General features: G+C 43.5%; 1 protein-coding gene and 1 non-coding gene across 5 annotated transcripts; both read left to right on the forward strand.

Annotated features, from left to right (window-relative positions):
- Positions 1–47,665: 47,665 nt before the first annotated feature.
- On the forward strand, positions 47,666–479,762 carry LOC132391943 (transcription factor COE3-like). 4 transcript variants are annotated; one of them, XM_059965751.1, is made up of 17 exons: positions 47,666–47,906; positions 49,208–49,364; positions 49,846–49,909; positions 54,079–54,134; positions 83,295–83,368; positions 147,019–147,087; positions 356,128–356,209; positions 381,368–381,485; positions 397,145–397,278; positions 400,101–400,227; positions 435,527–435,615; positions 463,871–463,936; positions 470,439–470,616; positions 471,331–471,333; positions 474,637–474,816; positions 475,740–475,829; positions 479,671–479,762. In XM_059965751.1, the coding sequence occupies exons 1-17, from the start codon at positions 47,773–47,775 to the stop codon at positions 479,700–479,702; spliced, it is 1,653 nt and encodes a 550-aa protein (XP_059821734.1). In that variant the 5' UTR covers positions 47,666–47,772; the 3' UTR covers positions 479,703–479,762. The 4 variants fall into 4 exon arrangements, with proteins under 4 accessions (XP_059821734.1, XP_059821733.1, XP_059821731.1 ...); XM_059965750.1 differs by having other exon boundaries at positions 397,148–397,278; XM_059965748.1 differs by lacking the exon at positions 471,331–471,333 and having other exon boundaries at positions 474,637–474,870; positions 475,701–475,829.
- LOC132392040 (U6 spliceosomal RNA) lies at positions 260,745–260,852 on the forward strand. The gene has a single exon (XR_009511418.1). It is a non-coding gene; the product is annotated as a U6 spliceosomal RNA (small nuclear RNA).
- Positions 479,763–576,716: the final 96,954 nt, after the last annotated feature.

A 576,716-nucleotide genomic window follows, 5' to 3' on the forward strand; every position in this document is an offset into this window, starting at 1 on the left:
AAGGTAAAGAGCTGGAGAGGAAGGAATCTGATACACAAAATCATGCGGTGTACAGATAGAGTAAATACAGTCAGGCTTTTTCTGCTGAGGTTGGGTGTGACTACAACTAGAGGTCATGGGTTAAGTGTGAAAGGTGAAAAGTTTGAGGTGAACATGAGGGGAAACTTTTTCACTCAGAGGGACATGAAAGTGTGGAATGAGCTGCTAGCACAGGTAAGAGCTTAATTTCAAAATTTAAGGAGTTTAGATAGGTGCATGGCTATGGCCCAGGCGCAGGTCGATGGGAACTAGGCAGTTTAAATGATTGGGCACAGACTAGGTAGGCCAAAGGTAAGTTTACGTCTTCATGGCTCTATTCTGTGAGAGGAAAGTGGACCCTGGGAGAAAGAGAACATAGAACATAGTACAGCACAGTACAGGCCCTTTCGCCCCATAATGTTGTGCCGACCCTTAAACCCTGCCCATATAACCCCCCCCACCTTAAATTCCTCCATATACCTGTCTAGTCATCTCTTAAATTTAACTAGTGTACCTGCCTCCACCACTGACTCAGGCAGTGCATTTCACACACCAACCACTCTCTGAGTAAAAAACCTTCCTCTAATATCCCCCTTGAACTTCCCACCCCTTACCTTAAAGCCATGTCCTCTTGTACTGAGCAGTGGTGCCCTGGGGAAGAGGTGCTGGCTGTCCACTCTATCAATTCCTCTTAATATCTTGTATACCTCTATCATGTCTGCTCTCATCCTCCTTCTCTCCAAAGAGTAAAGCCCTAGCTCCCTTAATCTCTGATCATAATCTATACCCTCTAAACCAGGCAGCATCCTGATAAATCTCCTCTGTACCCTTTCCAATGCTTCCACATCCTTCCTATAGTGAGAAGACCAAAACTGGACTAACCAGAGTTTTATAGAGCATCTATAAGGAGAAGCACTGTCGATGTTTCGGGCCGAGACCCTTCGTCAGGACCGCGAAATGTTGACAGTGCTTCTCCCTATAGATGCTGCCTGGCCTGCTATGTTCCACCAGCATTTTGAGTGTGTTGAATAAATTTCCAGCGACTCCAGATTTCCTCGTGTTTGTTTTATAGAGCTGCATCGTTACCTCGCGATTCTTAAACTCTATCCCTCTATTTTTGAAAGCTAACACCCCATAAGCTTTCTTAACTACCCTGTCTACCTGTGAGGTATCTTTGTACGATAAGATGGACTCTCTTTGTGACTCTGTTCTGCATTTTGTTGGCATTTTCGCTTGTGGACAGTATGCAAGACAAGTTTTTCACTGTACCGTGGTATATGTGACAATAATTATATATGTGCTATATTAGACTCATAGAGTCACAGAGCCCTACAGCAGAGAAATGGGCCCTTTGGCCCATCTAGTCCATGCTAAACTGTTATTCTACTTAATCCCATCAACCTATGCCTGGACCATAGCTCTCCATAACCGTCTCATCCATGTACTTACCCAAACTACTCTGAAATTTTACAATCAAGTTGTCTGCCATTCCTCTTATCTATGGCAGCGTTTGATTTTCTTTGACTGCACAGTGCTTTAGGCTGATTGGAAGCTCCTGAATGACAAGATTTCCTTCTTGTTAACTGCAGCCGGTATACCGTACCAAAGCGGAAGGGCCCAGGAATGAACCAGTGTTGGCACGGTTTAAACACTGGGCCAGATGGATTGAAAAGGCGGTGTCGGGACATTTACTCCGCTCTTCATTGCACTGAGGCTGAGTCTCCGGGCTGCTGTGGGCTCCATGTCTGCGGGCCCCACGGCATTTACTCTGCTCTGTGCTGAACTGAGCCTGAGGCGGGACGCTTTCTCCAGCTGCTCACTTCGTTCTAAATGCTATTTGCTTTCTTTTATCCTTTACAAGATTTGATTTTTTCTGTCCCTCTGCTCATTGGGCGTTTCTCCTTTTTTCCTGGGTTCTTTCAGGTTTCTTGTTTAGTGGCTGTAAGAAGACATATCTCAAAGTTGTATCCACTTTGGTAATCAATGTAATCTGGACTTTGAAGATATTAATTCAAAGACACAAGAGATGCTGGAAACACACAAAACGCTGGAGGAACTCAGCAGGTCAGGCAGCATCTATAGAAGAGCATGAGCAGTCCAGTCTAGCCTGAAACATTGACTGCTTTGAGTTCCTCAAAGTTCGTGTGTGCCAAAGCAGGTGTTGCACTGTCTGTCCCCTGCCACCAGGTGGCACGCGAGTTAAAGGGATGGATCCCCCTTTAAAGCAAGCTAAAGATCAGCTTTATTTATTTCGTGATACCGTGCGGAGTTGGCCCTTAAGGCCCTTTGAGCCACACCACCCCAGCAACCACCGACAACCCCGATTAACCCTAACCTAATCACAGGACAATTTGCAGTGACCAAGTAGCCTACCCTGATCGTCTTTGGACTGAGGGAGGAAACCCACACGCTCCATGGCGAAGATGTACAGAGACTCCTCACAAAACGGAACCTTTCTCCCATGGTCCACTCTCCCCTTCCTTTAGATTCCCTCCTCTCCAGCCCCTTACCTTTCCCACCCACCTGGCTTCACCTATCACCTTCTAGCTAGTTTTCCTTTCCCTCCTCCCATCTTTTCTCTTGTCCTGTAGAAGGGTCTTGGTCCGACTGTTTATTAATTTCCATAAATACTGCCTAACCTGCTGAGTTCCTCCGGCATTTTGTGCGTGTCATAGTGAAAAGCGGGTCTTGCAAGCACTTCATACAGATCAAATCATTACACCGTTTATCCAGGTAGAACAAGGTAAAACAACAACAGAATGAAGGATAAATTGCAAAAGTTACAGGGAAAAGTGCTGAGAAAATAAGGTGCAAGGTCATAACGAGATAGATTACGAGCACAAGAGTCCATTTTCTTGTGCTTGGGGACAGCTCAATAGTTCTTAATCAGCTGGTAGAAGCTGTCCCTGAGCTTGTTGGTAGGTGCTTTCAGATTCTGCATCTGGAGCCTGAATGGAGAAGGGAGGGGAGAGAATGGCCCAGGTGGGAGGGGTGTCTGATTGTGCCAGCGGCTTCACTGAGGCAGTGAGAAGAGTAGACAGAGTCCGTGAAGGAAGACCGGACTTTACGACACGCTGAGCTGTGTCCACAACTCCTTGCAGTTTCTCACAGTCACATCAGCACACACAAAATGCTGGAGGAACTCGGCTATGGAAAAGAGTACATAGTCAAGGTTTCGGGTCGAGATCCTACATCAGGACTGCAGCTTGAGTGTGCTACTTTGATTTCCAGCATCTGCAGATTTCCTCTCATTCTTGCAGCCACAACGAGCCACTGCACACCCAGACGGAATGCTTTCTGTGGTGAATTCCTTCAGCAGGTTGTTGCTCTACATCTCCGGATCTGCAGCCTCTCGTGTCTCCCGTTCGCCCAAGTTTGGTCCATATTCCTTTAACCTTTCTTACCTACGTACTTGTTCAAGGACCTTTCAAATGCTGCCAATGTAACTGCCGCAACCACTTGGTCTGGTGGTTCATTACATGTACATAAGGGGAAACTTCTTCACTCCGAGGGAGGTGAGAACTGCCGGTGCAAGGAGTGGATGTGAGCTCGATTTCCACGTTTAAGAGGAGTTTGCATAGGTACGTGGATGGCAGGGGTATGATCCAGTCGTAGGTCGATGGGATTAGGCAGCTTAAATGGTTCAGTACAGAGTCAATGAGCCGAAGGGCCGGTTTCTGTGGTGTCCCTTTCTATGCCTCTACTGCAACACCTTCAGTGTGAAGAAGTTGCCCCTCAGGTCTCCTTTTAAATCTCTCCCCACTCACCTTAGACCTGTGTCCTCTAGTTTTCAATATCTATTCACTGGGGAGAAGTTTCAAGATAGTTTAAGGTCTTTTCCAGTACGCAAGTGTAAATAAAATGAAAGAATTGTTACTCCAGATCCGATCATCACCAAAAAAATCACAAAAGATAAAGAACACAATAATAATAATAATAAAACACAGTGAATATAAAAACATAAGATAGCGTATATACATGGATTGATTGTATGTCTGTACTAGGCACAGGAGTGTCCGTACATAAGGGTGACTGACAGGAAATGATGAAGTAGTGATGGTTGGGGCGTGGAGGGGTGGGTTAGTGGGTGGAGGTGTTGATCAGCCTCACTGCCTGAGGAAAGTAACTGTTTTTGAGTCTGGTGGTCCTGGCGTGGAAGCTGTGTAGCCTCCTCCCCGATGGGAGTGGGACAAACAGTCCACGAACAGGGTGGATGGAATCCTTTATGTTACTACCGGCCCTTTCCCAGCACGTTTCTGTACATGCGTCCTTGATGATGGGTAGGCTGGTGCCAGAGGTGCTCTGGGCAGTTTTCATTACATATTGCAGAGCCTTCCTGTACACTGCAGTGCAGTTTCTGTACCAAGCAGTGATGTTGTAGCTTCACCCTATCGTGCGTATTCACCCTAGCTATTCCCTTCATGATACTGTACATCTCTGCTGACATCATTCTTCTTGGACTCACCGTGCCACACCACAGATCTTACTTATTCCTCCTGTCTGCTGCCTGTCCTCTCCTCCCCTCTCCCAGCTGGATGTAATTCAGAGAGGCCCTCCACTGGTTGGGATTGACGTTGTGTCCTAGCTGTTTACATGATACGCAAGCTAGTTTGCAAGATGAGATACTTTGCTGTGTAGAGCAAGTTGCTGGCCGTGGAGTCGGCTCCCCTCTTCACACAGCTGAGAAATCCAAAGGGACGGCAGAGACCGATACAATTTGGCACTAGTGGCATTGCAGGGATTGCCAGTCAGTGTTGAACTCAACGTAGGACTGCCTCCGGGACTCCAACTCCGGATTTTTCCCTCAGGGTTTCTCCTGAAGCCTTCCCCGAAGGTGGCTTTAGTTGCAAGGCAGGGGAAGTTTGTGATCAGAGTTTTCCTTCTCCTTGATGAGCTGCCAATCACAGCTGATGAGCTACATCTGCCCAAAGCGACTGGTTTTAAGGAGCCTATGTCTTTTCTCCTGACAGTTGAAACAGTTCCACCAGGCTAAGCCACACGTGAAGGCCAGGAGCTGGACTTGGTTGTCAGAAGCTGTTTGAGGCACAAGCCACTGGGAGTATTAAGTAGGTGGAGGGAGCTGATCCCCATTACCGCCTCTGGCTATATGAACCTTAAGGAATCAGCAGGGTGTTAAAGCGGACAATAACCCACAGGATCACACGCATAGTCATTGTGCAGGCACACCAATTTAATCAGGGTTAAAGGTGAAAGAAGAACCTGTGGAGGGAATCTGGTTTTAAATCAACACCCAACATTTAGGCATCTACAGAAAACCTGATCTCACCTCACCTTTCAATAAGGTTTGCTGCTTGCCCTCTCGGCCCTAACTACATAGAGCACAGTTTTCACTCCTGCATCTGCAAAATAAGGAAGAACCTCAAAGTTCAAAGTAAATTTATTATCAACTTGTGTATATGGTCAATGGCCACTTTATTAGGTATGCTTGCTCGTTAATGCAAATATCTAATCAGCCAATCACGTGGCAGCAACTCAATACATAAAACCATGCAGACATGGTCAAGAGGTTCAGTTGTTTTTCAGACCAAACGCCAGAGTGGGGAAGAAATGTGACGTAAGTGACTTTGTCCGTGGAGTGATTGTCGGTGCCAGACAAGGGTGGTTTTCAGTATCTCAGAAACTGCTGATCTCCTGGGATTTTCATGCACAGCAGTCTCTTGAGTTCACAGAGAATGGTGCAAAAAACAAAAAAAAATCCAGTGAGTGGCAGTTCTGTGGGTGAAAACACCTTGTTAATGAGAGAGGTCAGAGGAGAATGGCCAGACTGGGTCAGGCTGATAGCAAAGTGACAGCAACTCAAATAACCACGCGTTACAACAGTGGTGTATGGAAGCGCATCCTGAAGTGAATTGTCTACAGCAGCAGAAGAGCACGTACATAGGTATACTACCCTGAGATTCATTTTCTTGTGAGCATTCATAGTAGAGCAAAGAAATTAAATAGAATCAATGAAAAGCCACACGCAAACCATAGACTGTCAACTAACCAGAGTGAAATACAAATTATATTTCAGGTTGATTATCTCTTATCCAGAATTCCAATATCTAAAAACCTCCGAAATCCAAAGTTTTTTTTCCAGTGCTGACATGACATCACAGAAGGAAGTTTCCCAGAGGTTCCCCAGCGATGTGCAGGGTTCTGCATACAACAGACAGTACTGAGAAGTGATCTCACAGATGTAGTGGACAGAAGTTAATGAAAAGTAGAATAATACTGCGTAAAGCGAAAAATGAGGATCTCGACTGTGTATTGAAAGAGTGGATTCATCAGTGTCGTAATGAACCTGTGCCGCTTATCAGTGTGCTGATCATGAAACAAGCAAAGCTCTATCACAGTGAACTGAAAATTGAAGGTAATTGTGAATATTCAGCAGGATGGTTGCAGAAATTTAAGAAAAGGCACGGCATTAAATTTTTAAAGATTTATGGTGATAAAGTGTCTACTAAGCGGCAGAGAAGTTCATTGAATGGTTTGGCAATAGACAATAGGTGCAGGAGTAGGCCGTTCAGCCCTTCGAGCCAGCACCGCCATTCACTGTGATCATGACTGATCATCCACAATCAGTACCCCGTTCCTGCCTTCTCCCCATATCCCTTGACTCCGCTATCTTTAAGAGTGCTATCTAACTCAGATTTACCAAGATCATCACTAATGAGAATCTAATACGTTGAACGGCTGTATCAGTGCACATGTCTGATGAACGAGTGTAAAACAAGAACTTCTTAATGGTAGCACATAAATTCAGAGTGAGAAATGATAACAATTCCAAGCTATCTCATTATATATTCCAAAATCTGAAACAATTCTGGCCCCAAGCATTTTGGATAAGGGGTTACTCAACATATAATAATAATAATAATAATAAACAATATGAGAAGCTAGGTATTTTAAGTATTGCTGACAACAAGTATTCAAGGCCTTCCCACTATTGAGCACATCTACATGGAGTGTTGTTGCAGGAAAGCAGCATCCATCATCAGGGATCCCCACCACCCAGGTCATCCTCTCTCCTCACTGCTGCCATCAGGAAGAAAGTTGAGAAAGTAAGATCAGCCATGTCAAACAGGTCAAAGGATGGTGGACAGACTAAGGGTGGTCCACTTGTCCTCCAAGACTGGGGGTTCATCTCAGGCTGGTAAAACAATTTTGTTATGGAAAAAACAATGAAGGATCCTCCTATATCTGAGTGTGATGGTATTCCGGAGTCTCCATCCAGGAACTGCATGACTGACAGTTGTGAAAACTGAGAGGAAGGTACTGACGGGATGAAGGAAGCCCTGAATGCCAGAGATGGAGGACCTTCATTGCTGCCCTAAACGCCAGCAGCGTAATGGGCAGAAAGCTAAGCAAACTTAACTGAAAAACCCACACTCAATGTTTTGAGAACAGCTTCTTCCCCTCCACCATCAGATTTCCGAACGGTCCGTGAACCCGTGAACACTTCCTCATTGTTCCTCTTTTCGACTGCATATTCATTTTGTTACTTAGAGCACATTTTATGAATTACACTGTACATCTGCCACAATATGTAAAATTTCATGGCATATGTCAGTGAGAATAAATATGCTTGTGGTTCTGTGCCTAGATGCAGATCATTCTATACGTCAGTACATCGAAGTAATAAAAGGAAAGAGAATGCAGAGGATAGTGTTGTAGTTACAGAGGAAGTGCAGTGCAGGTAAACAAGTAAAGTGCAAGGGTCACAGTGAAGTAGACTGGAAGTTCATGTTTCGTGATTGAGAAGTCCGTCTGAGCGTCTGTTAACAGTGGGGTAGAAACTATACCCGAGCCTAGTCTTACGTGCTTTCAAAATTTTTGCATCTTCTGTCCAATGGGAAGGGAGGGAAGAGAGAACATCTGGGATGGGAGGTGTTGGAATTTCAGACAGTGAGGACATGTCTGTAGCTTAAGCCTCTGGTGATATCACCGTTCTTGAGCCAGACCATCATGGGTAAAGCACTCCCCACCGCTGAGCACATCTACACGGAGTGTTGTTACAGGAGAGCAGCATCCATTATCAGGGACCCCTACCACCCAGGTCATCCTCTCTCCTCTCTCTGCTGCCATCAGGAAGAAGGTTGAGGAGCTTCTGAACTCTCACCACCAGCACTGGAAAAGTGCATCAGGTTCCTCAACCAAAGGGGATAACTTCACCTCCCCAACACTGAAATCTCAAAACCTATGGACTCACTTTCAAGGACTCTTCATCTTATGTTCTTGATGTTTGTTGCTTATTTATTCATTTATATTATTTATTTATTTGTTGTATTTGCGTGGTTTGATGTTTTTTCACGTTGGTTGAATGCATAGTCGGCATGGTCTTTCATTGATTCTACAGTTTTGGATTTACTGAGTGTGCTCACGAGGAAATGTATCTCAGGGTTGTATATAATGATATATATGTACTTCGATAATAAATTTACTTGGAACTTTAGGGTCACGTCTGCTCTCCCTCTCTCTCCCACCTCAACACAGATCATTGGTATTGGTACTAGGGTTTGTCTGGTAAATTGATAAACTAGGTATAATATTGTCACATGTTCCGAGCTTTTGTTTGCCTGCCATCCAGTAGGAACTTGCCATGCACCAGAATATTGAAGGCAGGACAGCTAGCAAACAGAGAATGCGGAATATAGTGCTGGGTTTATAGGGGAAGTGCCATGCAGGTACAAAACTCAAGGACATGGGCACAATGAGCGAGATGTCACAGTTCATGTTTTTATGTTGCAGCTGCTCCTGGGTTACACCTGTTTACCTTCTTCTTTGAGCTCGTGTCCTGAAGATTGAGAATACACAATTTTGAACCTTGACAAACGTACTCGAAGAGTTCGCCATATTTTCCGGGCACGACACCATTCGTAAACAGGTGTAGCCCCGGATCAGCTGCAACATGAAAAAACACACACACACAATAAACATAAAAGCAATCCTCTAAACACAAGCGGCTGTGCATGGGGGTTGGGGGGAGGGTGTGAAGGACTATGGAGTGGAGTGGAGTTAATGGTGCTGGGCGAAGCAGCTATTTTAAGTCTGATCGGCCTGACGTGGATGTCGCGGTTGTGGGACAACGAGTGTTCCTGAGCAAGAGAGGCCAAATGCAGGAGAAGAAGCCAAAATCAGAAGGTGCGAGAGGGGTAGGAGTACAAGCTCATGTCTTTTCCCTGATGGAAATGGGACAAACAGATCATGAGGGTGATGTTACTGGCCTTTTTCTGGCCCCGTGGAAGGCTGGTGCCGGCGATGCGTTCCGCAGGTTTAACTACCACAGATTAGAATAAAACCCAAAAGACCAGCGGATTTGCCGTCTGAGCTTCCCTCTTGACCCAGCAGGCGAAGCAACAATGAAGCGCCCGGGCAAAAGTTGCTGCGGAAAGGTAGCTGCAAGTTAGAATGGGCGGAGCTAGCGATTAAGAATGGGGCGTTTGAGGACAACATTCGTACAATCAAAGCTCATCCTTTACGCACAAAATGCTGGAGGAACTCAAGTCAGGGAATGAATATGCAGTCGACGTTTCGGGCGGAGGTCTCTCATCTGAACTGCAAAGGAAAGGCGGAGATGTCTGAATAAAATGGTGGGGGCGGGGGCGGGAAGGAGGGCCAGCTCGAAGGAGATAGGTGAAGCCAGGTGGGTGGGAAAGGGAGAGAGTTAGAGAGGAAGCGATCTGATAGGAGAGGAGTGAGGATCAAGAAAGAAAGCGGAGACGGAAGAGCGCCAGTTGGAGGTGAAAGGCCGGCGCGGTGAAGAGGCCAGAGGGGAGAAGAGAAGAAAGAGGAAGGAGGGAGAAATTGATGTTCATGTCATCCGATAGGAGGCTGAGTAGTCGGAATTTGAGTTATAGCACTCATTTCCATGGACGCTGCTTGACCTGCTAAGTTCCTCCAGCACTTCGTGTGTGTTGCCCTGGATTTCTATCTTCTGCAGAACATCTTGTATTTATCGTTCTTTAAATGGCAATGTGTATCGAGGAATCAGTACGCAAATATGCAGATTCGTGTCGTGTTACCTCCCAGCCTCGCACCTCACCCCACCCGGCGTCACCTATCACCTTCCAGCTTGTACTCCTACCCCTCTCGCACCTTCTGATTTTGGCTTCTTCTCCTGCAGTTGGTCTCTCTTGCTCAGGAACACTCGTTGTCCCACAACCGTCGGTCTCCTGGACCGGCCGAGGCGGCTTCACTCCCTTCTGCACCGAGCCCACTTCGAACATGTGAGAATTTTTATTTGAGTACAGTATTTGGAGTCTCCTCAGCTGCCAAGATGAGGCCGCCCTCAGGGTGGAGGAGTAACACTTATATATTACGTCCAGGTAGCTTCCAACCTGATGGCATCAAAATCGATTTCTCCTCCTCGTAATTTCCCCTCCGCCTTCACTCTTCTTCTATCCCCCACTCTGGCCTCTTTTCTCTGCTCTTCACCCGCCTATCACCTCCCCCGATGCCTCTCCTTCCCTTTCTCCCCCTGGCGCACTCTCCTCTCCTGTCAGATCCCTTCTTCTCCGACTCTTTACCACCTCCCAGCTTTTTACTTCGTTCCCAGTTCGCAGCCATCCTTCGTCTCCCTCACTTATCACTCTGGCGGGTACTATTACCCCTCCCCCGACTTCTTTCCCTTTCCTTTCCAGCCCTGATGAAGGGTGTCCGCCAGAAACGCGGACTGTTTACTGCTCTCCCTGCACGCTGCCTGACCTGCTGAATACCTCCAGTATTTTGTGTGTGTGTTGCTCTGATTTGCTAAATCTTTTGTGTTTTGTATCACCACTGTCCCTCTACTACGGAACCTCTGCGGAGCAAGTGTTGTTTTTGTATGTTATCATGTCTATATAAATATTAAATTTGATGCCCCCGCTGGTCGGGGTCGACCATGGATCTGCGTCCTCGCTGTCTGGATACGCAAGCCTGGGTCGCACAGTATGGAGGGTAAGCTGTTGCCCCTCTCCGAAAGGAACAGCAGAGACCGATACAGTTTGGCACCAGCACTGTGCAATGAATTGCTGGTCAGCGTTGAACTCAACCTGAGACTGCATGAGAGGTACCAGCTCCGGAGTTGTCCCCTTGGTTTTATCCCCGAAGCCGTCCTCTTGACTCGATATAGCCGCCAGGCAGCAGAGCTTTGAGTTCAGAGTTTTCCTGCTCTTAGATGGGCTGCCAACCACGGCGGAAGAACCGGACCTCCCTGAAAACATCCTGGATGCAGTACCTACTTCACAAACACAAGGGCTGTAAAGTACTTAGAGAACAAGGACATAGAGGAGCGGTCGCCATTCACTCCCTTCCTGAAAGGTCAATGCTTTCTATGCACGATGGAACGATGCGACATCGAGGAAAGCCCCCTCTCTTCCTGATGAACTGGCACCCTGTCTGGCCGTTGACGAGGTGAGCAGTATCCGAACCAAGGTAAACCCATACAAAGCTGCCGAGCCGGACGACGTACCTGGTCAGGTGCTGAAGGACTCTGCTTCCCAGCTAATATTCCTCTGAAAGAGAGCTGCACGGCATTGGATCACAAGACCCTGCACTGTACCCGCTCGCTTCAAGGCAGCCACGGTCATTCCGGTGCCCAAGAAGGCAAAGGAAACTGGCCTAAACCGCTACCGACACTGATTTCAACAATCATATAGGGCTTTGAATGGCTGGTAATGGATCGTATACATTGGACCCTTTCCAGTCAAACCGGTGCACTGGTGATGCCTCCACCCCGTCCTGCCCCAGCTAGGGGCAGCTCCGTCCTCCACCAAGGTGTTCGTCGACTTCAGCTCAGCGTTTAACACAATCATCCCTCAGAGGCTGTAGGTAAACTGTCCTCGCTGGGGCTCTTCACCACTCTCTAAATAGATCTTGGACCTCTTGACGGAAAGTCTGAATTAGCAGCAGCCTCTAAAGGTCCATCACCCGCAGGACTGTGAGCTCCGCCTGCTGCTGTTCACGCTGACTCCGGACTGAACTGTCAGATTCAGCCGAAAACTCAGCATCCAGTTCGCTGATGATACAACGGTGGTTGGCTTCAACAACAGGGATGAGTTGGCATACAGAGAGGCTTGACGTAGAGGGGTTTGTCAAATGGCGCAAGAGCAAAAACCTGACTCTTAACACGGACAAGACAAAAGAGACGATTGCAGACTTCAGGTCGACCACTCTCCATTGCACGTCAATGGCTCCGCCGTGGAGAGAGTGCAGAAGCTCCTTGGTGTTCACATAACGGACGATCTAACCTGGAGCCACAGCTCCTCACTCGTCAAGAAGGCACAGCAGCGTCTATACTTTCTGAAGAGATAGGGGCGGTGCAAAGCCCCCTGCCTCCATTCTAACAATAATCTACAGGAGCACCATCGGCAGTGTCCGGTCTGGCTGCAGCATCCTGCGGTACGGAAGCTGCAAAAATCAGGACTAGGACTGCCAGACTGGCTAACAGTTTCTTTCCTCAGGCTGTGAGACGAATAGATACCACCCAGGTCTCATCACTAGGACAGCGAGCTGTTAACTCATCTACTGTTTACCTGTGCTGCGCTTTACTGCGTGCATTTTGAATTGTATTTTATGAACTTATGTATAGTTTAGTATTTTGTTTATGTGCTGTGCGTGATATATGTTGTGTGGGTTCACCATGGTCCAGAGGTTGTATATATATACAGTCAGATGACGATGAACTTGAATTTCTTAGGACCGCGGCGCAGATTACGTTCATTTGTATCATTTCTATCGCATGCACTCACTATAACTAACTGCATTATATGTCCTGTGGAAGTGGCGGTCATTTCGAAATGTTTGCCTCGTCAAGGAGCTCCACCCGCAACCACCACAATCACCAACCAGGCCAAGCTTCTTTTTCGGCTGTCCATCGATTTCCGATTATGGCTGAGGCCTGGGCAAGGTTGGATGGTGGAACGGCAGTTTCACATGCTGCAAGTCTCCCCTCTGTTGTCCAAAGGTGTGGTTAAATGCCTTAGCTGAGGTTCGAACTAACGATCTTCAGATCACTAGCCGACGCGCCACCTTCGCTACTCTCTTCTCGCTGCTGCCATCGGGAAGGAGGTACAGGAGCCTCAGGTCTCACACCACCTTGTTCAGAAACCCTTCAATCCTCAGGCTCCTGAACCCGTGTGGATAATTTCACTCATCAAAGACGCTTAATTTTATGCTTGCGATATTCGATGCGTATGTATGTATGCATTTCTTTCTGTCTTTCTACTTTCGTTTTGTATTGACAGAGTTTATAGACTTTTGCACACCGGTTGAACGCCCAAGTTGGTATAGCCTTTCATTGATATTGTTATGAACTTAAGAACTAGGAGCAGGAGTAGGCCAACCGGACCATCGAGCCTCACCCGCCATTCAATAAGATCATGGATCGTGGCTATTATTCTATGGATTTATTGAGTTTGCCCGCAAGACAATGAATCTCGGGGTTGTATATGGTGACATATCGTCCGTCCGTTGATCGGGGTCGAACATTAATGCTGCGTTCCAGCTCCTACGTGATCTGCAAACCAGAGCAGCGGCCCCGCCCATTCTACACAGCTGATCAGGCTTAAGGAAATTAAGGAAAGGCGAAAGCCGGTACAGTTTGGCACCAGATGAGTTGCCAATCATCGTTGAACTGCTTAGGGATTCCAGCTCCGGAGTTTTCCTCAGGGTTTACTCCCAAATCGACCCCATGAGTAAGGCAGCGGACGTTGGAGATCAGCCCTATTTGCTCGAAGCGATTGGTTTTAAGGCGCCAGTAACCCGCTTTTGCCCCTTTCTCCTTCAGTAGAAATGGTTCCGCTGGGCTTAGAAGCCAAGGCAGACGTGAAGGCCACGATTTGGACTTGTTTGTCAAAGGCTATGTCTGTAAGGAGTTTGTACTCTCTGCCCGTGACCACGTGGGTTTCCTCCCACCGTCCAAAGACTTGCCGGTTGGTAGGCTAATTGGTCATTGTAATTTATCCAATGATTAGACGATGGGATTGCTGGCCAAGGGCCTGTTCCGCGCTGTAACTCAATATATGAAATAAATGAATAAATTTGAGGCGCGTGCCATTTGGAGCATTTGATATATAGTGGGAGCTTGTCCCTACCAACCCGGCCGTGACAACTTTAAGGGGTCATCTACTACACTGAGATTCGTTTTGTTGCAGGTATTTAGAAGAAATTTAATAAATACAAATGAAGTATATGGTGACGAATATGTACGTTGATAATACATTTAATTTTACTTTTTTCTCAGTTCTGAACAATCACACGCTTTCAAGGACTGTACAACTCATGTCCTCAGTATTGTTAATGTATTTATTATTTGCACGATTTGCCTTCTTTTATGCATAGGGATACATATAACTACTTTGAAGATAAATTGATGTGTTGACTACTTTGACGTTGACTTGAACCTGAGTGTGTGTATAGTCATTCTACTCTTCTGAAGCCCATCACCCCTACCGGGCCATGGACCACAGACAGCAGCTCGCCAGAGACCTCTGTCCCGGGCCAGACTTTCAACTTGTCACCCCTCAAATATCCCTCCTCTCTCAGGGCAGCTTCTGTAGCTCTGGGCTTTTACCGGATGGGGTTGCTAGCCCCCATGCCCAACCCTCCTCTTTCCACCCATGTTCGGAGTTTTATTGTAGCTCACGCCGTAGGCGATGTAAAGCAAGACCAAGCGGACAAGTTTGTGGTTACCTGCTGCTCCTACCTGATAGAAATGTACTACCGGTGGGTGTGTATTAGTGGTGCCATCACCCGAGTTCCCCAAGGGATTGTCTAATGTCTAATCCGGGTCCACACACACACACACACACTCGGGCAGTGTGGTCAAGAGTAACTGGCGGTTGTGGTCTTCTGGCTGCTTAGTCTCCTTTCGCCGCGGCTGCTTGTTCTCTGCGGCACGGTGGAGGTCGTTCACATGTCGCGCAGTTCCCTCCTGAACCGATTCCCCCGGGTGTATCTATTGAATGCAATGCCTTCCCAGTTTTTAGATGTAAAGTTGAATTTCTTCAGTCTGATTTTGATGTTGTCTTTGAAGCATTTCCTTTGTCCACCAGAGGCTCGCCCCGAGGACTAACTGGTATCTGATGTAACTTGCTGTAAGGAGCTGCGGGCAAAGGGATTACATTACAGTTTAGATCTCTCGGCTTCAAAATTCTGCATTCCTGACTAGACAATAAATTGTACTTTAGGTAAGACAATACCACACTACTCAAACATGTGAAAACACATTCAAGAACTTTACTACCCACGTTCTCATTATTATGATAATGTTTTGTATTTGCACAATTGGTCCTTTGCATGTTGCTTGTTTATCAGTCTTTGTGTGGGTTTTCATCGATTCTATTTAATTTCTTTGTTCTGCTGTGAATGCCACCAAGAAACTGAATCTCGGGGTAACATATGGTCATATGTGCGCATTAAATTTTCCATGAACTTTGAATAATCCATGAACGGTTTACAAAGAATGACTAAATACTTAAAGCAAGATAACAGTTAAAGTTGCCGCCTTCTTACTTCAGATTAGATAAACGGATTTCTTGCTGGATATTTCATCCTTTTTTAAAAAATCACTAAACGTTTTAAAGTGGGGAAGACATTGGCAGATTCTTTACCGGCTCTACTTCGACTCGTCCGAAGCGAGAAGTTAACCAAGAGTGAACGACCTCCTCAATCCCCAACTGGAGATACTCAATTGGCGCCCAGACAATTTGTTGATCTGAACCCGACGCCAGTCATCCTGTTTTCTAATTAACCCCCGCAACCTCGCCAAAACCCGAGGAAAATAAATCACGTATTCGTAAGTAACGACAATCTTTTTTCTTAAACCCGAGCCTTTGTGTACGCACTTGACATTCCAGGGAGTGTGAACGGCGCGGATTTCGATATCAGAACTAATAATGTCATCGGAACGCGCATGGATAATTGAAGGAGAGTTAAGTATCATGCACCCGATGACAAATACAACCTTCGTTAATGACACGTTTTTTTAAATGCCCAACTCTTCACCACAATTTAACTAATCGTAATATTGTTGCACAGTATCTGTGCACGTTATAAATAATTAAACCTTATTCAATAACGACGGAAACTATATGTTGTACTCTGCATACACTGTACAATAATATTTGCAGATTTGTAACTGTACAGTAATAGCGTATACTTGCAGATTTAGTTACCGAACAGCATATACAATTTTATTCGAACAAGGCAGATGCTACATACATCTGGTATTTACTTATTTAATATATGCATGCCTACAAGTTGGAGCGCGTTTCTATGAAATGTACGAGGTTTCCATGTCTGAGTATACTGAACTATCAATAAACTGTCGGTAGGGTGATGATATTCGGACGTACAATCCTATCCAGCAAAATGAAAATTAGAAATAAAAGCGGCAGCTCTTTCCTCTCCGGCGAAATCAGCTCACCGATTGTCCTCTCTCACACTCTCTTCGTCTGCGGTTCTGTGGTTCGATGTTTTTCAATGTAATCAGAAACAACACCAAAAAGGGTCTGTTGTTCAATGTCCTGAGTATAAACACCCAGAAAGGAACGGTTCACAGCCTTTGTCTTATTTTCGGTTATCTCCGTGGCCCTCTCGCCCCTACCCGCTCTCCGATTTGACTTGGGAATATCTCGGATTCGCTGCAAATTCCGTCAAGCCCATGGCTGGTTCCAGCGACCTCGCTCTCCTCGTCGGCTTCCCTCTCCGCGCCGTTCAAGGAGAAATAAAACTGTCTCGTAAAACTCCCTCGATATATGTGCGGAGTGATCACCGCTCTCGAACTATCGAACATCTGAATTCTAAAATTTCAGTCAACGGCATACACTGAAGGTAAACAAGGGAGAGGGAAGATTCCTGCCGAAGAGTTGGTTATCGGCAGAGAGATTGCGAAGTACTCCGGCCAGGTGTCTGTCTCAGCCGTGTCCGGGGCGAACTATCGTTCCATTCCTTTATTTAAATAACGCAGCAATCTCTGCGGCAAACAATCGCCCAGATTTATGTCTCATCTTTGGCTCAAACTTGATCTATCTATTTATGTATTTACCACATTTCCGACATTCCATCTCCTTCTCATCTACGCCTGTTACCATACGAATCATAGAGTTGTGGCGTTTGGACAGAAACAGGCCCTTCGGCCCCACTCGTCCTTCCTGGCTATGTTGACCAGCGAGCTCATTCAATCTACCCACGTTTGGTCGGTAGTTTTTAAAATCACAGATCACTGGGTTTCCATATCTATATTAATCTACGGATCTGTGTGAAAGCCAGACTAATCATACAAGAACATAGAGCATTACAGCAGGGTAGAGGCCATTCGGCCCACGATGTTGTGTCGTCATTTTAACCTACTCTAAGATTAACCCTACCCTTCCCTCTCACATAGCCCTTCAGTTTTCTCTCATCCATGTGCCTATCTAAGAGTTTCTTAAATGTCCCTAATGTATCTGCCTCTACCAGCTACACCTGGCAGCAGGTTCCAAGTACCCAACATGGTCGGTGTTTCGTGCTGAGATCCTTCTTCAATGAAGGGGAAAGGTCAGAGTGGAGAATAGAAGAAAGGGGGAATTGATCACTGGAAGGAGAAATCACAAATTGGGCGACTGCTTTGTGGAGCACCTCTGCCACAAGTGGGAATTTCCGGTGGCCAAACATTCCCATTCCAACATGTAGATCCATGGCCTCCCCTTGTGCCGAGATGAGGCCACCTTCAGGGCAGAGAAGCAACACCTTATATTCTGCTGGGTAGCCTCCAACCTGATGGCATGAATATCAACTTCTCCCTCTGGTGAACAAATTCTCATCCACCTCCCCCCCAGCCCCATTACCCACTCTGCCCTTTCACTTCCTCTCACCTGCCTATTACTTACCCCTGGGTCCCTTCCTCCTTCTCTTTCTTCTATTCTTCTATTGTCAACTCTCCTCTCCTATCAGATTCTTTCTTCTCCCTTGACCAACCCCCCCCCCCCCCCCCCCCCGCCAACAACCTGGCTTTGCCTACCACCTTCTAGCTAGCATCTTTCCCCCTCCCCTCACCTTTTTTCCAGTCATCTTCACCCTTCCTTCTCAGTCCTGAAGAAGGGTCTCGGCCCAAAACATCTACTGTTCGCTCCTTTCCATCGATGCTGCCTGACCTGCTGAGTTTCTCCAGTATTCTGGTTGTGTTGCACTAGTAGTAGTTATGGGGACACGAGGGACTGCAGGTGCTAAAATCTGGAGCCACAGCACATGAGTCTTTGCATGATCAGTTTTCTAGCTTCATTGCAACAAAGACATCTGATTACGGAACAAAGCTTCATCTGCACGATTCCTGAAAATAATTCCAGCGAGGGTGCATTTCATTATCAGCTGAATTGGCCAGGAAGCCAAGAACACTACCTTGTTATTCCTCCTTGCATGAATCAGAATCAGGTTTATTATCATTGACATTCATCATGAAATGTGTTGCTTTGCAGCAGCAGTACTGTGCAAATCATAAAAATTATTATACATTATGGTAAAATATATATCAATATTAATGAATAGAGCAAAATAGTGAGGAAGTGTTCATGGTCCATTCAGAAATCTGATGGTGGAGGAGAAGATGCATGGATCTTCAGGCTTCTGTAGCTCCTCCCTGATGGTGGTAATGAGTCGAGGACGTGATCTGGACGGCGAGGCTCCTTACTGATGGATGCTGCCTTTTTGAGTCAATGTCTTCTGAAGATATCCACGATGTTGGGAAGGCTAGTGCCCATGACGGAGCCGGCAGAATATAAAACTCTCCGCAGCTTTCTTCCACACCAGACAGTGATGCAAACAGTCAGATTGGTCTCCACGGTACATTGGCACAAATTTGGTGACAGACCGAATCTTCTCAAACTCATCGACTCACACAGCACAGGAACAGGCACTTCGGCCTTCTTTATGGGGCCCCTGCCCCCTCCCTTTTCAGCCCTGACGAAGAGTCTCGGCCCGAAACGTGAACTGCTCGTTTCCACGGATGCTGCCCGACCTGCTGAGTTACTCCAGCGTGTTGTGCATGTTGGCTCAGACATCCATGCCTAACAAGATGTTGTATCTTCTAGTTACTTATTTATCATAACTTTATGTCTTTGCACTGCACTTACTGCCTGTTACACCACTGGTGTTTGGGGCAGCAATGACAGTCCTCCAGCTCTGCCAGTGCTCAGGGCTTCCTTCCTCTTGGTTTTCACTACTGTCAGTCATGAAAGTCCCAGGCAGAAACTCAGGAATACTGTCACACTCAGATGTAGAAGGATTCTTCATTGCTGTTTCCGTAACTATTTTGTTTTACTAGTCAGGGTTGTTAGCCCTGAGCTGAACCCCTGAACCTGGAGGACTGGTGGACTGGTGGATGTTCTGGCCTCAACCATCTACCTGTTTGGCATGGGTGACCCTACAAAAAGCCAAAGCATAATGCCCTGACTCCAGCCAACACAGCTCGTTGTGTCATTGAGGCAAGTTGTGGTCCTCTTGGAGATTTGCGCTATACCTCTGCTGCAAAACAACACGTTTCACATCACATGTGGGTGATAATAAACCCAATTCTGATTTTAATTCATCAGGTATTCAAGATTACAGTAATACACACAAAATGCTGGAGGAACTCAGCAGTTCAGGCAGCGTCTATGCAAAGCAATAAAGAGCCAACCTTATGGGCTGAGACCCTTCACCAGATCTAGAAAAAAATGGGGAAGAGTCCAGAATAAGGAGGTGGGGGGGGGGGAAAGGAAATGAGTACAACTGGCAAATGAATAAGTGAAGCCTTGTTAGTGGGAAGGTGGATGTGTGTGTGTGGGGGGGGGGGGTGGTTGCAGCAACAAGCTGGTAGATGATAGGTGGAAGAGGTGAAGGCCTAAAGAAGAAGGAATCTGATAGGAGGGGAAAGTGGACCATGGGAGAAGTGGAAGGAGGAGAGACACCAGGAGGAGGTGATAGGCAGGTGAGGAGAAGAGAAGAGGTGAGAGGTGAGCCAGAATGGGGAATGGAAGAAGAGACAATAGGAAGGGGAGAAATTACAGTATGTTAGAGAAATAGATGTACATACTGTTGGGTTGGAGGCTACCAAGACAGAATATGAGGTGCTTCTCCTCCAGCCTGAAAGTAACCTCATGCCGGCAGTAGATGAGGCTAAGGTCCAACATGTTGCAATGGGAGTGGGCAGTGGAATTAAAATAGTTGGCACTGGGACTCCTGCCTTTTGTGGATGAACTGAAGGCCCTTGACCAATTGGTCCTCCAATCTACGTCGAGTCTCACCAATGTAGAGGATGCCACACTAGGAGCACCAGATACAGTAGATGATCCCAGCAGACTTGCAAGTGAAGTGTTGTCTCACCTTTACGGACTGTTTGAGGCCCTGAGTGGTGGTGAGAAAGGAGGTGAATGGACAACTCTTCCAATTGCAGAGTTACAGTAAGCGCCAGGAGGGATGAACTAACAAGGGAGTTACTGAGGGAGTGATCCCTGTAGAAAGCAGAGAGTGGTGGGGTGGTGGGATCCTGTTGAAGGCGGGGAATGATGTGCTGGATCCTGAAGCTCATCGGGAGGTAGGTAAAGATAAGAGAAAGTCTATCTCTGTTAAGGCAACAGGAAGATGGGGTGAGGGCAGATGTCCACAAAATAGTGGAGATGTGGGTGAAGGCTGCCACAATGGTGGATGTAGGGAACAACCATTCTTAAGGAAGGATATCTACGATGTTCTGGAAAGGAAAACCTCATCCTGGACATAGTAGAGATGGAGGAACTGAGAAAAGTGAATGGAATTTTTACAAGTGACAGGGTGGGGAGTGCTGTAGTCAAGTTCACTGTGGGAATCAGTAGGATTATAAAATATAATTGTACATAGTCTGTCTCCAGAGATGGAAACAGAGAGATAGACAAGGGTGTCAGAAATGGACCTAGTGAATTTAAGGGCAGGGTGGAAGTTTCAGGCCAAGTTGGTGAAATTGATGAGCTCAGCATGGGTACAGAAAGCAGTACCAGTACAGTTGTCAATGTAGTGCCAAAAAAGTTGGGGAGCATTAACAGTGAAAGCTTGGAACATGGGCTGTTCAATGTAGCTAACAAAAAGCCAAGTATAGTTGGGGCCCAGCGGGTGCCCATGGCTACACCTTGGCTGTGGAGAAAGTGAGAGGAGCTGAAAGAGGAATTGTTGAAGCTGAGGACCAACTCTGCCAAACGGAGGAGGATGTTGACGAAGGGGAACTGATTAGCTCCATTGCCTAAGAAAAAAGCAAAGAGCTTTAAGTCCTTCTTAATGAAGGATAGCAGTGTACAGAGACTAGACATCCATGGTGAAAATGAGGCAATCAGGGCCAGGGAATTGAAAGTAGTTGAAGAGATCAAGAGCATATGAAATATGGCAATGAACTTGACTTTGACTTTGAAAAGAAAACTTACAATTATTGTGGAGACACAAAAGATGTTTGAATCTGAGGCAGCAAACAAAATGCCAGCGGACTTCAATGGGTCATGCAGCAGGGAATGGATGGTCAACATTTTGGGTCGAGACCCTTCATCTGGACAACTGAGGAAGGAAGAAATGGAGGATAGAAGGGGGAAAGGAGGAAAGAAAGGAAGAAAGGGAGGGAGGAAGGGAAAGATGCAGGACTAGAGGGAGTGAGGGAGGCAGGAGGCAAAAGCATGAAAGAAGAGAGGAACAAAGAAAAATATTAAAATGAGGCAATCATTTCAAAGTTCAAAGTAGATTTATGACCAAAGTATGTATATGTCACCTTGAGATTCGTTTTTTGCAGGCATTCACTGTAAAACAAAGAACTACAATAGAATCAATGAAAAAATTACACAAAGACTGACAAACAGCTAATATGCAAAAGAAGGCAAGCAGTGCAAATTAAAACAAACAATAATAATAATAAGTAAGTAAATAAATAATACTGAAAACATGAGTTGTGGAGTCCTCGAAAGTGAGTCTAAGGTTGTGGAATCAGTTCAAGGTTGAGTTGAGTGAAGTTATCCTGGCTGGTTCAGGAGCCTGATGGTTGAAAGGTAATAACTGTTCCTGAACCTGGTGGTGTGGGACCTAAGACTCCTGTATCTCCTTCCTGATGGCAGCAACAAAAAGAGAGCATGGCCTGCATGGTGGGGGTCCTTGATGATGGATGCTGCTTCTTGTGGCAGTGCTCCATGTAAATGTGCTCAATGGTGGGGATGGCTTTGCCTGTAATGGGCTGGGCTGTATCCACCATATTCTGTAGCTGTTGCCAACTAGACCCTGCAAGCAGCAAGGTGATACAGACTAGGTAATGTTGAATGATTAGTACACATGCCATTGACAGCAGCAGAGTTTGAAAGGGAAGTTTTAATCCACATCCACTTAGAACGGAGACGAGGAGGAATTTTTTTTATCCTGAGAGTGGTGAAATTGCCACAGAGGGCTGTGGAGGCAATTCGTTGCATGCCTTTATGGCAGAGATAAAACATTCTTGATTGGTAAAGGTTAAGAGTTACAGAGAGAATGGGGATGAAAAAAAGTTAGCCATGATTGAATTGTGGAGCAGCCTTGATGGGCTGAGTGGTCTAATTCTACTCCTGCACAATGCTGGAGGAACACGGTAGGCCTGGCAGCGTCAATGGAATAGAGTAAACAGTCGATGGTTTGGGCTGAGTCCCTTATCCAAATCCTTATCCTCAGCCCAAAACATTGACAATCCTGAAGAAGGGTCTTGGCCCAAAGTGTTGACTGCTTATTCCTTTCCATAGATGCTGCCTGGCCTGTTGAGTTCATCCAGCATTTAGTGTGCGTTGCCTCGGATTTCCGGCATCTGCAGATTTTCTTATGTAAGTGAAATGTGATATTTGCATTAACAACCAGGGGTGTACCGGGGTGGGGGCAGACTGAAATCTTATATCTTATGGTTTTATGAATCTTGACAATGATCGACAGGGAGGCCTGTCCAGGAGATTCCCTTGGGATCCCTGGGATTTAGGTGACTGCCTCTTCCTGCTGTTCTTTAAGCTCTTGTGGAGACATCCCTTGTATTCCCCTGACTTGTCTTAAATTTCCTGTTTGTGAGATGGGGGTGGTGGGGGGGGGGAGGTTCCTATTCTGATGACAGCCCCTGTTCTCAGTGAGATACATGTTGTAATTTCACAGACTCTCAGTCACTTTAACAAGGGTAACGATTGTTTGCTTAACTCGATCTCCTCATTCACATAGTCATTATTCTATGAGCTATGGCCTCTCAGGCAGTCATTGTTTTGTCTGGCACTCATTACTCCTGCTGTAACCCTCTCATGGATTCATTATTCCGTATGTGATCGCTCCCTCCCTGGGTGTCCATTGTTCTACCAGTGCTGAGAAACCCACCGTCAGCAATGCCTGAACCGGGCTCTCCACGTACGTTCACTGCACTTGATATAAAACGAGATTTAATAAGCAAAATTGAGGAGCTGGAACTTTCTGCAACATGAAGTCATTTAACCTCTCAGTGGGACATGCTTATAGGTGATTGTGCAGCCTGTAAGTGGCCTCATAAAAATACAACTGACTCAGACTAATTTATTTTCATCAATGTGAGAGGCCTCAGTCCTGATGAAGGGTCTCAGCCTGAAACAGCGACTGTTTATTCTTTTCCATAGATGCTGCCTGGCCTACTGAGTTCCCCCAGCATTCTGTGTGTGCTTGAGTTTATTTCCTTATGAACTAATTTTAGCACAGAGAGTATTCTGTCTGGATGCATAACGAATGTGTGGTGACTGCTCTGCACGTGACCGCAGGAAACTCCAGAGAGTTGTGGCCACGGCTCGGCACTTCTCACGGCCTCAGTAAAGCAGCCAGCGCCCTGGACGTTCTCTCTGCTCCCCTCTTCCTTCAGGCAGAAAATAAAAAAGCCTATAAGCCCACACCGTGGTGCTTGAATGCATTTTCTACCTCACTGCTAAGACTCTTAAACAGATGACGATGACAAAGCCCTGCCAAGGGTGGTGGTAGAGGCAGATACATTAGGAACATTTAAGATATGCACATCTAAACTAGGATTATACATAGGCAACACGAGTGAATCTGCAGATGCTGGAAAAATACACAATGCTGGCGGAATTCAGCAGGCCAGACAGCAGGGTCCCGATGAAGGGTTTCGGCCTGAAACGTCGTCACTACCTCCTCCCATAGAAGCTGTCTGGCCTGCTGAGTTCTGCCAGCATTGTGTGTTTTTATTAGGATGATACAAAAATGGAGGGCTATGTGGGAGGGAAGGGTTAGAATGGTCTTGGAGTGGGTTAAATTCTTTGCACAGCTTTGTGGGCTGAAGGGCCTGTACTGTGTTGTATTGTTCTGTACAACAGACAGTAAAATATCAAGCCAAGTTAAGTTTATTGTCATTTAACTATATACATGGGTGTAATTAATGTATATAGAAATGAGAAAATGTTTCTTTAAACCAGGGTGTAAAGCACAGTAATACACATAACACACGATAACTTATGAAGATAAGGATAAAATCTATAGATGAATTACACATAAATAACAAATTAAATTGCATTAATTTGAAATATTGCAAGGTACAGAATAGATTAAACAGTGACACTTCGAGTACAATGCGACTGGAAGTTCAGAAGTCTAGTGGCCTGGGGGAAGAAACTGACCGTTCTTGTTTTCATGCATCACAGTCTCCCTGCCTGATGGTAGAAAGTCAAAGAAGATGCTGGATGGATGGGTCAGATCCTTAATAATACTAAGTGCCCTGCGTATGCAGTGCTGCTGATAAACGTCCCCGATGGATAGTAGAGAGAACCCTATGTTCCTCTCAGCTGATCTCACTGCCCTTTGTTGGGACTTCTGGTTCAATGCTCAACTGCTCCTATACCAGATGGAGATGCAACTTATCAGGACGATCTCAATGGTGCAACTAAAAGACAGGGTGGGAGCCTCGCTTGCCTCAATCTTCTCTGGAAGTAAAGGTGCTGCTGTGCCTTCTTATTCAGGGAGGTGATATTAAGGGACCAGGTGAGATCATCAGTGAGGTGCACTCCCAGGAACTTGGTGCACTTAACTCTCTCTATGGGGGAGCCATGTGCTTGCAGACGGTACAATATCACTGCTACAGTGCCACCATCCTACATCACTGGCACCTCAGATTCACTGCTGACCTTGGACACTGTCTGTGTGGAGATCACATGTTTTTCCTGGGACTAAGCAGATTTCTTCCCAATGCTCTCAGATCCCAGACACGTGTGGGTTTGTAGGTTAATTGGCTACATCAATTTGCCCCTAGTGTGCAGGTAATAGGTAGAATCTGGCAGGAGTTGATGACTGACGGTGTTTTATGGTTTTATGGTGTTTTTGATGGGCTGAAGAGCCTTTTCTGTTCTGTGTGAATCTACTGTCTGACTCTCTAGTGACAATAATTTGAAGGACAGAAAAATGATCTTCATTTATCACATGTACTGTACATCAAGACATCAAAACACAGTGGAATGCATTATTTTATGATGTGCTGGGGGCAGCCCCCATGTCCAGCACCTTCATAGCATGCCCACAGCTCTCTAACCCTGACCCATTCTTTTGTTTGGAATGTGGGAGCACCTGGATGAAACCCACGTGGTCATGGGGAGAATTAAAAATGTATTACAGACTGCGACAGGAACTGAACCCTGATCTTCTGATTGCTGGTGCTGTAAGGTGTTACGCTAACTGCTACGCTACTTTGCCACCCCTATAACATCTCAGGTAACAAGTAACTTACAGATGTTACCTTCTTCTCTGAGGCTGGATTTATTTTGGTCACATAAACCAAATTCAGATTCACGTTGTTTTCCCCACTCAGAATGCCACAGAAAGGCAACTTACAGAAAGCTGAACCATCAGACTCTTGAACCAAAGGGGATAACTTCACTCAGCTTCGCTTGCCCCATCATTGAACCTGTGGACTCACTTTCAAGGACTCTTCATCTCATATTCTTGATATTTACTTATTATTAATTTATATTATTGTTTCTTCTTTTTGTACTTGCACAGTTTGCTGTCTTCCACACTCTGGTTGAACGCCCTAGTTGGGCAGTCTTTCACTGGTCCTGTTGTAGTTATTATTCTGTAAATTTGTTGAGTATAACCATAAGAAAATGAATCTCAGGGTTGCATATAGTGACATGTATATACATTGATCATAAAATTTACTTTGGACTTTTACTTTGAACTTTGGACTGAAATACTGACCCTGTTTCTCTTTCCGTGGATGCTGCCTGCCCTGCTGATCCCAATTCTTTCTGAACTTCTCTGCTTTTATTTTGGATCCTTTACAATATGGTATCTTTGGACACAGGAGATCCAGCACCTATACTATAGAATGAAATGCTGAATAATGGGGACATAAGAGGTATGTGTTTTTACACTGAGGGTGGTGGGTCCATGGAATGCCCTGTAAAAAAACTTGCCCTTTACATCTCCTTTGCACTCAGCCCCTCTCACCTTGGATGCATGCCCTCTGATATTGGACATTTCAATCCTGAAAAAGATGCCAGCTGTCATGGACACAGGAGGTACTGCAGATGCTGGAAATTTAGAATACACACAATGTGCTGGAGAAGCTCAGCAGGTCAGGCAGCATCTGTCGATGGGATCCGTAGATACTGTCTGCATATTCTATTGTGATGGGTCCCATATCAGCACAACCCCATGAAGTTATGAGTGGTGAGATGAGTGATTGTATCTTCTCCATCACTTGTCTGTGTTTGGGGGTCTCCCTGACACCTATTATTCTTCACAGCTTTATCCTTCCCGCACTCTCCTTTTTATTTAATTCAGTCAGTCTTCCTTAAGGTTGTCATACATAACTGGAGTAGGTAGTGGGGATAAGCTCCGTCTGTCTAATAAATGCTGCTTCAAATAGCCTCTGACAAACAAGTCCAGCTCCTGTCTTCACATGTGGCTTAACCACTAAGCCCGCAAAACTGTTTCTACTGACAGGAGAAGGGGCAAAGGCAGGTTATTGGCACCTTAAAACCAGTCACTTCGGGCAGATGGGGCTCGTCAACCATGGTTGGCAGCTCATCTAGGAGAAGGAAAACTGATCTTAAATCTCCACTGGCGTGCAACTAAACCCACTCATGGGGGTGGCTTTGGGAGTAAACCCTGAGGAAACATCCGGAACTGATATCCCTGAGGTAGTCTTATGTTGAGTTCAATGCTGACTGGCAACTCCTGCGATGCTGCTGGTGCCAAACTGTATCTGTATCTGCAGTTCCTTTGGAATCATCAGATGCACGGAGAGGGGGAGCCTGTTGCATGGGCAACAGCTTGCTTTGTATGTTGTACAGTCCTGGCTTGCGTATTGTATAGACAGTTCGCACACAATGTCCATGATCAGCCTGGCCAATTGAGGCCTCAGATAGAGATACAGCATGGTAACAGGTCCTACCAGCCCAACAAGCCTACACCCATGTGACTAATTAACCTACAAGCACCGTACGTCTTTGGAATGTGAGAGGAAACCAGAGCATCTGGAGGAAACACATGCAGGAAGAATGTACAAAATCTTCAAAGGCAGAGGTTGGAATTGAACTCAGATTGCTGGTACATTAATAGTGTTACACTGGCCACTAACTACAGTGCTGCCCCTCTTTGTTCCTTTCTCCCATCATTTTTCCCCAGAAAATAATTCTGTCTTTGATTTCTTCCATTCTGATAAAGTTGTCAACTTCAGTCATGAATTGCACTTCCTTCTTCATAACTTCTGCCTGATCCACAGAGTGTTTCCAGTACATTGTGTTTTTATTATCATAGTTACAGAGTAATACAGGGCAGAAACAGGCCCTTTGGCCCATCAAATTCAAGTTTATTGTCATTCAAGTATACACATTTTTACCACCAAATGAAACAACGTTCCTGCAGACCAAGGTGCACAACACAATACATACAACACGCACACAACGCATACCACAAATAAATTAACAAGTAATCAAATATATTCCACAGCATGAGCTAAGTTAAAAAGTTATGACACAAGTTACAAAGTAAGCAGTATAATGCTCCTAGCACGTCCTACGTGATGAGACCTGAGTGTGTCAGGGAGTTCAGTGGTCTCACAGCCTGGGCAGAAGAAGCTGTTTCCCATCCTAACAGTCCTTGTCCTAATGCTATGCTACCCCCTGACTTGATGGTGGGGGGAGGGGGGGGGGTCAAAGGGATTGTGAGATAGGTGCGAGGGATCATTGACAATGCTAAGTGCCCTGCGTATGCAGTACTCCTGGTAAATATCTCAGATGGGTGGAAGAGAGTCTCAATGATCCTCTCAGCAGCCCTTGCAATTGTTTGTAGAGTCTTGCAGTCAGAGGCTTTGCAATTCCTCTACCAGATGATGATGCAGTTGGTCAGGACACTCTCAATAGTGTTCCTGTCAAAATGGGTTAGAATGGTGCTCTTAAGTGCCTATCAGCCCTTATCTAATTTTCCAGCACTTTTCCCATAGCTTTTACCCACTGAGGATTCTCCATTTCATCTTGAGACGTCTTAAATTTGGCAAGAGGACCTGTCTCCTCCAATGGTTATTGACTGTCTGACAGCAAGTTGAAGGTAGGAAGAAACTCAGATATTATCTCAGAGAGTCAGAGAGATATTTTACTGTTCTATAGATTTGCTAAGCATCCCCACAGAAAAAGAATCTCTAGGTTGGATGTGGTGACATGAATGTACTCTGATGATATTTTCCGTTGAACTTTGATATTGTTCATGGTGTGCCATGCTGTTATGTCGTGGGTGATCATGATCTTTCCATGACCATGATTGTTCTTGGCAAATTTTTCTACAGAAATAATTTGCCATTTCCTTCTTCTGAGCTGTGTCTTTACAAGACGAGTGACCCGATCTATTATCAATACTCTTCAGAGATTGTCTGCCTGGCATCAGTAGTCGATTAATCAGACTTGTGATCTGCACCAGCTGCTCATACAACCATCCACCACCTGCTCCCATGGCTCCATGTGACCCTGATCGGGGGCTAAGCAGGTGCTGCACCTTGCCCAAGGGTGACCTTCAGGGTAGTGGAGGGAAGGAGCACCTTACAGCTCCTTTAGTAGAGACGTATCTCCACCCTGCTATCCTTAGTTACAGATAGAGCATAGTAGCAGGCTCTCCCAGCCCAATGAGCCAGTGCTGCCCAATTACACACATATAACCAATTAACCTACTAATCCATGTCTTTGGACTGTGGGAAGAAAGCAGAGCACCTGGAGGAAACCATACGGTCATGACGAAAACGTGCAAACTCCTTAGAGACAGTGCTGGGATTTGAATCCCGGTCGCTGGCACTGTGAAGTGCTGTACTAACCGGTACACTGTCGTACACCCCCTCCCCATTTGTAGAATCATGAAGTCACACAGCACTAAAACAGACCATTCAGCCCATGCTGAACAAGTTGTCTACCCGAACTTGTCCCACTTGCCTGCATTTGGTGCCAATTTAGCAAAACTTTTCCCGTCCATTGACCAGTCCGCAAGTGCCATTTAAACATTGTGCCTGCCTCTGCTATTAACACTGGCAGATCAGTCAGATTTATTTATCACTGGGGGGGGGGGGGGAGGATGTGTGTGTGTGTGTGTGTGTGTGTGTGTGTGTGTGTGTGTGTGTGTGGTGTGTGTTGTGTCTGTGAGAGAGAGAGAGAGAAAGAGAGTGAAGGGAGAGAGAGGGTGACAGGGAAGACCAAGACTCTGAGATATTGAGCTATTGAAAAGTATCAAACCCTGCAAGTACACTGTGATACAAGCTGTGAACAGAGAGAGATTGATTGAATTAATGAGATCGGATGCTTGAGAGTGAGAGACTGAAGCAGAGTGAGACCACGAGGGGGAGACACAGAGCTAGGGCCAGCTTCGCACTGCTGGTTACTGAGGGTAGGAGGCAGTGAGAGATTGTGAGATGAAAGTACTGTACTGAAATACAGTGAGGAATAGAAACACTAACTGAGATTTAGGAAACTGCTATAAGACAGAAGAAAGAATGAAAGAAATATAGAAATCAGAACTCTGACTGGGAAGTTGATATGTCTATTACACTATTAAGTAGGGGAGACAGAATCTTTGTCCCAGAGTAGAAATGTCAAACAGTAGGCATTTAAGGCTTGACAGAGGAAGTTTAAAGGAGATACTGTATGTGGGACAAGTTTTTTTTTTTACACAGTGAGTGGAGTGTGAAACAGACAGCCTTCATAGTGGTAGTGGCTGAAACAGATACAACACGGGCGTTGACTGTATGAAGCTGTTTAATAGAAGCATGAGTGTTCCGGAAATGGGGTATCGATCACATACAGGCAGAACTGAACTAGTTTAATTTGGCAACATGTTCAACATAGACACCGTGGGCTGAAAAGGCCAGTTCCTGTGGGTTGTGCTGTTCTATGGTCTAAGTTCGGAAAAAAATGTGAGAGGCTGGTTGAGAGTAACAGATGGAGAGGGAGAAAAGGTGAGAGTGAGAGTGAGTGAGAGAGAGAGAGAGGAGAGAGACAGAGAGAGGAGAGAGAGACAAAGTGAGTAAGAAATAGAAAGTGAGTAGAGATGCAGAGAGAGAGAGAATGAGACAAAAAGAAAGAAAGAGGGAGAAAGTGGGGGAGAAAGAGATGAATAGAGAGAGAAAGAGTGAGTATGTGAATGTTGCATTTTAACTTTGAAACCCTGATACTGAGAGCAAGTGAGATTCTGGAGCACAGATATATAAAAGTAGAGGACATAGACTGAGGAAAATAATAAGACTTTGAGATTGATGTTTAGGCTAAGATACAAAGTATAGTCAGAGAGAAGATGCAAACATATTAAATAAGAGCCACAGTCAGCCATGGGAGCTTGCTCCACGATTCAAATGTTCAAAGGTGATCTGTTCTTAATCTTCACCATCATGTTGGTTCACAATGACTCATAGAGTCACAAAGTCATAGAGCAGTACAGAACAGAAACAGGTCCTTCGACCTAAGGTCTGACAAAGTGAACGACCTTGCATTTATACTGTACCTGGCAAATATTTTTAGCCGTTCACTTAATCTAACAAAATCTATTTATAGTCCCTTTCTGTCCTTCACACAAGTTGCACCCTCATGTATTATTGTATCATAAGCAAAGCTATTTAATGAAAATAATTAAGGTCACAGCACTGTCCCATGTAGTACTACACTAGTTACAAATACCCATTCTGAAAATGACCCCTTAACTCAAACGGACGCTGTACACTATCTGTGTAAATACAAGAGTATCACCTTCCTCACGAGGCCAAGGTCCCCCATTGACCCTCACCATCCTTTCCAGATGCATCACAGCTTGGCATAGCAACTGCCCTATCCAAAACCACAAAAAAAATCACAGAAAGGTTTGGACACAGCTCAATCCACCATGAAAACCAGCCTTCCCTCCATGGATTATATTTATACCTCCTACTGTCTTGGGAGAGAAACCAACATAGTCCTTCTAGCCTGGGCATTCTCTTCTCTCCTGCCTTTTGTCAAGAAGATTCAAAAGCTTGAAAAGATGTCCCACCAGTCTCAAGGACAGTGCCTGTCCTACTGTTTTAAGACTCTGGAAAGGACCTCTTGTACAAATACTTGACTTCACAGTCTACCTTGCCATGGCCCTTGCTCCTTATTGTCTACCTATGATACATTTTCTGTGTAACTATAACACTATATCCTACAATCTGCTGTTGCCCTTCCCTTGTACTATCAATGTACTGATGTGATGAAGTGATCTGTATGGATGGCATGCAAAGCCATCTCCTGAAGCGGAGAGTATCCCTGACACTCTTCACTTCACATGTGTCACAAATAAAACAATTACCAATTATACACTCAGTGTCCACCTTATTAAATACAACTGTACGCTTGCTTGTTAATGCAAATATCTAATCAACCAATCACTCGGCAGCAAATCAGTGCAAAAGAGCATACAGACATGGTCAAGAGGTTCAGTTGTTATTCAGATGAAACTTCTATAGATGCACAGTAAGAAAGTACTGACTGGTTGCATCACAGCCTGGTATAGAAACATTAATGCCCTTGAATGGAAAATCCTACAAAAAGTAATGGATACGGCCCAGTCCATCATGGGTAAAGCCTTCCCTATCATTGAGCGCATTAATAAGGAGCACTGTCACAGGAAAGCAGCACCCTTCATTAAGGACCTCCACTATCCAGGTTAAGCTCACTTCTCATTGCTGCCATCAAGAAGGGGGTACAGGAACCGCAGAACCCACACCACCAGGTTCAGGAACAGTTTTTACCCCTCAACCATCAGGCTCTTGAACCAGCATGGATAACTTCACTCTCCGGAACCTGAGCTCTTCCCACAACCTATGGACTCACTTTTAAGGATTCCTCATCTCATGTTGTCGATGTTGTCGACACACTGCATCTGTGTGACAGCTTTTCAGGTGCGACAATAACCGAACTATTGCTAATAACATTTTCCCCGGTGTCCCCTCCATTGCTCTGGGATCATACGGAATAACCTTTGGGAATCCAAGTTCCCTGCATTCACAGGTTCTGCTTTCTTTATCTGGGTATAAGATCCTCAAATAAATCTAACAGATTTGCTAAACTTAATTTCCTTTTCATGAAGCGCCATGTTTTATGGAGGGGATGTTGCACAGGATCGGAAAAAGCTGTGGAGTGCTGCAGTCTCAGCCACTCCATCATGGGCACTCGTCTCCCCGGCATTGAGGACTTCTTCAAAAAGTGACACCTCAAACACACCTCATCCATTATGAAGGACCCAGATCACCCAGGACATGCCCTCTTCTCATTGTTGCCAATAAGGAACAGGTATAGGAGCCTGAAGAATCAGCGCTTCTTCCCCTCCACCATCAGACTTCTGAATGGACAATTAGCCCATAAACACTACCTCACTATTTACATTCACTTTCTGCAGTACTTATTAATTGTTTAAATTTAAATTTCTAGTTGTAATTTATAGATTCTTAGCTGTTGCACAACACTGTTGCTGCAAAATGCTTAGTCACATGCATATAGCTCAGATATCCAGGAGTTTTGCACAGTTCTGTATTCGTCTACATGGAGCAGAGAGCAAGATTGTAAGCCTGACGGGGGCAAAGGATGGTGGGAATGGTGAGAGTGGAGTGGGAGGGGTGAGGGACAGGTGGCAGAGAAGCAATGTCAGGGGCAGGGGGTTTGCATGGATACAGACACACCCAGCCCTGAGACACCAGGCAAGGTCATTTTATTCCAAACATGTGTTTTATTGATCATTACAGAATGTCTCTCTGGTGCTTTGCACTCGCTCCCGTCTCCCTTCCCCGTCTCCCAACCATGATTCCCCTCTCCCTGCCCCCTTCCCACAGTCCACAATAGAGACCCATCTCAGAATGAGGTTTATCATCACTTACGTATGTCATGAAATGTGTTTTTTTTTGTGGCAGCAGTACAGTGCAATACATAAATTTACTACAGTACTGTGCAAAAGTGTTAGCTATATATATGTGTGCCTAAGACTTTCACACAGTGCTGTACGTTAGTGGTAATAAACCCAATCCTGTTTCATTTTGACTCATTTCGATAAAATTACGATTTTCTTTGCCTACTGCTAAACAATAGACCCCAGCTTTATTTTGATGATTATGTCAGGCTCTTATCTCCATCTGTCCTTGGGAAGTGGTGTCATGTTTAGAATTTTCCAGTCTGCTGTGACATTTCTGGAGTCTGGGAAATTTCAGGAGATCATAACCTTTGCATCCACTGTTCTTCACGCCCATTGGGTGCAGGGGACCTGCTAGTCTTTAGACCTAGCTTCCTTTTAAGCCATGAGCCTTCTGTTATTTATTTATTGACACACGGCACACTGAGTCGGCCCTTCCAGCCTTTGAGCTGCGCTGGCCAGCAATCCCATGATAGAACCCTAGCACAAGTACAGGACAATTTACAAAGACCAATTAACCTTTGGGATGTGAGCAGGAACTGGAGCAGCTGGAGGAAGCCCACAGGGTCGGGGGGGAGAGTGTACACAATCCTCACAGACAGTGTCGGGAATTGAACCCGGGTCGTTTGTACTGTAAGGCATTGTACTACGCTACCATACCAGGGGTCTATGAACCTGCTCAGTGAATAATTGGCAATCCACTCCAAGATATTTCTTAATATTGATGAACACATACAGGGCCAAATCTCATACAGCATGACAACAGACCCCCCCCCCCCCCCCGTATAAAATAAAGTGTCCAGGTATCATTAGCCCTGTCTTTAATAATTAAAAGTGGAAATGCAAGAGATTAAAATTGGTGTAAATTAAATCGAACACAATTGTATTACTCATTCAGGTAATAAAAGCTGATAACACTACAGACTGTAACACACTCATATACCTAATGCTGTCTTCAGCTCTCTCATCTGTAATTCTCCCCTGGACTGTTATATCAGTAATTCTCTTCAATATATCACTGTCAGTGTACTGTTCCATACATTATTCTGTATTTAACAGCTGCATGCATTATTCTGCCATTAGTTCTCATATATTATTCTCTTTTTGCATCCAACTTATTCACAACCCTGTCAATATCTCCCACAAGAATCATTTTGCATTTATATAGCTTCTTTCATGGATTGAGGACATCCCAAAGCACTTTAAGGCTATTGAAGTACTTTTGAATTGCGCTCTTTGCTGTTCTGTGGGAAACAGAGCAGTTAAGCTGTGAACATATTATGCAGTCAGCACAACACGAGTGTTCACAGACAGATCTGCTCCACGCAGGGCTGTTGCCTCACGGTGCCGGTCGCCCGAGATTGATTCTAAAGCCTCCATGCGGCGTTTGCCTGTTCTCCCCGTGAGGCTGGAGAATCTTGGGCCGTTATCTCTGGAGCCAGCGGTGGCCGATGGGAGGTCCGATTGAGATTTATATGATTATGAGAGGCATACTTGGAGTAGACAGACGTATCTTTTTTCTGGGGTTGAAATGTCTTCACCTGTTTAGCCCCCAATCAGGGTCATATAAAACCATGGGAGCAGGTGGTGAATGGTCGTGTGGGCAGCTGGTTTAAATCACAAGTCCTGGCTATGCGACCACTGACGCCGGGCAGACAATCTCTGAATAGTATTGATAATGCCCGGGGTCACCCATCTTGTAAAGACACTGCCCAGAAGAAGGCAATAGCAAACCACTTCTGCAGAAAGATTCGCCAAGAACAATCATGGTCATGTGACCATGATCACCCATGTTTTATGACATGGCACATAACGAATGAACAAAATGTCTAATACTAGAGAATATGCATTTAAGGTGAGAGGGAGTAAGTTCAAAAGAGATGTGAGGGGCAAGTTTGTTTTTTACACAGAGAGTGCAGGGTGCCGAGAATGCATTGGCTGGGGTGGTGGTAGAGGCAGAAACAGTAGGGACTTCTGAGAAGCATTTAGATAGACAGATGAATGTGAGGATAATGGAAGGATATGGACATGGTGTAGGCAGAAGGGATTAGTTTAGTTGGTCACTTGATTACTAATTTATTAGATTCAACACAGCATTGCAGGCCAAAGGTCCTGTGCCTGTGCTATACTATTCTACATTCTATGCGTGGACTCTCTTAAAGGTTCTGCCCATGTTCCATAAGTCATGCTGGTGGGTAGCTTAGCTGGCCACCACCCTATGTTACCCTTGTGGCAGATGCAGAGAAAATCAGGAACTGGTTGATGGATACATATAGGAGATTGGAGGGATCGGAGGGGGGATGTTTTCGGATTGCTCTGAGAGAGCTAGCAAGGTGTTGATGCGGTGAACTCCTTTTGAGTCCAACCAGATCCCCCAAGATAAATTGTAAGACACCAATTTTATTTTTATTTATCACAGGGCAATTTAAAATGACCAATTAACCTACCAACCGGTACGCCTTGGACTGTAAGAGGGAAAAACGGAGCAACTGGAGCACCCGGAGGGTCACTGGAGAACGTACAAATTCTTTACAGACAGTGACGGGAAAAATGAATCTCAGGGAAGTTCACGGTGACATATACAGTACGTATCTGATAATAATTCACTGTCTTTGACAGTTGACGTTTTGGGTTGAGGCCTTTTATCTGGAAAGTTAGATAGAGGGTCAGTCCTACTGAAGAGTCTCGGCCCAAAACATCGACAATTTACTCTTGTCCAGAGATTTACTCCTGGCCTGCTAAGTTCCTCCAGCATTTTGTGTATGTTGCTTGGATTTCCAGCGTTTGCAGATTTTCTCCTGCTTGTAGAGAAGAGATAGCTTTTATAAAGAGGTAGAGGGGAGAAACTTTGGGAATCTTCCCCAGGGACAGAGGAAAGTTAAAGAGAGCATTGCCCAACATGGGGCTCAAAACCACGACCCTGAGATTAAGAGTCTCATGCTCTACCAACAGATCTAGCCAGACTCTTCTTGCATTCACTGGGGAATAGATACAGTGAATTTGTAAAGTGATAATTTTTTTTTAATTGATAAGTTGATAAATTGATAATGTTTATTATTGTTGCATAAAACAAGAACAGTGAAAAAATATTGTTTTGCGTGTCTTTCCATATTGTTTGTTCATTATGTGCCATGTAGTATGGCATAGGGGATCTTGTGCTTTTTGTAACCATGATTGTTCTTGGCAAATTTTTCTACAGTAGTCATGTGCCATTACTTTCTTCTGGGCTGTGCCTTCTCAAGATGGGTGACCTTAGCTATTATCAATACTGTCTAGAGATTGTCTGCTTGGTGTCAGTGGTCACATAACCAGGACTTGTGATGTGCACCAGCTGCTCATATGACCATCCACCACCTGCTCCCGTGGCTTCATGTGGCCCTGATCGTGGGGCTAAACAGGCGCTACACCTTGTCCAAGGGTGACCTGCAGTCTAGCGGAAAGAAGGAGCACCTTCCACCTCCTTTGGTAGAGATGTATTTCCACCCCGCCACGCATGCCATCCATATAGATCATCTCATTACAACAGTGCATTGAGACTGGACAAGGGGAAGCAATTGCAAGAGTGAAGAAATAATGTATTGCAGTTATTGAGAAGGTGTTCTGCAGGTAGACAGTGATCTGCAAGGCCATAATGAGTTTTGTTGTGAAGTTAAGGATCACTCTTATCAAACTAGGGATTTCAGTCCATTTGTGTGATATGTGTTCACAAGCTTTTGGATCTTCTGTCCAGTATGGGAGGGGAGAAGAGAGAATGGCTGAGGGTGCAGAGGTCCTTGACCATATAGCCTGCTTCCCCGAGCCAGCACAGAGTCAAAGCAGAGGAGACAGCTTCTCCTGATGGATTGGGCTGCATTCTCTTCTCTGCAATTTCTTGCGGTCTTGGGCAGAATTACTGCCTTACCAAGCCACGATGAATCTGGATAAGATGGTTTTTTGGTGAAACGAACTTTCCATGAATTTGGCCAACTTTTTTTCCTTTCGTAAGATACTTCATAAAACATAGATCAAACTTTTAATTATCCCACATAGTACAAGGCTGAGTATTTAATTTTGTTTTGATAATGATTCTGCAGAACACCTTGGGACATTTTAAGTACTTTGATAACGTATGCCACTCTCCTATGTTCTTGATGTCAGTCCATAATTAATCTGCTATGTAACACATAACGACCCTGTAGATACTTTGCAATCAGGAAGGTAAACATTTGCATTTTAATTAAATGTTTCCATCATTAATTAACAAGATATCAATGCCTGCTCCCAATTAATATCAATGATAATATCAGAATCACATAATCATTTTGCTTTTTATATTATTACTTTTAAGAATCTTTCCAGTAACTTCATGAAATCTGCTTTAACATGGTTAAACTGTTAACCAGCTAAGTGTTACAGTTTGAGATGACAAAAGTAGCAGTAAAGATTAGTTTTACTTGTCACGTGTACATTGAAGCACACAGTGAAATGTATTGTTTGCGTCAAATCATTTTAGTGAGGATTGTACTGGGGCAGCCTGGGGAGTGTTGCTACACTTTCAGCGCCAACATAGCATGCCCTTAACTCACTAGACCTAAGAGGACATCTTTGGAATGTGGCAGGAAACTGGAGCACTTGGAGGAAAACTGCACGGTAACAGGGAGAACATACAAACTCCTTACAGACAGCAGCAGGAATCTCACTATAATGCGTTACGCTAATTGCAACGTCACATGTCGTACTTGCTCTGACTGCAACCAGTTATCTTTATTTTCAATCCCTTTCACTCATTCTCCTACTGAAACTCCTTCTGATAATTAATATAATCACCTCTTCATTTTGATATTAAAATGATGCCCTTACCAATGATTAATAATTCACAAGTATTATTACATGTTGCTCTTAATGATCCGTTTTTCATTAATTAACCATAACTGGGGCTGTCAGATTTATAAGTAATATTAACATATCAAAACTATACATTATTAATGATAAAAATCTTTATTAATACTAATTGTATCCATATGCCAAAGATTTTCAGTTTCTGCAGGCAAAATGGATGAAATTGAAATCCTCAAAAGATCAGTTAGTTTCTCCAGAATTTAATATGGAGTTTAACATCCATAGCCACAGATTCATGAGTGACGCTGATTAACCAGCCCTGGGATCAAAATGGATCACCGAAAACATTAACACTTTCTCAAAGACCAACTTAACCATGTGGAACTTGACTTATTCAACTCACAGACTGAATGAAAATGCAATATTGTTCGCGTTGAAGAGTCTCAGTCTGAATGATCGATTGTTTATTCATTTCCATAGACGCTGCCTGAGCTGCTGAGTTCCTCTATCATTTTGTGTGTATTACTCTGGATTTCCAGCATCTGCAGAATGTATTGTATTTATTCTTGTTGAGTTAGATGACACATGTTAGAATTATGATTTCAATGATTTAATGCATTAAGAGTGCAATAAAAAAATAGGAGATTAAATTTACAAATAACTCCGCCAGGGATGGTCTCAGTTCTGGCTACAAAAGAAGGAGAGTTGTGCACGGGGCGAGCAACCCCATCCCATTAAAAACCCAGAGCTACAGAAACGCTAATAAAAAATCCAAATCTTCATCCCTGGGAGAGGAAGGATCTTTGCCCAGAAGATGGTTGAAGCTTTGAGGTGAATGTAGAAGTCACAGGGACAATCAACATTTCGACCAAGACAGAGTGAGCTGCTGCCAGTGGCCTATTCCCCAGTAGATGTGAAGGGCTTAAGTTGAAGAAGAAACTTACAAATAACCTAAAAAAATATTGTATTTCATTTTGTTTTTAATTTATTGAGATCTAGCACAGAGCAGGCCCTCCTGGCCCACGGAGCCACACCGACTAGCAATCTCTGATTTAATCCTAGCCCAATTACAGAACAATTTACAATGACCAATTAATCTATCACCCAGTACATCTTTGGATTGTAGGAGGAAACCAGAGCACTTAGAGGAAAGCCATGTGATCACCGGAGAACATACAAACTTCTTACAGGTTCCTGTGGGAATTGAACCCTAGTCACTGGTGCTATAAAGCCTTGTGTTACCTACTATGCTTATGTGCTATCCCTGAGCATGTTGATAGTCAAGCAGCGTCTGTGGAGGGATGAACAAAATTAAGATGTTAGAGGCACGAGTGACTGCAGAAGCTAGGATCCAGTGCCAAAAGAAAAAAAAGACTGTTGGATGAACTCAGTAGGTGAGGTAATATATGGAAAGAGAAATAGACAATTGATATTTTGTGTCAAGTCCCTTCATCGGGACTGAAAGAGTTCAAAGTAAATATATTATGGATGTATGCATTTGACACCATACAGTACCCTGAGATACATTTTATGCAGATTTTGTTGAGACTGTTTGTCACTGCAGAAACTGGAGAAGTCGTAGATATGAAAGTCCTTATTCATCATGACAAGTAGATATTCTCTTGAAGAGGATCTTAGCAGAGTCCCCCAACCTCAAAGTATATCAGATTCTTATACCCTTAGCAAACAGCATGCAACGGTAGGTGATTCTATATTATTTCAATAACTACAATGACATTATTTACTTCAGTACTTTGGGTTGACAAATTGTTCCTTTGAGGTATATATTTACAGTGGAAACACTGTTGAATTGGTAAGACACCTCTGAAAGTTCAAATGTCTCTGCTGGGAGAAACTAATTAACACAGATACTCGAAAACTTTTGATAACAGAGAGCCAGGTGCCCATCTGTTGATAGAGCTATGTGATTGCATCAGTCTGGTCAACAAGCTTCCCTGAACTTGTGTACAATGGTGAAAACCACTTAAATCCGCAGTTGCCTGGATTGATGCATGCCAATTAACACAGCCTCATTGTCTTAATATTTGGCTGATGCAAGCACCATGTGGTCACCATTTTGAAAGCCATATCTCATAGTTTTTGTTCCACAGAGAGTATTATTTATTGGCAAAGGTCTGCTTTTAACTTAAATTTACTGCTTGCAATTTACAATTTACATTAAGAACTGAAGACTGGTTTTTGTTTGAATTAATATCTGCTATATTAGCATAACTCCAGAAAACTTCCTAACAGCCTTCATAGGAAAACAAAGAAATACAACAGAATCAATGAAAAACCACACACAAAGATGGAGAAATAACCAATGTGCAAAAGAAGACAAACTGTGCAAATAGAAAATAAATAATAACCACAATATACTTTCAGAAGAGCAGAAAGGATGTCACAAGAGTATGAAAGGATGTAAAGAACAACTAATTCTGTAATTCTAAATCAAGCCCGGAGAAGAAGCAGAAATCTTTCATGTTGTTATATTACCAAACAACATTTGATTCTGTTCCACACTCATGGTTTAATAGAAGCTCTTAATATATATACAAACTACACCTAATACTTGTGAAATTCCTGCAACATCTGATGAAGCATTGGCACACTATAATCACCCTATCTATTAAAAGCCAATAAAGAACAACCACCATTATCAAAATAAACTGAGGCATTGGCCAGGGTGACTCTCTAAGCCCACTATGGTTCTGTCTAGCTTTAAACCTGCTCTCTAATTCACTGAATTGGTTGAACATAGGCTATCAAATCAGAGACAGCCTAACGAATTATACTTTGACACACCTTCCATACATGGATGATTTGAAATTATACACTCTTTCATCTGTAAAGCTAAGACAATTAATTCAAATAGTAGGACTATTTTCTGAAGATATAAACATGACCCTTGAACTAGATACATGCAGAGCATTAAACATAAGGAAAGGTACAATGGAGCTAATAGAATACAAAATAGAGCAGCAGGATACCATATAACTGGTGGATTTACATGAACTATATAAGTATCAACAAGCACAAAAAATAGATCATAGTGCGATAAAGGGAAAAACTTCAACAAAATTTACTTCAAGGCTGAAAAAAATCTGCCAGAGTTCAATAATAAAAATATAATGAAGGCAATAAGCACTTTAGCTATATCCATATTGGCATATTCTTTTGGCATCCAGAACCGATCTAGAAAATTTACAAAGAAAATAAAAAAATTAAATGACAAAGTAGACTCAAGTGCATTTAGATTAACACTACCTAGGACAGAAGGAAGAAGGGAAATAGTAGACATTTAAAAAATTACATTATAGTCAGTTAAAACAGCCAAGGCAGGGGTTCCCAAACTTTTTTAAGCCATGGACCGATAGCATTAAATAAGGGGTCCATAGAACCCTGGCTGGGAACCCCTGGTTTGAGGATATCCTCATATGAATGACAATAGGATTCAGCGCTCCACGTGAGCATATACAATTCTGAGAAGAAGTCCACACCACCGAAGTTAAATGAAACCACATCCCAGAAAAATGAAGAAATTATCGCTACACAAGAAAAAGTTAACCAATGGAAGAGCACGGCCCTTCATGGAAGAAAACCCCATGATCTGAGCAGGCTGGATGTTAACAAGGAATTTTCAAGCACGTGGCTCACAGTTAGAGACCTCTTCTTTGCGGTAACACAGAAGAATTATCAAAAATACATAATGAAAGACATAAAAATTCAAGGTGATAAATGTAGGAAACGTTCAAGAGAAACCAGAAACAACCCAACACATTACAGGAACCTGCAGCAGTTTAACTCAATCTGATTACTTACACAGGCACAATCAAGTGGTAAACATCATTCACCAAAACCTTGCTTTAAAATACAAACTCCGAAAAGAAATCGTACCTTAATATAAATACAAGCCTGATCCAGTTTTATAGTCAGAGTCCAACAAACTATATTACGACCGATCCAATATTACAGATAGTGCAACCATAATTACCAACCAGACTTAGCAAGATTGGGGTCGTGGCGGGGTGGGGGGGGGGGCTGCAGGGGATACAACAAGTTGGTGCCAGTAAACTGTGCTTCTCAGGGTTGTATATGGTGACGTGCATGTACTTTGATGTAATACTGTAGGATAAAAAAGCAAGAACGACTTACTTAGTAGACATAGTCATTCCAAACACTAAGTGAAAAATACCAGAAGCATGCTGAACTAAAAGAGGAAATTCGAAGACTTGTCCAGTAACAAGGTATACATTGTCCCGATAGTAATACATGCAGCTGGTATCATCCCAAATTCACTACACAATAATATTACACAATCAGGCCTACACAGCAATAGTTATGTAAGTCTCCAGAGAGTCGCAAAACTGAAGACCACTAGAGTAGTCCAGAAGTTCCTAGCATTTGACAAATGAGCCTGCTTGGCTACGCCTGTAACTCAGGTTTTCCAGCTTGAGCTGGGAATTTAAAAAAAAGTAAATAAATGGTACAAAAAAAATAAACTAGAATCCTTGAAAATAAGTTCATAGGTTATGGAATAAGTTCAGTGTTTAGGTGATGTGACTGGTTTAAAGAGGTGAGGGAAAGTGGTGGGATAAGTGATTGGTGGATCCAGGTGAGAAAGTGTGATGGGCAGGTGAAGGGACACAGACGAAGTAGCAACAGAGGTTGAGATTAATAAGTGGCAGCTACAAGGAGCTTGGTTACCCTTTGGCAGTGTTGGGAAATATTCCTTTGACAGTTTAGTGCTCATTCAGAACTGCACTGAAGTATCAAAAAAGTCTCAAAAAATTCACAAGAACTGCAGATTCTGAAAATGGCCAATTAAATTTTATGCAAAACATCAGCAGATAGAGCTCTACCCGTTGGGTGGGAGAGGAGAGAGAGGGAGAGAGAATAACATATCTAGTCAAAGAACCGGTTCATATGAGGTGTCTTCAACCTGAAATTTTGATTCTCTCTCCATGGATGTTGCCTTGCCTGCTGAGTGTTTCCAGCGTTTTCAGTTTTATTTTAAATTTCAGGTTTCCAGTTTCTGCAGTTATTTTTAAACAACACTTGGCTTTCAACCTTCTAGGATTTTTAACTCCTCCATCACTTGTAGCAGCCTGTGTGAATTTTTCATGATTAATGGCATCTTGCAGATGGAGATAATTCCATCAAAGTTCAATGTTAATTCATTATCAAAGTACGTTCATGTCACCATAGATCACCCTGAGATTCATTTTCTTGCAGACATTCACAGTAAAACGAAGAAATGCAACAGTCAGTGAAAAACTACAAATGTTTGTACTTACAAAGGCTGACAAACAGCTAACGTGCAATAGACAAACTGTGCAAATACAAAATAAACATAGAAAAATAATAAATAAATAGTGAATAAATAATACTGAGAATATGAATCATAGAGTCCTTGAAGGTGTGTCCATAGGTTGTGGAATATTGAGGTGAGTGAAGTTATCCACACTGGTTCAGGAAAGGAGCCTGATGGTTGAAGGGTGATAACTGTTTCTAAACCTGGTGGCGCGGGACCTTCTTCCTGATGGAAGCAGTGAGAAAAGAGCACATTCTGGATGGTGGGGTCCTTGGTGATGGATGCTGCTCTCCTGTGGCAATGTTCCTTGTAGATGCGTAGATGGGGAGGGCTATTGCTTTGTGTTTCCTAATAAAAGATTATTATTTCATTCTCTTTTACATGTGTACTGGAAATGACATTAAACATTCTTGAGCTGGGGAAAGGAGTCACTTCAAGTGCACGAAGTAGGGACTAACCTGCAACATTAAACGCTTGGATGAAACTTGTTTAGGCAGAGAGACAGATAAAAAACAGACATGTGTTTACATTAATTGGTAGAGTGACTGGACGAGAAAAACATATTTTACCTGAAGAATAATTTGTGGGTTTTGAATTCACTGCCACAAAAGGGATGAAATTTTTGTCAATATTTAAAAGTTATGTGAATCAGTAACTTTCAGGGTTCTAGGCTAAGACCCAGGAACTGAGTGCAACCTAAGTAGCTCCAGGACACTGGCATGGATATGATGGGCCAAATGGTCTCACTCTGAGCTGTGAATCTATGAGTTATTATGAAGAAGAATATTGGCAATAACACTTAAGTAATCCTGAATTACAGGATGACATGAGTGATTTTGTGGAAGACTAGGATCATTCTGTATACTTCTGTGAAATGTAGGACTCCCAGATCTATGACCTGTGTCTTAGTGTATAGGATGCTCAACATTTAGGTAAAAAACCATGGACTCAGAGAGATGACCATGAAGAGAATTAATCTGGAATTTTTTTACAGCACCAAGACATTGCTATTGAATGTTGTGATGATAAAGTCAACAGTCTCAGGTGGATGTAAAATATACTATGACACTATTTCAAAGGAAATTATGATTTATGGTCCAGAAGTCCTGGGCACTGTATGTCATTACATAACAAAATACAAATTATCACCATGGATGCTGATTTTCTCCAGAAACTTTTTTTAACAGCATCTTATCAAATGCCTTCTGGAAATCTGTGTCTGCTGGCTCCTCTTTATCTAGCGCCTGTGTAACAGTTAACACAATGCTATTACAGCTCAGGGAATTGGAGTTTGGACTTCAATGCCAGAGTCCGCTGCTTCCTGTGTCCTCTTGGGTTTCCTCTGGATGCTCTAGTTTCCTGCAACAGTCCAAAGACATACCAGTTAGTGGGTTAGTTGGGCATTGTTAATAGCCCTGTGATTCGGCTTGGGTGAAGTGGGTGGATTGCTGAGTGGTGCGACTTGGTGTGATGTGAATCTGTTCTGCATTGTATCTTTAAATAAATAAAATAAATATCTCAAAGAACTCCAAAAAATTGGTCAACTCAGACTTCCTTTTCACAAAACTTACACTGAGTTTGCCTGATTGCATGAAATAAGTCCCAATGTGTTCAACGAAAGTTTCTATTGCTTTCTCTTTGATAGATGTTAAAATGGCCTGTTGCTTCCTTCACATGGTACCTTATCAAATGCCTTCCGGAAATCCAAGTATACTATATCTACTAGTCCTCCCTTTATCTCTAGTACATGTTTCAAAGAGCTTCAGTGTTTGTTTTAAACATTTTTTTTTCTTTCACAAAACTGGTATGACTACCAAAACTGAAGTCAAAATGGAGCTTAAAATGGCAAATCGATTACTTGCTGTACAGTGAAAAAGTTGGGTTTGCATACAGATCACATCAGTGCGCTGAGTAGTACAAGTTAAAACTCTGACAGAGATGCGCAATAGTAATGTGTTACAGTTACAGAGAAAATGCGGTTCAGGCAGACAATATAGGTTATGTGCAGTACATGCATGCGCAGGTACGATAAATTACTTCTTGTAGCAGCATTGCAGTCACAACATCAAAGAAACAGCCTTCACAAAAATATCAAATTGTGCATAAATTATACAAGAAAACACGATGAGAATTAAAAAAAGTAAATTCTAGCGCGAAGTGGTCAAAGTGTCGCTGTGTTCCGGCTTGTGCAGGTGAGCTTACGGTTGAGTGGAAGTATCTGTTCCTGAAGCTAGTGATGTTGGAGTTCAGGCTGCTCTATCTCCTGTTCATGGTAGCTGTGAGATGGCATGGCTCTAATGGTGGGGATAGAGGCGTCTCTTAAACTTCTCCACTACCACTGGCAGCGCATCATTCTCTGTATCAAAAAACCTGACCCCTACACATTCTTTGCACTTACCCCCATATAACCTTAAATGCACGCCTTGTAGTATTAGTGGTGGGATCAGATAGAACAGGGGCGTTTAAGAGGTCGTTAGACAGATGGATGTACAGGGACTGGAAAGATATACAGGCAGGAAAATTGCAGTTCAATTCGGCATCATGTTCGGCGCTATCTAAGTCTGTTCTAAATACCACGTTTTGTAAATGAATAACTTAAGACAAGTCTTCGTATGATCCCCGCAGTTCAGAAATATCTGAAAATATTTCATTTGAATAAAATGACGAGCGCACTCTTGCCATCTGAGCGGAACTGCCTGGTTAGGGCTTTAAGTCACTGGATAAAGCCTGAACTCGTGCATTCAATTCAGTGCGGTTATTGTTAGAGAGCGCTGCGATGATACGATACCAATGCAGGTGGGATTCCGCTGCGCAACATCGGAGCCCACGGAGCTCCACTTCAGGTGGCAGTGATGCAGTTGTGAGGCTTTCGAGATGGCTGCTGCCTCGAGTCCCGAAACACCGGATTCAGGAACAGTTATTATCCTCACCATTAGGCTCCTGAACCAGAGAAGATAACTTCACTCACCTCAGCACTGAACTGATTCCACAGTCTACAGACTCACTTTTAAGGACTCTTACAAGTCAATTTCTCGATATTTATTGATTATTTAGTATTCTTATGATATTTTGAATTTGCACAGTCTGTTGTCTTTTGCACATGGGACGTTTGCCTATCTTTGTTGTGTGCGGTTCTTCATTGATTCTATTATGTTTTGTATTTACTGTGAATGCCCGCAAGAAAACCAATCTCAGGGTGGTGTATGTGTAATATGTTAACTTTGATAATAAATTTACTGTGATGCGCCCAGTATTTCAGATAATTTCTACAGAAAGTTAATATCGATATTATCTATATTTTTACATGTGATGATATTGCACACGTTGCCGATTTAGGCTTTAAACGATGGGCTTGACAATCTGGTCCTCCAAGAGTTAAAACTCTACCTGAAATGTCATTTCTTATTTGGAACTCGGAGAGTGACGTGAGCGGTGACTGATGTCATCGTTGCGACTCCGCCTCCAGCCAATCCCGGAGGAAGCTCGACGAGAGATGTAAATAAGGATGCCCTTATTTGGAATGGAAACCACACCCCCGGACCTTCTACCTCCTCCCTATCCCTTCCATTAGATCGCCCCCCCCCCCCCCCCAGCTCTTGGCTGGGTGGGTGGGTGGGAGGGAGGGAGGGAGGGAGATTTGGCAACTTGCAAGCCCAAGAGAAGGTGCATTCCTTTGGGATAGCAGAGTCACAAAGAGTCGGGTAGGGAGGGAGGGAGGGAGGGGAGGGGAGGGGGGCCGAGAAAGAGAGGGGATAGGAGACAATCGCTGAACTGCAAACCACGCCATTCTCCCCCGGGGTAGGGGAGTAGGTGGGGTGGAGAGGGAAGGAGGGGGGAAGGCATGCAGGAGAGGAAAAAGCTTTCCTCAATCTTTGGATCGTTATATGGATAACTCCCTCTCCGTAGCGTTGCTTTCAGGATTTGAAAACCCGCTTTGCTTCCTCCATCCCTCTCTCTGTGGCTCACACCGGCGGTGTCGGATGCAACTTCGCGCTGCTGAATGAGAAGAGAGCGCTTCCAAAAGCCAACATGTTCACCTCTCGTTGAGAGCCGAGGAGGGGGGACTGATCTCAAGCGCAACTCTCTCTCCTCTCCTCCTCTTACATCAGCCGCTCGCTCCGGGGATATCTGTGGGGACGGCAGCGTGGATTGGCAGCGACACATAACACAACCAAACAAATTCACATACACTCACATAAAATAACTACTACGGCTCTCCTGGAAGCCGTACACAGGACGGCAGGCAGGCAGACACGAAGGCTGGCTTAATGTTTACCCTTCAGGAGAACATGCCGAGAGGTGGTTTAAACATGAAGGAGGAACCTTTGGTTGCCGGGATGAATCCCGTTCGCTCCTGGATTCAGTCCGGCGGGATACTGGACGCCAACACAGCTGCCCAGAGGTTAGTGCGGGCTCTCTCTTTCATCGGTGAGGCACCACGGCATTGGGGGGGGGGGGGTGAGGTGAGGGGTTGATTGTGTAGCTGGGAATACTGGCTTCAATTTCTGCCGTTGCCCTGAGTGTACGGGTTGACGGCGAGTCCTGGATTACTGGCCCTCGTACTCTCCGGATGGGACTTTGCTCTCTCTGTCTCCCCCCCCCCCCCCCACTCTCTCTCTGTCTCCCTCCCTCTCTTCCCCCCCCCCGTGTGTAAGAGAGAGATAGAGAGAGAATATCTCGATCTTTCAATGAGCTGAAGATAAAATGAATTAAATGTACCCCCATCCCCCCCGTCAAGTTGCTTTGTCCGAGATTCTCTTTCTCCCTGCTTTTTATTGAGCCGATCTCTTTGCACTCTTTTAAAAAAAATCTTCTCTCGCTCTCTGGTTATCTTTTCATTTTTACGTCTTTCTCTCTTCTCTGATATAATTCCCCTCTAATTTTCCCACTTCGCATCCCATTCCAATCGCCTATATTGTTCTGCTCTTTATCTCTGTATCCACCTCCCTCTCTCTTTCTGTTTACATTTCTCGTTCGTTCATTTCGCCCCCTTCCCACCCCGTCTGATAGTGGAACTGGGAATTTCAACTTTGGTACAGAACTCGCCCACTCACCCTGGGTCCGTTTCTAAAACTTCTCCCGGCTAGCCAGCTTCACCGACTGTAAATTGGAATAAACAACCCTAACGTGACGAGCTCCTGGTACATTGGATGTAGTTTTCACTGGCCATTATCTTCTTCCTATTTTTTTCCCGACCGATCTCGTTCTGCACAAGCACATCTATTTACGCATCGCGCCGACATAATGCAAAGGGTGTAAAGTTTCCAAACCCTTTTCTAAATTATTCTCTCTCAGTGTGTGTCCCGTCCCTCTCCCTCAGTCGCTGGCTCTGAATACACTGCGTTCCGAATATGGACAGGACGTTATATCCCCGACTGGCGAAATTATACTACTCTGATATTTCAATTTACCTAGGCGTACTTCAGAACAACTTGATTAATAAAGCATTTTTATTCGGTGTTTAACTGTGCGGTAAGGGGTGTAATTGAGAATTCCATTCAGCATCCATAAAGAACAAGATGTTAATTTCATTTAGTGCAAAACCATATTGTGTTACAATGATAAAGGAACTGTTCCATCTCTTCCCCCGCCGAGGTGGTAACTGTATCCACTCCCTCGGTAAGTTCGCTGTAACGGTCAGTCCGAGTTGCGCCGTGCATTGTTTTAGTAATCGGCGGGTGTGTTGCCGTTCTGTGCCCGCAGTGGGGTAGGCTTGGCCCGGTCACACTTTGAGAAGCAGCCGCCGTCCAATCTTCGCAAGTCCAACTTTTTCCACTTCGTACTGGCTCTCTACGACAGACAAGGGCAACCCGTGGAGATCGAGAGGACTGCTTTTGTGGACTTTGTAGAGAAGGAAAAAGTAAGTTTCATATAACGGTTCCTACAAATTCGCCTCGTCTTTTTGCCCTTCCATGCCAGTTCCTCGCCCCGCCACGTTGAATTCCCGGGTCTTAATTTTAATTACATTTACACCCCTTGCCCTTTCTGTTGCGCGCCCTCTCATTTCCTCAACCGCCCTTTAAGCTCTGCCCCATCCCCTTATCTCTCACGCTCAGTCCTCTTTCTACCTTCTCGCCCTGAAGTTTCCTCCGTCTTAATGTTCGACATCCTTCAGCCGCCGAGATTGGAATTCTGCTCAAACTGATCGCTCCCCCCCCCCCCCCCTTGTTCTGCGGGCGAAAATAAAACCGAGCAAACTCTACAACCGCAATTTTTTTTTCCGGACAGTTTTAATTTTGTTTTTAAAACAATAAAACTCAAGTAAATGCAAAGTCGCGTTTATACAGCGCGCTGCCTGTCTTGCGTTTGAATCATATTCACAGGTAGTTCATTTTCCGCAGGAGCAAAACGGGGAGAAGACGAACAACGGCGTTCACTACAGATTACAGCTTCTGTACAGTAACGGTAAGAATCGCAACCATACACTGCTGAGCTCCCCAAACTCCCAGCGCAAATATTCCAGCCTTTTTACTTGTACGTAGCGAAACCCTTTCGTCGTTTTGTTTCTTTTTTCGAAGCGAGATTGCTCACAGCTCAGCGCAGCACGCATCTTATCCAGTAATTCCCATGTTCGCTGACATTTGTATGGTGTTTCTTTCTTAAAACAGTTCAACACACGCTAAACAAATTATTATTGTACTTAAAATGCACAATAAGTATTTAAAAAAAACCATGATCCTGTCTGGGAAAAGGTCTCTCAAAACCGACGTTTCTACTTAACGCCCGGCATCACTCCGATTTCAGGAACAGGTTTACACCGATTCAAAGTGTTTTTCAAAACGGCAAATATTCGCGTCTTTTTAAATCCAGCGATATGTCGAAAGTGAGAGAAGTATGTTTAATTACAAGCCTAACATCGTAAAAGTTATGCACAGAACTTTGCTACTATTTCTATTATATGCATTCTAAGTTTTTTTAGAAGCTTTCACATATAATTTGATATTGAGGATACTTAAATTTTTATTCAGCAATAAGAACAAATTAAAATTATATTTAAAGTTTATCTCGAATTTCTGAAACTGAACGTTGCCATATATATTAAATATAAAAGCTTCATTGTAAAACTAGTTTTGTAAAAATAGAATCGGGTTTAATATCACAGGCATACGTCGTGAAATTTGTTGTTTTGCGGCAGAAGTACATTGTAATACATAGTAATAAAAGCTATAAATTACTGTAAGAAATATACATTTCCTATTGTAATATAAATTCTAGATTTATAAATAAAATAAGTAGTGCAAAGAGACAGTCTAAAAACAGCGAGATAGTGCGCGTGGGGTGTTTGTTCGTTCAGAAATCTGATGGTGGAGGGGGTTAAGCTGTTTCTAAAACACTGTGTGTCTGTAGGCTCTTCTGTCGCCTTCTTGATGGTAGCAACCCGAATAAGGCATGTCCTGGGTGATGGATGCCATCTTTTTGATGTATTTGCCTTCTGAAGATGTACTCGAGGCTAGGGAGGCTCGTGCCCATGATCGAGCTGGCTGTGTCTCTGACTTTCCGCCGTTCAAGCGGTCATCTGGGATTGGCAAACACACTTAAACCGCCGTTTCTGCGCCCAGTTGTGTGAGGGAGATGCGTCATAACTTCCATAAAAACAGAAGATGGAAGTTGCAGCCAGCATCTGTAGAGAGAAACGCAGTTAACGTTTCAGATCGGAGTCCATCATCAATACGACAGCAGTTGTTTACAGACGAAGGCTAGCCTGAAATGTCAATTCTGTCTAATTTTTAAATTTTATTCAGAGATACAACAAGGTTACAGGCCCTTCCCGCTCAGTTACACCCATGTGGCCAACTTACCTTCTAACCCGCACTTCTTTGGAATGTGATAGGAAACCGGAGCACTCGGAGGAAACCCCCACGGTCACAGGAGAACGTCCGAACTCCTTACGGATAGCGGCGAGAGTTGAACCTTTGCTGTCCGCACCGTAACACAGTCACGCTAACCGCCACGCTGCCGTTTCTGCCAACACATACAGCCTCTGACCTACTGAGTGCTTAAATAACCAAGAATAGCGTCCTTTACTTTGATTTTTGTTTGGCGGTGTACGTTTCCCGGGTCTTGAAGGAACTATTCACCGTTTCATAACCTTATTCCCCACACAGACGATAATGACCCGTCCGGAGCCGAAGCTGGGTTCCGCGATATTAACAAGTCAAAGTTCAAAGTACATTTATTATCAAAGTACGTGTGTGTTACCATATACTACTTTGAGATTCGTTTTCGGTTGTGCCTCATTGCGAAAACAATAACAAACGCATGCCTTCTCGCAGCGGGCTCGCATTCAACTCTGGCGTGATCTAACGTAACACAGACAACACAGCGGGCGAAATCCGCAGGTCTTGATAACGGACCGCGGTTTGAAACATCGGCTCCCTTGCAGAGATGCTGCCTGACCTGCTGAGTTCCAACAGCACTCTCTGTGTGCCTGTTACTTCGGGTTTCCAGCATCTGTAGAATCTGATCCACTAACCTACAGCGGAGGGCCTGTTGGCCCGGGTTGCTCCAGTCTCCAGTTAGCTATAAAGTAGAACCACCGACACGGAGGGGGGAATTTTCATATTTCTGTAGGTATTGCGTTCTTTAAAAATTATTTTGTTTGACTGGGCTGGCCTTGGTTCACGAGGTTTTGCTGAAGGGGGAAGAGACAATAGAAAGGCAACGTTCTGGCCGCATTGCAAAACATCACACGGATCATTCGGAGACAGAGAGAGCGCGATGTTGTGGGGTGGGGGGGGGGGGGTGGAGTGAGAGATGGACAGATAGAAAGATTTGGAAAATAAATAAAGTTAAAGGAAGTGGAAAGAAATGAAAGACTGAGGGACAGAAAGATGAAGATTAACTGAACAAATTAACTCAGAGGGTGGAACTCAGTTAACAAATTAACTCAGAGGGTACGGCACGCTACGGGCCTTTTGGCCACACCGTGCTTTTTTTAGAGATACAGCGCAGTAACAGGCCCTTCAGCCCAACGAGCCTGAACTACTCAATTACATCCATGTGACTAATAAACCTACTGATCCTTGGGAGGAAACCCACGTCGTCACAGACAGAACGGTCAAACTCCTTATTGGCAGTGGTGGGAATTGAACCAGTGTCACTGGCACTGTAAAGTGTCAAGCAAACCATTACACTACCATGATGTCCTTTTAACCTAGTGTCAATCTTCCCTCCTGCATAGCCCTCACATTTCACTCTCATCCACTTCTTACCCGTTATGCCGTTGGTGTTTACGGCAGCAGTGAAGGCCCTCCATCTCTGACGGTGTTCTGGGATTCCTTCATCATGTCAGTAACTTCCTCTCGGTTTTCACCACTGTCAGTCATGCAAGTCCCGGGTGAAAACTCAGGAATGCCATCGCACACCGATACAGGATTCTTCATTGCTGTTTCCGTACCAATTCTGTTTTACCAGTCAAGGTTGTTAGCTCTGAGCCGAATCTACAAACCTGGAGGGCTGGTGGGCTACTCCAAGTCCATACTCTACCTTTTGACCTGTTTGGCATGGGTGACCCTACCAAGAGGCAAGGCATAAAGCCCCGACTCCAGCCAGCATAGCTCACAGGGCCACTGAGGGACGCAAAGCTCCAAACCATGGCAAGGTTGTGGTCCTCTTGGAGGATTTGTCTATCAAAGAGTATCTTAAATGGCCCTAATGTATCTGCCTCTACCACCATCCCTGACAGTGTCTAACAGGGACTTCTCCACCTGTTATAATTAAGGATTGGATAGGTAAATGTTTGGATACTAGAACTTCAAAATGCAAGTTGCTTTGACGTCCAGATATGAGGTGGTTTTTGCTGATATTTCTGTGAGGGCTCATCAATTTCAGTTACAGTTTTCTGCAAACTTCATTTGTAATATCAAAATAGAAGTGCAGGTCAGTGGGCTAGGCAGAGTAATAGTTTGGCATGGACTAGATGGGTCAAAAGGCCTGTTTCTGTGCTAATGTGTTCTATGTTCCATAACTCTTAGGTATTGTAATAGGTGTCTACTTCACTGGTAGAGAAGTTAGTTCTGTTTTTATGAGTGATATAGACAGGGTAAATGCAAGCAGGCTTTTTACACTGCAGTTGTGCGAGACTAGAACTAGAAGTCGTGGGTTAAAGGTGAAAGGTGAACTGTTTAACGGGACCATGAGGGGGAAGTTCTTCACTCAGAGGGTGGTGTGAGTGTGGAACGAGCTGCCTCTGGCAGTGGTGGATGCGGGTTTGATTTCAGCATGTAAGAAAAAATTGGGCAGGTAATGGGTGGGAGGGGTATGGAGGACTGTGGTCCAGGTGCAACTCAATGGGTCTAGGCAGTCTGGCAGGGTCTAGGTGGGCTGAAAGGCCTGTTTATGAACTGTTGTGTTTAAGAGAAGTTTGGGTAGGTACACAGATGAGAGAGGTGTGGAGGGCTATGGTCGGGATGCAAGTTGATGGGACTAGGCAGATTAAAAGTTCGGAAGCAACTAGATGGGCTGAAGGGCCTGTTAATGTGCTTTAGGGTTCTATGACTCTATGGCTATATGATGTAGTGAAACATTCATATTAATCTATTTTTATTCTCTCCTCCCCTTGGCTTCCCATACAGGAATACGAACAGAACAGGATTTATTTGTGCGGCTGATAGACTCAATGACCAAACAGGTAGGGACTGTACATAATCAGATGTGTTTTATTTTAATGTCTATGTTCATTGATAGGACTTGTCAATGGTGTAACACCCAGTGTTTGCTGCCAATCACCAGCTACCCTGGACTGAGAGGACGTGCAATCATATGGGGCAGCACAGTAGTGATTGGCACAATGCTTTATGGTCCAGGAGACCAGGGTTCAATTCCCACCACTGCCTGGAAGAAGTTTGTAAGTTCTACCCATGACCACATGAGTTTCCTCCGGGTGCTCAGGTTTCTTCCCACCTTCCAAAGACATACCGGTTGGTAGGTCAATTAGTTACTATAAATTGTCCCACGGTTAGGCTAGGATTGTTCGGCAGCGTGGCTCGAAGAGTGGGAAGAGCCTATCCTGTGCTGTATATCAATAAATAAATAATCGCATTGCAATGGCATGTAAAGCCACACCAGGTATCTAGGACACATTTCCTATCCCGGAGGATAAATTTTATTTATTGAGCGATACAGCACAGAACATGCCCTTCTGGTCCAATAACCCACCTACTTAACCCTAGTCTAATCACAGAATATTTACAAAGACCAATTAATTTACTAACTGTTTCGTCTTTGGACTGTGTGAGGAAACTGGAGCACCCGGAGGAAATCCATATGGTTCACTGGGAGAACGTACAGACTCCCTACGGATAGTGTATTCGAGTTGTCCTGCGCTGCGTTAGTGTTGTTCTAACTGCTATGCTACTCTGGTGTCCTGCACTTTTACCACATCTTGGTCCTTTCACAGTTGTCACGACTGATACAAACCTTTTATTCTGGAACTTGTCTAATTAAATGAACTGTTGAAGGGTCTTGGCCCAAAATGTCGACTGTTCAATTTCCCCCAAAGATACCGCCTGACTAGCTGAGTTCATCTAGCGTTTTCTGTGCAATAATTAAATGAACGGCTGCTCAGGGATTCAAACTTTTATCCAGAGGTCCCGAGACCACTTCAGTAACCACCAGCTACCCCACCGCAAATATCTGATTATTTAGCTGATGCGGGCCTTCTGAGGACTTCACACCTCTCATTGAATCTATTTCTCAACCCCAGCTGGCTTGTAAGACAGAGTTCAGAATCGGGTTTAATATCACTGGCATATGTCATGAAATTTGCTGTTTTCCACAGGGATTTAGTTCTTTCAACCCCTCGACTGTTCGATCAATATTTCAGACCAGATTAATATCTTGAAATGAGTTTGGTGTAACATAATCATCGTGGACCAGTGTTGACTGTGCGTTGCGTCCATTTTGATTAGTTATTAATAGCATCAGCACAACGCAGAGAAGTATTGAATTGTTTGTCGGCTGGATTTTTGTATCTGTTGCTATTCAGCGGCTGTGAGGTGCGTGCATTATTGTTCTCACTGACATTAGTTTTGACTTTGGGAGTATTCTCCTGGCATTACCTCATTGCCAACATTGCCATCATCTTCCCCCAAGGGCGCCTTGTATGCTGAGGAACAGCTTTGCCGCAGTGCTGCAGTGTGGTGCGAGGCACCAAGCTACAATTTCTGCTGTTTCATTGCACGCAAATTAGAACTGATTGGGTGTATTGGAAGCAGCCATATCAGTTGCTAATCAGGGAATGTTTCTGCAACAATTGATCTGGGGTTTGTTTCCTGATGATTGAGTTCGTTAACGCTGGGCTTGAATGCAAGTGTGGGGAGATTTAATTGACCTTGCATTTCCAGTTCAGAGGTGAACAAAAAATGAGGAAGTATCAGCACTTCAAGTATAATGTTTTTCTTAACAGTTTGGAATGAGTCTCTTTGAAACCCAGCAGTTATTTATGTACCTTGCACTCAGTGGCCACTTTATTAGGTACCTACAGTACTTAATACAGTGGCCACTGCATGTAGGTGGGAATCCTGATGAAGGATCTCGGCCCGGAATGTTGACTGTTTACTGTTTTCCATGGATGCTGCCTGGCCTGCTGAGTTCCTCCAGCATTTTGAGTATATTGCTTTGATTTTTAGTATTTGCAGGGTTTTCTCTTGTTCAGTGTAAATGGGAGGCTGGTTCCTGTGATGTGCTCAGCTGTGTCCACAGCACTGTGCAGTTTCTTGTAGTCACGTGGAGAGAAATTACCACATAAAGCCATTATGCATCTAGACAGACTATCTATGGTGCATCAATTAAAAATGATAAGGATTGCCGGGGACATCCCAATTTTCTTTAGCCTCCTGAGGAAGTAGAAGCTTTGGTGAGCTTATGAGGTCAATGTGGTTTTGGCACATTTGTCTTCACAAATCAAAATACTGAGATCGGCAGTTGGGATGCTATGTTGATGTTGCATAAGATATTGGTGAGCCTTAATTTGGAGTATCGAGTGCATTTCTGGTCACCTACCTACAGGAAAGGTATTGATAAGATTGAAAAAGTAATGAAATACAATGTTGGAAAGTGTATGGCCATGCACTTTGGTGGAAGAAATAAACGAGCAGACTATTACTTAGAAGGGGAGAGAATTCAAAATGCAGAGTTGCAAAGGGACTTGGGAGTCCTTGTGCAGGACACCCTAAAGGTTAACCTCCAGGTTGAGTCGGCAATGAAGAAGGTAAGTGCAATGTTTCATTCATTTCTGGAGGTGTGATGTAGAGGCTCTGCAAGGCACTCGTGTGACTACGCTCGGTGTATCGTGTGAAGTTTTCGGCCTTATTTTAGAAAGAATATACTGACATTGGAGAGGATTCAGAAAAGAATTATGAGAATGATTCCAGGAATTAAAGGGTTACCGTATGAGTAACGTCTGGCAGCTTTTGGGCTGTATTCCTTGGAGTTCAGGAGAATGAGGGGAGATCTCATAGAAACATTCCGAATGTTAAAAGGCCTGAACAGATTAGATATGACAAAGTTATTTCCCATGGTAGGGGAGTCTAGGACACGAGGGCACAACTTCAGGATTGAAGGACATCCATTTAGAACTGAGATGCAAAGAAATTACTTTAGTCAGAGTGTGGTAAATCTATGGAATTTGTTGTCATGTGTGGCTGTGGAGGCCAAGTCATTGGGTACATTTAAGGCAAAAATATATAGGTTCCTGATTATCCAGGGCATCAAAGGGTATGGGGTGAAGGCAAGGGAGTGGGGATGACTGGAAGAATTGGATCAGCCCATGATTGAGCAGACTCGATGAGCCAAATAGCCTACTTCTGCTGCAGTATCTTATGGTCTTATAGTACAGAGGACTTTGTAGGGTCTTAAGCACCTGAATTACAGGGAAAGGAAGACTAGATTAGGACTTTATTCCTCAGAACATAGAAGAATGAGGGAAGATTTGTTAGACATATACAAAATTATGAGACGTATAGACTAAATACAAGCAGGCTTTTTCCACTGAGGTTGGGTGACTCTGGAAACAGCTCTCTTGTCCATGATGTTAAGGGTAAAAGGTGAAATGTTGCCAGTGGAAGTGGTGGATGTGGGTTTGATTTCAACAGTTAGGAGAAGTTGGATAAGTACACAAATGGGAGGTTTATGGTCAAGTTACAGCCTAGACAGAATTAAGGTCCAGCCTGGACTAGATGGGCTGAAGGGCTTGTTTCTGTGCTGTAGTGCTCTATGACTATATGATGTTGAGGGAAAGGTTATTGTGGGATCCAGTGCCAAACCTATCTTTCATAGTGTCCATACAGATCATTTGTATTCAGAAGTACATTGAGGTAGGACAAAGGGAAAACAATAACAGTGCAGAATAAATATCACAATGCAGAAGTGGAATGCATGCAGCCAAAAAGGTACAATGTCATAATGATGAAGACTGTGAGGACAGCAGTCCATCTTATTGTACTGGGTGACTGTACAATAGTCATAACATCGGGGAGCTGTCCTTCAACCTGGTGGCACATACTTTCAGGCCTTTGTATCTTCTGCTTGATCGAAGAGATGGGTGGAGTCTTTAAATTATAATTTTTGCTTTGCTGAGACAGGAGGAAGTGTAGGAGTGGAGGGGAGGCTGATTTCCATGATGTGCTGAGCTGCGTCCTCAACTCTCTGCAGTTTCTTGCGGTCACGGTGAAAGTAGTTGCTGTAGCAAGCGGTGATACACCCCGATATGATGTTTCCTATAGTGCAACTATAAAATTAGTGAGGGGACATGCCAAATTTCCTGAGGAAGTGGAGGCACTGGTAAGCTCTCCTATCCATGGTGTCTATGCGTTGGACAGGACGGGCTTTTTGTGATCATTCCTAGAAGCTTGAAACTCTCATCTCAGTACCATTGATGTCAGCAGGAGCTTGTGCACGGTCCCTCCATAGAATCAGTCTGGGTGCAGTTAAGGTATAGGAAAAGGCAGGAAATGTTGGTATGATTGCGTTTAGACATATAACCCATAGTGACAGCCTCAGGACTCACACCACCAGGTTCGGGAGCAGTTATTACCCCTCAGCCATCAGGGTCTTCAACCAGAGGGGATAACTTCATTTAACTTCACTTTCCCCAGCATTGAAGTATTCCCACAACCACCGGATTCACTTTCAAGGAGTCTTCATCTCATGTTCTCAATATTTATTTATTACTTATTTAGTATTATTTCTTTCTTTTTGTATTTGTACAGTTTGTTGTCTTTTGCACACTAGTTGAACACCCCAGTTGGTGTGGCCTTTCATTGATTCTGTTATGGTTATTATTCTATTATGGACTTATTGTGTATGCCCACAAGAAAATGAATCTCAGGGTTATATACGGTGACATACATGTACTTTTTTAAAAAAACTTTTTAAATTGTATTTCAAGTAGTTACAAAATAAAAGTATGGAAAAAAATGTATATTACCCCTCCCCCCTAGCATCCCTATAGAAAAAAAAAGAGAAAGAAAGAAAAAAAAGAAAGAAAGAGTGCCTGGATATCGGAAGATCTCCACATGCTCCATGGAGTTCGTAATAACTTTAGTATATATATTTATTTCTTTCCCCAAATAACCAATTATTTCATCTTCGGAGCACCTATATATTTAATCCTGTCTTTTGTAAATAAGGGCGCCAAATTTTCAAAAATGTTTCATATTTATCTCTTAAATTATGTAATTTTTCAAGTGGAATACAGCTATAAATTTCTTTCTTCCAATGATCTATACTTAAATATGTATCCAATTTCCAAGTAACTGCAATAGCCTTTTTGGCTACTGTACTTTGATAATAAATTTACTTTGAAGTTTGAAATCAGCCAATTTGAGGTGCAGGACTTTGGGTAATAAAGTAATCAGAAGGAACTTTCATCTACATTTTGACTAAGTAAACTAAATTCGTAGAATATTGTGGGGACAGAGTTGTGGAGTGTATAAGAGGCAGTTTTCTGTATTCGTCAGTGGTAAACTAACTTGGGAAAAGGGTACTCCATCATCAGTGCTGAGGAGTGTTTGATGACTCTGGGCCTGTACTCGCTGGGGTTTAGAAGAACAATGGTGGCGGGGGGGTGGGAATCTCATTGAAATCTATCTAACATTGAAAGGCCTGGATAGTGGACGTGGAGAGGATGCTCATATAGTGTGTGAGTCTTGGACCAGAGGGCACAGCTTCAGAATGCAAGGACTTGAGGAGGAACTTCTTTAGCTAGTGTGTGGTGAATCTGTGGAATTCATTGGCACAAACTGCTGTCAAGGATAAGTCATTGGGTATATTTGCAATAGAGGTAGATAGGTTCTTGATTGGCAAGGGCATCAAAAGTTACGGGGAGAAGTTAGGAGAACGGGGTTGAGAGGGGTAATAAATCAGCCATGATGCAATGGCAGAGCAGACTCAATGGACCGAATGGCCTAATTCTCCTATTATATCTTACTGTCTCAAAGGTTTCAAAGGTACATTTAATGTCGGAGAAATGTATACAATATACACCCTGAAATGCTTCTTCTTTGTAACCATCCACAAAAACAGAGGAGTGCCCTCAAAGAATGAATGACAGTTAAATGTTAGAACCCCAAAGTCCCCCCCGCGGCTCCCCTCCCTCCCGCGCATAAGCAGCAGCAGCAAGCAACAATCCCGTCTCCCCCCACCAGCAAAAAAAAAACATTGGCACCCGCCACCGAGTACTTAAGCATGAGCAAAGCAACAGCAAAATCACAGACTTGCAGTACTCCAAAAACTACTACTTCACTCAGTATTTGAAATGTATATTTATATTTGAGTATATTTGGGAAAACGGTCAAAACAGAAAAATACAATTGCAGATGCTGTGGATCAAAGAATATGTACACAACACTGGAAGAACTCAGCAGGTCAGGCAGCATCCGTGAGAAAAGAGTAGCCAATGTTTCGGGCCGAGACCCTTCATCAGGAAAACGGTGCTGCCTTAACATAGAAACATAGAAAACCTATACCACAATACATGCCCTTCGGCCACAAAGCTGTGCCGAGCGTGTCCTTACCTTAGAAGTTACCTCGGGTTACCCGTAGCCCTCTATTTTTCTAAGCTCCATGTACCTATCCAGGAGTGTCTGAGAAGACCCTATCGTATCCACCTCCACCACCGTCACCAGCAGCACATTCCATGCACTCACAACGCTCTGCGTAATGAACTTAACCCTGACACCTCTTCTGTATCTCTATAGCTATAAATATCAAAGTAATATTTAATCAAAGGAGATAGCTTTAAAAGTACTAAAAAAGCAGTGGGCTTGAGGATTTTGGAATTTTGCAAAGGGAGACTGAGGAAATGGGAAACTGGATGAGAAATCCAGAAAGAGACAAACTGAGCAATACCTTCTAAAGTAACACACACAGATTGCTGGAGAAACTCAGAAGGGCAGGCAGCATCTATGGAGAGGAATTAACAGATGCCGTTTTGGGCCGAGACCCTTCACTAGGGATCATCGCTAAGGAGACTTAATCCTTCTCAATTGATGCTGCCTGACCTGTTGAGTTCCTCCAGCATTTTGTGTGTTACTCTGGATTTCCAGCATCTGCAAAATCTCTTTTGTTTGCAATGTCTTCTAAACATATTCACAGACAAAGCATTGACTAGTTTCTAAACAGGAGGAAAATTCGAAAATCCAAGGTGCCAAGGGACTTGGGAGGTGTCATGTAGGATTTCCTAAAGATTAATTTTCAGGTTGAATCAGTGGTGAGGAAAGTGTATGCAAGTTTAGCATTCATTTTGTGAGGACTTGAATATATAAGCAAAGATGTAATGTTGAGGCTTTATAAGGCACTGGTGAGGCCTCACTTGTAATATTGTGAGTATTTTTGGGCCCATTATTTAAGAGAGGATGTGCTGATATTGGAGAGGGTTCAGAGGAGGTTCATGAGAATGATTCTGGGAACAAAAGGGTTAACATATGAGCAGCAATTGAAAGCCTTGGGCCTGTACTCAGATGAATTTAGAAGGATGGCGAGGGATTTCATTGAAAGCTATTGAATGTTGAAAAGCCAGAATGTTGGAGGCCAGATCCTTGCGTGCATTTAAGGGAGAGATTGATAGGTTCTTGATTAGTCAGAGCATGTTATTGGGAGATGGCAGGAGAGTGGGGTTGAGAGGAAAATAGATCAGTCACGATGAAATGGTAGAGCATACTTGATGGGCCAGAAGGCCTAATTCTGCTCCCAAGTCTTATGGTCTTATATTCGAATAAAAGAATGGGGGGAGATTTGATAGAGCTATACAAAACTTTGAGGAGAATAAATAGGTAAATGCAAGCAGGCTTTTTCCACTGAGGTGGATGAGACTAGAACTGGAGGTTATGGGTAAAGGGTGAAAGGTGAAATATTTAAGGGGAACATGAGGAGGAGCTTCTTCACTGAGAAGGTGATGAGAGAGTAAAACAAACTACCAGTGGAATTGGTGGATTTGGGTTCAATTGCAACACTTAGGAGAAATTTGGATTGGTACATGGTCCAGGTGCAAGTCCATGGGACTAGGCAGATAATTAATTCAGCATGGGCAATATGGGCTGAATGGCCTTCTGCGCTGCAGTGTTCTATGACTCTATATATTACAGAGAAATAATCAGTTAAATGGAGTCCCTCACAGACTGAGAGAAGAAATTATATTTGACAAAACAAAATCGCAGAGTGGTTGGGTTGAATGAATATCAATCCTCTCAGATGCCTTATTCTTCTGCCTTTTGCCTGAAGCCTGTTGTTCTACCAGCACATTGAGATGTCCGTAGAGGAATGAAGCCGGGGTGCATGAGTACGTGCTGAGGAACGCACTGAAGCTTGGTGCAGCTGGACTACAGTATAGGGTTCTTTTGCGACTGGAGAGGGAGGCGCCAGTTTGGGTGAGGAAGATCCTCAATTATTGTAGTGTCCCGCCACAGGGGACCACATGAGTGGCAACAGTCCAATTGATTTTAAGGAATGCAATAGAATATTATTTAATGCATTGACTATGAATGTAAGAACGAAAAGTTATTGCATTGTTTATTCTTACAAATTTTTAAAATTATAGGCAAAGAGTAGTTTGATAGACACACTCAGTGGACACTTTATTAGGGACAGGAGGTATCCAATGAAATGGCCACTAAGTGTAAGTTTATGGTCTGTTGTGTAACCCATCCATTTTCCAAGGTTCGACGTGTTGCGGATTCAGAGATGCTCTTCTGCACACCACTGTTATAACATGTGGTTATTTGAGTTTCTTGTTAACTTGAACCAGTCTAGCTATTCTCCTCTGACCTCTCAGGCACTGCAGCTCACTGGATATTTTTTTGTTTTTTCACACAGTTCTCTGTAAACCCTAGAGACTGTTGTGCATGAAAATCCCAGGCCAGCTGTTTCTGAGATATGCAAAACACCCTGTCAGGCTCCAACAATCAAAGTCACTTGGATCACATTTCTTCCCCACTCTGAAAAACAACTAAACCTCTTGACCATATCTGCATGCTTTTATGCATTGAGTTATTGCCATGTGATTGGCTGATTAGATATTTGCATGAACAAGCAGGTGTACAGGTGTACCTAATAAAGTGAATCGTTGACCAACTGAACCTCTTGACCTTGCTGCCACATGATTGGCTGATTTGAGCAGATTTACAGGTGTACCTAATAATGTGGGCATGGAGTTTATATTAAAATCTCCTTCTTCTTTGGCCCTGTTCCTCTTCCACCCATGACCTTCCCCCACCCACCTACCTTCACCCTCATTTAGCTTCACCTATCACTTGAAGCTTGTATTCTGGCTTCTCCCATCTTCCTCTCCAGTCCTGATGAAGGGTCTTTGCTGGAAACGGCAACTGTTTATTCTTCTCTGTAGATGCCGCCTGACCTGCCGAGTTCCTCCAGCACTTTGTGCCCGTTCCTCTTGATTTCCAGCATCTGCAGAATCTCTTTGTGCTTTTGAATGGATATCTTGTTTGTCTTTGTGGCACAGACAGAAATAGGAGAAAGTAAAGGTCTGGAGTGACTGATCAGCTTAATAAAATTAACTAAGGTAGTTCCCCAATTTGATTCCTTTGTGCTATGAGGGAGATTAGGTTCTTTGCAAGGAACAGACCATGAAACCATTTAACCCAGAAGCAGAACTAGGTTGTTCAGCCCATTGGGTCTGCTCCACCATTCCATCATGGCTCCTATGACCCCATTCTCTTGCTTTCTCCCTGTAACCTTTGATGCCCTTGCTTAATCAAGAATCTAACAATCTCCACTTTAAATATATCCAGTGACTCTGCCTCTACAGCCCTCTGTGTGACAAGCAATTCCACAGATTCACCACCGTCTGGCTAAATAAATTCCTCCTCATCTCTGTTCTAAAAGGACTTCCTTCTATTCTGAGGCTGTGCCCTCTGGTCCTAGACTTCCCAACTATAGAAAACATCCTCTCCATGTCCACTCTGTCGAGGACTTTCCTTATCTAAAACTCCAGCGAGTACAGGACCAGAGCAATCAGTTTGTGCAATTCGTTCTTTTTCTTGCATGTCTGGTGTTTGATTTTTCCTTCTCGAATGGATTTCACGGTTGTTTCTTTGTTTCATAGCTGTGTGTGGGAAGATGAATCTCATAGTTTGATAATAAATTTACTTTGAACCCTGATGGAGGTTTGCTAAGTCTAGAAAGATAGAAGCAAAACAATGGTGCGGGCCTCGTGGTCAGCTCTTTAATATTACATAGACAAGAAAAATCCATTCAAATTTGTAGATAAGACTCAACCAGTTAGAAAGCTCTAATTCAAGTAATGCAGTATCAGAGAAGCTTCCAGAATCATACCAGTTTAACCACCAAGGGACTCACTGAACAACAGCATAAACACACCGTGGCCACTAGGAAACATAATCAACTGTTGGGCGCATATAAAAATACTTAAAATACAAGAGATAATTAATTGTTAATCTACCAAGGAAATAACAATTCAGCAGCCAGATCCAACAGGATTAATCTGAGAGGAAATTTCCTAACAAAGAATGGATTGTTTACCAAAGAAGGTTGTGGAAACTTAGTTGTGTATGAAAGGTAGAAAGTCCTTCGCAGGTGAAACAAATTCAGCATGTCCCCTTTACCCTCAATTGTTTTTTATTGCTGAGCTATAGAAACACTCCGGTTGCATCATGGCTTGGTACGGCAACTGCTCTGCCTGGGGCTGCAGAGAGTTGAACACACAGCTCAACGCATCACCGAAACCAGCCTTCCCTCCGCGGACCAAGAGATTCTGCAGCTGCTGGAAATCTTTAGTAGTACATGCACACAACTCTAGAGGAAATCAGCAAGTCAAGCAGCAACTGTGGAGAGGAATAAACAGCTGATATTTTGGGCTGAGACCCCTCATTAGAATAGGTGATTGTCATAATGGTCAACACTTTATTCCCTCCATAGAGCTCTTGACTTGCTGAATGTGTGTGTGTGAGTGAGAGAGAGAGAGATGGGTAGAGAAAGGGACGTAAGATTCTGAAAGAGTGCTACTTTCCATGGCCTCTGACTACACTTGTCACTGGCTTGGTAAAATAGCCAAGATAATCTTGACTTCCTCGCTTCTCAGCCCTCCCAATGGGCAGAAAATAGAAAACTCGGAAACCATAAGACCATGAGGTATAGGAGCAGAATCAGGCCTTGGTGAGCTTCCTGATTGTGTAGAATGTGTTCTGGAACCATGAGAAGTTGTGTATGATGTGCACTAGCAGGAGTTTGAAACTGCTCATGGTCTCCATTGCTGTGCGGGTGATGTGAAGAGGGGTGTGAGTGGTGTAAGTTCTCCTGAAGTTGATAACATTCTCCTTTGATTTGTTGACCTCGAGGAACAGGTTATTTGCCTGGCACCAAGCCTCCAACTCTACCAGCTCCTCTATGTAGCTGTCTCATCGCTATTGGCAATGAGCCCCACCACTGTTGTGTCACCGGCCATCTTGGCAATGTGATCACTTGGGTGTTTGGACTTGTAGTCATGCGTGAGCAGAGTGTACAGCAGTGAGCTCAGTACGCAGCCCTGGGGCACGCCCATGTGAACATGATGGGGAGGGAGATGCATTGTTTCTCTCTCTGTGTCTGTATCTCTCTCTCTCTCTCTCTCTCTCTCTCTCTCTCTCTCTCTCCCCCTCTCTCTCTCTCTCTGTTTCTCTCTCTCTATCTCCCCCTCTCTCTCCTCTCTCTCTGTCTCTGTTTCTCTCTCTCTCTCTATCTCTCTATCTATCTCACTCTCTCTCTCTATCTCTCTCTCTGTCTCTCTTTCTCTATCTCTCTCTCTCTGTCTCTGTCTCTCTGTTTCTCTATCTCTCTCTCTGTCTCTCTCTGTTTCTCTGTCTCTCTCTCTATCTATCTATCTCTATCTCTCCTCAAACACTACTGGATCTGTTGAGTGTTTCCAGCATACTCTATGTTTATTTGGATTTCCAGTAACAAGGTTTTTGTTTGCCTGTGTCCTGTTTCTGAACAGCATGTTGCTTGTGATACAAACAGGCCAGGTTCAGTGTCTGCACTCTGTACACACTGTTCTCCCCTCTTTTCCTCAACTCTTCATAACAGAAGGTGTGTGTCACCGAGTCATAGACTCATAGAACGTTGCAGCACAGAAGCAGGCCCTTCAGCCCATCCAGCCTTGAGGCATGCAAGCTTGGCATGCTTGAGGCAATGAGTTCAACAGTCGGGAGGTGATCTCCAGCTTTATGGATCTCTGGATTAGGCTGCATCTGGAATACTGCTTGCAGTTTTGGTCACTCCATTATAGGAAGGATGTGATAGATTTGGAGAGGGTGCAGGAGGTTTACCAGGATGCTGGATTAGAGGGAATGAGCTATGAATGACTTTTGGATAGGTATATGGAATTGGAAGAGTTTCGAGCCATTTGGAAAATTGTGGGTAAATTGACAGATAAGTATCCTGGTCAACATGGACCAGAGGGCTGTCTGATTCTATGCCTCCAATGGTGAGTGGTAGATGAGGTTTTTAGATGTAAAGAAAAGGTTGCAGAATGGTGTCTGAAGGACAGAGAATTCAGTGAACTGAAATATTGACTCCGCTGTTCTCTACACAGATGCTACCTAATCTGAGTACTTCCTGTACCTGTCCATGTGCTGCTTAAATGTAGTTAATGTACCTGCCTCAACCACTTCAGGATACAGTTCGTTCCATTTACAGACCACCCTCTGGTGGAAAACTTTGCCCCTCTGGTTCCTATTAAATCTTTCTCTTCTTGCCTTAAGAGGATGGGATTTTCCTGTTCAGGACAGGGCTCTGTTATTCTCTCTGTACAACAAAGAGTCTTTGGCTGTCTGGTGATATTGGAAATCCATAGGTGGAGGCTTTCAATAGACTCATTAAACCAGACCCCGTCTGCAGTCGGAAGCTGCCTCTCTCGCACCTCGCACCCTTTCTACTTCCCGTTTGACTGGAGCCACCCAGGCCTGCTCTATCATATTTTATTTAGTAGCTTATTGGGTTTGACATTGACGAGAGTGACCTGCATTGCATACAGACCTGATATGTTCTTGGGTTCCACAATTTGCAGCTTTATTGTGTATGATAGTAATGGGCAAATTATAGAGCTAACATCCCAGGGAGTATGCCGCCTTCTTCAGCCCTTCACCTCCCCCATCTGTCACCTTATGGCCTCTCACATTAATTCAACTTTCACCCCTCGTGTACTTTAACCCTCTCACCTGGATACACCGATCTCCTGCCAGCTTGTGTTCTTGCCCCTTCCTCTCACTTTTTTACTCTGACTCCCTCCCGCTTTCTACGCATACAAAAGAAAATCTGTAGATCCTGGAAATGCAGCAACACACACAAAATGCCGCAGGAACTCAGCAGGCCAGGCAGCGTCAGGAAAAGCCTCAGCCTGAAATGTCGACTGTTTATCCCCCTTCATAGACGCTGTCTGCTGCCCAGCCTGCTGAGCTCCTGCAGCACGATGTTTGCTGTTATTACATATTTCCAGCTTCGGCAGAATCTCTTGTGTCCGGACCATTGTCATCTGCTTAAATTTCTTCAAGATAGTCGGACTGTAGATTCATGTAATTAACTCAATCCGGAGTTTTGCAAAGGCATAGTGTAAGAAGTGAACCCATGTTGTAAAAAAACGATCTTGTTCTTTCCTGTCCTAGAGGCTAAGCTGTTTGGGATTGTTTTTGGTGGAGTTTAGATGAACGAGAGGTGATCTCTTTCACACTGTTAAGGTCCCAAGAGGGCTGAACCAGGTAGATGTTCAGCAGTTTCCACTGGTGAGGAATCACGAACAAGGGGTCTGACATTTAAACTGAGGTGTGTGATAGAGGGGACTGCTGTGGTCTCAACCAGCTCTACCACAGACACAACCCTCCCCACTATCGAGGTCATCTTAAACAACATCTCAAGAAGGCAGCATCCATCATTAAAGACCTTCACCATTTGAGACATGGGCTCTTCTCATTTCTACTGTCTGGGAGGAGGTACAAGAACCTGAAATGCCGCCTTCAATGTTTTAAAATCAGCTTCTTTCCCTCAGCTGTCAGATTTCTGTATAGCTCATGAACACTTTACTATTCATCTTTAGTGCGATTTAGTTTTTGTAACATAGTAATTTTTTATGTCTTGCACTGTACCATTGCCACAAAACAATCAAAATTTCATGACATCAGGGGTTCCCAACTTTTTTATGCCATGGACCAATATTATTAAGCATGGGGTCTATGGATAACATCTGCATGACATACATTCAGTGGCCTCTTTATTAGGTATACCTGTATATCTACTTGTTAAACATCAGCCAATCACATTGCAGCAACTCAAAGCATAGAAAGTAGTCAAAAGTTTCAGTTGTTTTTCAGGCCAAAAATCAGAATGGGGAAGAAATGTGATGTAAGTGACTTTGACCATGGAATGACTGTTGGTGCCAGACAGGATGTTTCAGTATCTCAGAAACTGCTGATCTCCTGGGATTTTCATGCACAGCAGTCTCTAGAGTTTACAGAGAATGGTGTGATGAATAAAAAAACATCCAATGAGCAGTAGGACTGTGGGCAAAAATTCCTTGTTAATGACAGAGGTCAGAGGAGAATGGCCAGACTGGTTCAAGCTGACAGGAAGGTGACAGTAACTCAAATAACCATGTGTTACAGCAGTGGTGTGCAGAAGAGCATCTGAATGCAAAACGTGGCAAACCTTGAATTTGGATGGGCTACAACAGCAAAGACCACACCAGGGTCAACTCATGTACCTAGCGAAGTGGCAGTGAGGTTCTGGAGATGCTGGGAATCTTGAGCAACACACAAAAGATGCTGGAGGAAATCGGCAGATCAGTCAGCATCTATGGAGGTCGATTCTTTGGTACTGACTCCCGCACTATCCATTGACAGGACTCTGAACTCTGGACAGACTCCAGCCTTGAACTCTAGGCGCATTGTCTGACTGGTGCTCTTCATCTCTTGAACTCAATTCTGTGACTGATATGCCTTTTTTACTTACTTACTGCCCATTATCTGCTGGCATGCAGGGCAGCAGTGAAGGTCCTCCATCTCTCTCTATCCTTGCCCACTCAAATGTAGAAGGAGTCTTCTTTACTGTCTCTGTAACAATTTTGTTTTACCAGTCAGGGTTCGTTGTGAGCTGAACCCCTGAACCTGGAGGACCGGTGGACCACTCTCAGTCTGGCCACGAAGGCAGGAGAAGCTGCCTCATTAAATATATTTAAGACACAGTTAGATAGAGTGTTGCAAAGCAGGAGAATCAAGGGTTTTGGAGAAAATAGAAGGAAAGGAGAAGCTCAGTCCACGGCCAAATCAGCTATGATCTTATGGAATGGCGGAGCAGCCTCAATGGTCCAAATGGTTCACTCCTGCTCCTATTCCTTATTGTTTGTTCTTATGAAGCAGGCCCTTTGGCCCAGCCCATTTCATCAATGCTACCATGGTGCCTACCAAGTTAGTCCCATTTACCCGCATATTGTCAATATCCTTTTAAACCCCTCCTATCCAAGTACTTATTCAAGTATATTTTAAATGTTCCTATCAGTGTTGTTTTCTTGGAATGCCTGCACATCAGCATTCTAGGAATTTCCCAGAAGGACAGGGGAAGGTCAGCTCTATCTTGTCAAGGGCAGGTTGTGATGGGGCTTGACAGTGATGGTTCACGTCCCCTGGATAAACAATCCACAGGTGCATCACTGCAACAGGCCACCAGAGGGCATTTGGAATATAATTTGCACCACAGGTACCCAGTGACAAAGCCATTCCGCGGAAACAGTCGAGGCACTTGCTTCGACCTCCACACTTCTCACGTCAAGAAACTTCTCCCAGTTACAGATACTGTCTGGGTTGGTTTCAGGGAACAAGGAGTTTGAACAGATGCCGGAATTCTGAAATAAAAATCCCAGAGATACTTAACAGTTCAGCAAGCATCTGTACAGGGAGAAGAAGCAGAGTGAATACTTAAGGTCAATGACTCTTCAGGCTTGGAAATGTTAAATCTGTTTCTCTCTCCGCAGGTGCTGCCTGATCTGCCGAGTATTTTCTGTTTTCATTTGAGCAAGATTAGTCTTTCTCACTGAAATGCGATATATATCTGGGTGTTAGAGGAATCGAGGGATATAGGATAGTGTGTAGAAAAGCAGTTTTGAGGTCGGAAATCGGCCGCAATCTTATTGCTTTGGGGAACTAAGTTGAGGGACTAATCTACACTTATGAGTATTTCTTATGCTCTTTGGTTCTGAGGTTTATACCAGCTGTTTATAAGAGCATTAGTTTTCACTGTTTCCCCAGAGCCCAGCAAATTCCTTCCTTTTAAGTACACTCAGTGACCACCTTATTAGATACCTCTTGTACCTAATAAAGCAGCCACTAAGTGTATGTTCATGGTCTTCAGCTGCTGCAGCCCATCCACTTCGAGGTTCAATGTGTTATGTGTCCAGAGATGCTCTTCTGCACACAACTGTTGTAAGACGTGGTTATTTGAGTTACTGTCACCTTCCTGTCAGCTTGAACCAGTCTGGCCATTCTCCTCTGACCTCTCTCATTAACAAGGCAATTTTGCCCACAGTCCTACTGCTCAGTGGATTTTTGTTTTGTTTTTCGCACCATTCTCTGTAAACTCTAGAGAATGTATGCATGAAAATCTCAGGAGATCTGCAGTTTCTGAGATACTCAAACCACCTGGTCTGGCACCAACAATGATTGCAGAGTCACTTTGATCATTTTTCTCCCCCATTCTGAACAAGAATTGAACCTCTCAACCATGTCTGCGTGCTTTTGTCCATTGAGTTGTTGCCACATGATTGGCTGATTAGATATTTACATTAATGAGCAGGTGTACCTAATAAAGTGGCCACTGAGTGCATGTTGAGGGACTACATAATCTACACTTATCAGTATTTATTATGCTCTTTGGTTCTGATATTTATACCAGCCTTTTATACAAGTACCAGTCTTCACTGTCTCCCCAGAGCCCAGCAAATTCCTTCTTTTTAAATACTTGTCACCTAAAACATTCAGAAATTTCTAAAGATGTACCCGTGGAGAGCATCCTAACTGGCTGCATCACCGTTTCATACGGGGCTGGCAGACTTCTGCACAGGACTGCAGTAAGTTGCAGAGAGTGGTAGATTTAGACAGCACTATCACTAGCCCCGTAGTATCCAGACATTTTCAAGGAGCGATGCCTCAAAATAGTGGCATCCAAAATTAAGGACCCCCATCACCTAGGACATGCCCTGTTCTATCATCAGGTAGGAGGTACAGAAGCCTGAAGGCACACACTCAGCAATTCAGGAACAGCTTCTTCCCCTCTGTCATCCAATTTCTGAATGGACATTGAACCCATGAACATTAACTCACTACTTTTTTTATTCCTATTTTTTGTACTACTTAACTTAACTATTATTTATTTAAATCTTTCCAATCTCACCTTAAACCTATGCCCTCCACTTTTCATTTTATAACACTGCTCAAGATCTCAGGTCTTCTTTCGCTCGTCTCTTAAATCTAAACAATCTCCCGCAATAGGTAATTGGCAGCTCAGTTTTTTTGAACTGCTGTCCCAAACTGAGGAACTCAGTTCCTAAAACTATACAGCAGGCAGACTCAGTTGACACTCTTAAATGCTCAAAACTTATTTATTTAACCTTGCTTTTGGCTAACATCTTTTGGTCTTTTATTTTCATGTTTAATTTTTATTTTCGTGATTGCTCTTTATCCCATTGTAAAGCACTTTGAACTACATTGTCTGTATAAGAAGTGCATGATAAATAAGGTTATTATTATTATTATTACTCTTCAAGTACCGAGTACTTGAAACTAGTTCAAAACTACCGACACAATCAAAATGCTGGAGGGACTCAGTTGGTCACGCAGCGTCTATGGAAATGAATCAACAGTTGGCGTTTTGGGCCAAGACCCCTCACCAGGACCTGTGCATCTGCAGAATCATTTGTGGTTTTGAAACTAGCTTCTCTAGTTTGAACTTCACTACATTGGGGAGTAAAAGACAGTAGTTATTACCTTATCTAATTCTCTCGTGATTTTAGGTGTCAGGTCACCTCTCATTCTGCTTAATTCCAGGGAAAAATGTCTAGTCTGTCTAGTCTCTACCTAAAGACAAGCCCTTCAGTCGTCGTAAAATCCTCGAGTTTTTGAGTCATAGAAAAGTACAGCACAGAAATAGGCCTTTCGGCCCATCTAATCTATGCTGAACTATAAACTGCCTACTCCTATCAACCTGCACTGGGACCATAGCCCTCCATACCCCCACCATCCACATACCTATCCAAACTCCTCTTAAATGTTGAAATCAAGCTCACATGCACAACCTGTGCTCTCAGTTCATTCCACCCTCTCACAACCCCCTGAGCGGAGAAGCTTCCCCTCATGTTCCTCTTAAGCTTTTCTCCTTACACCTTTAACCCAAGACCTCTAATTGTAGTCCTACCCAATCGCAGTGGAAAAAGCCTACTTGCAGTTATCCTATCTATCCCCCTCATAACTTTGTATACTTCTACCAAATCTACTTTCAAGCTTCTACATTCCGAGGAATAAGGTCCTATTCTATTGAATGTTTCCTTATGTTAGGTCCTCCTGTCCCAGCATCATCCTTGTAAATTTTCTCTGTACTCTTTCAAACTTATTTACATCTTCCCTACAGGCAGGTGACCATAAATGCATATTATTCTCCAAATTAGGCCACACCATCATCTTATGCAACTTCAACATATGATCCCAATTGCTGTACTTAATGTTTGATTTATGAAGGCCAGCGTGCCAGAAGCTCACTTTACAACCCCATTTACCTGAAACACCTCTTTCAACGAATCTGTATTGGCAGATCCCTCAGCTCCTCTGCATTCCTCGGTGCCCTACTGTGCACTGCGTAAGTCCTACCATGGTTTGTACTCCCAAATGCAGTTCCTCACACTTGTCTGTATTAAAATCCATCTGTCATATTTCAGCCTGTTTTTTTCCAGCTGGTCCAAGCAATAGGAATGGAGTTGGTCACTGACTTCAGGAAGGGGGTGGAGCACAGGCTCCTGTCCACATCAGTGCTGTTGAGAGTGAGAGGGTTGTTAACAGCATCAAATTCCCTGGTGCGAACATCACCAGCAGTCCGTCCTGGTTCAACCATGTTGATCTCATATCTAAGACAGCTCACCAAAGCCTCCAGTCCTCAGAAAATTGGAATGCCCCTGTCAAACCTTACCATTTTTGATTGATACACCATAGATAGAATTCTATGTGGATGCATAATGGCTTGGTACGGTAACTGCTCTGCAGATGACTGCAAGAAACTACAGAGAGTTGCAGACATCAGCGGAACTAGCCTCCCATTTTACTAGGTACACTTGTACACCTATAAGTTAATGAAAATATTTAATCAGCCAATCATGTGGCAGCAACTCAGTGCATAAAAGAACACAGACGTGGTCAAGAGGTTCAGTTGTCATTCAGACAAAATGTCAGGATGGGGAAGAAATGTGATTTAGAAACTTAGAAAACCTATTGCACAATATAGGCCCTTCAGCCCACAAAGTTGTGCTGAACATGTCCCTACCTTAGAAATTACTAAGCTTACTCATAGCCCTCTATTTTTCTAAGCTTCTTGTACCTATCCAAAAGTTTCTTAAAAGACCCTATCATTTCTGCCTCCATCACCACTCACCATTCCATTCCACACACTCACCACTCTCTGCGTAAAAAACTTAACCTTGACATCTCCTCTGTACCTAATTCCAAGCACCTTAAACCTGTGTCCTCTTGTGGCAACCATTTCAGCCCTGGGAAAAAGCCTCTGACTATCCGCATGATCAATGCCTCTCGTCATCTTATACACCTCTATCAGGTCACCACTCATCCTCTGATGCTCCAAGGAGAAAAGGCTGAGTTCACTCAACCTGTTTTCATAAGGCATGCTCCCCAATCCAGGCAACATCCTTGTAAATCTCCTCTGCACCCTTTCTATGGTTTCCACATCCTTCCTGTAGTGAGGCAGCCAGAACTGAGCATAGCACAACTTAATTGATTTTGACTGTAGAATGATTGCTGGTCGCAGAAGGAGTGGTTTGAGTATCTCAGAAACTGCTGATCTGGGATTTTCAGACACAATAGTCTCTAGAGTTTACAGAGAATGGTGCAAAAAAAACATCCAGTGGGCAGCAGTTCTTGTTAATGAGAGAGGTCAGAGGAAAGCGGTCAGACTGGCTCAAGCTCCTGGGAAGTTGACAGTAACTCAAATAGTTGTTGCAACAGTGGGGTATAGAGGGGTATCTCAATGCTCACAACTACAATGCTACAGCAGCAGGAGACCACAAGCATACACTCAGTGGCCACTCCATTAGGTGCAGGAGGTGTCTAATAAAGTGGCCACTGAATCTAAAGAAAGAGGAATGGAGAAGGTTCTCAGGAAATTGAGATAAACTACCAGCAGATAAATATGTAAGTAGATAATGAGTAGAGCTATAAACGGACAGTAGATCAGTGGGCAGAGCAGGGAAATGTTGGCAGATGGTGAAAGTGAGGAAAGATATAGAGTAATGAATGATAAGTAGACAGAAGGGTGGATCAATATCACATAGACAGAGAAGTGGTATTTGAACAATCGATGAAATGTAAAATCACCCCATGTCAGTTATCATTTAGTTGTAGCCTAGTTTCACTGTTCTAGGTCCTGCAGGCAAGAAGCCATATTTCTTCATAATCTGAGTGTCACTGTCCATGCGCATTTCTAAACTTTTACATATTGTTTCTAACTCCGCCAATCCATTCCTTCACTTCCATCCATCTAGTTTAATATTTCAGCAGCCGCTACTCAGAGCTGGTCTTGCAGCGCAAGGCCCTCAAATTTCAGCCATCCTCTGCTTGCCCAACCTTTCACCATCCACCTCCTAACCCTGAGGGTATCTAAGACCATACCATAAGACATAGGTGCTGAATGAGGCCACTCGGCCCATCGAGTCTGCTCTGCCATTCTGTCACGACTGATTTATTATCCCTCTCAACCCCATTAGACTATAAGACACAAGACCATTCTCCTGCCTTCTCCCATAATTTTTGACACCCTTAACTAATCAAGAACTCATCAACCTCCTCTTTAAATATCCCCAATGACTTGGCTCCACAGCTGCCTGTGGCAATGAATTCCACAGATTCACCACCCTTTAGCTAAATAAATTCCATCTCATCTCAGTTCTAAATGGTCGTCCTTCGATTCTGAGGCAGTTTCCTCTGGTTCTAGACTTCCCAGTATAAACATCCACTCTGTCTAAGCCTTTCAACAATCCATAGGTTTCACTGAGATCCCTCCTCATTTTCTACTGCAATGAGTGCATGCCTGGAACAGTGATGCACCATCAGTAACTCTCGGAGATGGGAGGCGAGATATAGGCTTTTATTCGCTGGAAGAGAGCACTGTCAGCAGCAAGAGCCCACCACACAACATCCTGGAGACTGAGGGGGGGAGCAGTGCCTCCAATCGCCTTTATACAGGGGTCTGTGGGAGGAGCCACAGGAGCAGTCAGCTGGGGGGGGGGGGTGTGTCCAGACAGGTATATGTAGTTCACCACAGACATCCAGGCAGAAGATAAAAAATCTGAGAACCCCAAACTCAAGGGCTTCTTCTGTCTCTCTGTTATCATTGCAGATGCAATGTTGGCATTCATTTCAAGAGGACTGGAATATAAAAGCAAGGATGTAATGCTGAGACTTTATAAGGCATTGGTTAGACCGCACTTGGAGTACTGAGAGCAGGTTTGGACCCCTTATCTAAGAAAAGATGTACTGGCGTTGGAGAGGGTTCAGAGAAGGTTCACGAGAGTGAATCCGGGAAGGAAAGGCTTATCATATGAGGAGCATTTGATGGGTTTGGGCCTGTACTCGTTGGAATTTAGAAGAATCGGGATGGGGATGGGGGTGATCTCATTGAAACCTATTGAATGTTGAAAGGCCAAGACAGAGTAGATGTGGAGAGGATACTTCCTGTGGTGGGGGAGTCTAGGAGCAGAAGACAAAGGTTCAGAATAGAGGGATGTTGCTTTAGAATGCAGATGAAGAAGTCATTGGATACATTTAAGGTTCTTGATTAGCCAGGACATTGAAGGGCTATGGGGAGGAGGCAGGGCAGTGGGGATGACTGGAAGAATTGGATCAACCCGTGATTGAATGGCAGAGCAGACCTGATGGGCCGAATAGCTGGCTTCTGCTCCCATATCTTATGGTCTTATCTGGCACTTCAAACTGCACCATCCAGCAATACCCTGATTTAATCCTAGACAATTCACAGGACAATTTACAATGACCAATTAGCCCACCAACCAATATGTCTTTGGACTGTGGGAGGAAACCAGAGCACCTGGAGGAAACCCACACATTCACGGGGTGAACGTACAAACTCCTTACAGGCAGTAGCGGGAATTGAATCTGGGTTGCTGGTAATGTAAAGCATTGTGTTAACCACTACATTACCATATTGACCTAATGCAGGAAGATATGACGCTGACCCTTTATAAATCGGACCGCACTTGGAGTATTTATCTAAGAAAAAATGTGCTGGCATTGGAGAGGGTCCAGAGGAGGTTCATGAGAATGATCCCAGGAATGAAGGGGTTAACACATGAGGAGATCTGGACTTTACTCGCTGGAGTTTAGAAGGATGAGGAGGAATCTCCTTGAAACCTATTGAAGGGACTAGATAGAGTGGAGATGGAGAGGATAGTTCCTATAGTGGGCGAGTTTAGGATCAGAGGGCACAGCCTCAGAATACAAGGACATCCCTTTAGAACAGAGCTGAGGAGGAATTTCTTTATCCAGGGGATGATGAATCTGTGGAATTCATTGCCACAGACGGCTATAGAGGCAAAGTCACTGAATATATTTAAAGCTGAGGTTGATATGTTCTTGATTATTAAGGGTGCAAAGGTTACACAGAGAAGACAGGAGAATGGGTTGAGAGGGATGGAATGATGGAGAAGACTCGATAGGCTAAATTGCCAATTTTTGCTCCTATGTCTTATGGTCTTTCAGCTGAGAGCCTGTGCATTCAGGATGTGAGGGTCAAGACTGTTAACACCAAAAGTGGTGGATGTTGGAAGGCACTGCCAAGTGTGATGGTGGAGACAAACAGGACAGAGGCATTTAAGAACCTTTTAGATCTGCAGATGAATATGCCAGCAATGGGGGAATATAGACTTTGTGTAGGTAGGAGTGATTGGAACATACAGCGCGGTACAGACCCTTCAGCCCATAATGTTGTGCTGGTTTTAACTTACTCAAAGATCAATCTAACCCTTTCCTCTCCAATAGCTCTTTTTTTTATCCATATATCTATCTGAGAGTCTCTTAGATGGCTCTAATCCAGGGATTCCCAACGATTTTATGTTGTGGACCAATACCATTAAGTAAGGGGTCCATGGACCCCAGATTGGGAACCCCTGCTCTAATGTGTCTGCCTCTACCACCACCCCTGGCTGTGTGTTCTATGCACCCTACACTCTCTGTGTAAAAAAATCTATATCTGACATTCCACCCCCCCCCCCCCCATTCTCTCCTCCAATCACCTTAATATTATGTCCTCTTGTATCAGTTATTTTTCTCCAGGATAAAGGTGTTCAGTCTCCACTCTGTCAATGCAGGATGGAAGTTGTCCTTGACCCTGCTGGTACATGCTTTCAGATCTCTGTAGATTCTGCCGCATGAGAGAGCAGAAAAGAGACAATGTCCAGGGCACGTGGAGTCTTTGACTATGCTGGCTACCCTACCGAGGCAGCAAGAAGTGTAGGCAAAGTCCTTGGAGGGGAGGTGGTTTCTGTGGTGTGCTGAGCTGTGTCCACAACTCTCTGTTCACAACTCGACTGTTTATTCATTTCCACAGGCGCTGCCTGACCTGCTGAGTTCCTCCAGCATTTTGGATGTGTTACTCTGGATTTTCATCATCTGCAGAATCTCTTGTGTTGACAACTCCCTGCAGTCAAGGGGAGAACAGTTGCCGAATTAAGCCATTGTGCATCCAGAAAGGATGCTTTCTCTGATGTATCAATGAAAATTGGTGAGAGTCAGTATAACCATGCCATATTTCTTTAGCCTCTTGAGGAAGCAGAGTCCTTTGACCATGGAGTTTTTGCTGGCCATTAAGCACCTAGTCCCACTAACCCAACTTTGTTAGTCCCCACATTTACATCATCTCTTCCCCCACCAGTTATGAAGATAGCACAGTAGACCCTCTACTTCCATTGGCATGACATCTAAAACTTTGACAGACTACTATAGATACGTAGTGGAGAGTATATTGACTGGTTGCAACATAGCCTGATATGGAAACACCAATGCGCCTGAATGCAGAATCGTACAAAAAGTAGTGGATACGTCCCAGTCCATCACCGATAAAGTCCTCCCCACTATTCAGCACATTTATATGAAGGGTTGTCACAGGAATGTAGTATCCATTATCAGGCTACCCCACCACCCAGAACACGCTCTGTCTTGCTGCTGCCATTAGAAAGAAGGTAAAGGAGCCTCAGGACTCACACTGCCAGGTTCAGGGTCAGTTGTTACTTCACAACCAGGCTCAGAAACAGTTATGACCTCTCACCCATCAGGATGTTCAACCATAGAGGATAACATCACCCAATTTCACTTGGCCCATGACTGAACTATTCCCATAACCTATGGACTCACTTTCAAGGTCTCTTCATCTCACGTTCTCAATATTTATTGCTTGTTTGTTATAATTATTACTTTCTTTTGTATTTGCACAGTTTATATTCTTTGCACACTTTGAGCTTTGAACCACCAACCCCTGTCTCCACCACTCACTGACACTTCAGGAGCTGTTCATTGTGGCCTGCATGTCTTTGAGATATGGGAAAATCACCTGTTCACATGGAGAATGTGCAAAGTCCACACTGACAACATATCAGGCCTGATCCGGCTCTCTGACACTGTAAGGTAGGGAATCTACCAACTGTGCCGCAGGACTATGTCCTGGGATCATGTATATCACAGAATTTTACAGCGCACATGCAGGCCCTTCAGCCCATCAAGTCCAAGCTGGAGTTTAGAAGAACTGGGGGAGGAGGATCCTCATTGAAGCCTATCGAATATTGAAAGGCTTAGATAGTGTGGACTTGGAGAGGATGTTTCCTATAGTGGGTGATTCTAGGCCCTGAGGACCCAACCTTAGAATAAGAGGAACTCTCCTCAGTAATGAGATGAGGACGAATGTCTTCAGTCAGTTCCTGTGGAATTCATTACCACAGATAGATGTGGAGACTACAGTGCTTACAAAAAGTATTCGCGACCTACACCCCCCCCCCCCAGAAGTTTTCTTAAGACCTTAAGAAATAGGAGCAGAATTAGGCCATTTAGCCCATCGAGTCTGTTCCACCACTCCATCATGGCAGATCCTGGATCCTACTCAACCCCATACACCCATCTTCTCGCCATTTCCTTTGATGCCCTGTCTGATCAGGAAACTATCAACTTTCATCTTAAATATACCCACAGGCTTGGCCTTCACCGCAGTCTGTACAGATTCAGTACTCTGGCTAAAAAAAGTTCCTCCTTACCTCTGTCTAAAAGGTTGGCCCTCAATTTTGATGCTGCGCTCTCTGGTTCTGGATAGCCCCATAGGAAACATCCTCTCCATATCCAGCCTATCTAGTTCTTTCAACATTCTGCAAGTTTCACTGAGATCCTTGCATATTTTGCTAAATTCCGGTGAATGTAGGCACAAAGCTGCCAAACACTTCTCACATGTTAACCCTTTCATTCCCAGAATCATCGTCATGAACCTCCTCTGGACTCTCTCCAATGACAACACATCCTTTCTGAGATATGGGGCCCAAAACTGTTGACAATACTTCAAATGCAGCATGACTAGTGTGTTATAAAGCCTCAGCATTATCTCCTTGTTTTCATCTTCTATTCCCCTTGAAAAAAAATGCCAACATTGCATTTACCTTCTTTACCGCAGACTCAACCTGTAAATTAACTTTCTAGGAGTCTTACACGAGGACTCCTAAATACCTCAGCATCTCTGATGTCTAAACCTCCTTCCCATTTAGGTAATAGTCCACACTATTGTTCCTTTTACCAAAATGCATTATCATACATTTCTCAACACTGTATTCCATCTGCCACTTTCTTGCCCATTCTTCAAATTTGTCTATGTCCTGCTGCAATCGCATTGCTTCCTCAGCACTACCTACCCTTCCACCTATCTTTGTATCATCCACATACTTTGCCACAAAGTAATCAATTCCATGGTCAGAATCATTGACAAACAGTGTGAAAAGTAGCGGTCCCAATACTGATGCCTGACGAACACCACTATTCACCAGCAGCCAACCAGTAAAGGTCCCCTTTATTCCCATTCAATACCTCCTGCCTGTCAGCCATTCCACTATCCATGCCAGTATCTTTCCTGTAACGCCAAAGGATTTTATCTTGTTAAGCAGCCTCATGTGTGGCACTTTATCAATGCCTTCTGAAAATCCAAATAAATGATATCTGCTATCTTTCCATTGTCCACCATGCTTGTTACTTCCTCTAAGAACTCCAACAGATTTGTCAGGCAATATTTTGCTTTACAAAAACCATGCTGACTTTGACTTACTTTATCATTAGTCTCCAAGTACCTCAAAACTCATCCTTAATAATAGATTCCAACACTTTCCCATCCACTGATGTTAGGCTAACTGGCCTAGAATGTTCTTTCTTTTGCTTTAGAACATAGAACATAGAAAATCTACAGCACATTACAGGCCCTTCGGCCCACAATGTTGTGCCGACCATGTAACCTACTCTAGAAGCTGCCTAGAATTTCCCTACCACATAGCCCTCTATTTTAATAAGCTCCATGTACCTATTTAAGAGTCTCTTAAAATACTGTATTGTATCCGCCTCTACCACCTTCACTGGCAGTGCATTCCATGCATCCGCTACTCTGTGTGTGAAAAATTTGCCTCTGACATACCCCTTGTACCTGTTTCCAAGCTCCTTAACACTATGCTTTGCTCCTTCTTAAATAGTGGAGTGACACTGGAAATCTTCCAGTCCTCCAGGACCATGTCAGAATCAAATGACCCTTCAGAGATCTTGGTTTTGGTGTCTTATCCACCTTAAGACCTTTGAGTTTACTTCACGCATTTTCCTTTGTAATGGCAATGCCACTCACCCCTGCTGCCTGACCCTTATAGACCTCTGGCACACTGATAGTGTCTTCCACAGTGAAGACTAATGCCAAATACCCATTAAGCTCATCTGCCATTTCTTTGTCCTCCATTACGACCTCACCAGCATCATTTTCCATTATCAACTGTCACCTCCCTTTTACACTTTATATAACTGAATTTTTTTTTAGGTATTTTGGCTAGACTGTCCTCATATTTCATCTTTTTCCTTCTTATAGCTTTTTTTAGTTGCCTTTTGTTGGATTTTAAAAGCTTCCCAATCATCCAACTTCCCACTCACTTTTTCTAATTTACATGCCCTTTCCTTGGCTTTTATTCAGTCCTTAACTTCCCTTATCAACCATTGTTACCTACCCCTGCCATTTGAGAACAACTTCCTCTGTGGGACACATCTATCCTGCACTTTGTGAACTATTCCCAGAAATTTCAGCCACCTCTGCTCTGCTGTCATCCCCATGTTTTATTGTTTTACAACATTGAATCACAGTGGATTTAATCTGACTTTTTTTGACACGGATCAATAGAAAAAGACTCTTTTGTGTCAGCATGAAAACAGATCTCTACAAAATGACCTAAATTAATTACTAACATAAAACGCAAAATAATGATTGCCTCAGTACTCACTCCTTTTGATATGACACTCTAAATCATCACTGGTGCAGCCAATTGGTTTTAGGAGTCACATGATTAGTTAAATGGAGATCACTTGTGTGCAGTTGATTGTAGTAAAAATACACCTGAATCTGGGAGGTCCAGCTGTTGCTGAGTCTGTAACCAGGTAAAAACGACATCACGAAGGCAAAAGAATACTCCAAGCATCTCCATGAGAAGGTTATTGAAAAGCACAGTCAGGAGATGGATACAAAAAAATTTCCAAGTCACTGAGTATCCCTTGGAGTACAGTTAAGTCGATCATCAAGAAATGAAAAGAATATGGTAACAGCTGTAAATCTGCCTGGAGCAGGTTGTCCTCAAAACCTGAGTGATCGTGCAAGAAGGGGACTAGTGAGGGAGGCCACCAAAAAACCTATGACAATTCTGCTCCGATGTTTTATGGACTTTTATGCTCTTCTGCACTAATCCCATTTGCCTACGTTAAGACTGTCTCCTTCTATAAACACAAGAGGTTTTGCAGATGCTAGAAATCCAGAGTAACACACACAAAATGCTGGATCTCAGCAGGTCAAAGCCCGATGAAGGGTCTTGGCTTGAAATGTCGATAGTTTTTTTTTCTCTCAGTAGATGCTGAGTTACGATTGTCATTGCCTGGGGAGGTAGTGGGGATATGCTCCCCACTACCTACTAAATGCTCCAAATGGCGTGCATCTGAAATAGCTTCTGACAACCAAGTCCAGCTCCTGGCCTGCACACGTGGCTTAGTTATTAAGCCTGGTGGAACCATTTCTACAGACTCAAGAAGGGGCACAGGCAGGTTACTGGTGCCTTAAAGCCAGTTGCTTTGGATAGATGGGGCTTGTTTGCTGTGGTTGGCAGCTCATCTAGGGGAAGGAAAATTCAGATATCAAACCCGCTGTCTTGCGGGTATACCAACTCACAGTGAAGGCTTCGTGTCCCTGGAGCTTGAGTCCCTAAGGGAATCCTATGTTGATTTCAATGCTGACTGGCAACTCCTGCAAAGCTGCTGGTTGCTACCTGTACCTGTTTCTTTGGATTTATCAGTTGCATGGAGAAGGGGAGCCTGCTGCCTAGGCAACAGCTTGCTCTCATATTGTACAAGCCAGGCTTGTGCTTCATGTAGACAACTAGGACACAACATCTGTGGTTGACCCTGACCAACAGAGGTCCTCACGCAGATGCTGTCTCAGCTGCTGTGTTCCCCCAGCATTTTGTTTGTGTCGCTCTAGATTCTTCTGTGCTTTCCCTATTAAAATGTCTCTCTAAAAACCTCAGAAACATACTGACTGTATCCTATTCCACCTCCTCCTCTTGCCGCACGCTCCAAATGGCAACCACTCTATGTGTAAAGTGACAACTTATACCTTGGGTCTCTTTTATAATCTGTGCCTGTCTGACAGCGCAGCACTCCCTCAGTACTCCAGTGAATCCTCAGGCCGGAGAGCGAGATTAAATAACATCAGGCACCATTTAATGATCTGATTGTCTTTAATTTTTTTTCAGGCGATCATATATGAAGGGCAGGATAAGAACCCAGAGATGTGCCGAGTGCTGCTTACCCATGAGATCATGTGCAGGTAGGTGATTTAAATGCTCTTTTCCTCTCATAAGCACCAGTAAGTCAAAGTCAAGGTCGATGTTGTTGTCATGTGCGCAAATAAATGCGTCCAGAGGTGCAGCAAAACCCTTACTTCAGCAGGATCACAGGCACATTGCATTGGATACACATCGTTCGTAAGAATAACATTAATTATACAACATTGTGCAACCTGAATAAAAATATAAAGTCCAAATGTAGTTCAACGTGACCATGGTGTTGCTATACTGAGCGAGTTATTACGATTGTGAAGGTTGGTTCCAGAGACAAATGGTTGAATGTAAATTTCTGTTCTTGAACCTGGCTATGTGAGACTTCAGGCTTCTATACGTCCTGACAAAGGGTAGCTACGACAAGATTGGACGGTGCGGATCTTTGATGATCGACGTTCTCTTATTAAGGCAGTGCCTCCCCTGGAGAGGCACTCTGAGGGGAGGTATGATCACGGTTTGTTAAATTAGGAGAGCCACAACTCCAGTGGACGGCAGATATCTTCCTCCTATGTTTGGAATGTCTAATAACAGAGGGCATATATTTAAAGGCAACTTTTTTCCATAAAGAGTGGTGGTGATGGAGGCAGATCCGATAGAGGAGATTAAAAAGTACTTAGATAGGGACACAAATATGCAGAGAATGGAGGGATATGGACCATAAGACCACGAGACATAGAAGCAGAGTTAGGTTATCCGGCCCATCGTGTTTGCTCTGCCATTCCATCATGGCCGATTTATTATCCCTCCCAATCCCATTCTCCTGTGTTCTTCTTGTAACCTTTGACACCTTAACTAATCAGGAATCTGTCAACCTTTGCTTTAAATATACCCAATGACTTGGCCTCCACAGCTGTCAGTGGCAATGAATTCCACAGATTCACCACCCTCTGGCTGAAGAAATTCTTCCTCATCTCTGTTCTAAATGGCTGTCCTTCTATTCTGAGACTGTGCCCTCTGGTCCTAGATACCCCCACTCTAGGAAACATCCTCTCCACATCTACTCTATCTTGGCCTTTCAATATTTGATGGGTTTGAATGAGATCCCCCTCTCATTCTTCCAAACTCAAGTGAGTACAGACCCAGAGCCATCAAATGATAACCCATTCATTCCTGGAATAATTTTTGTGAACCTCCTCCAGATAATCGCTAATGTTAGCACATCCTTTCTTAGATAAAGGGCCCAATACTCCAAGTGTGGTCTCACCAGTGCCTTATAGAGGCTCAGCATTACGTCCTTGCTTTTATATTCTAGTCCTCTTGAAATGACGATGAGCAGGTGGATGACATTAGGCATCACTAGCTTATTCTAGAACGTTCTGGGCAAGTAAGCCTGTTCTTGTGTTTTCCTGTTCTATAGTCTATTGGGAAGTGGAGGGGCAGCATTCAGTGTCCATTCAAATAGAAGGATGTACCTGTAGAACAGAGATAGGAGAAATTTCTTTAGCAAAACAGTCGTGAATCTGTGGAATTTGTTGCCACAGATGGCTGTGGAGACCAAGTCATTGGGTATATTTAAAGCGGAGTTTGATAGTTTCTTGATGAGTCAGGGTGTCAAAGGTTACGAGGAGAAGGCAGGAGAATGGGGTTGAGAGGGATCATAAATCAGCCATGATGGAATGGCGAAGCAGACTTGATGGGACAAATGGTCTACATCTGCTCCTATGTCTTATAACCTTACCCGTGGTTTTTCCTGAAATAACAGAACAAAGAACAATACCAGCGCACAATGCTGTACAGGCCTCTTATCCTGTTCCATGATCAATCTAACCCTTCTCTCCTACACTGCCCATAAATCCTCATTTTTGTTTCATCCATGTGGCTATCTAGGATTCTCTTACCGGCGGTCCCTGCTGTATCTGCCTCCACCATCACCATCAACAAATGCTTACCAATATCTGTGAAATGAAAAACTATCTCTGACATCTCCCGTAAACTTTCCTCCACTTACCTGGTTTGGCAGGTTAGATCAAGTTGGGCCAATCATACCTGGAGTTCCTGGTGTCACATCAGAATACATTTATCGACACAGACTTGTACAGCCTGAAAGTTGCAGTTTTGCCGTGGTAGTACTGGATGGTGAGTGTCCTCAGTGATGGACGCTGCCTTCTCGAGGCACCATCTCTTGAAGATATCCTTGATGGGGAGGGCAAGGATTGTGCCCATAACGGAGCTGGCTGAGCCTATGGCCCTGTGTAGCTTCTTGCAACCTTATGCGCTGGAGTTTCCATACCAGGTTGTGACGCAGCCTGTCAGAATGTTTGCCAACATCCTTTGGTGACACAACAAATCTCATCAAACTCTTAATGAATCAGACATTAGGGAAGACAGATATCTATTCCAGAATGACATTTCTGAACCAGATGGGACATAGTGAGTTGACACCCTTGTGAAGCTCTTTCAGATCCTGCACATCCCTTTTCATCTCTCCACTTCTTATTTTAAGTGCATTTCATTGAAATACATATCCTTAGATCAAGGGCAAGTTATTCACACCATCTTTATATGACACAGTAAAACAAACTAGGAGTAGGGTAGGTCTTTAAGGACGTCATGGTTACCATTGCTTTTCTTCTGGTTTATTCTAATGCTAATTTCCAGTTTCCAGTTGACAGTTGGGGCCTGAATTCTGTCTTTGGAATATCTTCTAAGCAAGAGGGTCATGACTTTCAGAATTGGACAGTTTGTGGACTTGGGTGAGATAATGGATTTGTAGAGTCATAGATTGATACAGCATGGAAACAGTCCTTCAGCTCACCTAAGATGCCTGTCCTGGCTAATCCAATTTGCCTATATGTGGCCCATATCCATAGAGCCAAAGTTCAAAATGAAATTATTACCATAGTACATCAATGTTGCCACATACAACTCTGAGATTCTTGTCCCTGTGGCTATTCTTAGCAAATTCTTAGAGTAGTAACTGTAAACCAGATCAATGAACGAGCAAGAGCATAGAAGACAACAAACTGTTGCATCTTGAAATTAATAGCAATAAATAAACTAAATAAAATAACAGGCAGCTTCTATAGAGAGCATGAAATAACAAGATAAAGAGTCCTTAAAGTGAGATCATTGGTTGTGGCTACATCTCAATAGACGAGTGCAATTATCTTTTTGTTCAAGAGCCTGATGGTTGAGGGGTAGTAACTGTTCTTGAACTTGGTGGTGCAAGTCTTGAGGCAGCAACAATTAAAGAGCATGGCCTGGGTGGTGAGGATCTTTGATAAAGGATGCTGCTTATGTAGGAATATCTTTGAAAGTTTGGAATATCAGTCTAAGTCCAACTTTTCTCAATGTGACACTTCCATCAACTAATCCATGGCATCACCATAACTTTACCATTACCTGTCATGGTCACTTTGTGTACTGACGTATCCATCCTCAACGTCACTTCATGGACATACAATCAGTCTGTGTGTATAAGCTACCTGATGTTTATATGTTTATTGTGTTTTTATTATTACCGTGTTTTTGTTATTACTGCGTTTTTTTTTATTTTATTGTGGTTTTGTGCTGCATCGGATCCAGAGTAACAATTATTTTGTTCTCATTTACACTTGAGTACTGGATATGACTAAACACTCTTGAATATTGGATCTTGAAACTTGAGAGCAAAAGGCTTAGTCTAACTTGGAAGAGTTCCCAAACCTGTTTAGCTTGCAATGATTTTTGACAGAATTACAGTGCTTTTTGCAAGCTCACCCCACATCGCCCAGGATAAATCTTATTATTATTTGGTGTGGAAAAGAGCATTTTCTCTCAACTCTGTTGCTGAAGGTCACGCACACCAGTTTCAGTCCTGGGTCTGGTTACAATTTCCAGTAGGTTCAACCACTGCAGCAAGTGTGGAGAGCATTTTAACTGGCTCCATCATTGTCTGGTATGGTGGGGAGGGGGGGACGGTGTAGTTACTGCACAGGATAGAAGCTACAGAGAGTTGTAAACTTGGCTAGCTCCATCATGGGCACTAACCTCCGTAGTATCCAGGTCACTTTCAAGGAGTGATGCCTCAAAAATGTGGCAGCCGTCATTACCCCGTCACCTAGGACCTGCCCCCTTCTCATTGTTACCATCAGAGAGGAGGTACAGGAACCTGAAGGCACACACTCAATGATTCAGGAACAGCTTCTTCCCCTCTGCCATTTGATTTCTGAATGGACATTGAACATATGAATGCTGCCTCACTTTTTATTTCTATTTTTCCAGTACTTATTTAATTTAGTATTTAATACATGCACAGTATACTTACTGTAATTCAGTTTTTCCTCTATTATCATGTATTGCATTTTACTACTGCAGCAAAGTCAACAAATTTCACGCCATATGCCAGTAATATTAAACCTGATCTGATTCTGTTTCTGATATGTGGCGCCTACAAGAGGGAATAATTTGCATTCCAGGAGTGTAATCAGGGAAATGTATAACAGCTTGCCAAATGAGAAATGATTAGCTGCTGTTAACAAAAGAATTCTTCTTCAACGTTTGAGTGTTATTGGTGAGGTAACCATTTATTGCCCATCCCTAACTGCCCTTGAGGAGGCAGCAGTGAGCTGCCTTTCTTATTTGCTATATTTGGAGATATAGCTTGGTAACAGGCCGTTCCCACCCAGTGAGTCCAATCACACCTACTGCCCTGTATGTCCTTGGGAGGAATGTGGGAGGAAGCTAGACCACGGGAGAAAACCACATGTTCATGGGATAAATGTCTAAACTCCTTACAGACTGCGGTGGGAATTGAACCGGGTGTTCGCTGGCGCTGTGATAGCAATGCACTAATTATGCCTCCCCTCTCCTCCTTGAAGCTCTCCAGTCCTTCGGGTGAATATGTTCCTGCAGTGCTGTTGAGAGGGACTTACACAATTCAAATCCAGCGCCGATGAATGACCAATTGAAAGGCCTAGGTAGTCTGGACGTGGATAGGACGTTTTCTGTAGTGGGGGAGTCCAAGACCAGAACGCACAGCCCCAGAGCACAAGGCTGCCCCTTTAGAACTGAGATAAGGAGGAACTTCTTTTGCCAGAGGATGATGAATCTGTGGAATTCAATGCCACAGACGGCTGTGGAGGCCAAGTGATTTTTAAAGCAGAGGTTGATACTTTCCTAGACCATAAGTTACAGGAACAGATGGCTCACCGAGCCTGCTCCACAATTTCATCATGGGCGATCCATTTCTCTCTCAGCCCCCATCTCCTGCCTCCTCCCTGTAACCCTTCCTGCCCCGATTAATCAAGAATCTATCAACCTTTACCTTAAATATACCCAATGACTTGACCTCCACAACTGCCTGTGGCAATGAATTCCTAGTAAAGGCATCAAATGTTACAGAGAGAGTGCAGGAAAATGGGGTTGAGAGAGATAATAAATCAGCCATAATTGAATGGTGGAGCAGACTTGATGGGCTGAATGGCTCAATTCTGCTCTGTGGTCTTGTGGTGATAAATTTCCCAGGCCATTGGAGGCTTCGAAAGAGGGTAGAGCTAACAGGAAATGCTGGAGGAACCCAACACATTGGGCAGCACCTAAAGGGAAGAATAAAAAGTCTACATTTTGAGCTGAGACCCTTCATCAGGACTGGGAAGAAAGGGGGAAGAAGCCAGAAAGAGGATGGAGTTAAACTTTTGAATGATGAAGGAATTGGTGAGTGATTTGGAGCAGACACAGAAGAGGCCTGGGAAAGATGAATAACGGGGCAGGCTTAAAGTGGGGGTGAGTAGGTGACCTACCTTGCACCTAGTTTCATGTGCACAGGGCATAATCATATGACTTATAAAAGTGTTGTAACTGAATTGTCTTTGGTCTAAGGATATTCATTTCAAGGATATGCACCTAAAGTGAGAGGGGGACCATTCAAAAGAGATGTGCAGGATCAGATAGTTATAGATTCAGCCTGCTCCATCACAGGCACTAGCCTCCCCACCACCGAGGGCATTTTCAAAAGGTGTTGCGTCAAGAAGACAGCATCCATCATCAAAGACACCCACTACCCAGGGATGCCCTCTTCTCATTGCTACCATCAGGGAGAAGGTACAGGAGCCTGAAGACCAAAACTCAACATTTTAGCAACAGCTTTTTCCCCTCTGTCATCAGATTTCTGAACAGTCCATGTCTTCTGAACACCACCTCAATATTTTCCCTCTCTTTTTGTACTACTTAAACGTATAGTTTGTGTATTGTACTGTACTGCAGCCTCCACACAACACATATTACAATGTAAGTCAATGATTCTGATTCAGGGAATGTTTTTACGCAGAGTACTGTGCCTGGAATGGGCTGACAAGGAAAGCAGTGCAAGCAGATATGACAGAGATGTTCAGGAGGTTGTTAGACACAAAAATATGCAGGGAATGGAGGGGTAGGAAGCATGTACAGGCAGAAAAGATTTGATTTTAAACACAAGGTTTTGCAGATGCTGGAAAGACTGAGCAACACTCAAAATGTTGGAACTCAGCAGATCAGACAGTATCTATGGAAATGAGTAAACAGTCAATGTTTTGGGCTGAGACCCTTCATCACTTCTGATTTAATTTGGCATTACATGTGGTGCAGACATTGTGGGCCAGAGGGCCTGTTCCTGTACTGTCACGTCCGCTATTCCATGTTGGTGTCCAGTTCTGGTCTTGAAACTGTAGTCCCTCTGGTATGTGAATGATGAGCAGGCACTATCCAGTGGGAACAGCAAGATATTATTCCCTCAGTTCGGAACAAGTTTCATTGACCTCTTTCTCGACTCAGGCAGAGACCTATATTTAGGTCTCTGCAGTAGGACAGCACGGCTTATAATATGGAGCCACAGTTTAGCTACGACTCACACGGATTGAGGCTGATAATGTTGCTTTGGCCAGCAACAGGTAAAGGGGTGGGTCCAGCACGGCCACCCAGTCACACAGGTAGCACCTCGTGCACGGAGACGGAGCAAGGGAGAACGCCCTCCCTCCCCCACTCTCCCATCACCCCAGCAACCTCCCTCACCTCCTTACATACACCAGCGTGCCCCGAGTCTTGTTATATTTCCTGATTAAATATGCACCAGTCAGATCGTAGTCAAGATGCTTAATCATTTGCTGAATATTTTACTGGAGAGCGAGTATAATTTGCATCATAATTGAAAGATTGTTCTAACTGAGCTGATTTGATGTCGTCTTCTCTTGCAGATGGGTTGGCTGTTTAGACTGCAGTGGAGTGTGTGTGTGAATGTGTACACGCCTGCTTATCACAGAGTCAGAAAAGTTTAGCACATAAACAGGCCTTTCTGCCCATCTGGTCCCTGCTGAAACCATTTAAACAGTCTACTTCCTTCGATATTCACCCAGACCAGAGGCCTCCATACCCCTACTGTCCATGTACCCATCCAAACTTCTCTCAAATGCTGAAATCGAGTTCACAGGCACTACTTGCACTGACAGCTTGTTCCACACTCTCACGACTCTCTGAGTGAAGAATTTTCCCCTCATGTTCCCCTTAAACTTTTCACCTTTCACTGAATTACAGTAAATATGTATATTAAATAGTTAAACTAAATAATTAGTGCAAAACAGAAATAAAAGAAGTAGCGAGGTAGTGTTCAGTGTCCATTTAGGAATCAGATGGCGGAGGGGAAGAAGCTGTTCCTGAATCGCTGAGTGTGTGCCTTCAGGCTTCTGTACCTCCTACCTGATGGTAACAGTGAGAAAAGGGCATGCCCTGGATGCTGGAGGTCCTTAATAATGAACGCTGCATTTCTGAGACACCGCTCCTTGAAGATGTCCTGGATACTTTGTAGGCTAGTACCCAAGATGGAGCTGACTAGATTTACAACCCGCTGCAGCTTCTTTCGGTTGTGTACAGTAGCCCCCCCACCACCCCCAATACCAGACAGTGATGCAGCCTGTCAGAATGCTCTCCACAGTACATCTGTAGAACTTTGCAAGTGTTTTTGGTGACATACCAAATCTTCTTAAACTCCTAATGAAATACAGCTGCTGTCGTACCTTCTTTGTAGCTGCATCGCTAAGTTGGGTCCGGGTTAGATCCTCAGAGATGTTGACACCCAGCACTTACCACGTACCAGCACTTGAATCCCTATGGACACTCACCCCAGGACATGCTCTTTTCTCATTACTACCATCGAGGAGGGGGTACAGGAGCCTGAAGACCCATATTCAATGTTTCAGGTATAGCTTCTTCCGCTCCACTATCAGAACATTACTTCATTTTTGCACTATTTATTTAATTCCTAACTTATCGTAGTTTTATCTGCCACACAATTTATTTGTTTTATTTAGAGGTACAGCACTGAACAGGCCCTTCTGGCACAACGAGCAACCCACTTATTTAACCTTAGCCTTAACCTCAGAGAAAGGTTGAATAGGTTAGGACTTTATGTACAAAGTTAAGGGAGGGAAGTTTAGAAACATACAAACATAGAAAATAGGTGCAGGAGTAGGCCATTCGGCCCTTCGAGCCTGCACCGCCATTCAGTATGATCGTGGCTGATCATCCAACTCAGAACCCTGTACCCACATTCTCTCCATACCCCGTGATCCCTTTAGCCACAAGGGCCATATCTAACTTCCTCTTAAATATAGCCAATGAACCGACCTCAACTGTTTCCTGCAGCAGAGAATTCCACAGATTCACCACTCTCTGTGTGAAGAAGTTTTTCCTCATCTCGGTCCTAAAAGGCTTCCCCTTTATCCTTAAACTGTGACCCCTCATTCTGGACTTCCCCAACATTGGAAACAATCTTCCTGCATCTAGCCTGTCCAATCCCTTTAGACTTTTTTATGTTTCAATAAGATCCCCCCTCAATCTTCTAAATTCCAGTGAGTATAAGCCTAGTCGATCCAGTCTTTCTTCATATGAAAGTCCTGCCATCCCAGGAATCAATCTGGTGAACCTTCTCTGTACTCCCTCTATGGCAAGAATGTCTTTCCTCAGATTAGGGGACCGAAACTGCACACAATATTCTAGGTGCGGTCTCACCAAGGCCTTGTACAACTGCAGTAGAACCTCCCTGCTCCTGTACTCAAATCCTTTTACTATGAATGCCAACAAACCATTTGCCTTTTTCACCGCCTGCTGTACCTGCATGTCCACCTTCAATGACTGGTGTACAATGACACCCAGGTCTCGTTGCATCTCCCCTTTTCCTAATTGGTCACCTTTTAGATAATAATCTGTTTTCCTGTTCTGGCAACCAAAGTGGATAACCTCACATTTATCCACATTAAATTGCATCTGCCATGAATTTGCCCACTCACCTAACCTATCCAAGTCACCCTGCATCCTCTTAGCATCCTCCTCACAGCTAACACCGCCGCCCAGCTTCGTGTCATCCGCAAACTTGGAGATGCTGCATTTAATTCCCTGGTCTAAATCATTAATATATATTGTAAACAACTGGGGTCCCACCATTGAGCCTTGCGGTACCCCACTAGTCACTGCCTGCGGTTCTGAAAAGGTCCCGTTTACTCCCACTCTTTGCTTCCAGTCTGCCAACCAATTCTCTATCCACATCGATACCATACCCCCAATACCGTGTGCTTTAAGTTTGCACACTAATCTCCCGAGTGGGACCTTGTCAAAAGCCTTTTGAAAATCTAAATATACCACATCCACTGGCTCTCCCCTATCCACTCTACTAGGTACATCTTCAAAAAATTCTATAAGATTCGTCAGACATGATTTTCCTTTCACAAATCCATGCTGACTTTGTCCGATGATTTCACCTTTTTCCAAATGTGCTGTTATCACATCTTTGATAACCGACTAGCATTTTCCCCACCACTGATGTCAGACTAACCAGTCTATAGTTCCCCGGTTTCTCTCTCCCTCCTTTTTAAAAAAGTGGGGTTAAATTAGCCACCCTCCAATCTTCAGGAACTAATCCTGAATCTAAGGAGTTTTGAAAAATTATCACTAATGCATCCACTATTTCTTGGGCTACTTCCTTAAGCACTCTGTAATGCAGACCATCTGGCCCTGGGGATTTATCTGCCTTTAATCCCTTCAATTTACCTAACACCACTTCCCTACTAACATGTATTTCCCTCAGTTCCTCCATCTCACTAGACCCTCGGTCCCTTACTATTTCCGGAAGATTATTTACATCCTCCTTAGTGAAGACAGAACCAAAGTAGTTATTCGATTGGTCTGCCATGCCTTTGTTCCCTATGATCAATTCACCTGTTTCTGACGTAAAGGACCTACATTTGTCTTGACCAATCTTTTTCTTTTCACGTATCTGTAAAAGCTTTTACAGTCAGTTTTTATGCTCCCTGCCAGCTTTCTCTCATAATCTTTTTTCCCTTTCCTAATTAAGCCCTTTGTCCTCCTCTGCTGGTCTCTGAATTTCTCCCAGTCCGCAGGTGTGCCGCTTTTTTTTGCTAATTTATATGTTTCTTCTTTGGACTTGATACTATCCCTAATTTCCCTTTTCAGCCATGGGTGCACTACCTTCCCTGGTTTATTCTTTTGCCATACTGGGATGAACAATTGTTGTAGTTCATCCATGCGATCTTTAAATGCTTGCCATTGCATATCCACCGTCAACCCTTTATGTATCATTTGCCAGTCTATCTTAGCTAATTCACGTCTCATACCTTCAAAGTTACCCTTCTTTAAGTTCAGAACCTTTGTTTCTGAATTAGCTATGTCACTCTCCATCTTAATGAAGAATTCCACCATATTATGGTCTCTCTTACCCAAGTGGCCTCGCATGACAAGTTTGCTAACTAACCCTTCCTCATTGCTCAATACCCAATCTAGAACGGCCTGCTCTCTAGTTGGTTCAGAAAACCATCCCGCATACATTCCAAGAAATCCTCTTCCTCAGCACCCTTACCCATTTGGTTCACCCAATCTATATGTAGATTGAAGTCACCCATTATAACTACTGTTCCTTTATTGCACGCATTTCTAATTTCCTGTTTAATGCCATCCCCAACCTCACTATTATTAGGTGGCCTGTACACAACTCCCACCAGCGTTTTCTGCCCCTTAGTGTTATGCAGCTCTACCCATATCGATTCCACATCCTCCAGGCTAATGTCCTTCCTTTCTATTGCATTAGTCTCCTCTCTAACCAGCAATGCTACCCCACCTCCTTTTCTTTCCTGTCTATCCCTCCTGAATATTGAATATCCCTGGATGTTGAGCTCCCATCCTTGGTCACCCTGGAGCCATGTCTCTGTGATCCCAACCATATCATATTCATTAATAACTCTGCACATTCAATTCATCCACCTTGTTACGAATGCTCCTCGCATTGACACACAAAGCCTTCAGGCTTGTTTTTACAACACTCTTAGCCCTTGTACAATTATGTTGAAAAGTGGTTCTTTTTGCTTTTTGCCCTGGACTTGCCTGCCTGCCACTTTTACTTTTCACCTTACTACTTTTTGCTTCTATCCTCATTTTACACCCCTCTGTCTCTCTGCACTTGTTCCCAACCCCCTGCCACATTAGTTTAAAGCCTCCTGAACAGCAGTAGCAAACGCTCCCCCTAGGACATTGGTTCCAGTCCAGCCCAGGTGCAGACCGTCCTGTTTATACCGGTTTCATCTCCCCCAGAACTGGTTCCAATGCCCCAGAAATTTGAATCCCTCCCCCTTGCACCATTTTTCAAATCACATATTCATCTGAAATATCCTCCTATTTCTACTCTGACTAGCACATGGCACTGGTAGTAATCCAGAGATTATTACCTTTGTGGTCCTACTTTTTAGTTTATCTCCTAACTCCCTAAATTCACCTTGTAGGACCTCATCCCATTTTTTACCAATATTGTTGGTACCTATGTGCGCCACGACAATAGACCATAGACAGTAGGTGCAGAAGTAGGCCATTCGGCCCTTCTAGCCAGCACCGCCATTCACTGTGATCATGGCTGATCATACACAATCAGTACCCCGTTCCTGCCCTCTCCCCATATCCCTTGGCCCTGCTATCTATAAGAGCTCTATCTAACTCACTCTTGAATGCATCCAGAGACTTGGCCTCCACTGCCTTCTGGGGCAGTGTATTCCACATATCCACCTCTCTCTAGGTGAAGAAGTTTTTCTGCATCTCTGTTCTAAATGGCCTACCCCTTATTCTTAAACTGTGGCCTCTAGTTCTGGACTCACCCATCAGCGGGAACATGCTTCCTGCCTCCAGCGTGTCCGATCCCTTAATAATCTTATATGTTTCAATCAGATCCCCTCTCATCCTTCTAAATTCCAGTGTATACAAGCCCAGTCGCTCCAATCTTTCAACGTATGACAGTCCCGCCATTCCGGGAATTAACCTTGTGAACCTACGCTGCACTCCCTCAATAACAAGAATGTCCTTCCTCAAATTTGGAGACCAAAACTGCACACAATACTCCAGGTGTGGTTTCACCAGGGCCCTGTACAGCTGCAGAAGGACCTCTTTACTCCTATACTCAATTCCTCTTGTTATAAAAGCCAGCATGCCATTAGCTTTCGTCACTTCCTGCTGTACCTGCATGCTTGCTTTCATTGACTGATGTACAAGAACACCTAGATCTCATTGTACTTCCCCTTTTCCTAACTTGACTCCATTTAGATAGTAATCTGCCTTCCTGTTCTTGCCACCAAAGTTGATAACCTCACATTTATGCACATTGATCTGCATGTGCCATACATTTGCCCACTTACCCAACCTGTCCAAGTTACCCTGCATTCTCATAACATCCTCCTGACATTTCACACTGCCACCCAGCTTTGTGTCATCAGCAAATTTGCTAATGTTACTTTTAATCCCTTCATCTAAATCATTAATGTATATTGTAAACAGCTGCGGTCCCAGCACCGAACCTTGTGGTACCCCACTGGTCACAGCCTGCCATTCCGAAAGGGACCCGTTAATCACTACTCTTTGTTTCCTGTCAGCCAGCCAATTTTCAATCCATGTCAGTACTCTGCCCCTAATACCATGTGCCTTAATTTTGCCCACTAATCTCCTATGTGGGACTTTATCAAAAGCTTTCTGGAAGTTCAGGTACACTACATCCACTGGCTCTCCCTTGTACATTTTCATAGTTACATCCTCAAAAAACTCCAGAAGATTAGTCAAGCATGAGTTTCCCTTCATAAATCCATGCTGACTTGGACTGATCCTTCTACTGCTATCCAAATGTGTCATAATTTCCTCTTTTATAATAGACTGCAGCATCTTTCCCACCACTGACATCAGGCTAACTGGTCTATAATTCCCTGTTTTCTCTCTCCCTCCTTTCTTGAAAAGTGGGACAACATTAGCCACCCTCCAATCAGCAGGAACTGTTCCTGAATCTATGGAACATTGGAAAATGATTACCAATGCATCCACGATTTCTAGAGCCACCTCTTTAATTACCCTGGGATGCAGACCATCAGGTCCCGGGGACTTATCAGCCTTCAGACTCAACAGTCTGTCCAACACCATTTCTTGCTAATATAAATTTCCTTCAGTTCATCCTTTACCCTAGTTCCTTTGGCCACTATTACATCTGGGAGATTGTTTGTGTCTTCCCTAGTGAAGACATATCCAAAGTACCTGTTCAACTCATCTGCCATTTCCTTGTTCCCCATAATAATTTCACCTGTTTCTGTCTTCAATGGCCCAATTTTGATCTTAACTATTTTTTTGCTATTCACATACCTAAAGAAGCTTTTACTATCCTCCTTTATATTCTTGGCTAGTTTACCTTCGTACCTCATATTTTCTTGGCATATTGCCTTTTTCGTTATCTTCTGTTGCTCTTTAAAATCTTCCCGGTCCTCCGGTTTCCTGCTCATCTTTGCTATGTTATACTTCTTCTCTTTTATTTTTATACTGCCCTTTACTTCCCTCGTCAGCCATGGCCGCCCCTTACTCCCCTTAGGATCTTTCTTCCTCTTTGGAATGAACCGATCCTGCACCTTCTGCATTATTCCCAGAAATACCTGCCATTTTTGTTCCACTGTCTTCCCTGCTAGGGTATTGTTCCATTGAACTTTGGCCAGCTCCTCCCTCATAGCTCCATAGTTCCCTTTGTTCAACTGTGATACTGACACATCCGATTTTCCCTTCTCCTTCTCAAATTGTAGGCTAAAACATATCATATTATGGTCACTACCTCCTAATGGTTCCTTTACCTCGAGGTCCCTGATCAAATCCGGTTCATTGCACAACACTAAATCTAGAATTGCCTTCTCCCTGGTAGGCTCCAGTACAAGCTGTTCTAATAATCCATCTCGGAGGCACTCCACAAACTCCCTTTCTTGGGGTCCAGTACCATTCTGATTCTCCCAGTCTACCTGCATGTTGAAATCCCCCATGACAACTGTATCATTACCTTTGCGACATGCCAATTTTAACTCTTCATTCAACTTACACCCTACATCCAGACTGCTGTTTGGGGGCCTGTAGATAACTCCCTTTAGGGTCTTTCCACCCTTAGAATTGCTCAGTTCTATCCATACTGACTCTACATCCCCAGATTCTATGCCCCCCCCTTGCAAGGGACTGAATATCATTCCTCACCAACAGAGCCACTGCCCCTCTGCCAGTCAGTTTGTCCTTTCGATAAGATGTATATCCTTGAATATTCATTTCCCAGGCCCTGTCCGCTTGAAGCCATATCTCAGTTATTCCCACAACATTGTACTTGCCAATTTCCAACTGAGCCTCAAGCTCAACTGACCACTGGCTGTTCACCCTCCCATTCCAGAATGTCCTGCAGCCGCTCAGAGACATCCTTGACCCTTGCAACAGGGAGGCAACATACCATCCTGGAGTCTCGTTTGCGGCCGCAGAAACGCCGCAGGAGAGAGACATCTGGGGTAAGGTTTTTACACAGAGGGTTGTGAGTGCCTGGAATGACTTGCCAGGGATGGTGGTGGAGGCTAAAACATCAGGGGTATTAAGAGCCTCTTGGACAGGTACATGGATGAAAGAAAAATGGAAGGTTATGGGGTAGTGTGGATTTAGTACTTTTTTTTAAGGATTATATGGGCTGGCACAACATGGAGGGCTGAAGGACCTGTACTGTGCCATTGTGTTCTATGGTTCTATGGTTTTATTCCCTGGAGCGTAGCAGAATGAGGGGTGATTTGATAGAGGTGTATAAAATTATGATGGATATAGATAGAGTGAATGCAAGCAGGCTTTTTCCACTGAGGCCAGGGGAGAAAAAAAAACAGAGGTCAGGGTTAAGGGGGGGGGGAAGTTTAAAGGGAACATTGGGGGGGGGGCTTCTTCACACCGAGAGTGGTGGGAGTGTGGAATGAGCTGCAAGATGAAGTGGTGAATGCGGGCTCACTTTTGACATTTAAGAAAAACTTGGACAGGTACATGGATGAGAGGGGTTTGGAGGGATATGGCCCAGGTGCAGGTCAGTGGGACCAGGCAGAAAAATGGTTCGGCACAGCCAAGAAGGGCCAAAAGGCCTGTTTCTGTGCTGTAATGTTCTACGGTTCTAGCCTAATCTAATCACAAGATGATTTACATTGACCAATTAACGTACCGACCGGTCTGTGGGAGGAAATTGGAGTAGCTGGAGGAAACCCATGCATCCACAGGGAGGAACATACAAACTCCTTACAGGGAACGCCAGAACTGATCCCTGAACTCTGATGCCCTGAGCTGTAATAGTGTTGTGTTAACCGCTACACTAGCGGAGTGTCCTGTAGCAAAAACTTCACGTCGTGTGAGACAATGGTAATAAACCTGGTTCTGATTCTGGTCTGTATGCTTCAGTGAATCAAGTGCCTGTCCCCATACTGCTTAAACTAACGCATACAGATTTCAACCACTCTTTAGGTGAAATGATTCTTCCTCAGGTCTTCTCAAAGTGCCTTCCCCTTTACCTTAAAGATTAAAGTTCAAATTTCAAAGTAAATTTATTATCAAAGCACATATACCATATACAACCTTGAAATTCTTTTTTGTGGGCATGCTCAATAAATCTATAGAATAATAACCAAAGCAGAATGAATGAAAGACCTACCAACTTGGATGTTCAACCACGGTGCAGAAGACAACAAACTGCAAGTACAAAATGGAAGAAATAATTATAATAATAAATAAATAAACAATAAGTATTGAGAACATGAGATGAAGAGTCCTTGAAAGTGAGTTCACAGGTTGTGAGAATATTTCAGTGATGGGGCAAGTGAAATTGAGTGAAGGTATCTCCTTTGGGTCTCCTTTGATTACTTGAAAGTGAGTCCATTGGTCTGTTGGAATATTTCAATGATGGGGCAAGTGATGTTGAGTGAAGTTGTCCTGTTATTTATCGCATATACATACATGGAAACATCAAAGCATACTGTGAAATACATAATTTTGTGTTAGTGACCGACACAGTCTGCGGATGTGTGGGGGCAGCCCACAAGTGTTGCTATGCGTGCCTCTAGTTCACTAACTCTAACCCGCACATCTTTGGAATGTGGAGGAAACCACTCAGTCACAGCGAGAACGTACAAACTCCTTACCTGTGTGTTCTAGTTTTGCACACCTCTCACTCTTCTGCGGAGCTGTCTACCCTCTCCCCTCCTCACACAATTTTGTACCCTGCTCCCTGCTCAGCTTTCTCTGCTAGGAAAAGAAACCCAGCTTATCCAGTCTCTAGTGAGTGAAATGCACCATCCTAGGCGACACCCTGCTAAATCTTCTCTGCAATCCAATCGTTTCTACAGTGGAGAGCCTAGAAGTATTCATAGTACTCAAGCTGTGGCCTAACCAATGTGTAACCACCACCCCCTCACTCTTATATTCTATGCTACTGAAGGTTTGTATCCTGTTTGCCTTCCTTACCACTTTATCTGCCCGTGTTGCTGCCTTCAGAGACCTTTGGACCTGTCTGCCAAGGTCCTTCTGTTCCTGAATAATTCCTGAAGCCCCACCATTCATTCTGTATGTTCTATAGGTAGTAGTCCTCCCAGACTGCAGCTCTTTCAAGATCAGGATTAAATTCCAATTGTCTTTGCTCTGCCCGTTTTGCCAACTGATCAATAACTACCGATAAAATGGGGCAACAGGGTAAAATAGTGGTTCGCAGAATGCTATTACAGCACCGGCGACCGGGTTCGATTACTGCCATGGTCTCATAGGGGTTTGTACATTCTCCCCGTGGGTTTCCTCCCACTCCCCAAAGACGCATGGTTTAGAAGCTTAATTGGTCATATGGGTGTAAGTGGGTTGTGTGGCCTTGTTGTCTGAAAGAGCCTGATACTGTGCTCTATCTCTAATTCTACCCCCAACTTTCACGCAGCCTGCAGGCCTAGTAATCATGTTTCCCACACTCAGAAACAAATTATGAATGGTCTCAGTCCTGATCACTCTGGTACGCTATTGCTCACAGAATTCCCATCACAGACACAACCGTTCACCATCACCCTTTGCTTCCTATCACCAAACCCATTTGTGATCCATTTTCCAACTGCCCCTGGATCTCACGGGGTCTGATACTATGGGCCAGTATCCCATTTGGGATTTTGTCCACTGGTTCATGTGGATGTAACATCATCAATGTTACTTGTGGAACATTTCAATCAAACTGCCTCTCTAACAGAGTTAGCCAACTATTCTGATTAATCTTTACCTGCCTCCCCAAGTTTGGATTAAGACCATAAGATATAGGAGCAGAATTAGGCCATTCAGCTCATTGAGTCTACTCCACCATTCCATCATGCTGATCCCGGATCCCACTCAACCCCATACACCTGTCTTCTCACTATAACTGATGCCTAAATCAATCATGAATCTATCAATTTTTGCTTTAAATATACCCATGGTCTTGACCTCCACAGCTGTCTGTGGCAGAGCATTAAACAAATTCACTACTTTCTGGCTGAAAACCTTACTCCTTACTTCTGTTCTAAAGGGTTGTCCCTCTAGTTCTGGGTACCTTCAGACCCCCCCCCCCCCACCCATAGGAAACATCCTCTCCACATCCACCTTATCTAGTTCTTTCAGCATTCGGTAGGTTTCAATGGAAACCCCCCATAATCTGCTAAATTCCAGTGAGTACAGGTCCTAAGCTGCCGAATGCTCCTCATATGTTAACCTCTTCATTCCTGAAAGCATCCTCATGAACCTCTTCTGGACTTTCTTCAATGGCAACACATCTTTTCTGAGATATGGGGCCCAAAACTGTTGACAATACTCCCAAGTGCAGCCGGACTAGTGTCTTACAAAGGCTCAGCATTATCTCCTTGCTTTTATATTCTATTCCCCTTGCCTTTGCCTTCTTTTTGTTTGTGTGTCGTTGTGGTTGAGTTTGAGTGTGTGGATGAGTGTAAGTGTGTGTTTGTGTGTGCAGACACACTCGAATATATGTGTGGAATTTTGTGTGTGTGTTCGTGGTCGAGCGTGTAAGTGTGTGGGTGTATGCACACACTTACGTGTGTGAAATTTAGAGTGTGAATGGAATTGTGTTTGTTTGAATGTGTGTGTGTGTATATATATATAAAATGAGTGCATGGTTCACTGTAATTGTGTGGCCATGTGTGTGAGTGAGTGTGAATAACCTCCTCCATCGCTTCATAATCCTTAACATGAGATTCTGCGGATGCTAAAAATCCGCGTAACAAACACAAAATGCTGGAGGAACTCAGCAGCTATGCAAACGATTATGGAGTGGACGATTCAGGCTGAGGCCCTTCATCAGAAATGTCAGCTCTATTCCTCTCTATAGTTGCTGCCTGACTTACAGCAACTTGGACGTGTCACTCTGGATCTCCAGCATCTGTAGAAGCTCTTGTATTTAAGAGCAGCAAAGAAAAGTAGTGAAAATGAAACAGAAAACTGCAGAGGCTGCACATCTAAAATGAGATCAGAATCTGCTGGAATGCTCAGCAGGCCAGGCTGCATTTGTGGGGAAGAAACAGGGCTAATGTTTCAGGTTGAAGACCCAGTGTTGGACCACATTCCATAAATTGTTCAGATTAGCTCTGTTTCTTAAATAAGCATGACCTACTGATTACTTGCAGCATTTTCTATTTTTATAAAGAAAAATGAAGGGCCACGAAGCTAATGAAGCTCGGAGAAGATTTGCTTTTTTGTTATATCTTGGAGATTTGACCTAAATTCAGTATCCGTTTTCCACCCACATGAGAATTCAAGTTTATTTTATTTAGCAGTACAAATGGCGGGGTGAAGATTCATCTCTACCAAAGGAGGTGTAAGGCGCTCCTTCCCTCCACTAGCCTGCAGGTCACCCTTGGCCAAGGTGTAGCACCTGCATAGCCCCCCCCCCCCCCCCACGATCAGGGTCACGTGAAGCCACGGGAACAGGCGGTGGATGGTCGTATGAGCAACTGGTGCATATCACAAGCCCTGGTTATGCAACCACTGACTCCAGACAATCTCTGAAAAGTATTGATAATGGCTGGGGTCATCTGTCTTGTAAGGACACTGTCCAGAAAAAGGCAATGGCAAACCACTTCTGTAGAAAAATTTGCCAGGAATAACCATGGTCAAAAGACCTTCATCATCCATGTCATACGACCATGGTGTGTCCACAAAACATATATCACACACAGCACGTATGGCAAAATATTACCATAAATAGGTTAATAAAATATAATTCAAAGTGCATGTAGTGTGCAGCAGAGCTGAAGAGTAAATAGTAAACAGCTTGCTGTCCGAGTGACGAGACCTCCATGGTGACAGGGTTTTCATTAGTTGCAGAGCCAGAGGGAAGAAGAACTCATAGTATCCCTTCTCTTGGCATCTTGAAAGCTTTATAAATAATGTCACACTCTTTAAACTTTATGGCTCTCCTTTAGAAAGATTAAGTAACTCCGCTTACTAATATTTAGATGAATTACATGACAGAATTATAGTGCAGTGATTTCATCTCAGCTGTCATCAATCAACATCGTGGCAAGGCGTTCGACTTGACATGCTATTGCACCCACGTTACAGTCTGCATGGATAAAATATTGGCAATTCACACTTTATGCTTCACACTGAGATACAGGCCTCTATACTGTAGCAGTCAGCTCGGGGCATTTCAAAGTTCAGAGCTCAATTCCGCTGCCGTTGGTACATCACCCTGTAAACCGCGTGAGATTCCTCTGGGTGCTCTGGTTTGCTCACACAGTCCAGAGATAGACCAGTTAGAAGGTTAATTGTCTTGTGATTAGGTTAAAATAGGTGGGTTGCTGGTTGGTTCAGCTCATTGGGCCAGAAAGGCCTGTTTCACCCTGTATCACTAGCTAGCTAACTAACTAAGCAAGGAAGTAAGTAAGTAACTAAGTAAATAAGTATTCACCCCCCCCCACCCCCGAAAGTTTTTATGTTTTAATTTTAAAACATTGAATCACAGTGGATTTAATTTGGCTTTTTTTTTGCTACTGATCAACAGCAAAATACGCTTTCATGTCAAAGTGAAAACAGATCTTTACAAAGTGATCTAAATTAGTTACTAAAATAAAACACAAAATAATTGATTGCATAAGTATTCACCCCCTTTAAGTCAGTAGTTAGTAGATCAGCTTTGCCTATCTGGACATAGCAATTTCTCCCCATTCTTCTTTACAAAGCTGTTCAAGCTCTGTCAGATTGCATGGAGATTGTGACTGAACAACCCTTTTCAAGTTCAGCCACAAATTCTCAATTGGTTTGAGGTCTGGAGTCTGACTTGGCCACTTTGTTACTTTTAAGCCATTTCTGTGTGGTTTTGGCTATATGCATGGTGTCATTGTCTTGCTAGGAAACAAATCTGCTCCCAAGGCACAGTTCTCTTGCAGACAGCATCAGGTTCTCCTCAGGAGTTCCCTGTATTTTGCTACATTCATTTTACCCTCTACCTTAACAAACCTTCCAGGGCCTACTGCAGTGAAGCATCCCCACAAAGTGATGCAGCTACCACCATGCTCCACAGTTGGGATGGTGTGTTTTTGACCATGTGCAGTGCAACATGGGTTTAGTCTGATGGCTAGAAAGCTCAGTTTTGGTTTCATCAGACCATACAACCTTCCTCCAGCTGACTTCAGAGTCTCCCACATTCCTTCTGACAAACTCTAACCGAGATTTCATGTGAGTTTTTTCCATTAGTGACTTTCTCTTTGCCACTCTCCCATGAAGCTGTGACTGGTGAAGCACCCGGTCAACAGCTGTTGTATGCACAGTCTCTCCCATCTCAACCACTGAAGCTCGTATCTCCTCCAGAGTTGTCATAGGTCTCTTGGTGGCCTCCCTCACTAGTCCCCTTCTTGCATGGTCACTCAGTTTTTGAAGACAGCCTGCTCCAGGCAGATTTACAGCTGTGCCACATTCTTTCAATTTCTTGATGATTGACTTAACTGTACTTGGAAATTTCCTTTTTTGCATCTCCTGACTTGTGCTTTTCAATAACCTTTCCATCGAGTTGCTTGGAGCGTTCTTTTGCCTTCATGGTGTGGTTTTTGCCAGCAGTTGGACCTTCCAGATACAGGTGTATTTGTACTACAGTCAATTGCAACACCTTGGCTGCACACAGGTGATCTCCATTTAATTGATTATGTGACTTCGAAAACCAACTGGCTGCCCCAGTGATGATTTGGTGTGTCATATTAAAGGGGGTGAATACTTCTGCAATGCAATTATTATGTGTTTTATATTAGTAATTAATTTAGAAAGCTTTGTAGAGATTTGTTTTTGCTTTGACACAGTGGAGTCTTTTTCTTTTGATCAGGGTCCAAAAGAGCCAAATTAAATTCGCTGCGATTTAATGTTATTAAACAATAAAACTTGAAAACTTCCAAGGATGGGTGGATACTTTTTATAGGCACTGTAAATATGTTAAGTAAGTAAATAATAAAATAAAATATGATATACTGCAGTGCTGAGGTAGAGCAGTAAGTTACTGTGGCACAGGAGTTAGTATTGCTATCTCACAGCTTTGTGTACCCAGCTTAGATCTCGTGTTCAGGTGCGTTTTGTGTTGAATTTGCATGTTCTCCATGTATCTGCATCGGTTTCCCCCCTCGTTCCAAAAATGTACTGGTTGGTTAATTGCCCACTGAGATTTACTTGTTACTGTTGGTAAGGGACTAAAATGAACCTTCAGGGAGATGAGGGGCATGCGTGAAGGAATAAAATGCAGGTGCATGATGGAAATAAGAAGAGGGCAAATTAGCTTTAGAGCATTGAACAGTACATCATAAGGTCAGGCCTATGAACCCGTGATGTAGAGCCAATCTAATGAAGCGAATGGCACCTAATCCCATTTTTCTGCACGTGGTCCATATCCCTCCATTCTCTGCACATTCATGTGCCTATCAAAGTGCCTCTTAAGCATCCTTATCGTATCTGCGTTCACCACCAACCCTGGCAGCGCATACCTGCTGCTCACCACTCCCTAAAGATGAATGATTTAAAGATTATCCTTATTTGTCACATGTACATCAAAATATACAATGAAATGTGTTGTTTGCATCAACTCAAACCGACAAGGGTTATGCTGGGCGACCTGCAATTCTTACCACACTTCCGGCATGCCCACGGGTCACTAACCCTAACCTGTATTGGGAAAAGCTGAAGACCTGAAGGAAACCTGCATGATCCCGGGGAGAACTTAACAAATCATTACAGACAGCAGCGCAAATTGAACCCAGATCTTAAAGCCGGCACTGTAAGCGTGTTATGCTAAGAGGGAATTTACTGCAGACAATGTGAGGTGTTACACTCTTGAAGGACAAACCAGGGTAGGTCTTACACAGTGAGAAGTAGGGCACCAAGGAGCATGGGAATCCGGGAATACAGATCTATAGTTCCTTAAAAGTGCTGTCACAGGTAGATAGGGTCATAAAGAGAGATTTTGGCACATTGGCTTTCATAAATTGAAGTACTAAGTATAGGAGATGGGACGTTATGTTGAATTTGTAAAAGATGTTGTTGAGGCCTAGTGTAAAATATTGCCTGCAGTTTTGGTCACCTACCTTCAGGAAAGATATCAATAAAATTGAAAGAGTGCAGAAAAAAATATACAAGGACATTGCCAGGACTTGAGGCCCTGAGATATGGGGAAAGGCTGAATCGGTTAGGACTTTATTCCTGAGAGTGTATGAGACTGAGGGAAGATTTGATAGAGGTATACAAAGTTATGAGTGCTATAGATAGGGTAAATACAAGCTGGCATTTTCCACTGAGGTTGAATGAAAGTGTTAAGGGTGAAAGGTGAACTTTCTAAGAGGAACATGAGGGGAAACATCTTCACTCGGAGGGTGGTGAGAGTGTGGAGTGAGCTGCCAGCAGAAGTGAAGGATTCCAGTTCAATTTCAACATTTAAGAGAAATTTGGGTAAGTACATGGATGGGAGGGCTATGGAGTGCTATGATCCGGCTGCAGATCGATTGTACTAAGCAGATTAATAGTTTGGCATGACTAGATGGGCTGAAGGGCCTGTTTCTGTGTTGTAGTGACTCTAAGCACTACAGCTCAGGAATGTGCTCTTCGGCCCATGATGTTGAGCCAAACTAATTAAGCTAATGACGCCTCACTGCATCTTTCTAACATGGTCCATTTCCCTGATTAGCAATGTTACTCCCCTATCTCTTTTACCTCCCATCTGTCCTTTTTGTAATGTCTAAACCCCAGAACATCTGGCAGCCTTTCCTGCCCTTATGACAGTCAAGTCTCTATAATGGCCACAATGTCACAGGTCCAATTATTGATCCATGATCTATGCTTATCTGAGCAGCATGCACAAAATGCTGGAGGAATTCAACAGGTCAGGCATTGTCTGCAGAGCTGAGTAAGTAAACGACATTTCAGGTTGAGGCTCTCCTGATCAATGGTATCGGACCCTCTGTTTATTCCTCTCCATAGATGCTGCCTGACCATAAAATGTGGGTGTAGGATTAGGCCATTCAGCCCAGTGAGGTGATCTGCTATTCCATCATGGCTGATTTATTAACCCTCTCAACTCCATTCTTCTGCATTCATCCTGTAACCTTTGACACCTTTATTAATCGACCCGTCAACCTCCACTTTAAGTAACACACAATGCCTTGACTGCCACAGCTGCTTGTGGCACTTAATTGCATAGATCCATCCTCTGGCTAAAGAAATTCTTCCTCATCTCTGTTTTAAATGGACGTCCCTCTATTTTGAGGCTGTGCTCTCTAGTTCTGACTTGCTAAGTTCCTCCAGCAATTTGTGCGTGCTATTCTTGTAAACCTCCTTTGCACTTCTTCCACCTTAATGATGTCTTTCCCGTCAGAGGGTGACCAAAACTGTGTGCAATACTGGAAATGTGGCCTCTGCAATCCGTCACTACCCCACTGCTTGGTTGCTGAGTAATTTCGGCAGTGCATTGAACTGCGCACCTGGGTACTCCACAGGCCCAGTGAGATCAGAAAGCATATCACATCGCACGAGAAATGAGGTAGAGAGTAATTGCTGCTGCTGTGCTAATTATTTATGACAGTCAAATTAAATTAATGCTTTATTAGTTTTTCTGCTAATCAGTTGCTTGTCATCCTGCATTATTAGTGTTGGAGATGTAGGACATAGACTTAAAGGTATAAGACGGTGAATCAGGAACAGGCAGCAGTACAGGAGGGGTGACATTGAGTCAGAGGTAGGTTTTCTGTACAGAGAGTGGTAGATGCGTGGAATACCCTTACAGGGGTGGTGGAGGAGGCAGATACATTAGGGGCATTTAAGAGACTTAGATGGGCACTTGAATGATAGAAAAATGGAGGGCTAGGTGGGAGAGAGGGTTAGATTGGTGTTAGAGTAGGTTAAAAGGTCAGCACAACATTGTAGGCTGAAGGGACTGTGCTGTGCTATACTGTTCATGTTCATTCATGGTATAAGTCCTACGCTAGTTTGACTTTCCACAATGCATCACACAAAATTGTCGCTGTCCTCTTTGTCCATAAGACCATAAGACATTGGAGCAGAATTAGGCCATCCAGCCCATCGAGTCTGCTGCGCCATTCCATCATGGCTGATCCCGGATCCCACACAACACCCAATCTATGATAGCCTTTCCCCAAGTAGGCTCAAGTACAAGCTGCTCTAAAAGGCCATCTCATAAGCATTCAATAAATTCCCTCTCTTGTGATCTGACACCAACCTGATTTTCCCAATCCCCTTGCTATTGAAATCCCCCGTCACAATTGTGTCATTATGTTATTACATGCATTTTCCTGCTTCCGTGGCAATCTCAAGCCAACATCTTGGCTACTATTTGGAGGCCTATATATGATCCCCATAATCGTCTTTTTACCTTTGCAGTTTCTTAAATCTTCTCACAGAGATTCAACATTCTCTGACCTTATGTCTCCTCTTTCTAAAGATGTAATTCCATCTCTTACCAAAAGAGTCACATCACCACCCTTGCCTTCCTGCCTGTCCTTTTGATACAAAGTTTATCCTTTAATGTAAGCTCCCAGCCCTTTCAGCCACAACTCAGTGATGCCCACAACGCTATACCAACCAATCTCTAATTGCGCCATGAGTTCGTCCACTTTATTCCGAATGCTATGCACATATAAATCCAGCACCTTCAGTTCTGCATTCTTTGCACTTTAGTATTTTGCCTCTGTGATTCAACTTAGCTCTTTGCTCTGTCTGCATTTGTACCCAATCATTGGCTTGTCCTCCCTTACGTTCATGTTACATCCATCATCTACTTGTAAACCTGCTGGCTCATCCTCAACTCTATCATACTGGTTCCCCCGCCACATTAGTTTAAACCACACCCAAGAGCTCTAGTAAAGTTGCCTGCAACCTTGTAAATTACCTCACACAGGATTTGAAAGCTAATACCAGGGGTCATAACTTTAAGGTGAATGGAGGGAAGGCATACGGGGGATATCAGAGGTAAGTGTTCACACAGAGAATGGTGGGTGTGTGGATCATCCTGCCAGGGGTGGTGGTAGAGGCAGATACATTAGGGATATTTAAAAGAGTCTTAGATAGGCAGAGGGATGATGTAAAAATGTGGGAGGAAATGTGTTAGATTGATCTTAGAGTAGGTTAAAAGATTGGCACAGCATTTTGGGCTGAAGGGCCTGTACTGTTCAATATTCTGTGTTCTGTGACTCATAGAGACATAGAGTCAGAGGCCCTTCACCTTGGAGTTACATAGATTAAAAAATGAATATTAGTTTTATCTGTCATATATACATTGAAATATACCATGAAATGCGCTGTTTTTAACAGCAACTAACATATTGATGATGGTGCCGGGGGCAGCCTGCAAGTGGTGCCATACTTGCACCATCATAGTATGTCAAATAACCCTAACCATATGGCTTTGGAATGTGGGAGGAATCCTGAGCACCCAGAGGAAACCCACACAGTCACGGGGAGAACGTACAAACTCTTTACAGACAGTAGTGGGAATGAACCCCAATCGCTGGCACTGTAAAGCGATTGTGTTAATCATTACACTACCGTACCACCCTACCATAGAGTTAAATACAGAATTCATGGCTAGTTACTGTATATAGATAGATGCTGATATTCCTGTGTGCTTACATAAAATTCACTTTTGTAATGAAGGAAATAGATTAAATCAGCATATTTAATAGAAAATTAGTTGAGCACTTAAAAGAAAATAATTTATTGCGTGGAGGATTTAGACCAAGTGTGTCATTCTACAGGGAACCAGCATGACTTGTCAGCTTGAATGGCCTCTTTCTGTGCTGTGGCTGCCCTGTTTTTTAATAATGCTGCACAGAGGAATTCCATTTGGCCCATCATATCTCTACAATCTCATTGAATGAATATCCAGTTAGTTCCAATAGCCTTATCTTTTACACATAGGAGTTTTCTCAGTCGAATTGTTCTTGTGACTGAATTAGCTTCCTTCCTGTCAGTGTATCCCAGTTACAGTGTGAAAGGTGGGTTTGGGCTTATCTTCTGTGATGGGCCTTCGGTTCCTGGTAAACATCGGTTTGAAAATGTACAGTTATATGCAGATTTGGCCTTGATATTCAGTATTTAAAAAACAGATATGCGCTATGATAGAACATAGAAATAGAACATTACAGCATAGTACAGGCTCTTTGGTCCATGACGTTGTGCTGACCTTTTAACACATTTACCAATCAATCTAACCCTTCCTTCCCACGTAGCCCTTTATTTTTCTGTCATCCATGTGCCTATTTAGTAGCCTCTTAAATGTTCAGAGTATACCTCAAATTTAAAGTTCAAAGTAAATGTATTATCAATATACATATATGTCACTATATAGCACCCTGAGAGTCACGTCCTTGAAGGCATTCACAGTAGAACAATAAATATTACAGAATCAATGAAAAGACACACAAAGACTGCCAAGCAACCACTGTGCAAAAGAAGACAAACTATGCAAATTTAATAAACAAATAATAATAACACAGGTCTACAATCCCTTATTTGAAATTCTGAAATCCAAAAAGCTCCAAAACCAAAGTTTTTTTTAGCCAACAGCTGACGTCACTCAGGTGTGACGTGAAAGCGCTAGCAGAGGCTGTCAGACGTCAGTTGTGGCTCAGCGCTCGTACTGGTTACATGTGCATTTGTTGTTCACTGATATTTTGTGTTCACTGTTGACTTTGTGTTTAATTTCACTGTGAAAATGTCAAAAAGATCTGCAGATACCCCTGTGGGTAATAATGAGACAAAGAGAAGGAAGCATCTATCATTATCAATAACGCAGAAAGTGGAGTTATTGCAGAAGCTTGATCGTGGTGTGTCTGTGCAGCATCTTACTGAAGAATATGGTGTCGGAACTACCACTGTATATGATTTAACCAAACAGAAAGACAAGTTACTGAAGTTTTATAGTGATAGTGACGTTGCGCATTTATTCCAATAAGTCATTTACCATGTGTTTGATTTGGTTTGTTTGAAGCTGTATATTCTTATGTTTTATTGAATGTTTTTGTTGGAAATAATTTTTTTTCTTGTCATTATTCCCTAAACAATACAGTATAACAACTTTTTACACAGCATTTACATTGTCTTGGGTATTATAAGTAATCTAGAGATTATTTGAAGTATACAGGAGGATGTGCATAGGTCCAGAGTTTCACTGGGTCCTAAAGTCCACCCACACTGAGACAGGTTAAATAAGGGATTTGAGCATACATGTTTTTTGGTTTCCGCGGGGGGGGGGGGGGAGGGGGTCCCAGAACCAATAAGGAGGGATTCAGAGATCTGAAAAATTCTGAATTCCGAAAGCCCCAAGGATTTTGGATAAGGGATTATGGACCTGTAATAAATACTGACAACATGAGCTGCAGAGAGTCCTTGAAATTGTGTCCATTGGTTAAGCAGACAGCTCAGCTTAGAGGTGAGTGAAGTTATCCAAGCTGGTTCAGGAGCCTGATGGTTGAAGGGTAATAACTGTTCCTGAACCTGGTGGTGTGGGACTTAAGGTTTCAGTGCCTTCTTCCTGATGGCAGCAGCGAGAAGAGAGCATCACCCGGATGACGAGGGTTCTCAATGATTGATGCCGCTTTCTTGTGGCAATGCTCCTTGTCAATGTGCTCAGTAGTGGGGAGGGCTTTTCCTGTGATCGACTGGACTGTATCCACTACCTTTTGTAAGTTTTTCTGTTACTGGGCATTGGTGTTTCCAGACTGGACCAATGTGCAATCAGACAGGATACACTTCATTGTGCATCAATAGGAGCTTGTCCGAGGTTTAGATGACATGCCAAATCTGTGCAAACTTCTAAGAAAGTCGAGGTGTTACCGTCCCTTCTTTGTAATGGTCCTTATGTGTCGGAGCCAGGACAGGTCCTCTGAAATGATGATACTGAGGAATTTAAAGTTGCTGACTCTCTCCAGTTCTGATCCCCTAATGACTACTGGCTTATGAACCTCCGGTTTCCACCTCCTGAAGTCAATAATCAGCTCCTTGTTCTTCTGACCTTGAATCAGAGGTTGTTGTAGCACCACTCATTCAAGATGTTCAATCTCCCTCCTACGTGCTGACTGGTCACCACCTTTGATTCAGCCAACAACAGTGATGTCATCAGCAAACTTAAATACGGCATTGGAGCTATGCTTGGCCACGCAGTCATCAGCATAAAGCACGCAGAGCAGGGAGTTACATGCACAGTCTTGATGTGTACTTGAGCTGATGCTGATTGTGGAGGAGATGTTGTTGCCAATTCTCACTGACTGTGGTCTGCAAGAGAGGAGTTGACGGTCCGGTTGCACAAGGAGGTACTGAGGCCTAGCTCTTGGAACTTATCGATTAGTTTTGAGGGGATAATAGTATTAAATGCTGAGCTGCAGTCAATGAAGAACATCCTGATATATGCATCTTCACAGTCCAGGTGTTCCATAGCTGAGTGGAGAGCCAATGAAATGGCATTTTCTATGGACCTGTTGTGATGATAGGCAAATTGGAGCAGATCCAATTCTCCACCATCGCCCCTGGCAGAGCATTCCATGCATTTACCTCTCTGTGTGTAAAAAAATAACTCTGACAATACCCCTATTTTTTCCACCAATCACCTTAGAATTATACCCCCTTCTATTAGCAAATCCCACCCTGGAAAGAAAAAGTCTCTGGCTGTCCACTCTGTCTATGTCTCTTGCCTCTTATCACCTTGTATACCTCTATCAAGCCACCTCTCCTCCTCCTCAGCTCCAAAGAGAAAAGCCCTATCTCACTCAAACTATCCTCAAAAGACATGCTCTCTAATCCAAGCAGGACCTTCGTAAGTCTTCTCTGCACACTCCCTAAAGCTTTCAAATCCTCCTTATAATGAGATAATTAGAACTGAACACAATATTCCAAGTGTGGTCTTACCAGAGATTTGTAGAGCTTCAGCATTACCATATAACCATATAACAATCACAGCATGGAAACAGGCCATCTCGGCCCTGCTAGTCCATGCCGAACTCTTAATCTCACCTAGTCCCACCTACCCGCACTCAGCCCATAACCCTCCACTCCTTTCCTGTCCATATACCTATCCAATTTTACCTTAAATGACACAACTGAACTGGCCTCTACTACTTCTACAGGAAGCTCATTCCACACAGTTATCACTCTCTGAGTAAAGTAATACCCCCTCGTTTTTCCCTTAAACTTCTGCCCCCTAACTCTCAAACCATGTCCTCTCATTTGAATCTCCTCTTCTCTCAACGGAAACAGCCTATTCTCGTCAACTCTAACTATCCTTCTCAAAATTTTAAATACATCGATCAAATCCCCCCTCAACCTTCTACGCTTCAATGAATAGAGACTTAACTTGTTCAACCTTTCTCTGTAACTTAAGTGCTGAAACCCAGGTAACATCCTAGTAAATCATCTCTGCACTCTCTCTAATTTATTGATATCTTTCCTATAATTTGGTGACCAGAACTGTACACAATATTCCAAATTTGGCCTTACCAATGCCTTGTACAATTTTAACATTACATCCCAACTTCTGTACTCAATGCTCTGATTTATAAAGGCCAGCGTTCCAAAAGCCTTCTTCACCACCCTATCTACATGAGACTCCACCTTCAGGGAACTATGCACTGTTATTCCTAGATCTCTCTGTTCCACTGCATTCCTCAATGCCCTACCATTTACCCTGTATGTTCTATTTGGATTATTCCTGCCAAAATGTAGAACCTCACACTTCTCAGCATTAAACTCCATCTACCAACGTTCAGCGCATTCTTCTAACCGGCATAAATCTCCCTGCAAGCTTTGAAAACCCACCTCATTATCCACAACACCTCCTACCTTAGTATCATCAGCATACTTACTAATCCAATTTACCATCCCATCATCCAGATCATTTTTGTATATTACAAACAACATTGGGCCCAAAACAGATCCCTGAGGCACCCCGCTAGTCACCAGCCTCCATCCCGATAAACAATTATCCACCACTACTCTCTGGCATCTCACATCTAGCCACTGTTGAATCCATTTTATTACTCCAGCATTAATACCTAACGACTGAACCTTCTTAACTAACCTTCCATGTGGAACTTTGTCAAAGGCCTTGCTGAAGTCCATATAGACTACAACCACTGCCTTATACTCGTCAACATTCCTCGTAACTTCTTCAAAAAATTCAATAAGATTTGTCAAACATGACCTTCCACGCACAAATCCATGCTGGCTACTCCTAATCAGATCCTGTCTATCCAGATAATTATAAATACTATCTCTAAGAATACTTTCCATTAATTTACCCACCACTGATGTCAAACTGACAGGTCTATAATTGCTAGGCTTACTTCTAGAACCCTTTTTAAACAATGAAACCACATGAGCAATATGCCAATCCTCCAGCACAATCCCTGTTTCTAATGACATCTGAAACATCTCCGTCAGAGCTCCTGCTATCTCTACACAAACTTCCCTCAAGGTCCTGGGGAATATCCTGTCAGGATCCGGAGATTTATCCACTTTTAAATTTCTTAAAAGCGCCAGTACTTCCACCTCTTTAATTGTCATAGATTCCATAACTTCCTTACTTGTTTCCCACACCTTACACAATTCAATATCCTTCTCCTTAGTGAATACAGAAGAGAAGAAATCGTTCAAAATCTCTCCCATCTCCCTTGGCTCCACACATAGCTGACCACCCTGATCCTCTAAGGCACCAATTTTATCCCTCACTATCCTCTTGCTTTTAATATAACTGTAGAAACCTTTCAGATTTACTTTCACCTTATTTACCAAACCAACCTCGTATCTTCTTTTAGCTTTTCTAATCTCTTTCTTAAGATTCCTTTTACATTCTTTATATTCCTCGAGCAATTCCTTTACTCCATGCTGCCTATATCTATTGTAGACATCCCTCTTTTTCCGAACTAAGTTTCTAATATCCCTTGAAAACCATGATGCTTTCAAACCTTTAACCTTTCCTTTCAACCTAACAGGAGCATAAAGATTCTGTACCCTCATAATTTCACCCTTAAATGACCTCAATTTCTCTATTACATCCTTCCCATAAAACAACTTGACCCAATCCACTCTCTCTAAATCCCTTCGCATCTCCTCAACGTTAGCTTTTCTCCAATCAAAAATCTCAACCCTAGGTCCAGTCCTGTCCTTCTCCATAATTATATTGAAGCTAATGGTATTGTGATCACTGGACCCGAAGTGCTCCCCAACACATACATCTGTCAGCTGACCTATCGCATTCCCTAGCAGGAGAGCCAACATTGCCCCATCTCTAGTCGGTACTTCTATGTATTGTTGCAAAAAACTATTACCTCATGACTCTTCAACTCAATCCCCTGACTAATGAAGGCCAACAAACAATATGCCTTCTTAACTACTCTCTCACCCTAAGCGGCAACTTTGAGGGATCTGTGGACGTGATCTTGAGGGATCTAAGGACCTAAGATTCCTCTGTTCCTAGGAATCCTGTCATTAACCTTGAATTCTGCCATTAAGTTCAATCTTCTAAAGTATATCACTTAATTCTTTTTCTGAATTGAACTCCATCTGCCACTTCTCAGCCCAGCTCTAAATCCTTTCAATGCTCCATTATAAACTATGACAACATTCCATACTACCTACAGCAATGCTAATCTGTGCCATCTGCTAACTTACTAACCCACCCTTCTACTTCCTCATCCAAGTCATTTATAAACATGGTGGTACAGATGCTAAACTATTGAGCTATTAGCCTAAGGACCATTTTAGTTCTTCATTTGTGGACTTAGTCTTTGAACTAGTAGATTGTGGGTTTGGAAGGTGCTGTTTGAGGAGACTTGGCGAGTTTGAGACTGATGGCATTGATATGTTCTAATTCCAACAGAGTCCTCAATTATTGATATAAATTCTCATTCCAATTTGTATTGCCCTTGTTACCCTTGAGAAGGTGGTGGTGTGTCACCTTCTTGAACTGTTGCGGTCCTTGAAGTACGAGTGAGGAGGGAGTTCCAGGATTTTGACCTGGCAACGGTAAAGGTATGGTGATACATTTCCAAGTCAGGATGCTGAATGAATGGAGAGCAACCTCCAGGGGCTAGTTTTTCCACGCTCACTGAAACTTAATACTGAAAGGCCCAGACAGGGAGAGGAAGTTTCCATTAGTAAGAGAGTCTAGGATCTGAGGGCACAGCCTCAGAATAATTGTCCCTTTAAAACTGAGAGGAAGAGTAATTTCTTCAGCCAGAAGATGGCGAATCTGTGGAATTTGTTGCCACAGACGGCTGTGTAGACCAAGTCATTGGATGTATTTAAGACAGTAGTTTCTAGTTTAAGGGTTAGAAGGAGAATACCATGGGGTACCCCATGGTAGCATAGTCGTTACCATAATGCTACTGCAGCTCAGAGTATCAGAGTTCAGAGTTAAATTCTGCTGCTGTCTCTAAGAAGTTTGTGTGTCTTTCCTGTAAGTACATGGTTTTCTTTGGATGCTCTGGCTTCCTCCTTCATTCCAAAGACATACTGGTTAGTGCGTTAACTGGGCGTTGTAAATTGTCCTGTGATTAGGCTCGGGTTAAATAGGTGGTTTGCTGGGCATTACAGCTCATTGGGCCTGAAGGGCCTGTTCCATGCTGTATATTGAAATGTATATATAAACGGGACAATGGGGTTGAAAATAAATCAGCTATGGTTGAATAGTGGAGTAGATTTGGAAGGTCAAATGACCTAATCCTGTTCCTATGTCTTATGGTCTTCCAGTGTTCTGTCACCCTTGTCCTTTTGGCTGGTAGAGGTCATGGTTTGGTGGTTTGGAAGATAATATCTGAGGAGTCCTGATAAGGTGGAAACTGAAGACATTGACATGGGTTCTAATCCCAATAGATTCCTTGACAAATGACATAAAATCTAATTCCAACAGTGTGGAAGGGTAGTTTAAGTTATTAATTGAGGGACAATGTAAAAAGCTCGTATCTGTAAAGGTGACCATGAAATTACAGGGTTGTTATAAAATCCCATCTGGTTCATTAATGCCTTTCAGGGATGAATGATCTTTGAGGAAAATGCAGTGCCAGAATTAAAAAAAAGGCAAGAACTGTATGTGCTCTCAAAAAATAATAAAAATTCTCTGCCACCTTATTAAAAAGGCAGTAGAAAAGTCATTAGTGAAGTACTGTATATACCTTTGTTATAACACTAATGAAATTATTCCTTGGCAGAAATATGTACAATCATATGGGATGGCCCAGTAGCATAGTGGTTAGCCCAATGCTCTACAGTACCAACGACCTAGGTTCATTTCCTTAATTCCCACCGCTGCATTGTACATTCTCACTGTGGCCACACGGGTTTACTCCGGGTGCTCAGATTTCCTCCATATTCCAAAGGCAAACTTTGGTTAATTGGTCGTTATAAATTCTTCCTTGATTAGGCTAGGATTAAATCGGCAGATCTGCTGGGCAATGTGGCTCAAAGGGCTGGAGGGGCCTATTAGAGTCATAGAAAAGTACAGCACAGGCCACTTGGCCCATCTAGTCCATGCTGAAATCATTTAAACTGCAGACTCCCTTTGACTTGCACCAGGACCATAGCCCTCCATCTCCCTACCATCCATGTACCCATCCAAACTTCTCTTAAACATTGAATTTGAGCTTGGATGCACCATCGGCGCTGGCAGCTTGCTCCACACTCACCACGCTCTGAGTGAAGAAGTTCCCCTTAAACTTCACACCTTTCACCATTAACCCATGACCTCTAGTTGTAGGCCTACCCAATAGAATAAAATAAATAACAAAATCAATTATAAAGAGAGTGCCTCTCCTCTACCACATGGTAGAGTTGTAAAACAAATTGAACCATAGTGTTAACAAGTGCTGGGAAGTAAATAAAGGGGAGTAGATTATTTATGGTACATACATGTAATGTGGATGGAAACATAGATGAGAAAATCTGCAGAGGACAGGACCTCCTCTTCTGTTGCGATGAGGCCACACAGGTTGGAGGAGGAACACCTTATATTCCATCTAGGTAGCCTCCAACCTGATGGCATGAACATCGATTTCTCGCTTTCAGTAACTAGCCCTCCCCCTCCCCAGTTCACCATTTCCTTTCACGTTGTTCTCTCTCTCTTCATGTCTTTACCTGCCCATCACCTCCCTCTGGTGCTCCTTCCCTTTCCCTTTCTTCCATGACCTTTTACCCTCTCCTATTAGACTCTCTCTTCTCCAGCCCTTTATCTCTTTCCCTATCAGCTTCCCAGCTCTTTACTTCACCCCTCCCTCTCTTCCAGTTTCACCTAAAACCTACCACCTTGTACTTCTTTCTCCCCTCCCCCCCCCCACCTTCTTGATCTAACTTCTCATCTTTTTTTCCAGTCCTGAAAAAGAGTCTTGGCCCAAAATGTCGACTGTGTGTTCTTTTCCATAGATGTTGCTTGGCATGCTGAGTTTCTCCAGGATTTTGTGGATGGAAAAGTAGATGGGTGGATTCGTTAAGTTTAGAGACAAGACAAAAGTTGTTGGAGTGCAGACTGCAGAAAAGGTTGTCAAAGGATACAGCAGAGTATAAATCAGTTATAGATAGGCGTGGAGAGATGGGAGGTGGAGTTTAATCTGACCAAGTGGGTGGAGTTGTACCTTGGGAGATCAACTTTGAAGGGACAGAATATACTGGCATAGTGGCATCAGCGCTGGACTGTGGTGAGAGGTCCTGAGTTCGAATCCGGCCAGCCCCCTTGCATGCTCTCCAGCCTTGCCTGGGTTGAGTGTTGAGCTAGCAACGGCCTCGTTAAAAAAAAACACCAGAGAGGAATGGGCTCAACGGCATTGATTATTTAGGGATCTTGGGATTCATGTCCGCAGCTCTCTGAAAGTGCCCATGTTAGTAGACAGCTCAGAAAGAAGGTGTGCGGAGCACTGGAGTATAAATACCAGGGAGATATTTTGTCGCTGGTGAGGCCTGAAATGTTGACTGTTTTTTTCCATGGATGCTACCCGACTTGCTGAGTTTCTCCAGCATTTTGTGTGCGTTGCTTTGGACAAATTTGGGTTGTTTTTGTTCAAGTGTCAGAGGCTGAGGGGAGAGGTGATAGAAGTTCATTCACATTATGAGAAGAATATAGAAAATTATGAGAATGTGACTAGACAGTTAGAATCTTTTTTTTCCCCAGAAATATCAAATACCTGAGGATATGCATTTAAAGAGCAGTGGAAGATGAGGAGACCAGAAGGAAGCTTAAGAAATTAAAACAGGCATAGACAGGTGGTATCTGTTTTCCAGGTACAGGAGATTCTGCAGATGCTGGAAGCCCAGGGTAACACACACAAAGTGCTGGGAGAACTCAACAGGTCAGACAGCATCTTCGGAGAGGAATAAGCGGTTGACATTTTGGGGCAAGACCCTTCATCAAGACTAGAAATGAAGGGGGAAGAAGCCAGAGTAAGAAGGTTGGGGGAGAGGTGATAGGTGAGACCACATGAGGAGTTTTTGGGTAGATGGAGGGGTGAAGTGAGAAACTGTGAGGTGATAGGTGGGCGAGGCAAATGGCTAAAGGGTAGCCCAGCAGCGTAGTGGTTAGCACAACGCTTTACAGTACAGGTGACCCAGGTTCAATTCCTGCTGCTGCCTGTGAAGAGTTTGTACGTTCTCCCCGTGACCATGTGGATTTCCACCCACAGTCCAAAGGTGTACTGGATGCTGTGTTAGTTGGTCATTGTAAATTGTCCTGTGATTAAGCTGGGGTTAGTTTGAGGGATTGCTGGGCAGTGCAGCTCTAAGGGTCAGAAGGGTCTATTCCACGCTGTATCTCAATAAATAAATAAATTAAAAGAAAGAAACCTGACAGGACAGGAGAATGGAGCATGGGTGAAAGAGAAGGAGGACAGACACCAAAGAGATGTCTTTACTCCAGGGATGGAATATTTAATACCAGAGTGCATGCATTTAAGAAGAGAGGGGGAAAATTTAAAGGAGTTGTGCGGGGCAAGTTTCTTTACACAGAGTGGTTGGACCAAGCTTCTTGGAGTGGTGGTGGAAGCAGATTTGATGGCGGTTCTTTCAAGGCTGTTAGACTCATGAACAGGCAGCGAATGGAGGGATATGAATCAAGAGCAGCCTGAAGTGATTTATTTTAACCCAGCATCATGTTCAGTGCAGACATTATAGGCCTATTTCTGGGGGAGGAGGGTTCTCGTTCAATATTTTTATTTTATTGAGGAACGGTGTGGAGTAGGGCCACTCTCCTCTCCTATCAGATTCCCTCTTCATCACCCCTTCACCTCTTCCACCTATCACTTCTGAGTTTCTCACTTGTCCTCCTCTCCACCACCCACCCACCCACATTCCCCCTCAACTGCCCTCACCTGTCACCACTCTTTCCAGTCCTGACAAATGGTCTTGCATCGAAATGTGAACTGTTTATTCCCCTCCATAGATTTTGCCTGGCCTGCTGAGCCCCTCCAGCATTTTGTGCGTAGCTTAGGATGGTGGACCATATGTAGGTAGATGAGATTAGTTTAATTTCGTGCCATGCTGAGCTCTGATAACATGGGCTGAAGTGACTGTTCTATTATACAGTACTGTACACTGCAAAAGCCTTGGGCACATATACATAGCTAGGGTACATAAGACTTTTTATGCATTGCACTCTTCTGCTGCCGCAAAAGAATCAAATTTCATGACATATGTGAGTGATGATAAACCTGATTCTGATTTTGGTCTCTATTGTGGACTGAGAGTGGGAAGGGGGCAGGGAGAGGGGAATCATGGTTGGGAAAAGAGGAATGGAGAGGTGAGAGAGCGGGAAGCACCAGGGGGACATTCTGTAATGATCAATAAACTAATTGTTTGGAACCAAATGACCTTGCCTGCTGTCTCAGAGCTTGGTGTGTCTGCACCCACGCCACTCCATGCCATTGACATTCTTCTGTCGCTGGTCCCACCCCTTTCCACAGCACTGCACCCTCACCATTCCCAACATCCTTTGCTCCCGCCAGATTTACAAACTCGCTCTCCACTCCATGTTGACAAATACAGTACTGTGCAAAAGTCTTAGGCACCCTAGCTATATATTTGTGCCTTAGACTTTTGCACAGTACTGTATGTTCTAAGAAACTTGGATTGTTCTCTTCCGAGGCAGCAAGGTTAGAGTACTTCACGGAGTGGTTTAAAGTCGGGGGGGGGGGTGTTGATTAAGTAAGCAAAGAAATGCTTTTTCCAGTGACAGGTGAGAAAGTTCAGATTAAAGGTGATAGGAAAATAAATCAGAGGTGACAAAATTGGCTTGACTTGTGAAGCGAAACACATTGTCCAAAAAGATGACTGGATTACCTTCCCATTCCCATTCCAACATGTTGTTCCATGGCCTCCTCGATGATGACGCCACCCTCAGGTTGCAGGGGCAACACCTCATACTCGGTCTGGGTAACCTCCAATGAGGCCTGAATATTGATGCCCAATGCACACTGGCAATGTCTGAACCCAGGTGTGGAGGAACGACAGACCCACCACGCACAGACAGAAACAAGAGGTTATACATGGGAATACCAACAGAGCATCAGTGGTACCACCGAGTAACACCACAAGACTAATCGTTCTCCACTCAAGAACTCCGCAATCTGCGCTAAACCAGAGTCCGGATTAAATAACCAGAGAGTGTGGAAAACCTGTGCCAGTCACAATTAACTTGACAAGATAAAACAGAAAGTACAAGGGCTTAACAACTCGAGTTCAGACAACAGTTAGTGAATACAGGTGCCTGAAAAACCTCGAAGTCCAGCACTCTATGGCATGCTGCAGAGACCTGCAGAACTCATGACAATTTCTCTAACATCTGGTAATTTCTCACGTCTCTCCTTCTCTCTTTGTCCATTTCCCATTTTGTCATCCATTTCCCTTTTGCCTCTGTTCTTCGCTTCTCCTGCCTCTCACCTCTCTTTGATTCCCCTCCTCTTTCCCTTTATCCCATGGTCTACTTTCATCTCCAATCAGGTTTCTTCTTCTTCAGCCCTTTACCTTTTCCACCTATCAGCTTCTAGCTTCCCTCCACCCCATCCCAAACCCACCCACCTTCCCCCTCACCCCATCTCGCCTATCACTTGCCAGCTTGTACTCCTTCCCCCTCCCCGCCGCCCCAACTTCTTATTCTGGCTTCTTCCCACTTCCTTTCCAGTCCCGATGAAGGAAATAAACCTACCGACTTCTTGTGCGTGCTGTACTAGATCACGTTCACCAGGAACCTACAAAACACAACAGGGCAAATCATTAACACGAGATTCTGCAAATGTGGGAAATCCAGAGCAATACACACAACATTCTGGAGGAGCTCAGCAGGACAGGCAGCGTGTAAGGAGTAGAGGAAACAATCCACATTACGGGCCAACACCTTGGACAAGCACTTGACAGGAAAGACACTCAGAATCATTTTACCAGGGTAGAGATGTCAAATACTGGAGGGCAGACTTATAAGATGAGAGGGGGAAGTTTAAAGAAGATGTGCAGGACATGTTTCCACAGGGAGAATGGTGGTTGTCTGGAATGGGCTACCAGGGTGGTTGCTGAAGTAAATACAACACGGGGGTTTTTGATATCACCATCATCATTATGAGCCGTGTCGTATGATGTGGGCAGTCATGGTCTATGACCATGATTGTTCTTGGCAAATGTTTTTACAGAAGTGGCTTGCCATTGCCTTCTTCTGAGGAGTGTCTTTATAAGATGGGTGACCCCAGCCATTATCAATACTCTTGAGTGGTTGTCTGCCTGGTGTCAATGGTCACATAACCAGGACTTGTGATCTACACCGGCTGCTCACATGACCATCCACCACCTGCTCCCATGGCTTCACATGACCCTAAGCAGGTACAACATCTTGCCCAAGGGTGACCTGCAGGCTAGCGGAGGGAAGAAGCATTTTACACCTCCTTTGGTAGAGACATATCTCTACCCCACCACCCCAATACAATAAATACTTTGATAAATACGTGAACATGCAGCTGTTTTTGATCCAGTGCAGTGCTCCCTACCCATACCAGATGGTGATGCAGCCAGTTAGAATGCTCTCCACGGTATATCTGTAAAAATTTGCTCGTGTCTTTAATGACATAATAAACCTCTTCAAACTTCTAATGAAATATAGCCGCTGTTGTGCCATCTTTGTAACTGAATCGACATGTTAGGCCCAGGGTAGAGTCTCAGAGATGTTGACACCCAGGAACTTGAAATTATTCACTCTTTCCACTTCTGATCCCTCGATGAGGACTGGTGTGTATGCCCTTGTTTGACCATTTCTAAAGTTCACAGTCAATTTCTTGGTCTTACTGACATTCAGTGCAAGGTTGTTGCTGCAGCACCAGTCAACCAGCTAATATATCTCGCTCCTGTAAGCCTTCTCATCACCATCTGAAATTCAGCCAACAATGGTTGTGTTGTCAGCAAATTTATAGACGGCATTTGAGCTGTGCCTGGCCACACAGTCGGGGGTTGAGCACACATCCTTGAGGTGAGCCGGTGTTGAGTATCAGTGAGGTGGAGTTGTTAATTCTGAACCGCTGAGACTCTGGTTTTCGGGTGAGGAAGTTGAGGATCCAGTTGGAGAAGGAGGATGGGAGGGGTATGGGGTGGGGGGTGCCTAAGGTCCAGTTGCAGGGCAATGGGACTCGGCAGATTAATGGTTTGCCATGGACTAGATGGGCAGAAGGGCCTGTTTCTGTACTATAGTGCACTATGACTCTAAATTTGAATAAAATGCTGTTCATACTTCCATGGTCAGGAGCATCTCAGCTTCAGGTTAATTGACTTATCCCCATTTCTGTATTTCGGCAGAGGTGCAGTAATAGTAATGTTGGCAGCTACGTAGAATTATACATTGAATTAAATCGTAGGAGATAGGAGAAACAACAGTTTTCTGGGCCAAAGCAAACTGCCAGGCTGATCAGTGGAGAAGTGCAGAGACAAAGGACAGGCAGGAGGACTCAGCAGACAGATGGGCCAGCCACCAGGTGGGTTGACATCAGTAACTGGGAGGGTGTGACTATAAATAGAAAGTACACCGCTGTACTTGCGATCTGCTCTGTCCCAGTTGCTGGAGACTGATCTTGCAGACAAACTTTGCGGTTTGACAGAACTGTTCAGTAATTCAGTTTGCTAAGGTGCGGTCAGAAACTCGGGAGTGAGTGGAAACACATTAATGCATTGGGGTGGGGGGGCTGACTGAGCGACATTTTCCTGGGGGTGCTGTGTTGTGGGTGGGGTATACTGCAAGAAGGGGGTACTCTGGGAGGGGACTATTGTGTAGGGGGTATACTGCTGGAGAGGGGTGCTCTGGGAGGGGACTGTTTTATAGTTGGGGATATATTTCCAGAGGACATACTCTGTCCCTGTTACTGTAGGGGGTGTACCTCTGGGGGGGGGGGGCCTGTTGTGTAGGGAATACACCACTGGAGAGAGGTGCTCTGGGAGGGGACTGTTGTGTAGGGGGTATATGGCTGGAGAGGGGTACTCTGGGAGGGGTCTGTGGTAAACCATGCATACCTGTCTGCACATGCCCCTCTGCTGGCTTCTTCCACAGACCCCTGTATAAAGGTGATTGGGGCACTGCTCCTCTCTCAGTATTCCAACATGGTCGTGCTCCATTTTCGCTGTTAATAAAAGCCTATCGTTCTTTACTCTACTTCCTAGAGTTATTGATAGAGCATCAGGGTCTGTAATGTAGTTAGGGATATATTTCCAGAGGACATACTCTGGGAGGGGCCTGTTATGGCAGGGAGTGTCCCGCTGGAGAGGGGTGTTCTGGGAGGGGCCTGTTATGGTAGGGAGTGCCCCGCTGGAGAGGGGTGTTCTGGGAGGGACCTGTTATGGCAGGGAGTGTCCGGCTGGAGAGGGGTGTTCTGGGAGGGGCCTGTTATGGTAGGGAGTGTCCCGCTGGAGAGGGGTGTTCTGGGAGGGGCCTGTTATGGCAGGGAGTGTCTCGCTGGAGAGGGGTGTTCTGGGAGGGGCCTGTTATGGTAGGGAGTGCCCCGCTGGAGAGGGGTGTTCTGGGAGGGGCCTGTTATGTAGTTGGGGATATATTTTCAAATGGAGGTGCTCTGGGAGGAGTAGGATATATAAGTGGGTTATATTGCAGGAGGGAAGGGTGTTGTGGGATGGGGCTATTGTGTGTAGGGAATCGGGAGGGGTTATCTTGCAGAAGGGGTTGATGGTGTGAGAGGGGTATGTTTTAGGTGTGCTGTGCTATGAGCTGATGTTGCCGTGTGTGGGGTAGTTTGCAGTAGAGGAGAGGGTAGAAGGGGAATCTGGACCATGGTAGACTTAGAGGGCTGGTGGTGTTGTGACTGAGGTTCGTCAGGGAGGGTGTGTTAACTTTGGGGTGTATTGTGCGTGTGGGGTGTGCTATGGATAGTGTGTTATGGGAGGAGTGTACTTATGTGGTTATTTTGTGCAAGGGTTTTGTTGTGTACGGGGTGTGTTGTGTTCAGAGTGTTGTCTGTGGCGTATTGTATGTTATGGCGGGGGTGGAGTGTTGTAGGTGGGTGTATAGTGAAGCAGATGGAGTGTTGTGATTGGGTTGTGTATGCTGTGTGTGTTGTGGTTGGAGTGCTGTGTTTGGCATGTACTTTGTATGGATTGCTATAATTAGTTATGTGTTTTGTGAGCGGGATGTAGTAGCTGGGTTCTGTTTTGCATGTGTTGTGTGTTGAGTTTTGTGCTTGGGTTGTGTGTGATGTGTGTTGCAAGTGGAATTTTGTGTGTGGGTTGTGTGTGTGTAGTGGGTGGAGTGGTATGTTTGGGTCTGTGTGGTGTGTGTTTGGTCGGTGCACTGCCTGTGGTGTCCGTTGTGGGTGGGGATTTGGTTTAGCCATGACGTGTGTGGTGTATTGTGGTCAGATGCAGAGTAGGTTATGTATTGTGGGGTTTATTATGAGCTTTCCTTTTTGTGGGTTGTGAGCCCAAACTCGCATAACATTTAGCTTGAGGGTAAACACACAGCTGGGCAATAGATATCAGTACTCCAGAAGAATGTGGACCTATCAGAGAATGGGTGGATGGGGATCCAGAGGAAATGCTCCTTCAGTCTTTGCAGGTAGACTGTGATGGTTGCTGGAGCTCAGAATCATCTCCACAGGAAGCCCAGCCATCGTTCTCCAACCTAACAGCACTCTTATTCTGGAACATGAGAATCATCTACATCACATTTCTAAAAGATGAAGACAGGTACATGGTATAAATAGAATTTCCCCTCAGACGCTGCACCTTTGTATCACACTCACAGCTGCCAGCTGGGTTTCTGCATCAAAAAGCAACAAAAGAATATTTTAACCATAGCCACTGGCATTAGACTGTACATATTCAGCAGTCACTTGGCAAAATCAATGCATTTCCAGCAGAGGGGAAAGATATGAGCAAGTCACTGATATAGATACACACACACATGCCACTTTATTAGGTATACATGCCCTTTAACACAAATATCTAACTAGCCAATCATGTGATAACAGCTGAATAAGACCATAAGACAAAGGAGCAGAAGTCGGCCATTCGGCCCATCGAGTCTGCTCTGCTATTTCATCATGAGTTGATCCATTCTCCCATTTGGTCCCATTCCCCCGCCTTCTCACCATAACTTTTGATGCCCTGGCTACTCAGATACCTATCAATCTCTGCCTTAGATACACACAATGAATTGACCTCCACTGCCACCCGTGGCAATGAGTTCCACAGATTCACCACCCTCTGGCTAAAAAAATTTCTTTGCATCTCTTTTCTGATGGGTGCCTTTCAATCCTTAAGTCATACCCTCTCGTACTAGACTCCCCCACCATGGGAAACAACTTTGCCACATCCACTCTGTCCATGCCTTTCAACATTCAAAATGTTTCTATGAGGTCCCCCTCATTCTTCTAAACTCCAAGGAGTACAGTTCAAGAGTGGTCAAACTCTTCCTCATATGTTAACCCTCTCATTCCCGGAATCATTCTAGTGAATCTTCTCCGAACCCTCTCCAATGTCAGCACATCCTTTCTTGAAAAAGGAGCCCAAAACTGCACACAGTATTCCAAGTGAGCTCTTACCAGTGCCTTATAGAGCCTCAACATCACATCCCTGCTCCTATACTCTATTCCTCTAGAAATGAATACCAACATTGCATTCGCCTTCTTCACCACTGACTCAACCTGGAGTCAATAGTCTGCCCATTTATTTCTTCGACCAAAGCACATGACCATACACTTTCCAACATTGTGTTTCATTTGCTATAAATAAAGCGTGCTTTCTTGGTCAAGAGGTTCAGTTGTTGTTGAGACCAAACATTGGAATGGAGAAGAAATGTGATCCAAGTGACACTGACCATGGAATGATTGTTGATGCCAGACATAGTGGTCTGAGTATCACAGAAACGGCTGATCTCTTGGGATCTTCACGCAAAACATTTTCCAACGCTTGGGTTCCAAACCTGCAGTCCACAGACCACTCGATTAATGGCAGGGGTGCATGGCATCAAAAAGATTGGGAACCCCTGTTTTAGAGTTTACCGAGAATGGTGCAAAAAAGATGAAAACAGCATCCAGTGAGTGGCAGTTCTGTGGGCAAAAATGTCTCATTAATGAGAGAGGTCAGAGGAGAATGGCCAGACTGGTTTAAGCTGACTGGAAGGTGACAGTAACTCAAATAACCTCGTGTTACAGCAGTGGTGTGCAGAAGAGCATCTCTGAATAAACAACTTGTTGAACCTTGACAAAGCAGGGCCACTGCAGCAGAATCCACACTGAGTTCCACTCCTGTACCTCATAAAGTGGCCACTCAGTGTAGAGACATAAAGCACTCCAGGACACTCAGGCCCGTCTAGTCCATGCCAGTCTGTTATTCTGCCAAGTTTGATTAATCTGAACCTGTTTTCCTTATGACTTCCATCCATGTACTTATCCAAATTTCTCTTAAATATGGAAATCATACCTGCATCCATCACTTCAGCTGGCAGCTCGTTCCTCACTTGTATTACCTCTGAATGAAGAAGATCCTCCTCAGTTTGTCCTTAAATATTTCACCTTTCACCCTTAGCCTATGACTTCCATTTCCAGTCTCACGCAATCACAGTGGAGCAAAGCCTGCTTGCATTTACCCTATCTTGATCATCATAACTTTGTATACCTCTATCAAATCTCACCTCATTCTTCTACATTCCAGAGAATAAAGTCCTAATCTATTCAACCTTTTTCTATAACTCAGGTCCTCAACTCCATGTGTAACTCCTGCTTCGGCTAGTGGCTTAATATAGGGGATGATAGCCCACAGCCCGGCCAAACTTAAGAAATCTCGTTTGGGTGGATGCTGTTACAAATCAGTACCCCGAAATAACAAACAGTACACAATATGCGATTAAACAATTGAGCTTTATGATTCTTACTTTGACTATATTGTTAGTAAAGAAAACAAAAAAAAAACAGAAAAAGGGCCCATTCTCATGAAACAGTCTATATGCAACGTTGGAGCTCACAGATAAGCCAATTGACCACCATCGATCTCCTCTAATCATCATTGACCTTTGTTCTCTCACTCGAAGTCCACACCGTCTGGCGGTCTACCAGCTCCCTCCATTTGCATCTTCTCTCCTCATCTCTCCCCGGCAATAGACCGTGAAAAAATCTCTCTTCCAGACTGACAAAAAAGAACAACATTTCCCTCATTGGATAGCCCACCCTTCCAAACACCGTTATCTCTAGTCATAACCCAAGCATTGCTGCCACAGAGAAACTATTCCATTAGCAGTGAAACTTTACAGCACGTTACACAGGCAACATCCTTGTATCTGAAATTATATTCAGGATGAAGTTATAGATTAAAATCTGATTGATGTTCAGGGATTTGTATTTAGTTTAACATTTACTCCGGAAAATAAGTTACGAACTGGAATCTAATTTAGCATTGTGGGAGGTTTATAAAGACTATAAGACCATAAGATACGGGAGTAGAATTAGGCCATTTTGCTCATCTAGTCTGCTCTACCACTTCATCATGGCTGATCCAACTTTACTCTCAGCCCCAACCTTCTGCCTGTATCCCTTCATGCCCTGACCAATCAAAAATCTGTCAACCTCTAGTTTAAATATGCATGAAGACTTGCCCTCCACAGCTGCCTGTGGCAAAGAATTCCACAGGTTCACCACTCTCTGGCTAAAGAAATTCCTCCTCAATTCCATTCTAAAAGTACACTCCTCTATTCTGAGGCTGCATCCTCTGGTCTTAGATTCTCTCACCATAGGAACCATCCACTGCACATCCACTCTATTAAGGCCTTTCACCATTCAATAGGTTTCTACAGTTTGTATTAGGTCACCCCTCATTCTTCTGAATTCTACTGAATACGGGCCCAGAGCCATCAAACACTCTTCATATGACAAGCCATTCAATCCTGGAATCATTTTCATGAACTTCCTTTGAACCCTCTCCAGATTAATCACATCCTTTCTAAGATAAAGGGCCCAAAATTGCATACATTACTCTAAAGTGAGGTCTAACTGGTGCTTTATAAAGTCTCAACATTACATCCTTGCTTTTATATTCCAGTCCTCTTGAAATGAATGCGAACATTGCATTTGCCTTCCTCACCACAGACTCAATCTGCAAATTAATGTTCACGGAATCCTGCACATGGACTCCCAAGTCCCTTAGCATCTTTTTTTTTGTATTTTATGACCCTACACTTCCTGACACTGTATTCTATCTGCTACTTATTTGCCCATTCCCCTAATCTGTTTAGGTTCTTCTGTAGCCTCTTTACTTCCTCAAAACTGCCTGCTCCTCCACTTATCTTTGTATCATCTGCAAACTTTGCAACAAAGCCATCAATTCCATCATCAAAATCATTAACATAAAACATAAAAAGAATTGGTCCCAACACAAACCCCTGTGGAACACCACTAATCACTGGAGTCCAACCAGAAACGGCTCCCTTTATTCCCACTCTGTGCCTCCTGCCAGTCAGCCACTGTTTTATCCATGCTAGAATCTTTCCTGTAGCACAGTGTAACTTGTTAAGCAGCCTCATGTGTGGCCCCTTATGAAAGGCCTTTTGAAAATCCACATAACATGTTTGTCTATCCTGCTTATTATTTTTTCAAAGAATTCCAATAGAATTGTCAGACAAGATTTTCCCTTAAGGAAATCATTCTGTCTACGGCCTGTTTTATCATGTGCTTCCAAGTACCCCAAAGCCATATCCGTAACAATCGGCTCCAACGTCTTCCCAACCAGGGAGGACAAACTAACTTGCCTATAGCTTCCTTTCTTCTGCTTCTCTCCTTTCTTGAAGAGTGGAGTGACATTTGCAATTTTCCAGTCTTCCAGAACCATTTAAGAATCCAGATTCTTGAAAGATCATTACTAATGCCTCCACAATCTCTTCAACCACCTCTTTCAGAACCCTGGGATGTACACTATTTGGTCCAGGTGACTTATTTACCTTCAGACCTTTCAGTTTCCAAGAACTTTCTCTCTAGTTATGGTAATGATGCACCATCAATAACTCTCTGAGATGTGAGGCGAGATATCGGCTTTTATTGACTGGAAGAAAGAACAAGCAGCAATTGACCACTATGCTACATCCTGGAGACTGAGGGCAGGTCTCAGGCCTCAATCGCCCTTATACCAGGGTCTGTGGGAGGAGCCACGGTCAGTGGGAGGAGCCACAGGAGCAGTCAGCATGTCCAGACAGGTATATGTAGTTCACCACATTCACCCCCCCCCCCTTTGTTTTAAAAGAGAGTCCCCATGAGGCAAAGTTTCTTTCAAGTATATTTACAAGTTAAGTTTATCAGGTGGTGGAATCTGTCGCTGCGATCTACGTAGCACCGGCTGTGATTGCACAGGTGCCGGTGGTGATTGCACCGGAGACGGTGGTTGTGCTGGTTCCGGCCTAACTGGAGGTGTCAGCCCACTAGGCGTCAGTGATCCCTCATGCGTGTGCGAGGCGTCTGGTATACGCGCGTGCGAGATGCCCGGTATAGGAGTGTCATGAGGAGTCTGTGTAGGGCTCGGTGTGCGTGGTGTCACCTCGGGTACAGGGTTCATAGTTACTGTGGAGTGTTCGGGGTAGTGGTCTGTTGCTCCTGTGGGCGCCAGGTCGTGGATGGAGACCGTGTCCTCCCGCCCATCAGGTAAGACCACGTAAGGATACTGGGGGTTCGCATGTAGAAGGTGAACCCTCTCAACCAGCGGGGAGTATTTATTGTTCCTCACATGTTTCCAGAGCAGCACTGGCCCTGGGGACGTCAGCCAAGCTGGTAGGGTGGTCTCAGTGGCAGACTTCCTGGGAAAAGAAAATAGGCGCTCGTGAGGGGTGGCATTGGTGGACATACATAACGGAGCGGATAGAGTGGAGTTCTTCGGGGAGGACCTCCTGCCATCGAGAGACCGGCAACCCTTTTGACTTAAGGGCTAAAAGTGTGGCCTTCCACACAGTGGCATTCTCCCTCTCCACCTGGCCATTACCCCGGGGATTATAGCTCGTGGTCCTACTAGTAGCAATGTCCCTAGCCAGCAGGTACCGGCGCAGCTCATCACTCATAAAGGAGGACCCTCTATCATTGTGGATATAGCAGGGATATCCGAACAGAGTGACGAGCTGGCGCACGGCTTTTATGACGGACGTGGCAGTGGTGTCGGGGCAGGGGATGACAAAGGGGAACCGTGAGTACTCGTCGATGATGAGAAAGTAGACATTGCGGTCGGTGGAGGGAAGGGGGCCCTTAAAGTCAACACTCAGTCGTTCAAGAGGGCGGGTGGCCTTGATAAGTTGTGCCTTTTCAGGACAGTAGAAGTGCGGTTTGCACTCAGCGCAGACAGTCCCTGGGCATCGTCCTGATGTCCTCAAGGGAGTACGGCAGGTTCCCGGTTTTCATGAAATGGTAAAATCGGGTGACCCCTGGGTGGCAAAGATGTGCATGGAGGGCGTATAGCTGCTCGAGCTGTGTGCTAGCACATGTTCCCTGGGATAGGGCATCAGGGGGCTCATTGAGCCTTCCAGGCTGGTACAGGATATCATAGTTGTAGGTGGAGAGTTCTATTCTCCACCGCAAAATTTCATCGTTTTTGATTTTGCACTGCTGTTGGTTGCTGAACATGAACGCAACTGAGTGCTTGTCGGTCAGCAAGGTGAACCTTTTGCTGGCGAGATAGTGCCTCCAGTGCCTAATAGCTTCCACTATGGCCTGGGCTTCTTTCTCCACCGCGGAGTGCCGAATTTCAGGGCCCTGAAGGGTACGAGAGAAGAATGCTACTGGCCTGTCTCCCTGATTGAGTGTAGCAGCAAGCGCGAAATCGGAGGCGTCACTCTCTACTTGTCCACCGCATGCATTGTTGCTTTGGCAATGTCCCCTTTAATGCAGTTGAAGGCCGCGCGGGCCTTGGCTGAGAGGAGAAATGTGGTAGACTTGACCAGGGGGCGGGCCTTGTCTGCGTAGTGAGGGACCCATTAGGCGTAATAGGAAAAGAAGCCCAGGCACCGTCTGAGGGCTTTGAGGGTGGTGGGAAGAGGGAGTTCTAACAGGGGGCGCATACGGTCGGGATCAGGGCCAATGACCCCATTCTCCACGACATACCCAAGGATAGCGAGCCGGGTGGTTCTGAACACACACTTGTCCCTGTTATAAGTAAGGTTCAGGGCTTTGGCCACTTGGAAAAATCGTTGGAGGTTGGCGTTGTGATCCGACCAGTCGTGACCATAGATGGTGATATTATCCAGATAGGGAAATGTGGCCTTCAGTTGGCACTGGTCCACCATCCGGTCCATTTCCCTCTGGAAGACAGAGACACCATTTGTGACACCGAAGGGGATGTGCAGGAAGTGATAGAGCCTGCCGCCCGCCTTGAAGGCGGTGTAGGGGCGGTCCTCTGGGCGGATGGGGAGCTGGTGATAAGCGGATTTCAGACCTATTGTCGAGTACACCTTGTACTGAGCTATCTGGTTGACCATATCCGCAATGTGGGGTAGGGGGTACGAGTCAAGCTGCGTGAACCTATTGATGGTCTGGCTATAGTCCACGACCATCCTATTTTTCTGCCCGGTCCGAACAGCAACCACCTGGGCCCTCCAAGGACTTGTGCTTGGCTCAATGATCCCCTCCCAGAGCAGCCACTGCACCTCTGACTGAATGAAGGCCCTGTCCCCCGCGCTGTACCTCCTGCTTTTAGTTGCCACAGGTTCACAGTCGGGGGACAGGTTGGAGAACAGCGGTGGGGGAGGGATCTTGAGGGTGGAGAGGCTGCAAGTGGTTTCAGTAGCGCAGCTGTCAGCATGGTGCTGGGTTTGTGTGTGTGTGTGTGTGTGTGGTCAGCAGCGGGGTATATGACGAAGTCCCACAAAACTGAGGATTCCTGACAGTGAGTGGTGGGAGGGGCCCATCATATGCCATAGTCACACTTTCGAGATGGCTCTGGAAGTCCAGCCCCAATAGCACAGGCACGCACAGTTGAGGCATGACCAGTAGCACAAAGTTCCGATATTCTGTGCCCTGCACCACCAATGTCGCTACACAACCCATCCGGATGTCTGTGGAATACGACCCAGAAGCCATGGTGACCCTCTGGCTTACCGGCCGTGTCATGAGTCCACAGCGTTGCGCCATGTCCAGGTCAATAAAACTCTCAGTGCTACCCGTGTCAAACAGGCAGCTAGTCCTGTGCCCCTCCACCACGATGTCCATCATTGACCTTGCAAGCTGGTGTGGGGCGCTTTGGTCGAGGGTTACGGAGGCCAGAGTTGAACTGCCGTCTCGGTGCCCGGTAAATACCAGTGGGTCGGGGGCGGGGCGAGGTGGCGCCGACAAAGATGGCCGCCCCCATCCGGGCAGGCAAGATGGCAGCCCCCATGCCTCACACGCAGCGCTGCCTGACCATGCTCATGGTTTAGACTTACAGACCTTGGCAAAATGGCCCTTCCTCCCGCAGCTGGAGCATGTCGCTTCTCAGGCCGGGCAGCGTTTTCGGGGGTGCTTTTCAAGTCCGCAGAAGTAACACTGCGCAGACTTGCGACTGGCAGCAGCTGTGGTCAGGTTCGGGGAGTTCGTGGAATTGCGACTGGCAGCAGCGTTGGTGAATTCGTTCGTGGGTGGCGGGGTCTGCAGTGTCCACGGAACCGGTGGGGGATTGCGCGGCTGGACAGCATAAGCGTTGTGCAGAGCAGCTCCAGTGTGTCGGCCGTCTCGATCGCCGAGCGTAAGGTAAGATCGACATTTTCCAGCAGCCAGTGGCGCACGTACACTGACCTGATCCCTGTAACAAAGGCGTCTTGTATGAGCAGCTCCAAATGCTGCTCCGCCGTCAGACTTTTGCAGTCGCAAGTTCGGATGAGTGTCTGTAGGGCTCGGAGAAACTCCCCGCTCAACTCACCGGTTCGCTGTCGCCGCGTCGCTAAGCAATGTCTTGCCTAGACGGTGTTCACCGGCCGCAGGTACTGTCTTTTAAGGGCGTCCAGTGCCCCTTGGTAGGTTGGTAGGTCCCTGATAAGGGAGAATACTTTCGGACTTACTCTAGATAGTAATATTTTGTACTTTGTGACAGGCTCAGTCACTGGAATCTGTTCCAAGTATGATTGGAAGCATGCAAGCCAGAGCTCAAAGGCAAGAGCTGCTTCAAAGTCTTGCGGATCAAGGTCTAATTTTTCCGGACATAAAATGCTGTTCATGGTTTAAACTTCCAGTCAATAAAATTGATACACCATCAATAACTCTCTGAGACGTGAGGCGAGGTATCGGCTTTTATTGACTGGAAGAAAGAGCAAGCAGCAATTGACCACCATACTACATCCTGGAGACTGAGGGCAGGGCTCAGGCCTCAATCGCCTTTATACCGGGGTCTGTGGGAGGAGCCACAGTCAGTGGGAGGAGCCACAGGAGCAGTCAGCGGGGGGGGGGGGGGGCGTGTCCAGACAGGTATATGTAGTTCACCACAGGTAACTTCACACACCTCATGACCCCTGACATCTGGAACGTCCGCCTTACTGCTAGTGTCTTCCACAGTGAAGACTGATGCAAAATACTTAATCAGTTCTTCTGCCATTTTATTGTCCCCCATTATTACCTCAGTAGCATTGGACTCCAGCAGTCCGGTATCCACTCTCATCTTTCTTTTATACTTTATGTATCTGAAGAAACTTTTGGTATCCTCTTTAATATTACTGGCTAGCTAACTTTCGTATTCTATCTTTACCTTCGTAAGGACTTCTTTAGTTTCCTTCTGTTGGTATTTAAAAGCTTCCCACTCCTCTAACTTTCCACTAATATTTGCCCTATTACATGCCCTCTCTTTGACTTATATGTTGGCTTTGACTTCTCTTGTTAGCCACAATTGTGCAGCTTGCCTTTAGAATACTTCTTCCTCTTTGGGATGTATATAGCCTTTGCCTTCCGAATTGCTTTTAGAAATTTCAGTCATTGCTGCTCTGCCACCATTCCTGCCAGTGTTCTTTGCCAATCAATTCTGGCCAATTTTCCTCTCATGCCTCCGTAATTCCTTTAACCCCACTATAATATTGATAGATCTGACTTTAGCTTCTGCTCAAAAATCAGGGTGAATTTAATCATGTTATTATCACTTTCCTCCTCTAAGGGTTTTTTTTTTACCTTCAGTTCTCTTCTCAATTCCGGATCATTGCATAACTCCCAATCCAGAATAGCTGATCCCCTAGTGGGACCTAAAAATCTATCTCTAAAAAGGCCTTCTAGAAATTCCCCTTCTTTGAATCCAGCATCGATCTGATTTTCCCAGTCTACCTGCGTATTGAAATCCCACTTGACTATTGTAACTTTGTCCTTTTGGCATGCATTCTCTACCTCCCATTGTAATTTGCAGACAACATCCTTGCTACTTTGTGGAGGTCTGTGTCTAATCCCATCAGGGTCTCTTTACCCTTACAGTTCCTTAGCTCAAAACACAATGTTCCAACACCTTCACACCATATGTCTAATGATTTTATTTCATTTTTTTCCAACAGAACAACACCATCCCCTCTGCCTCTCTACCTGTCTTTTCAACACAATTTGCAGGGTATATAAATAGAATTATATTTAGCTGGGTGATTATAATTAAATTGCAGGATTTTAGGTGATTTAGCTTCTAATTGAGATTTATTTTTCACTTGTACATCAAGCCGTACAGTGAAATGTGTTGTTTGCGTTAACTACCAACAAAATCTAGGAATGTGCTGGCGGCAGTCGCAAGTGTCGGCATGCAGTCTGGCGCCAACAGAGGCTGCCCACGATGCTCAGCAGAACAGCGCAGAGCACAACACACCAGAACAAAGAACAGAAAAAAAACAACAGCAAAACATGCCCCTTTCATCTCTCCCACCCATTCACACACACACACACAGACAGCTCTCCAACTCCAGGATTGGCTTTGACCCTCCAGTCTCCAGACTTTGGCTATCGGGCTTCGATTTCCAGACTTCTGATTGATCTTCGTTATTGAATACCAGACTAGCCAATGACAGAATGTACTGAAATACAGGAACAAGTATCTGGAATTAAGTTGTGGTGATGAATCTGCTTGAGAATTTCAGGTGATTTTTATATTGAATACGATTTGTTGTGGAGAAAGTTATGTGTTTGAATCTAATTGAGGGATTAGGGTGGAAACACAAATGGCTGCAGATGCTGCAGTTGGAATCTGGAGGAAAAGTTTAGTTGCTGGAAGAACTCAGTTGACCCAGTAGTATCAGTGGAGGCAAAGGATGATGCGAAGACTCCAACCAAAACACTTATCCGTTTGCCTCCACAGATGCTGCTCAGACTGCTGAGTTATTTTAGCAGTTTAGGTCCTATTGAGAAATTGGCATGTTTTACCTATAGCCTGCAATGTAGCCTTCAATTTAGTAGCCAGACCTAATCCAACTCCTTTGACAACATGTGCAAAAAAGCTCACCAGTGCCTCAGAAGGCTGGAGAAATTTGGCACATCTCACAAATTTTTATCAATGGACCTTAGAACGATGGTCTGTACTTCCTCAGGAGGCTAAAAAAATTTGGCATTCCCTCTTTGACCCTCTCCAACACACCATGGAAAGCACCCTACCCAAATGCATTGTACGGCATCTGCTCTGACCGTGGCTGCCAGAAACTGCAGAGAACTGTGGACACCCCTCAGAACACCATGGACACCAGCCTCCTTTCCATATCTCTCCTTTTCGTTGCCTCAGTGAGGTAGACAGCATCATCAAAGACCCAACCCCCGCCGGGCATTCTCTGTTTTTTCCTCTCCCATCGCGAAGGAGATACAAAAACCTGAGAACATGTACCATCAGGATTAATTACAGCTTCTATCATTATCATCATTGTTATGTGCCATGTCTTATGACGTGGACCATCATAGTCAATAACCATAGTAGTTTATGACAGATTTTTCTACAGAAGTAGTTTGCCATTGCCTTCTTCTGGGCAGTGTCTTTACAAGATGGATGATCTCAGCTATTATTCTTCAGAGGTTGTCTGCCTGGTGCCGGTGGTTGCAAAACCAGGTCTTGTGATCTGCACTAGCTGCTCGTATGACCATCCACCACCTGCTCCCATGGCTTCACCTGACCCTGATCAAGGGGCTAAGCAGGTGCTACACCTTGTCCAAGGGTGGCCTGCAGGCTAGTGGAGGGGAGAAGCACCTTATACGGGCAGTCCCCGAGTTACGAACATCCGATTTACGGACAGCTCGTACTTACGAATGGAGGGAGGAGAACGCCGTTCGCTATTATAAGTCGGATCATGACGCCATTCGCCATTCTAAGTCGTTGCTATTAACGCTGTGTTGAGTGTGTAACTGTGTATTTGGCTTAAATATTTCTTAGTAAGATTCACCCTGACCACCTCCCCCCACTTTTCCAGTCAGCACTGCCCTCACTTGTCCTATTCAACTTTTCTCAGTGTGGGTGGAGTTTAGGACCCAGAGCAGCACAAGACCCGCCACCCGCGGCTGCTGCTGTATTTTTTTATTAAGTGCGATCATGAACAATAGCCAGATCAGAAATGCTGATCAAGTCAGCTAGTTCCTAAAGAGAACTCTGATAGGCCAATCAGACGGTTTACTGCAGCTCAGCGATAGAACAGAAAATCCACAGTTTTCTGTTCCATTGACGGAAAATGATCGCAAGTTAAAATAAAGTGGAAATAATAAAGCGATTGGAAAGAGGTGAAACACCGTCAGTCATTGGAAAAGCTATAGGCTACAGTCAGTCAATGACTTTAAAGTCGAACAACTTTAAAGTATACAGGTAAAGGATAAAGTGAGCATGTGAAAGGCCGAGCCTTGATGAAAGCAACAATTATTATTAAGCAACACAGTGGTTTAATTATTGAAATACATACATTCCTTAAGTGTTTTATATGCATAGAAAGGTAAAATATATACTATATACTAAGACAAACGTTTGACTGACTGACGCTAAATAATACCAGATGTACCTGTTCTGGCTTACGTACACATCCGACTTAAAGACGGACTCAGGAGTGGAACTCATTGTAACCCGGGGACTGCCTGTACTTCCTTTGGTAGAGACATATCTCCACCCGCCACCCTTCTATACCACTGTTATCAGACTATTGAATGTCTTCCAACTATGATAAGATTGATTCTTGGCCTCGCAATTTACCTCATTATGACCTCGCACCTCACTGTCTACTTGCACTGCATTTTCTGCACAGACTGCAACACTTTACTCTGCATTTTGTTATTGTTTTTCCTTGTGCTATCTTGACACTCTATAATATATGCACGTAATACATTGATTTGTATGGACATTATGCAGGTTTTTCATCATACCTCAGTACATATGGCAATAATAAACCAATTTACTAATTTATCTTGCATAACAGAAACCTGGAAATGAGTTTCCAGTCTGAATCCTGAGAGACTTCGGGGGTTTATATATAGAGTAACAGATACCTGGGAGTGAGTTACAGGCTGGGAGCTAATTCAGAGGCTCAGGAGGTTCCTTCACATCAAATGGCATTTATCTGAGAGAGAGTTATGAGCTGGAACCTACCCAAGAGTTCTTGTAGTGTATATATAGAGTAACATAGAGCTGGAAGTGAACTGCAGGCTGGAATCTAATTGAAAGGCTTATGGAGTTGTTAAGTAGGTTTCATTTGAGAACGAGTTCTAGGTTCAAAATTAATCAAGTTCTTCAGAAAGAGTGAATATTATTTAGATACCTGGAAATCAGTTACAGGCTGGAATATAATCTAGTGGTTTGTGTGGCTTAAATGTAGAAAAACATTTATTTGACAGAGAATTATACTTTGGAATTTAATATGCTCCTTATAAAGCTCTTGGTCTGAAACATTGCCTATTTATCCCTCCGTAGATGCTGTCTGACTTCAAAGTTCAGAGTTCAAAGTAAATTTATTATCGATGTACATCTATGTCACCATATGCAACCCGAGATTTATTTTCTTGTGAGCATACTCAGTAAATCCAAGAAACATAAGGAATCAATGAAAGGCTGCACCCAACATGGTAGACAAACAACCAGTGTGCAAAAGACAACAAACTGTGCAAGTACAAAGGGAAAGAAATAATAATAAACAAGCAATCAATGTCAATAACATGAGGTGAAGAGTCCTTGAAAATGAGTCTGTCAGTTGTGGGAACAGTTCAGAGATGGGGCAAGTGAAGCTGAATGAAGTTATTCCCATTAGTTCAAGGGCCTGATGGTCTGGGGGTACTAACTGTTCTTGAACCTAGTGGTGTGAGTCCTAAAGATACTGTACCTTCTGTATAACATAAGACATAGGAGCAGAATTAAGTCATTTGGCCTATCGAGTCTGCTCTGCCATTCAATCACGGCCGATACTTTTCCCCCCTCCTCAACCCCACTTCTCGGCCTCCCCCCCATAACCTTTCATGCCATGGCCAATCAAGAACCTCCTTAAATCAATCTCCGCTTTAAATACACCCAAAACCTGGCTTCCACAGTGGCCTGTGGTAACAAATTACACAAATTCACCACCCTCTGGCTAAAGAAATTCCTGCACATCTCTGTTTTAAATGGAGGCCCCTCTATCCCTCTTGTCCTATACTTCCCACTATAGGAAACGTCTGCCCAAGTAGACAGTGAGAAGAGAGCATGGCGTGGGTGGTAGGGGTGCTTGATGATGGATGCTGCTTTCCTGCGACAATCCTTGACGTAGATGTTCTCAATAGTGGGGAGGGTTTTACCTATGATAGACTGGACCATACCCATTACTTTTTGTAGGATTTTATGTTCAAGTGTATTGGTGTTTCCATTCCAGACTTGCTTACCTTCTACATATTTTTGTATACATTGCTAATAAAGGGATGAAAATTTGTCATGGCAGATACAAAGGAGTGAGTTACTGGATGGAAGTGTGAGGGAATTGAAGGGTTTCAATAAGTACCTGATAATGAATTACAGGCTGGAATCTAATCAAGGGGTTTGCTGGGCATTTATGTCAAATAGCATTTATCAGAGGATATGTTGCAGGTTGGAATCTAATTCAGATGGTTTATATATCAAAGAATATCTGGGAGTGAATAAGACCCTTACATTGTAATCACAATCTTTCAATAACTTACCATGCAAAATTTGCTTAGTAGCTACAAATACTGAGATTCTGTATTCAGAGTTCACTTTATTAGGTACAGAAGTGAATCCTGGTGTGATCTTCTGCTGCTTCAGTCCATCCACTTCAAAGTTCAACACGATCTTCTGTACACCACTTTTGTAACTGTGGTTATTTGAGTTACTGTCGCCTTCCTGTCAGCTTGAACCAGTCTGGTTTCACTGAATATCTACGCTCGGTCCACCAGAGAAAGCAGGATCTCCCATTGGCCATACATTTTAATTCCACATCCCATTCCCATTCTGATATGTCTATCCATGGCCTCCTCTACTATCAAGATGAAGCAACACTCAGGTTGGAGGAACAACATCTTATATACCGGCTGGGTAGCCTCCAACCTGATGGCATGAACATTGACTTCTCTAACTTCTGTTAATGCCCCTTCTCCCCTTCTTACCCCATCCCTGACATATTTAGATGTTTGTTTTTTTCTCTCTCTCTGCCCATCCCTCTGCCTGTTCTCCATCTCCTGCTGGTGCTCCCCCCTCCCCCTTTCTTTCTCCTGAGGCCTCCCATCCCATGATCTTTCCCTTCTCCAGCTCTGAATCACTTTTGCCAATCACCTTTCCAGCTCTTAGCTTCATCCCACCCCTTCCTGTCTTCTCCTATTATTTTGCATTTCCCCCTTCCCCCACTGCTTTCAAATCTCTTACTATCTTTCCTGTCAGTTAGTCCTGACGAAGGGTCTCGGCCCAAAACGTCAACAGTGCTTCTCCTTATAGATGCTGCCTGACCTGCTGTGTTCCACTGGCATTTTGTGTGTGTTGTTTGAATTTCCAGCATCTGCAGATTTCCTCGTGTTTGCCAACCTGGCCATTCTCCTCTGACCTCTCTCATTAACAAGGCGTTTTCACCCACAGAACTGCTGCTCACTGAATGTTTTTCCTGTTTTTTGCAGCATCCTCTGTAAACTCTAGAGACTGTTGTGTGTGAATATGAGAAAATTACAGGGGAGATTATTTTCTGAATGGAGAGAAAATATAAAACCACTGCTGCACAAAAGGACTTGCGAGTCCTTGTGCAGGATTCCGTAAAGATAAATTTGCAGGTTGAATCTGTGGTGAGGAAAGCAAATGCAGTGCTTGCATTCATTTCGAGAGGACTAGAGTATGAAAGCAAAGATGTAATGTTGAGTCTTTATAAAGTGTTTTTGTGAATCCTCACTTGGAGTATTGCAAGGAGCTTTGGGCCCCTTATCTTAGAAAGGATTTGCTGAAGCTGGAGAGGGTTCAAAGTAGGTTCATGAAAATTATTTCAGGATTGAATAACTTGTCATGTGAAGAGCATTTGATGGCTCTGGACCTGTAATCACTAGAATTCAGAAGAATGAGGGATGACCTCATTGAAACCCATCAAATGGTGAAAGGTGTTGATAAAGTAGATGTGGAGAGGATGTTTTCTATGGTGGGAGAGTCTAACACCAGAGGACACAGCCTCGGAATAGAGGAGTGTCCTTTTAGAATGGAGATGAGGAAGAATTTCTTCAGCCAGAGATTGGCGATTCTGTGGAATTCTTTGCCACAGGCAGCTGAGGAAGCCAAGTCTATATATTTAAGGCTGATATATTTAAGTCTATATATTTAAGGAGGTTGATAGATTCTTGATTAGTCAGGGATATGGGGAGAAGACAGAAGATTGGGGCTGAGAGGAAAATTGGATCACCCATGATGAAACAGCAGAGCAAACTTGATGGGCCAAATGACCTAATTCTGCTCCTATATCTTATGGTCTTATGGAATATCCCAGGAGATCAGCTATTTCTGATATACTCCACCACCCCATATGGCACCAAAAATCAGTCCACAGTCAAAGTCACTTAGAATCAGAGTCAGGTTTATTATCACTGGCGTGTGACGTGAAATTTGTTAACTTAGCAGCAGTTCAATGCAATACACAATATAGAAGAGACAATAGACAGTAGGTGCAGGAGTAGGCCATTCGGCCCTTCTAGCCAGCACCGCCATTCACTGTGATCATGGCTGATCATACACAATCAGTACCCCGTTCCTGCCCTCTCCCCATATCCCTTGACCCCGCTATCTATAAGAGCTCTATCTAACTCTCTCTTGAATGCATCCAGAGACTTGGCCTCTACTGCCTTCTGGGGCAGAGCATTCCACATATCCACCACTCTCTGGGTGAAGAAGTTTTTCCACATCTCTGTTCTAAATGGCCTACCCCTTATTCTTAAACTGTGGCCTCTGGTTCTGGACTCACCCATCAGCGGGAACATGTTTCCTGCCTCCAGCGTGTCTGATCCCTTAATAATCTTATATGTTTCAATCAGATCCCCTCTCATCCTTCTAAATTCCAGTGTATACAAGCCCAGTCGCTCCAATCTTTCAACATATGACAGTCCCGCCATTCCGGGAATTAACCTTGTGAACCTACGCTGCACTCCCTCAATAGCAAGCATATCCTTTCTCAAATTTGTAGACCAAAACTGCACACATTACTCCAGGTGGGGTCTCACCAGGGCCCTGTACAGCTGCAGAAGGACCTATACTCAATTCTTCTTGTTATAAAGGAGGGAAAAAAAAGTAATTAATTAATTAAAACAATTACAGTATACATATATTGAATACATTAAAATGTGCAAAAAAACCCAGAAATAATGTTTAGTATAAAAACTGAGGTAGTGTCCAAGGGTTCAAAGTCCACTTAGGAATTGGATGGCAGAGGGGAAGAAGCTGTTCCTGAATCACTGAGTGTGTGCCTTCAGGTTCCTGTACCTCCTACCTGATGGTAACAGTGAGAAAAGGGCATGTCCTGAGTGCTGGAGGTCTTTAATAATGGGCATTGCCTTTCTGAGACACAGCTCCATGAAGATATCCTGGGTACTTTGTAGGCTAGTAGCCAAGATGGAGCTGACTAGATTTACAACCCTCTGCAGCTTCTTTCAGTTCCGCGCAGTAGTGCCACCATACCAGACAGTGATGCAGTCTGTCAGAAAGCTCTCCACGGTACATCTATAGAAGATTTTTATTGCATTTGTTAACATGCCAAATCTCTTCAAGTTCCTAATGAAGTATAGCTGCTGTCTTGCCTTCTTTATAACTACATTGATATGTTGGGACCAGTTAAATCCTCATAAATCTTGACACCCAGAAACTTGAAGCTGCTCACTCTCTCCACTTCTGATCCCTCTATCTCGATTGGTATGTGTTCCTTCATCTTACCCTTCCTGAAGTTCACAATCAACTCTTTTGTCTTACTGACATTGAGTGCCAGGTTGTTGCCGCAGCACCACTCCACTAGTTGGCATATCTCACTCCTGTACACCCTCTCGTCACCACTTGATGTTCTACCAACAATGGTTGTGTCATCAACAAATTTATAGATGATATTTGAGCTATGCCTAGCCCCACAGTGATGTGTATACAGAGAGTAAAGCAGTGGGATAAGCACACACCCCTGAGGTGCGCCAATGTTGATCATCAGCAAGGAGGAGATGTTATCACCAATCCACACAGATTGTGGTCTTCTGGTTAGGAAGTCAAGGATCTAGTTGCAGAGGAAGATACAGAGGCCCAGGTTCTGCAACTTCTCAATCAGGATTGTGGGAATGATGGTACTAAATGCTGAGCTATAGTCAATGACCAGCATCCTAACATAGGTGTTGGTGTTGTCCAGATGGTCTAAAGCCATGTGGAGAGCCATTGAGATTGCGTCTGCCAGTGACCGATTGTGGCGGTAGGCAAATTGCAATGGGTCCAGGTCCTTGCTGTGTCTAGTCATGACCAACCTCTCAAAGTATTTCATCACGTAGATGTGAGTGCTACTGGGTGATAATCATTAAGGCAGCTTACATTATTCTTTTTAGGCACTGGTAAAATTGTTGCCTGTTTGAAGTCACTTGCCTCCACTATTACCACTCTCTGGCTTCTCCCACAAAGCCATTGTCTAATCCAATTTATTACCTCATCCTGAATGCCGAGTGACTGATCTTTCTTGACCAGTCTTCCACGTGGGACCTTGTCAAATACCTTACCAAATTCCCTGAAGCTAACATCCACTGCATTTACTTCATCCACTTTCATGATAACTTCCTCGAAAAACTCTGTAAATTTCGTTAGACATGACCTGCCATGCTGACTATCCTTAATCAGTCCACGTCTATCCAAGTACTTATATCCAGTCCCTTAGAAGATCTTCTAATATCTTTCCCACAACTGATATCAGACTCACCGACCTTTAATTACCTGGTTTATATTTAGAGCCATTTTTAAACAGTGGAACAATATTGGCTCTCCTCCAATCCTGTGGTACCTTCCCTGTCCTTGAGGATGATTTAAATACCCCTGATTTTTTATAGATTCTATGGTATTTCTCTGTTATACTATGAATGCCTGCAAGAAAACAAATCTCAGCATTATATATGGTGACATATACGTACTTTGATAATGAATTTACTTGAACTTTGATGTTTGAAAGGTGGTTTTCAGAGTTAGTTGCCTCTGCCAGTGCCTTCTCAGTTCATTCAGTCATGTGGCTAGTTGTTCCTTCTTTAATGTCAAGACTTGATTAGATTAGCTTTATTTGTCACATGTACATCGAAACAGTGAAATGTGTTGGTGGCATCAGAGGCCAACACATTCCGAAGATGTGCTGGGGGGACCCTGCAACTGATGCCATGCTTCTGGTGCCACCATAGATTGCTCACAGTTTACTAACCCTAACATTGCTCCAGCAATATTTGGCCAGTGCTGGAATGGACTTGGAGCTCAGCCCACTTGTCCTCATAAGACATGTTGTCTAATCTAGGCAGCATCCTGATAAATCTCCTCAGCATCCTCTCTAAAGCTTCCGAGTTCTTCCTATAATGGGGCAAACAGAATTGAATATAATGTTCCAAGTGTGGTCTAACCAGGGTCTTGTACAGCTGCTTATCTTGTGGTTCTTGAATTCAAACCCTAACCGGTGACAGTCAACACACCATACAACTTCAGGTTCTTGAACCTGGTAGTTTATGCTCTCTGGCATTAGTACCTTCTGTCCGAGAGGAGAGGAGAGAGGGAAGAAAGACTGGTTTGACTAATGGGTCTGGGATGGATAGGACAAATGGAATATCTGTGATAGGGTTTTCTGGATTGTGGCGGAGATAAACCCTTGATTAAATAAAATGGCTAATTTATCATCAAGGGAATTGATGTAGATAATGTGTACAGAGTCTGCAAAGGAAAGACCACAATGAATTGCAGAGAGTTGTGAATGCACCATGCAAATCAGCTTTCCCTCCCTGGGCATCTCCCACTGCCTCAGGAGGGCAGCCAAGGACTCCAGTCATTCTTTCTTCACCCTACCCCAATCAGACAGAAGATACAAAAGCATGAGGCCATGAGTTACAATTGGACAGGTTGTTGGAGAAAAGCACAGAGTTTTTCTCCTGTTACTTAAAGACATAGTACCATTTGAAGTTATTCAAAGGAGATTCACCACACAAATTCCTTGGATAGGGGTATTGTCCTGCCAAAACTTGGAGTCACAGAGCATGGAAACAGGACCTTGAGCTGAACTGGTCCATGCCAACCAAGATACCCATTCAAGCTAATCCCATCTGACAACATTTGATCAATTTTCTTCTAAAGCAGAGGTTTCCATCTTGATATCCATGGACCTCCTTGGTTAATGGTAGGGGTCTATGACATAAAAATAATTGTTCTAAGCCTTTCCCATGCATGTACTTATCAAACTGTCTTTTAAAAGTTGTTTTTGTACTTGCCTCAACTGCTTTTCCTCTGAGCTCATTCCACTCAAAGGGGCTTTTGCTGTGCTGTGGAATTCTATGATACTAGATCTCTGACCTGAGAGGTTATCTTTGTGTCTCTCACCACTATCATTTCCTGAGAGTTTTCCAACACTTTCAGTTTTTATTTCAAGCTCCCAGCATCTTTTATTTTTGGTTTTCGGTATTATCTGGAAGCAGTTCAAAAGAGGCCATCAGATTTTTGAACGGTCCATGAACTCATGGACACAATCTCACTATTCTACATTGTATTTTAAGTAATGGGTGGAAAACTCTGTGATTTTTTTCCAACACCCTGTCCAATTGTAACATACCCCCACTAGTTTTTCCTAGCCACGAAAGCCAAACTGCCATTTACTTTCTTGACCACTAGTTGGAGCTGTTGGGCATTATCTCAGTCTCTGTCCCTACAAATACCGTCTGACCTGCTAGACATTTCTTACTGGTTTTAACTCTTCTCATCCACCTCCTGTTAATACTCCACCATTCTTCTCTTCCAGCCGGTGTTGCGACAAGAAAAGCTGTGGAAACCGGAATGAAACACCTTCAGATCCAGTTATTATTGACAGGTAAGGAACATGCTTTCCTTTTCACAGTTCATTGTGTTTCACCAGCTATGTTCCAAGCATCCACAATAACCTGTGTCTAACGCTGCTGATTCTCGAGTTATTGGAGAAGTATGTCTTGCTCGAGGTGAACAGTATTGCGACTGATAACAGTGTGATGAGATTCGCCATCCTGATCACACCAATGTGAATTCACAATCTCTGAACCATTGAGGGAAAATTGGGATTTATTATGCAACGGTTTGCTATGTTTTCACATGCTGTTATAGATGGGAAATGTGATTTCTGTGCTGTTTTGGTTGATGTGTGATTTATTGTACCACCTATTTCTGAGGATTTATCTTGAATCTGACAACTGAGACTTTGTTGAGCTCATTCTGCACTGGGCTTTACCATGAGGTCTACAAAAGATTAACAGCAATAGATGAGTTGCGTGCCTTTCATGAGGGCTAAGGGAAACGGACAGATCTATATGAACCCAAGCAGATGTGAATCTCACGGCTGAAGACATACTTGAACCCTTGAAGGCTTTGACAGCACAGCTGTGGCCCAGTAACCTGGTGCCAGTGTGACGGGCAAAAGAGGAAGGAGTGAGATGAGTGGTGAAGGGGTTTTCTGCGATCCAGGAATCTTCTCTCTGGAAGGACGATGGAATCAGATTCAGTTGTAGCTTTCTAAAAAGCACTGGATAATTGTTCAAACATTCCAGGGCTCTGGAAAACAACAGATGATGGATGATTGATGGAAGAAGAATTACAATCATAGGGATGGATTAGAGAAGCTGAGCCGGTTTCTTATGGAGGAAAGGAGGCTGAGAGGACATCACACTAGGTGGCACAGTGACGCAGCTGGTAGGGTCACTGCCTCATGGCTCCAGTGACCAGGGTTCAATCCCAACTTCTGCTGTTGTCTACATAGAGTTTGCATGCCCTCACTGTGACTATGTGGGTTGCATGCCTTTTCACCTTTCCTCACCCTCCAGTCCCATTTCACTTCTTCTCTCACTCATTTACTCATTCACACTTTCTTCTGTCCTCGTGGTGTGTGATGGATATTCTCATCCCCTTCGCTTATTGACAACCTCAGCTTTCTAGCACAGCAACATGATCTTTGCAAAGGGTCAGAGTTGTTTGTAACAAAGTTAAACTTCTAACCAATATTTCTTGCCCAGCTTCTTGTTGTAAGCAGCCTAACGTAAATTGCAAGCAATAATCAGTCTATAGTGAAAAGGACAGCTTTGCAAACAAATAGCACTATTTAGAGAGCGTAGACTGCAGCCAGCAGCATGGGTAATGGCTGCTCAAAAGATAAATTTTACAAAGTGAAGTGACCATGAGATGTTCTGGTCTGCATCAACTAAACTTAAAACAATAGGGTTATATTAATTGGCCCATACTAAACAAGGTGACTACAACTAAGTTATTTACATCATTGTGATGGAGATCAAGGAAGGTTCAAGACCAGTTTTAGCACATCAAATACATTCGCCGGTATGATCAATCATTAAGATATCTGTGCACTTAGAGAGTCAGCCCTCATAATATTAGTTTTGGGTGTCTGGGATATCTGTCCTTAGAAGCTTTTAGACCATCTGTGTGAATTACTTTGTTCCAGCAAAGGTGTCTGAAAAACATCGCATACAAATAATATCAATTAGTAGCGAACTAGTATAAAGGTTAGAAAGCACTGGGGATTGTGAGGAATGACAAGGAGAATGACTGAAAGACGAACCAAAATTTATTCCTCAGCCTTTGGTTTCTAACTCTGATGTCTTGTTCATTTACAACTCATTACTAAGTTCTTCCAGTTTTTAAGAATTGTACATCTGTTTGGAAATCTTTTGTAGCTTATAAATCTTTTGGCATTAGGAAATCTTTTATAAATCAGAAATCCTCTGTGAGTTTTAAATGTCTGTTAAGAGCCATTTGTCTGAATTTAAATGTGTGCCATTAAAATATAATAAACTGTATAAACTACTTTGTTAACTGGAACAATCATTCCTTTGTTATGGAGGGGGAACCCACAACTCAAGCAGAGGGTCTTGACAGCTAGATCTCACTGCAGAGGTTAGACAGGGAAGTAGGCTGGTCCTTGAAGAGCAGGTGGACAGTGTATAAACTCCCTATAGTGAGGACACCAGTAGATACCTAAAGTATATCAGATAAAATCTTTGAGTTTAGAGCTTTGTGGACAGTGAACCCAAAACCATCACAGTATCATGTTCCCTCAATGGCACTCCTGACTTCTCTCTCCTGCTCAGTATGCTCAGTCCTTGCTTTCCCTCACTCACTGCTTCAAACCCACCAGCTTTCTTGTACTCCCTCTTTCCCATTCTTTCACTCTTGCTGTTCTCTCACCTTCTTCCTCATTTTGTACTTTTTTATTGTCTATTATTCTCATTCTCTTTTTCTCTCTCTTGTACACACCCATCTCTTCTTTTCCCCTTTTTTGGTTCCGCACTCTTTGTCTCTCTCTCCCTTTGTCTCTCATTCTCTTTTGCCCCCATTCTTTATCTCTTTTTGTCTCTTTCTCTTTCCTCAGTCTCACAATCTCTTATACACACCATCTCTTGTTCTCCCCTCTCCCACATAGAACTTCCCATTTGAATAGAAAAGAACTGTCATTTTCCTAAGCTTTGCAGCACGTATGTATGAGATCAGTGTTTGTCTTAAGTGAATACAGCTGCTTGTTCAGCCAAGAATGTATGAAACAAATTAGACAAGAATGTGAGGTATCTGGGTAAGACTGATGAGTGGAATCTGTCTGTAATCGGATATCAGCTTCCAGTTGCTGCTTTCAATCTAAAGAAAAAGAATTGTGGAGACCAGACAGAAATTTCCATGGTATAAAACAATGGGTGGAATGGAAAATTAATGGGCAGGGGCTTACTGGTGCACTTTATGCACCTTGTGATGATTCTTGCAAGTCGTTGAGAGTTCAGGAAATGGATGCAATTAACTAACCCCATTCAAGGTTGCATTTGGGCCTACTTTTGGCATGGCGGCCATTTTTAAAGGCAAGAGTGGTCAAGGCTGGTACAAACTGGATGTTGCCTAGTGGTGTCAGCATTTGAAGTTGCTGAGTGCAAGCTGGGTGCTCCCTCCAAGTTACGTGGTTTTGGAGGAATCCTTACCAATCTTTCTGGCCAGAATGTGAACAAAACATGGGCAAATGGGACTAGCTTAGATGGGCATCTTGTTTAGCATGGACAAGCTGGGTGAAGGAACCTGTGACCAAGAGGGTGTTGGATAGACATGGCAACATTTTACTAGCAGCAAGCACAACAACTAACCATTCTATTAAATATACTTTCTCTGGACTGTGATTAGTGCAATCCGCAGTCTGTAATTTCCCTTTGGGGGTTGTGCTTTTGAACTGGCTGTACAACCTGACATTGTTTGCTATTCCTGAAAGATATGCCAAGCCGGACTCTCAAGAATGCAAGTACGGCCGTGGCGATTATAGCTGGAGTAGACTCTAGGTCAGATGGAAGTGTCAGGGCCCAGACCTCAGAATGAAGACAAACCAATGTTTAGCCGATTTAAGCGCTGAGCCAGATTAAAAAGATTAAGGTGTTGAGGCCGAGGAGTGAACCAGTGTTCAGATCACTACTCTGCAAAGCTTTACTTGTCCCAGTACTGAACTGAATCTGCAGCTATGGCCCGCAGCCATTGGCATTTGCCTCAGTGCTGAACTGGCTCCTTGGCTGAGGCTTTGCCGCCGTTGGACTCCTGGGCCGGCTGCACTGCTGAACTGGTCTTGTGGTTGGGCACTCGTTTTCGGAGACACTGCATTTAAACGTTCCGTGTATTATCTGTTCACTCTTTTATTGTTTTGCACAACCTGTTCCTTTTTTTGCACACTGGATTCTCGAGTTTTGTTTCATGGATTCTATTGTGTTTGTGGCTGCCTGCAAGAAGGCGAATCTCAAGGTTGTATAAGGTATACCTGTTTTGATATTACGTTTACTTTGAACTTTGTTTCTGCACTGTTTTCCTCTGAGAGTCACCCCAGCTCCATCACGGGTACAACCCACCTCAACATCAAGAATGTCTTCAAGAGCAGTGCCTTGAGACCGTGGCAGTTATCACGAAGGGCTCCTACTATCTGCAACATACCCTCTTCTCATTACTACCATCTGTGAGGAACCTGAAGACCCACACTCCATGATTCAGGAACAGCTTTATAAATTTTATTTATTTTTATTTTTTATTTAGAGATACAGCATGGAACAGGCCCTTCTGGCCCAATGAGCCCAGCCACCTTTTTAACACTAGCCTAACCGCAGGAGCATTTGCAATGACTAATTAACCTACTAACTGGTACATCTTTAGACTGTGGGTGGAAACCAGAATATCCAGAGGAAACCCATGCAATTCACAAGAAGAGTGTACAAACTCCTGACACAGTGCTGGGAATTGACCTTGAACTCTGAACACCCCGAGCTGGAATGGCAGTACCACGAAGTATTATTTTGCTATGCCTTGTTTGCACACTTTTCTTTGTAATTTGTAGTAATTTTTTAAAATATATTTATACTGCATAGCTGCCTCAAACAAACAAATTTGATGATATACAAGACAGTGAAGTCTGATTTTAAAACCAAATGAGAAATAGTGGAAGAACTTAGCCAGTCTGGCAGCCTCTGTGGAAGGAGGAACCAGCTGACCTTTCAAGTGGAAGACATCAGAACTGCAGGGTCTTTGAGGAAAAATGTCATCTAGTTTCTCTTTTCTATTTTCTTCCAAATATCCATCGATATCCTCCTGAATCTTCTTTCCACACAGCCACACCAGGGGACATTTACTCCTAGTTGATGAATTTACCAACCTGAATGTCTTGGGGAACGTAGGAGGTCTGGTATATGAAGCACCACAGCCGAATACTGCTAATCACATCATCAATCTTCACTGCAGTAAGATCCCAATTAAAAGCTAATTTCACTTGTGACTTTTAGTATTGGGGTTGGTCTAATTGCTAATGTCAGTCTGAATTATAATTTATTTAGGTGGGCTTCCAGCCCTTCCTCCTATTAACGTCGCCTTAGGAGACAGGGAGGAGCAGGATTTATTGATGTTTACAGAGTCACAACTTGTCGGATCACAGCTCTATAGGAGACCATTTGGCCCATCGTGCCTGACCCAGTTTTTATTTCACTTTCTTTATGCATCCATTAAGAGGGGCGACACTGTGTTGCAGCTAGTCGAGTTGTTGCCTCACTTTGCGAGATAGGAGTGTGGCAATTGGTTTATTATTGTCACCTGTCCTGAGATTCAGTGAAAAACTTTTGATAACATGCCATTCAGCCAGATCCTTCTGTACATTGGTTAGTTGGATTATTATTGTCATAAGTACCAAGATACAGTGAAAAGCTTGCTTTGCATACTGTTCATACAGATCAAATCATAGAAACATAGAAACATAGAAAATAGGTGCAGGAGTAGGCCATTCAGCCCTTTGAGCCTGCACCGCCAGTCACTATGATCATGGCTGATCATCCAAATCAGAACCCTGTTACCTGCTTTCTCTCCATACCCTTTAGCCACAAGGGCCATATCTAACTCCCTCTTAAATATAGCCAATGAACCGGCCTCAAGTGTTTCCTGTGGCAGAGAATTCCACAGATTCACCACTCTCTGTGTGAAGAAGTTTTTCCTCATCTTGGTCCTAAAAGGCTTCCCCTTTATCCTTAAACTGTGACCCCTCATTTTGGACTTCCCCAACATCGGAAACAATCTTCCTGCATCTAGGCTGTCCAATCCCTTTAGAATTTTATACGTTTCAATAAGATCCCCCCTCAATCTTCTAAATTCCAGTGAGTATAAGCCTAGTCGATCCAGTCTTTCTTCATATGAAAGCCCTGCCATCCCAGGAATCAATCTGGTGAACCTTCTTTGTACTCCCTCTATGGCAAGAATGTCTTTCTTCAGATTAGGGGACCAAAACTGCACACAATACTCCAAGTGTGGTCTCTCCAAAGCCTTGTACAACTGCAGTAGAACCTCCCTACTCCTGTACTTGAATCTTCTTGCTATGAATGCCAACATACCATTTGCCTTTTTCACCGTCTGCTGTACCTGCATGCCCACTTTCAATGACTGGTGTACAATGACACCCAGGTCTCGTTGCGCCTCCCCTTTTCCTAGTCGGCCACCATTCAGATAATAATCTGTTTTCATGACACAGTGCATTGAGGTAGAACAAAGTAAAATGGTAACAATGCAGAGTAAAGCTATTAAAAAAGTGTAGGGTAGGTAAATGATAAAGTGCAAGATCATAATGAGGTAGATTGTGAGTTTAAAAGTGCATCTTATCATATCAGAGGTCTTTTCAAGAGCCTGATAACAGTGGGATAGAAGCTGTCCTTGAGCCTGGTTGTATGTGCTTTCAGGCTTTTGTTTGGGTCAAAAGGTGCAGGTAGACCCAGAGCCCATCTTGGAGCCTACACCTAGTAAGAGGACTCTTTGGAAACGCTGGGGGACTACCAGGCCCCCAACAGGCGAGGTTAGGCGGCCCCCACCCCTGAGACGGATACTGATTCAGAGGATGAGGACCTGGATGTGTGGTACATGCTGCCTTCTGCTAACTCCCCAGTGACTGAGGAAGAGACTCCCCTCACTTCACCTGCTGAGTCAGGTGAAGTGGGTGGGGGCTATCTGTGGGCAGCCTGGACACTGAAGGAGAGGAAGCGGGGCCTGGACATGGGACAGAGGGTTCTGAGTTGCAGGGGGGCATGAGTGACAGGTCGGGGAGGACTCGCCAGGTAGACCAGAGGTATGCCCAGTAGCGACTGAGCCTGAAGAGTTCGGTGAGGAGGTAGGGAGGTCTCAAAGAATTAGGAGACCACCAGATAGGTTGGCCTATGTAGCACCAGGGGAACAGGGCGTGACATCTACCATTTTGGGGAGCTATGTCACTACCTTTTGCACCTGGATTGGGCTTTGTGTTTGCAGGAAGGGTTGGCGAACTATCTCAATGTCATGAGGACATGACTAAATTTTGTGGGGGTAGAGTGTAATGTGCTGCAATGGCTTCTCTGTAATGTTTCACTGCTAAGGCTAATATAAAGGCCTCTCTGTAATGTTCACTGCTGAGGTAATGGTTTCTCTGTAGCAGCAATGTTTGGGTCATGGCTGGAGACAACAGGACTGTGGTATGCATGTTAGCCAATCAGAGATTGTTGCTCTGTCTTGTGAATCTGGAAGGAGTTTTCTCGCGGGTTTTTGCCAGGGAGAGATGAAGAGAGAAGACGCGAATGGAGAGCTGGACGGGGTGGACTTGGAGCGAGGGTCCGAAGGGCAGCGATGATCAGAGGAGGTCGATGGCAAACGATCGGCTTACCAGTGAGCTCCAACTTTGTGAAACAGACTGTTTAATAAGATTGGGCCCTGTTCTTCCTTTTATTTCGTTTCTCTACTAACCATACAGTCAAAGTAAGAACTATAAAGCTTAATCATTTAATCGCATATTGTGTACTGTTTGTTCTTTCAGGGTACTGATTTGTAACAGGGGAGACATCGCGCAAACGTGATTTCTTAAGTTTGGCCGGGCCGGGGGTTATCACTCCCTATATTAAGCTGCTAGCTGAAGCGAGAGTTACAGTAGTAATATGATTACTTCAGTCCAGTATGATTTTCTCCTAAGGAGTAGTCCATTGATGGGTCCTTAGTTAACTGTAGAGGCTGATCCAGGATTCACATATTCTGGTGTATTGTGAACAAGAGTCAGAGGTAGTTGTGGTTAGTGTTTGGGTCTTTTGGTTGTACAGTCTCTCCTTTCAAAGCTGCTGCTTGCCCTCTGCAGCACAGCGGAGATTACTCCCATGTAGCTCAGCTCTCTCCTGAACAGATTTTCTCCAGGTGCATCTATTGAGTGCAGTGTCTTCCCAGTTATTAGATCTAATGTTGAGTTTTTTTCAGGCTGATTTTGATGTTATCTTTGAAGGTTTAAAGATTTTGCAAGTTTCAGTGAGTCCTCTCGTTCTTTCCTGTCTTAACCTAATTTTCAGCCTTAGGTCTGATGATTGTTGATTTTTCTCTTACTGCTTGTCAGCGAACAGCAGGAGGAAATGTGAAATGTAAATGGAGTACAAGCTATCCCAGAATCCATAGCAATTGAGAACGTCCTCTAGTAAGTCTGGTGAATCTATAAAACAGGTACTCAAAACCACAGGAGAATGGAAAGGGTCTCTCTCCCTATATGGATAATAATTAGAAGCAAGTAGTAATAGTATTTTTCAAACTTTTAGGTGAGCAATTACTCCTCAAACTATAGAATGTGACATAAACATAAGGGATTCTGCAGATGCTGGAAATCCAGAGGAACAAACACAAATATTGGAGGAACTCAGCAGGTCAGGCATCATTTATGGAGAAGAATGAACAGTCACCGTTTCCTGCTGAAACCCTTCTTTAGGACTGGAAAAGAAGGGGACAGAGCCAGAATAAGAAAGTTGTGGAAAGGGAAGGAATACAAGCTGGTAAGGAGTGGGGGATAACATGAAATGTTAACCAATTCACCCAAGAGGATTGCAAGATATTCTCAGTGTTACAACAGGTAAGTAGATTAGTTTAAATCACTGTTAACATTTGCATACCACAATCTATCTGTTTACTTCTTGTATTAATGGAATTATGGACATAATTGAAAATACCCATTGTTTTCTCTGAAAAGACAGAAGCTGAGGAGAGACCTGATAGAGGTTTATAAGATTCATCATCATCATGTGCCGTGTCATATCCTGTGGGTGATCATGGTCTTGACCATGATTGTTCTTGGCAAATTTTTTTACGGATGTGGTTGCCATTGCCGCCTTCTGGGCAGTGTCTTTACAAGATGGGTGACCCCAGCCATTATTAATACCCTTCAGAGATTAACACGAGGAAATCTGCAGATGCTGGAAATCCAAGCAACACACACAAGATGCTGGTGGAACGCAGCAGGCCAGGCAGCATCTATAGGGAGAAGCGCTGTCGATGTTTCAGGCTGAGGACTAAATCCCGATGAAGGGTCTCGGCCCGAAATGTTGACAGCACTTCTCCCTGTAGATGCTGCCTGGCCTGCTGCGTTCCACCAGCATTTTGTGTGTGTTGCTCTTCAGGGGTTGTCTAGTTGGCATCAGGACTTGTGATATTCACCAGTTGCTGGTACAACCATCCACCACTTGATCCTGTGGCTTCACGTGAGCCTAACTGGGAGGGGGCTAAGCAGGTGCTACATCTTGCCCCAGGGTAAGATCATGAGTGACATAGATAGAGTAGTCAGACAGCTCTTTTTTCCAAGGATTGAAATGTCAAATGACAGATGGCATGCATTTAAAGTGGGGGGGGGGAGATATGAGGGGTAAGTTCTTTACACATAGTGGTGGTTACTTGACATGCTGCCTGAGGAGGTAATAGAGACAAATACAATAGGGGCTTATAAGAGACATTCAGACATGCACAAGAATGTGAGGGAAATAGAAGGGCATGGACATTATGTGTAGGCAGAGAGCTCAGTGTAGTTGGCTATTTAAGGAAATGCACTTAAGTTGAGGGGTTATATTGGAAAGGGTTGCATGGAGAACATTTTTTATAGAGTGGTGGTAGTGGTGGGTGGTGGGGTGGAGATGCATCTGTACCAAAGGAGGTGTAAGATATTCTGTCCCTTCACCAGCCTGCAGGTCACCCTTGGGCAGGCTGCAGCACCTGCTTAGTCCCCAGTTCAGGGTCACGTGAAGCCAGGGAGCAAGTGGTGGATGGTCGTACGAGCAGCTGGTGCATATTCCAAGTCCTGGTTATATGACCACTGATGCCAGGCAGACAATATCGGAAGAGTATTGATAAAGGCTGGTGGTCACCCATCTTGAAAAGGCACTGCCCAGAAGAAGGCAATGGCAAACCACTTCTGTAGAAAAATTTGCCGAGAACAATCATGTTCATGGAAAGACCATGAACATTGGCTTCTTTAACTTCCATTAATGCTCGTCCTCTCCTTCTTACCCCATCCCTGATTTATTTATTCCCCCCCATTTTTTCTCTCTCTCTGCCCATCACTCTTTGCCTGTTCTCCATCTTCCTCTGGTGCTCCCATCCCCCATTCTTTCTCCCGAGGCCTCCCGTCCCATGATCCTTTCCCTTCTCCAGCTCAGTATCCCTTTTGCCAATCACCTTTCCAGCTCTTGGCTTTATCCCACCCCCTCCGGTCTTCTCCTATCATTTTGGATTTCCCCCTCCCCCTCCTACTTTCAAATCTCTTACTATCTTTTATTTCAGTTAGTCCTGATGAAGGGTTTCGGCCCAAAACATCGACTGTGCTTCTTCCTATAGATGCTGCCTGGCTTGTTGCGTTCCACCAGCATTTTGTGTGTTGCATGGAAAGACCATGATCGCCCACGTCACATAATGATGATGATGCTGGTGGTGGTGGAGGCAAATGTGCTAAAGGAGTTTCTTAGCTAAGCATATGAATGTGTAGTGGATGGAGTGATTAGGACATTGCATAGGAGGAAGAGATTAGTTTAGTTTGGCGCTTAATTAGTTTGATGCAATATTGTGGTCTGAAAGGCCTGTTGCTGTGCTGCATTGTGATGTTGGTTGTTCCAGAGTCACCTATTGGGTATATTGAGGAATTAAAGTTCATTCTCCTCCTAGAACAGAGAATTCCAATCAGCAGTCCACAGACCCCTTGCTTATTGGTATTGGGCCATGGCATGAGGAAAAGTTTGGAAAGCCCTGCTCTAGAAGGACATTGAAGGACAGGTGAGCTTTCGCAACAATCATTACTCAGGATCGTATGTTTTCTCTATTCAATTCAGCATTTGTTTAATTACTTGAATTTTAAGTCCTCGGTATTCCGAGGCATGTCTCTGGATCAGTGATCTAGTACCATGGCTGTCTGTTAAGTAACTTCGTTGTTGGCATGTATTACATCAGACAGGAGACTGAGCTGTACTCGTGTTTCTGAACTGAACTAAAGATCTCTAACACTATCCCAGACTATAAGCACAAGAAGTTCTACAAATGCTGGAAATCCAGAAGAACAGAGACAAAATACAGGAGGAACTCAGCAGGTCAGGCATCATCTACGGAGAAGAATAAACAGTCAACATTTTGGGCTGAGACCCTTCATCAGGACACTGGTGACATTAATCCTGATGAAGGGTCTTGGCTCAAAACTACAACTCATTTTCCCATGACGATAAACTTGAACCATGCTGTGGGCGCATGATATGTACATGACTGGCATGTGTTCTGCACATCGTTGGACTGAGCTTTAATTCAGAACAGTGAAAGATGAGTTATTTATGCTGTCAGTTTTAGGTGCAGTGATACAAAACAGACTCCAGCACGCATTAACTAAAGAATGGTGATATATATTCCCCTTGACGTTGACCTCACAAATCTACCTCATTATGACCTTGCGCCCTGTTCTTTACCTGCACTGCACTTTCTCTGGAACTGTTGCATTTGATTCTGAATCTGGTTATTCTTTTCCTCAATGTAGTAATGTGATGAAATGATCTGAACCTTGGAATTCAATTTGTGTTTACCCACCCCCGGTCCACCCCACCACAGATGCTGTTCGACCCATTGAGGTTCTTCAGCAGACTGTTGTAAAAATGTCACAAGTGTTTGGGTCACAATAGCACAGGGGTTCCTGAACGTCTTTATGCCATGGACCCTTGCCATTAACCAAGGGGTCCATGGACCCCAGGTTGGGAACCCCTTTTGTAAAGCAGAAAGAGAACTAAACAGCAGCAGAATCTGATTCCATCTGGAGTTAAGCAGAGGGAATGATCAATTTGTCATCTGACAAGGATAAAAACAAAGCGCAAGAGATTCTGCAGGTGCTGGAATTCTAAAGCTACTCCCACAAACTGCTGGAGGAACTCAGCAAGTCAGGCAGTATCTATAGAGAGGCATAAACAGTCGACATTTCAGGCCGAGACCCTTCATCAGGACTCGCGCTTCATTAGAGGGAGTTGGAGGATTCTCTGAAGTAGAGACCAGATCGCATTGAACAAATGTAAGAAATTGTCAAAAGCGAGTAATGAAGGTTTCCAAAGATTAATGATTAGCTTGATTTCTCAGATGTGTATGAAAAATAAGATGTTTTGATTGTTTGCATCAATAACCAATTCAGCCCAAGGATGTACTAGGGGCAGCCCACAAGTGTCGCCACACCGGCATTGCCAATGTTGGAACCCCGCAATTTACTAATCCTAATCGGTACATCTTCAGACTGTGGGAGGAAACTGGAGCACCAGGAAGAAACTCACGCTGTCACAGGCAGAACACGCAAGCTCCTTACAGATCACGATGGGAATCGAACCCTGTTCTTGCAGGTGGCTGCCATAAAGCAATGTGCTCACCGTTATACCACTGTCGTACTTCTTGAACAAGGACTGTTTAATTGAACAAGGAGTCAGCCCATCAGCCCCTCAAGACTGTTCCAACATCAGATGACTCTCTCTTAGAGTCGGTACCACTTTCTCCTCATAGTCACTCATCTCGAGTTCAATTGACTGTCACTCCCTGCCATGAATGTATTTAACAATTGTCTTCACAACCCCTTGGGGTGGAGAATTACAAAGATCCACCACCCTCTTAAGGAACAGAAGTTCTGCAGATGATGGAAATCCAGAACAAAATGAACAGAGTGCTGGAGGAACTCAGCAGACCAGGCAGCATCTTTGAAAAGGAATAAACGGTTGATGTTTTGGGCCGAGACCCTTCATCTGGACTGGATAGAAAGAGGAAAAAAAAGCCAGAATTAAAAGGTGGGAGGAGTGGACGGAAGACAATAGGTGAACCCATGCGAGGGGAACCCCATCCGCCACCCACCTAACTTCCCCCTCACATGGCTTCACCTATCACCTTCTGGCTTGTACTCTGTTCCCTTCCCCCACCCCACTTTGTCAGCATGGGTTCAGCACAACATTATGGGCTGAAGGGCCTTTTCCTTATGTTTACTGTCACCCTGAGATGTAAGCTGTCATATAGATGCAATATTATTGGTTGAATGGTTCAACGGTTCAATCTAATGTAGAGAAAGTAGGTAGTACACAACCTGAAATTCCTACTCTTCACAGACATCCACAAAACGGAAGAACACCCACAAAGAATGAACAACAGGACAATATTGGAACCCCAAAGCCTCACTCCCCCCCTCTCATGCACAAGCAGCAGCAAAAACATCAACCTTTCCCTCCCACAACTGCTTCAGCAAAAGGCATCAGGACCCCCACCATGACTAAAGTCTGTTAAAAACCATTTTTCACCCCAACTGTTTGATATGCCACAAGCTCTCTTTCTCACTATGAGGGAGAGAGAGACATTACTGCTGCAGTTACTAATAACCAGTATGACTTTATTGGACCAAGTTTTCTCGTTTCATGTTCTAATTCCATGTATGACAACGGAGAATGAAAGGAGTTCACTGCTGTTTATCGGTAATTTATTACAGGAATTCCGAGGATGGTGGAGCACCTAGTAGATAAATATCTGAAAGGAAATGTTATTTAAGGACTATTGCTCATTTTCCTGTACAATCTCTGGCATTCTTTTTAAAGTGCCAACGCTAACTAGTATCTCCAGCAGTTTCTTTCATTTACAAGTCTATAATTATCCAATTTGTTTGTTTCTCAAGAGCAGAGTGGGCATCACTTTGGTTCAGATGAAAGGACATCTGCCTGAAACGTTTGCCTCAGGGACCATATGACGTAGGAGCAGAATCAGGACATTCAGCCCATCGAGTAGCCTCTGTCATTCCATCAGGTCCGACTTTTTATCCTCAACCCCAGTCTCCTTCCTTCTCCCCATAACTTTAATGCCCTTAACAACTGACAGCATATCGACCTCTGCTTTAAAGGTATATAAAGACTTGGCCTCCACAGCTGTCTGTGGCAATGAATTACACAGGCTCACCATTCTCTGGCTAAAGAAATTCTTCCTCATCTCTTTCCTTCTATTCTGAGGCTGTGGCCTCTGGTACTAGAACGCACCTCTCCCCCCCCCCCCCCCCCAACTATAGGAACCAACTTCTCCACATTTACTCTGTCTAGCCCTTTCAATATTCAATGGGTTTCAATGAGGCTCCTTTTTTGCTTAATAATTCAAGAAGGTTGATATCGCTGGTAAGGCCACCTACGGCTGACCGTACTTTCTCTGTGAGAAGGTGGTACTGAGCTAGTTGGACCACTTTAGTCCTTCCAGTCAGAGTCAAGGTTACGTTTAACGTCTTGTGCTAGATTCAAGATTCAAACTTATTTATCATGCCTACGTTGAAACATTCAGTGAAATATGCTGGCTGCGTTAACCAAAGCAGCCCGCAAGTGTCAGGACACATTCTGGCACCAACAAAGCATGCCCACCTTTCTTAGTAGAACAACCCAGGATGCAACAAGTGCCTAAGCAACCACAGCAAATTAAGACCCATTCCCCTGTCCCACCCACCCCTGCACACACATCATGCTCCAATCCTTGGACAGGCCATCATCGGCCTCCAGGCTCCACGAGACTTGGACCCAAGCTCGATCTCCTGAACAGACTTTCAGTCCATGAGTGCACAGGTAGCATGAAACACCCTCTTGTAGCAACATCACAGGCACTTAGTATTAGAGACGCAATATTCACAAGAGGAGCATAAGTTATACAATATTATGCCAAAATAGTAATACAAAGTCTCTTTGAATGGGAAATGTTGATGGTGTTGCTATGCTGAGGTGGTGATTAGGGTTGTGTAGGTTGGTTCAAGAACTGAATGGTTGAGGGGAAGTTGCTGTTTTCAGCCTGATGGTGTGAGATTTTCAGGCTTCTGTACCTCCTACCCGATGGCATCTGCATGAACGTGACATGGCCTGGATGGTTGGGATCATTGATGTTCGACCATGCCTTTTTGTGGCAGCACACCCTGTAGATATGTCTTGTGGTGGGGGAAAGATGTGTCTCCAAAGCAATGCAGAATAAAGTGTGACAGCCACAGAAAAAGTGCAGTGCAGGCAAACAATCAGGTGCAAGATCATATCGAGGTAGATGGTGAGGTCAAGTTTTTATTATATAGTGCTAGGGGACCACTTAATGGTCATATAACAGCGGGGTAAAAGCTGTCCTTGAACCTGGTGGTACATGCTTTCAGATTTTTGTATCTGCTGCCCAATGGGAGGTGATGGGGTGGGGGAAGAGAATATCTGGGATGGGTGGGGTCTTCATGTTGGCTGCTTTACTGAGGTGGAGTCCATGGAGGGAAGACTGTATCCACAGCTCTCTGCAGCTTCTTGTTTTCATGGGTTGAGCAGTTGCCAAGCCAAGACAGGGATAATCTGGATAGGATGCTTTCTATGGTGTACCATAAAAGGTCGATGGGGATATACCAAATCTCTAGCCTTCTGAGGAAGTCAATCCATTAACTTCGGGATTAGGTTTAATATCACTGCATATGTCATGGAACTTGTTCCACAGGAGTAGCACACTGCAACACATAATAATAAAAAGCCTATTACAATAAGAAATATATTTTTGATCCTCCTTAGGTTAGGGTCAACCATGGATGTTGTGCCCTAGCTATCTAGAGACACAAGCCTGGGCAGTACAATATGGAAAGCAAGCTGTTGCCCATGTGGCAAGTTCCCCCTCTCCAGGCATCTGATGAACGAACCCAAAGGAACGGCAGAGACTGATACAGTTTGGCACCAGTGGTATCACCGGAGTTGCCAGTCAGCATTGAACTCAACGCGACTGCCTTAAAGACTCCAGAGTTTCCTCAGGGTTTACTCCCGAAGCCTTTCCCGTGAGTCGGAATAGCAGCAAAGCAGCGGAGCTTTGAAGTCAGTTTTCCTTCTCCAGGATGAGCCCCATCTGCCTGAAGCGACTGGTTTTAAGGCACCAGTAACACACGTTTGCCCCTTGCCCTGTCAGTGGTGGGAGCTTATCCCCATTACTACCCCTGGCTATAACAATCTGAAGGAGCAAATTAAAAATGATTTAAATAAGTAGTGCAAAAACAGAGCAAAAAAGAAGGTAAAATATAATGAGGTAGTGTTCATGGATTCATTGTCCATTCAGAAATCTGATGGCAGATGAGAAGAAGCTGTTCCTGAAATGTTGAGAGTGTGTCCTCCTTGAATGAAAATGAGAAGAGGGCAGGTCCACATTCTTGAAAGTAAGCTTGATGGGCTGTGACATCAATGAGGTTGGACCAGGACAGGATACTGGTGATGTTCGTTCCTGGGAACTTGAATCTCTCAAGCCTTTCAACTTCAGCACCATTGATGTAGACAGGAGTGTGTGCACTGCCCCCTTCCTGAAGTCAATGACCAGGGACATCTCAAACAGAGGTAGCAACACTTGCCAGTGGCTCCGCTGACTGTGACAGTCAATGTGGCCGCATTAACAGCAAAGTTAAGCGGCAACGCCGCCAGTGATTGAGTGGGTCTGCCTTGCACGCATTTAATGCTTCTCGGAGGGCAGAGCCAGGCGGAATTTACAACTGTGCTGCCTAAACCAGAGTATAAATCTTCCAAACGAGCGACTCCTCTCAACCTCCTTACAAATTACCAGCATCACTGGTCTTTGAGGAGCGGCTAATGACTGGAATCCATCCTCTCTTTCTCTGAGTTTGTTCAAATTAGACAAGTGTTTGTAAATCAACTGATTGGCATTTCATGGTTCCTGGCGCCTCTCCCGCATCGCGTCGTATATTTTCTGCTCTGTTCCCTTCTGCTTGTGATTTCTTTCCCTCTCTTTTGCGGTGGCCTGTTATTGAGCTCCTCTGCAAGCGCGTGTTCATTAAGTGCAGTATATCAATACAAGAACAGCAACAAAATAGCAAAGGGGGCAGTTATATGGCTGTACCTCTAATGAGGCTGCAACGGTGTCCACGTAGCAGCTGAGGCAGGCTGCAAATTATTAAGTGTCCTTTGGGTGCATGCAAGGCACCTCCAAGAACTTTATTTTTAATCATGCTTGTTTATTCTATCCTGTGGTCCCACTAAGTCATCCGGCCCTTCAGCCCGTCGAGTCTGTACCGACCATGTTATGCTGTTCCTACACATTCCACCTGCCTTGCTGACAACCCAACCCTGTCTATCATTTTGTGTTCCCATCTGGTATAGGAAGCTATTTCACCCTGTCATGTCTGCGCTCACTTACAGAGAAATCCCTTCAGTGTCGCGTCATCATGGATACCAGCTTCCCCTCCATGGATGCTATTTAAACTTCTCACTGACTGAGTAAATATTCATGCCATGGGGCATAATTTTTGCTGTTTCCATAGTACTTGTCAATATTTTTTACAGTTTTTTTACGGGTTACCAGCTCAACGCTCAACCCAGCACGGATGGAAAGTGTGCCAGGAGCTGGCTGGACTCGAACTTGGGACCATTTGTCTCGAAGTGTGGTGCTGATGCCACTACGCCGCTGGCCGGCTATGCCCTGGTAAAGCAGTCTGCATAATCAAAGATTCAACCCATCTTGGACACCCTCTCTTCTCTCTCCCGTTGGGCAGAAGATGCAAAATCCTGAAAGTGCGTACTACCAGGCACAAGGTCGGCTTCCCACTGTTATATGGCCATTGAATGAATGGTCCCCTCGTACAAAAAGATGGACCCTTGACATCACAATCTACCTCATTATGACCTTGCACCTTCCTACCTATTTGTATTGCGCTTTTCCTGCCACTTTATTCTGCATTCTGTTATTGTTTTCCTTTGTACTAGCTCGATGAACTGATGTGATGACATGATCTGAACCTTGTGCTAAAGTCTTAGGCACATATGTGTAGCTAGGGTGCCCATAACATCCGACAGGAGCACAGGATGTTGGGAATGGCGAGGGTGGAGCGCTGTGGGAGGGGTGTGGGACAGGTGACAGAGGAGTGCCGGGGTGGGGGCTGATGGGGGTGCAGACACATCCATCCCTGAGACACCAGGCAAGGTCATTTGATTCCAAAGAATTGGTTTATTGACCATTACAGAATGTCTCCACTCCCTCCCCTCTCCCTTCCCCTTTTCCCAACCATGATTCCCCTCACCCTGCCCCCTTCCCATTGTCAGTCCCCGATAGAGAGCCAGAGCAGAATCATGTTTCTCATCACTCACATGCGTCATGTTTTTTTTGGCAGCAACAGTACAATTCAATACATAAAATCACAACAGTACTGTGCACTCTCGCTATATAAACAGTGTGTGCTTAAGTCTTTTGCATAGTAAACCAACTTACCAATTTGCCATTCTCTTATTATTTTCCCATAATATATTCTCTCGTCATTTACATTGTACATTTCCTCTCCCTCTACTCACTCTACACACACACACACACACAGACACACACACACACAGACACAGACACACACACACACACACACACACACACACACTCACACACACACACACACACACACACACACACACACACACACACACTCACACACACACACACACACACACACACACACACACTCACACACACACACACACACACACACACACACACACACTCACACACACACACACACACACACACACACACACACACACACACACACACATCTTGATTTCTCCCACCCCCTCTCCCTCTCCCCTCCCACTCTCCCACTCACTTTATGCAGTAGGGGCTATGTACAAAGTTCAAAGCACATTTATTATCAAATTTATGTATGAATCATACAACCTTGAGATTTGTCTCTTTACAGGCAGCCACAAAACAAGAAACCCAATAGAGCCGATTAAAAAAAGACCAACTAACACCCGATAAGCAGAGAGAAAAAAACCCCACACACATTGTGCGAACAATAAAGGCAAGCAACAGCATTCAGAATGAAAGTGAGTCCATAGACACAAAACCTGGAGCAGCCAGAGCAGGCCCACACCCTCAGCTTCAGTTCATCACACGAAGGAGCTTGCAGACACAAAGCCCGGAGGGGCAGGAGCAGACTCACAGCCTCAGCACTGCGCAAAGCTAAGTAAATGTCTTGGAACAGTGAGCAGAACCAGCCCAACGTGAGGATAAAGTAAAAGGGATGGAGAGTGTAGGAGAAGTTATACACAGGCCTTTGAACAGTGGCCAGTATAGGGGTACAAATTACAAGAAGAAATAGAAAAGCATGTAAAAAAAGGCAAAGTTATAATAATCATGGAAGATTTCAAAATACCGGTGGATTGGGAACATCGGGTTGGTGCTGAATCCCAAGACAAGGAAATTGTAGAATGCTTATGAGATGGCTTTTAGAGCAGCTTGTGTCTTTAGCCAGAGGGTAGTGAATCTGTGGATTTCATTGCCACAGAGAAGGCCAAGTCATTGTATATATTTAAAGTGGAGATAGATAGATTCTTGATTACTAAGGGGAGGGTCAAAGGTTATGAGATGATGGCAAGAGAATGGGGAGGATCAGCCATGATGGAATGATGGAACAGACTTGATGGGCTGAATGGCCTAATTCTGTTCCTATGATTTTGGTCTTATGGCCAACTTGAGGGAATCTTTATGGAACCTGGGTAATGTCTGTCATTTATTGGTTCATGGAATGATTAGATTGTCCAGTGAAAGGAGATGAAGCAGGCTGTGTTATTCTTTGAAGTTAAGAAGAGGTGACCTTTGTCAGACCTACAAGGTTTGACAGAAAGACTGTTTCCTCAAGATGGAGTGTCATAGAATCATAGAGCACCGCAGCACAGAAACAGGCCCTTTGGCCCATCTAATCTTTCTGGCCTGGTCTTCTGCTTAATCCCATCTACCTGAACCTGGACCATGGCCATCCAAACCTTTCCCATCCATGTACTGATCCAAACTTCTCCTAAATGTTAGAATTGAATCCACATCCATCACATCCACTGGCAGCTTATCAGCACTCTGAGCGAAGAAGCTCCACCTCCGATTCCCCTCTAATATTTCACCATTCACCCTTAACTTTTAAACTCCAGTTCTACTCTCCCCCAGTGTGGGGGGAATAAACCTTCAAGCAGTTACCCTATCTATGCCCTTCAGTATTGTATATTACTATATAATATCTCCCCTTATTCTCCTGTTCAGCTTTTCCCTATAACTCAGGTCATCAAGTCCCAGCAACATCCTTGTAAATTTTCTCTGCACTCTTTCAAGCTGATTGACATCTTTCCTGGGGTGGTGATGGAGGCCGATACATTAAGGACATCTTAGAGACTCTAGACAGGCAGATGGCTGATTGTAAAATGGAAGGCATTGGGGGAAGTGAAGAGTTAGATAGGTTTATAGATAAATGATGCAGAGGGATGGTCAGGTAAAGAGGCAATGTTTTTGTGCGTGTGACAGAGAGAGAGAAGGTACTCCACCATCCCCGCCACTGTCTCTTGGTAATTTGATCCATCTACTTCCCATGCTCTTTGTGACAACTTTGCCCCTCATTTTCTCCTCTCACAGAGAACATAGAACATTGAACACTACAGCACAGTTCAGGCCTTTTGGCCCACAATGCTGTGCTGACCCTTTAACCTAAACCAAGGTTAACCTGACCCTTCCCTCCTACATAGCCTTCCATTTTTTTCTCCCTTTCTCATCTTAAATCTATTTCTTTTCTCTTAGACGCCCCTGCCCTGGGGAAAAGACTGACCATTCATGATACCTCTATAATGTATACAAGATCACCTACACAACAGTGACAATTTACAGGGGACAACTAGCCTATTAACCCACATGACTTTGAGATGTTGGAGGAAGCTTAAACACCCAGAAGCAACCCATGAGAAAGAGTGAGAATGAGAGAGAGAGAAAGATTCAGATACAGAGACAGAGAGGGACAGAGATAGGGACAGATAAAGGGAGACTGGGAAAGACTGGGAAGTTTTTAATTTCATGAAAGCAGGTTGTGTCGGCTGTCTTTGGGTGAGAGGTCAGGTTCCCACCAGGGAGGAAGTATTGATTTGTTATCTGTACAGCAATATGTTCAGAGCGCTGGGGGAAGGAGCGGTTTACACACCAAGGGGGGGGGGGCAGACCACAAGTGCAGCTAAAATTTCTGAGAAGATTTTCAAAAGCTGCTATTTCATTCCATCTTTCCAAAGTGCCACGTGTCAGTCTCTGGCTCAACCACGTGCAGCCTCTGAGCTTCTATTGCACACATGGGTAGAGACACAGTAAGCAAAGGTGCTTTAACATTCAATCAGCCCCAAACTAGGGTAATGACCATGCTGCCTAACTAGCAGCAAACTAGAAATCACATCAAGTGTCTAATTTGTGTCTTGGATCTTGGGCGACGTTTAATCAATGCAGTTTGTGGAATGGACTCTGGAGTTCATGTTACAACGTGTTTCTGATTTCTGGGCATTTCCTTTTTTTGTTGCTATTTTGTTTAATTTTCATTGTGGCCTGCAATCAATGAATGATGCAACGCTGAGTTGAACTGAACTGAACTGAACTAAACTGAACATTCCTAGTCAAGGACTCTGTGGCTTGATGTTTTATATTTAGTGTTTTTTGCTCGCTTTTTGCTGTTTGTGCAAATTGTTCTTTCTTTTGCACGTAGTATGCTTGGTATTCACTTTGAACAGGTTCCATGGTGTTTACTTGTTCGTAGTGTCTGTGGGAAGACAAATCTCAGGGTTGTATAGTAAAACCTATGTATTTTGATAATAGGGCAGTTAGCACAATGCTTTACAGTACAGGCGACCCAGGTTCAATTCCTCCTGCTGTCTGTAAGGAGTTTGTATGATCTCCCCGTGACCACATGGATTTCCTCCAGGTGTTCTGGTTTCCTCCCTCAGTCCAAAGACGTACCAGCTGGTAGGGTAATTGGTCATTGTAAATTGTCCCCTGATTATTCTAGGGTTTAATTGTGGGTTGTTGGGTGGCACAGCTCGAAGGGCCGGTAGGGCCTGTTCCATGCTGTATCTCAATAAATAAATAAAAATATTAAATGTACTTTGAATCTTTAATGTGTTTGGTATTTCAGCAATCCAGTTGCCATTTCACATTTATGTCTGCCTAACTTAGAGTCATATCTTCTGTCATCTGGCCCACCAATGCCTCTTAAGGTTATAGAGTTGCGCAGTCATACGGCACAGAAGCAGGCCCTTTGGTCCAACTGGTCCATGTTGGCCAAGATTCAAAGCTAGTCCCATTCACCTGTATTTGTCCCATATTCCTTTAAACACTTCCCTCCCACGCACTGGACACGTTTCTGAAATGTTGTTCTTGTACCTTCCTCAGCTATCTCTTCTTTCAGCTCATTCCGTATACTGATCACCCTCTGAATGACAAAATTGCCGTTCTCACCCTAAATCTGTGTCCTCTGGAACTTGATTCCCTGACCCAGAATAAAAAAGACAGTGTGCTTTCTCCTTGTCTGTGTCCCTCATGATTTTATGCATATCCAAAGTACAGGTGTTGGGATGGAGATATGTCTCTACTAAAGCAGGTGTTAGACACTTCTTCCCTCCGCTAGCCTGCAGGTCACCCCTGGGCAAGGTGTAGCACCTGCTTAGATCCCCAATCAGTGTCACATGAAGCCTTGGATTCGGCGGTGGATAGTCGTATCAACAGCCGTTTGGTGCATGTCATTCACAAGTGCTGGTTATGCGACCACTGACGCCAGGCAGACAATCTCTGAAGAATATTGATAATGGTTGGGATCACCTGTCTTGTAAAGACTCTGCCCAGAAGAAGGCAATGGCAAACCACTTCTGTAGAGAAAAATTTGCCAAGAGCAATCATGGCCATGGAAAGATCATAATCGCCTCTGTCATACGACATGGCACATAACAAACTAATGGTAACACACACACAACATGTTGGAGAAACTCCGCAGGTAATGACAGCATCTATGGAGGGGAATGAACTGTCCGAATATTAATCTATTTCACTTCCGGCAATTAATCAACTCACCCTCCTGTCTTCTTCACCTTATTCTCACAAACATTCTTTCCTCCTCATCTGCCCATCACCTTCCTCTTGTGCCCCTCATCCTTCCCTTTCTCCCATTCCACTCTCCTCTCCTATCAGGTTCCTTCTTCTTTACCTCCTCCACCTACCCCTCCCCACTTCCCACTTCATTAGATTAAGATATAGATTAGCTTAATTTGTCACTTGTGCATTGAAATATACAATCTTAATAACCAATGCAGTCTGAGGATTGTGCCTGCAAGAATCACCATGCCTCTAGTGCCAACATTGCATGCCCACAAGTCGCTAACCTTAACCTGTACATCCTTGGAATGTGGGAGTCCCCAGAGGTGACAGGGAGAACATATCAACTCCTTACAGACTGTGGCAGGAACTGAAGCTCGATCACTGTACGGAGATTGCACCAGTTGCTATGTTTGCTACGTTACTGTGCCATCGCCCCTCCTTCCAACTTTATATCATCATTAATGTTTCCACTCTGCACTGTGACTGATTATATTTCTCTCAATATTCTGACATGCTTGGGGTGAGGAATTGTTCCAAAACTGGAACGGTGCGCTGACTGTCCTGACACAGGTGATGGAACATATTCAAGGAACGTTCAACCTGTTCTTTTGAAGGGGCAATACTGTCAGTCAGACTTGGTGAATTTATTAACTGACGTCCCTTATGTCTAGTGAGCTCATTAGGTTTCATCTTGCATTAATTTATCAAGTGGACTGGAGAGAAATAGGGGCGGGGTGGTGGAGGAAAGAGGCTGAGATGGCCAGGGCATTTACCCCCCGTGGGATCAAGGGGGAAATTGGGTGGGGATGCAGTGGTGGCAAAGGACTAAGTGAGTCTCTGAAGCGAAGCAGAGCAGAGGGCAAAAGTGGGAAGGAATGCAGGAACATGGACGTAATGAACAATAGAAAATATAAACTGATGATTTAAAACCACGGTGATGATACAAAACTATGATGATAATGACAGTATAGTCCAAGGGTATTCATAGCCGAAGGGTGGTAGTGGGGACGAGCTCCCACTGCTAAACAAATGCTCTTCATGGCGTGCGTCTCAAACAGCCTCTGACAACCAAGTCCAACTCCTGGCCTTCACGTGTGGCATAGTTCTTACACCCAGAGCAACTGACAGGAGAAGGGGCAAAGGCAGACCACAGGTGCCTTAAAACCAGTTGCTCTGGGCAGATGGGGCTCATTAACCACAGATAGTAGCTCATCTAGGAGAGGGAAAACTCCGATTTCAAACCTCCGCTGTCTTGTGGCTATACCTGCTCACGGGAAAGGTTTTGGGAGCAAACCCCGAGGAAAAATCCGGAGTCTGAGTACCGAAGGCGGCTGACTGCTGTACCCAGCACCGGCACGGCAACTCCTGCGATGCTGCTGGCACCAAACTATCGACTTTCGTCGTTCCTTTGGACCCGTCATCAGCATGGAGAGGGGTTCCCACTGCATGGGGAACAGATGGATCTCCATATCAACTCTGCCCTGGCTTGCGCCCTGCAGAAGCCACCCCTAGTGACTACCAGAGGCGCAGTACCCATGGTTGACCGCGACTGATGGAGGCCCACACAAAGTCAGGCCAAAATATGACCATAAGATGTAGCAGCAGAATTAGGCCATTTGACCCATTGAGTCTGCACTGCCATTTCATCATGGCTGAGCCATTTTCCTCTCAGCCCTTGCCACCTGTCTTCTTCCCTGTATCCCTTCATGCCCTGTCCAATTGAGAATCTATCAACCTCTGCCTTAAATATACATAATGACTTGGCCTCTACAGCTGCCGTGGCAAAGAATTCCACAGATTCACCACTCTCTGACTAAAAAAATTCCTCCTCATCTCAGTTTAAAAGGACGCCCATCTATTCTGAGGCTGTGTCCTCTGGTCTTAGACTCCCCACCATTAGAAACATCAGCTCTGCATCCACTATATTGACACTTTTCAACATTCAATAGGTCTCCATGTGCTCACTCCTCATTCTTCTGAATTCCAGTGAGTAGAGACCCAGAGACATCAAACATTCCTCATATGACAAGTCTTTCAATCCCAGTATCTTTTTTGTAAACCTTCTTTTCATTCCCTCCAATGTCAGCATATTGTTTCTTAGTTAAGGGACTCAAAACCTCTCACAGTACTGTAAGTGAGGCCTTACCAGTGCTTTATAAAGCCTCAACATTACATCTTTGCTTTTGTATTCTAGTCCTGTCGAAAGGAATGCTAACATCACATTTGCCTTCCTCCCCTCCGACTCAACCTGCAAGGTAACCTTCAGGGAATCCTGCACGAGGTCTCCTAAGTCCCTTTGCACCTTAGGTTTTTCAATTTTCACTGTATTTAGAAAGTAGTCTATGCTTTTATTTCTTCTACCAAAGTGCATGACTGTACACTTCCCCGCACTGTATTCCGTCTGCCACATATGAACAAGATGGAGAAAGGTGGAAAATGACAGAAACAGGGAAGACTGTAGGCAGAAGGTGCAGCTTGTAGACCTGCTGCTCACGGCTCCCAGTTCAAACCTGGCCATGCATACTGTCTGCATGAAGTTGGCATGTTCCACCCTGTGATGGGTGGTCATCAGATACACATTTATATATCACATGTTCCTCGAAACATACAATGGAACATGTCATTTACGTTAACAGCTAGCATACCTGAGGATGTGCTGGTGGCAGCCCGCAAGTGTTGACACACATTTCGGCGCCATCATAGCATGCACGTAGTGCTGAGCAGAACAGACAGGACACAACAAAATGGAACGTAACAGGCAAAACAAAGGAAAGCAAGCCCCGTTCCTCTTTTCCACCCACTGTCTCTCTCTCTCTCTCTCTCTCACACACACACACACACACACACACGCCACCACCACCACAAATTACAATTGAACTTTGGACTTTGATCTTCAGTATCAACTCCAGGTTTGCCAATAACAGGTTCCCACAACCCGAACTCCGAGCATGTCAGCTGACTGGCCCTCTTTCCTCCTCATCCCTCCTGCTTGCATGGGCATACATTGACCCGGAGCGATTTTCCCCTCTGGTGCTCTGGTTTCCACACAGATCAAAAGACGTGTGGGTTCCCTGTCACTATGTGGGTTTCCTCCAGCTGCTCTGGCTCCTTCCCACATCCCGAACAATTAGTACATTCATTAGCAATGATAAATTGCTCATAGTGTGTAGGTGAGTGATAGAATCAGAAGGAAATTGATGGGAATGTGGGGAGAAAAAAACAGGTTTAGTGTGGGATTAGAGTAAATGGGTGCTTGATGGTCAATGGGTACAGAGAGATATAGACAATGGTATTATGTCATATGCATCATCATCATCATCATCATCGTTATCAACACCATCAATATCATCATCATCATTGTCATCATTATCATCAGCAACATCAATAACATCAACATCATCATCATCATTCTGTGCTGTGTTGTATGACGGAGGCAGTCATGGGAACCATGATAGTTCTTGGCAAATTTTTCTACCGTGGTTTGCCATTGACTTCTTCCCTTGTCCCTTCGTCCCTCCCCACTAATCTCCCTCCTTGCACTGATCCCTTCAAGCACATCTCCTCCCTTCAGGGCCCCAAACGGTGCTTCCAGTTGAGGTAACACTTCACCAGTGAATCTGCTGGGGTTGTCTATTATATATGGTAATCTTGATGTCGAGTGCCTCTGCTCCATCTGGTACAAGTGGAACTTCTCAGTGGCCGAACATTTCAATTCTGATTCCTATTCCCATTCTGACATGTCAGTCCAAAAAGCCACCCTCAGGGTGGAGAAGCAACATCTTATATTCCATTTGGGTAGCCTCCAACCTGATGGCATGAATATTGATTCCTCCTTCCGGCAAAAAATACACTCCCCCACCCACCTTCCTCTATTCTGCACTCTGACCTTTTACCTCTTCTCACCTGCCTATTACTTCCTGTTGGGTCCCCTCCTCCTTCTCTTTCTCCCATGGTCCACTCTCCTCTCTTATCAGATTCTTTCTTCTCTAGCCCTTGACCTTTCCCACCCACCTGGCTTCACTTATCACCTTCCAGCTATCCTCCTTACCCTTCTCCCACCTTTTTATTCTGGCTTCTTCCCCCTTCCATCTCATTCCTGATTAAGGGTCTCGGTCTGAAACGTTGGCAGTTTACTGTTTTCCATAGATGCTGCCTGACCTGCTGAGTTCCTCCAGCGTTTTGTGTGTGTTGATTTAGAATGCAGAATATGGTGTTGTAGGTACCGAGAAAGTGCAGTACAGGCAGATGGGTACAGAGCGAGGCCCACAGTGAGGCAGATGATCAAAAGCTCATCTTCAGCATTTGAGAAGATCGTTTAAGAGTCTGTTATCAGTGGGACAGATGCTGTCGTTGAGACTGCCAGTATGTGTTCTTAAGCTTTTGTATTGTCTACTCAGTGGGAGAGGGGAGAAGACAGAATGATTGGGGTGGGAGCAGGTTCGTGATTACGTTGACTGCTTTCCCCATGATGGGGAAGTGAGAATAGAGTCAGGTGAGCCAAAGGGCCTGTCTCTATGCTGTATCTCTTTGTACGTCAGGGACCAAGTGAAGAATGACTGAAATTGGGTAGGCTGAAGGAGATGAAAGGAAAAAATAAACACACACACACACACACACACACACACACACACACACACACACACACACACACACACACACACACACACACACACACACACACACACACACACACACACACACACACACACACACACACACACACACACACACACACACTCACTCCTGGTAGAAATCCTGTAGATTTAACCGCTTCTCTACACTGCAGCTCTTGTGACATGCTGATGGTAATACACAGTCTTTAAGGATTGCTGTATTTCAAGTCAGGTTTCTGTCTGATTCAATCTGTGGGCAGTTAGCGTAACACTTTGCAGCACCAGTAATTGGAAGATCAGTTTTCAATTCCCAAAGCTGTCTGTAAGGCGTTTGTACGTTCTCTCCCTTGACCGTATGGGTTCCTCCCACATTCCAAAGATGGATGGGCTAGGGAATGTTATGTTGGCCCTGGAAACTTGGCGACACTTGTTCTGCCCCGGGCGCAGTTTGCGGACTGTGGTGATCATTGGCAGAAAACAATGCATTTCACTCACTGTTTGTTATGTTCAGATGTCCATGTGACAAACAAAGCTAATCTTTTAAATCTTTCATTCGTGGAATTAGACAGGATGCAGTTTTCTAATTGCTGCCCACTGTCCAGTGTGAGCCTATTGATCTGGTTAGAGTGGATCAGGGCGCCTAAATTAGGCATATAGATTATCAATACAACATCATTCTACTTAGATGTATAATTGAAAATCACAAGCTGCCTGTGTTGACCTGCCTTTTCGCAGATGACTGGGGTTAATGTGGTTAAGGTACAGGTGGGTCATGTAAAGGGTTTCCATGGAAACCTTGTGTGTGTGTGTGTGTGTGTGTGTGTGTGTGTGTGTGTGTGTGTGTGCGCGCGCACGGATATAACTGGAGGCTGACAGACACCATGAGTCCAGATTTCAGCAAACGTTCTTCCTGCCCTCACCATGATTACCACCAGGGGACACCAGAGATCAAGGAAGACTACAGGACCCTTGGGGTGCGCTTGGCCTTGCTTGGGAGAAGAGAATGGACAGCCGTGACTCCCCAGTCTGTACCTATTATCAAAATGGAATCTGGAACTTCTTGAGTTACACTTCATCCATGATCCCCCGCCTGTCAGATTTTCTTCAGCTTCTCTTCTGACCTCAGACTCAATGAATGGTACATTAATTAGAGAGCACGCGCACACACACATAAAAATGCTCAAATGCACACACATCTTGCAAGAAGGGCAACAGTTTTATCTGGAAAATGACGGAACAAGCTGCTAGACAAGGATGTTGAGGCAAGTACCGTAACAACATTGAAAAGGTGCAGTACTTGGACAGGTATATGGATAGGAAAGGCAGGGTATGGGCCAAACCTGGGTAAATGGGACTGGCTTAGTTGGGAGTCATTGTTAGCCACTTGGCATGGGCCAGTTGGGCTGAGGAGCCTGTTTTTGAGCTGTATGACTGTGCGATATCATTCTGTACGCCTGTTCTGTAAAGCATTGCACGCACACATGCATACTTGTAATTTTGAATGATTCTTTATCATTCCTTATTTCAGTAATTTACTTATTGAGATACAGTGCAGAATAGGCCCTTCCGGCCCTTTCACCCTTCAAGATGCGCCAATTCAATCATGGGATAATTTACAATGCTGAGTTAACCTATCAACCAGCATATCTTTGGGCTGTGGGAAGAATCCGAAGCACCCGGAGGAAGTCCGGGGCGGGTCACGGGGAGAACGTGCAAACTCCTTACAGACAGTGATGGGAATTGAACCCAGGTCGCGTGTACTGTAACGTACACCATGCTACCGTGTCATCCTTATTCATTTTAGGGATATGGGCTTCATAGGCTGAACTAGCCTTTTATTGTCTGTCTCTAGTTGCCCTTGAGAAGGTGGTGGTGAGCTGCCTTATTGAACCAAAGCAGTGCTTCAAGTGTGGATACACTCACAGTGCTATGAGTTCAAAGATTTTGACTTAGTGTAGTGAAGGAACAGTGGTATGTTTCCAAGTCAGGAAAGGGTGAGATTTGGAGGACAATTTCCAGGTGGTGATGTTCCCCATGTTTATGTTATCCTTATGTTCCAGCTGGTAGAAGTGGTGGGCTTGGACGCTGCTGTCTGTGGAGTCTCGGTCAGTTGCTGCAGTGCATCACGTGGACGGTACAATCTGCTGCTACTGTGGGTCAGTGGTGGAGTGAGTGAATGTTTGCGGATGGGGTGCTGATCAAGTGGGCTACTATCTCCAGCTTCTTGAGTTGTTTTGTAGCTGCACTTATCCAGGCAAGTGGAGAGCATTCCATTCCACACCTGACTCAACCCTGTAGGTGGCGGTCAGGCTCTGGGGATTTAGGAGGTGAGTTACTCACCGCAAGGTTCCAAGCCTCTGGCCTACTCTTGGGGCCGCAAAGTGTGTACGGGGCTACTCTGCTTCAGGTTCTAGTTAATTGTAACCCCAGGACACTGATAATGATGGCAGGGATAACTTCAATCACCGCTACCTTGAACTCATCCTACCAACTCACAGATTCACCTTCACCGAAATTTTACACCTCCAGTTCTCAGTGTCATTTTTATTTGCACAGTTTATCTTCTCTTGCATATGAGTTGTTCGCCAGTCTTTATAGAGTTATAGAGCACGACAACACAGAAAAATGTGCTTTAACCCCATCTAGTCCATGCCCAACTCTTATTTTGTCTACTCCCTTTGACACACACCTGGACCATAGGCCTCCATACCCCTCCCATCCATGTACCTATTCAAACTGTCTGTTCATGTCTATTTATGTATTATTTTTCATAAATTCAATAGTATTTCCTTTTCTGTAAATGCATGCAAGAAAACAAATTGCAGTCTACTATATGTTCATTCATTTTGTGCTATGTCGTATGATGTGGGTGATCGTGGTCTTTCTGTGATCATGATTGCTCTTGGCAAATTTTTCTACAGAAGAGGTTTGCCATTGCCTTCTTCTGGGCAGTGTCTTTACAAGACGAGTGAGCCCATCCATTATCTATACTCTTCAGAGGTTGTCTGCCTGGTGCCGGTGGTCGCAAAACCAGGACTTGTGATGTGCCCCAGCTGCTCGTATGACCATCCACCACCTGCTCCCATAGCTTCACAAGATTCTGATTGGGGGGCTGCTAACCTTGCCCAAGGATGATTGCAGGTTAGCAGAGGGAAGCAGCACCTATTTATTTATAGTTCTCCATAAATTCTATTGTATTTCTTTTTCTGTAAATGGCTGTAGAAAATGAAACTGGGTCTACAATATGGTACAAATATACCACAGGGTGCCCAGACTCTGGCCTGTTATTATAGCTACATAGTGTGAATGGGGATCTTCTATGAGAAGGAAAAGCTGAAGTCAGATGTATCAGTATTACAGTGGAATAAAGGGAATTACAGAGGCAGGAGAGAGGAGTTGGCCAAGATCTGATTAGAAAAGGACACTGGCAGGGATGTTGGTAGAGTAGCAATGGTTGGAATTTCTGGAAGCAACTCAGAAGGCACAGAACATATACATCCCAAAGAGGAAGAAGTATTCCAAAGGAGAGATAACACAACCATGGTTAACAAGAGAAGTCAAAGCCAACATAAAAGCCAAAGAGAGGGCATATAATACAGCACAAATTACTGGTAATTTAGAAGATTGGGGAACCTTTAAAAAGCAACAGGAGGCAACTAAAAAAGTCATTAAGAAGGTAAATTAAGTTAGCCAAAAACATTAAAGATATCAATAGTTACTTCAGATGCATAAAGAGTAAAAGAGAGGTGAGAGTGGATATCGGACTGTTGGAAAATGATGCTGCAGAGGTAATAATGGGCATCAAGTAAATGGCAGATGAGCTGAATGGGTATTAGATTACTTTACTTTATTGTCACCAAACAACTGATACTAGAGCGTACAATCATCACAGCGATATTTGATTCTGCGCTTCGCGCTCCCTGAGTACAAATCAAAGTAAATATAATAAAAGATTAAATTATAAATCATAATTAGAAAATAGAAAAGGGACAGTAAGGTAGTGCAAGTCAGGTCCAGATATTTGGAAGGTATGGCACAGATCCGGGTCAGGAACCATTCAGCAGTCTTATCACAGTTGGAAAGAAGCTGTTCCCAAATCTGGCCGTATGAATCTTTAAGCTCCTGAACCTTCTCCCAGAGGGAAGAGGGACAAAAAGTGTGTTGGCTGGGTGGGTCATGTCCTTGATTATCCTGGCAGAACTGTTCTGACAGCGTACAGTGTAAAGTGAGTCCAAAGATGGGAGATTGGTTTGTGTGATGTGTTGGGCTATGTTCATGATCTTCTGCAGCTTCTTCCGGTCTTGGACAGGACAACTTCTATACCAGGTTGTGATGCACCCTAGAAGAAAGCTTTCCACAGTGCATCTATAAAAATTAGTGAGGGTTTTAGGGGACAGGACAAATTTCTTCAGCTTGCTCGGAAGTAAAGACACTGGTGGGCTTTCTTGGCAGTGGACTCTGCTTGGTTAAACCAAGTCAGGTCATTTGTGATATTCACCCCGAGGAACTTAATGCTTTTGACCTGTTCCACCTGCATCTGTTTTGCATCAGTCTTCACTGTGGAGGACAGCAGCAGTATGGTGGAAGTTCCAGGTGTCATGGGGAATGATATATGTGAAGTTACCATATCTAGAGAGAAGGTTCTTGGGAAACTGAAAGGTCTGAAGATAGATAAGTCACCTGGACGAGATGGTGTACACCCCGAAGTTCTTAAAGAGGTGGCTGAACAGGTCGAAGAAGCATGAGTAATGATCTTTCAAGAATCACTAGATTCTGAAATGATTCTGGAAGACTGGAAGATTGCAAATATCACTCCACTCTTCAAGAAGGGAGAGAGGCAAAAGAAGAAAAAACTATAGGCCAGTTAGTCTGACCTCAGTGATTGGGAAGATGTTGGAATCGATTATTAAGGGTGAGATCTCAGATTACTTGGAGGCACATGATAAAATAGGCCATAGTCAGCATGGTTTCCTCAAAAGAAAATCTTGCCTGACAAACCTATTGGAATTCTTTGAAGAAGTAACAAGCAGGATAGACAAAGGAGAATCGGTTGCTGTTGTATACTTGGATTTTCAGAAGGCCTTTGACAAGGTGCCACACATGAGGCTGCTTAACAATCTATGAGCCCATGGTATTACAGGAAATATTCTAGCATGGTTAAAGTAGTGGCCGATTGGCAGGAGAAAAAGAGTGGGAATAAATGGGAGCTTTTTCTGTCTGGCTGCTGGTGAGTAGTGGTGTTCCACAGGGGTTTGTGTTAGGGCTGATTCTTTTTATGTTATATGTCAATGATTTGGATGATGGCTTTGCTGAAAGCATTGCAGAAAATATGAAGATAGGTGGAGGGACAGGTAGTTTTAAGGAAGCAGTTAAGCTACAGAAAGTCATGGATCAGGAGAACGGGTAAAGAAATGGCAGATGGAATACAGAGTCGGGAAGTATATGGTCATGCTCTCTGGTAGAAGAAATCAAAGGGTTGACTGTTTTCTAAATGGCGAGGAAGTACAAAAAACTGAGGTGTAAAGGGACTTGGTAGTCCTTGTGCAGGATTCACTAAAGGTTATTTTGCAGGTTGAGTTTGTGGTGAGGAAGGCAAATGTAATGTTAGCATTCATTTCAAGAGGTCTAGAATATAAGAACAAGGATGTAACGTTGAGACTTTATAAAGCACTGGTGAGGCCTCACTTGGAGTATCGTGAACAGGTTTGGGTCTGTTATCTTAGAAAGGATGTGCTGAAACTGAAAAGGGTTCAAAGGACATTCACAAAATTGATTCCAGGATTGAATGGCTTGTCATATGAGGAGCATTTGACGGCTCTGGTCCAGTATTCACTGGAATTCTGAAGAATGAGGGGTGACCCATTGAAACCTATTGAATGGTGAAAGGCCATGATAGACTGAATGTGAAGAAGATGTTTCCCATGGTGGGAGTGTCTAAGACAGGGGTGGGCAAACTTTTTGACTTGAGAGCCACAAAGGGTTCTAAAATTTGACAGGGGGGCCGGACCAGGAGCAGATGGACGGAATGTTTTGGTAATACACCTCATAAGAGAAAATAAAATATCATGGGATATGTAGAAAACATGTGCTTTAATTTCAATTGAAAATGAACAAATGCATTACAACAAAATATCTGTCTTTGAAGTCCCATGGTATTTAGCTATTTATTGAAATGACTTTTAAAACACTGAAAATTAAATGAATAAAATACAGCTTTTTTTAATAGTAACAGTTATTATTTTAAAGCACTGAAAATTCTGTTATCCTTCAAGATATTATCATCATCACTCTCCTCCTGACTGTCTTTATTTCAAAAACAGTAGGAGATGCAGGTCTACTTGTCCTGCTCCTTCTTATTCAATTGTCCCCTGTGCCAAAACTCAACAACGACCCGCACAATGACAGAACAATGAGTGCGCGCCGGTATGCGGAGCTCTGTGCTCGCAAATCCCCGCAGGCTATCTCCCTTAGCCGGAACGCTGGCTAATTGTGAGCCGGTTCGGATGTGCCAGGAAATGGGTCGCCACAAGGTCACAAAGTAAAGCACAAATGTGGAGTAATACGCTGCACCTCAACAAAGGTCAATGTATATAGAGTGCGTCATCTATTGGGAAAACGCCAGAATTGCGGGGAAAAATGTTAACAAGGTTTATTAATATAATTTCATCAAGTTCTGCGGGCCGGATTAAAAAGCTTAACGGGCCGCATATGGCCCGCGGGCCGTAGTTTGCCCATGCCTGGTCTAAGACCAGAGGACACAGACTCAGAATAGAGGGGCATCCTTTTGGAATGGAGATAAGGAGGAATTTCGCTGTGGAGGCCATCTTTATGAATATTTAATGCCGAGAATGACAGATTCTTGATTGGTCAGGGCATGAAGTGATATAGGGAGAAGGCAGGAAATTGGGGCTGAGAGGAAAATTGGATCAGCCATGATAATATGGTGGAGCAGACTTGATGGGCCAATGGCCTAATTCTTCTCCTATATTTTATGGTCTTATGATCTTATATGTGTACTTTGGGGAATTTGCTAATAAATATACTCTGAAACTTTGAACATCAAACCTCTTACATGCATGGACTCACATTTGCTCACACGTCTGCTCAGACACTCAAAAAGAAACCACACCTTTGTGCACACATACACACACACCATTATATGTGTGCATACACTCTCAGTCACATCCTCACACGTAGTTCTCGACAGCAGAGTGTTTGGGTCGATACTGCTGGAGTAGGTAACTCTATCTGCCTCTCTGCAGGGATAATTGAGCGGATGGCTTTTGACTGTGACTTGTAGTGATGTGTTCCCTTGCTAATGCCTCAGTGTATCTGAAATGTGAAACACCAGATCATACAGACCAGAAGGAGATGTTTCTGCTGCCAATCTGTGGCATAACAGGATTCATATACATGGATGAACAAGCTCCGGGCCGAATAACTCCCTTTACATAAATTCATTAGAGCCATCATATGTTCCAAAACAAAAAGAATATTTTAAAGAATATTTTTTATTTAGGTATACCGCATGGTAACAGGCCCTTCCAGCCCATTGAACCCATTTGTCCCAATTATACCCATGTGACCAATTAACCTACTAATTGGTACATCTTTGGAATGTGGGAGGAAACCAGAGCACCGAGAAGGAACCTACCTGGTCACAGGGAGAACGTATAAACTCTTTACAGACAGTGGTGGGAATCGAACCCAGGTCACTTGCACTATAATGGCATTATGCTAACCACTGCACAGCCATACTGCTTGTATCTCATGAACCCCTTTGTACCCTCCTAATCTTTTTCTTTAGATTTCTCCTACATCCCTTGTACTGATTGTGGACATCGGAAAGGATAGGATGGGGGAAACACACACCAGTCCTCATAGAGGGATCAGAAATGAGCAATGTCAAATTCCTAAAACGTCTCTGTGGACCTGTCCTGGACCCAACATTTTGGTGCAGCTATAAAGAAAGCAAGACAGTGGCTATAATTCATTAGGGGTTTGAGGAGACTTGGTATGTTGAAAAACACTCGCAAATGTCTACAGATGGACCGTGGAGAGCGCTCTAACTGACTGCTTCACTATCTGGTTTGTGGTGGGACTATAAGCTCCATCATGGGCACTAGCCTCTGTAGTATCCAGGACATCTTCAAGGAGCAGTGCCTGAGAAAGGCAGCATCCATCATTAAGGACTCCCCTCACTCAGAATATGTCCTCTTTTCATTGCAACCGTCAGGAAGGAAGTACAGAAACCTGAAGGCACACACTCACTGATTCAGGAACAGTTTCTTCCCAACTGTCATGCAATCTCTGAATAGACATTGAATCCACGATGTCTACCTCACGACTTTTTTTTTACATTACTTATTTAACTGTTTACGATGTACATACTTCTCTCTATTATCGTGTATTGCATTGTACTGCTGCCACAAAGTTAACAAATTTCATGACATTAAATTGTGATTTAGATATTAAACCTGATTCTGATTCTGATAGACTTATTGACACTTTCAAGCTGGAAAGATTGAGAGTTCAAATTCCAAAGTAAATTTATTATCAAACTACATATATGTCAGCATATACAACCCCGAGATTCATTTTCTTGCGGGCATACTCAATAAATATATAATAGATTAATAACCATAATAGAATCAATGAAAGATTGTATCAACATTGGTGTTCAACCAGTGTGCAAAAGACAACAAACTGTGCAAATATACAAAGAATGAATATTATTAATCATAATAACTGGAGCTGAACTGGAGCGGTACTAACATTCTTGCAGGGAAGTGCTTCTTGGGGGGGGGGGGTTAAACTAAATTTGCAGGGGGTGGGGATCCAGAATGTGAGCAAGGATAGCGAGAGAAAGAATGAAGGACAGGTGGGAACTACACGGTTCCGGAATATTAAGTGTGTAGTAGAGAAAGGTGGGGCAGAACAAGTGATAAGGAGGACACATGTACAGAGGGATGGTCTGATGGAACATGAAGTTAAATGTGTTGAAAGAATAAATAAATTTAGGAAGGACAACAAAATTCTAGGGGCGTATAGCCCGATTGGAGTTCGGGGAGCTGGGTTAAGCACAATAGGCAGCGATTCAAACAGAGAGAGGAGAAATGGGCTAAAAATTCTATATCTGAATGCACGAAGTGTCAGAAATAAGGCGGATGAGCTTGAAGCTCAAGTGCAAATGGGTAACTGTGATGTTGTTGGGATAACGGAGATATGGCTGCAGGGAGATCAGACCTGGGAAATGAATGTACAAGGATATACGTGCTATTGTAGGGACAGAAATGTGGGCAGAGGGGGTGGGGTGGCCCTGTTGGTGAGGAATGAGATTCAGTCCTTTGCAAGGGGGGCATAGGGTCAGGAGAAGTAGAGTCTGTGTGGATAGAACAGTAAGGGCAAAAGGACCCAAATGGGTGTTGTCTACAGGCCACCAAACAGTAGCATGGATATTGGGTACAAGTTGAATAGGGAGTTAACATTGGCATGTGGCAAAGGTAATGTCGCAGTAGTTATGGGGGATTGCAACATGCAGGTGAACTGGGAGAATCAGGTTGGTGCTGGACCCCAGGATAGGGAGTTTGTAGAGTGCCTACGGGATGCATTCTTGGAACAGCTTGTATGAGAGCCGACCAGGGACAAGACTATTCTGGATTTAGTGTTATGTAATGAACAGGATTTGTTAAGTGATCTTGCAGTAAAGGAGCTATTAGGAGGTAGTGATCATAATATGATAAGTTTTTATCTGCAATTTGAGAAGGATAAGGGCAGCTCGGAGGTGTCAGTGTTGCAGATGAACAGGGGAAACTATGGAGCCATGAGGGAGGAGCTGGCCAAAGTTGACTGGACGGATATCCTAGCAGAAAAGACAGTGGAACAGCAATGGCAGGTATTCTTGGGAATAATGCACAAGGTGCAAAATCAGTTCATCCCCCAGAGAAGGAAGGATTCAAAGGGAGGAAAGGGGCCACAGTGGTTGACAAAGGAAATAGAGATTGCATAGCATTAAAAAAAAGGAAGTATGACAGAGCTAAGGTGAGTGGGAGGACAGATGATTGGGAAGTTTTTAAGGAACAACAGAACTTAACTAAAAAGGAAATACGGTGAGAAAAAATGAGGTACGAACGCAAGCTAGCCAGGAATATAAAGGAAGATAGCAAAAGCTTTTTTAGGTATGTGAAGAGAAAGAAGATAGTTAAGAAAAATGTTGGCCCCTTGAAGAATGAATTGGGTGAAATTGTTATGGGAAACAGAGAAATGGCAGAAGAAATTAATGAGTACTTTAGATCTGTTTTCACTAAGGAAGACACAAGCAATCTCCCAGATGCATGGATGGGCCAAGGACATAGGGTAACAGAGGAAATGAAACAGACTGACATTAGGAAGGAAACGGTGATGAGTTGACTGATGGGACTGAAGGCTGACAAATCCCCAGGTCCAGATGGTCTGCATCCTAGGGTACTAAAGGAGGTGGCCCTGGAAATTGCGGATGCATTGGTAATCATTTTCCAATGTTCCTTAGATTCAGGATCAGTTCCTGAGGATTGGAGAATGGCTAATGTTATCCCACTTTTTAAGAAAGGAGGGAGGGAGAAAACAGAGAACTATCAACCTGTCAGCCTAACATCGGTGGTGGGGAAGATGCTAGAGTCCATTATTTAGGATGAAATAGTGGCATATCTAGATAGCAGTGATAGGATTGGGCCGAGCCAGCATGGATTTACCAAGGGTAAATCATGCTTGATGAATCTATTGGAGTTTTTTGAGGATGTAACCAGGAAGTTAGACAAGGGAGATCCAGTGGATGTAGTGTACCTCGATTTTCAGAAGGCATTTGATAAGGTCCCACATAGGAGATTGGTGGGTAAAATCAAAACTCAAGGCATCAGGGGGAAGACATTGACATGGATTGAAAACTGGTTGGCAGATAGAAAGCAAAGGGTAGTGGTGAATGGGTGTTTCTCGGAATGGCAGGTGGTGACTAGTGGGGTGCCACAGGGTTCGGTATTGGGACCACAGCTGTTTACAATTTACGTCCACAATTTAGATGAAGGCATTGAGAATAACATCAGCAAATTTGCTGATGATACTAAGCTGGGTGGCAGTGTGACATGTGATGAGGATGTGAGGAGAATTCAGGGTGACTTGGATAGGCTGGGTGAGTGGGCAGATACTTGGCAGATGACGTTTAATGTGAATAAGTGTGAGATTATCCACTTTGGGAGTAAGAACAGGAAGGCAGATTATTATCTGAACAGTGTAGAGTTAGGTAAAGGAGAAATACAAAGAGATCTAGGAGTCCTTGTTCATCAGTCACTGAAGGTGAATGAGCAAGTGCTGCAGGCAGTGAAGAAGGCTAATGGAATGTTGGCCTTTATTACAAAGAGAATTGAGTACAAGAGCAAGGAAATCCTCTTGCATTTGTACAGAGCCCTGGTGAGACCACACCTGGAGTATTGTGTACAGTTTTGGTCTCCAGGGTTAAGGAAGGACATCCTGGCTGTAGAGGAAGTGCAGCGTAGATTCACGAGGTTAATTCCTGGGATGTCTGGACTGTCTTACGCAGAGAGGTTAGAGAGACTGGGCTTGTACATGCTGGAATTAAGGAGATTGAGAGGGGATCTGATTGAAACATTTAAGATTATTAAGGGATTGGATAAGATAGAGGCAGGAAATATGTTCCAGATGCTGGGAGAGTCCTGTATCAGAGGGCATGGTTTGAGAATAAAGGGTAGGTCATTTAGGACAGAGTTAAGGAAAAACTTCTTCTCCCAGAGAGTTGTGGGGGTCTGGAATGCACTGCCTCGGAGGGTAGTGGAGGCCAATTCTCTGGATGCTTTCAAGAAGGAGCTAGATAGGTATCTTATGGATAGGGGAATCAAGGGATATGGGGACAAGGCAAGAACCGGGTATTCATAGTAGTTGATCAGCCATGATCTCAAAATGGCGGTGCAGGCTCGAAGGGCCAAATGGTCTACTTCTGCAACTATTGCACACGTAGTTCCTCGAGGCATAGTGCAGTGAGCTGCCCAGGCGGTGGTCATCAGTGTCGGTAATTATCACAGCCAGAGACAGAGCTATTGTACAACACAGCGTGGATAGAGGACCTATTACCCAACTTGGCCATGCCAACCAATTGCTCATCTAAGATAGTCCATTTGCCTGTATCCCTCTAAACTATCCCTATCCAAGGTTCTTCTAATCTTAGTTCAGTATTTCAATAGGTACATTTAATGTCAGAGAAATGTATACAATATACATCCTGAAATTCTTTTTCTTTGCAGACTCCTTGAAAACAGAGGAATGCCCCAAAGAATGAATGACAGTTAAAATGTTAGAACCCCAAACCCCTCCATCTCCCCCCTCCCACGCACAAGCCACAGCAGAACAACAAGCCCCACCACCCCCACCAACAAAAAAGCATCAGCACCAACACTCAAGGATGCAGCAAAGCATCAATAAAGACACAGGCTTGCAGTACCCCAAAAACTTCTCATTCACCCGGTAATTTGACATAACACAGGTTCTCTATCCCTAATAAGGGAAAACGAGGTGCCCTGTTTCACAGCGAGAGGGGAGACATAACAAACAACTCGCTGATTTACAAAGTTAGAAGTCTGTTGCGTTGCTTTTTCCGAGCTCTGTGCCCAGAGAGTTGGCACCAAAAGGGTGAAGCTCTCTGGATACACAACCCACAGCAGCTAACCTGCTGCTTCCAACATTCCCTGTTATCCCGCGACACTTCAGTCGGAGGCACCGGCCTAGAATCAGATCCACGAAAATCCGGAACCCTGAAGGCGTACTCGTCTTCCGGAACGCGTTCTTGGGATATCAAAAAGCGGCCAGTCGTGAAGCCCTGAGAACGGGTCCCATACTCACAAAGAACCGAGGTCAGAATGTAGCTCCAGGTCAGGGTCTTCAAAAAAACCCCCACACCCTGAAAAGGAAAGAAAAGATATCAAAGATAGAAATAGAGCTGTTTCTGAAGATGTAAGCTAAATTTAGCGCCATCTTGGTTTCGCCTTGCCTCCCGTGGTTCAGGCAGATACGTTTGTGCTATTCTCCCTGCCTTAACCATTTCCATTGGCAGTTCATCTGATATGTACACCACACCTTATGTGAAGAAGTTGCTCCTGAGGACCCTTCTAAACCTTTCACCTCTCACCTTAAACCGTTGGTTCCCAACTTGGGGTCCGTGGCCCCTCAGTTAATGGTACGGGTCCATGGCACAGAAAAGTTTGGAACTCCTGCCTTAAACTATGGCGTCTAGTTTTTGATCCCCTTTTTCTGTGAAAAAAACTATGCATTCACCCCATCCACACCCCTCTGTAAGTCTCCTATGTCATTGACCTTTAGATGTCTCCTCAGTCTCATTTGCAGCAAGGAATAAAGTCCCAACCTGCCCAACCTCTGCCTTTAGTGCAGTTCCTCAAGTCCGGGCAATATTCTCGTACATGTTCTTTGCATTCTTTCTGGCTTTCCTCTAATAGGGTGCCCAAGACTCTACACTGTACTCTAGTCAAGTCACTTTTATTGTCTTTTCGACCATAACTGCTGGGCACAGTAAATAGTCAAAATGAGACAATGTTTTTCAGGACCACGGTGTTACATGACACAGTACGGAAACTAGACTGAACTACGGTAAAAAAAAACAGAGAGAAAAAAAAAACAACAACTACACTAGACTGCAAACCTACCCAGGACTGCACAAAGTGCACAAAACAGTGCAAGCATTACAATAAATAATAAACAGGACAATAGGGCAGTAAGGTGTCAGGCCAGGCTCTGGGTATTGAGGAGTCTGATAGCTTGGGGGAAGAAACTGTTACATAGTCTGGTCGTGAGAGCCCGAATGCTTCGGTGCCTTTTCCCAGACGGCAGGAGGGAGAAGAGATTGTATGACGGGTGCATGGGGTCCTTCATAATTCTGTTTGCTTTGCGGATGCAGCGTGTAGAGTAAATGTCCGTGATGGCGGGAAGAGAGATCCCGATGATCTTCTCAGCTGACCTCACTATCCACTACAGGGTCTTGTGATCTGAGATGGTGCAATTTCCGAACCAGGCAGTGATGCAGCTGCTCAGGATGCTCTCAATACAACCCCTGTAGAATGTGATGAGGATGGTGGGGGGGGGTGGGAGATGGACTTTCCTCAGCCTTTGCAGAAAGTAGAGACGCTGTTGGGCTTTCTTTGCTATGGAGCTGGTGTTGAGGGACCAGGTGAGATTCTCTGCCAGGTGAACACCAAGAAATTTGGTGCTCTTAATGATCTCTACTGAGGAGCCATCAATGTTCAGCAGGGAGTGGTCGCTCCGTGCCCTCCTGAAGTCAACCATCTCTTTTGTTCACATTCAGAGACAGGTTGTTGGCTCTGCACCAGTTCGTTAGCCGCTGCACCTCCTCTCTGTAAGCTGACTCGTCGTTCTTGCTGATGAGACCCACCAGGAGACAACTTTCAGGAGACAAATGTACTCGTACTCCCAAATCTCTCTGTTTCTCAACACTTCCCGTGGCCCTAACATTCACTATGAAAGCACGGCCCCGTTTCAACTTCCAAAAATTAAAAACCGCCTTTATGTTTTACAGGATAATATCATCAATTTAGAACATAGAACATAGAACACTACAGCACAATACAGGCCCTTCAGCCCATGATATTATGCCGTCCTTTTAACCTACTCTAAGATCAATCTAACCCTTCCCAGCTAAAGGATTGAGTCAACAATTGAGAAGATCATAGGGGTCTCCCTTGCATCCATCAGGAATATTTATCAGGACTGCTGTGTACAAAGGGCCCTTAATATTATTAAGGATCCCACCCATCCATCCAGCATCCTCTTTGAATTTCTACCATCAGGCAGGAGACTCCGATGCATAAACATAAGAATAGTTAGAATGAGAGTGAGGCCATTAGGCTTCTGAACACCCAGCCACATCATATTCAAAGTGTTACTGGTTAATCTGTTCTGTGCCTTACAATATTTAATACTAATGCACTTTAGTTTTTTTTTATGTCTGATTCATCTGTGGATTTTATCCTTCATAAATTATCGTGTGCTATGTGTGTAATATGTACTACTGTGCTTTACACCCTGGTTCGAAAAAATGCCTTGTTTCTATATACATTATATGGTTTTATATATATTATATACATGTATATAGTTAAATGACAATAAACTTGACTTGATTAATTAGCCCTTCACTTTTCTATCATCCATGTGCCTATTAGATGTCCCCAATGTATTTGCCTCGGCCACCATTTCTAGCAGCTCTTTCTACACAGCCAGCATTCTTTGTGTATAAAAAACTACCTCTGACACTTACCCCCACCCACCTCAGTACTTTCCTCCAATCACCTTAAAATTATGCCCTTTTGTATTAGTCATTTCTGCCCTGAGGAAAAAAGTCTCTGGCTGTCCACTCAATCTATGCTTCTTATTTCATTGTCTACTTCTAGGGTTGGCATGGTATCCAGTGTTTAGCACAATGATTTACAGTACCAGTGACCTGGGTTCAATTCCCACTGCTGTCTGTAAGGAGTTTGTACGTTCTCCACTTGACCGTGTGGATTTCCTTTGAGTGCTCCAGTTTCCTTCCACAGTCCAAAGATCTACCAGTTGGTATGGTAATTGGTCGTTGTAAGTTGTCCCATGATTAGGTTTAAATTGGGGTATTGCTGGGTGGCGTGGCTGGAAGGGCCTGTATTTCAATAGCTAAAAATAAAATCAAGTCACCTCTCACCCTTCTCATTAAATGCACTCTTCTCATTACCATAAACTCAGCTAGTTACATCGTGAGCATTAACAACCCCCCCATTAAGGACATCTTCAAAAGGTGATGCCCAATAAGGAGGCATCCATCATTAAGGACCTTCATCATCTGGGACAAGGCCTCTTCTCTTTGCTCCCATCCAGAAGGAGGTACTAGAGCCTGAAGACCCACACTCAATATTTTAGGGACAGCCTCTTCCCATTAGTCATTGGATTGTTGAACAGTCCATGAACTCCACCTCACAATTTTGCTTCCTTTTTGTGCGACTTATTTGTTTTATATATTTATTTTTATCAAAATTCAGAGCATATTTTATGTATTTTACTGCTGCAGTAAAACAACAAATTTCATGACATATGACAGTGATAATTAACAATTCCGATTATTCACTCAAGGAGAAAAACCATATCTCACTCACCCTTCCCTCACAAGCATGCTCTTTAACCCAGGTGGCATCCTGGTAAGTTTCCATTCCTTTCTGTAGGTCTCCTGACTGGATATAAGTTTTAAACACAAGGGGTTCTGCAGATGCAGGAAATCCAAAGTAACATTTCCCCCCTCACCTATCACTTCCCAGCTTCTCACTTCATCCTCTCTTCCCCACCCACCCACCCTCCCCATCACCTGAGAGCCCCTCCCCCTCCCCCATCTTTCAATTTTGGCTTCTGCCCCCTCCCTTTCCAGTCCTGATGAAGAGTTTCAGCCCGAAACTTCGACTGTTTATTCCCCCCTCCATAATGCTCCAAACAAAGCTTGCATACAAAGTGGGTGAAAAGTTTAATTTCCAGGCATTAGTGTACTGTACACTCCTTCACACAGGCATGACTGCCCCTTTAAAGATTTGCAGGCAGGATTGTATAAATAAGTTACCTCTAACACCTGCTCATTAAGAAACATGGATCACTTGGTTTTAAAGTCATTATTTTCTTTCATGCAAAAATATTTTAAGGGCAGGTTGATTAAGTTTGCTTTCACATCTGGAAAGAAGGAGGGGAAGTGGAAGACTGGATAACTGTGAGAGAAAGGGAGGAGATAGAACGGAGTGAGATTTGAAGGAGGCAAAGAGGGAGAAGGGAGCACAAGTGATAGAAAGAGGAGGTAGGGATGAGAGGTGACATGATAGAGGGGCACAGGATGATAAGGATTATAAATCGAGAGGCTTTTTCCCAGAGCAGAAATAGCTACTACAAGGGGGCATAATTTTAAGATGTTAAGAGGACAGTGTAAGTGGGGATATCATAGATACAGAGGGTGCTGGATGTGGGGTACAAGGTGCCGGGGTGATGGTAGAGGAAGGGATTCCCAACCGGGGGTCCACAAACTCCTTGCTCAATGATATTGGTCCATGTCAGAAAAAGGGTTGGGAACCTCTGCAGAAGGGACATTCTTGTTGGCATGGTAGCAGCAAAGTAATGCTTCACCATGCCTCCTGCTACTGTCTGTAAGGAGTTTGTACATTCTCCCAGCAACTACGTGCTCTGGTCTCCTCCCACATATACGGGTTAGGGTTGATAGGCGGCAGGCATGCTACGTTGGTGCCAGAAGGGTGACGACCCTTGCGGGCTGCCCCGAGCACATCCTCAGTGCAAACGACGCATTTCATCAAATGCCCCGATGTTCCACGTGACATGCGCTGAATGAACCTAAGCTTTAAATCGCGTGCCTGTGTTAACATGCCTTTCTGGCAGGAAATAGTTGTGTCACTTAGTCTGCAATGAACTGAGTGCTCAAAGCAGGCACACACACACAAAGTCAGTCGGCCCTCCAGCCTGTCAGGGTTAGTTAGGCCTGAAACAAAACAACCCACAGAAATACCAAGTGAGCAAAAGGTTACAGATGCTTTGCGTTAGTTTAAGAGCCATATAAAATAATGGGCTAAAGGTGGTGGATTCCCTTTCACCGGGATTGCGTTGGGTAAGAAAAACAATCATTGATATCTGACTGCCCCCTTGCTGTGGATATTATGGGCCTGTTAAACTTGACACCACAACCAGAGGTATATCAGGCCCCTCTTCAATGTCCTTGATTGATTCTTTGGTCTGTCTTTGCCTGTATGCACAGAGTGGTCCGATGCAGTGATTTACTGCTTCTGCTCCAGAACGACCTGGCCCATATTCCTGGAATTCCCATGTGTGTGATCCAGGTCCCACATTCCTGCTTAGTAAACCTCTGGACGCTTCAAAAATGTAAACTGGATTGCTCGGACTTGTGGAGACTGGAGGCCGCCTGATATGCTTTGCATTGAATGGTTGTGAGGTTTACAGGGATTTTCATCCATCACGATTTACAATCAGGATCAGAGCACTAGTCCAACCCTGAAGTAACAGAAAATGTTAGAAAGCATGGCAGTGCTTCTACTTTCTTAGATGTTTGTGCAGGTTTGGCATGACATCTAAAACTTTGACAAATTGCTCCTAACTGGTTGTACCATGGCCTAATATCGAAACGTCAACGCCCAGCAACAGAAAATGCTGCAGAAAGTGGTGGATACAGACTTAACCGGGGGTCCGTGGACCTCAGGTTGGAAACCCCTGGTTTTGACCATCACAGGAAAAGTCTCACAACAATTGAGCACATTTACAAGGAGTGCTGCCACAAGAAAGCAACATCCATCATCAAGGACCTCCACCATGCAGGACATGCTCTCTTCTCACAACTACTATCGGGCAAGAGGTGCACGAGCTTTAGGTCCCACATTACCAGGTTCAGGAACAGTTATTACCCTACGACCATCAGGCTCCTGAGCCAGTGTAGATAACTTCACTTGCCACAATTCTGAACTGATTTCACAACCTACACACTCGCTTTCAAGAATACTGTTATTCATGTTCTTTGTATCATATTTAGATTTTGTTTATTTGCTTAGTTTGCTGCCTTTTGCACACAGGTTGTTTGTCAGCCTTTATTTATGCTTTTTTTAATAAATTCTATTATATGCCTTTATTTTCCTGTAAATGTCTGAAAGCAAATGATTCTGGAGGTAGTATACAGTGACATATATTTTCAAAAATAAATTTTGTTAGACTTTGAAACACACAGCAGGCCAGGCAGCATCTGTGGAGAGAGAAACAATTGACTCAAACCTGCCTTCCAGGCCCACTCCTGTCCCAACAAGAGGTCTACTTCTGCACCTATTGTCTATTATTCCTGATTCCATCATCCCCAAATTCCCATAATTATATGTAGCACAGGAGGTCAGTTTGGCCCAATGGAGCTAATGCACGGCATCAGAAAATATTACAAAGTGTTGTAGACTTAGCCAGCCCCATCACAGGTAAAACCCTCTCCACCATCAAAGGCATCTTCAAGAGCTGCTGCCTCAGGAAGGCAGCGTCCATCATTAAAGACCCCCATCACCCAGTCCGTGCCCTGTTCTCATTACTACCGTCAGGCAGGAGGTACCAGGAGCCTCAAGACACACAGCAACATCATCTTAACCTCCACCGTCAGATTTCTTAACAACAAACCCATGATCTTACCTCTCTACTGTTTTGCTCTCTTTTTTCACTACTTATTTAAATTTTTAAAATGTATTTCTTATTATAATTTATAGTACTGCAGTCTCTAAACAATAAACTTTGTGTCAATAATAATAACCCTGATTCTGATTCGGTTTCTGACACGTCTATGCTGGATCACAGGGCAATCTCATTCTCCTTGCTATCAATGAAAGACCACCCAACAAGAGTGTTCAACTACAGTGCAGAAGAGAACAAACTGTGCAAATACATACATACATAAATAACTGAGCAATAAATATTGAGAATGTGAGATGAAGAGTCCTTGAATGTGAGTCCATAGGTTGTGGGAATATTTCAATGATATGGCAAGTGAAGTTGAGTGAAGTTATCCCCTTTGGTTCAAGAGCCATATGGTTGAGGGGTAGTAAGTGGTCTTGAACCCAGTGGTATGACTCCTGAGGCTCCTGTACTTTCTTCCTGATGCCAGCAGCAAGAGAGAACATAGCCTTGGTGTTGGGGATCTCTGATGACAGATGCTACATTCCTGTGATAGTATTTCATGTTGATGTGCCCAATGGTTGGGAGGGCTTTACCCATGATAGACTGGGCCGTATCCACCACTTTTTGTAGGCTTTTACGTTCAAGGGCATTGGTGTTTCCATACTAGGCTGCGATACAGCCAATCAGCACACCGTCCATCACACATCCACAAAAGCTGCCAAAGCTTCCGATGCAATGCCGAATCTCCACAATCTCCCAAGGAAGCAGAGGCGCTGTGTTCCCACACAACCACCGAACGTTACTAATGATCATCAGCACCATCTTGTCCAGAGGGCAAAAATGCTAGGAAGAGAGGTTTTTGCAGCAACAACACAGTATATGAGAAGCATAAGAAATGCAACTTTATAGAGGCTTCGATTAACATAAATTATGCAGAATTTATATGCCAAAATAAACTAAACAAGTTGACATTAGTGGAAATGTAGAAAAAGAAGAAATATAACCATATATCAATTACAGCATGGAAACAGGCCATCTTGGCCCTTCTAGTCCATGCCAAACGCTTACTCTTACCTAGTCCCACCTACCTGTACTCAGCCCATAGCCCTCCATTCCTTTCCTGTCCATATACCTATCCAATTTGTTTTTAAATGACAATATCAAACCTACCTCTACCACTTCTACTGGAAGCTCGTTCCACACAGCTACCACTCTCTGAGTAAAGAAGTTCCCCCTTATGTTACCCCTAACTCTCAACTCATGTCCTCTTGTTTAAATCTCCTCTACTGTCAATGGAAAAAGCCTATCCACGTCAACTCTATCTATCCCCCTCATAATTTTAAATACCTCTATCAAGTCCCCCCTCAACCTTCTATGCTCCAAAGAATAAAGACCTAACTTGTTCAACCTTTCTCTGTAACTCAGGTGCTGAAAACCAGGTAACATTCTAGTTAATCTCCTCTGTACTCTCTCTATTTTGTTGACAGCTTTCCTATAATTCGGTGACCGGAACTGCACACAGTTTAGTATATTATTATTTATATTTAATAAATATAGTCTGGAGTATTGTCATATTTTTATGGTCTGGCTATTATTATTTTTCGGAGGAGTTTTTCTTGTGAAAATTGGCTGTCAGGTTTCTCATTTCACAACCGTGAGTGCATTTCAAAAATCTCTTCATTAGCTGGATGGAACTTTGTAATTGACAATTAGCTCATAATTGTTGTATGCACTGAAGTGCAGTGAAAAATACTTTTGTTTTGCTTGCCATCCATACAGATCAGTTCAACAGAAATGTGCATCATGGTAGCAAGAAGGAAAACAGTAATGGAGTGCAGAATAAAGTGTAACAGCTACAGAGAAAGTCCAGTGCAGGCAGACAATAAGTGGAAAGGTCATAACGAGGTAGATTGTGAGGACAAGAGTTTATCTTCTCATACAAGACATCGTGGTGGAAGAGATCTCTGAATGAGTCATGGGTCTGCACTGTGCCATACTGGTCTATGTGGTATACTGCACATATGTTTAAATTGCATTATTATTGTTTTACCTTGTTCTGTCTCAATACATTGGGTAATGACTGATCTGTGTGAATAGGTATACATGGCAAGCTTCTCACTGTATCTTGGTACATGTGACCTACTAACCCTAAACCATATGTTTTTGGAGTGTGGGAGGAACTGGAGAACCCAGTGGAAGCCCAAACAGTCACAGGGAGAACGTACAAACTCCTTACAGAGAGCAGCAGGAACCTCACTACTTCTCTTTCTGTTTGCACTACTTACTTAATTTAACTTTTTAAATATATATATAAATTTAAATTTAATAGTAGTACTGGAGCTTGTCTATTTATAGGAATATCCCTAAGAGAGACATCGATAACCATGATGCCATGGCCTGCAGTTTACCTAGAAAGCCTGTTCCGATAAGCAGGAGATTTATGGACCAGGGGCCACTGATTTGAAGTGATAGTTAAGTGGCACAAATGGGGAGGTGAGAAAAGAACACTGTCTGGAGAGGGGTATAGACCCAGAGCTCACTGCATGGACAGGAATGAAGGGAAGCGGAGCTTTCCAAAGGAAATTCGATGGGGAAAGTAAAGTAAAATGTTTGGGGAAACTTGGGGAATGTTGTTGCATAAGCAGCTGTTTGGGAGGAACCAACTGACTTCCCGTGAGGCAGCAATTCTACGAAGAGTTCAATGTTCAAAGTAACTTTATTATCAAAGTACATTTATGCCACCATGCACAACCCTGAGCTTTATTTTTTGTGGGCATCCTCAGTAAATCCAGTAATCATGATGTAATGTGCTGACTGGGCATCCAACCAGCGTACGAATGAGCAACGAATTGTTCCCTCATCTTCAGCTTGATATCGTGAAGCTATTGGATTCCAATTGAGTTTGTAACACTCTTTCAAGTAGGGAGTTCCACCTCACACTTATTTTGTTTTGGTTACAGTTTTGTTTATTACTGCAAGGTAGTATAGCAGTTAGCATAACACAATTACAGTGCCCGTAAGCTGGGTTTAATTCCAGGATTTTGTATGTTTTTCCCATGACTATGTGGGTTTCCTCTGGTTTCCTCCCACATTCCAGAGCCGTACCGCATGGGTTAGAGTTAGTTCGTTGTGTGCATGCTTTGTTGGCACCGGATGCATTACAACACTCCAGGCAGCCTTCGACACAATCCTCGGACTGTGTTGTTTGTGACAGGAACACCACATTTCACTGTATGTTTCGATGTACATGTGACAAATAAAGCTAATCTTTGTCTTTTCACATGTACCAAGATGCTGCGGTGAAAAGCTTGTCTTGCATATTATTCATACAGATCAAATTGTTCCACTGTGCACTGAGGTAGAACAAGGCGAAACAATAACAGAATGCAGAATAAAGTTGCAGAGTAAGTGCAGCGCAGGTAGACACAAGGTGCAAGCTCATGAGCAGACTGAGCAGACTGAGGTCAAGATTCTATTTGATCATATAAGGGAACTAATTAATAACCACATTACAGTGGGATAGAAGCTGTCCTCGAGCCTGGTGGTATGTGCTTTCCGGAGTGAAGAGGGAATGCCAGAATCAGAATCAGGTTTATTATCACTGGCATGTGTCGTTATATTTGTTAACGTAGCAGTTTACAATGCAATACATGATAAAATAGAAAGAAAAAATAAATAGACCAGTTGCAGTAAGTATAGATATGTATATCAAATACCAAATACTAGGATTACTAGGATCAAAACAGTGCAAAGCAGAAATCTCACACACACACACACTCACACACACACACACACACACACTTTACAACCCTCTGCAGCTCCTTTCGGTCCTGTGAAGTAGCCCCCCCACCCCATACCAGACAATGATGCAGCCTGTCAGAATGTTCTCCACAATATATCTATAGAAGTTTTCAAGTGTTTAAGGTGACAAACCAAACCTCCTCAAACTCCTGTTGAAATATAGCTGCTGTCTTGCCTTCTTTATAGCTGCATTGGCATATCGGGACAGATTAGATCCTCAGAGATCTTGACACCCAGGAACTTGAAGTTGCTCACTCTCTCCACTTCTGATCCCTCCATGAGGATTGGTTCGTGTTCCCTCATTTTACCCTTCCTGAAGCAGCTTTTCCATCTTACTGACATTGAGTGCAAGGTCGTCGCAGCGTCACCACTCCACTGGTTGGTATATCTTGCTCCTGCACACCCTTAATCTCCATTTGAGATTCTACCAACAATGGTTGTATTATCAGAAAGTTTATAGATGGCATTTGAGCTATACCTAGCCACACAGTCAGGGGTATAGAGGGAGTAGAGAAGTGGGCTAAACAGACACCCCTGAGTATACAGGGTGAGCGAGATCTTTGATTATACTGGCTGCTTTGCCAGGGCAATGAGAAGTGTAGGCAGAGCCCATTGAGGGAAGTTGGTTTCCATGATGTGCTGAGCACTATGCACAACTCTCTGTTGGCTGCTCAAGTTATTTACATTGAAGTATCTCCTTCTAATTTTTGCTTTTTGTTATTTTCTTAACCCGTCTTGGAAATGCTTTGTTGAGTTTCACTTCAGTGGAAACAGTTTGCTTACATTTGGAGATACATACTCAACTTTTTAAGAAAAGCTTCTTACCCTCCCCCATCAGATTTCTGAATGGACAATGAACTACCTCATGAACACTACCTCATTTGCTCTTTCTTTTGCACTAATTATTTAATTTTTAAATCTATTTCTTATTGTTTTTTATGCACTGCACTGCATTTGCAATCCCAAAACATCATGACATCTGTCAGTGATAATAAACTTGATTCTGGTTCAGCATTACTTGATCAAAACCCTTAGTTCAAAGGTTCAAAGGTTCATTTATGATCAAAGTATACAATTCTGAAATTCTTCAATTCATCAATTTGTGATTTTGAATACTTCCGCTAAGTATGCTCATAATATTCTGTAAGGGGGAAAGATGATTCTGAAACGGCTTGTGCTGAGATTTAATGTATCCCTTCCTGTGGAAAATCACAGGAATGGTTTATAAGGCAATTGGAAGACTTTCTAGGAGAGAAAAGGAATTGAGTCAGAGTGCAATTTTGACAGGTTGTGAGTGTTAGTCTGTCTGAGAGAGGTAGTCTTGCAGGTCCCTGGTGACTCTTCTTGTTTCTAACATTACTGTGGGGTCACTGCAGATTTGGTCAGCCCAGTTAGGAATTGCAACTTAACGGGTCAAGTTTCAGAGGAGCTGACCCATAGGTCAGACACATCCATAGATGATTAATGTGTTCCTGCAGGACATACAGGAGTGAAGGTACAGATAAGGAAAATCACACCACGAATGTATCAATGGTTAAATAATCCAGAAGCATAGAATATCGATTTGTAGGTATGAGTCACTTTCTCCAACTTCACTTCAGCTGCCCCATCACTGAACTGTTCCCACAACCTATGGGCTCACTTTCAAGGACTCTTCATCTCATGCTCTTGATATTTACTGCTTATTTGTTTATTATTCTATTTTTATTTTTTTCTCAGCTCAAGCCGGTAAAACCTGAGGTACGGCATAGCCAAGCTCACTCATTCATCAATTGCTAGGAACTTTTGGACTATTCTAGTGCTGTTTAGTATTGTGGCTTTCTGGAGATTTACGCAGATATCGCTGTTTAGGCCTAATTGCTTAATGCTTTTGTGTAGTGACAGGGATGATACCAGTTGTAGATATTACTGTCGGGATAATGTATACCTTGTTCATGTTCCATAGTCTTTCAATTTCCGCTTTTAATCCTGTATATTTCTGGTGTTTTCACTTATTGATTTATGTATGGTGTGCGTGTTTGGGATGGCTGTATCTATTAAATAAGTTGTTCCTGCTTGTTTATCCTGTAATATTATTATTTCTTTTTTTCTCTTTCATTTTGTATTTGCACAGTTTGTTGTTTTCTGCACACTGGTTGTCCACACTGTTGGTCTTTCATTGATTCTGTTATTGTTATAGGATTTATCGTACATGCCCGCAAGAAAATGAATCTCAGGGTTGTATATAGTGACATATATGAACTTTGATAATAAATTTACTTTGAACTCTGAACATTGAGTTCAAATCTCACCACAGTAGCTGGGAAATTAGTTAATTGATTAAATCAAGGTAATGGTTATCAAGAAACTGCAGGAATTTTGTAAGCAACTGCAGGCAGTTTAAATGGTTCAACACAGACTAGATGGGCCTGTTTCTGAGCTGTACTTTTCTATGACTGTATGGTGTACAGTCATCTGTAAGGAAGAAAATACCATACAGACACTTGTCTGGGCCTATATGTGACTGTGCACCCAGAGTTGGATTGTTGACCCAGAGATTGGCCTGGTTGGCTCAAACCATGATCTTGAAATGATGCAGCAAAGATAAAAGCACACACACATTGAAGGATGCCGGTCTTGAGAGAAGTCCACATTCTAAAGTACATATTGGGATTGGTTTATCATTGTCACATGTACCAACGTACAGTGAAAAGCCTGTCTGGCACACTGATCATACAGATCTTATCATAACACATTGCATCGAGTTAGAACAAGGTAAAACACCAGCAATGCAGAATAAAGTGTGAAAACTACCAAAAAAAAGGTGCAGGTAAACAATAAAGTGCAAGGACCATAGTGAGATGGATTGTAAACTCACGTCTTGAATAAGTCTGTTCTAGATCTGATAGCAGTGGGATAGAAGCTGTCCTTGAGTCCGGTAATATGTGCTTTTGGGTTTTTGTGTCTTCTGCCCAATGGGAGAAGGGAAGAAGAGAGAATGTTTGAGTGTTTGGGGATCCTTGATGATGTATGCTGGTTTCTTTGGCAACATGCCTTGTAGGTTCTGTACTTCAGATTTCCAGCATCTGCCGATGTTCCATTTTTAAATCCTGTGCAGTCTTGATCTCAATGAATCTAACGATCATCATTTTGCACTTTTGGAAGTTCTTTGTCAAATTATCAAAGATTTAAAGTGCATTTATTATCAAAGAATGTAGAAATTCCATTAGCTTGAGATTTGTTTGCTTAACAGGCAGTCGCAAAGCAAGGAACTGGAAAGAATCTAATTAAAAAGCTGTAAGACCAACCCCAGTGCCCAAATAGAAAGAGAGAAAAAAACAAATCATGCAAACAATAGAAGCCAGCAACAACAGCATTCCGAACCAAATTGAGTCCTGAGATCCAAATCCCTAGAGCAGCACAGAGTAGGCCCAAAGCCTTGATATTCAGTTCATCATATTAACGGGGTAAGTCACTGCAAAGTCCACAGACATGAAGCACAGCAGCTGGGGACTGTCTCACAGCCATAGCGTTGCAGAGTGGGAAGCCCCCAGAATACCTGGACTGGCATTTTAATTGTCCAAACCTCACACTAGGAGCCAGGCCCCACTGCAGTTAATTGCTCGGGGCCTAACTTTCACTGCCGGATAAGCTATACTCAACCTCTCCAAATCAGCTCTGCACTTAGAGCAATCCAACCTCACCCGACTCTTGACACCCGACCTTTCCAGTCTATATGGGCAGGCATTTAAAAGGTCCAAGCAGCATATTGTACCTCGTATTAGGACAAGGGCCTCAGCGCAGTTAATCGTTCCAGGCCTAGGATATGCCACCCAGTGATTCATTTCAGACCGGAATTTCACTGCAAAAGAAGTCGTTCCCGACTTCACCAAATCGGCTCGGTGCTTAGAACGATCCACCCTCGCACCCAGGTAATTTGGATGGGCATCGGAACTCCTCTATCCCGTCTTCTCCTCTCCGAGTTGTACCATTCTAATTCTTAAGTGAATCAATTTTGCAGTGTACCAGCAAGGCACATCTCTCTTTGGACTCACTCACCTCTTCACTGTTTGTGGCGATAGTTTACCCCAATTTACTCCAAAAAAAACCTGTTATTAATCAATTTCCTTTGCTTTTGAACCACCAGTAAGCTGTTGTAAGTCATTAGTAGCACCAATTTAAACCAGAAGCATGGAATATCAATCCTTAGGGCACTTTGAACATAACTCTTGCAGTGGTCTACTGATCTTCTGGGAATGTTGTATCCAGTTATTTGTGAAGAGTGTTCATCTTTGTGAATCCTTGTACCTACACTTCATAGTTCGTAATTGGTTTATTGTTGTCACATGTTTTGAAGTGTACTGAAGATCTTTGTTTTGCATGCCATCCATACAGATCATTTCAATACATCAGTGCATCAAGATACAGACAGAGACATAGGAGCAGAAGTAGGCCATTGGGCCCATCAATTCTGCTCTGCCATTGCATCATGGCTGATTTATTATCCCTATCAAACACATTCTTCCTGCCTTTTCCCCATACCTTTGACCCCTTGCCAATCAAGAACCTATCGATCTTCCATATTAAAGATACCCAGTGACCAGTCCCATCGAGCTGCATCTGGACCACAGCCCTCCATACCTCTTCCATCCGTGTACCTATCCAAATTTCACTTAAATGTTGAAGTCAAACCCGCATCCACCACTTCCACACTCTCACCATCCCCTGAGTGAATAAGTTTTTCCTCTTTCATCCCTTGAACCCTTTACCTTTCACCCTTAACCCATGACCTCTTGTCTAGTCTCACCCAACCTCAGTGGAAAAAGCCAGCTTGCATTTACCCTTATCAGTATTCCTCATAATTTTGACATACCTTTATCAAATCTTACGTCATTCTTTGACACTCCAGTAGTTACATTTAATTAATGTAATTAACCTGCTTAGAATTCTAGTTCCAAAGAGATTATTCTGTTTTCCTGGACTGGAGTTCTAGGGATGATATAACTTCAGGATGGCATCCTCAGACTCAGAATAGGTTGATTGGCCATGGCTCTGTTGGACTTGGGTTGCATTCTCATCTTATGCCCAAGAAGATGACTGACATCCCATTTTATGCTTTGTATTTAATTCTTGCGATGGTTGTTTGGAAGTTGGGTTGATCTTCGAGCTTGGCAAAATATTTGCAGACGTTTTGGCTCCAATAAACAAGCTATCGTCAATGTGCATTTTATGACTGGTGTTTGGAAACTTTAGGGTTATAGTTTTAACTAAGTTTAAATATAATTTTAAACGATGCTAGGTATTGAATCTATTGAGGGGATTCTACCTTATAGGTGTGGATTATTAATCAGTTCAAAACTTGAAACCAGCTGTCGGAAGTGCAAGTTTGTCATTCAATGTATAGAGCTAAAGGAAACATTATTCCTTTACATACAGACACACACAGCACACAGAACATATAGTCACACACAGTCACAAAATAATATTGGCGCATGTCCCTGAGTGGCATGGTCAAAAGTTTGATAGTATATGGGATGTTGTCCTGGAGCCATGTTTCTGCAAGAACAAGCACGCAGCAGTTTCTCATCTTGAGCTGGGTCTGCCACAGATGGAGGCAAATCAGTTTGTCTCGTGCTGGCTGGAAGGTTTATATCTAAAACTCGTGATTCTTTGAAGTCAAGTATAATATTATATCTGCGCTATATACTTTACTTTGAACTTTACACCTTGTGTGGGTTATTGATCTGTTGAAAGAATTTTATCCATTTGTCTGGTTATTGATCTGTTGTGGCTTTTCCCAACTGTTGAGTATTGAACACTCTGCTATCCTTGTATTTTTTTTTGTTTTATGGAGGACTAACATATTGGAAACTTTGTGTGTATATATTGATGTAGTTAGTTGATTCATTCAAAGCCTTGTATTTCTGGTGTAATGATCAATTGGAGGCATTGAACCTAATTATTGTTGTTGAGTAATGATATATTAATTGATTTATATCTCATTACGGGTGTGAAGTACTGGTTGATTGGAAGCCTTGTGTGAATTATTGATGATTTGGATACCTAACTATTGATGTGATAAATTAATTTGTTGAAAGCTTTGCACAACAATTTGTCTGAAGTGTATTGATCTGTATGAATCCTTGTTATAGAAAAATTGGCATGCAATGTTGATTCTCTGGAAGCTTAATACTTATGCATTTTTGTGGAGTCATCCAATTCATCCATTGGAAGCTATGTAGCTACACTCAGTTAGATACAAGATATCCAAATCATCAATAATTCACACAAGGCTTCCAATCAACCAGTACGTTCTGTATCTAATAAAATGGCCACTGAGAATATGCTCCTGGTCTTCTGCTGCTGTAGCCCAATTACTAAAGGGTCGACGTGTTGTGCATTCAGAGATGCCCATCTGCACACCACTGTTGTAGCATGTGTTTGTTTGAGTTACGGTCACCTTCCTGTCAGCTTGAACCAGTCTGGCCATTCTCCTCTGACCTCTCTTATTAACAAGGCATTTTCTTCCATAGAACTGCCACTCACTAGATTTTTTTTTGTTTTTCTCACTATTCTCCGTAAACTCTAGCAACTGTTGTGTGTGAAAATCCCAGATCAGCAGTTTCTGAGATACTCAAACCACCCCATCTGGCACCATTCAGCAGCCGAAGTCACTCAGATCACATTTCTTCCCCATTCTGATATTTTGTCTGAGCAACAACTGAATCTTTTGACCATGTCTGCATGTTATTACGCATTGAGTTGTTGCCACATGATTGACTCATTAAGTATTGTAGATTCAGCAATGTTATTAGAAACATAGAAACATAGAAAACTTACAGCACAATACAGGGCCTTCGGCCCACAATGTTGTGCCAAACATGTCCCTATCTTAGAAATTACTAGGCTTACTTTTAGCCCTCTATTTTTCTAAGCTCCATGTACCTATCCAAAAGTCTCTTAAAAGACCCTATCGTATCCACCTCCACCACCATTGCCGGCAGCCCATTCCACGCACTCACCACTCTCTGAGTAAAAAAACTTACCCCTGACATCTCCTCTGTACCTACTCCCCAGCACCTTAAACCTGTGTCCTCTTATGGCAACCATTTCAGCCCTGGGAAAAAGCCTCTGACTATCTACACAATCAATGATTATTGTTCAGATTCAGAATCAGGTTTATTAAGGTCCCATGTAATGAAATTAATTGTTTTGTGGCAGCAGTACAGTGTATGACATAAAAATGTTACTGTAAGTTACAATAAAAGATCTATAAATAGTGCAAAAGGAGAGTAAAATAAGGCAGTTTTCATGGCTCGTGCAAAATTATGATGGCAGAGGGTAAGAAACTGTCATTAGAACATTGGGTACACATATTCAGGCTCCTGTAGCTCCTTTCTGTTGTCACCAACACAAAGTGGGCATGTCCTGGACAGTGAGGATTTTTAAGATGGATGCCATCTCTTGAGGCACCATCTTCTGAAGATGCCCTAAATGGTAAGGAAAGTAGTTCCCATGATGGAGAGACCTGAGTCTCTGGATCCTGTCTACTGGTGCCTTTCTATCAGGCTCTGATGCAACCAGTCAGAATGCTCTCCACTGTACATCTGTAGGAATTTGCAAGAATCTGTGGTGACATACCAAATCTCCTCAAACTCATGATGGAGTATAGCTGCTGGCATGCCTTCTTCATGACCTTATCAATATACTGGGCCACGAATAGGTTCTCTGAGATATGCGTGCCTAAGAGCATGAGACTGCTCAGCTGGTGTATGTTCTCCTGCCTTTCCCTTCCTGAAGTCCACAAACAACTCCTTGTTCTTCCTGAGATTGAGCGTAGGGGTGTTGTTGGAACACTACTCAATCAGTCAATCTACCTCACTCCTGAATCTCCTTATCACCATTTGGGGTTTTACCAACAACTGTGGTGTTATCTGCACAATTATAGATGATGGTCCTTTGTGGTGAGGTATTGGTCCATTGGAAATTATGGCCAACTGTTTATCTGATATATTTATCCTTCTATTAGTTATATATTTGGCCCTTTATCAAAGAATGGGCATGTTGGCATTGGACAGAGTCCAGAGGATATTCAAGAGAATGATCCCAGGAATGAAAGGGTTAATGGCTCTGGGCCTGTACTTGTTGGAATTTAGAAGAATGAGAAGAAATTTCATTGAAACCTAACAAATATTGAAAGATCTGAATAGGGTAGATGTGGAAAGGATGTTTCCGAAAGTGAGTATTGTGAAAGGTTTCACCAGGACATTGAGCTCATGGAGAAATAGTTTCAGGGCAACTGGAATCCATCAATGGGAACCTAGAAGAGAGAGTACAGCATCAGATTTGAGGGACATCTATTTAAAGCAGAGATGAGAAAAAAACGTTCTTTAGCCAGAGTGTGGTGTATTGGTGGAATTCATTGCTACAGGCGACTGTGCAGGCCAAGTCATTGTGTATATTTAAGACAGAAATTGATCAATTCTTGATTACTGAGGGTGTCAAAGGTTACAGGGAGAAGGCAGGAATGGAGTTGAGAGGGATAATAAATCAGCCATGATAGAATGAATGGTAAAGCAGACTCGATGCGCCGAATGGCTTGATTTTGTTCCTTGGTCTTATGGCTTTATATAACACTGGACAGCAAATTTTTATCGGAAGTGTTGCTTACTCAGAACTTTTTTTGTTTATGATGGACTGCTTGAAGCTGAACATAAATATAATTTCAGACCACTTGTATCACGTAGGAATTTTGGGAAACAAGAAATTAACAGTTATTAAATATAATGTGTTCAATTGCATAATAGTACTGATGCTTTGCAATAATTCCACTAAGCTAAAAATGTTTTGTTGATGATTTTCATTTGTACTGTGTCTGAGGCTTCTTGCAGAAGTGTCGAACAATAATCGGCCAGCATTGATGGATTCCAGTTGCCCTGAAACTATTTCTCCACGAGCTCAATGTCCTGGTGAAACCTTTCACTATGCTCATTGCTGACAGTTCTAAGATTTGCAGAGAAGAAGTCTAAATGGGAATGCAGGAAATGAATCTTTAATGACATGTTGCACTTCATGGTCTTGTATACTTGAAGCATGTTGTCATCCTGCTACACATAGCTTGACTGTATAGTTGCCAAGAAAATTTTCAACAACATCCTTGACTACCTTCCATGCGATTTTCTCCTGTCCCACTAGAAATTCTTTGAATTGCCTGTCACTGATGACCTATTTGATTTATGGTCCAACAACAATGCCTTCTTTAATCTTGCCATCAGTTATTCTGACTTGAATTATGAATTGAAATAAAAAATAGAGGCAATTTTTTAAAAAATTGGGCATGCTAAGGAAATTTCATGGTGATTTTCATGACCTCCAGCCCAAAATCCATAAGATACACCCAAAAGTATTCAGGAAGCAATACCTTTGCTGTCCAATGTAAATACAATTTGAACTTTGTGCTTTTGAACCTTTGATCTCAGAATTTGACAATTGGTTTGGAGTATTAATCCTGCAAAAGAATTTCATTTAACTGTTGCTTTTGGCTAACTGTTGTTATATCTAACTAATGATGTGAACTGTCAATGGATTGGAGGCTTTTTGTTTACTCATTGTTGAAGAGTATTGATGCAATGGATGCCTTGTGTCTAACTATTGCTGTCAGATGTACTTTCAAGTACAATATTTGTGTGGACTATTTTCACACAGGTAATTTAAAGTCGAAGGCTTTTGGCCCGAAACATCAACTGTACTCTTTTTTCTAGATGCTGCTTGGTCTTCTGAATTCCTCCATGATTTCGTATGTGTTGCTCAGAATTCTAGCATCTGCAGAATTTCTCTTGTTTGTAATTTAAAGCTATAATTTAATGTCAGGTCTTGATCCGTTGGAACCTTGTGCCTAAATATGTGTGTGAACAATCTAGCCATTGGAAAGTTTGTATGTAACTAATTAGTTGTGACATCACCATTCCTCTGTATCACTGATTTTTGAAGATATTTTGAAATTTATTTATTTACTTAAGTATTTATTTATTGATGTGGAACAGTGACTCACTTGAACCTTTGATTCTAACCCTCGGTTTAGAATACACATAAATTAGAAATCTTGAAACTGCTTAGGAAGAGTAAAACTGAAAGCTTTAAATTAACTGATGTAGGACATTGACCTATTGTCAGGATTGTATCTAACATGTTTCTTTGCATTTTTGACATACTGGGTGCCTTGGTTAGAGTAGTTATCCTTTGAAGCAGTGTGTTAGAGGTGCCGCCTAGAGTTTTGATCCTGATGTAGACATTTATGGAATACTGGTGTGGAATTTTGATCAACTGGATCCTTTAATCCATGTGTGGGGTACTCATCAGCAGCAGAAACATTGTGAGACGGTTACAATCTTAGGGATAGAGTTCTAGAGCGCTACACCAGAGCAACAGGCCCTTCCACTCTGTGCTGAACTGTTATTCTGCTTAGTCCCAGCAACCTACACCCGAACCATAACTCTCCATGCCCCTCCCGTCTGTGAACATATCCACACTTCTCTTAAATGTTGAACTCAAACACATATCCACTACCTCCACACTCTCACTAGCTTCTGAGTGAAGAGCTTCCCTTTCATGTTCCCCTTAAACTTTTTGCCTTGAACCTGTGGCCTCTAGTTCTGGTCTCACTCAACCACAATGGAACAAGCCTGCTTGTATTTACCCTATCTGTACTGCTCATAATGTTGTATACCTCTGACAAATCCCCCCTCATTCTCCAAAACTCTGGGGAATAAACTCCTAACCAATTTAACATTTCCCTATAACTCAGGACTTCAAGTCCTGGCAACATCCATTTTCTCTGCACTCTTTCAATCTTATTGATATCTTTCTTGCAGCTGGTGACCAGAACTGCACACAATACTCCAAATTAGGGCTGACTAATGTCTTAGACAACTTTAACAGAATATCCCAACTCCTGTACTCAGTACTGATGCACCATCAATAACTCACACTGAGACGTAGGCGAGATATCGGCTTTTATTGACTGGAAGAAGGAACCAGGAGTGAGTGTCTATCATACAAGGTCCTGGAGACTGAGGCCGAGCGTCAGGCCGCAGGTCTCCTTTATACAGGGGCCTGTGGGAGGAGCCACAGGAGCAGTCAGCAGGGGCGTGTCCCGACAGGCACATAGTTCACCACAAGTACTTTGATTTATGAAGCCTAATATGCCGAAAGCATTCTTTACAACCCTATCTAACTGTGTCACCCCCGTCAAGGAATTATGTATTTGGATTCCCAGATCCCTCTGTACTACCCTGCTCCTCAGTGCCCTAACACTCATTGTGTAAGTCCCACCCTGATTTTTCTTCCCAAAATGTAATATCTCACATAGATGTAGAGATGTAGAGTTGTCTACATTTAGTTCCATCTTGGCATCCAAGTCTCATTCAAAGATGCTGTAAAAGTCAACATGGTTGTGAAAAAGGCATGCAGCATCCTTGCCGTTAGTCAAGAATCAGGAAGTTATGTTGCAGCTTATAAAATGTTGGTTAGGCCTTTGCTGAAATATTGCATTCAATTCTGGTAGCACCATTACAGGAAGCTTTGGAGAGGGTGCAGAAGAGGTTTACGAAGATGCTGCCTGGATTAGAGGGTAGGGTGAATACATTTTTCTGTACAGTGGCAGAGGCTGAGGGGAGACCTGACAGAAGAATTTTGGATTGTGAGAGGCATAAATAACAGACAGCTGGTATCTTCTTGCTAAGGTCAAAATGTCTAACAGGGGGCATGCAGTTAAGGTGAGAATGGTCAAACTCCAGAGGAACATGTAGAATAAGTTTTTAACTTAGGTGCCTGGACTATGCAGCTGGGGTGGTGTTGGATGCAAATATGAGGTGGTTAAGAGGTTTTTAGATAGGTACGTGAATATGCAGAGCCACCCAGGACATGCCGTCTTCTCATTGTTACCATCAGGTAGAAGGTACAGAAGCCTGAAGGCACACACTCAGTGATGCAGGAACAGCTTCTTCCCTCCTGCTGTATGATTCCAAAATAGACATTGAACTCATGAATGAACCATAGAACCATAGAACACTACAGCACAGAAACAGGCCTTTTGGCCCTTCTTGGCTGTGCTGAACCATTTTTCTGCCTGGTCCCACTGACCTGCACCTGGGCCATATCCCTCCAAACCCCTCTCATCCATATACCTGTCTAAGTTTTCCTTAAATGTCAAAAGTGAGCCTGCATTCACCACTTCATCTGGCAGCTCATTCCACACTCCCACCACTCTCTGCGTGAAGAAGCCCTCAGCCCCATGTTCCCTTTAAACTGTTCCCTCTTCACCTTTAACCTATGACCTCTGTTTTTTTTTCTCCCCTGGCCTCAGTGGAATGTACCTCACCTTTTTTTAATATATGTTATTTGTTTTTGCACTGTTCTTAATCTATTCAACATACATATATATACTTACTATAATAGATTTATTTATTTATTCTTTCTATATTATCATGTACTGCATTGTACTGCTGCTAATGAATTTCACGACACATGCCGGTGATAATAAACCTGATTCTGATTCTGAGCATGGAGGGATAAGGACCATGTCGGCATCCATTATTAACGATCCAGGACATGCCCTCTTCTCGTTGCTTCATCAGAGAGAAGGCGCATGAGACTGAAGACCCAGATTCAAAATTTTGGAACAGATTCTTCCCCTCCGCCATCAGATTTCTGAATGTACAATGAACCCATTCTTCTTTTGTACTATTTATAAATTTAATTTCTTAATGTAATTGTAACATAATAAATATTTTTATATCTTACACTATACCAGTCTACCTAAGTTTATATCTTGCGCTCATGTGTGTGTATATATATAGAGAGAGAGAACGAGAGAGAGAGAGAGAGAGAGAGAGAGAGAGAGAGAGAGAGAGAGAGCAAGAGAGAGAGAGAGGAGCTAGGATGCCTAAGACTTTTTCACAGTACTGTATGTCAGTGATAATAAACCTCATTCGGACTCTGAATTCAGGGTCATGTACAGGCAGAGGGGCTTAGTCATATGCCTAATTAATTTGGTACAGACCTGTCGGTAAAAGTACCAATTCCTGTGCTGTACTTGTTCTTGGAAGAAGTCAGGAAAGAGGGAGGCAAAGAAGGTTATGGAAGATCAAAATGTAGTCAGTAAAATAAAGGGACTTTGGCAAGCAGCAAATAAGGAAAAGTGATAAAAGAGCAAAATCATATGCATTATCTGTACTAGGATACAACAGTCACAGCAATTGATAAATTAATGACAAAAGTGGGAATAATTGAGTATGATCTCATAACTGCTGCTCATGAAACATGACAGCAGGTAGGTTGAAACTACGAATTGAATGTCCAAGGTCATTTAGCACAGTTAAAAATGGGTCAAATTAATTCCTGACTGGTGGCATCACGGCCTGATCTGGAAACACCAAGGCCCAAGAATGGAACTTCCGTTCTGAATGTTATTTGCTTACATTTATTTATTTTTTCTGTATTTGGATAATTTGTCTTCTTTTGCACATTGGTTGTGTGTCAGTCTTTGTGTGTAGTTTTTCATTGATTGTATTGTATTTCTTCATTCTACTCTGAATGGCTACAAGAAAATGAATCTATGGTGATATATATGTAATTTGATAATAAATTTACTTTGAAGTTTGAACTTTGAGCTTGGTTACAATGTAGAATTAGAATTATTTTAAGTGGAGCTATGGAACCACACAAGTCAGTAGATGTAAGATATTTATAGGCAAGTAAATAAATCCTGTAATATTAGGCATGCAATAAATTTGTACCGAGTTATTCATAACATATCTAATTAAAACTATGCAAAATAGGAGTAATATAGTAACCATGGGGATGTGACCAGTAGGACCTGCAAGTAAATTTGCAGTAATGAGAGGCAGGGTGATTAAAAAAAGACGTGCAAAAAAGCTGGATGAACTCAGCAGGTCGGGCAGCATCTGCTGAAAGAAGCAACAGGGACCGTGTCCCCTTTGTCCTCACCTATCACCCCACCATCCTCCAGATCCAGCATATTATCCTCCGCAACTTCCGCCACCTTCAATAGAACCCCACCACTAAGCCCATCTTTCCCTCTCTACCCCTCTCTGATTTCCGCAGGGATCGTTCCCTCCGCGACTGCCTGGTACACACGTCCCTCCCCACAGATCTCCCACCTGGCGCTTATCCCTGCAAGTGTAAGTGCTACAACTGTCCCTACACCTCATCTCTTACCACCATTCAGGGCCCCAAATAGTCCTTCCAAGTGAGGCAATGCTTCACTTTGAGTCTGTTAGGGTCATTTATTGCATCCGGTGCTCCTGGTGCGGCCTCCTCTACATCGGTGAGACCCGACACAGATTGGGGGACCACTTCGTCGAGCACCTCCGCTCTGTCTGCCACAACAGACAGGATCTCCCAGTTGCCACCCACTTCAACTCTGCTTCACATTCCCATTCGGATATGTCCATACACGGCCTCCTCTACTGCCATAATGAGGCCAAACTCAGGTTGGAGGAACAACATCTCATGTACCGTCTGGATAGTCTCCAGCCCCTTGGTATGAACATCGAATTCTCCAACTTCAGGTAATTCCCTCCCTCTCCCTTCCCCCATCCCACCTTCACTCTGTCTCCTCTTCTAGCTGCCTATCATGTCTCATGACTCTGCCTTCTTCTACTACCCATAGTGCTTCCCCTTAGATTACTTCTTCACCTCTCCTGCCTATCCCCTCCCTGCTTTCCCTTGCCTGCCCCTTGATCTTTCCTCTGATTGGTTTTCCACCCTCTCCCCACCTACTTTACAGTGCCCCTGCCCCCTCCTTCAGTCCTGACGAAGGGTCTCGACCCGAAACATTGACTGCTTCTTTCAATGGATGCTGCCCGACCTGCTGAGATCATCCAGCACTTTTGTACGTCTTGATTTGACCACAGCATCTGCAATGTACTTTGTGTTGATTAAAAAAAGATTTAAGATTAGCTTTACTTGTCCCATGCACATCGAAATGTACAGTGAAATGCATTGTTTACTTCAACAACCAACACAATTCGAGAATGTGCTGGTGGCAGCCCACAAGTGTCACCATGCTCTGGCACCAACGTAGAATGCCCACAATTCACTAATCCTAACTGTACGTCTTTGGAATATGGGAGGAAACCAGAGCATCTGGCAGAAACCCAGGGAGTTGTGGGGAGAATGTACAAAAACCCTTAAAGAAGCAGTGGGAATTGAACCCCTGAGCTTCCGGTATCCGAAACAGCTATGCTAACCACCACACTTGATCATTGTAGAAGCCAGTGGTTGTAAGCTGCTATGTGAATATACTTTATCTGCTTTTTCTATCTATTAATTTTATTTAATAATCTTGATTGACTCCTTGTAGATGGCCTTCTGAAAATCCAAATATGCTAAATATAGACACGATTATTTATAAGATCTCTGGGTTGGTGAAAAGTAATGGATGTGACCTTGTCCATCACGGGTAAAGCTCTTCCCGTCATTCAGCACATCTGTTTGGATCGCTGTTGCAGGAAACCAGCATCTATCGTCAAAAACGCCAGCCACCCTGGCCATGATTTTTTCTCACTGCCATCAGGAAGGAGCCTCAGGGCCAACATCACCAGGTTCAGGAACAGTTATTACCCTGCACCCATCAAGCTCCTGAACCAGAGGGGATTACTTCACTCACCTTTTCAATCAATTCTTTCCACAACCCATGGACTCACCTTCAAGGACTCATCAATGTCATGTTCTTGACATTTACTGCTTATTTCTTATTATCATTTTTTTTCTCAGCTCAAGCTGGTAAACCTGAGGAATGGCATAGTCAGTCACACTCATTTCTCAATTGCTGGGAATTTTTGAACTATTCTAGTAATGTTTAGTATTGTGTCTTTCTGGAGCTTTACATAAACTCCATGGCCAGATCAGCCATGATCTTATTGAAAGGCAGAGCAGGCTCAGCGGGCCAGATGGCCTACTCCTGCTCCTATTTCTTATGTTCTTATCAATATTACTGTGTCAGCCTAATTGTTTAATGCTTTTGTGTAGTGACTTTGGAATGATACGAATTGTAGATATTACTTTTGGAACAATGTATACCCTGTTCACATTCCATAGTCTTTCAATTTCCTCTTCTAATTCAGCATGATTCTGGTGCTGTCCACTTATTGATTTCTGTAAGTTATCTGTGTTTGGAATGGCTACATCTACAAGGGGTGATTGATAAGTTTCTGGCCTAAGGTAGAAGGAGTCAATTTTAGAAAACCTAGCACATTTATTTTTCAACATAGACCCCTCCCACCTTTACACACTTAGTCCAGTGGTCATGGAGCATACGGATCTTGGACCTGCATGTGCATGTAATGAGAGCTGTATAACTCATCTCCTTCTACCTTAGGCCATGAACTTACCAATCACCCATCTGTGGACACTTTCTGGAGGTCCAAGATCCAAATACTCCACGACCGCTGGACTAAGTGTGTAAATGTGGGAGGGGACTATGTTGAAAAATAAATGTGCTAAGTTTTCTAAAATTGACTCCTTCTACCTTAGGCCATGAACTTATCAATCACCCCTCATATTAAGTAAGTTGTTCTTGCTTGTTTACCTTGTAATACTGCGTCAGGATGGTTATTATGGAGTGTTGTATCTATAATAATGGGTCGGTCATGATATAATTTGTAGGCCTCTGACTGGAAACCTGGATCAGGCTTGTACAGACTCCTGATGAAGGGTTTCGGCCCGAAACGTCGTCACTACCTCCTCCCATAGATGCTGTCTGGCCTGCTGAGTTCTGCCAGCATTTTGTGTTTTTCTTGTACTATTATTATTTTTTAAATTTTTTTTCTCAACTTAGGCTGGTAAAACCTGAGGTATGGGTGTAGCAAAGCACACTAATTTCTTAATTATTATTATTATTTTCTTCTTCTCTTTATTTTGGTATTTGCACATAGTTTGTCCATCCTGTTGGGTGTGGTCCCTCAACTATTCAATTGTGTTTCTTGTATTTAATGTGATTTCCTGCAAGAAAATTAATGTCAGGGTTGTATATGGTGACATATGTACACTTTGATAATAAATTCACTTTGAACTTTGAACTTTGGAAGACACAGCACACTGGCAATGGCGTGTTTTCTGACTGGATACTCAACACAGGAATCTCTGTTGATTATAATATACTGTATATTAATGATTTGAATGAAAATACTGTACAGGTGATTTGATTGTTAATATTGCAGATGATTTAAAAGTTGGTAAAATTGTTGATAGCAGGTAAGGCTGTCAAAGGATACATCAGTTGGAAATCTGGGTAAAGAAATGGCAGATAGGTTTTAATCTGGATAACTGTGGGGAGATTTTTGTATTCAGTATTCAGTAAATAGTTGAACCTTTAAGAGTTTTGATTTATGTGGGGGATCTTGCACTGCAAGTTCATAGCTCTCTAAAAGTAACAACAAAAGTGGATGGGTTGGTTTAGAAGGTATACATTATAGTTACCTTCATCAGTCAAGTTACTGAGTATAATTTTTGAGAGTCTTTGCAGCTGTATAAAAATTCAAATAGACCATATTTTGAGTATTGTGTGCATTTCTGGTTGCCACACCAGAAGGATTATGTTAAGGCTTTAGAGAAGATGTAGAAGACGTTCAGCTGGTTGCTGCCTGGATTAGAGAGTTTTAGTTCTAAGGAGAGGTTGGACAAACTAATTGTTTTTTCCAGTGCAGTGGAAGGGTGATAGAAGTATATAATACTATTTCGGGCTTTGACAGCGTAGGCAGCCATTTTGCTTCCAGGATAGAAACGTCAAGTGCTATAGGACATATTTTAAAGTGAGAGGAGGAAGACTGATTTATATGGTAGGGGTTTTTTTTTTACAGAGCAGTAGATACTTGGAATGTACTGTCCAAGATGAGGCTACTCTCAGGTTGGGAGATCAACACATCATATTCCATCTGGGTAGCCTCCAGTTGACAGCATGAGCAATTAATTCTACAACTTCCCCTTTGCCCATGATCTCTTTCCCATTCCCTACTCTGGCTCCCCTTTTATCCCTTCCCTTCTCTTCTCCTGCCCATCACCTCCAATAGGTACCCTTCCCCCTTCCCATAGTTCACTCTCTCTCCTATCAGATTCCTCCTTCTACAGCCCTTTACCTCTTCCACCTATCACCTCCCAGCTTCTTCGCCAGCCACCCATCATCCCCTTCACCAGGCCTCACCTATCACCTGCCAGCATGTACTCTTTCGCAATACACATTTCCCGAGTTTGTATTCCTTCCTCAGGGCACCGCGGTCAGTGTGACGCTATTACACCTCGGGGAGTTGGGGGAGTTCAGAGTGTGATTCTGGTGCCATTCTGTGAGGAGTATGTACGTTCTCCATGTGGAATACATGGGATTTTCCCCAGTGCCCTGGTTTCCTCCCACAGTCCAAAGACATACTGGATAGGTTAATTTGTCATTGTAAATTGTCCCATGATTAGGTTAGGGTTAATCCGATTTATCAGGGGTTGCTGGGGCAGCATGGCTTGAAGGGCCTGAAGGACCTACTGTAACCGTATTGCTAGGTAAGTAACTAAACAAACCCATAAATACATAACTCTTCCCCTGCCTTCTTACTCTGTCTTCTTCTACCCTTCCTTTCCAGTCCTGATGAAGGGTCTCAACCCGAAATGTCGCAGGTTTATTCCTCTCTATAGATGCTGCCTGACCTGTTGAGTTTCTCCAGCATTTTGTGTGTGTTGCTTTGGATTTCCAGCATCTGCAGAATCTCTTGAGTTAATGGCAGAAGACAGCCGTGACATTATCATACTTTTATTTTGTAGGTTCTTATCCATGGGAAACTTCCCACCTTTCAGTTTTATCTATGGCAATGAGTCATAAAGTCAAACAGGGCCTCCCTCTACCAAATCTCTGCTCATTCTCCTACGTTCCAGGGGGGGAAAAGTCCTAACCTTTCCCTATAACTCAGGTCCTCAAGTGCCAGCATTTAACACTTCCAATGGAATCTTTGTGACTAACAACAGTGGTGTAGCAGATAGATCCATTGGATGATTTGAATCTAATGCTAGATGTGTAGAATGACATCTCATAAGTTTGCTTGTGTGGAATTGTGCTTTTTGAAGCAGAGATTATTTGCAAGCTTTGTGTTCAATCATTATTGTGTGCTTTTTAATGCAGTTACAAAGAAGACACAACATTGACGATATTTCATTAGGAGATTTGCTATGTTATCAAAGACAATCGCAAAATTCTGCAGAAAGCATTCACCATCTGGTATGGGGGTGGGCCTACTGCATTGGATCGAAGAGTTGCAAACTTAGTCAGTTCCATCATAGGCACCAGCATCCGTAGTATCCAAGAGCGATGCCTCAAAAAGGTGGCATCATGCCCTCTTCTCATTGCTACCGTCAAGGAGGAGGTACAGGAGCCTGAAGGCATGTACTCAATGATTCAGGAACTGCTTCTTCCCTTCTGCCATTAGATTTCTGAATGAACGTTGAACCCATGAACACTAACTTGCTACTTTTGTTTTCTCTTTTTACGTGACTTATTTAATTTAACTTACATATATATATATATTTTTTGCACATGTTGACTCTGTAGTTAAGAAAGCATATGGTTCATTGGCCTTCATCAATCGTGGGATTGAGCTTAGAAGCCGAAGCGTTATGTTGCAGCTATATAGAACCCTGGTCAGACCCCACTTGGAGTACTGTGCTCAATTCTGATCGCCTCACTACAGGAGGGATGTGGAAAACATAGAAAGTGTGCAGAGGAGCTTTACAAGGATGTTGCCTGGATTGGAGAGCATGCCTTATGGGAATACATTGAGTGAACTCAGCCTTTTCTCCTTGGAATGACAGAGGATGAGAGTTGACCTGATAGAGGTGTTTAAGATGATGAGAGGCATGGATCGTGTGGATAGTCAGAGGCTTTTTCCCAGGGCTGAAATGGTTGGCACAAGAGGACACAGGTTTAAGGTGCTGGGGAGTAGGTACAGAGGAGATGTTAGGGGTAGGTTTTTTACGCAGAGAGTTGTGAGTGCGTGGAATGGGCTGCTAGTGACGGTGGTAGAGGCAGATGCGATAGGGTCTTTTAAGAGACTCCTGGCCAGGTTCATGGAGCTCAGAAAAATAGAGGACTATGGTGAACCCTAGGTAACTTCTAAGGTAAGTACATGCTGGGCACAGCATTGTGGGCCAAAGGGCCAGTATTGTGCTGTAGTTTTTCTATGTTTCGATGTTCCTATATTTTCTGATTCTGATTGTATAGATATGTTGGGTAATTTATTAGTATTACTAAGAAGTTTAAAACTTTAATCCTGCTGAAGGATCAAGAATCAACTTCATTCACCATACACATATATTTGGAATTTACTGTGGTGTGATGGTTAAGTCGTGACATGCAACAAAAAAAAATTCAACAATAATAGAGAATAATATAAAAATAAAGTTAGAGGTTGAAGTATGAATGTTCAAGATAATGTGCATAAGTACATAGATAGCAGTACGTAATTGCAATATAAATGACTTTTAAAAATGTGGTTTAAAATATCTACAGTGCAGTGACTAAGGTAATAGATAGAGAGGGTGGGGAGGCTAACTAGAATGGTTGATCAGATTAACTTCTGGAATTAAAAAAAATTGGGGATAGTGTGTGTTTTTTTTTAAATAGCCATGTAACTCTTTCCAGAAGGAAACTTCAAGAAAAGGCAGTTTGCTGTGTGGGTAGTGTCTGCAATTTTTTTTCTGCCTATTAAATACTTAAAAATTATCGTTAAGTATTAATGTGTAGGATTGATACACAAGAAGCATTCTTTTACAATTAGAGTGGATTATTGATCCCTTCAAAGCATTTTATCTAAGTGTTTGTGTTGAGTATTCATTCACTGGGCAATTTGTACCTAAATATTGATGTGTGGTATTGATCTATTGAAAACTTTGCATCTAATCATTGTTGTGTTTTATTGAAGCATTGGATGTCTCATACTCAGGAATTTAGGGGTGTATTGATCTTGCCAAAGGATTATATTTAATTATTGAAATGGAGCTTTAATCTTGTGAAGGGTGTAATCGGTGCTACCGAAGAATATCTTTTTCTTATTTTAGTACTTTGACTAGAACCTCGCTTCTTGAGATAAACCTGATCAGATTGGGTTTAAGCCAGGTTAGGCTTGAATTTCTAAATAATATCTTGTGCCTAGATTGGATGAGGATGGAGAGGCCCTATGCCAGGCTGCGCTGAAATGGCGTAACCAGCATTCAACAAATGTTTCTCCCCTTGAAGGAATACTAATCCATTGGGTGCTTTGAATAAATCTAATGGTGTGGAATGTTGATCAGTTAGAACACTGCAAATCATACAGGCCCTTTTTTGGCCCATGACGTGCCGACCTTTTAAACTTATACCAAGATCAGAAACACAAGAAAATCTGCAGATGCTGGAATTCCAAAGCATCACACACAAACTGCTGGAGGAACTCAGCAGGTCAGGCAGCATCTATGGAAAAGAGTAAGCAGTCGACGTTTCGTGCTGAGACCCTTCATCGGGATTCAGTCTAACCCTTCCCTCTGAAATAGCCCTCCATTTTTTTTATCATCCATGCACCTATCTAAGAGTTTCTTAAATACCCCTAATGGGTGGCAGGCTAGCGCAGTGTTTAGCACAATGCTTCACACAGTGACCCGTGTTCAATTCCCACTACTGCCTGTAAGGAGTTGGTACGTTTTCCCCATGTCTGCGTGGTTTTCCTCCCACAATCTAAAGATGTACCAGTTAGTAGGTTAATTGGTCATGGTAAATTGTCCTGTGATTAGGCTAGGGTTAAATTAGTGGATCGCTGGGGGTACGGCTCAAAGGGCTGGAAGGGTCTACTCCATGTTGTATTTCGATAAATAAATAAATAACATGTACCTTATCATCACTGCTGGCAGGGTGTTACACACATCCACCACCCTCTGCATGAAGACACATCCCCTGTATCCTTTCCCCCAAACTCCTTAGAATTAAGCTAACTGATATCAGATATTTCCACCCTTGAAAATAGTCTCTGGGTGTTCACTCAATCTATGCCTCTTATCATCTTGCACACATGCATAAAGTCACCTGTCATCCTCCTTTATTCTAAAAATAAAAGCCCAGGCTTGCTTGACCTGTCATCATAAAACATGCTCTCCATTCCAGGCAGCATCCTGGTAAATCGCCTCTGCATCTTCTCGAAATCTTCTATGTCCTTTCTATAATGAGGCAACCAGAACTGAGCACAATATTCCATATGTGGTCTAATCATGGTCCTAAGCTCACCAATGTTGTCAACTTTGTACTTAACTAATTCCTTGGAAGTGGTACCACATATAGATAGAGTCATAAAGAGAATATTCAGTATTTTGGCCTTCAAAAATCAGAGTATTCAGTCCAGGAATTAGGAGGTTACGTTGAAGTTAGTGAGGCCAGATTTGGAGTATTGTGTACAGTTCTGGTCACCTACCCACAGGACAGATAGTAATAAGATTGAAAGACTGCAGAGAAAATTTACATAGAAACATAGAAAACCTACAGCACAATACAGGCCCTTTGGCCCACAAAACTGTGCTGAACATGTCCTTACCTTAGAAATTACCTAAGGTTGCCCATAGCCCACTATTTTTCTAAGCTCCACGTACCTATCCAAGAGTCTCTTAAAAGACCCTATCGTATCTGCCTCCACCACTGTCACTAGCAGCCCATTCCACGCACTCACCACTCAGTGTAAAAACTTACCCCTGACATCTCCCTGTACCTACTTGCAAGCACCTTAAAATTGTGCCCTCCCATGTTAGCCATTTCAGCCCTAAGAAAAAGCCTCTGACTATCCACACAATCAATGCCTCTCATTATCTTGTACACCTCTATCAGGTCACCTCTCATCCTCCGTTGCTCCAAGGAGAAAAAGCTGAGCTCACTCAACCTATTCTCATAAGGCATACTCCCCAATCCAGGTAATATCCTTGTAAATCTCCTCTGCACCTTTTCTATGAGGCGACCAGAATTGAGTACAGTACTCCAAGCGAGGTCTGACCAGGGTCCTATATAGCCGTAACACTACCTCTTGGTTCTAGAATTTAATTCCACGGTTGATGAAGGCCAATACACCGTATGCTTTCTAACCACAGAGTCAACCTGTGCAGTAGCTTTGAGTGTCCTATGGACTCAGACCCCAATCCCTCTGACCCTCCACACTGCCAAGAGTCTTACCATTAATACTATATTCTGCCATCATATTTGACCTACCAAAATTAACCTCCTCACAATTATCTGGGTTGAACTCCATCTGCCACTTCTCAGCCCAATTTTGCATCCTATCGATGTCCCACTGTAACCTCTGACAGCCCTCCACACTATCCACAACACCCCCAAACTTTGTGTCATCAGCAAATTTACTAACCCATCTCTCCACTTCCTCAGCCAGGCCATTTATAAAAGTCCTGAAGAGAAGGGGTCCCAGAACAGATCCCTGAGGCACACCACTGGTCACCGACCTCCATACAGAATATGACCCGTCTACAACCACTCTTTGCCTTCTGTGGGCAAGCCAATTCTGGATCCACAAAGCAAGGTCCCCTTGGATCCCATGTCTCCTTACCTTCACAATAAGCCTTTCATGGGGTACTTTATCAGATGCCTTGTTGAAATGCATATGAAACATGCTGTAAGGTTTCACTGCTAATGTAATGGCCTCTCTGTAATGTTTCCCTGCTCAGGTAATGGCTTCTCTGCAGCAGCAACATTTGGGTTGTGACTAAAGATAATGGAGGCTTTGGATTGTGTGCTATCCAATGAGAGGCACAATATAGGCCCTTCGGCTCACAATGCTGTGTCAAACATTAGAAATTTCCTAAGCTTACCCATAGCCCTCTATTTTTCTAAGCTTCTTGTACCTATCCAGGAGTCTCTTAAAAGACTTTATCATATCTGCTTCCACCACCGTTGCCGGCAGCCCATTCCACGCACTCACCACTCTCTGCATAAAAAAAACTCTTATCCTCTGTACCTACTTCCAAGCACCTTAAAACTGTGCCCTCTCATGCTAGCCATTTCAGCCCTGGGAACAAGCCTCTGACTGTCCACACGATCAATGCCGCTCATCATTGGCATGTTGTTCTTTCTTGTGGGGCTGGGTGCAGGGATTTTGCGGTCTATCATTACCTAGTTTTTTGAACCTTTCGTAAGCTTTTATTTTCTTGACTAGATTTTCAACGGCCTTTGTACTCCATGGTTCCTGTACTCTACCATCCTTTCCCTGTCTCACCTATGCACCCATGTACCTATGCAGAACACCACACAAATAACCCCTGAACATTTGCCACATTTCTGTTGTACATTTCCCTGAGAACATTGGCTCCCAATTTATACTTCCTAGTTCCTGCCTGATATCTTTATATTTCTCCTTACTCCAATTAAACATTTTCCTAACTTGTTTGCTCCTATCCCTTTCAAATGCTATGGTAAAGGAGATAGGATTGTGATCACTACCTCCAAAATGCTCTCCCACTGAGAGACCTGACACCTGACCAGGTTCATTTCCCAATACCAGATCAAGTACAGCCTCTCCTCTTGTAGGCTTATCTACAGATTGTGTCAGGAAACCTTCCTGAACACACCTAACATACTCCACCCCATCTAAACCCCTTGCTCTAGGGAGATGCCAGTCAATATTGGGGAAATTAAAATCTCGAACATCACGACCACCCTGTTATTATTGCACTGTTCCAGAATCTGTCTCCCTGTCTGCTCCTCGATGTCCCTGTTACTATTGGGTGGCCTATAAAAAACTCCCAGTAGAGTTGTTGACCCCTTCCTGTTTTTAAATTCCACCCTCAGAGACTCAGTAGAGTCCCTCCATGACTTCTTTTTTGCAGCTGTTATACTATCTCTGATCAGCAGTTCCATGACCCCACCTCTTTTGCCCCCCCGCCCCCTGGTCCTTTCTGAAACACCTAAAGCCTGGCACTCTAACTAGCCATTCCAACCGCTGAGCCATCCAAGTATCAGTAATGGCCACAACATCATAGCTCCAAGTACTGATCCACGCTCTAAGCTGATCTGCTTTGTTCATGATAGTCCTTGCATTAAAATAGACACATCTCAAACCATTGGTCTGAGCACGTCCCTTCTCTATCACCTGCCTATCCTCCCTCTCACACTGTCTCCAAGCTTTCGCTATCTTTGAGCCAACTGCCCCTTCCTCTGTCTCTTCAGTTTTGTTCCTAACCCCCCCAGCAATTCTAGTTTAAACTCTCCCCAATGGCCTTAACAAACCTCCCTGCCAACAATATTGGTCCCCCTCATTTTCAAGTGCAACCCGTCCTTTTTCTACAAATCACGCCTGCCCCTAAAGAGGTCCCAGTGATCCAGAAATCTGAATCTCTGCCCCTGCTCCAATCTCTCAGCCACGCATTTATCCTCCACCCCACTCAATTCCTATCCTCACTGTTGCATGGCACGGGCCCAAGATTACTATCCTTGTGGTCCTGCTTCTCAGCTTCTTTCCTAACTCTCTGTAGTGTGTTTTGAGAATCTCCTTCCTTTTCCTACCTATGTCATTGGAACCAATAGGTACCACGACCTCTGGCTATTCACCTTCCCACTTCAGGATAACGTGGATGTTGCTGGGGCTTGAGGACCTCAGTTATAGGGAAAGGTTAGGACTTTATTCTCTGGAATACAGGAGAATGAGGGGAGATTTGATGGAGGAGTACAAAATGATGAGTAGTATAGATAAGGTAAGTGCAAGCAGACTTTATCTACTGACGTTGGTTAAGACTTGAACTAGAAGTCATATAATAAGGGTGAAAGGTGAAGTATTTAAGAGGAGCCTGATGGGAGATTTCTTCACATAGTGGTGGTGCGAATATGGAGTGCACTGTCAGTGGGAGTGATGAATGTAGCTTTGATTGCATCATTTAAGAGAAGTTTGGATAAGTACATGGATGGGAGAGGTATGGAAGTCCAGGTGCTAGTCAATGGGATGAGGAAGAATAAGTTTGACATGTGTTATATGGGCCAAAGGACTTGCTTCTGTGCTGTAACACTCTATGACTCTAATGCTGTGGTGTTTTGGGTTTCAGAAGCTTTAAATTTAACTATTGCGGTTGAGTAATGATTGTTGAGACACTGTATTGGTTCACATTTGTGGTGTTTAGTGCAAGTGATTCTTAGCATTAACATATTATTGATCATTTGGAAGAATTTTTTTTATCTAAATGTTATTGTAATGCACTGATCAATTGGAAGCTTTGTATCTATTAGCAAAGAGTATTGATCCTTTTCAAGGTTTGTACCACTCTATTTGCCTGCTATGTTGGCTCTGGAAGTATTATATCCAAATTGTTGTGGAGGTTTGTTTATCAGATTAACGATGAAAATCACTGGCATACTGTATGTCATGAAATTTACCATTTTATGGCAGCAGTATGGTGGGATACATAATAATAAAAAATATAAATTACAATATGATAAAAAATTTTGAAAAAATAATTAACTAAGTAGTGCAAAAAAAATTTGAAAAAAATACTGAGGTAGAATAAGTGGTCATTGTCCATTCAGAAATCTGTTTGCGGAGGGGAGAAAGTTGTTCCCTAAAACATTGAGTGTGTGCTTTCAGGGTCCTGTACCTCCTCCTTGATGGTCGCAATGAGAAGAGGGCATGTCCTGGGTTTAGTGTTAGAGTGGTGTACTGACCCTTTAGAAGCTTTGTATTGAACAAAATGTACAGTACTGTGCAGAAGTCTAACGCACAAATATATAGCTAGGGTTTTGCACAGCACTGTATTTGTCAGCGTGGAGCGGAGAGCGAGTTTGTAAACCTGGCGGGTGCAAAGGATGTTGGGAATGGTGAGGGTGGGGAGCTGCAGGAGGGGTGTGGCAAAGGAGGAGTGCTAGGCGGGGGTGGGGGTGAAGCAGGTGCAGATAAGCAGGTAAGGTCATTTGATTCCAAACAGCTGATTTGTTGATTATTGCAGACCGTCTCTCTGGTGCATCCCGTTCCCTCCCCTCTCCCTTTCCCTTTTCCCATTCATGATTTCCCTCTCCCTGCCTCCTTCCCACGCTCAGTCCACAATAGAGACCCATATCAGACTCAGCTTTATCATCACTCACACGTCATGAAGTTTGCTTTTGTTTTGCAGCAGTAACACAGTGCAGTACATAAAATCACTGCAATACTGAGTTAAATACTGTATGTAATTAGTTTTGCTACAATAAGTGTATGGAACACTGGAAAAATGTTGAATTTGCCCTTGGGGATGAATAAAGTATCTATCTATCTATCTATCTATCTATTATGCCAAAGTCTTAGGTACGTATTATAGCTTGGATGCATAAGACTGTTGCACAGTACTGTACATGGTACAGAATACAGAATCAGATTTATTTTCACTCTTTCGATGTAAAATCTATTTTTTTTCCCTGGCAGTAACACAGTGCAAAGTAATAAAATTATTTTACATGGACATTAGAAAGTCTGCAGATGCTGGAACTCCAAAGCAACACACACAAAATACTGGAGGAACTCAGGAGGTCAGGCAGCATCTGTGGAGGGGAATAGAGTCAATGATTCAGGCCGAGACCCTTCTTCTGCACAGAGAAGGACGGGGGAAGATGCCAGAATAAAAAGATGGGGAGAGGGAAAGGAAGCAAGCTGGTAGGTGAAGCAAGGTTTGCTGGAAAGGTCAAGAGTTGAGAAGAAGGAATCTGTTAAGAGAGCAGAGAGGATCATACAAGAAAGGGAAGGAAGAGGGAAGAAACAGGCAGATGAGAAAAGGTAAAAGCTAGAGTGAGGAATAGAGGAAGAGGTTGTGGGTGTGGGGGAAATTTGTTTACCAGTGGGAGAAACCAATATATTAATATTCACATTGAAGTCTACCCAAATGGAATTTAATGTCCAAAGCTCATTTATAAGTCTGATGGCAGAAGAGAAGCAGCAATGAGTATGGGTCTTCAGGCTCCTGTACCTTCTGACTGATTATAGTAACGAAAAGAGAGCATGTTCTGGAAGTTGGGGATCCTTTATGATGGATCCTGATTTTTGATGTGTCACCTCTCAAAGCTGTCCCCGATGGTGGGTAGAGTTGTGCCCGTGATGGAGAAACCCTCTGCTGCCTCTGGAAATCTTGTGCGTTAGAGGTTCCAAACCGAGCTGTGATCCATTCAGTCAGAATGCTGTCCACCATGCTTCCAGAGGAATTTGGTGAGTCTTTGGTAACATGTCGAATCTCATGAGGAAGTAGGGAGGCATTCCTAATGCACCCTCTTCATGTTGCATTAATGTGCAAGCCCAGGGTAGATTCTCTGAGATGTTGATCCCCAAAAAACTTGAAGCTGCTCACACATTCTGCCACTGAACCCCTCAATGAGGGCTGGTGTGTGTTCGTCCTGACTTCCCTTTGCTGAAGTCTGTACTCAAATCCTTGGTCTTGCTGATGTTTGGTGCATGATCGTTGTCGCGACACCACTCAAACAGCTGGTCCATCTCAGTCTGGCAAAGAGATAAGGTGGGAGAGGGAAAAGGGAGTGGGGAATGTTGAAGGGGAAAGGGGAATTACCAGCAGTTTGAAAAATCGATGTTCATGTCATCGGGTCAGAGGCTACCCAAATGTAATATAAGGTGTTGTTCCTCCAACCTGAGTGTGATTGTAGAAGAGGCCACGGATTGACACATCAGAATGGGAATAGGAAGTGGAATTAAAATGGGTTGCCACTGGGAGATGCTGGTGGGCGGAGTGTACGTGCTTAGCGAAGTGGTCTCCTAATCTACGTCAGGTCTCACTGACATACAGGAGGCCACTCCAGGAGCACTGGACACAGTTTATGACCCCAAAAAAACTCAAGCCTGGTAGCATGAACATCGATTCACTATTCCCCATCCCCTTTTCCCTGTCTCACCTTATCTCCTTGCCTGCCCATCACCTCTCTCTGGCACTTCTCTTTTTTCTTTCTTCCATAGCCTTCTGTTCACTTCTGTTTGACTCTCCCTTCTCCAGCCCTGTATCGTTTCCCCCCTCCTGGTTTCACCTATTATCGTGTGTTTCTCTCTCCTCTCTTTCCACCTTTTAAACCTACTCCTCATCTTTTTTTCTCCAGTCCTGCTGAAGGGTCTCGGCCGTAACTTTGACTGGACTCTTTTCCATAGATGCTGCCTGGGCTGCTGAGTTCCTCCAGCACATTGCGTGTGTTGCTTGTATTTCCAGTATCTGCAGATTTTGTCTTGTTTCTGAAATGCACGTATATTGATTGCCAGCTAGGAGGGGAAGTCATCACCAATTTACACTAACTGTGCCCTTCTAATGAGAACATTGAAGATCAAGTTGCAGAGGGAGTTTCAATTTCTGTCTGAAAACTTTGCATTTAGCCATTGCTGTGGAATATTGATTCAACTTCTAAGTTGTATTTAAGTATTCTTGTCATTGAGTCATAGAGTCACAGAACATCACAGCAGAGAAACAGGCCATTTGGCCCATACCATACCCCTCCTTACCCCTCCCATCCACGTACCTATCCAGATATCTCATAAATGTTGAAATCAACCCCACATCCACCACTTATACTGGCAACTTGTCCTACACTTGCACCGCCCTCTGAGAGAAGTTTCCCCTCATTTTGCCCTTAAATTTTAGTACATGTCAGGCATTGTTTTGAAGAATTGTACCTAATGCAGCACTGATGCTGGATTCAGACCCAAGTGAAGCCAGATGGGACCGGGCTATGTGTGTCCGTTGCATTGGATCGGATCAGTTTGACCATGTACCTTTTAATGCATTAGGCTTGGATTAGGTTAGACCAGGCTCGTTCAAAACATCACTGTGTCCTTTCACAGCCTCAGATGCCAGTTGACAAATTGCACAACGTGTTGCTCAGAAGGGGCTTTCTGGGCAATGGTGTATATCCATTTGGTTACGTGGACAATGAAAAATATTCAGATTGGCTGTAGCTTGCACAGGTGCAGAAAGAATGACCGCAAGATATCAGCTGAGATGTTCTGGTTCAATATCTTCTACTTGTATATTTAACTCACTGACACATTAGAAGCTTTTCATTGCAACTCACGCAAAATGCTGGAGGAACTCAGCAGGCCAGGCAGCATCTATAGAAAAAATAATACAGTCAATGTTTCAGGCTGAAGCACTTCAGTAGGACCTTGTCAACCCTTTGTAGGGTTTCGGTAAGAAAAACGTCAACTGTACTTTTTTGCATAGATGCTGCCTGGCCTGTTGAGTTCCTCCAGCATTTTGAATACACTTGAATTTAGAAGGATGAGAGGGGGTCTGATTGAAACATATAAGATTATAACATATAAGATAAGACATGCTAGAGGCAGGAAACATGTTCCCGATGTTGGGGGAATCCAGAACCAGAGGCCATAGTTTAAGAATAAGGGGTAGGCCATTTAGAACAGAGTTGAGGAAAAACTTTTTCACCCAGAGAGTTGTGGATCTGTGGAATGCTCTGCCTCAGGAGGCAGTGGAGGCCAATTCTCTGGATGCTTTCAAGAAAGAGTTAGATAGAGCTCTTAAAGATAGTGGAGTCAAGGGATATGGGGAGAAGGCAGGAATGGGGTACTTATTGTGGATGATCAGCCATGATCACATTGAATGGCAGTGCTGGCTCAAAGGGCCGAATGGCCTACTCCTGCACCTATTGTCTATTGTGTGTGTTGCTCGGATTTCCAGCATTTTGTTTGTGATAAGCTTTTCATTTCTCCTGTGTTGTGCATATTGACATATTGGAATATAGCTATCCAACTATTGATGTGTGCTGTAGATTAAAATGGAAGAATTTTATTTAAATGAATGTCAAGGGTTATGGTTCTTGATGAATTGCACCTAACTGTTGATGTACGACATTGACAGAGAAGAAACCTTACATTGAATTATTTTTTTAGTTGTTGATCATTGTGAAGGATGCTCTCCAGCATTTAACCTGCAGTGGGACATAAAACTCTCAGGGATCAACATTCCAGAATAGTTTGAGATACCGTTCTGGAATATTGATGCTTTTTGACTTTTGCTTTAAAATATTGATGTGTGTTGATGTTTTGTTCCGAGCTATCAGTGTGAATTTCTGGGAGATATTATATCTCAGCATTGCTGTGAAGTATTGATCCACTGAAAGCTTTGCATCAAGTTATTGATGCAGGTGCCCACCCCTGCCAGGTGTAGCTGGTAGAGGCAGATACATTAGGGACTTTTAAGAAGCTCTTAGATAGGCACATGGATGATAGAAAAATGGAGGGCTGTGCAGGAGGGGAGGATTAGATTAGAAGGGCCTGTATTGTGCTTTTCTGTGTTCTATAGTCTGTGCATTAATCCACTGAATATTTTATTTCTAAGATTTATTATGATTAATGATGCAGATCAATACTCGATACAACAGCTCAACAGGATACATGCTCGATGATTGGAGCTAATTGCTGTTTTAATGGATCTACATGTCATATCTGTAGTTAGATAAAGTGTCAAGGTTATCAATACTCCACTATAGTTGGAGATAATGACCATCAGACCATAAGACAAAGAAGCAGAGTTGACCATTTGGCCCATCGAATCTGCTCCACCCTTTCATCATGGATGGTTTATTTTCCTTCACAACCCCTTCTCCTGCCTTTTTCCCATAACCTTTGACACTCTTACTAACAAAGAACCCATCAACCTCCACTTTAAATATACCTGGGTGATTTGACTGCCATAGCTGACTGTGGCAATGAATTCCACATTCATGGCTAAATAAATGTGTCATGTGCGTTGGGCAATATTTCACAATAATTATTAAGATGAAAGCTTCCAATATAGCAATCAATTTGACATTTTGTTGAGTATTGAATTGTACTTAACCTTGCTGTGAAGATTCTTTTCAACAACTTGTATGGAACCCTAGTAAGCATAATTTTTAAAGCTTTGAATTTTCAAGATTTAAGAATCAAGGTTTCTTGATTTCATTTCCTGTACACAAGAGTAAGGAGAAAAAATAAAGTCTTTATTCTGGATCCGATACAGCACAAATAAAACTCAATAAGATAAAGAACCCAATAATAATGAAAATACACAATAAATATAAATACATATGATAGCTTATATATATATATATATATATATATTGATTATATGTCCATAAGGTGATGCTAGGTACAGGTATTGGGTTCTCTGGAAGCTTTTGATACATTAGCAGTTCTGTCTCCGATTATTATGGAGTATGGATCTCTTCAAAGCTTTTATTTAACTTCTGACATGGGTTGTGTATCCATTGGAAGTTTGATTGTGAACCAATGATACTTCTGAACCCAGTATCTAATTTATTCATGAGGAGCAATGATCTGTATTTAAATCTTCGTGTGTATTCGTGATGTATTGGGAATTTCACACAAGTTAGAGAATTGTTTTATTAGTTGTTTTGTACCTCAATATTGGTGTAAAACACCAATCCATTGCAAGCTTTGCATTTGAACATTGTCCTAGAATGTTTAGCCAAGTATGAAACTATTTTGTAGCTCACTATTGGTCTGTGTCATTAGTCTTTGTGTCTTTGTGTCGTGGTGTGCACTGACATACAACGGAACCCAGTTGCAGAAGAACGACAAACTTCCATGTTGAGAAAGAAACAAGAGTTTATTCATCGGAACTCCAACTGAACTTTGGTGGCTTGACCAAGTGACAAATCATTCTTGAGCCATGCATGAGCACCCGTGCGCGCGTGTGCGCACACACAAACACACACACACACACACACACACACACACACACACACACACACACACACACACACACACACACACACACACACACACACACACACACACACACACACACACACACACACACACCCTACAATCAGCGCTACTTGAGAGTCCACTTTAAATAATCACAATATGCTGAAAACCCATGATAAGTTGAAAATAAACTTGACAAGATTAAACAGAAAGAACAAGGCTTACTGACTCTAGATATGATGACAATTAAAAATACAGGTGTAAGTCTGGCAGGGCTCACGTGTTAAGTTGTTAATGTAGAGTACTGGTCTACTTGAGTCGTTGTCTCTAACTAGGCAAATCCTTAAATCCATTCAAAGCTTTGTATCTGAACTTTGTCCTTTATATCTACGCTTTGATCTTGAGTATTGACCTTGTCAAAAATCTCATGTATAAACAGTCTTCTGAAGATTTGGTCCTTCTGAATAATTTTGTTTAACTTTCTGGTATGGTGTATGATAAAGATTGATGTATTTTGGATACATAGTTCAGGGATATGTATTTAACTGTTGTTGAGATGATGTATCAGTTGTGGACTTTAAATTTCACTGTTGGTATTGATGCATCTGAATATTTTGTGTTTCTAGTGAGGTCACTCGAGTCGGGTATGATGTTTTCCTAAGGGGTTATTCCCTTAATAGAGAACACCTGTGCTTGACTTCGTTTAACGTGGGAAGGATAATACACGGCCAGATTGGGGTGAACCTGACTGCATCGGGAAAGTAACTAGTTTTGCAACTAGTGGTCCTGACATGGATACTACGTAGCCTCTACCCTAATGGGAATGAGACAAACAGTCCATGAGCAGGGTGGGTGGGATCCTTCAGTAGTAAGGTTGATTGGGGTCCAGGAGCATGGAATGCAAGATGACTGGGGGCCCTCACCACTAGAGCCTTCCTCTACCTTCACTGCCGTTGTGATGTGTTATCATTTTCCACCAGCTCCACCGCTGAGGTCTTGGCTGGATCACTCTTTGGCTGGAACCTCCCCTTTGACCTTTCCGCTATGGGTGACCCTACCAGGAGCTGAACTCCAGATGCCATCACTCTTGGGATCTCAGGAAGTCACAGAGCTCTCCATCGTGACAGTCAATCCTCACTTGCGGAGATTAGCATATTTGAATCTTTCAATATGACATGATACAGGGTCTTAATCTATTTGAAAGTTTCTCCTCATACAAAATCTTCTCCCTCCCGCCATCTGGGAAAAGGCACCGAAGCATTCGGGCTCTCATGACCAGACTGTGTAACAGTTTCTTCCCCCAAGCCATCAGACTCCTCAATACCCAGAGCCTGGACTGACACCTTACTGCCCTATTGTCCTGTTTATTGTTTATTGTAATGCCCGCACTGCTTTGTGCACTTTATGCAGTCTGGGATAGGTCTGTAGTCTAGTGTAGTTGTTGTTTTTTTTTTCTCTGTGTTGTTTTTTGCATAGCTCAGTCTAGTTTTTGTACTGTGTCATGTAACACCATGGTCCTGAAAAACATTGTCTCATTTTTACTATGTACTGTACATAGCAGTTATAGTCAAAATGACAAGAAAAGTGACTTGACGACTTATACCTCAGTATTGATATGAATTATTGATTCACTGAAGTGCATAGATAAGCATTGCTCTGCTAGAAGCGTTGTTCTTCTAACCATTGTTTTGGAATATTTGATAGTTTGGAAGCTTCAGACAATAGACAATAGGTGCAGGTGTAGGCCCTTCGGCCCTTTGAGCCAGCACTGCTATTCAATGTGATCATGGCTGAACATCCACAATCAGTACCCCGTTCCTGCCTTCTCCCCATATCCCTTGACTCCACTATCTTTAAGAGCTATATCTAACTCTTTCTTGAAAGCATCCAGAGAATTGGCCTCCACTGCCTTCCGAAGCAGAGCATTCCATAGATCCACAATTCTCTGGGTGAAAAAGTTTTTCCTGAACTCCATCCTAAATGGCCTACCCCTTATTCTTAATCTGTGGCCTCTGGTTCTGGACTCACCCATCAGGGAGAACATGCTTCCTGCCTCCAGTGTGTCCAATCCCTTAATAATCTTATGTGTTTCAATCAGATCCCCTCTCATCCTTCTAAATTCCAGTGTATACAAGCCCAGTCGCTCCAATCTTACAACATATGACAGTCCCGCCATTCTGGGAATTAACCTTGTGAACCTACGCTGCACTCCCTCAATAGCAAGAATGTCTTTCCTCAAATTTGGAGACCAAAACTGAACACAATACTCCAGGTGTGGTTTCACCAGGGCCCTGTACAGCTGCAGAAGGACCTTCAGGTGTAAATGGTGGATAGTTTATAAAGGAGTTTTTGTGTGGTTTATTTATCCTGTGGCATAATTATATGTAAAGACAGTGCTGAGTCTTTCCTGATTGACAGATTGCATATAGCTGTTGGCACTTGGAGGAGAGAGAAAAGGGAGTGGTGGGGAAAAGGTGGAGTTTAATTCAGAAACATATGGCAGAATGAGTGGGGAAAGGCATTGTCTCGGTTTGTTGGAATAGAGCTTCCTGGTGTTCACATACACAGGTCATTGCCAGTGGTAGGACTCATTGAAGGGTATTGGACTGGGGAAAATAAAACTATAAGAGATAGGAGCAGAATTAGGCCATTCAGTCTATCAAGCCTGCTCCACAATTCCATCATGGGATCATGCTGCCTTTTTTTCCATCTCAATCCCATTCTCCTGCATTTTCCCTTGTAGCCTTTGACCCCCTGACTAATCAGGGTCAGTAATCCAGTGGTGGTCCGAACAGTGCCTTGTCAAGCTGCATCAAATCTTCCCTACTGTATACTCCATGCACATTGAGATAAAAGTCACTGTTTCGGTAGCCTTCCAAATTCCTTGCTCTATCTGCATGCTAAACTTTCATGTTGCATATACTAGGACCCTTTGATATCCTTATCATGATAAAGATAACCTCCCGGTCTCCAAATCTACCTCGTCATAACCTTTGCACTTTATATGTCTTCCTGCACTGCTCTTTCTCTGTAACTGTCACACTACATTCTGCATTTTGACCTGTCCTTCTTTTTGTACACTTGATGTACTTACATATGTTTGAAATGGCCTGTCTGGATGGCACGTGTTCCAGAGCTTTCCTCTGTATCTTGGAGTACATAACAATAATAAACCAATTAACAGTTATTACTTTATTTAAATAATTTACTTTTTCATGTTCCTTCCAGAATGCATGGCCTTGTATTTTCCCTTACTGGACTCTATCTACCAATGACTTGCCCACACATTTAACCTATGTGCATCTGTCTGCAATCTTCCGGCTAATGGCTACCCCACCTATCTTTGTACCATCAACGTAGGTCACTACAATACATAGGGTCTCTGTATCAAAGTCGTGAATATAGATGGCAACAATTAATCCCTCTTGAACTCCACAAGTTACTAATTACAAATTTGAAAAGAGCCCCTTTGTCCCGGCTTTCTGTCGGTGAGTTCTGGGAACAGGTTCAGGGGGTAGTGTGGGGCAAGTTTCTTACACACAGAGAGATGGCTGCCTGGAATGCGCTTCCAGGGATGTTACTGGAGGCAAACATCATTGATGTGTTCACGAAGCTCTCAGACAGACTTATGGATGTGCAGAGAATGAAGGAACACGGACATCATGGAGGCAGAAGGGATCAAATTTAACTGGGCATTTAATTGTTTAATTGGTACTACACAATTTCAGAGGCTGTCTTGTTCTGCACTGTTCTAAGTTATATGTTGTATGTTTTCATTTAGTTTGTCCTTATCAACACCAGTTTTCTCCCAATCCTGTGAATTCTGTAACAATAAAATCCACGATGCACAATACGGATGACTAGAAATTAATAACCACATAGGGTTTTGGCAGATACTGGAATGTCAGAGTAACTCACACAAAATGCTGGAGGAACTCAGCAGGTAGATCAGCATCTGGAGAGGAATAAACAGTCGACATTTCAGGCCAAGGCCCCTCACAGGGACTAGAAGTTTGTGTACATAGAATGAGCTGCCAGAGGGCATGATTGAGAAAGGTATAACAAAAATTTTAAAGGCTTTTAGAACACTCTCTTCTCCAATCAGATTCCTTCTTCTTCAGCCTTTCTACTTGTCACCTCCCAGCTTCTGAACTCCGGTTGCAATAAATTAATGAGTTCATTCCCCCCACCCCTTCTCACCAACTTTCCCCCTCACCCGGTCTCACCTGTCAGTTTGTACTCCTCCCGCTACCTTCTTATTCTGGATTCTTCCGCCTTCTCAGGGTCTCAGCCCAAAATTGTCGACTGTTTGTTCCTCTCCATAGGTACTGCCTGACCTGCTGAGCTCCTCCGGCATTCTTTGTGTGTTACTGTTGACTCAAAGTTAGTCGCACTAAACTTGCGATATAGAAAGTGCGCCACTTCTGAAACTTAGGGCCTCCGGAGTCAAAGGAATGAGTTTCAGGACAGGACAGAATAGAGCACGCCGATGCTTCCACCGGGGATGACTGCCAGGGCAAGGGTGCATTAGCCAAGAGCAGTTGGCAGCAAGATGTTATTCCTGTATCCTGTCCAAAGTAACTGGAGTCTCCAATGCTAAAAGGATGATAAATTTTTTAACAGGAGAAAGCAATTTTCCCCCACTGTGTCTCTGCTGAGTTTTGGCAGTTCTTGTGAACATTCAATTTGTGCAGGTCCCGTCTCCCTGCGCTTCCTTCCCGCCTCCACGGATGAGGTTCTCTGTTCTCTGTAATTGTCTCTGCATTGATTATGTATCAATCGCTGCTGATGCCGAAGGCTTCTGACTGTCAAGCCTGCTTGGCACTCAGTGACCACTTTATTAGGTGCCTTCTGTTGGGAAGATAGAAGATTGGGGAGCTTTTGAAAACTTGCAGAAGTAAACTAAGAAGGTCATTCGGAAGGAAAAGATGAACTATGAGAGGAAGCGGGCGACTACTATTAAAGAAGATACTAAAAGCTTTTTTTAGGTATATAAAGGGTAAAAGAGAGTTGAGGGTAGATAGAGGACAACACAAAATGATGCTGGAAATATTGAAAGGAGTGATGTGGAGACGGTAGTGGAGCTGAATGCATATTTTGCATTAATCTTCACAGTGGAAGATTTCTGCATCATACCGGACATTCATGAGTGTCAGGGAAGTGAAGTTTGTGCAGTGAAAATTACGACTGAGAAGGTGCTCAGGAAGCTCAATGGTCTGAGGGTGGATAAATCTCCTGCACCTGATGGAATACACCCTCGGGTTCTGAAGGAAGTAGCTGGAGAGATTGCGGAGGCATTAACAATGATCTTTCAAAAATCATAGATTCTGGCATTGTACCGGATGACTGGAAAATTGCAAATGTTACTCCGCTATTTAAGAAGGGTAGCAGGCAGCAGAAAGGAAACTATATACCTGTTAGCCTGACATCAGGGATGGGAAAGTTGTTGGAATGGATTCCTAGAGATGAGATTACAGAGTAGCTGGAGGCACATGACAAGATAGGCCAAAGCCAGCATGGTTTCCTGAAAGGAAAATGCTGCCTGACAAACCTACTGCAATTCTTTGAGGAAATTACAAGCAGGGTAGACAAAAGAGATGCAGTAGATGTGGTGTACTTGGATTTTCAGAGGCCTTTGACAAGGTCGCACATGAGGCTGCTTAGTAAGATAAGGGCCCATGGAATTACAGGGTAGTTACTAGCATGGTGGAGCATTGGCTGGTCAGCAAAAAAACAGAGAGTGGGAATAAAGGGATCATATTCTGGCTGCCGGTTACCAGTGGAGTTTCACAGGGGTCAGTGTCGGGACCGCTGCTTTTTTACGATGTGTGTCAATGATTTGGACGATGGTATTAATGCATTTGTGGCTAAATTTGCCAATGATTCAAAGATAGGTGGAGGAGCAGGTAGTGTTGAGGAAACAGAGAGCCTGCAGAGAGACTTAGATAGCTTAGGGGAATGGGCAAAGAAATGGCAAATGAAATATAATCTAAAGTGTATGGTCATGCACTTTGGTGGAAGAAATAAACAATTACTTAGATGGGGAGAGAATTCAAAATGCAGAGATGCAAAGGGACTTGGGAGTCCTTGTGGAAGATCAGTTGGGAAGAAGTTGAATGCAATGTTGGCATTCATTTTTAGTGGTATAGAATATAAGAGCAGGGATGTGATGTTGAGGCTCTCTAAGGCACTTGTGAGACCACAGCTGGAGTATTGTGTGAAGTTTTGGGCTCCTTATTTTAGAAAGGATATACTGACATTGGAAAGGGTTCAGAGAAGAATCACAAGAATGATTCCAGGAATGAAAGGGTTACCATATGAGGAATGTCTGGCAGCTGTTGGGCTGTATTCCCTGGAGTTCTGAAGAATGAGGGGGGAATCTCATAGAAACATCTCAAATGTTAAAAGGCATGAACAGATTAGATATAGCAAAGTTATTTCCCATGGTAGGGGATTCTAGGACAAGAGGGCACAACTCTAGGATTGAAGGATGTCCATTTAGAACTGAGATGCAGAGAAATTACTTTAGTCAGAGAGTGCTAAATCTATGGAATTTGTTGCCACAAGCGGCTGTGGAGGTCAAGTCATTGGGTGTATTTAAGGTAGAGATAGATAAGTTCTTGATTATCCAGGGCATCAAAGAGTATGGGGTGAAGTCAGTTGAGTGGGGATGACTGGAAGAATTGGATCAGCCCGTGATTGAATGGCGGAGCAGACTCGATGGGCTGAATGGCCTACCTCTGCTCCTATATCTTATGGTCTTATGGTCATACTCAGCAGAAGGCAAGTATAGCACATATGGTTACACTAGCAGGAAAGCATACAGTCTCAAAAAGTAGTGAAGCACAAATCCCTGAGTGTAGAATGATGGTGCATGGCATATTGTCCTGGAGCCATGTTTCTGTAAGAACAAGTACGCAGCAGTTCCTCATCACGTGCTTGTGTAGCTGCAGATGGACACATCCTAGATTGTCTTCCACTCAGCAAACACTGGAGTGCAGCACCGATGGGAGGAGCCAGCTCCCAACCAAGTGCGGATTCTAGTGCTTCCATGTACCTTTGCTTCCTCCCACTCTGCCTCGAGCAACTCCTCCCCTGGGCGGCTGCATCAGATGATCCCGTGGCTTGAGAGCCTGGTCTGCACAACAACTGAAGCCACGCAGCTTCCCCGTGGTCAATCTCGCCAATAAACCAGCAAACCAGACTTGCAGTATTCTACAGACAGCCAGTGTCCAAAAGGGTCGTGCACTCACAAGGCAAATGTCCAAGACAACAATTTGCATTGTTTGTTGGACCGCACACTGTCTCTGACAACCTTTCTCCTTGGGTGGCAGGCTGCAGGGCAGTACAGATCAAATCCACCTCCACTGCTATCGAACAGCTTGCTGATGGAGTGAACCTGCCATCACTTGATCTTCTCGATCATGAAAAAGATGTAAAGGATGAACAATCACACCTTTGTTTGGACCCAGAGAGGCAAACTAGGACTGAGAGCACAGCCATTCTAATCTTGAACCTATGTCCCCTCTTTCAAGACTCATCCTCACATCCTTGGAATAGAAGGATATCCCTTTAGAACAGAAATAAGGAGGAATTTCTTTAGCCGGAGGGTGATGGATCTACGGAATTCACTGCCACAGATGGCTGTGGAAGCCATGTATGTGCATAAAGCAGAGGTTAATAGGTTCTTGATTATCAAGGCTGTCTGGTTACTGGTAGAATGGAGTTGAGAAGGAAAATAAATCAGCCATGTCTGAATAGCAGTGCAGACTTGATGGGCTGAATAGCCTAATTCTGCTCCTATGTCTTATTGTTTAATGGTGTATGAACGAACAACACCAGCAATTTAAACAGTGATTTGCATACGCACCTTTTGAACATCTGTAGCCTACAGGGCTCCATACTAATACTGAAAGGTGGGATTAACTGGAGATCTCTTCCTTCACTGGTACAAACAGGTTTTCTATAATTTTCTGAGAAGGTTGGCCCTAAACTCTTGGAGTTTAGCAAAGATGAGATGACTTTATTTGAATGTAGAATTTGTGGGATTGTTTAGTGGATAAATCTGGGACTTGAGGGCAGAATTAGTGGTGACTCACTTAACATAAGTTTGAGAAGGAACTCCTTTCCTCAGAGTTAGGGTGTCACAGCATGGAAACGGCCTTAGTCCATCCAGCTGACTCATGCTGATCACGATGCCCACCGAGCTAGTCCCATCTGCCTGTGTTTGGCCCATGTATTTCAAAACCTTTCCTTTCTATGTACCTAGTTAAATATCTTCCAAATTCTGTCGCTGCACCTGTTGGTAATGTAGAGTACGAGTCTGACTCACTGGTGAGACAACGCCAGGTGAGCTGCTTGGCCTTGGCTGTAGCGTGGGCCAGGCCTTATTCACGCTTTGGCATCACCTATTGTGCCCGCTGAAGGATGCACTAGAGTTAGCTGTGTGTCACTGGATTCTGTGCTGGGTTGGAGCCTGGCCCCTCCTGATGGTGCTGCCCTCTAGTGTTCGTTCTGTGGAAGACTAGCTGCAGTGTGCATCTGCACTTGTGCAACTTGCTCTGCAGAAACGTGGTTAGAACATAGAAAACTTACGGCACAATGCACACCCTTCGGCCCACAATGCTGTGCTGAATATGTTCTTACCTGAGAAATTACCTAGGGTTACCCATAGTCCTCTATTTTTCTGAGCTCCATGTACCTGTCCAGGAGTCTCTTAAAAGTCCCTATCGTCACCACCGTCGCCGGCAGCCCATTCCACGCACTCACCACTCTCTGTGTAAAAAAACTTACCCCTGACATCTCCTCTGTACCTACTTCCAAGCACCTTAGAACTGTGCCCTCTTGTGCGAGCCATTTCAGCCCAGGGGAAAAGCCTCTGACTATCCACACGATCAATGTCTCTCATCATCTTATACACCTCAATCAGGTCACCTCTTATCCTCCGTCACTCCAAGGAGAAAAGGCCGAGTTCACCCAACCTATTCTCATAAGGCATGCTCCCCAATCCAGGCAACATCCTTGTAAATCTCCTCTGCACCCTTTCTATGGATTCCACATGCTCCCTATAATGAGGCGACCAGAACTGAGCACAGTACTCCAAGTGGGGTCTGACCAGGGTCCTACAGAGCTGCAACATTACCTCTCAGCTCTTAAACTCGAACCCACGATTGATGAAGGCCAGTATGCTTTCTTAACCACAGAGTCAACCTGCGCAGCAGCTTTGAGTGTCCTATGGACTTGGACCTCAAAATCCCTCTGATCCTCCACACCGCCAAGAGTCTTACCTTTAATACTATATTCTGCCATCATATTTGACCTACCAAAATGAACCACCTCACACTTATTGGTCCTTGGACAACACCCATGCACCATCAATCTACAGACCATGACTCTCTGGGAATTGGGCTATGTTATAATTTTTTGTAACTTTGTTTTTCTACTAACATAATTATATGTGCTGTGTGCCCTTGGCCTCAGAGGAATGCTGCTTCATTTAACTGTATTCATGGGTATTCATTTATGGTTGAATGACAACTACACATGACCTGGAACTTGATATGGTAGGTGGATCTTTTGGAATTATCTGCAGGATCATTGAATGTATTCCAGATCAGTGCCTGGACAGCAAGGAAGTCAAGCTTATGGAAACGGAGAACAGTAATTGAAAAGAATAAAAATCTAGATACTGAAATAAAAAAAAAGAATATTAGAAACACTCAGCAAGTTGGGCAGCATCTGCAGGAACCTACAGAACAGGGCAGAAGTTTTAGTCACATTTAAATAGCTCAGCTGCCTAAAATTTTTGCACAGCCCTGCATTTGTCAATGTGGAACAAGAGCTAGCTTGTAAATCTGGTGGGAGCAAAGGACGTTGGAGATGGTGAGGGTGGAGCGCTGCAGGAGGGGCATGGTGGTTGAGGAGGAGTGCCAGCGATGGGGCTGTGGCGCAGGTCCAGCCCTGGAACACCAGGCAAGATTACTTGATTCCAAACAATTGGTTTATTGATCACAAACAACAGAAAATCTGCAGATGCTGGAAACCCGAGCAATAGGCGCGAAATGCTAGCGGAACTCAGCAGTCCAGGCAGCATCTAGGATAAGAGTACAGTCGACATCTCGGGCTGAAACCCTTCAACAGGACTGCTTTATTGATCCATTATAAAATGTCTCTCTGGTGTTTCCCACTCCCTTCTCTCTTCCTCCCCCTTTTCCCAACCAGGATTCCCCTCTCCCTGCCCCCTTCCCGCTCTCAGTCCACAATAGAGACCCAGGTCAGAATCAGGTTTATCATCACTCACGTGTCATGAAATTTGTTCTTTCTTTTGCCACAACAGTACAGTGCAATAACTACTGCACTACTGTGAAAAAATCTTAGGCACCCTAGCTATGTTTATATGCCTAAGACTTTTACACAGTACTATATAGTTAATATGTTGAACCAACATCCTGGAACATCAGTGAGCTGGAACACTAAGAGTAGGTTTAATGATTAGCTTTATTTGTTGCATGTACTATACGTTGAAACATGCAGTGAAATACATCAATTTGTGTCAGATCAAATCAGCGAGGATTGTGCTATGGTCAGCCTGCAAGTATCAATGTGCTTCTGGCACGCCCGCAATTTGCCAGTCCTAATTTGTGCACATTTAAAATATGGGAGGAAACCGGAGCACCGGGAGGATATCCACAGGGTCAAGGGGAGAACATGCAAACTCCTTACAAATGGCAGCTGGAATTGAATCCCTATCGGTAATCGCTGACACTGCAAAGCAATTGCACAATCCGCTACCACACCGTGCTCTGCTGTAGCTCGATCTGCTCTTGCTGCCCAATCCATGGAGTACTTGCAACATCCTCTGTTTCTATTTTGGAGTTCAGTGAACAGATGGAGAGGAGAGTGGAGGCCAAGATCAGATAAGCCATGAAATGACAAGAGACTACAGATGCTGGAATCTGGCACAACAAATAAACTGCGGGATGCAGAGGATGAACTTGAAACATCATTATCCCTTCGTCTCCACAGGTGCTCACTTGCACCCTTTCCTTTCCTGTACCTGTCAGGATGACTTTTAAACAAACTTCTTCAAGGCTGTCCCTTGAAAATGTTGTCTCCGGGGTTCCTGAGGCTGAGGGGAGATGAGAATGAAGTTTATAGAATGTTTAGATGTAGACAGGATATACAGTCAGCATCTTTTCTCTCAGGGTAGAAATATCGAATACTGGAGGACATGCATTTCAGGTGGGGGGGGGGGAGGTTTAAAGGAGATATGCTGAGCAAGTGTTTTTAGACAGATGTGCTTGTAACAGGCATCTGGGGGTAGTGATGGAAGCAAATACAAGACTGACATTCAAAAGGCTGTTAGCGAGGTCCTTGGATGTGCAGGGAATTGAGGAATATGGATCATTCACAGACAGAAGAGATTTAGTTTCGATACTGAGAAATTTTGCAGATGCTGGAAATCCACAGCAACTCACAATATGCTGGAGGAACTCAGCAAGTCAGGCAGCATCTGTTGAGGGGAAATAACAGTTGATGTTTTGGACCAAGATGCAAATATCAGGACTTAGTTTAGTTTGGCATCGTGCTTGGCCCAGACGTCCTGGGCTGAATGGCCTGTTGCCATGCTGTACTGTTCCATAATCTATGATAGTGGCGGTTACTTGCTGAAATGTATTTTTGCTTCAGGTCAGCCGCTGTCTTGTTGAGTAGCAGATTAACCTTGAGAGGCATAACACAGTCGACCTCTACTGCTACGTCTTGCTGTTAGCTGTGACAATGCAACAGTCCCTAGCTGTTGTATTGGGAGCACCAGCCAAGATCATCTGCTCCTGCCTTAGGGAGGTTTGTGATCTCAGATACAAGCTTGAAGGTCCAGGAGTGCAACCACCCTGAACCAATTACAGACATGTGCACACTCAGAAACAATCACCCTTGACAAACTCCAGATACAAATGTCGAGAGCGCAAGTGTGATCATAGTACAAATGGAAACGCATTAAAAATTAAAGATTAGCTTTATTTGTCACATGAACAGCGGAACATCGAAACATACAGCGAAATGCGTCGCTTGCTTCAATGACCAATGCAGCCCGAGGGTTGTGCTGGAGGCAGCCCACCATTGTCAGCATGTGTCCAACACCAACGTCGCGTGCTCACAACTTACTGACCTTAATCCGTACATCCTTGGAATGCAAGAGGCAACAGGAGCACCCAGAGGAAACCCACACAGTCATGGGAAAACGTCCAAACTCCTTATAGACGGTGGTGGGAATTGAACCCGGGTTACTGGAGCATGCATCAAAGATTCCAAGTTACAACTTTAAAGATGCTTCAACTCCTTGAAGGCAGAGAGAGGGGAAAAAAACATCTTAGTATGAGAACAGCAAAGAGCGGAAGGCAATCAAGGTGCTGGCTGTCAGGCGTTTTGACTGACAGCAGAGTACAATGGGTTTGTTCTCCTCTGCTATGGGAAACACTGCCGCATCCATTTCAAAGCATCCACTTGCTTTTCCTGTGCCTGCTTTGCTGATGCATATGGCCTGAAATAGATGCAAATATCTGTCAGGGAGATGAAAAGTTCCACATGCTTTTGTATGAGCTTCCACCCTGCAGATTATAATACACAGGGGCAGAAAATGTAAGTAAAAAGACTGCATAGATTCAGATATTCTTCCACCCCCCCCCCCCAACCCTCCACACACACAACTCTGTGGTTTTCGTCTGGCGTGTGAAAGGCACACGGAGCGAAATAAGGCGTCCCTAAAGTGCTTGACGAGGTAGATGCAAGAGTGATGGTATCTAGGACTGGGATCACAGTCTCAAGACAAAAATGCAGATCAAAGATAGAACATGTCATCCACGTCTTCAAGTCTTTGTCACTTCTACCCTAGGATAAGGATTCTACCTGTCTACCCTATCTATGTCTCTTAAAATGTTGCTCTGCCAATGTTTTAACCTACTTTAAAATCAATCTAACCCTTTCCTGCTACATAGCCTTCCACTTTTCTTTCCTCCATGTGCCAATCTAAGAGCTTCTTAAATGTCCCTAATGTTTCTGCCTGTGCCACTACCCTGGTTGATGAGCGAGCTGGAATATATAAGCAAGGGTGTGCTGCCGAGCCTTGGTCAGACCACACTTGGTACGTTGTGAACAATTTCAGGCCCCATATCTTAAAGACAAAGAGTAATGCAGCTTGGAAGTAGACCCTTTGGCCCAACTCATCCATGCCGACCAGGGTGACCACTTAAATTGGTCCCATTTGCCACAGGACATTATGAACTCCTGTTGCACCCATGGTATGTGAATGGCACAGTTGATTTTCTGGTTGTTAGTGACCCTAAGGATGTCAGTTGGTGCTGGGCCAATGTTCATTGGAGTTTAAAAGAATTGGGGTGAGGGGATCTGATTGAAACCTATCAAATATTGAAAGGCCTAGATACAGTGGACATGAAGAGGATGTTTTCAAAAGTGGGCCATTTGAGGACCAGAGGGGCACAGCCTCAGAATACAAGGATGTCCCTTTAAAATGAAGAAGAGGAATTTATTCTGCCTCAGACTAGTGTATCTGGTGAATTCATTGCTACAGAGGCCAGATCATTGGGTGCATTTAAAGCAGAGTTTGATGGTTCTTTTTTGGTACAGAGGTTGAAGGTTACAGGAAGAATAGGGTTGGAAAATAAAGTGGGCATGATGGGATTGTAGAGTAGATTCAATGGGGCAAATGGCCTAATTCTATTCTTATACCTTATGGTCTATGATTTTAGCTCATTTTGAGGGGTTTCCATATATCAGGTATTCATAATCCCGGTTTAGACTGTAGTTCTAAATTTCAGTATCATTAATATCATTCGGCATTTATAATATGCCAGATTTGAGTATCAGTTCTCATATATTTTATAGACCAGCTGCAGTCTTCTTACAGCCGATATTTGTGTTTACTGGGGCTTTCATTTCTGATGTTGTTTTGGAAACCTGATGTGTCACTGATGCCTCCATCTCATCTATATTTGATGTATGAGTGTGACTCCTCACCAGGAGAGTGCATTTCTCTGTGTCAGTTGACAATCACCTGCCTCTACTCCAGCCAGCCCTCCAAAAAAAAAATCAATACCAATTTATAATTCAGCATTGCAACCTATCTGCTTTATTTGGAGGAGAGAGCCATCTTCATTAATTTTACATTAATATGATAGACCTGGAAAAATGCAGAAAGTAAAAGAAAGGAAATTCCTCCACTCTTTTCCAGTTGAGATGGTTAAGCCTTATTCAGGGTCCACGTCTTTTTTTGCTGAAGGATGTGAGCACTGTGGAAGTGGTTTGTGGAAGGTTTATTCAACTGAGTAAGTTGTGAAGATCATGTGAAGTTGTGAACGAGCCCGTCTATTACAAAAAAATCAAATCTCCCCTTCATGGATTCTGTCTGGAATTCCTGCTGTCATCATAATCAAGGACCCCTCCCTCCCAGATCGTTCTCTCTTCTTCCCTGTACCATCGGGCACGGAATACAAAGCCCCGAGCCATGTACCATCAGGCTCAAGAGCATCCTGGCATCGCCTAGCTAGACCCCTGACTTCACAATCTACCTTGTCACGAATCATGCACCTTACTGTCTGCCTGCACTGAACTTTCTCAGTAATTGTAACACTTTCTTCTGCATTGTGTTACTGTTTTCCCGTGTACTACCTCAATGCAGTGATGTAATGTGAAAACATTTGGTCTGGATGCATTTTGGCTCGATAGTAACCGATCTGCAAGAACCTGCAGAGAGATATGGACACAGCTCAGCACATGACAGGAACTGGCCTCCCCTATATTGAATTGACTTTATTTCTTACATCCTTCACATACATGAGGAGTACAAATCTTTACGTTATGTCTCCATCTGAATGTGCAATGTGCAATTTATAGTAATTTGTAATAACTAGTATGTACAACAGGACAGTCAATATAGCATAGAAACACAAGTGCATCAGTGTGAATTAATCAGTCTGATGGCCTGGTGGAAGAAGCTGTCCCAGAGCTTGTTGGTCTAGGCTTTAATGCTGCGATACCATTTCCTGGATGGTACCAGTTGGAACAGTTTGTAGTTGGGGTGACTCGGGTCCCCGATGATCCTATAGGCCCTTTTTAGGCACCTGTCTCTAAATGTCCTGAATCATGGGAAGTTCACATCTACAGATGCACAGGGCTGTCCGCACCACTCTCTGCAGAGTCCTGCGATTGAGGGAAGTACAGTTCCCATCCCAGCCAGTCAGGATGCTCTCAGTTGTGCCCCTGTGGAAAGTCCTTAGGATTTGGGGACTCATGCCAAGCTTCTTTAAATGCCTGAGATAAAAGAGGCACTATTTTGCCTTTTTCACCACACAGCCGGTATGTGCAGACCATGTTGGATCCTTGGTGAAGCATATGCCTCTGTCTACATTTCTTGCTGCCATAGTAAAGAAACCAACGTGATCAAAAACCCTTTCCACCCTGATCATTCTCTCTTCTCCCCCTCCCGATAGGCAGCAAAAAACAAAGGCTTGAGAGAACGAACCATCAGGTTCAAGGATAGCTTCTATAACACTGTTAGAAGATGCTTGAATGGACCTCTTACATGATTAAAAAATCTCTGGATCTCTGAAGAGCAGCACACAAAATCCTGGAGGAACTCAGCAAATAAGGCAGCACCTATGGAAAGGATTAAGCAGTTGATGCTTTGGGCCTGATCTCTCAGTCTTCCTCGTCGTTACACTTTGTCTTTAGTCATCTGTCTGCATTGCATTTTTTTCTGTAACTGCTGCACCTGTTTCTGCATTCTGTTACTGTTTTCCCTGCTGTGCTATCAATATGTACTTCTGTCTGGAATTATCTGTCTGGGTGGTGTGCAAACAGAACTTTTCACTATGTCTCAGTGCATCTGACAGTCGCAACCCTTTTACCAATTATCATAAACACAAGGGATTCTGGACATGCTTAAAATCCAGAACAGCCCAGACAAAATGCTGGAGGGACTCAGCAGGCCAGGCAGCATGGAATGAATGGGTTGTCAACGTTTCGGCCCGAGACCCTTCATCAGGGCTGCTAATCAAGAACCGATCAACCCTGACAGGTTCTTGATTTGTAAGGGTGTCGAAGGTTACCGCGGGGAGGCAGAAGAATGGGGTTGAGAGGAAAATAAATCAATTCTGATTGAATGGTGGAGCAGAATCAATGGGCTGAGTGGCCAAATTCTGCTCCTGTGTCTTATGGCCTGATGGTTTTATATCTTCCTGCTTTCTCCTATCCATGTTCAAATCACTGTATTTGTTCCTTCCTCTACCGCTTCACCCGATAGCTCATTCCACGTACACCACTCTCAGTGTGAAATCTAGTAAGCTGTTAGTTAGCACTACTACAGTGCCAGCAGCCTGGATTCAGTCCTGCAAGATGTTTGTAAAGATTTTTTGAAGCCTACCTTTACTTTTCACATGAACATTGAAACACTGAACCGTACCGTGAGAGGTCTCGTTTGCGTCAATGACTAACATGGGCTGAGGATGTGCCGGGCACAGCCAACATTGCACAACTTACTAACCCTAACCCGTATGTCTTGGAATGTGTGAGAGGACTGGAGCACCTGGAGGAAATCCAGGCGGTCATGGGGAGAGAGTACTAGCTCCTTACAGACAGCAGTGAGAACTGAGCCCTGTTCACTGATTGTGGCCACTGTAATAGCTAATCAGTATGCTGCGATTCCCCTGTGACCATGTGGGCTCTACATTGCCTTCATGACCACACGGGTTTCTCCCAAAACATATACATATGGTTAGAAAGTTGTGGACATACTATGTTGTCACCAGGGACATTTCAACATCTGCAGATTGCTCCCAGCATATCAGCTGGGGGGTGGGGTATCTCACTGAAATCTGTTGAATATTGAAAGGCCAAGATAGAGTGGATGTGGAGAGAATATTTCCTATAGTGGGGGAGTCCAGGACCAGAGGACACAGTCTCAGAATAGAGGGATATCCATTTAGAACAGAGATGAGGAAAAATTTCTTCAACCAGAGGGTGATGAAACTGTGGCAATCATTGCCACAGACAACGGTGCGGGCCAAGTCATTGGGTAGATTTAAGGCAGATGTTGATAGGTTCTTGATTAATCAGGGTGTCTAAAGTTTACAGGGGTAAGGAAGGAGAATGGGGTTGAGAGGGATGCTAAATCAGCCCTGCTGGAATGGTGAAGCAGACTCGATGGGCCAAATGGCCATATTCTGCTCCTACATCTGATAGTCTTATCTCTGGGATTGTGTTGGTTGTTGATGCAAACAATGCGTTCCACTGAATGATTCAAAGCTTTGGTAAGCCATGACAAATGGAGACTCTCTTGTGCTTGTGACAAATTCAGCTAACGTTTTAAAAGAAGCTTACAGACGTTGTCAGTCAGGGGAAGTATTAGATAGTTCACAGTGGGATGGAGTCAAGGGTGCTCACATCAAGGATAGAATTGGGACTGCAGAGTTGTTTGAAGTGTTACTTCTAGTACTCACTCGCTGGCTCGCAGTTCTCAATCAATTCTCCCCCATTCTTCCTTCTCAGTGAGATTGGCCCTTGGGTATTTGTGCCTTAGATGGGTTTGAGAGCACAGAAAATCCCACACATCGTTTTTTTAATCATTTTCAGGTTTATTATCACTGACATATGTTGTGAAATTTGTTGTTTGGAGGCAGCAGTACAGTGCAAGACATAAAAATTACTATAAGCTAAATCAATTAATCAATAAAAAAATAATTAATTAATTAATAATGGAGAGTCTATTGACTAGCTGCATCATGGCTTGGTATGAAAACACCAATGCTCTTGTACAGAAAATCCTTCAAAATAGTGGATACACTCTTTCTTCTTGCTGTTGCTGTCAGGAAGAAGGTACCAGAGCCTTAAGACTCATACCACCTGGTTCAGGAACAGTTATTACCCCTCAACCATCAGGTTCTTGAACTAAAGAGTGCATGAAGGAGAAAAATAGAGGGCTATGGGTAACCCTAGGCAATTTCTAAAGTAAGTACATGTTTGGCACAGCATTGTGGGCCAAAGGGCCTGTATTGTGCTGTAGGTTTTCTATGTTTCTAAAGGGGATAACTTCACTCTATTTCACTTGTTCCATCATTGAAATATTCTCACAATCTATGGACTCAACTTCAAGGACTCTTCATCTCATGTGCTTGATATTTATTGTTTATTTATTATTATTTCTTTATTTTTGTAATTGCATAGTTTGTTGTCTTTTGCACACTGGTTGAATGCTCAGGTTGGTGTGGTCTTTCATTGATTTTATTATGGTTGTTATTCTATTATGGATTTAGTGAGTATGCCTGCAAGAAAGTGAATCTCAGGGTTGTATATCCCTGAACCCCATTCTCCTTCCTTCTCCACATAATCTTTGACACACTGACTAATCAAGAACCTATCAGCCTCTGCTTTAAGTATACTCAATGACTTGACCTCCAATGCTGTCCGTGGTAATGAATTCTACAGATTCACCAGCCTCTGGCGAAAGAAATTCCTCCTCAGTTCTGTTCTAAGTTAATGCCCTCCAATTCTGAGGCTTGCCCTCTGTAGGAAACACCCTCTCCACATCCACTTCATCGAGGCCTTTCAAAATTCAATAGGCTTAAGTGAGATCCACCCCCCATTCTTCTATTCTGCAGCATGTAGAGACCTAGAGCTATCAAACACTCCTCATATGTTAACCCTTTCATTACCAGAATCATTCTTATGAACCTCTTCTGACCTTCGTACACAGCTTCTTGTCTTGTTCGAGTATTTGTACATTGTGATTGCGGAGGGCTTCTCCCACTCACTCTGTTCAAAAGCAAACCCTCTTCATCAAATCCTGGCTAGTTTTTCTACTCCCCACGTAAAAGCAATGATTACATTGTCCTTTACCATAATGCCATAGGGTATAGGAGAAGAACTAGACCATTTGGCCCATCTAGTCTGCTCAGCCATTCACTCATGGGTGACATTTCTCTTTCTTTTCTCAACCACGGTAGCATAGCGCTTAGCTCGACCCTATTACAGCTTGGGGCACTTGAATCCCGAGTTCATTTCCAATGCTGTTTGTACATCCTTCCCGTGAGGGCGTGGGCTTCCTCCAGGCACTGCAGTTTTCAAAGATGTACAAAGATTACTAGGTTGATTGTTCATTGTAAGTTGTCCTGTGATCGGGCTGGTGTTAAATAGGTAGGCAGCTCATTAGGCCAGAAGGGCCTGTTCTGCTCTGTATCTCTAAATAAAAAAAATAAAACCAATTCTTCCACCTTCACCTTCACCTTTACCCCCTTACCTATCAATAACCTATCAATTTCTGCCTTTAGTACACCCAATAACTTAACATCTACGGATCTTTGTGACAATGAATTTCACCGATTCACCATCCTCTGGCTAAAGAAATTCCACCTCATCTCCGTTTTAAAAGGACATCTCTTTATTCCGATGATGTGCCTTTGGATCCTGGACTCTCCTACTCATGGAAATATTCTCTCTATATCCATTCTATCCAGGCCTTTCGGAAACTGGTAGGTTTCAATGAGATCCCACCTTCAGAACCCCATCAAATACAGGCCCTGAGCCATCAAAGGCTCGAGATACATTAAGCCTTTCAATCACAGTTTTGCTCTTGTGAACCTCCTCTGGACTCTCCCCAGCAGCAGCACATCTTTCCTTAGATACAGGGCCCAGACTGCTCATAATATTCCATATAGAACAGTGCCTTATAAAGCCTCAGCAATCCATCCTTCCTTTCAGTCCTCCTGACACGAATGCTAGCATTGCATTTGTCTTCCTTACCACCAACTCAACCTGCAAATCACCCTTTAGGGAGTCTTAAACTAGGATGCCCAAGTGCCTTAACACCTCTGATTTCTGAATTCTCTTCCCATTTGGAAAGTAGTCCCGGCCTTAATTCTTCCTAGCAAAGTGCAGAACCCCACACATCCTTACACTGTATTCCATCTGCCACTTCTTTGCCCACTCTCCCAATCTGTCATTGTCTTTCTGCATGCTTCCCACCTCCGTAGCTCTGCTACCTATCTACAGACTTTGATAGCATACATGTATACTGCCAAATGAAACAGTGCTCCTCCAGACCAAGGTGCACAACACAGTACTGTAGTAATTTTATACATTGCACTGTGATGCTGCCGCAAAAAAAGACGAGTTTCATGACCTACGTGAGTGATGATAAACCTGATTCTGATCTGGGTCTCTATTGTGGACTGAGAGTGGGAAGGGGGCAGGGAGAGGGGAATCATGGTTGGGAAAAGGGGAAGGGAGAAGGAAACATCTGAGAGATATTCTGCAATGATCAATGAACTAAGTTATTAGGGATCAAATGACCGTGCCCTGCCATTCTCAACATCCTTCTCTCCCGCCAGATTTGCAGACTTACTCTCCACTCCATGTTGACAAATACAGTACTGTGCAAAATTCTTAGGCACCCTAGCTATATATATATATAAATATATATATATCTGCCTGAGACTTTTGCACAGTGCTGGACATATATCTCATACACAATATATAAGTAATATCACATAAAATTAGCACTAGTAAATTAATAAATAATAATATGCATTTACGACACAAGTTAAAAAGTAAACAATAAACTGTAAACATTATAATGCTAATGATGCTTCATACTTGATGAGACGGGTGTGGCAGAGAGTTTAGCAGTCTCACGGCCTGGGGAATGAATCTGTTTGCCTTCCTACAGTCCTTGTCCTAATGTTACAGTACCTCCTGTCTGATATGAGGGGATCAAAGAGATCGCTAGACAGATGGGACAGTGCGAGGTTTCCTATGCATGCAGTGCCTCTTGGTAAATATCTCGGATGGGTTGATGGGTGTGTGCGCTCTGTCCGAAAACCAGAAAGGAACTGATGAATCCAATCCAAATGCTGGCAGACAAACATGAGTGACAGGCCTGCTGTATCACCCCCTCCCTGCCCCCTCCGAGACTCCTTTGTGAGGCGGGAGTCAATTATTGAGTAGGCGTTCCAGCTAACGACCAACACACCGTTCGAGTGTCAGAGCGCGGGATTGCTACCCACCGAATGCACCTGTTCGCTCTAATGATGGCACCTTGTAGGATGCTGAGGGTCGAAGGTCAGTCATCGCAGTATTCAGAGCAGTCAGTGATGCGTACTTGGCTGCCTAATTGCCCTTAGCTCGATGAAAATCTGGCGCTTAAGCACAATACAGGATGCGTAATGATGCATTGCATGGGCACAGGTAAACTGCCCCGTACTGAATAAATATGAGGCTGACTATGGAGGTCAATTGAGGTCATGAGACATCTGCATCGCATTTCTGTTGCGCTTTGACTCATTTTGGCTCGAACCTCGCATGTTTCACCACCTCCCGCATTAAGCAAAAGCCTATAGCACTAAATTAGTCACACTAATAATGGCAGACTGACCCGATAATTGGCCTGGTACAGCCAATTTCAATGTGCGAGAATGCAAGAATCTGCAGAGAGTAGTGGGCTCAGCCTGATATATCACGGACACATCCCTCCCCCATGATCGGTGGGGTATCTACATGAATTGATATCTCAAGAAAGTAACGTCCATCATCAAAGATCCCCACCATCTGGTCCATGCTCTCTTCTCCCAGCTACCACCATGCAGGAGATACAGAAGCCTGAAGTCCCACACCATCAGGCTCAAGAACAATTATTGCCCTTCAATCATTCAGTTCTTGAACCAAACTGCACAACCTCAGCGCAGCAACACTATGTTTGCTTTGAACACTTTGCATTACAATGGACTTATTTGTTTTAATTGTATCTTTCCTTGTAAAACTGTGTATAGTTAATATAGATAACAGCTGTGATGCTGTCGCAAGTGAGTTTTCATTGCACTGTAACACATATATTTGACTTATGGAAATGACAATGAACTCAATTTTGAGTTTACTTGTAAAAATGCTAGCGAAGGAATTACCACCAGCCCAGAACAATGGAGTGCCTCGTCTTCAGAAGGACTTTGAGTGATCTCAATGTCGGCAAGACCGAGGAGCAGGAGGAGGAAACCAGATATCCATGAGCCAGTCCTCATTGGAAGATCAGAGGTGGAGAGGATCAACAAGTTAAAATTCCTCAAGTCAAGTCATTTTTTATTGTCATTTCAACCATAACTGCTGGTACGGTACACAGTAAAAACGAGACAATGTTTTTCAGGACCATGGTGCTGCATGAAACAGTACAAAAACTAGACTGAACTATGTGAAAACAACACAGAAAAAAAACTACACTCGACTACAGACCTACCCAGGACTACATAAAGTGCACAAAACAGTGCAGGCATTACAATAAATAATAAACAAGACAATAGGCACAGTAGAGGGCAGTAAGTTGGTGTCAGTGCAGGCTCTGGGTATTGAGGAGTCTGATAGCTTGGGGGAAGAAACTGTTACATAGTCTGGTCGTGAAAGCCCGAATGCTTTGGTGCCTTTTCCCAGACGGCAGGAGGGAGAAGAGTTTGTATGAGGGGTACGTGGGGTCCTTTACAATGTTTGCTTTGCGGATGCTGCGTGTAGTGTAAATGTCCGTAATGGCGGGAGGAGAGACCCCGGTGATCTTCTCAGCTGACGTCACTATCCACTGCAGGGTCTTGCGATCCGAGATGGTGCAATTTCTGAACCAGGCAGTGATGCAGCTGCTCAGGATGCTCTCAATACAACCTCTGAAGTTATCATTTCAGAGTTCTCAACCTTGGTGTTATCATTTCAAAGGACCCATCCTAGACCCAACAAATAAGTGCAATTATGAAGAAAACACAGCAGCACTTCTATTTCCTGAGGAGTTTGCGAATATTCGGCATGGCATCTGAAACTTTGACACATGTGTATAGATTTGTGGTGGAGAGTACATTGACTGGCTGCATCATAGCATGGTATGGAAACACCAATGTTCCGGAATAGAAAATCTTATGAAAACTGGTTAATAAGGCCCAGTCCATCATGGGTAAAGTCCTTCCCACCAACGAGCACATCTTCATGAAATGCTGTTGCAGGAAAGCAGCATCCTTCATTAAGGGCCCTCATCATTCAGGCCATTGTCTTTCCTCACTGCTGCCATCAGGAAGAAGGTACAGGGGCCTCCAGAGACACACCTCTGGGTTCAGGAGTAGTTATTACCTGTCCACCATCATGCTCTTGAACCAAAGGAGATAACTTCACTCAAGCATCATGACAGGTCATTGGTTGGTGACACTGCATGAGGTTTAAAAAGAGCTTGGGGACTTCTGGAACATCTTGGCAGGCTGCAATCCTGATCTTTCAGGCACTCAGCAGGGTTCAATAAAAATAAATAAAGTGTAAGCGGAGTGGCCATTGTTGGAGTGGGCTTGTGTTAGATTGGTCAGAATTTGGTTCAACGGGCTTGGACACAAATAGGTGCAGGCTAGAACTTAAGCATTGGAAGGTGGAGGTATGACATGTGTAGGCATGATGCTGGTTAATGCAGTAGAATGTTCCTCCTGTAAGATGTGGTATTACAGTGTAAGTAACATTCTCTCTGGTGACTACATCTGCAGGAAGAGCTCTCAACTTCAGCTCCTGACTGACAAGGTCAAAAAATTGGAGCTACTGCTGGATGTAGTCAGGTCCATCCAGGAGACTGAAATCTTCATAGATGAGACTTTTAGATGAGGTGATCACATCCAGAGGTCAGGCCTCAGATAGTAGAGGGGTAACCACCTGGAGGAAGCAGACAGAGCTCTCAGGCCAGCAGGTGGCACTGTGGCCAGCTCTGAGGCTCAGCAGGGAAAGGTAACCTTGGGCAGAGACTTGTGATAGGAGACTTGATAGTTAGGGGGATGGACATCAGATTGTGTGGCCGCAAAAGAAGCCAGGATGGTGCGTTACCTCCTAGGACTGCATCAGAGTGGCTGCAGAAGATTCTCAAGAGGGAGAGGGAGCAGCCAGAGGTTGTGGTGCTCATTGGCACCAATAACATAGGTAGAAAGGGGAAAGTGGTCTTTTGCAGGGAAAAGGCTGAAGAACAGGAACTCCAAGTAGAAATTACCATATCACTAACAGTACCACATGGAATAACAGGGAAGGAATAGGCTGATAGTAGATGATGAGTGGCTGAGAAAGTGGTACAGGAGACAGGTTTCAGATTTCTGGATCGTTGGGATCTCTTTTGAGGAAAGTATTGGCCATACGAAAAGGATGGGGTACACCTGAACCCAAAGGGGGCCAATATCCTTGTGGGCATGCTTGCTAGAGCTGTTAGCGAGGGTTTAAACTAATTTGGCAGAGGGATGGGAAATGGAGTGATGGGGCTGAGGATGGCGCTATTGTGTAGTGAGAATGTGAGGAAGGACAGGCAGATGATGGAGAAAAAATACACTCAGTGAGATGAGTTGAAGTGTGACATGAGGGCAAAATCAAAAGTGGCGATGAATACAAGACTAAAGGTGTTATACTTGAATGCACACAGTATAGGGAATAAGCCAGATGATCTTGCAGCACAAGAGATTGGTAGGTATGAGTTTTGGGCATCACAGTTGTGGCTGAAAGAAGATTATAGTTGGGAGCTTAATATCTAATTATACGTCTTGTATCAAAGGGACAGGGAGAGTAGGCAGAGGGTTTGCAGTGGCTCTGTTGATAAAAATGGAAATAAATCCTTAGAAAGAGATGATGTAGGATCAGAAGATGTAGAATCCTTGTGGGTAGAGTTAAGAAACTGCAAGGGTAAAAATACCCTGATGGGAGTTATATACAGGCCTCTGAACAGTAGCCAGAATGTGGGATATAAGTTATAAAAGGAGATAGAAAAGGCATGTAATACGGGCATGTAAGCCGTCTCTATTTCCTGAGGAGACTGAGGTCCTTTAACATCTGCTGGACGATGCTGAGGATGTTCTACGAGGCTGTGGTGGCCAGTGCTATCATGTTTGCTGTTGTGTGCTGGGACAGCAGGCTGAGGGTAGCAGACACCAACAGAATCAACAAACTCATTCGTAAGGCCAGTGATGTTGTGGGGGTGGAACTGGACTCTCTGACAGTGGAGTCTGAAAGAAGGATGCTGTCCAAGTTAATGCTGTCCAAGGATGCTGTCCAAGTTAATTATTTATGGTTTTATAATTCTACACTATTCTTGGTTGGTGCGATTGTAACGAAACCCAATTTCCCTCGGGATCAATAAAGTATGCCTGTCCGTCTGTCTGTCAATGTTACGATAGTCATGGGGGATTTCAATATGCAGGTAAATTGGGAAAATCAGGTTGGTGCTGGATCCCAAAGGAGAGAATTTGTAAAATGCTCATAAGTTGGCTTTTTAGAGCAGCTTGTGGTTGAGCTGACTAGGGGATCAATTATTCTGGATTGGGTGTTGCATAACTGGATTTGATCAGTGATCCCAAGGAAAAGGGACGCTTGGGAGGCAGTGATCATAATATTTTAGAATTCACCCTGCAGTTTGAGAGGGAGAAGATAAAGTCAGATGAATCAGTATTATAATGGAATTCAGGGAATTACAGAGTCACAAAGGAACAGCTGGCCAAAGTTGATTGGAAGAGGACACTATCAGGGATGACGACAGTACAGCAATGGGGGCAATTGGAAAAAACAGGACAGATACATTCTAAAGATGACTAAGTATTCTAAAGGGAAAATAATGCAACTGTAGCTGACAGGAGAAGTCAGAGCCAACACAGAAGCCAAAGCGAGGGAATATAATAGAGCAAAACTTAGAGGGAAATTTAAAGATTGGGATGCTTTTAAAAAACAACAGAAGCAACTAAAAATGCATAAGGAGAGAAAAGATGAAACATGAAGGTAAATTAGCGAATAATATCAAAGAGGATACCAAAGGATTATTTTTTAGAATAGAGAAATGAGAGTAGATATCAGACCACTGGAAAATGATGCTGGAGTGCTAATATGGACAAAGAAATGGCGGACAAACTTAATAAGTATTTTGCATCAACTTTACCATGGAAGAATGTGAGAGTGTCATGGGGCAGAAGTGAGCGTAGTTGCTCTTACTAAGGGGAAGGTACTTGGGAAGCTGAAATGTCTGAAGGGCAAAAACGTTTTGTTAATGAGTGAAGTCAGAGGAAAATGGCAAGACTGGTTCAAACTGATGGGAAGGCGACAGTAAGATAAATAGGTTAATAGGTTAGAACTCTAGTGAGCAAAAGAGCATCTCTGAACCAAACCTTGAAGTGGATGGGCTACAGCAGCGGAAGACCATGAACATACACAGTGGCCATTTTTCAGGAGGTAGCTAATATAATGGCCACTGAGTGTAAGTTAATAGGCGAGGTAGACAGAATCTAGAGATGCACGTGAAATGAAGATTATTTAAAAGACATTTTGATACAGTCATCGATAGGAAAAGTTTTGAAGATGGTGTGTCAATAGCAGGCAATTAGGACTAGGTTGGATGAGTATCTTGACCAGCATGGGTCAGATGGGCCAAAGAGCCTGTCCCCATCCTGTATGTCTCTAAGATTCTCTGACTGTGACTGGCACTGAATTTTTTCAAGTTCTTACCGAAGGGTTGTACAGGGTTTTGAGGAGCTGAACGGCCAACTACTGTTTTTGTTATTGGTGCTTCCTAACCCCCCTCCCCCTCCACAACTGATGTTGCTCCACTGACTGCATCATAGAACCCTACAGCACAGAAACAGGCCCTTCAGCCCAACTAGTCCATGCTGTACTGTTATTCTGGCTCAACCTATCAACCTGGACCTGGACCATCGCCCTCCATACCCCTCCCATCCATGACCTTATCCAAACTTCTCTTAAATGATGCAATTAAACCTTCATCCACCAATTCCACACATAGCTCATTCCAGACTCACACCACGCTCTGAGTAAAGAAGTTCCCCCTCATGTTCCCCTTAAATATTTAACCTTTCCTCCTTAAACCATGACCTCTAGTTTTAGTCTTATTCAACCTCAGTGGAAAAAGCCTGCTTGAATTTACCTTCTCTATACCCCTGGTAATTTTGTACACCTGCTGTATCTATAACCCATCAATTTTGTAACTGAGTACCTTTGTCAGATGTTTGTTCGTCCAGGTTCCAGAATCTGCTGTTCCTTGTGTTCAAAGTTCAAAGTAAGTTTATTATCGAAGTACATATATGTCACCATGTACAACCCTGTGATTCATGCTCTTGCAGGCATACACAGTAAAACAAGGACATACAACAGAGTCAATGAAAAACTACTCATAAAGACTGACAATCGACCAATGTGCAAAAGAAGACGATCTGTGCAATTATAAATAAATAATATTGATCAGAATACCAATGTGGAGTCCTTGAAAGCGAGTCCATAGGTTGTGAAATCGGTTCAGAGTTGAAATGGTTCAGGAGCCTGCAGGTTGAAGGGTAATATATGTTCCTGAACCTGGAGGTGTGGGACTTTAGGCTTCTATACCTCCTTCCTGATTACAGCAGTGAGCAGAGAGCAAGGTGCTGCTGTTGGGGACCCTAGATAATTGTAATGGATGCTGCTTTCTTGTGGCAGTACCCCTTGTGAATGTGCTCCATTGTAGGGAGGGCTTTTCCTGTGGTGGACTGTGCTCTATCTACCGCTTATTTTAGGTTTTTCTGTTCTTGTCCCTCTGAGGAAAGAAATTACCACTCATCTCAATCCCGAGACCATACGCTCTGATCCCAGCTTCTCCATTCATAGGAGCAGTTTCTCAGCACCTGTCTTGCTGAACCTTCAAAGCATTTGTTCCATTGTATTTTTCTAAACTCCCCTCAATTTCTCCTTATTGGGCAATCTCTACACCCAGGGAGAGCAATGACACCCAGACGAATACAGAGTCACTGCCGTAACTTTATCAGCCTTTCAACGAGTGACATATCAAGCAGTGAATTATGAACAAGCTCGTCCAACATTAACGATGAAAGAAAATGCTCAGGAGAATTTTATAAGATGCTATCAATATTGAAGTGAAAAGCACAGATGTCTAAAGCAGTTGTGACATAGGTTCCGAAAACAACAACTCAAGCCTTGCAAATCCAGTAGAAGGACTGTTGTTATTTTCTGAAGAGTTAATTAAATCAGGGCAGAATTATATCAGATGCAATATAGTTAGATTTCTGCTGAGCATTTTTGATAAAACTGAACTTTGTGGGGCTTTTAAAAAAAGCTGTGGCTGTAAGATCAACAGTAGATAACGTTTGTCTGACTGAAAGCGTCTTTTGAATAAAGTTTTTCATTTAACAGGACCTTTCCCATTCCAGTATGACCCAGAATGTCTTATGACCAAGTGAGTTGTTATCTGTGGTTGTAGCATAACAAATACAATAGGGGATTTTCATATTTGATAGTTACAAAACTGTGCAAAAGTCTAAGGCTTTAATATATATATTAATATCCAGGATGCATAAGACTTTCGCACAGTACTGTATGTGAGTGATGATAAGCCTGATTCTGATATGGGTCTCTATTGTGGACTGAGAGTGGGAAGGGGACAGGGAAAGTGAAGGGAAAAGGTTGGGTAAAGGGGAAGAGAGATGGAAAGAAGCAGAAAGAATACAGTATAAATAGTAATTTCATGTATTGCACTGTACTGCTGCCACAAAAAAACAAACTTCATGACATACAGGATTGTGCACAAGTCTTGGGTAAAAAAGTCTTAGACTTTTGTACAGTACTGTAGTATGTAATGTATTGCACTGTACTGCTGTGGCAAAATAAAACAAATTTCATGACAATTAGTCGAGGAACTGAATTAAAGAGCTATGAGGTAATGTTGCAGCTAGTACTTGAAGTAGTGTGTTCAATTCTGATTGCCTCATCATAGGAAGGATGTGAAAGCTTCAGAGAAAATGCTGTCCGGATTGGAGAAAATGACTCAAGTGGAAAGTTTTTCTCTTTGGAGTGAAGGAGAATGGGAAGGAACTTGATAAAGGTGTATAAGATGATAAGAGGCACAGAGCATCCTACCTAGCTGCATCGTCATTCTGGTATGGGGGGGGGGGGGTACAGGGACTATTGCACAGGATTGAAATAAGATGGAGAAAGTTGTAAACTTAGCTCCATCATGGGCACTGGCCTCCATGGTATCAAGGACATCTTCGAGGAATGATGCTTCAAAAAGGCAGCATCCATTATTAAACCCCATCACCCAGATGTGCCCTGTACTCATTGTTACCATCAGTACAGGAGCCTAAAGGCACACACTCAATGATTCAGGAACAGCTTCTTCCCCTCTCTGTTTGCTTTCTGAATGGACATTGAACCCATGAACACTACCTCACAACTTTTTTATTTATATTTTTGTAGTACTTATTTAATTTAACTATTTAATATATAGTTACTGTAATTCATAGTTGTTTTCTCTATTACTATGTATTGCATCATACCGTTGTCACTAAGACAACAAGTTTCAGGACGTATGCCGATAATATTGAACCTGATTCTGATTCTGATAGAGTGGACAGCCATCGTCTGTTTCTCAGAGTGGAAACGGCTAATACTTGAGGAAAGTTTGGAGGAGGTGTCAGAGGTAATTTTTTTTTACTCAGAGAGCAATATGTGCCTGGAATGAACTGCCGTGGATGGTGGTAAAGGCTGATACATTGAGACCCTGCATTAGGGCTGAGGACATAGAGCAGGGGTACCAATACCATTAACCAAGAGATCCATGGATGTCAGGTTGGGAACCGCTGGGGTAGAGGAAAGATTGTCAGTGTATAGTAGACTGTTTGTGAGTGTGGCCGAGGCTGGTAGGTGATGGGTGGAACCAGACTAGGGGATAGATGTCAAATCAGAGAATGCAGATTAAAGTGTAACAGTTACAGAGAAAGTGCAGTGCAGGTAGACAGTGAGGTGCACGATCATACAAAGTGTACAATTGCGGCTTGATTCCTGCCTTTGTCTGCAAGGGGTCTGTACGTTCTCCCTGTGACCACATGGGGTTCCCCCAAGTGCTCCAGTTTCCTCCCACATTCTGAAAAGGGTGTACAGTTAGGATTAATGAGCTGTGGTCATGCTGTGTTGGCACCAGAGCCTTGAGGACACTGACTGGCTGCTCAACACAATCCTCATTAATTTGATTTGATCCAAACGATGCATTTCTCTGTATATTTCAATGTGCACATGACAAATTATATCTATCTCTTTATTTGTACTAGGGGACCATTCAATAGTCTCGTTACAGTGGAGTAGAAGGTGGGCTGAAGGGCCTGTTACCGTGTTATATTACCCTATGAGGGGCTTGTTGGTCACCTTCAGTGCCCTATTTTTGTAATAGTGCAGAGGGTGGTCAGAGCCTTACCTCGCCCCTGATGCACAGCACCATTGAGAGCGCAGCCCTCCCTTGACACTGTGGTGACGCACCATACCGAGTCCGTCAGAATAATCCCTCCATTTACTTAGCGCCTTCCTGCAGCCTGCAGCATCAGATTCGCTATCGCTGTAACATCGCGCTCATTTTGGCAGCACGTGTACTAAAGCTGAAACGATTCGGAGAAGAAAAGCATGGCTTCTGCGCAAGGGTGACACAAAAAATCTGTAAGAATTATGGGCGTGTTCAGAGATTTCTCAATGATGGGAAGCAACTCTTCAAATAATAGTTATAGAGTAATACAGCACAAAAATGGGCCATTCAGTCCATTTCATCCATACCAAGCAGAGCTAGTCCCATTTACCTGCATTTGACCCACCTTATTGTAAGCTTTTCCTATCCATGAACTGGTCTAAAGGTCTTTGAAACATAATTGTATTTACCTTTACCACTGTTTCTGGCTGCTTATTCCATATGCTGTACCCACCAGCCTTTGGAAAATGTGACCCTTAGGTCCTGTTTAAATCTTTCCCTTCTCCCTTAAACCTATTGCTTTCTTTTTGCACTATCTATCTGTCTACTTATTTATCTATCTGTCCAGGTATGACCTACAGAACACTATTATAAAGGCAAAAAGAAACATTCTGATTGAGGTTAGAAATGGAGTTGGATGAACATCAGCTTTTGCAGAGTTTGCAGGCCATTACTTCCTACAAACCGAAACCTGGCATCACGAATGGCTGTGATGCATCACTCCTAGATGAGCTCAACACCTTTCATGCACGCGTTGAAAGGAGAATAAAACTATACACCTGTGCGAATCCCTGCAGTATCTGGTGTCCACGTATTCTGTCTCGGAGGCTGACGTCAGAACATCTTTCAAGGTGTCAAGCCCTGATGGTCTTCTTGGTAGGGCTCTGAAAACCTGTACCAACCAACTGTTCAAGGACATCATCAGTCTCTCACTGTTATAGTCAGAGGTTCCCATCTGCTTTGAAAGGGCAACAATCACACTAAGTGTTCAAGAGAAACAGGGTGAGCTGCCTCAATGACTATCACCCAATGGCAGTCAAATTTACTATGATGAAGTGCTTTGAAAGGTTGGTCATGGCTAGAATTAATTCCTGCCTAAGCAAAGACCTGGACCCTCTGAAATCTGCCTATCGCCGCAATAGGTCAACAGCGGATACAATCTCACTGGCTCTCCACTCGGCCCGGACCACCTGGACAGTAGTAATACCTATGTCAGGCTGCTCCTCCTTAACTACAGCTCAGAGTTCAACACAATCATGCCCTCAGTTACAATCACAGGCTCCAAAACCTGGGCCTCTGTACCTCCCACTGCAACTGGATCCTTGACTTCCTCACCAAAGACCACAGCCTGTGTGGATCAGAAATAACATCTCCTCCTCGCTGACAATCAATGCTGGCATACCTCAAAGTTGTGTGCTTACCCCACTGCTCTACTCTCTCTACACCCCATGATTGTGTAGCTAAGCACAGCTTAAACACCATTTAAAAACTGGGTGATGACACAGCTATTGTTGGCAGAATTTCAGATGGTAACGAGGAGGCGTACAGAAGCAAGGTAGATCAGCTGGTTGAGTGGTGTCACAGCAACAATCTTACACTCAGCGTCAGTCAGACCAAAGAACTGATTGTGGACTTCAGAAAGGGCAAGATGAGGGAAGACTCTGTAGTCCTCATAGAGGGATCAGAAATGGATAGGGTGAGCAATTTCAGTATCTCTGAGTCTCTATCCTGAGTCCTACATATCGATGCAATCACAAAGAAGGCATGATAGTGATTATATTTCATAGGAGTTTGAGGAGATTTGGTATGTCACCAAAGGTACTTGCAAGTTTCTACAGATATACCATGGGCAGCATTCTAACTGGTTGCATCACTGTTTGGTATGGAGGGGCTAGTGCACAGGATCAGAAAAGCTGCAGAAAGTTGTGAACTCAGTCAGTTTCATCATGAGGACAAGCCTCCCCCCAGCATCCAGGACACTTTCAAAAGGCGATGCCTTAAAAAAGCAGCATCTGTCATTAAGGACCGCCGACTCCCAGGATGTGTCCTCTTCTCGTTGCTACCATTAGTGAAGAGGTACAGGAGCCTGAAGACACACGTTCAATATTTCAGGAACAGCTTCTTACCCTCCAGCTTCAAATTTCTGAATTGACAATGAACCCATGAACACTATCTCAGTATTTTTTCTCACTTTGTGTGTGTGTATACTTATTGTAATTCATAGTTTTTATTATTATGTATTGCAATGTCATCATCATGGCTATCCCTCGAGGTAAAGGGTGATGATCTTCATTCCGTTGATCTATCATAGACCGAAAACACCTGTGCGTGTATTTGTCTAACGTGTACTTGATGTTGCACTCCAAGAAGCACACGATACTTCACAAATCAACCAACTGATTCCAATGGCATGGAAACCACGACGATTGGAGCTGATGGATTTGTTGCAGCCTTCATCCGCCTTCACAGCCGTTGAGTTCAAGGTAACTTTGTCCGCCTGTTCCACCGTTGAGGTCTTGGTTGGATTGTTCTTTGTCAGGGACCTCACGCTCAACCTTACCGCCATGGGTGACCCTACCAGAAGCACAGCTCCAGACGGCATTGCTCTCGGGATCTCAGGACCACACAAGCTTCTCCACCACGACAAGGTGACAATCCGCGGAGAAGATTGCAATGTACTGCTGCCACATAACAACAAATTTCATCGCATACAGTACCGTGCAAATTGTTAGGCACATATATATACCAGGGTCCCTGAGACTTTCAGAAAATACAATATCAGTCAATGTGGAACAGGGAGCGAGTTTATAAATCTGGTGGGAGCAAAGGACATTGGGAATGGTAGCAGAGGAGGAGTACCGGGGTGTGGGGGGGGGGGGTGGCTCAGCTGCAGACACACCCATCCCTGAAATACCAGGCAAAGTCATTTGATTCCAAACAATTGATCTATTGATCATTACAATGTTTCTCTGGTGCTTCCTGGTCTCTCCCCTCTCCCTTCCCTATCCCTTCCCTTCTTCCCTACCATGATTCCCCTCTCCCTGCCCCCTTCCCACTGTCAGTCCACAATACAGACCCATATCAGAATTAGGTTTATTATTCCTCAAATTTCATGGCACATGTGAGTGATGTGCCTGACTCTAATATGGGCAGACATACAGTGCAATATATAAAATTACTACAGTATTATGCAACACTCTTAGGCACCCAATCTGTATATATGTGCCGAAGAGTTTTGTAGAGTACTGTATGTCAGTGATAATAACCCAATTCTAGTTCTTATTTTCAGCCATGTAGTTCCCCTGTCCTGATTAAAAGACTATGACTACCCACCTTATCTGCACCCTCATAGTTTTCTATATGATTTTGCTCCAGGCACAGTCCCAGTTCTTGTCTATTCAATATTTCCTGGTAACTCAAGTCCTCTAGTCTGAGCAGCATCCTTGAGAATCTTTTCTGCTGCCTTGCTAACTTTATTTATTTAGATAGAGGTACTGCACGGTTAGGTGTTGGCGCGTAGTTAAGGTGTTCGTCTAGTGATCTGAAGGTCACTAGTTCGAGCCTTGGCTGAGGCTGCATGTGTGTCCTTGAGCAAGGCACTTAACCACACATTGCTCTGCGACGACACTGGTGCCAAGCTGTTTGTGTCCTAATGCCCTTCCCTTGGACAATATTAGTGGCGTGGAGAGGGGAGACTTACAGCTTGGGCAACTGCCAGTCTTCCATATATAAAAAACAACCCTGCCCAGGCTTGTGCCCTGGAATCTTTCCAAGGCACAAATCCATGGTTTATCGAGACTAACGGAGGCCTACTGCATGGTTACAGGCCCTTCCATCCAATGAGCCCACGCCACCCAAGTAAACCAGAGCACCTGGAAGAAATCCATGTGGTTATGGGGAGAACATACAAACTCCTTACTGACGGCAGCAGGAAATTATCCTGGGTCACTGGCGTTGTAAAGCATTGCGCCAATCGTTCCGCTATCCTTCCTGTAATTTGGTGACCAAAACTGCACTCAATACTCCAAATTCGGCTTCACCGATGCCTTATACAATCTCACCATTACTTTCCAACTCTTAGACTCAATACTTTGAATTATAAAGGCCAATGTGCCAAAAGCTCTCTTTACTACCCTATCTACCTGTGACTAAGGAAGAATTTGTTGACATCAGAGAGGCTTCAAAGAAGGTACCTAAAGTGACTCTGGAATTGAAAGGCTTGTCATATGAGGGGTGTTTGATGACTCTGGGCCTGAATTCACTGGAATTCAGAAAAATGGGGGGGGGGGGGGTGACATCATTGAAACCTATCGTATGTTGAAAGGCCTCAATAGAGTGGATGTGGAGAGGATGTTTCTTATGGGAGCAGAGACAGAGATGAGCAGTTTCTATAGTCAGAGTGTGGTAAATCTCTGGAATTCGCTGCACAGGTGGCTGTGGAGGCCAAGTCATTGGATACATTTAAGCCCAAGGTTGATAGATTCTTGATTAGTCAGGGCATGAAAGGATATGGGAAGAAGATCGGGCCTGAAGGGAAATGGATCAGCCATGATGAAATGGGAGAAAATGGTCCTTTAACTTGTGATCTTATGGTCAACCTGAAGTGCACCATATACAGTCTCATCAAACTCTTGTACACAGTCCTAACTTGATGTCTCATATGGTGACTGAACACGCCCAGGTTGACTTTGCTCTGTAAATGTTAAAGGAAACAGCAGAATTGAATAGCATTATTACTGAGCTTCAGGATCTGGGTACCTGGACCTTTCAAGGTGAATAACACTTTGGAAGCTTGACAATTAATTTTCCCTCTCACTGATTGCTTTGTTCAAAGCAATAGGGACACAGCTGTCATCTTTGAGGAATGAGATGTATTGACTGTCCAGTGTCTTGTGCCAGATGTGCGGAGCACATCAGCTCATTAACAATCCTCAACTGTTAAGTAAATCTGCCCATATCACCAAGGTTATTTGGTGGATCTGTTGGAGAACTGCAGAGGGTTCTAAGGTGGTTAGGAAATAGGTCATGACATGCTCACTTCTCACTGCCGCCATCAGGAAGGTGGTACAGGAGCCTTAGGTCCCACACTACCAGGTTCAGAAACAGTTAATACCCTACACCATCAGGCTCCTGAACAAGCGTCGATAGCTCCACTCACCTCAGCACTAAACTGACTCCACAATCTTTGGACTCACTTTCAAGGACTCTACAATTCACATTCTGAATATTATTTATTTGCTTATTGATCTATTTTTATTACTACTTGTACTTTTTCGCATTTGCACAGTTTGTCTTTCTTTGCACAGCGTCTGTCAGTCTTTGTGTGTAGTTTTTCATTGATTCTATTGTATTTATTTGCTCTGCTATGAATAGGCGCAAGAAAACAAACCCCAGAATCCCAGGGTAAGTATATGGTGACATATACGTACTTTGATAATGAACTTACTTTGAACTTTGAGGCTGGCGTGAAATTCTGGAACTCCCTTTGCAGAGGCATCTTCATGTTAACATAGGACATAATGGACAGGCCACCTGGTCCATGATGTTCCTTAAAGATCCCTAATAAGCTAGCAGAGGAATGCCAGCATTGTGTAGGTCCAGCTCAGTAACCTAGTGGTTAGCTGAATGCTATTACATCCCGAGCGATCAGTGATCAGACTTCAATTCCCACCCCTATTTTGGGTGTCCTGGGTGTCAACATCTCCGAGGATCTGTCCTGGGCTCAACATATCGATGCAGTTACAAAGAAGGCAGGACAGTGGCTATATTTTGTTAGGAGTTTGAGGAGATTTGGTAAGTCACCAAAGACATTCATAAATATCTATAAATGTACCCTGGAGAGAGGATTCTAATTGGCTGCATTACCATCTGGTATGGGGGATCGGAAGGGGTTCACTGCACAGGATTGAAATAAGCTGCAGGAAATCGTTAAGTCAGTCAGCTCCATCAGGGGCACTAGCCTTCCCCATCAGTCCAGGCCATCTTCAAAAGTTAAAGTCTGTCCCAAGCCTTATAGGCTCATCAAGCTGGTGCTTTTGCCGGTTTCCGTGGCGTGAAGTGACTGAGAATACGAGACTCCCCCCCCGGATAGGACGCCAGTTTATCCCAAGGTTAACCCCTAGCATTTTTCTGGTACCCATTTTCAGCTGGGTGGACTGGGGCTGTGTGTGGTTAAGTGCCTTGCTCAAAGACACAACACGCTACCTCGGCTGGGGCTCGGACTCACGACCTTCAGATTGCTAGCCTTAACCACTTAGCCACGTGCCACACCATCTTCAGAAGGTAACACCTCAAAAGTGATATCCATCATTAAGAGGACCCAGTCACCAAAGACGTGCCCTCATCTCATCAATATCATCAGGGAGGAGGTACACACTCAGGAATAGCTTTTTCCCCTCTGGCGTTCAGTTTCTGAATGGACATTGAACCCATAAACATTACCTCACTACATTACTTATTTAATTATATATACTTACTGTAATAAAGTTTTTCTTTTTATGTACTGCAATATACTGTTGCTGCACAACAACAAATTTCATGATGTATGCCAGCGATATTAGAACTGATACTGATTCTGAGAGCATGGATTTCCTCCGGGTGCCCTGGTTTCCTCCCACTTTCCGAAGACATGTGGGATACAGTGCTAGTAAATTGTGAGCATGCTATGTTGGTGCTGGCAACATGGTGACAATGTTGGGCTGTCCCTCAGCACAAATAAGGCCTGTGTTGGTCGTTGACACAAATAACGTATTTCACTGTGTGCTTTGATGTTTTGATGTACACGTGACAAATAAAGTTAATCTCATCTTTAACTTTCTGTACCTGTGATCGAAGTGGTTCATTGGGTCTGTCCAGCAGCACGCTGCATCAAAATTGAAACCGCATTTATTATCGATGAATGATGAAATTAAATTTGTTTTGCAGCAGTAGTTCAGTGCAATATCATAACATTATTATAATTAACAAAATTAAATAACTGGTGCAAAACAAACTAATGAGGTAGCGTTCATGGGTTCATGGACTGATCAGAAATCTGATGACGGGGGTGAAGAAGCTGTTCCTGAATCATTGACTCTGTGTCCTCAGGTTCCTGCACATCCTTCCTGATGGCAGCAATGAGAAGAGGGCATGTTCCTTGTTATGTTTTCTGACTTAAAACATTAAATTAGTCTGAAATGTGGGTCTGACTTTGTCTTTTTTTTTAAGCAAGGTGCACACCAATCACACGGTAGCATGATGATGTATGCAATTAACGTATTTTTACCTATCATCGTCATTGTCATCGTGGCTATCCCTCGAGGTTGAGGGTGACGGTCTTCGTTCCGTTGATCTATCATAGACCGAAAACACCTGTGCGTGTATTTGTCTAACGTGTACTTGATGTTACACTCCAAGAAGCACACGATACTTTACAAATCAACCAACTGATTCCAATGGCATGGAAACCACGACGACTGGAGCTGATGGATTTGTTGCAGCCTTCATCCGCCTTCACAGCTGTTGAGTTCGAAGTAACTTTGTCCGCCTGTTCCATCATTGAGGTCTTGGTTGGATTGTTCTGTGTCAGGGACCTCACCCTCGACCTCACCGCCATGGGTGACCCTACCAGGAGCGTAGCTCCAGACGGCATCGCTCTCGGGATCTCAGGACCACACAAGCTTCTCCACCACGACAAGGTGACAATCCACATAGAATATTTTTACATATAACCTGTAATTAATTATTTAAAAGAACAAGAATGCTTAATCAAACAATATATATGTACAAAATTTCTCAAATATTACTGAACTATTAAATACACAATATTCCTGATGGTGATGGAAGTCTTTAATGATGAATGCTGCTTTCTTGAGGCACCTCCTTTGAAAGATGTTCTCAATGGTGGGGAGAGGGTAGAGCCCGTGCTGGAGCACGCTGGGTCCACAATCCACCGCAGCCTCTTTTGATCCTGTGCGTTGGAGCTTCTATACCAGTCTGTGATACAACCAGCCAGAAAGCTGTCCACCGTACACTTACAGAAATTTGTTAGTGTCTTTGCTGACGTACCAAATCTTTTATTATTTTTATTTTATTGAGATACAGTGCGGAGTAGGCTCTTCCACCGGCCCTTCGTGCCACACCACCCAGCAACCACCGATTTAACTCTAGCCCAATCACAGGTCAATTTACAATGACCAGCTAACCTACCAACCTTTGGACTGTGGGAGGAAACCGGAGCACCCGGAGGAAACCCATGCAGTCATGGTGAGAATGTACAAACTCCTAACAGACAGGAACAGGAATTGAACACAGGTCACCTGTACTGTACTGTTCTAACCACTATGCTACTGTGCCACCCTGATCTTCTCAAATTCCTACTGAGGTCAATGGTGGGGAGTATTCCCCACCATTCCTACTGAAGTATTGCCTTCTTTGTGAATGCGTCAATGTGTTGAGCCCAAGATGTTGCTCAGGAACTTGAAGTTATTCACCCTTTCTACTGCTGGCCTCTCAGCGAGCGCTGGGATGTGATCTCACAAATTCTCCTTCCTCAAATCAACTGATTGCAGAACAACTTTAAAGTAGTGTTGTATCTAATTGAGTCACCCAGCAAGGAAACAGGCCCTTTGGGTCTGCAATCAAGCACCCATTACAGTAATCCGGCAGTACTCACATTTGATTCTTCCCATTCTCCCATTAACTCTCTCCAGATTCTGTGTTTCCCTACACACCAGGATCAATTAAGCTACCGATCATCAGAATGGAAGTTAGAGAGTGGTTGGTTGTAGGAACATTAGGGACATGGATGAAAAAAAAATGGAGGGTGATGTGGGATGTTAGTGTTCAATTGATTTTGGAGAAAAAGGTCATAGGGTCCTACTTGAAACACAGAGAGATCTGATAAAATATCCCATAAAAGGGCTTGATGGCTCTGGGCCTGTACTTGTAGGAATTTAGAAGGATGAAGGGTGATCTCATTGAAACCTATTGAATGTTAAAAGGCCTCGATGGAATAGATGTGGAGAAGATGTTTCCTATGATGGGAAAGTCTTACAATCAGAGGACACAGCCTTAGAATGGAGATGAGGAGGGTTTTCTTCAGCCAGAGACTAATGAATCTGTGGAATTTGTTGCCACAGGCAGCTGTGGAAGCCAAGTCTTTATGTATATTTAAGGCAGAAGTTGATAGATTCTTGACTGGTCAGGGCATGAAGGGATATGGGGAAAAGGCAGAAAATTGGGACTGAGAGGAAAATTGGATCTGCCTTGATGAAATGCCAGGGCAGATTTGATGGGCCAAATGGCCAAACTCTGCTCCTATATCTCATGTTCTTGTGGTCTTAAAATCCAAGAATCATGAGCCAGACTCAGAGTCAGGTTTATCACTGACACACTTTACATTGTGAAACTTGCTGTTTTGTGGCAGCAGTACAGCGTAAAGCATGAAATATACTATAAATTACAATAAGTAGTGTAAATATAAAGATATCCTCAATGGTGGGGAGGCTCGTATGCATGATGGAGCTGGATGAGATTAACAGTGAGTGACCATGCATCCCAACTGGTCATGCATAGGTGGGGGCTCATGCAGAGGAAGATGGGAAAAATAAATTATTTTTATTTATTCAGAGATACAGCATGGTAACGGACCTTTCTGGCTCAGTGAGATCATGCTGCCCAGTTCCACCCAAGTGACTGTTAGATAAGTGGGTTATGACCAAAGAAAAAAATGGCTAGAGTCGCTTAGCACTGTCATGCGAGGGTGTTTATTAAATGCAAAAAAAACCCAAACTTACAAATATTAGCAAAAATAGCAAAAAGAAAACTGCTAATATTTACAAAAAATATCCAGCAGAACTCACAATAATAGCTCTGTACTGTTTGTCCCGTGTGAACTCCTGGCAGTCTGATCTCTCTCTCCCACTGAGAGTGCTGAGCCCTGTTTACTGGGCACCATGACATATCATCCTCAGGTAACATAAGACTGCACATGAATTAGAATATGATGCACCCCACAATGTAGTTACAATCATAATACAAATTAAGCAAAAATATCTACCTTAATAAAAGGTACAAACAGCATTTAGACATTTACACATCCCCATTACCGGAAAATGGAATATTCACCATATATTGTGGGAAAGGCACCATAAAGCCAAACATTTTTGGTACTGGTGTGAAAATGTACCAGGGAAAGACACTGAAGTATCACTACAAGATGATGTGTGTGTGTGTGTGTGTGTGTGTGTGTGTACGCACACACCTGTGTAGAGAGTGTGTTTACCCTGCGCTGTCTGTCACAGTGACCAATTAACCTGCTAACTTGCATATTTTTGGACTGTGGGAGGAAACCAGAGTACCTGGAGAAAACCCACATGGTTTTGGGGAGAACGTACAACTTCCTTACAGAGAGCGGCAGGTTTTGAAACCAGGTTGCTGGCAGTGTAATAGTGTTACACTAATATGCCATTGTCACTGAGCTAAGCATAACTTACTGTATACAACTTAGAATACATAGATTCCACAGGGAAGAAAGAGTTAATGCTTTTGCTGAAGTATATAAAAAACAATTTATTTCCTTTGATTCTCAAACATAAAACACAATAAAAGTGAACAGGAGAGAGAAAGAAAGAAAGAGACAGAAGAAAAGAAGGCTCAGGCGAAAAGAATAGAGATAATCTTCAAAAGCTGATAGTGGCAATATATTCAAACGTTGACATTTTGAGGTATTTGTCTACGCAGATAGACATCTCACGCTCTTGACTGCCGTTCATGAGATCGTGAATGTCGGCTGTCAGTCACTGACAAAGGAAATGACATTGCAAGAAAGGCTGTGAGGGAGGCAGAAAAGTTCAGAATATTAAAAGCACTTTTGGAGAGTTTAAATATTTCAAATTGCCGACTATTCTGGCTCTGTTAATGAAGGATATAATATGGAAATTGAGGAATGGCTCTTTGTGGGCAGAATTAGACCTAGAGTGATACAGCATGCAAACAGACCCTTTGGCCCATCTTGTCCATGCCAACCAAGGTGTCCATCCAAAATAATACCATCTGCCAGCATTTGGCCCATAATCTCCTAAACCTTTCCCATCCATGTATAGTACTCTGCATGAGACTTTTGCACAGTATTGTATTTATCAACGTGGAGCAGAGAGTGAGTTTGTAAATCTGGTGGGAGATAAGGATGTTGGGAATGGAGAGAGTGGAGCACCATGGGTGTGGGACAGGTAGCAGAGAAAGAGTGCTGGGGCAGGGATGGTATGAATGCTGGCATACTTACTCTGAGACACCACACAAGGTTGTTTGTTTCCAAACAATTGATTTATTAATCATTAAAGATTGTCTCTGTGGTGCTTCTCTAGGAATTTCTTTCATGAGGGGGTGGTGTATCTGTGGAATTCATTGCCATAGACGGCTGTGGAGGCCAAGTCATTGCGTTTATTTAGAGCAGAGGCCGGTAGGTTCTTGATTAGTCAGGTCATCAAACGTTATGGGAAGAAGTCAGGGGAAGGGTTGAAAGGAAAAATGAATTAGCCATGATGGAACGGTGGAGCAGAGTCCGTGCCCTCGATGTTACTGTAACCGTTACGCTGCTGTGCCATCGCTACATGTTGTGAGAGTATCGGCCTCTACTGCCCCCTTCAGAATGTGAACATCTAACAAAGGAAGCAAGTTTCTGTTGAGAGGAAAGTTTGAAAGTTTTAAATCATACATGCTTTTGGGCACATGGAGTAAGATCTCAGCTTTCATCCTCATTGTTGGAATTAAGCCCCCCCTTTCCTTCCTCCCTCTTTTCTCTCCCTCCGTCTCATTCTCTCTCTCTTTCTCCCTCTCTCCCTTTCTCTCTCTCCCTCTTTTTCTCTATCTCTTCCTCCATCTGTCTCTCCCTCTCTTTCCCCATCTCTCTCTCCCCCACCCCCGCCAGCTCTCTTTCCTTTCTCTTAACAGCTTTAATAAGCACACACAATGTGAGTTCAACCATCCTCAGACTCATTCCAAGTGGGATTAAATTTGAAGTAGAAATCTGTCCTTTGCCGAACACAAATTGGCATGAAGGCACAATCTCTGAGTTCTGTACTCCACTGGTTTGCACCTAGTTGCAATTTTCCAATAAAAAAACCTCTTGCTTCAGGACATATTCTAATTAAAAAAGTAAGATTCATAAATTTCATAATCACTTTTAATTAGTATGAGCCTGTATTTGGCCTAATTTCACTAATTAGGAAAGGCAGCAATCCTGAGCGTGCCCCTTGTGTATGACTTGTCTGCAATAATGTGTGTTATTGGAAGCATAACCGTTTCCTTTATCTTTGTAGGTCACTTTTAAGGGAAGATTCACTGGTTGGAATTTATATCAGACCTTACCATATGGTTCAGTAATGTCTAAAGGAATGACCTACATTGCGAGGCATGGGAGCATGGTGGTTAGCGTAACTTTATGGCAGCGCCAGTGACCTGGGTTCAGTTCCTGCCACTGTCTGTAATAGTACAATCACTCGAGTCGAGTATGATGTTCTCCAAAAGGGTTGAGTATTGGAGGGTCCTCGGGTGGCTGTCGAGGCCGATCTTGGATATTCTGGTGCAGCGTGGCTGTGGTCAGGGGTCGGGTCTTTTGGTTGTTCAGTCTCTCCTTCCACACGGTCACTTGTTCTCTGTGGCACAGTGGAGGTCACTCTCATGTACTGCAGCTCCCTCTTCAGCTTGTACATTCTCCCCGTGACCACGTGGGTTTTCTTCCTGGTGCTTTGGTTTCCAATGACCTACGGGTTAGTAGGTTCATTGGTCACAGGAGTGTAATTGGGCAGAGCAGGCTTGCTACTGTATTGTATCTCTAAATCAGGGGCTCCCAACCTTCAGTCAAAAGCCCCTCGGGTAACGGTAGGGGTCCATGGCATACAAAAGGTTGGGAACCCCTGATCTAAATTATAAATACACGAAGTACACTATCAGTCTTTAAGCTATTGGGCAGATAACCAAGTGCCCTGGTTCACATTGCTAATGGTAAACATGAATACCCATCTATAATAGCACTTGGTCTTCACTGTGATCCAACAGCTGTGGCAGACAAGGTAGATAAGACAGAAATAACCTGTGAGATCCAGTCATTGGCCAGAATGTTGAAATCTTGGGATAGTATTTAAGGCATTGGTCAGGCCACAGAGAGTATTGTGAGCTGTTTTGGGCCCCTTGTCTAAGAAAGGATGTGCTGACATTGGAGAGGGTTCAGAGGAGGTTTGTGAGAATGATTCCAGGAAAGCAAGGCTTAACACATTAGGAACATTTGATGGCTCTGGATCTGTGTTTATAGAAGTTTAGAATGAGGGGGGATCTCATTGAAGCCTATTGAATATTGAAAGACCTAGATAGAGTGGATATGGAGAGGATGTTTCCATTGGTGGAGGAGTATACAGTAAGAGAGGGAACAGTTTCAGAATAGAGGGATGTCTATTTGGAACAAAAATGAGGAGGAATTTCTTTAGTCAGAGGATGGTGAATCGATGGAATCCATTGCCACAAACAGCTGTGGAGATGAAGTCATTTGGTGTATTTAAAGCAGAGGTTGATAGGTTCTTAATTAGTTAGGGCATCAAACATTATGGGGAGAAGGCAAGAGAGTGGGGTTGAGTGGGATAATAAATCAGCCTATATTCTGCTCCTATATATGGTCTTAAAGTGCACATTTGACTCAGAGGAATGGACAGGCTCAAGCTGGAGAGTGATACAGAAAAGAAATGTGCACTTTGACCCAATACATCCATGCTGTAGAGCTTGGGTGGGCATGGAGGCACCAGCGATCTGAGTTCAATTCCCGCCATTGCATTAAGGAGTTTGCACATTCTCCCTGTGACTGCATGGATTTCCTCCAGGTGATCTGGTTTCCAAAGACGTACAGGTTAAGGTCAGCAAGTTGTGGGAATTGTATGTTGGAACCAGAATCACGGTGACGCTTGTGGGCTTCCCCCATCATAGCCTCAGAAAGTGTTGGTTATTGATGCAAATGACGCATTTCACTGTGTGTTTCGTTGCACATATGACAAATAAAGGTAATTGCTATACTTAAATTAGAGACATAGAAAGAAAGGAAACAGGCACTTTGGCCCATCTCATCCATGCTGACCCTTAACTGGCCACATTTGCTCCTGAAAGGCTGATGTCTCTCTCAATCTTTCCTATCCATTTGCCCAGCCAAGCACTTTAAGATTCAAAGTAGTATTATCAAAGTATGTATGTAGTATACAACCCTGAGATTCATGTCCGCACAGAGAGCCATGAAACAAAGAACGAAAACCATTCAAAGGATAACATCAACTCAACAACCAATGCACAAAAAGAACAGAACAAATCACACAAACAGCAAAAAAGAGAGCAAAGAACACAGCATATAAAAAACCATAAATCATTCCTGCCAGTCCAGTCACGTTCAGTTCAGTTCAATCTAGCTCTATGTCATTTTGTTTACTTCAGGGTGCAGAGCAAAATCACACAGAGTAGCAACAAAAAGGAGCGACCAGAAACCAGAAACACATCAAAATGTGAACTACGGAGTCCGATCCACAAACTATGCCGATTAAACCTTGCCCAAGATCCAGAACTCCAGAACCATCCTCTGACAGAGAGACCAATCAAGTGATTGAACAGTGAATGATGCTATTGTACCTGCCTCAACCATTTGATATACTGACCACCCGATGTATGGAAAAATAAGTTGCCACTCAGGTTCCTAGGAAACCTTCCCCTCTCACCTTCAACCTTTGTCTTGATTGGAGTTCAGTTCATGGTCTCATTGCTACAATCTACAAGGTTAAAGGTTGGAGTTCTATTACCCCCGAGCCATTTTTACACTGAGTAGATCTGAGCAGTCAGTGGGACAAGCTTAAAATCAGAAGCTTTGGTTTAACTTGGGGTCTGAAGAATTATGAAATTCTACAAACATTAAATATGGGTTTCCAGCCGATATCTGGTCATCCCAATGCATGCAAATGCTTGGGAGAGTTTCAGCAGAAAGCTGTGTGGATAAGAGAGCATGTGCTAGAAGGAAAGAGGCTGCACAAACATGTGTTGTCATTGGGTTTGGAGGCTTGTATGCCTCAATGACCCAGAGAGCTATGCTGGATGGAATCAGGGAATCAAGGCCACCCATGCTGAATAGGTCAAAGGGTAAAGGCCAGACTAGGAGTGATCCGACTGGTCCTCCAGGTTTGGGGGTTTGGCTCAAGGCTAACAACCCTGACTGGTCAAACAGAACTGTCATGGAAACAGCCATGAAAAATCCTCCTACATCTGAGAGTGATGGTATTCCTGAGTCACCGCCCATGACTGACAGTAGTGAAAACCGAGAGGAAGCTTCTGACGTGATGAAGGAAGCCCTGAACACCACCAGAGATGGAAGACCTTCACTGCTGCCCTAAACACCAGTGGCGTAATGGAAGATGAAGGAAAACCTGATAGAAGCTTGTAAAATTACGAGCAAGTGTAGATAGTTGTAATCTTTCTCCCAGGGTAGAAATATCAATACAAGCATTTTAGGTGAGATGATAAAAGTTTAAAGGAAATGTGCAGAGCAAGGTTTTAGCGTAGAGAGCGGCGGTTGTCTGGAATGGGCTTCCAGAGATGGAAGTGAAGGCAGACATGAAAGTGGCTTAAGAGGCTGTTAGATAGGCACATGAAAGTACGGGCAATGGAAGAGTATGGATCATCATGTAAAAGGATAAGCGATTCAGTTTAATTAGACATCATGTTCAGTGCAGACATCATGGGTTGAAGGATCTGATTCTGTGCTGTACTGATCTGTGTTCTATATTTTCTGAAGGTGAAACATAATAACTGTCATTGTCTCATGTCACTCTGGAGATGCGACTGGGCTGATTGTGGATGTGAGTCACTCTTGAGCTCATGATGTATTTCAGTAGCAGGAGTGGGCAGAATGAAATCAGTTGTTGTGCGAAATTCCTCACAGGGCATTGCAGGGAAATTTGTTCGAAGTTCAAAGTAAATTTAATATCAAAGTACGTACGTATCATCATATAGTACCTTGAGGTTCATTTTATTCCAGGCATTCAAGTTCGAGTTTAAGCTTAATTGTCATTCAGCTATACATGAATATAGGCAAATGAAACTGTGTTACTCCGGAGCCAAGTTGCAAAACAGTCCCTGTCATACACAGCACAACACGCATAGAACACAGATCAGGTAGCAAGTACATATGAGATATCAATAATACACGGTCACACACAAAATATACAGTCCGAGACCCTGAATCCATGTGTGCTGCTGCAGTCTGCAGTCGAACACAATGTGGCTTGTCTTCTGCCAAGTGAACACTGGGTGCAGCACCGACTCCAACGCTTCCCTCCTGGAGCTTGCGGCCTTGTCCTCACACTCACCGAAGGACAAAGAAGTACAATAGGATCACTGAAAAACTCAGAGACTGAAAAACAACCAGTATGCAAAAAAGACTGATTGTGCAAATACAACAACAACAATAATAAATAATACTGAGAACATGAGTTGTACAGTCCTTGAAGGTGAGTCCATAAGTTGTGGAATTAGTTCAGAGTTGAGGTGAGTGAAGTTAACCACGTGGTCTCAATAGCCTGATGGTTGAGGGATTAAGACTGTTTGTGAACCTGGTGGTGTTGGACCTAAGTCTCGTATCTCCTCCCTGATGGCAGCAGTGAGAAGAGAGCAAGGCCTGGATGCTCGGAGTGCTGGATGATGGATGCTGCTCGTAGCTTTGTGCAGTGGTAGAGAGGGCTTTGCCTATGATGGACTGGCTGGACTACATTTTGTAGGCTTTCCATTTTGGGACGTTGTTGTTTCTATAACAGGCCGTGATGCAGCCAGTCAGGATAATATCAACCAAGCATCTATAGGTGTTTGTCTAAGTTTTAGATATCATGCTAAATCTGCGCAAACTTCTAAAGAAGTAGAGGTGCTGATGTGCCTTCCTTGTAATGGCAATTGCGTGCTGGACACAGGACAAATCCTCTGCTGTGATAATGCCCAATAATCTAAAGATTGGAACTGGTAACAGTCACTCTTGGGCACTCCCGGTACAATCAGATCTTACCTGCAAGGTGTGGACTTGGACATCTACCAGGTATCTTCACACTTTCATAATTTGAGTCCTGCCAGCAAGCCTTGGTATCTCTCTGTCCTGGTATCCTGAAATCTAACAATTTCACCTGATGTATTTAAGGAGGACATGGATCAGATATTAAATCATCCAGAAATTAAAGGCAATGGGGATCTGTCAAGGAAGAGCTGAGGCCTGGGGCTGTGTATCCATGATCATACTGAGTGGAGAAGCAGACTCGAGGGCTGAGTGGCCTGCTTCTTTCATATCCTTGACCATTCCCACCAACCAAAATGTAGGTTCTTCACCAGCATTCCCTGACCCACCCCTCACCACAGCCATAAGGAATAGGAGCAGAATTAGGTCATTCAGCCCATCCACTCTGACCCACCATTCCATAACGCCTGATTTGTTATCCCTCTCAAACCCATTCTCCTGCCTTCTCCTCATAACCCTTACTAAATAAGCACCTACTAAGCTCCAATTTAAATATATCCACTGACTTGGCCTCCATAGCCATCTGTGGTGATCAATTTCATAGATTCACTACCCTCTGGATAAAGAAGCTCCTCCTCATCTCTGTTCTAAAAGGATATCCTTCTATTCTGGGGCTGTGCCTTCTGGTCCTAGACTCTCCCGCTACAGGAATCATCCTCTCCACATCCACTCTATCTAGGCCTTTCAATATTAGATAGGTTTCAATGAGATTCCTCCACCATCCCCTTATTCTTCTAAACTCCAGCAAGTGCAGGTCCAGAGCCATCAAACACTCAACCATTGATATTCTCTGATCAAGGCAGCAGCATTGTGGTGAATCTCTTCTGTACCCTCTCCAGAACCTGCTTAACCTTTTTTGTAGTGAGCAAGCAGAACTGCAGGGAATACTCTAAATGTGGCCTAGCTAACCAAAATTTTATAGAGCTGCAGTATCCTTCTTCCACACGAGGAAGCATGTTGTCTGTATTCGCTATGTTAAAGCCTCGCACTGGAGCTTGTGCCTCTTTCCTCAATGGAAACCCTGGGCCTAGTGAAAGTCTGTCTGAGCTTGGCTTCATGCATCAGTGGTCGGTCACCACTCATGACTTGATGGTCACCGATAAAGACCCCTCACAACAAACAATTTTCTGCAGATTTTCTCTTGTTTGTGATTGGACTACAAACAAGGGATAGTTTTGAGGTGAGTCAACATAGGGAAGGAAGATGATAGAAGCATTGTCATAGAACACTACGACACAGAAACAAACCCTTCTGCCCTTGTGGTCATTGCAAAAGTGTTATTCAGGCTAGTCCCATGTACCCGCACTGGGACCATAACCTTCCATGCCCCTCCCAGCCATATGTTTATCCAAACTTTTCTTAAGTGATGAAGTCAAACCCACATCCATCACTCTTTCTGACAGCTGTTTCCATACTCTTACTATCTTCTGAATAAAGAAGATCTTCCTCATGTTCTCCTTAAATATTTCACCTTTCACCCTTAACCTGGGACCTCTAGTTCTAGTCTCGCCCAACTTCAGTGGAAAGGGCCTCATAATTTTGTAAACCCTTATCAAATCTCCCTCCATTCTCCTACGCCACAGAAAATATGACCGGTAAACTATAAGACAAAGGAGCATAATTAGGCCATTCAGCTCATCGCTTCTGCTCCACCATTCCATCATGCCTGATTTATTATTCCTCTCAATCCCATTCTCCTGCCTTCTCCCTATAACATTTGTGACCCTTACTGTGCAAGAAATTATCCACCTAAAAATCAAATCAAGTTTAATTATCATTCAACTTTACATAGATACAGTTGGATGAAATAATGTTCCTCTAGGGCCGAGGTGCAAAACATACATTCAAAACAGTAAGCAAAAAAAAAGTATATAGTCCAAGTCCCGCAAATTGTTGGTACAGTCTCCCTGCAGTGTACAGACGCACGCAAGCCAGCTTGTCATTCCACCAATCGAAGATGGAAGGACAGCATCAGTAGATGAGGCCAGCCCCTAACTGAGCACAGAAGCCACGCTACACTGCCTCCAGCGTCTCCTCACCTGGACTGTGGCAGCAGGCAAGCCTTGAGGCCTAGTTCTCACTACAGCTGAGGCTGCACAGTTCCTATGTCATCTGTACTGCCACCAAACAAGGGAAACAGGCCAGTGGCATCTACATCACAAGATGTCCAAGACATTCACCCACAGTTATACTGCAGACCGTCTTTGCGCACCAACTCCAAGGCCCTCGATTAGCAGGCAGCTCCTCTGCACCCAACATGCCTCCACCGACATCCTGGCTGGATCCTTCTCCAACAGGCTAGCTGGCTCCATCCCTGTCATGCCAATATATCCAATGACTTGGCCTCCAAAGCTGTCTGTGGCAATGAATTCAGAATCAGAATCAGGTTAATTATCACTGGCATGTGAGGTGAAATTTTTTAAAATAGCAGCAGCAGTTCAATGCAATACATAATCTAGCAGAAAGAAAAAATAATAATGATAAATAAAATAAAACATAATAATAAATAAACAAGTAAATCAATTACATATATTGAATAGATTATTTAAAAAAATGCAAAAACAGAAATACTGTATACTAAAAAAAAGTGAGGTAGTGTCCAAAGCTTCAATGTCCATTTAGAAATCAGATGTTACGGGGGGAAGAAGCTATTCCTGAATTGCTGAGTGTGTGCCTTCAGGCTTCTTTACCTCCTACCTGATGGTAACAGTGAGAAAAGGGCACGGCCCTGGGTGCTGGAGGTCCTTAATAATGGACGCTGCCTTTCTGAGACACCGCTCCTTAAAAATGTCCTGGTACTTTGTAGGCAAGTGCTCAAGGTGGAGCTGACTGCATTTATAACCTTCTGCAGCTTCTTTCGGTCCTGTGCAGTAGCCCCTCTATACCAGACAGTGATGCAGCCTGTCAGAATGCTCTCCGCGGTACGACTATAGAAGTTTTTGATACACAGATTCACCACCCTCTGGCAAATGAAACCCCTCCTTTTCTCCATTGTAAAGGGATACCCCTCTGTTCTGAGGCTGTGTGATCTGGTCCTAGATACTTCCACTACAGGAAACATCTCCATGTCCACTTTATCTAGGCCTTTCAGTATTCAGTACTCCTAACTACAGCAACAAAGTCCTAACAAAGTCCTGTAACTCATGTTCCAACAACATCCTTGTAAATTTTCTTAGCACTCTTTCAATCTTATTGTTATCTTTCCTGTAGGTAGGTGACCAGAACTGCACTCAATACTCCAAAATAGGTCTCACCAATGTATTATACCTACAATCAGGAGAAAACAGAATGCGAAGCATTACACAGAAGGAAGGATGTTTTATTATACATAATTCCACATAATTAGGTACTGCCTGTAGTGTCCACTGAGTGTACGATCACAGTCTTCTGCTGCTGTAGCCTATCCACTTCGAGGTTTGACGAGTTGTGCATTCAGAAATGCTCTTCTGCACATCGCTGTTGCAATGCATAGTTCCTGGAGTTACTGTCAGCTTGAACCAGTCTGGCCATTCTCCTCCGACCTTTCTCTTTAACAAGGCATTTTCACCCACAGAACCGCCACTCACTGTGTGTTTTTGTTTTTGTTTCTTGCACCACTCCCTGTAAACTCTAGAGGCGTTGTGTGTGAAAACTCCAGGAGGTCACTGGTTTCTGAGATGCTGAAACTACCCTGTCTGGCACCAACAATCATTCCATGGTCAAAATTCTTGCAGATCTTGGCTCCAGGCTAACATCCCATACACCAATAATCTACGGGCCATGACTCTTAGGGAATTGAGTTATATATATCTTTGGGACTGTATGTTTTTCTGAGATCGTAACTATATGTACTGCGTGCTGTGTGTGACTGCTGGTACTGTGTTTTGCACCTTGGCCCCAGAGAAACACTGTTTCATTTGACTGTATTCATATGTATGGCTGTTGACAAATAAACATGATCATCAACTTCTTCAAGTTGAAAGACACTTAAATCACATTTCTTACCCATTCTGATGTTTGGTCTGAGCCATAGCTGGACCTCTTGACCATGTCTGCATGCTTTTATGCATCAAGTTGCTGCCTCATGATTGGCATTAACAAGTAGCTAGAAACATAGAAACATTGAAAATCTATAGCACAGTACAGGCACTTTGGCCTACAAAGCTGTGCCAAACATGTCCTTACCTTAGAACTACCTAGGCTTACCCTTTGCCCTCTACTTTTCTAAGCTCCATGTATCCATCCAGGGGTCTCTTAAAAGACCCTATTGTTTCCGCCTCCACCTGTAGTTGTACGAGTGTACCTAATAAAGTGGCCACTGAATGTAAATTCGTGACTATTGAAATTAGTTTTGGTAAGAGTTTGCTAAAAGTTACCAAAACTGTAAGAAGAGCAACAGGCGAAGAAAATTTAAAAAGTCAATGAAGGAGAAAAGGTATGAAGATGTCAAGATGAAGAGGGGAGGAAAGGATCTTCTCTGAGACAACAGCACTTTTAATCTGTCTATTAGTATTTTTCCATATATGTAGAACTTGCTTAAAGCTGACAGCAGGGTAATTGGATTGAAAATATAGAAATTGTACATATAAAATTTGTAAGCCTCAAGCCAGAGATTAGCATCTCAATGAATATGTGGAATAGACTTCCATGAAAATTAGTTAATACTATGCCAATTAAGTGTTTAAGAAATAAAAAAAAGTGGGATAATTACTTGGTGTGAATAAACTGCACACAAACATCATACCAGAAGCAGATGAGAATGATTCTTTGAGTAATCCGAACCCAATTAGATCAAGAGAAATTCATTTTACCCCAACACCGTGGTAAACTCATTCCAATTTTCTTTTGATTAACAGATTAAGCTTTCTGATACTGGTGATAACATTGCCTTTTAGCAGATAAATCCATTTGGTCAGACCTTTGGGTGCAGATTAGGTGCAGGTTTATACATAGAGGAGCAGCCTAACCAGTGGCATTTATGCTCCACACTGGCTTCCTCTCACTAACTATCTCCCTATCACAATACCGCTCTACTCCCGCACCAAGCCTCTTAAATGTTTGTCAAAAATACATTCACACCAACGTCTGTGCAAAGGATTTCCTCCTGATGTCTTTACCTGGTTTATAAGTAACTATCTTCCTCTCACTTGTTCTAGACTTGTTCATGCCTGCCTAAGCCATTTGCCCCCATTTGGCCCACAAACTGTCCTATCCATGTACCTGTCCAAAATCCATTTAAACATTGTAATTGTACCCTCCTCTACCAACTCCTCAAGCAGTTCATTGTATCTTCTGTGTGATAAAGTAGCCCTTTAAATCTTTCTCCTCTCTCTAGAAACATAGGCCCTCTAGTTTTGGACTCTACTAACCTGTGGATAAAAGAATGTGATCATTCACCCTACTGACGCTCTCATGATTTACATAATTCAGTAAGATCACCTTCACCGTTCTACTAGGGATCTAGAAGTCAAAACCACAGCCAGACTATATTTATTTTGGAAGTATGTATATGTTACCAAAGTTCAAATTTCAAAGTAAATTTTATTATCAAAGTACATATACAGTACGTCACCATGTACAACCCTGAGATTCACTTTCCTGCAGGCATACTTAGCAAATCTATATAATGGCAACTATAACAGGATCGATGAAAGATCAGCCAGAGTGCAGAATACAGCAAACTGAAGAAATGCAAATATAAATAAATAGTAATTAATAATGAGAACGAGATAACAAGATAAGGAATCCTTAAAGAGAGTTCATTGGTTGTGCGGACATCTCAATAGATGGGTATGTGAGTGTAGTTATCCCTTTTTGTTCAAGAAACTCTTTTTCAGGACTGATGCTCTCTTCTCACTACTACCACTGGGCAAGAAGTTCAGGGACTTCAGGCCCCACACCACCAAGCTCAGTGACAGTTACCTTTCCATTCCCGAACTGATAGGAATAGCTTCACTCACCTCAAGTCTGATTGCATAGCTGATCCCATAGCTTACAGACTCACCTTAAATGACTCTACAACTCGTTCCCCATGATATTTATTATTTAATTTGCACAATATGATTTATTTTGCACGTTGGTTGTTTGCCAGTCTTTGTATATGTATATTTTTTCAGTAAATTTTATTGTATTTCTTTATTTTCCTGTAACTGCTGGCAAGAAAATGGTGACATATAAGACATATAAGTATTAGTGGTCATGCGATCTCTCAAGTCAAGTATGATGTTCTCACAGGGGTTTGTTCCCTTAATGGAGAATGGAAATTCATTTAGCATGAGGAGGCTGATGCACACTGACCACCACATGGCCCTTGACAGAATGGAGATCAGGGTCCAGTGACATAGAATACAAGATGACTGAGGACACCTTACTGCTGCAGCCTCCCTCCACCTTCACTGTTGCTGTGATATGTTATCATCTTCTGCCAGCTCCACCGTTGAGGTCTCAGTTGGATCCCTCTTTATCAGGAACCTCCCCCTGACTTTATCCCCAGGGGTGAGTCTACCAGGAGCTGCACTTAATGTGGCATTGTCTCAAGAACTCAGGAGCCCCTCTGCCCACCTTCTTACTCCGACTTCTCCTCTTTCTTTCCAGTTTCGATGAAGGCTCTTTGCCCAAACCGCCGACTGTTTACTCTTTTCCATAGATGCTGCCCGAGTTCCTCCAGCATTTTGTGTGTGTTGCTTCGGATAGCTAGCATCTGCTGACTTACTTGTGACAAAGCTTTCTCATGCCTCTCCATCATGACAAGGTGACGACCCTCGGAGAAGTGACATATGATAATAGATTTGATTTTGGTCAGCTTGTAGAAGTTGGGATGAAGGGTCTGTTTCCGTGCTGTATGATGATGTCTATCAAAGATAGATTGTATGGAAGCTACACACACACAAAAAGTGCTGGAGGAACTCAGTGGGTCAGGCAGGATCTATGGAAAGCGATCTCTTGTGTACTTGTATGGGAGCTGATGGTCCTAACTCTGCAGCCCTGCTTCAGTGTCGTGTTGTGAGAGCCAGGGGAGATTATTTGGAACATTGCTTTTCCTACAAGGAGCATCTTTATTGATTTGTTCCATCACACCAGGCAGAGGAATGTGACGGTGACAGAAAACAAAGGGGAGGACCCTTTATTGAATGAAAAAGCTTCTGAAAAATCTCTAACCCATTTCCTCGAAAACACAGACGACAGTGAATTGCTTTTTTTCCTTTTCTGTTTGTCCCTGTGGGCATTAATCAGCCCCTAGGGTTCTCATTACTGTCCCGTTTCATGAGTACCTGAGCACTGGTAATGACTGTAATTCCCTCCTGACTGCTGCCTGTTTCTATATTTGTTTGCACTGCAGTGTACCACATGATGTGCAGTCCTGATGCTAAACAAACACAACAGCTTTCCAGTGGTTAGCACAGTGAGAAACTTACCACCTTCCCCAGTGGTTCAAGGGTTAAGCAATGTTTTCTCATCCATGAAGCAGGACCCAAATGGTTTTGTTCATATTCCATCTTTTCCTTCCATCCCTCTTTCCCTCTCTCTCTTCCTTTCTATCACTCCATGTACCTCTGCTGCCTTCTTCTCTTTATCTCTTCTGTCTCAGTGTTTCTCTCTTTCTCTCTCTTTCTCAGTTCCTCTCTGTTCCTTTCTCTCCGGTTCCAATCTCTTGTGTTTCTTCCTCTCTCTCTGTTCCTCTCTTTCTCTCTCTCCCTCTGTTCCTCTCTCCATCCTCTCTATCTGTTCCTCTCTCTCTCCGTATCTCTAAGTTCCTCACCTTCCCTGTTCCTCTCTTTCATTCTCTTACACTCTCTCTTTCTCTGTCTCTCTCTAAGATCCCCTCTCCCTGTCACTCTCTTTCTCTGTTCTCTTTCTGTTCATCTCCCTCTCTTCCTTTCTCCCTCTATTCCTTTCTCTCTCTGTATCTCTCTCTTGAAGTTGCTCTCTCATTCTCTCTGTTCCTCCCCTTATTTTTCTCTCTATGCCACTCTCTCTCTCAAGTCCCTCTGTCTAATATCCTCTTTCTCTCACTCCCTCTCTCTTTTTATGTTCCTTTCTCACTCTGAGCTCCTTCCTCTCTCTCACTTCTGTAGAATGATAGAAAACCTGTACACCACAGAGACCCTTCAGCCCACCTCATGAATGCTGACCATGATGCTGTTCCCATTTGTCTGCGTTAGCCTGTATTCCTCTGCACCTTGACTGTATCTGCCTTTGCCTTCTTTTCTGGCAACTGATTTTGGAGTTTCACCACCCTCTGTGTGAAAACCACCCTTTTGGCCTCCTTTAAATTTCCTCCCTCTCACCTTAAATCTGAGCTTCTAATCTAGACTCCCTGCCCCGGTGAAAAAAAATTCTAATATCTGTTTCTCTCCTCCCCCTTTCTCTCAGTTTCTAGCCCCCCCTTTTCTCCTTCCTCTCCTCTCTCTCACTTCCTTTCCTTCCTGTCAGTGCTGCGGCCATGTTCAAATGGGAATCTGAGCAATGGTGAAGAGAGTTGGCAGATATCTCCATCATCTTCCCCATAATGTATCCCATTCAAAGTATGGCTCGTCGTGGCTCGAAGAGAGCTTGTTGTGTACTTCATTCCCCCGACCACATAGAATCATAGAGTCATAGAGCATCATAGTGTCAAAGCAGGCCCTTTGGCCCATCTAGTCCATGCCAAAATGTTATTAGGCCAAATCCCATCAAGCTGAACCTGGACCATAGACCTCCATACCCCTCCCATCCATGTATTATCCAAACTTATCTTAAATGGTGAAATGGAACCTACATCCACCAGTTCCATTGGCATCATCCTCTGAGTGAAGAATTTCACGTTCAGGTTCCCCTTAAATATTTCATCTTTCACCTCTAGTTCTAGTCTCATCCAACCTCAGTGGAAAAGGCCTGCTTGTATTTCCCCTAACTATACACGTCATAACTTCATATACTTCTATCAAATCTCCACTCCTTCTCCAATTCTCCCGAGAAAAAAGGTTCTAACCTTTTCAGCCTTTCCCTATGACTCAGGTCCTTATGTCCTGGTAACATCCTTGTGACATCCTTAAGATTTCTCTTGCTTTTCTGATATTCTTTAAGTGTTTCTGAATCAGTACCAAAATGAGGTTTATTATTACTGACATTATGTTGTGAAGTTTGTTCCTTTCTGCCAATACCTGCTAGGTACCTCCTTCTTCTTCTTAAGCAGGGCTTCAATAACCCTTGAAAAACAAAGTTCCCCAATGTTGTTATTCTTTCCTTTTATTCTGAGAGGAATGTACAGACACTATGCTCCCGATACCGAGCATTCCTTTGTCAAACAACAACCTGTTCCAATCCACTCACAAATGAGAGAAAATCTGCAGATGCTGGAAATCCAAGCAACTCTCTCTCTCTCTCTCTCTCTCTCTCTCTCTCTCTCTCTCTCTCTCTCTCTCTCTCTCTCTCTCTCTCTCTCTCGCTTTCTCTCGCTCTCTCTCTCTCTCTCTCTCTCTCTCTCTCTCTCTCTCTCTCTCTCTCTCTCTCTCTCTCTCTCTCTCTCGCTCTCTCTCCTGGAGGAACTCAGCAGGCCAGGCAGCATCTGTGGAAAAGAGTAACCTGTCAACGTTTCGGGCCAAAGCCCACTGAAGGGTCCTGCTGAAAGGTCTCGGCCTGAAGCATCGACTGTACTCTTTCATAGATGCTGCCTGGCCTACTGAGTTCCTCCAGCATTTTGTGTGTGTTGCCTGTTCCAATCCACACCTGCCAGATCCTTTCTGGTGCCATCATAATTAGCTTCTCTCCAGGGTTATTGACATGGCTCCTGGCAGTGTGGAGGAACAGAAAGATCCTGGGATCCAAGTACCATAGATCCCTTAAAAGTTGCCATGCAATTTTTATAGAATGGTTAAGACCCTAACACTATAAGATGTAGGAACAAAATTAGGCCATTTAGCCCACTGAGTCTGCTCCACCATTTCATCATATCTGAACCATTTCCCTCTCTGCCCAATATCAGGCCTTGTCTTCCTATCCCTTCATGCCTTGACAAATCAAGAACCTATCAATCTCTGCCAATGACTTGGCTTCCACAGCCACCTGTGGCAATAAATTCCACAGATTCTCCACTCTCTTGTTAAAGGAGTTCCTCCTCACCTCTGTTCTAAATGGAAGTCTTTCTATTCTGAGGCTATGTCCTCTGGTCTTAGACTCTCCCACACACAGAGAACATCCTCCCCACATCCACCCTATCCAATATAAAAAGGCATGTAGTGTATTGGCCTTCGTTAGTCAGAGAATTGAGCTTAAGAGCCATGAAGTAATGTTGCAGCTCTATAAAACACTGTTTACACTACAACTAGGAATACTGTGTTCAGTTCTGGTCACCTCATTAAATGAAAAATAGAGGCTTTAAAGAGGGTGCAGAGGAGATTTACCAGAATGCTGCTTTGACCAGAGCATGTATTACGAGGATAGGCTGAGCGAGCTAGAGCTTTTCTTTTAGGAGTGAAGGAGTATGAGAGGTGACTTGATCGAGGTGTTCAAGATGATAAAAGAATGGACATCCAGAGATTTTTCCAAAGGTGGAAATGGCTAATTCACGGGGCCATAGTTTAAAAGTGATTGGAGGAAAGTATAGGGGAAATATTAGAGGAAGATGTTTAATACAGAGTGGTGAGTGTATGGAACACAATGCCAGGGATGGTGGTAGATGCAGATACACTAGGGATATTTAAGGGGCTCTTAGATAGACACCTAGTGAAAGAAAAATAAAGGGCTATGTAGGAGGGAAAGGTTAGATTGATCTCGGAATAGGTTAAAAAGTTGCTGCACCATTGCAGAGTGAAGGCTCTGTACTTGTTGAAGTTATCTACATTGTACGTACATTCAAATATATAATCTCAACCAGAAGAAAAGCAAGGTGGCATGCCTGAATGACTACCGACCTGTGGCTCTAACATCAACTGCTATGAAGTGCTTCGAGCGATTGGTTATGGCACACATCAACCAGAACTTACCGGTCAACCTCGACACTTTGCAATTCGCCTACCGGAGCACCAGGTCAACGGAAGATGCCATCTCTCTGGCACTACATTCCTCCTTAGAACACCTGGAGAATAAAGACGCATATGTAAGGCCCCTTTTCATCAACTACAGCTCTGCCTTTAATACCATCATTCCAAATAAACTAATTCGTGAGCTCCAGAACCTGGGTCTTAGCACTCAGATCTGCAGCTGGATCTTCAATTTCCTCACAGACAGGATCCAGGCTGTAAAGATAGGGGACAAGCTCTCCTTTACAATCACTCTGAGCTCCGGTGCCCCACAAGGCTATGTAGTCAGCCCCCTGCTGTAGTCACTGTACACCCATGATTGTGTAGCCAAGTTTCCATCGAACTCAATATATAAGTTTGCTGATGACACCACAATTGTAGGCCGTAGCTCGGGTAATGATGAGTCTGAGTACAGAGAGGAAATTAAGAACCTGGTGGCGAAGACAATAACCTATCCCTCAACATCAGCAAGACGAAGGAATTGGTTGTTGACTTCAGAAGGAGTAGCGGACCGCACGACTCCATCTACATCGGTGGTGCACAGGTGAAACAGGTCAAAAGCTTTAAGTTCCTTAAAGTGAATATCACAAGTGACCTGACTTGGTCGAACCAAGCAGAGTCCACTGCCAAGAAGGCCCACCAGCCCCTTTACTTCCTGAGAAAGCTGAAGAAATTTGTCCTGTCCCCTAAAACCCTCACTAATTTTTATAGGTGCACCATAGAAAGCATTCTTCTAGGGTGCGTCACAACCTGGTATGGAAGTTGTCCTGTCCAAGACCGGAAGAAGCTGCAGAAGATCGTGAACCTAGCCCAGCACATCACACAAACCAATCTTCCATCCTTGGACTCACTTTACACCATACGCTGTCGGAGCAGTGCCGCCAGGATAATCAAGGACAAGACCCACCCAGCCAACACACTTTTTGTCCCTCTTCCCTCCAGGAGAAGGTTCAGGAGCGTGAAGATTCCTATGGCCAGATTTGGGAACAGCTTCTTTCCAACTGTGATAAGACTGCTGAACAGATCCTGACCCGGATCTGGGCCGTACCTTCCAAATATCCGGACCTGACTTGCACTACCTTACTTTCCCTTTTCTATTTTCTAATTATGATTTACAATTCAAATTTTTATTATATTTACTTGGACTTGTACTTCAGGGAGCGCGGAGCGCAGAAACGAATAATGTGATGATTGTATGCTCTAGTATCAATTGTTTGGTGACAGTAAAGTAAAGTAAAGACCTGTCCTATCCTTCTTCATTATTATCAGTGAAGACTTAAAAAAGCTTTTGCTAGTACTGCCATAGTGAGCTGAGGTCTCTCTCTCTCTCTCTATGCTATGTCATTCAATGCAAAATAAAGAGCTACTGGGTCACGACATAAACGTCTAGAGGAACTCAGCAGGCCAAGCGGAATTCTTGCAGGCAAAGGGACAAGTCAGTGCTTCAAGTCCTAATGCAGGGTCTTGATTTGAGATATCAACCATCCCTTTCCCTCCACAGATGCAGCCTGACCCTCTGTGCTTCTCCAGGAGTTTGGTGGTTGTTCCAGATTCCAGCATCTGCAATTGCTTGTGTGTCCATATGCTGAATGCTTTATAATCTGCTTCATATCCAGGTCATGCTCTCTTCTCACTGCTGCCATCAGGAAGTAGGTACAGGAGCCTCAGGACCCACACCGTGAGGTTCAGGAACAGTTAATACCCCTCAGCCATTTTGAGCCAGAGGAGATAACTTCACTTGTCCCATCACTGAACTGTTCTCACAACCAATGGACTCTCTTTCAAGGACTCTTCCTCTCATGTTCTCCATATTTATCTATCTATCTATCTATCTATCAATCTATTTATTTATTTATTTATTTATTTCCTTTTTTTTTGTATTTGCAGTTTACCGTCTTTTGGACGTTCATTGTTCTGTCCATCTTGTTGGGTGCAGTATTTCAATGCAAGAAAATAAATCTCAATGTTCTATATGATGACACCTATGTTCTTTGATAATAAATTTACTCTGAAGTTTTGAACTTTGAACTTTCTGAACTTGGGTTCATTAACTAATACAGAGGCCAGTTGTAGATGTGCACAGAGTCAGAGTCATATAGCATGGAACAGGCCCATATGAGAATACTCCACAGTCTATGGTATCATTGAAATGCCTGCAAGAAAATGAATCTCAAGGTAGTACAGTGGATTCCAGTTAATTAGACCATTGGTTAATCAGGGCAGTCACATATTTGGGACAACTCTTAAAGAACAAAAACTAATTGAGAAAAAAACTGGGCTTCCCTTTGTTTACTAGGGACACTATGCTGCTTAATTGGGACAGGAGACTTTACGAATAGTTTCTAACTAGCATCAGTTGAGTGAACTTTTGTGGCCGTTAGTCACTGCAACATGCTAAGAGAGAACAGTTTTTAATTACTGTCAGTTGCATGTACTTGTGTAGATTATCCATTTGGGCAGACAGATGCCAATTCAAAAAGCAGTGATTTTTGGTAATTTTATCTACACAAACATTGTTCATTTAGCATCAACTAAAAGAACACGGCAGCATACTCTGGATGAATTAGGGATAGTCAGCCTGGTTTTGTGCATGGTAGGTTGTGTCTAACCAAACATAGAATTTTTCAAGGCAGTTACCAGGGAAGTTGATAAAGGCAAGTCAGTGGATGTTGTTTACATGGACTTCAGTAAGGCCGTTGACAAGGTCCTACACAGGAGGTTGCTTAAGGAAGTTCAGTTGCTCAGCATTCAAGATGAGGTAGTAAATTGCATTAGATATTCGATTTGTGGGAGAAGTGAGAGAATGGTAGCAGATAATTGCCTCTCTGAAAGGAGGACTGTGACTAGTGGAGTGCCACAGGGATCGTGCTGGCTCCATTGTTATTTATCATCTATGTCAATGATCTGGATGATATTGAGGTTATCAAGATTGGGGATGTGGTGGACAGCGAGGTGGACTATCAGAGATTGCAGCGGGATATGCACCAGCTGGAAAAATGGGCTGAAAAATGGCAGATGGAATTTAATGCAGACAAGTGTGCAATGTTGCACTTCAGTAGGACCAGCCAGTGTAGGTCTTACACAGTGAACATTAGGGCACTGAAGAGTGTGGCGGAACAAAGAGAGCTGAGAATATAGGTCCATAATTCATTGAAAGTGATAGTGACAGGTAAATAGAATTATAGACAATAGACAATAGGTGCAGAAGTAGACCATTCGGCCCCTCGAGTCTGCACCGCCATTCTGAGATCATGGCTGATCATTCACTATCAATACCCAGTCCCTGCCTTGTCCACATATCCCTTGATTCCCCTATCCATCAGATATCTATCCAGCTCCTTCTTGAAAGCATCCAGAGAATTGGCCTCCACCGTCTTCCGAGGCAGTGCATTCCACACCTCCACAACTCTCTGGGAGAAGAAGCTCTTCCTCAACTCTGTTTTAAATAACCGACCTCTTATTCTCAATCCATGCCCTCTGGTACTGGACTCTCCCAACATCTGGAACATATTTCCTGCCTCAATCCTATCAAATCCTTTAATTATCTTAAACGTTTCAATCAGATCCCCTCTCAATCTCCTCAATTCCAGCGTGTACAAGCCCAATCTCTCCAATCTCTCTGCGTAAGACAGCCCTGCCATTCCAGGAATCAACCTAGTGAATCTACGCTGCACTTCCTCAATTGCCAGAATGCCTTCCTTAAACCTGGAGACCAAAACTGTACACAATATTCCAGTTGTGGTCTCACCAGGGCCCTGTACAAATGCAAAAGGACATCCTTGTTCCTGTATTCAATTCCCCTTGTAACAAAGGCCTGTTGCACTTGCTCATTCACCTTCATTGACTGGTGAACTAGGACTCCTAGGTCTCTTTGCATTTCTCCCTTACCTAACTTGACACCGTTCAGACAATACTCTGCCCTCTTGTTCCTGCTTCCAAAGTGGATAACTTCACATTTATTCACATTGAATGACATTTGCCAAGTATCTGCCCACTCACTCAGCCTATCCAAGTTTCCCTGTATTATCCTAACGTCCTCTTCGCATGTCACACTGCCACCCAGTTTAGTATCGTCAGCAAACTTGCTGATATAGTTTTCAATGCCCTCATCTAAATCATTGACATAAATCGTAAAATTATAAAGAAAGCTTTTGGCACATTAGCACAAAATGACCTGGATGAGAAAGTAGAGGGATGGGATAGTAAATTTGCTGATGACACAGAGGTTGGGGGTGTTGTGGATAGTGTGGAGGGTTGTCAGAGGTTACAGTGGGACATTGAAAGGATACAAAACTGGGCTGAGAAGTGACAGATGGAGTTCAACCTAGAGAAGTGTGAAGTGGTTGACAACTATTAGGAACTAATACAGTTTTATAGTACTGTAATAGCATTGGTTACATTCTAATTTGTTCTGTAATTCATTTAAAAACATCATTTGTTATTCAGTTAAATGGTAGTTTGTCTTTTTTATGCCTTTTTAACTATTTCCATGGAACTTTGGCTAATTGGAGCATCCGCTTAATTGGTTCAAAATATACTGGTGTCACTTCTAACCGGAATCCACTGAATTTGGTAACGTATATTGTATATACTTTGATAATAAATTTACTTTGAACTTTGAAATGGTGCCATCAGCAGTGACATAGAGGCACAATTAATCTTTTTTTCTCAGTCAATATGTTAAATACTCAAAGTCTTGCATTTGAGGTGAGAGGAAGAATTCTGAAAGGAGATTTGTGGGGCAAATTAGTTTACCCCGAGAGCACTAAGTGGCTGGAATGCACTGGCAGGATTGGTGGTGAAGGCAGACACAAAGGAGCATTTAAGTGGCTCTCAGGCACGTGAATATGCAGAGAATGAAGGGATATGGATCACGTGGAGGCAGAATAGTTTAGTTTGATAAGGACTCAAAGGTGGGTAGATGGGCCTTTCCCTGTCCTGTACTCTTCTTTGTTTTGTGCTCTCTTCAACCAAGTTGACCAACTGTCCTAATGTATGATGACTGCTGTAATAAAATGCCCAAGTTGATTAAAGGGTCGGCACAACACTGGGGGCCAAAGGACCTGTACTGTACTGTTCTATGTTCTACGTTGGTACATGGAGCTTAGAAAAATAGAGGGCTATAGGTAACCCTAGGTAATTTCCAAAGTAAATACATGTTTGAAACAGTATCATGGGCCAAAGGGCCTGTGTTGTGCTGTAGGTTTTCTATGTTTCTACATGAATTAAAAACAGGAGTAGGCCACTCAGCCCCTCAGATCTACACTGCCATTCAAGAAGAAGATGTCATGCTGCTGTCAGCACATTCCCAGCCTTCCCTTGGTAGCTTTTCACCTTCTTCCTTATCAAGAATCTATCCATGTCTACATTAAAGCATCGTCAAAAGCCCTGTTTCCACTGTCCTTTGTGGAAGAGAATTCTGGAGGCTCACAACCCCCAAGACAACTGTCTTAGATACCTTAATTTTAAACAGCAACCTCCGACTCCTTTACAGAATGATAGGGGTGAACATTATTCTAATCGAGGGTTAATTCACTCTCCCCAACACAGAACTGATTCCGCAATCTATAAACTCATTTTCTACAACTTATGTTTTCAATACTTCTTATTTATTAATATCATTTTGTTATTTTTTTCTTTTTGTATTTGCACAATTTGTCATTTTATGCACATTGTTTGTGCGTCCATTTTTTTGTGTGCAGCTTTTGATTGATGCTGGCAGCAGAATGGAAATTATAGACCAGTTAGCCTGAGTGATTGGGAAGATGTTGGAGTCAATTGTTAAGGATGAGGTGATGGAGTATTTGGTGACGTAGGACAAGATAGTACAAAGTCAGTGTGGTTTCCTTCAGGGAAAATCCTGCCTGATGAACCTGTTGGAATTCTTTGAGGAGATTACAAATAGGATAGTTAAAGGGGATGCAGTGGATGTTGTATATCTCGACTTACAGAAGGCTGTTGACAAGATGCCACGCACGAGGCTGCTTACCAAGTTAAGATCCCATGTTATTACAGGAAAGTTACTAACATGGTTAGAGCATTGGCTGATTGGTAGGAGGCAGCTCATAGGAATAAAAAGATCCTTTTCTGGTTAGCCATCTTTTCTAGTGGTGTTCTGCAGGTGGTGGTGTTGTGACCACTATGCTGTATGTCAATGATTTAGATGATGGAATAGAAGGCTTTGTTGCCAAGTTTGCAGATGATATGAAGATTGGTGGAGGGGCAGGTGGTGTTGAGTAAACTGGAAGGCTGCAGAAGGACTTAGACAGATTAGGGGAATGGGCAAGAAAGTGGCAAATGAAATACAATGTTGGAAAATGCATGGTTGTGCACTTTGGTAGTAGCAATAAATGTGCGGAATATTTTCTAAACCAGGAGAAAATCCAGGAATCTGAGATGCAGAGGGACTCGGAAGTCCTTGTGCAGAACACACTGAAGGTTAACCTGCAGGTTGAGTCGGTGGTGAGGAAGGCAAATGTTAGCATTCATTTCAAGAGGTCTAGAATACAAGAGTAAGGATGTGATGCTGAGGCTTTATAAGGCACCGGTGAGGCCTCACCTTGAATATTGTGAACAGTTTTGGATCACTCATCTTAGAAAAGATGTGCTGGCATTGGAGAGGGTCCAGAGGAGGTTCACAAGGATGATTCCAGGAATAAAAGGATTATCATACGGGGAATATTTGATGGCTCTGGGGCTGTACTTGCTGGAATTCAGAAGGGTGAAGTGGTGGGGGGGGGATCCCATTGAAACCTACCCAATGTTGAAAGGCCGAGACAGAGTAGATGTGGAAAGGATGTTTCCCATGGTGGGAGAGTCTGGGACAAGAGGGCACAGCCTCAGGACGGCCTTTCAAAACAGAGATGCGGAGGAATTTCTTTAGCCAAAAGGCGGTAAATTTGTGGAATTTGTTGCCACATGCAGCTGTGGAGGCCAGGTCGTTGGATGTATTTAAGGCAGAGATGGATAGGTTCTTGATTGGACATGGCATCAAAGGTTACGGGGACTGGGGTTGAGAAGGAGATAGAAAAAAACGATCAGCCATGATTGAATGGCGGAGCAGACTCAATGGGCCAGATGGCGGAATTCTGCTCCTATGTCTTAGGGTCTTATGGATTCTATTGTGTCTCTTTGTAATTACTGTGAATGCCTGCAAGAAAATTAATCTCAGGGTAGTATATGGTGACATATATTTACTTTGAAATTTGAATTAAGGATGCAGTAGTTCAGAAGGCACCTCTCTTTCCCGATCACTTCCGCCTCTTCTCCTTTTCAAAGATGTCACGGGCGGACTGTCGAACCCCAGACAGATCTGACCAGTGGCTAATTTACTGTTGTTTTGTACAGAACAGTGTAATCATGGGTGAATTACTGTAATTGATCAGCCAGTGCTGTGTGTATGTGTATACAGTACTGTGCAAAAGTCTTTCGCACAAATATATAGCCAGGGTGCCTAAGAATTTTGCACAGTACTTTATGTGTGTATCTGTATATGTGTGTGTGTGTGTGTGTGTGTGTGTGTGTGTGTGTGTGTGTGTGTGTGTGTGTGTGTGTGTGTGTGTGTGTGTGTGTGTGTGTGTGTGAGAGAGATAAGTAGATGGGTAGAGAAAGGGACATAAGACTCTGAAAGAGTAGAAGGTATGGAATAGTGGAGAGTGAGAATGGTTACAGAAAAAGGGACAAAGTGAGGTATACAGAAAGAAAGTGATAGTTAACAAGAACGATCAGGAAGGTTAAGGAAAAAAAGAAATGGTGAGGGAGCAAGTCTCTCTTCGTGGTATTAAATCTGCTGATTCACCTTCAGCAGAGGAAGCAGCAGACGTGAACCCAGGAGAATAGAATAGAGGTGGGGAGAGGAGCTCTGATAATTACACAAAATCATTGAACACGGTGCGCAACCTGGCTTCGAATTATCGCGGTTCATCTCGGTTGCCGCGTTGACAATCTCAGAGCGATCACAAGCACACTCAGAGGGTGTGGTGGGGAGGGAGAGAAAGGGAGGGTGGCCGGGGAGGAGTAGGATGGGTGGGAGAAGCATTCAGCTCAGTTGGCAGTGGGTTCCTGCCGGAATTTCGCACTTCAGCCACCAAGTTGTGGCTGGCGTTTATCAGAATGAAGATTGGCATGGGTCTTAAAGCACTTGACAGGCCCCAGTCCTGTGTTTGTCAGGGAAAATTAAACACAATCAGACTTTTTCACCTACTTAGGTGCCAGCCGCACATATGGCCCGCAAGTTAAAAATAAAGAAAGAGTGCATACATTATCATGCATAATACACTAGCATCCCCATTTAATATGCAAATTTGGTGAAATATTACTGAATACCTTCTGTTCTAAATGAATAAATTTGAATTTGCAATTAGAATAATCTTGTATAATTAATGAAAGCTGTCAATTTCTCTTCATAAGTAATTTGATTAACATGTTGATGGGGCACTTATTGCGATCTCCCAAACTGCCTGGGTTGAATGCGTGGAGAGAGAAAAAAATAATATGTAACAGAAAGGCGGATGGAGCGTTTGGGTATGTGTTAGAGGGGACAGTGAAGAGAGGGAGAGGACGTGATCCCACATGGAGTACTGCGCCATTAGCCGATCAACTCCTGAAGTAGGCAGCACTTGATTAGGGTGCAAGACCATTGAGAATGGTGCTGGGGGAATTCGTGCTGCGATAAGCTCATTGAATGAGCTCGTTTGCACTATTTCTCGTCTCTTGTTGTAAACGGAAGCGTTTACTTTGTAGTCTTGTGGGGTTCAGGGGAATCGGGAATGGGGGACTGGTGTGAACATGTGCCTACATTCCCTCGTGATCTGCCAACCCCTCATTGAGAATGACACCGGAAGTGAGACACCATAGAGTCATACAGCTCAGAAACAGGCCCTTCAGCCCGACTCACCCAAACTGACCAAGAAGCTGGTCCCATGTAGAGAAATACAGCATGAGACAAGGTCCTTTGGCCCAACTCATCCATATCAACCAAGATACCCATCTGAGCTAGTGCTATTTGTCTGCGTTTGGCCTGTATCTCGGAAACGTCGTTTGGCCCATATCCCTCTAAACCTTTTCCTATCCACGCGCCTGTCCAAATGCCCTTTAAATATTGTTAATGTACCTGTCTCCGTCAGTTTTCCTGGCAGCACAATCCTTATACTCACCACCCTCTGCGTGAAGAAGTTGCCCCCCCCCCCAGCTCCCTCTTAAATCTCTCCCCTCTCACTTTAAACCTGTGCCCTCTAATTTTGATTCTTTTTACCTGGGGGGGAGAAAACCAAGTGTATTCACACTGTCTACGCACCTCAGTCTCCTACACTCATGACCCCATGAGATCTGGGAGCAGATTTATGCCATTCAGCCCTTTGAGTCTGTTCCGCCGTTCCATCATGGCTGATTTATTTTCCCTCTCAAACCCATTCTTCTGCTGTCTCTCTGTAACCGTTGACACCCTGACTAATCAAGAATATATTCATCTCCACTTTAAATGCACAGTGACTTGGCCTCCATAGCCACCTGTGGCAATGAATTCCACAAATTCATCAGTCTCTAGCTAAAGAAATTCCTCCTCATTTCTGTCCTAAAGGGCCACCTTCCTTTTCTAAGGCTGCTCCTGGACTCCCCCGCTTTTTGAAAAAATTCTACTCCCTCCATAGAATATAGTCCTGTCCTGTCCATTCTCTGTGCATAACTCAGGCCTTTATGTTCTGGCAACATCCTGATAGATCAGCTCTGCACTCTTTCCAGGTTAAGGGTATCTTTTCTGAAAACAGGGTGACTAAAACTTTACTACAATGGTGTGAACTCACCGACATAAATTGGGAGACAGAGTTGTCGAGCACCTCTGCTCCATTTGCCAAAAGCAGAATTTCCTGGTGGCCAGTCATTTTATTCCTACCCCCATTGCTGTTCTGGTACGTGGGTCCACGGCCAGCCTCTTTTGCTATGATGAGGCTACTCTCAGCTTGGAGGAGCAACACCTCATACTCTGTCTAGGTAACCTTCAACCTGATGGTGTGAACACCGGTTTCTCCTTCTGGTAATTATTTCTCCATCCCTCTTCCCTCTTCTTTGATTCTCCATTCTGGACACTTACCTCTTCTCCTCACCTACTCTGGTGTGCTTCTTTCTGCTCTTTCTCCTATGGTCCACTGTCCTTTCCTATTCGATTCCTCCTTCTTCAGCCACCTGGTGTCACCTCTCCCCTTCAAGCTAGTCCTCCTTCCCCTCCCCCCACCTTTTTATTCTGGCATCTTCTCCCTTCTTTTCCAGTTCTGAAGAAGGGTCTAAGCCTGAAACTCTGACTGTTTATTCATCTCCATAGATGCTGCCTGACCTGTCGAGTTCATCCAGCACTTTGTGTGGGTTGCCTCTCTGACTAGAGATCTGTGACTAATGTTGTGCCACAGAGATTGGTGCTGAGTCCGTTATTGTTAGTCGTCTATATCAAAGATCTAGATAACAATGTGCACAACTAGACCTGCAAATTTGTGGGTGGTACCAAGATTGGGGTTGGAGGCACCGAGTGGTCAGAGAAGAAATTTATTAAAGTTTGCAGCGGAATCTGGACCAGTTGGAAAACTCGGCTGAAAAATGAGAGATAGAATTTATGCAGACAAGTGTGAGGTGTTCACTCTGGAAGGACAAACAAAGGTAGGTGTTCCCGGTGAGTGGTAGGGCATGGAAGAGTGCAGTAGAACAGAGGGATTTGAATCCATAACTCCTGGAAAGTGACATCACAGGTCGATAGAGTCAAAAAGAGATCTTTTGGCACATTGGCCTTCATAACCAAAGTATTGAGTACAGCAATTGGGATGTTATGTTGAACACATAGGATAAGACATTGGTGAGGCCTAATCTGGTATAGTTCTGGTTACCTACCTACAAGAAAGATATCAATAAGAGTTAAGAACAACACACACAAAATGCTGGAGGAACTCAGCAGGCCAGGCAGCATCTATGGAAAAAAGTAAGGTCGACGTTTCGGGCCAAAACCCTTCGACAGGACTGCATGTGTTTCTCTCTCCACTCCTCCCAACTTTTAAATCTACTTGTCATCTATTTTTCTCCAGTCCTGCCAAAGGGTTTTGGCCTGAAATGTTGGCTGTATTTTTTCCATAGATGCTGCTTCACCTGCTGAGTTCCTCCAGCATTTTGTGTGTGTGGCTTGGATTTCCAGCATCAGCAGATTTTCTCTTGTCAATAAGATATAAAGAGTACAGAGTAAATTTACAAGGATGTTGCCATAATTTGAGGACCTGACTTATAAAGGTTGAATAGGTTAGGACTTTATTTCCTGGAGCGTAGGAGAATCAGCTGTGAGTGGTATAGAGGGGGCAAATGCAAGCAGGCTATTGTCACTGAAGTTGGGTGAGACTAGAACTAGAGGTCATGGGTTAAGGGTGAAAAGTGAAGTATTTAAGAAGAACATGAGGGGGAACTTCTTCCCACAGGTGATTAAAATGTGGAATGAGCTGTGAGTGGAAGTGAAGGATGCCTGTTTTATTTCAAAACTTAAGGGAAATTTGGATAGGCACATGGATGGGAAGAGTATGGAGGGCTATATTCTGGGAGCAGGTTGATGGGATGAGGAAGAATAATAGTTCAGCATGGACTAGGTGGGCCAAAGGGCCTGTTTTTGTCTTGTAGTGTTTTTTGACTCAGTATTGACTGATTGGGTCAAATAGCTGATTTATATGCTGGGCTCCATAACTCAAATGCCTCCCTGCTTTAAGACCCATCCTTCACGTTATATTGTTTCCTTCAGTCCTTCAACTCTTAATGATAATTTCTGGGCACGAATTTTTCTAAATCACTCTGTGGGTGACGTAGTAGCATAGTGGTCAGCGTAATTCTATTACAGCCCCCCAATCACAATCATGGTTCAACTCAAGCTGAGGAGTTTGTACATTCTCCCTGTAATAGCATGGGTTTCCTCCAGGTGTCACAGTTTCCTCCCACATTCCAAAGACGTACAGTTCAGGGTCAGTAAGTTGTGGGCATACGATATTAGCACCGGAATCATGACGACTCTTGCTGGTTGTCCCCAGTTTATCCTCGAACTGTATTGCCCATTGACACAAATTACACATTTCACTGGATATTTTCAACTACAGTGCCCATAAAAAAACATTCACCCCTCCTCATATTTTATTGCTTTACAATATTGAATCACAGTGGATTTAATTTGGCTTTTTTTTTACACTGATCATCAGGAAAAGACTCTTTCATGCCAAAGTGAAACAAGCTGATCTAAATTAATTACAAATACAAAACACAAAATAATCGATTGTATAAATATTCATTCCTTTTAAAGTGACTCAACAAATCATCACTGGTACAGCCAATTATTTTTAGAAGTCACATAATTAGTTAAATGGAGATCACCTGTGTGCAGCCAAGGGGTTACAATTGATTGTAGTAAAAATATCTCTGTATCTGGAAGCTCCAACTGCTGGTGAGTCAGTATCTTGGCAAAAACTATACCATGAAGATAAAAGAACACTCCAAACAACTCTGTGAAAAAGTTATGAAAAAGCACAAATCACAAGATGGTAGCAAGAAAATTTCCAAGTCACTGATTATCCCTTGGAGGACAGCTAAGTCGATCATCAAGAAATGGAAAGAATATGGCAAAGCTGTAAATCTGCCTAGAGCAGGTTGTCCTCTAAATGAGTGACCGTACAAGAAGGGGACTAGTGAGGGAGGCCACCAAGAGACCAATGACAACTCTGGAGGAGATACGAGCTTCAGTGGCTGAGATGGGAGAAACTGCGCATACAACAACTGTTGCCCGGGTGCTTCACCAGTCACAGTTCTATGGGAGAGTGGCAAAGAGAAAGCCACTGTTGAAAAAACTCACATGAAATCTCAGCTGGAGTTTTCCAGAAGGCATTTGGAAGACTCTGAAGTCTGTTGGAAGAAATTTCTATGGTCTGATGAAACCAAAATTGAGCTTTTTGGCCATCAGACCAAACACTGCACATCATCAAAAACACACCGTGAAGCATGGTGGTGGCTGTATCATGCTGTGGGGATGCTTCACTGCACCAGGCCCTGGAAGGCTTGTGAAGGTAGAGGGTAAAATGAATGCAGCAAAATACAGGGAAATCCTGGAGGAAAACCTGATGCAGTCTGCAAGAGAATTGCGACTTGGGAGAAGATTTATTTTCCAGCAAGACAATGACCCCAAGCATAAAGCCAAAGCTACACAGGAATAGCTAAGAAGCAGCAAAGTTAATATCCTGGAGAGGCCAAGTCAGAGTCGAGACTTCCATCCAATTGAAAATGTGTGGCTGGACTTGCAAAGGGCTGTTCACTCATGATCCCCATGCAGTCTCCCAGAGTTTCAGCAGTTTTGTAAAAAGGAATGGGGAAAAATTGCAGTGATCAGATGTGCAAAGCTGAGAGAGACCTATCCACACAGACACAAGGCTGTAATTGGTGCCAAAGGTGCATCTACTAAATACTGAATTGAAAGGGTGAATACTTATTCAATTAATTAGTTTGTGTTTTATATTTGTAATTAATTTAGATTACTTTGTAGAAATCTGTTTTCACTTTGACATGAAAAAGGCTTTTCTGTTGATCAGTGTCAAAAAAAGCCAAATGAAATTCATTGTGATTCAATGTTGTAAACAATAAAGCAGGAAAACTTCTGGGGGTGGGGGGAGGAGTGAATCCTTTTTATAGGTACTGCACATGTGACAAATAAAACAATTCTAATATCTCTCTGTTTCCCATGAATGTCTGAAAGAAATATGTCATGGCCCCCTTTGAGCCTCACCAATTTTTATTGATGCCTGATAGAATGCATGGCAACTCATCCTGGCAAAAGGCTTCTTCCTATCCACTCGATCAATGCCTTTTAAAAATATTGTGCAGCTGTGGGTGGCGGGATGGTGATGCATCTTTTCCAAAGGTTGCATAAGGTGCTGTTTCCCTCTGCTAGCCTGCAGGTCACCTTGAGCAAGGTGTAGCACCAGTTTGGCATCCTGCCTCCTCCCCCTCCCCCAATTAGGTTATGTGAAGCCATGGGAGCAGGCGGTGGATGGTCATGTGAGCAGCCGGTGCCTATCACAAGCCCTGGTTATGTGACCACTGTCGCCAAGCTGACAATCTCTGAAGAGTATTGATGATGGCTGGGGTCGCATGCCTTGTAAAGACACTGCTGAGAAGAAGGCAATAGCAAACCATTTCTGTAGAAAAATTTGCCTGGAACTATTATGGTCATGGAAAAACTTTGATTTCCCATGTCATAGGACACGACACATAACAAACGAATGAACTCCTTTATTAAGTCACCTCACATTCTCCAGTGATCCAAAGAGAAATGCTTTATCTCTTTCAACCATTCCACATACTTTTTGAATGTCCTGAGAATATCTGCCTTCGATGTGACCCAGACCTCAGCCACCTCCCGGTTCTCCTCTAAACTTTGACCCACTCATCTTAATGCTTGGCCCTTCTCTGACACCCTATCATAGGAAAATGAATTTTACTTTCTATAGTACTGTGCAAAAGTCTTAGGCACATATAGGGTAGATAAGACTTTTGCACAGCCCTGTCGTAATTTTATGTATTGCACTGTACCGCTACCAACAAAAAACAAATTTCATGAGATATGTGAGTGATGATAAACCTGATTCTGATATGGGTCTCTATTGAGTGGGAAGGAGGCAGAGAGAGGGAACCATAGCTGGGAAAAGGAGAAGGTAAGGGGAGGGAGCAGGAAGCACCAGAGAGACATTCCGTAATGATCAATAAACCAATTGTTCGGAATCAAATGACCTTGCCTGGTGTCTCAGGGATGGGTGTGTCCACACCCCACACCCCTCTCCTTCTCTGCCACATGTCCCACACCACTCCCTTCTCATGGTGCTCCACTCTCGCCATTCCCAACATCCATTGCTCCCACCAGATTTACAAACTGGCTCTCCACTCCACATTGACAAATAAAGTACTGTGCAAAGGTCTTAAGCACCCTAGCTATATACAGTATATGTGCCTAAAACTTTAGCACAGCACTGTACATGTAGTGGTCTCTGTGCATCTGTGCTGGGACTACAACTAATCACTGTATGTACAAATGAGTTAAATGACGGAAGGGGAGAGAGCACTGATCAGAGTTTGCCCATGGGAATTGAACGAGCAGCTGTAGCAGTGAAGAGGAAAGGATACAGTTACAATGACCGTGTAATTGATCAAACCAACAGGTAAAACCACAGCGAATGGATTTCCATTGTAGATGACTGTGAGGACATCCACTTTACACTGGAAAAGACAAGATATTCTAACTCTTGCAATCTGGAAAGCCAAGGAGACTGCTGAGACTGGGAAGTTTTGCATGTAGATTATTAAAATGTGGCGGGTGAGTTTAGAAAATCAAAAGTCCAGTTAGGATTTTGCACTTATATCTAGAGAAGAAGTGGGTAGGCATTATGTTCCGAGTTTTCCAACTCTGTCAGTGTATTCCTGGAATAGAGTGACCAGTCTTGGCAACACACACAAAATGCTCGAGTGAGTCTAGCACCAGAGGGCACAACTCTAGAAAAGTAGGATGTTCCTTTAGAACAGAGAATGAGGAGGAATTTCTCTAGCCAGAGGGTGGTGAATCTGTGGAATTCATTGCCACAGATGTCTGTGAAGGCCATGTTTCACTAGTCTTATCGTAGAATAGCTATCATTGAGTCCGGTGGTATGTACTTTCAGGCTTTTGTACCTTCTGCCTGATAGAAGAGAAAATGTCTGTGGTGGGTCAGGTATTTAATAATGTTGGCTACTTTACCAAGGAAGAAGGAAAGAGGATGTCTTTTTATGAATGTAAGATCTACATTGCTTCATCTATGTCATAAGTGCAACCCTTTCATTGTGTATGGTGTCCTTTGACAGAAAAGCTTAGTCACTTTGCAGGCTTGTAATGAAATTAGAATTGGTTTATTATTGTCTCTTGTATCAATGTACAGTGTGAAGTTTGCCCTGCATACTATTCATGAGGTAGAACAAAGTGAATCTGTAACAGTGCAGTATAAAGTGTAGCAGCTACAGAGAAAGTAAAGTGCAGGTAGGCACGTTCAAGTTTATTATCATTCAACCATGCATGTGCATATGGCAAAATGAGACATCGTTCCTCTGGGTCCAACATGCAAAACACAGCACATACAGTTACAATCCACCACATACAGACACAGAATAATAATAGCACAAGTCCCTGAGTGGCATGACCTGAAGATTAATGTCCAACAGAGTCTGCAATCATAAGGAAAATGTGTAAGGCAAACATTTGCATCATTTATTAAATCCAGAGAGGCCACTATCACTATGTGCATCACTATCTTGCACAATAAGGTACAAGATCATAAAAGGCAGATTGTGAGATCAAGAATCCATCTTATTTACATTACCAGTGACCCAGGTTCAATTCTTGCTGCTGTAAGAAGATTGTATGTTCTCTGCATGACCATATGGGTTTCCTCCAGATGCTCTGGTTTCTTCCCAGAGTCCAAAGACGTACAGGTTGGTAGGTTATTCAGTCATTGTATATTGTCCCTGATTAGGTTAGGGTTAAATTGGGGATGGTTGGGCGGTGCAGCTCGAAGGGCCAGAAAGGCCTATTCCGTGCTGTATCTCAAGAAATAAATTATTGTACTAAGAGACTATTCATTAGTTTTAATGGCAGGGTAGAAACTCTCATTGAGCCCTGGTGTGACTTGCAGTGGATTGAGGTTATCTGTAAGCCTGGTGTCAATGTGTGCCATGACCAGACTCTCAAAGTACTTCACCCAGCGGACTACTCTAAAGCTTGGAATGGCTAACATTCAGCAGGATTACCCAGGTCAGGCATAGTTCTGAATGTCCTGCTTCCAACCATGTGCCCAGTTCAAAGTTCAAAGTAAGTTTATTGTCAAAGTACGTATATGTCACCATATACAACCATGAGATTCATTTTCTTAATAAATCTATAGAATAATAACCATACCAGAATCAATGAAAGACCACCCAACTAGGACATTCAGTCAGTGTGCAGAAGACAACAGATTGTGCAAATACAAAAATAAATAATTAAAAATAATAAATAAATAGGCAATAAATGAACATAAGATGAAAAGTCCTTGAAAGTGAGTCCATAGATGGAGGACCATTTCAATGATGGGGTAAGTGAAGTTATCCCCTCTGGTTCCAAAGCCTGCTAATAACTGTTTCTGAACCTGGTGGTGTGAGTCCTGAGGCTCCAATACCTTCTTCCTGATAGCAGCAGTGAGAGGAGAGCATGTCCTAGGTGGTGGGGGGTCCCAGATGATGGATGCTGCTTTCCTGCAACAGCATTTCATGTAGATGTGCTCACTAGCGGGGAGGGCTTTACCATGATGGACTGGGCCATTTCCACCATGGATTGTAGGATTTTCCATTCAAGGGCATTGGTGTTTCCATACCAGGCTGTGATGCAGCCAGTCAGTTTACTCTCCACCACACATCTATAGATCTCCACAAGCTTGTGATCATCTCCAATAAAAGCTAATACAATAAAAAAGGAAGAGATGAACTCAAAACCAACAGCATTACTCTCCCCTCCCCTGTACATTTATATGTAAGGGCAGAAGAGCATAAGACGTAGGAGTAGAATTATGCCATTTGGCCCATCGTGTCAGCTCTGCCACTCAATCATTTTCTCTTTCAACCCCCTTCTCCTGCCTTCTCCCACTAATCTTTAACATCCTTACTAATAAAGAACCTGTTAACCTCTGCTTTAAATATACCCAATGACTTGGCTTTCACAGCCATTTGTGGTGATAAATTCCACAGATTCACCACCCTCTAGCTAAAGAATGTAAATAACATATTCAAACTTTTCTGTGGTGTATTGATCAGGGCCCATTATGCAACAACAATAACAGCACTCACTGTGATTATAAAGAATTATATAAAAATAAAATTTGATATTAAAGTACAGATATGGAATAAAATGTATATAAATACGATGTAGACAGCATTATAACAAATGGTTTAAAGTGTTTGCAGTGAACACAGTGATGACGCCTGATAGAGGGGAGTGAGGCAGATAACTGGAATGGTAGATTGGATTAATTGCATGTTACTAACACTCCAGTACCTCACCAGTGATGTTCCCAGAATCATCTGGAGATAAATCACAGTTGGATGCTGTGGGCAGGATACTTGTGGGGGCATTGGCCAGCCTTTGCTGGCAGTCTGACTTCACTTGCTGCGAAGGTACGCAGTGTTGGAAGCTGTAGATCATTGTGACAGACGGCTGAGGGCCAAACTTTGACATCACAGTCAGAATGTGCGCTTAGGTAATGGGATACGCAGGCTCACAGCACAGCGACGGGTGAAGGGGATCTCTTCCACTGCGGAGGGCATCCATTTCTCAAGCTGATGTCTCAGTCCCTGAACTTCATCTAGGTTCACCATGTTTGACTCAGCCACCCTGTTGGGTAACAGTCTGTGCCGACCTCATTGAAATTGTACAAACAGCAAGCCCTCCATCTCAGGCTGATAGAGCAGATGTTGGGAAGATTTAAGTTCTTTACAGATACCAAAGTGAACTTTATTCAAATAAAAAGTTATTTACAAGAATAACTTGTTCAACGCCTGTTCACTCTGACATTCAGAGTTAATGCGTTAATTTATTTTATTTAGAGATACAGCAGGGTAGCAGGTCCACCTGGACTAATGAGATGACACAATCCAGTTACATCCATTTTGACCAATTAACCAACTAACCTGTAAGTCTTTGGAATGTGGGAGGAAACCAGAGCACCCAGAGGAAACCCACGCAGTCACAACCTGCAGACTGACTGTCAAGGTCTCTACAACTCATGTTCCCAATACTATTTACTAATTTGTTTATTTATCATTATTTGTATTTGCACATTTGCTTTCTTTTACATAGGAGTTGTTTGTCAATCTTTCAGAGTCGTTTTCATTGATTCTATTGTATTTCTGTTCTGTTGTGAATGCCTGCAAGGGAATGAATCTCTGGGTTGTATATGCTGATATATATATTCTAAGAAATTCACTTTGAACTTTGAACGTTGACTTTGAACTCTGAATGCAAAGCTGGCTCTCGCTTTACATTTTTGTTCCCTTGCAGTCGTTGGAGGGAAGGTCGGCACTTACTGTGTGGCAAAGGTGCTTGCAGAGTTTAAAGTACATTTATGATCAAAGTACACAACCTAGAGATTTATCTCCATTCAAGCAACCACTAAACAAAGAAACCCAATGGATCCCATTAAAAAAAAGAAAGACAAACAGGCAACATGCAGAGAAAAATAACAAATCGTGCAAACAAAAGTAAGCAAATAACGTTTAGAACTGAAGTTCACAAAAGTGAGTACACAGGCACAAAGCCAGTCGACAGTGCAGCTGATCCAATAGCCCATTAGCTGCAGGTTACAGCCTCAGTTCAGAACAGAAATGAGTAAACCACAGAGAAGCAAGTTGAGCACTGACCCATCTCTCCCCTCTGACCCCTAAACCCTGACCTTTTCAATCTGGGCTGGTGCTCAAATCATTTGGTGTTTGTACGTTGCTCTTGGCCCGGGTTCCGCTGTCTTGACTCTACCTCACCTCCACTTGCCTCACCTCGGTTCTGCAGTATTGAATCCCCTCCAAAGTCAGCTCCAGCGCTGTCTCATTCCCCGCTCTCGGGCCTGGGCCCTGCCACCTCGATTTGGCCCGTACCCGCCTCGCCACAACTGTCTTGCCCCTTCAATTCACACTGCAGAAATGCCAGGTCATACAGGTGGGTCAAAAGCTCAACTCTGACAGGGAAGTTACAGGTTACTGATTGCAGTGATTGTATCTGAGAAAAAATGTGATTTATAGTTTGTTTTGTTTGCTACCAGTAAGTCATTGCTGTGCCTCACCGGCGCCATCTTAAACCGGAAGCAAGTTGCAGGAGTTAGACCCGGTACTTATGAATGAGTGGCTAAAAATTGTCATGTGTACCAAAGCAGAGTGAAAAACAATGTTTTGCTTGGCATCCATGCAGATCATTGTGGTCGTTCAAGGGGAAAGTGGTATCAGAATAAAGTGTTACAGTTACTGAGGATATGTACTGCAGGCGAACAGTAAGGTGTGAGGTTACAATGAGGTAGCTTGTGAGGTCAGTCATCCATCTTTCTGTGCAAGAGGGCCATTGAGTTTGCTGACCGTGGGATAGAAATTGTCCTTGAGCCTAGTGATATGTGTTTTCAGGCTTTTGTATCTTCTGTGCTTGATGGGATTGAGAGGAGAGGGTGGTTAGGATTATCTATTTATTTATTGAGTTATAGCCTGGAATAGGCCTTTTGAGCCATGCCACCGATTTAACCCTACACTAATCACAGGGCAATTTACAATGATCAATTAACCTACTAACCGGTATGTCTTTGGACAGTAGGAGGAAACTCATATGGTCATGGAGAGAATGTGCAAACTCTTGCAGACAGCAGCGGGAATTGAACCCCGGTGGCCTGTACTGCAAAACTTGGTGCTAACCACTGCGCTACTGTACCACCCTGATTATGTTGGCTGTTTTCCTGAGGCAGCAAGAAGTGTAGACAGAGTCCGTGGAGGGGAGGCCGGTTTCGGTGATGTGCTGAGATGTTTCTACAACTGTCTGCAGTTGCTTGCAATTATGTGCAGAGCAGTTGCCAAGCCAGCTTGTGATGCACCCAGGTACGATCATTTCTATTGTGCGTTGATTAAAAGTTGGCGAGGGTCATGTTGAATTTCTAAAGGAAGTGGGGGGACTGGTGCACGTTCTTAACGCATCCAAGCCACGAAGAAGCAGAGTAGCGGTAGTCATCAGGTAGTTCAGCTCTATTTGACCCATTGCGTTTGTACCAGAGCAAACATCAGGAGTTCCAAGTCCGGTCTCTTCTCCACATCTTTGCACATTTTTCCTTCACCGTCTATTTATCCACTTCCCTCTTCAAAGCCACAGTTTCCAGTACATCTATAACCAATGCATTCCAGATTCCAACTGCATGCCACGTGAAAGAATTTTTTCCTCCTCAAGTTACTATTAATTTGCTTCACTGTTATTTTACACCCGTGACCTTTCGGCCTCACCCACTCCTCCGAAGAGAACAACGTCCCACTTACCCATTCCCGACTGATCTCCCTTCAGCCTTCTCATCTGGACTGAAGGTAGACCTGGCTTCCCTAGTCTATGCTTGTAAGTGCAGTGATCCATTCCAGGAAATGTGCCTGTAAATCTCCCCTTTCCCACTCTAATGCCTCCATGACTTGCATATAATAAGACGAACAGAAGTGAATACAGGGCTCCAGCTGATGATGGAGCTACAAAGTAATAGAATCATAGAAAAATACAGAATGTAAGCAGGCTCTTTGGCCCATCTAGTCCATGCTGAACCATTTAAACTGCCTATTCTATCAACTTGCACCTGAACCATAGCCCTCCATACCCCTACCTATCCAAACTTCACTTAAGTGATGAAATCAAGCTCGGATGTATTCCACACTCTCACCACCCTCTGAGTGCAAAAGCTTCCCCTTAAACATCTCACCTTTCACCCTTAACCCTTGACCTGTAGTTGTAGTCCTACCCAATCTCAGTGGAAAAATGTTGTGTAAAGGTGCAGCATAACTTCCTTCGCCCACTTATGTTTGAAATTATCTGAATGAATGACATATAAAATAAAGTTTTTCACTATACCGGAAGTGGTTGGTGGTTGCCATCTGTCTTTCTCGAAGGGCAATGCGTGATGATGATCATCATCACAAGCCTGGGCAGAAGGTATGGAGATCCTGAGATGCCCAGTCATCAAGATGGCCCTCTCAGCCTCACCAGTGTAGTCCAAAGGAAAGCTTATGAAGCAATACGTTTGGCTTGGCTGCAGGAGCTGTCGGAAGGATGTTCAATACGCCCAGCCGCCTTAGAGACTCCACTCCGGATTTGCTGTCTGGGTTTACCCCCGTCGCCTTAGTCTCTTCCAAGGCTGCCCACAAAGCAGCGGGGCTACTTACCCTTAGCTGGGGAACTGTTCGTGAACACCAGGGTGTGTCCACGTGCTGGTGGGCCTGCGTGCTACGTGTGGAAGGGCCGGACCTCTTCCCCGTCCTCTGTAGTTCAGCCTCAATCCGAAAGGAGTTCACTTCCCGTGTGTTGCCAGCGAGGAGGCACTACATGAGGCTTGCTGTTGGAGAGGCTATGTACTGGTAGGGAAAGGCTCACACATTCAGCTCTCCTATTTGCAAGACTGCTAGACTGAAAGTGAGATCGACAGCTACGACCCGCTAAACTACCACACCAGAAGCATCACAACAACCATTTTGACACCATATCTGAGGTACATGTGAAAACAAACAAATTATCAATTATAAACATGAAAAAATCTGCAGATGCTGGGAATCCAAAACAACACACGCACCACACTGGAAGAACTCAACAGGTCAGGCAGCATCTAAGGAAGGCTCAGGCTGAGGCCCTTCGTCAGGACTGGAAGAGGGATGACATCAGAATTAAAACATGGAGGGAGTGGAAGGAGGATAGCTAGATGGTGATAAGTGAAGCCAAGTGGGTGGAAGAGGACAGGGGCTGGAGAAGAAGGAATTTGAAAGGAGTGGAGACTGGAACATGGGAGAAAGGGATGGAGGAGGGGGCCCAGGGGGATGTTAAACAGCTTGACAAAACAAGGGGTGAAAGTAGACTTGTAAAAGTGTGAAAGTGGTGGACACAGCCCAATCCACCACAGGAAAATCCTTCCCACCACTGAGCACATTTACAAGAGGCCTTTCGCAGGAAAGCAGCATTCATCATGAAGGACCCCCCACCGTCCAGGCCACGATCTCCTCCTGCTGCTGCCATCAGGAAGGAGGTCCCACGTCACCAGGTTCAGGAACAGTTACCACCCTGCAACCGTCAGGCTCCTGAACCAGTGTGGATAACTTCACTCATCTCGGCACTGAACTGACTCCACGACATATGTACTTCCAGTTTTAACAACTCTACAACTCGTGGTTACGGAAGATTTATTTATTTATTTATTTATTAATTTGTACTGGCATCGGTTGTCAGTCTTTGTGTGTAGATTTCATTGATTCCGTTGTATTTCTTTGTTCTACTGTGAATGCCTGCAAGGAAATGAATCTCAGGGTAGTATATGGTGACGTAACTGTAGTTTGATAATATATTTACTTTATACTTGGTACCTTTGTGAGGTAGTTTGTCTTTTCCCTCTCCCCGCCCTCTTATTCAAGCTTCTTCCATTTCATTTCCTGTACTAATGAAGGGTCACAGCCTAAAACACTGACTCTATTCCTTTCCGTAGATACTGCCTTACCTCAGAGCTCCTGCTGATTTTGAGTGTGTTACCTGCGTGATTAATTGGTAATTCACTACATTGTTTTGTAAGCCATCCACACAGTTCCAAACATAACACAAGGTAGTGCAGAGGAAATCAATAGAAGAGTGGAGGATAAATTTATTTATTTTCTTTATTTTGTGAGATAGTGTGGAGTCGACCCTTCTGCCCATTGAGCCATGCCATCCCAGCTACCCCTGGCGAGCCCAATTAACCCTACCCTAATCACAGGATAATTTACAATGACCAGTTAACCTACCCGGTATGTCTTTGGACTGTCGGAGGAAACGGGAGCACCTGGGGGTACTCCACACGTTCCACGGGAAGGATGTACGGTCTCCTCACAGGAGAGTACCAGAATTGAACTCTGAACTCTAGACTGTCCCAAGCTGTAAGAGCGTAACACTATCTGCTATTACTGTTCCACACAATAGAGTGTTATAGTTACAAAGAAAGGGCACTGCAGGCAGACAATAAGGTTCAAGGCATTGATGAGGTAAACTGTGAGGTTTAGGGTCCATCTTATAACAGCTTGATGGAAGCTGTCCTTGAAACCTGCTGTTATTTGCTTCCAGACTTTTGTACCTTCTGCCTGATGGGAGTGGGGAGAAGGGAGCCAGTGTATGTGCATGGGAGGATGGTAGGGAGGAACAGGGACTGTGTTCCTGTGGTTGCTTTGTTGCTTGCTGCGTTCTGTGTTGTTCTGCCAAGCATGGTGGGTACGTTTGTCGGTACCCGGATGTGTGGCGACACTTGTGTGTTGCCCCACCGCGTTCTTTGATGTTTCTGTCGTTATCACAAATGACACATCTAAACCGTACGTTTTGATGTACATGTGATAAATAATTCTGAATCTGAAACTGAATATCAGGGCCGAGTCGGGTCTTTGCTGGCTGCTTTACTGAGGCAGTGACAGAGGCTACTTCTTGTGAGGTGCTGAGCTGCGTCCACAACTCTCTGCAGTTCCTCGCGGTCTAGGGCAGACCTGTTGCTAAACCAAGCATCTGGATAGGCTGGATCAATGCTGCATAAAACCATCTGAGTCAAACCACAAGAGCAAAAGATATAATGTAGGAGCAGAACTAGGCCATTCGGGCAACCAAGTCTGCACCGCCATTCGATCATGGCTGATCCATTTCTGTCTCAACCCCATTTTCCTCCCTTCTCCCCGTATTCCTTCAAGCCTTGAATAATCAAGAATCTTTCAGCCTCTGCCTTAATATACCCAGTGACCTGGTCCCCCTAGCCACTGTAGCAATGAGTAAAACAGATTAACCTCTCTTGGGTTTAAGAAATCCCCCCCTCACCTAAATGGACATCCCTCTATCCTGAAGCTGGGCCCTCTGGTCCTAGACGCCCCCACTATAGGAAACATCCGCTCCACATCCACTCTAACTCGGGCTTTCAACACTCGATAGGTTTCAGTGAGATTCCCCCATTCTTCTAAGATAGTCAAGCATGATCATGTATTGTGTTTTCTATACAATTCCAGGTTTTTGTGGATTTATAAATGCTATTGGCTCTCCTGAACTGCTAAGACCCTCTTCAGAAAAGGGGGAAGGAAAGAGCGAGGAGACATTTGGAAAAAAAAGCTGTAAGAAGGCATATTTTCTATCTGTTCCTGTCGCCTCTTTGCATTACCTCCGCATTGTTGTGTGCTCGTCCCTTTGACCATCCTGTATAGGAGACACAAGCGACTGCAGATGCCGGAAATTTGAAGTGACACCAAAGGCTGCATGAGCTCAATGTGTCAGGCAGCATCTGAGAAGCATAATGGGCAGTTGATGCTTCTGTGGAGACCCTCTGTCAGGATTGGAAAGAAAGAGGGGAGGTAGCAAGAATAAGCTTCAGGGTGTAAGGGATCCACCCATGAGCTCTTGCTCCATCCATCCCCCACCACCTTCCTCCCCCCTTCCCCCTTTATATCTCGACCATCTCTCCTGCTTTCCAGTCCTGATGAAGCATCTCAACCCAATATGTCATCTGTGGGTTTCCTCCGGGTGCTCTGGTTTCCTCCCACATTCCAAAGACGTACCGGTCGGCAGATTAGTTGGTCGTTGTAAATTGTCCCGTGATTAGGCTAGGATTAAATTGAGGGCTTGCTGGGCAGCTGGGCTCAAAGGGCCGTAAGGGCCTATTTCACATTGTATCTCAATAAATACAATAAATAAGGTTCAAGTTTATTGTCACTCAGTCATAAACATTACACTGTCAAACGAAACATCGTACCCTCCAGATCAAGGTGCACAACACAGCACACATAACTCACACACAACACATAAAGTAATATTACCACAAATAAATCAACAAATTATAAGGCGCCTTTATGACTTAAGTCAGAAAGTAAACAGTAACCACTACTGGCACTCCATATGTGATCCTTCCACAGCTGCCGTCTGTTTTGTACAACCTGTCCCCACATTATGACTGTAACTGTTCATGTCTCGAGCAGTTCAAGAGTTAGAAGTATGTCTACGAGCCGAGTTCCTACATGGCAGAAGATTCCTACATCTCTACAACAGTGGGCAGTTCTATCCTGTCACTCTCCCAAACACCCGCTTGTACATACAGGCTATACATAAGTCAGACATTCATAAACTAGGGTGAACCTGTATTCAGTTCCATCCCCCACTTGTCTGCCTATTTTGTTCATATAGCTGTAGCCTTGTTCCATTTGATCGGTACCATCAGGACCTCTCAATATTCAGTAGGTTTCAATTAGAAGTGTAAGGCTCTCCGCACTTTACGTTTGAGATTATGTGGCTAAGCGCGCAGCTTCAATGCTGTATTTAAGTTTGCTGATGACACCACTGATTCAAAGGCGGTGACAAGTCAGCATATGGGAGGGAGATTGAACATCTGAATGAGTGGTGATACAACAACAGCTCTTCCTCAGTATTAGCAAGATGAAGGAAATGATTGTTGACCTATGAGGAGGAAGCTAGAAATTCATGGGGCTGTCCTCATCGGAGGATCAGAGATGGAGAGGGCTAGCAACTTTAAATTCCTCAGAGTCATCATTTCAGAGGACCTGCCCTGGACCCAGAGCATAAATGAAATTATGAAGAAAGCACGGCAGCACTTCTACTTCCTTAGAAGTTAGCAAAGATTCGGCATGACATCTAAAACTTTGACGGACTTCTTTAGATGTGTGATGCAGAGTATATGGACTGGCTGCATCACACCTTGGTATGGAAACACCAATGTCCTTGGAAAACTCTTCAAAAAGTAGTGGATGCAGCCCAGTCCATCATGGGCAAAATCCTCTCCACCATTGAACACATCTACGTGAAGCATTGTCGTAGCAACCGTCATCGGGGATCCCCACTACCCAGTTTCACCGATGGGATTTCAATTCCTGCCACTTTCTGTAAGGGGTTTGTATGACCCTATGTGTTCCTTCCAGCTGTTTCGGTTTCCTTGGCATCAGAGGTGTGGCAACACTAGCAGGCAGCCACCAGCACGTATTTGGACCATGCTGGTTTTCAACACAAATGACGCATTTCACTCTACGTTTCAATGCTTCAATGTACATGGGACAAATAAAACTGATCTAAATTAAAACTAACCCAAACACATCATTTCAATGCAGTAGTGTATTGAGATAGTACAAGGCAAAACAATGTCAGAATAAAGTGTTACAGTTACAGAGAATGATCATTAAGAGGTAGATTGTGAGGTCAAGTGTCCATCTTAACATACTATGGGACAATTCGATGGTCTTATAATCGCTGATATAATTCATAATTAAAATAATTTCTCCTTATTTCATCATGTTGTCTTTTTGCAGGTGATCTTAAAATTGTGTCCACTAATTATCAATCTATGTCAGTAAGAAAGGTTTTCAAAGTTCAAAGTAATTTTTTTTAATTAAATTGAATTGACTTTATTTCTTATGTCCTTTGCATATATAAGGAGTAAAAATCTTTAGATTGCATCTTTGTCTAAACAATGTACAATTTATAATAATTTGTAATGAATAGTATGAACAACAGGACAATCAATATAGCATATAAATACAATTGTATCAACGTGAATTAATCAATCTGATGGCCCGGTGGAAGAAGCTGTCCCGGAGCCTGTTGGTCCTGGCTTTTATGTTGTGGTACTGTTCCTGAATGGTAGCAGCTGAACAGTTTGTGGTTGGGATGACTCCGGTCCTCAGTGATCCTTCGGGCCCTTTTTACACACCTATCTCTGTAAATGTCCTGAATAGTGGAAAGTTCAAAGTATATTCACAATAGACTACCCTGAGATTCATTTTCTTGTGGGCATTCACAGTAGATTCAAAGTAACACAATAGAAAAACTACTCACAAACACATTGGTGTAAACAATGTGCAAAAGACAACATATTGGGCAGATACAAAGAGAAAAACAGATTAATAATAAATAAATAAATAATGAGTAATAGTAAGAAAATGAGTCCTTGGAAGTCCATAGGTTGTGGAAAGAGTTTGGAGCTGGGCTGAGTCTTCCTATTACTCTCCCAACACCATGAGTGATTTTTGAGTCCTTTTTTTAAATCCCCTCTCCTTTCTGCAAAGAATAACAGTCTCTCTGCATAACCATCGACCTAATCCCGCAGCCAGCAATTAAATGAGGGAGAGGTTCTTTAATCTCAAGGCTTTATAGCAACTCACTGTGGGACAGACAATTTGCCACCTCAAATTCCTTAATGAGATCAATATATGTTGGCAAGAGAAATTAAAATTAAAATCCATGCCAGCAAATTCAACCTGTCCCCAATTAATGAAGAAGTATGCATATATACTCATGAAAGTTTGATGACAGCTAATAAAGGCAGATGTAATTCAGGTCATTAAAGTTATTGCTTTGCTTTCGTGAAAAAAAAACCTGCACTAATGTCACATTGTCGATGTAATTTTTATGGCACATCACAAAATGATTATAAAAATTAATATTATACTGGAGTGCTTTGCTTTGTCGGGGAAAAATGTTTTGCAAGTTTGATTTTGTTGATTTGCCTTGATGACTGATAAGTTGGTAGCGCACCGAATGAGGTTTCTTTTTATATTAGAAAGTATTTAAACTGTTCATTAAAAGAGAGGCTGTATGCATTTACAGCACCCCCTGGGTTTTGCCTCTGGTGTGAAGCTTGTTAAGCAATGTGATACCAAAGACGTCTTTACCTCCCTCCTTACTCTGCTTTCAGCAAGGATCATTTCCTCAGTGACTTCCTTGCCCAGTTATTCCTCCCCACTGATACACTTGCCCATTCACCTCCTCCCTCATCTCCATTCAGGGCCCCACACAGGTGAGGCAATGCATCACCTGCAAGTCATCTACTGTATCCGGGCTCCCTGTGTGGCCGACATAGATTAGGGAAATGCTTTGTCCAGCACCGTCTCTCTCTGTCCAATCCCCATTCCTTATTCTTATGTGCTTGTCCATGGCATCCTGTACTGCTAAGATGAGGCCACTCTCAGAATGGAGAAGCAACTCCTCATACTCTGTCAGAGCAGCCTCCAGTTTTCATTAGGAGTTTGAAGGGAATTGGTATGTCAACAAAAGCAGTCAAATACTTTTATCGATGTACCGTGGAGAGCATTCTGGTAGGCTCCATCACTATCTGGTATGGGGTGGGGGTGGGGGTTGGCTACTGCACAGGACTAAGAGAAGCTGCAGATGGGTGTAAATTTAGTCAGCTCCATCTTGGGAACTAGCCTGCAAAGTACGCAGGACATCTTCAAGAAGCGGTGTCTCAGGAAGGCAGCATTAATTATTAATGACACCCTAGTACCTAGGCCATGCCCTTTTCTCACTGTTACCGTCAGGAAGGAGGTACAGAAGCCTGAAGACACACTCTCAGCGATTCAGGAACAGCTTCTTCCCCTCTGCCATCCAATTCCTAAATGGGCATTGAACCCACAAACAGAACCTCACTTTTTAAAATATATATTATTTCTCTTTTTGCACAATTTTAATCTATTCAATATACATATACTGTAATTGATTGTTTTTTTTTCTTCTACATTATGTAGTGCATTGAACTGCTGCTGCTAAGTTAACAAATTCCACGGCACGTGCCAGTGATAATAAACCTGATTCTGATTCTGAAGCTGACAGTATAAGCATCAATTTCTCTAACTTCCAGCAATTTCTTCCCCTCCTCTTTCTCTCTTCTTCCATTCCCCATTCTGGCTCACCTCTCACCTCATCTGCTTATCTCCCTATCACCTCCATCTGGTGTCGCTCCTCCATTCCTTTCTCCCATAGTCGATTTTCTTCTATCAAATTCCTTCTTCTTCAGCCCTTTACCTTTTCCACCTGTCATCTCCTAGCTTCTCACCTCACCCCCACCCCCACCCCCCCATCTACCCCCCTCACATAGCTTCACATATCACCTTCCAGCTTATACCCTTTCCCCTCCTCCTTATTTTTGCTGCTTCCCCCTTTTTTCCCAGTCCTGATGTAGAGTCTCAGCCCAAAATGTCAATGTTTATTCCCGGCCATAGATGTTGCCTGACCTGTTGAGTTCCTCCAGTTTTCTGTGTGTGTTGCTCTGGATTTCCAGCATCTGTGGAATCTATTGTATTTACAATTTGCATTCAATTAATTGCCATTGTTAGATATGTTCAGTAGAAGATCTTACAAATGGCAAATAAGTGGTTGATTTCTCTTGCCTTTGGATGGGTCACCAAACTTGCCTCCTCAACAAAACCCACCAAGAATGTCAATTCAGTTGGAAGTTAGCTTTGCCATCTGTCCGTGCTGGTCAGGTGCATGTTGGAACCAAGTACCACACTGGAGAAAATGCTCCTCCATATCCAGCAGATGTAACTATGGATTTGGGGCTGGTCGCATTCTCAGACAGCGATTGTGGCCAGGAGTCCCAAATGGAATCACAGTCAGAATCAGAATAACTTTATTGCCAGTATGTGAAACATACCAGAATTGATCATGGTTAAGTGCCAAAAACAAAACACAGGACAATACCATAATGGATAACACAACAGCAACTAACAATTTACAAGACAATAGTGCAAACAGCCCTGAGCAATCAGCCCAAACGTCAATAATCAAACTTAATTAAATTTGAATGATGAACAGACTGAATAATTATCAACAGAACAAAGAGAGTGGGACAGACCATTTCAAAGGTCAAAGTAAATTTTGTTATCAAAGTACATACGTTCAAAGTTTCAAAGTACATTTATTATCAATTATACAACCTTGAGATTAGTTTGCTTACAAATAGCCACAATGCAAGAAACCTAAACAAACCCAATTGAAGAAAAAAGAAAAGACCAATACCAATGCACAAGAGAACAGAAAAAGAACACAACTCGTGCAAACAACTGAAGTGAACAACAACTTCTAAACCATGTTGAGTCCTAAGATCTGAACCCTGGAGCACGCCGGAGTAGGCCCCAAGCCATATACAACCCTGAGATTTATTTTCTTCTGGACATACTAAACAAATCCATCGAATAATAATCATAACAAAATCAAGTCAAATCAAGTCGTCACTTTTATTGTCATTTCGACCATAACTGCTGGTACAGTACACAGTAAAAATGAGACAAAATTTTTCAGGGCCCTGGTGTTACATGACACAGTACAAAAAACTAGACTGAACTACGTAATAAAGAAAAACAACACAGAGAAAGCTACACTAGACTGCAGACCAACATAGGACTGCATAAAGTGCACAAAAACAGTGCAGGCATTACAATAAATAATAAACAGGACAGTAGGGCAAGGTGTCAGTCCAGGCTCTGGGTATTGAGGAGTCTGATAGCTTGGGGGAAGAAACTATTACATAGTCTGGTCGTGAGAGCCTAAATGCTTCGGAGCCTTTTCCCGGATGGCAGGAGGGAGAAGAGATTGTATGACAGGTGCATGAGGTCCTTCATAATTCTGTTTGCTTTGCGGATGCAGCGTGTACTGTAAATGTCCATGATGGCGAGAAGAGAGACCCGGATGATCTTCTCAGCTGAACTCGCTATCCACAGCAGGGTCTTGCGATCTGAGATGGTGCAATTTCCGAACCAGGCAGTGATGAATGAAATCAAAATCAATGAAAGACCACACAACTAGGGCATACAACGAAGTGCAGAAATCAACAAACTGTGCAAATACAAAATTAAGAAGTAGTAATAAATAAATAATCAATGAATATTGAGAACATGAGGTGAAGAGTCCTTGAAAGCGAATCCATAGGCTGTGGGAACAGTTCAGTGAAGGGGTGAGTGAAGTTGTGCAGGGACGGTTAGGGTATTACACCTAAATGAGTTTTGTTGAGAATCTGGATAACTATAGGAATGAAGCTTCAGAGATGACATGTATTCCTGGTGGTGATGGACTTGTAGCAATTCCCTGATGACATTTTGGTGAATAGGTGACCGCTAATAATTTTTTCAGCTCTTTCCTTCATTCTGGCAATGAACAGGTCTTTAAATGTCAGTAGCTGACAGCCATTGATCTTAAGACCTTAAGAAGAAGTAGGCCATTCGGCCCATTGAGTCTGCTCTGCCATTCAATCATAGGCTGATCCAATTCTTCCAGTCATCCCCACTCCACTGACTTCACCTCATACTCTTTGATGCCCTGGATAATCAAGAACCTATCTATCTCTGCCTTAAATGCACTCAATGACTTGACCTCCACAGCCACTTGTGGCAACAAATTCCACAGATTTACCACTCTCTGACTGAAATAATTTCTCCGCATCTTTGTTCTAAATGGACGTCCTTCAATCCTGAAGTCATGCCCTCTGGACCTAGACTCCCCTACCATGGGAAATAACTTTGCCATATCTAATCTGTTCAGGCCTTTTATCATTCAGAATTTTTCTATCAGATCCCTCCTCATTCTCCTGAAATCCAGGGAATACAGCCCAAGAGCTGCCAGACGATCCTAATACAGTAACCCTTTCATTCCTGGAATGATTCTTGTGAATCTTCTCTGAACTCTCTCCAGCGTCAGTATATCCTTTCTAAAATAAGGAGCCTAAAACTGCAGACAATATTCAAAGTGCACTCCATCTTCTCTTCTGAGAGGACCACTCGTTGTAACTTGGACTTGGAGAGGGAGGAGGTGGTAAGAAACCCAATGGTGATAGAGGTGAGTGGTCACAACACTCTCGATGGCTGAGTCAAAATTCATTGGTATACACCCTGAGATGTTAAGTTTCCCAAGCTGGTGCACGTAGAAGAACCTCTGCTGTGCTTTCCTCGTGATGAATATAGTGTGCTTGTTCCACTTAAATGTATTGGTAATGTTAGTCCCCAGGAACTTGAATGATGACCACCGACATAGTCTGAACATTAATTTCCAAGGGAGAGGGCAGGTAGGGGGATGGATTTGGAAGTCAATCCTCATTTCTCAACTACTTTCTCTGCATTTGCTCACCATCATCTGTATGAAAGTGTTGGACCTGGGGTCCTTAATAAATCTTTGTCCTCTCACAGTAAGTCTATATTCCTAGATTTGGTTTCCTTTATCCTAGAGAAAAAGTATTGCCGTCCACCCTATGTATCCCTCTGAACATCATTTTCCTACCTTTTCTCTGCAACCTTTGATGCTCTTCCTAATCAAGAACCTATCCATCTCCACTTTAAATATACCGAATGACTTGATGTCCAGTGCTGATTCCACAGATTCACCAGTCTCTGGTGAAAGCAATTCCTACTCATCTTTGTTCTAAAGGGTTCTTATCAGATTAATGGATATTTACCTTGGAAATCCCAGTTCTTGCTTCCCCGACAATGAGAGGTTCATTGTTAGGCGTGGAAAAGAGAGGGCACAGAACAGGGAGAGTGCACCAAAATGAGATTCATAGAGCGGGGGGGAAATCAAGGAGACAGACAAAGATATCATCATGGAATGATCGGATTGCTGGTTTGAAAGTCTTGGAATGGATATATTATTTGTCAGCAACATAACACATGGAATGACGTAGTGGTGTTGAAAATAGTAATAAAAATATAGAATGGGCATGCCAGAGAGAGAGGTATCCCTTTGCATCCATTGGAACTCTGTCATCTGGCATTCTGTGCTCTGAAACTCTCTCAGCTTCGAATCTGTAATGCAGATCGGCACTAATTAACTAATTCTAACTGAGGTCTAATGAAGATCTAAAATTAACTCAGATCTGTCCTAATCTGTAGCTAATTAACCTACCAGAGCAACTTCTGCAATCTCAGTCAACAGCAATATCAGCCAATTGCAGTTCTGATGTATGGATAGATAGGGTTACTGATAACTCCTGGATTCTTTAGGTAACCCAGATTCCGTTCATTATATGCAGTGTCATATGATGTTGGTGATCATGGTCTTTCCATGACCATAATTGGTCTTTGAAGATTTTCCTACAGATGTCGTTTGCCATTGCCTTCTTCTGGGCAGTATCTTTACAAGATGGGTGACCCCAGCCATTATCAATACTCTTCAGAGATTGTCTGCCTGGCGTCAGTGGTTGCATAACCAGGACTTGTGATATATGGCAGCTGCTCATACAACCACGTGTGGATTCATGTGACCAAGAGCAGGGGGCCTAAGCAGGTGCTACACTTTGCCCAAGGGTGACACACAGACTGGCGGAGGGAAGAAGTGCCTTACACCTCCTTTGGTAGAGTCCTATCGCCACTCTGCCACCTGAAGTATCCTTAATTAAAAAGAACTGTTCTCCTGGTCAGAAGATGATCAGGAGGTATTTTATTGTGGTCTGGCATTTTCTGCATTTACTGGTTCACAGTTTCAACCTGTGATTGTACTACGTGGAACACGAAGCATTACAACATAGGAAAAGATCCTTCAGCTGCCTGCACATGATACATATCCCTCCAATCCCTGCTGACTCATTAAGAGCCTCCTAAGTACCTCCAGCAAAGTACAAAATACTGGAGGAACCATACAGTCAGAAGGCATAGGATCAGAATTAGGTCATTCTGCTCATAAAGTCTGCTCCACCATCCAACATGACTGATTTATTATTCCATAAGACCATAAGACAAAGGAGCAGAAGTCGGCCATTTGGCCAATCGAGTCTGCTCCACCATTTCATCATGAGCTGATTCAATCTTCCCTTTAGTCCCATTCCCCCGCCTTCTCCCCATAACCTTTGATGCCTGGCTACTCAGATACCTATCAATCTCTGTCTTAAATGAATTGGCCTCCACTGCCGCCCGTGGTAACAAATTCCACAGATTCACCATCCTCTGGCTTAAAAAAAATATTTCGTATCTCTGTTCTGAATGGGCGCCCTGCAATCCTCAAGTCATGCCCTATCGTACTAGACTCCCCCACCATGGGAAACAGCTTTGCCACATCCACTCTGTCCGTGCCTTTCAACATTCAAAATGTTTCTATGAGGTCCCTCCTCATTCTTCTAAACTCCAAGGAGTACAGTCCAAGAGCGGTCAAACGTTCCTCATATGTTAACCCTCTCATTCCCGGAATCATTCTAGTGAATCTTCTCTGAACCCTCTCCAATGTCAGCACATCCTTTCTTAAATAAGGAGCTCCAAACTGCACACAGTATTCCAAGTGAGGTCTTACCAGTGCCTTATAGAGCCTCAACATCACATCCCTGCTCCTATACTCTATTCCTCTAGAAATGAATACCAACATTGCATTCGCCTTCTTCACCACTGACTCAACCTGGAGGTTAACCTTAAGGGTATCCTGCATGAGGACTCCCATGTCCCATTGCATCTCAGAACTTTGCATTTTCTCCCCATTTAAATAATAGTCTGCCCATTTATTTCTTCTACCAAAGTGCATGACTGTACACTTTTCGAGTAATTCATTTGCCACTTCTTTGCTTATTCCCCCAATCTATCCAAGTCTCTCTGCAGACTCTGTTTCCTCAGCACTACCAGCTCCTCCACCTATCTTTGTATCATCAGCAAACTTAGCCACAAAGCCATCTATTCCATAATTCAAATCGTTGATATACAACATAAAAAGAAGCAGCCCCAACGCGGACCCCTGTGGAACACCACTGGTAACTGGCAGCCAACCAGAATGGGATCCCTTTATTCCCACTCTCTGTTTCCTGCCAATTAACCAACCCTCCATCCACATATGTAACTTGCCCGTAATTCCATGGACTCTTATCTTGTTTAGCAGCCTCGTGCGGTACCTTGTCAAAGGCCTTCTGAAAATCCAAATACACAACATCCACTGCCTTTCCCTTGTCTAGCCTACTTGTAATTTCCTCAAAAAATTACACTAGGTTTGTCAGGCAGGATTTTCCTTTAAGGAAACCATGTTGAGTTCTGCCTATCTTGTCAAATGCCTCCAGGTACTCCATAACCTCATCTTTGACAATGGACTCCAACAACTTCCCAATCACCAATGCCAAGCTAATAGGTCTATAATTTCCTTTTTGCTTCCTTGCCCCCTTATTAAGTAGCGGAGTAACACTTGCAATCTTCCAGTTCTCTGGAACCAGGCCAGAATCTATTGACTTTTGAAAGATCATTGCTAATGCCTCCGCAATCTCCACTGCTACTTCCTTCAGAACACAAGGGTGCATACCATCTGGTCCAGGAGATTTACGTATCTACCCTTAGACTATTCAGCTTCCTGAGTACTTCCTCTGTCATAATTATGACTGCGCACACTTCTCTTCCCTGACACCCTTGAATGTCCGGTATATTGCTGAAGTCTTCCTCAATGAAGACTGATGCAAAATACTCATTCAATTCTTCCGCCATCTCCTTATCTCCCATTACAATTTCTCCAGCAGCATTTTCTATCAGTCCTATATCTACTCTCACCTGTCTTTTACTCTTTATATACTTGAAAAAGATTTTAGTATCCTCTTTGATATTATTTGCTAGCTTCCTTTCATAGATCATCTTTTCCCCCCTTAGTGACCTTCTTAGTTTCCTTTTGTAAGCTTTTAAAAATTTCCCAATCCTGTGTCTTCCCACTAATTTTTGCTTCCTTGTATGCCCTCTGCTTTGCTTTTATTTTGGTTTTGACTTCTCTTGTCAGCCACAGTTCCATCCTTTTTCCATTTGAAAATTTCTTCTTCTTTGGAATATATCCATCTTGCACCTTCCTCACTTCTCGCATAAACTCCAGCCACTGCTGCTCTGCCGTCCTTCCCACTAATGTCCCTTTCCAGTCAATCTTGGTCAGTTCCTCTCTCATGCCACTGTAATTTCCTTTACTCCACTGAAATATCAACACATTGGATTTCGGCTTCTCTTTCTCAAATTTCACAGTGAACTCAATCATGTTGTGATCACTGCCTCCTAAGGGTTCCTTCACTTCCATCTCTCTAATCACCTCTGGTTCATTACACAATACTCAATCCAGTACAGCCGATCCCCTAGTGGGCTCAACAACAAGCTGTTCTAAAAAGTCATCTCGTAGACATTCTACAAATTCTCTCTCTTGAGATCCAGTGCTGACCTGATTTTCCCAATCCACTCTCATGTTAAAATCCCCCACAATTATCATAGCACTGCCCTTCTGGCAAGCCTTTTCTATTTCCTGTTGTAATTTGTAGTCCACATCACTGCAACTGTTTGGAGGCCTGTAAATAACTGCCATCAGGGTCCTTTTACCCCTGCGATTTCTTAGCTCAACCCATAAAGATTCTGTACCTTCTGATCCTATGTCAACTCTTTTTAATGATTTAATATCATTTTTTACCATTAAAGCCATGCCACCCTGTCTACCTACCTGCCTATCCTTCCGATACACCATGTATCCTTAGATGTTCAGCTCCCAGAGACATGCATCCTTTAGCCACGTCTCAGTGAAGGCCACAATATCATACCTGCCAATCTGTAACTGTACAACAAGATCATCCACTTTATTCCTTATGCTGCGTGCATTTAAGCACCTTAAGTCCAGTTTTTGTTACTTTTTTCATTGATTACACTGCAACTTTATTGCACTGCAACTCATCCCAATGGCTGCAAATTTGCTCCATCACCTGCCTGTCCTTCCTGACATCCTTACTGCTCACTACCTTAGATCTATTTCTGTTTTCCCTCTCCTCCGCTCCATCATTCCAGTTCCCATCCCCCTGCCAAATTAGTTTAAATCCTCCCTAACAGCTCTATTAAACCTTCCTGCCAGGATATTGGTTCCCCCTAGGATTCAAGTGTAACCTGTCCTTTTTGTACAGGTCACACCTGCCCCAGAAAAGGACCCAATGATCCAGAAACTTGAATCCCCTGCTCCAATCCCTCAGCCACGCAATTATCCTCTACCTCATTCCATTCCTACTTTCACTATCCCGAGATTACTACCTTTGCAGTCCTTCTTCTCAACTGCCTTCCTAACTCCCTATATTCTCTTTTCAGGACCTCTTCCCTTTTCCTACCTGTGTCTCTGGTACCTATATATACCACGACCTCTGGCTCCTCACCCTCCCACTTCAGGATATCTTGGACGCGATCAGAAACATCCCGGACCCTGGCACCAGGGAGGCAAACTACCATCCGGGTCTCCTGACTGCGTCCACAGAATCGCCTATCTGAACCAATAACTACTGAGTCCCCTATTACTACTGCCTTCCTCTTCATTTCCCTACACTTCTGAGACACAGAGCTGAACTCTGTGCCAGAGGCCCGGCCACTGCTGCTTCCCCCAGGTAGGCTGTTCCTCCCCCAACAGTACCCAAACAGGAGTACTTATTGTCAAGGGGTACAGCCACTGGGGTACTCTCTAGTACCTGACTCTTCCCTTCCCCCTCCTAACCGTGACCCACCTGTCTGCCTCCTGTGGCCCGGAGTGACCACCTGCCTGTAACTCCTCTCTATCACCTCCTCACTCTCCCTGACCAGGCGAAGGTCATCGAGCTGCAGCTCCAGTTCCCTAACTCAGTCCCTTAGGAGCTGCAGCTCGGCGCACCTGGCGCAGAAGTGGATGTCCGGGAGGCTAGGAAACTTCAGGACCTCCCACATCTGACACCAAGAACAACGAGCTGCCCTCACACTCATAATTCCCCTTTCCTCAAATAACAGGAAAAACTGAAACCTAAACCTACCTTGCCTCACCCGGTTCCACCTAATCCCGTTGAGCCAAAGCCCTTAAGCCTACACTCTGCTCCTGGATCATCTGCTGCCCGCTGTATAAGGCTGTGTCTTTTTAAAATCTTCCCTGTTTCACTTCCCGCCATCACACGCCTGCGCAGTCCCGATTCTCTTAACTCCGATGAGAAGAAGACAAAATCAAAATGGCTCCTGCCGCACTCCCATTCTGATCCCCCGACTTCCTTCTCCAGATGAAACCCGATTTAGAATTTCTGCCGTTTTTAAATCTTCCCCACTTCACTGCCTGACGTGACACGCCTGCGTAGTCCTGCCTCTCTTAACTCTGATGAGAAGAAAAAATCAAAATGGCTCCCACCGCTCTCCTGTTCTGATCCTCCGACTTCCTTCTCCAAATGCCAACTTCCCTTCAACGTCATTCTCCTACCTTCTCCCCGTAATCTTTGTGCCCTTACTAATCAACCACCACTTTAAGTATACCCAATGAGTTGGTCTCCACACTGTCAGTGGAAATACATTCTACACATTCACCACCCTCTGGCTACTGAAATTCCTCCTCAGATCTGTTCCAAAGGGACGTCCTTGTATTCTGACTCTGCACTCTCTGGTCCTGGACTCCCCACTGTAGGAAATATCCTCTCCATGTCCACTGTATCTAGGCCATATCAGCCACAGAATGCTGATAATGAAGCTGAGCCTACAGACAAAATTATCCTAATATTTAACAGCACACCAACAGAATATATGGGCATTGATGCAACAAAACAATCCTACATACCAAAACGAAATACAAAATTTAGGAAAACTTGAAACATTTGAAGAACCACACACAGTGCAATGGCTCCAAAATAGAGGCACTTAGTAATAGAAACTCAAAACTGAATAATGAAATGAGAACACCAAAATGGCAGAAGAGATTAAAAAACAAAATTGAAACCCTAATATCCCAGCAAATGGAGTATAAAATGGATAACACAAGCAAGAAAGTTAAGAGAAAAGTTAATGAAATACTAAGGAAATATAAGGTCCATACAAGATACGATTAACCTAACAAAAGTATTGTAGAGTTTATAGATACACTTGGTGCATAAGCTTGGTGCCTACAATGTCAGACATAAAATGTATCAGATGAAAAAAACAGATTGATCAGTTCAGAAAAATGTTTATTTAGGACATTGAAACCAAATCCCATGCACCAAGATGTCGCCAACCCCAGCACAGAATTACCAACAAACACAGAGAAAATGAACTTTTGGTCAGACACTATAAAGAGGCAAGCTGGATTAGGGAGGAAAAGGAATGTACACGCACAGTTGATGAAATGCAGATATCTGAAACCACAATGAATATGCTGTAAGAGTTTATAAAAAATACCCACAACAAGAAAAGTACTGGAAGTGATAATATTCATAATTATTGGTATAAAAAATTTGCTTGCCTTCATCTGTGCCTATAAAGACATATCAACAGTTTTCTTAAAAATCCTGCAAAAGTGCCTGAATTCGTGATAGAGGGTGAAATATACGAGGGGTGACTGGTAAGTTCATAGCCAAAGGTAGAAGGAGTCAATTTTAGAAAACCTAGCACATTTATTTTTCAACATAGTCCCCTCCTACATTTACACACTTAGTCCGGCAGTCATGGAGCATACGGATCTTGGGCCTCCAGGACCTCAGACTTTCTGCATAATCACTCAAAGAGTTGAACTGCATGTGCATGTAACAAAAACTGTATAACTCATCTCCTTCTACTTAAGCCACAAACTTATCAATCACTCCTCATATCTTTTACCTGAAGGGGAAATCAGAAAAGATCCATCAAAGTTCGTCCTTCATCCTATTACTTGCTTACAAACTGTATATAAAGTGGCAACTAATCACCATTCACTTAGATAACCACAATATACTTGCAGAAGAGCAAAAAGGATACCATAAGTGTATGAAAGCATGTAAAGAACAACTGATAATAGACTCTGTGATTCGAATCAAAGCTGGTGGGAAAGCAGAAATCTTTCATGCTGCTATATTGACTTATCAAAAGGCATTTGACTCTGTTCCAACTCATTGCTAATAGAAGTTTATATATATATATATATATATATATATATAAACTACACCCAATTCTTGTGAAATTACTGCAACATCTGATAAAGCATTGACGTATTATAATCACTTTATCGATTATCAACCAAAAAAGAACCACCACCATTATGTAAATAAACTGAGGCATTGTCCAAGGTGAATCTCTGCCACATATGATTCTGTCTAGCTTTAAACCTGCTCTCAATCCACTGAATTAGATAAAAATTGGGAATCAAATCAGAAGCAATGAAATGAGCTATACCTTAACACACCTTCTATACATGGATGATTTGAAATTATATACCCCTTCATCAGTTAAGCTAAAACAATTAATTCAAGAAGTAGAGCTATTTTCAAAAGATGTAAGCATGAACTTTGGACTGGATAAATGCAGAACATTAAACATAAAGAAAGGTATAATATAGCTAATAGAATACAAGACAGAACAGCAGATACAATGCAACCGATGGATAAATATGAAACAAGGAATATCGATAAGGAAAGAAAATAGATCATAGTGTGATAAAGGAAAATCTTCTGACAGAACTTACTTCAATACTTAAAAAAATCTGCCAAACAGAACTCAACAGTAAAAATATAACAAAGGCAATAAACTCTTCTGCTGCACCAATATTAACGTATTCCTTTGGCACAACATCTTGGTCTGGAACCAATCTGGAAAATTTACAAAGAAAAATGAAAACTGAAATGGCAATTTTCAGTAAGCATTTTGTACATTGAAGTATGCTTAGCTTAACCTAGCACAGAAGGGGAAAGAGGAACAACAGACGTAGAAAATCTACACAACAGTCAGATAAAACTTCTAAGGATATACTTTTATCAGTGAAAACAGGAATCAGTATTTCATGCAAGCATATGCAATTCTGATATGAAGTATACAACGCTAAACTTAAATGAGATCACAACCCAGAAGATATTATCACTATTGAAGAAAAAGTTAACCAATGGAAGAGCATGACACTCTATGGAAGACATCCCCACAATCTGAGCAGACTAGATGTCAACAAGGCAGTGTCGAATGCCTGGCTGAAAGTTAGAGACCTCTGCCCAAAAACAGAAGAGCTCTTGAATCAATACAGGACCAGGTGATTGAGACTACATAATATAAGACCAACAAATTCAAGATGATATATGTAGAAAAATGAGAAAAAAATCCAACGCTACAGGATCCTGTAGCAGTTTAACTCAATCTGATTACCTACACAGGCACAATCATGTAGCAAATATCATTCATCAAATTCTTTCTTTAAAATACAAAACTCATAAAAGAAATCACATCTCACTATAAATACAAGCCTGATCCAGTTTTAAAGTCAGAATACCACAAATTATATTATGATTGATCAATTATTCCGGATGGAAAATCCTTAATAACCATCTGGATATAATAACCCAGGATAAACAGCACAAACAACTTATTTAATAGATATAGCCATTCCAAACACACATAACTCATAGAAATCAATGTGAAAAGCACCAGAAATATGCTGAAATAAAAGAGGAAAGTGAAAGATTTTGATCATGAACAGGTTATGTTTTCATCGTCCCAGTAGTAAAGTGTACAACTGGTGTCATCCCAAAGTCACCACACAATAGCATTAAGCAATTAGGACTACACAGCAATATCTACATAAATCTTCAGAAAGCCACAATACTAAACACCACTAGAATAGTCCGAAATGTCCTAGCAATTGACAAATAAATGTGCTTGGCTATAACCTTAGTCAGGTTTTACCAGCTAATAATAATAATAACAATAATGATAATAGAGTGACTTCCTCAGCCCACAGTGTTTTCGTCCAGTTTTAAACCCACTCTCTAGTTTACTGAATCAGACAAAAATAAGGTATCAAATCAGAAACAGTCAAATGAATTATACCTTGTGTTCATGGATTATTTGAAATTACATACTCCTTCGTAAGTAAAATGAAAGCAGTTAATTCAAATAGTAGAACTACTTTATATTCGAAAGATATAAACATTAACTTTGGGCTAGATAAGTGCAGAGCATTAAACATAAAGAGAGGTGCAAAAGAGCTAGTAGAATATAAAACAGAACAGCAGGATACAATACAACCGATGGATGAATATTTGCAATATCAACAAGCAAAGAAAATAGATCATAGTGCAAGAAAGGGAAAACTTTCAACAGAGTTTACTTAAGAGCTTAAGAAAATCTGCTAAACAGAGTTCAACAGTAAAAATATAACAAAGGCAATGAATACTTCTGCTATAGCCATATTGGTGTATTCATTTGGTATAGCATTTTGGTCCAAAACCAATCTGCAAAATGTTCAAAGACAAATAAGAAGTGAAATGACAAATTTTAGAAAGCAGTATGTACAGTCAAATGCACTTAGGTTAACACTATCTAGGACAGAAGGAGGAAGAGAAATAACAGACATAAAAAATTTACACCACAGTAAGATAAAATGTCTAAGGTTATATTTTCATCAATGAAAACAGGATTCAGCACTCCATGCAAGCATATGCAGTTATGATGAGTATACAGTACTGAAATGAAATTAAAGCACAACCCAGAAAAATGAAGAAATTATCACTACAGAAGGAAAAGTTAACCAATGGAAATACGTGACCCTCTATGGAAGACATTCCCAGGAGCTCAGCAGATTAGATGTTTGTTGGTGACTTCTTCCCAGAAATGGAAGGTTTCCTTGTGGCAATACAGGACCAAGTGGTTAACATGAAAAATGATCAAAAATACATTAAAAAAGACCAACAAATTCAAGATGATAAATGCAGAAAATGCCAAGAAAGACCAGAACCAATCCAATCCAACACATTACAGGATCCTGCAGCAGTTTAACTCAATCTGATTACTTACACAGGCACAATCAACCAAAATCTTGCTTTAAAATACAAACTCTTAAAAGATACATTACTTTACTATAAATTCAACCATAATCCAGATTTTAGACTTAAGAGACCTACAAATTATATTTCAACCAATCTATTCTTGTAGATAGGATCATCTATAATAACAGTCTCGATATAATACTACAGGATAAACAAGCAAGAGGACTCTATCAGTGAAGGTTGACCATGGATGTTGCATCCTAGCTGTTGAGATACACGAGCATGGGCAGCACTGTATATTACAGAGATCAAACTGTTGCTCTTGTATCAACCTTTACTTTGAAACATTTTAGAGCTTCAACATATTTACATTGTCAGTGTTTCAAATTGCAACACTTACGAATTGTAACAATAAGCACAGGTTGGAAGCCGGTAGCTCAATGCTAATAAACCACTGGTCTGCTGAATGCCGTCGCCATCTTGTCAAAACATTTTATTTTCTTCATTGTTCCTGTCAGTTGTTTTGACTGTCTGATATGGTATGCGTGGTTGTGAGTTGTGGTTTGTGTTTGTTTGACGAGCATATTACAAAAGAGGACCATTTCAAGTGTGCTGCAGTTTACAGGCCATGTAAAAATTTCTTGCTCAGAGCAATGGATGGTCTGTGCAACTGTGTAAAAAAAAACATTAGGAGGAATGTTGGTACGTTTAGTCACCTTCCCCTTCCTGGTCCACAATAAACTCCTTGGTTTTACTGACACTTGAGCAAGGTTGTTGTTGTGACACCACACAACCAGACTATCTATCTCACACCCATATACTACCTCACATCAGTCCTTGACCTTCAGGGCTCCTCCAGCAGATTGTGCGTTGCTCTAGATTCCAGCATCTGCAGTCTCTTGTGTCTCCCTTCAGTTGATAATTGTGCAACTGAAGTGCATTAAAGAATGTGACATCCACTCCTTCAAAGCCGGCCACTGAAAGTGGGTCATCCTGGTTCTGTACCATTGTAACTGTACAGGGGAAGGCACTTAATAAATGTTCATGTTAATTGGTCTTCATTAACAATATTCATTACAATGTATCAGAACCAGAATCAGAATCAAGTTTATTAACACTGACTCACTGACATATGTTGTGAAATTTGTTGTTTTGCAACAGCAGTACAGTGCAATATATAAACATACCATAAATATGTATACATTAAATGAAATATGTAAAGCAAAAAGAGAGCAAACAAAACTATTTAGGGGGCATTCATGGGTTGGTTCATTGTCTATTCAGAAATCTGTTGGCAGAGGGTTAAAAAGCTGTTCTTAAGCGTTAAGTGTGTGTTTCCAAATTCCTGTGCTTCCTCATTAATGGTAGTAATGAGAAGCGGTTATATCCTGGCGATGGGGGGGAGGGGGGTGTGTCCTTAATGAAAGATACCACCTTCGTGAGGCATCGTTGCCTTTTGAAGACGTCCATGATGCTGGGGAGACAAGTGCACAGAATGGAGCTGGCTGCATTGGCAATCCGCTGCATCCTTTTCCGATCCTGTGCAGTGGCCTCTCCATATACCAGATGGGGATGCTTCCAGTTAGGATGCATCGAGTGACTTTGAGCACTTCCCAACTCCAGATTGTGAAAGGCTCTATTGAAATGCAGTTCTGGTTCCTTTAATCAGTGCGGGGGGGGGGGGGGGGGTTCCTTTCTCGGTCCACTGTATCGCTTTCACAGGAAGTGCAGGGTTTCCCTCCACTCAGAATGGTACGTATGCATGAATGGTCTGGGCACAAATCTAAATTAGCATTCAGCACAGGGAGAAAACAGTAAACAGCTCCCAGTAAGCATGAGTGAAAATAAATTCAACGCCTCTCATTTGTACAGAGCAATGTAGAACAAAAGGCCTGACGATGAATGTGTAATTTTCTGACATTCATATCTGGGCCAAGGGCTAATGTGTGCCAGTGTCTAATAATAAACGCTGCATTCCTTTGATAGATGGAGTGTAGAAGCAGTTCTGTTCAGGGTCTCAGTCAAGAGCACGTCATGTCTTTTGTAACCTGACATCTTTATTCTGCCTAGACATTCAAATAGGTCTGTCACATTATTTAAAGAGCGACTTGATCTTAACTCTTCACTGGCCTGTCCTAGCTGACTCTGCGATCCCGGCTCACACCTCTGCTGCCTCCGGTCCCCTCGAGGATGCCCAGACAATTTTCCTTGGTATCAAGTTCGAGTTTAAGGGATGGTAGTGCAATGGTTAGCACCATGCTTTACAGTACCAGTGACCCAAGTTCAATTCCTGCCACTTGTCTGTAAGGAGCTTGTATGTTCTCCCCGTGACTGCATGGGTTTCCTCTGGGTGCTCTGGTTTCCTCCCACGGTATGAAGACTTACCAGTTGCTAGGTTAACTTTGAGACATTGTAAATTGCCCTGTGATGAGGCTAGGGTTAAATCAGGGGTTGCCGGGTGGCACAACTTAAAGGGCTGGAAGAGCCGATCTCACCTTGTATCTCAATAAGTAAATAAATTAAAATAAATCTGTTGTCATTCAACCATATACATGTATATCACTGAATGAAACAATGTTCCCCTGGACCAAGGTGCACAACACAGTACCTATAACTCACACACAGCACAAGGTAATACTACCACAAATAAATTTACAAATAATAAAATATATTCCAGATTATTGACATTTAACAAAAGGTATATTTACAACACAAGTCAAAAAGTGAACAGTACAACACTACTGGTGTTTCATACATGATGAGACCTGGGTGGTGCCGGGGGTTCAGTTGTCTCACGGCCTGGGGGAAGAAGTTGCTTCTCATCCTAACAGTCCTTGTCCTAATGCTGTGGTCCCCTCCCCTATTGGTTGTGGGGGGGTGGTTGGGACGATAAAGAGATTGTGGGATGGATGGAAGAATTCTTTGAACAGATCACCAGAGCTGATGATCCTTTTCCACATCTGAACAATGCGCGAGCTGGGAGATCAGCTGATTGCTATACACTGTGTGTAAAGAGTTAGGGTGTAGTAGGATCCCTGAAGAACGCAGGAATTCTCAGTGGCAAACCACATTCCCATTCCAATACATTTGTCCTTGGCCTCTTCTACTGCCACAATGAGGCCGCTCTCAGGTTGGAGGACAATACCTCATTTCCCATCAGGGTAGCCTCCAAACTGATGGTATGAACATAAATTTATCCAACTTATGGTAATTTCCCAACTCCCCCTTCCCTCTTCAATTCCTCATTCTGGTTCCCCTCTTACCTTTTACTTCTCCTCTCCTGCCTATCACCTCCACTGGTGCTCTTTCTCCTTCCCTTTCTCCCATGGTCCACTCTCCTCTCCTATCAGATTTCTTTTCATCACCTCTTCCCCTCTTCCACCAATCACCTCCCAGCTTCTTACCATCCCATTTCCCCCACCCACTTGGCTTCATCTGTCACCTTCTAGCTTGTACTTTCTATCTTCTCCTCGCCTCCCACCTTCTTATTCTACCTTCTTCAACCTTTCTTTCCAGTCCTGGTGTTAAGTCTTGACCTGTAACGTTGCCTGCTTATTCATTTCCATTGACCTGCTGAGTTCCTCCAGCATTTTGAGTGTTTTTCCCTGAAGAGTTGATAAAAACAGCATCCAAGGAAAATTATCTGGAGTGGGAGTGTAGGATGGCTCTATGAGCTAGCATGGTCTCGATGGGCTGAATTGCCTCTTATTTTGTGGGGAAAGGAGAAAATTTCTTTTTCTGAAACTCACTTGTGAACTAGTGTGGATTTTGAAAATAAAGATAAGGATTAGCTTTATTTGTCACAAGCATATCGAAACATAGCTTACATCAGAATCAAATCAGTGAGGATTGTGCTGGGCAGACCGCACACCACGTTTCTAGTGCCAAAATAGCATACGCACATTTACTAACCCTGACCCATATGTCTTTGAGATGTGGAAGCAAACTGGAGCACCCTGGTGGAAAAGCCCGGTCACGGGGAGAAAGTACCAACTCCTTACAGACGACATTGGTAGCCAAGCTCTGATTGCTGATCACTGGCACTGTAAAGTGACTGTGCCAACTGCTACACCAGCAGCCTCACCAGGGAAGGAGACAAGGGCACTGGCTGCACGCTGCTGGATTCTGTCCGAGGTTGGAGTCTGGCCCATTCTGTCACTGCTGCCCTACAATGTTCTCTCCCAGGAATGCAAGCCGCATCACATTCCTCTGTGGATGCACTTGCTCGAGATGAGGAACTGCTATGGGTTCTTCTTGCCGAAACGTGGCTCCAGCACAACATCTGTGCACCATTGACCTATAAGTCATGACACTCGGTGACTTGGGCTACTTTATTATGAATTTTTTGTAACATCGTTCTTCTGCTATCATAATTCTATGTGCTGTGTGTGACTGTTGGTGCTGTGTTTTGCACCTTGGCCCTAGAGGAACACTGTTTCTTTTGTCTGTATTCGTGGGTATGACAATGACAATTAAATTTGAACTTGATGATCACTGTTACTGTTGCTAGGATTTTGATTGCAGGTTTATTTAATTAACAAGCAGATGTATTTTACTTCATCATTGCATTTGGCACAGACACCATGGGCCAAATGGCCTGTACTTACGCTATATTTTAAGCTCCGTTTGCAAGAATGTTGTCAGGACTCAAGGGCAGAGGTTGGGTAGGTTTGGCCTTTATTGCTTGGAGCACAGGAGACTGAGGGGTAGACCTTATAAAGATGTATAAAATCATAAGAGGCATAGGCAGAGTGAAGGCCCAGTCTTTTCTTAGGGAAGGGGAACCAAAAACTAGATGGCATAGATTTAAGGTGAGAGAGGAAAGCGTTTAAAGTGACCTGAGGGGTAATTTCTTCACACAGGGTTTGGTATACATTTGGAATCAGCTGCCTGAGAAAGTGGTTGAGGCAGGTACGATTTAAAAGTCAGATACACGAGAGATGCTTCAGATGCTGGAAATCTTGAGCAGCTCACACAAAATGCTGGAGGAACTCAACAGATCAGGCAACATCTATGGAGAGGAATGAAAAGGATTCATTTTGGGCCAAGACCATTTATCAGCAGTTTATCTGGTGAAGGGCCTCAGTCCAAAACATTATATTTTCCATTGATGCTGTCTGACCTGCTGACCAGCATTTTGTGTGTAATATAGATGATAAGTATCTGTCTCTATTTATTTCTTTCTGTATTTATTTCTGACTTCAAAAGTCTGAAGGATTTTATTCTATAGTTGTCCCATAGTTAAATCACCTTGTTATCCTTTTTTATACTATCTTTGTTGTTGTTCATTTGCTTACACACACACACACACACACACACACACACACACTTCTTCGATTGTCCATCGGAATCTGATGATAACGGTGAGATCTTTGATGACTATACAGTCCTATCCTGGACCCACAAGCTCTATTGCAGGTGGGACATGTATATGTGCTAGTGGTGATAGCGATGGCAACCATGGCTGCATTTCTCCCGGCTCTCTCTTCTGCTGGCTTCTGTTTGTTCTTTCCATCTCCAGAAGAGAAACCCCGTCCCTACACAGCTGTCGCCAACACACTCTCACACATACACACACACACACACACACACACACACACACCCTCTCTCTTTCACTCACAGACACACACTCACTCACACACATTTATGCACATACTTAATAACACATGTATGCACACACAACTACAAGCGTGCACACATACTGATGCTGACACGTGTACACAAGAAAACACAATAAAACTGAAAAAGCTGTAGACCACGTGGAGCCTCAAGCCTAACCCTATTCAATATGATCATGGCTGATCAACCACTGGTCCCAACACATCCATGTACACAGGCAGAACATCCATGTACACAGGCAGAACATCCAGGTACACAGACAACACACACAAAAATGCTGGAGGAACTCAGCAAGTCAGGTGGCATCCATGGGAAATGAATAGTCAGAGTTTCAAAAGAGACCCTTCACCAGGGCTCAGTGTTATGAGAGATATGTATGTGCACAAAACACACACACAGGCAAATGTATAAAATTGATAGAGATACACATGCACACCCACACATATAGATGCATACACCAAACACTTACTCATTCTTACACACACACACAAACACATTTATGCACATACAGATACAAACACACTCAATCTGATATTAACACATACACATTTATACACGTACAAAACAGTACACACATTGACATAGTAATATGCATACATACACATTTATACATTACAAAACTATGCACACACACACTGATACATACATATACATGTTTATATCCATACAGAAATTAACTCATAAAAACACAGAAACACACACATACACATGCACACACAAACGCTGAAGCACACAGACACATGCACATTTTCACACACACACACACACACACACACACACACACACACACACACACACACACACACACCACTTGTTCTATAACCTCCCTGCCCACCCAGAGGAACATTCACCTTTGAACCTAAATATTAGAACTAGTCTCTACTTCATCTAATTAGCTAACTGTTATCTCCTCAGCTGCAGTGCTGTTATTTTAACTTATATCTTGGGCTACCAGATAACTATTCCACAACGTTATGGTAGCCTAGAGCTCGGCAGGGCCTGTCTGTTGACTGACATGATGAAAGCAGATTCAGGCTCATCAACCAGCACTTCCAAATAGCTTTGCCGCTTTATTGTAAGAAGTGGGTACAGGTGGGGCCCAGTTTCTCAGGGTCCTTGGCTCTCCAGGCTTCATGAATAAGAGAGAAAGGGAAAGAGAGTGTGAGAGATTGATTTCAGAAGCTGCTTTAGTGCCTCATATAATATTTATTTTGATTGTGCACAGTTCTGTAATTGCCATTTCTCCCTTTGAATTATTTACACTGTAGTCGTAAGCCTCAGATTGGGGAAATTCAGTGCTGGGTTAGCTGGGCCGGAGACTTCAAGATAGATGAGTAATTGGAAAGCGGTAGAATTGACTGAGTCTTTCTTTAGGAATATAGTTACTGAGATTATTTCAGAATTGCGACTGGTTTAAGACTTGCTATCAATCTCTACCTTGTGTTTTTTTAAAGAGAAATGCCACATGTGCATTGAAGCGTACAGTGAAACAAGTCGTTTTGCGTCGACGACTAACATAGTCTGTGGCTGTGTTAGCGACAGCCTGCAAGAGTCCCCACACTTCTGGCGCAAACCTAGCACACCCATAACTCACCAAACCTAAACCATACGTTGTTGGAATTTGGGAAGAAACCCGGAGGAAACCAAGGCAGACATAGAGAGAACGTACAAAACTGCTTACAGACAGTGGTGGGAATTGGTGCTGTAAAGCAACTGCACTAAGCAATACACTGCCATGCCACTCTATACATGACCACGTCGTCATATTACATTATCATGTCACCTATTACATTATTGTGCCTCTTCATTAGCCAAGAGATGGTCTTCTCTGATTGTGTACAATGGCTAGTGGTGTTCCACAGTGGTCAGTGTTGGGACCACTTCTTTTCACATTATATATGAATGATTTAGAATATGGAGTTGCTGGCTGTGTGGCTAAGTTTGCGGACAGTGCAAAGATAGGTGGAGGGGCAAGTAGTGCTGAGGAAGCAGAGAGTCTGCAGAGGGACTTAAACTGATCAGGAAAATGGGAAAAGAAGGATTGTAGTGTAGGGAAGTGTTTCACCATGCACTCTATAGTAGGAATAAAGGTGTAGATTATTTTCTAATCTGGGAGAAAAATTCACAATTCAGAGGTGCAAAGGGACTTGGGAGTCCTTGTGCCAGACTCCCTAAAGTTCAACTTGCAGGTTGAATCAGTGGTAAGTAAGGCAAATGTACTGTTGTCATTCATTTTGGGAGATTATAATATAAAAGGAAGGATGTAATGTTGACACTTTGTAAGGATTGGTCATTTGAACGGTGTATTGTGAGCAGTTTTAGACCCCTCATGTATGGAAAGATGTGCTGACATTGAAGAGGGTCCAGAGGAAATCCAGGAGAATGATCCCAGGAATGAAAGGGTTAATTTATGAGGAGCGATGGCTCTGGCCCTGTACTCCTCAGAGTTCAGAAGAATGGTGGGGGGGGGGGGTCATCTTATTGAAAGCAATTGAATATTGAAAGGCCTGGACAGACTGGATGTGGGAAGATGTTTCCCATAGTGAGGGAGTCCAGGACCAGAGGGCACAGCCTTGGAATAGAGGGACATCACTTTACAATAAAGATGAGGAGCAATAATATCTTGAACGAAGGTGGTGAATCTGTGGAAATCACTGCCACAGATGGACGAGGAGGCCAAGTCATCGGGTATCCTTAAAGCAAAGCTTGCTATGTTCTTGATTAGTCGGGGCACCAATGGTTATAAGGAGAAGGAGGGAGAACAGGATTGAGAGGGAAATACATCAGCCGTGATGCTATGGTAGATCAGGCTCGATGAGCTGAATAGCCTAATTCTGCTCCTATGTCCTATGGTTTTATGGTTACTTGATGGTTGTGTTGGGAAATTCTCACTGATCTCCAATGAATGGCCCAGATCCTTTCTCTTCCCTAAATTATGACTGATATTCCATACATGATAAACAAGAGTAAACAGAGAACCAGGCATCCCATTAGATCAACAAACAGAGTGGAGCTTGTCTTGGTAACTACCGAGAAGAAGTAGTCACTCCTGGTCACTCACTGGTGAAGTATCCATGAAGATTTGTGAAGTTTTCTGTTAACGCCCTTGCACAATTTGGAGGCTTAGAGTCTAAGGGTCCTACCATTTCCTGGATACTTTCCTCTTAGAGTCAGAGAGCACCACAGCACAGAAACAGGCCCTTCAGCCCATCTAGCCCATGCTGAACTGTTATTCTGCTTAATCCCATTGATCCATAGCTGCACTATAGCCCTCCATATCCCTCCCCAGCCATGTGCTTATCCCAACTTTTCTTAAGTGTTGCAGTCAAACCTTCTTCCGCTACTTCCATTTGCAGGACATTCCACAATTGCACCACTCTCTGAGTGAAGGAGATTCCTCCTCAGACTTCCCTTCAATATTTCACCTTTCATGATTAACCTATGACCTCTAGTTCTGGTCTCACTCAACCTCAGTGGAAAAAACTTGTTTGCATTTACCTTACGTATACACTTCATAATTTTGTATACCTCTATCAAATCTCCCCTCATTCTCTTCTGCTCTAGGAAATAAAATCCTAACCTATTCAACCTTTCCCTATGTTGGGTCCTCAAGTCCCAGAAACATCCTTGTAAATTGTTTTCTGTACTCTTTCAATCTTATTGATACCTTTCCTTTTGGTAGGTGATCAGAACTGCACACCATATTCCAAATTACGCCTCACTAATGTCTTGTACAACTTCAACATAACATCCCAGTTCCTGTTCTCAGTACTTTGATTTATGAAGGCCAATGTGCCAAAAGCTTTCTCTATGACCCTATCTACTTGTGATGTTACTTTCAAAGAATTGCGGATCATATATCCTATATCCTTCTGCCCTACCACATACTTCAGTGGCCTACTGTCCACAGTGTAAGTCCCACCCTGATTTGCCCTCCCAAAGTGCAACACCTCACACTTGTCAGCCTTAAATTCCATCTGCCACTTTTCAGCTCATTTTTCCCAGCTGGTCCAGACCCCGCTACAGAGTCTCCCTGTCTCTGTAAACTCTGCTTCCCCTAGGAGCTGTCTGAAATTTCTATCTTCCTTTGATTCTGGTCTCTTGTGTGTCTCCGCAATCTTGTCTTCATCTCTGGAGACTTCCATACAACTTCACCACTGTCTCTCTGCTCCTTAAGATTTCCCTGCAAAGTGAGTTTTTCCAAATCAGAATCAGAATCAGGTTTATTATCATTGACGTATGCCATGAAATTTGATGTCCTTGTGGTAGCAGTACAGTGAAGACATAAAAATACTATAAGTTACTGTAAATAAATTACAATGACTAAGACAACTGCGCTGCTTCAAAGAGCATTGTATGAGGTCATGCTTACCCTGGGCCGTAGGGCTCTATAATGAGTCAACCTATAGTCGGGGAAGTGATGACTCCCCTCCTGTTAGACTGCTTGTGGTAACTTATTTTTATTCTTTCTACTTCTCTTCTAATATTTATATCTGCACACTTGTGATGCTACTGTGACACTTAATTTCCTTTGGGATTAATAAGGTATCTATCTATCTAAATAAATGTTGTGAAAGAAGAATAGTGAGGTAATGTTCAACAGTTAATGGAATGTTCAGAAATCTGAACTTCTACAAATCTTGCTTATTTATTGATTGATTGAGAAAGATACAGTGCAAAATAGGGCCTTTTGGCCTTTTGACCGCGTGACCCAGCAACCCTTGATTTAATCTGAGCCTAATCACAGGGTAATTTACAATGACCAATTAACCTACCAACTGGTACATCTTTGGACTGTGGGAGGAAACCGAAGCACCCAGAGGAAACCTGCACGGTCACGGAGAGAATGTACAAACGCCTTACAGCCAGTATTGAACCTGGATCGCCAATACTGTGAAGTGATATGCTATCCACTATGCTACCATGCCACTCCAATTATATTGTTCTCAATATTATTTATTTAGTGTTCATTATTATTATTATTTTATTTTTCATTTTGTAGTTGCCCAGTGAGGGACATTGACCATGTGGATAGCCAGAGGCTTTTTTTCAGGGCTGAAATGGCTATGATGAGGGGGCATAGTTTAAGGTGCTTGGAAATAGGTACCGAGGGGATGTCAGGGGTAAGATTATTCACTCAGAGTGGGGGTGTGTGTGGAATGCACTGCCAGCAGCAGTGGTGGAGGTGGATACAATAGGGTCTTTTAAGAGCCTCTTAGGTAGGTACATGGAGCTTAGAAAAATAGAGGGCTATGCGCTAAGGAAATACTGGGCAGTCTCTAGAGTAGGTTACGTGGTTGGCACAAAATTGTGGGCCGAAGGGCCTGTAAAGTGCTGTAAATTTCGATGTTCTATGTTCTATATTCAATTTCTCACTCTTTGCACATTTTTTTGTCCATCTTTGTTTGTGGATAGTTTTTTTATTGATTCTATTCTGTTTCTTGGTATCTTTGCGGCTGGTGCTAAACTGTATTGGTCTATGCCGTCCATTTGGATTCATCAGCTCTGTGGTCAACAGCCTGCTCTCCATATTGTACTGCTCTGACTTGCCTTGCGTATCATGTAGGCAGCTGGAATGCATAACTCCATCCAACCCCAACCCCTCTCTATTTTGTTTCCTTGTCTGCACTATGAATGCGCCAAGAAAGTGAACCTATGGTGATGTTCACTCCTCTCTCTCTATGATGCTGAGGCCATGAAGACTGCCACGGCTGTGCCCGCTAATATGATGAACTGATGAACTGATTGGGCCTACTCAGAGCTGCTCTGGCGTTCGGACCTGAGGATTCAATTTTTGGTCTGGATTGTTGTTGTTCACTTCAATTGTTTACATGAACTGTGTTTTTTTCCCTTGCATGTTGGGAATTGGTCTTTTATTGTTGTTTTTTATTCTTTAATTGGCTCCTTTGGATTTCTTGCTTTGTGTCTACCTATGAGCAAACAAATTTCAAGGTTGTATAATGTATACGTTCCTTGCTAATATACCTTGAACATATATGTACTTTAATGATGAATTTAATTTGAATTCTGATAGCAGAGGGGAAGAAGCTCTTCCTAAACTGTTGAGTATGGGTGTTCTGGCTCTTGTACCTCCTCCTGATGGTAGTAATGAGCAGAGGACATGTCCAAATGCGGCACTCTTGAGGCACAGCGTTTTGAAGATGTCGTTGGCGGTGGGGAGGGTTGTGCCCAGGATAGAATTGACTGAGTCTACGACACTTTACAGGCTTCTTGAACCCTGCATATTGGAGCTTCCATTCCAGGAGGTGAAGAAACCAGTTCGAATGCTCTCCTTGGTACATCAGTAGATGTTTGTCAGATTCTTTGGTGACAGACCAAATCTCCTCCAGGTTCCAATGACGTATAGATGCTGGTGCATCTTCTTCATGTTTACATCAATACGTTAGGTGTTGACACTCAAGAACTTGAAACAGCAAACACTTTCCACTGCTGACCTCTCGGTGAGCACTGGTGTGTCTTCCCTTGACTTTGCATTAGATATTCTAAGGTCGCCAATGGGAATAGGGATTCCCAGTAGTTATGTGAACACAATACCCTGGTGTAGAAGAGGAGCTTGGCAGAGTAAGGGTTAAATGCATTTGGGAAGGATAGAGTGAGCCTGGTGTCTCTGGAGCAAAGGGATTATCTGCCTGTGAAGGCTCACCCTCATTACTGAAACTTGAGAGGCATTAACTAAACACAAGGCAGGATCAGACGATCTAATGAAGGAGGAGAGCACAGATGATGGGGAATGGAGACTGACTTCTTCCAGAGATTACAATCAGTGCCTCCAAGTAGTTTCAGGGGAGCTGTCGGCTACAGAAAGGAAGAGGGGATGGGGAGCTCAAATGGGCTGTGTTCTGATCTGCATTTCTGAAAAATTTACACCCAATTTCAATGACAAGCTGCAGGCAAATCTTATAACGTGACCTGTTTACATTGATTGCAAAGTGTTGCATGTCGCCCGGGCATGTAATAATGTAAAATCTAAATTAGCCTTTTCCACAGTTCATCATAATGAGTCCCACCATCCACAACATCCCCTCTTTGCATTACTACCATATAACCATATAACAATTACAGCAAGGAAACAGGCCATCTCGGCCCTTCTAGTCCATGCCGAATGCTTGCTGTCACCTAGTCACACTGGCCCGCACTCAGCCCATAACCCTCCATTCCTTTCCTGTCCATATACCTGTCCAATTTTTTTTTAAATGACAATATCAAACCTGCCTCTACCACTTCTACTGGAAGCTCGTTCCACACAGCTACCACTCTCTGATTAAAGAAATTCCCCCTCGTGTTGCCCTTAAAATTTTGCCCCCTAACTCTCAACTCATGTCCTCTTGTTTGAATCTCCCCTACTCTCAATGGAAAAAGCCTATCCATGTCAACTCTATCTATCCCCCTCATAATTTTAAATACTTCTATCAAGACCCCCTCAACCTTCTACGCTCCAAAGAATAAAGACATAACTTGTTCAACCTTTCCCTGTAACTTAGGTGCTGAAACCCAGGTAACCTTCTAATAAATCTTCTCTATACTCTCTCTATTTTGTTGATATCTTTCCTATAATTCAGTGACCAGAATTGTACACAATACTCCAAATTCGGCCTTACCAATGCCTTGTACAATTTTAACATTATATCCCAACTCCTATACTCAATGTTCTGATTTATAAAGGCCAGCATACCCAAAGCTATCCACATGAGATTCCACCTTCAGGGAACTATGCACCATTATTCCTAGATCACTCTGTTCGACTGCATTCTTCAATGCCCTACCATTTACCATGTATCTCCTATTTGGATTATTCCTACCAAAATGTAGCACCTCACACTTATCAGCATTAAACTCCATCTGCCATCGTTCAGCCCACTCTTCTAACTGGCCTAAATCTCTCTGCAAGCTTTGAAAACCTACTTCATTATTCACAGCATCACCTACCTTAGTATCATCTGCATACTTACTAATCCAATTTACCACCCCATCATCCAGATCATTAATGTATATGACAAACAACATTGGACTCGGTACAGATCCCTGAGGCACACCACTAGTCATCGGCCTCCAACCTGACAAACAGTTGTCCACCACTACTCTCTGGCATCTCCCATCCAGCCACTGTTGAATCCATTTTACTACTTCAATATTAATACTTAACGATTGAACCTTCCTAACTAACCTTCCGTGCGGAACCTTGTCAAAGGCCTTACTGAAGTCCATATAGACAACATCCGCTGCTTTACCCTCGTCAACTTTCCTCATAACCTCTTCAAAAAATTCAGTAAGATTTGTCAAACATGACCTTCCACGCACAAATCCATGTTGACTGTTCCTATCCAGACCCTGTCTATCCAGATAATTATATATACCATCTCTAAGAATACTTTAATTTACCCACCATTGACGTCAAACTTACAGGCCTATAATTGCTAGGTTTACTCTTAGAACCCTTTTTAAAGAATGGAACCACATGAGCAATATGCCAATCCTCCGGCACCATCCCCGTTTTTAATGACATTTGAAATATTTTTCTCAGAGCCCCTGCTATTTCTACACTAACTTCCCTCAAGGTCCTAGGGAATATCCTGTCAGGATCCGGAGATTTATCCACTTTTATATTCCTTAAAAGCGCCAGTACTTCCTCCTCTTTAATCGTCATAGTTTCCATAACTTCCCTACTTGCTTCCCTTACCTGACACAATTCAATATCTTTCTCCTTAGTGAATACCAAAGAAAAGAAATTGTTCAAAATCTCCCCCATCTCTTTCGGTTCCACACATAGCTGTCCACTCTGATTCTTTAAAGGACCAATTTTATCCCTCACTATCCTTTTGCTATTAATATAACTGTAGAAACCCTTTGAAATTATTTTTACCTTACTTGCCAAAGCAACCTTGTATCTTCTTTTAGCTTTTCTAATTCCTTTCTTAAGCTTCTTCTTATATTCTTTATATTCCTCAAGCACCTCATTTACTCCATGCTGCCTATATTTATTGTAGATATCCCTCTTTTTCTGAACCAAGTTTCCAATATCCCTTGGTAATCATGGATCTTTCAAACTTAACCTTTCCTTTCAACCTAACAGGAGCATAAAGATTCTGTACCCTCAAAATTTCACCTTTAAATGACCTCCATTTCTCTATTACATCCTTCCCATAAAACAACTTGTCCCATTCCACTCCTTCTAAATCTTTTTGCATCTCCTCAAAGTTAGCCTTTCTCCAGAGGCTACCTACCATCAGAGAGGAGGTGCAGGAGACCAAAGACCCACACTCAATGTTTCAGGAACAGCTTCTGCCTCTCCATCGTCAGATACTTGAATCATCCATGAACCCATGGAAACTACCTCACTGTTTTGCTCTCCTTGTGCATTACTATTATTAGATAGTTTTTCATAATGTAACTTCTCATGATTTTAAAAAATGTATTGCGCTGTACTGCTGTCTCAAAGCAACAAGTTTAGCAAGTTTCTCTCTTCTCTCACACACACACACACACACACACACTCACACTCACACAGACAAATACAGTACTGTGCAAAAGTTTTAAGCACATATATATAGCTCAGGTGTCTTAGAATTTTGCTCAGTACTGTAGTTTTTTTTGTATTGCTCTGTACTGCTGCAGCAAAAAGCAAATCGTAATATATGTAAATAATGATCAACCTGATTCTGATATAGGCCTCTATTGTAGATTAAGACAGTAACACCAAAAGACCATAAGATATAGGAGCAGAATTAGGCCACTTAGCCCATCAAGTTTGCTCTGCCATTTCAAAACACCTGAGCCATTTTTCCTCTCAGCCCCAATATCCTGCCTTCCATCCCTCCCCGTATCCCTTCATACTGACTAATCAAGAAGCTATCAACCTCTGCCTTCAATATACTGAAAGACTTTGCTTCCGCAGCTCCACAACTGCAAAAAATTTCCACTCTCTGGCTAAACAAATTTCTCCTCATCTCAATTCTTAAAGGACACCCTTCTATTCTGAGGCTGTGTGCTCTGGTCTTAGATTCTCACCCCATAGGAAATATCCTCTCCATGCCTCATCAGGGCCTTCCACCATTCAATAGGCTTCCATGAGTTCATTCCTCATTCTTCTGAATTCCAGCTAATACAAGCCCAGCATCATCAAACACTCTTCATATGAAAAGCTGTTCAATCCTGGTAACACACACAAAATGCTGGAGGAATTGAGCAGACCAGGCAGCAACTATGGAAAAGAGTAAACAGTCGATGTTTCAGGCCGAGACCCTTCATCAGGACTGGAAAAAGGGATGAGAAGTCAGAGTGAGAAGCTGGCAGAGGAGAGGAAGAAGTACAAGATAGTAGGTGACAAGTGAAACCGGGAGGGAGGAGGGGTGAAATAAAGAGCTGGGAAGTTAATTGGTGAAAGAGCTAAAGGGCTGGAGAAGGGGGGCATCTGATAGGAGAGGACAGAAGGGCATGGAAGAAAGGGAAGGGGGATGAGAACCAGAGAGAGGTGATGGACAGGTAAAGAGATAAGGTGAGAGATAGAAATAGGAAAGGGGAATGGTGAAGTGGGGGGAGGCAATTACTGGAAGTTTGAGAAATCGATGTTTAATCTTGGAATTATTTTTGTGAACCATCTTTGAACCGTCTCCAGTTTCATAACATCCTTTCTAAGATCAAAGGCCCAAAGCCACTCACAATGCTCCAAGTGAGATCTCACCAGTGCTTTCTGAAGTCTCAGCATTACATCCCTGTTTTTATATTCTAGTGCTCTTGAAATGAATGCTAACATCACATTTGCCTTCCTCACCACAGACTCAACCTGCAAATTAACCTTTAAGGAATCCTACACAAGGATTCCCAAGACCACTTGTGCCTCAGATTTTTGTATTTTCTTTGCATTTAGAAAATAGTCAACCCTTTCATTTCTTCTACCAAAGTGCATGACCATACCCTTCCCAACATTATATTCCATCTGCCATTTCTTTGCCCTTTCTCCTAATCTGTCTAAGTCCTTCTGTAGCCTCTCTATTTCCTCAAAAATACCTGTCCCTCCACCTATCTTCCTATCTTCTGCAAACTTTGCAACAAAGCCATCATTTCTAGAGTGGGAAGGGGGCAGGGAAAGGGGAATCATTGTTGGGAAAAGGGGAAGAGAGATATTCTGTAAAGATCAATAAACTTATTGTTTGGAATCAAATTACCTCACCTGGTGTCTTGGGGCTGGGTGTGTCTTTACACATGTCACAACCCCACCCGTCCCAGCACTCCTTCTCTGTCACCTGTTCCACACCTTTTCCATGGCCCTCCACCCTCACTTTTCCCAATATCCTTTGTTCCCGGCAGATTTACAAACTCACTGACCACTCCACATTGACAAATCTAGCACTGTGCGCACATGCACACCATACAAATACACGTCCATGAAAAGTACAGCAAGAAGCCATCTTAGCATACTATGGAGCATTCAAGAGTCTGTTTACAGTGGGACAGAAGCTGCAGTCCTGGAGGCTGGTGGTACCTGCTTTCAGGTTTTTGTATCTCCTGTGAATGGGATGGTGGAAAAGAGAGAATATTGAGGCTAGGTGGAATCGTTGATTATGTACACTGCTTTAACAAGACCGTAGAGATGTAGAAAGAAACCACGGAATGAAGGCTGCTTTCTATGTCCACTGCTCTCTGCAAATTCTTGTGGACACAGGCAGAGCCGTTGCCTTACCAAGCCAAGGTGCTTTCTATTGTGCATTGACGTAAGTTGGAGAGAGTCGAGGGGGAATGGCAGATCTCTTTAGCCTCCTGAGGAAGTAGAGACATTGGTGAACTTAATTGGCTGTAGCAATTTCAGGGTTGGACCAGGACAGGCTATTGGTGATGTTCTCTCCTAGGAGCTTGCAGCTTTCAATCTTCTTGACCTCAATGCCATTGATGTAGACAGGAGCTTGTGCACCACACCTCCATCCCCTGAAGTCAAGAACCATCTCTTTTGTTTTACTGACATCAATTGCCCATAATCTAAAGACACATGGGTTAATTGGTTAATTAGTCATTTTGAATTGTCCTGTGATTAAGGTAGGATTAAATAGGTGGGCTGCTGGATGGCACGGCTCGTTGGACCTGAAGGACCTGTTCTGTGCCAAATCTCTAAATCAATAACTAATTATACAGTACTTTGGTTATCCATTCATGGGATTTCTTTCAGCAAGTTTGCTAGAAAGCTGAAAAGTGGCACCTCCAGGGTAGTAATCTGTAGATTGGTGCCTGTGCCATGTGCCAGTGAGGGTAAGAATGGGATAATTTGGCAGATGAATGTGAGGCTGAGGAACTGGTGCAGGGGGCAGGGCTTCAAACCTCTGGATGATTGGCATCTCATCTAAAGAAGGTGTGATCTGTAAAAAGGGACAGGTTACACCTGAACCCAAGGTGGACCAATATCCCTGTGAACAGGTGTGCTAAAGCTGTTGGAGGGGGTTTAAACTAACTTGGCAAGGAGATGGGAACTGGAGTGATAGGGCTGAGGATGGGTCAGTTGGTATACAATTAGATGTAGTGTGTAGTGAGACTGTGAGAGGGGAACAGGCAGATGATAGGGCAAAATTGCAGTCAGTGAGATGATTCACATCTCTCCAAACAGATTCTTTATCCCCTGCTGAAGGAAAGTCAATCTGCCCCTGGTGGGCAAAGGAAACACTTCAAAGATAACCTCAAAATCAGCCTGAAGAAATGCAAATTACATCTACACTTTATAACCAACATTATATTGCACCTTTTGAACAGACATCTTGTGCCTAGTATCACTGTATACAGTCAATCTATGTATTTAAGCTATCTTGTGCATTTATACATAAAGATGACAAGGAGAAGGAAAACTCTGATACCCAACCTCCCATTGCTTTGCAGCAATGCTCACTCATGGGGAAGGCTTCAGGAGTAAATCCCAAAGAAATATCCTGAGCTGGAATCCCTAAGGGAGTTCTACATTGAGTTCAGTGCTGACTGGGAACACGCAAACTGCATCGGTCTCTGCCGTTCCTTTGGGTTCATCAACTGCTTGGAGTTGTGGGGCCTGCTGCGTAGGCAACAGCTTGTTCTCCATCTTGTACACTCCTGACTTGTCTATTGATTTCAGCAGCTAGGCCACAACGTTCATGGCCGACCACGTCCAACAAAGGGCCACATATTTATTGTGTTGCTTTTATTTTTATTGTGTTCTTTATCCTATTGTGTTTCTTTTTGTGCAAGGATCTGGAGTAACAGTTCATCCTTTTTACACTTGTGCACTAGAAATGACATTAAACAACCCTGAATCTCTTGAACCTCTTAAAAACTGGGAAGGCCTTGTTCTTAATAGATACATCTTGAGGAAATCTGTTCAAGAGGGAGCTGTGATATGTGGGAGCGATCTCCACTGTGCCGTTGAGAATGAATGGCAGCTGTGAAAGGAAAGAGTGAAGAAACAAAAGGCTAACTTTCTCGTGTCCACACTGTTACCAGAATATTGAATTAAATTGAATTGAATTGAATGATCTTTATTGTCATTATACATAGGTACAATGAAACTCTAGCTTCCTCTCAGGTAATCAAACAAAGCGGTAGATAAAAACAAGACAGTAATAGAAAAGCAGTATTAAATAGATAAGTAGCAGAAAATAAGTTGCAGCAGCACCAGAATGTCACAGTAATGCACAAAGTGCCATTAGTGCAAGTATTTGAGTCCTTGTGTGTGCTCACAGTTTCAGTCATTGTTCTGTGGGAGTGGTGTGATGGAGGCCACAGCTCTGGGGTAGAAGCTGTCCCTCAGTCTATTTGTTCTGGCTTTTAGTGTCCTGAACCTTTTGCTGGATGGTAGCGGGTCAAACAGGGAGTGGCCGGGGTGAGTGGTGTCTCTGGTTATGCTGATTGCTTTCCTCCTGAGTCTGCTGGAATGATGGGGATGCACCATCAATAACTCTCGGAGATGGGAGGCGAACGATAGGCTTTTATTAGCAGAAAAACGGAGCACGGCATCTCGAAGACTGAGGGGGGAGCAGTGCCTCCAATCGCCTTTATACAGGGGTCTGTGGGAGGAGCCACAGGAGCAGTCAGCAGAGGGGCGTGTCCAGACAGGTATACATCGTTTACCACAGATGGTGTCCAGTCCTAGGAGCATATGTGAATATGTGGCAGTCTACAGCCACCTGAGGACTCACCAATATACAAACCTTTAGGACAGGGATTCCCAACCTTTTTGATGCCATGAACCAATGCCATTAAGGAAGGGATCTGTGGACCCCAGGGGTTGGGAGCCCCTGGTTTAGGAGAACATCATACGTAACTTGAGTGATTGCACCACTCAAGAGTCCGGTAGCAGAGGAGTGTTTAAGAGACCACTAGACAGGCACATTGATATGTGGAAAAGTGAGGGATATGGTCAAAGTGTAGGGAAGAGGGGTTAGATCGATTAGAAGTCATTAGATTAATTACTTTAGCACAACATCTTGGACTGAAGGGCCTGTACAGTGCTGTCCTGTTCGATGTTCTGTGTTCAAGATATGCAGCACATGGTTCATGAGTTTCACTAAGACTGGAAGTGTCTGTCTTGCTGCTCTGTAGACAGGTCAGCACGCCCAGTAATCTGGAGTCGTGGATCATAAGAAGCAGCCGAGACTCAGCCAGACCCATCACAGGCGCAGCCCTTCCCGCTATCTGCAATGCATGACCTATCTATCAGAGCTGGTGTTGCTTTATCCACACTGGTGGAGATGCTGTTTCTGTCGGCCTCCTTCAGTACACTGGTATCAATACCTCTGTCCTTCCAGCTGATCTTCATCTACCACAGGTCCTGACAGCACGTTCAGGCCCCAACCAATCTCTGTATAAAAACCTGCACTTTGAAGAGGCTTCAGAGAAGACTTACCAGGATGTTGCCTGTCTGGATTAGAGACCATGTCTTATGAGGAAGGTTTGAGTGAGCTGGAGTTTTTCTCTTTGGAGTGAAGGAGAAGAGGTGACTTGATAGAGCTGTACAAGATGATAAAAGGCATGGATAGAGTGGATAGCCAAAGACCTATTTCCCAGGGGGCAATAATTTTAAGGTAATTGGAGGAAATGTCAGAGGTAGGCTTTTTACACAGAGTGCTGGGAGTGTGGAATGCCCTGCCTGGGGGTGGTGGTAGATACATTAGAGACTTCTAAGAAAAGCATGTGGTTGACAGAAAAGTGAAGAGCTGTGCAGGAGGGAAGGGCTAGCTTGATCTTAGAATAGGATAAAAGCTCGGCACAGTGTTATGGGCTGAAGGGCCTGTACTGTGCTGTTCTATGTATATCCCCCCCTCCCCCCACTTTAAAAACATACCCTCAAGTACTAAGTATTTCAATCCTGGGAAAAAAGATACTGGCTGTCTACTTTGATCTATGCCTCTCATAATCTTATAAGCTTCAATCAAATTCCCCCTCACCTTCCGCCACTATGGAGAAATCACCAGGAGATAATAAGACATAGGAGCAGAATTAGGCCATTCAGTTAATCGAGTTAATCAAGCATCAGTCAGGCTCCTGAACCAGAGGAATAATGTCACTCACCTTCACATTGAAATGTTCCCACAACCAATAAACTGTAAGGACTCTTCATCTCATGATCTTGATATATATATATATATATATATATTTATTATTAATTGTTTATTTTTGTATTGGTACTGTTAGTTTGCAGTCTTTTGCCCGCTGGTTGGTGTGGTCTTTCACTGATTCAGTTATGGTTATTATTCTATGGATTTATTGTGTATGCCGACAAGGCAATGAATCTCAAGGTTGTATATGGTGACATACATGTGCTTTGATAGTAAATGTACTTTGAATTTTGAGTCTACTCCCCCCATGGTTTATTTATTATCCCTTTCAACCCCATTCTCCCTATAACCATTGATGCCCTTGCTAATCAAGAACATATCAACTTCCGCTTTAAATATACCCAACGATTTGGCCTCCAGAGCTTCAGTAGCAATTAGTTCCACAGATTCACCACCCTCTAGCTTAAGAAATTCCAGCTCATCGCTATTCTAATGGGACATCTACACCCCATTGTCCCTCTAACTCCATCTTGTCCAACTTTCCCATTTCACTTGTCCTACTAACTACGCAGCATCCTGGTAAACCTCCTTTGCATCCTCTCCAAAGCCTCTACATCCTTCCTATAATAATGGGACCAGAATTGAATGCAGCACTCTAAATTCAAGATCCAAGATTGTTTATTGTCAGTCATCAGTATATAAGTGTAAAGGAGAATGACATACTTGTTACTTTGGATCTGGTGGAGCATAAAGAACAGAAGAAATATAAAGAACACAATAAGAAATGACAACAAATGTAAATAGATAAGATTTATACAGCTTTGTATGTGATGCTAGGTACAGGAGTGTCTGCATATAAGGTGACTGTAACAGGAAGTGGTTAAGTAGTGGTGGTGAGGAGTGTAGAGACATGGGTTTCAGCCTGACGGCTTGGGGGAAGGAACTGTTATTGAGTCTGGTGGTCCTGGCATGAATGCTGCATAGCCCTTTCCCTGATGAGAGTGGGAAATGTGACCTGACCAGAGTTTTAGTCAGACACAATATATGATTGCTCAGCACGGGACTAAATATACACCCTGTTTATAACACTCCTTTTATAAAAAATGTTTTGCTGGCCATGTGTTTGGGCTGTCAGAGAGCTTTAGGATGGTTTTCTCCTCTTCCTTAGGATGCTAAGTGTTTGTGTGTCAGCACACACCTACATTACAGCATCACAGAGTGGCAAAGTGCGAACCGTGTTAGCTCGTGATTGCCTTTGTGGAGACGCAAGAAAGACTTGTATTTACGTAGCTTCATCCACAACCTTTATTAAATCTTCTCAAAGCAAATTATGGTATTTGGGAAGGTTTTGATGTAATGTAGTAACCAGTCACTGGCTACAGGACTGTGCAACATCTTAGGCATATTGGATGCCTAAGACTTTTGCACAGTACTGTATATGTCAATGTGGAGCAGAAAACAAATTTGTAACTCTGGTGGGAGCAAAGGATATTGGGAACGGCAAGGATGGAGTGCCATGAGAAGCATGTGGTACAGGTGGCAGAGAAAGAGTACTGGGGCAGGGGGGTGGCACGTGTGCAGATGCACCCAGCCCTGAGACACCGGGGAAAGTCATTTATTTCCAAACAATTGGTTTATTGATCTTTACAGAATGTTTCTCTGTTGCTTCCTGCTCCCTCCCCTCTCCCTTCCCCTGTTCCCAAACATAATTCCCCTCTCCCTGCCTCCTTCCCACTCTCAGTTCACAATAGAGACCGAGATCAGAATCAGATTTATCATCATTCGTATATGTCATGAAATTTTTTTTTGTGGCAGCATCACAGTGCAATACATAAAATTACTACAGTATGGTGCAAGAATCTTAGGCACCTGACCTATATGTATCGGCTCCTTATTTTAGAAAGGATATACTGACATTGGAGAGGGTTCAGAGGAGATTCACGAGAATGATTCCAGGAATGAAAGTGTTACCGTATGAGGAACATCTTGGGCAGCTCTTGGGCTGTATTCCCTGGAGTTCAGGAGAATGAGGGGGAATCTCATAAAAATATTCCGAATGTTAAAAGGCCTGAACAGATTAGATATAGCAAATCCCCTACCATTTCCCATGGTAGGGGATTCCAGGACAAGAGGGCATGACTTCAGGATTGAAAGACGTCCTCTTAGAACTGAGATGCAAAGAAGTCATTTTACTCAGAGGGTAGTGAATCTGTGGAATTTGTTGCCACGAGTGGCTGTGGAGGCCAAGTCATTGGGTGTATTTAAGGCAGAAATAGATAAGTTCTTGAATAGCCAGGGCATCAAAGGGTATGGGGTGAAAGTAGATGAGTGGGGATGACTGGAAGAATTGGATCAGCCCATGATTGAATGGCAGAGCAGACTCGATGGGCCAAATGGCCTACTTCTACTCCTCTATCTTATGATCTTATGGGCCTAAGACTTTTAAACAGTACTGCACATCTCAAGTTCTCTGTATTATTAAATTGATTATTATTATTATCATTTGATTTTTTTTATTTGAGCAATTTGTCTCTTTTCCACGTTGATTGTTTGTCAGCCTTTGGTTGTGGGTAGTTTTTCAATAGGTTTAGTAGGTTCAATTTAACATCAGAGAAATTTATACAATATACATCCTGAAATTCTTTTTCTTCGCAAATGTCCATGAAAACAGAGGAGTGCCCCAAAGAATAAATGACAGTTAAATGTTAGAACGCCAAAGCTCCCACCCAGTCTCCTCCCTCACAAGAATAAACAGAAGCAAAGCGACGGAGCAACTGCACCCTCCACCAAGCACTCAAGCATGCAGCAAAGCATAATTTTCATTGATCCTATTGTATTTCTTTGTATCTATTGCGAATGCCCACTAGAAAAAGGATCTCAGGGTTGTATATGGTGAATGTGCATACTTTGATAAGAAACTTATTTTGAACTTTGAAGGCAGAATGGACTACTCTCATGACTGCTAAGTTCTTATACATACTGAAGCATGTTATATTTCATTCAGCTTTATGAGAAGCTGAGTGCTGTTTTCGTTCTTCCTGTTGAACCTCCCCACACTAACCCATGTCTGATTTCCTCTTTGCAGGTTCTTCCTAAAATTCTTCCTCAAGTGCAATCAGAACTGTTTGAAAAATGCTGGTAATCCCAGGGACATGCGGCGATTCCAGGTAGACACTTTTACACATTGCACTTTACTGTATTGCAGCTGTGTTGGTTGGAAGGCGAGAAGAGCATGGAAAGGGATGGTCTCAGGATATCCACAGTCCCTTCCATCCAGAGAAGCTGCTTTTCCGTAGTGTAGCCATCGTTGCAATGGAAGAGACGTAGTGTTGAATTTGTGCACAAGCAGCTCCCACAGACCACAAGGTGACAATAGAACATAGAACACGATAGCTCGGTGCATATACCCTTCAATCCATTATGTCGTGTCAACCTTTTAACCTACTCCAACAGCAATTTAACCTTTCCTTCCTACATAGCCCTCCATTTTGCTTTCATCCATTTGTCTATCTAAGAATCTCTTATGTTGGCAAAGAAGTGGCAAATGGAATACAGTGTCAGCAAATGTATGGTCATGCACTTTGGTAGAAGAAATGAAAGGGTTCACTATTTTTCTAAATGGAGGGAAAATACAAAAAAAACTGAGGCACAAAGGGACTTAGGAGTCGTTGTGCAGGATTCCCTGAAGGCTAATTTGCAGGTTGAGTCTATGGTGAGGAAGGCAAATGTGACGTTAGCTTTCATTTCAAGAGGTCTAGAATATGAAAGCAAGGATGTAATACTGAAACTTTATAAATCACTGGTGAGGACAGACTTGGAGCATTGTGAAGAGCTTGGGCCCTTTACCTTAGAAAGGATGTGCTAATACTGGAGAGGGTTCAAAGTAGGTTCATGAAAATGATTTCAGGATTGAATGGCTTGTCATATGAAGAGCGTTTGACGGCTTCAGTTGACAGACCTATGGAGGCCACCGACTTAGGGCAGAGGTTGATTGATTCTTGATTGGTCAGGGCATGAAGGGATATGGGGGGGGGGTGGTGGCAGGAGATTGGGGCTGAGAGAAAATTGGATCAGCCATGATGAAATAACAGAGCAGACTCGATGGGCCAAATAGTGTAATTCTGCTCCTATATCTTATGATCTTATGGTCTTAAAAATCCCTAATATATCTGCCTGTACTACCACTCGTGGCAGTGCATTCCATGTACCCACCACTCTCTATGTGGTAGAGTGATAAATAGAACTTAGAGACTATTTATAGTCCAGGCCTTTCGGCCCACAATGCCAGGCTGACCTTTTAATCAATCTAACCCTTCCCTCCTATATAGCTGCCCGTTCCTTTATCTTCCAGGCTTATCTTTATAAGAATTTCTTTAATCAAAGCAAAGTACAGCCAAAGTAAATTTATCATCAAAGTCATGTGTGTATATCATTTTCTTGCAGGCATTCAGAGTAGTGTCAGGGTGGACATCTCTACCAAAGGATGTGTGAGGCACTTCTTCCCTCCGCTAGTCTGTAGGTCACCCTTGGGCAAGGTGTAGCTCCTGCCGTTAGGAACATTTAATAAGTAGTGGGAGGTTACCAACTATAGCAACCTTATGGAAAACCATCACACACTTTACCCCATCTGTAACGTTCCTCCAATCTCTTCCCCACACCTAATCAAGGAAACAAGACAGACTCCATCTTGTATTACACTGAAGCAGTGAACTGAACCTGGATTATATTGTGTAAAGATGACTTTACATATTACTGCAGGGTACTGATTAAATTACTTACATCGTATCATAATAGCAAATTCAAATTATTTTAAATTTATGACAGGACCCATAACATTACTGATATAGAGAGGGATTTGGGTTCCAAAACCATTACTGCTGCTGGTTGACAGGGTTGTGAGGAAGGCATATGGCATGCTCAAACATGAGAAAGCCTGCAGGTTCTGGAAATCCAGGGCCTCGCTCACAAAATGCTGGAGGAACTCAGCAGGTCAGACAGCAGCTATGGAAATGAATAAACAGTCAACACCTCGGGCCCAGACCACTCATCAGGACTGGAAAGGAAGGGGAAAGATGCCAGAATAAAAAGGTGGGGGGAGGGACAGGTGGACTAGCTAGAAGGTGATAGGTGAAGAGAAGGGTTGGAGGGCAGCAGAGATCACAGAGGGGAGAGCAGTGAGAGAGGGTTTCCTATTATAGAGTCATAGAGCAATATGGCATGGATACAGGCCTTTAACCGGAGCACCACAGTCGTACAGCTGTTAGCAGAATGTTTTACAGTATTGGCTGCAAGATTGGGGCTTGATTGATGGGCAACGTTTTCACTAGAGTACATTGAGCTGCCAGAGCAAGTGTTTGAGGCAGCTGTTATAATATCATTTAAGAAGCAATTAGATAGGTACATGCAGGGGTGGAACTTAGAGAGACGCAGGCTGAATGCAGGAAATTGGAATGAGTTGGGTAGGTATCATGGTCGGTGTGGACTCACTGGCTCACTGCGCTGAAGGATTAGCTTCATTTGTCACATGTACATCAAAACATTGGGCTGTGGGCTGGAGATACATCTCTACCAAATGAGCTGTAAGGCACCCTTATCCTCTACTAGCCTGTAGGCACTCTTGGGCAAGGGGTAGTACCTGTTTTTCCCCATGATCAGGGTCACATGAGGCCATGGGAGCAGGTGGTGGATGGTCATCTGGTGCAGGTCCTGGTTATGTGACCACTGACACCAGGCAAACAATCTGTGAAGGGTATAGATAATGGCTATGGTCACCCATCTTGTAAAGACACTGCCCAGAAGAAGGCAAAAGCGAACCAGTTTTGTAGAAAAAATTGCCAATAACAGTCACGGTCATGGAAAGACCGTGATCACTCAGGTCGTATGACATGGCACATAATGATGATGACGATGACTTCAAAACTTGCAGTGAAATGTGTCATTTGCATCTACGACCGATACAGTCCGAGGATGTGCTCAGGGCAGCCCACAAGTGTCGCCATGCTTGCAGTGCCAACATTGCATGCCCAAAACTCACCAACTCTAACCCTCATGCTTTTGGAATGTGGAAAGAAAGTAGAGTACCCAGAGGAAACCCACATGGTCACGGAGAGAGTGTACAAACTCCTTACATTGGGAATTGAGCCCTGATCTCACAGCTAATGCTATAAACCAGAGGTTTCTGATCTTCTTTAAGCCATGGACCCTTACCACTAACCGAGAGGTCTATGGACCCCAGGAAGGGAACCTCTGCTATAAAACATTCTGCTAACCATTGCACTTCTGTGGCACTCTGGTTAAAGGCCTATATCCATGCTATATTGCTCTATGATCCTATAATAAGCACTCACCTTCTTTACAACCTTATCAACCTGTGTAGCAGCTTTCAGGGAGTAATGGTGTAGGATCTCAAGATCACTCTATATATCAACACTGTTCTGGATCCTGTTATTAATAGTGCACTGCCCCATTACCATTGAAATGGAATGGGATGGAAAAAAAATGAGCTTGGGAACTTAGATTCAAATAATGAAATAAATCTTAAATGCAAAACTGGTATCACTAATAGCGATCATAAAACTGCAGGGTTGTCATAAAGTTTTATCTGGCTCAGTAATGCGCTGCCTGTACCTGGTGAGACTTATATCTGACTCCTGGCACACACCAATGTGATTAAAGCTTAATTGCCATGTTAGTTTAGGACCACTTAGAGATGGACCATAAACATCAGCATCGCCAATGGTGTCCCTGTCCTGTGAATGAATGAATAAATATGAGTAAAAGGACTGTTGCAGAAATGGTAAATGAATGGCAGATTGTCATCAGGAGACATTTGCCGACCAGTTGGCTCTTTATAGCCATCTGACTGCTTTATGCTCATTCTTATAGAGTCCAGCTTTTCAAACTCCCATTTCATTTCAGTCAGAATCAAAATCAGGTTTAATATCACTGGCATATGTTGTAAAGTTAGTTGTTTTGCAGCAGCAGTATAGTGCAATACATACGGAGTTTACTTCAAAGATTTAAAAGTTCAAAGCATATTTATGATCAAAATATGTATGCCGTATACAACCCTGAGATTCCTCTTCCCACAGAGAGCCATGAAGCCAAGAAAACCATGGAACCCATTTTAGGGAAAACATCAAACATCCAATGGGCAAAAAAAAGAACAAATTGTGTAAAAAGGAGCATAAAACACAGAATTCAAAATGCCAAATCATAAAGACATTGAAAGAGTCCTGGCATATGGTGGAGGGTGATAGATTCTTGATACGGAGAAGGCAGGAGAATGGAGTTGAGAGAGAAATGGATTAGCCATGATCAAATGGTAGAACAAACTCATGGTACAAATTGCCTAATTTTGCTCCACTGTCTTATGGTTTTACAATAAATAAAGAAAGATATCAATTACATAAGAAATATTTATGGAAATTTTAATTAAATAAGTATTGGAAAAAGAAAGCAAACTAAAACAAAATAGTGAGGTAGTGTTCCTGGGTCCATTGCCCATTAAGAAATCCGATGGTGGAGGGGAAGAACCTGTTCCAGAAATGTTGAGTGTGTCTTCAGACTCCTGTAACTTCTCCTTGATGGTAGCAATGAGAAGAGGGCATGTTCTGAGTGATGGGCGTCCGTAATGATGGATGCTGCCTTTTAGAGCCATTGCCTTTTGAAAGTGTCCTGGATGCTTGGGAGCATGGTGCCCATGATGGCGCTGGCTGAATTTACGACTTTCAGCAGCTTTTTCCGAAGCTGTGCAGTGGCCGCTCCAGCAAGACTGTGATGCAACCATTTAGAATGTTGTCCACGATGTTTTACAACTGAAATGATCACGAACAGGAATTCAATCTCCCTCAAGGATCTATCAACCTCTGCTTTAAATATCCCCAATGACTTAGTCATCACAGCCATCTGTGGCAATGAATTCCACTGATTCATCACCTTCTGGTTAAAGAAATTCCTTCTTTTCTCTTTTCTAAAGGGACATTCTTGTACTCTTGTATACGTTGTTCCATTATAGGAAACTTTTCCACATCCACTCTATCTAGTCCTCTCAACATTTGATAGGTTTCAATGAGATTCCCTCTCATTCTTCTAAATTCCATTGAGTACAGACACAAAGCCATCACATACTCCTCGTACATTAACCCTCGTACGTTCTTGTGAACCTCCTCTGGACCCTCCAAACTGGCATGGCAGCATAGTGATTAGTGTAACGCTATTACAGCACCAGTGATCCAGGTTCAATTCTGCTGCTTTCTGTAAGGAGTTTGTATGTTCAGCCCGTGACTGAGTGGGTTTCTTCTGGGTGTTTGTTTTCCTTCAACATTCCGAAGACAAACGTATTATGGTTAGTAAGATGTGAGCATGCTATGTTGGTGTGGAAGTACGGTGACGCTTGTGGGCTGCCCTTAGCATATCCTCAGAATGTGTTGGTCATTGATGTAAATTGATGCCTTTCACTGTAGTTTTCATTGTTTCAATGTATGAAACAGTCGGGTTTCCTCGGCTGCGTAAGTCTAGGGAAGACAATCTCTAGCCCCGCCAAATGTGTCATATTAAGGTACGAGCCCCCCCCCCCCAAACCGCCAAACCCCTGTTTGTGTGGATGCTGTGTTATTTGCTACCCTGTTACAGATTAATGCCACAAAATAACAGACAGTACGCTGCATACAATGAAAGGAATTCTTTTTATGGATCTTAACTAAAGGGTTCGTAAAGAATAACAAAAAGAAAAGGGCCCATTCTAATTAAACAGCCAAATGTGAGCAAGTTGGAGCTCAACTTGAACTCCTCTATCACTCACACGCTGGGCCCTCGGTCAACGTGAAAGCACGCACCACCTTCCGAGTGTCATTGGCGATCCATCCGAAGCAAACGGGCCTCCCACCGGATCGTACGCTACAGCATCTTCATCTCCTCTCGAACAAAAGCCAAAGACCAACCTTATTGTCCCTCACCAAGAGCAACCTCCCGCTAATTGGATGGCACACATTCCTCATCATCCCTTATCTTCAACAATAACCCAAACAGGCTGAAAGCAGAACAGACAGCTGCTAAATGAAATACCTACAGTACAACAGTAAAGATGTGAACCAGGGCATTACATGTATGTGGGACAAAGAAAGCCCATCCAGCCAATGAGTTCATGCTGACCATGATCACCATCCCATATCCCTCTATGTCCCACCTCTGCATATACCTATTAAAGTTCATCTTACATGATACTGTTTTACCTGCCACAATCATTTTCTCTAGCAGCTCGTCCACCCTCTGTGTGAAAAAGTCCTTCTTAAGTTCATCGAGGCAGTGAATTCAAGGGTCAGTTGCAATCTATGAGATCTCTGGTTAAGCTGCTTCTGAGCTGTAGCATTCAATGATAGTCGCACCACATAGGAAGGAAATCGGAGCTTTGGAAAGGTGCAAGTGAGGTTTACTGAGGTGCTGCCTGGTTTAGAGAGCATGTAAGGAAAGGCTGAACAAAGTGTTGTTTTCTCTGGACTGTTGGAAACGGATGGAGGTCACATGATTATGAGATGCATAGAAAGTTTACAAGATTATGGAGGGTGTAGATGGAGTGGCGGTGTGGAGATAAGTCTCTACCGAAGGAGGTGTAAGGAACTCTTTCCCTCTGCTCGTCTGCAGGTCACCCTTGGGCAAGGGGTAGCACTTGCTTAGCTCCGATCAGGGTAATGTGAAGTCATGGGAGCACTGGTGGATGATCATATGAGCAGCTGGTACATATCACAAGTCCTGGTTATGCGACCATTACACCAGGCAGACAATCCCTGAAGAGTAATGATAATGGCTGGGGTCACCCACCTTGTGAGAACACTGCCTAAAGAAGGCAATGGCAAACCAACTCTGTAGAAAAATTTGCCTTTTGAATAGAGGAGCTGATGGGCCCACATCTGTGTTCTATGTCTCTGTAGCTCCTTTGGGTGCCTCCCCAGCCTGCTTTGCTCCAAGGAAAGCAACCTCAGCCTTCTTTCCTTGTATCCCTCCACGAGCCATGGATCCTTCCATTGATAGGGCCACGTAAGATTGCTTAGTAAGTGGTGAAAACAATTTTGGGAGCTGAGGAGACCTCCAAGTCCTGTGTAGCACTAATAAAGTATCATATGGCCTGGGAAGAAGTAGACTGTGCAAATGGCTTCTCGCCTCGACAGCTCGTGGCTGTGGACTCACTTTTAAGGACTTTGTGGTTTGATGTTTAATGCTCTGAGTGTTATTTGTTCCCGTTTTGCCTTTTGCATGATTTTTTCTTTTGTTCGCGTGCCTGATGGTCTTGTGTGGGGGTTTTATTCAAATAGATTTTATGGTGTTTCTTTGTTTTGTGGCTGTCTGCAAGAAGAGAAAACTCAAGGCTGTCTACGGCATACATACCTTGACAATAAATGTACTTTGAACTTTGATTCCAGAAGGAGATCCGTACTTACAAAGAAGCTGGCAGGAAAAATCATTGTGAATGCTGCCCACCCAACAAACTTTATGCACAGCTTTATAGGGCTATTAAAACAAACACTTCACACCATCTTAAAAGTTTCTTCACCCAGGCAATTAATCCGATCAACCATTCAACACCTTATAACTACATATTACCCTTGTCACTGAACTGCACTGTAAGCACATTAAAACACCTTTATAACACTTTATAAAACACATTGTAAATAGATATTATTTATGTATTTATGCATATTTTATTCAATATTCATACTTTAACCTCTAACTTTATTTTTATATACAGTATCTCTTCACTCTTTTTTATTGCAAAGCATACTACCACACCAAGCAAATTCCTAATACATGTAAATAAATTGTAAATGTATAGTACTGTGAAAAAGTCTTGGGCTGTATGTATGTATATATATATATATATATATCTGGGCTGCCTAAGACTTTTGCACAGTACTGTACATGCCAATGTGGAGAGGAGAGTGAGTTTATAAATCTGTCGGGAGCAAAGGATGTTGGGAATGGCGAGGGTGGAGTGCCATGGGAGGGGTGTGAGTCAGGTGGCCGAGAAGGAGTGCCATGGGTGCAGATACACCCAGCCCCGAGACACCAGCAAGGTCATTTGGATCCCAACAATCGGTTTATTGATCATTACATTGTGTCTCTCTTGTACTTCCCATTCCTTCCCCTCTCCCTGCCCCCTTCCCACTCTCAGTCCACAATAGAGACCCAGATCAGAATCAGGTTTATCATCACTCATATGTCATGAAATTTGTTTATTTTTGTGGCTGCAGTACAGTGCAATACGTGAAATTACTGCAGTACTCTGCAAAGGTCTGAGGCACCCTAACAATATGTATGTACCTCAGACTTTTACACAGTACTGTATATGGTGAACAGAGTTGAGTTTTGAACTCAGATCCTTGATTGTTGACAGTGTAAAGATTCTGTGTAAGGCTGGCTCTATTTTGGGCTTTGGACAAAATTTGAAGGATTGCCCATCAGAAAGTGTCTATAAAATCTGCTTCCAATTTTTAAAAAGTGGTTCAAATGTGTGACGAAATGCCAGAAAGGGCTTAACTTCACTCAACAAATTTGCGCAGTACCCGATTAAGTGAGATTGAGTGAGCATGGCGTAATTAAAAAGGGAAAGCACAGCATCCACATGCTAGTCCCAGGATATGGAGGACAAATAAGATCAGGGAACTTCTTAAACCATTTTGCAAATTCGTTTATTGCGAGAGCAATTCCATTAGGAGCTCGTTTTCTCATGTGCATTTGATGTCTCAAGTGAGGCGAACTTAATTAAATAAAGCCACTGGTTAATCTGACAAAAGATCAATCAAAACAAAGAGGGTTCTACCCAGAGCCACTTGCTAAGACCCTGTGAGTGAGCAATAATGAAATTAAGGCAGGAAAATCTCCATTGCTGACAAGGATTGAGTGTCAGATTTCTGAAATTCAAATAAAAATAGGCCAGTATGCACTCAGTGCCAATTTATTGGGTACGCCTGTACACCTGCTTGTTAATGCAAATATCTAACTAGCAACCGAATGCATGAAAGCATGCAAACATGGTCAAGAGGTTCATTTGTTCAGACCAAACAACAGAACAGGGAAGAAATGTGATCTAAGTGACTTTGATCATGGAATGTTTGTTGGTGCCAGATGGGGTGGTTTGAGAATCTCAGGAACTCCTGCGGTTATCATACACAACAGTCTCTAGGGTTTGCAGAGAAACAAAAAAACATTCCAGTGAGCAGCAGTTCTATGAGTGAAAATGCTTTGTTAATGATAGAGGTCAGTTGACAATGGCCTGACTGGTTCAAGCTGACAGGAAGGTGACAGTAACTCAGATAACCACACATTATAACAGTGGTGTGCAGAAGAGCCTCTCTGAACACACAACATGTTGAACCTTGAAGGGAATGGGCTACAGCAGCTGAAGACCATGAACATACACTCAGTTGGGATCATTTTTACTAGCTCTTCAGATACATATAGAGTCATTATAGGTCTTACAGCAGGAATGGAGAGGATGTTTCCAATAGGACCAGAGAGCACAGCCTCAAAAAGAGGGATGTGCTTTTAGAGAAGAAATGAGCAGGAATTTCTTTAGACAGAAGGTGGAATTCATTACCATAGATGGCTGTGGAGGCCAAGTCATTGAATATATTTAAAGCAGAGTTTGATTGGATCTTGATTAGTAAGGGCATCAAAGGTTCCACGGAGAAGGAAGAAGAATGGGGTTGAGAGGGAAAGTAAATCAGCCACGATGGAATGTTCTGCTGAATTCCCTAGAAACAACCTGCAAACCCTCACATATCCATCGCCCCCTTCATTCCTTCCGACAAGCGATCATGGTTATATTCTTCCTTATTTTTTATTATTAGTATTATTTCTTTTTGTAGTTGCACAATTTGTTGACTTCTTCACACTGGTTAAACACCCATATTGGTGCAGTCTTCTATTAATTCAATTATGGTTATTATTCTACTATGGACTTCCTGTGTACGCCCACAAGAAAATTAACCTCAGGATTGCATATAGTGATATGTATGTACTTTGTTTATAAATTTACTTTGAACTTTGAACTTTTACTTTGTTTGTCGAGGAGGAAACAAAATAGCTTTCCTTAAATTTTCAATGTAGTGGAGGTTATTGATTACGTGACACAGGATCAAATCCCACCACAGCAACTGAGGGATTTAAATTCAAGTAATTAAATAAACCTAGAATTTATTGGAAATCCTGAAACTCACTGGATTAGCAGTTAAAAAATCTCCTCTTGCTCAATAATACCTCTCTGTAAAGAAATCTGCTATCATTAACAGGGGTGATTTACTGTACCTCTCATGGACGGGAGTTGTGATGTTACGTTGAAGTTGGAGGGGCTAAATTGGGAGCAATGTGTTCAGTTCAGGTCACCTAACTACAGAAAAGATACCAATCATCTTGAAAGAGTGCAGAGAAAATTTACAAGGTTGTTACTGTGACTAGAGGACCTGAGTTGTCGGGAAAGGTTGAATAGGTTAGGACTTTATTTCTGGAGCATGGGGAATGAGGGAGATCTTATAGAGGTATATAAAAATTATGTGGGGTACAGATAGGTTGAATGGGATCTCTTGTTTTGTGCTTGTATACTGTATTAATGGAACTGAAATTTATGCAGGGTATTTTCCCACAGGTTGGGTGAGACTAGTACCAAAGGTCTTAGGTTAAGGATGAAAGGTGAAATATTTAAGAGGACTCTGAGGGGGAACAACTTCTTGCTCAGATGGTGGTGCAAGTGTAGAACAACCTGCCAGTGGAGGTGGTGGATACAGTTTCAACTATACAATTTAAGAGAAAATTCAATAGGTACATGAATGTGGGGATAACCCCTTAGGAGACAGTGATTATAATATGATTGAATTCATACTGCAATTTGAGAGGGGGAAGCTTGTCATGTGTACCTGTAATGGAATAAAGGGAATTACAGAGGCATGAGAGAGGAGCTTGCCCAGGAGGATTGGAGGAGGACACTGGCGGGGTTGACGACACAGCAGAGATGGCTGAAGTTTTTGGGAATAGTTCACAAGGCACAGGATAGATATGTCCCACAGAGGAAGTTCCCAAATGGCAGGGGTAGATAACGGTGGCTGACAAAGGAAGTTAAGGACTGCATAAAAGGCAAGGAAAGGGCATATAAAGTAGCAAAAGTGAGTGGGAAGTTGGATGACTGGGGAGCTTTTAAAATCCAACAAAAGGCAACTCAAAAAGCTATAAGAAGGGAAAAAATGAAATATGAGGGCAGGCTGGCCTATAACATAAAGCAGGATGCTAAAAGAATTTTCAGTTATATAAAAAGGGAGCTGAGAGTTGAAATGGATCACTGGAAAATGTTGCTGGTGAGGTAGTAATGGGGGACAAAGAAATGGCAGATGAATTTAGTGACTACTTTGCATCTGTCTTCACTGTGGAAGACACTAGCAGTGTGCCAGAGGTCTGTGAGTGTCAGGGAGCAGGAGTGAGTGCCATTGCTATTACAAAGCAAAAGGTGCTAGGCAAACTCAAAGGTCTCAAGGTGGATATGTTGAGGGGAATGGGTGAACCCAAACACAGGGCACTGACATGGAGGTAGCATAATCAGAAGAGCGTTTATTAATGGTTGCAGGGAAGGCCGGGGAGCAAGGATTAGGCAGAGGAAAGCCAAGGAGTGAGCGAGACTGGACCGGGGATCGAACCCAGGTCACTGCGGTGAGAACGCTGCGTTTAACCACTGAGCCAGCAGATAATGTAGACAGATGGCGGGATGTGGATAAGGGAATGAGTGTGGCTGGGGAGAACGGCAGGCGGCATGCCATGCTCCTGTTAAAACAGAGAGACAGAGTTAACACAGGCAAACAACAGTGCAGAAACAGAACTTAGAATACACAATTCTAAGTGGCCGAGAGACAGAATTAACACAGGAAACCAACGCAGATGAATGGAAAAAAAACTTTTCTTGACACAGGGCATTAAATGGAACAGCAAACGGCAGGCAATACTTATCTTGACATGGAGAAATAGAGTTACACAGGTAAACCTTGGTATTGAAGTAAAACTTAGAATATACCATTCTAAGTGTCCGGAAACGTGAATTACTGCACTGGCTGAAGCAATGGTCTGGCAACTAGTGGATGCAAAGCCGGGGTTTTTATGCAGCAGATTTAGATGAGAATCAGGTGCCGCAATCAAGGAACCCAGGAGAACACAGGGAAAAGGGTATTAGGAGAATAAGAGGAATTAACAGTCGAGAGCGTGATAGATTAAATCACCTGAACCAGATGGACTACATCCCAGAGTCCCAAGAGAGGGTGCTGAAGAGATAACAGATGCATTGGTCATGATATTTCAAGAATCACTTAATTCTGGCATGGTCCTGGAGGACTGGAAAATTGCAAATGTCACTCCACTCATTAAGAAGGGAAGAAGGCAAAAGAAAGGAAATTATAGGCCAGTTAGCCTAATCTCAACGGTTGGGAAAGTGTTGGAGTGTAATATTAAGCAGGAGGTTTCAGGGAACTTGGAGTCTAATGATAAAGTAAGTCAAAATCAGCATGGTTTCTGGAAAGGGAAATCTTGCCTGACAAATCTGTTTGAGTTCTTCGAGGAAGTAACATTCAGGGTGGACAAAGGAGAGTCAGTGGATATCACTTTCTTGGATTTTCAGAAGGCAGTTGATAAGGTGCCACACATGAGGCTGCTTAACAAGATAAAATCTCATGGAGTTACAGGAAAGACACTTGCATGAATAGAGGAATGGGTGACAGCCTGGAGGCAGTGAGTGGGAATAAAAGAGGCCTTTTCTGGTGTTCCTCAGGGGTCAATATTGGGACCACTGCTTTTCACATTGTTTATCAATGATTTAGATAATGGAATTGGTGGCTTTGTGACAAAGTTTGTGGATGATACGAAGATAGGTGGAGGGGTAGGTAGTGCTGAGAAAGCAATGCAATTGCAACAGGACTTAGACAGATTGGAAGGATGGGCAAAAAAGTGGCAGATGGAATACAGTGTTGGGAAACGTATGATAATGCATTTTGGTAAAAAGGAACAAGTGTGGACTATTATCTAAATGGGGAGAAGTTTCAAACATCAGAGGTGCAGAGGGACTTAAGAGTCCTCATGCAAGACTCCCAGAAGGTTAATTTACAGGTTGAGTCTGTGGCAAAGAAGGCAAATGCAATGTTGGCTTTTATTTCAAGGGGAATAGAATATATGTTAAAGCAAGGAGATAATGCTGAGCCTTTATAAAACACTAGTCAGGCCACATTTGGAGTATTGTCAACAGTTTTGGGCCCCATTTGAAAGGATGTTTTGTCATTGGACAGAGTCCAGAGGAGGTTCACGAGGATGATTTTAGGAATGAAGGGGTTAACATATGAGGAGTGTTTGGCAGCTTTGGGCCTGTACTCACTGGAATTTAGAAGAATGTAGGGTGGATCTCATTGAAACCTACCGAGTGTTGAAAGGAGTAGATAGGGTGGATGTGGAGAGGATGTTTCCTTTGGTGGGGGTATCCAGAACAAGAGGGCACAGCCTCAAAACTGAAAGGCAACCTTTTAGAATACAGGTAAGGGGGAATTTTTTTTTTAGCCAGAGAGTCGTGAATCTGTGGAATGTTCTGCCACAGACTGTGGCGGAGGCCAAGTCCGTGGGTTTATTTAAAGCGGAAGTTGATAGTTTCCTGATGGGTCAGAGCGTTCAAGGATATGGCGAGAAGGCAGGTGTATGGGGTTGAGTGGGATTGGGATCAGCCAGGATGAAATAGTGGAGCAGACTTGATGGGCTGAGTGGCCTAATTCTTCCCCTGTGTCTTATGGTCTTATGGATAGGGTCCAGAAGCCAGTAAATGAGACTAAGCAGTCTGAAGGGTCTGTTTTTGTACTGTGGTACTTTATGACTGTATGTGTGACTGTATCTGTACAAATACAGATGGATCCTGATTCCCAGCTGTCATGGCAGAGCAAATGATTCCTATCATGGAACATCTATTTGCCTATTGAGTGATACAACACAGAGTATACCTTCACACACAAAATGTTGGAGGAACTCACCAGACCAGGCAGCATTTAGGAAAAACGCAGAGTCAATGTTCCGACCTGTAACATCTACTGTACTCTTTTCCATAGATGCTGCCTGGCCTGCTGAGTTCCTCCAGATTTTGCGTCTATTGCTTGGATTTCCAGCAGCGGCAGATTTTCTCTTGTTTGTGCAGAGTACACCTTTCCAGCCCCCTCCGAGCCACACTGCCCCAACAACCCCAGAACCGTTACATACCTGTCTCCTGCACCTCTCATCTTTTTATAGACCAGCCATCTCCCCCTCGACACTCTCGGTCCCGATGCAGATGCTGCTCGACTGGCTGAGTTTAGTTATTTACTTACAGTATTTTATTTGTTCGGTGATAAAGCACGGAGTTGGCCCTTCGAGACACGCCATCCCAGCAACCCCACAACCCAGGTTAACCCTAACCTAATCACGGGAGAGCTTACAGTGACGTATAACCGGACCCTGTAAACCACCTGGCTGCATCACCTTCTGGTGTGGCAGGTGGGGAGGGGGGAGACGCTGTACTGAATTGAAATAAGCTGCAGGGAGTTGTGAACTCAGCTCCATCCTGGGCACTAGCTAGCCAGAATCCAGGACATCTTCAAGGAGCGATGCCTCAAAAAGGCAGCATCCATCATTAATGACCCCTATCACTCAGGACCTATTCTCTTCTCACTGTCAACCATCAAGAAGGAGGTACAGGAACCTGAAGGCACACCTTCAATGATTCAGGAACAGATTCTTCCCCCCTGCTATCAGATTTCTGAATGGACATTGAACCCTTGCTACACTACCTCGCTTTCTTTTTTCCACAACTTATTTAATATAACTATGTTTTTATTATCACATGCTTCAAAACAACAAATTTTATGACATTTCAATGATATTAAATCAGATTTTTATTCTGATGTTGTTTGTGGGATAGGGAGTAGAGAGAGTGAATGATCGTAACTTTTTTTTTTACCCAGGGCTGGGGAATCGAGCATGTTTGTTTAGGATGAGAGGTGAGAGATTTAACAGGAAACTGAGGGGAAACTTCTTCACCCAGAAGGTGGTCAGTGTATGGAATGAGGCAGGTGCATTAACATTTTAAAATTAGCTTTTAAAATGCAGTGAAAAGAGTTGCTTGCATTGAGGCTGTGTTGGGGCAGCTCACAAGTGGCACCTTGTTTACAGCACCAACTTGGCGTGCCTACAACTTACTAACCCTACATCCTAGATCTTTGGAATGGGGGAGGAGGCTGGAGGAGACCATCAGAGACGGTCACGGGGAGAACGTACTAACTCCTTACAGACAGCGACAGGGTTGAACCTGGGTCGCTGGCGCTGTAATGATGCTGTGCTTATCTCTACACTACTATGCAAATCAATCGAGTCCTAGAAACATCCTTACAAGCCTTCTCTACCCAGCCAGGGTTAATATCCTTGAACTTCAGAAGAACTTTGTACATTTCACCTCTTATTCTTCTAAACGAGAGAAATTACAGATCTGATCTACTCAATGTCTCTTCATAATGCAGGCTTTCCATCTCAAAAAGGAGCCTGATCAATCTTCATTGCTTTTCTCCATGACAAGTTCTCTTTCTTATGTAAAGAGGCCAAAAGTGTACGCAATGTTCCAGGTGTAGTCTGATCAAGGACCTATATAATTATAATGAAACATCTTTACTCCTGTACTCAAATCCTCTTTCAACAGAGGCCAACATGCCATTTGCCTTCCTAATTGCCCGTTGCACCTGCATTTTAGCTTTCAGGGAGTTGTGCTCAAGGACACCCAGGTCCTTTGGAACATCAATGTTATTTCATCTCTCACTCAGCATTTCTGTCTTCCTCCGTTGGAACTTTTCCTTGCAATATTCCACAGAGATGGGTGAGTTTATAAAGGGAAATAAAATGGTAAATTGATTTGGACCATAAGACCTTAAGATATAGGAGAAGAATTAGGCTATTTGTTCCATCAGGTCTGCTCTGCCATTTCAAATGGCTGACCCACTTTTCCTCTCTGGCCCAATCTTCTGCTTTCTCTCTGTATCCCTTCATGCCCTGCCTAATTTTTATTGAAATCAGAATCAGGTTTAATATCTCCGAATATCTCTGCTATAAGAGTAGAAATTTGTTATCTTGCGACAGCATTACATTGCACCACATAATTAAAAGGCTATAAATTACAATTATACACACAAATACGTATATACATACATACTGTATAAAATAAGTCATGCAAAAAGAAAGCAGAAAGCTGGTGAGGTAGTGCACATGGGTTCATTGTCCGTTCAGAAATCCAATGGTGGTAAGGAGGAAGCTGTTCCTAAAACACTGAGTGTTTGTCTTCAGGCTCCTGTACCTCCTCCCCGATGGTAGCAAAGAGAAGGGAGAATGTCCTGAGTGATGAGGGTTCTTAACGATGGAGGTTGTGTTTTTGAGACATCGCCTTTTGAAGGTGTCCTCGAGACTGGGGAAGCCAGAGCCCATGATGGAGCTGGCTGAGTTTACAATTTCCTGCAGCTTTTTCCAATCCTGTGCAGTGGCCCCTCCAAATCAGATGATGATGCAGCAGTTAGAATACTATCACGGTACGTCTGTAAAATGTAGAAATCTGTAGAAATTTGCTGGAGTGGTGATATACCAAGTCTCCTTAAACTCCTAATGAAATATAGCAGCTGTTGTGCCTTCTTCGTAGTTGCATCAATATGCTGAGCCCAGGATAGATCTTCAGAGATCTGTCCAGGAACCTGAAACTGTTCACCCTTTCCACTAATTGTCACGTGTACTAAGCTTGTGAGAAACTTTATTTTGCATGCCATCCATAGAGATAATTTCATTACACAGTAGACAAGTGGGTACAATAACAGAGAGCAGAGTAGAATTGTACAAATACAAAGGAAGTACAGTCCAGGCAGACAACAGGGCACACGGTCATGCCAAAGTAGATGTGAGACCATCTTATCATGCCAGGGGACCATTCAGTAGTTTGACAACAGCGGGGTTGCATCTGTTCATGAGCCTAATGGTACATACTTTCAGGCTTTTGTGTCTTCCTGTCTGATGGGAGGTCAGAAGAGTGAATGTCCAAGGTGGGTGGGATCTTTGACTATGCTGGCTGCTTTACCGGAGCAGTGAGAATTGTGGACAGAGGCTGTTTTCTGTGAGCTGTGTCCAGAGCTGCAGCTTCTCATGGACTCAGGTACAGTAGTTGCAATACCAATCCAAGATGCATCAGACAGGATGCTTTCCATGTAACCTTGCTAAAAAAAATGGTGACTGCCAAATGGGGCATGTCAAATTCTGAGGTCTCCTGAGAAGGTAGAGTCATTGTCTTAGAGCAATACAGCACAGATACACACAGGCTCTTCAATCCAACAAGTCCATAGAACCATGTTGTATGGACAACATGGAAAGACGCAAGATCTGATCGATTTAAGTGCCAGGATGAATTTGAATGGTCAAGTATGGCTGAAAAAAGCTGGCAGAGCCTGGGTCCAAGAGCATGGAAAGACCCAAGGTTTGATGGATTTAAGTGCCAGGACAAATTGGAAAGGTCAGCTACAAGCCGAATCAAGATGGCAGGCCCCGGGGCCCAAGGCCCAGGCCCAAGAGCAAGGAACAAGCCAAAGTTTGGACTCTAGGATAACATAACTAGTGGAAATATACATAATTCACAACCACCAATATTGACTTTGGATTTCACTTTAAGAGGCTGATCTGATGTGATGACGTAATTACGTAAAGGGTTTTTAGCGTGCTTTGTGTTCAGATTTTGGAGTTCAATGAAAAAAAATTGTGTTACGGGTTTTCTTAAACATAAAACACCTCAGTTTTATTTCTGAAAACTTACATTTGTGACCCCGTTGCTTGAGGACAATTCCAGAGCTATTGAACATGCCAGTTGCTTTGAAACTGCCGGAATTTTGGGAGCAAAATGTTGTTACTTGGTTCACACAGGCAGAGGCCCAATTCGCTCTGCGAGAAATCACTGCCAACAAAAACAAATATTTCTATGTGTTAGCATTGCTCAGTATCCCCTCAGCTGTGAAAATGGTGAGTCTACTAGAACACCCTCCTGAACACGATAAATGCCGATCGCTGAAAACGCACCTTTTACAGACTTCTGGACGGTCGGAGTTTGAGCAGTTGCCAAACAGTTGCTCTCTTTGCCTGGCATCGGTGATGGTAAGCCACCAGAGATAATAGACCACATGCTGTTCCTCCTGGGAAATCACCATCCTTGTTTTATTTTTAAAGAACTCTTCATGCAGGAACTGTCTGATCAAGTTTGCATAGCCCTCGCTAATATAACCTTAATGGACTATAGGGAGCTAGCGAAAATGGCTGATTGTCTACATTCAGCCAGGCAGCAGTGCATCATTCCTTCTTCTTTCTGTACCTTAATAAGTCCGTTCAGCAAGGCTCCCAATAAATGAAAGCCTGCACCTACAAAACAGTCGATGCCGGGCCCATGTTTTCACCAGGCTGACTTTGGTATGAATGCTAGGAGGTGCTGAATGCCTTGCAGCTTTGAGAGTGCCAGTGCATTTGCATATTAGAGATCGGTGAACACCATAGGTTCCAGGTTCCAGGGTTGTCTACTGTTCATTACAGACACCCTTTCAGGGTGACACTTACTGTGCGACACAAGTGCTCAATTGAGTTTGCTGCCAGCATAGCCTATTGATGAGAAGGCAAAGATCAACGAAACCTTGCTGGAGGCTGCCAATGGCAACAGGAGCCAGACTGATGGGATACAGCGAGTAATGCCCTGCTTCAGTGGGTGGCGTTACACATGGGACTTGGTCCTTGCTAAAGTGGCTTGACCTCTGCTTGGGCCCAAGGACTATTAGTTTATCTTAAGAACTGCCGGCTTGTAGATATCAAGGTCCTTGGGTCATTACCCTGCTCCCCCAGTAAGTTCCCCACAACAACGGTGTCAAGCACATGTACCAACACATATGAGTTTACTTGATGGCTAGGCGAATTTCCAAAACTTACCAAGCCCACATTCTCCATTACTGTCAGAGAACATGGGGTCGAGCACCACATTTTTCCAACTGGCCCACCAGTCCATGCCCATGTGTGTAGACTGGACTTTGAAAAGCTGACAACTACAAAAGCTGAGTTTGCCAATGCGGACAGACTTGGCATTATATGCCAGTCAAATAGCCCCTAGCCTTTGCCCTTCCCTATGTCCGAAGGTGGTTGCCACCCATGTGGTGATTACCAACACCTTAACAAGGTCACCACCCCTGATTGTTACCCAGTCCCACACATGCAAGAATTTTCGGCATATTGGCCGGCAAGTTAATTTTTTCCAAAGTTGATCCAGATAGGGGCTACCGTCAGGTGCCTATGTGTTCAGAGACATTCCCAAACAGCTGTGACAACCCCATTTGTCCTCTTTGAGTTTCTGCACACGCCGTTTGGGCTGATAAATGCCGGCCAGACTTTTCAGCAGCTGATGGACTCCATATTGGGTAATGGGTAATGGTAATGGATGAACTGAAGGAAATTTATATTAGGCAAGAAACGGTGTTGGATAGACTGTTGAGTCTGAAGGCTGATAAGTCCCCGGGACCTGATGGTTTGCATCCCAGGGTACTTAAGGAGGTGGCTCTAGAAATCGTGGACGCATTGGTAATCATTTTCCAATGTTCTATAGATTCAGGATCAGTTCCTGCGGATTGGAGGGTGGCTAATGTTGTCCTACTTTTCAAGAAAGGAGGGAGAGAGAAAACAGGGAATTATAGACCGGTTAGCCTGACGTCAGTAGTGGGAAAGATGCTGGAGTCAATTATAAAAGAGGAAATTATTACACATTTGGATAGCAGTAGAAGGATCAGTCTGAGTCAGCATGGATTTATGAAGGGAAAATCATGCTTGACTAATCTTCTGGAGTTTTTTGAGGATGTAACTATGAAAATGGACAAGGGAGAGCCAGTGGATGTAGTGTACCTGGACTTCCAGAAAGCTTTTGATAAAGTCCCACATAGGAGATTAGTGAGCAAAATTAGGGCACATGGTACTGGGGGCAGAGTACTGACATGGATTGAAAATTGGCTGGCTGACAGGAAACAAAGAGTAGCGATTAATGGGTCCCTTTCAGAATGGCAGGCTGTGACCAGTGAGGCACCACAGGGTTCAGTGCTGGGACCGCAGCTGTTTACAGTATGCATTAGTGATTTAGATGAAGGGATTAAAAGTAACATTAGCAAATTTGCCAATGACAGAAAGCTGGGTGGCAGTATGAAATGTCAGGAGGAAGTTATGAGAATGCAAGGTGACTTGGACAGGTTGGGTGGGTGGGCAAATGTATGGCAGATGCAGTTTAATGTGGATAAATGTGAGGTTATCCACTTTGGTGGCAAGAACAGGAAGGCAGATTACTATCTAAATGGAGTCATTAGGAAAAGGGGAAGTACAACGAAATCTAGGTGTTCTTGTACATCAGTCAGAGAAAGCAAGCATGTAGATACAGCAGGCAGTGAAGAAAGCTAATGGCCTTTATAACAAGAGGAACTGAGTATAGGAGTAAAGAGGTCCTTCTGCAGCTGTATAGGGCCCTGGTGAGACCCCACCTGGAGTATTGTGTGAAGTTTTGGTCTCCAAATTTGAGGAAGGACATTCTTGCTATGAAGGAGTGCAGCGTAGGTTCACAAGGTTAATTCCCGGAATGGCGGGACAGTCATATGTTGACAGATTGGAGAGACGGCTTGTATACACTGGAATTTAGAAGGATGAGAGGGGATCTGATTGAAACATATAAGGTTATTAAGGGATTGGACATGCTGGAGGCAGGAAGCATGTTCCCGCTGATGGGTGAGTCCAGAACTAGGGGCCACAGTTTAAGAATAAGGGGTAGGCCATTTAGAACAGAGATGCAGAAAAACTTTTTCACCCAGAGAGTGCTGGATATGTGGATATCCACCAGAAGGTAGTGGAGGCCAAGTCACTGGATGCATTCAAAAGAGAGTTAGATAGAGCTCTTATAGATAGCGGGGTCAAGGGATATGGGGAGAGGACAGGAGTGGGGTACTGATTGTGGATGATCAGCCATGATCACAGTGAATGGTGGTGCTGGTTAGAAGGGCCAAATGGCCTACTCCTGCACCTACTGTCTATTGCCTATTGTATTAAAAGACTTAGATTTTCATTTTGGTTACCTGGATGACATACTTGTCACCAGTGCATCCAAATCTGAATACGTATCTCATCTCTGCACACTTTCAAGCACCTAATCCATCACAGATTGATTATTAACCTTGTTAAATGCCTGTCTGGGTTGTCAGTCATTGACTTTTTCAGCCATGGCATCTCTGCAGAAGGTTCAAAACCCCTCCTATCAAAAGTAGTCACTGTTATGGATTTCCAATTGCCCCGCACTGCCCAAGGACTACAGGAGATTTTATTCGTGGTGAATTTCTATCGCCACTTCATTCCACAATCTTACACTTCCCCTGTGTGGTGAGCTTTAAAGTAATACCCCTGATCATGTGCTAGACTGATCGGCGGACTAGACCAGGGCATTTAAACTCTTTCCAATGCAACCCTACTGGCTCATCCACTCCCCAACGCACCTATAGCCATTATACTGACAACTCAGACTACGCTGTGAGTGTAGTGCATGAATAGTTAGAGACGTGTGGCAGCCGCTCGCCTTCTTCAGCCAGCAGCTCCACCCCCCACCCCCCCACCCCCAAAATGAGGTACAGGTCGTTTGACCATGAGAATCCTATTCTCTATCTGGCTGTCCATCACTTTCATTTTCTTCAAGTGGATTGCAATTTCACAATGTTCACTTGGAAATCAAGCCTTATGAGGCAAGGTTAGCAGAGCTGGTACTTTTCTCTTTGGAGCGTAGAAGAATGAGAGGGGACTTGATTGAAGTCTCCAAGATTATGAGAGGCATAGATAGGGTGGATAGTCAGCACCTGTTTCCCAGGGCACCAATAGCAAACACTAGAGGGCATATGTACAAAATTAAGGGAGGGAAGTTTAGGGGAGACATCAGGGGTAAGTTTCTTACACAGAGGGTTGTGAGTGCCTGGAATGACTTTCCAGGGATGGTGATGGAGGCTAAAACATTAGGGGTATTTAAGAGCCTCTTGGACAGGCACATGGATGAAAGAAAAATAGAAGGTTACAGGGTAGTGTGGGTTTAGTATTTTTTTAAGGAATAAATGGGTCGGCACAACATCAAGGGCCGAAGGGCCTGTACTGTGCTGTGTCTAGTGTCTAGTGACTACAAACCCCTCAAGCACGTGATGGCCAAAATACCAGACCCTTGGTTTGCATTGCAGCAATGCCACCTGGCCCACATATACAACATATCAAGGGGAAAATTGCTGCTGTGGCTGATTGCTTCACCTCGCCAGCCGTACGCGTAGGGGTTGACAATGCAACATAGCAGCCAACCAGCTGACTGACCCAGAGGTCCATGCTGACCGAACAGCAGTCATGGGTCTGCGATTGGCTGACATTAAGTTCGGGGAAGCTGGGGTTTCTCTCCTGTGCGATGTTTCAGTCACCTCTCCCCAGACGAACTGTTTTAGGCTTCATTTATGTCCTTTCGCGTCCAGGCTGGAAGGCCTCACAGAAACAGGTTGCACTGAAGTTTGTGTGGGAGGGCATTAAATGAAAAAGTTATGTGTGATTGGACTGCAGCCTGTGCAGGGTGCCAGCAGGCAAGAATTAACTGTCATGTCCAGGCCCCATTGGTACCTTTTGAGGTCCTTGAGCGACGATTTGTCCATGTCAATGTGGACCTTGTTGGTGCCCTTTTCCCTCCCATGACTTACCGTGGTGGACCGCACCACCAGGCGGCTAGGTGTCATTCCCCTAGCAACGACAACAGCCACAGACGTAGCTTGGGCATTCATCAGCATCTGGGTTGCTCGGTTTGGCAACCATCTGATATTTCCTCTGACCACTGTCCCCAATTCATATCCGACGTCTGGGCTGTGCTGGCCCAGGGCTACATCACATCTGCAGTCCAGTAGCCTATGTTAATGCTCTCACCGCTCCACAAAGGCTGTTCCCTGATGGGTGAGCATTGGCATGATTGTCTCCCATGGGTCCTGCTGGGGCTTCGAACAGCTCCTAAAGAGGACCTGCTGTTGTCCGTGGCTGAGTTGGTATATGGGCAATGGCTACAAGTGCCAGGTGACATCATGACAGCCTAGTTGGCCCCTCAACGACATTCCACCCTCCTCAGTAAGTTCAGTTCCTTTGCACCTATTCCTACCTCCCATCATGGCCTACAGCACTCCTGGGTTCCTGGTGACCTACATTCCACCTTGTTTGTTTTTGTCTGTACACCAACGTCTCCTTAGGCTCCTTAATGATGGCCAGTTCCACGTTTTGGAACGGGAAGAAAAGGCTTATATCATAGATAAGAGAGGTAAACAAGAACGTTTTTCAATAGATCGCCTTAAACTGGCCCAAAAAGATTTGCACGATTCCGCTACCACGCCCCTAGTGTCCTGACACGACCATGAGCATGTCAAGACACCTCTGGAAGAGCCAGAGGCACCTGCTGTTCCTCCATCCATGGAACATGGGACCCGAGCCGGGCAGCTTGTCCAAGCTCCAGACAGGCTCTCAATGCCGGTTTTATTGAATTCCGGGGGTGGGGGGTCTGTGTCGGGTAACGTAATTGGTGGAAATGTACATAACTCACAATGGTTTGGGATTTCACTTCAAGAGGCTGGTCTGACGTGATGACATTATTACTTAAAGGGTTTTTAAGCGTGCTTTGCGTTCAGGGTGAGGAGTTCAATAAAATGTGTTATGACCTTTTCCTAAACATAAAGCGCCTCACTTTGTTTTGTTTGCAGTAACCTACAGGATGATTTAAGCGCTGTGCCAGATTGGAAAGGTCAGGGTGTTGGGACCGGTTGTGAGGGACGGGCTGGTTCAACTCGCTGCTCCGCGGGGTTTACCCGTCTCCGCGCTAAACTGAGGCTGTGGTCTGAACTGGCTGCTGGCTTTGAGTCTGGGAACTTTAGTTCTGAATGCTATTTTCTTACTTTTATCGTTGGTATGACTTGTTTTTTTTCCTGCACGTTGGGTGTAGGACAGTCTTTTCTTTTCAATGGCTCTATTCGGGTTCTTTGTTTTGTGGCTGCCTGTAAGGAGATAACCCTCGAGGTTATGTATAGTACATATACCGTAGTTTGATGATAAATCTGCTTTGAACTTTGAACTTTTTTAACCCCCTACTCCGTCTCAATTTCCCACATTCAGCACAAATCCCTGCAAAGCCGTATGGAACATTGCATGCGGAGGGAAGGCTTGAAAGAAGTATGTAAAATTATGCAAATTACAGATAGGGAAGACAGTCAGAGTCTTTTTCTTAGCTTGGTAAGACAAGTATCAGAAGGCATTGCTTTAATTTATGAGAGGGAAAGTTTAACCCTTACATACAGTTCATATTCTATACCTTCACAGTATGTTCTGGTTCAATTTTGACCCAGCCCAAGGATTCCCTCATAACAAGTGTCTATACCAAATTTTGAGCCACAGATTTAGTTAGAATGTATAAATAGCCTATCTGACATTAATAAATAGGTGATTAATCCTTAATTAATGTTTCAAAGATGTAAAAACCCATTTCAATAGATACGGATCAAATTTGACCCGGAACAGTCTCAATGTGCAAAGATTTGTAGCACCTGTTCAAAAATATAACGTTTTAAAATATTTTTATTTTTGCACATTTTAGGTCACGTTAGGAGAAGTCATCAAATTTCGGCAAAAAAAGTGGCGTTTAGGGTGTTTTTACTGCTGTCAAATGTCAAAACGGGTCAAATTTGACCCGAAGAGTGTGTAAGGGTTAAAGGTGACTTGCATGGTGGGATTTTTTTTACAGAGAGATTGTTGGAATACACTGGCAGAGGAGGTGGTAGAAGCAGGTACTATAGCACTGTTTAAGCGATGTTTAGTCCGGGACATGAACAGAGTCAGGTTTATCATCACTGGAATATGTTGTGAAATTTGTTTTGCTGCAGCAGTCCATTGCAATACGAAATAATAAACTAAAAATTAAAATAAGAACATGTGTTCTTGGACAATTCAGAAATCTAACAGTGGAAGGGAAGAAGTTGTCCCCAAAATGGAGATATGGACTTTGTGCAGACGGATGGGATTAGTTTAACTGGGGGTCATGTGGTCCGAAGAGCTTGTTTCAGTACTGTACTGATGTGTATGCTCTGTGTACGAATCGCTTCAACATGTGCTATTAGTTCTATTTTAGGGAAAGGAATAAGCTGCCACATTTATCTCTGCAACCTGCTGTCTCCCTACAGGTCGTCATCAGTACAACCATCAACGTGGATGGGCACGTCCTGGCAGTGTCGGACAACATGTTCATCCACAACAACTCCAAGCATGGCCGGAGGGCTCGGAGGCTCGACCCATGCGAAGGTAGGTCAGATCAGGAGCACAGTCTGACTGATTTTCTTACCAACTAAACCTTCTGTCTCTGTAGCATGAAAGGGAACCTTCCAGCCTTTTGGACTCAGATTTGCATCGGTAAATTAGTCTATTATTATCATATGTTCCAGAATACAGTGAAAAACTTTGTCTTGCGTAAGACCATAAGACATAGGAGCTCAATTAAGTCCACAGAGTCTGATCTGATTTATTTTCATGGCTGATTTAATATCCCTCTCAACCCCATTCTCCTGCCTTCTCCCCATAACATTTGACATCCTGACTAATCAAGAGCCTATGGCAACAAATTCCACAGATTCACCACCATCTGGCTAATCTCTCCTAATCTCCTAATCTCTGTTCTAAATGGACATCCCTCTTTTCTGAGGTTGTGCCCTCTAGTCCTAGACTGCTCTCCAGGACCTCTCTATCTGGCCTTTTCAATATTCAATAGGTTTCAATGAGATCTCCTCCCCCCCCCCCCCCCACCCCGCACCATTATTCCTAAACTCCAGGAAGTACAGGAGCAAAGCCATAATACTCCCCTCATTCCTGTGAACCCCTCAGGATCTTCTCCAATGCCAGATAAAGGGACCAAAACTGCTCACAATACTCCAAGTTAGGTCCGATCAATGCCTTATAAAGCCTCAGAATTACATCCATGCTTTTGTATTCTAGTCCACTCAAAATGAATGCTAAACTTGCATTTGCCTTCCTTACCACCAACTCAACTTGCCAGTTATCTTTCAGGAAATCCTGCACAAGGACTCTCAAGTCCCAGGAGTTAAAACCTAGCATCAGAAATAGTAGCATAGTAACTGCCCAAGAGGAGTTCAAAAAGCCCTCTGATCAATAGTTGTCCTGGGGCAATTTCACCCAGTCGGGCCTTTCAGTGTGACAGGTTGCACCATTGAAATTTTAAAGTCATGAAGTGAATTAGATCCTTTAGCTCACTGAGGCCACATCGAACATCAACCCATCCATTTAACCATATAACCAAATAACAACTACAGCACGGAAACAGGCCATCTCGGCCCTTCTAGTGCATGCCGAAGGCTTACACTCACCTAATCCCACTGACCTGCACTCAGCCCATAACCCTCCACTCCTTTCCTGTCCATATACCTATCCAGTTTTGCTTTAAATGACAATATCGAACCTGCCTCTACCACTTCTACTGGAAGCTCATTGCACACATTTACACTAATCCTACACTAATCTGCTGCTGTTGTTGCCCCTCCATTGTCAAGGTTCAACATGTTGTGTGTTCAGCCACGCTCTTCCACACACCACTGGTGTAACGTGTGGTTATTTGAGTTACTGTCTGCTTCCTGTCAGCTTGAACCAGTCTGGCCATTTTCCTCTGACGTCTGATTAACAAGGCATTTTCACCCACAGAACTGCTACTCGATGTTTTTTTCCCCGCTGCATTCTCTGTAAACTCTAGAGACTCTTGTGCACCCTGTCTGGCACCAACAAACATTTCATGGTCAAAGTCACTTATATCACACATCTTCCCTATTTTGATGTTTGGCCTGAACAACAACTACTGGTTCTGTTGAAGGATCTCAGCCTGAAATGTCGACTGTACTCTTTTCCATCGATGCTGCCTGGCCTGCTGAGTTCCTTCAGCATTTTGTGTCTGTTGCTTGGACTTACAGCATCTGCAGATTTTCCCTTGTCTTGTTTTGAACAACTGAACCTCTTGACCATGCCTGCATGTTTTTATACATTGAGTTACTGCATAACGATTGGCTGATTAGATATTTGCATTAACAAGCAGGTGTACAGGGGTACCGGGTGTACATGTGCACGTAGACATTTACTTTTAGTTCATTCACAGGATGTGGGTTTGACAGGTTGATCCAGTAATTTATTTGCTCATCCCTAGTTGCCACTGAGATGGTGGTGGTGGGCTGTCTTTGTGAACTGCTGCAGTCCTTGAGGTGTGGGTAGACCCACCTTGCTGTAGGGAGGGAATTACAGGATTTTCACCCAGTGAGGGTAAAGGAACAGCAATACATTTCCAGTTTCCAGGTCAGGATCATGTGTGGTTTGGAGAGTAATTTCCAGAGAGTAGTTTTTCCCTGAGCTTTTGCTACCCATATCCTTCTAGCTGGGAGAGATGGTGGGTTTGGAAGGTGCTGTCTGAGGATTCTTGGTGAGTTGCTGCTGTATAAACATGTACACACACACACACGCGCGCGCGCGCGCAATAGTTTTCTTCATTGTAGTATGGTTGCGTAGTGATTAGCATAACCCTATTACCGCACCAGCAACCTGGATTCAGTTCTGCCGCTGTCTGTTCGAAGTTGACATGTTCTCCTCATGACTGCGTGGGTTTCCTCTGGGTGCTTTGGTTTCCTCCCACATTCCAATGATTGATGTTTAATTCTGTAATTGATCATTTGGGTGTAGTTGAGTATCGCAGTCTGGTTGAGCCAGAAGGGCCTGTTCCTGAGCTGTATCTCTAAAGACATGAAAACATATGCATGCATACATACAACAACACAAACACAACAGACAAAACCCTGCTGACTAATCTCTCTTTTCCATCAGAAGGCAGTTAAGAGATTCAAGAAGTGGGTGAAATATTGACTCATTATAAACGGCATCAGACTATTTACCTCACAAGAGCTGATTACTGTGTTTATTTTGCACTGCAGCCAAGCAGTTTATTTTCACGAGTCTGATGAATGTAGGATTCCTCTCCTTGGCAGAGTTGGAGGAGGAAGCCAATGCGTGCCAAAAGCAACTGTAAAATATCACACGGCTTGCGGAAGAGAGCAGGAATGTTACTGAGGCTCAGTGGAGCTTTGGCACTTTGCCAGTGTGGGAGGGATCAGTGAGAAATCTGAAGTGAGCATTCCCTCAGTTCACTTCCAGCGGCACCACAGAGAAAAGCAGGAGGCCATTGGACCCTTTGGATTAGGGACAGCTCTTCGACTGAAATGCACTCAGTGGCCATTTTATTAGCTACTCGTTTCATCCCAGAGCTGTCTTCTGCCGCTGCAGCCCATCCACTTGAAATTTCAACATGTTCTGTGTTCAGAGATGTTCTTCTGCACACCACTGTTGTTATGCATGGTTATTTGAGTTACTGTCGCCTTCTTGTCAGCTTGAACCAGTCTGGCCATTCTCCTCTGACCTTTCTCATTAATAAGGTATTTTCACCCACAGAACAGCCACTCGCTGGATTTTTTTTTTTGTTTTTTACACCATTCTTTGTAAACTCTCAAGACTGCTGTACATGACAATCTCAGGAGATCAGCAGTTTCTGAGATACTCAAACCACCCCATCTGGCACCAACAATCATTCCACAGTCAAAGTCACTTAGGTCACATTTCTTCTCCATTCTGATGTTTGATCAGAACAACAACTGTGACCATGTTTTATGCGTTGAGTTGCTGCCACATGATCGGCTGATTAGATACTATAATTGCATTAATTATGGAGAAGGATAGGTCTGGACCCAGGGTTGAGATTTTTGATTGGAGAAAGGCTAACTTTGAGGAGATGCGAAAAGATTTAGAAGGAGTGGATTGGGACAATTTGTTTTATGGGAAGGATGTAATAGAGAAATGGAGGTCATTTAATGGTGAAATTTTGAAGGTAAAGAATCTTTATGAAAGAAAAGGAAAGGTAAAAGTTTGAGAGAGCCATAGTTTTCAAGGGCTATTGGAAACTTGCTCTGAAAAAGTGAGAGATGTACAATAAATATAGGCAGCATGGAGTAAATGAGGTGCTCGAGGAATATAAAGAATGTAAAAAGAATCTTAAGAAAGAAATTAGAAAAGCTAAAAGAAGATATGAGGTTGCTTTGGCAAGTAAGGTGAAAATAAATCCGAAGGGTTTCTACAGTTATATTAATAGCAAAAGGATAGTGAGGGATAAAATTGGTCCCTTAGAGAATCAGAATGGACAGCTATGTGTGGAGCCAAAAGAAATGGGGGAGATTTTGAACAATTTCTTTTCTTCAGTATTCACTAAGGAGAAGGATATTGAATTGTGTAAGGTAAGGGAAACAAGTAGGGAAGTCATGGAAACTATGACGATTAAAGAGGAGGAAGTACTAGCACTTTTAAGGAATATAAAAGTGGATAAATCTCCGGGTCCTGACAGGATATTCCACAGGACCTTGAGGGAAGTTGGTGTAGAAATAGCAGGGGCTCTGACAGAAATATTTCAAATGTCATTAAAAACGGGGATGGTGCCGGAGGATTGGCATATTGTTCATGTGGTTCCATTCTTTAAAAAGGGTTCTAAGAGTAAACCTAGCAATTATAGGCCTGTCAGTTTGATGTCAAAGGTGGGTAAATTAATGGAAAGTATTCTTAGAGATGGTATATATAATTATCTGGATAGACAGGGTCTGATTAGGAACAGTCAACATGGATTTGTGTGTGGAAGGTCATGTTTGACAAATCTTATTGAATTTTTTGAAGAGGTTACTAGGAAAGTTGACGAGGGTAAAGCAGCGGATGTTGTCTATATGGACTTCAGTAAGGCCTTTGACAAGGTTCCACATGGAAGGTTAGTTAGGAAGGTTCAATCGTTAGGTATTAATATTGAAGTAGTAAAATGGATTCAACAGTGGCTGGATGGGAGATGCGAGAGAGTAGTGGTGGATAACTGTTTGTCAGGTTGGAGGCCAGTGACTAGTGGTGTGCTTCAGGGATCTGTACTGGGTCCAATGTTGTTTGTCATATACATTAATGATCTGGATGATGGGGTGGTAAATTGGATTAATAAGTATGCAGATGATACTAAGGTAGGTGGCGTTGTGGATAATGAAGTAGGTTTTCATAGCTTGCAGGGAGATTTAGGCCAGTTAGAAGAGTGGGCTGAGCGATGGCAGATGGAGTTTAATGCTGATAAGTGTGAGGTGCTACAATTTGGTAGGACTAATCAAAATAGGACATACATGGTAAACGGTTGGGCATTGAGGAATGCAGTAGAACAGTGATCTAGGAATAATGGTGCATAGTTCCCTGAATGTGGAATCTCATGTGGATAGAGTGGTGAAGAAAGCTTTTGGTATGCTGGCCTTTATAAATCAGAGCATTGAGTATAGGAGTTGGGATGTAATGTTAAAATTGTACAAGGCATTGGTGAGGCCAAATTTGGAGTATTGTGTACAGTTCTGGTCACCGAATTATAGGAAAGATGTCAACAAAATAGAGAGAGTACAGAGGAGATTTACTAGAATGTTACCTGGGTTTCAGCACCTAAGTTAAGAGAATGGTTGAACAAGTTAGGTCTTTATTCTTTGGAGCATAGAAGATTGAGGGGGGACTTTATAGAGGTATTTAAAATTATGAGGGGGATAGAAAGAGTTAGTGTGGATAGGCTTTTTCCATTGAGAGTAGGGGAGGTTCAAACAGGAAGACATGAGTTGAGAGTTAGGGGGCAAATGTTTAGGGGTAACATGAGGGTGAACTTTTTTACTCAGAGCGTGGTGGCTGTGTGGAATGAGCTTCCAGTAGAACTGGTAGAGGCAGATTTGATATTGTCATTTAAAGTAAAATTGGACAGGTATATGGACAGGAAGGGAATGGAGGGTTATGGGCTAAGAGCAGGTTGGTGAGATTAGGTGGGAGTAAGCATTCAGCACGGACTAGACGGGCCAAGATGGCCGAGATACAGCCCTGTTTCCATGCTGTAATTGTTATATGGTTATAATGAGCAGGTGTACCTAATTAATACACTGAGTATATGTGGCCCCACATTCCCAGCTATGTGTTCTTGACCCTGTGAAGAATATGAAGACTTTCTCAAGGTTGAGAAAATATTTGAAGCCATTGCAAGACCGGCAGAGTTTTTGAAGCTCTGAAGCAATGCATCGTCAGGAAGGGTAACTGAAGCTTCAGTTACACACCAGCAATTGTTTTGCACGTAAAGGAGCAGATGGTTGATGAGGTGAAACTTTATATCCTCTTCATAGATCAGGCCGTGTAATAGGAAACAATGTGTGCAGATATTAGGGGTCGATGCTGGAAATGCTGAGATAACTTTACACAAGAAGATCAGCATGCAACAGAGGAAGTAAAGGCCTCTTTTATTATCAGTTAAGTAATGGTGGTTACATCTGTAGATATGAAGTTACTGTGAAAAAAAAAGGGACTGAAGTAAATGATAAACCAGATTCGAACACTCTGGTCAGGCTGAGTCTGGAGTATTGCATTCACTTCCAGTCACCCGACTTCCAATCTTCTACTTCAACATTTATGGTTAAGATGTCCCTGGTGAACCTCTGTGACTTCTGGCTGGTGGCTAATGAACAAGGATAGCAACTAAATATTTTGTTAACTAGATTTTTCCTGGCAAACAACCATCGCTAGTCAAAGTCTGTAACTTCCCCTTGGACTTGGCGACAATTCAGTGTGGCGGAACTGAGACGAGGCAAGCCAAGAGCATGGAAAAGCATGAGATATCAGGCACAGGCCAGACCAAAGACACAGGGCCCAGGTGCCATATGGAGATTTACAGGCAGGATCGAAGCACGGAAGTTCGGTGTATCCAAGCAGCAAAACCTGTTGTTGAGACAGAGAGTTAAGCACCCGGCTGGATTGAAAAGGTCAGGGTGTCAAGGTACAGGACAGTTCAGATTGCTGCTCGAAGCGGTAGAACCCGATGCTCAGATGGAGCTGGGCCAGATCGGAAAGGTGAAGGTGTTGGATATGTCGGGGTGTTGGGGCCCGAGCCAAGGTGCGGGCCAATTAAGATTGCTGCTCCACGATGTTTACTCTGCTCTCTGCTGAACTATGGGACTCTCTCTCTTGGAGATTTCAGTTCAGAAATGCTATTTGCTTGCAGTTACTGTTGGCATAATTTTTTTTAAATTACACCTCGAGTGTTGGATGGTCTTTTTTAAGGGTTATTTTCTCATGGACATGATGAGCTTTTTATTCTCTATACACAGGGTGTTGGACAGTCTTTATTCATATGTATGGGATTTGTTTCTGGGTTTCTTTCGTGGCTGCCTGCTAGGCGATCACCCTGAAGGTTGTATGTGAGGTATACACACTTTGATAATAAAATGGACTTTGAACTTTATTATAGGAAGGATGTGGAGGATTTGGAGAGGGTGCAGAAGAGGTTTATCGTCTTTGGTGTTTGCCGAGCTTGGCAGTTAGCTTGTAGATATTTCATCATCAGTTAAGGTGATATCCTCAGTGTTGGTGTCTCTCTCCGAGAGTGCTCACATTTATATTGGCCCCCTGTTCACTTGCCTTGGTCCTGATTGGCTACTCCTTTAATTGACCTTTGAATTTACGTTTCTTTGGTTCTTAGGCGTTCTTACAAAGTGTCTATTTTAATATGTTTGTTTATGAAGTTATCAGAAAAAAATCACATTTCTAAAAACTCTCATGCCTGCTTTGTGTTTGTCTGCACCCTGTGTCCTTCACAGTGTCCTGCTCTGTCTTCAAGATCAGTGACAGTGGATCATCTCTCCATACCGTCAGTTTGTGTTCCCGTAAGCGAATTGCGAGTTTATGTCCCGTCTGGCTGACGTAGTCTCCACAGGTGACCCTGTACACCACATTGCTTTTGCTGGTTGTCTTTACTGGTACCTTGGTTCTTGGGACAAGCTTCCGTCAACTTGCCGTTAGTTTATGAGCAATTGTGCTGCCCTAAGGTTTGAGCAGTCAAGCTGCCATTTCTGAGACATTCTTGCTGTAGGGCAGGGTCACACGTTTATTGTCTGCCTGGAGTAGAAAGTATTAGCTATAAAGAGAGGTTGGACAAACTTCAGTTGTTTTCTCTGGAGTGTCAGAGGCCGAGGGAAGACATGAAAATAATTAATAAAATTATGAGAGACTCCTGATGAAAGGTCTCAAACTGAAATGTCAGCTGTTTATTCCCCTGCATACTCCCCTTCCTGACTTGCTGAGTTCCTCCATCATTTTGTGTGTGTTTTTTGCTCTGGGTTCCCCTCATCTGCAGGATCTCTTGTGTTGACGTTTTCCATGAGAACTTACATTATTATGAAGAATGCAATCCAGGACCCTTCCCACCCTGATTATTGTCTCTCGTCCGGTTGGGAGGAAGATACAAATACCTGAAAGCACGTACCACCAGGCGCAAAGACATCCTGCTGTTACCAGGTTATTGAGCAGACCTCTCATGCATATAAAGATAAACGGCTGATCTCCCGGTCTACCTCACCATGGCTTTTAATTGTCTACTTGCACTGCACTTTTCTCTGTAACTGTAAAACTATATTCTGCATACTAATTTCCTTTTACAACCTTGCTTTATTTACATATGGCACGCGCTTTCTTGATGGCAGCAAACAATTTTTTAAAATTGTATTTATTTATTTTATTCTGGCACGAAGGTGCCAGTGACCAACAGCGACAGCTTAGAAGACCACTGGATACTCTTTTCTTCTTCAAAATATACTTCTTCTGAAATGGGATCGATTGCAGCTTGTAATTTCCCCATTAAGAAAGTATTTTTGGGCCGACTGAAGTATCTGGCACCTCTGCGTTCTCCTCTGCTACGCGGCGTGGAGTGTGGCAGTGGCTGTGGCTGAGAGTGTACTCGGCATCAATTCTAAATGGAATCCACATGAACCTACGGTCAGCTCCGGTATCCTGTGTGAACTAAAGTGTCGAGCAAGATTAAAATCGACGAGGATGAGAGCGGAAGGTAAATGGGTGTTCAGTGCAGTCTGCCGGAAGCTGACCAGTCTCTCTCTCTCTCTCTCTCTTTCTCTCTCTCTCTCTCTCTCTCTCTCTCTCTCTCTCTCTCTCTCTCTGTCTCTCTGTCTCTGTCTCTCTCTCTCTCTCTCTCTCTGTCTCTCTGTCTCTGTCTCTCTCTCTCTCTCTCTCTGTCTCTCTGTCTCTCTCTCTCTCTCTCTCTCTCTCTCTCTCTCTCTCGCCAGTGGAAGGTTCAGGAGTTTTGGGAGTCCAAAGCTGCATGGTTCATGGCTTGTGGCTGTGGACTGGCTTTCAGCTGCGGTTTGATGTTTAACGTCCTCAGTGCTGAACGCGGTTTCCTATTTGGATGATTTGATCAAGGTCTGCTGCCATCGACACAGCACTGAACTGACTGGCTTCACTCGCCTCGGCAGCTCATGGCTGTGGACTCACTTTTGGGAACTCTACAGATTGATGTTTAATATTTTGTCTGTTGCTGTTGCCATGAATTTTTCTTTTTTTTTGCCCATCTGATGCTCTTGTTGTGTAGGAGTTTTCTTTAAATGGGTTCTCTGGTGTTTCTTTGTTTTGTGGCTGTCTGTGGGAAGATGAATCCCAAGGTTGTGTACTCTATACGTACTTTAATAATAAGTGTACTTTGAACTTATTTATTTAGCGATACAGTGTTGACCAGGCTCTTCTGGCCCAATGAATGGCACCACCCAGCAACACACCTATTTAGCCCTAGCCTAATCACCAGAGAATTTATAATGAACTATTAACCTACTGACCCATATGACTTTGGACTGTGGGAGGAAACCTGAGCACCTGGAAGAGACACACACAGTCACGGGGAGAATGTACAAATTTCATACAGACAGCACTGGAATTGAACTCCAAACTCCATCGCGCTGTAATAACATCGTGCAAACCGTTACACTGCACCCAATCACTGTCATCACGTATTACTGCACTGAAAGTGTCCCTTCAGCTCATCTAGTTTATGCTGAACTATTGTTCTGCCTAGTGCCATCAACCTGGATCATAGCCCTCCAACTGGTAAACAAAAAGAACCATCCAGGATGGGAGCTGTCTGGATTTGAACCGGGGATCTTTTGATCCGCAGTCAAATGCTCTACCACTGCACTATGTTCACCATAATGTGTATCTTGTAATGCGTAATGTAAACATGTATCTCAGTCCACATGACAATACATAAACCAATACCAATATTGTAAGTCTGTCTCTAGACCCCCAGGTGAATATATCCAACATTCCTTTTATTAAACTAAAGGAATTTTCTGTTCTGTTTTGTGGAGTCTGTTTAATCTAACCGACTTTTAGAAGGGTTTGTGAAAGGTTATATGCTGGGTATTATTTCTTCCCAGCAATCCTCGCAGCCCTCCTGGGAAAGAAAGGTGATGGTTAAAAACGAGAATCTATCTGCCTGAAGAGAAGTGCCCACTATCCAATTAACAAAAACAAATGTCATAGAAAAGCAGAATGAAATAAAGGCTTGCTCTTTGCGGATTTACCAGCGAGGTGCTCAGTTAGAATCAATAAACAAATCCAAGTGCGTTGGGATCTGTGGTCTCCAGTGACGTTACAGAATTCACAGCCCATGGGCTGCATTCAAATGCTACTGGTATTGGTTTATAATTGTCACATGTGCTGAGAAACAATGAAAAGCTTGCGTTCTTTATAAAGAGCTCTCAGATTGCAGTGAGGTAGAACAAGGTGAAACGATAACAATGAAAAATTAAGTTTAAAAGATGCAGAGAAAATGCAGTGCAGGTAAATGAGAAAGTCATAACAAGGTAGCTTGTGAGGTCAGAAGTCCATCTTTTTGTACAGGAGGTCCACTCAAGAATCTGATAACAGGGGGAACAGAAATTGTCCTTGAGCCTGGTGGCACGTGCTTTCAGGTTTTTTTACTTCTGCTGATGGTAGAGAAGAAACGAGAGAATGTCTGGGGTGGGTGGGTCTTTGATTATGTTTTGTTTATTAGCCTTATTTGTCACATGTATATCGAACCAGACAGTGAAATACATCATTTGCGTTAATGACCAACACAGACTGTGAGAGATCAGCAGCTTCTAACACGTCTGGCGCCGACAATCATTCCTTGGTCAAAGTCACTTTGATCGCATTTCTTCCCCTTTCTGATATTTGATCTGAATATCAACTGAACCTCTTGACCATGTCTCCATGCTTTATTGCATTGAGTTGCTGCCGCATGATTGGCTGATTAGATCTTTGCATCGACAAGCAGGTGTACCTAATAAAATGGCCACTGAGTGCACACGGCCATTCCGGGTAAAGATGTCAGACTTCTTTCCCTGAAGGGCAGTAATGGACCAGATGTGTTTTTATGAGAATCTGGTAGTTTCACAATCACCATCAGTGACGCTCGATTTTTAATTACGGATTTTTACTTAATTAGTTGAGCTTAATTTCCCCAGCTGCCAGCGTGCCAGATCAATCACCCAGGGCTCTGAGGATAGCTCCATGATTTAACCACTGAGCTATCACATCCTTTAGTTATTGACTGTGGGAAGACATCACTCTCTCTATCACACACTCTCTCTCTCTCCCTCTCTCTCTCTCTCTCTCTCTCCCTCTCCATCCGCCCTCTTTCTCTCCCTCTCTCCTCTCTCTCTCTCTCCCCCTCTCTCTCTCTCTCACACACACACACTCTCTTTCTCCATCTCTCTCTCTCTCTCCATCCCCTCTCTCTGTCCCTCCCCCCTCTCTCTCTCTCCCTCCCCCTCTCTCTCTCCCTCCCCTCTCTCTCCCTCCCCCTCTCTCTCCCCCCCTCTCTCTCTCTCCCCCTCTCTCTCTCCCTCCCCCCTCTCTCTCTCCCTCCCCCCTCTCTCTCTCCCTCCCCACTCTCTCTCTCCCTCCCCCTCTCTCTCTCCCCCCTCTCTCTCTCCCCTCTCTCTCCCTCCCCCCTCTCTCTCCCTCCCCCCTCTCTCTCCCTCCCTTCTCTCTCTCCCTCCCCCCCTCTCTCTCTCCCTCCCCCTCTCTCTCCCTCCCCTCTCTCTCTCCCTCCCCCCACTCTCTCTCTCCCTCCCCCCTCTCTCTCTCCCTCCCCCCTCTCTCTCTCCCTCCCCTCTCTCTCTCCCTCCCCCCTCTCTCTCCCAACCCCCTCTCTCTCTCCCCCTCTCTCTCTCCCCCCTACTCTCTCTCTCCCTCCCCCTCTCTCTCTCCCTCCCCCTCTCTCTCTCTCCCTCCCCCCTCTCTCTCTCTCCCTCCCCCCTCTCTCTCTCCCTCTCCTTTTTTCCATCACCCTCATCCCTGCACTGTAATTTGGAGCAGCAAGCTACAGGGTGCTTCAAGGTAAGTTCCACCAGCACTCCTGGAGGACTTTGGAGAGGGGAGGAGAGAAATATCTTAAAGTGTTTGATGGCTGTTGGTCGGTACTTGCTGGAGTTTAGACGAATGGGAGAGGGGGGAAATCTAATTGAAACCTACCAACTATTGAAAGGCCGAGATAGAGCAGTCATCGAAAGTATATTTCCTACAGCGGGGGATTCCAGGGCCAGAGGACACAGCCTCAGAATTGAAGAAAGTACTTTTTTTTTAACAGAGATGAGGAGGAATTTCTTCAGCCAGAAGAATTCATTGCCATAGATATCTGAGGAGGAAAAGTCATTGGGTATATTTAAAGCGGAGGTCGATAGGTTCTTGATTAGTAAGGCATTAAAGGTTATGGAGAGAAAGCAGGAGAATGGGGTTGAGAGGGTTAATAAATCAGCCATGATAAGTGGGGCAGACTCAATGGGCCAGATAGCCTAACTCTGCTCCTATGTCTTATAGTCCGATGGTCGAAAGCCACAGTTGAGTGGCCATTAGAATGTCACTATTCTCATGTCCACTACCCCTTCACTGTAACATTGAAGTAGGTTCAAGGGTTTGGTGAGCGAGACAGGAAACACTGACTGTGAATAAGGATATTAATCATTTCTTTACAAACAGTAAAAAAAAATTCGACCAAATATTTAAGTTCCCCCACCCTTACACACAAGCTACAGAACTAAATATTCAACAAACAGATACTTTGTTAACCGTGCACATGGAGCATACCTCCCCAGCAATTCCGGGCACAGATGGAAAGAGAACAAGCAAGTGTTACTCCTGAGGTGTTTGAAACCGGACACTGGGTGCCGTGGCACTCAAGCCAACCAATGAGAAGGGCAGCTGCAGTTTTTAGACTGACCCATGACAATCAACACGATGGAAGTGGCTTTCGATGGCAAATAAGCCACACCCCCACACAACACTAACGCTCCTCAAAACGTCCTTGCAGCCACTGAAATATGTCAAAGGTACATTTAATGTCAGAGAAATGTATACAATATACATCCTGAGATTATTTTTCTTCACATACATCCACAAAAACAGAGGAGTGCCCCAAAGAATGAATGACAGTTAAATGTTAGAACCCCAAAGTCCCCCCTCAGCTCCCCCTTCACACATACTGTAAGCAGCAGCAAAGAAACAATCCCCCCTCCCCCACCAGCAAAAATGCATCGGCGTCCCCCCCACCAAACACTCAAGCGTGCAGCAAAGCATCACTAAAGACACAGACTTGCAGTACCACAAAGACTACTCGTTCACCCGGTAATTCGACATACCGCAGGCTCTGTCTCTCTCTCTCTTCCTCTAAGGGAAAAAGAGGTGTTGCTGTTTCACAGCGAGAGGGGAGACGTAACAAAACGCCTTGCCGATTTATAAAAGTCTGTTGTGTCGCTTTTTCCGAGCTCTGTGCCCAAAGATCTCGGGTTTCTAGGCACACAGCCGGCAGCTGGCTCGCTGCTTACGATCTTCTGTCTCCCACAACGCAGCAGGCGGCGGCACCGGCCTCGAGTCCACCCGCCTCCAGAGCCACGAAAATCTGGCACCCTGAAGGTGTGCTAGCCTTCCAGGCCGCATCCTTGGCACATCGAAAAGCGGCCAGTCGTCAGACCCCGAGAGCGGGTCCCACTTCCGCAGAGAACCGAAGTCAGCGTGTAACTCCAGGTCAGGGTCTTCAAAAGAACCCTGAAAGGGAAAAAAGAGATATTAAAGACGGAAGCAAAGGAGTCGCCGTTAGGCACCATCATCCTGACCTCCGGCCTCCATCGAAGTGCTAACTCTGCTCTATCAGTAGCAATCAAAGCAAACGCAAGGAAGATCCCACTAAGTAAAATTGGTAAATTGGGTAATATTTTAATCATAGAATCATAGAGATATAGAAATCTACAGCACATTACAGGCCCTTCGGCCCACAATGTTGTGCCGACCATGTAACCTACTCTAGAAACTGCCTAGAATTTCCCTACCTGCTTAGAATTTCTGTTTTTCTAAGTTCCATGTACCTATGTAAGAGTCTGTTAAAAGACCCTATTGTATCCATTTCTACCTCTGTTTCTGGCAGTGCATTCCACACACCCACCACTCTCAGGTTAAAAAAATACTTACCTCTGGCATCCTCCTTGTACCAACCTCCAAGCATCTTAAAAGTATGCCTCCTACCGAAATGAACCGCTTCACACTTATCTGGGATGAACTCCATCTGCCACCTCTCAGCCCAGTTCTGCATCCTATCAATGTCCCGCTGTAACCTCTGACAGCCCTCCACACTATCCACAACACCCCCAATATATCAAAATAAACTTTATGCACAATAAAATATTTACAAGATAAACCGTGCAATGCCTTTTCATTCTTACATTCACAGACACTGCATTATGTAGTGTTTCAAACCAGTAAACATAAGAGATTTTGCAGATGCTGGAAATCCAGAGTAATCATGCAAAATGCTGGAGGGACTCAGCAGGTCAGAATTAGGTTGAATATCACAGGCATATGTTGTGAAATTTGTTGTTATGTAGCAGAAACACGTTACAATACATAATAATAAACTGTAATTTACAGTAAGTGTATATGCAGTATTTATTTAAAAAGTTAAATTAAATAAACAGTGCAAAAAAGAGAGAAAAAGGGTAGTGAAGTGGTGTTAACATGGAACCCATGAACAGGACCTCACTACACATACACTGTCCTTTAACACCAGGGCAGGCCATCTTCTGCAGCTTCCGGTGGACTTGCACTCAGACTGGTTACACTACTGGTGGTGAGTTTGTCAACTAGGTGAGGCATTTGGCTTCCACAAGAGTTGACCAGGATCTCACTTGTTATATTTTGCAACTTCAAACAAACTGATTCAAGCAAAGTCACAGGAGTCCAAAGTGCAGATTTAGCTTTGAGTTTACCTTTAAGCGAGGAAAGGAATGAACTGTTGACATTTCCTGATGGAGGGTCTCGTCCTGGGATGTAGACTGTTTAAACCCAATAGCAATAAAGCCAATACATCACTCATTTGGCCCCCTGGAGTGGTACATTACTACAGTGATTGAGGGGCTTCCTCAGCCAACCTGACCTCTCCCTGTTCAGTCATGGAAGAGCCCTATACTGTCCTATACCTTCCCCACAGAGCCCTATGGTGGCTGCCCCAAGCTTCCCTGAATCCTTCATTACATACCCCTGTGGCCTGGGATATGTCCCGTCAGCTTTCCTTTACAGGCATCTCGATCTGCTGGCTGGGTAAATTGGATTATTATTGTCATGTGCACGGAGATGCAGTGAAAAACTTTGTTTTATCTGCTCTCCGTACAGATCATTTCATGACACAGTAGAGCAAGGAGAAACAATAACAGGGTGCGGAATGAAGTGTTCCAGTTGCAGAGAACGTGCAGTGGCCCGAAGTACGATCACTGTGGCAGCATTCGACTTGCCACCACGTTCTCAAGAGCTGGTTGGGAATGGGCAATTAACGGTGCCTTTGCCATTAATGTCCGCACCCTGAGAAATGAATGTCAAGGAATTTAAGGGCCGTACAAGTGGGAAGAGATAACAGAGAAACAGGCAGACCAGTCACACAGAGCTAGGTTGAGGGAGAGTGGACACGTGATCAGAGGTCTCCAGAGGGGCTAAACAACTCTGTCTTTTCTCTCGCAAAGCAGCCACGCCATGCATCAAAGCAATTAGCCCAAGTGAAGGGTGGACCACGGGAGGAGCAACCATCATCATTATCGGAGACAGCTTCTTTGATGGATTGCAGGTTGTGTTTGGAACAATGCTGGTGTGGAGTGAGGTACGTACTTGGTTCTGCAAAAGTAACCAAAAGAGCTGCAGAGGAGGATATGTCCATGTGTGTTCTGAAACCCTTCTCCCCTTTAAACTGTGGGTGACTTAGTGTTTTAACAAGGGAATCCGTCTCTCCCTATTTTTTCCCCATTCCTTTCCCTGTTCCTTCCATCTCGCCCCAAGCAGACTGTTCACTGAACAAGAGGGAAGAATCAAGTTCAAGTATGATCAATGATGGTTTCAAGTCAAGAAAAGTTCATTGTCATTTAACTATACACATCTATACTGTCAAATGAGACAATGTTTCTAGAGATCAGGGTGTAAAGCACACAGTCATACACATAACACATGATAACATAGGAAAGGAAGAATTATATCTACAAATGAATTACACATAATTTCCTGTACCTTTTCTGGTAACTGAGTTGTTTTGCTGGACTGCTAGAGCATTACCAAGTCCTATTTTAGAACATAGAACAGAGCATTGTTTAGTTAGACATTTAATTACTAGTTTAGATAGTTTTCCACAGTGTCTGTCCCAAATTAATCAAACTAGAAATTGAATGCATACCTAAATGGATCCATTATGTCTGCACAATGTCCATATCCCTCAATTCTCTGCAGATCCATGCGCCTATCGAAGAACCTCTTAAACATGTTTTGCTGTGTTTACCTCTGCCACCACACCTGGTGGCATATTCTAGGTACCCACCACATTTTGTGTAAAAAAAAAACCCGCCCCGCACATCTCCTCTGAATTTCCCCCCTCAACTCAAATGCATGGCTTTTAGTTTTGAACATTTCGACACAGAGAAATGTACTCTATCTATGCCTCTCACAATCTTACAGGCTTCTATCAAAGCTTCATTCAGGTTCTGCTGCTCCAGAGAAAACAACCCAAGTTTGTCCAAACTCTTGTTATAGCAGAGGAGAACTCCACCCACTCCCATGAGCATATTTTTATACAGCACCTTCAGTGGTCGATTCCCAGGGATCTGGACAGATAACCAAAGGCTTGGTCAAAGAAAACATGTTAAAGAGTGACTTAAAGAAGAAAAGAGAGAGAGAGAGAGAGAAGGGATGGAGGGAGAGGGGGAGAGGGATGGAGTAGGAGAGTGTGTGGGATGAGAAAGAAAGAAAGCGGAGAGAATGAAGAAAAAGGAGGAGAATGAGGGATGTAGTGGGGGATGAGGGATTGAATTTAGAATTCTTCAGACCGAGATGCTGCAGCTCATTCACAAAGGAAATTGGGAACGATTGGGACGTGGGGACTGAAGGACTGTGGAGCATTGCTGTGCTGCAGGTCGTTACGGTATCAGATGGAGCTTGTGGTTGAAATAGCGTGGAGTACACCTTCTGGGCCTTCAAGCCACGCCACCCAGAAATCCCAGATTTAATCCTGGCCTAATCAACGGACAATTTGCTACAACCAATTAACCTACCAACCAGAATGCGGGAGAAACGTAGCACCCGAGGAAACCCGTGCAATCATTGGGAGAATGCACAAAGCAGTGGTGGGAACTGAACCCAGGCCACTGGCACTGTAAAACCAACCACTACACTAGCATGCTGCCTGGTTAGTAGGTTAATTGTTCATATGAGTGTCTTAGAAGTTTGCAAAGATCCAGCTTTACATCTAAAACTTTGACAAGCTTCTGTAGATGTCTGGTGGAGAGTATAATGACTGGTTGTATGACAGCCTGGTGTGGAAACGCCAATGCTCTCGAATGGAAAACCCTACAAAAAGTAGTGGATTTGGCCCGGTCCATTGCAGGTAAAACCCTCCCTACCATCGAGCACATTTACACAGAGTGCTGTCACTAGAAACCAGCATCCATCATCAGGGACCCCACCACCAGATCATCCTCTCTTCTCACTGTTACCGTTAGGAAGAAGGTACCGGAGCCTCAGGACTCACACCACTAAGTTCAGGAACCAAATGGCTTTTGAACCAAAGAGATAACTTCACTCACCCAACACTGAGCTGTTCCCATTCCCCATGGACTCATTTTCAAGGACTCTTCATTTCATGATATTTATTGCTTGTTTGTTCGTTTATTTATTTATTTATATCATTATTTCTTTCTTTTTGAATTTGCACAGTTTGTTGTTTTTTTTTCAATACTGGATGCCTGCCCAGTTGGTGTGGTCTTTCATTGATTTTATTGTTTCTTGGATTTATTGAGTATGCCCAAGAGAAAATGAATCTCAGGGTTGTGTATAGTGACCTACATGCACTTTGATAATAAAGTTACTTTGAGATGTTGAATTGCGCAGTGTGGGCTCATTGGGCTGGAAGGGTCTGTTAGAGTGCTGTATCAGTGCCCCAACATGATGAAGCATGTGATAGTCCTTCTTTATCACCCTATCTGCAAGTGTTGCCACTTTCAGGGTGCTATGGACCCACACCCCAGGAGCCCTCTGTAGTCTCCTTAGGGCCCTGCTATTTTCTGTATGTTCTCCCTTTATATTTGGCCTCCCAAAGTACAACAGTTCATTCTTTTTTGGACTGAGTTCCATCTGACATTCCTCCACCCATTTCTGCAATTAATCTGTATCCATGATGGAACTAGTGGGTTGCAGTGAAGTGCACAAAATTGCTGATTGAACACAGTCGTGGCCGAGCCTGTCTTGCTCCTGCACCCTCTTTCATGGTTTAATTCAGACACTGGATATGCTGCAGAAGCTGGAAATCTTGAGCAACACGCCCAAAATCCTGGAGGATCTCGGCAGTTCAGGCGGCGTGTATGGAGGAGAATAAGCAATTGATGTTTTGGGCCGTGACCCTCCCTCAGGACTGGTTTAATACGATCTCTGTCTGTTCCTCAGCTGATCACACCGCACGCCATCCGAGTGCAGACACCTCCGCGGCACATTCCTGGCGTGGTGGAGGTCACACTGTCCTACAAGTCCAAGCAGTTCTGTAAAGGAGCACCTGGGAGATTCGTCTACACAGGTCAGTGTTGTTCCACTAGGTGAGCCTGTACTTAGAAAGCATTGGGTCATGTAGATGTTGCATCCGGAAATTATATACTTGAAGTTACAACATCACAACTGTTCTATTGAATGAACTTGTCAGTAGAGTGCTTTTACCTCACCAGGGTAACTTGCTGAATTACAGATGGGAATTCTTCCACTTGGTAAGACCATACATATATTGAGGGTCACAAGAGCTTAAAACATTTAAAAGATTAGCTTTATTTGTCATACATTGAAGTGTACAGTGAAATGCACTGTTGCATCAGCAAGCAAATCAGTCCAAGGATATGCGAGGAGGCAGCCTGCGAATGACGCCAACATAGCAGACGCAGAACTCACTAACCCTAATCCGTATGTCGTTGGAATGTGGGTGGAAAGTTGAGTGCCCAGAGGAAACCCATGTGGTCACGGCTGAACATACAAACTCCCTACAGGCAGTGGTGCGAATTGGACCCTGGTCGTTGGTGCTGTAAAGCGCTGCACTGACCGCCACACTCTCTTGCCGCCCCACAGAGACTTGAATCTAGAGAAGCACACAATCAATAAGAAGGCGGAAGATGGTCAGGCAGCATCTGTAGGGGTGGGGGTGCTTAGGGAGGGGGTTGGTGGAAGGAATTGTTGTTGCTGCTCAACCCATGGACAGGCTTGTTCGTTGTTTGCTGGTCTGTGGAGAGCACTGACATTCCAGCAGGTTTCTCTCCAACTCTTCCGCCCATGTCGTCCAGTCAAGTTGATTGTCACTTAACTATATGCACCAAAGGAGAGAGCATTCCTCTGGTCCAGGATGTAACACAATAGTACCCATAACACTCATATAACACACTAAACACATAATAACTGAAGAAAGTGAGAATTGTGTCTATAAATGAATTACATGCAGAGAAACAAAGTAAAGTGCATAAATTAAATATTGTAGGGTACAGTACAAATCATCCATTGACACTTCGAATGCAATGCAGCAGGGAGTTCAGAAGCCTAATGGCCTGAACCCTGTTGGGCATTGATAATGTAAGATGCTGCTGGCCTGTTTCCCTGATTTGATGGTGAGACAGGCAGCATGGGAGCTGTATGGCCTCGGCTGTAGCGAACACTAGGGCTCAAACTGCGGGCTTGCCTGCTGATGCCGTCCAGGAGAAAGATGCCAGAGGTAGAGTAGCATGGCGCCATGCTCAGATGGGGCTGGCATCTCCCATCCTCGGTGCCCTCCAGTGTTCAATCAGTGGAATGACAGGCTGGATTGCAGTGGCTGCCAGGAATCTGTACAAGGAATTTGCGGAACATGTCGCGCTGTTTCATTCAACTGTATTCATGTATGGTTGAATGGTAATTAAACTTGAATTTGATTTGAGAACTTGCGGGCTGCCCGCTGCATGTCCCTGAGTGTGCCTACACGAGGCATTTCACTGTACGTTCTGATGTATGTCATAAATAATTTAATCTGAATCTGAGATTAAAGATTAGGTTTAATATGTCACAAGTATATCAAAACATTGAAGCATTTAGTGAATTCGACCTTTTGCTTCAACAACCAACTACAGACCAAGGATCATGCAGGGGGCAGCCCACAAGTGTCGTCATGTTTCCGAGGCCAATGTAGCATGGCCAGCATTCATGATGTCTGTGTATTGTGGGGAGAAACCGAAGTGCCCAGAGGAAATTAACACGGCTACGAGGAAAACATACAAACTCCTTACAGACAGCGGCAGGAGTCCATAAGACTTTAAGATCATAAGATACTGGAGCAGAATTAGGCCATTTGGCCCATCAAGTCTGCTCCACCATTTCATCATGGCTGATCCAATTTTCCTGTCAGCCACAATCACCTTCCTTCTCTCTGTATCCCTTCATGCCCTGACTAATCAGAATCAGGTTTATTATCATCGGCATGTGACATGAAACTTGTTAACTTAGCAGCAGCAGTTCAATGCAATACATAATCTAGAAGAGAGAAAAAAATAATAAATAAAATAACAATAATAATAAATAAACAAGTAAGCCAATTACAGTAGACATATATTGAATAGATTTTAATAATGTGTAAAAAACAGTAATACTGTATCTTAAATAAAGAAGTGATGTAGTGTCCAAGGGTTCAATGTCTATTTAGGAATCAGATGGCAGAGGGGAAGAAGCTGTTCTTGAATTGCTGAATGTGTGTCTTCAGGCTTCTGTACCTCCTACCTGATGGTAACAGTGAGAAAAGGGCATGGCCTAGGTGCTGGAGGTCCTTAATAATGGATGCTGCCTTTCTGAGACACCGCTCCCTAAAGATGTCCTGAGTACTTTGTAGGCTGGTGCCCAAGATGGAGCTGACTAGAGTTACAACCTTCTGCAGCTTCTTTCGGTCCTGTGCAGTAGCCCCTCCATACCAGACAGTGATGCAGCCTGTCAGAATGCTCTCCACGGTACAACTATAGAAGTTTTTGAGTGTATTTGTTGACATGCCAAATCTCTTCAAACTCCTAATGAAGTATAGCCGCTGTCTTGCCTTCTTTATAACTACATCGATATGTTGGGACCAGGTTAGATCCTCAATGGTCTTGGAAAGACCCTGGAAATTGAAGCTGCTCACTCTCTCCACTTCTGATCCCTCCATGAAGATTGGTACATGTTCCTTTGTCTTACCCTTCCTGAAGTCCACAATCAGCTCTTATTGACGTTGAGTGCCAGGTTGTTGCTGCAGCAACATTCCACTAGTTGGCATATCTCACTCCTGCACACCCTCTCGTCATCACCTGAGATTCTACCAACAATTGTTGTATTGTCAGCAAATTTATAGATTTTATTTGAATTATGCCTAGACACCTAGTCACGTGTATATAGAGAGTAGAGCAGTGGGCTAAGCACACACCCCTGAGGTGTGCCAGTGTTGATTATCAACAAGGAGCATATGTTATCACCAATCTGCACAGATTGTGGTCTTCTGGTTAAGAAGTTGAGGATCCAATTGCAGAGAGAGGTACAGAGGTCCAGGTTCTGCAACTTCTCAATCAGGATTGTAGGAATGATGGTATTAAATGCTCAGCTATAGTCGATGAACAAGTGGACTAATCAAGAATCTATCTACTTTTACCTTAAATATACCCAATGACTTGGCCTCCACAGCCGCTTGTGGCAATGAATTCCACAGATTGACCACTTTCTGGCTAAAGAAATTCCTCATCTCTGTTCTAAAAGGAAACCCCTCTATTCTGAGGCTGTGTCCTCTAGTCCTAGACTCCCTAATCGCTGCCTATCAGTGCTGTAAAGCATAAGCAAAAGCATAAGCTACTGTGGCCCAAACACAGACTGATAGGACTAACTTGCTGGGCAAATATGTCAGCATGGACGAATAGAGCCGAAGGGGCTTTTTTCTATTCTGTATGACTCTTATGACTCAACTTAGAAACTGAGGTGAGGATCAACACTTTGACATAAAAGGAAGTATATCTTACTCCCAAGTCAACCTTAAATAAAACTGGAATGATAACATGAACTGTAGATCACTCAACAGTAACAACCATCGATGACTCAATTCCATCTCGTGCCCGCCAGTGATAATGACACCCTCACCCATCCCCCAAATCTTCCCGCTCCTGATTGGTAGATTCCAGTGCATTCAAACCAATCAATAAACACTTTCCTGTTTCATCACAAGGTAATTGTAAAGAGTGAGGGGGAGGAGGAGCACAGTTGACCTTTAACCCTAAATGCATTACTTAGCTGATATGAAGATGGATTACCTGATTCTGCCCAAACATATGTTGCAATTGAAGAAATCAGCATCACACACTCTGAGGTAATTGGTATTGATTTTCCAAGGGTCCTTTCACGAGCTGCTGAACAGCAGATTACACAAAGGAGATAATGCAGTTGCATTTTGCAATATTCTATTTCAAAGACCGTACGGAGAAATAAATTAACAGCCAGATGAATGAAACCGCCGAGCCCAAACAGTGCTTTGCAAGGCCCTGGCGGATCAATGTGTCACTGGGTGTCCACACTATTCCACCCTGTTGTTTTAAAGTTGTTGATTTAAAGAGGGAATTTGTATCTTCACGAAACTCCCAAAGAATTTGGGGAACCATTTGAAGAAACATTACAGGTAAGTTACCTCAGGAGTAGCAATAGTAACAGAACGTTATACGGCACAGTACAGACCCTTTGCCCAGTGATGTTCAGCCGACTCTTTAACATATTCTAAGATAAATCCTAACCCTTCCCTGCCCACAAATCCCTCCATTTTCTATTATCCATGTGGCTATCTAAGTGTTTCCTAAATGTCCCAATATATCTGCCTCTATCAGCACCTCTGACAGAGTGTTCCACACATCCACCATTTATCCGTGTAAAAGGATTTACCTCTGACATCCCCACTATACTTTTCTCCAATCACCTTGAAACTTATTCCCTTTTGTATTAGTCATTTGCACAGTGAGAAAAAGTCTCTGGCTTTCCACTTGATCTGTGCCTCTTACCATCTAATACACCTTTTGTCACGTCACCTCCCATCCTCCTTCTCTCCAAAGAGAAAAGCCCTAGCTCTTGATGCCTATCCTCATAAAACATGCCCTCTAATCCAGGCAGTCTCTTGGCAAATCTCCTCTGCTCCCTTCCTAAAGCTTCCACATCCTTGCTATGGTAAATCTCCTCTGCACCCTCCCGAAAACTTCCACAGCCTTATAAAATGAAAATAGAATGCAGAAAATAGTGTTACAGCTTGGGTCCTAGAATGAGGAATGACCCAATATTTGAATGATTTAAACATCAGACCAGATGGATTGAAAACATAGAAACATAGAAAACCCACAACACAATACAGGCCCTTCAGCCCATAAAGCTGTGCTGAACATGTCCCTACCTTAGAACTACCTAGGCTTTACCCATAGCCCTCTATTTTTCTAAGCTCCATGTAGCCATCCAGGAGTCTCTTAAAAGACGCTATTGTTTCCGCCTCCAGCACCGTCGCTGGCAGCCCATTCCATGCACTCACCACTCTCTGCATAAAAAACTTACCCCTGACATCTCCTCTGTACTTACTTCCAAGCACCTTAAAACTGTGCCCTCCCATGTTAGCCATTTCAGCCCTGAGGAAAAGCCTCTGACTTTCCACACAATCAATGCCTCTCATCATCTTGTACACCTCTGTAACCCCCTGGGTCGCTTCAGGCTCGCTCAGCTCGTTCTCGTCTAGGGGGAGCAGCCTTCGGCCCCGCCAAACTGGGTAATCAGCTGGTGTGGATGCTGTGTGATGTCCCCGCCTCGCCCAAAAACAGACTACACCATATGCGATTAAATGAGTACAATTTATAAAGGTTACTATAACTAAGTGATTAATAATGATACAGTATATGTGAAGAAAAAAATAAAGAAAAGGCGCCAAACTTATCAAAGTCCAAACCACTTCGTGCACAACCGTTGGAGCTCAATTACTGAAGTCTTCTGGCCACCATTCGATCCCCTCCGAACTCCTCGACTCGCAGCTTAAGACCATCTGAAGTGGTCAACCAAACACATCCAGCTTCATCTCCTCTCCTCGGAGTACCTCCTGGCCTTGGACCCCCGCTTGGGGTCCGTTCCTCGCCCAGCTTACAGCATCGCGTCCTCTCTCTCTCACCCCCTCGCGCCGATCTCCCCAAAGGCCCGCCAACAATAGCTTACAGACTCAAAAGAAAGAACAACATTAATCCCAATTGGTTTACAAAGGAATACAATTCTCGTTATCAGTAAATTTTAACCCAAACAACCTTCCAGCACTCCTTCGCAACAAAGAAGCATTCCTGCTTTTAACAAAACAAAGAAGCCATTTTGATTACATACACAGTAACAAAGAAAAAAGAAGAAACCCCCTTACACCTCTATCAGGTCACCTCTCATCCTCCGTCGCTCCATGGAGAAAAGGCCAAATTCACTCAACCAATTCTTGTAAGGCATAATCCCCAATCCCGGCAACATCCTTGTAAATCTCCTCTGCACTCTTCCTATGGTTTCCACAACCTTCCTGTAGTGAGGCGACCAGAACTGAGCACAGTAGAGAGGTTGTTGGCAGCAGAGGCAGGGGTAGGCTGGTTCTGTTCACGGCTCCACAACATTTACAAGGGGTAGACTGGAACAGATCGAGAGTTCACCTTTAGGATATGAGAGGCCTGGGGTAGAAACTGTCCTTGAGCCTGCTGGTAAGTGGTCTCAGCTTTTTGCATTTTCTTCCCAGTGGCACGGGGGAGAAGAGAACATGTCTAGGGTGGCAAGGGTTATTGATTATGTTGGCTGCTTTTCCAGAAACAGTGGGAAGTGTAGACAGACTCATTGGAGAGGAGGCTGGATTCTGCGATGTGCTGAGCCGCCCCTACCCCGCCACCACCACTTGCCAAGCACCCAGAGACCGTGATCTGTAGGCCATCAAAAATTACAGTCTAGCCGACACTTCGACATGTCCACAGGCCCTCTGTCTCAGTGATGGGGGAGAGGGAGGTAATTGTCGAGGGGGGATCCGACGGCTCACTGTTTTGACGTTACAGCCTCCAACATTGCTTATTTGGTCTTCCCCCCAACTCAAGCATCAGCAGACTTTCTCTCACTTTCGAGAGAGAGAGTGAGAGAGAGCAATCACTCGAGTGCAGAGGCCTCCGACAGCCGTGCCCGCTGTCTCAATGTTTCGAACGTCCGTGATATCGGCGAGGAATCAGGTCATCCACAAAGCCCCAATAGAAAAGTGCCCGTCTCCCAAGCCGCTTCTGGAGATCCGGCAACGCTGGCCACTCAGCAAGTTCCAATGAGTGAGAGCCCACCGCCCAGCCTGCATTGTTTGAGCGTAACTGTAGATCACGAATTCCGACAGGACCCCAGCCACCTTGAAAAGAGAAAATGAGTCATGAGAACAGAAGATTTAAGCTGTTCCACGTACGAACTTGGAGGTGTTGCCCAGGTCCGCAAAAACCTCTGGCACCATCTTTAGCTCATCCCACTCCATACTGCGATGCATCTAGACAGAGTGCTGTCTATGATGCATCTGTAAAAATTGGTGACAATCCTCAGCAACATGCCAACATGTCAGCCTCTGAAGTAGTAGAGGTGCTGGTGAGCTTTCCTGGCCTAGTGTCCATGTGGCTTGACCTGCCTTTTCCGGTAAAATGTCCAGTAAATGTCAATATTGCCAGTGATGTCACTTTCTGTGAGAGGACATATAAAAAGGCTCAGTGCAGTGGCTTAGAAGATGAGTTAAGGTGTTTTCCAAGATGCTCACTTAAAGCTTGATGGTCAGTCCTCTTTCTTTTCTAGGGCAGAAAAGAGAGTCCTCTTGAGTTTCTGGCCAACGTTCAACTCACCAAAGCTTCCACCGAAAGGTCAAGTAGAAAATTATCGCATTATCAAAGTTACCAAAAGGACTAAGCTACTGATATGGAGATAGCTTAAACTGAAATAATTCAGACAATCTGAAGAGAAAGAACTCATATCAGAGGAGTGACCATGAAATTATCTGATCATCGAAACCTTTGATCATTCGAGGGGACTAGAATACAAAAGCAGGGATGTTATGCTGAGGCTTTATAAGGCACTGGTCAGACCACGTTTGGGGAATTGTGAGCATCTCTAGAACATAAAACGTAGAATAGTACAGCACAGGCACAGGCCCTTCAGTCCACAACATTGTGCTGAACCAATTGAATGACTAACTCATCTCTTCTGCCTACAAAATGCTCATATCCATACATTTTCCTCACATTCATGTGCCTATCTATCTTAAAAATCCATTGCTTTTCTGCCTCTACCACTAGCCCAGGCAGTGTATTCCAGGCACCCACCACTCTCTGTGTACAAAAAAAAAATTGCCCCTCACATCTCCTTTGAAATTTCCCCCTTTCACCTTAAATGCATGCTCTCCAGCATTAGACATTTCATCTCTGGGAAAATGATGCTCTCTGTCTATTCTATCTAAGCCTCTCATAATCTTATAAACTTCTATCAGATCTCCCCGTATCTAAGTAAGGGCATGCTGACATTAGAGAAGTCCAGAGAGGTTCATGAGAATGATCCTGTGATTGAAAGGTTAATGTATGAGGAGTGTTTGATGGTTCTGGACCTTTACTCACTGGAATTTAGAAGAATGAGAGGGGATCTGATTGAAACTTATTAAATATTGAAAGATCTGGATAGAGTGGATGTGGAGAGGATATCTATATTGGGGGAGTCTAGGACCAGAGAGCACAGCCTCAGGATAGAAGGAATGATTTTTAATACAGGGATGAGGAGGAATTTCTTTTGCCAGATGGTGGTGAATCTGTGGAATTCATTGCCACAGACGGCTGTGGGGGCCAAGTCATTAGCTATATGTAAAGCAGAGGTTGATAGGTACTTGATCAGTCAGGAAGTCCAAGGTTACAGGGAGAAGGTAGTAGAATTGGGTTGAGAGTGATAATAAATCAGCCAATACTCAGTGATGGAGGGGACCTGATGGGCTGAATAGCCTAAATCTGCTTTTATGTCGTAAGGTCTAATCAAACAAAATTGCCATTAAGGGGAAAATCATGTCTGATTTTTTTTGAGGAAGTTTCCATCATAGTGGATCAAAGACAAAGTCAAGTTTATTGCCAGAATCAGAATCAGGTTATTTCACTTGTATATGTCATGAAATTTGTTGTTTTGCGGCAGCAGTAAATACAATGCATAAAATATTACCACACACGAGAAAAGGAATATAGAAATAAAAATAAGTAGCACTAAAAGAGAGCAAGATAGTGAGGTAGGTTCTGTGAGTTCATGGACCATTTAGGAACCTGATGCAGAGAGGAAGGAGCTGTTCCTGCACAGCTTCCGTTGAGCAGGTGTTATGCACTAAAACTGAGTTGCTGCTGCTTCACAGGCACAGAGGCCACATAGCATAAAATAAGCAGCTTTCTCAAGAAAAACATAAATTAAATATAAATTATTTCTGTTTAAAGTACTTGTGAAGAAAGCACAGCAGCAGCTCTACTTGCTTAGGAGTTTGTGAAGATTTGGAATGACATCTATAACTTTGACTGACGTCTAACTATGTGTGGTGGAGAGTAGGTTGACTGGTTGCATGGAAACACCAGTGCCCTTGAATGGAAAATTCAAGTAGTGGAAACGGCCCAGTAACATCATGGGTAATGCCCTCCCCACCATTGAGCACATCTACACGAAACATTGTTGCAGGAAAGCAGCATCATTTATCATCAGAGACTCCCACCAGGGCATGCCCTTTTCTCACTTCTGCCATCAGGAAGAAGGTACAGGAGCATCAGGACTCACAGCTCTAGGTTCAGGAACAATTATTACCCCTCAAACATCAGGCTCCTGAACCAGAGGGAAAAACTTTGCTTAACTTCACTTGCCCCCTCAACAAACTGTTCCCACAACCTATAGACTCATGTTCAAGGTCTCATCATCTCATGCTCTTGATATTTATTGTTTATTTATTATTATTTTTTTTTCTTTCTTTTCGTATTTACACAGTTTGCTGTCGTTTGCAGACTGGTTGTCTACCCTGTTGGTGCAGCCTTTTATTGGTTTTATAATGATTATTAGATTTACTGAGTATGCCCACAAGAAAATGAATCTCAGGGTTGTATATGGTGACATATATATACTTTGATAATAAATTAACTTTGAACTTTGAATTATACACAATTTTTACAAGAAAGAGTGCAATTAGAGCAAAAGTCTATTCTAATACAAAATGGTCATAGTGTTGCTAAACTGTAGTGATTGTGACATGAACTGAATGGTTGAAGGGAAGTAGGTGTTTCTGAGCCTGGTAATGTGGAAATTCAGGCTTCTGTAGTTCCTACCCGATGGCAGCCGAGGGAAGATGGCATGGCCCAAGTGGTGTGAATCTTTGTCTTCTTAAAGCAGTATCTCATGTAGATTCGACCGATAGTGGGGAGGGATGTATCCGTGATGTACTGGGCAGAGTCCACTACTCTCTTTGGTTTCTTGCATTCTTGTGCTTTTGAATTGCCACACCAGACCATGATGCAACAAGTCGGGATGTTTTCAACAATACATCTGTAGAAGGTTGTTAGAGGGTAAGGTGAGAAGCTGAACCTCCTTAACCTACAGGGCAGGAATTAGTAGATATCCTTAGACTTCAAGAAGGTGTTTATCAATGCATCTCACAAAACGTTCCATCACATTTTAAGAGTCTATGGTGTGTAGGGTGAGGTATTGGCACGTAGAAAGCATTGGTTCATAGCTAAAGCAACATATAGGATAAGGAGTCATTTTCAGATGGGTAATCTGTGATTGGTGACCTTTTGTACATTGGTTGTCAGTCTGTGTGTGTAGTTTTTCATTGACTCTGTTGTATTTCTTTCTTCTACTGTGAATGCCTGCAAGAAAATGAATCTCCAGGTAGTGTATGGTGACAAACTGCAAACATAAATCAATAATAAATTTACTTTGAATTTTGATCTCAAGGTGATCTCTGTTGAGCCAGTGTAAGAGACTTAGGGCAGAAAGATGAGAGGAAAACTAGGGTGGTCTGCTGAATGCTCGGATATGAGGGACGATATCTTCCAACATCGCACATTACGAACATCGAGGCACAAATTTCAATCCATTATCAGACTTCACCTTTTCTAATGCAAGGTCTTCAACCCAAAACATTAGAACATAGAACATAGAAGCGTACAGCACATTACAGGCCCTTCAGCCCTCAATGTTGTGCCTACCCTAAAGCCCTGCCTCCCATATAACCCCCCACCTTAAATTCCTCCATATACCTGTCTAGTAGTCTCTTAAACTTCACTAGTGTATCTGCCTCCACCACTGATTCAGGCAGTGCGTTCCACACACCAACCACTCTCTGCATGAAAAACCTTCCTCTAATATCACCCTTGAACTTCCCTTCCCTTACCTTAAAGCCGTGTCCTCTTGTACTGAGCAGTGGTGCCCTGGGGAAGAGACGCTGGCTGTCCACTCTGTCTATTCCTCTTAATATCTTGTACACCTCTATCGTCTCTTCTCATCCTCCTTCTCTCCAAAGAGTAAAGCCCTAGCTCCCTTAATCTCTGATCATAATCCATACTCTCTAAACCAGGCACCATCCTGATAAATCTCCTCTATACCCTTTCCAATGCTTCCACATCCTTCCTACAGTGAGGCGACCAGAACTGGACACAGTACTCCAAGTGTAGCCTAACTAGAGTTTTATAGAGCTGCATCATTACATCGCGTCTCTTAAACTCTATCCCTCGACTTATGAATGCTAACACCCCATTAGCTTTCTTAACTACCCTATCTACCTGTGAGGCAACTTTCAGGGATCTGTGGACGTGTACCCCCAGATCCCTCTGCTCCTCCACACTACCAAGTATCCTGCCATTTACTTTGTACTCTGCCTTGGAGTTTGTCCTTCCAAAGTGTACCACCTCACACTTCTCCGGGTTGAACTCCATCTGCCACTTTTCAGCCCACTTCTGCATCCTATCAATGTCTCTCTGCAATCTTCGACAATCCTCTACACTATCTACAACACGACCAACCTTTGTGTCGTCTGCAAACTTGCCAACCCACCCTTCTACCCCCCACATCCAGGTTTTTTTTAAAAAACATTAACTCTCTTTCCCCTTCCGATGATGCTGCTTGACCTACAGATTATTTTTAATATTTACTGATTTTATTTCTGTTTCCAGCATTTGAATTTTTTATCTTTATTAAGCTTGAGGTGAAGCAGCCTTTAGAACATAGAGCATAGAGCATAGAACACAACAGGACAGTGCAGACCCTTTGGCCACTATATTGTGCCGACATTTTACCTAATCTAATCCTTCCCTCCTACATAACCCTCCATTTTCTATCATCCATGTGTCTATCTAAGAATTTACTTTCCTCTATTCTCCTTAAAATTATCCCCTCTCATATCAGCATTTCCACCCTGGGAAAAGTCTCTGGCTGTCCACTCTATTTATGCCTCTTATCATCTTGTACACCTCTATTCATCTCTCATCCTACTTTGTTCCAAAGGAAAAAAAACCCTAGCTTGCTCAACCTACAGTACTGTGCAAAAGGCTTTGGTGCACATATATATAGCTAGGTGGCTAAGACTTCTGCACAGTACAGCAGTAATTTTATGCATTGCATTCTACTGCTGCCACAAAAAAAAAACAAATTTCGTGACATACGTGAGTGATGATAAACCTGATTCTGATATGGGTCTCTATTGTGGACTGAGAGTGGGAAGGGGGCAGGGAGAGAGGAATTGTGGTTGGGAAAAGGAGAAAGGAGAGAGGAGGGAGCAGGAAGCACTAGAGAGACATTCTGTAATGATCGATAAACCAATTGTTTGGAATCAAATGACCTTGCCTCATGACTCAGGGCTGGGTGTGTCTGCTCCCATACCACACCCCCCCCCAACCCCGGCACTCCCTCTCTGCCACCTATTCCACACCCCGCCCATGGCCCTCCACCTTCGCCATTCCCAACGGCTTTGCTCCTGCCAGATTTACAGACTGACATTCCACTCCACGTTGACAAATACTGTGCAAAAGTCTCAGATGCTTTGGCTCCATATGTGCGCCTAAAACCTTTGTGCAGGACCATATCCTCATAAGGCATGCATTCTAACCCTGGCAGAATCCTGGTGAGTCTCCCCTGCACCCTCTCTAAAGCTTCTACATCCTTCCTATAATGAAGTGACCAGAACTGAACTCAATACTCTTACGTACTTTATAGAGCTGCAACATTATTCTGTGGCTATTGAACTCAGTCTCCCAACTAATGCAGGCTAACACACCTTATTAACAAACCTATTAACATGTGTGGAAGAAGGAGTTGATTGAATTATACAAAATAATGATGGTTCGAAGTTCAATGTAAATTTATCATCAAAGTACGTGTATATATGTCATCATATACAACCCTGAGATTCATTTTCTTGCAGTCAATCACAGTAAACACAAGAAATACAATAGTATCAATGAAACATTGCGCCCAACAGGATGGACAATGTGTAAAAAACAGTGCAAATACAAAAAGAGAGAGAAAAAAATAATTATTACATTAGTTATCAAACAAATAAATAAATAAACAATAAGAATTGAGAGCATGAGATGACGAGTCCTTGAATGGTAAGGTGGATGGTAGAAAAATCTCCCCCAGGCAGGTGTGCAAGCCAAGTCACTGAGTAAATTTAAGGCAGAGGTTGATAGTTTCTTGATTATTCAGGGCATGAACGGATATGGGGAGAAGGCAGGTGACTGGGGCTGAGGGGGTGAATGGATCAGCCATGATGAAAGGGCAGAGCAGACTTGAAGGGTCAAATGGCCTAATTCTGCTCCTATATCTGTCGGGCTTATCATCTCACAGTGGGGAGAATTCAAGCGTCAGAGAGTCATAGAAAAGTACAGCACAGAAACAGGCCCTTCGGCCCATCTAGTCAGTGCCGAACCATTTAAACTGCCCACTCCCACTGACCTGCACTGGGACAAAAGCTCTCCAAGAGAGTATGGATTTAGTTAGGGTATGGAGAATGAGGTTGACCAGGGATCTGAAGGAGAATATTTTCATCCAGAGGTTGGTTATGATCTGGAACACACTACCCGAGAACGTGGTGGAGGGAGGCTCTCTTGACAAATTTCAGTATGTAGTTGTGGCATAATTTTGGGGCTCTTACACTTGACCCCCCGATGAATGAAGACCAGCACACCATAAACATCCTATCGGCCATTCGGCTTGTACTTTTTTGACATTCTGATGTTTGTCAGGGTTGAGGTGAAACAACTTCTGGGAGCATCTCCTCATCTGTAGTTGTCATCAAGCCACTGGTCCTTCCTGCATCAATCAAGCCAATCTGGAGACTGATAAAGGGGGAAGGAAAAGGCAGGGCAGCAATGGAAGTTAATCCAAGACAGATAAGAGCTGCAAAGAGAGAGGGAGAAAGGATTTGATGTAAATATTTAAATAGGTGATTGATAAATAAATCAGCCATTTGGATGTAACCAAGCATGTTGCAACAGAACAGCCCAAGTAACAAGCCTGTGCTTTACAGACCCTTTGCTTAGTGCAAACAATCTGCCTTAAATCAATTTGATTTATCGCAGGGCTTTTGGAAGTGAATCTTCAGCAAAGAGTCTTTCAATAGAAAGCAAATATTGTAATTTTGGTAATAAAGTCTATTTGCAGCTCGCTGGCTGCGCCACGCTCATTGTAAAGGTGTGCATGAGCACAGGGAGAGAGCATCTGATTGTTATTCATGAAAGGGTGAGTTATGCATATTTGTGTAAACAAGCTATTCGGTTCGTTTATATTTGGAGTGTCAATCATTTTAGCGAGTACAAGATCTGTACTTGACAAACTGGAGTGAGCAACTTGCTTGACAAATTGTCCCCAAAGTCAAATCTGACAGCCTTTTCGTGATTAATGGCCTGATTATGGGAGCATTTTTTTCTCTACGAATTTCAAATTTGCATTACATAAAGCTGAAAATTGTTTCTACCGTGCTGGAACAGGCAGGGATTCAGATCTGTATGGGAGTGGAAGTTCTTTAGTCAGGGGGAGGGGGTGGGGGTGATACGTTCCCTGTCTGGGAAGGAAAACGGCCCATAGGAGGCCCGTGTGGTTCGGCTTTCTGCCATCTGTCAGTCAAACCCACCTCAATCTTCTGTGCGTCACATGCTTGCACTGCTATTTTAATGGCCCATGAAGCAGATACATAATCTTAAGGTGATTGGAGGAAAGTATATGGGGGATGCCAGAGGTAATTCTTTTACACAGAGAATGGTGAATGTGTGAAACACCTGGCTGGGGTGGTAGTAGAAGCAGATAGGTCAGGAATATTTAAGAAACTCCTCGATAGGCCAATGGTCGAAAGAATAATGGAGGGTTATGAAGGAGGGAAGCATTAGATTGATCTTAGGGTAGGTTACTCTTTCACCTCCCAGAAGAACCACCATCATTCAATTAAAAAATATGGCTAATGCAAGGGGGAATGATTTTAAGGTGATTGGAAGAAAGTTTAGGAGGGATGTCTCAGGTAGTTTTTATACCCAGGGAGTGGCGCTGTCATGTTCTGCAGTTCTGTGCAAAAGTCTTAGGTCTATATATATATACACACACATATATATAGGTCTATACACACACACACACACACACACACACACACACACACACACACACACACACACACACCTAGCGTGCCTAAGACTTTTGAACACTGTAGTAATTTAATGTATTACACTATACTTGCTGCAAAAAAACAATTTCACGACATATTTTGAGTGATGATAAACTTGATCCTGTTGTGATGTGGACTGAGAGTGGGAAGGGGGCAGGGAGGATGGAGGCCTGGTTGGGTAAAGGGGAAGGGAGAGAGGAGGGAGTGGGCTCCCTCCCTAGAGCAAGGGTTCCCAATCCTTTTTACACCATAGACCATTACCATTAACTAAGGCAACTGTGGACTCCAGGGTGGAAACTCCTGAACTAGGGAAACATTCTATAATGAGCAATAAACCAAATTACCTTGCCTGATGTCTCAGGGCTGGGTGTGTCTGCAGCCACACCACCCCCCACACCTTGTACTCCTTCTCTGCCACCTGCCTTCCCCACACCCCTCCTTCAGCAGTCCACCATCATCATTCCCAGCTCCTGCCTCACTCTCCGCTCCACATTGATGAATACAGTACTGTGCAAAGAGCCTCGGCACCCTGGCTGTATGCATATGCCTCAGACTTTTGCATAGTACTGTATGTTCTATTATCAACACCTTTTGTAAACAAGTTGGCTGTTCAGCCCTCTGAGAAAACGTTAGACCATTCAGCCCATCAATTCTGCTCAACCTCTTTCTATTTTCCTCTTTCTCTCCATGACCCTCAACACCCTCACCAATTGGGAGCCTATCACCTAGTGACTTCACCTCCACAGCCCACAGATTCACCAACCTTTGACTAAAGAAATTCCCCCTCATCTCTGTTTTAAAGGGAGGTTCCTTTATTCTGAGCCTGTTCCCTTGGATTCTGGACATTCTTCTATTAACTGAAACACCTTTGTCTTGTCTGGTCTACCCAGGCCTTTCAGCTTCTGGTTCGCTTCAATGAGATGCCCCTTTCTGAAATCCACTTAGTGCAGACTCAAAGAAATAAATACTCTTCATTTGTTAAGTCTTTCAATCTTGGGATCATTATTGGGAAACTCTTCTGGACCCTCTTCAGAGCCAACATATCCTCCCTTAGATACGGGACCTATAATTGCTCACAATATCCCAGGTTTAGGTTCAGATTCATTTATGTCTCACATATACATCAAAGCATACAGTGAAACAAGTTGTTTATGTCAACAATCAACACAACCTATGCAAATTTGCAGATGACACCAAGTTTGGGGTATAGTGGAGAGTGAGGAAAACTATCAAACCTTGCACCGGGACCTGGACCAGAGAAATGGGCTTAAAGTAGGCTGATGGAATTTAATGAAGACAAGTGAGAGGTGTTGCACTTCAGAAGGACCAACCAGGGTAGGTCTTACACCGTGAACGGTGGAGCACTGAGAAGCGTGGTAGAACAAAGGGATCTGGGAATACAGGTCCATAATTCATTGAAAGTGGCGTCATAGGATCATGAAGAAAGCTTTTGGCACATTGGCCTTCATAGATAAAAGTATTGAGTACAGGTGATTGGATGTTATGTTGAAATTGTATTGGATGTTGTTGAGGCCTATTTGGGAGTATTGTGTGCAGTATTGTTCACCTACCTACAGGAAAGATGTAAATAAGATTGAAATAACACAGGGAAAATTTACAAGGATGTTTCTGGGACCAGAGGTCTTGAGTTATAAGAAAAAATTGATTAGAACTTTATTCCCTCTAACATTGAAGATCAATGGAAAATTTGATAGAGGTATACAAAATTAGGAGGGGCATAGATAGGGCAAATGCAAGCAGGCTTTTCCATTGAGGTTGGGTGGGACAACAACTACAGGTCATGGGTTAATGGTGAAAGATGAAATGTTTAAGGGGAACATGAGGGGAAACTGCTTCATTCAGAGGGTGGTGAGAGTGTGGAATGGCTACCAGCACTAGTGATGTATACAAGCTCAATTTCAACGGTTAAGAGAAGTTTGATCGGAGGGATATGGAGGTCTATGGTTTGGATGCAGATTGATGGGACTAGGCAGCTTAAATGAGTCAGCACTCTCTCGACTGGCTGAAGGGCCTGGTTCTGTGCTGTAGTTTCTCCTGACTGTATGTACTGGGGGCAGACCAACAGGTGTACCCACACATTCTGGTGCCCACGTATTGTACCCACAATGTTTGGCAGAACAACACAGACACAACAAAGCAGAACAACAATAGCAAAACTAGCCTCTTTCTTCCCTTCCATTCACGCACCGACTTACACACGCACATAAGCCTCCAGCCTCAGGACAGGCTGCCTCTGGGCCTCCAACACCAGCAAAGACCGATGAGTATACAGAACAAGCTGCAGGAGGAATGTGCAGAGGCAGGTACTAATACAATGTCTTATTGGATAGACATAGATAGGAAAGGTTTAGTGGGACATGGGAAATGGCCACAAATGGGACTACCTCCAGTCGGCCAGCACCTTACAAAGCTTCAGCACTACATTCTTGTTCATATACTCTAGCCGTTTCAAAATGAAGCATCATATTGCAATTGATTTCCTTATTACCAGCTCAAGCTACAAGTTACCCTTGAGGGAAGCCTGAACTGGGATTTCCAAGGTCCTTTGCACCTCTGAATGCTGGTACTGCCCTGACTTCCCACTTTGGGATCAGCATTGTCACTTTCTTGTAATATTCTGTCAGAGGATGTGGAGTTCGCCGGCTGAGCCAGCATTTCATTGCCCTACCCAAGTTGCCTTTGAGAAGGTGGTGGTCAGCTGGCGTCTTGAATCACTGCAGCCCTTGAGAAGTAGCTACACCCACAGAGCTGTAAGGGAGAAAGTTTAGAATTCTTAACTAGCAATGTAGTCTTGTGGGCTGTCCCATATCCTTAGGTTGTTAGAACATTACAGCACAGCTGTTTGGAACAACATGCTGACTGAGTCATAGAGTCATAGAATGATAGAGAAGTACAGCAGAGAAACAGACCCTACAGTCTGTATAGTTACTGCCGAACCATTTAAACTGCCTATTCTCATCAACCTGCACTGGGATCATCGCTCTCCATACCCAGCCATCCATGTACCTATCCAAACTTCTCTTAAATGTTGAAATCGAGCTTTCACGCATCGCATGTTCTGGCAGCTCATTCCACACTCTCGCAACCTCTGAGTGAAGAAGTTTCCCCTCATGTTCCCCTTAAACTTTTCACCTTTCACCCTTAATCCATGACCTGTAGTTGTAGTCCCAGCCAACCTCAGTGGAAAAAGCCTGACTGCATTTACCCTATCTATACCCCCTATAATTTTGTATAACCTACTCTTAGATCAATCTAACACTTCCATCCAATGTAGCCCACTATTTTTCTATCATCCAACATTTCTTAAATGCTCTTAATGTATCTGCCTGTGATCTTGTGTTGGTTGTTAATGTAAATACTTCTCACTGTATGTTTTGATGTATCTGTGATAAATGGATTAATCTGAATCTAAATTAGAGAAAAATAGAACCCCCCCCCCCATCCATGCTGACCAAGGTGCCCACCTAATGCCATTTATCCATGTTTGGTGCATATCCCTCTAAACCAAGGGTGTCCAACACAGGGTCCATGAACCTCATGCTTAATGGCATTGGTCTATGGCATAAAAAAGGTTGGGAACCCCTGTTCTAGACCTTTCCCATCTGTGTACTTATCTAAATGCCTTTTAAATGTTGCCATTTACATGCTTCAACTATTGTCTCTGGCAGCGAGGTCCACATAGGCAACACTGTGTACGTGAATAAGTTGCCCATCAAGTCACTTTCCCCTGTCCCCTAGCCCACTTGTTCTTGGATTGTTTTCGCTGGGGAACAAAAAAGTAATGTGCCTCTCTGCATATTTAGAGATACAGCAAGGAATGGGTCCTTCCGGCCCAAGAGCCCCCGCCACTCAGCAACCCACCTATTTAACCCCAGCCTAATCACGGGACAATTTACAATGACCAATTAACCTGTTAACCTTCACGCCTTTGGATTGTGGAAGGTAACTGGAGAACCCGGACGAAACCACATGTTCACCGGGGTGGGGAAGGGGGAATGTATAAACCCCTTACAGACGGCACCAGAATTGAATTCTGAAATGTGCGTTGTAATATCACTAATCGTGACACTACTAGGGAGCCTTATTTATCTTTTTGATTTCCATGCATAGTGTACAAGACAAGCTTCCCACTGTATCTTGGTACATGTGACAATAATAAACCCATACCAAAGTCAATTGATTATCAAAGTACATATATGTGACCATATACAACCTTGAATTTCATTTTCTTGCAGGTATTTACAAGAAAATAAAGAAATACGTATTCATGAAAAATTATGCATAATTACAGGCTGACACACAGCCAATGTGCAAAAGATGGAAAATTGTACAAATAATTATAAAAACATGAGTTTTAGAATCCTTCAAATTGAGTTTACATGTTGTGGGATCAGTTCAGAGTTGATGTAAAAGGTTATCCATGCTGATTCAGGAGCCTGATGGTTACAGGGTAATAACTATTCCAATACCAATACCCCTCATAATTTTACACACTTTAATGAAAACAAACATTATTCTTCTAAGGTAGAAGAAATAAAGTCCCAATCTGCTCAACCTCTCTCCATAATTCAGGCTCTTGTGGGGTGTGGTGGTAACTTTTAGGTATTCCCGTGTTTCTTTTTCCCAGACCATTGAAACTGTGAGCCATTAGCATCACTCTATTGTATAACAGCTTGAGATCTATTTTATACAAATTGCATGGCACCTATTGGTTGAATCTTAGCAAATGAGAATGGGAAAAGTTTACTACCTCATCTGACTGCAGCTCCCGTTCAGTGCCAGGCAATCAGGTTCAATCCTGACCTCCAATATTGTCTGCATGGAGTCACCTGCAAATACCTGCCAGAAAATGAAAGCTAGTATATGGTGACATATACATACTGTTTATCAACAGGACTTGTCAGTTGGAATCTTATTCGAGGGACTGAGTACAGAAAAAAATCCAGCATTGAGTGGCATTAAATCTGCATAAAATGAATTGAAATCTGATCTTCATATTCTGTGTAGAATTAAATATTTTGTGATGTACTAGCCTTCATAGAAACATAGAACCATAGAACATTACAACACAGAAACAGGACTTTTGGCCTTTCTTGGCTGTGCCAAACCATTTTTCTGCCTAGTCCCACTGACCTGCACCTGGCCCATATCCCTCCACACCCCTCTCATCCATATACCTGTCCAAGGTTTTCTTAAATGTTAAAAGTGAGCCCACATTTACCACTTCATCTGGCAGCTCATTCCACACTCCCACCATTCTCTGTGTGAAGAACCCCCCCCCCAATGTTCCCTTTAAACTTTTCCCCCTTCACCTTTAACCCATGTCTTCTGGTTTTGTTCTCCCCTAGCCTCAGTGGAAAAAGCCTGCTTGCATTCACTCTATCTATACCCATCATAATTTTATATACCTCTATCAAATCTCCTCTCATTCTTCTACGCTCCAGGGAATAAAGTCCTAACTTATTCAACCTTTCTCTGTATCTTGAATTGCTTTAGTTGTTTCATTTCTTGGATCAGATCTAGAAGATTGTGGAAGCGATTAGGAGCCTTTCTCAGGTAAAGGTCAATCCCTCAACCATAAAACCATAACAGTATAAGATATAGGAGCAGAATGAGGCCATTTGGTCCATTGGGCCTTCTCCACCATTTTATCATGTCTGATCTATTTCTCCTGTCTTCTCCCTGAATTCCTTCATGCCCTGACTAATCAAGGGTCTATCAAACTCTTCCGTAAATATACCAAATGACTTGGTCTCCTCAGTTGCCTGGGGTAATGAATTCCACAGATAGACCACTCTCTGGCTAAAGAAATTCCTTCTCATCTCTGTTCTAAATGGACGTCCCTGTATTCTGAGGCTGTGTCCTCTGGTCTCAGACTCCTCCACCATAGGAAACATCCTCTCCAAATATACCCAACCAATATCACTAGGGCTGTAAAAGAAAATCAAAGAAACTGCAGATGCCATAAGCATAAAACAGAGAACAGTGTAACAGAGTATGGGTACCTTCGATCCACAGTGTGCTGCTCCAAGTTCAAAATAAAATTTATGATCAGAGTACATACATGTCACCTCATACAACCCTGAGATTCTTTTTCTGCTGACCTTTCAACCTGTGCTTGGCTCAATCTAACCCTTCCCTCCTACAGAGCCTCCATTTTCCTGCCATCCATGAGTCTATGTAAGAGTTTCTTAAAAGTCCCTAATGTATCTGCCTCTACCATCACCTCTAGCCGCACAGACCTTGAACCCATCACTCTCTGTGCGAAGTTCTTACTTCTAACATGCCGTCTATACTTTACTCCAGCCACCTTAAAATTATGTCCCCTCATATCAACCTTTCCAATCTGGGAGAACATCTGTGGCTGTGCACACCATCTATGCCACTCATCATCTTGGACACCTCTATCAAGTCACCGCTCATCCTCCGTCGCTCCAAAGAGAAAAGACTTGGCTTGCTCAACCTATCCTCATGACATGCCCTCTAATCCAGGCAGCATCCTGGTAAATTTTGTCTGCGACCCTCTATAAAGATTCCATAAACTTCCTATAATGAGGTGACCAGAGCTGAACAGAAGAATGGCCTAAACTGGGGTTTATAGAGCTCCAATATTACATCACAGCTCTTGAACCAATTCCACATCTATGCCTTCTGAAGCACTCTATCAACTTGCATAGCAACTTAGAGGGATCTATGGACGTGGACCCCAAGATCCTTCTGTTCCTCCACACTGCTAACAATCCTACCATTAACCCTGCACTCTGGCTTCAAGTGTATCATTCACACTTTTCGGGACTGAACTCCATCAGCAACTTCTCAGGCCTATTAATGTCCTGTTACAACTTTCTACACCATCCACAACATCAATAACTTTTGTGTCATCTACAGACTTACTAACCCACCCTTCCACCACTTCAACTAAGTACTGTGCAAGTCTTAGGGACATCAATATAACTAGGGTGCCTAAGCCTTTTGCACAATCCTGAAGTAATTTTATGTATTGCACTGTAATGCTGCTGCAAAAAAAGTCATGCCATATGTGAGTGATGCAAAATCTGATTCTGCTCTGGGTCTCTATCGTGGACTGAGAGTGGGAAGGGGGCAGGGAGAGGGGAATTGTGGTTGGGAAAAGGGGAAGGGAGAAGGGAGGGAGTGGGAAGCACCAGAGGGACATTCTGTAATGGTCAATATACCAGTTGTTTGGAATCAAATGACCTTGCCTGGCATCTCAGGTCTAGCTGTGTCTGCACCCATGCCACCCCATGCCCCAGGCACTCCTCTGCCACCTGTCCCTCACCCCTCTCCAAGCACGCCACTCCTACCAGGCTACAAACTTGCTTTCTGCTCCATGTTGACAAATACAGTACTGTGCAAAGCTCTGAGGCACCCTAGCTATATATATGTTACTAAGACTTTGCATATTACTGTAAGTCATAAAAATCAAGAAGAGAAGGACTCCCAGAACAGATTCCAAATCTTAAATCTAAAATGAAAGCAGAAAATGTGGAAGACAGTAAACAGATTGCGCAGTATCGGTGGCAGGAGAAACAGAGTTAATGATTCAAACTAAGTTGCCTCATCTGAAGTTCTGACTAAGGTTCTCCATTAAATATCTCCACATATGCTACCTGATTTTGTGAATATTTGCAGCATTTTCTGTTTGTTTTATCATTGGAAGAGATTATTGCTTTATCACCATCCATTTGGTAATGTTTATGAATGCATTAGATAGACACCAGAATCTTTTAGATTTGATCCAAGAACTCAGACAGTTACAGGAAGGCTAACAAGTCACCATAAGAGATAGGAGCAGAATTAGGCCACTTGGCCCATCGACTCTGCACTGCCATTCCATCATGGCTAGTTTATTATCTCTCTCTACCCCTTTCTCCTGCCTTCCACCCATAACCTTTGATGCCCTGACTAATTATGAACCTATCAGCCTCTTTTTTAAATATACCCAATGATTTTGCCTCCACAGCTGTCTGTGGCAATGAACTTCACAGATTCATCACTTTCTAGTTGAACAAAATTCCTTCTCATCTCTGTTCTAAAGGAACGTTCTTGTATTCTCAGGCTGTGCCTTCTGATCCTAGACTCCCCCACTATAGGAAACATCCTCTCCATGTCCACTATATCTAGTCCTTGCAGTATTCGATAGGTTTGAATGAGATCCCTCCTCGTTCTTTTAAACTCAACATGATTAAAGGCCCAGAACCATCAAATGCTCCTCACCAAATATTTTAATTGTACACTTTTGCTTCCCAAGTTGACTCAGAGAATATCTAGATCAGACTTCAATTCATTTTAAACCAACTTTTTGTTGGCTTTATAAATGATCTTTATTTTTAAATCTTTTCCCAACGTTTTTTAGAGAGTAAATTTTATCTGTGCAAACAGCATTTCAGATTTCAATCTCTTTGTGTCTTCTGCTGAATCATGACTCTTTGTCACAATCTATGCAGTACTTGAAGGCTTCAAAATTACTCCATGATCTCTTAATGAGTTTGCAAAATCTTTCTAATCACCATTATCAAAGGCATTAAATCAGTGTCAATCTAACGGGTTAATGACTTAATTAAAGTTGCAATCAGAGGAATTTTTTCCCCACTCTGTGCATTCCCTCACAATTAAACTAATTTCCATCCCACACTATTTTATATTTCTCTCTCTCTTTCTCTCTTCTCTCCACCACTGTTCTTCTTCTCTCCCTTCCCACTCTTTCCCTCTCTGTCTCGCTCTCACCCTCTCCCCCAACCTGTCTCTCTCTCATTCTTTTTCTGTCTCTTTCTGTCTATCTCTCTCTCTCCACTTTCACTCAAGTTCAAGTTTAATTGTCATTCAACTGTACATGAATACTCATGGATACAGTCAAATTGCACTCCTCTTGGGGCAAGGTGCAAAGCATAGTACCAATAGTTATACACAGCACAAGACGTGTATGGCACATGTAAGATACCAGTAAAACATACAGTCACACTAAAAAGTATATGATAGCCTGAGTGACGTGTCCTAAAACCTGATGGAGCAGGGATGTTATCAACAAGAACAAGCAGTTCTCAACAGCCCACAGACAAACGTATGCACTCAGTCCAGCTCTGAGTAACTGAGGTCAAACACACCACGTGGCATCATGGTTTAGAGGGTCGAGAGTGAGCAAAACAGAGGAGCTGGTTATTCACTCTTGTTAATAGCTACACACTGCACAGTTCCTCCCTACATCAACGGTTCTTCATCAATGAGAGATTTAAAGATTCGAAGTGCATTTGTTATCAAGGTATGTATGCAGTATACAACCCGGAGATTTACGTTCCTGAGAAAAGGCACAAAACAAAGAAGCTCAATGGGACCCATTCAAGGAAAACATCAAACACCCAACGCACAAAAAAAAACAACAGCAGCAAAAGGTGAATGAATAACACATGGAATATTAAATATCAAACCGCAGAGCCTTGAAATAGTCTTAGTTCATTTCAGTTAAATTTTGTGACATGTGTTGACTACTGGCCGCAGAGCCAGTCAGCCCCAATCAAAATTGCACAAAATAGCAATAAAAAAAGGAGTAACCGGAGACCAGAAACACCATAAGATTATAAGACCATAAGATATAGGAGCAGAATTAGGTCATTTGGCCCATCATATTTGCTCCACCATTTCATCTTGTCCCCAATCTCCTGTCTCCTCCCCATATCCCTTCATGCTCTGCCTAATCAAGAACCTAACAATCTCTGCCTGAAACATATCAAATAACTTGGCCTCCGCAGCCACCTGTGGCAACAAACTCCACAGATTCATCACCCTCCTGCTAAATAGGTTCTTCCCCATCTCTGTTCTAAATGGATATCCCTGTATTCTGGTCTCAGTCTCCCCCACCACAGGAAACACCTTTGCCACATCTACTGTATCGAGGCCTTTCAATACTCAGTAAGTTTCAATGAGAGTCCTCCCCCCTCATTCTTCTGAATTCCAGTGAGTAGAGGCCCAGAGCCATCAAATGCTTCTCATATGATGAGCCTTTCAATCCTGGAATCATTTTTGTGAACCTCCTTCAAACCTTCTCCAATGTTAGCACATTCTTTCTTAGATAACGGCTCACGATACTCCAAGTGAGGCCTCACCATTACCTTATAAGGCCTCCACGTTACATCCTTGCTTTTATAACATGGACTGCAGAGTCCTCTAAAACAGGTCCAATCCACGAACTTGCCCGAGACCCACGACTCCTGCACCCTCCACCGGCTGCAGCACACGCAAGGGAGTCGTAGGCAGAGTAAAGCTCTGCAAAAAAATGCCGGGAGTTGTGGACGCAGCTTCCCCTCCATGGACTCTGTCTGTACTCAAGTTCCTATGAGTGAACATGATCAACTGCCTTCCACGGTCCAACTATGTAGATGCCACAGCCAGGAAAGCACACCAATGCTAATACTTTCATAAGAAATGGGAGCAGGAGTCGGCCACCTGGCCCATTGAGCCTGCTCTGCCATTCAATAAGATCATGGCTGATCATCTCCATCTACCTTCCTTTTCCCCGTATCTCTTAATTCCACTACTATGCAAAAATCTATCCTGCCTTGTCTTAAATATATTTACGGAGGTAGCCTCCACTGCTTTATTGGGCAGAGAATTCCACAGATTCACCACTCTCTGCGAAAAGCAGTTCCTCCTCATCTCCGTCCTAAATCTACTCCCCCGAATCTTGAGGCTAGGTCCCCTAGTTCTAGTCTCACCTACTAGTAGAAATGACTTCCCTGCCTCTATCTTATCTAATAATTTTATGTGTTTCAACAAGATCTCCTCTCATTCTTCTCAGGAGACTACTATGTTTCACACAGTAGAAGCCTCCAAAAAGTAGCATGTTGCATGGTTCTGCGGGGCCTGAGTTAAAGACAGAAGATAGCCACACAGGATCTTTATCCTCTGGAACGTACGAGAACGAAGGGTAAACTCATTGAAGTTTATCGAATCATGAGGGGAATGGATAAGCTGGATGGTTATAATCTTTATCCCAGGATTGGGGAGTCCTTAACAAGAGGGCATAGATGCAAAGTGAAGTGGGAGAGATTTAGAAGAGATCTGAGCTGCCAGAGGAAGTGGTTGGGGTGGGTAAGACTACAACATTCATAAGGCATTTCAGTAGGGACATAGAGGGGAGGGGCTAGGAGGGTTATGAGTCAAACATGGGCAACTAAAACTACAGCGCAATAGGGGCCCTTTGGCCCACAATGCTGTGCTGAACATGTACTTTCTTTAGAAATTACCTAGGGTTACCCATAGCCCTCTATTTTTCTGAGCTCCACGTGCCTATCCAGGAGTGTCTGAAAAGATCCTATCGTTGCCGCCTCCACCACCATCATTGCCAGCAGCCCATTCCACGCACTCACCACTCTCTGCGTAAAAAACTTACCCCTGACATCTCCTCTGTACCTGCTTCCAAGCAGCTTAAAACTGTGCCCTGTTGTGATAGCTATTTCAGCCCTGGGATAAAGCCTCTGACTATCCACACATATGCTGTGGTCAAAATGGAGCAGACAAGGCAAAGGGCCTGCTTCCATTCTGCATTACTTCATGACGCTAACATAACACCCATAATGTTAGTTCGAGGGTCAGTATTGATCCTGACATCAACCACCTATTCTCTTTCACAAAATAGCATCACAAGTTTCTTTAAGTCCCCTAATGGAGCAGTTTTGGCCATGATCGCCCATATCCATATGACACGGCACATAACGTTGATGAATAGTCTAGCTTGCCCTACTTCAATATCTCAGGATAAAGCTTTGGTCAATGAGGACTGAGATAAATGGGCATTTCTTCACCCAGGATTGTAGAATGCACATCCTAGAGTGTTGTTCTGTTAGGTATGTTCAATATTAAAATCAATGACTGTTTGGGCAGGTTTAAAAGTCATTTGATCAAAGAGAAAATGGATAGGACAGGTTTAGAACAATGTTTAGACAGGTTTGGACAATGCCATCTTGGACAATGACTCCCATCCACTCCATAATGTACTGGTTAGGCACAGGAGTACATTCAGCCAGAGACTCATTCCACCGAGATGTAACACTGAGCATCATAGGAAGTCATTCCTACCTGTGGCCATCAAACTTTACAACTCTTCCCTCAGAGTGTCAGATACCCTGAGCCAATAGGCTGGTCCTGGACTTATTTCCACTTGGCAGAATTAACTTGTTATTATTTAATTATTTATGGTTTTATATTGCTATGTTTCTACACTATTCTTGGTTAGCACGGCTGTAACGAAACCCAATTTCCCTCGAGATCAATAGAGTATGTCTGTCTGTCTGTAGAACAGGGGTTCCCAACCTAGGCTCTACGGTTAATGGTTTGGGTCCATGGTATAAAGAAGGCTGGGAACCCCTGGTTAGAGGGATATGGGTCAATCACAGGCAGATAGGATGAACTCAAGTGTGCATCTTGGTCAGCATAGATGGGTTGGGTTGAAGGGCCTGTTTTCTTGATGTATAATTCTATGAGTTAACAGGAAATCAGAAGAAACAACACAGGGGGAAGGAGGAGCTGGGGGGGGCTTTGAGGTTCTAACATTTAGCTGTCACTCATTCTTTGGCGTACTCCTGTTTTCATGGATGTTTGCGAAGTAAAAGTATTTCAGGATGAATATTGTATACATATCTCTGACATTGAATGTATCTATTGAATCAGGCCTTTGGCCCATCTAAGAGCATAAGATATAGCAGCAAAACTAGGCCATTTGACACACTGAATCTGCTCTGTCCAATGACTAGGCCTCCACAACTGCCTCTGGCAAAGAATTCCACAAATTCACCACACTCTTTAGTCTGTATTGAACTGTTACCCTGCCTATGGTGTCAGTGATGAAATTATTACATTTTGGAGCAGGTTTGAAGCATTTTTCTGACCTATTTTGTTTCTTTTTACTGTGTCAGATAGACAAGGCAGTGTTTTCAACAATGTCACATTCTGTTCGGCCTTCAGCTGAAGCACTGTGCTCAGTTCTAGAACGTGGGACAGTTCAGCCCAACGTCAAGCTCCTTAAGTGTTGTGCCGAACTAATTAAATTAGTAATCATACACCTCACTAAACTTATCCTTTCTGCCTACACAGCATCCATATCCGCCCCCCTCCCCATCTAAGAGCCTCCTAACACCTCTATCGTATTTGTCTGCACCAACAACCCCTGGCAGCACATTCCAGGCACCTGCCACCAGCTCCACCTTCAACTTAATCCCCTCAGCATCTAGCATTAGACATTTCGACACTGGGAGTGTGATGCTGGATGTCTGTCTATAACTCTCACAATCCCTATAAACCTCAATCCGATCTCCCCTCAGCTTCCTCTCCTCCAGACAAAACAACTCAAGCCTGACCAGCCACTCCTTGCGGCACACACCCACAGTCAATCCAGGCAGGCTAACTCTATTGATTTTGCATCAAATCAAATCAGTGAAGATTGCTCTGGGCAAGCGTCCAAGTGTGGGCAGGCTTCCAGCTCCGTAGTAACTGTGGACAAAGTCACTGAGAGACGGTGAAACTAGTGGATATAGGAAGTGCTTTATTCGGCATTCGAGACTCTCATGGAAGAAGAGTCCTGCTCAACCCAATGTTTCAGGACATTCTCTTTTCCTAAAGATCAAAGGTAACAGCAGGACGATTCTATATTTACAATGTACCTGCAAAGCTTCCTTTGAATTACGTATAGTTTTCAAACACCTCCTGCGCGCACACACTCCAGACACCCAAAATTAATGTTAATCCCCCTACTGACTCCAGGCCGCAGTTATGCATATGCAGGCATCTGAGCTGCGTTTTAAATTCAATCTGCAAACTCCATTCAAATCTAAAGATTGGTTGCTGGTGATATTAAAATTTGCTATATACCCTAACCTCAGAACAGGCACCAACGTAACATGCCCATGACTTACTAACCCTAACTGTGCATCTTTGGAATGAGGGAGGAAACTGGAGCAGCTGGAGGACAGCCCCGTGGTTATGAGGAGAATGTATAAAATCCTTACAGGCAGTGGCAGGAGTCTAATAGCTGGCTGCTGTAAAATGTTGTGCTAACCACTATGCTACTGTGCCCCCCAGCATCCTCGTAAACTACTTCTGCATTTCTGAAGGTAACAAGTTATGAGATAGAGAGCGAGAGCTGGAAATGAGGTCAGCTAACAGACTGGCAATAGATGATAATGGTATCATTTGAGCTTGTTAGGTTTAATCTTAGATCACAATCTAAACTAAATTACCCTGGAGTGTGACCAGGGATCATTAATATCTCTGTATTGACGGGAAGAGAGTAAAACTGAGCAAATAGAATTCCGTCCAAAACGTAAAAAGGTGCCGATCAAGCAGATGACACAGCAGCGTCTCCACTTCCTGAGAAGATTGAGGCAAGCGAGGCTCCCTCACCACCCCCAACTTAACTGCATTTTATAAGAGCACCATTGAGAGTGTTCTGACAAATTGCATCTCCGTCTGTTATGCGAGCAGCCGAACATTGGACCGGATGTCCCTACAAAGGACCATGAGGACAGCTGAGAGGATCATAGGGGTCTCCCTGTCATCCACTGGAGACATTTATCAGGAGTGCTGTGTACGCAGGGCCCTTAGTATTATGAAGGGTCCCACCCATCCAACCAGCATCCTCTTTGACTTTCTACCATCAGGCAGGAGACTCCGATGCATAAAAACAAGAACAGTCAGGATGGGAAACAGTTTCTTCCCTCAAGCCTTTAGGCTTCTGAACTCCCAGCCACATCACATTCGAACTGTCACTGGCTAGTCTGATCTGTACCTTAGAATATTTAATTTATGCACTTTAGTTTGTTTATTTATGTGTAATCCATCTGTAACATTTATCCTTTTACTACAGTGCTTTACACTCTAGTTCAGAGAAACGTTGACTTCTTTGATGGTATACACATGTAGAATTAAATGACAATACACATGATTGACTCTATATAAAGAAGGTTCAACTACCTTGTTACTTTAAACAAAATATGTTCAACTTTAAAAAAAAATTTAGATCTGTGTTTGTTGGTGCCATGGTAGCGTAGCTGATAGTGCGACAATATCACAGCTCAGGGTGTTCCGGAGTTCAGAGTTCAATTCCGGCCCCATCTGTAAGGAGTCTGTACATTCTTCCTGTGAACTGTGTGGATTTCCTCCGGGTGCTCTCGTTTCCTCCCACGGTCCAAAGATGTACTGGTTGGTAGGTTAATTGGTCATTGTAAATCGTCTTCTTAAAGTTAGGCTAGTGTTAAAATACATGGGTTGCTGGGTGGTGTGGTTCATTGGGCCAAACGGGCCTGCTCTGCATAGCATTTCTAGATAAATAAACGTCTAAGGCGGAAGTATAAAAACATGATTAATAAACTCGTAAGAGAGCAGCAGACATCTGCTGTAGGGACTCAGTGAGTCAAACGACATCTGCGTGGGAGAGAAAGGAATTACATTTGGTAAATTGGTTTTTATTGTCACGTGTACTGAGGTACAGTGAAAAGCTTTATTTTGTACGCCATCCATACAGATCATTTCAGTGCCACTGTGCATTGAGATACAACATGCAAAAACAACAATGCGGAATGAAGTGTCACATTGAGGGAATGCAGTGCAGGTGCAAGGCCTTAAACGGTGTGTTATGTTAGGAGTCATCTTATTGTGATAGGGACCATTCTATAGTCCATAAGACTGTAATAGGAACAGAATTGGGCCATTCATCCCATCAAGTCTGTTCAACCATTCTGTCATGGCTGACCTGTACATCTTTGGAACGTGGAAGAAACCAGATCACCAGGAGGAAACACATGCAGTCACAAGGAGATTAATCAAACATAAGGCTGTTAGAAAGACCTCTTGTATAATAAGATGGACCTTTTACCCTACCTTGTCTGCCTGACCTGCAGTTGCTCTGTAAGTGTAACACTTTACAGGCTTCCCCTGAAATCCAAAGGTAGAGCATTCCTATGAAAGCGTTTGTAAACTGAAATGTCGTAAAGCGAAGAAGCAATTACCATTAATTTATATGGGAAAAATTTTTGAGCGTTCCCAGACCCAAAAAATAGCCTACCAAATCAATCCAAATAACACATAAAACTTGAAATAAAATTAACATATAGTGAAAGCAGAAATTATATGATAAATATACACCCTATATAAAGTAGAAATATTGTATGTACAGTGTAGTTTCACTTATCAAAATTGGGAAGACAGCGAGCCAAAATCGATTTGGAGAAAAAAAATCGGCACGTACACACATGTACACGTACATGCATACGTACACACATGCACAAACAACTGCCCATACAAGGTTTCACTGTCATTGTAGTATTTCACGGGGTAAACACACGTATAAAGCGGGTGTCTTTTTTTCGTAAAAGTGAAAATCCTCTTTGGTTAGTGAAAACAGGTACTGCACTAATGTAGGTCTTTTGTAACAGTGAGTTGTTGTAAAATGAACGTTCAAAAAATGGGGGACACCTGTGTACTGCAATCTGTTATTGTTTCTCCTGACACTACCTCAGCGTACAGTTGTGATAAAATGATTTGTATGGATGGCTTACAAAACAAAGTTTTTGCTGTAGTCAGTGCATGTGACAATAAAGTTTAAGGCTCAAAGTAAATTTATTATCAAAGTGCATATATGTTCATATTCATTTTCCTGCAGGCATACTCAATGAACCCACAGAATAATATCTATAGTAGAATCAATGAAGGACTACACTACTTTGGCATTCAACCAGTGTGCAAAAGATAACAAACTACTTTGCAAATACTAAAAGAAAGAAAGAAGCAATAAAAATGAGAAACTCTGCGGACGCTGGAAATCCAGAGCAATACACACAAAATGCTGGAGGAACTCAGCAGGCGTGGCAGCATCTATGGAAAAGAGTACAGTCAATATTTTGGGCTGAAACCTTTCATCAGGACTGATAAAGGGTCTCAGTCCAAAAGGTCGACTGTACTCTTTTCCATAAATAAGCAATAAATATTGAGAAAGTGAGATGAAGATTCTGTGAACCTGAATCCATTCGTAATTGACCAAATTACCAATTTGCTTCTAATGTCTTTGTGTAAGCTCTCATCAAGTCTATGAATGATGGCAAAATTGGTTATACAGCGGACAGTAAACAGAATTACCTACGATTACAATGGAATCCACATCAATTGCGGAAGTGGGCCAAAAACCAACGGGTGGAATTTGGACAAGTGCAAGGTGTTGAAGTTTGCTACGTTAAACTAAGGAAAGACTTACACTGTGAAATGTAGGGCCGCAGAGAAGATTGTAGAACATAGAGACCGGGGTAGAACAGGTACTTGTGCCCTGATAGAGGAGCCACAGGTAGACAGGGTGGCAAGCCATTTGACATACTTGTGTTCATCAGTCAGGGGAGTGAGTACTGGAGGCACAAGAGACTGCAGTTGCTGGAATCTGGAGCAATGACCAGTCTTCTGGAGATACCCAGCAGGTCGAGCAGCATCTGGGGAGAGACTCCTCCCAGAGATGCTGCTCAATTCACTGGGTCTGGTAAATACATGAGCCATGACCAATGATAAAATGGCTGGAGACGCTGAGTGCTTCAGTGCAAGCGTGTTTATTAGGTGTGCCAAAAATCAAACTCACAAAACTTAGCAAAAGTAGTGAAATATTTACAAAAGGTTATCTACTAGAAAACACAATAACAACTCCATAGTTATACATGTCCAATGTGAACTCATGACAGGCCCAATCTCTCTCTCCAGCGGAGGGCGATTAGTTACCTTCTTTTTTGCAATAGGACACACCATCTTCAATTACCAAAAGAGTTAACTTAAGACTACACATGAATTAGCATATGATGCACTTCACAATGTAGTTACAATCACATTAGAAAATAAACACAAGTATCTTTAGAGGGCTCTGAGCAAGTGAAATTCTAAGCAGTTTCTAGAGTAGGTTACATGGTTGGCACCACATTGTGGGCCAAAGGGCCTTTAATGTGCTGTAGATTTCTATGTCCTATCTACCTTAAATACTGTATACAAACAACATATACACATTTATTCATCTTCATTATAAAAAAATGGAATATTTCACTGTGTATGGCGGGAAAGGCACCATAAAACCAATTTGAGCGCGGACCCATTATGAGAACATACAGGGGAAGACATTGACCTGCGCACACTCAGCGCAATGACAGCAGAATGACAAGGTAATGTCTGTGTGTGTGTGTGTGTGTGTGTGTGTGTGTGTGTGTGTGTGTGTGTGTGTGTGGGGAGTGCTGTCTGTCACAAAGCCCCCACCAGAAGATTGTTTGGGAGTTGGGACTTGCTGTTACAATTATATCAGGTCACTAGCGACATCACACTTGGGGTATCGTTTGCTGTTCTGGTCACCTAACTATGGGAAGGACGTCATTAAGCTGAAAAGAGTGTACATGAGGAGGTTAGCAAGATTGCACGGACAGGAGAGGCTAGATACGCCGGGACTTTTTACCCCACAGCAAAGGATGCTAAGGAATCACCTTCATTATGAATTCATTAGGGGCATAGATAAGGTCAATGGTCACAGTTTTTTTTTCCCCAAGGTAGGGGTTTACTCCTGAAACCTTCTCCATTAGTAGGTATAGCCACAAAGCAGCGGAGGTTTGAGATCAGAGTTTTCCTTCTAGATGAGCTGCCAATCGCAGCTGATGAGCCCCGTCTGCCTGAACCGACTGGTTTTAAGGCACCAGTAACCCGCCTTTGCCCCTTCTCCTGTCAGTAGAAACAGTTCTGCCAAGCTTAGTAGCTAGTCCACACACGAAGGCCAGGAGCTGGTCTTGGTTGTCAGAGGCAATTTGAGACACAGGCCACTGGGAACATTTAATCCCTAACACCACCCCCAGCTATGACAATCTTACTGACTTAATAGAGGGTTATGTCCCTTACAAGCATAGATAAAGTGGATGGTTGCAGTCTTTTCCCAAAGTTAGAGGGCATAGCTTTAAGGTGAGAGGGGAAGGGAGCCGAGAGGAAACTTTTTCACACAACAGTAGTTGGTACATGGAACAGGATGTTCTTAAGGCAGGTACAATAACAACACTTAAAAGACATTTAGACAGATATCCGATCAGAATGGCTTAGAAGTATACTAAATAAACCTGCAGATGGACTAGCTCAGGTAGACAGCTCAGAAGGACAACATGGCTTTTAGCATAGAAACATAGAAAAACATAGAACATAGAAACACAGAAAACCTACAGCACCTTACAAGCCCTTTGGCCCACAAAGTTGTGCCGAACATGTCCCTACCTCAGAAATTACTAGGCTTACCCATAGCCCTCTATTTTTCTAAGCTCCATCTACCAATCCAAAAGTCTCTTAAAAAACCCTATCATATCCACCTCCACCACTGTTGCTGGCAGCCCACTCTCTGAGTCAAAAGCTTACCCCTGACATCTCCTCTGTACCTACTCCCCAGCACCTTAAACCTGTGTCCTCTTATGGCAAACATTTCAGCCCTGGGAAAAAGCCTCTGACTACCCACATGATCAATGCCTCTCGTCATCTTATACAGCTCTATCAGGTCACCACTCATCCTCCGTCGCTCCAAGGAGAAAAGGCCAAGTTCACTCCACCTATTCTCATAAGGCATGCTCCCCAATCCAGGCAACATCCTTGATCGCATAATACTACTGCAATGCCAGTGATCTCCAATCAGGGTTCAATTCCTGCCGTTGCCTGTAACGAGTATGTACCTTCTCCCCGTGACCACATGTGTTTCCTCTGGGTGCTATGGTTTCCTCCAACAGTCCGAAGACCTACGGGTCAGCGCTGGAAACTTGTGGATATGTTATGTTGGGGCTGGAAGTGTGGCAATGCTTGAGGGCTGCCCAGCACAATCCTCGCTGATTTGATTTGACACAAATAATGCATTTCAATTTATGTGTCGATGATTTGATGCACATCTAGTAGCTCAGCAGGGACTAGTTGGGCTGAATGGCCTGTTTCTGTGCCGTATGACTCAATGACTCCATGACTCTGTGTAGGTGTTCAGAAAAAGTGGCATCACCTTGCTATGGTGGTCCTGCTGAATACTCAGTGTTTCACCATCCCTGACAGTGCCTGGTATTTGTCTACTGCTTTCTATCGAGTAATTTCTTGTTCCTCTCCAATTCTATAGCATTGAATGAACCCACCATTGACTATGGATTCCAGAGGTTGCAGAAAGTGATCCCGCGGCACCCTGGAGACCCTGAACGATTACCAAAGGTTAGATCTTTCTCTATTACCAATACTGAGGTTTACAGAAGTCACAAGAGGTGGTGACCACCAGTCACTGAGAAAGCCTGGCATAAGGATATAAGTTGGCCAGCCGGGACAGATTGGGGTGGTGGTACAATTATAGGGAGATTGAAGAGAACATTGGGGTAAAGTTGCATAAGTGAAAAGTGGTGGTATATTTTTCTGCAAGAAGGTGCTGGAGTGTACTCATTCATTGCAGGCTGTTCCCTGCAGGTCTACTCATTACTGAGGATATCAATTAAATTGAAAGTACCTTTGTGATTGACAACACCAAGGGACCATAAGACACAGGAGCTACACCATTCAGCCCATCGAGCCTGCTTCACCATTCCATCATGATTTATCATTCCTCTCAACTCCATTCTCCTGCCTTCTCCCTGTAACCATTGACAACCTGACTAATCAAGCACCTATCAGCTTCTGCTTTAAGTATACCCAATGCCTTGGCCTCTGAGCCATCTGTGACAATGAATTCCACAGATTCTCTAGCTCTGGCTAAAGAAATTCCACTTCATCTCTGTTCTTAAGTGACATGAATACTCCCTTGCTACTTTTTTATTTTCATTTTTGCACTACCTATTTAATATGACTATCTAATGAATATATATATATATATATATATTTAAAATATAGATACTGTAATATATATATATACATACATGCACACTGTACATATTGTATTATATACATATACTTAATGTAATTCATGTTTTTTTTCTATTATTATTACCGCACTGTACTGACAACAAAATTCACGACATATGCCTGATTCTGATTCTGGTTTGGTGGCCTTGGATTATTGCTTGTAAATTTGATCACTCCATTACAGGAAGGAAGTGGAGGCTTTGAACAACGTTCAGGAGAGGCTCACCAGGATACTGTCTGGATTGGAGGATATGACTTAAAAAGAGAGTTTGAACAAATATGGATTGTTTTCTCAGGAACGTCAGATCTGCAGGGATATCTGATGGTTTATAAGATTATGAGGGGCGTAGGTTGTGGAGACAAGTCCGAATTTTTTCTCCCTGGGTAGAAATGGCAAATACTGAAGGTGAGAGGGGTTTAAGTAGAATGTGTGTGGGGCACATTTTCTTTTACACGTGGTATGATGGATACCTAAACAGGTTAATGTTAAACTCAAAATAGAGTCATGGAATTATAGAAACATAGAAAACCTACAGCACAATACAATTGTACAAGGCATTGGTGAGGCCAAATTTGGAGTATTGTGTACAGTTCTGGTCACCGAATTATAGTTAAGATGTCAACAAAATAGAGAGAATACAGAGGAGATTTACTAGAATGTTACCAGGGTTTCAGCACCTAAGTTACAGAGGAAGGTTGAACAAGTTAGGTCTTTATTCTTTGGAGTGTAGAAGGTTGAGGGGGGACTTGATAGGGGTATTTAAAATTATGAGGGGGATAGATAGAGTTGACGTGGATAGGCTTTTTCCATTGAGAGTAGGGGAGATTCAAACAAGAGGACATGAGTTGAGCGTTAAGGGGAAAAAGTTTAGTAGTAACATGAGGGGAAACTTCTTTACTCAGAGCGTGGTGGCTGTGTGGAATGAGCTTCCAGTAGAAGTGGTAGAGGCAGGTCCGATATTGTAATTTCAAAAGAAAATTGGATAGGGATATGGACAGGAAAGGAATGGAGGGTTATGGGCTGAGTGCAGGTCGGTGGGACTAGGTGAGAGTAAGTGTTTTGCATGGACTAGAAAGGTTAAGCTGGTCTTTTTCCGTGCTGTAATTGTTATATGGTTATATGGATATAATACTGGCCCTTCAGCCCACAAGGTTGTGCTGATCATGTCCATACTCTAGAAATTACGAGGCTTATATATAGCCCTCTATTTTTCTAAGCTCCATGTACCTATCCAAAAGCCTCTTAAAAGATCTTATCATATCTGCCTCCACCATCGTTGCCAGCAGCCCATTCCATACACTCACCTCTCTCTGAGTAAAAATCTTACCCTGACATCTCCTCTGTACCTACTCCCCAACACCTTAAATCCGTGTCCGCTTGTGGCAACCATTTCAGCCCTGGGAAAAAGCCTCTGACTATCCTCACAATCAACACCTCTCAACATCTAATACATCTTTATCAGGTCACCTCTTGTCCTCCATCGCTCCAAGGAGAAAAGGCCAAGTTCACTCAACCTATCCTCATAAGGCATGCTCCCCAATCCAGGCACCATCCTTGTAAATCTCCTCTGCACCCTTTCTATGGTTTCCACATCCTTCCTGTAGTGAGGCGACCAAAACTGAGCACAGTACTCCAAGTGGGGTCTGACCAGCATCCTATATAGCTGCAACATTACTTCTCGGCTCCTAAATTAAATTCCACGATTGATGAAGGCCAATACACCGTATGCCTTCTTAACCACAGCGTCAACCTGCACAGCAGCTTTGAGTGTCCTGTGAACTCGGACCCCAAGATCCCTCTGATCCTCCACACTGCCAAGAGACTTACCATTAATACTATATTCTACCATCATACTTGACATACCAAAATGAACCACTTCACATTTATCTGGGTTGAACTCCATCTGTCACTTCTCAGCTCAGATTTGCATCCTATCAATGTCCTGCTGTGACCTCTGACAGCCCTCCGCACTATCCACAATACCTCCAACCTCAGTGTCTTCAGCAAACTTACTGATTCATTCCACCACTTCCTCATCCAGGTCATTTATAAAACTCATGAAGAGTAAGGGTCCCAGAACAGATCCCTGAGGCACACCACTGGTGACTGACCTCCATGCAGAATATGACCCATCTACAACCACTCTTTGCCTTCTTTGGGCAAGCCAGTTCTGGATCCCCAAAGCAATGTCCCCTTGGATCCCATTCCTCCTTACTTTCTCAATAAGCCGTGCACGGGGTACCTTATCTAATGCCTTGCTGAAATCCATATACAGTACATCTACTGCTCTACCTTCATCAATGTGTTTAGTCACATCCTCAAAAAATTCAATCAGGCTCATAAGGCACAACCTGCCTTTGACAAAGCCATGCTGACTATTCCTAATCATATTATACCTCTTCAAATGTTCATAAATCTTGCCTCTCAGGATATTTGCCATCGACTTACCAACCACTGAGGTATAGAGCACAACGGCACAGAAACAGGCTTTAACCCATCTAGTCCCTGGCAGACTGGCCTTTGGTCGAGTTGCAACTGCCTGTACATGGACTATAGGTCTCCATACTCTTCTCATTCACATATTAAACCCTCTGCACTCCTCTGGTTTAGGATGGAGCTGGTGAAGCAAAATAAAACTATTAATTACATTATTAATTACGCTTTTTCTCAAAAATGATCACTGTTGTCAATAGCCTGTAACAACTTTTTCAGAGTTAGGCTTTTGAACTGCCTGTGTGACCTGATATTTTTGCCGTATGAGCTGAAGTCTGAAAGGTACAGGATGGTTGCAGTGTGGTGGGTATGGGCCGAATTGAGGCGAGAGTGAGAAACGATCCACTGGTTTAAAAGCTGGGCCAGATTGGAAAGCCGAGGCTGAATCGAAGTGACGGGTCCAAGGTCCGAGAGTGAGGAATAACCTGCTATTTGGCTGGTCCACGAGGTTTACTCAGCTCTGCACTGAATCTAGGCTGTGGCCCGCAACTAACAAGCTCCTGGATTGGCAGCAGTGATGACTGGTTTCATGGCTGTGGACTCACTTTCATGAACTTCAGTACTGAATTTTAGTTGCTTTCTTTTATTGTTTGCACAATTTTTTTTCTCTGCACATTGGATGATTGGATGATTTTTTTAATGGTTTCTATCGGGTTTCTTTGTTTCGTGGCTGCCTGTAAAGAGACAAATCTCAAGATTATACGTACTATACATACTTTGATAATCAATGCACTTTGAACCTACCTGAACTTCTCTTAAATGTTAGAAATGAATCAGACATACAGTTTGAAAAAATGTGGCCTACCTACCTGTCCCAACTTTTCAATAAATTCTTCAAGGGCTGTGAAACATCCTGGGAGGTTTATGGAAAAGCTTTTCTAAATCCCTCAGTTTCTCTTCTCCTTTCTTTTGCTCTTCTTTCATCACTTCTGCTTCTTTCCTTCCTCCTTTGGAGCTTGAATCCAATGTGAGACTCAGCCTCTTGGCATATTATATAACTTATTAAATAATACATCATATTATTGCTATAAGAGATTGAAGGTTGTTTAATTATCTGTTGTACATTGGATTTTAATAAGCTCTTGGCTTTTTACTTGATATTGAAATTCTGACGGGGGGGTCACAGATGAATTTTTATAATTTTGCTCTTAATTGTTTTTGCTGTGAAATCCCATTTCCTCAGGGACATCATTATTATTGTATTAATATTGTAGGGGCTCTTAATGTAATATTAGCAGGCGATGAGTTAGCAAGTGTTCACACCTATCAGGATTACAGAACAGTAGGCAGTGTGTGTGTGTGTGTGTGTGTGTGTGTGTGTGTGTGTGTGTGTGTGTGTGTGTGTGTGTGTGTGTGTGTGTGTGTGTGTGTGTGTGTGTGTGGTGTCTGCAAATGTACGTGTGTGTAAGGTGTGTGGATGTGCGCATGTCTATGTGTGCATGTGTTTGTGTGCCTGTTTTTTTCATGCTTATGTGTGCGTGTAAATGTGTTTGTGTGTATGTTTGTATGCCTGTTTTTTTTTGCATGCTTATCTCTGTGTGTGTGTGTGTGTGTGTGTGTCTGTCTGTCTGTTTTTTTGCATGCTTAATTTTGTGTGTGTGTGAGATTGTCTGGATTGTAAGATTTATTCTGACCAGGACGATTGGCCTGTGTGGTCTGTGGTAGCAAGGAGGTGTGGGGGCAATGGGCAATTCCAATTGATCTCCACGGCAACTAGGTTCAGAAGGTGTGGGCATGTAAGGAAAACTGGGCAAAGATCTATTTCCTGTGACAATGACATATAGAGTTGGTATGTTATTGGTTCTGATAGGATAAGTACTTACATATACACTACCTAAGTAGTGCGACAAGCAAATAATGTTGTAATGGAACATAAAAGAGAACAATACAGGTCCTTCAGCTCATCCCTTCTGTGATAAAAACAATGCCAAATTAAAATAATTCTCTCCTGTCTGTCATGATCCATATTCTTCCATTACCTGTACTTTCCTGTCAATTTCTTAAACAAATTAACTGTACCACACAAGTTGATAGGATTGTTAAGAAGGCATATGGTGTGTTGACCTTCATTAGTCAAGGTATTGAGTTAAAGAGCCATGAGGTAATGTTACAGTGTTATACAACCCAGGCTAGACCACACTTGGAATATCATGATCAGTTTGGGTCGCCTCATAGGAAGGATGTGCAAACTTTAGAGAGGGTTCAGAGAATGCTACCTGGATTAAAGAGCGTGTCTTATGGAGGGAGGTTGAGCAAGTTAGGGCTTTTCTCTTTGGAGCGAAGTGGGATGAGAGGTGACTTGGTAGAGGCGTACAAGTTGGTAAGAGGCATAGATCAAGTGGGCAGATACAAAATGTCCCCCACTATCCAAAGATATAGCATTCCTATGAAACGGTTCGTAAGCCGGAATGTTGTAAAGTGAAGAAGCAATTACCATTAATTTATGTGGGAGAAATTTGTGAGCGTTCGCGGACTCCAAAAATAACCTACCAAATCATACCAAATAACATATAAAACCTACACAGCCTGTATAAAGTAGAAATACTTTTCTGCAATCATTGCAGCACTGTCAAGCGTAGCAAAAATCTCACGCAAGCACTCTTGGCGGAAACACTCTCTCCAGTAAATTTTAAGCTATGAAGCTGCCATCACCTTAAAACCGATCAAACCACCCGTGACTACCTTTAAATTCCACGTCCGCGAAAATGTCTTTATCGTTTAAGCTATGGCAGCTAGAATTCAGTTCCGGGGCAGGAGCTTGGCTGCGCAGGGCACCCGCTGCCTTTTCTCGTAAAAGCGAAAACACTCTTTGGGTAGTGAAAACAGGTAACTAATGCAGGTCTTTCGTAAAAGCTAGGTGTCGTAAAGTGAACGTTCAGAAAACGGGGGCCATCTGGTACTAGGGTACGTAAATTTACACTGATTGGAGCAAAGTATAGGGGGCATGTCAAAGGTAATTTTTTACACAGAGGGTGGTGAATATGTGGAATGTGCTGCCAGGGGTTGTGACAGAGTCAGATACATTAGGGACATTTAAGAGACTCTTGCATAGGCACATGGATGATAGAAAAGTAGAGGGCTATTTAGGAGGGAATTAGATTATTGTAGGTTCTAAGATCAGCACCGTATGACTGGCCGAAGGGCCTGTACTGTGCTGTAATGTTCTATGTTTTCTGGTGTCTGTATCTGCTTCCAACATTCATTTGGCAATGCATTCCAGGCATGCATCACCCTCCATGTATGTTAAGAAAGTATCTTGCACGTCTCCTTTAAACTTTCCCTTCTCTCACTTTAACTGCAAGGCATTATGAAACAATCTCTGAAGACACTTAAGGTACAAAATCTTACCCCCTTACCCATCCTAGCATACATTTGACTCTAGCTTGTCAGGTCTGTTCAGAAAGTAGTTAAGAAACTCAGGTATGGCAAGATTCTTAGCAGTGCAGAGGACCAGAGGGATATTTGGGTCCACATCCACACATCCCTTAAAGTGGTCACCCAAAATTGATTGGGTTGTTAAGGAGCTGTGTGGTGTGTTGACCTTGATTATTCAGGAGATTGAATTGAAGAGTCATGAGGTAATGTTGGAGCTCTAATCCTGGTTAGACCATACTTAGGGTGTAGTGTTCAGTTCTGGTGACCTCAGTATAGGAAGAGAGTGAAGCTTTAGGGAGAGAGTAGAGGAGTTTTGACATAGAACATAGAACGCCACGGCACAATACATGATATTTTGCTGACCTTTTAATCTACTCTAAGATCAATCTCATCCTAAGGTATCTGCCTCTAGCACCATTCTGGTCAGGACCAGACTGGCCCTGAAGAAGGGGCTCAACCCAAAATGTCGTCTCTTTATTCCTCTCCACAGATGCTGCCTGGCCTGCTGAGTTCCTCCAGCATTTTGTGTGTGTTCCCCAGGATTTCCAGCATCCGTAGAGTCTCTTGACTTTGAAAATGAAGCAGGCATGATTGGGTGGTGGATCGGACTCAATGGGCTGAGATTTAAGACAGATTCTTAATTAGAGCTTGATTAGTCAAGGCATGCGGGGAGAAGCCAGGAATTTGGGGCTGAGAGTGCAATGGATCAGCCATGATAAGTGACAGAGCAGACTCAATGGGCCAATTGACCTAATTCCACTCCTGTATCTCATGGTCTTAAGGTATTATGGACCTTGTGGTTTTATGGCAGTAATGGTGTCCATTAAAATGAGTTTGATCTTTATATGACTCCAAGCCCTACAGGTTAACAAGTAATAGTCCATCAAGCCAATCCACTCAAAGAGCAAACCAGGCCTGGACAACATAATGACACGTCTAGTACGGCTACTCTCTCACTGCTCCAGGGACCCAGGATGGAGCCTCATCCACAGTGCTGACTTTATGGAGTTTGCATGTTCACCCTGTGATCTCGTCGGTTCCCCCTCCCCTGCAGTCTTCCAGTTTCCTTTCATATTCCAAAGGTGTGCGGGTTGAGGGGTTAATTTGATGGTGCAAATTCTCCTCATGTGTAGGTGAGTGGTAGAATATGAGAGGTGAGTCGATGCATATGTTAGGAGAATAGAATGGGGATGAATGTAAATGGATGCTTAATAGTCCATGGACTGAATGAAGGGCCTGTTTCTGTGTTGTATGGCTCTTTAGCTCTAAGTGGACCATCAAGGCTACTGAGGATGGACAATAAATTGCAGCCTTGGCTGTTTAGCCTAATACTTGTGATTGGACACTCAGTGGCCACTTTATTAGGTACATCTATGCACCTGTTTGTTAAGGCAAATATCTAATCAGCTAATCATGTGACAGCAACTCAATGTATAAAAGCATGCAGACGTGGTCAAGCGATTCAGTTGTTGTTCAGACCAAACATTAGAATGGGGAATAAGTGTGTTCTAAATGACTTTTACCTTGGAATGATTGTCGGTGCCAGATGGGGTGGTTTGAGTATCTCAGAAACTGCCAGAGGAGAATGGTCAGACTCGTTCAAGCTGATAGGAAGGTGACAGAAACTCAAATAACAATGTGTGACAACAGTGGTGTGCAGAAGAGAATTTCTGAAAGTACAATATGTCGAACATTGAAGTGGATGGGCTACAGCAGCAGAAGACTGTGAACATATACTCAGTGGCCACATTATCAGGGTACCTCACTTTTCTCCAGCTCACTCTCTCTCTCTCTCTCTCTCCCTGCCACTTTCTCTATCCATGCTGCTGCCTCTGGCTCTTGCAATTCCTCAGCCTCATCACTACCACCCACCCCACCTGGATTTGCCTATTGCCAACCTGCTGAGGAAACCGGAGCACCTGGAGGAAACTCACGCAGTCACGGGGAGAACGCACACACTCCTTACAGACAGCAGAGGGAATTGAACCCAGATCGCTTGTACTGTAAAGCATTGTGCTAATCGTTACGCTATCGTGCTTCAACACTAAACATCAGCCGCCTATTTCCCTCCATGAATGCTGCCTGATCTTCCCGTAAGCCGCTGGAATGGAATTAGGCCAGTCAGTGCACTGAGTCTGCTCCCCTGCTCCATCACGGCTGATCAATCACCCCTCGCAAACCCATTCTCCTGCCTTTTAAAATGCTACTCCAGATCTCCCCAAGAGGATCCCCTTGTGTCTCCTCTGCCCCTCTGTCCTGCTTCATTTCTGCATCCCTCTCCTTTCTTGTTTTCATTTTAACTCAATCCTCTCTCTTAACTCATTTGCTCCTTATTTTCCTGCATACTTACGCCCTGATTTCGGTTCTATCCTCACTGTTGCTTATCTCTGCGCTTTACTCTCTTGAGAGTTTACTCTCACATTCCCTTTCCCCTCCACTACAAAGTAGCATTTCCATACTAATGCATCCTCAAGTGAAAAATAAAAATCTCCTCTGATAGTTCTGCAATATTCCTGCTTATCACTTCTGACAAAGATGAGACGACGTGAGAGAGGGTTGACAGTGTAAGTGCACAGAGACTCGTGACCACGTATGATTCCTTCGGGGAATACCTGGGCACATTTGAATCATGCCATCACATTAACGAGACAGCAGCAGCAAATTCAATTTGGGATCGGTAGAACAATCAAATTTACTCTCTCCATTTGCAACCAGGCGTCGATTGTGTAGAACTCTGATCCCTGAAGCTTCTGTTAGCTGCTAACTACATCAGCAGAGGCTGGGAATGTGGATGTAGGGTCCCATCTTCCTTTGTCCCTCTCATGGGACCCAGAACACAGGATAATTCCTTTCCTCTCCTCTTTGACAGATGCTCATTGGAAGGGACATGTCCCGATTTGAGAAGTAGACATGCTGCTGATTTATTCTGCAGGAAGTTAACTCGTCCCACTCTTCTCCCACTACGTTCCTCCAGCCCGTTGTGAAGGTGAAGCTGGGTGGAACTGAGTGGGAAGTGGAGTTAGTGGGGGGGGGGGGTAGGTGGAATTTATCCTTGTTAGGTGAACTGTCCAAGGTTGGTTTGACGGGAAGAGTCAGTCTGTGAGATTTGTTGCTTGGAGTTATTGCAGATGTTGGATCAAGGCATTTAATATTGCTGTTCCTTCCTGCACATCAGGTGGCACTGTTTACAGACACTGCCTGACCTGCTGGGTTCCTCCAGCATTTTGTGCATGGTGCTCTGGCTTTCCAGCATCTGCAGACTTTGTCCCATTTCTAATAACAATGACTTGCATTTATAGCAGACGTTTAATGTATAAAAAATCCCAGGAAGGTTCACAGAAGAGCTCGTCATGAAATATTTGTTCCTGCCTGGGTGCGGACAGAGAAGATTTAGTTGAATTTGACACCGTGTTCAGCATATACACTGTGGGCCAAAGGGCCTGATCTTGTGCCGTACTGTCCCAAGTGTTAAGTTAGTGCACTCTATTCAAGGCATGGGCAGGATGAGATCTTGTGTTACAGGGTTATCTGGCAAAACTGAAAATTCTGACCCATAAACTGCACTCAGCTGCACACTGAAGGCTAGAAATTCAGCTGAGAACAAGTAAGGGACGTGAATACATTAATAGTAAATCTGAATCAGATTTATTATCACTAAAAATGTCATGAAATTTGATGTTTTGTGGCAGCAGTACAGTGCTGGGAGAAGAGTGGCAGCAGTATAGTGCAAGGAGGGGAAGTACATAAAATATACACAAATTACCATTAATATATGTATGAAAAAATAAATAAGTACTGCAAAAAGAAAGCATCTTCAGGTGTCTTCAGGCTCCTGTATCTCCTCCCTGATGGTAGTAATGAGAAGAGGACACGTCCTGGGTGGTGGGGTCATCAGTGATGGATGCTATCTTTTTGAGGCATCCTGTTGAAGCTGTTGTCGATGGTGGTAAGCTAATGCCTATGATAGAGCTGGCTGAGTTTACAAACCCTCTGCAGCTTTACCCAATCCTGGCATTGGAGCCATCATACCAAACAGCAATATAATTGGTTAAAATGCTGGATGTTAGGTTGTTCTCTGCTCAATAAACCCGTGCTACTTTGATCAGTTCACGGGCTCACAAACTGTTCAGAAATCTGATGGTGGAGGGGAAGGAGCTGTTCCCGAAATATTGAATGTGTGTCTTCAGACTTCTCTCAGATAGAGAAGAGAGTATGCCCTGGATTATATAACCTCCCCTCACTGCATCCAATGAGTCAGTCAGACTCAGCTGTGGTCTCCGCTATTTGTGTGGGCAAGTCAGTGTTATGTGCATGGAATTAAGAATCTTTTATTAAAATCCGTTTAGTCAAATGATTATGACAAATTGCACCGTGTCCTTAATCAACTGTCTAGCCTTAGGGGATGGTGATGCTCGAGCAGTGAAATGAGTTCAAAGCCTCGACATGTAGCTGGGAAGACCTGGGCTGTAGTGAGTGTGTTCCTCTGTTTATCTGGTTTTGGACCTATCTGACACTCACTCTCCTCCAGCGTTGCCAAAGGGGCCACTCTCACTTGTTACGAATTCTGTCATCAAGGTACATAGCCCCTCTGCATCATCTGCATGTATACAGTTCTCGACATCCTCTTGTAAGTCAAGTCAAGTCACCTTTATTGTCATTTCGACCATAACTGCTGGGACGATGCATAGTAAAAGTGAGACAACGTTTTTCTGGACCATGGTGTTACATGACACAGTACAAAAACTAGACTGAACTACGTAATAAAAAAACAACACAGAGAAAGCTACACTAGACTACAGACCTACACTGGACTGCATAAAGTGCACAAAAACAGTGCAGGCATTTACAATAAGTAATAAACAGGACATTGGGCAAGGTGTCTGTGGTGAACTGCCTGTCTGGACATGCCCCTTGCTGACTGCTCCTGTGGCTCCTCCCACAGGCCCCTGTATAAAGGCGATCTGAGGCCTGACGCTCGGCCTCAGTCTCCAGGACATAGTATGATGGACACTCACTCCTGGTTCCTTCTTCCAGTCAATAAAAGCCGATATCTCGCTTTACGTCTCAGTGTGAGTTATTGATGGTGCATCAGTGTCAGTCCAGGCTCTGGGTATTGAGGAGTCTGATAGCTTGGGGGAAGAAACTGTTACATAGTCTGGTTGTGAGAGCCCGAATGCTTCGGAGCCTTTTTCCAGACGGCAGGAGGGAGAAGAGATTGTATGAAGGGTGCATGGGGTCCTTCATAATGCTGTTTCCTTTGCGGATGCAGATGTGGATTAAGAAAGACAACTTAAATTGGAAAGAGCACGAAGACGATTACAAGGATGGTGCCAGGAGTTGAAGGACTAATTACAGGGAGAGGTTGGTCAGGCAAGGATTTTGCTCCTTGTAAGGAACTGCACAAAATTATGAGGGCATACATTGCTGTGCAAAAATCATAGGCACATACATATAGCCAGGGTAACCTAAGACTTTTGCACAGTACTATATTTGTCAATATAGAGTGGAGAGTAATTGCTTAAATCTGGTGGGAGCAAAGCGTGTTGGGAATGGTGAGGGCGGAGTACTGTGGGGAGCGATCTGGGGCAAGTGACAGAGGAGGAGTGCCAGGGGTGGGGTGGGGGAGGTGTGGGTGTAGACACACACAGTCCTGAGACACCAGGCTAGCTCATTTGATTCTAAACAATCAGCTTATTGATCATTGCAGAATGACTCTCTGGTGCTTCCCACTCCCTCCCCTCTCCTTTCCCTTTTTCCCAGCCATTGTTCCCCTCTCCCTGCTCCCTTCCCACTCTCAGTCCACAATAGAGACCCATATCAGAATCAGGTTTATCATCACTCACATATGTTATTATTTTTTTTTTGCGGCAGCAGTACAGTGCAAATATTTTAGGCACCCTAGCTAGATATATGTGCCTAAGACTTTTGCACAATACTGTACAATATGACAGCACCATTTGCTGTGTTAAAAAAAAAGACATGAAATTTGTTTCTTTTGTGGCAACAGTACAGTGCAATACATAAAAATTACATAAAATTACTACAGTGCAATACATAAAATCACCCTAGCTGTTCATATGTGTCTAAGACTTGTGCACAGTACTGTAGATAGGGTGAGTGTACACAGCCTTCTTCCTCGGGAAATGGGACTCAAAAAGCTGAGGGCATTGGTTTAAGTTGAGAGGGACAATGTTTCTCCTCCCAGCCTCCAGGTTGGGGGAAGAGACAAAAGCCTAAAGGCACATACCAGGAGGCTCAAGGACTCCTTCTATTATGATGATAGAACAGTTCCTTAGTATGATAAAGATGGATTCTTTGCCTCAAAATCTACTTTGTTAATGTCTTCCACTTTATTGTCTGCCTGTGCTGCATTTTGCCTGTAACAGAAAAACTCTATTTCTTTGTATTAGCCAAAGAGCTGCTGTAAGAATTGATCCTAATGAGCAGTATGCATCACAAGCTTTTCTTTGCATTGAGTGCATGTAGCAAAATTAAACTAGTAAAACAATTTACCAATTTTGCTAATTTACCAAGTTATCAGATGGATGGTGGTAAAAAGGTGGGCTATGTGGGAGGAAAAGTTTAGATTGATCTTACAGTAGGTTAAAGTTCAGCACAACATTGTTCAAATTCAGGTTCATTGCTCTCTGACACACACACATCTTTTTATATATATATATATAAAACCAAATGAAACAATGTTCCTTCAAATCACGGTGCACCCACACAATATATATGACACTCAGCGCATAAAACAAAATATTACCACAAAAACTCAATAAAATAAAATTCAAAATGCATGTAGTGTGCAGCACAGGTAAACAGTGAACAGTAAACAGCCTAGTGGGCCGAAGGGCCTGTACTGTTCTGTAATATTCTGTGTGTTGTAAGTGTGAACAAAGTCACTGGACAGACACTGAAGCTAGTGGAGATGGAAGTGTCTTATTCAGCAACCGGCATCGTATTGAGACACTCTTGGAAGCAGAAGCTTGTTCGACTCAATATTACATGATATTTTGTATGCTAATGATAAAATGTAACGCAAGATAACTCTAGAGTTACAACGATACTCCAGTGTATAGTTTTCACACACCCCCTTCTTTGCACCCACACTCCAGACACCCATAACCTAAATATCCATGTGAATGAAAGCAGGGACAGTAAATAGGGAGATGGTCAAATTGTATAAGAGCAGAAAATGGCAGGTAGGCTCTCTTTCCCGGTTCTGGAGAAGGGTCTCAGACCCGAAACGTTGGCTGTTTCTCTCTCTGCGGACACTGCCTGACCGGCTGGGCGTTTCCAGCAATTATTTTTTAATGTCAGCTTTCTGGCATCTGCAACATTTTGATTTTCAGGACAGATTTCAATGCCAGAGGATTTCCATTTGAGAGAGGAGATGTCCTGCTCCAGTTACATTGGGCTCCATGGAATTTTGAGCGAGGTTTGGTCTTCTTTCTCGAGGGGAATGTGAATCAGAATAGGGCTTAACATAATATCACTGACATATGTCATGAAATTGGTGTTTTGTGGTATCAGTATTCATAAAAAATTACTATAATTATGCTACCTTCTATACTTTTCAAGTTCGAGTTTATTGTCATTCAACCGTACACATGGATACAACAATATGAAACATCATTCCTCTCGGGCAAAGGTGCATATCACAGTATATACAGTATAGTCACAAACAACATTCCCTCTAGATTTTTTTAACAGCTGCATCAGCCATCCATTGCACAGAGCAGGGAATCTTTACACAAATTGAAAACTGCACGGTACTTTAAATGGTTTTTGGTAATATGCATACTATGAATACTTAGAATGAAAATTGAAATATCGCATACTTTTAATCTTATTTTTTAATTGAAGGGTATAATGAAATACAGTACAACATAGAAAATCTTTCACGTTTTGTAAACTTTTTTCTAGCTGCATCCAATTCCAGCTACGTGGCAGCAAGAGCTATGCGGGCAGGAGCATTTCAGTTACTGCGTGTCTGCGCACCCGTGCAACTTAGAGGGAATAGTGGTCATACACAGCAAATATAGTTGCGATATAAAGTAAAATTAGCACATGTCTCTGAGATGAGATGACCTGAAGATTGACAGGTTGACATAAAATGTGGGGTCCGTGTTTATATCTGACAGTATGGTGTTACTGACACTATTCTAATAAAACAAGCAGTTGTGTAAATATGTGGAACAGTAGCAGTCAAAGATGAAAAGTGACCGGTGCAGGCTGAGAGAGTGTGTAGTTATTATCACAGTATTACAGGAAAGATGCAAAGGACTTGGACAGAGTACAGAAAAGGGTTACGAGGACGTTCACAAACAGGAGAACATCTGCAGATGCTGGAAATCCAAGAAGCACACACAAAATGCTGGAGGAACTCAGCAGGCCAGGCAGCAGCTATGGAAAAAAGTACCATCAAGGTTTCGGCCTGAATTCCTCCAGCACTTTGTGTGTGTTACTAGGATGTTGCCTAGATTAGAGAGTATTAGCTGTGAAACAATGGACAACTTGGATTGTTCTCTCTGGACCACTGGAGGTTGAGGACAGACTATGTAAAATTATGAGAGCCTTAGTTGTTTGGGTAATCCTTTCCCCAGAGCATGTATTTAAGTTGACATGGAAACCATAGATTGTACGTTTTACGTTGATTTAGGAAAAGAGCCATTATAATCAGACTCCACCACCTGGACATCATCTCTTCTTCTCCCTCCCACTATGCACAAGATGCAAAAGCCTGAAGTCATGTACCACCAGACTCAAGGACGGTTTCTATCCCATTGTGGTGGTGGAGGTAGATATGATGGAGCAGTGGTTCCCAAACCTTATATGCCAAAGACCAAGGCAAGGGGTCCATGGATCCCAGCTTGGGAACGCCTGGAACAGAGCTTGTAAGAAGCTCTTAGATAAATACATCAATATGCAGAGAATGGACAGGTATAGATCATGTGCAGGCAGAATCAATCAGTTTAATTTAGTGTTGTGTTCAACATAGTCATCTTGGGCTTACGGGACAGTTCCATGGACACAGAACAACACAGTGGCAAGGTAGTGTGACAACATTACAGCGCCAGAAACCTGGCTCAATTCCACTACTGTCTATAAGGAGTTTGCATGTTCTCTCCATGACCATGTGGCTTTCCTCTGGGTTTGAAAGTGTAACTGGACAATGTGGGTTTATGGAGCCAGAAGGGCCTTCTATATCAACCTGTAACTTTAAAAAAAGTACATTATACATCAAATAGCCTCCTGCTATGAATAATGGTTTGGTAAAGGAGAGAGGAAGCTCTGGGTGTGCTGGGTGGCATGGCAGAGTAGTGGTTAGCTCAGTGCTTTACAGGACAGGCAACTCAATTTCAATTCCCACCACTGTCCTTAAGGAGTTTGTACTTCCTTCCCATAACTGTGCGGGTTTCCTCCAGGTGCCCAGGTTTCCTCCCATATTCCAGTTGGTAGGATCATTGGTCATTGTATCGTGATTAGGCTAGAATTAAATCAGGAGATTGCTGGGTCACACAGCTCAAATGGCCAGAAGGACCTACTCTATGCTGTTTCTCAATAAATAAATAGTTTCAAGCCTCTGGGATGTCATAAAGAACGTTAATACCAATTAACAAGTTACTGAAGTGAAGGAGACCAAGCTGACATGATGGAAGTAGATAAGATTATGAGAGGCATAGATCATGTTAATAGACAGAATCTTTTGTTCCCCCCTTGGGAGGGGTATCAAAACAAGAGGGCACAAGTTTAAGGAAAGACAATGGGGTTTGAACTGGACTGAGGGAAAAGTTAATTTGCTCAATAATGGTTGACATCAGGAACCAGAAGAAGTAATCGAATTAAACATAATTTAGATTGAACACCAATAGCAAGGCATGAAAGGATATAGTCCTGATTCAGGCAAATGGGATGAGTGTGGATGGGCAAAAAGGTCAACATGTTCAAGGTGGGCTTAAGGGCCTGTTTCTGTACTGGCTTCAAAGTCCCGAGATTGGAGATCTGCATGTCTATGAGACCAGGCCAGGGTTTAGATGTTGGAGACCACATGTCTGCGATCCTGAGAATCTGGGGCCGAGGACTGGGGGCCGGAGGCTCAGAGGCAGCCTGTCCTGGGGTTGGAGGACTGCCCGTGTGTGGGAAAGTAGGTTGTTTTACTGTTGTTGTTAATGCATGTGTTGTTCTGCTGAACACGGCAGGCATGCTATGTTGGTGCCCGAATGTGTGGAGATGGTTGTGATGGCTGCTAATGCAAATGACACATGTCGCTGCATGATTCAATGTACATGTGATAAATTAATGATTCTGGATCGAGCTGCATGAGGAAAACCTTCCAGAAGACCGGAAGACATAGGAGCAGAGTTAGGCCATTTGGCAGATCAAGTCTGCTGTGCCATTTTATTATGGATGATCAATTTCTCTCTCAATCTGCTTCTCCTGCCCACCTCCCATAACCTTTTCATTCCCTGACTAATCTCTAGAACCTATCATAACTTCGCCTTAAATGCTCCCAATGACTTGGCATCCACAGCCACCTGTGGCAACGAATTCCACAGATTCAGCACCCTCTGGCTAAAGAAATTCCTCGTCTGTTCTAAATGGAGGAATTTACATTTTGAGGCTGTGCCCTCTGGTTCTAGACACCAGCACCAACTCAGCCTTTCAACATTCAACAGGTTCCCTGAAACACTGCCCAGATATTCCCTTTTCTGGGGTTATTTTTGAGACTTTTTGGCAGGGCATATTTAGTGATGCTGCAAAGTTGTTACTTGGGAATGAGTTACAGGCTGAAATCAATTTGAAGGGCTTGGGAATTTACTAGGTACCCAGGACTAGGTACGGACTGAAATCTGATCGGGGGTACAGGTGATTTATTTATGGAATAATAAATATATGTAAGTGAGTAACAGCCTGGAATCTTTTCAAGGAACTGGGGTGGTTTATATATGTATATGTATATATATATACATATAAATAGTTAGTTTATGGGCTAGGATCTACTCAAGAAGTACAGGTGGTTTATATGAAGAATAATAGATAGTCAGGGGTGATTTATAGGCTAGAATCTAATTGCAAGGTACATATGGTTTGTATATATAGAATAATAGATCCCATGGAGTGAGTTTCAGGTGGGATTCTAATCAACAGATTCAAGGGGTTTGTATGTAGAATAATAAGCACTCTGGAAAGAATTAGAGTCTGGAATCTAATTATCAGATTAAAGGGGTTCATGTGTAGAATTACAGGTGCTCTGGAGTAATATACAGGCTGGAATGTAACCAAGAGATTCAAGCAGGTACTTATATAGTATAACTACAGATACAAACAAGAATCTAACTGAGAGATTCCAAAGATTTTAATACAGAAAGTCAGCTACTCCGAAGGGCACTATCTTCGCTGGACCAAGGGTCTGCTGACTTCAGTTCAGAATGCTATTTTCTTGCTTTTATTGTTTGCATGATGTGTTTTTTTTCTGCACATCAGATTTCTGATTGGACAGCCTTTTTTTGATGGGTCCTTTTGGGTTTCTTTGTCTTGTGCCTGCCTGTTAGGAGATACAAGGTTATATAATACACACACACTTTGATAATAAATGTACTTTGAACTTTGAACTACACAAGACTTAAAGAATAATAGATACTTTGCCAAGGATTAAGTTACAGTCTAGGGTATAATCAACAAGTACAGAGTGGTTCGCTTGTTCGTTCATTATGTGCCGTGTCATGACGTGGGCGAATATGGACTTTACGTGACTAGGATTGTGTTTGGCAAATCTTTCTACAGAAGTAGTTTGCCATTGCCTTCTTCAGGGCAGTGTCTTTACAAGACAGAAGACCCCAGCCATTACCAATACTCTTCAGAGATTGTCTGCCTGGCGTCGAGTGGTCACATAAACAAGACTTGTGATGTGCACCAGTCGCTCATACGATCATATACCACCTGCTCCCTGATTCGGTTGATGGGGGAGGTGGGTCGCTAAGCAGGTGCTACACTTTGCAGGCTCGTGGAGGGAAGGAGTGCCTTGTACCTCCTTTGGTAGAGACATATCTCCACTCTGTCACCCTGTGGTTATACGAGGAATAATAGATACCCAAGTGTGAGTTGTAGGCTGGAATCTCATCAAGAAGTTGGCATTTTATATTAAAACAAAAGAACATAGAACAGTACAGCACAGGAACGTTGTTTCATTTAGTTGTGTACGTGTAAGGTTGAATGGTAACTAAACTTGAACTTGAGCCGTTTGGCTCACAGCGTCAGCGCCAAACACAATGCTGATTTAAACTAAATCTCGTGTTGCTTGCATGTTCATGTGTTTGGCTACCAACCTCTCAATCACTACTGACTGTCGTATCTGCTTCCACTGCCACACCTGGCACCTAGCACCCTGGAGGTAAAAACTTGCTCCGCACTTCTCAAGATTAGTTTGCTTTGGTCACACGTAAGTCGAAACAAACAGCGGAATGTGCCATTTGCGTCAATGACCAGCACAGGTCCAAGGATGTTCCGGGCTTCAGCCTGCAAAAGGCACCATACTTCCAGCACCAACCCACAACATACTAACCCCAACCTGTACATTGTTGGAATGTGAGAGCACCTGGAGCGAACCCACGCGATCTCGGGAAGAATGCTCAAACTCTTTACAGACCGCGGCGGGAATTAAACCCCTTGTCGCTGGCACTGCAAAAGCATCACGCAATATGCTGCCATCTCATTTGAATTTTCCTCCCCTCACCTTAAATTCATGTCCTCTAGTACATGTTTGGGTGTGAGGTACAGGCTGAAATCTTACAGAATGTGGAACGTAGAAGAGAAAAGCTCAAGCTCAGGGTATTCAGGCCATTATCTCTGTGCTAGCCATGATACTGATCTAAATTCAGCCCAGCTGCCTGTATGGGGTCCACACTCCTCTATTCCCTGCCCAGCTACATATTCGTTGCTATCATGCATACCTCAGTTAAGAGGTTAAAGGGTTTATATATGTATAAAATCAACAGTATTTGGAGGGAAATCTAACTGAGCAAATATAAGATCATAAAATATTGAAATTAGAGCAAAGCCCATCTGATTTCTGCATGGACATTGAGTGTATGAACACTACCTGACTACTGTTTTGCACTGCTTATTAAATTTAACTAGTAAATATACTGTATATATACTTTCTGTAATTCACATTTTTGTCTACTATTATGTTTGAAATGTGCAACAACAAATTTCATGATGTAGGCCAGTGATATTAAACCTAATTCCTGATCCTGATCAGAACTAGGACATTTGTCCCCTCAGTTCTGCTTCGCCATTCAATCATGACTCATATGACTTTTTATATAAACTCAAGAGAGTCTGCAGATACTGGAAATCCAGGGTAACACACATAAAATGCAGGAGGAAATCAACAGGTCAGAGAGCACCTACGGAAATGAATAAACAGGTACAAAATGCTGGAAAAACTCATTCTCTTCCCTTCTTCCCACCCTCGTTAACCCGCTAACCAATCAAGAATTTGTCACCCTGTCTTCACTACACAGAGTGAGTTGGGCTTTGCAGTCCTCTGTGGCAAAGAATTAGATAGATTCACCACCCTCTGGCTAAAATATTTCCTCCTCATCTCCATTCTAAAGGAATGTCCTTGTATTCTGAGGCTTTTGCCTCTGGTCCTCGACTCCCCCATTATGGGAAACATTTCCTCCAAGCCACCTCTCCCTCGGCGTTCAATATTTGTTGGATTGCATTGAGATACCCCTCATTCTTCTAAACTCCAGTGTATACAGGCCCATAGCCATGAAACTCGCCTCATACATTAACCCTTTCATTCCCAGGATAATTCCCGTGAATATTCTCTGGCCCTCTCCAATACCAGCACAGCTTTTCTTAGATAAGGGGCCTGAAACTGCTCACAATACTCCATGTGGTCTGACCAGTGCCTTATAAAACCTCAGCATTACATCTGAGTTTCGCTGCCTTCTGTGGCATCAAATTTCACTTTCTTCCTCATCTCTGTTGTAAAAGAACATCCCTTTATTCTGAGGCTGCCCTTGGATCCCACTAGATATTGCACGGAATAATGGATAATCAGGGATGAATTTTATGTTATATAGTGAGTGATTAGAGGATTCATTAACCCCAAATTTACAATTTTATCCTATATGTTGCTAATGTAGGCTATGGCAGTTAAAACGTTAATGTACCAATTTAGGAGGCCAGAGCAACAGGGTTGAATCTATTTTAAATGTTTTGTGGATCGTTGCCATGGTTATGATCTTGAGGGATTTTGAATGAATGGCAGCTATGGGGCAGGTAATTTCTTAGGTGTTTTATTTTGGACTGAGTTTAAATATCAGTAACACATTCTCCTCCAACCCTTCAAATTCATCGCAATGTTTGACTGAGATCATTTTGACCTGTGTAATTATCTGTAAAATTTTGAAAGTCAAGCTTCTTACTTAATGTTATTCTCAAAATGTTACAGGAATTCAAAAATATAATATAAATGAATTTGTGTAGATACATTTGGGACATTTATGCAAATCTTAGGTCGATAGATGATATAAAAATGGAGGAGTGAAGGGTTAAAAGGTCAGCACAACATTGTGGGCCGAAAGGCCTGTACGGTGCTGTACAGTTCTCTGCTCTATGTTCTATAGCCAAGTTGTGCACTGTAACTAATTGTATGGTTGTCATTGTAAACCAATAACTGCTTTATTTTAAGGTCATATGATTTTCAGAACTATTGAAAGTTCTAGTCATGGACCAACATTCCATAAGACCATAAGACTTAAAGACATAGGAACAGAGTTAGGCCATTTGGCCCATCGAATCTGCTTCGCCATTGAATCATGGCTGATCCATTTCTCTTTCAACTGCATTCTGCTATCTTCTCTCCATAATATTTTGTGCCCTGACATCAAGAATCTATCAACCTCAGCCTGTGGCAATGAATTCCACAGATTCACCACCCTCTGACTAAAGAAGTTCCTCCTCATCTCTGTTCTAAATGGACGTCCCTCCGTTCGGAGGTTGTGCCCTCTGGTCCAAGACTCCCCCAACATAGGAAACGACCTCTCCACAGCCGTTGTATTTAAGTCTTTCAATGTTTGAAAAGTTGTTATTTTCTGTGATAATAACAAGCCAGTTTGTTTTTAACTCATTTTGCTGAGTTGAGTATTTTAGTTTTCATTTAGAGATACAGCACAGTAACAGGCTCACCAAGCCCGACGAGCCCACGTCGCCCAATGACACATATGTAACCAATTACCCTACTAAAATGTATATCTTTAGAATATAGAGGAAGCCGAAGCACTTAGAGAAAACCCACATGGTCAAAGGGAGTACGTACTCATTTTCTATGGACAGCAGCGGCAGCTGAACCCAGTTCAATGGCGCAGTAGTAACATTGTGCTAACCACCATACCGCCCTAAATGTGTGCATCGGTGCAAGAGAAAACTGCCTTTTATAACAAGACATTGGCAGCATTGCGGGCACATGGCAACAGATAAGTAGCATTCACAAGAACATCATAAATTCAACAAAAATTACAGTGGTTTTCAGTTAATTGGAGCACATCAAACCCAATACATTTTGGCCCAATTAAATGGTTGTCTTAATTAGCTAAGTTTCATGGAAATAGTTAAAAGGTTCAAACTTCAAAGTAAATTCATTATCAAAGTACATACATGTCACCATATACAACCCCGAGATTCATTTTCTTGCAGGCATTCACAGTAAATACAAGAAACACAATTGAATCAAGTGAAGACCACCCTCAATAGGACAGAGAAAAAATAATGTGTGAAAGACAACAGACTGTACAAATAAAAAATTAGAAAAATAATAATATTAATAATAAATAAATAAATAATGCTGAGAGCATGAGACCAAGAGTCCTTGAAAGTGAGTCCATAGGTTATGGGAACAGTTTGGTGATGGGGCAAAGTAAAGTTGAGTGAAGTTATTCCCTCTGATTCAGTAGGGTAACAATTGTTCCTAAACCTTGTGGTGTGGATCCTGAGGCTCCTGTACCATCTTCCCGAATAGCGGCAGTGATAAAAGAGAATGCCTTAGATTGGGGGTTGGGTTCCTTGATGATGGATGCTGCTTTCCTGCATCAGCACTCCCTGTAGATGTGCTCAGTGGTGGGGAGGGTTTTACCCGTGATGGACTGGGTATTATCTACTACTTTTTGTAGGCTTTTCCATTCTAGAGCATTGATGTGTCCATACCAAGCCATGATACGACCAGTCAATATACTCTCCACCACACATCTATAGAAGTTCAATAAAGTTTTAGATCACATGCTGAATCTTTGCATACTTCTGTGTGGGGAGAGGCACCACCGTACTTTCTTCGTAATGGTACATTCAAGCTGGATCCAGTATAAATCCTCTGAAATGATAACACCAAGGAATTTAACTTTGTTTACTCTCTCCACCTCTGATCCTCCAATGGAGGTGACCTCTTGGACCTCTGGTTTCCTCCTCCTGAAGTCAATAATCGGCTCCTTGGTTTTGCTAACTCTGAGTGAGCAGTTGTTGTTATGGCACCGCTCAGCCAGATTTTCAATCTCCCCCCTATATGCTGATTCATCTCCACCTTTGATTCAGGTAGTGACTGTAGAGTCATCAGAAAACTTAAGTAAGGCATTGGAGCTGTGTTAAGCCGCACAGTCAGAGCAGGGGACGAAGCACACAGCCTTGTGATTCACTTGTGCTGATAGAGATTGTGGAGGAGAAAAAGATACGTACTGTAAAGACAGTCTACTGTTTAACTGAGTAAATTATGTATTGAAAAGAAATACAGAATAAGTTAGAACACTGCCAATACTACTACAGCATTACAAACCTGTGTATAAGTTCCTAATAGCTAAGGCCTCTGTTAGTCTTGAGAGACCATGGATTTGCACCTTGGAAAGTTTCCGGGGCACAAGCTGGGGCAAGGTTGTATGGAAGACTGGCAGTTGCCCATGCTGGAAGTCTCCCCTCTCCACGCCACCGATGTTGTCCAAGGGAAGGGCATTAGGACCCATACGACTTGGCACCAGTGTCGTCGCTGAGCAATGTGTGGTTAAGTGCCTTGCTCAAGGACACACACACAGCCTCAGCCAAGGCTTGAACTAGTGACCTTCAGATCAATAGACGAACACCTTAACCACTTGGCCACTTGGCAAGCTATCGCTTGGCTATCGATGGAGAAATTCATCCGGTGTACATTGCTGTATTCCTTTGATTGTAACTGAACAAAATTAGCGCAGATACCCAATGTAGATAATGGCCTGCTTTCATACAATGTTTTCAATTATTGTGTCCTCCAAATCTTCATTTTCATTGTAACATTCAATGTGTTTGCCGATACCTTCAAATTCTCTGTAGTTCCTAACTTGTTGAAGTAGTGAAATCATTTAATTTTCACCTGTGGCAGTTTCTAGCATCTTCAAGCCTGAATGCTTGAAACCACAGAGAGTAAAACAGTTCCAAATTGTCTTCTTGCTAATTTCTCGCCAACAATCAGTGTAAAAAAAACACTGCTTTTTGACCACAAATACACGTACCTGAAGCTACTTAAAAACAACTTGCTCTAAGAACAGTGCAGTGTTTTACAGCCACACAGTGCACGTGACGGATGCTAGTTAGAAACTGTTAGCAACAGCCTTCTGATGACTTAAGCAGCATAGTATCCCAAATAAATTGAATGCTGGCTATTTTGCAATGAGTTTTTGTTCTTTAAGAGTTGTCCCAAATAAGCAGCTTCCCTAATTAACCAATTAACTGGAATCCACTGTATATGCAATTAAAACAAAACATAAAATAGTCCATTGCAGTGCAAAGTGCTCATATTATTACTGACATTGAAATATCAATTAGGGGTGTGCTGGTTGGTTCTAGAACCGACTGGTTGAAGTGAAGTAGCTGTTCTTCAACCTGTCGGTGTAGGACTTACGGCTCTGTACCTCCCACCCGATGATAGCTGTGAAAGGTGACATGCCCTGCATCGTGGGCATCTTTGATGACAGATGTTGCCTTTTTGATGCACTCCCTCCTGTAGATACTGATGTAGATACTACTGATGGTGAAGAGGAATGTACCCATGATGAACAGGGCTGAGTTCACTGCTCTCTGCAGCTTCTTACATTCCTGCACATTTCAATTACTGTACCAGACCATGATGCAACCAGTCAGGATACTTTCAACAGTACATCTGTCAAAGTTTGTTGGCGTGTTTGGTGACATGCTGAACACCATTGACCTTCTAAGAAAGTAAAAGCATTGATGTACATTCTTTGAGAATTAATTTGTGTGCTGGGCCCAGTACTTCCCATTCAGTTCCTCAAGTCTGTACCACTGGACATACTTTAATATTTTTAGATTAGATTTCGTTATGTTTTTAAATTAGCTTAATTTGTCACATGTGTATCAGAACATTGAAACGTAGAGTAAAATACATCTTTTGTGTCAATGACCAACACAGTATAAAGATGTGCTGGGGGCAGCCCACATGTGTCTCCTATCTTCTGGCACCAACACAGCATGCCCACAACTTACTAAACCTAACCCATATGCCTTTGGAATGTGGGAGGAAACCAGAACACCCAGAGGAAGCCCATGCCGTTATGAGGAGAACATACAAACTCCTTACGGAGCTGAACCCCGATTGCTGATCTCTGGTGCTGAAAATCAATATGCTAACTTCGACACTACCATGCCGCACAACAAGATTTAACAAAACCTTTGTAATCCTTTCTCTCAGACTGCTAATGTATCCTATCTAGGAATATATCTGTGCAATGAACCTCCATAAAACTCTACTTACAGCTTTGTGTTATTCACAAATAAAGATAAATAACTTTCTATATCCTTGTGTAAGTTACTAAAACCCTGCCAGTTTGAGTACCCCCCATTAACCAGTACATCACCCATCCACTGATTAGACCTTTATCTGCCCATTACCAGACCTTAACTCACCCATTAACCAGACCCCCACAAACCCATTCCTGTATTCTACACCCACCAATGCACCATAATCACCACCCACTCATTCACCATAACTCCACCCACCCATTCACTGTAATCCCCACCCAATCACCACACTCTCCAACCAGTCACTAAACTCCCCACCCATTTGTTGTACTCTACACCCACCCATATGCTGACATTTCATCTCTTGCGGCTTGGTTAGTTACTTGACCAGAACTATTAGTCCCATGACTGTCCATGTCATTTCATTCTTCCTCATTAGACACATAACAAACTGACCATTGGCGACCTCCTCCAACAATACAATTTCCTTCCATTATAGAACAGCTGAGCGAACAGGTCTTGAAACTGAAGTGGTATCAATTGGGTGCCGACAATACTGGTTCATAATGCACGGAAGGTCAGCTTGGACCAACATTCCTGGCCATCCAGAGTTGCTCACTAACTCTTATTGGTGAAATCTTGCTGTGTAAAATCAGCTAACAATACTGGCAACTTCGATGTTTCTTAATTAACTGCAATGTATCACTTTTGACTGCAAACCTGCTTTCCATCTCAAAGATGCACTTCAGGGATCTCCCCCCTCAGAGGGATGTGGATGTGCAGTTAAAAGCCTTGCAAGGAGTTTATTTCAGAGAACAAAACAATCTGAAATTATGTAACTCAGACTAGAAGACAAGTTGACAGACTGACATTTCTCTCTTGGAAGATGGAGCTGCCTGAACATTACTCTGGAGACACAGGAGGCTGCAGGTGCTGAAATGTGGAGCAAAGAGCTAACTGCTGGAGGAACTCAGCAGACCAGGCAGTATCTATGGGTGGAAAGGAACTGAAGATATTTTTCGCGAAGCTGTATCATAATTTTTGTCTGCCTTTGCTCTTCCTGGTCATCATTGCCTGTTTACCAAGGGTAGATCACGGGTTAATTAAAAGGTGACACAAAACTACAAATGTTGAAGCTGGGGCTCCTTATCTAAGAAAGGATGTGCTGGCATTGGACAAGGTGCATTCTTTGAGGTTCACAAGAATGATCCCAGAAATGAAAGGGTTAACATACAGTATGAGGTGCATTTGATGGTTCTGTGTCTGTATTCACTGGGGTTTAGGAAAATGTGTTGGGGGGTTGGTGGGGAGAGTCTCATTGAAACCCATCAAATATTGAAAGGTCTAGACTGAATGGATGCAGAATGGATGTGCGGCACAGTCTTAGAATACAAGGACATAACGACGTCCCTTTAGAACAAAGATGAGGAATTTCTTAAGCCAGACGTTGGTGGATCTGTGGAATTCATTGTCAGAGACAGCTATAGAAGCCAAGTCATGGGTATACTTAGAGCCGAGGTTAATGTTTTTGATTAGTCACGGCACCAAAGCTTTGGGGAGAAGGCAAGAGAATAAGGTTGAGAGAGGTAACAGATCAGACATGATGGAATGGCAGAACAGACTCAATGGGCAGGATGGCCTAATTCTGTTCCTATTTCTTATAGATGTGGATTATCAACTATAGATCTTACCTACTTTAGATGACGCCCTAGTCCAGCATGGGTAAAGCCCTCCCCACCATCGAGCAAATCTATATGAAAGACTGTCGCAGGAAAGCAGCATCCATCATCAGGGACCCCCACCATCCAGGATATCCTCTCTTCTCACTGTTCCCATCAGGAAAAATGTACAGGAGCCTTAATACTCACAGCACCAGGTTCAGGAACAGCTGTTACCCTTCAACTATCAGACTCTTGAACCAAAGGTTATAACTTAATTCAGCTTCACTTGCCCATCATTGGAATGTGTTGGTCATTGACGCAAATGGCACTGCAAGAAAATGAATCTCTGTGTTATGTATGGTGACATATATGTACTTCGATAGTGACATTTACTATGAACTTCTTGAGGCAGCACCTCCTGTAGATACTACTGATGGCGGGGAGGAGTGTACCCATAATGTATTGGACTGAGTCCGCTTCTCTGCAGCTTCTTACATTCCTGTATTGTTCGAATTGGCATACCAGACCATGATTCAACCAGTTAGGATACATTCAGCAGTACATCTGTAGAAGTTTATTAGAGTGTTCAGTGACAAGTTGAACCTAGCTAACCTCCTAAGTAAAGACACTGGAACAGCTTCCTTGTGATTCAATCTACGTGCTGGGCCTAGGACACGTGACCCAATACATTAGCACCCAGGAATTTAAAGCTGCTGACTCTCCCCACAGACCATCTCCCAATGTTTGCCCTCTTTCCCCTCCCTGGAGTCAACACTCAGTTCTTCAGTTTTACTGGTGTTATTGTGGCTCCATTCAACCAAGTGTCCTATCTCATTCCCGTGGCTGATCCAACATCCACCCATCTAGCAGTTTCAGTCTGTCCACGCACCAAAGACCAAGGATTCGCTTTATTTGTGTCATGAACATCAAGGCATAAGTGAATTATGTCACTTGCGCCAGCAACCAACACATTCCGAGGATGTGCTGGGGGAGGTCCACAAGTGTCGCCACACGTCATACGTAGCGGCCTACCACATACTAACCCTCACCAGTACATTTTTGGAATGTGGGAGAAAACTGGAGCACCCAAAGCAAACCCACATGATCACAGCAAGGATGTCTAAACTTCTTAGGAACAGCACCAGAAATTGAACCCCCATACTGTAAAGCAGTATGCTAACCACTACTCTCTATACTTCTCTCATTCCAAAAGAGCAGGACGTGCCATTAACCACCATTCCTTGTTTTATAGGAGGTTCTACTGAAGAGAGCTGCTGACCTGGTGGAAGCCTTGTACGGAATGCCCCACAACAACCAGGTAAGCATGTAGAGCTAAGGGCACTGCCAGGAGCAGCCTCTAAATGCAATGTTAAACCTCTAGCACAAGGCCTTATGATGTTGCGGTATTCATCGAGCTTGGCAATCAGCTTGCAGATGTTTCATCACCAGTTGAGGTGTCTTCCTCAGTGAGCAGTTGTTGATACTTCTTTCTGGGAGTGCATGAGTTTATACAGACCCCCAATCGCTTGCCTGTGACCTAAATGGCTACCCCTTCAGTTGACTTTTGAATTCTGTTGGCTCACGATTCTTTGGCTGTTAGGGGCTTGTAGATTTCGATATGCTCATTGACAGAGTGATCAGAAGAGAACCATGCTTCTAAAACTTCTTGTGCCTGGCCAGAATCAATGCGGTGTCCCAGTTAAAGTGGCGTCCTTCTCGGTCTTTGTGTATCGAGATCAGCAACAATGGATCACGTCTACATACCGCCAGTTTGTGTTCTTACAAACAAGTTGGAGTTTACGTCCTGTCTGACCTACGTAGTTCTTGTTTCAGTCTCCACAGGTGGAAGGCCTTATTTCACTTTGATTGTTTGCGATGTCCATTGATGAATATTAAGTAGACTGCTGTGATTATGCTATTAGTATTGGAAAATGGCTTATGATTGTCACATACACTGAGAAACAGTGAAACCCTTTTACTGCGTGTGCCATCCAGCCAGATCATTCCATACAACAATGTATTGAAGTAATATGAAACAGCAAATAGTGATACAGTTGCAGAAAGAAAGTGCAATGCAGGTCGACTCATAAAGTGCAAGGCCCATAACAAATTAGACAGGGAGATCAAGAGTTCATCTTTACCTTGTGAGAGGCCCATTCAAGCTGTTCTGTGCCTGATAGATGGGGATATCAGCCTTGTGTATGTTCTTCAAGTGGGAGAGCAGACAGTGAGAGACTGTCCAGGGTGGGAGGGGTTCTTGATTATGTTGGCTGCTCTCCTGAAATGTAGTTACAGTCAGGGGAAGGGAAGCTGGTTTGAATACCAATTTATGTAAACTGCGTTTATTCCTTGGCTAAGAAGCAGGCTCAGAGATAAACCAAAATGTTTTTTCATTTATAACCTCCAGGACAATTCCTGGGTTCATATCCTTTATCGTAGTGTCAAACACCACAGCAATGAATACAGTACGAACAGTGAAAGGTCTAGATAGAGGGTATTTCCTATAGTGGGGGGGGGGGTGTCGAGGACTGGATGGCACAGACTCAGAATAGGGAGGTATCCATTTAGAACAGAGATGAGGTGGAATTTCTTTAGCCAGAAGGTAGTGAATTTGTGGAATTCAGAATCAGAACCAGAATTGGAATCAGGTTTATTATTACTAGCATATGTCATGAAATTTGAGAGACTGGTTCTATCACATCTGAAATCCTGTCTGTCCACTACCCTGGATTCCCATCAATTTGCCCATTGTACCAACAGGGCTACAGAGGACGCCATCTCCAGGGCACTTCACTCTGCCCTGACCCACCCGGACAGCCCCAACTCTTATGTCAGAATGCTGTTCATTGACTTTAGTTCGGTATTCAATTCTGTGACCCCCTCCAAGCTGATCGCCAAACTTCGCCAGCTTGGTATCAGCTCATCCCTCTGCAATTGGACCTTGCAGACCCTAATCTGTTAAGTCAGACAACCTCTCCTCCTCCATTCTCACCCTGAATACCGGCGTGCCTTAAGGCTGTGTGCTGAGCACTCTTCTGTACTCCCTTTTCACCTATGACTGCGTTCCTGTACATGGTTCTAACTCCATAATCAAGTTTGCAGATGACATCATGGTGGTTGGTCTAATCAGGGGGGGCTAATGAGACGGCCTACAGGGACGAGGTCTGGTACCTGGCTGCGTGGTGTGCCGACAACAACCTGGCCCTTAACACCCAGAAGACCAAGGAGATCATTGTGGACTTCAGGCATGCTGGGAGCCACACTCCCGACCCATTTACATCAACAGAGTGGTAGTGGAGTGTGTATCAAGCTTCAAATTCCTTGGTGCCCACATTTCCAAGGATCTCACCCGGTCCCTAAACTCCTCCATCCTGATCAAAAAGGCACAACAGCACCTTTATTTCCTGCGGAGCATCAAGAAAGCTCACCTCTGTCCCAGGATACTGGCGGACTTTTACCGCTGTACCACTGAGAGCATACTCACCACCTGCATCTCAGTGTGGTATGGTAATTGTCCCACATCGGACCGCAAAGCACTCCAGTGGGTGGTAAAAACTGTCCAGTGGACTATCAGGACCCAATTGCCCACCATTGAGAACATCTACCATAGATGCTACCTGGGCAGGGCAGAAAGCATTATCAAGGATGCATCTCACCCTAACCATGGACTTTTTCCTCTCCTCCCATCCGGTAGGCGCTACAGGAGCCTCCGCTCCCGCACCCGCAGGCACAGGAAGAGCTTCTTCCCTGAGGCTGTGACCCTGCTGAACCTCACATCACAGTGCTAAGCAGTATTGCACCCATATTGTACTGTCTCAGTACTTCTATATTTGTGTGCTGCAGCACTTACTTTTTATTCACAGTTATTTTGTAAATAACACTATTCTTTTGCACTTCTGGTCAGGTGCTAATTGCATTTCATTGGCTTTGTATCTGTATTCAGCACAACGACAATAAAGTTTAGTCTAATCTAATTTGTTGTTATGCAGCAGCAGTACATTGTAATACATAATAATAAAAAGTGTAAATTACAAAATATATATACTGTATATATTAGACACTATATAACACTACCCCAAAAATATATAACACTGAGAAGTGCAAAAAGTGAAAAAAAAGTAGTGGGGTAGTGTTAATGGGTTCAATGTCCATTCAGAAACCTGATGGCAGAGAGATGAGGCTATTTCTGAATGGTTGAGTGTGTATCTTCAGTCTCCTGTACCTTCTCCACTGCCACAGATGGCTGTGAAGACCAGGTTATTGGACATAAAGCAGAGATTGATAGGTTCTTCATTGAAACATCAAAGGTTATGGGGAGAAAGCAGGAGAATGGGGTTGAGAGGGATAATAAGTCAGCCATGGTGGAATGGCTGAGCAGACTCAAAGTACTGAATGGCTTAATTCTGCTCCTATACCTTATAGTCTTATGATCTTAACAGGCCTGTCAGTCCAACTCACCCATGCTGATGAAGTTTCCCAGCTAAAATGGTCGGTCCCATTTGCTTACATTTGGCCCATATCTTTCCTATCCGTGCACCTTTTAAATGTCATTCATGTACCTGCCTCAGCCACTTCCTCAGGCAGCTCATTCCAAATACAGACCACCTTCAGGATTAAAAAATTGCCTTTCAAGTTCCTATTAAATTTTCCCCCTCTCACGTTAAACCTATGGCCTCTGGTTCTTGATTCCTCAACCTTGAGGCAAAGAAACTGGAGCTAGCCCCTATCCAAATAGATAGAACAGGTTTAGAGGAAAGAGAAACCGTTGTGTGCTTCTCTACCACATAGTTGCAATAACTGTCTTACATTTAATCAATAAGTAATTCAGGAGGGGTAGAAGTGTGGAATTTCCATTGATATCACAAAAAGTGGATATCTCTAAGAATACTAAGGCTGTAATGTTCCCTCTGGTAGGTGAATAAATGTTTATTATTTCATCGTTTATCTTTAGTTTCTAGTCAAAGATAGGAACTTCTACAGTAAAGTCCTTACAGGTTGACTTAACTGAAGCCAGCAAATTTAGGTGAGGAGATAAACCAGATAAACCATATGGACCACTGACTCCTCCCACCCCCCGGGCCCCTTGCCTTTGACTTCTGACCTTTGACCCCAGAATCTGCCAACCACAGAGATCCCGGGCCTTCATCCTCAGTGCCTGCTGACACGACCCCCTCAGGGATAGCCGGCTTTGGACAATGGAGCATTCTAACCTGCACTCTAACCACTGGCCCCAGGCTCTTCATTTAATACCTCTGATGTCTAACTCACCCCATCCATGTCCCTAAACCCTAACCTGACTCCTTACTCCCCATGCTGCCTCCAAAATCTATCCCCAAGAACCTAAAACCAAACTCTCTGAGCCACAACACATCTTGCAAACAGATTCAGATTCATTTATTTATCAGTGAAGTGTGTCATATGCATTAACAACCAACACAACTTAAGGATGTGCTGAAAGTAATCGGAGTTGGACAGACTTCTGGCCCAGGACTCGCCAACATGTGGAGTCGGCAGCTCTTGTACCTGCTGCCTGCACAACCTCCAACCCCAGGACTTGCCAACCCAGGGGTCATTAGCCTTCATCCTCAGGACCTGCCAACGGCAGTCCTTGGCCATGGGGATCACTGGTCTTCACCCTCAGTACCTGCCGACCTGACCCCCACAGTAATAGATGGAACATTCTGACCACTGGCTCCTGCCCTAGACTCTTCATTTACTGGTACTCCGATGCGGGCTGGATCACTCTGGCTTGTCGTAGCGTCAGCGGTGACTTGCAAAGGCTTCTTAACACTCTCTCCCCGAACGGCTAAAGCCAGGGGCTTATAAGCTGCCGGTTCGGGTCGAGGGTAGTTTACCTTGATTGTCAAGCTCAAGGGATGCGTGAAACAAAATTAAAAGGGAACAAGGCGTCAATGGTCCGGATCGCAACCTAACTAAATTTAAAGCAGAACCAATCTGGACCATGACACCCTGACCTCTCATCCTTGTCTCTAACTCCTAACCTGACCCTTAACTTTTCATACTGCCCCCAAAAACCATCCCCATGAACCTAAGATACAACTAATTCTAAGCCACGACCTGTGATTCAGTGAGATTCAGATTCAATTTTTTCTCACATCTACACTACTTCGAAATATACAGGGTAATGCATAATTTTACATTAACAACCAACACGACTTAAAGATGTTCAGGGGACACTCCAGGCTCACAAGGACCTCTGGTCCCAGGACACACTGACCTGAGGGTCTCCAGCCCGTGTCCTTTCGGCCTGTTGATCTTAGTCATTGACCATGGGGACCACTTGTCTTCATCCTTGGTGCCTGCCAACCCCAGAGTTGACTAGCTTTTGACTGCAGAGCACTCCAACCACCAGTTCCTGCTCCTGTCTCTTCATTTACTTTCTCTGACCTCCTCATCCACCTCTCTAAACCCTAACCTGACCCCTACCTCCCCATTCACTCACTTGGTCCTTGTGAGTGGTGTGTAGGCCATTGATGACCTCCCATCTCTATTGTCCTCTTAGATGATCTCCTGTTCCATCATCCTCTTAGATGATCTCCTGTCTCCATCGTACCCTTAGAGGTTCTCCCATCTCCATCGTCCTCTTTGATGATCTCCTCTGGTTTGTTTGGAGTTCATCAACCCTTCTGCAATCCATTGTATCCACTGTACAGGGGATTGGCCTGTGCAACTTCACCAGATCCCTGATGGTCAGCCTTATCTGTTTCCACCTTCGAGACTTTGAGAGATGCTGCTGAAAAAACCTATCCCTACAATCCTAAAAAAAAAACAACTCAAGTCTGAGTCATGACCTCAATGGACATCACAGCTTGCACCATCTTCACTGGAAACATTCATATCAGGACAGAGGAAGCAAGTTACCTAAAGTTGTAGAATTTGACATGAAGTCTGGTAGCAGCAATATATCCAGACTGAAGATGAAATGTTGTTCAGTGTTGTTATAACAGTGCAGGGAATCACAGAGAGGTAAGTCAGGGTGGGAATGGGAAAAATGTCTCTTTGGAAAAGAGAATTGATTTTTTTAACTGGGATTTTATAAACCTTTGTAAGTTCATCACTTCACCTTTTACACTCCAAGGGGTAAAAAACAGGCTGTCCAGTCTCTCTTTATAAGGCATTGGACAGACCACATTTAGAATATTGTGAGCAGTTTTGGGCTCCATTTCTGAGAAAAAATGTGCTGGTATTGGAGAGGGTCCACCAGAATGAAAGTGTTAATATATAAGGAGCACTTGTTCACTCTGGGCCTATACTTGTTACAGTTTAGAAGAATGAGGTGGGGAGGCGGAGGATCTCTTTGAAACCTGTTGAATATTGAAAAGCCTTGATAGAGTGGACATGAAAAGGATATTTTCAAAGAGTGGTGAATCTAGTACCAAAGGGTACAGCCTCAGAATAGAATGATGTCCCCTTAAAGCAAAGATGAGGAGGAATTTCTTTAGCCAGAGGGTAGTGAATCTGTGGAATTCATTGCCACAGACAGCTGTGAAGGGCAAGTCGTTGGATACATTTAAAGTGAATTTTGCTAGGTTCTGATTAATAATAGTGTCAAAAGTTAAGGGGAGAAGGCAGGTGAATGGGGTTTGAGGGGGAATATAAATCAGCCATGATGGAAGGGGGAGTAGACTCAATGGACTGGATGGCCTAGTTTTGCTCTTCTGTCTTGTTGTCTTTTGGTCTTATGGAAACCCACGAGGTGAGCAACAAGAAGCTCAGATTCACTCCCTTGCAATAAGTTACAGAACAAGTTGAAGGGTTGAATAAGCAACTTATTCTCTTATTATGAATTTTCCTGGCAGGAGATTATTCTGAAACGAGCAGCAGATATCGCAGAGGCCCTCTACAGCGTCCCGCGGAGCCACAACCAACTCCCGTCTCTTGGCAACACATCCAGCCACTCGGGGATGATGGGAGTGAACTCGTTCAGTGGCCAGCTGGCTGTCAATATCTCAGAGACGTCGCAAGCCAACGACCCAGGTTTGACACTCTGACCCTGAACCGGTTTGCTTAGCTTGTGATTGAGGTGTCAACCCCTAAGTTGTTCCTAAAACATTGAGCATTGGTCTTCAAGTCATCCTCCCTGATGGTAGCAATGAAACTCCACTATTTAGCACACCTTCAGAAAACACCGTCATAGGAAAGCAGCATCCATCATCAGGGACCTCCACCACCCAGAACATGCTCTCTTCTTGCTGCTGCCATCAGAAGGAGGTACAGGAGCCTTAGGACTCACCTCACTTGGTTCAGAAGTAGTTATTATCCCTCAACTATCAGGCTCCTGAACCAGAAGAGATAAGTTCACTCAATTTCACTTGCACCATCATTGAACTGTTCCCACAACCTATGGACTCACTTTCAAGGACTCTTCATCTCATGTTGTTGATATTGCTTGCTTGCTTGCTTGCTTGCTTGCTTGCTTGCTTATTTATTTATTTATTTATTTATCTATCTATTTATTTATTTATTTATCCATCTATTTATTTATTTATTTATTTATTTATTTATTTATTTATTTATTCGTTTATTTATTCATTCATTCATTCATTCATTTATTCATTCATTTATTCATTCATTCATTCATTCATTCATTCATTCATTCATTCATTCATTCATTCATTCATTCATTCATTCATTCTTTTGATTTGTACTTGTACAGTTTGTTGTCTTTTGCACACGAGGTGAACATCCCAGTTGGTGTGGTCTTCCAGTCAATTCATTATTGTTATTATTCCATTATGGATTTATTGAGTATGCCTACAAGAAAATAAATCTCAGGTTTGTATATGGTGACATATATATACTCTGATAATAAATTTACTTTGAACTTTGAAGTTTGAAAAACTTGTAGCTGCATCACAGGCATATAGATTTAGACAGCACATGGAACTAAGTTATACATAAATTATTCAAGATAGTAAAGAAAGTAAAAGACTGCAAAACAAAGCATTAGTGCAAATAAAGCAGAGTCGGTGATAAGACCATGGTAGTGCAAGAGGTTCATAGTGTTCCATTTCTGAGATAGAACATTACAATATTGTACAAGCCCATTGGCCCATGATGTTGTACTGACTGTTTGTTATCATCATCATTATCATCATTATGTGCCACAACAGATGACATAGGCAAACATGGTAACTATAATTGTTCCTGACTAATTTTTCTACAGAAGTGATTTTCCATTGCCTCCTTCTGGGCAGTGTCTTTACAAGATGGGTGACCCCAGCCTTAATCAATACTCTTCAGAGATTGTCTGCCTGGCATCAGTGGTCACATAACCAGGACTTGTAATCTGCACCAGCTGCTCATGTGACCGTCCCTCTCCTTGGCTTTATGGGACCCTGGTCAGGGGGCTACACCCTGCCCAAAGGTGTCCCGCAGGCTCGTGGAGGGAAGGAGTGACTTTTAAATTCCTTGGTTGAGATGCATCTCCACTTCATCATCCCTGATGTTTACTCTAATATCAATCTAACCCATCCACATAACCCTCCATTTTTCAATCATCCATGTGCCTATTTTAGAGTTTCTTAAATGCCCCTAGTATACTCTACCACAATACCTACTAAGAGGTTCACCACTCCCCACTCTCTGTGTAGAAGAACTTATCTCTGACATCCCCCTATACTTTTCTCCAATCACCTTAAAATGATGCCCCCTTGTATTAGCCATTTCCACCCTGGGAAAAAGTCTCTTGCTATTCTCCAGGGTTGTGTGTTTCAGGAACCCAATGGTTGAAGGAAAGTAGCTGTTCCTGAACCTGGTGGTGTGGGGCTTCTGGCTTTTGTACCTTCTGCCGAACGGTAGTAGTGAGAAGGGGCTATTCTGAGGAAAGTTACTCAAAATTGACTGGTTTCCTCCTCCACAGATGCTGTTTGACTGGCTGAGTTGTTCTAGTACTTTCTGTGATTGGGAGTAAAAGTTAGTTTTAATTTGCAGAGAATGTAAAGTTAGAGGTATACAAATGTGCACTAGGATAAGTTGAGACATCAAATACACACCAAACCAAGTGAGGATGGTATATTTCCTTCTCTGAAGGACATTGAATTATAGAATAATCCAATCATATCCTGGTCATCATTACCGCTCCTAACTAAATTCAATTGCACAAATTGTGCGACGGTATCATATGGATAGCTCATCACGATTACAGCTCGGGATGCTCCGGAGTTCAGATTTCAATTCTGGCATTGCCTGTGAGGAGTTTGTACAATTCTCCATGAACCAAATGGATCTCCTCCAGGTGCTCCAGTTTTCTCCAACATCCCAAAGCATCCAACATTTCTCCAAACATCTCCAACATCATAATAAATTGTCCTCTGATTAGGATCGTGTTGAATAGGTGGGTTCAGCCCATTAGACTGGAGGGTCCTATCCTTTGTCATAAATTAAAGAACTTTTAAATAATTTGATAAAATTAATTATCTTTTATTTTTATGTTGAGATTCAAATCAATGCTCAGGTAACACATACAAAATGCTGGAGGAACTCAGCAGGTCAGGCAGCATCTATGAAGAGGAATAAGCAGTCAACATTTTATGCCAAGATGTTCATCAGGACTAGGAAGGAAGGGAGAAGAAGCCAGACTAAGAAAGGTAGGGGGTGAGGAAGGAGTACAAGCTGGCAGCACGAGTGGGCGATAGGTAAGACCAGATGGGGGGTAAGTTGCTTGGCTGGGGGAGGGTGGTGAAATGAGAAGCTGAGATGGGGGGTGGTTTGGTAGGTTGAAAGGTAAAGTGGTGAAGGAGATGGAATCAGATAGGAGAGGAGTGTGGGCATGGGAGAAAGGGAAAGAAGAGGGGCACCCGAAAAAGGTAATTGGAAGGTAAGAGGTAATAGGATAGCTTGAATGAGGAATAGAAAAAGAGAGAAGGTGGACTGGGAAGAAATTATCAGAAGCTGGTGTTCATGCCATCAGGTTGTCGGCTACCCAAACTGAATATGAGGAATTACTCCTCCAATCTGAGTGGCCTGATTGTGAGAGTACCTGTTGCAGACAGAGCAAAGTGGTCCCTCAATCTACATCGGGTCTCATCAAAGTAGAGGAGGCCACATCAGGAGCACCAAGTACAATAGATGACTCTGACAGACTTGCTTGTAAAGTGTTACCCCACCTGGATGGAGTGTTTGTGGCCCTGAATGATGGTGAGGGAGGAGGTGAAATGGCAGGTGTAGCAGTTGTCCCGCTTGCAGGGGTATGTGCTAGGAGGGAGATTAGTGGGGAGGGAGGAATGGACAAGGGAGTCACAGAGAGAGTGACAGAGAGTCACAGAGAGTGACAGAGAGTCACAGAGAGAGTGACCCGGAGAGTGGGAAGGAGGTAAAGATATGTTTGGTGATAGGATCCCGTTGAAGATGGTTCAAGTTCGGAGAATGATGTGCTGGATACTGATACAGAGGTTCATGGGATGATAGGTAAGGAGAAGAGGAAGTCTATCTTTTTTATGGCGGTGAGAAGATGGGAAGAAGGTGGAGTGAGTAATAGTGAAAAGGGAGGAAGCAAAGAGTTTCCTGAAAGAAATAATTGGTAACTGATTTATTATTGTCTCATGCACTGAGATAGAATGAAAATGCATGACAAACAACCAATATGCAAATAACAAATTGTGTACATAAAAATAAATAAATAATGCTGAGAACGTGAGTTTTGTAGAGTTGTGTATGTGTATGTATATGTTTCTGCGTATGAGTGTATGTGTGATCTATCTGTATGTGTGTGCATGCATGCTTACATGCATAGATGTGAATGCATGCATGTGTGAAGGCAGGTGTGCATGTGTGTCTGTATATGTGTCAATATATGCTTGTGTATGTGTGTAAGTATGTTTATGTGTGTAAGTGTACATATATGTATGTTTGTGTGTGTGAGCATGTATGTGTGTGACTATGCTTGTATGTGTGTGTGTGAGTATGTGTGTATATGTATGCACGTGTATGTGTGAGGATGTGTGTATCTGTGATTGTGTGTACACGCAGGACTAATGATCACCAATCTCTGTGCAGGTTACTCTCGCAACACCAGCAGCGTCTCTCCCCGTGGCTATGTGACCAGCTCCACTCCACAGCAGTCCAGCTACAACACCAGCAGCATGAACGGATACGGGAACACTGGGATGGCCAACCTGGGAATACCGGGCTCCCCGAGCTTCCTGAACGGTTCGACTGGCAACTCCCCCTATGCCAGTAAGTCCCCCAAAGCTGTCCGTGGACCGTTGTTGGAGACACCAGAGACTGCAGGTGCTGGAGTCTAAGGCAGCAAACAATCAGCTGGAGGAACTCAGCTGGTCAGGCAGCATCAGTGGGGAGCAAAGGAATGGTTGGCATTTCAGTGCATCACCCTGCATTGATACTGAGTCATTGACCAAACCTCTGCCTCCATAGAGGCTGCTCGGCCCGCTGTGTTTCTTTGTTATCCCCTGAGCAGCAGTTGGGTTTGCATCACTCTCATTGTCACTTCAGCCCGATGGAGAGTGGGAGGAATTAATGTTGCTCTATCAAGAGCTGGAGTGGCCTTGCGCGTGCGTGTGCGTGCGCACACACACACGCATGCATGCACACACACACACACACACACACACACACACACACACACACACACACACACACACACACACACACACACACACTTCCCAACCCTTTTTTATGCTGTGGAGCAATACCGTTGAGCAAGGGGCCCATAGACCCCAGGCTGGGAACCCTGAAAGGCATCTGAGAAAATCAGTGCTGTTAATTTGTTAAATCTGGAAAGAAAACAAAGTCAGGTGTTGGTGGCCATAGACAGATTGGATTGTTATGGAAACCAAGTTGGTTCATCAAAGTTCTTCAGAAAATTAAACCTCACTGGTGCTGTCAGTATGTGACTCAAGATCTCAACTGGACAACTGGCGCTGGGGTTCAAGGGCAATAAAAACTTGCTCAGGGCTGGGGGAGTAAACTGGAATCTCAGCCCTCCTTGAGTACCAACTTTTACTTCCCTGGTATATGCTCTCGTGTCATCATGGTCTCCTCAGGCAGCTCTCCCGCCACACTCTGCCTGTGTTAGTTCTGACCCCCCCCCCCCCCCCCAGGCAATTTCTCATTCTTTCCTGTTGACCTGATCTCCACAGTAAAACAGAAGAGCGCCTTCGCTCCTGTGGTTCGACCCCAGGCCTCCCCACCGCCTACCTGCACCGGATCCAGTGGGAACAGCATGCAAGGTGAGCTCAGACGACCTCCCCCCCCCCCCTGCACTTCCACACCTTTTAAACTGAATCAGAATCAGGTTTAATATTTCTGATATAAGTCAGTCCATTGTTTTGTGGCAGCATGCCAGAGGGGCAGAGACATTAGAGGTGTTTCCAAAACTCTTAGATAGGCACATGGATTTTAGGAAAAAAATGGAGGATTTTGAAGGAGGTACCTACACCTCAGGGACTGCAGTGGTTCAAGAAGGCAGCTCATCACCACCTTCTCAAGGGCAAGTAGGGATGGGCAATAAATGCTGGCTTATCTGGCGATGCCCATATCCCATAATGAATAAATTTTTAAAAATTGTTAAAGGTAAAGGTTGATAGCTCTTGTTTAGTCAGGGTTTGAAAGGTTACAGAGAGAAGGCAGGAGATTGTGGTTGAAAGGACAAATGGATCATAAAAAGAAACATAGAGAACCTATAGCACAATACAGGCCCTTTGGCTATGCCAAACATGTCCTTACCTTAGAAATTATCTAGGGTTACCCATAGCCCTCTAATTTTCTGAGCTCCATGTACCTATCCAGGAGTCCCTTAAAAGATCCTATCATAACCACCTCCACCACCGTCGCCGGCAGCCCATTCCATGCACTCACCAATCTCTGTGTAAAAAAACTTACAGCCTGACATCTCCTCTGTACCTACTCCCCAGCACCTTAAAACTCTTGTGCTAGCCATTTCAGCCCTGAGAAAAAGTCTCTGACTATCCACACGATCAATGCCTCTCATCATCTTATACACCTCTATCAGGTCACCTCTCATCCTCCGTCACTCCAAGGAGAAAAGGCCGAGTTCACACAACCCGTTCTCATAAGGCATGGTCCCCAATCCAGGCACCATTCTTGTAAATCTCCTCTGCACCCTTTCTATGGTTTCCACATCCCTCCTGTAGTGAGGCGATCAGAACTGAGCACAGTACTCCATGTGGGGTCTGACCAGGGTCCTGCAACATTACCTCTCAGCTCCTAAACTCAATCCCACGATTGATGAAGGCCAATGCACCATATGCCTTCTTACCACAGATTCAAACTGCGTAGCAGCTTTGAGCGTCTTATGGACTCAGACCCCAAGATCCCTCTGATCCGCCACACTGCTAAGACTCTTACCATTAATGCTATATTCTGCCATCATATTTGACCTACCAAAATGAACCACCTCATACCTATCTGGGTTGAACTCCATCTGTCACTTCTCCTATTTTGCATCCTATTGATGTCCCATTATAACCTCTTACAGCCCATCACAGTATCCACAACACCCCCAACCTTTGTGTCATCAACCTTTGGGTCAGCCATGATGAAGTGGTGGAGTAGCCTTAATGGGCCAAATTACCTAATTCTGCTCCAATGCCTTATGGTCTAAATTGAACCTGGAGTAAGTTAAAGGGTCAGCATCACATTGTGGGCCAAAGGCCCAGTACTGTACTGTTCTATGTTCTATAAAGGACTGCATTGATTATGATTAGTAAGTTCTGGGCTTGCTATGTCAGTAGTGGAAACATGGGTGACACTTGGGGGCTGCCCCCAGCGTGTTCTTGAACTGTGTTGGTCATTGACACAAATGGTGCTATGTATTTCTGTTGATATGTGCCAAATAAAGCTAATCTTTAAATCTGTTTATCTTTAAAATCTTGCCTGCAGCAGGATGAGAGTAAGTTCAAACAGCACACGGAACATAGGTCATCATACAGTACTTGGAAACGTATTTGAATAGGCAATGTTTAGAACGACATAGGCCAAACGTGGCCAAATGGAACTAGATCAGCACGGAGCTAGTGGGCTGAATGGCCTACTTCTGTGCTCTTTATTTTTTTTATATATATTATAAACAGGCCCTTCCAGCCCTTTGAGGCATGCCACCCAGCAATCCCCAATTTAATCCTAGCCTAATTACAATGACATATTAACCTATCAACCAATACTTGGACTGCGGGAGGAAACTCGAGCATCCAGAGGAAACACTTGCGGTCACAGGGAATACGTACAATCTCCTTACAGTCAGCAGTGGGAATTGAACCAGGGTTGCTGGTACTGTAAAACGTAGTGCGGACTATTACACTGCTGTGCTGACCCTATGACTCCCAGACAGTGTAGAAAAACCAGAGAGTGATGAAACACGAACACGATCAGGTACTTAGATAAGACCCCCTTATCGAAGGAAGGATGCACTGACGCTGGAGAGGGTTCAGAGGAGGTTCACGCAAATGATTCTGGAATTGAAAGGATTATCATATGAGGAGCGTATGAGTGCATGTACTCACTGGAATTCAGAAGCATTAGTAAGGAATTCGTTGAAACCTATTGAATGTTGATAGAGTGGATGTGGTGAGGATGGTTCCTATAGTGGGAAAATCTGGAATGAAAGGACATAGCCTCAGAATAGAGTTTCGTCCCTTTAGAACAGAAATTAAGAGGAATTTCTTTAGCCAGAGAGTGGTGAATCTGTGGAACTCACTGCCACAGGCAGCTGTGGAGGCCAAGTCTTTATGTATATTTAAGGCAGAGGTTGATAGATTCTTGATTAGTCAGGGTATGAAGGGATAGTGCAGACTATTTTCTAAATGGGGAGAAAATCCAAAAATCTGAGATGCAAAGGGACTTGAGGGTTCTTATGCACAACACCCTAAAGGTTAACTTGCAGGTAGAGTCGGTGGTGAGGAAGGCAAAGACAATGTTAGCATTCATTTCAAGAGCAGGGATGTGATGCTGTGGCTCTATAAGGCACTGGTGAGGCCTCACCTTGAGTATTGTGAACAGTTCTAGGCTCCTCATCTAAAAAGAAGATGTGCTGGCATTGGAAAGGGTTCAGAGGAGGTTCACAAGGATTCCGGGAATGAAAAGGTTATCATACGAGGAAGGTTTGATATTTCTGGGTCTGTACTCGCTGGAACTTAGAAGGCTGAGGGGGGATCTTAATGAAATCTTTCGAATGTTGAAAGGCCTAGACAGAGTAGATGTGGAAAGGTTGTTTCCCATGGTGGGAGAGTCTAGGACAAGAGGGCACAGCCTCAGGATAGAGGGACATCCATTTAAAACAGAAATGCGGAGAAATTTCTTCAGCAAGAGGGTGGTGAATTTTTGGGAATTTGTTGCCACAGGGAGCTGTGGAAGCCAGGCTGTTGGGTGTATTTAAGGTAAAGCTTATAAGGTTCTTGATTGGACATGGCATCAAAGGTTATGGGGAGAGGGCCAGGGAATGGGGCTAAGGAGGGGGTAAACGATCAGCGATGATTGAATGGTGGATCAGGCTTGATAGGCCAATTGGCCCAATTCTGCTGCTATGTCCGATGGTCTTGTGAAATGGGGAGAAGGCAGGAGATGGATCTGAGAGGGAATTGTATCAGTGATGATGAAATGGTGGAGTAGACATGATGGGCCTAAATTCTGCACCTATCTCTTATGTTCTAAGTCCATTGTAATGTATGAGGTGGTTCCAAGTGTAAGGAGAATGAAATGGACTCAATATAGTATTAGTCAAAACAGATGCTTGTTGGCCAACACTTACTCGATGGACAAAAGGCTGTTTCCTTGCCATACAACCATAAGACCATAGAGATAGGAGCAGAATTAGGCCATTCTGTCCATTGAATCTGCTCCACCATTTCATCATGGCTGATCCATTTTCCTTCTCAAAACCATTGTCCTGCCTTCATCCCATAACCTTTCATACCCTTATGAAGTAGATGAGAGGAAAGTAGGAACATTGATTTTCTCATTCTGAGTTGGTCTCCAGGAAAGAGGTGTTGGAAATGACGTTGAGAGAAATCTAAAACATGTTTTTTTCTTCCCTGTCCCTCCCTCCTTCCCAAGCCATGTCCAGCCTGATCGTGCCCCCAATGTAGAAGAAGAGGCCTGAGCAGTGACCATGAGTAGCAACGTGCCCCACAAGCTGATGGACGGACCTAGCTGGAGGCAAGGATCAAGTCAGATCTTCTTTCGTTTCTACCCCCTCTCCCAACTCCCAAAATTCAAGACATTTCATGTGGCTAAGATATTTTTTTTAAATCTATGGACTACTGGAAATTTTATGCTCCTACGCAATTGAGATTACCTTGAGCAGTTGACTGCGAGTTTAATGATCTGAGACATTAAGATGGACTTCCTATTTTTCCCGCACTGCACTCACTTCTGCTCTCTCCCTCCTGATCTATTACACCCCTTGAGATGGGCTGATAACGTGGACCACAGGCACTTTTTAGATGTGTGGAACTGAGGAGAGAGAAGCTTCGCTTTCCCACAATCCCAGTTCAGGCTGAAATAGAGAATGCTCTCAGTGGGACTCTCAGAGGAGAAAGAAAATGATGTGAAGGTGGACAATGGTGGCAACAGTGGAACTGCTGTGGATCGGAATTGTTTCTGCTCAGCAATGGAAACCTGCTGTGAGGAGAAATCAGGAGACCGAACACAGTGGAAACAGTGGGGACGCATGGGTGCTCTGTCAGTTCTGGCCTGAGTGACTTCAGGACCCCTGAACCCAAATAGTTGAGGCGTGGCTTGTCACAGAATGGAGAAGAGTGGTCAGTGTGTTGTTCCTCGAGCATGTTACCAATCACTGTTCGGTCAGTAGGCATGCCATCTACAACCGAATTATACTGTACCAGCAAGCCATTTCTTCCTCCTGGCCTCTTGCTCATCCAGTTGACAATAGCTTCAAGAGGTGTCTAATGCAGTAATCTGTGAGTGCCCATACCTTCCAAGGCGGTCTCCCAACCAGCAGCTCAGTCAACCTGGTGTAAGTTATTCCAAACCAGCTTCTCCTTCCTGACCCCACTTCTTCCACTCTACAATTTTCTTGTTCCCCTCCCCCCAGATCATCTGCAGAGCTGAACACAGCTGGGAGGTCTGAGGAGCAATGGAGTTTCACACTATCACCTCACCCTCCAGCTCCACAGCTGGGTGGGTGGAAGGGTAACTGAGTGAAGAGTTTGCCTGGGCTTTGCCCCCCAATGATATTCCTTGCCCAGTGCACTATTCATGATTAAAGATGAAACATAGCCCATTGAATTTCACGTTCAGAGCCTGTAAGACAACACCTGAGCTAACACCCCCAGTGTAATGCTGAGGAATTTCCCATCTGACAGACGCACCGCCTTTTAGGTGGATTTAAGAGATCCCATGACTTCTGTTTAGAACGAGTTTAGCTATTCGCCCCAGTACCCCCAGCAGTGCTTGCCCCTCCGTCATCTCGTTCATTTTCTCACTGTCATTTGTGGGAGATTGCTGCACTCAGACCCACTGCTGCCCCCCCTGTGCGGCGCCAGTGATTGCACTTCACAGCTACTTTGTCCTTTGAGCTGAGAGTGGGGAAGTGACACTGCAAAGTGTTCACTGGCTGGAGAATTTTGCCCCAGCGACTTTACTCTTTAGTTCAGTTATTCAGTGGTAGCCAGTGCTTTCCACTGTTATCCAAAGGAGTCCAGTGTCCTCTGGTGGCATCCATAGGCATCCTGTGCTGCCATCCCCTTTGTTCATTGCAGTGTTCAATGGTGCCCACTGGTGTCCAGTGCTCTCCAATGCACCACAGTGGTGTCTACTGGTTTCTGCCAGATGGCAATGTAGTTAATTGGTGTTCAATTACATGTACCCACTGCTCTCTGTTCTATTGCCTACTGCTGTCCTCTGGTTCCTCAGTGACCAGAGCTGTTGGTACTTTGCCCAGTGTTGTCCCCTGATTCCTCTGCCCAGTGCTCTCAATCCAATGCCACTGCTGTCCACTGGTTCCTCAGTGCCAGAGCTGTCACCTAAACCTGCCAATATGCAATATTTTCATGTTATAACCCAGCTTTCACAGAGACTCAGGATTACCCTGTAAAATATAGAGCAAAATGGCTGTTGAAAGGTTTTAGTAAAGAGATCTCAAATACATAAATCATTTTATTTAGCCACATCAATGGATCAAACACAGCTGAGGTGTTTCCATAAAACATAGAACAGTACAGCACAGTACAGGCCCTTCAGCCCAAAATGTTATGTTGACCTTTTAACCTACACTAAGATCAATCTAGCCCTTCCCTCCTGCATAGCCTTCTATTTTTCTATCATCAATGTGTCTGTCTAAGAGTCTCTTAAATGTCCCTAATATATCTGCCTCTACCACACCTGGCCGCGTATTCCATGCTCTCACCATTCTGAATAAAGCACTTAGCTCTTCCAATCATCTTAAAGTTATGCCGCCTTGTATTAGCCCACACCTGGGGAAAAGATGTTGGCTTTCCACTCTATCTATGCCTCTTATCATTTCAGAATCACTGAGGCACGTCTGAATGCTCAAAGTTTAAAGTAAAATTTATTATCTAAGTATAGATATATCACCATACACAACCCTGAGATTTGTTTTCTTGTGGGCATACTCAGTAAAGCCGATAACCGTAATAGAATTAATGAAAGACCACACTCAACAGGGCAGACAACCAGTGTGCAAGAGATAACAAACCGCACAAATATCAAGAACATGAGATGAAGAGTCCTTGAAAGTGAGTCCATAGGTTGTGGGAACAGTTCAGTGACGGGACAAGTGAAGTTATCCTCTCTGGTTCAAGAGCTTGCTGATTGAGGGGTAATAACTGTTCCTGAACATCAAAGTGATTTAGCACAAGTAATCTTCCTGAGTTACACATGTGAATGATATGTTAATGGTAATAGGCCTATTCTGTTTCCAAAATTCATTTCTATCAATGACCGCACTTAAGAAATAACACCTTGAAAAGATTAATATAAATGAAGTAGATCGTACCTCCACGGTATCAGGAGTTGTGGCTTGGAGTGGGACCTCAGAGCATCTGCTGGCCTCCCTTCATCTGCTGCTGGTAATTTTTCGGCTTATTATTGTCACATTTACCATAAGACATAGGAGAAAAATTAGACCATTCATCCCATTGAGTCTGCTTTGCCATTCCATCATGGCTGATTTATTATCCCTGTTTACGCCAATCTCCTGCCTTCTCCTTATAGCCTTTAAGATGTCCTAATTAATTAAATACCAATCAACCTCCGCTTTAAGTATAGCTAATGAAAAGACTTGGCCTCCACAGCTGTCTGGCAATGAATTCCACAGATTCACCTCCCTCTGACTAAAGAAATTCCCCCTCATCTCTGTTCTAAAGGGACCTCCTTGTATTCTGAATCTGCGTCCCCTGGTCGGAGATACTCCCACTATTGGAAACATTGGAAATGACAGCAGGCTCACCTCTGCATTCTATCTGTTGAAAGAACAAAGCTATCAAAAAATAGAACGTTGAACAGTACGACACAGCAACAACCCTTTGGCCCACTTGCTTCGTGCTGACCAAGAGCCCATCCAAGCTAATCCCATTTTCCTGCATTTGGCCCATATCCCTCTAGACCAGGGGTTCCCAATCTTTTTTATGCCGTGGACCAACACCACTAAGCAAGGAGTCCATGGACTCCAGTTCCAGACTTTTACAATCTGCTCTAGACCTTTACTATCTGTGTCCAACTCTCTTTTCAAAGTTGTTACCTAAGAACCTCTTAAAAACCTCTATAATATAAGACCATGAGACATAGGAGCAGAATTTGGCCATATGGCCCATCGAGTCTGCGATGCCATTCAGTCATGGCTGATCCTTTTCTCCTCTCCTCAGCCCCACTCTCCAGCCTCCTCCCCGTAATCTTTTGACGCCGTGTCCAATCAAGATTCGATCTAGCTCTGCCTTAAATACACCCAACAACCTGACCAATTTAAAAATTCACCACCATCTGGCTAAAGAAATTTCTCCATATCTCTGTTTTAAATGGCTGTGCCCTCTTGTCCTAGACTCCCTCAACATGGGTAACATCCTCTGCACATCTACTTTGTCTAGGCCTTTCAATATTCAAAAGGTTTCAATGAGATCCCCTCTCATTCTTCTGACTTACAGTGAGTACAGACCCAAAGCCATCAAAAGTTCCTTGTATGATAACCCTTTCATTCCCAGAATCTTTCTTGTGAAACCTCTTCTGGACCCACTCCAATGCCAGCACAGCTCTTCTAAGATGAGAGCCCCAAATTGTTCACAATACTCAAGGTTAGGCCTCACCAGTGCCCTATAAAGCCTCAGCATCACATCCTTGCTCTTGTATTCTAGACCTCTTGAAAGGAATGCTAACATGACATTTGCCTTCCTCACCACCGACTCAACCTGCAAGTTAACCTTTAGGGTCTTCTGCATGAGGACTCCCAAGTCCCTTTGCATCTCAGATTTTTGAATTTTCTCTGTTTAGAAAATTATCTGTTCATTTATTTATAGTACCAAATTGCATGACCATGCACTTTCCAACATTGTATTTCCTTTGCCACTCTCTTGCCCACTCTCCTAATCCATCTAAGTTCTTCTGCATCCTACCTGTTTCCTCAACACTACCTACCGCTCCACCAATCTTCATATCATCTGCAAACTTGTCAACAAAGCCATCTATTCCATCATCTAAATCATTGACATACAGTATAAAATGAAGCGGTCCCAACACTGAGCCCCTGCAGAACTCCACCAGTCACTGGCAGCCAACCAGACAAGGATTGCTTTATTCCCACTCGCTGCCTCCTACCGAACTGCTAATACTCAGTAACTTTCCTGTAATGCCATGGGCTCTTAATTTGGCAAGCAATCTCATGTGTGGCACCTTGTCAAAGGCCTTCAGAAAGTCCAAATATACAACATCCACTACATCCCTTTTATCTACTACATGTAGTCTCCTCAAAGAATTCCAACAGGTTCGTCAGGCAGGGTCTTCCCTTAAGAAAACCATGCTGACTTTGCCCTATCTTGTCCTGTGTTACCAAGTACTCCATCACCTCATCTTTAACAATTGACTCCTACATCTTCTCAACCACTGAGGTCAGGCTACTGGTCTATAATTTCCTTTCTGCTGCCTTGTCCTTTCTTAAAGAGTGGAGTGGCATTTGCAATTTTCCAGTCCTCTGGCACCATTCCAGAGTGCAATGATTTTTTAAAGATCATTACTAATGCTTCCACAATCTCTAGAGCTACCTCTTTCTGAACCCTAGGGTGCAGTTCATCTGGTCCAGGTGACATGTATCCTTAGGTCTTTCAGCTTTTTGAACACCTTCTCCCTTGGAATATTAACTGCACTCACTTCTCTTCCCTCACACCCTTCAACATCCGGCACATTGCTGGTGTGAAGACTGATGGAAAATACTCATTTAGTTCATCTGCCATCTATTTATCCCCCATTATTATTTCTCCAGCCTCATTTTCTCACAGTCCTATATTCACTCTCATCAGTCTTTTATTTTTTGCATCTTGAAAAAGCTTTTACTATCCCACTTTGATATTGTTTGCTAGCTTGCTTTCATATTTCATCTTTTCCCTCCTAATGATTCTTTTAGTTGCTTTCTGTCATTTTAAAAGCTTCCCAATCCTCTATCTTCTCACTAATTTTTGCTTTGTTGTATGCCCTCTCTCTTCCTTTTACAATAGCTTTGACTTCTTTTGTGAGCCACAGTTCTACTATTTTTTTCCATTTATATATTTCTTTGTTTTTGAATACTTCTATTCTGCACCTTCCTCATTTTCCCAGAAGCTCAAGTCATTGCTGCTCTGCTGTATATCTCCTTCCAATTTACTTTGGCCAACTCCTCTCTCATACCACTGTAATTTCCTTTACTCCACTGAAATACTGCTACATCAGACTTCACTTTCTCCCTTTCAAGTTTCAAGTTAAACTCAATCAGATTGTGATCACTGGCTCCTATGGGTTTCTTTACCTTAAGCTCCCTAATCGCCTCTGGTTCATTACATAACACCCAATCCAGTATAGCTGATTCCCTGGTAGGCTCAATGACAAATGGTTTAAAAGGCGTCTCATAGACATTCAAGAAACTCACTTTCTTGAGATTCATTGCCAATCTGATTTTCTCTATCAACCTGCATGTTGAAATCTCCAATGACAATCATAACATTGCTCTTTTGACATGCTTTTTCTATTTCCCATTGTAATCTGCGGTCCACACCCCAGCTACTGCTGGAAGGCCTGTATATAACTGCCATCAGTGTCCTTTTACCTCTGCAGTTTCTTAATTCAATATCTTCCAATACTATGTCACATCTTTCTACTGATTTGACGCCATTCTTTACCAGTAGATCCATGCCACCCCCTCTGCTTTCCTTCCTATTCCTCTGGTAAAATGTGTAACCTTGGACATTCAGCTCCCATCTCCAACAATACCCTTGGCAGCACATTCCACTCTCTGTGTAAAAAATTATCCCACTTCAACTTACTCTCCTCGCCTTAAATGTGTGACCTCCAGTATATGACATTTCCACCTTGGGAGAGAAAAAAAAAACTGCAGTCTGTCTCCTGTATCTCTGCCTCTTATAATTTTATAGCTTTATGTCAGACCTCCCCGTGACTGGGATTGAAATGTCAAATCTGGAATACTTGCTCACAGAAAAGAACCCAACCACAATTTTTGTTTCAAACCAAAACGTTGCTGATGAATAGGCACAAAAAGACAGGGCTGACTGCAGCCATAGTTACCATGGCAATGGGAGGTTTAACATCAACATTCCAGGAGCTGAGGAAGTGGAGAGAGTGAATTCAGATAAGATGCCTGCACCTAATTACTGAACGTCTAGAATCAACAAGATGGATGAGCATGTGTGTCTGTATCCTTGTGTGTGTGCCGTGCACATAAAACCATTAGACATAGGAGCAGAATTAGGCCATTCAGCCCATCACATCTGCTCCACCATTCCATCATAATTTATTATCACTCTCATCCCCATTCTCCTGTCTTCTCCCCACAACCTTTCTGCTCTAAAAATCAAGGAGCTAGTAACCTCCACTTTAAATATATCCAATGACTTGGCCTCTACAGTTGTCTGTGGCAATGAATTCCACAGAATCTTCACTTTCTGGGTAAAGAAATTCCTCCTCATCTCTTTTCTAAAGGGATGTCCTTGGATTCTGAGGCTATGCCCTCTGGTTCTAGACTTCCCCCACTATAGGACCCATCCTCTTCACATCCACTCTGTCTAGGCCTTTCAATATTCAATAAGTTTCAATGAAGGCCCCCACCCCTCCATTTTTCTAAACTCCAGAAAGTACAGGCCTAGAGCCCATCAAGTATTTCTCATACATTAACCCTTTCATTCCCAGGATCACTCTTATGAACTCCTGTATGCATGTGCCTTTAGGTATGAATCTGCATGCGTGTTTGCATTAAACAGTGAGTGTGTATCTCTTTGTGTGTCTGTGTGCGTGCGTATGTGTGAGTGTGTTTGTATGGTTATCATATTACTGGATATTCTGTGATGGCCTACAGCTGAATACCTCTTTTCACTTGACACATCGGAGGAGAGCACTAATTGCAAATTTGTGCCTCCGTCTCATATCCAGTCACTGGACTTTGATCATTTCCATGATATTAAAGCAGGCTGGGTTATTTTGTTTTCCAATCTCTCTGTTCCCCCCACCCTCTGTTTCTCATGTGCTTTTCACATCCGCTCATGCAAATTCTCAGGACTGAGGTCCCAATACTCACTAGCTTGGTCACCATCCCATTTCTTGCTCAGAAGACTCTGAGGTCAAATGCCATGGGTTGTGATGAGCTGATACATGATGGATTCAGAATGAAACGTGGGTGCTCCGGGCTCTCTGGAATTCAACAACTCCGCAGTTCATGAGAATACTGTTGTTGCAGAGATAATTCAGCTATAGCTGAGGGAGCCACACTGTTAACCACCAATGCTGGCTGCAGATGATTAGAATGACAAGTTCAGGACTTTGATCATTTTCTACTTCCTAATTTCTTACAGGCCATGTGTATATAGTTATCAAAGGGTTGACCACTCTCTGGGCTCGATGGGTTTTTGCTACGTTCTGTACAGTACACTCTGTTTAAATGCTTGCCTTTCTTGTGGTGTGAATCTCGTTCCAACCTTTCGCTTAATGACCCTTCCTTTCTCCATGTGTGTTTTTTTTGTACGTAGTTTTAAGAAATTGTTAAACTCTTTTGTGAATTTCTTTTATTTTGTATTTTTTTTAAAACTTCCCGCTGAAGTTGTACCTAAAGCTGTGTATAATATCAGTGTGTTAACGATGACTTTTACAATTCCTAAATAAATTAATTCAAACACAATTCCTCTGTCGACTCTCTCTCCAATGGGGAGGGCAGGGACACCTGGTGTAATTCTGCTCAGCACAGAAAGGGTTAAAGTGATTTAATACAGGTGTTAGAAATCAGAATATGATATCAAAGTGACAGGGGACCACTCAGTCCATCTTAACCATGCTAGCTCTGTGAAAGAGCAGTTTAGTTAGTCACACACTCTGGCTTCTTGGGCTTTCATTATCTTTTCTTGAATGTTTACAGATTCCTTAGTGACCAAGTTCCTGTGGAATGGGGCCATTTCACACACGCACACACATAAACACACAGATGTGTTCCTTTTTATGGTGTGTGGTGCACCAAGTGGCAAATTTTGCTGTTCTGTAGCTTTTGACTATCTTTTACAAGGGCAAGTTGCTAGCTCGACGGACGACCCAGCACAGATGGAAAGTGTGCAAGGAACAGGCTGGATTTGAACTCGAGACTTTCTGCCTCAAAGTCCAGTGCTGATGCCACTACACAACCAACCGGCATAAACGCACTCAGGGCACACACACACACCATAAATCATAAGATATACTGTAGGAGCTGAATTAGGCCATTCAGCCCATTTAGTCTGCTCCATCATTCCACATGGCTGACTTATTATCCCTCACATCCCTCTTCTCTTGCCTTCTCCCCAAAATCTTTGACACCCTTATTAATTCAGAATATGTCAACCTCCACCTAAATGAACCTAATGACTTGGCCTCCACAGTTGTCAGTGGCAATGAAATCCACAGATTTGCCACCTCTGGCCAAAGAAATTCCTCATCATCTCTGCTGTTCTAATGCTGTGCCTTCTTGTCCGAGACTCCTCTACTATAGGAAACATCCTCTAAAAATCCACTTCATCCAGGCCTTTCGATGAGATCCCCATCATTCTGTTAAACGCCAGGGGGTACAGGAGCAGAGCCATCAAAAAAATCCTCACACATTAACCCTTTCATTCCTGGGATCATTCCTGTGAACCTCCTGTGGACTCTCCCCACTGCCAGCACATCATTTCTGAGATGTGGCCCACAAAATACTCCAGATACAGTCTAACCAATGCCACACACAGACTCATGCATGCACATCATTCACATGCAAATGCACACATCAGACACATAAACACACTGTAAAACCACGTGTGTGTGTGTGTGTGTGTGTGTGTGTGTGCGTGTGCACATGCATAGGCGCACAGATATACATAAAAATACACTTACACATAAGGACACACAGCCCTCACTGGCATCATGAACACACACGTAGGCACACACCAACTTACATGCACACACACACACACACACACACACACACACGCACATACAAATGTACATACACAAACAGACACACACAGACACACACAGACATGCTAACATGCACACACACAACCTCTCACACACAAACACACACACACACACACACACACACACACACACACACACACACACACACACACTCATGCATACATACTCAAACACATAGACACCCACACACAGGCACACACACGTGCACACATATACACACACACACACACACAAACACACATACATACACATGTGCACTCAGAGGCACACAGGCAAACACACACACACAAGTACACACTCCCTTTCATACACACACACACACATACTAATATTCTGCATTACAAAAGATATTTTATCAGACCATTTCAGCTTGAACAGTACATGAGTATCTGGATTTAAATTAATCATCAAAGAGATGGTTTATCACTCAAAATCAGTGTCAGATTTATTATCACTGACATCTGTTGTTAAATTTGTTGCTTTGCAGCAGCAATACAGTGAAACTATTAGAAATTTATAGAAAGATATATACTCAGTGGCCACATTATTAGATGCAACTGCTTATTAATGCGAAGCATCTGATCAGCCAATCACATGGCAACCAGTCAGGGTGGTAAATATGCAGCCATGGTCAAGAGGTTCAGTTACTGATCTGACCAAATGGCAGAATGGGAAATAAAAGTGATCTAAGTGATCGAACTGATGCTATGAATATTTCACAAGCCAGTAATCTCTCAATATGTTTACTAAATGCTTTGTACTCTTTTGACTACCCAGATATTGTTCATGCAGCCAATGCACTGACTCCCATAAATACACTCAGTGGCCACTTTATTTGCTACACCTGTACACCTGCTCGTTAATGTAAATATCTAATCAGCCAATCACGTGACAGCAACTCAATGTATATAAGCATGCAGACATGGTTGAGAGGTTCAGCTGTTGTTCAGACCAAACATCAGAATGGGAAAGAACTGTGATCTAATTGACTTTGACTGTGGAATGATTGTTGGTTCCAGACAGGGTGTTTTGAGTATGTCGGAAACTGCTGATCTTCTAGGATTTTCATACACAACAGTCTCTAGAGTTTACAGAGAATGGCACAACAAAAAGCAAAATAACATCCTTTCGGGGCAGGTCTGAGGGCGAAAATGCATTGTCAATGAGGAAGGTCAGAAGAGAATGGCCAGACTGGTTCAAGCTGACAGGAAGGTGACAGTGCTCAAATAAACACGTTTTACATCAGTGATGTGCAGAAGAGCATCTTTGAATGCACAACACACTGAAGCTTAAAGTGGATGGGTTACAGTAATAGTAGGGCATGAACGTACACTCAGTGGCCACTTTATTAGGTATAGTAGGTATCTAAAAAATGGCCAATGAGTGTATATAAAAAATAAGTATTTGAAAAAGTGAGGTAGTGTTTATCCTTGTGAGTGTGTCCAGAGTTAAGCTGTCTGAGAAAGTGATAGGAGCAGACACAAACGTGTCTTAGAGCTAAGACTGGATAAAGAGTTGAAGATGGATAAGAATGCAAGGTCAAGGTCTAGGAAGTCAGGTAGAACTCAATGTACAATGTCCTCAAAGGAAACACAAGAGCAAAAGAGATCTAGAGGAACTCAGCGAGCCAGGCAACACTTGTGGAAGGAAATGGACCGGCAATGTTTTGGGTCAAGGCCTTTCATGTTGATTGAAGGATAGAGTGGAAGATAGTCGATAAAAAGAGGTGTAGGGATGGGCTGCAATAAGAGCATGCAAGCAATAGGTAACGTTTTCTCTCACTGGTCAGGCCCTCTGTTGGTTGTGGTTGACCGTGTTTGTCACATCCCAGCTACAAGATACGCAAACCAAGGCAGTGCGATATAACAGTGTAAACGATTCCACTGGGCTTAGAAGCTAAGCCGCACGTGAAGGCCAGGAATGGTTATCAAAGGCCAGTTGAGACGCACACCATTGGGAGCATTTAATAGTTAGTGGGAGCTTATCCCCACCACTACCCGCCACTATGAAAACCTTAAGGAACCTCTCACTGTTGAATACAGAAGCAAAGGTTCATTACGGACCTCCCCTACCAGTATGAGGGACTTTGAAGAATATGAGGACAGCATAGATTAGGCTTATATGCTGCTACTTGTGTAAAACATTAAGATAGATAAGTCCCAGCACCAAAAGGGTTATACCACAGATTACCACGGGAGATGGGGGATGAGAATGGATGGATTGTCTCAGCTGTGTCCCTCCCCTACTGTTCCCATCTGCCCTCCTCCCTTCCTTGTTTGGTTCCAGACACCACCTCACTCTCCTATCGGATTCTATCATCTGCATCCTTTTGCCACCTCCACCTATCACCTCCCAGCCTCTGCCATCATTTCTGCTCTCCTCTCCTCCATTTACCAACCGCCTGGATCACCCATCACCTACCAACCCCTGCCACCCTCATTGCCCTTACCTCTCAGCACTGGTTATCACCCCCTCCGTGTTTCAATACAGATGAACCAACATGTCACTTCTGTGAATCTGTGAATGTAAACAAGGAAAATGTGGTGCTTCATCTAAACAGTCCCAGTGCATCGTATAGTGGGACCTTCCTGTGCGGATATTCACCGAGTCTGACTACAACGAGGAATGGTCATGTTGAACACAGAACTTGGCAGCCCAGTATAGGCCCTCTGGCCCACAATGTTGTGCCAACCTTTTAACCTACTCTAAGATCCCTCCCACATAGACCTCCATCGTCTTGTTTCATCTATTTGCCTAAATAAGAGGATCATTAATGTCCCTATTTCTCAGTACTGTGCAAAAGTCTTAGGCACATATACATATAGCTAAGGTGCCTAAGACTTCAGCCCAGTCCTGTGTTTGTCAACATGGAGCGGAGAGTGGGTTTGTAAATCTGGTGGGAGCAAAGGATGTTGGGAATGACGAGGGCAGAGCACCGCGGGAAGGGTGTGGGACAGCTGGCAGAGAAGGAGCACCTGTGGCAGGGGGTGGCGCAGGTGCAGACGGACCCAGCCCTGAAACACCAGACAAGGTCGTTTGATCCCAAACAATTGGTTTATTGGTGATTATAGGATGGCTTCCTCCCCTCTCCCTTCCCCTTTTCCCTATCATGATCCCCCTCTCCCTGCCCCCCTCCCACTCTCAGTCCACAATAGAGTCGCATATCAGAATCAGGTTTATCATATATGTCATGAAATGCGTTTACTTTTGTAGCAGCAGCAGTACAGTGCAATACATAAGATTACTACAGTACTGTGTAAGAGTCTTAGGCACCCTAGATATATACATGTGCCTGAGATTTTTGCGCAGTACAATATCTTCCTCTACCTCCACTCCTGGCTGCATGCCTCACATACCTGCCACTCTCTGTGTGAAAATTCTACCTTTGACATCCCACATATGCTTATCTCCAGTCACCCTAAATCACGCCATCTCATATTAGTCACCTCTGCCCTGGGAAAAAGCCTCTGGTTATCCACCCTATGAATGCCTTTTATCATCTTATTCGCCTCTATCAGTTCACCTCTCATCCCCTTTCCCTCCAAAGAGATAAGCCCGTGCTTGCTCAAACTTTCCTCATAAGGCATGTTTTCTAATCCAGGCAGCATCCTGGTAAACCTCCTCTGCACCTTCTGCACAGTTTCCACTTTCTTCCTGCAATGGGGCGAGCACAATGTCCGTGGTACTTTGAAGAACCCCGCACTATGGAAGCATAGGCTCCTTGGGCTGATAGGTAGTGCACAGAACAAAGATTAACATCCTGGCTAACATCGTTAAGAGCGGAAAGCCTTCGAACTCACTGAAACTTCAGAGGCGCAGATTCTTCCCAACTTATTTGATGTAAGTAACATTGAGGAAGGCAACCCATCATCTCCCAGCCTCCCAAAGGAAATTGAACAGAAACACAGAATATCAATCTCCCATTATCATCTGGGTTATTCAACCGTGACTGTCTGTGTTGGACAGGTGCTATTCCCCTGGCCCCTGCAATGCAGGCTTATAGCTCCAACGATCATTTAATCATCTGTATCTATACACTGCTTTAACGTTCAATCCTGTCCCTCGCCTGCCAGTCTTCCACGGAATTTGCATCCTTTTACCCAATTGATTGAAGTTCTCATGTACGTGTTGTTGGCAAGCTGCTCACATTACCAATTCCATTCAAAAGCTCTACACTGTAGTGTGTCTGCAAATGAGGCCAGGGATGAGAGACTCGTCATATTCATCCTAAAGTCATCTATTGTGAGGTAAATGATAAGATTTTATCATGGGGCTAACAAAAACTGATCTTTCAGAAATATACCGACTTACTCTTTCAATGCCCCCAGTGGCTCAGCCTTCACAACCCTCGGGGTCGAGGAGTTCCAGAGATTCACCAACATCTGCGTGAAGGAATTCCGACACTTCTACATCGTATGTGACTGTCCCTGTCATAGATACGTTCGCTCGTTTGAGACTCTCCCACTGGTGGAAATGTTTTCATATCTCTCTTGTCATGCTGTCTCAGAGAATGATAGCCAGGGGCAGGGGGTGGCGTGGGTACAGACACACCCAGCCCTGAGACATCAGGCAAGCTCATGTGATTCCAAACAATTGGTTTATTGATCATTACATAATGTCTCCCTGATGCTTCCCACTCCCTCCCTTCTCCCTTCCCCTTTTCCCAGCCATGATTCCCCCCTCCCTGACCCCTTCCCACTCTCAGTCCACAATAGAGACCCAGATCAGAATCAGGTTTATCATCACTTGCATATAGTACACACACACACACACACACACACACACACACACACACACACACACACACGCATTTATATATCTATATATATAAACTTGGTACTGTATAAATCCTTGGTATAACTTTTCCTAAAGTAGGAAGCTAGCACTGTGCACAGTACTCCAGATGTGGCCTCACTCACAACCTATACTTCAATATATGACAGCACTTCCTTATTTCTCAGCTCTGATCCCTTGCATTAAAGGCCAAAATGCCATAATCTTCCTAACTATTTTCTGCATCACTTTGCTACCATTTTGTGATTTATGCTCAGGGAACACTAGATCCCTTTGAACTTCACCGATCTCCTCTTGTCATCCTATTACTTAAGTGCAACTGTGTGCGTTCAGCTGCATCCCACTCTCAGTGTTGCTCTGTGCCACTCCAGATTCACCAAACTCTCCAGCAAATTTCTACAGAAGTGTGGCGGAGGGCACTCTAACAGGTTGCGTTACCGCCTGGTATAGAGGCTCCAAAGCAAAGGATCCAAAAGTGGCTGCAAAAGGTTGTAGACTCAGCCAGCTCCAACACAGGTACAAACCTCTCCACCAGCAAGGACGTTTTCAAAAGGCAATGCCTCAAAAAGTCTACATCCATTATCAACCTGGGACATACCCTCTTCCCATTTCTACTATCAGGGATGCGGTACTGCAGCCTTAAAATCCACGCCCAATATTTTTGGTGGGCTTGAGTTTGCACAAGCTGTTACTTGTGGAGAATGGGTGCGGGATTTTAAAAATTAGCAGGGCCTGTCGGGACTTCTCGGCGGGCTTGAGTTCACTGGACAATTTGGCTCTTGGCCAGGGCCAATCAAAAGAAGATAGGTTCAAGAGCAATGGCAATTGTGTGAGTGGAGAGGGTTGGCGTTTGGAGCTTTGGCAAGGAGAGACAGAGGCTAGGGTAAGTTTTCAGTACGATTCTCTCTTGTTGCCCATTTAGAACAATAGAGATGCCAGTCAGGGTAGTGGAGTGTTCTCTTGCAGGATGTGGGAGGAAGGGAGGACCTCCAGTATCCATGACGACTGCAAGAAGTATACGCACCTGCAGCTTCTAACAGAGGGCATTAGGGAACTAAAGTGGGAGCTGGATAACTATGGATCAGTTAAGAGGCTGAGGGGCTGATTGACAGGAGATACGAGGAGGTAGTTACACACAGGTAACTGAGTGACAATCAGGAGAGGGATAGGGGGTTTGTATCCAGTGCAGGGAATCCTTGTGGCCAAATCACTCAATAACAAGTGTAGCACTTTGGATACTGTTGATGGGGAATGACCAAGCAGAGGAAAGCCACAGCAGTCAGGTCTCTGGCGCCAAGTCTGGCTCTGTGGCTCAGAAGAGAAGAGGAGAAAAAAGAGTGGTGGTGATAGGGGATCCAATAGCTAGGGGCACAGACAGAGGATTGAGTGGGTGTGACAGCAACTCCCTCGTGATAGGAAGCCTTTCAGGTTCCAGGGTGAGGGATGTCTCAGATCCAGTCCACTGCATTCTTAAGGGAGAGGGTGAGCAGCCAGAAGTCATGTTACATATTGCTACCAACAGCATAGGTGGGAAAAGGTACGCGTTCCTAAAGAGGGAATGGGGAGTTAGGTAGGAAGCTGAAAAGCAGGACATCCAGGGTAGTAATCTCTGTGGCATGCACTAGTGAGGGTAATAACAGGATGATTTGGCAGATTAATCTGTTGTTGAAGAACAGGTGTAGGGGTCAATGGTCAGATTTAAATATTATTGGGATCTCTTCTGGAGAAGGTACGGTATGAAGTGTACAACTGGAAAGGTCTACACCTGAACTATAGGAGGACCATTGTCCGTGTGGGCAGGTTTTCTAGAGCTCTTGGGGAGGATTTAAACTAGTTTGGCAGGGGATGGGAACCAGAGTGATAGGTTAGAGGAAGGGGCAGTTGTTTTAAAGGTAGGTGCAGCATGTAGAGTGACTGTGAAGAAGGGTAGACTGTAGATAGGGCACATTGCAATCAGCTGGATTAGTATGAAATATGCATTTTAATGTGAGAAGTATTAGGAACAAGGCAGTGGACTTAGTACATGGGGCTACAACGTTTGGATATCTGGCAGTTGGAAGGACAGGAATGGCTGCTGGCTGCTGGTGAAGGAGTGACATTGCTAACAAGGAATAGTATCACAGCGACAGAATGGGCCGATGGCATGGAAGGGTCACCCGCTGAGTCTGTGTGGGTGGAAGTCAGAAACAGCAATCGCTCTATTGGAAATATTCTATAGACTCTCCCTCCCCACCCTCCCAGATAGCGACAGACACTGGGGAACAGATTGATATGCAAATTTTGGAAAGAAGCAAAAATAACAGTGTTGTTTTCATGAGTGACCTGAACATTCCCTAATACTGATAGTGCAATAATCATTACTCCTTAGTGCAAAAGATTTAGTTGAGGCAAACTTGTTGGGTGTGTCCAGGAAGGATTCCTGACACAATGTGTAGATAGGCCGACTGGAGAGGTCATACTGGATCTGTGGAGAGGCAATGAGCCAGGTCAGGTGTCAGATAACTTGGTGGGTGAGCATTTTGGAGACATTGACCACAACTCCCTGACCTTTGCCTAGCCTTGATAGATAAATAGATATTTTATTGATCCCCAAGGAAATTACAATGTCACTGTAGCATTACAAGTATACAGGTATAAATATTAGAAGAGAAATAGAAAGAATAAAAAATAAGTTACCACAGTCTAACAGGAGGGCATTATCACTTCCCTAGCTATAGATTGACATTATAGAGCCTAATGGCCAAGAGTAAGAATGAGTCAGAATACTCTTTGGAGCAGCACAGTTGACAGTCTATTACTAACTGTGCTCCTCTGTTCAGCCAAGGTGGCATGCAAAGGGTGGGAAACATTGTCCAGAATTGCCAGGATTTTCCATGGGAGTCCCTTGCTCTATCACAGCCTCAAGTATGTCCATTTTGACTCCTGTAACAGAGCCAGCCTTTCTAATTGGTTTATTGAGCCTGTTGGCATCACCTGTGTTGATGCCATTGCCCCAGCACACCACCACGTGAAAGATTGTACTGGCAACAACAGACTGGTAGAGCATATGAAGGCGAGGCCTGTATACTCCAAAGGCCCTCAGTCTCCTCAGGAAGTAAAGGAGACTCTGGTCCTTCTTGTACACAGCCTCCGTGTTGGTGCTCCACTCAAGTCTGTCATCCAGGTGCACCCCAGATACTTGTGGGTCCTCACCACATCCATTTCCTCATCATCAATAGTAACAGGGAACAATGTAGGCTTAATTTTACTAAAGTCCATCACCATCTGTTTGGTTTTACTAATGTTGAGCTGCAGATGTTTCAGCTTGCACCATTTGATAAAGTCCTTCTCCAGGGGCCCACATTCATCCTCCTGTCCTCTCCAACTATTGCTGATTCATCAGAGAATTTCTGCAGATGCCATGACTCAGTGATGAGCGATAGGAGCAGATGGTATGGGAAAGTATTTAATTGGGGGAGAGGGAAATATGATGCTACTAGGTAGGAACTTTTTACCATAAACTAGGAATAGATGTACCCATGGAAATGCACAATGGACATGTGGAGATTTAGAAAGAGTTCTGGGTAGGTTTATCTCATTGAAGCAGGGAAAGGATGGAGAACGAAGGAAGTGTGGTTATCAGGACATGTGGAACATCTAATCAAGAAAGAAGTTTACTTAATGTTTTAAGAAGCAAGGATCAGACAGGGCACTAGCGACTTACAAGGTAACCAGGAAGCAGCTGAAGGAAAGACTTAGGTTAGCTAGAAGGGAGAAGGGGGTACATGAAGTCCTGACAGGTAGGATTAAAGAAAACCCTGAAGTGTTCCACATATTCGTGAAGAACAGGAGGATGACTAGAGTGAGGGTAGGACTGAAGAAGAAATATGTCCCTGGAGTAGAGGAGGTTCTTAATAACTACTTTGCTTTGGTATTCACCAGTGAGACAGACCTTGATGAATGCAAGATTATTGTAGAACAGACTGATATGCTGGAACATGTCGAGATTGTGCTGCAACTTTTGAAAAGCATGGAAATACAGACATCACAATGTTTTAGAAAAGAAACATCAAATACAAGCAAGTCTAATTTTATTACAAACACAACCAAAAAAGGTGCATATATCACACCTTCAAACTTCACCACAATTTCCCTGCAGAACTCTCCAGAGAGTACACCTTCACATCATTTTAAAATGCTTTTGGAAATTGAGTTATTGCTGCAACTTGAGCACAGGATGCTCATGTAAACCGTAATGATAAAAAGGCCAGGTCCTCAAAATCAAAACACTGCAGAGGCTGGAAATCTGGAAAAGAAACAGAAACACTCAACATGGAAGGCAGCATCTGTGGTGAGAGAAACAGAGACAGGTTGGAGAGGCTACTTTTCCTTCCTACTACATGGAGTGTAGGAAACTGAGGGGTGATTTTGTAGAGGTGCATAAAATCATGAGGGGCACAGGTGGATGCACTGTCATGTTCCCAGGGGTCAGATATCAAACACTAGATGGCATAGGTTTAGGTTGAGATGAGAGATACCTAACAAGAACTTTTGGGGCAACCTTTTCGTCAGAATGTTGCATGCTGGGGCTTCATAAGGTACTGGTGAGGCCTCACTTGGAGTGCTGTGAGCAGTTGTAGGCCCGTTATCTAAGAAAGGATGTGCTGACATTAGAGAGGGTTTCAAAGGAGGTTCACAAAAATTATTCCGGGATTGAAAAGCTTATCATATGAGGAGCGCTTGATGGCTCTGTTCTCGCCGGAATTCAGAAGAATGAAGGGGTATCTCCTATTGAATGTTGAATGGCACTGAAAGTGTGGATGTGGAGAGGCTGTTTCCTGTGGTGGGGTGTCTAATACCAGAGGACACAGCCTCAGAACAGAGGGATGTCCATTTAGAACAGAGATGAAGAGGAATTTTGTTAGCCAGAGAGTGGTGAATCTCTGGAATTCGTTACCACAGGTGGCTGTGGAGGTCAAGCCATTGGGTTTACTTAAGGCAGGGGTTTATAGATTCTTGATACGCCAGGGCATGAAGGGTTATGGCGAGAAGGCAAGAAATTGGAGCTGAGAGTAAGAATGGATCAGCTATGATGGGCCAAATGGCCCAATTCTGCACCTATATCTTATGGTCTTATGGTATATTTACGGAATAAGTTGGCAGAGGAAGTGGTTGAGATAGGTACAGCATTAAAAGGCAGTTGGATAGGAGAATTTTAGAGAGTTACAGGCGAAATGCTGACCAGTGGGATAACTTGGATGGGTATCTTTGTCAGCATGCATGAGTTGGGCTGAAGGGCCTGTTTCTGTGCTGTATGACTCAATGAAGCAAATCAAACGACAAATTTAACAACTTCTGTCAGTGATAATAGACCAAAGTAACAGACACAAAATGCTGGAGGAAATCATCAGGGCAAGCAGCATCTGTGGATATGAATAAACAGTCGATATTTCTCAGCCCAAAACACTGAGCATTAATTCATTTCCGTAGGTACTGCCTGGCCTGCTGAGTTCCTCCAGCATTTTGTGTGTCCACAGAATCTCTTGTGTTTCTAATAGACCTGACTCTGATTCTGATTCGTGTGGTAACTTCTACTTTACAAAAAGACCACTCGACAACTTGATGGCCAAAAGAGCATCTTTATCTGGGACGGCAAATGATACTTACAATACAGAGGCTTCCAGCTACCTCGTGCGGCCTGGGTGGAGGAACTATATACAATGCATACTGGGAGTAAAACCAGTGGAAATAAAGACCCCGCCAACCCCGGCAGTATTAACTTAATTTTAATAATACTCACATTACAACAATTCTGAATCCCATTAGATTGGTCAGCTTGGTCAGCTTTTTAATCAAGGCAATTGCATCTGACTCCACCTCCTCCTCTGGCAACACGTTTCAGATATCAACCGCTCTACATAAATAAAAACTGTCCCCTCAGGTCTCCTTTAAAACCTCTTCCTCTCATCTTAAACCCATTACCTCTTGCTTTTGATATCCTTAACAGGGAATAAAGATTGCTATCATCACTATCTACATCTTTTTATCATATCCAGGATCTCAGGAAGATCTCTTTTTATTGAGTGTGGTTGAATTCTGGAATGCACTGACTGAAGAGATGGAGGAGAAAGAGGCTCCCATAGCTATACGACATAGGTACAGATTCAGATTTATTTGTCTCATATATAGTACTGTGCAAAAGTCTTAGCCACATATACGTAGGTAGGAAACCTAAGACTTTTGCACAGTACTGTAGTAATCTTATGTATTGCACTGTACTGTTGCACCCCCCCCCCCCCAAAAAAAATGACATATGTGAGTGATTCTGATCTGATTCTGATTCTGATACTGATTCTGATCTGGGTCTCTATTGTGGACTGAGAGTGGGAAGGGGGCAGGGAGAGGTGAATCATGGTAGGGAAAAGGGGAAGGGAGAGGGAAAGGAGTGGGAAGCACCAGAGGGTCATTCCGTAATGATCAATAAACCAATTGTTTGGAATCAAAATACCTTGCCTGGTGCTTCAGGACTGAGGGTGTGTTTGCACCCGTGATAGCTCTTGCCCCTGGCAATCCTTCGGTGTCTTCAGTGCCACCCTCACCCCTCCTGCAGCGCTCCACCCTCAGCATTCGTAACATCTTTTGCTCCTGCCAGATTTAAAAACTCGTTCTCTTGCACCACATTGGCAATACAGTACTGTGCAAAAGTCTCAGGCACCCTAGCTATATATATGCACCTAAAGCTTTTACACAGCACTGTACAGCAAAACATACAGTGATGTGCATTGTTTGTGCTGGGTACAGTCTGCAAGTGTTGCTATACATTCCAATGTTAAAATAGCATGCCCACAATGTTCAACACAGCACACAACACAGAGCAATGCAGCAACAACACCAAAAAGAAAGTCAACAAAGGCAAAACAACCCCCTTATTCGCTCTCCCCTCCCTCACACACACAATCCTCCAACACTAGGACAGTCCCTGTCAGGACCTCCGGTCCTTGTTCATGGACTCGCAATCTCACAGACATCAAGTCTCCAACCTCCAGTCTCTGGCAAGGAATTGCCCTCTACCCAAGGTTTAAACTAGATGTGCAGGGGGCAGGGATCCAGATCCAGAGGGTTGGTCAGAAGGAGCATGGGGTTAAATGTGTAGAAGGTTTGGGTGATCTTGAGAAGGTCATCAAAATTCAGGGTGCAATTAGCCCGATGGAAGTTCAAGGAGCTGGGTTAGGTACAGTAGACAGTGTTTTAAGCAAAGAGAGGAGGAATGGGCTAAGAATTCTATACTTGAATGCGCGTAGTGTCAGAAATAAGACAGATGAGCTTGAAGCTCAGATGAAAATGGGGAACTACGATATTGTTGGGATAACGGAGACATGGCTGCAAGGGGATCAGGCCTGGGAATTGAGTGTACCAGGGTATACGTGCTATCGTAGAGACAGAAATATGGGAAGAGGGGGTGGGGTGGCCCTGTTGGTGAGGAATGAGATTCAGTCCTTAGCAAGAGGTGACTTAGGAACAGGGGAAGTAGAGTCTGTGTGGATTGAGCTGAGGAACAGTAAGGGTAAAAAGACCCTAATGGGTGTTGTGTACAGGCCCCCAAACAGTAGCGTGGATATTGGGTACAAGTTGATTAGGGAGTTAACATTGGCATGTGCTAAAGGTAATGCAGTCGTTATGGGAGATTTCAACATGCAGGTGAACTGGGAGAATCAGGTAGGTACTGGACCCCAGGATAGGGAGTTTGTGGAGTGTCTAAGGGATGTATTTTTGGAACAGCTTGTGCTTGAGCCAACCAGGAACGAGGCTATTTTGGACTTGGTAATGTGTAATGAACAGGAATTGATAAGTGATCTTGAAGTAAAGGAGCCATTAGGAAGTAGTGATCATAACATGATAAGATTTTATCTACAATTTGAGAGGGATAAGGGCAGATCAGAGGTGTCAGTGTTGCAATTAAATAAAGGAGACTACGGAGCCATAAGGGAAGAGCTGGCCAAAGTTAAATGGGCAGATGCCCTGGCAGGAAAGACAGTGGATCAGCAGTGGCAGATATTCTTAGGCATAACACAAAAGATGCAAAAGCAGTTCATTCCAATGAGAAGGAAGGATTCAAAGAGGGGGAAGGGGCCACAGTGGTTGACAAAGGAAGTCAGAGATTGTATAGCATTAAAGAAAAAGAAGTATGACAGGGCTAAGATGAGTGGGAATACAGATGATTGGGAAAGTTTTAAGGAACAGCAGATCTTAACTAAAAAAGCAATACGGAGAGAAAAAATCAGGTATGAGCTCAGTCTAGCCAGGAATATAAAAGGGGATAGCAAAAGCTTTTTTAGCTATGTGAAGAGAAAGAAGATAGTTAAGAACAATGTTGGCCCCTTGAAGAATGAATTGGGAGAAATTGTTATGGGAAACAGGGAAATGGCAACAGAATTTAATGCGTACTTTAGATCTGTCTTCACCAGGGAGGACACAAGCAACCTCCCAGATGTATGGATGGGCCAGGGTCATAAGATAACAGAGGAATTGAGACAGATTGACATTAGGAAAGAAACTGTGATGAGTAGACTGGTAGGACTGAAGGTTAATAAATCCCCGGGTCCAGATGGTCTGCATCCGAGGGTTCTAAAAGAGGTGGCTCAGGAAATTGCGGATGCATTGGTAATCATTTTCCAATGTTCCTTAGATTCAGGATCAGTTCCTGAAGATTGGAGAGTGGCTAAGGTTGTCCCACTTTTCAAGAAGGGAGGGAAGGAGAAAACGGAGAACTATCGCACTGTTAGCCTAACGTCAGTCGTGGGGAAGATGCTTGAGTCCATTATTAAGGACAAAATAGTGGCACATCTTGATGGCAGAAATAGGAGTAGGCCGAGCCAGCATGGATTTACCAAGGGCAAATCATGCTTGACTAATCTGTTGGAGTTTTTTGAGGATGTAACAAGGATGTTAGACGAGGGTAAGCCAGTGGATGTTGTATACCTAGATTTTCAGAAGGCATTCGATAAGGTGCCACATAGGAGATTGGTGAGTAAAATCAGAGCTCATGGCATTGGGGGCAGGGTTTCAACATGGATAGAAAACTAGTTGGCAGATAGAAAGCAAAGGGTAGCAGTGAATGGATGTTTCTCAGACTGGCTGGAGGTGATTAGTGGGGTACCACAGGGCTCTGTATTGGGACACAGCTCTTTATGATTTATGTCAACGATTTAGATGAGGGCATTGAAAACTATATCAGCAAGTTTGATGACGATACTAAAATGGGTGGCAGTGTGACATGCGAAGAGGACGTTAGGAGAATACAGGGAGACTTGGATAGGCTGAGTGAGTGGGCAGATACTTGGCAGATGTCATTCAATGTGAATAAATGTGAAGTTACCCACTTTGGAAGCTGGAACAATAGGGCAGAGTATTGTCTGAACGGTGTCGAGTTAGGTAAGGGAGAAATGCAAAGAGACCTAGGAGTCCTAGTTCATCAGTCAATGAAGGTGAATGAGCAAGTTCAACAGGCAGTGAAGAGGGCAAATGGAATGTTGGCCTTTGTTACAAGGGGAATTGAGTACAAGAGCAAGGATGTTCTTTTGCATTTGTACAGGGCCCTGGTGAGACCACACCTGGAATATTGTGTACAGTTTTGGTCTCCAGGTTTAAGGAAGGACATTCTGGCAATTGAGGAAGTGCAGCGTAGATTCACTAGGTTGATTCCTGGGTTGGCAGGGCTGTCTTACGCAGAGAGATTGGAGAGATTGGGCTTGTACACACTAGAATTGAGGAGATTGAGAGGGGATCTGATTGAAACGTTTAAGATTAATTATCTTAAACGTTTGATAGGATTGAGGCAGGAAATATGTTCCAGATGTTGGGAGAGTCTAGTACCAGAGGGCATGGATTGAGAATAAGGGGTCAGTTATTTAAAACAGAGTTGAGGAAGAACTTCTTCTCCCAGAGAGTTGTGGAGGTGTGGAATGCACTGCCTCGGAAGACGGTGGAAGCCAATGTGGAGCAGTTATAGGAACAGAATTACTCCATTTGGTCCATTGAGTCTGTAAGCAGCATCTGAAGGAGCACTTAAGTAGTCAAAGTAATAAAGCAGTTAACAAAGTACTGGTTAATAGACTTGATATGAACGGGTACTTGATGGTCTTCATAGACATGTTGGGCCAAAGGGCCTAGATTAGTGCTAATTAGAGTCACAGAGCTATTGAACCAGGCAGCATGAAAAAAGGCCCTTCAGCCCAACATCTCCATGCCTACCTACCTAATGTTGTTGCCATAGTCATGGGGGGTTTCAATATGCAGGTAAACTGGGAAAATCAGGTTGTGCTAGATCCCAAAGGCAGGGAGTTTGAGGGCTGCCTATGAGATGAATCTTTAAAGCAGTTTGTGGTTGACCCACTAGGGAGGGGATCAGCTGTTCTGGATTGGGTTTTGTGCAATGAACTGGAATTGATTCTAGCATACAATAGAAACATAGAAATCTACATCACATTACAGGCCCTTCAGCCCACAAAGTTGTGCCGACCATGTAACCTACTCTAGAAACTGCCTAGAATTTCCCTACTGCATAGCCCTCTATTATTATCAGCTCCATGTACCTATGTAAGAGTCTCTTAAATGACCCTGTTGCATCCGCCTCTACCGTTCCATGCACCCACCACTCTCTGTGTGAAAGGCTTGCCTCTGATATCCCCCTTGTACCTATTTCCAAACACCTTAAAACTATGCCCCCTCATGTTAGCCATTTCAGCCCTGGGATAAAGCCTCTGGCTATCCACATGATCAATGCCTTATACACCTCTATCAGGTCACCTTTCATCCTCCTTTGCTCCAAGGAGAAATTGCCAAGTTTACTCAACCTATTCTCATAAGGCACACTCTCCAATCCCGGCAACATACTCATATATTTCCTCTGCACTCTTTCTATAATATCCAATATTCAAGGTCTTGCGCAAAAGGGGCACTTATGGAAGAATGGAAAGGAAGAAGCCATGACTAAAAAAAAATGGATGATTTTCAGCAGCAGGGACTAGAAACCTGGGCAGGATTGATGGGAAGGTGAATGCTGTTAAATACAGGGAGATTCTGGATAAAAGCCTGCTAGCCTCCGCCAGAAAGCTTAAGCTGGGGAGCAGGACAACGACCCAAAGCACACAGCTAAGACAACTATGGAATGGCTTGAATTAAGAAAATTCATGTCCTTATGTGGCCCAGTCAGAATCCAGACCTTAACCTGATTGAACATCTCTGGTAAGACCTCAAGTTTGCTGTCCACTGCCACTCCCCAACTAACCTGGCACAGCCTGAGCCATTTTGCAAGAAGGAATGGGCAAATCTTACTCCATCACATTGTGCAAAGCTAATAGAGACTTATCCAAGAAGACTACAAGCTGTAATAGCTGCGAGAGGTGGTTCAACTAAGTACTGAAAAAAGGGGTTGAATACTTTTGAACTTCTGACGTTTCAGTTTTTGAATTTTTTAGTTTTTCATACTTCACAATTTTCCCTGTTTTTGGGGCTCTAGTGTGAAAAAGGATCATGTGATTCACAAATAAAATTCTCAATTAAATTGATCAAAATCCCTGGTTGTTATACTCATTTATATGAACAAAGCACTGGGGCTGAATACTTTATCATGGCACCGTTTCTCTCTTTATAAGGTATTGGCTACACCATCATGTCCCTACAGCTCTCCCCCTCTTGAACATACTAGTTAAAGATGTATGAGAGAGTTCTCCATGCAAATGCCAAATTAGATAAACTTCCTGTTGTTTGAGGGATCTTGCCATGCACATATTGTTTTTTTGTGCTCCTTAAGGTTCAGAACAACCACACTTCTTAGCATCTGCCTCTCCTGTATCCAGGCTGCCTTATTAGTTATGTCAGCGCCCCTCCATTCAAGATTTAATGATACAAAGGTGAAGGGACATAGATGGCAGTGTGGAGCAGTCAGTCGGAGGTGTTAGCAGATTAAATCCAATCCAGTCCTACACTCTGTGCGTGCCCCCGCTGTGAAGGAGGGGTATGGATCCTGTCTGGACACTCTCCACAGCAGGTTCACACAGTTACCAAACCAATAAATAGATATGAAAGTAACACAGGGCATTGCACACACCATCCCGAAACCATGGCAACGCCTAAGGATGTAGATGGAAGAGATTGTTGTTTCTTCTCGTGACTTATTTCTCCAGCTCCCTGGACTGATTTAACAGAAGAACAATTTTCAAGTCGTTCCTTGCGGACACAGAATTACATGGGATTAGGTGATTATTTAGTCAGCAGGATGCCTATGCTGTAAGTGCCTGTCCCTTGATGAAGAAAATAAGGTCTACAGACTGAAATTGCATTCCATTGGTGTTACCCAGCCTGTATCCCAGCCCTACAGAGATTGGTGCGTGTCATTTCGCCTTCACAGCCTATTTTATCCCACCCGCCTAAAACATAAGGGGCATGACACTACATTGGGTGTTCTGCTTAGTGGCAGGAAGACTCCAGCAGGTAGAGGAAATGCTAATATTCCTACAGAATTGGATGTATAAGTGGCCAATGAGCTTAAATAGAGCCCAAGAGCACTGCATTTTCAGAGCAGGGGCATACGGATATTACAGAAGATACAAGAGTCATAGAGAAGTACAGTTCAGAAACAGGCCTTCTGCTCATCTGGCCCATTTACACTACCTGCTCCCATCGACCTGCACACCTCTACCATCCATGTGCCTATCCAAACTCTGCTTAAACATTGAAAACGAGCTTATGCTGGCAGCTCATTCCACACTCTGAGTGAAAAAGTTTCCCCTCATGTTCCCCATAAACTTTTTACCTTTCACCCTAAACCCAACTTCGGTAGAAAAAAAACTGCTTGCACTTACCCTATCTATATCCCTCATAATTTTGTGTACCCCTATCAAATCTCCTCTCAAACTTATAAATTCTAAGGAATGAAGTCCTAACCTAATCAACCTTTCCTTATAACTCAGGTCCTCCAGTCCCGGCAATATCTTTGTAAATTTTCTCTGTAGTCTTTCAACTTTGTCTTTCCTGTAGGTAGGAGACCAAAACTGCACACAATACTCCAAATTAGGCCTCACCAATGTCTTATACAACTTCAACATAACATCCCACCTCTTGTAATCAATACTTTGATCTATGAAGGCCAATGTGTCGAAAGCTTTCTTTATGTATATACATATCCTATGTCAACAAAAACTGTATAGTGTGAGGCACCAGCGATGCAGATACTAAACAGCAGGGGTTAACAATAACACCAATTTAATAACAGGCAAGTACCTGGGTTAATAGTGAAAGGAATGAAATTCAAAAGCAGAATTGATATAATAAACATTCACAGCTTTGTTTAGACCACTCTTAAATAATTATAATCCATTGTGGTGTTTTGAATGATCAGACCATAAGATACAGGGGCAGAATTAGACCATTCAGCCCATCAAGTCCACTCTGTCTATATCATCATGGCTGATCCATTTCCCTCTCAACCCCATTCTCCTATAAAACCTTAAGATTGAGAAGCAGAATCTGAGAGGACATTATAGACCCAGGAGGTTGGCTGGCCTCCATTTCTATATGAGGAAATAGATATAAGTGAAAATACAATATAATTGAATATTTAAATTGATTAATTATATATGCATTCTTGGAGCCATTTATCTATTTTTCTGTCTGTATTGTACTTTGTGGTGTGTGCTTATTATGCTTATTATTGGTAGTTAGTTACATGGGTTGGGGTTTGGTAGAAGCAAAGAATTTAATTACATATTAATGTTTTGTCTTTAATGAGTCTAGTCCAATTACAGTTGGAGGCAGTCAGGAATATTTTTGTTGATCGCTTAAATATGCCAAAATGTGTTTAAATACGCTTGTACTATTGAAACCATTCAGAATGCTTGCCTTAAATATCTTTAAATACACTAAGACTGGTTTTAGTTTTATTAGTTTTTTATAGTTACAAGTTGCTGTTTTCTTAATAAGCGATCGAGCGCCTTTCTTCAACAGAATGTTGTTATTCTTGGAGCGCTTCGTACAGTGTCAACACCCCACGCTTAGTCTCTGAGCACTTTTGGTTCTGTTTTTTTAGCAACTACTGCATGCAGTATGCCAGAAATTGAGTGTCAGGGACAGAAATGAGTGTAGTTACCATTAATAAGGAGAAGGTACTTGGGAAGTTGAAGAGATAAAAGAGGTATCTGAAGAGTTTGTGGAGGCAGTAGTAATGATCTTGCAAGAATCGGTAGATTCTGGAATGGTTCTGGAGAACTGGAAAATTGCAGATGTCCCTCCACTCTTCAAGAAGGGAGAAAGGCAGAGGAAAGGAAACTATAGGCCAGTTAGTTTGATCTCTGTGGTCGGGAAGAAGTTAGAGTTCATTAATAAGGATGAGGTTTCAGGGTAAGTTAAAGTAGGCCAAAGTCAGTATGTTTTCCTTAAGGAGACAGCTTGCCTGACAGATCTGTTGGAATTCTTTGAGGAGTTTACAGGCAGGATAGACAAATGTGTCGGTGGATGTTGTTTACTTGGATTTTCAGAAGGTTTTAGATAAGGTCTCACACATGATGCTGCTTAACTAGAGAAGAGCCCATGGTGCTCCAGGAAAGATACAAACATGAATGGAAGGATAACGCTTTGGCATGAGGCAAAGAGAGGGAATAAAGGGTGACTTACCTGGTTGGCTGCCGGTGTTCCGCAGGGGTTGGTTTGCGACCACTTCTTTTCACATTATATGTTAATGATTTGGATGACAGAGATGATGACTTTGTGACCAAGTTTGCAGACAATTAAAAAACAGGTTAAAGGGCAGGTAGTCTTGAGGAAGCAGGGAGTCTGCAGAAGGGCTTAGAAAGGTTGGGAGAATGGGCAAAGAAGTGGCAGATGGAAATATAGTGTAGGGAAGTGAAAAGCCAGGCACATTGGCAGAAGGAATAAAGGATTAGACTATCTTCTAAATGGGGAGAACATTAAAAAATCAGAGGTGCAAAGGGATTTGGGAACCCCTGTGCAGGATTCCCTGCAGGTTGAGTCAGTGGCGAAGGTGGCAAATGCAAGGTTAACGTTCATTTTGAGAGGACTAAAATAGAAAAGCAAGCAAGTGATGGTGAGGCTTTATAAGGCGTTGCTCTGACTGCACTTGGAGTGTTGTGTGCAGTTGTGGGTCCCTCCCCTTATCTAAGATGTGCTGTCATCGGAGGGAGTCCAGAGGAGGTGCACAAGAATGATTCCAGGAATGAAAGGGTTAATGTGTGAGGCACATTTGACGGCACTGGACCTGTACTCATTGGAGCTTAGAAGAATGAGAGGGGATCAAATGAAATTTGGCTCTTATATGGTCTTTTTATACTTATAACTGATAATATAACCTCTTTGAAAGTGGCTGCACAGGTAGATAGGGTGGTAAAGAAGGCATATGTCATTAGTCAAGACATTGAGTTCAATAGTCAGAAAGTTATATAGCAACTTTGTAAAACTCTGGTTAGACTGAGTATGGAATACTTATTCAAACCTAGTTGCCTCTTTACGGGAGGTATTTCAAGGCTTTGGCGGGGGTAATGAAGAGGTTCACCAGGATGCTGCCTGGATTAGAGGGCACGTGCCACAAAGAGAGGGTGAACAAACTTGGGCTGTTTGTCTGGAGCATCAGAGGATGAGGAGGGAGAACTAATACTACTTTGTGAGTTTATGAGATGCATGGATGGAGTAGGTGGCTGGCATGATTGTCTCACTGCTGAAATATTGAATACTAAAGGGCATGCATTTAAGGTGAGGCTAACAAAGGTGATGTGCAAGGCAGGTTTGTTACACAGAGACTAGTGGGTGTGTTAAAGGCGTTGCCAGGGTTGGTGGTAGAGGCAGATACATTAGGGGCATATAAGGGACTCTTAGGCATTTACATGATGGAGAAATGTAGGGCTATGTCAAAGGGAAGGGTTAAATTGATCTTGGGAGTAGGTCACGGTAGTGTAGTGGTTAGCATGATGCTATTTTAGGTCGGGACATTCCAGAGTTCAGAGTTCAATTCCAGCACCTTTCTGCAAGCAGTCAAAATAAGAGCCAGGTTTAATATCACCTGTATATGTTGTGAAATTTGTTGTCTTTGCAACAGTAGGACAATGCAATATACAATAAAAGAAAAAGAACTGTGAATTACAGTAAGTAAGTAATATATATAAAATAGTTAAATTAAATAATATAGAAAGTAGTGAGGTAGTGTTCATGGGGTCAATGTTCATTTAGGAATCAGATGACAGAGGGGAAGAAGCTGTTCCTGAATTGTTGAGTGTGTGCCTTCAGGCTTCTGTACCTCCTACCTGATGGTAGAAATGAGAAGAGGGCATGTCCTGGGTGAAGGGGATCCTTAATGATGGACCCCGCCTTTTAGAGGCACCGCTCTCTGTACATCTTCCCCCTGGGTTTTCTCATGGTCCGCTGGTTTCCTCCCACAGTTCAAAGATGCACCAAGTAGGTTAATTGATCATTGTAATTTGTTTCATGATTAGATTAGGGTTGCATTGGTGGGTTCCTGGGTATTGCACCTTGAAGGGCCAGAAATGCCTACTATAATTTAAAATTCTTTGATAATAAATGTACTTGAATCTTGAATCCATGTCGTATCTCTAAATAGAAGAAAAATAAAAGGTCAGTTCAACATCAGAATCAGAATCAGACTTTAATCGCCAAGTACCTGTACACATACAAGGAATTTACTTCTGGCAGATGTTGTCTCTCTGCTCATAACAGTAATAATGATAAATATAAATGAAAATATAGATTATACATACAGGTAGTGCAATCCAAGTAATAGTTAGCCGACAGTTAACCAGCAGTTAACTGTTCAGCAAAGTGACCGCAGTAGGGAAAAAACTTCTCCAGTGCCTATTAGTCTTAGTCTGGAGGGATCTGAAGCGCCTACCAGACGGAAGCAGTTCAAACAATCCGTGTGCAGGATGGGAGGAGTCCTTTATGATGTTCCCCTCCCTCTTCTTCAAACTGGAAGAGTACAGGTCCACAATAGAGGGCAGGGAGGCTCCAATGATGCGCTCGGCAGTCCTCACTGTGCGCTGTAGTCTGGTTCTATCCTGCTTGGTGGCGGCTCCAAACCACACAGTGATGGAGGTGCACAGGACAGACTCAATGACTGCAGTGTAGAACTGCAGCAGCAATTCCTGAGGCAGACCATATTTCCTCAAGAGCCGCAGGAAGTACATCCGCTGCTGGGCCTTCTTCAGGATGGAGCTGATGTTCTGCTCCCACTTCAGATCCTGAGAGATGGTGGTTCCCAGGAACCTGACGTTCTCCACGGTGGACACAGGGCTGCCGAGGACTGTGAGGGGGGACATAATGGGGGGATGTCTCCTGAAATCCACTATCATCTCCTTTGTCTTGAGCGTGGGCTGAAGGGCCTGTGCTGTACTGTATGTTCTATGTGTTTTTTGTTCTATGCTGTAACTAACAATGTTGGATATAACAGACAACCAATCACTGTGCAAACACAGAAAATTAGTATACATTTCATAAACAAATAAATAGCGTGGGTGAGGGGGAAGAATAATGAGGCAGTTTTCATGGATTCGTGAACCATTCAGAAACCCGATGGTGGAGAGGAAGAAGCTGTTCCTGAAACATTGTGTGTGGGTCTTCAAGGTTTTGTACTCGCTCCCCAATGGCTACTGCTGTTAGTTGAGACGTAAATGCCCATAGTAAAGGTGTTCTGTTGGCAACTGCATCTCCGTTGTTTGGATTAGATAAAAGCAACTCCTAAGAGTCTACAAAATGCAAAATAAACTAGTCTGCACATTAATGGGAGAGGTTGGAACAGCAAACAAATTCTTTGAAAATTGCACCAACCATCAAAGTTTAAAATAAATTTATTATCAAAGTTCTTATACAGTATGTCACTATATACAACCCTGACAGTCATTTTCTTGCAGGCAATGAGTGCAGTTTTTTTCAAAATCAGAATCAGGTTTGTTGTCACTGTGTTAGATGACATGAAATTTGTTGTTTTATGGGAACGGTGCAGTGCAAAGACATAAATAAAATCAATTACTATAAACATAAATGAGTACTGAAAAGAGAATGGAATAATGAGGTGTTGTTCATAGGTCATGGTGCATTCAGAAATATGATGGTGGAGGAGATAAAGCTGTTCTGAATCATTGAGTGTGGGTCTTTAGGCTTGAGATGATGTAGTTGGTATAGGTTTATTATTGTCACATGCACCAAAGAGAGTGAGAAGTTTGTCTTGAATACTGTTCATTCAGATCAAATCATTCCACAGTGCATTGAGGCAGAACAATGCAGGATAAAGCGTAAAAGTTACTGGAAAGTACAGTGGAGGTAAATGATAAAGTGCAAGATCATAACAAGGTAGCTTAAAAAAATTATCATAAATTTATCAAAAAAAATTCTATTGATGAGTCTGATAACAGTGAGATGGGAATGACCTCTGAAACCGCTGGTGCGTGCTTTCGCACTTTCATATCTTCTGCCCAATCGGAGAGGGGAGAAGAGGTAATGTTCTGGGTAGGCAAGGTCTTTTGTATGCTGGCTGCTTTACTGAGGCAGCAAGAAGTATAGACAGAGTGCATGGAGTGGAGGCTGGTTTTCGTGACGTGCTGAGCAGTGTCTACATCTCTCTGCGGTTTCTTCCAGTCACCTGCACAGCCATTATGCATCCAGACAGAACGCTTTCTCTGATGCGTCAATGAAAATTGGCAAGAGTCACCGAGGCCATGCCAAGTTTCTTGAAGGCCATAAGGACATAAGTCCATAAGACACAGGAGCAGAATTAGGCCATTCAGCCCATCAAGTCTGCTCCACCATTCCATCATGGCTCATTTATTATCCCTCCCACCCTATTCTCCTGCCTTTTCCCTGTAATCTTTGACATCCTGACTAATATTGAGCCTACTCAATAACTTAGCCTCCACAGCTGTTTGTGACAGTGAATGGCCCAGATTCACCAACCTCTGGCTAAAGAGCTTCCTCCTCAACTCTGTTTTAAATGGACATCCTTGTATTCTGAGGTTGTGATCTCTATTGTTTAGATACTTCTGCCTTATTGCTCGGAGAAGAAGCAAGGAAAGGGAATAGCTGGTTAAGGAATTGCCACAAATCAATTTGTAATTCCATTAGAACTTGCTGCTTAATTGCATTGCTACACAGTGAATCAGTTTTTAATGTCAGAAAGAAGGGGAAAGGAGCAGAATCCATCAAGTAAGTGTGAATAATTATTATGGCCATACAGCACAGGGACAGGCCCTAAAGCCCAATTGGTCTATGCCAACCACGATGCCCATCCAAGTCTATCCTTTTTGCCCATAGACACAAGAGGTACTTCAGCCAACTGGTGATGTAGTGGCATCAGCGCCAGACTTTGAATGTTCCCGAGTTTGAATCCAGCCGGCTCCTTGCACACTTCCCATCAGTGCTGGGCTGAGCTTTCAGCTAGCAACTCAGTCTCGTAAAAACAATCAAGTGCTACGTAAACAGTAAAAACTCCACTGCACCACAGGAGGGAGAAGGAGCAACAACAAGAGGTACTGCAGATGCAATACACACAATGTGCCGGAGGAGCTCAGCAGGTCAGGCAGCACCTATGGACGGGAGTAAACAGTCGATGTTTCAGGTTGAGACCCTTCGTCAGGACTGGAAAGAAAGGAGGAAGAAGTCAGATAAGAAGGTGGAAGGAGGGGAGTAAGAAGTATAAGGTGGGAGGTGATAGGTGAAACTGGAAAAGAGGTGAAGTAAAGAGTTGGGAAGTGGATAGGTGGAAGAGGGAAAGGGCTGGAGAAGGGGGGATCTGACAGGAGAGGATAGAAGTCCATGGTAGGGAGAAGAGCACCAGAGACAGGTGATAGGCAAGTAAGAAGAGAAGGTGTAAGAGGGAAACAAGAATGGGGAGTGGGGAATGGCGAAGGAGGGGGCGGGGTCAAATATTAGATGTTCGAGAAATCAGTGTTCATACCAACAGCTTGATGCTACTCTGAATATAAGGTATTGCTCCTCCAACATGAGTGTGGCCTCATTGTGATAGTAGAGGAGACCATGGACTAACGAGTAAACAGAAGTGGGTGGCCACTGGGCTTTCTGTGGCAGACAGAGTGAAAGGGTTCAATGAAGCAATCTCCAAATCTACGTTAGGTCACGTTTCACCTATGGCCACCAAAAACTTCCCTGACCAGGTTATAGGAATTATAATTGGTTTTTATTGTCATATGTATTAAGATACAGTGAAAAACTTGTCTTGCCCACTGTTCATACAGATCAGATCATTACGCAGTGCAGTAGAAGGTAAGACAATAATAATGCAGAATGAAGTGTAAAAGCTACAGGGGAAGCACAATACAGGTAAACAATAAGATACAAGATCATAACAAGCTGGATTGTGAGGTCAAGAGTCCATCTTATCATACTGGGCACCATTTAAAAGTCTGATAACAGCAGGGTAGAGAGAAGGGAAGGGGTTTTGGTGATGTTTTGAGTTGAAACCCTGCATCAAGTTGGAGAATGGAGGGGGAGAGATGCCCTGTGTAGAGAGAAGGAGGTGAAATGGTGAGACAGGAGTCTGAGATGAAAGGCCTGGATAGAGTGGACATGCAGAGGATGTTTCCATCTGTAAGAGAGTCTGGGATCTAAAGGCACAGCCTCAGAATAAAGGGATGTCCTTTTAGAAGAATTGAGCTGCAGAATTTCTTCAGCCAGAGGAGATTGAATCTGTAGATTTTGTTGTTGCAGAGGGCTGTGCAGACACACTCATTGGGTGTATTTAAGACAGAGATTGATAGGTTCTTGATTGAAAGGGAGAAGGAAGGGAAAATAAATTGGGTGCATGATTGCATCAGCAAAGCAGATCTAATTCCTACTGCTATTTCTAAGGAGTTTATACATTCTCCCTGCCCCATCCACGTGTCTGCATGTGTTTCCTCCTGATGCTCCGGTTTTCTCCCACATTCTAAAGACATACGGTTAGTAAGTTAATTCGTCACAGGAGTTCATTTGGAAAGTGAAGGCTCACTGAGTCAGAAAAGCCTGTTACCATACTGTATCTCTAAATAATATCAGCCATTATCAAACGACAGAGCAGGCGTAACGTGGTGAATGCTCTAATTCTGTGTGATAATATTATAGCTCAGGGTAATAGAATTCAATGTTCAGTTCCAACATCATCTGTAATGAATTTCTATGTTCATTTCCATGAAACGTGTGGGTTTCCTCTTAGTGCTCTGGTTTCCTCCAACAGTTCAAAGATGTGCCAAGTAATAGGTTAATTGGTCATTGATTAGGCTAAGGTTAAATAGGTGGGTTGCTGGTCAGTGCAGATCATTGGGCTGGGACGGCCTGTTCTGTGCTGTATCCCTATATAAATAATAAAATAAATATTGCCTGTAGTGGTTGTTGGTTTGCGTCGGGTAGCTGGAGGAGAGTGGGTTGGAATTGAGAGACAGAGGTATGTCGGTGATAAGTGGATTCAATGGGCAAAGCCTGATAATGAGTCACAAAGTCTACATATCCCATTACCAGAAGTTGGAGAATTCAATGTTCATGCCATATTCAGAACATACAACACAGGGGCAGAGAGAAACAAGAGACTGTAGATAGTGCACTTAGTAACAGCAGAGTGCTAGTGGAGGTTTTCAACCTAAAACGTTAACAATTCTTTTACCCCATGGATGCTGCTCGACTCCGAGTTCCTCCAACAGGCTGTTGCTCCAGCATAAGAAACAGGCCCATTGGCCCCCAGTGTCTGTGCCAGACCTAATTCCTGATTAAACTAATCTCTTCTGCCTGAACATGAAGAAAATCCCTCCCCTGCGTATTCACGAGTCTATCTAAAACCAGACTCAAACCAGTTACGTTCTCTAAGCAGCAAGGGTAATCAACAGCTCTGCCCAATAACCAGCCCCACCACCACTTTATCATTTCCTGCCAGTCAACTTCTAAGTCAATCAGACACTCCTGTGCCTAGCGTTACCTTATAGATATGTAATCAATCTTTGTATATAAACCATCTTACGTATTTATATTTATTGTGTTTTTGTTATTAGTTTGTGTTTTTATCTCATTGTGTTCTTTTTAATGCTGTAGCAATTATTTTGTGGAATGCAGCAGGCCAGGCAGCATCTATAGGAAGAAGCATAGTCAACATTTTGGGCCGGGACCCTTCGTCAGGACTAACTGAAAGAAAAGATAGCAAGAGATTTGAAAGTGTGAGGGGGAGGGGGAAATCCGAAATGATAGGAGAAGACCGGAGGGGGAGGATGAAGCTAAGAGCTGGAAAGTTGATTGGCAAAAGGGATACAGAGCTTGAGAAGGGAAAGGACCATGGGATGGGTGGCCTAGGGAGAACAAAAGGGAGAGGGGAGAACTAGAGGGAGAAGGAGTGATTGTGAGAGGGGCAGAGAAAGAAAAAGGAGAGGGAAAAAAGGTGGGGGAGTAAATAAATAAATAAGGGATGGGGTAAGAAGGGGAGGAGGGGCATTAATGGAAGTTAGAGAAATCAATTGAGTTCAACGCTGATTGGCAACTCCAGCAATACTGCTGGTGCCAAACTGTATCGGTCTCTGAAGTTGCTTTGAATTCATCAGAAACATGGAGAAGGGGAGCTTGCTATGTGGACAACAGCTTGCTCTTCATAGTGTATTGCGCTGGCTTAGACAGCTAAGTTGCAACATCCATGGTCAGCCCTGACCGACAAAGGCCTCAGATGGTCCTGGTGGTGTAGACTTTATGTGGGGAAATAGGAGGTACATTCCGATAGAAGTATTTTTCTCTGCCTCTTGACCATCTTCACCTGTTTACCTGCAGCAGGCAGGTACTGTAGGTATAGAATATAAATCTTAAATAAATTGTACATAATGTGAAATAAAGCAGGACATTAACAATAAAGATTAGCTTTATTTATCAGATGGACATTGAAATATAAAGTGAAATGTGTCACCTGAATCAAATCACATCAGCAAGGATTTTACTGTCCAATCAGAAACAAGAGAAAAACTGCAGACACTGGAAATCCAAACAACATGAACAAAGTGCTGGAGGAGCTCAGCAGGCCAGGCGGTACCTCCTCCAGCGTTCTGTGTGTTTCGCAAGGGTTGTGCTGGGACTCCACACAACACAGCTCACTCACAACTTACTAACCTCGGCTGGCACACCTTCAGAATGTGGGATGGAAACCGGAGAACCAATTTGCTTACTTTTAAAACCCACGCGGTCACTGAGTGAAGGTACAAAATCCCCACAGGCAGAGGAGGGAATCAAATCCCCATCTTACAACAGAAGCAGCGCCAACAACAACAACAAAAGGCAACCAGCACGTCCTTACCTTTTGGGATGTGCCGGGGGCAGCCTGTAGGTATTGCCATGCTTCACCAACATTGCACGCCCACAACATTCCGACCATAACCCGTACACCTTTGAAATGTGAGAGGAAACTGGAGCACTCAACAATCGTATCAGTGAATAAAAAATACGGCAGCGAGAAGCGTAGACAGAGTCCATGGAGCGGGGGTCTGGTTTCTTTGACGTGCTGAGCTGCGTCCACAACTCTCTGCAGTTTCTTCCAGCCTTGGGCAGAGCAGTTGGTAACCTGATGGTCATCACAGAGTGCGATGGCCTACCACGTTACTTTTGCTCCCTATTTGTTCAAAGTTCAAAGTACAAAACATTTATTATCAAATTACACATGTTGTGTACAACATTGAGATCCGTCTCCTTACAGGTAGCCACAGAACCAAGAAACCCAACAGAACCCATTAATGATAAACCATCAAACGCCCAGCTTGCAGCGAAAAAAAACAAATCGTGCAGACATTAAAAGTAAGCAAATAACATTCAGAAGCAAAGTTCACGAGACTGTCCACAGCCATGTCAGTCACTACTCTTGTATATATTTTTTTTTCTTTTTGTTCTTATTGTAATTTATAGTTTAACTTTTATTTATTGCACTGTATGCTGCACTCAGTGGCCACTTTATTAGGTACACCTGTACACCTGCTCATTAATGTAAATATCTGATCAACCAATAATGTGGCATCAACTCAGTACATAAAAGCATGCGGACAAGGTTGAGAAGTTCAGTTCTTCTTCAGACCAAATATCAGAAAGAGGAAGAAATGTGGTGTAAGTGACTTTGACCGTGGAATGATTGTCGGTGCCAGATGGGGTGGTTTGAGTACCTGAGAAACTGCTGACCTTCAGGGATTTTCATGCACAACAGACTCTAGAGCTGACAGTGAAAGAAAAGAAAAATCCATCCAGTGAGTGACAATTCTGTGGGTGAAAAGGCCATTTTTAAGAAAGATCAGAGGAGGATGGCCAAACTGATTCAATCTGACTGGAAGGTGATACTGCGGTACTGATTGTGTACGATCAGCCATGATCACCACGAATGCCGGTGCTGACTAGAAGGGCCGAATGGCCTACTCCTGCACCTATTGTCTATTGCCTATTGTGATAGTATGCTATATTGTATGAAGTTGACAGTCAGGGTCTTCCATCTGTCATGGCCATGATTGTTCTTGGCAAATTTTTGTACAGTTGTGGTTTGCCATTTCCTTCTTCTGGGCAGTGTCTGACCCCAGCCGTCGTCAATACTCTTCAGAGATTGTCTGCCCTGGTGTCAGTCTCCTCCTACCCCCTCTCTCCCCCCCCTCACATGACCATCCACCACTTGGCCCTGTGGCTTCACATGACCCTGATCGGGGGCTAAGTGGGTGCTACACCTTGCCCAAGGGTGACCTGTGGGCTAGTGGTGGGAAGAAACCCCTTACATGTTCTTTGGTAGAGACGTATCTCCACCCCACCACTCTTACTAGGTACAGGAGGTATCTAAATAAAGTGGCCACTGACTGAATGTTAGTTATATTAAACCTGTCAATGAGGGGTTTTTTCTGTGCCATGTGACTCAATAAATCTACAACCGAGCCCCAGTTTTTTGTTCTCTGGCCCCACTCTGCCATGCAGCGCTAAGGATTATCTCCTTGATGCACTCCTCTGGGTGCCGGGACCTGATTTTTCCTACGCTATTAACTCAGAGTGCAGATGACCTGTGCAAGTGATCCTGTGGCACGTGTTCAATTCTCACACACTCCCAACCCCCCCCCCCACCCTACCAGACAGTGGCAGCTGGGATTTAAATTCAATTAATTAAATAAATCTGTGAAAACAAAGTAACAGGAGTCACCGAGCTACCGGCTTGCCAGTAAAGGCCACGGTCTATTAACCTGGGGTGGGGTGGGGGGGAGGTGAAAATAACCTGTGGCTGATTATTAACCGCTCTCTGAAGTGGCTAAAAAGCTGGACCGGTTAGCAGGTGAGGGGTTGGGTGACACATGTTGGCCCAGTTAGAAAAGCAGCGTGTCCTGTGAACACTTCATAAAAGAACTCTGCTCAGGTCATCAAAACTAATGATTTAATTGGAATCTGTCCATGAGTCACATTTACTCTCAGGTGACATTGCCTTTATTAGCTATTGAAGGAATAAACTGTGATTTTATGTGCTTTTAAAAGTTTGGCTTTGATTTGCTCCTGTGCAGACACGGTGCAAAGTGTGTGTTCACCTCAGCTCCGGAGGATTTAGAGTGGTCCATATCTACCTGGAAGCAGCAAGTGAGCTTGGTCTTTCCTCTTTGGAGCAAAGGAGGATGAGAGGCAACTTGAGAGAGGTCCGCAAATTGAGGCACAGGTTGAGAGGATAGCTAGAGGCTTTTTATCTAGGGTGGAAATGGCTAACATGAGGGGGTCATAATTTTAAAGTGCTTGGAAGAAAGTATGGTGAGATGTCCGAGATCATGTTTTTCTGCACAGAGAGGTGGGTGCATGGAACATGTTTCCAGTAGTGGTGGTAGAAGCAGATACGTTAGGGATATTTAAGAAACATGGATGATAGAAAAATGAAGGATTATGTAGGAGGGAAAGGTTAGATTGATCTTAGAGTAGGTTGAAAGTTCGGCAAAACATCATGGGCCAAAGGGCCTGTACTGTGCTGTAGTGTTCTATGTTCCATTATATGTTCAATGTTTTATATGTCTGTTTTTCCTTACAAAACAGAGGGAAGCCACTTCAGTCCATTGATTCAGATTAACTTACTTATCACATGCATAGTACATCAAAATATACAGTGAAATACAATACTATGCAAAAGTCTTAGGCACCCTAGCTATATACATGTGCCTCAGACTGTACATGTCAACGTGGAACAGATTGTAAATCTGGCAGGAGCAAAGGGTGTTGGGAATTGGGAGGGCACAGCACTGTGGGAGGGGTGTGGGACAGGTGTCAGAGAAGGAGAGTCAGGGGAAGAGGGGGGCGTGGGTCCAGACACACCCAGCCCTGAGACACCAGGCAAGGCCAATTGATTCCAAACAACTGGTTTATTGATCATTACAAAATGTCTCTCTGGTGCTTCCCACTCCCTCCCCTCTCCCTTCCCCTTTTTCCAACCATGGTTCCTCTCTCCCTGCCCCCTTCCCACTCTCAGTCTACAATAGTGACCCATCTCAGAATCAGGTTTATCATCACTCATGTATATCACAAAATTTGTTTTTTTTGTGGCAACAGTACAGTGCAATACATAAAATTACTACAGTACCGTGCAAAAGTCTCTGACACCCTAGCTATATATAGGATATTTGCACAGTACTTCTTCACGTTGCTTTAACAACGAACACAAGCTGAGGATGCTGGGGGCAGTCACAAAGTGTGTGTCCATCACATTCAGCTCAACAACAACAACCACACACACACACACACTCACACACACACACACTCACACACACACACACACTCACACACACACACAGACACACTCACACACACACACACACTCACACACACACACACTCACACACTCACACACACACACACACACTCACACACACACACACACTCACACACACACACACACTCACACACACACACACTCACACACACACACACACACACACACACACACACACACACACACACCCCTCCAACCCCCAGAACAGGCCTGCAGCCTCCAGTGGGCTATGGGCTCACAAGCATCAGACCTTCAACTTCTGATCCCTAACTCTCCCCCTTATTGTCAAATCCACCCTAGGAACCGAACAAACAATTGGGATTCAGTCTATGACAGACCATCCCTAATCTATCATTATTTACTTTTCCTATTATCTAACAGGGAGCCATACAGGCCAATCATCCCCCGATTTTGTGCCGATCTTGATTCCAGTTTATACTAAATGTCCTCCAGCTGTGCATCATCCATTCCCTTCATATGGACTTCCAGTGCAGGGTCCCTGGGACAGGAATGCTAATGAGCTGGTGAGAAGCTCAGATTAGTGGGTAGGAGCATTAGTCCAATGTGTTCAGCAGTTCCTGGTATTGGGGAGATGCAAGGAGATTCAGCCACCATCTGGATGAGGTTGTTGGTGGTCACCACTGCCCTCTGTTGTTGGAATCAGGGGTTGCACTTATATTCCCCCTTGACCCTGTGGTAAGGATCCTTCCCGTGAGATGCCTTATAAATACATTGGTGTGCACACGTACACACTCGCATGGACAGGCAGACACGTACACGTGCATGCACAGAGGAAGTGCCCATTACAAAGTTCAAAATTCAAAGTACATTTATTATCAAAGTACATATTTGTCACCATATATAACCCTGAGATTCATTTTCTTGCAGACATACTAAAGGAATCTACAAACGATTGTATCATAGAATAGTAACCATAATGGAATCAATGAAAGAGCACACCAACTTGAATGTTCATCCAGAGTGCAAAAGACAGCAAACTGTGCAAATGCAAAAAGAAAGAAATAATAATTAATACATAAGCAGTAAATATCAAGAACATGAGATGAACAGTCCTTGAAAGTGAGCTTATAGGTTGTGGGAACTGTTCAGTTTTGCGGTGAGTGAAGTTGAGTGAAGTTATCCTTTCTGGTTCAGAAGTCTGATGGTTGAGGGGTATTAACTGTTTCTGAACCTGGTGGTGTGAGTCCTGAGGCTCTTGTACCTCCTTCCTGATGACAGCAGCAAGAAGAGAGCATGGTCTAGGTGGTGATGATCCTTGATGATGGATGCTGATTCCTATTCCTGATTTGACTCAAAGCTCAAAGTTCAAAGTAAAATTTATTATCAGAGTACAGACAAACAGGTCACCACATACAACCCTGAAATTCTTTTTCTGCGGGCATACTCAGCAAATCTTTAGAACAGTAACTGCAAAGAGGGTCAGTGAAAGATCAAGTAGAGCATAGAAGACAAACTCTGCAAATGCAAATATAAATCACAATAAATGACAAGAGTGCGAAATAACAAGATAACGAGTCTTTAAAGTGAGATAATTGGTTGAGGGAACACTGGAAATAGAACAAGTGCAGTAGAGTACATCTTCTGTTCAAGAGTCAGATGGTTGAGGGGTAGTAACTGTTCTTGAACCTGATGGTGCAAATTCTGAAGCACTTGTACCTTGTAACTGATAGTAGCAGAGAAAAAAAATGGCCTGGTTAGTGAGGATCTTTGATGATGGACACGGCTTTTCACTGGCAATGTTTCATGTAGACATACTCAATGGTTGGAAGGGTTTTACTCATGATGTACTGGGCTGAATCCATTACCTCTAAGAGATCACCAGGCTATAATGCAGCCATTTAGCACACTTTCCACTACACATATATCAAAGTTTGCCAAGTTTTTCATGACATGCTGAATCTCCACAGACTCCTGGGGAAGTATAGGCACTGTTATGCTTTCTTTGCAATTGTATTTATATGATGGGTCCAAGACAGTTCCTCTGAGATACTGAGACCCAGGAATTTATAGTTACTGACCCTCTCCACATCTGATCCTCCAATGAGGACTGGCTCATGGACCTCTGGTTTCCCTCTCCTGAAGTCTACAATCAGTTCCTTGGTGTTGCTGACATTGAGTGAGAGATTGTTGTAATGACACCACTCAGACAAATTTTCAGTCTCCCTCCTGTATGCTGATTTATCACAAGCTTTGATATCCCACAACAGCGATGTCATCAGCCAATTTGAATATGATGTTGGAGCTGTGCTTAGCCACACAGTCATAGGTGTAAAGCGAGTAGAGCAGGGGGCTAATCACACAGTCCTGGAGCTAGGTGACCATTCTCAAGTCTACTTACTTCCACTCTTCCTTGTTTTCGTTCACTAGGCCTCTTTTGTAAAACACAGGACCCTATTTGTTTTGTAACAGTTTTCTCAAAGTTCAAGGTAAATTTATTACCAAAGTACAGATATGTCACCATATACCAGCCTGAGATTCATTTTCTTGCAGGCATACTCAATAAATCTATAATCGAATAACAATTAAACCAATGAAAGATGGCACCAACTTGGGTAAAATTTCCCTGTTGCCTATTCTACCTTGTATTTCCAGTCACTCCAGGGTCCATTTACAGGTGGACAATTATCGACCAACGTGCACATCTCTGGGATGTGGGAGGAAGCAGGAACACCCAGAGGAAACACAGGCAGTCACTCTAATCCACACTGGAAGCTCTACTGTTTCAGATATAGGACTTGGCCACTTGGCTGAAAAGGTGGAAGGGTGAATTAGTAAGTTTGCAGGTGACACAAAGATGGCTGGCATTGTAGATAATGTAGAAGATTATCAAATGATGCAGTGGAATTACAGAAACAGGAGGAGAAATAGATGGTGTTTAATGCAGACACGTGTGAGGTGTTAGACTTTGGGAGATCAAATGTAAAGGAAAAGCACACATTTAATGGCAGGATCTATAACGGAGGGATACAGAAATACAAGGGGGATCTGGGGTTCAAATTTGTAGCTCCCTGATAGTGGCTGCACAAGTCAATGAGGTGGGAAAGGAGATGCACAGTAGGGTTGCTTTTACTAGTGGAGATATTGAGTTCAAGAATCAGGAACTTGTGTTGCAATTTTATACAGTGTTTAGGCTGCATCTAGAGTATTGCATTCCCCTCTGGCCACTCCATTATGGGAAGAGAGTGGAGAATTTGGAAAGGGAGCAGAAGAGGTTTATCAGTTTTTTGCCCGGATTGAGGGCATGTGTAAACAGGAGAGGCTGGACAAACTAGAATTATTTTCCTTGGAGTGACGGAGTTTAAAGAAAGACCTGACAGGAGTTTATATGACTATTAGAGGCATGTACAGACTAGACAACTGGTATCTTCTCCCCACGGTTGAAATGTCTAATACATGACATTTAAGGTGAGATGAATTGTTCAAAGGAGATGTGCTGGCAAGTAATTCATGCAGCAAGTGAGTGGTAGGTGCCTAGAGTGCACTGCCATGGGTGATGGTGGAGGCAGATAGGATAGAGGCATTTAAAAAGCCTCCATCACCCTTGGGAGCAGAGAATTCCTGAGAGTCACTAACCCCTGAGAAATTAAACTTCCATGCAACTCAGTTTTAAATGGTGAGCTCTTTATTCTGTAGCTACAAACACTTGTTTGCATCTCTCCCACACGAGTGAGAACATCTCAATATCAACCATGACAAGCCTCCTTGGGAAATTATAACCCTGAAGGTTATCACCTCTCATTCTTCTAAAATCTAACACAAGAATGCAAACCCAATACAAGAGAGTCTGCAGATGCTGGAAATCCAGAGCAACACGCACACACAACGCTGGACGAACTCAACAGGTCAGGCAGCATCTATGGAAATGAATGACCAGTCAATGTTTCATAAGAACATAAGAAATAGGATCAGGAGTAGGCCATTTGGCCCATCTAGCCTGCTCCTCCATTCAATAAGATCATGGCTGATCTGTCCGTAAACTCAGCTCCATCTACCTGCCTTTTCCCCATGACCCTTAATTCCTATGTAAATCCTAACAGTTTTTTAAAAAATATATTTAGTGAAGAAGCCTCAACTGCTGCCCTGGGCAGAGAATCCCACAGATTCACCACTCTCTGGGAAAAACAGTTTCTCCTCATCTTCATCCTAAATCTTCTCCCCTGAATCTTGAGGCAATGCCCCCTAGTTCTAGTCTCGCCTACCAATGGGAACAACTTTCTTACTTTTATCTTATCTATCCCTTTCAAAATTGTGTATGTTTCTGTAAGATCCCCTTTCAATCTTCTGAACTCCAGAGTATAGTCCCAGACGACTCAATTTCTCCTCATAGGTTAACCCCTTCATCTCTGGAATCAACTCAGTGAACCTTCTCTGTACTGCCTCCAAAGATAGTATATCCATCCTCAAGTATGGAGACCAGAATTGCACACAGTACTCCAGGTGTGGCCTCACCAGTACCCTGTATAGTTGCAGCATGGCCTCCCTGCTCTTGAATTCAATCCCTCTAGCAACGAAGACCAACATTCCGTTTGCCTTCTTAATAACCTGTTGTACCTGCAAGCCAACTTTTTGCGATTCATGAACAAGCACTCCCAAGTCCCTCTGCACAACAGCATGCTGCAATCTTTCACCATTTAAATAATAATCTACTCTTCTATTATTCCTTCCAAAGTGGATGATCTTGCACTTACCAACATTGTATTCCATCTGCCATATCTTGGCCCACTCACTTAACCTAATTATATCCCTCTGCAGACTCTCCACATTCTTTGTACAATTTGCTTTTCCACTCAGTTTAGTGTCATCAGCAAATTTTACTACACTACACTCAGTCCGCTCTTCCAAATCGTCAATGTAAATGGTAAACAGCTGCAGGCCCAGCTCCAACCCCTGCGGCACCCCACTCACCACTGACTGCCAACCGGAGAAACACCCATGTATACCAACTCTCTGCCTTCTATTGGTTAACCAATCCATTATCCATGCCAATACACTTACTCCGACTCCATGCATCCATATCTTATTTATAAGTCTCTTGTGTGGCACCTTATCAAACGCCTTCTGGAAATCCAAGTATACGACATCCACCTGTTCCCCTCTATCCATTACACCCCTTAAGTCCTCAAAGAACTCCAGTAAGTTTGTCAAACAGGCCAACATTCTTCATCAGGATTGGAAAGGAAGGGAGAAGAAGCACGAATAAAAAGGTGGGGGAGGGGAAGGAAGCTAGCTAGAAGGTGACAGGTGAAGCCAGGTGAGTTGGAAAGGGAAAGGGCTGGATAAGAATGAATCTGATAGGAGAGGAGAGTGGACCATAGATGAAAGGGAAGAAAGTGGGGACCCAAGGGGTGGTGATAGGCGGGTGAGAAGAAGTGAGAGGCCAGAGTGGGGAATAGCAGAAGAGGGAAGGAAGTGGGTTTTTTTTCCCCAGAGGGAGAAATCAATATTCATGCCAACAGGCTGGAGTTGTTCCTTCACCCTGAGGGTGGCTTTGTCTTGGCACAAGCAGAGGCCACAGACTGACGTGTCAGAACATGAATGGAAATCGGGATTAAATCATTTGATGGCCAGGAAGATCTGCCTTTGGTGGATGGAGAGGAGGTGACCGACAATCCTAAGCTGTCTAGCCTCTCTTGAGAGGACAGATGAGATGATCTGATGGAACCTGCCTTCTCAGGTGGAGCTTATGAGATTGCAGGGTGATCTTCAAGGAAGAGCAAGGAGGTGGTGAGAAATCAGCACACAGGAAAGAAATTGAAAATCTAGCTGAAGGGTGCTACAACAGCAACAGTCATCACCCTGACACAGTGGTGTCAAGAAAACAACTTCTCCCTCAATGTCACAAAAACAATGGAGCTGGTTGTGGATTACAGGAGGAACGGGGACAGGCTAACGCCTATTGACATCAATGGATCTGGGGTTGAGAGGGTAAACAGCTTCAAGTTCCTTGGCATCCACATCACTGAGGACCTCACGTGATCTGTACACACTGGCTGTGTGGTGAAAAAGGCACAACAGCACCTCTTTCACCTCAGACGGTTGAGGAAATTTGGAATGGACTCCCAAATCCTAAGAACTTTCTACATGGAAAACATCCTGACTGGCTGCTTCACTGCCTGGGTATGGGAACTGTACCTCCTTTAATCTCAGGACTCTGCAGAGAGTGGTGCGGACAGCCCAGTTCATCTGTAGTTGTGAACTTCCCATGATTCAGGATATTTACAAAGACAGGTGTGTAAAAAGGGCCTGTAGGATCACTGGGGACCCAAGTCATCCCAACCTCAATCTACTTCAGCTACTACCATCTGGGAAAAGGTACCACTGCATAAAAGCCAGGACCAACAGGCTCCAGGACAGCTTCTTCCACCAGGCCATCAGACTGATTAACTCAAGCTGATTTGAGTGATTTATTTGTTGGGTATTAACTGTTTCTGAACACAAAGTACACTGCAGATGCTGTAGTCAAATCAACATGTACAAACATGCTGGATGAACTCAGCAGGTCGGGCAGCATCTGTGGAAACGAGCAGTCAACGTTTCAGGCCGAGACCCTTCATCAGGACCGAAGGGTAAATGAGTTCAGTCCTGACGAAGGGTCTCGGCCTGAAACGCTGACTGCTCATTTCCACAGATGCTGCCCGACCTGCTGAGTTCATCCAGCTTGTTTACACGTGTTGATTTAACTGTTTCTGAACCTGGTGGTGTGGGACCTAAGGGTTCATACTTCCTGCCCAACGGTGGTAGAGAACGTAGCTTGGAAGGTGGGAGTTCTTGATAGTGGATTCTGCTTTCTTGTGGCAATGCTCCATATAAATAGCTCAATGGTCCATGTCCACTACTTTCTGTAGACATTTCCATTTCTGGGCATTGGTGTTTCCATATCAGGCCCTGATACAACAGTTATTACCCTACAACTATCAGGCTCCTGAACTAGTGAGGGTCGGTTTACTCACTGCAATTCTGATCAAACCTTAAACCTATAGACTCACGTTCAATGTTTCTTCAAAATTCAAGTTCTCTGTATCGATTCTTTATTTGTTCAACTTATCTTCATTTTAGCATTGGTTGCTTTTCATTCTTAGTTTCTGTATGACTTTTTACAAATATTATTGTGTTTTTTTATTTCCCTGTAAACGCCTGCAAGATAATGAATCTCAAGGTAGTATATCATAACATACATGTACTTTGATAATAATTTTTTCTTTGGGCTTTGAACTTCGATTGTGGGATTTCTGTTACATTGCTGCATATACCGTGCTAGGAGACACGGCCTCATTGGTTGCAGAGTACTGTGTGACACATTACAATCATAAAGTTCACCAGCTAATTGTATTTTAAATTCCTTTTATACTTCTTGTCTGAAGTCCATGAGATAAATTAGTTCAATTTGCACTGTGCAATAGTAGCAGCTGGCAAGGATACACTGGTTTGGCAGTTATGGAGCTGACCTGATGTTGAGGGTATGAGTTCAAATCCAACTATGAGATATAGTATAATTAAACTCAATAAATCTGCCCTTTTGCTTCTCAGCCAGGAAAACAGCACAAAGAAGACGTGCCAGTGTTTTTACTTTGTTTGAAAGTCAATGGTGACCAAACACAGCAACAAGATTCTACAGGTGTACTGTTGGAAGTATCCTGACTGGTTGCATCATGGTCTGGTACAGTAATTGAAATGTGCAGGAATGTAAGAAGCTGCAGAGAGCAGTGAACTCAGCCCTGTTCATCACGGGCACATTCCTCTTCACCATCAGTAGTATCTACAGGAGGGAGTACATCAAAAAGGCAACATCTGTCATCAAAGATGCCCACCATCCAAGCCATATCATCTTTTACTTTAGAACTTATTTAGAGATACAGCGTAGAACAGTCCCTTCCAGCCCTTCGAATTGCACCACCCAACAACCCCCAATTTAACCCTAGCCAAATCACGGGACAATTTACAATGCCCAATTAACTTCATAACCAGTACGTCTGGATTGTGGGAGGAAACCAGAACGCCTGGAAAAACATGCATTCCACGGAGAGGATGTACCAACTCCTTGCAAAGGATGCCGGGACTGAACTCTGAACTCCAATGCTGTAACAGCGTTGCGCTAACCGCTACTTTACAGCTGCAATAGGGCCATGTGAGCCGCTATACTACCTTCACAGCTACCATCAAGCAGGAGGTACAGAAGCCATAGAGTTCAACAATACCGGGTTCAAGAGCAGCTCCTTTGCTTCAGCCATCTAGTTCTTGAACCAGTCTGCTCAACTGTAATCACTACCTCAATATAACAACAGTAAGGCCAGTTTGGCTTCCTTGCACTAAGATGGATATTGCTTTATTTTTGTGTGCCAATTGTGTCCTTGCAGAAATTGCACATAGTGCAGGTATAACTTTTTTCTTGTAAACGCAGCTTATCTGATGCTATGTGCCTGTGATGCAGCTGCAAGTTTTGCATTACATCTCTTCATACAAGTACTTGTGCATAGGACAATAAACTTGACTTTGACTCTATCTATGTTCCTCTTGATTTTACACACTTCAACCTTCAGACTCCTACAATCTCAGGATTGGAGTCCTAACCTCTCAATCTCCTAGCCCTAGTCTATCCCACCTCTTCCCAGAAGTCATGCCCTCAAGTCCTGAAAACATTCTCACAAATCTTCCTTGCACCCTTGCCACCTTTCCTACAGCAGTGTGAGCAAAACTGTACACAATAACCCAAATGTAACTTCATCAATGACTTGTCCAACTAACTGCACCAAAACATCCCAACTCTTATACTCAGTGCCCTGATTGATGAAGGCTGGTGTGCCAAACATCTCTCTCCACCACCTTGCCTACCTGTGATACTACTTCCAGAAAGTGATGTTCTTGTAATCTTCTGTTCTGGTATACTCCCCAGGAGCCCTCTATTCACTCTGGCATTTGGTGTCGAAGGATTGCAAGGATTAGGGTATTCATCAGGACATGTGAACGTAGTGTCATGGAACAGTACGACAGAGAAACAGCCCACCTAGTCCATGTACATCTACACAGCTAGCTGATAAACGTGGGCGTATTGGCTTAATATTACTATTAAGGTTCTTGGGAAACTGAAGGTTCTGAAGTCACCTGGACCAGATGGTGTACACCTTAGCATTCTGAAAGAGGTGACTGAAGAGATAGTGGAGGCACTCGTAATGATCTTTCAAGGATCACTAGATTCAGAAATGTTTCAGGAAGACTGGAAAATTACAAATGTCACTCCACTCTTCAAGAAGAGAGCGAGGCAAGAAAGAAGACTAATGGCCAGTTAGTCTGACCTCAATGGTTGGGATGATGTTGGAATTGATTATTTACGATGAGGATTAGAGGTACTTGGAGACACATGATAAAATGGGCTGTAGTCAACATTGTTTCCTCAAGGGAAAATCTTGCCTGAAAAATCTGCTGGAATTCTATGAAGAAGTAACAAGCAGGATAGACAATTGAGAATTGGTTGATGTTGATGTTGTGTACTTGGATTTTCTGAAGGTCTTGACAAGTTGCCACACATGAGGCTGCTTAACAAACTATGAGCCTGTGGTATTACAGGAAAGTGCTTAGCATGGATAAAGCAGTTTTCCAGTTGGAAGGAGGCAAAGATCTGCTGGCTGCATGTGACTAGAGGTGTTCCACAAGGGTTTGTGCTGGGACTAATTTTTTCGGTATATGTCATTGATTTGGAAGATGGAAATGATGACTTGGTTGCAAAGTTTTGAGGAAGTAGGCTACTGAAGGACTTAGACAGATTAGGAGTATGGGCAAAGAAATGGCAGATGGAATACAGTGTCAGGAAGTGAACGTTCATTCACTTCAGTAGAAGAAATGAAAGGGTTGACAGGAGTCCTTGGGCGTGATTCCCTAAAGGCTAATTATGTGGTGAGGAAGGTAAATACTGTTACAGTCCTGATCGTTAATTCCCTATCTTTCTCCTAATTTCCTTTGATTGTGCCATGGTTCTGACCACTAATTTCCCATTTGCTTCTAATTCTCTTTGATGATGGCACACCTGGTTTCCATCAAGGCCTGCACCATAAGAATGAGGGGTGACGTTATTGAAATCTATCAAATGGAAAAAGGCCCTGACAGAGTGGATGTTTTCTATGGTGGGTGAGTTTAGGACCAGAGGAGACAGCCGCAGAATAGAGGGGTGCTATTTAGAACAGAGATGAGGAGGAATTTCTTTAGTCAGAGAGTGGCAAAGAAAGCCCAGCAGTGTCTCTACTTTCTGCAAAGGCTGAGGAAGGTCCGTCTCCCATCTGGTTTTGTGCACTTTATGCAGTCCTGGGTAAGTCTGTAGTCTAGTGTAGTTTTTGTGTTGTTTTACATAGTTCAGTGTAGTTTTTGTATTGTTTCATGTAGCACCATGGTCCTGAAAAAAGTTGTCTCATTTTTACTGTGTACTGTGCCAGCAGTTATGGTCAAAATGACAATAAAAAGTGACTTGAACTTGAACTTGGTGAATCTATGGAACTGTTTGCCACAGCAGCAATGGAGGCCAAGTCTCTGTGTATTTAAGACCAATGTTGATAGAATCTTGAATGTTCAGAGCATGAATGAATATGGGGAGAAGGCAAGAGACTGGGGCTGAGAGGAATATTGGATCAACCATGATGCAATGACGGAGCAGACTCGATGGTCCAAATGGCATATTTCTGCTCCTATGGTCTTATGTTCCCTGACAGACGTGTATTAGATTTTAAGAGGCATAGACCAAGTAGACAGCCTGAGACATTTTTCTAATGCATAAATGGCTAATACAAGGGGGCATAATTTTAAGATGATTGAAATATAGGGAGGATGTCAGGTGTAAATTCTTTACACAGAGAGTGGTGGGTGCATGGAATACCCTGCTAGGGGTGGAGGGAGAGGCAGATACATTAGAAGAGCATTTAAGGAACTCTTAGCCAGGCACATGGATGATAGAAAAATGGAGGAAATGGTTAGATTGATCTTAGGATAGGTTAAAAGTTCAGCACAATATTGTGAAACTCTGCCATGGATAGTCCCATGCCCGGCTGTGAAAGGAGGAGGGCTGGACTTGGGGCTAGCAACCCCACTGTGTAAAAACACAGAGCTACATAAAGGACAACAGAAGCTACAAAGCCCTCATCCCTGGGAGAGGAAGGATCTTCGTCTAGATGATGTGTGAAGTTGTGTGGTGATTACAAAGCCACAGGGCTGATCAACCTATTGACCCAGGACAGAGGGCTTAAGAAGAGTAACAATATCATGGGCAAAAGGGCTTGTACAGATTTATAATGTTCTATATTCTATACTCTATCATCCTACCCTACATTTGCTGGCCTCCATTATCTTCAGCTATGGTTCAAGGAAATTAATAATACCTTACTACCTAGGGGTGTTCGCAGTCACTGTCACTCATGAATGTTGAATCTTTGTAGGTGGAAGGGTAAAATCTGCAAGGGTAAAAAAAAACATTATGGGTATCATATATAGACTTCCTAATAGTAGCCAAGTTGTGGGGTTGATATCACAATGGGAGCTGAGAAAGGCATGTAATAAGGGTAATGCCACAACTGCAATGGTGGACTTCAATATGCAAGGGGATTGGGAAAATTGGGTTGGTGTCGGATCATAAGAGAGGGAATTTGTTGAGTGCCTATGAGATAGCTTTAGAGGGCAGCTTGTGCTTGAGCCTGCTTGGGGAAAGCCTGTCTTAGATTGGGTGCTGTGTAATTACCTGGATCTCATTAGGGAGCTTTATGTAAAGGAATCCTTAGGAGGCAGTGATCATAATATGATTGAATTCATACTGCAGTTTGAGAGGGAGAAACGTAAGTCAAAATTATCAGTATCACAATGGAATAAAGGGAATTACAGGGGCATGAAAGAGGAGTTTGCCCAGGTGGATTAGAGACGGACACTGGTGGGGGTGAGGGCAGAGCAGAGATGACTGATGTTTCTGGGAATAGTTCACAAGGTGCAAGATAGATAGGTCCCACTGAAGAACAAGTGATAGGTGCAGGTAACTGTGGCTAATAAGGGAAGTTAAGGACTGCATAAGAACCAAGGAAAGGGCATATAAGGTATCAAAAGTGAATGGGAAGTTGGATGGTTGGGAAGCTTTTAAAATCCAACAAAAGGCAACTATAAAACTTACAAGATGAATATGAAGACAAACTAGTTAATAACATAAACTGAAAGTGTTTTTTTCCCATTTTATAAAGAGTAAAAGGGAGGTGAGAGTTGATATTGGACCACTGGAAAATGATGCAGGTGAGGTAGCAATGGGGGATAAAGAAATGGTAGATTAACTTAATGGGTACTTTGCATCAGTCTTCGTTGTGGAAGACACTAGCAGTGTGCCAGAGGTCCATGAGTGTTAGGGAGCAGGAGTGAGTGCCATTGCTATTACAAAGGAAAAAGTGCTAGGCAAACTCAAAGGTCTTAAGATGGTTAATTCACCTGGATCAGACAGACTACATTCCAGAATCCTGAGAGATGTTGCTGAAGTGATAATGGATGCATTGGTCATGATCTTTGATCAAGTGTTGTGCTAACCACTGTGCTACTGTGCCTTCTGTGGCCACCGCTGCTCAGAGATGACCAAGGATATTGGGTCCTAGCTGACTAGAGATGCAAGCCTGGATACTACGATATGGAGAGCAAGCTGTTTCACATGTAGCAAGCTCCCCCTCTCAATGCATCTGATGAATCCGAAGGAGTATTTTATGTATGGCACTGTGTGTGTATTTATGTATGCCATGACACATGGTATTTCGTGACACATGATACTAAACCTGATTCTGATACTGAATCTGATTCACCTTTGTGTTCCACTACAGAGAAATTCAAGGTTCTGGTGATGTTGTCACTAGCTGCAAATACAATGGTCCTTAAGAGTTGTGAAGGTTTATTTCTGAGAAAAGTTTGCAGTGAGCACGACAATATCCATTTGTGTTTATAAAATTCCACTCTGGGCACTGGACAAACTGCCCCTGGAGTACAAAGCAGAAGATAAATGCCTCAGGGCTCAAGGCTTTGTCAGGCACCTGCTATTCATCTTCTTGGTGTCGTCGGTGCTCCAATAAGGTTTGTTTTATAAATAAGGAACTTTTGTCTTTTGCTCCTAATTTTCTCTTTTCTCTTTTTCCAACTGTCCATTTTCTTGAAGTCAGACCTGCCAGTTTTTTGGAACCACGTCCTCCCGGATAAGGCAGCGCTTATCAGCAGTTTCTGTTGAAGTTGGTTTATTATTGTCGCCTGCACCAAGATACAGTGGAAAACTTGCTTTGCACAAAGTTCATGTGGATCAATTCATTTCACAGTGCATTGATGTAGTATGGCTCGGTAGTGTAGTTGTTTGCAGAATGCTTTATAAAGACAGTATTCTGTGTTACCACCTATTTATGTACCTCCAGAATCATTTTCTTTCAGGTATTTATGGGAAAATAAAGGAATACAAAAGGATTTTGTACATCAACATAGATTGTCAATCAATGTGGGTAAAAGAAAAGTAAATAAATAATACTGAGGACACAAGTTATAGAGTCCTTGAAAGTGAGTCCATAGGTTGTGGAACCAGTTCAGCGTTGTGGTGAGTGAAGTTATCCTGGCTGATTCAGGAGCCTGATGGTTGAAGTGCAATAACTGTTCCTGAACCTGGTGGTGTGGGGCCGAAGGCTCCTGTACCTCCTGTATTAGTGAGAAGAGAGTGGTACCTTCACACTTCAGGATGTTAACAAAAACTGCAGAGCTATAATATGAAAAAAAAACAGAAAGAGTGTAGCATAGATTTATGAGGATTTAACTGGGTCTGAGGGATTGGGATATGGAGAGAGGTTGAGCAAGTTGGGATATTTTTCATTGGAGAATTGGAGAATGAAAAGGTGATCTTAGATAGGTGTATGAAGTTAGGGGGGACCTAGAAAGGGTGAATACGGACTTTTTGTGAATCCATGGCTTCTTCAGAAGTTATAGTCAGATATACTTTATGTATTCATTTTTATTTATATATTGAGAAACAGCACAGAGTAGGTCTTACCAGGCGTTCAAGCTGCACGGTCCAGCATTCTCACAATTTAATCCTAGCCTAATCACGGGACAATTTACAATGACCAATTAACCTACCAACCTGCACCGCTTTGGTATATGGGATGAAACCAGAGCATCCAGAGGAAAGTATGCAGTCCAGGGGAGAATGTACAAACTCCTTACAGGCAGTGCCGGAAATTGAACTCGGATGTTGGTACTGTAGAGCATGGTGCTATACTACAGTATACACTATACTACGGTGCTGATCCAAGTTCCACGTTCTTGGCCATATTCCAGTAAACCACTGAAACCTGACTAACCTCACTGAGGATAGTGCCTTAATCCATACACAAGGAAACTTCAAAGTAAATATATTATCAAATTAGGTATACGCCACCAAATACTGCCCTGAGATTCATTTTCTTACAGGCATTCATTGTAGAACAAAGAAGTGCAATAGAATCAGTGAATAACTACACACAAGGGCTGACAAATTATGCAAATACAAAAAAAACAAGTAATAATTACAAAAAAACAAATAGATAGATAGATAATTAAATAAATAAAACTGAGAACGTGAGTTGTAGAGTCCTTGAAAGTGAGTACAAAGGTTGTGTTCAATGATCAGTTCGGTGTTGTGGTGAGTGAAGACAGCTACGCTGGTTTAGAAGCCTGATGACTGACTTCTGAAGCTGTCTGACATAGTTTCATGGTGGATGCATCACCTAGCTTGTGTTTAAATCGATTGAAGAGCGCAAGAAATTCTGCAGATGATGGAAATCCAGAGTAACGCACATAAAGTGCTGGAGAATTTCAGAAAGTCAGGCAGCATCTACGGAGAGGAATAAGATATTTCAGGCCAAAGACCATTCATCAGTACTGGAAAAGAAGTGGGAAGAAGCTGGAATAAGAAGCTGCAGGTGGGGAGGGGGAGGAATACAAGTTGGCAGCTGACAGATGAGACCAGGTGAGGGAGAAGCCAGTGGGGGATGATGACATGAGAACCTAGGAGGTAATAGGTAGAGGAGAGGTATAAAGACTGTAGAATATTCAATTGATACAAGAATATATTTAATCTACACTACGGCAAGTGGAGAATTATCTGAAATTTGAAACATTAGCTAGTGAAAGCCAAAGCGATTCAATCCAAAGCTTTTCAGTCGAAACAGACCAGGAACATTTCTGGATTGGAGAACTTCAATCGCGGAGAGAGATTGGATAGGTGGATTTGTTTTCTCTGGAGAGAAGTAGGTTAAGGGGTGATCTGATACAAATATGCAAGATCATGAAAGTCATGGATAAGGTAAAATGTTTATTTGCAAATGGCAGAGATATCAAAAACAAGACAGTAGGGTTTAAAGTAAGAAGAGGATTATTAACGGAGATTTTTTTTTACAGAGTGTAGTTCATATCTGGATCACACTGCCTTGGAAAGTGGTGTAATTGTCAGAATCAGAATCAGGTTTAATATCACCGGCATATGTCATGAAATATGTTAACTTAGCAGCAGTACAATGCAATACATAATGAAGAAAAAAAACTGAATTACAGTAAATATATAGATATAAATAGTTAAATTAAATAAGCACAAAAAGTAGTGAGGCAATGTTCATGTGTTCAACATCCATTCAGAAACCCAATGGTGGAGAGGAAGAAGCTGTTCCTGAATCGTTGTGTGGGCCTTCAGGCTCCTGTACCTCCTCCCTGATGGCAGAGGGGAAGAAGCTGTTCCTGAATCGTTGTGTGGGCCTTCAGGCTCCTGTACCTCCTCCCTGATGGCAGAGGGGAAGAAGCTGTTCCTGAATCGTTGTGTGGGCCTTCAGGCTCCTGTACCTCCTCCCTGATGGCAGAGGGGAAGAAGCTGTTCCTGAATCATTGTGTGGGCCTTCAGGCTCCTGTACCTCCTTCCTGATGGTAGCAATGAGAAAAGGCATGTCCTGAGTGGTGGGGACCCTTAATGATGGATGCCGTCTTTTTGAGGCATCGCTACTTGAAGATGTCCTGGATATTTTGGAGGCTAGTGCCCATGATGGAGCTAATTAGGTACAATTATTATGTTTATGGGGCATTACATTAGGTGCTTAAATAGGCAAGGTAGAGATGAGAGTTCTATTTCTTGACTATTTAGTGTAAGTGAAAAGATAAATAGATTAACATTGTTGTCACATAGCCAATAAAACTCTGAAACAGACAGTGAAATATGTCAACAACCAATGCAGTTAGAGGATGTGCTGGGGGCAGCCCACAAGTGATGGTTGCTTCCAGTACTAACATAGATTGCCTGCCACTAACTAACCCTAATTTTGAAATGTGGGGGAAAACTGAAGTACCCGGAGGAAACCCACACAGTCACAGAGGGAACATACAAACTCCTTGCAGCTAGCGGCAGGAATTTAACGCTCATTGCTGATTGCTCATGCTGTAAAGCATTGTGCTAACTGCTACCCTACCGTTCTGCCCTAAGTGCATTCTAATGCAGGCAAATGAGATTAGTGCAGGTGAACGTAAAGGTCGGCATGGATGGGGAGGGCCGAAGGACCCATCTCTATGTTGAATGACTTGACGACTTTGACTCTGTGAGTGACTGGATCGTCATAAACCCTATCTGCTTTGCAAATGTCTTTCCAGTGAGGAAGTGGATCAGGTTTCAAGCTCAAAGTAAATTTATTACTAAAGTACACATATGGCATCATACACTACCCTGAGATTAATTTTCTTGTGGGCATTCTTAATAGAATTAAGAAATACAATGGAACCTGAAAAACTACACTCAAAGATTGACAGGCAGCCAATGTGCAAAGGAAGACAAACTATACAAATACAAAAAAATTAACTAATAATAATAATAATAATAATAATAATACTGAGAACTTGAGTTGTAGAGTCTTTGAAAATGAGTCGAATGTTTGTATTAAGAGATCATTGGAGGTGAGTGGAGTTATCCATGCTAGTTCAGAAATCTGATGATTAAAGGGTAATAACTGTTCCCGAACCTGGTAGTGTGGGTTCTAAGTCTCCTATACCTTCTTCTCAATGGCAGCAGTGAGAGGAGAGTATGGCCTGGACGGTGAAATCCTTGATGATGGACAGTGCCTTTTTAATGGCAGCATTCCTGTAGATGTGCTCAATGGTGGGGAGGGATTTTCCTAGTGGTTAGAAACATAGAAACTCTAGAGCACAATACAGACCCTTCGGCCCACAAAGCTGTGCCAAGCATGCCCCTACCTTAGAAATTACCTAGGGTTACTCATAGCCCTCTATTTTTTTTGAGCTCCATGTACCTGTCCAGCAGTCTTAAAAGACCTTACCGTATCCACCTCCACCACCGTCGCCAGCAGCCCATTCCACACACTCACCACTCTCTGCGTTAATAAAAAAAACCAAAAAAAAACTTGCCCCGACAGCTCCTCTGTGCTTTCTTCCAAGCTCCTTAAAACTGTGCCCCCTCATCTTTTTTCAGCTCTAGGAAAAAGCCTCTGACTATCCACGTGATCAATGCCTCTCATCATCTTATACACCTCTATCAGGTCACCTCTCATTCTCTGTCACTCCAAGGAGAAAAGGCTGTGTTCACTCAACCTATTCTCATTAGACATGCTCTCCAATCCAGGCAATATCCTTGTAAATCTCCTCTGCACCCTTTCTATGGTTTCCACATCCTTCCTGTAGTGAGGCGACCAGAACTGAGCACAGTACTCCAAGTGGGGCCTGACCAGGGTGCTCTTCTGCCACTCCTCAGCCCAGTTTTGCATCCTTTGTTGTATGCGCTTGTTGGAGGCTTTTCTGTTCTTAGGCATTGGTGTTTCCATACCTGCTGTGCTGTAACCTGTCAGGATACTCTCCACCGTGCACCCTTGCTGGCAATGTCCACGTCCTGTGAATGAGTAAAGTTCAAAGTGCATTTATTATCAAACTATTTTTTGTTTACTAACTTGAGATTCAAGGCTGCCAAAAAGCAAAGAAATGTAATGGAATCCACAGCAGAAAACCAACAAGGGCCATCAAACATTCAATGTACGAAAGGAGAACAGACCGTGCAAATAACAAAACGAAGTAAACAAGTATTACACAGCGTGAAAGGCAGAGTCCTTGAAAGTGAGCCTACCACCATGGAGCCAGTTCAGCATCAAGCTGAGTGAAGCCGGTCCAAGAGACGATGGAGGCAGGAAGCATGTTCCCACTGATGGGTGAGTCCAGAACTAGAGGCCACAGTTTAAGAATAAAGGGTAGGCCATTTAGAACAGAGTTGAGGAAGAACTTTTTCACCCAGAGAGTGGTGGATATGTGGAATGCTCTGCCCCAGAAGGCAGTGGAGGCCAAGTCTCTGGATGCATTCTAGAGAGAGTTAGATAGAGCTCTTATAGATAGTGGGGTCAAGGGATATGGGGAGAGGGCAGGAACGGGGTACTGATTGTGTATGATCAGCCATGATGACAGTGAATGGCGGTGCTGGCTAGAAGGGCCGAATGGCCTACTCCTGCACCTATTGTCTATTGATGGCAGAGCCAGTCCGGCGCTGACCTGCAATACAACAAAGACTAAGCATCATTCTATTCTGTTGTTCAGTGCAGTTTTGTTTAAAAGCTAAAGATTGCTTGGTATATCTGGACTAATGAAGGGTTTTGGAAGATTCCTCCTGAAACCCCAGAGTTCCTCCAGCAGTACGATACTCCAGAAACCAGCATCTGTATTCGGTTGTGCCTCCATGGATGTTTAGTTGTTGGAGTGGACGTGATGGGCTGAAGGGTCTGTTTCTGCATTCTACAATTCTGGAACAGAGTTTATAACAGCCATCATCAGTGAGTACATGTGCAGAGCTTTTAACTCTGTGGGTATCTCTCAGGATGGTCAACAATAGAGCATAGAACATTACAGCACTGTAGAAGCTCTTTGACCCCCAATGTTGTACCGACCTTTTAATCTACTCTAGGATCAATCTAATATTTCCCTCCTTCATAAGACATAGACAGAATAGGTCATACCTGGTTTGCTGCCTTTTTTTGTACCTACCCAAGACTTCCTTAAATGCCACCTACTATATTTCCCTCTACCACTACCCGTGGTAGGGTGTTCCGTGCATTTACACTGTCTGTGTAAAAACCTACTTCTGACATCCCTCTATGCGTTCCTCCAATCGCCTTAAAATTATGTACCCTGGCATTAGCCACTTCCACCCTGGAAAAGAACCTGGCTGTCCAACTTATCGTCTTGTACACCTCTATCAAGTATATTCTCATCCTCCTTCACTCCAAAGTGAAAAACACCAGCTCACTCAACCTATCCTCATGACACATGCTCTCTAATTCTGGAGGCATGCTGGTAAATCTCCTCTGAAGTTTCTACATCCTTCTTGTACTGCGGTGACTAAACACATACTCCAAGAGTGATCTAAACAGAGTTTTATAGAACTGCAACATTACCTCACAGCTCCTGAACTCAGTCGCCATACTAATGAAGTCCAACACAATATACACCTCTTTAACTACCCTGTCGACTTTGAGGGCCCCAAGATCCCCGTGTTCCTCCACACTGCTAAGAGTTTGTGCCATTAACCTTGTATAATGCCTTCAAACTCGACCTTCCCAAGTGAATCACCTCACACTTCTCCAGGTCGAACTCCATCTGACACTTCTCAGCTCAGCTGAGCTCAGGCCAAACAGATGCTCAGATCATCTGCAGTTGCCAATGGAGAAGAACATGTCTTTGAGGTTGGGCAAGGGATCAAAAGACGTTGTTGGTCAAGCTCAGGACAATACTTTCAATCAACTTCTGGATCAGCAATGGACACTCAGCTCACGTCCAAAAGTCAAAGTCAAAGCAGATTTATTATCGAAGTACATATCCAACCCTGAGATTCATTTTTCTGCAGGCATTCTCAGCAATCTAGAATAATAACTGCAAACAGGGTCAATGAAAGAGCAAGAGCATAGAAGACAATAAACTGTTGAAGTGCAACTATAAATAAATAGCAATAAATAACGAGAGCATTAAATAACAAGATAAAGAGTCCTTAAAGTGAGATCATTGGTTGTGGGAACATCTCAATAGATGAGTGTAATTATCCTCTTTTGTTCAGGAGCCTGATGATTGAGGTGTTCTTGAACCTGGTGGTGTGAGTCCTGAGGCTCTTGTACCTTCTACCTGATGGCAGCAGTGAGAAAAAAAGCACGGCCTGGGTGGTGAGGATTTCTGATATTTTGAACACTCTTCATAAGACCGCAAGTCCATAAATCGATAAGTCATAGGAGAATAATTAGGCAATTTAGCCCTTCGATTCTGCTCTACCATTCCATCATGGTTGATTTATTTTCCCTCTATATCCCATTCTCCTGCCTACTTTGATGCCCTTGATAATCAAGAATCTAGCAACCTCCACTTCACATATATGTATATTTATTTATTTAGAGATACAGCATGGCGTTGGCCCTTCCAACCTTTGAGCCATGCTGTGCTGCCCCAGCAACCCCACAACTCTGATTAACACTAAGATAACCATGAAACAATTTACAATGATCAATTAACCTACCCCCTATGTCTTTGGAGTATGGGAGGAACCTGTAGCACCCTGGGAATACAGTTCCACGAGGAGGACAAACAGAGACTCCTTGCAGAGTGGTGCTGGAACTGAACTCCAGACTCTGGAATGCTGCCAGCTGTAATGGCATTGTGCTAACCACTATGCTAGAGTGTCACCCAAAGGCCCAGTGAGAGCCTCCACAGCTGAGGCAGATGGGTTTTTATTATCCAAAGAACTACCTCACCTCAATGTGCCCGCCACCACAACTGTCAGAAGGAAAAGTGTGGACTGCTTGGAGGCTCTCTTGGTGCAAATGACTCTGAATTCAAACTTTACTCTCTGCCTTTTGCTCTTGAGAGAACAAATTTCAATCATTGTCATCATTCCATTAGTCACCACCTTGCTTTGAAGAAAATGAACATGTTGTAACTTCAACTGTAGAATATATGCAAGGTACTGACATTTTTAAAACTTAAGGGCTATGTCTGTGTCCTTCTTCACCTCAACTTTCTTAAATGTTGCCTTTGGCCAAGAACTGCATTGGGTCATTAATCATAAAATTACACATGACAGAAGCAAGCCCTTACGCCCACCTTGTCCACGACAGCTAACATGTCTACCTAAGCTATTCCCATTTGCCTGCTTCTGGCTCAAAACTTTCTGAATCTTTCCTATCCACATACCTGTCCAATATCTCTTAAATTTTGTAATTGTACCCACCTCTACCAGTTCCTCTGTGTGAAAAAGTTGTCCCTCAGAATCAGGTTTAATATCACTGGCATATATCATGAAATTTGATGTTTTGTGGCAGCAGTAGAGTGCAACTATAAATTACAATAAGAAGTATATATAACAAATTAAATTAAATAAGTGGTGCAAAAATAGAGGGAAAAAAACTGAGGTAGTGTTCATGAGGTCATTGTCCATTCAGAAAGAAGCTACTCCTGACAAATTGAGTGCATGGCTTCAGGCTTCTGTATCTTCTTGAAATTTTTCCCCTCTCTCCTTAAACCGATTCCCTTAAGTTTTCGATTCTCTTACCCTGGGAAGAAGACTTGTGCCTGTCAATCTTATTTATTCCCTTCAAGAGTTATAAACTTCTATGAGGTCACCACTCAGTCTCCTAATCTGCAGGGAGTCAAGTCCCATCTTATCCAGCCTCTCCTCGTATCTGGTGTCCTCCAGCCACACTGACATTGTTGTGAATCTTCTGCTGATAGGCATTCGCTGCTGGATTCAATGTTGTATATTATTAGGTTCCTTAAGGTTGTTCTAGCCAGGAGTGGTAATGGGGGTATGTTCCCACTATCTATTAAATGCTCCCAAAAGCGGGCACCTCAAATAGCCTCAGACAACCAGGTCCAGTTCCTGGCCTTCACATCGGGCATAGCTACTCAGCCGGGTGGAACTGTTTCTACGGAAGAGAGACGAAGCAAAGGCTGATTACTAGCGCCTTAAAATGGTGGTTGGCAGCTCATCTAGGAGAATGTAAAACCCTGATTCAAGCCTTGCTGCCATACCTACTCACAGGGAGGGCTACAGCGGGTAAGCCCTGAGGAGAAATCTGGAGCTGGGTTCCCTAAGGCAGTCTTATGTTGAGTTCAATGTTGACCTGTCACTTTTGTGAGGCTGCTGGTGCCAAACTGTATTGTTTTCTGCTGTTCCTTTGAATTCATCAGCTGTGTGGGGAGGTGGCTCCTGCTAGGTGGGGAACAGCCTGCTCTCCACATTGTACTACCCTGTCTCGCATACCAGCTTGCATATCAGACAGACAGCTGGGACGCAACATCTGTGGTTAACCCCGATCAGCGGAGGGTCTCCAGATTTGTTATCGTCATGGTTAATATCGAGGAAGTAGTTTCTGATGTGTCTGACAATAAACATTCCACTACTATCTGACCTGTAAACCACCATAATCAAAGAAATCGTGCTACCATGCTGCCTCCATCAAACACAATGGTAATATACAGTATGTGAGGCCTCCGTTGGTCAGAGCCGACCACTGATGTTGTATCCTAGCTGTCTAGGTAGGCAAATCAGGGCAGTATGGTATTGAGAGCAAGCTGTTGCCCACGTAGCCAGTTCCCCCTCTCCACACATCTGATGAACCCAAAGGAACGGTAGAGACTGATACAGATTGGTACCAACAGCATCACAGGAGTTGCCAGTCAGCACTGAACTCAATGTCAGACCGCCTTAGGGATTCCAGTTCTGGATATTTGCCTCGGGGTTTACTCCCAAAGCCGTCCCCATCAGTGGGTATAACTGCAAGGCAGCAGGCAACTGAGATCAGAGTTTTCCTTCTCCTAGATGAGAGGCAAACCATGGCTGATGAGCCCATCTGCTCAAAGTGGCTGGTTTTTAGGCACCATTAACCAGCCTTTACCTCTTCTCCTGTCAGTAGAAACAATTCCACTGGGCGAAGCCACAGGTAAAAGCCAGGAGCTGGACTTGGTTGTCAGAGGCTATTTGAGTCATGTGCCAACGGGAGTATTTATAGGTAGTGGGAGTTGTCTCCATATTACCCCCCCCCCTCCAGCGATGGCAATCTTAATGAAGGTTTGTTAATAAACACATTGTAAGAATAAATTGGTAAATCAGTTTATTATTCTCACATGTACTGAGATATAGTGAAAAACTTTGTTCTGCCTGCCATCCATACAGATAATTTCATCACAACAGTGCACTGAGGTATTGAGCCAAAGATTCAAAGTACATTATTATCAAAGTCTGTATGCAGTATCCAACTCTGAGATTCATCCTCCCCACAGACAGAAACGGAACAGAGAAACACCATGGAACCCGTTCAAAAGAAATCATCAAACCCTTCCCCATGCGCAAACAAAAAATCTCAACAAAAGAAAAAGAGTGAAAAATACAGAATATAAAACACAGAATCCAAAGAGTCCAGGCATATTTTAGTTCAGCTCAGAGTCCGTTATCTGCAAGCCTCCCTGATTCAAAATCACCCAAAATAGCAGCAAAAAAAAAGGAACAACTAGAAACCAGAAACACATTATAACATGAAATACCAAGGGTTCAATCCACAAATCATGTCGATTAAACCTTGCTCTGGCAACATATGCCAACAGCATCAAGGGAGACAGAGGTCATTTGAAGACAGGAGCAGTGAGCGAGGGGGAGAGAGGAGCCACCATACGCAGACGCCTTCCTCCGGCAGCAACGAGTAGAGAGCACCTCTTGATCTTCTGCACTTATCTTGATGATTTCAATCTTCCTCGGTTCTTTAACCAGCGAGATCGGAGTTAATCATGGGCTCGCACCCTTGGCCTCGAGGCTGCACACTTCAACTGGCCCCAAAAACACACCAGCAAAATGTAGATCACAGGTGCCGAATAGCTGATCACAGGCTCTAACAGAACCACATTTGAACCATAGAAACATAGACCCATAGAACACTATGGCACAGTACAGGTCCTTCAGCCCTCCATGTTGTGCCAGCCCATATAATCCTTAAAAAAAAGTACTAAACCCACACTACCCCATAACCCTCCATTTTTCTTCCATCCATGTGCCTGTCCAAGAGGCTCTTAAATACCCCTAATGCCCCTAATGTTTTAGCCTCCACCACCATCCCTGCTGAGTCATTCCAGACACCCACAGCCCTCTGTGTAAAAAACTTACCCAAGATGTCTCCCCTAAACTTCCCTCCCTTAATTTTGTACATGTGCCCTATGGTGTCTGCTATTGGTGCCCTGGGAAACAGGTACTGACTATCCACCCTATCTATGCCTCTCATAATCTTGTAGACCTCTATCAAGTCCCCTCTCATTCTTCTATGCTCCAAAGAGAAAAGTCCCAGCTCTGCTAACCTTGCTTCATATGACTTGCTCTCCAATCCAGGCAACATCCTGGTAAATCTCCTCTGCACCCTCTCCATAGCTTCCACATCCTTCCTATAATGAGGTGACCAGAATTGAACACAATACTCTAAGTGTGGTCTCACCAGAGATTTGTAGAGTTGCAACATGACCTCTCCACTCTTGAACTCAATCCCCCTGTTAATGAAGCCTAGCATCCCATAGGTCTTCTTAACTACCCTATCAACCTGTGCAGCGACCTTGAGGGATGTATGGATTTGAACCCCAAGGTCCCTTTGTTCATCCACACTCTTAAGTAACTGACCATTAATCCTGTACTCAGTCTTGTGGTTTGTCCTTCCAAAATGCATCACCTCACACTTGTCCGGATTGAACTCCATCTGCCATTTTTCTGCCCAACTCTGCAGCCTGTCTATCTCCTCTTGTAACCTTCGACAACCTACAGCTCCATCCACAACTCCTCGATTTTCGTGTCATCTGCAAACTTACTCACCTCTACATCCAGGTCATTTACAAAAATCACAAATAGCAGGGGTCCCAGGACAGATCCCTGCAGCACTCCACTAGTCACCAACCTCCAGGCAGAATACTTTCCTTCCACGACTACCCTCTGCTTTCTTGGAAGAAAGCATTTGGAAGGCATTCAAAGAAAAGAAATCAAAGAAAGCATTTGATTTGGAAGAAAGAGAAGACATAAAAGGAGTGAAAGTAGTTTTGTGAACCGTTATCTCCTCTCTCAGGACTCTGGGATTCAGTCCATCTGGTCCAGGTGACTTATCCACCTTAAGACCTTTGAGTTTGCCTAGCACTTTTTCTTTTGTAATAGAAATGCCACTCACTCCTGCTCCCTGACACTCATGCATCCCTGGCACACAGCTAATGTCTTCCCCAGTGAAGACAGATGCAAAGTACCCATTAAGTTCAACTGCCATTTCTTTGTTCCCCCATTACTACCTCACCAGCATCATTTTCCAGTAGTCCAATATCAACTCTCACCTCCCTTGTACTCTTCATATAACTGAAAAAATCTTTTGGTACCCTGCTTTATATTATTGGCTAGTCTGTCTCAGATTTCATCTTTTTCCTTCGTATAGCTTTTTTAGTTGTCCTTTGTTAGATTTTAAAAGCTTTCCAATCATCCAAATTCCCACTCACTTTTTGCTACCTTATATGCCCTTTGCTTGGCTTTTACACAGTTTTTAACTTCCTTTGTCAGCCACGGTTGCCTACCGCTGCCATGTGAGAACTTCATCCTCTGTGGGACGTATCTATCCTGTGCCTTGTGACCTAATACGGGTTGGTAGGTTAATTGGTCATTGTAAGTTGTCCCGTGATTAAGCTCAGATTAAATTGGGGGTTGCTGGGCAGCACAGCTCGAAGGGCTGGAAGGGTCTATTCCGTGCTGTATCTCAATAAATAAAGAAAGAAAGAAAGAACAATTGCAGCATTGCACTTGTACTAAACTGTAATATTCTATGTTCTATGTTCAACGTTCCCACAAGCAGTAATCTGACAAAAACCGGATTGTGTGCTTATGACGCCGGCTGGGTGTAGGTTAAACATAGACCAGACCACCAGATAAATGACCCTCCTCCACAAATCCCCTCCATCACTACTCTCAGCGCCATGCAATATTGTACATCCTCACAGGACATTGAGTGGGGCTAAGGTCCAACACCTCTGCTAAATAGCATAGCGGAAGGGGTTTGATACTGTGTCCAAATCATCCCTTGAAACACTTCAATAAGACCGTAAGATAAAGGAGCAGAATAAGGCTATTCAGCACATCAAGAATGCTCCACCATTTCATTATGGCTGATTTACTACTTCTCTCAACTCCATTCTTCTGCCTTCTCCCCATAACCTTTGATGCCATTACTAATCAAGAACCTACAGATAGATAAATAGAAAAATGCTTTGTTGATCTAAAAGGAAATTACAATGTCACAATAGCACTATAAGTGCACAGGTGTAAATATTAGAAGAGATGTAAGAAAGAGTAAAATAAGTTACCTTAAAAATGAAATGTTCAAGATTTACAAGTCAAAGGTTACAAGGTCACTTCCCCGGCTATAGGTTGACTCTTTACAGAGGCTAATGGCTGAGGGTAGGAAAGACCATGTATAGTACTCTTTGTAACAGCACAGTTGCCTTGGTCTATTGCTGAAAGTTCTCCTCTGTTCAGCCAAGATGGCATGCAGAGGATAAGAAATATTGTCCAGAATTGGCAGGATGTTCCAGAGGGTTCTTTATTATACCACAGCCTCCAGTGTGCACAGTTTAACTCCTATAATGGAGCCAGCCTTTCTAATCAGTTTATTGAGCCTGTTGGCATCATCTGTGTTGATGCCACTGCCCCAGCACATCACCACATAGAAGATTGTACTGGCGACAACAGACTGGTAGAACATGTGAAGGAGAGGCCTGCGTACTCCGAAGGACCTCAGTCTCCTCTGGCCCTTCTTGTACACAGCCTGTGTGTTGGTGCTCCACTCAAGTCTGTCACCCAGGTGCACCCAGGTACTTGTAGGTCCCCACCACATCCATGTCCTCACTATCAGTAATAACAGAGAGCAGTGCAGGCTTGGTCTTCCTAAAATCCATCACTATCTCCTTTTGTCTTACTGATGTTGAGCTGCAGATGACTCAGCTTACACCATTCAGCAAAGTCCTCTACCAGGGCCCTGTATTCATCCTCCTGTCCTCCCTTTTTACACCCAACTATTGCTGAGTCATCAGAGAATTTCTGCAGATGACATGACTGTTGTATCTGAAGTCGGAGCTGTACAGGGTGAACAGGAGGGGAGCCAATACAGACCCCTGTGGGAACCCAGGGCTGCTTATAGCCATGTCTGACACACAGCTCTGAAGCCACACGAACTGTGGTCTGCCAGTCAGGCAATCCATTATCTATGATACAATGGATGTACAACCTGCATTGAATGGAGCCTCTACCCCAGCAGGGAGGGCTGTGTGGTATTGGCGGCACTAGAAAAATCAAAGACACATGACCCTTACAGTGCTGCCCTGCTTATCCACATGGGTGTAAGCTCTGTCCGTCAGTTAGATGGCAACATTGTCAACTCCAGTTTGCTCCTGGTAGGCAACTGCAGGGACCGAGAGCTGATCTGACCAGAGACCAGCCTCCCTAAGGTCTTCATGATGAATGAGGTCAGGGCCACTTTCAAGACTTTCGTTTAGCTCTTCTTGGGTACTGGGACCACACATGAAATTTTCCACACAGCTGGGACCCTTTCCATAAGACCATAAGATATAGGAGCAGAAGTAGGCCATTTGGCCCATTGAGTCTGCTCCGACATTCAATCGTGGGCTGATCCAATTCTTCCAGTCATCCCCACTCCCCTGCTTTCACACCATACCTTTGATACCCTGGCTAATCAAGAACTTATCTATTTCTGCCTTAAATACACCCAATGACTTGGCCTCCACAGCTGCTCATGGCAACAAATTCCACAGATTTACCACCTCTGAATAAAGTAATTTCTTCGCATCTCTGTTCTAAATGGACATCCTCCAATCCTGAAGTTGTGCCCTCTTGTCCCGGACTCCCTTACCATGGGAAATAACTTTGCCATATCTAATCTGCTCAGGCCTTTTAACATTCAGAATGTTTCTATGAGATCACCCCTCATTCTCCTGAACACCAGGAAATACAGCTCAAGAGCTGCCAGACATTCCTCATACAGTAACCCTTTCATTCCTGGAATCATTCTCATAAATCTTCTCTGAACCTTCTCTAACGTCAGTATATCCTTTCTAAAATAAGGAGCCCAAAACTGAACACAATACTCCAAGTGTGGTCTCACGAGTGCCTTATAGAGCCTCAACATCACATCCCTGCTCTCATATTCTATACCTCTAGAAATGAATGCCAACATTGCACTTGCCTTCTTCACTACCAATTCATCCTGGAGGTTAACCTTTAGGGAATCCTGGAGGTTAACCTTTAGGGAATCCTTTGCATCTCTGCCTTTTGAATTCTCTCCCCCATCTAAGTAATAGTCTGCCTGTTTATTCTTCCACCAAAGTGCATGACCATACACTTTCCAACATTGTATTTCATTTGCCACTTTTTTGCCCATTCCCCTAAACTATCTAAGTCTCTATACAGGCTCTCTGTTTCCTCAACACTACCTGCTCCTCCACCTATCTTTGTATCACTGGCAAATTTAGCCACAAATCCATTAATCCCATAGTCCAAGTCATTGACATACATCGTAAAAAGCAGCAGTCCCAACACCGACCCCTGTGGAACTCCACTGGTAACCGGCAGCCAGCCAGAATAGGATCCCTTTATTCCCACTCTCTGTTTTCTGCCGATCAGCCAATGCTCCACCCATGCTAGGAACTCCCCTCTATTTCCTTGGGCTCTTATCTTGCTAAGCAGCCTCATGTGCGGCACCTTATCATAGGTCTTCTGAAAATCCAAGTACATCACATCTACTATATCTCCTTTGTCTACCCTGCTTGTAATTTCCTCAAAAAATTGCAGTAGGTTTGTCAGGCAGCATTTTCCTTTTAGGAAACCATGATGGCTTTGGCCTATCTTGTCATGTGCCACCAGGTATTCTGTAATCTCATCCTTAACAATTCATCCCAACAACTTCCCAATCACAGATATTAGGCTAACAGGTCTATAGTTTCCTTTCTGCTGCCTTCCACCCTTCATAAATAACAGAGTAGCATTTGCAATTTTCCAGTCATTCGCTACAATGTCAGAATCTATCAATTCTTGAAAGATCATTGTTAATGCCTCCACAATCTCTCCAGCTACTTCCATCAGTACCCGAGAGTGCATTCCTTCAAGTTCAGGAGATTTATCCACCCTCAGACCATTAAGCTTCCTAAGCACCTTCTCAGTCATAATTTTCACTGCAGATACTTTACTTCCCTGACACTCTTCAATGTCCGGTATACTGCAGACGTCTTCCACTGTGAAGACTGATGCAAAATATACATTCAGTTCCTCTGCCATCTCTTCGTCTCTCATTACAATTTCTCCAGTGACATTTTCTATTGGTCCTATCTCTACCCTCTACTCTCTTTTGTCCTTTATATACTTAAAAAACAATTCTAGTATCTTCTTTGATATTAGTCACTTCCATTCATAATTCATCTTTTCCTTCCTAATGACCTTTTAAGTTTCCTTCTGCAAGTTTTGAAAAGCTTCCCAATCCTCTATATTCCCACTAGCTTTGGCTTTCTTGTATGGCCTCTCTTTTGCTTTTACTTTGGCTCTGACTTCACTTGTCAGCCATGGTAGTATCCTTCTTCCATGAGAAAATTTCTTCTTATTTGGAACATATCTGTCTTGCACTTCCCTCATTTTTCACGGAAACTCCAGCTATTGCTGCTCTGCTGTCCTTCCTGCTAGTGTCTCTTTCCAGTTAATCTTGGTCAGTTCCCCTCTCATGCCATTGTAATTTCCTTCATTCCACTGAAATACCAACACATTGGAATTTAATTTCTTCTTCTCAAATTTCAAAATGAACTCGATCATATTGTGATCACTGTTCCCCAAGGGCTCCTTAACCATAAGCTCTTTTATCACCTCGGGATCATTGCACCCATTCCAGCACAGCAAATCCCCTAGTGGGCTCAACAACAAACTGTTCTAAAAAGCCATCCCTTAGTCATTCTACAAATTCTCTCTCATGAGGTCCAGTATTGGTCTGGTTTTCCCAATCCACTTTCATGTTAAAATCCCGAACGATTATCATGACATTGCCTTTCTGACACACCTTTTCTATCTCCTCCTCTAATTGGTAATCCACATCCCGGCTGCTGTTTGGAGGCCTGTATACAACTGCCATTAGGATCCTTTTACCCTTGGCATTTCTTAATTCAACCCATAGAGACTCTACACCTTCTGATCCTATGTCATCACTTTCTAATGACTTAATATTATTTTTATACAGCTGAGACTCAGATTGAAAATGCACTGGAGAGCTCCACTTTTAACCTTTACTTTAAATATACCCAATGACTTGGTCTACGCAGACATCACTTGCAATGACTTCCACATATTCACCATCCCCTGGCTAAAGAAATTCCTATTCATCTCTATTTTAAAGGGACATCCTTCTCTTCTGAGTCTGTGCCCACTAGAGTGAGACTCTCCCACTTTTAGAAACATCCTCTTCAAAGATCTCATTGAATTCTGTCCTCCTCACAGGTTTCTATGAGATTCCTCCTCATGCTTCTAAAATCCAGTAAACACAGGCCCAGAGTCATCAACCGCTCCTCGCACATTAACCCTTTAATTCCCAGGATCATTCTTGATTCTTGTGAACCTCCTCTGGATCCTCTCCAATGCAGAGCACATATCTTCTCAAATAAGGGGCTTAAAACTGCTCACAATACTCCAAGTGCAGTCTGACCAATGTCGTCTAAAGTGTTAGCATTACATCCACCCTTTTAAATTTTAGTTCTCATGAAATGACTGCTACATTGCAGTTGCCTTCCCTACCACCAACTCAGCCTGCATTAACCTTCAGGAGCTCCTGCACAAGGATTCCCAGGTGCCTTTGCAACTCTGATTTCTGAAAATTTCTCTCCATTTCCATTTGGAAAACAGACTGTGTCTTCACTCCTTCTACCAAAGTGCACGACCAAATACTTCTCTACACTGTATTCCAGCTGCCACTTCTTTATCCATTCTCCTAATCTTCCTAAATCCTTCTAGAGACTCACTGCTTCCTCAACACGGCAGACTCTGTGCTTCCTAGGGACACGAGAGGTATGAGCTGTGCCTGAGCTAACGAGGGATCTGGGAGCAAACACTTGATTAAAGGGTTGGGCTCGAATGGTGGTGAGAGAGGCAGAAGCTGCAGTAAATGACAAACCGGTAGCACTAACTCAGTTAGGCTGGTAGATTAGTGACGAATTTGCATCGTGCCCTTGAGTTGGTACACACAGGATGGCGTGTGGGGTACCCCAAGGGAGAATGTACATGGAACATCTTAATATTACAGTGTTCATTAAATTAACGGTATGATTTCAGCATCAGTTCTGCTGTGTATATTAAAGAAATAATTACCTTAATTATGGGCCATGCTGTAGTCATATTGCTTTCAGCCAGAATCAAAGCTATGTCCTTCATTAATTTTGACAAGAATGATTATTTATGGTAAGCAGTATAATGAGTCTTATTAAGGGGACAAAGCAGTTTATTAGGTTGGACAATTTAGCTCTCTTCAACCTCCTGGTTACAGACACTGTGGCACCGTAATGTATGAGGAGCATTTGATGGCTCTGGGCCTGTACTCACTGGAGTTTAGAAGAATGGGGGGGGGGCATCTCATTGAAACCTATCGAATGGTGAAAGACCTAGATAGAGTGGATATGGAGAGGACGTTTCCTATGGTGAGGGAGTCTAGGACCGAAGAGTTCAGCTTCAGAGTACAAGGATGTCACTTTAGAACACAGATCAGGAGGAATTTCTCTAATGAGGGGATAGAGAGTGTGTGGAATTCATTGCCACAGACGAGGAGGCCAAGTCATTGGGTAGATTTAAAGCAGAGGTTGATAGGTTCTTGATTAGTAAGGGTGTCAAAGTTACGGGGTGTAGGCAGGAGAATGGGCTTGAGAGAGATAATAAATCAGCCATGATAGATGGTTGAGCAGATCCGATGGAGCGAATGGCCTAATTCTGGTCCTTTGTCTCATGTTTTTATGGTCTTCCATGCTTAAATGAAGAGTGTGCATTTCTTGATTACCTCTCTTTCTAATTCATAAGGAAATAAGGCTGTTCTACCCTTAGTCTTCACCAACTTGTGGAACAAGCAAAGGGAGGCTTCAGGATATATATTAGGATGGATAGGAAAGAGTTAAAGGGATATGGACGAATGGGACTAGCTTAGATCAGTCAGCATGGGTGGGCTGGACTGAATGTGTCCGTGTTGTGTGACTATGTTACACTAATGCCCAGGAATACAAAAGTCTGCAGCCCCAACCATGACAGGCAAAGTGCTCCCACCTTTGAATATCTTTACATGAAGTATGACCACAAGAGAGTAGCACCAATCGTCAAGAAAACCACCATGTAGGCCATGCTCTCTTCTCACGACAACCATCTGCCAGGAAGTACAGAACCCTTAGACCCCACACCACCAGGTTCGGGAACAATTATTACCCCTCAACCTTCAGGGTGCTGAACTTCAAGCAAGTAACTTCATTCACTTTAACATTGAATGGATCACTGAACACAACCTCTGGGCTCACTTTCGAAGACTAGAACATAGACCATAGAAATCTACAGCATATTATAGGCCTTTTGACCCACAAAGTTGTGCTGACTATGTCACTACTTTGGAGACTGCCTAGAAATTCCCTAGCATATATAACTCATTCTCTCAGAATTATTATGTTACTTATTAAGGATTATTATAATAATAATTATTATTATTTGATTATTGTTTCCTTTGCTAGAAGCCCATCTCCACCCTGCCACCCCAATAACACATTGGTGATGCCTAATTTGGATATTGTGTCCAGTTCTGGTCACCTACCTCCAGAAGAGATATCAATAAGATTGAAAGAGTGTAAAGAAAATTTGGAAGGAAGTTGCTGGGACTTGAGGATCTGAGTTTCGTAGAAAGGTTGAATAGGTTCGGACTTTATTCTCTGGAGCATAGGAAAATGAGCGGTGATTTGATTGAGGTATAAAAAATCATGAGGGTTATAGATAAGGTTAAGGGGCAAAAGTTTAGGGGTAACATGAGGGGAAACTTCTTTACTCAGAGAGTGGTAGCTGTGTGGAACGAGCTTCCAATAGAAGTGGTAGAGGCAGGTTCGATTTTGTCATTTAAAGTAAAATTGGATAGGTATATGGACAGGAAAGGAATGGAGGGTTATGGGCTGAGTGCAGGTAGGTGGGACTAGGGGAGAGTAAGCGTTCGGCACGGACTAGAAGGGCTGAGATGGCCTGTTTCCATGCTGTAATTGTTATATAGTTAAAGCAGCAGGGCTTTTCCACTGAGGTTAGGTCTAGAACTGGTGGTCATTGGTTAAGGGTGAAAGGTGAAACGTTTAAGGAGAACCCGAGGGGAAACATTTTCAGTGAGAGAATGATGAATGTGGAATGAGCTGCCAATGGAAGTGGTGGATGCGAGTTGATTTCAGCATTTAAGAGAAGTTTAATTAAGTATGTGGTTATGATCCAGGTGTAGGTTCATGGGACTAGGGAGAATAACAGTTCAGCACTGACTAGATGGGCTGAAAGGCCCAATTTGGTGCTGTAGTGCCCTTTGACTCTATAACATCTGGGGAAGTACAAATGATGACTCTGAATAGTTAACCCCGTTTCTCCCTCCGCAGATGGCGCCTGACCAGATGAGCATCTCCAGCCTCAGCTATGCCTGAATTCCTGAATTCCAGCACTTGTAATGTTTCCTACTTGTAATGTTTCCCTGTCATTGGCAATCGTCTGGTGATCTTTTAAAATAAAAATTGGTACTTGGTGGCTGTGACTCAGTTCTGAAATCTGCACTTAATAGTGACAAAATAAAATGGCTCCATCATTAGCTACAAAAGAAATATAAAGGTTTGAATGTACAATTTATTAGACTATTCCAAGCTGCCTGCTGACTCTTGAGGGAGTTGTGTGAAAACCAATTATATTCGTTATGAGAGAGTTTCAGGCCAGAATTTATTATAATTTGATAATGTTACACAGAGGTACCAACATTAGAAAGGCAGTCCGATCACACACAAGGGAGATGGAAGTTTGCCAAGTTGCTTTGTGCAACAACACACTCTTCATAACAACTTTATTTTCATTCTGTTGTCTTTGTCCTCAGCTTTCTCTGCTCTAGGATCAGTGGGTGGTTCCGTTTATTTCCCTCCTGATAGATTTGAACTGACCCCTCAGTACTGTCTCGAGTGGATACTGTTGGCAATGCAGTCTTCTATATTTTACACTGGGCCCCCAGGACTCCCCACCATTAGGCGTAACAGACTGACAAGGACGAGCAAGGGGGAAGCCCACTGATCCTAGAATCCAATATTTATCCCTCAGATTGGAGGTGCAACACCTCATATTCTTGATGGCCACCTATTTTAATTCCAGTCGGCATTCCCATGTCTGTCTGTGGCCTCCTTTACCAACACAATGAGGCCTCTGTCAAGTTGGAGGAGCAAAGCCTCATATTTCTGTCTGGGCTCCTGCAACCTGATGGCATGAGCATTGATTTCTCTCCACTCCTCCCTTCCCTCTTCTTCCATCCCCCATTCTGGTTATCCCATCACTCCTCTTCACCTGCCCATCACCTACCTTTGGTTCCCCTCCTCTATCCCTTTCTTCCACGGTCCACCCTTCTCTGCAACAAGATTCCCTCTTCTTCAGAACTGTTTCCATACTGTAGGATTCCCAAACTGTATTTCCTGCTGAGTATCCCCTACATTCTGGCTCACACTTAGAGTCACAGAGTAACAAGACGCCCCTTGGCCCAATTCATCCAGGCTGGCCAAGGCTCCCACCTAAGCTAGGCACATCTGTCTGTGTTTGGCCCATATCCCTCCAAGTCAGGGCTTCCCAGCCTTCCTTGTGGCAAGGACCCTTACCATTAACTGAGGGATCTGTGGAGTCCAGGTTGGAGCCCACTGCTCTCAATCCTTCCTATCCCTGCACTTGTCTAATTGTCTTTAAAATATTCTGACTGTACCAGCCTCAACCATTTCTTTTGGCTTTTTGTTCTTTATACTCACCAGCCACTGCATGGCAAGGTGCCTTTCACATCCTCTTAAGATCATTCTCCTCTCACTGTAAGCATACTCCCCCTACTCTAGAAAAAAGTTATTATAATCTGCAATTATATATACAAAATGCGGGAGGAGCTCTGCAGGTCAGGCATCAACAACGGAGAGGAATAAACAGTTGACATTTTTGGCCAAGGCCCTTCATCAGAACTAGCGAGAAAGGGTAGAAGCCAGATTAAGAAGGTAGGGACAGAAAAGCTGGAAAGTGAAGCCTGGTGTGGGGGTAGTGGATGTGTGGTGGATGGAGGGGGATGAAGTAAGAAGCTGGAAGGTGATAGGCAGAAAAGGTAAAGGGCTGAAGAAGAAAGAATCTGACTGGAGAGAAGAGTGGACTGTGGGCAAAAGCGAAGGAGGAGGAGCGTCATGGTGAAGTGGTAGACAGGTGAGGAAAAGAGGTAAGGGGAATTTCAAAATGGGGAATGGAAAAGGAGAGAAGAGGGACAGGGTGGAGAAACTACCAGAAATTATAGGAGAAATTGACACTCGTTCTGTCAGGTTGGAGGCTACACAGACCGAATACGAGGTATTGCTCCTCCAACCTGAGAGTTTCCTCACTGCGGCAGTAGGGGAGGCCATGGATCAGACATATCGGAATGGGAGTGGAGAGTGGTTGGCCACTGGGAAACAGAGGGTTACTTGTCTGTGCATCTTGCTCATTCTGTTGTTCAGCCTCTGTCATATTCTGTGTCTGGATTACACCTTTGGGTGGAAGAACGCTGACGTACTGCAGGCATCCTCATTTTTATTTTCTGTCCCGTGGTGTTTAAACCTTTCACAATAATGAATGATTTCGCTGCGATAGCTTCATTGCCTCAATCTATTTCCTCATTCGGCACCCTAGACAGCACAACTGGGCAGCACATAAAAACATATTGTCCTGCACTCCTAACAGGCAGAACGCAGGCGAAGATTTATTCCGTGCACTGTTCGGTTTTATCGAGACACATCAGGCACAGAATGAGAGAAAAAACATAAATACTAACAATTAAAACCCCCAGGCACAAGTTATTCCGGAATGTGGAGCTGCTTAATGCATATATTTCCACTAAAGAAAGAATATGCATTTCTAAGACATCTTTCACGAGCTCAGTAAGTCCCAAAGTGACTTACAGTACATCTTTGAGTGTAGCTACTCTGGGCTGCTGATCTGATTGCAACAAGCTCCCATAAGCAGTGATGTGGTAATTTTTCAGCGTTATTAGTGAGCGGTAAGTTGGTTAATTTGTTTATTGTTGGAAAATTGGTTAATTATTGTCACATGTACCAAGCTGGAGCAAAAAACTTTGGTTTAACAGAGACCACATGGAACTCAGAACCTTACAGCTCAGTACAGGCCATTTGGCCCACAATTTTGTGCCAGCCTTTTAACTTACTCTAAGGTCAATCTAACCCTTCTATCTCACATGCTGTCACCTTCCATTTACTTATCATCAATGTGCCTAGCTATGAGTTTCTTAAATGCTCCTCATTTATCTTTCTCTACCAGGACCTCTGACATAAAGCACTCTCTGTGTAAAACGCCTACCTTTGACATCCTCCTCATACTTTCCTCCAAACACCTTAAAATTATGCTCCCTAGTATTAGCATGCTATTCATATAGATCATTTAATTACATCAGTGTATCAGAATCAGATTCAGGTTTAATATCATGAAACTTTTTGCCTTTGCAGCAACCGTACAAATCAATACATAATAAATGAAATAAATGTGAATGACGGTGAATTACAGCATATATAGTTAAATTAAGTAAGTAGTGTAAAAGTAGAAATGAAAATTGTTAACACACATAAAATGCTGGAGGAACTCAGCAGCATCTATTGAAGAGTAAACAGTCGATGTTTTGGGCCAAGACCCTTCAGAAAGTTGTGAGATAGATGGGTACAATATCCATTTAGAATTGAGGTGGTACAAGGCAAAAACAGTAATAGAATGCTCAATAAAATGCTCAATTACAGAGAGAGTGCAGTGCAGGAAAACATTAAGGCATAAGACTATAACAAGGTAAATTGTGAGACCAAGAGATCATTTATCAAAGGTTCAAAGGTTCATTTTATTATCAAAGAATGTATGCAGAATGCAACTCAGATTTGTCTTCTCCAGAGAGCCATGAAATACAGAAAATTATATAAATAGTTGAAAGAAAGGCATCAACCTGGTGCCTCCGTGGGAGACTGTTATGTCGTGGGAGCACACGGAAGATTGGAAGCAGGGAGCTGGCTGCTGGCTGTGTGCCCAGAGACCCGAGTTCTTTGGGCACAGAGCTCGGAAAAAGCGACACAGCAGACTTTTAACATTGCAAATCAGTGAGTTGTTTGTTATGTCTCCCTTTTAGCTGTGAAACAGGGACACCTCTTTTGCCCTTATTAGGGAGAGAGAGAGAGCCTGTGGTAAGTCAAATTACTGGGTGAATGAGTAGTCTTTGGGGTAGTGCACGTCTGTGTCTTTATTGATGATTGGCTGCACGCTTGAGCATTTGGCGGGGGTGGGGGGCGCCACTGCTTTTTACGCTGCTGGGGGAGGGGGTATCATTGCTTTGCTGCTCCTTATGCATTGGAGGGGGAGCTGGGGAGGGGCTTTGGAGTTCTAACACTGAACTGTCTTTCACTCTTTGGGGCACTCCTTTGTTTTCATGAATGGCTGCAAAGTAAAAGAATTTCAGGACGTATATTGTATACGTTTCTCTGACATTAAATGTACCTTTGAGAACTTTGAAACCCAACACCCCCCCCCCCGCATAAAAAGAAAAAGATATGAAAACTCACAAACCTCAAACCCTCCAACCCCCTTCCTCACACAAAAACCAACAAATCACCCAACTCCCAGCCTGCCAATCCACAACAAGAAAGAACGGATGAGAAGGTGAAAGAAAACATAGAACTGAAAGAGAGAAATATGAGGTACAGTTTGTCTGAACTAGAGAACCATTCAGCAGGGTAGGAACTGGAGTGAAGGGACTCAGGATGGGATGGATGGTAAAAAAAAACAAAGATAGCATGCAGTCACATGTCAGGAAGGGCAAGTAGATGATAGGACAAAATTGCAGTCAGCAGGGTGAGTATCAGTGCATTAGGGATGCAGAATCAAAAAGGGTAGCAAATGCAGCACTCAATCTGTTGTATCTCAATGCATGGAGTATAAGAAATAATGTAGATGATCTTTTTGCACTATTACAGATTGTCAGGTATGATGATCTGGCCATCACTGAATCGTGGCTGAAGGATGGTTGGAGTTGGGAGCTGAACGTCCAAGGTGAGGGATAGGAAGGCAGGCAGAGGGGGTGGTGTGGCTCTACTGGTAAAGAATGGCATCAAATCAGTAGAAAGGTGTGACATAGGATCAGAAGATGTTGAATCCTTATGAGTTGAGTTAAGAAACTGCAAGGATAAAAAGGACCCTGATGGCATTTATATACAGGCCTCCCAACAGTAGCTGGGATATGGATCACAGATTACAACGGGAAATAGAAAAAGCATGTCAAAAGAGCAATGTCTTGACAGTCAATGGAGATTTCAACATGCAGGTTGATTGGGAAAATCAAGTTGGAAATGGATCTCAACAGAATGAGTTTGTTGAATGCCTAACAGATAGCTTTTTAAAGCAGTTTATTGTTCAGCCTACCAGGGAATCAGCTATACTGGGTAGGGTGTTATGTAATGAACCAGAGGCAATTAAGGAGCTTAAAGTAAAATAACCCTTAGGAGCGTGTGATCACAATATGATTGAGTTCAACTTGAAACTTGAAAGGGAGAAAGTAAAGTCTGATGTAGCAGTATTTCAGTGGAGTAAAGGAAATTACAGTGGTATGAGAGAGGAGTTGGCTGAAGTAAGTTGGAAGGAACTGCTGGCAGAGCTGTCAGCTGAGCAGCAATGGTGTGAGTTTCTGGGAAAAACTAGGAAGATTAGATGTACGTATTCCAAAATCAAAGAAATATGTAAATGGAAAAATAATACAACTGTGGCTGATAAGCGAAGTCAAAGCTAATGTAATAGCAAAAGAGATGACCTCTCCTCATGAGGGAAGCCAATGCAGGAAGTCACAGTGTCAGAATGATTTGTTACCAAGTAAGATAAATGTGAAGAAGAAATTCTTCTCTTGGAGAGTTTGCAATGCCTGGAATTCTCTACCACAGAGGATAAATGGATGTAGGGATTTTCAGAATATAAGGATGTCCCATTAGAACAGAAATCAGGAGGAATTTATTTGGCCAGAGGCTGGTGAAAGTGTGGAAGTCATCACTGTAGAGGACTGTGGAGGCCAAGTCATTGGATATATATTTAAAGTGGAGGTTGATAGGTTCCTGATTATTAAGAGTGCCAAAGGCCAACTTATGTACTACAAGTGATCAAAGTTTATGGGAAACTGACAGGACAATGGAGCTGGGGATCAAAGTTCGCAATTGGTAATTGGTTTAATGTCACATGTACCCAGATACAGTGAAAAGCTTTCGTCTGTGAGCCATCGAGACATGATCATGGTAGTGCTGAGGCCTCTGTTGGTCAGGATCGACCATGAACATTGAATCCTAGCTGTCTAGATATGCAGGCTAGGGCAGAACAATATGGAAAGCAAGCTGTTGCCCATATAACAGACTCCCCCTCTCCACACATCCAATGAATCCAAAGGAATGGCAGAGACCAACAGAGTTTGACACGAGCAGTGTATCAGAGGTTGAACTCAATGTAGAACTGCCTTAGGGACTCCAGCTCTGGATTTTCCCTTGGGGTTTACACACAAACCATTACCCATGAGTGGGTATTGCCACAAGGCATCGGAGGTTGAGATCTCCTAGTAGAGCTGCCAACCACGGCTGGCAAAGCACCATTTGACCAATTTGACTGGTACCAGTAACCTTCCTTTACCCCTTCTCCTGTCAATAGAAATGGTTCTGATTAATAGAAATTGGTTAAGCCACACATGAAAGCCAGAAGCGGGACTTGGTCATTAGCGGCTATTCGAGGTGCAAGCCATTTCAGAACATTTAATTGGTAGTGGTGGTTTATTCCCATTACCACTCCCCGCTGTGACAAGCTTAAGGAATTGTGGTTGACAAAAATGGTAAAACAGAGTGCAAAATGTAATGTTACAATTACAGGGAAAGTGTAGCGCAGGCTGAGCATAAAGTACAAGAGCCATAACGAGATAGAACATGAGGTGAGGATTTCAGCTTTAGTGTATGTCTGCTCAAGGATCCAGCATTTCAACATTTCAAATATTTTATTGTCATTTCCCATGCACAAGTGTAGAGGAGAATGAAATAATTGTTACCCTGGATTCGATGCAGCACAAGAAGATACAAAAAAACACAATAAAATATAAATACATAAAGTAGCTTATATGTAAGGATTGATTGTATGTCCATAAAATGGCATGAAGTACTAATGATATCAGGATATTAGTTTCCCTTGAGTTTGGTGTTTTTTTTATTCTCAAGCTTTTGTATATTCATCCCTACAAGAAGAGGGAGAAGAGAGACTGACTGGACTATGCTGGATGCTTTTCTGAGGCAGCAAGAAGTGTAGACAGAGTCCATGGAGGGGAAGCGGGTTTCTGTGGATTGGACTAGCTACCACCCCTCAATCATCAGACTCTTGAACCTGAGGGGATAATTTTACTCACCCCAATAATGAACTGAGTTGCTCTTGCCTGTTTATCCTGTAATATTATATCTGGACGGTTATTATATCTGGATTGTCCTATCTGTAATAATAGATCAGTGGTAATATAATTTATAGGAATCTGTCTATAAAACTGGATCAGACTTGCAATTATAGTAAGGAATGGTTTTTCTTTTAGGAGTTTGTATCTTAAAGCAAGATTCTGGTGAATGATGTTTACCACTTGTGCACGTGTAAATAATCAGATTGAGTTAAACCGCTACAGGATCTGTAATGTGCTGGATCGTTTCTGGTTTTCTTGGCATTTTCTACATTTATCATCTTGAATTTGTTGGTCTTTTATTTGTGTGTTTTGTTAACTTCTTGTGTTAACCATATAGTCCTTTATTTCCAAAAAGAAACCCCATTTCTGGGAAGAGGCCTTCAACTCTGAGCCAGGCATTGGGGGCAGGGTTTCAACATGGATAGAAAACTGGTTGGCAGATAGAAAGCAAAGGGTAGCAGTGAATGGGTGTTTCTCAGACTGGCTGGAGGTGACTAGTGGGGTACCACAAGGCTCTGTATTGGGACCACAGCTCTTTACGATTTATGTCAACGATTTAGATGAGGGCATTGAAAACTATATCAGCAAGTTTGCTGACGATACTAAACTGGGTGGCAGTGTGACATGCGAAGAGGACGTTAGGAGAATTCAGGGAGACTTGGATAGGCTAGGTGAGTGGGAAGATACTTGGCAGATGTCATTCAATGTGAATAAATGTGAAGTTATCCACTTTGGAAGCAGGAACAAGAGGGCAGAGTATTGTCTGAATGGTGTAGAGTTAGGTAAGGGAGAAATGCAAAGAGACCTAGGAGTCCTAGTTCACCAGTCAATGAAGGTGAATGAGCAAGTGCAACAGGCAGTGAAGAGGGCAAATGGAATGTTGGCCTTTGTTACAAGGGGAATTGAGTACAAGAGCAAGGATGTCCTTTTGCATTTGTACAGGGCCCTGGTGAGACCACACCTGGAATATTGTGTACATGTTTTGGTCTCCAGGTTTAAGGAAGGACATTCTGGCAATTGAGGAAGTGCAGCGTAGATTCACTAGGTTGATTCCTGGGATGGCAGGGCTGCCTTACGCAGAGAGATTGGAAAGATTGGGCTTGTACACGCTGGAATTGAGGAGATTGAAAGGGGATCTGATTGAAACGTTTAAGATAATTAAAGGATTTGATAGGATTGAGGCAGGAAATATGTTCCAGATGTTGGGAGAGTCCAGTACCAGAGGGCATGGATTGAGAATAAGAGGTCAGTTATTTAAAACAGAGTTGAGGAAGAGCTTCTTCTCCCAGAGAGTTGTGGAGGTGTGGAATGCACTGCCTCGGAAGATGGTGGAGGCCAATTCTCTGGATGCTTTCAAGAAGGAGCTAGATAGATATCTGATGGATAGGGGAATCAAGGGATATGGGGACAAGGCAGGGGCTGGGTATTAATAGTGAATGATCAGCCATGATCTCAGAATGGCGGTACAGACTTGAGGGGCCGATTGGTCTACTTCTGCACCTATTGTCTATTGTCTATTGTCTATTTGACACTTCCTTTTCGACATCTAGTTTGCTCAGATCATGGGGATGTCTTCCATGCAGACTCATTTTTCTGTCTTGTGCTTTTAGAAGAATGAGAGCAGACCTCATTAAACCTTATCGAATGGTGAAAGACCTTGATGGAGTGGATGTGGAGAGAATGTTTCCTATGGTGGGAGAGTCAAAGACCAGAGGACACAGTCTCAGAATAGAGGGCCATCTTTTTAGAATGGTGATGAGGAAACATTTCTTCAGCCAGAAAGTGGTGAATCTGTGGAATTCATTGCTACAAGAAGCTGTGGAGGTCAAGTCTTCATGTAAGTTTAAGACAGAGGTTCAGAGGTTCTTGATCAGTCAGGGCATGAAGGGATGCAAGGAGAAAGCAGGAGATTGGAGGTGAGAGGAAACTTGGGTCTGCCATGATGAAATGGCGGAGCAGACGCGATGGCCTAATTCTGCTCCTATATCTTATGGTCATTAAGGTTAGTGGTATGCACGAGCAGTGATTGATAAGTTTGTGGCCTAAGGTAAAAGGGGTCAATTTTAGAACCTAGCACATCTATCTTTCATCATAGTCCCCTCCTACATTTATGCACTTAGTCCAGCGGTTGTGCAGCATACGGATCTTGGACCACCAGAAAGTGTCCACAGCAGGGGTGATTGATAAGTTTGTAGCTATGGTAGAAGGACTTGAGTTATTAACTTCAAATTTTCTACATAATCGCTCAAAGAGTTGACCTGCATGTGCATGTAACAAGAGCTGTATAACGTATCTCCTTCTACCCTAGGCCATGAGCTTATCAATCACCCCTGCTGTGGACAATTTCTGGAGGTCCAAGATCCACAACCGCTGGACTGAATGTGTAAATGCAGGAGGGGACTATGTTGAAAAATAAATGTGCTAGGTTTTCTTCTAAAATTGACTACTTCTACCTTAGGCCACAAACTTATCAATCATCACTCGTACATACCACTAAAATTAATGACCATAAGATATAGGAGCAGAATTAGGCCATTGCGTCTGCTCCACCCCTCGTGCTTATCAGAATTGCATATGCTCTCATGGAGTGCTGAATCCTGTTTTAGTTGATGAAAATATATCCTTAGTAGTTTTATCTGACTGTTGTGTAAATTTTTTGTGTCTGCTATTCCACTTCATCCTATTGTTTATATTATTATTTTCTTTTTGTATTTTCACAGTTGTCGTTTGCACGTTGATTGTTTGACCATCTCTGCCGCTTGAGGTCTTTCACTGATTCTGTTGTATCTCTGGGTAGCACATGGTGACAGGTATGCATGTTGATAATGAATGAACTTTGGATTGGGCTGTCTTCAGATCGAACATGACCTTGTTGAATGTTGGAAAAGGTTCTAGAACCCCAGCCCCCCCCTGTTCCTCTAACAATCACGTGTAGCACTTCACAATCTCCATATTTAGAGCAACACACACAAAGTGCTGGAGGAAGTCAGCAGGTCAGGCAGCGTCTATGGAAAGGAATAAACAGTCAATGTTTCGGGTTGAAACCTTTCATCGGGTCTAGAAAGGGAAGGTGAAGAAGCCAGAATAAGAAGGTGGGGAGAGGGGAAGGAGTAAAAGCTGGAAGGTGCTGGGTAAAGCCAGGAGAGGGGGAAGGCAGGCAAGTGGGGGAGGTAGCATGAAGTAAGGAGCTGGAAGGTGATAGGTGGAAGAGGTAAAGGGCTTCACTAAGAAGAAATCTGATAGGAGAGGAGGGTGGATCATGAGAGAAAGGAAAGGTAAAGGGGCCCCAGAAGGGGCAATGGACAAGTAAGGAGGTAAGGTAGTCTAACGATATTTAAACTATTTCTCTCATTCCATACATTTTTAACATCTCTATGTACTGTACTTCAGCTAAACTACATTCCAAATTATATTTCAGCCACTAAATTTTATGTTCTTCAAATTCCCATGGTTAATAAGCTCTCATCCAATACCATTAAAAAAGATTATCAGGTCATTCATTTGGAACACAAAACTGACAGTTTCCTCAAAGTAACTATATTGGAGGTGGTTTGTTGGTTATGAATTGTTTATTGACTGCCTAAGGTCATCTATTTCCTTAAGTCTCAGAATGCCATTCAGCCCATCAAGTCTTTATCAATTCTTCCAGCCATTCCATTCCACCATTTATTTCCTATTAAATACAACTCCCCCACATCCCCAGTAACTGCCTACCCTCTCTCCTCCACCAACTACTTATACTCAGGGTGTCCTACATCATTCAATTAACTACTGATGGCATGTCTGTGGGATATGGGGAACGCAGAGTCCGAAGGAAACCAGTGTGGTCAAACAGAATGTGCCAACCCCACAGAGAAAGTGCCTGAGATCAGGATAAACCTGTGCCACTGGAGCTCCTCCGCGGGACTCTTGCATCACGCTATCGCTTCACCATGCCATCTGTTAAGTCCATGACTTACTTACTTACTGCCTGTTGCACCGCTGGCATTTATTTCTGTCCTTAGCCGTCTCCTCTATTGTGCCTCAGGTGTGGTTCAGGGTCCTCAGTGGTACACAGATGCAGAAGGTTTCCTCATTGCTGTTTCTGTAACAATTTTGTTTGAACAGTCAGGGTTGTTAGCCATGAGCTGAACCCTCGAACCTGGAGGACCAGTGGACCACTCTTAGTCTGGCCTCTACCCTTTGCCATGTTTGGAATTGAGCCCAAACATCAAGCCCTGACTCCAGCCTACATAGTTCTCTGGGTCATTGAGGCACACAAGCCTCCAAACCATAAGTTTGTGGTCCTCTTGAAGACTAATTCTATGAAAACAGTTATAAAATGGAGCTTCTTGCTTTCTTGCCATCCCTCCCTCTCTCTCTCTGTCTATATATCCTTCCCCTCCTCTCTCCCTCCCCCACTTTCTCGCTCTCTGTATCTTGCCCTGTCTCTTTCTCTCAATCTCACTCTCCCCCTCTTCCCCCACCTCTCCTCCCTTTGCACCCCTCACTATCTTTCCCTTTATCTCACTCTCCCTCTCTTACTGCCTCTCCCACTCAATCTCTCTCAACCTCCTCCTCTCTCTCCCCTCTTCCTTACCCTCATTCTCACTCACTCATTCTGTTTCCGCTCTTTCCCCTCTCTTTTTCTAGCTCCTCTCTCATTCTTTCTGTCTCTCTTGCCTCTTTCCTTTCTCTTCCAGTCTCTTTCGTGCCTTCTCCCCTCTTTGACTCTCTCCTGCTATCTCCAAGTCTCCCTTTCCCTGTCTCCATCTCTCCCTCACTCTCTCTGTTGCTCGCTAGGTATTCAAAAGTAGCAGCTTTCACTTAATCCTCCTCCTTCAATTGCGGACACTCAGTCCCAGGGTGCATTTTTATCGCTGCTCCAGCCTCTCCTGTCTCCAAACAAAAAAAAAAGTAGGCTTAACCTCAGTAGACTCCTTAATGATTCGGGCTGGCTCCATCATGAAAACGAAAGAGAGAAAGAAACAAAGATAGAATGTATTGCCGTGCTCAAATCACTCATGGATTAACTGACTTCGTGTTGCTCCCCCACCCTGGGGCCGTACCGCATAATATCCTGCCCTGTAATAAGGACTGTGCATTGAGTAATTGCCTAAAGCCATCCGAGCAACAAAGCATGTGGTCGCTCTGCAGTTATAATTAGCACTCCTGTGCTGAGGAATTCCTGATTACACTTAGATCTACAGGAGTGTTTAATCCTGTATTTGAGGGTGAATCAATCAACTTGGCAGGGTGACAAAGTCTTTTCCCTGTCCTGCTCCTAACCTGTACGGCCCTCAGTGGGCGAGCTATTTTCAGCAGCGTGTCCTGCCCAGGATCGAGGTGCACAGGCACCGCAGAAAAGCCATGCCAACTTAACGACTGGGGTTTCGTTTTAAATTCGTAACTTGAGACCTCATTACCGAGCTGAGCGTTATTTTCCTTGCATTGCACTCATTCCCGGGTTTTCCCGCTACGCTTTGTCAGAAGAAGGCAAGGTTCTCTAATCCATTGCCATTTCCCTCAGCTCATTCGCTGGCAAGGTGTGAGCCATATAGTTCACAGAGCAATAGAGCACAGATACAGACCCTTTGGCCCAACCAGTCCTTGCCATCCACGATCCCAACTTCCTGCATTTAGCCCATAACCTCCAAGCCTCACCCCTCCATGTACCTATTCAAGTGAATATAGAACCCACCGCAGAACACTACTGCACAATACAGGCCCTTCAGCCTATGATGTGACTGCTTCTTAACCTACTCTAAGATCAATCTAACCCTTCCCACCCACATCGGCCTCCATTTTTGATAATCTGTTTCTATCTCATTGCTTCTTTAGTGCCCCAGTATATCTGTGTCTACTGCCATCTCTGGCAAGATGTTCCATGTACTCTCTATGTAAAAAAAACTTACTTCTGACATGTTCCCAATACTTTCTCCAAGGTCACCTTAAAATTATGTTCCACTGCCCTAGGAAAAAGTCCCTGACTGTCCTCTCGATCTGTGCCTCTTATCATCGTGTACACCTCTATCAAGAAATTTCTCATCCTCCTTCTCTCCAATTATGTTTCTTAAATGGCACTATTGTATCTGCCTGAGCCATTTCCTCTGGCAGCCTGTTCCATGTACACACCACCCTCTGCATGGAGAAGTGGCCTCTCAAAATCCCTTTTAAATCTTTCCCCTCTCACTCTAAATCTATGCTCCCTCCACCACCCCAGTATTGAACTCCCCTACCTTGGGGAAAAGATTATTAATGTCCACTTCATCTATACCTCTTATAGTTTTAACATTTTTAAGGTCACCCTTGTTCTCTCACATATGGAATAAGGCTAACCTCTTTCTATAACACTAAATGTGATTCCTTGGTTGAACTCTGATCTGGGTGTTTTGGTGGGCCATTTCAAGTGACATTTAAGAGTTTGTCACTGACACAAATACACAAATTCTTTGACGATTTTCACATTGTCAGGGTACCTCAAGTAGACTACCTCCCAGAGCCCTGAATTCTCCAGCAACCTGTCCTTCTACGTCACATATTTACAAGGTTTCCAGAAACCAGCTTACTCACAGCCCCCATTAACACTGAAACATTGATATCATTTACTTCTCTGACCATGAGATATATGTGTGGAATTAGCCATAGGCACCCTGACTAATGCAGAGCCATAGAAAGGTACAGCACAGAAACAGGCCCTTTGGCCCATTTAGTCCATGCCAAACCATTTAAACTGCCTACTCTCATGGACCTGCACCGGGACCTTAGCCCTCCATATCACTACTATCCATGTACTGTACCTATCCAAACTTCTCGTAAACATTGAAATCAGGCTTGCATGCACCACATGTGCTGGCAGCTCATTCCACACTCTCACAACCCTCTGAGTGAAGCAGTTTTCCCTTATGTTTCCCTTAAACTTCTCACCCTTCACTCTGAACCCATGACCTCTGGTTGTAGTCCTACCTCAGTGGAAAAAGTCTGCTTACATTTACCTTATCTATACCCCTCATAATTTTGTATGCCTCTAACAAATCTTCCCTCAATCTTCTATGTTCCAAGGAATAAGGTCCTAAACTATTCAATCTTTCTTTATAACTCAGATCCTCCAGTCCCAGCAAAATCCTTGTAAATTTTCTTTGAACTCTTTCAACCCTACTTATGTCTTCCCTGTAAGTAGGTGACCAAAACTGCACACAATAATCCAAACTTCATCAACTTCAACATAACATCCCATCTCCTGTCCTCAGTACTTTGAGTTATGAAGGTCAATGCGACAAAAGCTTTCTTCATGTCACTATCTATCTGTGCTACCACTTTCAATGAATCATGGACCTGTTTTCTCAGATCCCATTGTTCCACCACACTTCACAATGTGTGAAACCTACCCTGGTTGGTACCACTGCAGAGCAGTACATCATACTTGAGCTCTGACCAGCGACCAATCTGAACATCAGAAGTTTGAGAGGAGAGAATTTCACTCACGTTCACTGACCGAGTAGAAAAAGGAAGTGTCATATCACACTAGTGTAATTGAGCTTTGACCAGCAACCAATCGGTGTTTGAGATTGATTTGCAAGAGTAAATTAAAGGAAGGCGGGGCAAGCACTCTGGCTATTGTTGGAGTGAACAGAGTTATAGTACCTATAAATAGTATTCAGCGCCCCCACCCTTGGGATTTTTCATGTTTTATTGTTTTACAGCATTGAATTACAGTGGATTAAATTTGGCTCTTTTTGACACTGATCAACAGAAAAAGACTCTTTCATGTCAAAGTAAAAACAGATCTCTACAAAGTAATCTAAATTAATTACAAATATAAAGCACAAAATAATTGATTGCATAAGTATTCGCACCCTTTAATATAGGACCATAAGACATAGGAGCAGAATTAAGCCATTCAGCCCATCAAGTCTGCTCCTCCATTCCATCCTGGCTGATCTCGGATCCCACTCAACCCCATACACCCGCCTTCTCACCATATCTATTGATGCCCTGACTGATCAGGAAACTATCAACTTCCACCTTAAATATACCCATGGACTTGGCCTCCACTGCAGTCTGTGGCAGAGCATTTCACAGATTCACTACTCTCTTGCTAAAAAAATTCCATCTTACCTTTCTTCTAAACAGTCGCCCCCTCAAGTTTGAGGCTGTGACCTCTAGTTCTGGCTACCCCCACCAAAGGAAATATCCTCTCCACATTCACCATAGTTAGTCCTTTCAACATTTGCTAGGTTTCAATGAGATCCTCCCTGCATTCTTCTAGATTCCATTGAGTACAGGCCCAAAGCTGCTAAACCCTCCTCATATTTAACCCATTCCTGGAATCGTGCTTGTGAACCTCCTTTGGACTCTCTCTAATGACAACACATCCTTTCTGAGATATGGAACCCAAAACTGTTGACAATAGTCTACGTGTGGCCTGACTAGTGTCTTATAATGACTCAGCATTATCTCCTTGCTTTTATATCCTATTCCTTTTGAAGTAAATGTCAACATTGCATTTGCCTTCTTTACCACAGACTCAACCTGTAAATTAACCTTCTGGAACTCTTTGCCCAATCTTCCAATCTGTCTAAGTCCGGCTGCAATCACGTTGTTTCCTCAGCACTACCTACCCCTCCACTTATCTTCATATTATCTGCAAACTTTGCCACAAAGCCATCAATTCCATTATCTAAATCATTGACAAACAATGTGAAAAGTAGCAGTCCCAATTCTGACCTCTGACGAACACCACTAGTCACTGGCAGTCAACCAGAAAAGCCCCTCTTTATTCTCACACTGCCTCCTGCCTGTCAGCCATTCCACTATCCAGCCAGACTCTTTCCTGTAATGCCATAGGATTTTATCTTGTTAAGCAGCCTCATGTTTCACCTTATCAAAACCCTTCTAAGATCTAAGTAAATGACATCCACTACCTCTCCTTTGTCCACCCTGCTTGTTACTTCCTTGAAGAACTCTAACAGACACCATGCTGACTGACTTATTTTATCATTAGTCTCCAAGTTCCTTGAAACCTCATCCTTGATAATAGACTCCAACACTTTCCCAACCACAGAGGTTAGGTTAACTGGCCTATAATTTCCTTCCTTTTGCCTTCCTCCCTTCTTAAAGAATGGAGCGACATCTGCAACTTTCTATTCTTCTGGGACCATGCCAAAATCAAGTGATTCTTGAAAGATTTCTATGACTCTATGATTTGTTTGTATTAAATTCCACTTGCCATTTCTCAGCCCATTTTTGCAGCTGGTCCAGATCCCACTGCATGCCCAATCGTAGTGCCACCTACAAATTTGCTGATCCAGTTAACCACATTATCATTCAGATCATTGATATTGGTGACAAACAACAACAAACCCAGCATCAATCCTGGCAGCGTTCCATTAGTCACAGGCCTGCAGTCAGAGGGGCAACTGTTAACTACCACCCTCTTGTTTCTCTCACAAAGCCAATGTCTAATCCAACTTACTACCTTATCTTGAATGCTGAGTGACTGAACCTTCTTGACCAAGCTCCCATGTAGGACTTGGTCAAATACCTTGCTAATGTTCACATAGACAACATCCACTGCCTTGCCTTCATCAACTTTCCTGGGAACTTCCACAAAAAAACTCTATAAAGTTTGGTTAGACATGACCTACCGTGCACAGAGCCATGCCAACTATCTCTAATCATTCCTTGTCTAAGCAATTAATATCAAGAACATGAGATGAAGAGTCCTTGAAAGTAAGCCCATAAGTTGTAAGAATATTTCAATAATGGGGCAAGTGAAGCTGTGAAGTTATCCCCTTTGGTTCAAGATCCTGATGTTTGAGGTGTAATAACTGTTCCTGAACCTGGTAATTTGAGTCCTAGGCTCCTGTATATTCTTCCTGATGAACGCCCAAGTTGGTGCAGTCTTTCATTGATTCTATTATGGTTATTATTCTTTTATGGATTTATTGTATATATATGCAAGAAAATTAATCTCAAGTTTGAATATAGTTACATATATGACATCTAAAACATTGACAAACTTCTATCGGTGTGTAGTTGAGAGTATATTGATTGGCTACATCACAGCCTGGTATGGAAATACCGATGCCCTTGAATGCAAACTCCTAAAAAAGTTGTGCTCCATTATGGGTAAAGCTTGTCCCAACACTGAGCACATTTACATGAAACACTGTCACAGGAAAGCAGCATCCATCATCAGGGATTGCCACCACCCAGGTCATGCTCTGTTTTCGCTGCTGCAGAAAGAAGGTACAGGAGAATTAGGACTCACACCACCAGGCTGAGGAACAATTACTACCCCTCAACCATCAGGCTTCTGAACCAAAAGGGATAACTTCACTCAACTTTACTTGCCCCATCATTGAAATGTTCCCACAACCAATAGACTCACTTTCAAGGTCTCTTCATCTTATGCTCTTGATACTTATTGCTTATTTATTATTATTATTTCTTTCTTTTTGTATTTGCACAGTTTGTTGTCTTTTGCACACTGGTTGAACACCCAAGCTACTGCAGTCCATTATTGATTCTATTATGGTTACCATTCTAAAACCACAGGAACATCTGCAGATGCTAGAAATCTGCATCATGCACCACATGGATTTGTGCGTGGAAGGTCCTGTTTGACAAATCTTATTGAATTTTTTGAAGAGGTTACTAGGAAAGTTGATGAGGTTAAGGCAGTGGATGTTGTCTATATGGATTTCAGTAAGGCCTTTGACAAGGTTCCACATGGAAGATTAGTTAGGAAGGTTCAATCATTAGGTATTAATATTGAAGTAGTAAAATAGATTCAACAGTGGCTGGATGAGAGATACCAGAGAGTAGTGGTGGCTAACTGTTTGTCAGGTTGGAGGCCGGTGACTAGTGGTGTGCTTCAGGGATCTGTACTGGCTCCAATGTTGTTTGTCATATACATTAATGATCTGGATGATGGGGTGGTAAATTGGATTAGTAAGTATGCAGATGATACTAAGGTAGGTGGCGTTGTGGATAATGAAGTAGGTTTTCAAAGTTTGCAGAGAGATTTAGGTCAGTTAGAAGAGTGGGCTGAGTGATGGCAGATGGAGTATTTAAAGCAAAATTGGATAGGTATATGGACAGGAAAGGAATGGAGGGTTAGGGGCTGAGTGCGAGCCAGTGGGACTAGGTGAGTGTAAGTGTTCGGCACGGACTAGAAGGGCCAAAATGGCCTGTTTCCGTGCTGTAATTGTTGTATGGTTATATGATTATAAATCCAAAGCAACACTCTAGATGCCATAGGAACTCAGCAAGCCAGACAGAATCTATGGAAAAGAGTAATCAGTCAGTTTTTTGGGGCTGAAATCCTTCAGCAGGACTGGAAAGGAAGGGGAGAAGTCGGAGTAAGAAGGTGGGAGGAGGGGAGGACTAAGTACCTGGTGGCAGGTGGTAAGTGAAACCAGGAGAGAGGGAAGTAAAGAGGTGGGAGTTTTACTGGCAAAATAAATAAAGGGCAGGAGAAGGGGGAACTGATAGTTAAGGACACACGACAATAGAAGAAAGGGAAGGTGGAGAAGCACCAGAGGGAGGTGATAGGCAGGTAAGAAGAGAAGGTACGAGAGGAAATCAAGAATGGGGAATGATGAAGGAGACAAGATGGGCAATTATCAGAAGTTAGAGAAATCAATATTCATGCCATCAGGTTAAAGGCTACCCAGACAGAATATAAGGTTTTGCCAGAGGGTGGCCTCATCATGACAGTAGAGGAGGCCATGGACTGACACTTTGGAATAGAAGGTAGAACTGAAAGGATTGGCCACAGGGAAATCCAACTTTTTCTGGCGGATGGAGCAGAAGTGGTTGATGAAGCAGCCTCCCAATCTATGTCAGGTCTTACCGATATACTAGAGGCTAAACCGAGAGTGCTGAATACAGTACACAACTACAACAGTCTGGTGAAGTGTCACCTCACCTGGAAGGACTGTTTGGGGCTCTGAATGATAGTGAGCGAGGAGGAACAGCACTTGTTCTGCATGCAATGATAAGTGCCAGGAGGGAGATCAGTGGGGAGGGATGAGTTGACAAGGGAGTTGCGCAGGGAGCGATCGCTGTGGAAAGTGGAAAATGTGGGGGGGGGGGGATTTTTTTCTATTATGGATTTATTGAGTATGCCCACATGAAAATGAATCTCAGGGTTTTATATGGTGACATATATGTACTTTGATAATAACCTTACTTTGAATTTTAAACAACTGGATGGAACTCTTGAACGATAAAGATCAGACAGCAGGGTATTGGGTCTCAGGTGAGGCAGACAGAAGTATAGACAAGTCCGGGAGCAAGAGTCTGGTTTCATGATGTAGCAAGCTGCGTCCAGAATTCTTTGCAGTGAGGGTATCAAATGAAGCAAGCCATATTGACAAACACAGCGCATGACAAGGAGCCATAAGCAGATAATCAGTTTTATTGGTTGTGAAACCATTACTGGCCAGGACCACAGGGAGAAAACCTTTGCCCCTTTATATAAATTATTAGCCGCTGGGAATGGTTTACATTCACCTGACAGGGCAGGTAAAGTTGAAAGCACATGGCAATCCTTGCTGTGTTGCCTTGTTCCTGGACTGGCCAGGGGGTGGGGGCTGATCTCATCAACCCAGATTAAAGGCTCCAAGCTCCTGTGTGGGGCTTGAACCCACAATTCAGAGGCACAAGGTCTGCTTTTAGTTGCTGGGGCTGCTCATCCCAGGGTAATGGTTATCCTTCAGTGTGCTGATGGGTGATTCATGACGATCAGTCAAGCTACCTTTTTTTAATTTGTATAATTAATAACTGGGGAAGTTTTCAGAGAAAATAATGAGGAACTATATATCATTTGTTAATGCTTCATTGACTCCTCACTCGGGCTCTGTCCTTCAACTCTGGGAATCTGACCTTCGGGAGGAATGTTTTGAGGTCTTGTTGAATGCTAAGAGTTGGACATTGGGTCAAGCAACAGAACTTATGATGAAGGTTTCTTAATTCTAATTGGCTAACTGCCCCTTTGAGGACTGGAACATCAATGATGGACAAATAAAAGGCCAAGTATGCATTTATGTGAAGATCACAACCAATTGCAAGCTGTTCTTGGACATAATATTGAAAGGACTAGACAGGGTGGACGTGGAGAGGATGTTTCCTATAGTGGGCATAGTCAGAATTAGAGGGCACAGCCTCAAAATTAAGGAGCAACCTTTCAAAACAGAGGTAAGGAGGAATTCTTTTAGCCAGAGAGTAGTGAATCTGTGGAATGCTCTGCCACAGACTGCGGTGGAGGCCAAGTCTGCGTCTATATTTAAGGCGGAAGTTGATCATTTCTGATGGGTCAGGGCAGCAAATGATATGGCCAGAAGGCAGGTGTAATGGATTGAGTGAGATCCGGGTTCAGCCATGATGGAATAGCAGAGCAGACACCATGGGCTGATTGGCCTAATCCTGCTCCTATGTCTTATGGTCCTATACTTTTAAGATGATTGGAGGAAAGCGTAGGGTATGCTTTTTACACAGAGAGTGTTGGGTGCGTAGAACACCCTGTGAGGGGTGGTGGTAAAGCAGGGTACATTAGGGACGCCTAAGAAACTCTTAGATACACATACAGCTGATAAGAAAATGGAGGGTTATGTAGCATGAAAGGGCTAGGTTGATTTTAGAGTATGTTAAAAGATCAGCATAATATTATGGACCAAAGGGCCAGTACCGTTCTGTAATGTTCTGTGTTCTCTACTTCCAGGCACTCAGTTGGAAGATATTGCCCAGGTTCCTGGTTGTCTTTATCCCAAATTTTCATTCAGTGGAGTGTAGAAAGCATTTCAAAAGCTGAATATGTTCTGTCAAAGGGCAGGGCTCTGTAGAGTGCTGTAGATCAGAGAGACCTCAGGGTATGGGCATATAGTACCCATAAAGTTGCAAAATTGATGGGCATGATGATGAAGAAGGCAGTTGGCACACTTCTATAGAGGGGAATAAATGGTCATCATTTTGGGCTGAGACCCTTCATCAGTCCTGCTTATTTTCCTCTATTGATGCTGCCTGACTTGCAAAACTCCTCTAGTGCTTTTTGTGTGTTGCTCAAGATTTCGAGCATTTGCAGAATTCCTTATGTTTTACGTCTTGGCATGCTTGCCTTATTTGGTCAGGATACAGAGTACAGGATTTGGGACATCATAAAATAAAAATAAAGATTGATGCACAACTTCTTCAGGAATGGATTTTGATTCCATACATTGGATTTTGAATTGTGAATTCCCCAAGGACTAATTTTCATTGTATAAACTATTGCAATGTATGGGTCTCCTGTACTGAACTTGCAGGTAAATTCAGTATCCCAGGTTTGATCCTGAAATCTCGTCATTGCTGCAAAGTGTTTGTATGGCCGTGTGTCTTTGTGACCGTGTGTCTTTGTTCTGAATGTTCCAGTTTCTTTCTACAGGTTGGCACATTAATTAACTACTTTAAATTGCCTCAAGAAAATGAGGCTGGAACTGATGGGCGTGTTAGGGAAAATAGTTTAGAGTGAAGTAAGCAGGAGAATGGGCTGAATGGGATCCTTGAATGTTGTGAGAAATGCAAGATGGGATTTGTAACTGGACTGTCCATCATGGGTAAAGCCCCTTACCCAACCATTGAGCACATCTACAAGAAACACTGGCGCAGGAAAGTAACATCCGCAATCAGACACCCCACCCTCCTGGTCTTTCTCTCTTCTCACTGCTGCCATCAGGAAGAAGGTACGAAAGCCTCAGGCCTCACAGGTTCAGGAATAGTTATTCCCCTCAGACATCAGGCTCTTGGATCAAAGGGGATAACTTCACCCAACATCACTCGCTCCATCATCCAGGTGTTCCCATTATCTACAAACTCACTTTCAAGGACTTTTCATCTCATGCTCTCAATATTTATTGCTTATTTATTTATTGTTGTTATTTATTTCTTTTCACATTTCCACAGTTTGTTGTCTTTTGCACACTGGTTGAATGCCCAAGTTGGTGTGGCCTTTCATTGATTCTGTTATGGTTATTATTCTATTATGGATTCATTTTGTATGCCCGCAAGATAATGAATCTCAGGGCTGCATATGGTGGGCTATATGTACTTTG

This window comes from Hypanus sabinus, chromosome 3 (assembly GCF_030144855.1).
Source record: "Hypanus sabinus isolate sHypSab1 chromosome 3, sHypSab1.hap1, whole genome shotgun sequence".
Lineage (NCBI taxonomy): Eukaryota > Metazoa > Chordata > Chondrichthyes > Myliobatiformes > Dasyatidae > Hypanus > Hypanus sabinus.

Excerpts from the sequence above, each read along its gene's own strand:
- LOC132391943 (XM_059965748.1), top strand. The coding sequence starts at position 47,773 with ATGTTTACCCTTCAGGAGAACATGCCGAGAGGTGGTTTAAACATGAAG. Across the intron at positions 47,907-49,207 it reads GCCAACACAGCTGCCCAGAG|TGGGGTAGGCTTGGCCCGGT; the intron begins GTTAGTGCGGGC and ends CTGTGCCCGCAG. Across the intron at positions 49,365-49,845 it reads ACTTTGTAGAGAAGGAAAAA|GAGCAAAACGGGGAGAAGAC; the intron begins GTAAGTTTCATA and ends CATTTTCCGCAG.